This window comes from Alosa sapidissima, chromosome 9, assembly GCF_018492685.1.
Source record: "Alosa sapidissima isolate fAloSap1 chromosome 9, fAloSap1.pri, whole genome shotgun sequence".
Classification (NCBI taxonomy): domain Eukaryota; kingdom Metazoa; phylum Chordata; class Actinopteri; order Clupeiformes; family Clupeidae; genus Alosa; species Alosa sapidissima.
In genome coordinates, this window is record NC_055965.1 from 18,565,938 (window position 1) to 19,055,937 (window position 490,000).

The 490,000-nt window shown below is 41.7% G+C and overlaps 6 protein-coding genes and 6 long non-coding RNA genes across 19 annotated transcripts in view; 9 read left to right on the forward strand and 3 right to left on the reverse strand.

Moving 5' to 3' along the window:
- LOC121718602 (bifunctional apoptosis regulator-like) overlaps positions 1-2,625 on the forward strand; it is a 12,023-nt gene extending 9,398 nt beyond the window's left edge. The window contains exons 8-9 of one of the 2 annotated variants that reach the window (XM_042103669.1): positions 2,123-2,360; positions 2,603-2,625. In XM_042103669.1, the coding sequence (XP_041959603.1) occupies positions 2,123-2,315 (193 nt within the window). In that variant the 3' untranslated portion in view covers positions 2,316-2,360; positions 2,603-2,625. Of the gene's footprint in view, positions 1-2,122; positions 2,430-2,602 lie in introns of those variants that run through there. The other variant, XM_042103668.1, reaches the window with a different exon arrangement.
- A 94-nt stretch (positions 2,626-2,719) lies between these two features.
- LOC121718695 lies at positions 2,720-10,828 on the forward strand. The gene is made up of 3 exons (XR_006033992.1): positions 2,720-3,623; positions 5,760-5,761; positions 10,811-10,828. It is a non-coding gene; the product is annotated as an uncharacterized LOC121718695 (long non-coding RNA).
- On the reverse strand, positions 3,782-12,912 carry LOC121718648 (phospholipase A2-like). Its single transcript, XM_042103738.1, has 4 exons — positions 12,799-12,912; positions 12,402-12,573; positions 11,054-11,160; positions 3,782-4,315 (listed from the first exon to the last, which is right to left on the reverse strand). Exons 1-4 carry the CDS (start codon positions 12,836-12,838, stop codon positions 4,167-4,169), a joined length of 468 nt encoding a protein of 155 aa, XP_041959672.1. The 5' UTR covers positions 12,839-12,912; the 3' UTR covers positions 3,782-4,166.
- A 976-nt stretch (positions 12,913-13,888) lies between these two features.
- txndc11 (thioredoxin domain containing 11) lies at positions 13,889-35,501 on the forward strand. 2 transcript variants are annotated; one of them, XM_042103596.1, is made up of 13 exons: positions 13,889-14,217; positions 16,437-16,508; positions 16,622-16,838; positions 21,554-21,651; positions 21,977-22,106; positions 26,331-26,424; positions 27,844-27,956; positions 28,436-28,636; positions 29,023-29,821; positions 30,555-30,697; positions 31,228-31,340; positions 33,369-33,449; positions 33,879-35,501. In XM_042103596.1, exons 1-13 carry the CDS (start codon positions 14,093-14,095, stop codon positions 34,531-34,533), a joined length of 2,841 nt encoding a protein of 946 aa, XP_041959530.1. In that variant the 5' UTR covers positions 13,889-14,092; the 3' UTR covers positions 34,534-35,501. The 2 variants fall into 2 exon arrangements, with proteins under 2 accessions (XP_041959530.1, XP_041959531.1); XM_042103597.1 differs by lacking the exon at positions 16,437-16,508 and having other exon boundaries at positions 13,890-14,217.
- A 2,194-nt stretch (positions 35,502-37,695) lies between these two features.
- Positions 37,696-40,562, forward strand: LOC121718676 (lipopolysaccharide-induced tumor necrosis factor-alpha factor homolog). The gene is made up of 4 exons (XM_042103767.1): positions 37,696-37,807; positions 38,339-38,373; positions 39,249-39,381; positions 39,708-40,562. Exons 2-4 carry the CDS (start codon positions 38,343-38,345, stop codon positions 39,814-39,816), a joined length of 273 nt encoding a protein of 90 aa, XP_041959701.1. The 5' UTR covers positions 37,696-37,807; positions 38,339-38,342; the 3' UTR covers positions 39,817-40,562.
- Positions 40,563-122,154: 81,592 nt separating this feature from the next.
- mslnb (mesothelin b) lies at positions 122,155-412,300 on the forward strand. The gene is made up of 230 exons (XM_042103582.1): positions 122,155-122,220; positions 126,499-126,591; positions 128,508-128,532; positions 129,016-129,064; positions 129,668-129,793; positions 135,979-136,175; positions 137,590-137,693; positions 138,012-138,124; positions 138,562-138,819; positions 139,825-139,899; positions 140,386-140,621; positions 141,146-141,236; positions 141,458-141,601; positions 142,519-142,721; positions 146,370-146,473; positions 146,809-146,927; positions 147,585-147,761; positions 147,926-147,957; positions 148,104-148,195; positions 148,291-148,313; positions 148,430-148,451; positions 148,833-148,860; positions 149,016-149,091; positions 149,554-149,712; positions 149,905-150,113; positions 150,457-150,557; positions 151,390-151,502; positions 151,790-151,966; positions 152,128-152,159; positions 152,477-152,574; positions 152,680-152,705; positions 152,824-152,845; positions 152,937-152,964; positions 153,073-153,148; positions 153,451-153,597; positions 153,728-153,939; positions 155,596-155,696; positions 155,864-155,976; positions 156,983-157,156; positions 157,311-157,342; positions 157,499-157,596; positions 157,692-157,717; positions 157,828-157,849; positions 157,963-157,990; positions 168,090-168,165; positions 168,335-168,493; positions 170,019-170,230; positions 177,711-177,811; positions 177,979-178,091; positions 178,443-178,616; positions 178,771-178,802; positions 178,959-179,056; positions 179,152-179,177; positions 179,288-179,309; positions 179,423-179,450; positions 188,501-188,576; positions 188,746-188,904; positions 194,262-194,473; positions 196,095-196,195; positions 196,363-196,475; positions 196,823-196,996; positions 197,151-197,182; positions 197,339-197,436; positions 197,532-197,557; positions 197,668-197,689; positions 197,803-197,830; positions 202,779-202,854; positions 203,024-203,182; positions 204,697-204,908; positions 206,496-206,596; positions 206,764-206,876; positions 207,228-207,401; positions 207,556-207,587; positions 207,744-207,841; positions 207,937-207,962; positions 208,073-208,094; positions 208,208-208,235; positions 213,692-213,767; positions 213,937-214,095; positions 219,316-219,527; positions 221,141-221,241; positions 221,409-221,521; positions 221,869-222,042; positions 222,197-222,228; positions 232,734-232,831; positions 232,927-232,952; positions 233,063-233,084; positions 233,198-233,225; positions 240,213-240,288; positions 240,458-240,616; positions 257,888-258,099; positions 258,445-258,545; positions 258,990-259,102; positions 259,334-259,510; positions 259,649-259,680; positions 260,066-260,163; positions 260,297-260,322; positions 260,461-260,482; positions 261,784-261,811; positions 261,920-261,995; positions 262,298-262,444; positions 262,575-262,786; positions 264,414-264,514; positions 264,682-264,794; positions 265,142-265,315; positions 265,470-265,501; positions 276,929-277,026; positions 277,122-277,147; positions 277,258-277,279; positions 277,393-277,420; positions 294,771-294,846; positions 295,016-295,174; positions 296,596-296,807; positions 298,387-298,487; positions 298,655-298,767; positions 299,119-299,292; positions 299,447-299,478; positions 299,635-299,732; positions 299,828-299,853; positions 299,964-299,985; positions 300,099-300,126; positions 304,159-304,234; positions 304,404-304,562; positions 306,039-306,250; positions 306,596-306,696; positions 307,217-307,329; positions 307,565-307,741; positions 307,880-307,911; positions 308,302-308,399; positions 308,519-308,544; positions 308,683-308,704; positions 309,067-309,094; positions 309,203-309,278; positions 309,581-309,727; positions 309,858-310,069; positions 311,647-311,747; positions 311,915-312,027; positions 312,379-312,552; positions 312,707-312,738; positions 312,895-312,992; positions 313,088-313,113; positions 313,224-313,245; positions 313,359-313,386; positions 317,882-317,957; positions 318,127-318,285; positions 319,809-320,020; positions 320,366-320,466; positions 321,087-321,199; positions 321,435-321,611; positions 321,750-321,781; positions 322,172-322,269; positions 322,394-322,419; positions 322,558-322,579; positions 322,942-322,969; positions 323,078-323,153; positions 323,456-323,602; positions 323,733-323,944; positions 325,529-325,629; positions 325,797-325,909; positions 326,915-327,088; positions 327,243-327,274; positions 327,431-327,528; positions 327,624-327,649; positions 327,760-327,781; positions 327,895-327,922; positions 331,955-332,030; positions 332,200-332,358; positions 333,882-334,093; positions 341,001-341,101; positions 341,269-341,381; positions 341,729-341,902; positions 342,057-342,088; positions 342,245-342,342; positions 342,438-342,463; positions 342,574-342,595; positions 342,709-342,736; positions 347,800-347,875; positions 348,045-348,203; positions 349,680-349,891; positions 350,237-350,337; positions 350,858-350,970; positions 351,206-351,382; positions 351,521-351,552; positions 351,943-352,040; positions 352,162-352,187; positions 352,326-352,347; positions 352,710-352,737; positions 352,846-352,921; positions 353,224-353,370; positions 353,501-353,712; positions 355,212-355,312; positions 355,480-355,592; positions 355,944-356,117; positions 356,272-356,303; positions 356,460-356,557; positions 356,653-356,678; positions 356,789-356,810; positions 356,924-356,951; positions 361,085-361,169; positions 361,420-361,560; positions 361,832-362,040; positions 362,294-362,382; positions 362,920-363,032; positions 363,858-364,013; positions 364,708-364,916; positions 365,405-365,490; positions 365,626-365,753; positions 366,152-366,277; positions 367,906-368,093; positions 368,831-368,919; positions 369,330-369,457; positions 377,594-377,718; positions 377,847-377,964; positions 379,831-380,046; positions 381,747-381,917; positions 382,265-382,414; positions 382,989-383,038; positions 383,641-383,770; positions 384,029-384,114; positions 384,500-384,623; positions 384,810-385,000; positions 387,351-387,441; positions 392,072-392,195; positions 392,902-393,089; positions 393,378-393,533; positions 393,783-393,916; positions 394,323-394,480; positions 394,663-394,757; positions 410,495-410,762; positions 411,211-412,300. Exons 2-230 carry the CDS (start codon positions 126,540-126,542, stop codon positions 411,297-411,299), a joined length of 23,289 nt encoding a protein of 7,762 aa, XP_041959516.1. The 5' UTR covers positions 122,155-122,220; positions 126,499-126,539; the 3' UTR covers positions 411,300-412,300.
- On the forward strand, positions 398,994-405,906 carry LOC121718697. Its single transcript, XR_006033994.1, has 3 exons — positions 398,994-399,363; positions 403,563-403,564; positions 405,828-405,906. It is a non-coding gene; the product is annotated as an uncharacterized LOC121718697 (long non-coding RNA).
- A 4,394-nt stretch (positions 412,301-416,694) lies between the features above and the next one.
- LOC121718688 lies at positions 416,695-418,091 on the forward strand. 3 transcript variants are annotated; one of them, XR_006033986.1, is made up of 4 exons: positions 416,695-416,971; positions 417,054-417,086; positions 417,165-417,281; positions 417,677-418,091. It is a non-coding gene; the product is annotated as an uncharacterized LOC121718688 (long non-coding RNA). The 3 variants fall into 3 exon arrangements; XR_006033985.1 differs by having other exon boundaries at positions 416,695-416,830; positions 416,905-416,971; positions 417,165-418,091; XR_006033984.1 differs by having other exon boundaries at positions 417,165-418,091.
- A 2,874-nt stretch (positions 418,092-420,965) lies between these two features.
- Positions 420,966-426,511, forward strand: LOC121719305. Of its 2 annotated transcripts, none has more exons than XR_006034230.1 (4): positions 420,966-421,324; positions 422,505-422,585; positions 422,902-422,934; positions 426,457-426,511. It is a non-coding gene; the product is annotated as an uncharacterized LOC121719305 (long non-coding RNA). The 2 variants fall into 2 exon arrangements; XR_006034229.1 differs by lacking the exon at positions 426,457-426,511 and adding an exon at positions 423,452-423,660.
- Positions 426,512-427,821: 1,310 nt separating this feature from the next.
- LOC121719322 lies at positions 427,822-429,082 on the forward strand. Its single transcript, XR_006034245.1, has 2 exons — positions 427,822-428,430; positions 428,463-429,082. It is a non-coding gene; the product is annotated as an uncharacterized LOC121719322 (long non-coding RNA).
- Positions 429,083-432,643: 3,561 nt separating this feature from the next.
- Positions 432,644-439,779, reverse strand: LOC121719833. Of its 3 annotated transcripts, none has more exons than XR_006034387.1 (6): positions 439,711-439,779; positions 438,444-438,524; positions 438,095-438,127; positions 436,925-437,067; positions 435,617-435,881; positions 432,644-433,049 (listed from the first exon to the last, which is right to left on the reverse strand). It is a non-coding gene; the product is annotated as an uncharacterized LOC121719833 (long non-coding RNA). The 3 variants fall into 3 exon arrangements; XR_006034385.1 differs by having other exon boundaries at positions 436,920-437,067; XR_006034386.1 differs by lacking the exon at positions 436,925-437,067 and having other exon boundaries at positions 439,711-439,778.
- Positions 439,780-454,409: 14,630 nt separating this feature from the next.
- The window catches only part of LOC121717986, a 91,186-nt gene continuing 55,595 nt past the window's right edge, over positions 454,410-490,000 (reverse strand). Inside the window, exons 101-131 of the mRNA XM_042102712.1 lie at positions 489,778-489,918; positions 489,298-489,506; positions 488,959-489,047; positions 488,549-488,661; positions 487,467-487,622; positions 486,564-486,772; positions 485,969-486,054; positions 485,696-485,823; positions 485,172-485,297; positions 483,270-483,460; positions 482,455-482,543; positions 481,917-482,044; positions 477,491-477,615; positions 477,235-477,352; positions 475,369-475,584; positions 474,163-474,333; positions 473,822-473,971; positions 473,562-473,611; positions 472,971-473,100; positions 472,625-472,710; positions 472,028-472,151; positions 471,649-471,839; positions 468,938-469,028; positions 464,351-464,474; positions 458,426-458,613; positions 458,011-458,166; positions 457,657-457,790; positions 457,066-457,223; positions 456,789-456,883; positions 455,730-456,018; positions 454,410-455,374 (exon numbers count right to left, since the gene is read on the reverse strand). Coding sequence (XP_041958646.1) covers positions 455,286-455,374; positions 455,730-456,018; positions 456,789-456,883; positions 457,066-457,223; positions 457,657-457,790; positions 458,011-458,166; positions 458,426-458,613; positions 464,351-464,474; positions 468,938-469,028; positions 471,649-471,839; positions 472,028-472,151; positions 472,625-472,710; positions 472,971-473,100; positions 473,562-473,611; positions 473,822-473,971; positions 474,163-474,333; positions 475,369-475,584; positions 477,235-477,352; positions 477,491-477,615; positions 481,917-482,044; positions 482,455-482,543; positions 483,270-483,460; positions 485,172-485,297; positions 485,696-485,823; positions 485,969-486,054; positions 486,564-486,772; positions 487,467-487,622; positions 488,549-488,661; positions 488,959-489,047; positions 489,298-489,506; positions 489,778-489,918 — 4,350 coding nt within the window. The 3' untranslated portion in view covers positions 454,410-455,285. The remainder of the gene's footprint in view (positions 455,375-455,729; positions 456,019-456,788; positions 456,884-457,065; positions 457,224-457,656; positions 457,791-458,010; positions 458,167-458,425; positions 458,614-464,350; positions 464,475-468,937; positions 469,029-471,648; positions 471,840-472,027; positions 472,152-472,624; positions 472,711-472,970; positions 473,101-473,561; positions 473,612-473,821; positions 473,972-474,162; positions 474,334-475,368; positions 475,585-477,234; positions 477,353-477,490; positions 477,616-481,916; positions 482,045-482,454; positions 482,544-483,269; positions 483,461-485,171; positions 485,298-485,695; positions 485,824-485,968; positions 486,055-486,563; positions 486,773-487,466; positions 487,623-488,548; positions 488,662-488,958; positions 489,048-489,297; positions 489,507-489,777; positions 489,919-490,000) is intronic.

Below are 490,000 nucleotides of genomic sequence, written 5' to 3' on the forward strand. Positions count from 1 at the left end.
CGTGTAGATTGCATGGTGTATCTGAATAGTACCTCGTAGAGCGGTGGTTCTCAAGTGGTGTGCGAAGGGAAATTCAGTGTGACTGGAGGCGTGGCGTGGAATTTCGAGAAACCCAACTTGGGTTTGTGCAGGCTCATGAAATAAGATAGTGGGGATTTTCTTTTAATTAATTAATCAATGATACATCTTGTTAATTTAACACAGTTTTAGGTAGAGGATTTGCAACTTTTTTTTCATCTTTTTAGCTGTCAGTTTATTCAATGAAGCTAAGATCCATTTTGTGACTCCTTCTAGGCAAGCTTGTCACACTGTTTTACTTTCTGTGTTATGTACCTGTAGCACAGTTAGGATATTACCAACTTTCTCATGCTAGTTCTAGCAACATAAAAATCTTGTCCAGTGACCAATCAGAGGAGTCACAGCTTTGGCAGCGCCCTTGTCCCCCACCGAACAACAGAATAAAATCACATAATCAGTGGATAATCTTCTCATGTTTGCCTTTCAGGTGTGTTATAAAGTAGCCTAATAGGCTACAGGCCTACTACACAGATTAGATGTTTGTCCAAACCCATGGCATGCCTATAATTGCTGTGGTCTCAACTCATGACCAGTCTACAAACATTCTGGGCATATAAGAATGAACAGCCCTGTTATAGCCTATAAAGATGTGTGTGACCGTGACCATTCAGTGTTTCCCACAGAATTAAATTATATTTGTGGTGGTAGGTTTGCAGAATTAACTTGAATGCAACAGCTTTTTAACAAATTAGCGCAGCGTGGTTATGATGCTAACCAGCTTTAAGCAAAATTTAGTATATCCTGGAAAATCATTGTGTGGTGGTCAATGTTGATATTGTGGTGGGCCGCCACAAATAAGTCAACGTATGGGGAAACACTACCATTAGTCATGACAGTCGTTAAGGAACAGGACTAGCATGCAGTAGCCTTAGAAAAGTCCTGGGTTCAATTCCCAGCTTCTACCGTTAAGGCACTTAACCCTAAGTTGCTCTGGGGATAATGTAGTTCCTTGTAATATAATTGACATACTGTATGTAAGTCACTTTGGATGGAAAGTGTCTAAATGAATAAATGTAAATGTAAAATGAGTCCGTGTGTCTTGGCATTTTGGATGGACCTTTGGCATGCCTTGCCACCAAAAAGGTTGAGAACCACTCTAGTAGTGGACAGGTGCTCTGGACTGTACTTCTGATTGTGTTATTGGAGAATTTGGAGCCATGCCGAGATCTAGTGTTGTAATAGTCTTTGGCTATGTTTTAGCTATATTTGTATCTTAACATGGTCATATCCTGTTTCATCATATCCTGTTATCTGATCGTATGTACTATTCTGATGTGGCCACGGTCTGGTCTCCTCTCTCTAGTCTAGCTAGCTGATACATACAGTAACAGTTGTTTACTTGTTTGTTTACTTTGTGTGTTTATTAGTCCAAAGAAGCATGCTCTGCTGGACAGGAGTCAGGGCAGTAGAGATTTTGAAGTAGTAGATGTTCCAGGGGCCTTACAGTCTTTTTTTCTCATATCACTATTGTTTATTTTTGTATATCTTGTTTCAGTATGTTGTTTACTCAGTTGTTTACTTGTTTCAGTATTCATTGTTTACCTCCCTCTCGTTCTCTTAGCACTCATGCATGTTATTTTCTCTGTCTTTTATTTATTTACATACAAATTTAAATTTCAAAGAGGCTATTTCAATCTTAATTACCATAATAGAACATGACCGTTTTCTCACTATCTCTCCCTCTCTCCCACCCCCTCTCTCTCATCTTTCATGAATTCACTTCTCTTGTCTGTGTGTGCGTGTCCTTTTGTACTAGTATTGACAGATGCAGTGGTAATTCCTAGCTTGGTCTCTTCTGCACTGTAGTTATTCTCTTACAGTTAATGTCTTACTGTACTGTAGCTTAAATGTTATTCCCCATCGCTGTAAGTAGCTTTGGAAAGAAGCATCTGCCAAATGAATAAATGTAAATGTAGGACGCTCCCTAAGAAGATGTGGAGCAACTTCTGGAAGATGCTCGCTCTCTCTCTCTCTCTCTCTCTCTCTCTCTCAGCTTTCACTCTCCGTATTCACTTCTCTTGCCTGTGTTCCCGTGTCCTTTTAGGACGCTCCCTAAGAAGATGTGGAGCCACTTCTGGAAGATGCTGTCCCAGGGCCTGGCGTTCATCCTGCTGTGGCCCATGATCCCCCAGTTTGTGTGCAACTGCCTGTTCTACTGGGCGCTCTACTTCAACCCCATCATCAACATCGACCTGGTGGTGCAGCAGCTCCGCCACCCCGACACACAAGTGCCCTGAGGGAGAGATGGAGACGGAGATGAAGAGACACTCACACACACACACACACACACACACACACACACACACACACACGAACACACACACACACACACACACACGAACACACACACACACACACACACACGAACACACACACACACATACACTCAAACATACACACGCACACACACATACACTCAAACATACACACGCACACACACATACACATACACTCAAACATACACACACACACACACATACACATTCACTCAAACATACACACGCACACACACACACAGACACACGAACACACACACACATACACATTCACTCAAACATACACACACACACACGCACACACATTCACTCAAACATACACGCACACACATTCACTCAAACACACACACACACACACACACACATACACATTCACTCAAACATACACACACACACACACGCACACACATACACTCAAACATACATACATACACACACACACATTCACTCAAACATACACACACACACACACTCTCTCTCTCTCAACTTACAAAACACAACATACAAGCACATAATATCTCATGTCCCTCAATGGACATGTAAAGGCTCCCTCTCTCACCTGTAGCTCACGCCACATTCATGCTCACCACATGCATGTGTACGCACGCACACACACACACTGGTAATGCATACACACAGTACACTTCACATACTTTTGTGTGCGCACAGCACACACACCTTAGAAGAATGATTGCTTTTTGAAGTACAAATGATGTGTTGTGCATAGAAGCATCAGACACATGCTTTTCTGGCATGTATTTTGTATCATAGGACGGTTCTGGTTGAACTTAAATCAATGATGTGCAAGCAATGCTTAAAGCATTGATGGAAAAAAAGATATAAACGTTTTATCATTTGAAATTGCATATATATATATATATATATATATATATATATATATATTTTAATTTCAGGTTTTGGGAAAAAAAAAAAAAAAAACGCTATTGCGTGCCAGTCTTAGTTAAGACCCTGAAAGTGTAATACCAGATGCCTAAACCGTATTGCCAGATGTTTTCATAGACATTACTCTGAAGTACAATAGTTCTTTATGCTTTATGCACCAATAATACACAGTATAACAAACTACAATACAAAAAAAACAATGCGTACCAAACAATATTAATGATTGGCTGGTTTTCATCAATATTACAGTCTATGGAAACTCTGAACACTAATGCTTTCTGTAAATGAAGTGTAAATATTAAGAGCTATATCAAGGGCTATTGTCTAACATGATTTCTCTGAAGACTTATCTGTGTGTATGTGTGTGTGAGAGAGAAAGAAAGAAAGAGAGAGAGAGAGATTGTGATTGAGTGAATAATTAAATTGGGGGTTGAATTTCTTTAGTTGCCAATTTCTTTGTCTTTTTTTATGTTCACCCATTTTCCCTGTTTTGGTTGTAATTTCATTGATTTTTGAAGAAAAAAAACAAACAAACAAATCTTTATTTTTTCATGTGATTCATATATTATGCACTTTTAAATGTGTTCACTATGGGAACCAGAGTGTAGTCATGAACCGTTCATTTCTTTCTATGTATGCACGCGTCTCACTGAAATGAACGTGGGCAGAATACGAATAAAATGTTTCTTTTTTAATATAACTTTCTCATTGTGTCACATTTCTTCTAATTTTATGACATGCATCTGGAAACCATACAAAGTGCTTACTTCGTTAAATGCATATGGTTATATTTCCATGACTTTGCTATATAACTCCTAAAACAGAAATTACATGTAAAAACAGCGTAAAGATATAAGAAAGTCCATTCTCCCAAAATCATATCTTCAGCATTGCAAATATTCATGCGTGTCAATAATAAGCACACGTAGGCTGGTCATCCCCGCACATGAAGTCGGGCCACATCGCGTACTTGGGAATGTATGGCGCCCTCTGCAGGCACTGGGCTGCTTCACGGTCACAGCGACACAACATTTGCGCGCACTTATCCTCCATCGACTCTACAAGCACAGTCGGAGAGAAGAGAGAGAGAGAGAGAGAGAGAGAGGGAGGGAGGGAAAAAATTAACAGTTGACACTAAGCTATGAGCAACTATGTGGCTCAACAGGTGAAACAAGCTTCCTGCCCAAAATAATTGCCGTCACAACATGTGAGGGCTCTGCTAAGCATTGCAAAAGGAATGAATGTAGGCTAGCCTAAGCCAGGGGTTCCCAAACTTTTCCACGAGAAGGCCCCCCAAATACCCCTAGGTTCTGGCCAAGGACCCCCCTGATGTGTTGTTAAACCCATCGACAATACTACAGCAAAATTGTAAAAATACATTAAGCTAATCCTAATGATTATTTTAGCCACAAAGTGTGTAAAAGTTGCATTTGGGGCTTTCTGCTATATGAGAGCTATCACTCTACTATTATTCCCAGTCATTATCATGGGAAATATAATGTTCAGACATGCAACAAATTATTATAATGGCATTGTATAACAACCCTCATAGTAATAGGTATATTTAACAATTTTCAAATGTATTTGTTGCTTTTATTTTTCCTTCCAACTTGCTGAGGCCCCCCTGGCACCCCCTCGCGGGCCCCCATTTTGAAAACCACTGGCCTAAGCTATGTAGTCTCATGTCTCACCTTTTCATCTTATGCTCCAATGCTTAAAAACTTTTGAAGGACTGTCTTCATAACAACATGGTGGTCTTCTAACAAAGACCAACTTAGCAGTTAGGACCAGGCATAGCAAAGACCAGTTGGTGCAACCCCCTGGGGCTTACTGCTGGGTCACTGGGTGTTGGAGACAGGCAGCTGCACTCCCCCTCAGCCTGTTTGTTTGAGAGCTTCATTTTGTCAAGTTTATTACTTGACAGTCTCAAATCAATTTCAATCTCAAATCCCCACCATCAACTCTGAAAAATGGTAATGTTAAAATATTTTGTTTTGCATTTTGGTTCCACGATGCATTTCCTGTCTCAGTCCGCGTGATTAGATGCTATTTTAATTCATATGTCGGTCTATTTATTCCCCACTAGTGGGGCCCGCCTCACACTTTGAGAACCACACTGGATAAGGAAACACATTTCGCCTCAGGGCAGGCACGGCGCTACGGGTGGGCCTGGACGGGCCTAGGCCCACCAACTTTAACAGGCCCACCCAAAACTTTTCTTTAAAAAAAACAAAAGTATTTTATTTATTTATATATATATATATATTTTAATTTTGTCAATAATTATTAAAAAGCGGCAAATAATCTCATAATCTGTGCTAAAATAGTCTAAATGTTTAGTTTTCAAAACTATTTTAAAAAGCTGGTGATGTTTCTGTGCAAGTTCAGCAGTGCCAGATACGTGAGGTTCTGGATCGGATCTAGCTTGTCGGTATGCTAGGCTAGCTCCAAGTGATCTGAAAGTGTGACAATAATTTCCAGTAAAGGACAGTGCTGCAACAGTCGTTGTTTAGGTACCTTAAACGTGCACAAACGGTCTCGTTGTATCACTGCAACCAGGAGATGAAGGAGAGCTGAGATCCATAACACCTAGCACATCTCTTTAGCTTAATAATGGTTTCTGAAATGCTTTTTTTGCAATGCAGCAAACGTTGTTGATATTGTGATCATTGATCCGATTTGCATTAAAGGGCCTAATGGGTGTGATTGATCTTTATGAGCTCTCTTGGTAACCTGACCCTAGCCAGATGAATGTCGTTCCGCTTAGCTCCGCCAAGCTTCACTCACATCCATCTGGGACCTCTTCCATTGAGAGTGATTTCGCCAACCAACTTTATGGTTTAGCCAATCAGGACGCAGGGCTGGAGTTTCATAGATGTGACATAGCGTAGAAGCGACTGTGAGTCTGTTATTAGCGTCACGGGTTGGCTTCGATGTGAGTGGTTGAAGTAGCACGTCAATAGATGACGGACAAGTGGCTTATTCAATCATATGCAAGCATTTTTTGATTAGGCCCAGCCTTCTGAAGCAACACTTCAATGCATCGGTTCCAGATGGATGAGTGGAGCTAGGCGGAGCGAAATTCATCTGGCTATTGCCAGGTTACTCTCTTGGAGCATGTTTTACATGAAAGATGACGTTGTCAATGAACAAGTTCTGTGCCCGAGGGGTAGTCGCCAGCTGATTTTGCCAGGGCTTCAGCCCCGAATGTATTTTGTACAGTTGACTAACAAATTTGAAACTTTGAGATGAGATGGACGTATTTAACAAACAAGCGGACACGGGTGAACTCACTCTTCATGAACGTTACCTTCCGTAACGGTACCGATCCACTTGCACGACACTTCATTTTGTCCTGTCGCATAGATGTCGCGCTGCCTCCCCACGTTCAGTCGTATGTGGGCGTTTTGTTTAAAATGTCAGTTACCAGCTCATACTCAGTTCGTTTTAACGTATCTTAAGTGCTTTTCCACAAATGGACCACAATTTTAGGCATGTACTTAACAGTATACAACACATTAATAGCCTAAACAAACTATGCAAGCCATTTGGAAATCTTGTTTTATTTAAACTACTCAATGCAATCTCAAATCCTCACCAGAAACACCAACAGTCAATATATTCATCCAAATCCTAGTTTCGTTTGTTGTAATGATGTTTTGTAAACAACACGACTGAACGTGGGGAGGCAGCGCGACATCTATGCGACACGACAAAATGAAGTGTCTTGCAAGTGGATACCCATAATTTGGACGACGTGCGCGCGCGAGGTTGGGCATGTCATTGTTTGCATTTGATGTTTGGTATAGGCCTACGTTACAAGGAAATCATGAAGTCATCAGTAACAAGGTGGTGGTGGAGTTATCCTGTTCTCGTCATTTAGACTAGCCTACAAGTTCAGGTTTGTTATCAGCCTCTAGCCTACAGTCTGGAGCTGGCCAAACAGTGGTGGCCTACTTTGCCTAGTGTAATAACATGGGTTACTACATAGGCTAGGTCAGTCTTTTTTTAATATAATCATGGGGCAACGTTTTGGGCGAACTCGATGTAATTCACAAATGAAACAGGCCTGAGCATCTCACACAGCACAGCCGAACTCACTGCTCACTCAGAAGAGTAAAAAGGGGCATTGCATGCCATCACAACAGAGTATACATCTCCTTCTAATCGAATTAGTGAGTCTTCAATGTTCCCTTCTCCCTAAGCTAAGCATAACAAACCATATAATGCATATTGCTATTTAAAAGCCACTCTGCTAGTTGGCTAGTTCGTTTCTAAAAGCAAACAGAAAATGTCAAGATAGCTAAATGCCATTACATCCTCTAATTGTCAAAATATTATTGTCCATAATATTCAATAAATGTGCTGCAAATGAGGCTTGAGTCAGTGGATTAATTTATGAAAAGTTAGCAGCAAGTCAGGCAAAATGGGAATTATGAAAACCGTTTAGACTCTATGGGCTAAGCAACGAATGTTTTCAACTGCCCTGCATATTGATTGAAACTGTCGGGCAGTGTGATTGATCTGTAATGTTGAAAACCTAAAACAAATGAAATATTCGACCTCATGTTAAACAAGCAGAACTAAACTATGTTTGGGGGAAATATTAGATTCCCACTTTTCCAGCCTATAGGCCTTAGGTCTATTCGAGAGATGCGCACAAAAAAGCACAGCCATGACTAAAGCACAGCCAGCAGGTGTGGTGCGTAATGGAGATTCCAAAGCGCTCTTATTTGGTCAGAACCAAGGACAGTGATCGAGGATAGGTACGTCCGTCCTTTTTACAATGCAACAAACTATTTAAAGAGCATCAAGCTATTCAAATCTCTATTATGTAAGCACAAATAATATAACAGTATATTAGTCAGTCATTTTTATTAGGTTAAACAGTGATTTGATAAAGTTTTTTTTAAGGCCCACCCACAATTGGTCTGGCCCATCCAAAACTGGAATCCTGGCGCCGTGCCTGCCTCAGGGATCCACAATGATATCAGGGCCTCTACGGAAGTAAATTGATGGATATCTGTCGTAGCAACTTTAATCCCTGAAAATGATATAGGCTATTTTGTCAGGACCCTGTCAGATCTGCACGAACCCCGCCCCTTTTCTGTAAATATTTCCATCTTCCAGCAGGGGGCTGTAGCCGTGCAGGTGTGCACAGGTGTGCTGTGGTTGGTCCTGATGAGCCATTAAAAGGGCCCGCTCTCAGGATGCAGACGGACTCCCTCTCCGCTCGGCCGTCGTTATAGTGCTACTGCTTATGTTATGTCTTGTTATGTTGGCGAACACTTGTACTCATACCCCTAGACACTATGCACTACACTTTACTTTTTAGCTTTCACATACTGACTTTTCTATAATTATTTAATAAATATACTTTATTGTTACTCTTGCATGGACCTCCCTTATGTTTCATACTGTATGCCTGATCCAGCATGTGTGACAATATATTTATTTATTTATTGATTTTTTTGGTAGGGGCAGCTCAGTCAGAGAGGGCAGACGGGCAATATTGCTTATTAAGCTATTTTTCCATTGCCAGCAAATTAAACTTTACTTTTGTGGCGTTGTATTGGAACTATGATAAACTTATACCATAGAGGTTCAAATAGCACTGGGTTTTGTCAGTTCTTGTGCATACTGGCGGTGATCTGTGTGCGTGTGTTTGATAGCACTACATCAGGTAATTGCTTGTAGGCTACAAATGTATGCTGCATGACTACGGTATTGGGTTTTTGGCCACGCCCCCTCTTCACATTTCAGTTGGCCCCTAACTGGGCTGGGTCTGGTGCCGGTTCTGACTATGTCTCGTGTGCCCTGGACTGGGAAAGGTTTGACTGTCATAGTGCAATAATGTTTATGTCTGTACTACTGGAGATTTTAAACTGTGAGAGGGATATTTGGTATAGATAGACTTTCCTCCCTATAAATGGTTCAGCTCATGATGTTGATAATTGGCTGGCCTATATAACGGGTGGCTCACTTCATATCAGACTACAGGAGACCACCGTCCGAAGAGCAGGGAATCAAGGACGTGAAGAGTTTTGAAGTTTAATGTTTTTTTGAAGTATAAAAATGAACCCTGTTTGTGAGACAAGGAGATATAGTTTGGTCTAAACTCATGCAGGGTCTAGTTCAGGCCTGATGGTGCCTAATTGTATTGAGATATTTTGCCCAGTTTGATTAACTGTTGCCTAGTGTGCAGACTACAGACAGGATTCCTGGGTTTTATATATAATTTGTGCTTCCTGGATCGGCCAGTTTGGACAATAGGCTAAATCATATATTTCTGTATTGAACAGACAATTTTGTTCCCTCACCACCACTGCCACCTCACCCAGTGGTCACACCTCCTGGGGGGCGGAGTGTACCCCTCTCGCTCTGGCACACCTTTATTCAACCAGGAAGTTACATTTATAATCTAATCCCTAGGGATTAAGGCCTGGCCAAGATAGCATGCTGATAGTCTTTACACACAATAAAATAAAATAAAATAAATATCTTGTACAGAAAATAAACAATCATAACCTGTCCTCAATCAAAAGTTATGCGTCATGAGAATCATGAAATTGACTACAGATTGTGGATGGTAAAATCTTGAAACGTAGAGAATAAAACACATGCTTATAGTGTGCCTAGTCTATAATCTTTGGAAGACTGCTGAGGTGACTGTTTATAGAAGCACACTGGCCGTATGAGCCTTCTAGTAGCACACAATAGAAGATGAACACTCCACACAGCTGAATGTACCAAAAGCTAGAGCTCTCAAATTTCGCCCTTTCAGCCTAGCAGTTAACAATGGGCTATATAGGCCACATACACTTTAGCATACCTGTGCTTGACTAACACACTATGTGAACTGCACTTGTACACTTAAAACACTTAATCACTGAATTCATGCATTTCATTCAGACCTTTTGTCTTATAAAATCAAGCACCATAGTAATGCCAAATTTTTTGAAGAAAATCTGAGGCATCCATGAGGGTTATGTTAAAAAGCCTTTAATCTCACATGACTATTCAAAACATGTCTACCAACGCGTATCGGCATTACTGTCTTCATCAGAGCGTGCAAAGTAGTTGCCTTTTGGGCTGTTCCTTCCATGAGCACAGTCTTATACCCTAGTAACAGTTCTTGCAAATTGTTTATGGCACCATAGTCATGCAGTCTGCCTTCGCAGACATTTGTGAAGGAATGGGTTCTGAAGAGCTCAGTGAGTTCAAGCATGGTGCTGTCATAGGGTGCACAAAGCAAGGTTGACCCATAAAGACATACTGTATTTGGGCGAGTTTGGTGTGGAGGAACTTGACAGACCTGCACAGAGACCTGACCATTTGACCATCTTTGGGAAGAACTAAAGGAGATTGTACACCAATTCCTCTCGATCAGTGCCTGACCTCTCAATGCTGTTCTGAATGAATGGACAACAAATCTCACAGAAAAAGCCATCGCCGTGGAAGCCAGCCTACACCTAGATTTACTGTAGAATGGGATGTTACAAAGGTTTGTGTAGGTTTATTGGCCAGGTGTCCCAATACTTTTGTTCATACAGTGTATGTATGTATGTATGTACCTGCATAAGAACAGCCTACATTATGCACAAATATTCCCAAGTTACATGTACCACAATGTCAATATTTGTTTTGTTTAGGCCTTCAAATCAACATGTGCAATTAGCAATATTTGTCACCAGTTACGGTTAAGCCTACTTTGGCATAAATGCTTTACTTTCTACAGTTAGCCCACCACAGCGCTACAGTTTGAGAGTGAGTTTCAGATCCATGGACGGACTTACCACAGTCGGGGTGGTGGTCCAGGCAGGTCCAAGAGTACTTTTCTGTCTTGCTCTGACATCCTATATCCTCCGCCTTGCCATAGCAGCAGTCATGCTTGTGGCAACACCTGGATGTGTGTGTGTGTGTGTGAGCGAGAGAGAGAGCGTGTGTGTGTGAGAAAGAGAGAGAATGAGAACATGCATCTCAGTTTAGCTTTGATGATAAACTGTAATCATATTGTGAAGGTTTTCATCAGTCCGATGAAAATATGGGTTCGGTGCTGTGGCAGGCCATGAATTATTGGGGGGGGGGGGGGAATCCACTAGGTCATAATTAACAAAGAATTGGTAAAGCAATCATTATAAACCTTTGTAACCCTTGTGTTGTCAAAAATAACTGACCACTATCTTTGCAAGAATAGAAAACCTCCTAAGTGATTTATTTTCAACTTGAAATTTGGTGACTTTTCCTAGTGCCCGAACATCAGACAAAGCCCAAGATTCCAAGATTGCTTTTGTTCATATTTCCATAAAAGCTGTACAACATTCAAATTCAAAAAATTCAAATTTGCTAACAGGTTTCCCAGGGTTCACCCAAATTAGTACAACAAAGACTGTCTTCGGGACATTTTTGACCTAGTTATAAAATGATTTAGCTATACACACCACAAAACCACATACACTTACACACAAACATCTAGACCCCCACATACTTTCACACAAAAATACATCTCTCTCTCTCTCTCTCTCTCTCTTACTTTTACAGAGGAATGGTGAAGTGTTGTTCACAGAGTTCACAGAACAATATTACAGAGAAAACAGGGGGGAACACAGATGTTAACTTCATGATGATTAGCAGGTTGTTTCTCCACACAAAATAGTTTGGTGTTTGAAAAATCCATTGAGCTGATTCATTTAGAGACAACCAGAGGTCAACAGACATGGCAACAAGAAAGAGGGAAAGAAAGATAACTTCGCCTTAATATTCCAATGATTTCTGATAAGCGTCCCATTGTCCCCACCGGGACAATAAAACCGGTTGGATTAAAAGGGCAGCAAAAAGAAAACAGCCAGGCAACTAAGGGCCTCCTCAACCATTGCCACAAACGTTGCTATGTCGTAATAGCCTATATGCCGAGTCGGGGCAGTCTAGCAAAGGCGCTCGACACTCCCTGTGGCAGGCTAATCATTTTGTCTTCGTTTTGTACAACAACACATCTCTCTCGCTCGATCTCTGGTTCTCTGCGTGCGTGCGTGCGTGCGTGCGTAAATGTGCCATAGGCGCACATTTTGGTTTTGCTTCTGTTGTAAGCCCCTGCTGTATGTTTTGGAAAAACTGGTAACAGATTATATATTGTCTGCTCCTCACCAGTCCGCTTTGTCTCGGGGCCATCCCTGACCCCCGAGTCCGCAGTAGCATCCGTACATCATGTAACTCATCGCCGCTCTCCCCGTACTGCACTTGATAATGCCAGCGAGTTCTAGCAAGCCTCGCTTCGTCCGTCGCGTCCGCGCCAAACCCGGGGAGACCGACAGCAGAGCTACGAAAACAAGAGAGAAAAATATAAACTATAGAGACATGGAACATTTATTTTTAACAGATAACTGTAAGCATATTTGAAGATATGCTAGGTACCAGGTAGGTACCCTAATTCCCGAATAAGTTTGGTGACAAATTCAGGTGCGGATACTAGGCCTACTTGTGAACATTAAATCATACCATTTCCGCGGACTAGACAAGACAAAGTAAAAATAGTGCTACTCACCCACTGACATTATCAGTGCGTAAACGTAAAGTGCGTGCATCGTCGCTCACACCTGTTCAAGGTAGCCTACACCTGCAGTCTGTGGAAATAAGCACCCTGTACTCTCTTATAGGGGTGTGGTCTGATTTGTTGGTCTCTTTTTCTCCGTCAGCGACATGGACAGCCTCTCAAATTCTCGGAAAGACACAGCTGAAACTGCATTCACAAGTGAGTGACTAGCCTACAGCCATGGAGCAACGCACACTCCTAACAAAGAAGCACTCAGACAAATGTATGTAAAAATAGTGAGTTGGTGTTTCGACAACTGCATGTTTACATTTAACATCTGCACTCATGCACAGAACAAACTCCAACACCTTGCCTATAACTCAGCATGAATGAGTGGATTCAAGTTGAGGACGTTGTCATGATTGTCACGTTGTCATGATTAAAACTTTTACAAGTTCTCAATGAGGTGACATATAAAACATAAGCCTATTACACTGGTTGAAAATGTCCACGTAGCAAGTATGTGGAACAGACATATAGTCATTGCACTAGAGCACAATACTGCTATTCAAGGTTTTTTTCTGTAAAAAGGTCTAAGAGTAGGATAGCCCACTGAAAAGTCTAAGAAGTTTGTTTAGCTTAGCGTTGATTCCTGAGCAACAGTAACAGGCTAAAGATAACAAACACATATCTTAGGCCATTCTCATACCCTTCATAGGCCATTCTCATATTAGTGCATACACTTAGCCTTTTGTAGACATTCTCTACAAATAGTCCATAATTTCAATCAGGGAAAGCGCGCCTCCTAGCGACTAGTTGAATGAATTCTGTGAGGCGCACATTCTCTCTCAGGGTTGATCAACAAAGTAAGAACTTACTCGTGAGTGTATCGAGCCTCCTATGAAACTATGGGGTTTTTTTTCGTCAGCTGTGCAAAAGCTGGGTTGTAGCCATTTCATTTAAATAATGACAGTGTTACTGTGCTACTCTGAGAGCAGAAAAAGATATACGATGATATGACGATAACCATGTGCCACTATCTACGTTTTGACATTTTTGAGACATTTTTCCGGTTCCTTAGGCTACACGGGGTTACGCTCCCTGCCTAAGCGGAAGTGTTAAGACTACGTGGGGAAGAAAGGTTGGTCCGATATGTGTTTGAAAAATCGTATTATTGCCGGTGGGTCAATGTTTTAGAAACCGACCATTCATGAGTGCTCGGATCCGTTCCCCACCCCTTTAGGCAAATGTCGGCACACCGTGCGCACCGGGGAGAATAAATGGGAGGGACGGCGCGAGATCTGTAATGCTGCGCCGGTCGCGGGTGTATCTCCGGCAGGTGGTGAATCTGATGGCCCGGAGACCCGATCTGTTGTGTGGAGCCATCCTGCTAAGCGTCCTCCTCATACTAGCGGTCAAATTTACTTGCAGGTGAGTTGATGCGCTTTCGCTATGTCCACTCTGACCCGAAGCGCTCCGGAATTAGGGTATTTTTTGTCATAAAACTGGCTTTAGAGTGACGTGACACCTTTAGCCCCTCTCTCTCTCCAGACCCAACGTCACGTATCAGGCTAATCTCTGTGCAGCGGAGCAGCTTGCAATCAAGACATTGTTTATGAGTGGGTTATTAGCAGTTCGCTCCTAAGTCGTTGAGAGTGTTCATTTGATAGGAATTTGTCCATGCCTCCCCCTTTACGACATCTAACTAGCTATCTTTGCTAGCTGATGTTTGCCTGCTGTCAGTCGACATATCCGTGATAACTGACGTGTCATATTGGTAAACAATGCTGAACAGGCGCACATATTAGTCGAAGACCAGCCATGGAATGTTGTGCTGCAAAGTTAGGCTACGGACATTGGTCAACCATACGGTTTATGGATTTAAGTTTGCCGGATATTTGAATCTAGGCTAGTTGTTCCAAAAGCTGTTCACAGCAAGTTAAAAAGTCATTAAAAGTTGACTACACTCTGCCCTGATAGAGAATCGGCCCTGAAGGCTAGGGAGGAGGACGAGTTATTTTCAGCTTCTTAGACATTTCTATCCAATCTCGTCTCCATAATCTCATGATTTCGACCCTGAAGAAGGATTTGCGGTTCTTCACGGTACATTTGTAAGGAACTTTAGACTTCTGCAGACCAATGCATTAACCAACAATGGGGGTGCATCTCTGCATTCTGAAAGATGAATCGTCAAGTTCAACCGTGAGGAAGTTTCCCCCGGAGATTCTGAGTTGAACTAAAGTCTGGTTGAACTCGCTTCAGCAAAAATTCAGATATGCACATTTAGGATTTATTTATTGGTGCACACAATGCGAGACACGCTGAAACACTGGCAAACACGCAGTCGAAGGAGCTGGACTTCTACTGTATTTAGGGCATGCCCCCCTTTTCTGCAAATTTCAGTTTGCAGTCAGCAGCATATACCTCCCTGAGTCTTTTTTTCTATACTCTGTCTTGCTCTTCCTTCCCTTCCCTCCTCATCTCCCCCCTTCATCTCTTTGTGTTGCTCTCTCCTTCCTTCATACCCAACCTCCATACACTCCTTTCTTTTCTCTTTGTCTGTCCATCGCTATACACCTCCCTCATCCACCCCTGTCTCTCTATCCTCTGTCTCCCACGTCCCCACTGCCTTCTGTATCCCTCTTTGATAGTGGTACTCCATGCCTCTCTGGGCCTTTTCATTCTGTGTTATTTTCCCTCCCTCTCTCTCTTTCTCCCTCACCACCCCATCCCTTCTTTCTACACACTGTCTCTTCCTTTCTCTTCACCCCTCTCTTTCTTCTTCCCACCCTCTCTTTCTCTGTCCCTCTCTTTCTATCTCTCCACCCCCCTCTGTGTACTCTCTCTTTCTCTTTCTCTCTGGTCACTTTGGATTTGTAATAAAATTCACTGTAAGTCGCTTTGGATAAAGGCATCAGCTACATGAGTGAATTTAATGAATAAATATGAAATGTAGCCTGTGAAGAAGTCTTTGCCCTCAGTCATACCCTCCCTAACATTAACATTATGCTATTGATTCAGTTTTTTTTTAGTTTTTTTAAACAAACTTCAGGTACCTCAGACCTTGACCCTTGGGGATCAGTAAAGTATCTACTGTATCTATCTATCTATCTATCTATCTATCTATCTAGGTTTGTTCCTCCCTCCACAACATTATTACTTAAAACTTGCATTATTTATTGCTGCAAGAGAAGAGAAGCCAAAACCCATGATGTAACAATACATCCTTTAACAATTTCCACTGACAGTAAATGGATCTTGGGGGGACACTGTGCCACAAGCCACTGGCCACCACGTGGGCACTTTTAATCCGACCCACGGTCATTTCATGATCCCGTTCCATTTCCTTCTCTCTCCTACTCACTTCCTGTCACTCCTCACTGTCAAAAACCTAAACAGGTCGTCAAATGTAAAGTCTCAATTGTAATTGCGAGTGGCCCTGGAAAAGGCTAATTGGCTTGCAACTTCGAGCAGGAGCAGGGGCGTAAATAGCAGTGAAATTAAACCTAAATTGGTGCAATAAACTCTTTACCAAATCGTTTCATAAGTCGTCTCTTAAATGAAGGATTTAAATACAGATGTTTACTCAATTCCAAAGAAATACACGTCCATGCCGGATTAGCGATTGTATTTGCATGCCCATGTTTTAGGGACATTGGAAATGGGCTTCAATGGCCTCTTGGCCAGACGGACCTGCAGAACAAATCCCAAATTTGCCAAAGGTTCGTATGGGTATTCCCAGGCTACCTCCTCACCGGCCAAAAGCTCAAAAGATAATACACTTTAAGAAAGAAAAAAAATACGAAACAATAATGTTCCTCTTGTCCCCTTCCAGCCGGGCGAAGAATGTGGTGGCCCAGGCTCCGGCGCCGGTGCGGTTCTTCGCGGCGGACGCCCCGGTGGTGGACCTGTACCTGGGCCAGCTGGAGCAGGTGGAGCGACTGAGGGCGCTGGCCGAGGTCTCGCTGGTCTTCTTCTACGCGCCCTGGTGCGCGCACTCTGTGGCCGCCCGCGACCAGCTGCAGCACGTGGCCCAACGCCTCGGCCACGAGGTGAGCCGACAGAGCGTGTGTGAGTGCGTGCGTGTGCGCGTGCGTGCGTATGTGTGTGTGTGTGTGCGCGTGCGTGCGTGCGTGCGTGCCTCTGTCTCTGTCTCAACGTCTGCATCTGTGTGCCTGTGTGTGTGTTTGTAGGCCTGTGTGTGTGTGTGTGTGTGTGTTTGGGGGGGGTTGACCCTCAGGGGATATATAAGCATATTTGTGTGCTTATTCAGGTGCTTTATTTTAGTACTGTGTGTGTTTGTGCAGTGCTGTGTGTGTGTTTGTGCAGTGCTGTGTGTGTGTGTGCAGTGCTGTGTGTGTGTGTGTGTGTGCAGTGCTGTGTGTGTGTGTGTGTGTGTGTGTGTGCAGTGCTGTGTGTGTTTGTGCAGTGCTGTGTGTGTGTGTGCAGTGCTGTGTGTGTTTGTGCAGTGGTGTGTATATTTGTGCAGTGGTGTGCATGAGTATGTTGTGTGTAGCGGGGTGATGCAATATGTGTGCTAATGTGCATGGTGATTGCTAAGATAAGTAAGAGTAGGTTGTGTGTAGTTGTGTGTGTGTGTGTGTCTGTCTCTCTCTCTCTCTCTCTCTCTCTCTCTCTCTCTCTCTCTCTCTCTCTGTGTGTGTAAATGATTGATGGTGCGATTTGTGCTTATTGGTACCTGCAGGCTGTTCCTTCTCTGTGCCCTTTAATGGCTGTCTGGGTGGTTATCCTTTGTTGCCTGCCTCTTTTGAGGTCTGTTTGTCTAGTGAAACATTAGACAGCTCTACATTTGTATAGGCCCATTTGTCTCTGTGTGCTGTTTGTCAAGTCAAGTCAACTTTATTTCTATAGCACATTTAAAAACAACTGAGTTGAACCAAAGTGCTTACAAACAAACATAAAACAATGACAATGGTACAACAACAATATAACATGGGGGGATAATAAATAAATAATTGAAATAATACACAAATTGGTCAAAAATAAAATAAAGAATAAAGAGTGTGTGTGTGTGTGGGGGGGGGGGGGGGTATTAAGGTAGATTAAAAGCTTGGGAGAAAATGAAAGTCTTTAAGTTAGACTTAAAGCAGTCAATGGTTGGAGAGGACTTAATATGTACAGGTAGACTATTCCAGAGTTGGGGGGCAACAACAGAGAAGGCTCTATCACCCTTAGTCTTAAGGCGTGTTTTGGGGATATAGAGAAGATTCTGAGATGAAGACCTAAGTGATCTTGGAGTGCTGTAAGGAATTAGTAGGTCACCTATGTAACTAGGTGCCAAACCACTGAGGGCTTTGAAGACAAAAAGTAAAATTTTAAACTTAACTCTGTGCTCCACAGGTAACCAGTGCAGCTTAGCCAACACAGGAGTTATATGCTCACGTTTCTTAGAGCCACTTAATAATCTAGCTGCTGCATTTTGAACTAGCTGAAGTCTGTTGAGAGTGGAGTGGGTCAGGCCTGCATATAATGAATTACAATAATCTAGTCTAGATGTTATGAAAGCATGTATAAGAGTTTCAAGATCGGAGAAGGACAAAAAGGGCTTCAGTTTTGCAATGGTTCTTAACTGGAAAAAGCTGCCTTTGACCACACTATTTATTTGCTTATTAAAATTTAAAGAGGAGTCAATGAAAACCCCAAGATTCTTTACTTCCCTGTGGCAGTTTGCAGAGAGAGGTCCTAGTGCATTTTTCAAGATAGAAACATCACTTGGAGGGCCAAAAATAATTATATCAGTTTTACTTTCGTTCAGTTGAAGAAAATTTCTTGCCATCCAGCATTTGATGTCACTGAGACAGTTAAAAATATTCTCCAAAGAACAAATGCCATTAGTGTTAACAGGCAGGTAAAACTGAGTGTCATCTGCATAGCAGTGATACTGAATGTTATACTTTTTAAAAATTGAGCCAAAAATTGAGTTTGTGTGTGAAGGTGTTGAATGTAGTGGAGTATTTGCTTACGCCTTTGGGTACAGTCTCTTCGTACATTAGCTTGACACAAAGGGATGTCAGCGATGGATAAGTTGTATTCGTTCAGCTGGAAGTTTAGAAGAACAGCCTATACAAGGTGTGTGTTTGTCTGTGTCTGTGTGTGTGTGTCTCCGTGTCTGTGATTGAGTTTGAGTGTGCAGTCTTTGCACTCAAATATTTATTGGATTTAGCACATCTGTGTGTGTGTGGTAGGTGCTTGTTAGGGCTGGGATAAACGATTATTTTTTAAACGATTAATCTAGCGATTATTTTTTCAATGCATCAATTAATCTAACGATTCATTTTGTCAGTCCGATTCGATTTTGATTCGATTCGATTATCGATTATCTCCCCATTAATTCCCTAATAGCAACTTATACATGTTTATTTACATATCTGAATGAAAAAACATGAATTCTTTAACATTGCAATATACGTTAATTGCTTTTAAGATTACAAAATAAAAGACTATACAAGTGCAAAGTAATGCATTCTTAGTCAGAGGTAGCATTCAATAAAGTTCAGAAGTGTATGTCTAATTGAGTGCCTATCATTTTAAGACGTTCGTGTGGGAATTCTTGCAATTAACATTAACACAGTTAAAAGGCTGCTGATGTGTGGATGCAATTCATAAGTAGTTAGTTCAAATAACGGTTCGTACTTCTCCTTTGGACAAACACTTTTAAGTCTTGGAAAACACTTTTCCATTTACATCGGGATTTTGCAAACATTCAGAGTCAATAAAATGAGCCCTGCATGAATAACGAATACAAGCAGCTGCAAGTAAGCATGCTAAACTTGACATCCAAACAGTATTCTAACATTAGCTTTGAGATACTGCTTGATTGCATACTGTAACTTAACTTAGTTTAGTCTCCTCAATGTACTATGTTGTGATAAGACCTTAGCAGAGTTTACTTTAACTTTAATGCAGCAGTTTTGAACAAATTTGCGCAGCATGGTCACGATGCTAAGCGGATTTAATAGCAATTTAGCTCACTGTGTTCTATGCAGTGCTTCTATGTGGCAACAACAATCCTTCAACAATCGTGAATATTTTGTTAAATGCACATGCGAGGAAAGGCTGTGTGAGTAAAAAGTGCAGCTCAATGAAATTATTTTATCTTATCTTTAATTTAAATAGTAGGCCTACAACATAGAACATCAACGTGTTGTGGCCGGTTTTGATTTCGTGGTGCCCAGCCACAGATTAGCCAACTGTATGGAAAACACTGAAGGTGTAAGATTAAAAATATTTAGCAGCACACGTTATGCTTGACTATGGAAGCCCGTTTGCGCCACATACAAAAACAATCTGATCTATGATATCTCATTATTGTGAGATACTATCTCGTTATTCTGACATAGTATCTCGTTATTGTGAGATAGTATCTCATTATTCTGACATAGTATCTCATACTATGTCAGAATAATGAGATACTATGTCAGAATAATGAGATACTATCTCATAATAACGAGATACTATCTCACAATAACGAGATACTATGTCAGAATAATGAGATACTATCTCACAAAAACGAGATACTATGTCAGAATAATGAGATACTATCTCACAATAACAAGATACTATGTCAGAATAATGAGATACTATCTCACAATAACGAGATAGTATCTTGTTATTGTGAATTCTTATTCACAATAACGAGAATTCACAATAACGAGATAGTATCTGAGATACTATGTCAGAATATAAAGTTATTTACTTAGAACCACTGTATTGAGAGTGTTGTCAGAACCGTGATGTTTACCAACACGTAATGTTCAGAAACTAATGTCATTTGGTGATGTTTATCAGCATTTTTCGTTTCCTTAATCAGTAGTTCAGGCGCCTCGAACAAACTCCAGAGCTAATGTTAGCCTGCTCCTGCTGCATGGGGTAGGCTAGTGTAGGTTTGCTAACGCGCATAATGTGTAGACTTGACGGAAACTGTATATACATTTCATATAGTCACAATGGGGTAATGATGTTAAAAACCCCTGTGCTGTTCCTGCAATGTCACAAAATCATTCAAATGTAGGCTAGGTTGACGTTGTGTTGCCTTCAGCCTATGAGGTGATGTTAGCAGTATCATGGCATGGACAATAAAGGTCAGAAATCGGTGGACAACACTCAATACAGTGGTTCTGAGTAAATAACTTACATTAAGAATGGCAAAATGTGCACCCCATCTGCTCATCAACTGTGGCATGCGTGCGTGGGCAGCGAAACTGAAATTAATATGCTGCCTAATCCTGGTCTATGAACGAGATAGTATCTCATTATTATGAGATAGTATCTCATTATTATGAGATAGTATCTCGTTATTGTGAGATAGTATCTCGTTATTGTGAGATACTATGTCAGAATAACGAGATACTATCTCACAATAATGAGATATCATAGATCAGATTTTTTTTGTATGTGGCGCAAACGGGCTTCCATACTTGACGAATCGACGCTCATATTTTGCGTCAACGTATTTTTTGCGTCGATGTCATCGATTACGTTGACGCGTTGTCTTAGCCCTAGTGCTTGTATGTATGTGGTTTTGCACCTGCTCCTCCATTGTTGAGTGAGTGCAAAAACTCCTTATTATGGTCAAGTGAAACCTTTCATTTTCCCACTAGCCTCCCCAGCGCTGTGGGATTGATGAGTAAACCAGGTGCACTGGTCACCACTCGTCATTGTGACAGTTTGTGTTGTTGTTTGAGTAGTTGTTGTTGTTTGTTGTTTGTGGTGTTGTTGACGGCAACGGGGCCTCTTGGCTGTGCAGGTGCTGTTTGTGGCAGTGAACTGCTGGTGGAACCAGGGGAAGTGCCGGCGACAGAAGAACTTCTACCAGTACCCCGTCATCCACATCTACTACAGAAGGTACCGGAAACAATGTTGCCGCCAATGGACTGACTGTATGACTGACTGACTGACTGACTCCTCACTGTTTGTAGATGACTCCTGATGTAGATATGAATATATGAACGATTCTGAGTTTGTGTTTGGTATGGTGAGGTTAACAGCACCCTGGAGACTGAGCATTGTCTGTTCTGGTTAAAGTATAAGTCGAAGTATAGGATTAATGTTGAATTGAAACAACTCGAAGCTTTATTGGCATGGCCATTCAAATAAAAACAGTTTTGCAAATATCAAAACATGTCAAATAACGTCCCTCCCTCTCCCTCTCCCTCTCTCTCTCTCTCAGGTTTGGGCCCATTGAGTATAAGGGTCCCTTCACTGCGCTCTATGTGGAGCGCTTTATCCAGAAGGTTGTGACCCCTCTCACGTATCTCCCGTCCAGGGACATCCTCGAGGACTTCCTCTCCTACCATGAGGTAACGCTACTGCCCCCCTGGTTCATCATTCCTGTCCTACCATGAGGTAACGCTACTGCCCCCCTACCGTGAGGTAACGCTACTGCCCCCCTGGTTCATCATTCATCACAATCACCAGCCCTAGTGGTGGCAGCTTCTGTGGATGGCATACTGTTATTGGTGAAAAAAATGTAGGCGATTCAGATGCAGTTTCTTTTTTTGTTTTACATTATTAGTTTGACATCCTGTTGGTAAAGTTGGTCTTGAACATAACCATAGTTTGATTGATTAGGTCTTTCCTCTGGGTTAACTGGCCTCTTTAATGCCTGGTTTAGTCTCAATTCAATTCTAATTCTATTGATATAGTCTGTGAAAGAATGGCAGTTTGTATGCTTGGTGCTGTTGAAAGAGGTTTTTTCTTCAGGTCAGTCGGCAGAGACATACTTTTTTTAGGTCAATGAGCATCATACGTAGTGATGTGCATCATACAGTTGTATGATGTTCCAGGCTTTTTGAAGCTCAGGACCAATCATACCTTTTTGCATTTGTCTGTCTCTTGCTTTCTCTCTCTCTCTCTCTCTCTCTCTTTCTCTCTCTTTCTCTGTGTGTGTGTGTGCATGCTTGCACGCTTGTGTGTAAAATAAGGCATTTTGTGACGTTCCGTAGTCTTTCCTGAGCTGACACTGTGGCTCGTACATGTTTGGACAGGTGACCTTTTCATTAGAATTTTTCTGATTTCAAAACAAGCGTCGGCACTGAGAAATGACACCCCCTCACGTCTCGTGTTGAGATGCTGTGAAAAGTGTCACAACACATGAGGCTGCCCTATATCAGGGCGCTTTTAGGGACGCAGTGAAAATAGAATCCCCAGCTCCACTTAGCTTCATCACTTCATGCATGGAACCGTGATATTACGTACTGTGATGTAGATCAGTGGTTCTTAAACTTTTTGTCTGGCGACCCCACAAAAAAGTATGGTGAGGTCTGGCGACCCCACTTTCCCCAAACCCATTCAAAGTCCTTACTCAAATACCCCCTCAAACGTTAACAACTAAATCAAGCAAAAACTAGAAAGCAAAGTCATTTGTTTTATTTACTCGATATGAACAAGAACCGAGAAAACCAAACAATCACGATTAAACAAGTGTAGGCTGCTGCCATATCAGATCAGAGCGCTATGTGCGTAGCGCGTGCGCACACAAGCACGCACACACACATACACATGCAGCATTAGGCCTACAACGTTACATTAATTATATTTATGGCGATAACAATATTTTTTTATTTCCCTTTTCTGGTTTACTATCTTTAACAATTTCAATGGGAAGGGTGGGCATGCTTCCGTGAACATAGCAAGTTAATTCTAGGAGAAAGCTGCATACGGCGACACAGAGATTTTCGTTCACGGTGATGAGCCGACATCTGTATTTTGAGATGTCGTTTCATTTTTACAGGTTTTAAGCTCTCATTCACCAGAACATCGCCGCAAATCACACATTGTGGGTGGTCGAGGTATCTTTAACTTGGCAAGTGAATGCATATTTCAGAAATTCTTTCTGATAAAGCCGACGCGCCGTTTGTTCTTTTTTATTCTCACCGGCCTGTAGACTTGTCCCATCTGAGGATCACGGAGGAGTAGACGCACTGGTAGATGGCACTTCCGAGCTTTTGTTACATTTTTTAAGCAGCCACCTGTCCATTTTGGCTAGTAGGCTACCTATGTCTTTTGTTTTGTTTTACCTAAAATAGCGGGAACAAGTTGAGTTTGCATAGTGGGAGCAGATAGTTACATTGTTTCTATCAGCGGACCAGTTAGCCCATAGACTGAACCAGATCTCGTTGAAAAACGAAAACATTTCTCTCTCTTCTCTTAACTGCGTGTAAATAAGAAAAAGGCAGAAAAGGCCAATATTATTTTCCTTTGTTTCCCCTAATAATAATTTCAGACTGAATACAGAAAATAATTGGCGACCCCACGGAAGTTTTTGGCGACCCCTAGTTTGAGAATCACTGATGTAGATGGCTAGAAACACCATGACACGGAGTGCTTCTTTTGGAGTTTAACAAAGTACCAATGTTTTGTTTTGCTTTGGTTTTCAAACACTACATTTGCCTGGTCCATTTTGCTCGTTTTTATCCTTGATGTTTTGTAGATATATACTCTCAAAAATGCCTTAACCTGGAAACCTCTTAAAGATGACAGATTAGAGCTGCAACTAACTAATCATTTTCATAGTCGATTAATCTTAATCGATTAATCTTATCAAAATAGTTGATGATTAATTTAATAGTCAACAACTAATCGATTAATCATTGCAGCTCTAGTTTACATAGGAAGGGTTTGCAACGTTGGTCTGTCAAAAACATGCTCAGGTGCTATTTTACAAGCCCCTTTACAATCCTATAAGTAGGCCGTCTCTCTTTTTGCACTTTTTTTTCTAAAATCTCAGACCTTATAGAAAATCAGTGAGCATACTTTACAAACTGGTAGTGATTCGGTCATACTGAGAACATGGTTATCCTCCAACCTACAAAGTTTTTGCTGGCTATGAATAATATTTTGCTAAATATTAATGCCCAAACATGTCTTTCCAGGCTAAAACTGAGATGATATGATATACATAGGATTTGAAAAGAAATATTTAGCAGGCCTCGATTTTGGGACCCAATTAATGCTACAGACAAGAAGTCTGAGACGGTTCATCAGCAGCCGTATCTGGTTTGACGCGGAATTGCTCAACTGTGCTAACCTTGAATGTTTGTGTGGGTGTGCTTGGGTGCTTGAGCTGGGTGAAGTGGGTGAGTGTGCTGAAAACAATGGCATGACATGTCACCAAACTAGTTTGGCAGGTGTCCTGCCCCTTGGTTTGACCTGTCGGGGGAGTGACTACACCGTTGCCTTATCCCTCTAGATCAGTACTGTTGTGGCTCACAGGGGCGCTCCTGGTGAATTCCTGGGTTGATGTCTAAAAAAACACTTTTGCCGGCTCTGATTCAGCCCTGCACAGGATATTTTTAGGCATGTCTTTGCACTGTAATATAATTTAGGCCTAGTTGTGTACTATGCCCATTTCTTCTTCTTTTTCTAAATAAGAACACTAACAATAGCAAAATACTAACAATATAATATACATATCTGTAATACAATGTGAAAATAGTATTATTATGTTTTTCCAGTTGCTACTTTTCTAATTTGTGGACTATTTCATTAAGAATTTGAATTTGTGGATAACCACTACCCAAGTCCGTTGTGGCGTTGGTTCTACATGTAGCCAAACTGTCTCAGTTATTTGCCTAAATCCTCTTGCTTTCCTCTTCGCTGTCTGCCTCAGTGTAACACAGCAGTGCAATCCCTGCTGTTCAAACCTTTGCATGCTGCCCCATGCTGGCGAAACATAAGAGTAATTTGTGTGGCAGACACAGTGTGGGAACAAAAAGCTGTCTCCATAATCATTCTTCTATCTTTAGAGGGCGAAATATGCCCGTGTTGACAGTAGCAACAATGGGGCCTTTTAAAATGCCCAAGGGCGTTAGTTAAGTCTCTCATGACACCTGGCTTATAACAGCCTGGGGCTGCTGGGGATACATAGCCTTACAGGAAATTAAAATGAAATGACCTACTTTGAGGCATAGACAATTTTTAGTAGGATTTTTTAAGGTTGGTTGTGTAGGAAGGAAGAAAGAAAGAAAGAAAGAGTTATTAGCTATATAGTTATTAGAAAGTGTTATTACAAGTCTCATCACAAATTGATCAAATGAGAATTTCTAATGAAAATAAGTTATTGCTCAAAATGTGCACTTGAACTCTCTAGCTTGCATCTGAGCAATGAATTCAGTGATATCTGTGATTGTTGTGACCTGTTTACTACATATGAAGAGTTTGGTTCCAAAATGCTATATATCCGTTTTAAAAAAGTCATGCTATTTAATTGTGTATTTCAGGTAATATCAGTCAAATTTCAATTGTGTTGTTTTGATTGAGTAAAGATAAATCAAATAACAATACCATTATACAGTTCTACTGAAATTACTTGGAAAACTAAATGTATCATTAATTATTAATGAAAATTCATTAAAATGGTGATTATACAAACTCTTCATATGATCCTCTTTTATATGCTTGCACCTTGTTATGTAATGTACTCAAGCAGGAGTTATGGCACTGTTTTATTACTTTGTTCTCTAAAATATGTGTGTGTGTGTGTGTGTGTGTGTGTGTGTGTGTGTGTGTGTCCGTCCGTCCAGACAGGGGTGGTGGGGTTCTTCGAGTTCAACTCCTCCCCCCAGCCTCCAGGCTACATCACCTTCCTCTCCTCAGCCCTGCAAGCCCTCAAGAGAGGTGAGACCCCACTCATCAACCATACAACTACAGTATATCATAACCATAACCATGCATTAACAAGCCACTCATCAACCGTACAACTATATCATAACCATGCATTAACAAGCCACTCATCAACCGTACAACTATATCATAACCATAACCATGCATTAACAACCCACTCATCAACCGTACAACTATATCATAACCATAACCATGAATTAACAAGCCACTCATCAACCGTACAACTATATCATAACCATGCATTAACAACCCACTCATCAACCGTACAACTATATCATAACCATAACCATGCATTAACAACCCACTCATCAACCGTACAACTATATCATAACCATGCATTAACAACCCACTCATCAACCGTACAACTATATCATAACCATGCATTAACAAGCCACTCATCAACCGTACAACTATATCATAACCATAACCATGCATTAACAAGCCACTCATCAACCGTACAACTATATCATAACCATAACCATGCATTAACAAGCCACTCATCAACCATACAACTATATCATAACCATGCATTAACAACCCACTCCTCAACCGTACAACTATATCATAACCATGCATTAACAAGCCACTCATCAACCGTACAACTATATCATAACCATAACCATGCATTAACAAGCCACTCATCAACCGTACAACTATATCATAACCATAACCATGCAATAACAAGCCACTCCTCAACCGTACAACTATATCATAACCATAACCATGCATTAACAAGCCACTCATCAACCATACAACTATATCATAACCATGCATTAACAACCCACTCCTCAACCGTACAACTATATCATAACCATGCATTAACAAGCCACTCATCAACCGTACAACTATATCATAACCATAACCATGCATTAACAACCCACTCCTCAACCGTACAACTACAGTACGTATACCATAACCATGAATTAACAAGCCACTCATCAACCGTAAAACTATATCATAACCATGCATTAACAACCCACTCATCAACCGTACAACTATATCATAACCATGCATTAACTGCAGAATAACCAAACCAAAACTATACATTAGCCATATATCAACTATTGATTACCCATATTGTAACCATACATTAGTTATACCATAACCATAAATTAACCATAACCTAAGCATACATTAACTATAAAATAAATATACTATACTATTATGATACAACAACCAAACTATAACCATACATCAACCGCAGCATGATGCTGTTGCCCAGTAATGTTGAAGTGTAAATGTTTGTATGTTATATGTAAAGGAGTGAGCATAAAAACTCTACACATTACCTCATGTTCTGGCAGACCGATGCCATACCACCTGGTGCGGTCTTGATTGAAGGACGTGCCATGTTCTTGCAATTCTGGCAAATTCGATCTCGGGTCTCATCACGCTGTTCTCTCACTGGTCCAGATTTTCAGGGGGTGGTGCGTTTTGGCGTGGTGACCAATCGCAGGGTAGCAGAGGCCATCTCAGTCCAGGAGGATGAGACGGTCTACCTCCACAGACACTTCAACTCCTCCCTGGTGAGTTTCTCAATGCCACACTCAGTACTAATGTGCAAACACCAGTCAAGTAGTTCACAAGGTTACAGAGAGGATGACCGCACAAGCTGATAGTACAGTATTACTGCTGTCACTATGGTAACTGCAGTTACCATTACTCCTCTGTTCCTACGGTTACAATGAATACCACTGTTTTTATGATTGTCACCAATAGACTTGTTAAACCACTGTTACTACAATACCTATTGTGTTTATATTTATGTTTGTGTAGTAAACACCTTCACCCAAAGCAACTTAACAACATAGAATACCAATAACCAATAGAAGCACAATAGCTTGGATGATCTCCTCTGCCTCCTTCTCCTCTTTCATCTTTCTCTTCCTCCCTCCATTTCCTTCTCTCCTCCTCCTCTCCCCCCACCTCCCTCCTCCATCTCTTCCTCCCCTACATTTCCCTGTTTTCATCCTCTCCCTCCTCCTCCTCCTCCTCCTGTGTGCAGATCTTCCCACGTTGGGAGCGTAACTTCACAGCGGAGAACATCTGCAGCTGGGTGTTCCAGCACCGGGAGAGCCTGTTGCCCTGGGTGCCCCAGACCGGCGCCAAGAGCCGCAGCCTGGAGCAGGAGCTCCGCAAGGGCCCCGCGCTCCTCCTCTTCCTGCCACATGACCCGCTGGCAGCCAATCACCCGCTGCAGGAGCAGGTGAGGAGCCCGCCCACCTGCCGGCTACGGTGGTTTTGATTGGAGCTCGTCTGGATTGGGGATCGGTGGTTGTTTTAAAATGTTATACTTGTAGGGAGACATGCCCTGGGTGGGAAACGTCCATCCACTCCCTGCATAGTGTACAATAGAGAATAGCCACTATATATAGTAGTTATTCACTATGGTAGGGCTGCCACTAATAATTGTTTTCATAGTCAGTTAATCTGGTGTGTGTGTGTGTGTGTGTGTGTGTGTGTGTGTGTGTGTACAATAGAGAATAGCCACTATATATAGTAGTTATTCACTATGGTAGGGCTGCCACTAATGATTGTTTTCATAGCCGATGACTAATCTGATTGTTTGTGTGTTTTATTTTCTTCTCCCAGATTGCGGAGATTGCCGTGCGCTATCACTCGTGTCCAGAGGATCTGATCTCACAGTACACTAAGGGCGGCGTCGGGGTCTCCCGCGTCCCGGTAGGTCCGCTCTGCTGCAACACCCTGGTGCTGCCCGGCTGGAGCTCAGTGTCCGGTTCTGCCCAGAACGTCTGCGAGCTCTGCCTGAACCGCTCCGTCGGACCTGCTGCGGTGGCCTCGGCGAACCCGGCATCCCCAGACGGGGGCAGAAACGGGATCGTTGACCGCGGCGGTGACCGTGGCGCTCGTGGTTCCCACCGCTGCTCTGTGCTCGAGCTGGAGGCGGTGCTGGAGTCCTACCTGCGGCACCTGTCCGTCTCGGGCGGGCGCCTCACCCCCCACGCTCACACCCACACGCCGCCCGCTCTGCTCGCCCCCACCTGCAGCAACGTCCGCAACACCTACAACCCCTTCAGCCACTACAGTGCCTGCTGTGGCCCCCTGCTGGCCAAGACGGGAAACCGCACCCGTGCCTCTTCAGACGAGTCGCAGGAGTCGCGGGTCTCCCCGAGCGAGCCCGCCAACGCCTCCGCGACAGCGGCCGCGGACGACTGCCCGTTGGGCGACGGGATCGCGGGGCTCCGCTGTCGGACGAACAAGACGCTGCGGTTCTACCTGCTGGACTCGCACCTGCACTGGGAGCTCGCCACCCGGCTCGGAGCGCCAGGGAACCGGAACAACAGCGATCGCACTTTCGCTGCGATTGTGGACCTCCAAGACGAGACTCACTATGTTCTGGATCACAGAGGACGCCTAATGGACACACTAGGTACAACAGCACACAGTAGGATGAGAAGTTGTGGGTTCAATTCCCGGCTTCCACCGTTGTGCCCTTGAGCGAGGCACTTAACCCAGAGTTGGTCAGGGGACAATGGTACACAAGAGCCATTAGTCTTAAAATAGTGTGTGGGAGCGGAGAAGTAAAAAAAAAAAACACATGAAAAAGAGTACGGCATTTTCTGATTAGTCTGTTACAAAAAAAGTGTAAATATTACAATATTAAATTGGTCTGTTAAGAAAAAAAACATAAATATTAAAACTAAGAAACATTGAGTGTTTTTCAGCAATGTTGCTGGCTAATGTTTTTGAGTATTATTGTTCTGGAACGTTCCCATTGATACTGGGCAACAATTATTTTAATCATCAGTAAGCAAATTGTCATGATCATTCAATTGGAGCACACGGAACCGGTTATGTAGTTGCTCACCCACATTATTCAAAAACTTGGCGTATGTGTCATCATCACAATGCCCATTCTTCAAAAACTTGCTCCATGTATCATCACAACGGAATCGAAACTGAAATCATGCAATGCCATTCCATTCATCCATCTATACAGCCTTTTGTTGTCAGGGCAATTACAGTCATAGATAGCAGGCTTTATCATTCAGTTGGTTGGTTTATCATTCAGATGCTTTAGTTGGTTTCATGGAATGATCTAGTTCCTAGTGTTCTTTAAGGGAGGGAGAATGACCTCATATGACCTTGTCTTCCTACTGTAGAACCCTTCATCCAGAACTTCAGCACACCTCATAGCCATTTAAAGAGGCATCTAGTCGGCGACAAAAGACCTCAACCCCCACAATCCTTCATTCAGGAAGTGACAACAGACACCTTCCTGGACATTGTTATGGACCCCAAAAGGGTAAGGACTGATTCAATTAATTTCAGTTAGTTGTCAAAGCTGGATTACATGCAATAATGTAAAGCCATTTTTGATTATTTAGGTGAATGATTTTGTTATTGTATGACAGTTTATCAGTGTTATTTCAGATGTAAATATTGGCTTAGTGTACAAACAAACACTGCCTGATGATATATGTGTTGACGGACGACCCCCTATAAAAACTAATACACCCAAGGAGTTCCTTGTAATATGCTGCTTTATTTTAGAAGACACATTTTACACGAGTGTCTTTGTCAAAGTTATGTACAAACCGCACCAGAGTGTAAACTTACTCAAACCCCCCCACCCCTCTCTCCCCCTGCATCTCTCTCATCCCTTCCTTCCTTCCTTCCCTCTATCTTTCTCCTCTCCTCCCCCATCTCTCTTCTCTTCCCTCTCTTCCCCTCCCTCCCTCTCTCCCTCCCTCCTCCTCTCTCCCTCCTTCCCTCTCTTCTCCTCCCTCCATCTCTCTCTGTCCTCTCCTCCCTCCATTCCTCTCTCTCCTCCAGGACGTGCTGCTCCTGTACTACACTAACTGGTGCGGCTTCTGCTCCGTGTTGAACCATGTCCTCCTCCAGCTGGCCCGCCTCCTCCAGAGCAACCGCAGGTTCACCGTGGCCAGGTGAGTCTCATGGGAGATGGGAGACATTTAGTCAATATGTTATGGATACACTGGGTCTAAAGTATGTATATCAAGCACTGTTATTGGTGAAAGGTTGCCATAGTATGCATTATTGTTCAAAACTGACTCAATAAAGATTTATTTTTTTGACGCAAAATGTGCCCTAAATTATAGAATGACCCTATTATTGTTGTTGTTATTATTACTATTATTATAAGGCTTATTTAGGCTTAATTTAGGCTTTTCAACTATTGTTTTTCGACTTTTATTGAAAGGAGAAATCCAGCGAACTTTCACATAGATCTCTGAAGAAAAAAAACAAAATTGGTTTTACCTAGCTCGAGTTGCTACAGCCAGCAGCTAACGCAGCCAGGCAGCTACAGCACTACACTCTGGGGGCATGTACATGGAAGCTCACAGACTTTAACTTGGGCTAGGTAAAACCAATTGTTTTATTTATTTATTTTTTTTTCATACTGTCAATACTCGGTGACCTCGAGAAGCGGAGATCTATGTGAAAACTCGCCGGATTTTTTCTTTTAACTAATAATGTAGTGTTTATATAGTGCATGTTCCAAGCCTTTTATTGGCCTGACTTTGCACTAGTATTTTATTGACTGTCTATGCACAATTTCAACCAAATTTTGCTGCTCTTATTTTTTTCATTATTATATGTGCCCTCTTATTTACTTACTTTTTTGTTTACTTGAATGTTATGTTTGTCTGTGGACTTAAATTGGTAAAATATGTCTTGTCTTCACCGTGGGATAGTGAGAAACGTAATTTCGATCTCTTTGTATGTCTGGAACATGTGAAGAAATTGACAATAAAGCTGACTTTGACTTTGATGTCACTTTGGACATAAATGCCTGCCAAACATAACATAGCATGAAACATGGGAAACACAGTTGAGGTTCAAAAGGACAGAGACGATAGAGGGTAGTGAGGTGCTTGTAAATTGTTCCTGTCTAGTGAGGAAGAAGCTGTGATAGATAGATAGATAGATAAATTGATTGATTGATTGATTGATTGATTGATTCTTCCCAAGGGAAATTTTAGGCATCCAGTAGCTTATACAACCATAACACAACAAACAAAACACACATACAGTACACGCATATATCTTACATACATAAAAATCACTCGCAAAAATGTAAAAATTTAAAGAGCATGTGTAGTAGATCAGGTGCGCATCACCTAGCAGGCCCTCTCCTCTGGGCTCATTTATGAGAGACAAATCAGTAGCAGTGATTTCTGCAATCATTTTGGGATTTTCTTTTTATTACATATCTCTGATGAAGAGCTATATGGTTAGACGGTGGAATGAGTGTGTGGGTGGCAGTCAGAGAACAGTCTAATGCTTCAGATACAAGGATACAAGGATACAAGGAAGTTTATTGTCACATGCATATAGTTACTGGAAGTAAGAAATGCAGTGAAATTATGTCTGGTGTCAGCCTATTTGTGCATTTATGGGGGGGGGGGGGGGGGGTAAAAAGTGCAGTAGAAGAGGGGTTTAGTAGATTAAGTGGCAAGGGCTGCATAAGAAAGGTGGGGGAGGATTGGGATTGGGGGGGGGGCACCAACAAGGAGCACCCAAGAGCAACAGGGGCAAGGAAAAACTCCCTTACCAAGAAAGAAACCTTGGGCAGATCCACGGCTCAAGGGCCTAACCCAACTGCCAGGGGTCTTGGTGTGTGTGTTGGGGGGATGACAAGGGAGATGGGATAGTGTGCTGTGTATGTGGGGAGAGGGCAGTGTGCAATATGTGTGTTGGAGAAGCTTCCTCATGAGTCAATGTATATACATGTATGTAGGGGGGGGGGCAGTGTACTGCAAGTGTATGTATGATGTATGTGAGTGATGACAGTGAAGATGTGTGTGTGGGCGGGAGGGGAGTGGAGCAGTGACTGTGAGATTCTGCACTGCCCACCTAGAGTGGCCACTTTGCTATTGTGCGACTCTGTAATAATATGCATTGTGACAAGTGAGTCAGCGCTGTTTGTTTCATGTGCTTGCGGTTGCCAGGGTGAACGTTGCCAGTAACGATCTGCCCTGGGAATTCATGGTGGACCACTTCCCTTCCATTCTGCTCTTCCCTAGACACAGGTACAGGTGTGTGTGTGTGTGTGTGTGTGTGTGTGTGTGTGTGTGTGTGTGTGTGTGTGTGTGTGTGTGTGTGTGTGGTGTGTGTGTGGGGGGGGGGGGGAACAGATGTACTGTATGTTCTAAGGTAAAACAGAAAGCAGCCTCTCACATGAAACCATAGTAAAACTCCTTCATGATGACAGATTTAATGGAGAGGCAATGTTCAGAAATGATTATTTCTCTCTCTTTCTCTCTCCCTCTCCCTCTGCCTCTCTCTCACTCTCCCTCTCTCTCTCACTCTCCCTTCCTCTCTCTCCCCACACACACACACACACACACACACACGTGAATGTTCTCTCTCCTCAGTATTACTTTGAAGGGGTTCTGAAGTTATATAGACATCTTATATGTCTTCCTTACTTGCTCATATCTCCGTTTCTCTCCCACCAGGAAGCAGTTGAGTGTGAAGTTCGCCGACGACGTGCGCTTCACGCTCCCCAACCTGCTCCGTTTCGTCCTGACGCACACCACCGATGAACCCCACCCTGTGGAACCCTCCTCCTCTTCCTCTTCCTCCTCCTCATCTTCCTCTTCTTCCTCCTCTTCATCCTCGGCAGCCCGCTCCCTCCTGGAGGCGCAGGTGCGGGCCCTCCGCGGCGAGGTGCGGGTTCTCCACCGGGCGCACGGGCGTCTCTCGCGGCAGCTGGCGGGCGTGTGGCGGGAGCGCCGCGCGCTGGCGTTCCAGGCCCGGGCGCTGGCGGCCGAGAACGGCGAGCTGCGTCGGCGCGGCGACGAGCTGGAGGAGCGCCGGCGGGAGAAGAGCCGCGAGCTGGCCGACGCCGTGGGGCGCCTGCGCGAGCTGGCCGACGCCTCGCGAGGCCTGCTGGCCGAGAACACCGTGCTCAAGGTGCTCCTCGCTGCCCTGAGGGAGCGCGGAGGAGGAGGAGGAGGAGAGGGAGGAGACGAAGAGGAGGGAGCAGTAGGAGGAGGAGGAGGAGGAGGAGACGAAGAGGAGGGAGCAGTAGAAGGAGGAGGAGACGACCGGAGAGAGACCGATCAGGAAGGAGGAAGAGGAGGTGAGGCGGGCAACCGTGAGGTCTCATGATGAAGAGGAGGATGATGATGATTATGATGAGAGGGAAGAGGAAGAGGAAGGAACAGATGCGTGGGCTCTGATGGAGTGAGTCAACACTGCTGTGGCCGCCGCTGCAGCTGTAGCTGTCGGCGCTAACCACTGGTCTAGACGAAAAGCAAAGACGAGCCAACGAAGAGCAAATGCAGGCGAAGAAAAGAGGAGATACTTTGCCACCCTGTGGAAGACCAGGGTACTACATCAGCTCAGCCATTGAGGCCCAGATTGAGTTGACGGGGGTCTGGGCACAAACCCAGAGACTGTATGAGGCAGCAACAAATCACATCCTTAAAGACCACTTTAAAAAAATGTTTTGCTTTGAAGTAGCTGTTGATCACGTGTAATCGGTGGGCTTCTGCTCCATGGCCTTAAACTCAGGAGTAGATGGAGCAGTCTGTCTGTCTGTCTGTCTGTCTGTCTGTCTGTGGAATCAGTTATCACCTGGACACACACGGGCCCCTCAGATCCTGCGGTCCCAGGACATTGAGGCATCATCACCTGAACCTGTACATGGTTCTGAGGAGAGAGGGTTCTAAAAGTAGATGGATTGGACACGATGCGGTTCCTCCGACCCACCCCCCAATAGATAACAATAACAAAATTAGGACTCATCCAAAATATTTTTTTAGCTTCAAACATTGAGGCTATATTTCCATATGTATGAAGGGGATGTAATTGATTGTTTCTTAGTGATGGCAACACTTTTTTTTTTTTCTTTTTTTTTTTTCTTAATCTTTTTCGGTTTGCCAGATTATATTGTTGTTGCAGTGTTTGTCATAAAAAAGTTTTCTATTTTTACACGGATCCTCGAATCACAAAAATAAGAGAAGAGAGCATCTATTCTTATGTACGTATTCAGGTATGAAAAGCAAACTGCTGCATCTGTTTACATGAGCGTGTGATGTACAGATTTCTACTGATTAAAGTTAATTTAACTTAAACCATCGGCCTCTCTCTCTCTCTCTGCTTGATCTCATTGGAGACAGGAGGGTGCACATACTGTATGTAGTTTCACAGGGCTTATTTTCTTAACAAATCAAATATTAACAGGCTTCTCACTAAAAGTTACAGCTCACAATTCGGGTTCAATAGATTTTTGTATAACTCCTATCTGACCGCTCTGTGTGTGTGTGTGTGCCCATTTAAAAATTAAACAAAAAAACTCAGATGCTCATTTACAGTCCTGGTTCAGTAAATGAGAGAGAAAGACTCCTGCTCCTCCCAAGCTCTTCACTATTCCAAGCAATCCACAAACAAACCTGCATTAAGCACTGTGCCTTTCATGTGCATCAAAAGACATGGGGGAGGGGGGGGGGTATTCCAAGTAGGTTTAGTGACAAACCTGGTTAAGTTAACTCAGAGTAAGTGGTAAACCTCCTACAACAAGAGCCCTATGGCATTGTTTTGTTAGGAGAATGAATCCATACAGCTCTGTCTGTAGGAGGTTTACCACTTACTCTGGTTTGTCACTAAACCATGTACTTGGAATACCCCCCTGGAGATGAGACAATTCCTTGTCTTGTTTCTAGCCTGTAACAGCATGACCAGTAGATGGTGCATATAACACAGTGAAAGGCCTTTGATGCAGGAAGTTGATTTACACACAACTGAATCTGATCTGTAGTCTGTGACAACCAAAGTCCCTCTCAGGAGTATCCACAGAGGAATGTCATGGTAGCAAGACTATATCTTTGGAAATCACATACATTTACTTTTTCTGACAGCATGCGGCAGACAGGTTGGGGCAATTTTGTCATGTTTTTTTCCCCAATGTCCAGTAGTGAACATCTGACACAATGCACTCAAAATTATCATGAAAGCAAGCTGTGAGACCTTCATCTTCATCTCATTCATCTTAGGGCTACTAACCTCATCCTAAAGGCTTCCTGAACACAGCTGTAAATTCTGGTGTGTTGTTGTAAAATTCCTACTTGCTACTGTAAAAGTGCATTACTGTATGTAAGTAGCTAAGTCAGACCCCATGATACTCCGGTGACACTCAGATTAACCCGACTCTCTTGTGACTGCTGCTAGCCTTTTTTATGTCTGCTTGGCGGCTGCCAAGAAGACCATGTGTGAAGAGCAGTGCACTGCAGAGTAATGAAATTTAGTTCAGGGACATGTGCAAGTTATTTCCCCATTCGCTTCCTTTTTATCCCCCAAATTCTTCCTAATTTAGACACAGCTGGAGCCTGTTCTCCTGGGAGCCCGCTGGTCTTGGGATATGTGGCTCATTTGGTTAGTGAAGTGACGACATGTCACTTTTAGCCAGCAGCCAGACCAATGGATACCTTGTCTTAGGTAGGTGCTACACATTGGTTGTGGTTAGTGAGGTCCCTCCTTCCCTGTGAAACGCTTTGAGTGACGAGAAAAGCGCTATATAAATGTAAGATGTTGTTTTTGTTGTTTAAGCAAAAGGTTGGTGTTTTTGAGGTTCTTTTATGCTGATGACGTGTGTTTCTTCAGTGGAAGATGAATCAAAGAGATTTTGTAGACCTTTGTAGACCTTGAAGACTACAAAACAAAGTCCGGCACTGTTATAAAATATATTGTATTTTCACATGTTGAAATGTTGTTATACAAGATATCTGAGGACCACTTGATAGAACCCTTAAAACACACTAGAACTAGTGTTTTATATGATAGCTGTGCCTTAACTAATTTAAAATTCACTAATTTAGCTATGCATTTGAAAATAAACAAATTAAGCTAGAAACTGTAACAACATGTAAATGAACAGATACACAAATAGTCATGTAGGCTATGGCTGAGGTTCAGGGCCCATTTATTAGGCCTACTGCTGACACAACAACCGAAGCTGTGAAGTAAACAAGCTCTGTTCTTGTTTACATGTGAGTCAAAAGAATAATTTAGGTATGCTGCTTACACATAACAAACAACCACCCCAAAATAACATCTTAGCCTGTTATAACCAGCAGAAATAAGCATAGCCCAACATCCCATTCAACTGTATAACAGGGCTGCACACGGACTGCTCTGCTGCTCTTCAGTGTCTGTTGAAGTGTGTGGATCTCGTGAGAGATGGCTGTGCGCTGCACATAGAGGACTCTTTCATTAAGAGTCAGAAGAGCAGAGCGGGACACGCTGGCAGAGATCCCGCCGCTCCACTTCCCGCCGCCGCGGCTGCTGACGACTGTCCAGTAGGGATGGGATGGACAGGGCTGGAACAAACACAAGCCTGTTATTCTCACGCGCCTCCTGGACTCTCCGCCTGACCGCCAGCTCTGTAAGTAGTCACAGTTCGTTTTCTCTGCTGTTAGCTAAAGTGCATTTTCATCAAAGTAAAACATTGTGTATTTATAGATGAATACATATTGAATATGTGCAGTGTTTTACTCAATATGGAAATGTTATTATACTATTTTATGTTCAGAAATATGTTTGTGGTCATACGGTTTTATTGGTTCTCTCTCTCATTGGCAACCACTGACTGTTGAAACCTTCAATCTGTATTACATGTCCCCAAACAATCTGGTTGTGCATTTTTACTCCGGTGACCGGTGTACCTCTGACTTGAAACATAGTGGTATATTAAGAGTGGTTCTGGAGTAAATGTTCATTGCATTTTCAGACTTTTCATCATTCTTTCTGGTTGCTCGGGGAGCCAAGCATTCAGTAGCCTACACATTATATTATTAGGCCTATACTCTACTATTGTACAATTGCATATTATCAGTAGTAAACTGTATTAATTAATTTTAAACATTTGTGAACTTGTGTCTGATGAAATGTCTACATTAATACTCTGTCTTTGCAGAGCTATGGCCAACACAGCAGGCCAAGTCCCTGTTGGTACGTAAAGATTCTATGTTTCTATGTTTCGATAAATGGAATATGGGGCAGCCATGGCCTACTGGTTAGCGTTTTGGACTTGTAATCGGAGGGTTGCCAGTTCAAGCCCCGACCAGTAGGAACGGCCGAAGTGCCCTTAATTGAGCAAGGCACCTAACCTCTCACTGCTCCCCGAGCGCCACTGTTGTAGCAGGCAGCTCACTGCTCTGGGATTAGTGTGTGCTTCACCTCACTGTGTGTTCACTGTGTGCTGAGTGTGTTTCACTAATTCAAGGATTGGGATAAATGCAGAGACCAAATTTCCCTCACGGGATCAAAAGATAGATATACTTATACTTACTTATACTTAACCTAAATGTTGCCCTGCGACCTTGTGTTTTGATCCAACAGCTGTTCAGAAGTCTTAACTTGATTAAGAATATCCATTTCAATTCACACAATACATTTGATGGAAACTCTCAGATGTTCATTTCTTCAAAGCGCTTATATGTGAATGAGCTGAATGGAAACCCAGCCATTGGCTATTAACTGCAATGATGACATATGACAGGCCATGACGTGCCATTAAAGTGATGAAGGGTTTTTGTGTTCACTCATTTTACTTAAATCCATTAGGATGCTGCATAATTAGTTTCTATTGCAGTGTAACAACATACACAGTTAGATACGCATTCATTTACATGTAGTCTAGATGCACATTTTCATTAGTATGTTCTCTGTGTATTGTATATTTTGGGGTGTTGGGAGTTTTTAGCATCGCTACCTGTTACCCCATCAGATTGAAACCATACCACTGAAACCACTGATGGAGACACTTTTTTTGTCTCTGAGTGGACTGTCCTTGTGTAAAACTTGACCATCCACCTGTTCCCCAGCCACCATTGGCCCATTCGGAGACAGCCCAGTGCAGGTGACGTGTCCGAGCTGCCACCAGACGTGCGTCACCAAGGTGGAGTTCTCCTCTGGCCTGATCACTTACCTGTTCTGTGGCGGACTCTTCATGTGCGGGTGAGCACAAAGATGTCCAGTCAAAAAAGGCAGAAAAAAACAAAACAAAAGTTCTTCAAAAGTGTTTTTGTTAAAGACATAATGCAAATGTGCAAATACAAATCTGTAAAGTTTCTCAACAAATGATGGACTTGAGTCAGAAAACATACCAAACCTGCCTTCCTTTTTTTTAACCCTGACACTCTTAAGAGGTACTGTACTGTACTGTACTGTGCTGTAATGACCTTTACCTCCTCTTGGAGATTAAATGTGCTTCTACCCCTCTACAAACTGAACTCTACAGCAGTGTGAGTGAGACCTCTCTCTCTCTCTCTCCTCTCTTCCAGGTTTGTCCTTGGTTGCTGTCTCATCCCTTTTTGTGTTGATCGCCTGAGAGATGCAAAACACACCTGTTCCAACTGCAAGGCTGTGCTTGGGGTCTACAAGCGTCTATAACCCAGTACATAGACACACACACACACACATACACACACAGACAGATTTTACCTGCAACTCTGTAAATTTAGATATACCGCATACCCAAATGAACGAATGTCCACCCAAATGAGTGACTTTACTTGAGGGTCTAAAACTTGACTTAAACCTGGACACCTACCCACAGTCATTCTCTCTCTTTCTATCTCTCTCTCCCTCACACACACACACACTCTTCCTTGTTGTATGTGCAGTCCCTCTATGCGTGCCTGTGCTCTGGGCCTGACTCCATGAGGCCATGCTGGGTTCTTAAATTGGTTCTGATTTCATTTGGGAGAACAGAGCGGTTCTGCAGTCAGGACGATGACCACACCCCTGACCTGGTCCCACAGTGCAGCTGTATTTGTTTGCTGTTCCCTGTTGCTATGCCGTTAACTCTGTCCCTCTCACACACACACTCACACATACACACACACACACACACACACACACACACACACACACACACACACACCGATGTGATATCTTATCCCTTAAACACACAACACAACAATAGGTCAGGTGAACTAATGGGAAAAACATGTTCTTCCATAATGGTCGCCGAGCAAAAAGTATAGTATGTACACCAGGTAGATCTCGACTCTTAAATGCTGACTGCTAAATGAAACCAAAAACATAATCTTGCCTCATGTCCACAATGACAAACAGCTGATTGGTAGTTGTTGTTTTGTTTGAATGGAAGTATTAAATCTGATTAGCACAAGTGTTCAGACTGGCTGTGATGTGTTTTTTTTCCATTTGAGACAGCAGAGCAGGACAAGACCCACAGAAGGCTGGAACAGAAGGCATACAAACAATTCTGATCATCACTGTACTGTTACTGTGGCTGTTTCTAAAGTCTGTTGGTCTCTGTCAATTTAAATCTTTACAAATTATGTCAGGCAACTTCCTCACCATGTAACCACGTGGACACCTGCAGTGAAGTAAATTTGAGCACTGCTCTCAATTGACAGTAGGCCTACGCCTTGTTGTACACTGGCAATAAAGAGTAATATTCTGCATCCTTTTTAACACTGTTGTTTATGTGAGCTTAAAAGTACAGTCCTTGAACATAGTGAAAGATTGTTGGTATTCGAGCTCAACAGCCAATTAAACTAGATGTACCGCATAGCGGTACAAAATATGAACACCGCCCAGTCCAGCACTTGTTTTCCACAAAAATAAGTCAAGCTGAAAGGCATATATAATTCTAACTGTCCCACTGAATTGCATTATGCACACTCAATTCTCACTGGTATCTGCTAGACAACAAGTACCAAAACATGATTACAACCCCACCCCCATCTTGCCTGTTCATAATTCTGAGAAATTTTTGAATTGTGTGCATGTGTGCGTGTACATGTTTATGTTTATGTGTGTGTGCGTGCATGTGCATGTGCTTGTGTGTTTGCCTGTTTATGTGCCTGTGTGTGTGTATGTGCATGCATGCGTATATATGTCTACTGTGTGAGTATGTGTCATACGTAGGATTACTGTGAATGTATGTGTGTGCGTGTGTATCTGTTTATGCACATGTGTGCATATGGAATGGGTTTACATGACCCCTGAGGCAAACATACGGTCATCCTAGGCCCTACGGTTCTGAAGATATTCACAGAAAACTGTGTCTGCCCTACCCTCTTTTCGGGGGGTCCAGTCCAGCGGGGGGGCTACAAATCAAAACGAAAAATGATGGTTCCATGCTATCCATGTGGGGTTACATGCCCACCAAGTTTCGTGTACCCCGGTCTTTCAGTGTCCCGGGAATCCTTGTAGGTGTACGGTCACTAAATGTACACATCAATTATTTTATTGTAAGGCCGCCCATGAACGAAAGTCCACGAAACTTGGCATGCATTCGGAGGGTGTCATAATGATCCTACACTTTCAATTTCGTGCAATTTTGACACCATCACTATACACATGTACACCTATCCTCGCCATTGTGATCACCACACAAGGAAAACACTATACTCAAGCACATGAGATACACACAAAAAAAAACATACGGACACACTCACACCAGTTTATATGTATACGTGTCTTATCTGTTGGATGTTCTGCTTTGGCAATGCAAAGAAATATGTCATTTGACACACACACACACACCAAACACACACTCACACACCAAACACACACTCACACACACACACAGACACCAAACACACACACACGCACACCAGACACACAACACACACACACGCACACACAACACACACGCACACCACACACACACACACACACACACACACACGCACACCACACGCACACCACACACACACACGCACACCACACACACACATGTATACATACACACACACCACACACACACACAGACAGACACACACACACACACACAGACAGACACACACACAGACACACACACCAAACACACACAACACACATGCATATATACATACACATACACACACACACTAAACACACACACCACACACACACAGGCACACACACAGACACCAAACACACATAGAGGGTCTGTCTGGACACCACCCAGAGAGATGTGACAGTCTGGGTCAGAGTCTAGTCAGCGCGGGTCAGTCTGGACGCTGCTACTGGGAGGCTGAGTGGAGTGGTGATTTGGTTTATATAGCAGTGGCCTATAAAAGCATCCAGAGGAAAGAGGGGAGTGGGGAGAGCAGCAGTTTTGGATGTAATGCCAAGTCCTGGAGTCTGAAGTGCTATAGTGACAGTTACTCTGCCTGGCACAATTATAAGGAGACTGCCATACCTGACCCCTCCTCCCACTCCAGCAGAGTAGGAGTGTACCTGGACTGGCCAGCAGGCACTCTGTCCTTCTACAGCATTTCCTCTAACACACTCACCCACCTGCACACGTTCCACTCCACATTCACTGAGCCCCTCTATCCTGGGTTTTGTGTTTGGCGTAAGTCCTCAGTGTCCCTCTGCCACATCACATGACCACCTAATGCTGCAGAGGAGAGCCGCACTTGAATCTAGAATTTTGTACCTAGCTGTATGTTTTTTGAAGATTGAAAAGTTGAACATAGAGTGAGAGTGGATGGGTTTTCTCAGGGCTGGGAGTGTTAATCCACCGTTATTTAATTTAAATAACAATGCTGTTGAGACTTTTCCACTTTTTTGATAGATTAAATATGTGATTAGATAGAATATCACATATAACTTTAATATGTTTATATCAACAAAGGACAACAGCCTTTAATTTGTAAGAAAAAAATATGCAAATAAACATAACTGTAATACAAAACGTTTAGTGTGTGTGTGCTTGTGCCTGTAGCATCATGTTCAGTTGCATGGCACATGTGCATCTTCAGTGAGCAGAGGTCATTCCACTTCACCTTGACCTAAAAGAAACATCCGTTATTGTGTGAGAGAGTTAGTGCAGGGGGTGACCACTGCCTTTTGAGAGACAAGTGTGAAAACCAATACAGGCAGCAGGTGTTGGATGAACTAAATCCAGATAACAGACTGACCATCCACAGTGCTTGGAACTTGAAACTTGAACTTGTGTACTATGTATATAACTAAAGCCTTACCTGTAGGATAAAGTAAAGAACAGGATGAGAATTAATCAGGATGGGAAAAAAGCACTACTAGAGTGCTACTGCAGAAATACTCGCCCATGACACTGTAGTAAACAAGCATGTTTCTCTTCTACAAAAAAATTATTTCAAGAGGATTTATGCAGCTGTGCAGGAGTTGTTTGACACATAGGCATTTGTCAAAAAATGTAACTCTGGGAAGAAAAAATACATTGTGTCGAAAAGACACCAGCTGAGGCTTGGGTAAATCAGTACAAATCAATACACACCCCTTCATAAGCCTGTTCTCAAGTGTTGCCATAGCACTATATACAAACAGTAGGTTGTTGATGTATACACTTTCATACACAGAAACATGGGGCAGCCGTGGCCTACTGGTTAGGGCTTCAGGCTTGGAACCGCAAGGGTTGCCGGTTCGATCCCCGACCCAGTAGGAAAAATGTGGGCTGGGGGAAGTGGTTGAGCACTGCTCTCCCATGCCCACATCCACGGCTGAAGTGCCCTTGAGCAAAACAAGCACCTAACCCCTGAGCGCTGCTGTAACAAGGCAGCTCACTGCTCCGGTTTAGTGTGTGCTTCACCTCACTTTGTGCTCTGTGTGTTCACTTCACTAATTCACGGATGGGATAAATGCAGAGACCAAATTCCTTGTATACGCAGGTATATTTGGCCGATAAACCTGATTTATATTTACGTGGGATGACTTTTAGAAGCTAATCCACAGAGAAGGCATCCAAAGAGAATAACCTTGATGGCAAAACTTCACTGAAAAAGTATTTGACCAATAATGATGTTTGTGCACAAGAGGTAGTTTAGTTGAGTTTAGAATCTGCATTTAAAGAATATTCATGGGAAGTTGTGTTTGTACTGTGTATATGTACAGTCATTGGTACCAACAGACAATAATGCTGTTAAAGAATAAGCCCGTTGTTGTCTATGCTTAGAGGCCAAGGCTTGTCCACAGACTGAATGTGGGTGACCAAATATAGGGTATTGTTGATCACTATGCATCAGACCAGTTGAAACATTTTTTTGATTAAATGTGTTTGGCAAATTTTGCAACTGGGTTTTGCATTCTTTTGTGCAATGTAAAGTATGCAAACAAAATTGAAAAGACTTTTACAGAAACACATAGCACATCTAGCTATTACATGTATGTTTTCCCCCAATTGAAACCACCAGGGTATGAAATGTTTGAGGACTTGTACGATAACAGACATGTTTGCAGTGGGGATAGCAGTTTAAAGTCTGGTGGCAGTTTAAAGATGACTGTGGATCAGAGCATTTGAAGTGGGTGGTGATTTACTGCAGTCAGCTGAAAAGGCTGACTTACTTATTTTAATTTTTTTGGAAGATGCATGGTGGAACGCTTAGAATGTAAGTTAAAACCATATAGCCTCCCTATATGGCCTAGCGCTGTTCATAATAATTTATATAATACTACTGTTTAAGAACTTTCTTACCAACTACGTCGTCTGAAGTCTGAAATAAATCAAGATATCTGATTTGTAGAGCATTAAACATGGAACAAACTACTTAATACCTTTTTTAACTGCATATTGACCATGTGCAACAAAGTCTATCATAAAACAATCATTACACTAAAAACATGTTTCAGGTGATGTTTCAATATTGAAACATGTATTACTCCAAATGTCCAGAAAGTGACCGTGCCGAGACACCGCTCTCACCAGAGTCACGTAGTGTGTGTCGACCGGTCAGCCTTGGTGGCTCTCCTGCACCACATGCTGGAGAAGGAGCATGTGGATGAGATGGAGATCATGTTCGCCTGTCAGAATGGTGTTGTTTTAGGGTTTTTTTAGGGGCTCTGCAGTGCCACAGTCTGGTGAATAAATGGAATATTTGTGGGCGGTGGTAGTGTAGTGGTTAAGGAGCTGGGCTTGCGTGCAGTAACCTGAAAGTTGTCGGTTCAATTCCCGGCTTCCACCGTTGTGCCCTTGAGCAAGGCACTTAACCCCAAATTGCTCCGGGGACAATGTAATCCCTTGTAACTTGCTTTATTCACCCAGCGGCCATTACGAGTCTGAGGGGTACACTTGCCATTACACCTCAGTCCAGCAAATGGTGGTGGTAATGCACTCCGTTTGCAAACTGCTGAAAAACAATTCACTGAAGAAGAAGAACAGGCCAGTGAACCCTTCTTCTTTAATCGGTGAGCTTTTTTTGGCAGTTTGCAAACGGAGTGCATTACCACCACCATCTGCTGGACTGAGGTGTAATGGCAAGTGTACCCCTCAGCCTCGTTATGGCAGCCGGGTGAATAAGGCGAAAATAGCTGACATATGTACTGTAAGTCACTTTGGTTAAGAAGTGTCTGCTGAATGTAATGTATAAGTATACTCTTTTGATCCCGTGAGGGAAATTTGGTCTCTGCATTTATCCCAATCCATGAATTAGTGAAACACACACAGCACACAGTGTACACACAGTGAGGTGAAGCACACACTAATCCCGGCACAGTGAGCTGCCTGCATCAACCAGTGCCGGCCCGAGCCTTTTGGGGGCCCTAAGCAGAATTTGATTTGGGGGCCCCCTCCCACAACGCGGAGTCACCTGTGCTTGGCGATAATTGACAACTTCACACTATAATGTCATATTATAAATTAATACAGTGAGGTTATGTATTAATACAGTGACTGATTATGAACTACTGTCCCCCTGGACACAGGTGCATAAGGACTCGGTAGGCTCATTCAGTAATCCATCCTTGCTCACATGCCAAAAATGTTTTGGGGCTCCGCTCTAGACTTCTGGCCTCATGTGCTTGGTAAACCAATGTATTAGTTGTTATTTACACCAACCCTGTCACCTTTTAATCTTAGAGGGTACTAAAATCACAGATTTATTTGAAACATTCATATTCAAAGTGAAGCACTGAGGGTGGTTTACTGAAGTTGAATTGACAAATAACAAAATACAACAGCATTTGTATTTGTTGTAAACAAGTACATCCGTTTAATGACCTGTTTTTTCAACAGATTTGCAGAACAAATCCGCAAATGTGCATTAAATGAGCAATCTTCAACTACAAAATAAAACCAAAATAGACAAACATTAATAATCAAAAATAAAATGTCCCAAAAAAATAGATACGTATTCTTACTTCGTTCCTGGCTTTCAGGTATCTGCAACTCTGCAGTGGATGAACCTGCAATGATTAAATAAATACATAAATAAATAAAACAAAAACTATGTTAAATGTGTCATGTCATATTAACAGGCTATGTAACCATTTGCCATCAAGAAAACCTCACCTTCTGTGTCATATCAGCCATGAAGGCAGACACTTGATGAGGTAGAGTTAGGTAGTTGTAGAGATGTGCTCCAAAGTACTTCAACAGTGTCTCTGAAAAAATATATATATATTGCATAAGTGCATAGTTGATCGAGCAGAATGAGTTTATTTTGCTATCATTACTTACACTCATCAACAAGCAATTCCACATGTAACAATTCATATTGTTGGCAAATGAGGCATAATCAAAAGTATACTTAATTGCAGTGGTTAACGTTTAACATGGTGATCTACTGCAGCCTAAATATTAGGGTAGCACCGCTACATCACTTGCCACTATCTTAATCAAATGTAAGTTTATTTCCATCACAGAAGTCTCCCCACCCAACATGGTATATTTTCTCAAACACTACCATCTCTCTCCAAAGATCTTAGAGCAGAGCGCACGTACTGTTCCATCTTTGCCTATGAAGATGGAACGTTACCGATGCCCAGAGTCGCGCTAGTCAGTGGATTGGGACTGGGAGCCTGGGCTTAGCCTGCTGTTACTATCAGACTTACCACTATGTCACATATTATAGAACAGTAATAAACTATCAACACTTTCAGGTGCGAAATCAGAAACAATCCCTCTGTGGTAAATTTGCCTTCAGCTACGTTTTCATGTAGCTACTGTAGTGCTGATGTCCACTTCAGTCAGCTAGCTAGCTTTAATTTACAACATAAGCCCACCTATGGCTAGGGTACATGCTTGATTGAACATCCAAAACAATCCCAATATCCTTGACATCTGAAATACACCTAGATAAATATATATTAATGGGAGACATTTCTCTGTTGATGGCGAGGATTTAGCTCTGGTGATGGCTTATATTAGATCATGACAGCTAGCTAGCTACCTCAAGCACAAAACATACTGTAAATAATCATGCAAACATACCTGTATCTTGCTCGTTTTTCTCCTCCTCTGTCATTTTCTTCTATCTGTTTTCAGCACCAGAGGGATACGTCCTTTTTTGTGACTTTTCTTAACATCTCACGTCTCTTCCGATTTTTGAACTTGATAGAGTGTCTGCACGAATTGTCTATGCACCCGAGGTGTCTAGTTTATGCGCGTGACTCAAAGGCTGGCAGACACAGTAGAGGTAGGCAGGCATATTGATCATGAAATCAGAATTTTCTTGTTTTGAATTATTAATTGTTTCATTTATTCATTCATTTATGTCACAATTGTTTACGTTATTTATTATGTAAAAAAAAAAAAGAAACTCGATTGGGGGCCCCCTGGTGGTCAGGGCCGAAGTGCTAACCAGTAGGCCACGGCTGCCCTTAAACCTTTAATATATGGAGCAGCGAGCAGAAACTGAAATATCCAACGTCTTCCATCCCTACTGAGGGCATCGATGAAATCTTTCTTCAAAGGACTTTTTTTTACCCCATTTGTCCCATCCACACAGGTGAGAGGTCCCCAGAAAAGGTCTCACCTGGCAACTCCTGGCCTGGGCCCTCCAGCCCTCCTTACTTTCTCATCCCCTTAATGCTGCAGCCTCCTCTCTCACTTCCTCATATCAGCCTGGCAGGAGCAGATGGGCTCCCTCTGTTGGGTTCTTGCTCAAGGGTTCCACCTGATAGAACTGAGTGTTTCCTTGTCACGGTCTGCTTACTTTTAGGGGATTCAAGCTGCATGTTTTGTTCAAAATAAAATATAGAATTTCAATAGCAATGTATGTTTCATTTATACCATGAAGAAATTCCAGATTCCAGTCACCTGTCAACGATCCAAAAAGTCAACGATTTTTTGATGGTCTTACTTCATTAGCGGTTTATTTTTTTGATTATTAAAGAGTGTTTTTCATTTAAAGGTTTGACTTTGTGCTTATTCAGTAGAGCATTTAGTGCTCTTCCCAATCCCAGACGTTCACATTGCATGTTTGTTTGTAATGGATGCAACCGCGAGATATTGCCGTCAAACGCGTAGCCTGGGCCCACTTCCCCGATAACGACGGAGACACGCTCTTAAGAGGGTTTTCTACGATTCATCTTACGATCGTTCGTTTGGTTTTTCCGACTGTTCCCCGAACATGCTCGTAGCGTGAACGCGCGTGCACTGCTCTTAAGACACTCTTAAGGGGAACTGTCCACCGAAGCAGTGCTGAATATATCGCGACTCTGTTCGTAGGCGGAAGACACGTGTCTACGGAAGGAAGTGTCCTAAATAAACCAGTAATTTTCTTTCTGAAATTAATGCATATCTCCGTTACCACATCTCCTTTCACACCAGCATGCTAAATTAAAAAAATATTTTGGGATGAAATGTAGGTGATTTAATTAACCTTCGTTGTAATTGCTCACGTGAGATGACTTGTCCATATAATGGCCACAATCAACAAGGACGGTGTTGGAGAGAAGAAAAATGGACGGAAGACGAAAGCAGAGCTTCAGGCCCGATGAGGTGCGTCTCCTCATAGAGGAAATACAAAGGTGTCATATTTGACCGCTTCAAAGGTGCCCACACCAACCTGCAAAAGCAGAAGGTGTGGGCACATATAGCGGAGAAGATGGCCGCTGTGTCGGGGACCAGGAGATCTGGAGCGGATCTCCCGCAAAAAGTGGCAGGACTTTGCCAGTCTTGCAAAGAAAAAGGCAGCTGCAAATAGGCAACAAATAGCAGCAACAGGTGGAGGCAGCAGCTCTGCACCTCCCCTTACCCCCGAGGAGGAGATGGCCCTGGGTATCCTGGAGACAACTGCGTCATCGGGCATCCCTGGGGGGGTCGATGTGATGGGGGGCAAAGATCCACAGCCAGGGACCTCGACGGAGCCACCACCCCCATCCCAGGAACCCAGGAGCCCCCTCACTCCTGCTGCTGCTCCTCCTGTTGCTGCTGCTCCTGCTGCTGCTCCTGCTGCTGCTGCTGCTCCTGCTGCTGCTGCTCCTGCTGCTGCTGCTGCTGCTCCTGTTGCTGCTCCTGCTGCTGCTCCTGCTGCTGCTGCTCCTGCTGCTGCTGCCCCTGCTGCTGCTCCTGAGAGGCAGAGGCGTCCCCGGAGTGGCCTTGTGCGACTTAACGCTGCACTTCGAGTAAATCACGATCCCCTCGAGGTGTACAATGATCGGGCGATCATTGAGAGGTACAGGCTGCCGAGGGAGGTCATCCAGCAGCTCCTTGAGGCCACCAGCGAGGACCTGAGGTGCGCAACCAGGAGGAACTTTGCGCTCACAGCGCAAACGCAACTCCTGGCCGCCCTCAGGTTCTATGCAACAGGGAGCTTCCTGCAGGTCGTCGGCGATGGCCATGGCCTATCCAGGACGTCTGTATCACGGGCTGTGCAGGCAGTGACGGACTGCCTGCTGCGACTGGTGCCTCTACACGTCGGCTTCCCCACCAGAGAGGAGATGACGGCGATCCAGGGGCATTTCTTCCGGGAGCATCAGATTCCTCAGGTGGCCGGAGTGGTGGATGGCACGTTAGTGCCCATACTGACACCCCACGATGATGGTCACATCTATATCTGCAGGAAGGGGTACGCGGCCATCAATTGCCAGCTGGTGTGTGACCACCGGGGCATCATCCTCGACGTCGTGGCGAGATGGCCGGGCAGCACGCACGACTCTTTTGTTTTCAGGGAGTCTGCTGTTGGTCGGGAGGCAACTGCGTCGAGGGGTGAGTGGCGACTTCTCGGCGACAGTGGGTACCCCCTCCGGCCATACCTCTTCACACCTGTGGCCAACCCTGAGGACGAGCATCAACGTGCCTATAATGAGGCCCATCGTCTGGCCAGAAGTGTGGTAGAACGCACCATCGGGCGGTGGAAGTTGCGCTTCCGGTGTGTCCACAAATCGGCCGGGGGACTCCTCTTCAGTCCGGCGAAGGCCTGCGCGGTGATCTGTGTCACTGCAATGTTGCACAACATTGCAGTGCGGGCAGGGCTTCAGCCGGATGGGCCAGACGAGGAGGAGGAGGCTGAGGCTGATGAGGGGGGCCGTGATCCGGACGACCAGCCTCAGCACTACATGGCTGGTTTTGAGGCCCGCCGTGATGTGATCCAGGACTTTTTTTAATGTTTTGGGTTGCTCCTTTCCCCACAGTCACAGTGTCACCAATCATCACCAGCACACTTCGCATCCTCCCTATGTTGCTTTTGCCACTGCCCCTCCAACTTCTCTCCTACACTGTCTGCACAAATCTCTCCCTTTATATTTAGTTCTCCGTCACATTCTCCTGTTGCCTGTTTTGTGTTTGTTTCCATTTTTTTTTTTATTTTTCATTTTATTTTTTATTTTTTTTTTTACATATATTGGCCGATCGTAATATAGGACAATGTTTTTTTCCCTGCAACACACTATGACTTTAACAACATTGGTATGAATGATACCTGCACCAACCACCTTGGCCTACCTAAGAACATATATGAACTCACACAAGTGAAGTCAGTTTAGTTATGCAGCGGATTTTATTTGCTGACGTCTTCACGCACACGCCTCAGTGGAGTCACCAGTAGGAAGATCGGTGACATTACATAGACACATGTAAAGTCACTGATCTTCCTGCGGGTGACTCCACTGAGGCATATGCGTTAAGACGCTCTTAGCCAGTAACGAGTACTCTGGAGCACTCGTAGATCTACCTGGACGAAAATAGCAGAAGAACTGGGACATGACGATGGTAATGGTTGCCTAGCAATAACATACAAGTTGCCTCCTATGCTAGTTAACTAGCTAGGTTACAATAGCCAACTTAAACCAACCTGAAGTAATGTCCTGGCTATTGTTTCTGTTCATATTAAATTAAACCACAATATAGCTATGCATTTCCAGTTATCTCGTTACATTGCGAGATCGTGAGATACACCACTGTTTTCTGTGCTGCAAAAACGTAGGCATCTAGCAGCTATAACGTTAGCTGATGATCCTCAAAACTAGCGATTTGTCTGCTCGAGGCTCGAGCTCCCTGACCATTTCTCCTTGCAAGATGTTGTTTTATTATGCTTTCAGTCTCAGAAGTGAAGATACTGTGGCGCAACCTTAGAGACACGTACATGCGGAATAAGAAAGAGAACCCAGGAACAAGTGGACAGGCAAGCAAAAAAAAGAAGAAGTGGAAATTTATGGATCCCATGTCATTCATTGTTATGTCATGGCCCCTTTGTTATTTTTTCTCAGTCGCTATGGATGATTTCTCGAATCATCATTAACGTTTGCACAACATTTAGGTTTAATAAGTTTGCAGTATTGCACCAGTAGAGGGCGCTCGCATTACAGAAATCAAGCCTGTTCCAGTAGCCTTAAATCCTGCCCTCTTTATTTTGTGCAGAACCAAACACTTCTGAGTATGTAATTTGGCTACAGTTAACTTAAGCACAGATTATTCCTACGCCAGGGTTATTTGTGAAATACAATTTAATTTTCATCATTTTCTAAGGGCATGTTTTGGGATTAATTGCTCATGTATTTTTGACACAGGGTTTCAAGTAACATTCAGGTTGAAGAGAGAGGAGTCAGACATTGTGGACGTAGACGTTGTACAGACAGAAGGTGATGACTGTCAACCAAACCCTAAACGAAAGCGTAGCCAGGGTGCCACTGGTAGCAGCTTTATGGAGAGGTACTTGGAGAGGAAAGAGACGAGAGAAAGAGAGGGAGAAAGTACGTGAAGAGGAGAGAGACACGATTGTTTTGTTTTTGGCTAGCTTGGCTCCAGCTCTGAGGATGCTACCTGCAGAGAAACAGTCACTGGTTAAGATGAGGTTCCAACAAAATCTGCACGAGGCAGAATTTGGCCAGATGACCAGTATGCAACCACGGATTTTCAACGCTGGGCAGACACACATTTATGGGGAACATCACACATTTTCACAACCAGCCAACACATACATGAATTTGTGATTAAATAAATGAATTTGAGATTAAAATATTGTCATGTGAAATAATTTTCTGATCTTATTTATATCGTTACTGTTACTGTTAATTGTGACTTGGGTTAGAGCATGGCAACATGACAGGGAGACCAATTGCAGATTGCATACAATAAGCACATTTATTACACAAAGAAATAAATGATTAACAAATCAAATATGAAGTATGCAACGGTGCATGATCACAGCAAGCCACGGCGCACTTTGTAATATTGGCTGCGTGTTTCCCCTGCAGGAGAGGAGAAATAGCGGCATAGTGTGTCCCGATTGTGCATGGCTAGGACAGGTCCACGGTTCCCTCGTAGAGGTGGGATGGGCTGCAAAGCAGGGCCCACACCTACATCACCTTCCTCATGTTGCTCATCCTCTGCTGCTGCCTGGCCTGCATCTCGCCGTAGGTAGTTGCAGAGGACACATGTGGCCTTGATCACCTGCAGTAACAAAGAATAAGGTGTAATCAGTAAACTTGTCTAATGACTAACAAACATCTATTTTATTTTTAACTGATACACTGTGCAATATTTTACCTGGTCTACTGTATCCGGTGCCACCCGCAATCGCCGTTGGTATATCTCCCATCTCTGTGTTAAAATACCAAAGGCTTTTTCCACCATCCGGTGGGCACTGGAGAGGCGGTAGTTAAAGATTCGCTGGTCTTCTGGTAAGCGTCTCCCTGGATATGGCTTCATGATGTACGTCCTCAGAGGGAATGCATCATCTGCCACTATCACATAGGGCAGATCTCCCAATTCTGGGGCACCAGGTAAGGCAGCAGGTGGAGGGACATGCAGTGTGCCTGCCTCAAGGCTTTTGCCTAGATTAGAATGGGCAAAAATTCCTCCATCGCTGTTGCTACCAAACGCTCCCACATCCACAGCAATGAAATTGTAGTTGTCATCAACTAGGGCTAGCAAAACCACTGAAAATGTGCCCTTGTAATTAAAGAATGATGATCCAGATCCAGCAGGCTTCTGGATAATGACGCGTTTCCCATCCAGTGCACCAATGCAGTTGGGGAAGTTACGTTTTTCTTGGAAACCCCTCGCAGCCCTCCTCCACAAAGCCTCGGTGGGTGCAGGCATGTACCGATCCATCATCTGTTCCCAGATTAGGTGGCAGACCTCCTTCACAATTTCTGCCCTGTCGATTTCCCCAACCTGAAGCTTGATGCAATTGTTTGATAGGAATCACCAGTACAGAGGAATCTAAGTAAAGATAAAATACATAATTATATGCATGTTATAGGTCCTACTTGGCTGTCTTTATTTATTATTGTTTCTGTTTCCATCTATCTACATCTATCTATCTATCTATCTATTTATCTATCTATCTATCTATCTTTCTTTTACCCAGGTTACTTTGATCAAGCTAGGATGATAGCCAACCAACGTTATGTAAACACCATATGAATGTAACCAGACGTTCATAATAGAACAGAGGAACATTTCGCGAAATCGTGATTTAATGGATTTCGTGATTTTAGTAGGCTAGCAGCTAGGCTACTCATGTATCAGTAGGCACAGACAGCAACATGAAACTTGAAACAGTGGCTACAATGTATCGTTTACGTCCGCTCATGAAAAGCGGACCTATTAGAAGTCGTCTAAGATTTTCATTAGGCGTATAGGCCTATTATATGCCTACTAGGGCATATCTTACCTTAGACACACTGCCAGGCGTTGTTCTGGATCGATTGGCTCCCTGTAGTTTGTATGAAGTCTCCTCAGGTGAGGAGCCAGGATACCCAAAATATGTTCAAATTGAACGACACTCATCCTAAAATATTGACGGAATCTGTCGTGGTACAGCTTCAGTTCTTGGATGAGGTGGTGGAACTCTCCCTGCTGTTGCCTCAGCTGTAACGTAGGATGTACCCAAAACTGCCTTTTTCTCTTTCTCAAGAGGATGTCGATAACAATTAGCTCTTCGTCGCTGCTAGACGTCTCCATCATTAAATTCAATTCACGGGCTCACGGTGCGAAACAATGCGAAATATTAAAATAATCGCATCGGACTCGGTGTGTACACTTTGAGTGCGAAAATTTCGCACACACATTTTTCGCATTTTCGCACCGTAATTTCATGTCGTATCTGGTGTGTACGGGCCTTTAAGGCCGGTAGGCCTACACACCAGATACGATACGAAATAACAGTGCGAAAATGCAAAAAATTTGTGTGCGAAATTTTCGCACTCAAAGTGTACACACCAAGTCCGATGCGATTATTTTAATATTTCGCATTCTATTTCGCACTCACGTCACGCAGGTTCACACAGCGACTTTCAGTAAGCAGGGAGAACTCATAAAATCATTAAGATTTGAAACAGATTATAGCCTTGATCATTCATGGAACCGTGTAGGCCTATTGGCTTGAGAGGTGCTGGGGAAATTAAAGCTTACGGCCATCCTTCCCATCCCTTGTCTATTCTACTTGTGCTATTGTGATAATTGTGCAGTCGAACCACTGACGGAACACAAAAGTTGGTTGGGCTCATTAGTGCACCCACCCCACAACACACACGCAACCAGATTCTAATGCTAGGCGGGAAGGGACATGATTAATGTTGGCAGTAGTTTAAGGAGGATATGCTTTTATAGAGTTAAGCATTCTTCCTTGAGAAAAACTCCGAGTCCGGGTAAATAGACGGACACAGAGGTCAGCAGGGAATGACGAGCTGATTTTGGGCTGAACTCAACGTTGCGCTCTGCCCCACATTGAGCCCAGCCACGATCTGCAAGCTGCAGCCAGGGGTGCCCGCATATTGGACTCGAGGTATGCCATTTGGGCGGACTGGTGTAGCCTAACAAGTTGTAGGGTAGGCAAGGCCTCATTTAAAATGTTACATGCCAAAATGCTATACGCCAACACACTATAAAACGGTCATAGCCTATATCATGTAGGCCTACATCTCACGAAACCATTTCACACGCAGACTACATCAACATGTATCTGCTAAGGAGCGGAGGCACAGAGACAGCCTGTAGAAATGAGCATGGGATAAAATCGCACTGCTGCAACAAGTGGTAAAAATTGATCAGCTTGTATGACGATGATCCAAGACTAGTCATCGTGAGCAGTAGCAGAGCCGTAGCTCTGAGCAGTAGGATCACCCAATCTATCAGCTTTTTTTCTGCTCGTCGTTCTATTGTGACATCAATGGAACCCTGCAAAATAATTATTTGGGTCGGTCGGGTTACGGCAAACGAAAATATTTTTAAGGATGGCCTGGCAGTGTTTTTTTGCGCGTCTGCAGAAGTCAGCCAAATATGAATGTAATTCTGCGGCATAAAGCAGATGTATTTGTTTATTGTACAGAAAAATAAAAATGACATGTCAAGCAGTCAATTGACTACATTGCAGTCAAAGTAGGGCAAATTAATTTACGAAACCAAGATGTGGGTCATAGTTGTCTAAGCCTCTATTGCGTAGCCTGTTAAAAACGTCGCCAGACAGTATTAAATCGGCAACAACATTGTTTTCTGCAGAAGCCTACCCAAGGCTACAGATTAATTCTGAACAGTTATTTCTCTACTGGCTCAATTATCACACCACTGTTTTGATTTGCGTAGCTGCGTTACCCCCAACACTGACAATAATGTAGACAGCAAATTTCGATTTCGATTTTCGTTACCACCGTGTAGTCAAGCCTTAAGACATACCCAAGTAGCCTAAATCGAGGTAATGTTTAATTATGCATGATTTATTTTGTTATTGAATTCGTAGGCTGGGATTACTCTCGCAAGTCTCCTGCTTTTTCAGTAGGGGCGACAGGCAGAGCGATGTACAGTGGCAGAGCGACGCACAGTGGCTGAAAGTGGTACTAAAGCTTCACGCAGCTTCACGCCTCGTAATGCGCGACTGAAGTGGTCATTTGAAAGCGATGCCCACTGTATCTGACAACACCCATCAGGAATTCTGATGTGATCTGTTTGCTCATTTGATGAATTTATGGGGATGGGAAAAGCATATGTGTAGTTGAAGGAAAGTTTCTCCTTTCGCTTGTTGTAAACAAGTGTTGCTGTAATAACAGGACAGTAGAAGAGTTTCCCTTATGAAGGTTTTTTCCTCTAAAAACAACGAAAAAAGAGGTTTTCCCTTAAGGGTTTTCGCTTCCACCGAGAGGATTTGAAACTTGCCATTCTATTTGATAATAACACTACACTATTGGATTTGATTTAAGTGAGGGTTGGTTCAAGGGTGTAATAACAGTACTAATATAAGAGTTTTATGTTTAGCAGTGGTATTGGGGACAATTGCTTAATCTCATAGTTGCTGCTGTGTTAACTGGTTTGCTTAGCTGACTGTTTGTAGTGTGACTCAGCTTAGCAGCTGTATTTTGTTGATAGCAGGGGAGGTGTTAAAATAGTGATAAATGTTTGATCTTGCTGCATAAGTGAGCACACGGGTGCGCTCAAAGGGGGGAATGTCGTGGGCTTTATTGAAATATATCCTTTAGTTTATATATCTTTTATGTAGTGTCTTTATTCTGTGTAATATCATTGTTTTGTGAAACTGAATTCTGTAGTATGTTCAGTGTGGGAAAGGAAGACTGGTTTAAGTGAAAGAGCAGGCAGTGCCGGCCCGAGCCTTTTGGGGGCCCTAAGCAGAATTTGATTTGGGGGCCCCCTCCCAAAACGCAGAGTCACCTGTGCTTGGCGATAATTAACAACTTCACACTATAATGTCATATTATAAATGAATACAGTTAGGTTATGTATTAATACAGTGACTGATTATGAACTACTGTCCCCCTGGACACAGATGCATAAGGACTCGGTAGGCTCATTCAGTAATCCATCCTTGCTCACATGCCAAAAATGTTTTGGGGCTCCGCTCTAGACTTCTGGCCCCATGTGCTTGGTAAACCAATGTATTAATATAGTTGTTATTTACACCAACCCTGTCACCTTTTAATCTTAGAGGGTACTAAAATCACAGATTTATTTGAAACATTCATATTCAAAGTGAAGCACTAAGGGTGGTTTACTGAAGTTGAATTGACAAATAACAAAATACAACAGCATTTGTATTTGTTGTAAACAAGTACATCAGTTTAATGACTTGTTTTTCAACAGATTTGCAGAACAAATCCGCAAATGTGCATTAAATGAGCAATCTTCGACTACAAAATAAAACCAAAATAGACAAACATTAATAATAAAAAATAAAATGTCCCAAAACACTTTCAGGCATCTGCAACTCTGCAGTGGACGAATCTGCAATGATTAAATAAATACATAAATAAATTAAAAAAAATATGTTAAATGTGTCATGTCATATTAACAGGCTATGTAACCATTTGCCATCAAGAAAACCTCACCTTCTGTGTCATCAGCCATGGAGGCAGACACTTGATGAGGTAGAGTTAGGTAGAGGTAGAGATGTGCTCCAAAGTATTTTAACAGTGTCCCTGAAAAAAAATAAAATATTGCATAAGTGCATAGTTGATCGAGCAGAATGAGTTTATTTTACTATCATTACTTACACTCATCAACAAGCAATATCACATCTAACAATTCATATTATATTGGCAAATGAGGCATAATTGCAGTATAGTGAACGCTTAACATGGTGATCTACTGCAGCCTAAATATTAGGGTAGCACCGCTACATCACTTGCCACTATTTTAATCAAAAAGTCTATTTTCATCACAGAAGTCTCCTCACCCAACATGGTATATTTTCTCAAACACTACCATCTCTCTCCAAAGATCGAGCAGAGCGCACGTACTGTTCCATCTTTGCCTATGAAGCTGGAACGTTACCGATGCCCAGAGTCGCGCTAGTGGGTTGGGGTTAGGACTGGGAGCCTGGGCTTAGCCTGCTGTTGCTATCAGACTTACCACTATGTCACATATTATAGAAAAGTAATAAACTATCAACACTTTCAAGTGCGAAATCAGAAACAATCCCTCTGTGGTAAATTTGCCTTCAGCTACGTTTTCATGTAGCTACTGTAGTGCTAATGTCCACTTCAGTCAGCTAGCTAACTTCAATTTACAACATAAGCCCACCTTTGGCTAGGGAACATGCTTGATTGAACATCCAAAACAATCCCAATATCCTTGACATCTGAAATACACCTAGATAAATGTATATTAATGGGAGACATTTCTCTGTTGATGGCGGGGATTTAGCTCTGGTGATGGCTTATTTTAGATCATGACAGCTAGCTAGCTACCTCAAGCAAAAAAACATACTGTAAATAATCATGCAAACATACCTGTATCTTGCTCGTTTTTCTCCTCCTCTGTCATTTTCTTCTTTCTGTTTTCGGCACCAGAGGGATACGTCCTTTTTTGTGACTTGTCTTAACATTGCCGTCTCTTCCGATTTTTGAACTTGATGCAGTGTCTGCACGAATTGTCTATGCACCCAAGGTGTCTAGTTTATGCGCGTGACTCAAAGGCTGGCAGACACAGTAGAGGTAGGCAGGCATGTTTATCATGAAATCAGAATTTTCTTGTTTTGAATTATTAATTGTTTCATTTATTCATTCATTGATGTCACTTGTTTACGTTATTTATTATGTAAAAAAAAAAAAAGAAACTCGATTGGGGGCCCCCTGGTGGCCAGGGGGCCCCAAGCAGCCGCTTAGTTCGCTTATGCCTCGGGCCGGCCCTGAGAGCAGGCCTGGCAGAAAATGGCATAGATAAGGTTTGGTGCCAGGAAATGTAAGCAAAACCTAAAGAATGTATGAATAACAGGATGAGAGGGCAAAGGTGAAGTACTTGGTCAGTTATCTGTAAACATAGAGTGTCTTGTCTGGGATGACTTGAAGGGGTATAAAAGCTGGACAACAGCCAGAGGATGTTAGCTCACTTTGCTTACTTAGCTCACTTATCTTACTTTGCTTTTACTTACTTGCTTGCTTCACTAATGCTCCAGAGTGCATTAAAGCCATCATCTGCAGTATACATCCACAGTGTGCGGACTTCTTTTGATGTTGTATTATTTAATTTGGATTTGACACCACAAGTACACTAGTGAAATGTAATACAACGTTGCCACCTAGCGTTCAGATGTAGGCTATTTAATATTAACGTGACATTGCTTGCTTATTCTTTCGTCAACTCCATGCTTTTAGGAAAACAATCTTTTTATCATAGTTCCCTCTTCAATGAGCGATTACCAGCTCGTTTTTGTAACAGAGATAGCTGTTTATTGTTCCTGGGTTTACAGAAACACCTATTCATATTAATACGTAGCCTATGGAGTGCTGCCGACCACTGTTCATTACGGCCCAGAATGCCTTGCATGTCTTTACAACAAAACAACACAATAAAACCTAAATGCCCGTAAACATATGCATTTGCATACTGAAAGCAGCACACTTATTGTTCTTCTTAAGTTTTCTTATTATTATTATTCCTGTAAGCCCGATTTTTGGCCAGCTCCTGCTCCTAGACCTTTTGAGATGTCACCACCGGTCCAACTCTGGAACGTCTGGCCGGAATCGGTGTAGTGTGGAAATGGAAAATGTCACTGACCCTTGTCATTCTTCCGCCATATTGGATTGAATAGAAAGCGAAACTAAAGTTTCACAGGTCACAAATTTGGTCCGAACTTCACGAAACTTGACGTACAGTACAGTGGGTCCCAGTTAAGAATTGACACTTCATTCACCATCAAGGTGATTCACGCAGCTGGGTGAAATGTAAGTACAACTGCAGCCGCTTGGGGGCAGCATAGTCCGCTGTGGCGTTCCACGGTCGAACCAGACGGAGCATTCGACAGCAAGGGCTGTGATTGGCCGAGTTTTCAGTGCGTTTCTGTGTGTTTTTAGCAGCCCCTGCAACATGCTAGTCCACTGTAGCCTATAAGCTTTGTACATAATGTTAAACATAGTTTTGGATTCAGTGGCAAGATGTCTTAATTGTACAGTGCCTGTCTCTCAGTAATGTTTTAAAATGAGAGCTTCGTCAGCTGGCAGTAGGCTACTTTGTCGGCAGTCATAAGAAGTTCGCTTGCTAACAGAACATAAATATGCTGCCCAGAAACCTCGTGAATAGTTCTGATTTGTTTTACTACACTAACGATGTTAAATATAGCCTTTGCCTACAGCATCTCCTTAACAGTAATGTTAACAAAATGACAGCATCAAAGGAGCAGCAACAAAGGAAAACGAATTTGGTCACTCAAGACTGTGCCACAGCAACCAGTGTAGGCTACAGTCCTACCCAATAGGCCTACTCGAAGAAGATAGCGTTGTCTGACGGTCGACTGGGTTAATGCGCGTATTTCCAGAACAGGTCTGCAAATTTCAGGCAGTTCTGAGTTCGAATCTAGGCAGGAGCAGAGCCATATAAAGGCCTATTGTTTTCATTTTTTGCAAGGTGTTGCTCCTGGCAATACTTGTTTAAAAGACATTTGGTGATTAGTTGATAGCTGTTTTTGGGACACATTAAACGTTCTTTATAATGAGCGCATACGGGGAGTAAAACGACTGTTACGCGCTGTTACAACTGTAGGCTACAATGATTGCAATACAAAAATATGCGCTTTTGCCTCATGTGTTTGCACTTTTGCCTCATTCTCCGTATGGAAAATAAAGTCAATTTTCGACACACGTCTGTTATTAGTTTAATAACAAGTGTTCCTTGTTAAAACACGTGACTAGTGAAACTCAAATGATTTTAGAAATATTTAGCCAAAGCCAAAAAGTGTTAGAGAGAAGGAGAGACGCCGGTGCAGCTCAGGTGTCTTCATAAATTTCCTTTATTCTTTAGTAAAAGGTGCAGAACATTATTAAACTTTGACTAACGTTTCGATGTTCGTTAGTCAAAAACATCGACACATCGAAACGTTAGTCAAAGTTTAATAATGTTCTGCACCTTTTACTAAAGAATAAAGAAAATTAAGAAGACATCTGAGCTGCACCGGCGTCTCTCCTTCTCTCTAAAATATCTGTCCTGGCCTGGTTGCACCGGATTGTCGCCAAACGGCAGAAGCGTGGAGAACCCTCCTTTGTCTACCAAAAAGTGTTACTTTGTGCTCTGCACTCCCCTACTGCTTGTGAAAGAAGGGGTGGAGGGGGGCTTAACGTGAAAAAGCTTTATGTCCCAAAACGGCAACAAGTCATAATGGTAGGCTACAGGAAGTGGGGGGAGGGTATGGGATGACCAGAGCCGTCTTCGCTGTGCTATTCAGAAAGCATCTTCTATTGTCTTTCCAGGCGCACACAGCTCGTTACCATATAGCCTATTGAGTGCCTTAACAGATAGGCTCTGCTCTTGGGTTTGGCCTCACAGCGAACTCAACCCTCTTGTTGCTTGCAGTTTGTTAAATAAAGCGATGCAGATTACATTATTTATTTCTGATTAATTGCGTCTTTTGATGTCTTTTGCAACATCTGCTTGTTAGGCTGGGCTGCTGTCATTGTCCTGTACAGGTAAATGTTCAACAATTGCTGGTGTAGGCCTAGCCTAGAAATCTAGATGCACCCTAGCGGCGGCAAATTAATTTGCTTAGCCTGTACGTCTAGTATCAAACCATAGGGATTTCTATTGGCTGACGCCATGGACCTCATCCAATCACAGCGCTCTATTTTGTTAGAGAGTCTTAAGGCGGGTGTGGTGAATTTTCATGAAGATCCCATGTGTTGTCAGGTGGAAGCCGAAGGATGGTGTTGTGCACATGCGCGGACACGACACAGGCCTACTGCAGATTATTTAATAATATTTGTGACAGCTTGGTGAGCTCATCCACCAATATAATTTATTGGGTCTATACTGATTGGTACAAGGGGGTCTGCCATTTACATAGGAGGCAGGCACCCAGCCAGGGTTGGCCATACGAAAAAAGGAGGTGTTTTGATAATATACAAAACTTTCCCCAAGAGGAAAATCCTCAGAACGTGCGCACCTTCTCCCCAAGACCTGGGTCGTGGAGTCTCCGCTGCAGAGGACATCCATCATTCGCAACTCCTGCCTGGCGACACTTAGTCTCTGTGCATATTTCAGAGCTGTACCAGGAGGACTTGTGAATAAAAGGCCACAAGTGGCCACTTCTCATCTCTGAAATATTCTCCGCTGTTTCTTTTTGTTCAGAGTGCTAAACTAAAGTTAATAGACAGAGATTTTTCCACGACATATTTGGATGTTCCTACCGAGATTTTGCGAAGGACGGGGGAAGCGTCTCGCCCTGGGAGGAGGCCTTCCCTGGTGACAAAGGCGCCAAGGTGATCATATTTGCTTTATTTTTAATATCACTTGTCATTGGGGTTGGCTGAATCTCGGGACGGGCGCGTTCACCTGATACTAAAAATAAAGAATTTAAAAAGGAGAATTCTGGGGTAAGAAGTTGCTGACAAATTATTATCTTTTTTTTTTTTTGCAAATTATAAAACTATATTTTTATCGAATTAATGCGATTTTCGATAAATGATTTTTGTTATTTTTTAAGGAATTACATTAATATCGAATTGATGCGATCTTCGATAGGGAATTTTACTTTTTGAAGAATTACATTCTTATCGAATTGATGCGATCTTCGATAGGGAATTTTATTTTTAAGGAATTACATCTTTATCGAATTGATGCGATCTTCGATAGGGAATTTTATTTTTAAGGAATTACATTTTTATCGAATTGATGCGATCTTGGATAGGGAATTTTATTATCAAGGGATTACATTTTTATGAAATTGATGCGATTTTCAATAAATTATTTTGTTATTTTTATAATATCGAATTAATGCGATCTTCAATAAGAATTTTATTCTTGTAGATATATGTTTTATCTAATTAATGTGATCCTCGATAAGAACTTCTCAATTTTTATAGATTTAATATTTTACTGGATTGGTGCGATTTGGGAGTAAATAGATTTATCTAATTGATGAGTAGAGTATGGCCCTAAACATTTCTGTGTAAAAATTAGTGTAGAACGGATCTTGAATACTCAATAATAGAAGACAGAAAAGCAAGGCGACTGTCCATTATGTTACAGTATGATTGAGCAAAATGAGTAAATAAGGAACTGATGAAAGTAATTGAGTGTTGAGACAAATGACTGAGTGAGGATACCCTTGTGCATGGAATGATAAAATGGGTGAGTGGTAGTAACAAACCTGAGGTCCCACATTGTAAAAGAATAAATAAATAAATAAATAAATAAATAATAACAGTAAAAATAATAAATAAATAAAAACTATAAAAATTCCTATACTATAGGAAAAATATATTTTTTTCTTCTTTTTCCTCGTATATGAATAATAAATTCAAATGTATGTAAACCCCACAGAACAGAATTCATGAGCTGAATGCCACTGAACACACAGAAAACCCTCAGAACAGAACAAAATGAGTCAGTGACATTCGGACAGATAAAAACCCCACAGAACAGAATTCATGAGTTGAATGCCACTGGACAGACAAAAAACCCTCAAAACAGAACCTATCAGCTGGTGACATTGGGACAGATAGAAACCCCTCTGAACAGACTTATAATTCACAAGCCACCCGACAGGTAGGAAATCTTCAAAAAACAAAGTTAAAAAAACGTGTGAGTCCGTAGATTTTTTAGTCCTCAAAGAACAGGAAAAGATGAATTGAGTCAGGATATTGAATAAAAAAAAAAAATGATGAAAATAATGATGACAGGAAAAATCCTAATAATCATAAAACTACCTAACGGAATGTATCAATTAATAATGGAAGATTTAGAGACGGGAACCAGTTCCAGCTTGCTAATGAATTTTCATAGCTTAATGTTGTTTTTGGCAGTGGAGGTCGCGAGTGACTGATGGAAAAAACACAAGAAGTAATGTCTCAGTTTTTACGAGTAGGAACATCAGTAGATGGCACAACTAATACGTTTCAAGTTTTTGTGCAGGACTCAAGAAGATATACAGCTGGAGCCAGAAACCACAGCCAGAGGAGCCAAGGCAGCAGCGAAAGGGACCTGGACAGAAGTCGGCTAAGGAGCTATCGGGGGAAGGGAACTGCCACTGGCCCCACACATAAATAAGCCTGTCATCTTTAAAGGAAAACAATCACATGGAATGCACATCCACAAGGACACTATACTATGGATAAAAGCTACACTCTAGTGGTATGATATGATACTGCCACACGGGAACTACAAAACTAAAGGATTATAAAAACCAAAGGATTACAGGAAGACAACAATTTTCCAGGATGATTTTTGAGGATATCCTTTTCGGTTGGAGTTGGAGTTTAATTGGAATCACTGTACATCTTGCCATCATCAGCCAGCAAGCACAAGGAAACTTTACTGGTGGAAACGTCACAGCACCCTATAACCATACAGTATCTAAAAACTGGAGAACTGGATTTTAAAGTGCAACTAAAAAAAAAAAAAAAAAAAGACATCAGAACAATACAGTCCAGTGGGAAGGGTCATACACACGTATCCCGAACGTCAAGCAATAATGTTACACCATGGCCCAAGGAAGGAACTTTTGATCGTCTTATGCTGGTTCAAATGGAAGAGAAACTTAAGAATTACAAAAAAAATGAGCGAGGAATGGATAGACAACGGAAAAGGAGGCTTGAGCTGGATACACTAAGGCTATTCGTTGCAACAGCCAATGGCGACTGCAAGGATAAGGACATAAGAAAGGACAAGGCACAGGAATTGGAATCGGAAGCACAACATCTGACAAAGGAAAAAACACCCAGAGCCCCCAGAGTGGAGGAGATGAGACCCCCTCCGTACGCGGAAGTTAAGAATTTGTATCCCAGTCTCCCTGAGGCAGCACACACTTCTGAACACAATGAACAAACAGATGGACAATTTCTAAGTCTTGCAGGAATCATTCTAGATGGAACAGAGACAGAGTTGGCAGAGGAAATAGTCAGAATTAGGAGAAGAGGACGGGAAGAAGCCCGAGTGACTCACCGACGGCCACCCCGGCGCCGTGCGTTCTCACCCCCACCATCATCTTCATCATCAACTTCACCGCCCCGTAATGTTTCCCGCACCAGAACACGACAAACAAGAAGAGCATCTGACATGGATGGAGTGGAAAGAGACCGCATAAGATGCATGGAAAATTTCAGAAAAGCCATGAGAGCAGCAGAAGCTAATGCCGCAGAACACATTGCAATAAAAGGGGCCTCCGAACCACAAACAAGAAGAGTATCTGACATGGATGAAGTGGAAAGAGACCGCATAAGATACATGGAAAACTTCAGGAAAGCCATGAGAGGAGCTGAGACTAACGCTGCAGCGCATAGCGCAAGGCAGGGGGCCTCCGATACAGAAGAGTTCCACGACACAACTGAAAACCAACAGCCAACAGTAGCCAGGTCTCACTCTGAGCCAACACTCTTTCCACCAATGCCCCCACCACCAACACCCCAGGAGACAAAGGGGGGAGCCAGGCCTAAAACACAGCAGCTATGTGAACAGTCTGACCAAGGACATACAAGGAGTGCTTTTAGCTGGGCAACCACCACCTGTCCACGGTCCAACTCACAGGCATCTCTAGAGAAGCACCTGTTGCACGCTGCACACCAACCAGTTTCAAGGAGAAGTTCTCTCACCCTGCAGGGAACAGGGAGATATGCGGATGACACCCAAGGCCCTGTCGCATCCAGGAAGGGAGCCTCTTTATCCCCCACAGTCTGTAGAACTTCCACTGAATTGGATGAAGAAGAATTCTGGAGAGAAGAATCTAGAATTATAAAGAGAATACACACACTAAGAGAAACAGAGGAAAACACTGACCGACGGGCTTTAGCGGAACTACTGCTGAACTGGATAAACACCGAATTAGCACTCACCTGGGAGGAGGTGGGTGAACACATATCTGAGGAATTTATTGCCCGCAGAGCAGCATTCAGCCCCATTCTACTGAATTATCGGAATTACATACTGGAACTGATGGAAGAAAATTACAGCCGCCCACAGCGCACAGTGAGAATAGTTGAGGGCACACTGACTGGAGTGGATGAACTAGGAGAAGTCTGTCTGAAAATAGAGGGAGAACCAGCATTTCAAGCTGACCAGAGCAGAGTACATGAACATGAATTCAAGGCAGAGGAAGAATATGAAATTGAGGCTGGAGAAGATGAGGATCAACAAGGACTTACTGCCAACAAGCCACTGAAGCCCATACTCAGACAACCCATTAAAATCAAGTGTCCTGACTGTGAAGGATGGTTCAAAGGCGAAACCGGACTACGAGTTCACCAAAGGACATGCAAAGGACGACTACTGGCAGGTGCCACACTGGAATGCCCACTTATAGTCCTACCCGGCATGGTGAAAGCAGACCTATGGGGAATTCATCGAGTAAAAAGAGGAGTAGAAAAAGGACTCAGCGAAATCCAAAGAGGAGTGCGAAGGGGATTAAGTGAAATAGAAGGGGGAGTAAGAAAGAGCCTGGATGAAACAAAAAAAGAATTGAAGAAGGTGGAAAAGGCAGAAAAAGAACGACAAAAGATTAAGGAACAGAAGAAGGATGAAGAAGATAATTCAGACACAGAAGAACAGAGCAGGATAATGGCTCCCCTGATAATAAAAAATCAACAGGCCCACTACCAACCATGGTCTCACTCAGATGTCAGTGGATTAATGGCAAGATTACCTGTGCTTCATGATGGCGCAGGCCTGTATATAGGTGAGCTTGAAAGAGAAATGACCGGAAAAACTCTAGCCTTAGGAGACATCAAATACATTTTCAGTATGTCCTTGGGAAAACACGAAACCACAACTGTGCTAGAAAGGGAGCACCTTGGATACATTATGGATGATAATGCTATGGATGGAGTACCATTTGATGGATACCGGACACGGATATGGAGAGCTCTGAGAGCTGCTTATCCTAATCAGTACAGCCCCACAGCAGTATGGATTGACAATTTACAAGAAAGTGAGAACCCAGCTACCTTTGTGGAAAAAGCAGCACAGAAATGGCGATGTAAAATGGAGCAAGACCCCGAAGTGTCCCATGCCGCCCGATCACAATTCAGACGAGCAGTCCTCGATGCGCTACCTCGACCTGTAAAATTACAATTGGAGAATGACTGGCGGCTTGCAGTGATGACCAAGGACGAGTTTAGACAAGCAGTGGCCCACTTTGTGAATCAACACAGACAATCAGAAGGAAAAAAGAGTCAACAAGACCAGGATGCTCAGCGGAAGCTGGTGTACGTTCAGATGCAGGACGCAAAGGGCACTAAGAAGACAGCTACACAAACTCCACTGCTTCCAGTAGCAACGATGGCACTCGTAACGGCACCTCAACAAGCATCACAAGGTTTACCAGCATTACCCCACCAGCAAATGGCGCCTCCTGCCACATTTCCTATGACAACAACGGGATCACCACAAGTGCAGCAGCCACCAGCAGTAATGACACAACAGTCAATAGTACAACAGCCAGTGACACAGCCACAACAGATAATGTTGCCACCACAGCAGCAACACCCAGGAACAGTGGGATGTCACAACGTGTCCTACCCAGTGTTTCCTTATCCTTGGAATCAAGGTCCTAGCCCCAGAATGAATGACATTAGAAGGGGATTAAGAGGGGGCCAGCATAATCAACAAAGACCTCATGGGCAAGGTGCTATATGCTGGGTGTGCAATGGAACAGGCCACATCTCACGAGATTGTCCCAACAGGCAAAACAGCAGACATTCCAGGGAAAGAGGAAACACAGGAACTTTCCCTATTACACATCAACCACAGCCTCAAGCACAATCAAGGGGGCCAGTCTCCCCTTATGGGGGAGCCTATTACTGACGCCTTGATTGGACAGGGGAGAGCCAGTTCCCCATCCTATTAAAGGGAACTGGAGAGCCCATGCTAAGCATACTGGTGGAAGGGAAGGAAGTAAAATGCTTAGTTGACACCGGGGCAACATACACCTGTCTTCAGCCTCATGATGCTCAGCACCTCCCCAGGTCCACAGGAAAATGTATGAAAACCATCGGTTTCTCAGGACAAACACAACTCACACCCATGACTGCCCTGTATTAATTCAAATAGAGGATAACGCTATCAGAATTCCCGTATTGGTTGCAGAACACACCCCTGTCAATTTACTGGGCAGGGATGCATTGTGCAAATTGAAGATACAAATTCAATGCTCCCCTTCAGGAATATCTATCACAGAACAGACAACACAATTGACTGTGTTGACACCTCTTGACCCTGTAGAAACAACATGCCAAGTCTATTGGATAGGACAACTAGAACCAGATGTGGAACACAAGTATGTGCAACATTACAAACACCTAATTGAAAAGATCCATTCAAACCTACGCATGCCACGTTGCCCCTCACACTGCACCATGAGATTTGAATCAAAACCTGATGAAGAAAGAGAAATGAACTGGCATACGGAGATGGAAAAATGGAAACACATTTCCTTGAAAGTCACAAGCCTAATTGTGGCAGAGCAAGGAGTGGCAGGAGAGGTGCAGTTCTCTGATGCATGGAACCTGAGGGAACAATTCAATGTTCCAGGTACTGCACCTCATTTCACTCTTAGAGTTGGAACAAATTTTAGAGCAAGAAACCTGGGACCAGTGATGTTAAAAGCTCTACATGCAGAGTGGTGTGACACAACACACAACAACGTGCAGACTAAAGGAGAGGGACATAACCGTCTGTTCAAAATCCACCTGGACAACCCCATCATAGGGTGTTCCCCAGGTGATTGGAATAACTGACACAGAATGTTCAAAGCCACAAGACTTGCCATATGTGCAGGATTGCCCATATGGTAACCCATACTGTATGCATGGTCTATTCAGAGGAGCTGGATATCGATGTTGGAGCAGAAAGGATCACAGGCCTTTTGATAACACAGATGAGCGCTGCAAAGGACTACAAGTGACCGATTCACAGATTAATTCAACATGGCGGATGATGATAATAGAAGCAACAGGGGAGTTGAGTGATGACCAGATCAACAATTTGCTTGGAGAAGTACTACTCGAAGTGTTTTCAACAGGTGACAGCGATATAGGACTAGTAAGATCAGTTAGCCCTGTGGAGATAAAACTGAAACCTGGAGCTGTTCTTCCATTTCAAACTCAGTACCCCTGGTCACCAGAAGCAACAGAAGGAATTAGGGGAACAATAGAAGATTTACTAAAAGCTGGAGTAATTGAAGAAACAAAAACTGCAAGGTGTAACACACCCATCTTACCAGTGAAGAAGGCAGATGGCATCAGATGGAGAATGGTCTCAGACATGAGAGCAATAAACCACATAATAGAAGACTGCCCTGCTGATTTCCCTGTGGCACACCTGTTGTTGTCGAACATTTAAAGCAGAGGATAAATACTTCTCAGTTTGTGATCTTGTCCAGGCTTATTTTGCTATTCCAGTGGTTCCAGCAAGCAGAGAATTATTTGCATTCCAGTACATGGGAAAAACATACCAATATTCTAGGCTCCCACAGGGTATGAAGCTATCCCCTATGCTGTTCAATCACATATTGCAAGAGGACCTGAAACACCTCACCTGTCGCAGTACCATCCTTCAATTTGTAGATGATGTGCTGATTTCATCCCCTGATAGAGACACATGCGTGACAGACACCATCCAGGTACTGAAACTATTAGCAGACAAGGGCTACAAGGTCTCCCGGAAGAAATTACAGTTTGCAAAGACTCAAGTCACATACCTGGGAAGACTTATCTCCCAGGGAAAGAAGGGCATAGCACCAGAACACATAGAGGCAATTTCAAGAGCACCGAAACCAGCTATTGTGAAACAGATGATGTCATTCATTGGATTAATCGGATACAGCAGCGACTGGGTGGAGTGCTATGAGCAGAAGATTTCTCCCCTGCGTGCTATGATTTCAAAGGCCGGATCTGACAACTTGAGGAACTCACTCACATGGACAGTAGATGCCGAGGAGGCTTTTAATCTTGTGAAGCAAGCTTTACAACAAGCCCCAGCACTACCTGACTATGACCAACCATTTCATTTATATGTGACAGTTAAAAAAGAAGCAGGGCAGGATGCATACATGGCAGCTATATTAGCACAGACTCAGTGTAGAAGTATAAGTAAGCAGGCAGTTGCATACTATAGCTCTAGATTGGACGCAGTGGCCCAAGGTTATCCACCTTGCATTCAGGGCATGGAAGCAGTGTACACTGCTTATGTAAAGGCATCTGGGATCACCATGGGTTATCCCATAACCATACACACCAGTCATGCAGTTGCACAGCTTGCAGAGTGAGGGAAGTTTTGTTTGACACCCCAGAGACAGCTGAAATATTACAACTTATCCTTGTGCCCAGATGTTACCATCAAAACCTGTGATACAGCAAACAATCCTGCTGATTTTATTCCTCTGGAATATGAAGGCATTCCTCATGAATGTGTGGCAAATTCCTTGGCATTTTCAAAATTAAGAGCAGATCTAGCTAGTGAACCATTGATGGAAGGAGTAGTTTATTTTGTGGATGGGTCTAGTCATAACTATGATAACAAAACACATGGCAGGGTTTAGTGTTATTAAACTGACTAATTTTAATACTCTCGTGTCAGTTATGTGTGAGCCCTGCACCCAGCCTGGTTCATCCCAATTGGCAGAATTAACACTTAAAGGTGTAGGTTTTTGAACATTCTAAGTTCCGCAACAATTGAAGGTTCTAAAATTCTATGTTGAATTCAATGAACCCAGATATTCTTTAGAACGTTCATTTCTCAACATTCCCGTCACACCGGTGACCGCTGCATGCTCCCTAACAGAAGGACAGGATGTTACTATTTACACGGATAGTGCGTACGCTCACAAATGTATGTCACGTTCATGGAGCACAATGGAAGCAGCGGGGGTTCAAACGTTCTGATGGCTCTCCTATACAACATCTTGACCAAATTCAATTACTGCTCGCAGCCATGATGCGACCACGTCGGCTGGCTATTTGCAAATGTAAGGCTCACAGCAGAGGTCAAGACCATGTCTCACTAGGTAATACCAAAGCAGACGAAGTTGCCAAAGAAGCCGCTCTCAAGGCAAGAAAAATAAACAGGGCCCCTTGTGTAGGTGAACAACATGTCATGTTGCTAGATCAGTGCACTCTGTGCCCCACACCATGCCCTTTCTCCTCCCCTGAGGAGTGCAGATGGTGTTCTCAGTGGTTTGATGAGGATCACATGCATCATAATGACCCTCTGTGTTGCGCTATGTGTCAAAGGGGGGAATGCATCATACAGTGGGCATCGCTTTCAAATGACCACTTCATTCGCGCATTACGCGGCGTGAAGCTGCGAGAAGCTTTAGTACCACTTTCAGCCACTGTGCGTCGCTCTGCCACTGTACATCGCTCTGCCTGCCGTCCCTTACATAATTGTTGCCGAGAGTAATCCCAGCCTACGAATTCAATAACAAAATAAATCATGCATAATTAAACATTACCTCGATTTAGGCTACTTGGGTATGGCTTAAGGCTTGACTACACGAAAATCGAAATCGAAATTTGCCGTCTACATTATTGTCAGTGTTGGGGTTAACGCAACTACGCAAATCAAAACAGTGGTGTGATAATTGAGCCAGTAGCCTAGAGAAATAACTGTTCAGAATTAATCTGTAGCCTTGGGTAGGCTTCTGCAGAAAACAATGTTGTTGCCGATTTAATACTATCTGGCGACGTTTTTAACAGGCTACGCAATAGAGGCTTAGACAACTATGACCCACGTTTTGGTTTCGTAAATTAATTTGCCCTACTTCTTGACTGCAATGTAGTCAATTGACTGCTTGACATGTCATTTTTATTTTTCTGTAAACAATTACATCTGCTTTATGCCGCAGAATTACATTCATATTTGGCTGACTGCAGACGCGCCACTTCCCTCCCCATATTCCAATATTAAGATAGTATAAAGTGCTTTTTGTATAGGCTACTATCATAAAAAAAAAAATAGTTAAAACGAATAGCTATTTGCAATTTGACAAAACACTGGTCCTCATTTTGCGAATGCGAGGACGATATGAGCCTGTTGCATTTAGTTAGATGTCCGAGTCACACATAATGTTTGAAAACCACTGGCTCGTAATCACAATAATTTAACACACGACAGTTGGATAACCTACTTCATCATGTCCCCATGCCTACATTTTTGTGAGTAGCATAGAGATCGTTAAAAACAATAAAGTATGGCTCTCCGTTTGGGACATCGAACACTTTTTTTAATTTTTAATAGACTACCGTCGAAGATGCTGACTTGCAAAAGCCTCGGGATAACACGTTATCTCCACTATCATCAGTCATGCCCCTTGATCAAAGTGGGGAATGAAATAAAAGTTTGATAACCACTGGCTTAACAAGTTACCTGCAGTCCAGAACACAGAATCTATTGCAATATTCTGATGATCGGCGATGATATCGGCAAATGTTTGTTTTCCAAAGTAAGAATTTCACTTCACCATGCACCTTCGACAATACCTGGCCTACCTGGTATCATTACAAACATTATTCTGTGTCCTAAAACTGGCATATTTTATGGCATTGTGTCATGTAAGTTCGTTGCAAAATCTAGAGAAATGTGTGAGGTGGTCAGCGGGGGACAATTGAGACACACATTGGATTGTGTTATTACTTGAACATTCCACACTATCCACAGCTGTGGTAGGCCTATCAGGGGCAGGAGGATTACTGTCAGCGCAGGCTTTATATAAAATTCTTCAACAGAAGGCCTCGAATGTTGTCTTGTTTGTGGAGCGCTTTGCTTCGCTTCTGTAATTTCGGCTTCATTGAAAATGAGGGCTGCGCTACACAAGGACGGAAGATGATGAATAACTGGGGCCGTAGGCTATTCACAAAGGCTTTTATCTTACTACTAGGAGTAGGCTACTCCTAAATCGCACTTAAAGATTTTAGATTGGAGTTTTCTCTTAAAAGTTATTCACAAAGCCTTTCGGACAACTCCTAAACTAGGAGTGAGTCTTCGTGGCTATGGATGACGTCATTACTCATGCACGAGCTTGACTGAAGTGACCACCTTGATTGGCTGACGATTGTAACGCGGGAATTCCAAACACCTCTCTTCCGATGATGACTGACAGGTGACAGGTCGGAGAATGCGTGCGCTACACAAGTAGTGTGAAGGATGGAAGATGATTAATAACTGAATAAAAAGGCCTAGCCTAAATGAATAAAGAGTAAGGCAAAACAAATAGCTTAGTAGCCTAATGAAACATAGGCCTATGGATTGATGCAGTAGCCTACCTTTGCAACATTTATTAAATTAATCTGTCACCATATCCCTAGGCTACGTTTGCAAAGAGGAGAACATTTTAATTTGATTCACAATGAAACGTTACATTTCATTTCCATGTTAACAATGAGTAGTTTGTGTTGTTGTTGGTGGCGTTATTGCATCCCTTTTATGAATGCACAATTGTTCCCTCGCAATTGGAAGCTCCTGTTGCGCATAGGCTATTTCAAAACATCGCAACGTAAAATGCCACAAAAAAGCTGTTTATGAATAGGTCTTAGTGAGTTAGGAGTCCTCTCGACTTAAGCTGTCCCAGACTTAGGTGCTACTTTTAGGTCTAAAATGCTTCGTGAATTACTTTTTGTGAAAAATTAGGAGTCCTAAAGTTAGGAGTGACACGCCCATTATTTTTAGGAGTTGCTCCTAAATTCGCCAGTTAGGAGCTACTTTTAGCCTTACAATTCTTTGTGAATATGGCCCCTGAATAAAAAGGCCTAGCCTAAATGAATCAAGGCAAAACAAATAGCCTAGTAGCCCAATGAAACATACGGATTGATGTAGTATCTTGTAACATTATTAAATTATTCTGTTACTATGCCTACGTTTGCAAAAGAGAACATTTTAATTTGATTCACAATAATGTTACATTTAATTTACATGTTGACAATGACTAGCCTAGTTTTGGTTGTTGTTGGCGGCGTTATTGCATGTTAGTTATGCCTACAATGCAAAATTGCTTCCTCGCGATTGGAAGCTCCTGTAGCTGCATAGGATTTCAAAACCGCAGGTTTGTGAATAGGTCTGTGAGTAAGGAGTCCTCTTGACTTCTTTTAAGCTGTCAGAGGTGGGAAGGTGTGATTTTTGGGGGAAGGGCCGGATTAACTGGGCACAATTGTCTGATGGCCCCCCCAGCCAACGTGAATCGGGTGGTTAGTTAATAGGCCTATCGTGAAGATTTTTCCTGCCATCTAAGGCACGAGCGCATCTGTGAGGCCAAGCCTCACCAAGTAGCTCGTTTATTTACAACTAACATTCCATTTAATTAAACTGCTTTATAGGCTATGCCGAAATAGTTTTCAACATTTTGAATATTAGTGTCGGGTGAATTGAAATGTTCTCAAAGTAGCCTTATGGCTGAAAGCTGCTTGGGACACCCCCCCCCCCCCCCTTCCTGCACTCATTGTTTCAAAAGGAGTAATTTTGGCTTTGTCAGAACTGAAGAGCTGTGGACGGCACGGCACGGTATGCCCAATGAAAATAAATTAACGCAACGCAACACAACACAACACAGACCCTGCTTCTCTCGCGTCAGTCACTGACATGAACGAAACACAGAACCCGCTTCTCTCACGGCAGTCACTGACAGTAACCTAGAATAAATGCATGGGGAAAAACACTTCCCCATGACAAAGACATCGTAAAACACTGAAAGTTAATATTTTGTCACTAGCAACATTCATCTGTCCTTTGTCAAATGTATTATGTTCCAAGTACCCTATGCGTAATTCTGCTTCATAAAGCTGAACAAATACATTTGCTTATTTCACAGAAAAATATAAATAGCCAGTCTACAGTGCAGAGTTGGTAAGTTATGGTAGGCCAACTTGCAGTGAACATACAAAGAGGGGAAATTATTTCTCTTGCAGCTGAGTAGCCTCAGGTGCGCACGTAGACATAAGGCCGAACATGCAAGCGCCAATGAATCGTGCTCTCACGGCAATCGCGCCGTTAAACTTAAATAGGTTAACATCACTCTAAGTTCGCCTTCAAGCAAGGAAAACGATGATTTGAAGACATCTGTTTCGTTGGAAGGGCAATGGGTAGCAACAGGGCAACACAGAGACAGGCCCGATGGCAGGGCTGTTATGAGAGTATTAAAATATAGGATATTCTACGGGAAAACATTAAAATGGCAAGACAGCGGGGAAAGTTAAAATACGTGATAAACACGGAAAAAGTTGGCATGCATTGTTTCGGTCCCCGTGCACAGGGATTATTTGTCATACTATTAATCACATATGATTATTTGTGAAATTGTGCAAACAGGCGCAACACATTTGAAAAGGAAGGACTGGTAGCATGCAAGCTCACGGGAAAGATTGATTTAAGAATGTTATCACAAAGTGTGTGGTTGTGGCGCGGGAGGAAGACAATTGGCAGGCGAGGGTCATGTCTTTTTTTAACAATTCTGTCGGAGGGTCATTGAACAATTTCTAGCAGGCAAGAGAGGGTCATGCAACTTCCAACTGAAGCACTCAAAATTCCTCCGGTGGCCCCTTCAATAAATAACGATCAGTCCCTAGATTGCTGCTGGGCTATATGTCTTGGTTCTGTTAACAACTTATTGTCAAACGCATAGCCTATCTCGCGGTTGCATCCATTACAAACAAACATGCAATGTGAACGTCTGGGATTGGGGAGAGCACTAAATGCTCTTCTGAATAAGCACGAAGTCAAACCTTTAAATGAAAAACACTCTTTAATAATCAAAAAAAATAAACCGCTAATGAAGTAAACTTGTGACCATCAAAAATCGTTTATCGCTCGTAACTCCGTGATACCAGGACGTAACAGGAAGGCATTTGGCTGAGCAACGGAGGTTAATATGCTCCATGTTTTGTCCAAATGATGACTGTCTATCATCGTTGCACTCGGAGAAAACGAATGTTTCGTTCGTCCCCGTTTCAATCGTCCCGGTTGTACCTACTCAAAACGCAGATAGAACCTTATTATTCTAAGGTAGCGAAATAGCGTTCAGCATGATTCATGCCCAATTAATTCCCCCTGTTAAAGTGTTCGCCTTTGTAGTTTGGTTTCGTGATAGCCTATGATAAACGGCTTACGGCCAAATATGTGAAAACGTTAAAATACAGTAGGCGATAAACCCGGAAAAAGTTGACAGTGATTTTTTCATAATCACTTTGGAGGGTCATAGAAAAATGTATTGCTGGCGAGGGAGGGTCACGTCTTTTTGGACTAATGCTCCCCAAACTCCTCCGGTAGCCCCTTAAATAAATAACGAACAGTCCCTAATGAAGTAAACTTGTGACCATCAAAAATCGTTTATCGCCTGTAGGCCTAACTCTGTGATAACAGGACGTAACAGGAAGGCATTTGGCTGAGCAACGGAGGTTAATTGCACTCGGAGAAAACCAGAATGTTTCATTTGTCCTGCGTCTCTACGGCTGCAAACGGGATTCACTCGCAGTTAACCAAATATTTCTTTATTAGGGCAGGCATATTTCTGGCTATTACATTATTTCTAAACCAGTCTGCTAAAGTCTGTAGTGAAGTCTGTGTAGGGTTTTCCAGGCTCCATTTCTTTTTACGAGACACCCTGCTCACTTGAGCCATCTACCGGTTGTTTGGGTTGTTGCAGCGTCTCACTGGAAAAATACAAATTAAAGTCGCGTGATACCGCGTGATCCCACGCGCGGACCGCGAGTGAAGCTGGCCAATTCGAAGCACTGCCCACTGTATGTGGAAATCTCCCCTGCGAACCCCGTTACCCCCAAGAATTACTGTCTCTGTTGGTTAACCTCCCCACAGGCACCGGAGCAATGCAAGCACCAGTAGGTATCCTAGAGGATGGTACTAATGTCAATGTCACCATAATACAACCCCATATCACTATTGACGACATTAAATTAATGCAGGAGCGCACTTCTGACTGGGAAAAAATGACGTGGCTAGACAAGGGGGCTAAACAAGGACCCGATGGAATCGGGAGAAATCACAAAGGTCTTACTGTAGCCCCAGATGGTTTGCTTGCCCTTCTTATTCAAGATGCTCATGGACATGATCACTGTGCAAAAGGGGAAGTAAAGCAACAAATTTATGAAAATGGATTTTGGGCACTGGCACTACAGGACCGCATAGCACATGCTCTGCGACACTGTGACATCTGTGCAAGGTACAACATAAGGAAAGGAATGGGGCAGCGACCTCTAGGTCACATTCCCCTTCCTGAAGGGCCATTTAAACACTTAGTCATGGATTATGTTGACATGGTTCAAGTAGTCAATGGCTACCGCCACATGCTTGTAGTGATGTGCAGGTACACTAGATGGGTAGAGGCCTGCCCCAGTCGGGGCCAAAATGAAAATACAGTAATTCGATTTCTCTCCAGAGAAGTATTTCCCAGATTTGGTCCTGATACCATAAGCAGCGATAATGGTAAGGCATTTACTGCTAAGATATGGGAGAGGGTAGCACAGGCGCTACGCATCCGAACAAGGTTTGGATGTGTATATTGCCCACAGAGCCAGGGAGTGGTGGAACGCGCGAATGGAACATTGAAGAATAAAATCTCAAAGATTTGCGCATCCACAGGTATGAAATGGTTAGATGCTTTACCCATTGCATTAATGAAAATGCGGTGTGAGAGAAACCGCAGCACACATTTGTCACCATTTGAAATCTTGTGCGGGCGCTCATTTCCTGTTCCCCGGATCCGTTCTGAGGGTCAGGGTCCATCCCTGGAAAGATTGAGACAAGAAATCAGAAATTATGTCAAACAATTGTCTCACGTGCATCAAGAAATTTTTAGTGAACAAAAAAAGAGTGAAGAAATGTTGAACATGATGACGACTGATGAGCCCATTCAGTGTGGAGACCTGGTGTATCTGCGGGTGTTTAACCCTTAGAACCCGATTGACCCTTAAACCCTTAGAACCCGAAAAACCTTTATTTTATGACAGAGAAGAAGTGGGGCTTTTCAAAGAGACTACGCACTTGTCTGTACGATCAAGTATGAAAATTAAAAAAAATCATGAAATTATAAATAAAATTGCATCATATTTAAAGTCTATACTTCTCGGCGTTCACCTGCGCACCCATTACTCTCGTTTGAATTACTCGCGAACCCGTGATCGCATAGATATGGCAAGCATATCAGATGAAAGAGGAGAAACAGGGCTATCCACTGGTACCACTGGATATCGATCTTTCTGGCTTATAAACAGACGAAGTGACTGCAAAATATTAACGTCATGTACACAAACCAACGCTGCACACCCATTACTCTCGGAGTAATTACTCGCGAACCGTGATCGGATATATATGCCACGTATGTTAGATGAAAGAGGAGACACAGATCTATCATTTGATACCAAATACACCCTTCTGGGTTATAAAACAGACGAAGTGACAGCAAAATAATAACTTCATATAGCTGGACTTACCCCACGATTTTGTCTGTTTTTGTGGCAAAGCATGTTTATAATCCAACGCTATCGTGTGTTTCTCTATGGCAAAACATGTTCATAATCCGGTTTTGAGATCCTAGCAAATTCCTGCATGGCATCCAATTCAAGGCTCACATTGCATCCCAATTTGTTCAACAAAGAAACACCTTTTTTGCCTTTACTTTGTTCATGGCAATGCAGTAAAACGTTGAGAATCATCATGAGTGCATACACCATAGTCACACATGCTAACAGGCAAACTTGGGTCAAGTCAGGTCAGATCAGTTCGTGTCACAGATATGGAGCGCAGAATGGTCATTTTTCATCGCTAAATAAAAAATGGCATTTATTTCCGTAAATCACACACCACATATTTCTGTAAATTGCTCAGCCCCAGAGTATCCCTCCAACATGGCAATTATAATGCCCGTTTCAGGACAGTCTGCCCTACACACACATGAAATGCATGTAGAGCTATGAGCTTGCTGTGGTGAGATACAGGTCAAAATATACGAATTTTTATAATATGATTTTTATATTTTAATTCTTTAAAAATCTAAATAAAATCAATGCTAGTACTAATACATGACATATTATATCTGGATAGCCTAGACTCTGCTGAAAAAAACAATATATAATATGTGTGTGTGGCACTTACAATGACCAAAATAAATCCTTATAAATAAAGGTAGTGAAAATGCCCTAAAAACAGCTTAGGGTTCTAAGGGTTAAGGTCATGCCTTGATGCTAGGGCAACAGGACCATTCAAGGTGATCCAGGCCACCCCAATAGCGGTAAGAGTTGAAGGGTCAAATGTATGGTATCGTCTCAATTCTTGTTTCAGAGCCACATCCAGCGGAGAAGCTGCCGGGAACGAGGGTAATGGTGGAAACCAGAGGCCTCACCCCATGTCTCCCTCCCTGTCAGAATCACCGACCTCCATTCCTCAACCCTCCATTCCCCAGCCGCACCCATTCCCCAGCGAGGGTGATGACGGTGGGAAGTGCACGAGGAGTCCAGATGCAAATGGGGGTCCGGAAGGGAGGATGGTGCCAACTCCTAATCCTGGCACTGGTCCTGATGTGCCTGGGCTGTCTGGTGTTTTCTCTCCCCTCTCTGTGTCTGCAGGTGCTGATGCGAAAGAGCCAGAGGTCCCAAGGGAATTCATACCCACCCAACAATTTCAGCCAGGATGCTCACACAGGGGTGAGCCTGCCAGCCACTCAGCCACCACTGCCAGTCTCCCCAGTGAGGAGATCCAACCGACAGAATCCACAGCAGGCACATCAGCTCCCGCAACACCCACGCCTGACCAGAGGGGGGACTCAGAGTTCCAGGAAACAGCAGAACGACCCAGGGAGAGGTCATACAGTGATGAACGGCAACAGCAGGAACAACAACCCCACAAGACCCAAGAAGAAGGACAAGGACCGGAACCCAGCACGGCCCTTGCGGACCCTACGAGCAGTACGCAGATCCAGAGGTGGCCTCACTCCCCCGATCAATACACCACCATCGACACCACCACACCCTATCGTCCTCAGTGACATCCTCTGGGGGGGGGGGCAGCAACCAGAACCTAGCCATCTCTTTCACAACAACATTCCAGCAGCCCAGCCGCACCCCACACAACAGAAACCCAGGTACAGCTATACTGGACTGGATTGGAAAGACCTGGAGAAAATGGACCAATACTGGACCTCCGATGACGATGCTGACAAAGGATAAACCATGTGAAAGGAATTCAGTTAATCTGTTTGTGAGCATGCACGAGCTAAACAACACCAAAAGAGACATTGACACATATGGGTGATTCTTCAATTAGGGGAACTTTTATGTCCCCAGGTTATAAATTCATGTTAAAAATACTATATTATAAAATAAATAGTTTAGTTATTTCTTAAAATAATATTTATTGCACCACCAAAAAATGTTATACACTAAAATCAGTATGATTTCCATTTTTAAAAATGTTTTCATCACTAATATTTGGCTACTCAGGCCTTGTGCCCAACCCAGACTTTAAAACTTATCTGCTCTGAAAATGTGCTAAAATCTTATCAGTTCGTTAAAAAATCACAATTCACTAGTGTACTTGAAATACGGTGTGAGCTTCACAAGTAAGGAAGGTGCAAATATTATGTAATTTATCATGGGAAATTATTGGAAATGTTATTTCTTGTTTATTCTAATTGCAAACCACACACATCCATTCGGAATCACACGTACACATTTAATACTGAAAGACTCTCATTTCGTTTATTTGATGTTGCCTAGCAACACAGCCTTCAGAACAAAGATTCTAGAACAGGACTTCAGAGAGACACGTTTTGAGTTTGTGGCCAAGAACCTAAAATATCGGTTTCCATGTGTATGTGCTGGATGGTGTGCGTCCTTTATGAAAGTAAGTGTTTTATACAGTTAACGTTACAGACATAATGAGTCATGTTGTAGTGGTCAACATAAATGTGCCCCTTCTGTTATTAGAATGCTATCGGAGGCCAGCACTATATTTATTTATTTTTGCAGCCAATCACTGCTGTCATTTTATTTTATTGATTTGATCTGTCATAGAAGCTAAATTCGAAGGCAGGCCCAAAGGTAAAATCCAACGAACCGCATTCAACCTGCAAGCCAATAGTTAACTAGACTGCATTTCTGGCGGGAACTGCGAAAGTGTGCTTGCCCTGGTCCGGTCACCAATGTGAGCAGACAGTGACATACGCTATGCTGAACCTGGCTTGATAAAACCATTCTAACAGTGCCTTTCAGTGTTGGAGCAGTAGCAATACCTCAAAAGCTCTACTCAACTATTGCCTTGCGGGGTGAATGCGGTTCGTTGGATTTTACCTGTGGCCTGCCTTCGAATTTAGCTTCTATGACTAAAATCAAATCAATAAAATAAAACAACAGCAGTGATTGGCTGCAAAAATAAATAATGTCACGCATCTTGCACCTCTCAAACTGGGCTATCAGGTAACCTAGAGAAAAAAATGAAATTATGAAATATGACTAAGGCATTAAAATGCTGCTTGTTTGTCAGGATACTTTTTCACTGATTTATTTTAATATATTCCATCCCCTAATTCTGTTTTACTGGTTTATTTGACAAATAATCTACACTTCTTCTATATCTAATCTATAATTCTTCACTAAACATGAATGTGTTAAAAACAACACATTTGTTGAATTTCAACACATCACTGAGTTCTCTTTGGGACAACACAACTTGTGTTAATGGTGACACAGTTGATGTGTAAGCATACTGACACATAAGTTGTGTCAATATAGTGACACAAGGATGTGTAATAATGTGTCATTTTAACACAGTTATGTGTTACGTGTGAAAATGCTATTTACACATTAGTGTGCTCGGAATTCCAGTTATCCAACACAATTATGTGTCTGTGAAGAATGAGACCTCACGGTCCAAACTCACAAAGGGGATGCGCGCTCTTTCAGGCAACCAAGGTACACGAAGACATTGACGAACCACAGACAAGTGCAAACTTTGTGCTAAGAGTGCTGGTTTATTTACAGTGTTCAAAAGTGATAAACAAAAAAAACTTTGAAAAAAAAGGCTACAAACAAAAATCAACACGAGGGTTGCTCAAACTTAAAGACTTAACTAAACAAAATAACCAATACAAAACTAATAGGGATTCAAAGAGTTAAATGTTCACAAACCAAACCAGACTCAGCCTCACAGCAAGCTGCTCTCCCTATGCCACTCTCCCTCGAATGACAGAAGCTCAGCCTTTTTATGGGCCTACCCATTAGAAACGTCACTCAAAATGGTGGGAGAGTAGTGCACAAACAATTAACAAAATAAAGACATTAATCATAACAAAAATAAACTTGCCTTGATCCTAACAATTTTACCCTTATTTTACGCTATAAAAATATATATATACTTTCTCTTTCCCTAAAACCAGTTCAAAACCCTAACCACAATTACAGACACGCCATCAAAACAAAAAATACAAAAAGATTGCAACTTTGACAGTTCGGGTTTTCTCGGGGGACCATTGATGGCGGGACACACAACAAGGAAGTGAATGCAGTCAGTGTAGATGCTATGGCGTGGGAATACTGGGGCGTGTGGTGGAAATGTTTGGTGGAGCAAAACCAGCGGGTACCTCGCGGCTTGCGGAGATGTTGTGGATGAAGACTGGTGAGTACAGAAATATGTGTGACGCTATGTGACGGTGAAATATGAATGTGTTCAGAACGCGCTAAACCGGTATCGCGTGTAATGAACTTGCCGTGTGCAGGTGTGTGCATGTGTGTCGGGAAATGTTTGTCATTTATGTGTAGGGACAACGTCGGGAGCATTTGGGGAAAAGTTTAACTGGAGGGCAACTTTTCCACATTTCCCCCCTCCTCTGGAGACTCGACACAGGGGTGGCGAGACAGGTAGTCAGCAACCAGGTTGTGCTTTCCTGGCCTGTAAACAACCTCAAACTTAAAGGGCTGCAACGCTAAAAACCACCTTGTTACCCTTGCATTGGTGTCCTTCATCTGGCCTAACCATTTCAGTGCTCGATGGTCTGTTTCAAGCCGAAAGTCTCTACCTAGAAGGTAGTAACGGAATGTGTCCAAGGCCCACTTCACCGCGAGACATTCCAGCTCGACAGCTGAGTATCGGGTCTCTCGTGGGAACAGTTTGCGGCTAATGTAGGCGACTGGCCGCTGTTGGTCGCCTTCCCCCTGGAGTAGGACCGCCCCCAGCCCAACCCCAGAGGCGTCAGTTTGGACTGTCCATGGCTTGTCAAAGTCAGGGCTCTTCAAAACTGCATCGCTGCACAGAGCCTCCTTCAACTCTGTGAAGGCTCTCTCGTGCGGCTCCTCCCACCTGACCCTTGCTGACCCAGACTTCCTGGTCAGGTCAGTGAGCGGCGCCGCCATGGTGGCAAAGTTAGGCACAAAGCGCCTGTACCACCCTGCAAGACCCAAAAAGGACCTCACATCCTTCTTGGTTTGAGGCCGCGGGCAGTTGCGGATGGCCTCGAGCTTGTCAGTTTGTGGGCGGATCACACCATGGCCCACAATGTGACCCAGGTACCGCACCTCGGGCTGAGCAATGGTGCATTTCTTGGGCTGGATCGTCAACCCAGCCTCGTGGACGCGTTTGAAGATCTCGGCTAGATGTTCCACGTGCTCCCTCCAGGTGGCGCTGTGGACCACGATATCATCCAGGTAAGCACCAGCAAAGGCCCCAGTCCCTTCCAGCACACGGTCCATGAGCCGCTGGAAGGTGGCTGGCGCTCCCTGGAGACCGAAAGGCATCTTTGTGAACTGGAACAGCCCACGGGGTGATCGGAAGGCAGTGTAGAGTCTGGCCTCCTCGGCCAGCGGGACCTGCCAGTACCCTTTGCTCAAGTCCAACGTCGTGATGAACCGGGCCCCACCCACCCGTTCCACCAGCTCCTCGAGCCGTGGCATGGGGTAGGCGTCGAAGTGGGTCTGGGCATTGACTTGGCGGAAGTCCACACAGAACCTCATGGTGCCATCCTTCTTCGCCACCAGGACAATGGGGCTACTCCCGGCACTGTCCGAGCGCTCAATGACGCCCAGTCGCTCCATCACCTGCAGCTCCTCCTGGAGAGCAGGCAGTAACCGCTCCGGAACCCGGTACATTCGCTGCCGCTTCGGGGTGGTCTCTTTCAGGTGGATCGGGTGCTCAGCCAGTGAAGTAGTCCCAGGCTGCCCGGTGAACAGGCCTTCTGGGATGATAACCCGCAGCTCTTCCTGTTGCTCTGCAGTGAGATGGGAGAAGTCTGGTTCCCCTGCTATGCAGTCAGTGGGGAAAAACTGCTCAGGGGTGTCATACTCTTCCCTCACGGCTTGCACCATGAGCTGGTCACTCACTGGCGGCTTCCTGTCGTGGTACTCTTTGAGCAGGTTTATATGGAACACCCGCTGTGGCTTCCTCCTCCCAGGCATGGCCAGCTCGTAGGTGGCTGGCCCCATCTTCCGGCTGATGCTGAAGGGCCCCTGCCACTTGGCCAGCAGCTTGTTCTCCTCTGTTGGCAGGAGCAGGAGAACTTTCTGGCCGGGCTGGAACGTGCGCTGTCGGGCTGACTTGTCATACCAGCTGGACTGGGTCTGTTGAGCGTTCTCCATGTTCTCCCTCACCAGGGTCGCCATCTCCTCCATCTTCTCCCTCATGGCGATCACATAGGTGAGGATGTTCGTGGTAGTGGCGCTCGGTGACTCCCAGGCATCCCTCAGCAAATCCAGAGGGCCCCGCACTTGCCTCCCATACAAAAGTTCAAATGGCGAGAACCCGGTTGAGGCTTGGGGTACCTCACGGTATGCAAACATGAGGTAAGGGAGCCAGCGATCCCAGTCCTTGGCATTAGCACCCACGAACTTTCGCAGCATGCTTTTGAGGGTCTGGTTGTACCTCTCCACCAGCCCGTCGGTCTGCGGGTGGTAGGGAGTGGTCCTAATACCCCGTATCCCTAACAACCTGTAGACCTGCTTAAGTGTGTTCGACAAGAATGCTGTGCCTTGGTCAGTAAAAATCTCCTGTGGGATCCCTACCCTGGAGAATAACTGTAGGAGGGCAGGGGCAATGGTTCTGGCGGTGACTTTGCGGAGGGAAAAAGCTTCGGGATAGCGTGTAGCGTAATCACAGATTACAAGGATGTATTTGTGACCTGTCTGTGTGCGCTCAAGGGGACCGACAATATCCATTGCTATCCTGGTGAAGGGGACTTCAATGACAGGGAGAGGCTGAAGTGGGTATGGCTTAACCCTCTGCTTGCTGGAGAGCTGACAAGTGGGGCATGTCTTGCAGTGTGTGTGAACGTCTGTGTACAAGCCGGGCCAATAAAATCTGTTAGAGATTCTCTGCAGGGTCTTCACACTACCCAGGTGACCTGCCCATGGGATGTCATGACCCAGCTTGAGAATATTAGGTCTCAGGCTAGTGGGGATAACCAGCTGCTCAGTGCTGCCCCCCTCTGGCTGGTGGTAGAGCAACCCATCTTTAACAAAATAGTCCTCCCCAGAGAGGGATTTAGCCTGGCCTGTGCTCACACCGTCAATTTCAGTGGCCTTACTGAAAAGATCTTTGAGCGTCTCGTCCTGCTCTTGTAGCAATTTCAAATCATGGGGCACATCCCAAACATCTGGAGCTGCAGTGGGGGGTACATTCTGCTCTGCACTCGTCATGGACTCAACTCTGTGAATCAGCTTTTCACGCCGGCGCTGATGCCGGCCCTTGCGTGGCCTGTTTGTGTCGGGGGGCGCAATCTCTTCATCATAGTAGGGGAACAATTCACAGACCTTCTGCTTCTCTGTCTCGCCATCTGCCACTCTTTTAGCCTGAGATCTGGTCACAACCATACTTATGGGTGAAGTAGATTGCACCAGCTCTGGCAAAATTGCAACATCTTGGCCCAACACTATGGGATGATGGAGGCCCTTCACTACTCCGGCTTTGAGAGTGTATGTGTGGCCGTGTACACGCAGGCATATTTCAGCTAGAGGGTATCGGTGCTCGTCGCCATTTACACACCGCACCCGTAGGCATCCTCCTGTCAGCATTCCTGGCTGATTAACCAGGTGGGGTTGCACCAGCGTCTGGGTGCTACCGGTATCTAAAAGGGCTCTAGCTGCTCTACCATTAACAGCAACATCAACAGTCTGCACTCTGTTCTGGACTTCTGGCAGACTGGTAGTGGTGACCTGAGCACTGGGACCAAAACTTCTTGGTCGCTTGTCAGGGCAGTTACGTATGAAATGTCCGGGCCTGCTACAATGGTGACATAACGGCTCAGTACTTGTGGGTGCGGACTGAGTGGATGCAGGTTGTCCATGTGGAGATGCTCTGGGTGTGTGTGGAGGTGTGCGACTACTTTGACCCCTACGCTGATCCCCACCCCTAGGACCCACTCCCGCACCATAGCCCGCAGACTTACCCCTCTCCGCAGGTTGGCTGAAGCCCTGGTAACGGAAGTCCTTCGGTCCACGACGGGCGGCGAGGAAGGAGTCCACCAGTTCTGCTGCTCGTTGTCCGGTCTGTGGATCATGCTCCTTGACCCACACGCGCACATCAGGAGCCAGCGAACGCAGGAACTGCTCCAGAATCAGAGTCTCTCCGATCTCCTCCACAGTCTTCTCTGTGGGCTTCATCCATTTGGTGTAGAGGTCTTTGATCCGATTGTAGAACTCTCGTGGCGTGTCGCCAGGCTGGATGCGAGGGTCCCGGAACCTCTGACGGTAGACCTCGCAGTTTATCTCAAACTTGGCCAGGATGGCGTCTTTCACTTTCAAGTAGTCTCTGGCGTCTGCAGGATCCATAGCCACGTATGCGGCTCTCGCCTTGCCCGTCAGGTAGGGCACCAGGAACGTGGCCCAGTCAGCAGGGGGCCACCGGTATGCAGCAGCGAGCCTCTCGAACGTGGTCATGTACTGCTCGACGTCATCTCCCTCCTCCATCTTGGGCACCGACGCTCGGGTCCAGGTTGCTGGGGCTGGTCCTCCTTGGTTCATCACTGGGTGCTGGGGGGCTGCAGGCATCCACAGGGAGGCTGGCAGCGTAGCAGGCTGGCTACTCGGGCCAGCAGGGACCATCGCTGGATGTGCAGCAAGAGGCACCACAGGAACCGCAGCAGGAGGCGCCGTGGAGGCGACGACAGCAGGGGGCGCCGTGGAGGCGACTACCGCATCAGCAGGCGTTGCCGAGGCGACCCCTGGAACGGCCCCTGGAGCTGCAGGGGGAACTCTTGCCCTCATTTCTTCCAGTTCGCCGTGGACAGTGTTGAGTTGGACCTGGACGTTCCTCCATCTCTGCTCCTGTTTGACGGCCTCCTTCTCCTGGTTGCTCAAAGCCCTCTGGAGCATCTTGAACATGGAGGCGAAGTCGGGTGCATCACTTACTTTCTCCCCGTCTGTTTCAGGCACCAGGTCTTCGACCCCCTCCCCGCCATCTTCTTGGCGGGTCGACATCAGCCTGCCCGTGTCTTTCAACCGTCGGTACGCCACCTTACTACGCACTTGGGCTCGTCTAGTCAACCTTTCTCTCAGTGCCCTAGGGGGCGCCACAATCCCACCGCTGCCACCACGTGTGAAGAATGAGACCTCACGGTCCAAACTCACAAAGGGGATGCGCGCTCTTTCAGGCAACCAAGGTACACGAAGACATTGACGAACCACAGACAAGTGCAAACTTTGTGCTAAGAGTGCTGGTTTATTTACAGTGTTCAAAAGTGATAAACAAAAAAAACTTTGAAAAAAAAGGCTACAAACAAAAATCAACACGAGGGTTGCTCAAACTTAAAGACTTAACTAAACAAAATAACCAATACAAAACTAATAGGGATTCAAAGAGTTAAATGTTCACAAACCAAACCAGACTCAGCCTCACAGCAAGCTGCTCTCCCTATGCCACTCTCCCTCGAATGACAGAAGCTCAGCCTTTTTATGGGCCTACCCATTAGAAACGTCACTCAAAATGGTGGGAGAGTAGTGCACAAACAATTAACAAAATAAAGACATTAATCATAACAAAAATAAACTTGCCTTGATCCTAACAATTTTACCCTTATTTTACGCTATAAAAATATATATATACTTTCTCTTTCCCTAAAACCAGTTCAAAACCCTAACCACAATTACAGACACGCCATCAAAACAAAAAATACAAAAAGATTGCAACTTTGACAGTTCGGGTTTTCTCGGGGGACCATTGATGGCGGGACACACAACAAGGAAGTGAATGCAGTCAGTGTAGATGCTATGGCGTGGGAATACTGGGGCGTGTGGTGGAAATGTTTGGTGGAGCAAAACCAGCGGGTACCTCGCGGCTTGCGGAGATGTTGTGGATGAAGACTGGTGAGTACAGAAATATGTGTGACGCTATGTGACGGTGAAATATGAATGTGTTCAGAACGCGCTAAACCGGTATCGCGTGTAATGAACTTGCCGTGTGCAGGTGTGTGCATGTGTGTCGGGAAATTTTTGTCATTTATGTGTAGGGACAACGTCGGGAGCATTTGGGGAAAAGTTTAACTGGAGGGCAACTTTTCCACAGTGTCATTCCACAAGGTTAATCAATATGAATAAAGATGAAGATCCAAGTTGAAAAATACTTTGGAATGTTTATTTTTCATATGTCAACATTAATATTGCCTTCAAGTTATTCATAAAAATACCTTTATCTAGGCTTAATACAAAACATTAACATTTTTAACCCTCCTTGCCCCCCCCCCCCCCCAGTTCATCACTTACTCACAGGAAAAGCATTCATAAAATTCAGTTGAGAATACCAGATAATATAATACACACAAGATTAACTATAGTCCAAAACATACGCGGAATATAACCTTAGTTTCGGCTTACTTTAAAATTTAAACTTTTTTAAAGAAGGTTAATCACTCAAAAAAGAAACTTAAATAACTTTGTATCGAGGACTAACATATACTTTGTTTCCTTTGAAAGGTTTCTGAAAGTCAAGTGGTCAAAAGTCTAGCAAATCATCAGGAATTTTCACCACTTTGAAGTCTTCACTTTTTTCAACACAAAATGCATAAAAATGATCGTCAAAAAAATCTACATGCACAATATTCACAAATGCTAGAAGGGTCCCATTGTCTACCTGAGGGAAGAGGTGAACAATTTCTCCAAACACTGGCTCATTACATTTCTTTTCAATGACTACTAAAGTCCCTGTTCTGCACGTCTGTCCCCACACACTAACAGTATGAGAGATACTCATTGTCTCTGAAAAGAAATCCAGCTTTAACCTTAGGATGTCAACAAGTTGATCACTTTTTGGTAATGATCTTAGAATAACTGGAAACGCATTTGGAACACACATTTGGTTCTCAAGTGGTTGGCCAAACCTCCAATAATGCATTTGCTGAACCTGGTTTTTCTATGCCAGAGTCTTTGACACATTTTTAAAATTACACACAACATGTGCCTTCCCTTTTGAGTGGGTTATGCTTCGCCTCGAATCTCATGCACCAAAGTCTAGATAATGGCCCAAATTGGACCAGCATGCTAGGATAATGTACCATAAAATGGTGTTTAGGAATGAGGTTTTTTCCTGGATACAATTCTTTGAACAGCCTATGATGGTCTATGATCAGCTGTTTTAAATATACAGCAAGACCTGTGCTTACAATAGGAGCAAAGATGATGTTGCATATTTCGCGTAACAATATAAATAGTTGCCAGTGTAGACTACCTGGATTAACCAAGTCTCCAAGAAGGAAAGGTAAGATCTGTAGCAAACACCACATTTGTGCTGCAGTTTCTCTGACTGCAGTCTCAGATGTCTTCAAATTTAGGATGATGCTGGGTTTGTTTTTGTCATTGGAATACCCATAGTCAAAGTTCATTATTCTGTCATTTAACTGTTCTAGGGACAACAGTTTTTCCTCATAAATGTACTGTCTGAGTAAAAGTTTCACCTCTAAAGGTGCAACTCCCTCCAGGACATTGTGCATTATATCAACTCCCACATGTCATATCTGTGACATGGAAATACTTCAAAGTATTCAAACATGAATCTTGTTTGATTCCGGTCATAGATCTTTCGTCTAAAGCAACATGCTGTTGGTAATTTCTTTGTTTCGCCTTTCAATCTCATCTTCATCAAAAACATTTTGAGCCATGTTTTTATCAACAAGGCAAAAATGGCAAAACTTGTTCGCAGAAAAGCTTTCCAAGTAGCCACACAATGAGTGACATGCTAGGTTGTCACCTGTAAACAGGCACACCGTTCCATACAACAAGTGCAACTCTCCTTTCATCTCAAGCTCTAAACCATAGCATTCCAAAAATCTTATATCTTCTAAAAGGGGTTCAAATATCTTAGCAAAACCGTATGTTTCTCTGTCAATTGAATTGAACAAAAGGCAGAGATGAATGTTACCCAGGCTTGAATTGAACTTCGGTGGCAAGTTTCGTGAGGAGAAATAAACAGCGCCCATTTTATGGATTTTGGTTTTTGAGCCCAGAGGGTTAGTTGTCTCCAGATCATCAAAATATAACTGTATCTGAAGGACATTTGGATCCTTGTTGTATAAGACATGTCTGGCAAAGTGAGCGCCATCGCAGTAGTCACGCATCTTTCCATCAGTACTCTTATGAGAGTCCAAATATAACGACTGCATTCGCTCATTACAGAAAATGAATTTCAGAGTCTCAAGAATGGAAATCAACTGAAAGGTATTAGCTGTTAGTGATTGTTTGACTAACCCACCTCTTCTAGTGGTGTCAGCTCTATGGCCTAGGAAGACCTCTGTTGGCTTCACAAGTGAGTATTCACTCTCAAAATATTTAGTCATTTTGTATGGGTTATTCAAATCATCAAAAACATTTCGAGCACTTTCAAATTCCTTCATCAGTGACACAACACCCTCATTGTCCTCTGATATTGACAAAGTTCTCAGCAATGACATAGTAGATTGTTGAAGGCTATATGTTGTTCTGTCCAACAGTTCTTTAGTGCAAGTTACACTCCTTTGTACATCACTTAAAGTTGTATTTGAGGCAGAGTACATCTGAGCAACATAAGTAGCTGCATAACTAGTCAGTGAAGGACCTCTGTATGTGTCTGTATTTGTGGCATCATCAGATACTGCATCATCTGCATCATCAGATACTGCAGTATCTGATATAAGACCTGCTTCTGTGAAGTTATTTGTTGTTATGTGATCTGAAGTGTGGTCAGACAAACTCCTTGCATTATCAGATGAATGCTCTCTTGAAAGATGTTTTGACAATGAATTAAGATTATGATAGGTACGCTGGCAGCCATTTTGACTGCAGATAAGAGTATAGTTCTGACTATCAGATAAACAATGTACAATGCAGAGATGCCAGCGAAGTTTCCTGATCTCACCAGGAACTGGCTGTTTGCACACTGGGCAAATATGGACCCTTTCAAGAGAGTTCCAGTATCAGCATCATAGTTGGCCCCACAAGACTTCCGTTTTAACATTCCATATGTTATCTTAATGCAGAGGAAGTAGATTGGGGCCCAAATAGAACGTTCAAGCATTGTTGTTGTTTTTATTGTTGAAAGGATCTATGCATACTGACATTCTTTAAGCCAAAGCCTGGACTTTCCCAAGGAGTTCCAAAACTTTGGGTCGTCTAACAGTCTTCGTCACTGGCAAGTCATAAATGTGTGTAAAAAAAACCATGAAAACTGATGCAAGCTGAGCAGGGTAAGCAACATTGCATAAAAACATGAAAACTGATGCAAGCTGAGCAGGATAAGCAACATTGCATACCCAGTAGAACTTGAAGAGCTTGTCCAAAGCATAGGTTAAGCTGTCATCATGCAGTGGAATTGTGACACTGTCATTTCTGGAAACAATGACGAACTGTCTGTCGTGCTGGGCTTGTCAGATGGCCGATGCAGACAAGCTCTGGCTGCGTCCTCGAAGACCCCTCATCATAAGTGCATAGGGAGGAGATGGTGGAAGCTGCTCGTCCCATGCTGAAATAAAGTGTACACATTTATTATACACATCATTCTGACCTGGAGCCTATTCATTATGTTCCTTCATGGTGCACGTACACTACATACCGGCACAAAGTTGATCGGGAAAGAAATGGCCGACTTCACACTGCATCGGGTTGAGGCTGATCCCCTTCCTGAAGCAGTTGGTGGAAGTAGGTGAGTAAGAATCTGTAATGTACTGTAGCATACCTCATCTATTTGAAGGACATAAGCAAAAAGTTAAATATGTCAAACACATTTACACAAAAAGCCGAGGCAAAGCATTCAAAAAATGAAAATTGTTCACCATCATTCTGGTCTCCAGTCTGATCAAGTAAGGAGAACACGACTCCCTTCTCTAGAGCAGCAATCTTACTCAATTTGGGGATGAATGATGACTCCCACCTCCTAATGAGCAGCTCTGCCTTCCTGTTGAACATTTTCACAAACTCCGCATCCAGCTGATACGGGAAACATAGGAAAACAAGTTTAATTGTGTAGCCTTAAATTTTCCTCATCCCCTGTCCTTACGCCCTCATATTGACTGAGGAAAACATGCTAAGAAAACCATTAACAGGAAAACACAGGAAACCTCAGAGTGAGAAACAGAACAGGACACCTCACCTAAAACTAAAGACATAGATGTTGTTTACACACAAGAAGAAAGTTTACCCCTATCAAGCTTGCTTTACAAGAAAAGCAAAGAACAAGTACATATCAATAAAGAAAAGACTCACCAGACTCGGGACGTCTATAAACCGAGGATACTGTTGGACAATGTCTGCAACAGTCGGACATATATATATATATATATATATACAGTGGGCAGTGCTTCGACTTGGCCAGCTTCACTCGCGGTCCGCGCGTGGGATCACGCGACTTTAATTTGTATTTTCCCAGTGAGACGCTGCAACAACCCAAACAACCGGTAGATGGCTCAAGTGAGCAGGGTGTCTCATAAAAAGAAATGGAGCCTGGAAAACCCTACACAGACTTCACTACAGACTTTAGCAGACTGGTTTAGAAATAATTTAATAGCCAGAAATATGCCTGCCCTGCCCTAATAAAGAAATGTTTGGTTAACTGCGAGTGAATCCAGTTTGCAGCCGTAGAAGAAACGCAGGACAAATTAAACATTCTGGTTTTCTCTGAGTGCAACGATGATAGACAGACATAATTTGGACAAAGTATAGAGCATATTAACCTCCGTTGCTTAGCCAAATGCCTTTCTGTTACGTCCTGTTATCACGGAGTTACAGGCAATAAACAATTTTTTGATGGTCACAAGTTTACTTCATTAGCGGTTTATTTTTTTGATTATTAAAGAGTGTTTTTCATTTAAAGGTTTGACTTCGTGCTTATTCAGTAGAGCATTTAGTGCTCTTCCCAATCCCAGACGTTCACATTGCATGTTTGTTTGTAATGGATGCAACCGCGAGATGACGCGTTTGACGGCAATGAGTTGTTAACAGACATGAACCAAGACATATAGCCCAGCAGCAATCTAGGGACTGTTCGTTATTTATTGAAGGGGCCACCAGAGGAATTTTGAGTGCTTCAGTCAAAAGGTGCATGACCCTCCCTTGCCTGCTAGAAATTGTTCAATGACCCTCCGACAGAATTGTTAAAAAAGACATGACCCTCCTCTGCCAATTGTCGCCGTCTTCCGCCCGCGCCACAGCCACACACTGTGATAACGTTCTTAAATCAATCTTTCCCGTGAGTTTGCATGCTACCAGTCCTTCCTTTTCAAATGAGTTGCGCCTGTTTGCACAATTTCACAAATAATCATATGTGATTAATAATATGACAAATAATCCCTGTGCACGGGGACCGAAACAATGCATGCCAACTTTTTCCGTGTTTCTCACGTATTTTAACTTCCATCAGCCCTGCCCCCAACAAATCACACCTTCCCACCAGCTGTGACAGCTTAAAAGAAGTGAAGAAGACTCATAACTCACAGACCTATTCACAAACCGGTTTGGTGGCATTTCTCCTGTTTTGAAATCCTATGCGGCTAGCTTCCAATCGTGAGGAAGCAATTTTGCATTGTAGGCATAACTAACATGCAATAACGCCACCAACAACAACCAAAACTAGGCTACTCATTGTCAACATGTAAATTAAATGTAACATTATTGTGAATCAAATTAAAATGTTCTCTTTTGCAAACGTAGGCATAGGCATAGTAACAGACGCACGCAGGTTCACACAGCGACTTTCAGTAAGCAGGGAGAACTCATAACATCATTAAGATTTGAAACAGATTATAGCCTTGATCATTCATGGAACCGTGTAGGCCTATTGGCTTGAGAGGTGCTGGGGAAATTAAAGCTTACGGCCATCCTTCCCATCCCTTGTCTATTCTACTTGTGCTATTGTGATAATTGTGCAGTCGAACCACTGACGGAACACATAAGTTGGTTGGGCTCAGAGCCATATAAAGGTAGAGTTGCGACAATGGGTGTTCAAAATTCGTTAAGGTCACGTGGTTCATGTAAACTTCAAAAAGTTCCCGGAAGTGATTGACAATGGATTAGAATGCATTAAATAAGCTACTGTTCAATGAGAGACAGAGCCACAATTTTGGGACAGACAATAAATGCATTGATATACAATATTTATAACACAGTGTAATTATTGTGTAAACTGTGTAGTTATCCTACCATTACAACAATATTAAATTAAATCCCAGACCGTAGCCTGCTAAATATCGGAAGGTGACCTTTTTTTCTCGCTTTTACGTATGTTAATTTCTGTACAAAGCCAAGACGGGAGATTCTTTAGAAAACGCAGTAGCACCCACCCCATAAGTGTAGCCTAGGCCTATCTAAATTATCGTTATAAAAAAAATGACCTAGTACGTGACTCAAGAGCTGTAAACAGTGTTTTTGAGACTGCGTGTAGCCTACAAAAGCGCATGGAGATTTTAATTTTTCAACGAGAAACTGTAACACAGCTAGTCTAAGTCTACCATTAACTTGTTTGAGTTTTCTCCCCAACGTTTTCTCTGGTAGTTCTTCACTGATCTGAGATAATGAGCGAACTACCTTAACTAGCTAGCGTCTCGGGAGAATAAAAAAAAAAGTTTAAAAGTTTTCTAACATCTCTCCAGTGTAATGGTGGGCATGTTAAGTTAACCGTAGCATTACCTACACAGTAACCCCATGGTAATGCGATGCGAGTGATCATAATAACATATAAAACGTGATATAGTCCTTGATAAATAACTAGCTATGAACTCATAAACAACAGCATTTTGTCACCGTTTGTCATTCACCGTGCTGTGAATACAGCATTAAGATGCTAGGCTAAAGAATTGAGATTCAGAGAACTTGGTTGTGCTCATCCTGTCAGAAAATAGCAATTTGATCAGTGATCATGCATCATATCAGCGCAAGCTTGGTTTGAAACTGGTTTCTGTGGATGGGCTTACACGATCCTTCACTGGGCTAGTGCCTGCTGTGTTAATATGACTGTGCTGATGCTAAGCTGCAGCTCCCTCAAATCTATAGGTTCTCATGCATATTAGGCTAGCTTTTGCCAATGAAAATGAATGCAACATAAAAAAAAAAACAGTAGGCCTAGGCTACTGCTGCTAACTGAAGAAACGTTTACGTTACTGTAAGGAAATTATTATTATTGTATAACCATTTGTGTAAGCAGAAATATTGTTGTGCTGAGTTCTAAGAACAGAGAGTTCAAGTTAAATGTTGTTGTGCTGAGTTCTAAGAACAGAGAGTACAAGTTAAGTGTGCAGACAGACAGGAACTGCACCCATCTCATGTCTAGCTTTCCAAAAACGGGAGATTTTTTTTCGGGGGGGGGGGGGGGGGGTCAGTGTTTATACCGGAGCTGTGTTTGCATATTTAATACGTTTCATACACGTGTTTCAACACTGAATTTCGGTCGTTGCTTTTACTTTACCATTACCTTACGCATGCCACTTATGTATCCACCAGCTGCCTGCCTGCAGCCTACTTCCAAAACTCCAAAGCTGCTTGCTGTCAGATTTGGTTCCGAGGGAACAAGTTCAGTGTATCAACAACACTCAATAACAGTTTATGTGATGTGTTAATCAATTAAATTCAACAGCTAGTTCTGGAGGCCATTCATCTAGCCCGCTTCCTTACGACGAGACTCAGGCTGCACCCACTTCCTTATTTGGGTTGCCAGGTTTTAGCCTATGACAAAACGGTTGAAATTGAAACTAAGTGATCGTGTATGTGTAGGGTGTATTTCATACACAAACTGGCAACCTGAATGCATCAATGATTTTAAAATGAAGTTTGATGGCCATGCAAATTACTGGAGTTTTCCGGGAGAAATAACAAAACGGGAGGGTGCTGGGAGATGACCTTGAAATACGGGAGAAACACGGGAAAAACGGGAGTGTTGACAGGTATGCCCTGTCTGTGTGTGTGGGTGGGTGAGGTAAGAGTATGTCACAATGAAGTCGCTATGCCTTGCTTTCTATTTTATGTGTGCATCTGTACAATAAAAGACACAGCTTTTGGGCTGCAGAGTCAGAGACTGATGGTGTGAGGAATTCTTCCTTACATTAGCAGGCTCTTGGTACCAGAGTTTGTGGGCAAAGCCATACTACGTGTTGTGGTTCTTGTATGTTGGGGTTAAATTCCCTGACAGTTACCAACAATGTTAACAACAAACTCAGCTTCACTGCTGCAAACAAAGTTGGCTATATGCTTCGCCATATAACGAACCAGCTAGCCTTGTGATAACAAAATCTTTACCTTTTGTTTAGTCCACTGAAAGTTATCCACATATCAAACGATTAAATACACAGTTATGGAGGAATTGTTTTGGGGAAGCAGTTGCACTATATCCCACTTTTGCACTATATTAAATCCATAGCCTAGATGAGCGTTACAACTTGACGTGATGGTGAAGCTAAATGCCCAAGAAACGTCACGTCAAGTTGCCTACTAAACGCAAAAACTTAATGACAGCTTGTTCGTGGTGGTGTGCTGCCTAATTGAAATGGGATAGGCAAGTATCTTATATTCGGCTATTACGTGTGGCACATTTATTGGGCTTTTAGCCTCTTTTAATGTAGGCCTATATGTTGAACTGATATGACTGAGCAGCAGAAAAGTATTATAATTAGGCTCTTGTGATAGCCTACTATTACTTTACTACTATTACTGTTATTATTATTATTATTCGGATGAGGCAAAGGAATGTAAATCTGAGTCTGAAATGTTGGCTACAAACAGTCTATACTGCTGTAACTGCACTGTTGCTATTATTAATTGTTAACTTCCGGGAACTATTTGAGGCTTCCATTAGCTGCCATTGTTGGAAAAAAATGGAACATTGGCGTCAATGGAGTTGTCGCAACTCTACCTTTATATGGCTCTGGTTGGGCTCATTAGTGCACCCACCCCACTACACAACACACACGCAACCAGATTCTAACGCTAGGCGGGAAGGGACATGATTAACGTTGGCAGTAGTTTAAGGAGGATAAGCTTTTATAGAGTTAAGCATTCTTCCTTAAGAAAAACTCAGAGTCCGGGTAAATAGACGGACACAGAGGTCAGCAGGGAATGACGAGCTGATTTTGGGCTGAACTCAACGTTGCGCTCTGCCCCACATTGAGCCCAGCCCCGATCTGCAAGCTGCAGCCAGGGGTGCCCGCATATTGGACTCGAGGTATGCCATTTGGGCGGACTGGTGTAGCTTAACAAGTTGTAGGGTAGGCAAGGCCTCATTTAAAATGTTACATGCCAAAATGCTATACGCCAACACGCTATAAAACGGCCATAGCCTATATCATGTAGGCCTACATCTCACGAAACCATTTCACACGCAGACTACATCAAAATGTATCTGCTAAGGAGCGGAGGCACAGAGACAGCCTGTAGAAATGAGCATGGGATAAAATCGCACTGCTGCAACAAGTGGTAAAAATTGATCAGCTTGTATGACGATGATCCAAGACTAGTCATCGTGAGCAGTAGGATCACCCAATCTATCAGCTTTTTTTCTGCTCGTCGTTCTATTGTGACATCAATGGAACCCTGCAAAATCAGTCGGTTCTAAATTGACAGGGTCGGTCGGGTTAGGCAAACGAAAATATTTCTAAGGATGGCCTGGCAGTGTTTTTTTTGCGCGTCTGCAGCCAAATATGAATGTAATTCTGCGGCATAAAGCAGATGTATTTGTTTATTGTACAGAAAAATAAAAATGACATGTCAAGCAGTCAATTGACTACATTGCAGTCAAAGTAGGGCAAATTAATTTACGAAACCAAGACGTGGGTCATAGTTGTCTAAGCCTCTATTGCGTAGCCTGTTAAAAACGTCGCCAGATAGTATTAAATCAGCAACAACATTGTTTTCTGCAGACGCCTACCCAAGGCTACAGATTAATTCTGAACAGTTATTTCTCTACTGGCTCAATTATCACACCACTGTTTTGATTTGCGTAGCTGCTTACCCCCAACACTGACAATAATGTAGACAGCAAATTTCGATTTCGATTTTCGTTACCACCGTGTAGTCAAGCCTTAAGACATACCCAAGTAGCCTAAATCGAGGTAATGTTTAATAATGCATGATTTATTTTGTTATTGAATTCGTAGGCTGGGATTACTCTCGCAAGTCTCCTGCTTTTTCAGTAGGGGCGGCAGGCAGAGCGATGTACAGTGGCAGAGCGATGCACAGTGGCTGAAAGTGGTACTAAAGCTTCACGCAGCTTCACGCCTCGTAATGCGCGACTGAAGTGGTCATTTGAAAGCGATGCCCACTGTATATATACTGTTCATTTGCTAGGAGAGAGTTGAGTGAGAGTGAGAGGGTGGGTGATGTGGGAAGCCTACTTTTTGCTGACCGCTACACGCTTCAGCTAATTCAATGCTTTATGCTTCCCATTTTGGCACTTTGCACTTAATCCTTCTTAGAGTCTCATTTGCACTTTATCCTGACAGTCGCCAACAATATGTATATTCAAGAAGAATGGCGACTACTACTGCTACTTCTGTGGGATTTCATTATATCCTCTTATACAAACAAGAAATCCTAAGTATTTCTCATGCAGTGCAGCTAAAAACCAGAAAATACTGACTAAACTAAACCTCTATAGATCAGAGAGAGTATACTTCACCAATTTTAAATCAATACAAATCCTTCACCATCTCCACAGACCATCACTTTCAGAGTGTTGTCAATGATTTTGCCAAAAGCAGTTTCTCTGGTCCAGAGGGATAACTGTAGAGCAAAACAAATGATTTAACGACAAGTCTATCACCACTGGACATTATTTACACATTTCATGTGCAGATGATCCAATTTAGTTTTAACATCCACTTGAATAGACATGGATAAAAAGAACAAAAGGGAAACTAATATACATCAAAACAATGAATATCTATAACTTACAATCCATGTTTCTCGACTAGGTCACTGACACTTATGTTTACGAGCTTTCTTCTGGTACTGGTGGATAGTGTTCCTGTCTCCTAATATTCTGTATAAACTTCCATTTGAATAACAAAACTCCAGTGTTAATGATATTGATTAAGATTCTCTATTCATGTCAAACAATGCCACTATTGTGCACGATTGCTCACTGGCATTACGATCTTGTGTCATAAATATATCTATTAAGGGAAATGCTATTGATTCATAATTCAAGTTAACGTTCCAAAAATAGCCATAATATTACCCTCAATAGATCCCTCAAAATACTCACATTTTCACTGTCAGTATGTGGTGCTACACACTCCACCAACTCCAAATGGATCACAGTGGATACCCATACTTGGAATCTGTCATAATCCTTAAGATCTACGCTACTGTCACAGTCAATGTAGTCTTTGAAGTCACTATTGTAGTGTAGAAATCGTTGTAATTCCACTGGGTGAGAAAACTTGGAGTAACAGGCTTGTAAAAGCTGTGAAGCACTGCAAACGGAAAAAACTTTTTTGCATTTTTCAGTGCCACCTAAGTATACTGAAACAAGCACTTTCTTGACTGTTGGTACAGGGTCCTGCAGCAGGCTAGGGTAATTTTCCATTTTCACTGAAGAGTACGGAGCCCCCCAGGTGACATGGGGGGAAAAAAACATGGGTTAAAAAAAAAAAAAAAAAGTCATGTGGGGAAAAAACACGAAGAAGAAAAAAAAAAAAAACGATGTACTTTTGCGAGATCTCGCAAAAGTTTTTTTTCTACTTTTGGAACTTGCTGGGCTTCCTACTTGACCCCAATAGGCCCACAAACCACTACCGCCAGATGGCAATCATATCAGAGGGCCGAACGAGCGAACCGGGAGGAACAAAGGTCCGTTAAATTCTGTCAATAATTGCATAGGCCTTTGATCATAATTGTAGCGCCGAGCTTAGTTGCATTGTGATGTTCCTGTATGTTGTGTGTGTGTGTGTCAGAGGCGTATCAAGCTTTTTAAAAGTGTGGGGGTTGTGGGATAGGAAAATGAAACACTCTGGCCAAATTATAAATAACTCCCTACAGGGACGTTGTAAGTAGCCTATTTTCTAAGAGGGGTGCGGACTATATTGGTGTCCGGGAGTTTCTCCCCCGAAAAAAAATGGAAATTCTGATTGCTAAAAACACCATTTTAATGCAGTTTGGGAGGGACAGAAGAAGCAGCGCCCGTCATATGTGTGGCTCATGTGACATGTAGGCCTACATGCTACCTGCCATCACTTCACTATTTGACACTACCCTACATGGAGACATATCTCATGTTATAAATCAAGAAATCATTTCAGAAATTATGTTTTGTGCATATGGGTTAGCAGGCTACAATAAATTGCCTAGCAGACAGCAGCCTAATTTCGAGGTATCACTAATACCTATTAAATAAATGTAAAGGACACAGAACTGTAAGCTCAAATTCAAAAAAGTTTGAAGTCTACCCAAATATATGCAAAGGGATTATAAATAAATTGTGTTGCATATAGACAGCTTAATTAATGTCAATTTAAAGATTATGATTAGCAGTTTCTATGCATTTTTCCATTGATCGTTACAGGAAGCCACGTTGTTGTTTAAACTATTGTTGCTTCTAGCCCACGTTACCTCCAGTTTCACTTGCTGCAGGGACGCACACATTGCATGAGCGATCATAAGCGTTCTATCTCCGATGTAGCCTAGAACTCAAATGTGTCTTGATGCCGCCGTTTGTAAGATCAGATCAAATAAGATGTTCTAAATGGAACGCGATGTAATTGAGCTGTTCCTTTCCAAGCGCCTTGCAGACGTACTGTATGTGTGCTGACTGGGCTATGTCTATATAGTTGATGACACCAAATGAATAAGTATGCTGCAAATGAGCAGACGTGTGAAGCACCGGACATAACTTAATTTCGCGGCTACGTGGAGCAGTAGTAGGTTAATTGTTGAGGAGGCCCATAGTTTGAGAAAAGCTGCAGATCATAGGCAGAGAAAGCATAATACTCTGAGAACAGTAGCCAAAGGTTTTCCTGCAGAAACAGGTGCCTTGGTGCATGCACCCCGCTTTCACTTTGACTCCCTGCATTGTGACAAAAACTGTCAGTCAGACAGTGAATTTTGCACACTTTGAATTTGATCAGAGCGGCTCTGGTTCTTCACCTAAATTGATATGATTGGCTGGATGACCGTTCAATCAAATCAACAGACCTATTTGTGTCTCTGTGTGTGAGTTATAGATACGGTTCCAACTCTTTACGGGAGCGTTTATTTCCATATTTTACTTTCAATTTAATCTGACAAAAAGTGTGGGGGATAGAATCGTGTTCCAGCAAAATTGTGTACATTATAACACCCACATCCCCCACGCTTGCTACGCGCCTGTGTGTGTGTGTGCGTGCGTGCGTGTGTGTGTGTGTGTGTCTCCCTCTCCCTCCCGTGTGTGTGTGTGTGCGTGCGTGCGTGTGTGCGTCTCCCTCTCCCTCCCGTGTGTGTGTGTGCGTGCGTGTGTGTGTGTGCGTGCGTGCGCGTGCGTGTGTGCGCCCAACCCATTTTATACAGTTTATTCACGCAAGGCAACACTTCACACAATTTCTGCCAACTGTAATAACCACAGCTTAATTCAAAGTGCATGAGCAGGTGTTGCAGGCAAGTGAGCTACCTAGCTAGTTGAGTAGCCTACACGAGAAGATAGCTGATTAGCAGTTAGTTGTCAATTTGGTCAGTAGGCTAGGCTAATCCCACGACAGAATTTCCCAATCAAATAAATTCACGTGTCCTATAAATCTCTGGGCCTGCGAGAAGACTTACGGTACTATTTGTAAACTGACAGCAGTTCAGGTTTGCTGGCACCCTAGTTAAGTTGATATGACACACTGAGAGCGCAGTTTCAAAGTTGCTTGCGATTGTGTACATAGCCTACGTTTAGAGGTTACGCTAACGTCATCTAAGATGACCTTGCTAATAAGCTCACGTCACGATTCTCAACTTCACAAGGCGCGGAAAAAACTCGAAATCTGAATTGAGAACAACGTTTAGAAGCAGACACATTTACATGAAATAATATCTCTAACAGGTTCGAATATTAGGGGCTGCCTTATATTCGTTCGAATATCTTTAATTTTGAAAATATCTGAATTATATTCAAATCACAAAGATCGGGGCCAATATTGGCTAAAATTAGCTAGCACTAGTACATTAGCATTTAGTCACTTCAGCGTTGCAGTTTTCAGACAGCTGACGGCATTGACGCTAAACGTTAACCAAAGACTTGATCTTCAAGCCTACACCCCCTGCTTAGCTCATTTAGCATAAGTAACTGGTCTAGAAGTAACTTACTTGCTAGCAGTAATTCGCCTTGGTGTGACCGCGAATATCAATCATTGTGTTGGGGGGACGCTGAGGTAAAGTCACCTGTGAGAGGTCGGGTTAAGCCTAACTTATAGCTTATTGAGCACTTTTTAACCACTTATGTCTATAATTGAAACATAAACACACAAAATCATCCACTTACCTGTCCATTTTATTGGTCCTTTCAACCGTGTAGAATTCCCTGCTGTACCAGCGTTGCTCCTAGTGAGATGTCGTTGAAATGTCGTTGGACGAACTTGGCCGATAGGGGAAAAAAAAACTTGGCCGTAGGCGTTTTGTGATTGGTCTTGATGTTGACACATATTTTGTGTTGTAGAATTTAAATCACCCAACACATTATTTGCAGAAATTGACACAACATGTGTTATTTGGCTTTCTACACATTGAATGTGCAAGAAAACAACACATTCTTTCTTACGGTAGAGTGATATGGATTTGCTCTATAAAGACCTTATGTCTGTTTGGGATTGTTTTGAGAGCCTATTGATGTATCTCAGAATAAAGGAATGTCCACAACATTAGTGATGTTTTTTGTGTGTGTGTGAATGTATTTTACTTAACTCATTGAATGTAGCTGGATACTCATGAACGCATGTCTCTAATAGCCACAATAGGAGTAATTTTAGCAACACCGTATTTTGTGTGGCCTATAACGACCCAGTGAATCATGAAAACGTGCTAAAAAATGCACATTCCTTGCTTGCTTGTTGGTACATTTTAATCCCATTCAGATTGCCACTTATCTGTGATGTAAGAGTTCAGTATAGGTTTAAGGTCTGGGGCAGGGATTTGACATTCTGTGACTTCTTCATTGAGGGCTTGCTTGGCAGCACTGTCCGCTTTCTCATTTCCCCTCAGACCAATATGGCCTGGGACCCAGCAAAAACTACACTCAAGTTCTGGTTCTTTAGACGTTCTAGTTGATCAAGCTCAGCTTTGGTTGTACTTTTTGCGTGACATTAAAGCCTACTGGAAAGATTTTTAATTGCAATTTAATTGAATGCAATTTACTTTTACGATTAAATAAAATTAATGTATCCCTCTCACCCATAGTTTTCTATTTATTTACAAATGTACATAGGCCTACTGTAATTACATTTATACATAGTTATTCTACTGATCTTCATACTATTTATCCTGCACAGACTTATTCTTACTACTCTTATAATGTTGTTTCTGCACTACAATGACACTGTTTCCACACTGCACATAGCTGTATGTTATGTACATATCTGTTATATATTTGTCATATTGAATATCCATATTTATTCTGTTTTATTATATTCTGTTAATACACTGCATATATCTATATTAGTATTTCTACTATTATAATGTTACTGCTACATCTACATACATTATTCTACTTATTGTATGAGATAACTGCTAATACACTGCACATATTTATATTTAATTCATATTACTCTAAACCACCTTCAGTAAATCAACTGTATACTACTGTCTACATTGCACTATATTTCTTGACCTGTCTCTGTATATTTCATCACCTTTCTATACTTTGCATCACATTGCATGCTGTAGCTACATGAATCACAGCTAAGATCCTTGGTTGCTATGAAGGCCAGTCGTTCTAAATGGATGGTTGCTATGGCCAAAGGCCCGTTATCTCTGCCGTTGTCAAGCGGGCATATCCTAACTTTATCTTATTTTAAACATCTCTATTTTACTTAGCCTACTTCCATAGTGACTCCCATTAAGAATTGGCCACTTCATTCGCGCTTACCGTGATTCACGCAGCAACATTATTAAATTAATCTGTCACCATATGCCTATGCCAACGTTTGCAAAGAGGAGAATATTTTAATTTGATTCACAATGAAACGTTACATTTAATGTACATGTAAACAATGAGTAGGCTAGTTTTTGTTGTTGGTGGTGTTACTGCATCCCTTAGTTATGCCTACAATGCAAAATTGAGTCCTCGCTTAAGCTGTCACAGACTCAGGCGCTACTTTTAGGGCTATGCTTCCTGAATTACTCTTAGTAAAAAAAAAATAGAAGTCCTAAAGTTACGAGTGATGAAGTTACGAGTACAAGCATCTCATATCAAATGACCATGGCATTACAACGTTACAGCAGAGACGGTTGATAAAGCGAGACGATTCATAAGAGGGTAAATTCTGGCACGTTGTGACGTGGGGTTCGAAGCAGTCACGCCCATTTAGGAGTCTAGCGGTAGGTCCAGTGTCTATGTATTCCTATGGCAGAAATGAACATTTTCACGGAATATGACCAATCCCTTAGCCCTACATTCAGCGATGTAAGTTTTGAACCCATTTTCTAGAAGCCACATGTCTCCCTAACATTCCGACATTGAAATTGTATTTTCCAACGAAACAAATAAAGACAAAAATAGCTTTGTTCGTGATCTGTCACGGTCTCCTCAAAGCTCTGGTGCACAGCCACCTGTTCTCAGAGGCTCTAGACTCAGAGATGGTTGATAAACTAACCTAACATATTTTTTGCTAGAACTAGTAGACTACCACAAAGTTGCTGAACATATGTTATTTCAGGTTTGTTTGCAACAATATATACGTTTAACCAAAGTTCTTAGCTGCTAGCTAGCTAGCGAACATTCCCATTCACTTTCCGTTTACTATGCTAACGTTAGCTAGCTAGCTAGCTAGCTCGGTTAACGGGGCAAAATGAAATTATTCATTGCGTGTCCGAAAGAGTGTTTCATTGGCATCACACACAAACAATGACTGTAAAATAGTATACAAAATTATATGTATATGTTATTATTGCTTATTCAGAGAAAAGTTTATGTTTTGACACGCCTATTTAGGAGTCCGGAACTAGTGCCATTTCGTTCCATTGATGAATCGTCTTATGATTCATCTTAGTTAACTATAGAATCTTTGGTTACAGCAACATCTCCTCCCTATGACATAGCTAGCTAGCTTCTAGCCACACAAGAATGAATTATGTTAAATCTCCGCTTAGCATTCTAATAACAGAAGGGGCACATTTGTGTGGACCACTACAACATGACTCATTATGTCTGTAACTCTATAAAACACTTACTTTCATAAAGGAAGCACACCATCCAGCACATACACATGGAAACCGATATTTTAGGTAGGCTACTTGGCCATGAACTCAAAACGTGTCTCTCTGAAGCTTTGTTCTAGAATCTGTGCTCTGAACACTGTTGCTAGGCAACATCAAATGAACGAAATGATAGTCTTTTCAAGGTATTAAAAGTGTACGTGTGATTACGAATGGATGTGTGTGGTTTGCAATTAGAATAAACAAGAAATAACATTTCCAATAATTTCCCATGATAAATTACATAATATTTGCACCTTCCTTACTTGTGAAGCTCACACCGTATTTCAAGTACACTAGTGAAATGTAACACAACGTTGCCACCTAGCGTTCAGATGTAGGCTATTTAACATTAACGTGACATTGCTTGCTTATTCTTTTGTCAACTCCATGCTTTTAGGGAAAAAATCTTTTTTATCATAGTTCCCTCTTCAGTGATCGATTACCAGCTCGTTTTTGTAACAGAGATAGCTGTTTATTGTCCCTAGGTTTACAGAAACACCTATTCATATTAATACGTATAGCCTATGGAGTGCTGCCGACCACTGTTCATTACGGCCCAGAATGCCTTGCATGTCTTTATAACAAAACAACACAGTAAAACCTAAATGCCCGTAAACATATGCATTTGCATACTTGTAACATTTTTAATAATACTCTCCCATCATGATATTTAACAATAATGAAAAATTTAATTTGAATACCGTCTAATGTTCTCCTTACCATTTCAGTTCGTAAGTCCATACTATCCCATGGCAGAGCAAGGATTTCATGATTGGCCAAAGTTGCCCGGAGACATTGTGGCTGCCCAGAGACATTGTGCATACTTGGAAGGCATTGTGATAGACGTACCAGTTAGGGATGTCCCGATCCGATATTTGAATTGGATCGGTTGCCGATATTAGCAAAAAATGTGGGATCGGCCTGCTCTGTGTTTTTCAGCACACCTAGCGACCTGTCCAGCATCCCACTTGTCTGTGCATGTCCCACTAAGAATTTAAAGTTATCGAGCAAACATTTCATGTCACAGTTGAATTAATATAGCCTAATGTTAACCGCGACCGTCCGCGAGACCCTCTTACTATTAAGGCTCTTATGCTTGTTGCTGCTGACAGCTTTGCCTGTCTAACGAATGTTATCTTCACGATTTAAGATTGTTTGTGTAATGTATAGGCACAGCACGCACTTTAATTTCCCTATTTTTACAATTGGCTAGCCTAACAAACGCATTTCATTTCAAAAAGCAACCTGGTCAATCGCTAACAACTAAGTGCACCTAGGCCTACAACTCTACACATCCAAAAGGGTAGAAGCTTCCAGAAGGCTATCATAACTTTTTTACCGTTTAGTCTGTGCATCGGCGCAGCCTACGACGATGTGAATTAGTGACAGCTGTTGTCGCGGTAAACTTAAGCTCCTGTCTCTAAATAGTGTAGATAGGCCTACATTACGCGCTGTTGATTTTCTGTAATAAATGTAGCCTGTAGCCTGGGTTACTTCAGCAAACCCAGACCAGTTGTGGCATCAGTTTCGCTTTTAAAACGCAACAGTGAGAGGCTTTTTAGCGCAGTCTCACTTATCATTGATGAGCACAGGAGCAGGCTGACACCTGAGCATGTTGAAATGATCACCTTTGTGAAGAAGAATCTCCCCATCTTGCTCAGACTGCAGCCGGGACAAACAGTAGAAATTGAAGGGAGTATGGAGATGGAGCAGTAAAGTGTGGAGGAGATAGCAATACTGTAGAAGGCGTGACAGTTATTTAGGTTGTTATAGCCAATTCAGTGTGTGTGTGGTAATTTGACTATTTTCTACTCAGGTTTTGTGTGTGTTGCTTTTATATATAATTTTATATTGTTTACACTGATGGCTTTTTTAAGCCTTGGTTTACACTCTTGAGCAGAGCACTGATGCCAATTCAGTTTGTGTGGTTAATTGACTATTTATTTTCTACTCAGCTTTTCTGTGTGTTTTGCTTTTTTTATACAGTTTACAATATTGTTTGCACTGATGGCTTTTTAAGCCTTGGTTTACACTCTTGTTGTTCAAGAGCAGAGCACTGATGCCAATTCAGTTTGTGTGGTTAATTGACTATTTATTATTTTGTGTTTATTTAACCCTGTTAAGAATAAACAGGTCAGCTTCTCATTACCAACCACTGTGGATTATTCAAACTAACCTAATTAAGTTGGCTAGTTGTTCTTAAGAGTAAAACCCTTTTCAACATGAGTATAACAACAAAATAAGTAAATATCTTTAATCTTTAATACATGCTTGGATCGGCCGGCATCGGTATCGGCCGATGCTAAAAGCTACAATATCGGTATCGGATCGGAAGTGCAAAAAGCTGGATCGGGACATCCCTAGTACCAGTACAACTGCAAATGTGGAAGGTGATAGTTACCAAATACGGGTGGGTGGTTTGCCAAATGCTGGAAACCTTTGGAATGTTTTCTGTTTTTTTTTTTAGCTTATGCACCCTCACATTGGAGTCCCGAGTTCAAATACAAAATTTGGTATCGATATGTGACAGTGTTCCTGAGATATGGACGACTTCCTGTTTCGGAGCTTCGCCGCCGATTTCGTTTGGCTGTGACAGGCAAACGCTTTCGAAAATCAAAAAATCCTTCTGGTAACTTTTGTGAGGCTTGGTCCAAGGATAATGTACGTCAAGTTTCGTGGTGTTCGGACCAAATTTGTGACCTGTGAAAATTTAGTTTCGCTTTCTGTTCAATCCAATATGGCGGACGAACGACACGCTCACCTGACATCATCTTCGCGAGCAACTTACACCGGTACTGACCGGACGTTTTAAAGTTGGAACGGTGTCTCTGTCTCAAAGGGCCTAGGCGCTTGGGCTGACAAAAAATTAGGGAGACGGGAAAAATAATACATATAACCGCAAGCGGTGATTTAACGGGGTCCGAGCAAAATGAACATGAGGTAGCATAACTTTTTAGTTTACATATGTTTCGATTGTTTGGGCCCAATTGTTCAAACGTGATTGGATTTCGGTTATCGGATTTCAGTTACCGGATTTCGGCTATCGGATTTCAAATCTTGAAAATTGTTGTTCAAAGTTGTTCAAAGTGAAAAAAAAAGATGCATCTGAATGTAGAGATTAATATGATGAAAGAATTAAAAATAAGCATTTTTGACAAGAGCGCCACCTTTGGGTGCAGTACCCCAAATTTTGGGTTATGGGTAGTGGGGGGTACTGATAACAATACTTGAAAATGTTAAGTTTCTAGGACTTACGGTTTATAGGAATATAGGTGATCTAGGAAAAATGGCCTAAGTGGTCTAACTTTATTGGCCTATATCTCTGAAATGGAACAAAATTAAAAAATTCTGAGCGATAACTTTTGTGAGGCTTGGTCTAAACATTGTCTGTGAGAAGGGGTGAAGAGTTGATTATTTTTGAAGAGTGTGAAACTTTTTATTATGTTTGGCTTTTCCATGAAATTGTGTCAAAAGGAAACATTTTTAGACCATAAGACCAGGGCCAAAAAGATGCATCTGAGTTTAGAGATTAATATTATGAAAGAATTTTGAGTCTAGGTCAATCTGGTAAAGAGAAATTAGCATTATTAACTTTTTTTTCCAATAGCGCCACCTTTGGGTGCAGTACCCCAAATTTTGGGTTATGGGCAGAGTTTTGGAGTTACGGTTTAGGCTGCAGTATGACTTTTACAGAAGTTTGGCCAAAAATGAACGGTACAGAAACAATAGGGGTCCTGCAGCTACGCAGCTCGGACCCCTAAGCGCAAGCGGTGATTTAACGGGGTCCGAGCAAAATGGAGGTAGCATAGCTTTTTAGTTTCCATATGCTTTGATTGTTTGGGCCCAATTGTTCAAAAAAACGTGATTGGATTTCGTTTATCGGATTTCAGTTACCGGATTTCGGCTATCGGATTTCAAATCTTGAAAATGGGTTGTTCTAAGGGAAACAAGGATCCTGAAATTGGATTAGATCACATAATCTATTCTTGGTTTTGATCTGGATAAAACCTTTGTGTTGTTCAAAACATTTGAATTGGATTGGAATAAATTTGATCCATAAAATTAGAATTACCCTGTGCTGTAACGTTATAGTGTGCTAACCTCTACAACCCAACAGTATTCTATTCTAGTATGCTAACCTCCACAACCAAACTGAAGAAACTGTAGGGGGCGATGTGGGTTGAGGTAGAGTGAGTGTGTGGCGAGCAGGCAGAACCTCGGTCAGAAGGCTCAATGGTATGGAGTGATGACACAGAGATGGCAGGTTTCGGTGCGACACAAGTGAACTTTATTTGAGTTTCAATTCATCTGTTCTTTTGTTCTTTACTTGTATGTGTGCTGCATCAAAGAGGAAACAAACAGAAAATGGAGTAATCAGTGAAATGGGGTAAATCAGTACAGATCCCAACTCACAACAATAAACTGAAATCATATGGCTATATAAGGTACAACTAAACAATACTTGACATCCCAACTCAACCAACATAATCTAATCATCTCTCACATGCATCTCTCACATGGGACTCCAACACACCAAACCAACAAACAAAGACCTTAACTTTACACATGATGGCAGAGCTACTCTACAAACTGATAAACATCACAAAAGTCATAGTGAGGGTCATTAAAGTGATGACTTACGTTAACTCAAAGACGCACACAAAGCAGGACACACTGGAGTGCTGGGTTGAGATGAACAAAAGAGTGAACTGAGGGCGAGCAAACAATTTATCCTGGTCTGAGCCACTTGCTCCGGAGCTACAGGGTTTTCCAGCAGATAAACTGGGCGTGGTTAGGTGGCAGAGCCAAACAATCCTGCAATTTCACTTTCACCTCAAGAACTTTGTGCAGATTTAAGTGTACCTTCGAAAATGAGAAACAATATAATAATAATAATAATAATAATATATATATATATATATATATATATATATATATATATATATATATATATATATATATATATATATAGTATGCTAACCACCACAACCCAACAGTATTCTAACAGTACTCTATTCTAGTGTGCTAATCTCTACAACCCAATAGTATTCTAACAATACTTGATTCTACAGGATTATTTATTTGTCGTGGATAAGATGAAGGGTTTAATGGAAAGCAGTGTTTCCCAGAGAATTGAATTGTATTTGTGGTGGTAGGTGAAGGGGGGGGGGGGTTCTGTGCTGGAGTCAATAAGATAAACAGCCTATAATTATACAGTTATACTTGCCTTGCACTACACTTGCACTACCGAGGTGGGTACTGGTAACCATTCCTGAACATTTCAAGAGTTTTGGAGTTACGGTTTAGGCTGCAGTATGACTTTTACAGAATTTTGGCAAAAAATGAACGGTACAGAAACAATAGCAGCTACGCTGCTCGGACCCCTAATAAGTATGCTTTGCAAGCACACTTAATTAGCCCTCTCCTAGAGCTTTTGAGGTATTGCCACTGCTCCAACACTGAAAGGCACTGTTACAATGCCTGGATCAAGCCAGGTTCAGCATAGCGTATGCCACTGTCTGCTCACGTTGGTGACCGGACCAGGGCACGCACACTTTCGCAGTTCCCGCCAGAAATGCAGTCTAGTTAATAATACTCTCCCATCATGATATTTAACAATAATAAAAAATTTAATTTGAATACCGTCAATGTGAAAATAACTGTACTACGTCAGCAAAAAATAGCTAATGTTCTCCTTACCATTTCAGTTCGTAAGTCCATACTTTCCCATGGCAGAGCAAGGATTTCATGATTGGGCAAGGTTGCCCGGAGACATTGTGGCTGCCCAGAGACATTGTGATAGATGTACCAGTACAACTGCAAATGTGGAAGGTGATAGTTACCAAATACGGGTGGGTGGTTTGCCAAATGCTGGAAACTTTTGGAATGTTTTCTTTTTTTGTTTTAGCTTATGCACCCTCGCATTGGAGTCCCGAGTTCAAATACAAAATTTGGTATCGATATGTGACAGTGTTCCTGAGATATGGACGACTTCCTGTTTCGGAACTTCGCCGCCGATTTCGTTTGGCTGTGACGGGCAAACGCTTTCGAAAATCAAAAATCCTTCTGGTAACTTTTGTGAGGCTTGGTCCAAGGATAATGTACGTCAACAGGGCCGGCGCTACCCATTTGGGTGCCCTAAGCACTAAATGCTTGGTGGTGAAAAAAAAGCGTCCTGAAATGCAAAGCAAACTAGGCTAACGTTACCTGACTATATCTCTGATGGCTAAAATAAATAGCAAGCCCAGTTTAAGCATAATCAGAAATAGCATTGGTAGCTAGCAACCTGAGGAAGGATTGTACCGATTGCTAACGTTAACAGAAAACAGCAGTGTTGAATTGCATTCAATAACCCATAATCCATATCCATATCCACAACGTAAATAACTAGCTAGCCAGCATCAATAATTTGCAACGTAACACTTGAACGTGAATATGGCTAGTAGGAGCTTACGGTAGTAGTATTACCTGGCATAAGCAGACCAGTTTATGGGATTTCTTTGACAGTTGCAAAGGGGAAAAAGTGAAGATAGTCTTCTTTACTCCCAGTGTAATTTAATAAGTATGCTTCAACCACTCTTTGGGTCTTAATCAGATAGGCCTACACCATTGGTACACAACATGGTAACAGCTAAGTTTTAAAGTAATTCTCTCGACAATTTTAGGACAATTTAAAAATGGTAGAGTACAGTAAGAATAAGTGCATCAGTGAGTGCTGTTTTTAAACAGTTGAGTGTCAGTTCAAGACGGGTGGTAAGTGCTAGGATCAGCAAGACTTGTTGTAAGTGGTGCTATGAAAGGAGATGTTCTCTAAAGAGCTGGGTCTTCAGAAGTGTTTTGAAAATGGAGAGGGATGACCCTGCCCTTGTAGGAACTGGTAGTGTGCTCCACCAACGGGGAACAACAGATGAGAAAAGTTTGGATTGGCCTGAGCGTATCTGTTGCAATATCTGTGTGCATTCCTATATTAGGTCTATTTTTTGATGGTCAACATAATTTGCTACCACATAACAAATACCAAATAACAATACAAAAGTTTCTTACAAACTTTCCTGCATACTTCTTAAATGTGCTGCAGTCAGATGGGTGGATCTTGAGTATCTATTACCAGTGTTGAATGAGCAGGTTTTGCAGTGATCACTACTGGACATTCCACATTCCTAGACAGTGAGTGAGGACTTAGACAGTGAGTATAGACTTATTTCCAGTTCACAAATAACCATCAATATCTGCAATAGCTACAGTAGTAAGTATGTATATAAGTATATATACTCTTTTGATCCCCTGAGGGAAATTTGGTCTCTGCATTTATCCCAATCCGTGAATTAGTGAAACACACACAGCACACAGTGTACACACAGTGAGGTGAAGCACACACTAATCCCGGCGCAGTGAGCTGCCTGCACCAACAGCAGCACTCGGGGAGCAGTGAGGGGTTAGGTGCCTTGCTCAAGGTGCACCTAACACCTTAGGTGCCTACTGGTCGGGGTTCGAACCGGCAACCCTCCGGTTACAGGTCCGAAGTGCTAACCAGTAGGCCATGGCTGCCCCAGGGACATTAATCATTCATTAAGCTGAGGATTTGTCCTAGGTTCACTTCCCTTTCAGCATCATATGCAGTAATGATGCACTGGAGAATGTTTCTTTTTGTTGCACTATAAAGGATATCTTGTTCTAGGATATCTAATTTTTTGCAAATAAAGCTATCTCCATAGCACTCTTCAGCAACCCTCAAACATGCACACTCTTCCATTTTTTTGCATGGCTGGAATTTGAATGATAGGAAAGAGCACCAGTGAGATGTTTTAACTAGGTAAGCACAGTCGCCTTTACAGTAAAAAAATACAGTGTAAATCCTCTGTAAAGACTGACAACTGTTCATAATAGTTAGTGACAAAGTACTTTCTACAGAAAAATGAGCAGTCACCTACTATTCTATCAACTTATTATCAAGGAATCTATTTTGCTTCTAAACGTCATACTGAATTTTAGCTATTATTTCAATTTATATTTTAGTTTTAGCTTATTTTCATTTGCTACTTGAGGGTCATTTGGGTAAGTCCTGTCCTTTCCTACAACATATCTGATACATAAAGAGTATATTAATGCCTCATTTTTTGCAATTCCTATGATACTTTTTGGTTTTGCCATCAGATATGTGAATTATGCTAATTAGCAAGCTTAAAACTCAAAATTGAGCTTGGTAAACAAAATATTTGAATTCAGCACCCTCAAATTGTGTGAAATAGCCCCTTTACCAACTTTTCCTCAAATTTGCCAATAGGACTTTTTCTGAATGTTTGTTAGCTATCTGCTCTCCCTCTAATAGGTTATCTAGTTGCAGGCGCCGCACAGCAGCATCCAGAGGCTGGTCCCGCCCTGCTGAGACTTCCCATTACCCAGGAGGCCTGATCAGACACCAAGTTTTGGAACACACACATACACAGACACACACACTCAACTCTCTCTCTCTCTCTCTGTCACCCTCATGCACCTGTTCTACCTGCTCTCACAGGTATACCCTTTCACACCCACTCACACATACATTTAACTTTCTTCCCCCCTCTCTCTCGATCTCTCACACACACACACACACACACACTCTCTCCCTGCTGGCATTTCAACATTGATTCAACAGTGAATAAACGTTATATACAAAGGTTGAATCAACGTTGAATTATGTGTTGGATTTGCAAATCGAATCAACGTTGATATCGCAACATTGTTTCAACATCTGCCATTTCAACATAGGTGAACACATGTTGAAAGCCTCAACAGTGAATCACTGTTGAATATGATATATTGCAACATTGAAACAACGCAGTAAAATCCAACATGGTTAAAGCCTCAACTACAAATTACCGTTGAATAAACGTTGATATTGCAACCTTTACCTTTATTAGCCTATGCAACTTGCAGTAGGCCTATCACACACAAAAATTATAAACACCTCCATCAAGAACCAGTCAACTTATATATTTTTTTACATTATTTTATTTTGATTTGTTTTACAACATAAATGATCAATCCAAACTCAGGTGTATGTGGTGCGAGAGGCTGTGCATGTATACCGATGGCATCATTCAGCAACAGCAGGGAGTGTCTTCCGACGGCCACCACCACCCACCCTTTCCGGTGCATACTTCAAATATCTTCCCATGGTGTCCATTATTCGGGTCAGGGTGGTTTTGTGTTCGCTGAAGACAGCATCTAAACAGGAAACAACAAACCATTATTGTCAAAAACTAGTGAAAAAGCCTGTGGATATTCTCCGGGATTTGAATCAGGGATATTCCGATCACTGAACTTCCAAATAACATCCATCAGTCACACTGTGTAAAGCGGCGCCAGAGAATGTCTAATAAGGGCTCTGGCGGCGCCCTAATTAGCAAGTTCATAGCTAACGAATGTTACGCGGTTTCTAAACTAAAACATTTTTTTTCACATACAGCAAACATCACCTCATCATCCGCTAGTTGCCTGTCCCCTGAATACCATGTAAAAAAAAACGTAGTCTCTGTGGACAGCCCAGGCTCCAAAAACGGCCTGGGGCCTGTACTACGAAGCGGGGTTACTGGCTTATCTGGGTAACTTCGAGAGTAACTTGATCACGTGTGGCGTAACTTCTCGATTAGCCCGTACTACGAAAGGTGGATAGGTTTTAACCGAGGTATGCTGCCATGGCAATTTACGCTGCATCTCAAACCTGGTCCGAGCAGGTTATGTTCTTGGTTAACCCGAGGTTTCCGTTTAAGCACACCCTTTATAAGTACCACACCTCCACGTACAACTTGTCTGCGAATACCTGGATGATTCATACGACATTGGAGCACAAATCGTGAGGGGCTCTCTTCGCAGGGCGAGTGTTTTTAGAGACCACCAGAATCCGCTGACATTACCGGAAGATATTCTTTATGGACGATATAGATTCTCAGCCGAGGGAATTCGTTATCATTGTCATCTGATCGAGGCAGACGTTTCTAATGTCACCCGCCGTAGCAATGGCCCTTACGATAGAGCAGATAATGTGCCTTTCGTTAAGATAGTTTGCCAGTGGACAATTCATTCCATCGGTGATGCTGAATATCTGACCAAGAATAGGCTACTGTATGTCCGAAAATAAATCGGACATAGCCCAGTGTGCTGAACATCTGAGCAAGAATACTGTATGTCCGAAAAATAAATCACCCTTTTAACATAAAACTTGAATGTCATACTACCCTGCACATAAAGGCTGCACATTTCCACAGCACCAGGATCCGACCGAATGCCTCCCTCACCCCCCTCCAAATCAGCCTTCCACTATTATTTACGATGGCCAACTCATCTGCTACTGTAAAACACTCTTCCTCCTACAGTAACCGGTTCAAAGACACCTTTTTTTCTTGTTAGCTGTAAAACAGAGGCCAAGTAAAGGCTACAGTCCTAAGAATAGCCTACAACATATTTTCATAATTAAGAAATATGAATGCAAGCTATAACTATATAAACCTACCATTCTGATATGTTTTTGTGTTCCATTTTCACCTGCCGCCATGTGCGTTTGGCACTGGTGTTGCAGGATTAGGCATACAGTAAATCAGTCAATGGGGGCTACTTAAACATTCATTCATTTAAACATTATCCTTATTAATTGATATGCCCACTTCTGAATTGTGCATCTGTAGGCCTTTTCCCAAAATAAGCACTTTAAGTACAGTATTTCAACTCATTTCAGACATTCCGCAAGCTATTAATCATCCGTAACACATATTTGAACATGTGGAAATAAAACTTTACTTTTAGGCATTTTAGGCTACCCGATCTGCAATACGTTGCCAACAGCCTTGCCTTGCTTTGTTCACTGCCGACGTATTTGATTTTTGTCGTAGAGTGGGGTTTAATTCCTCATAACTTGTCATAATAATTGTGCATTCCTCATCCGTAAAATAAGGTGATCACGTCATCATTGAAAGTGGACTTGCGCTGCAACCCGCCCCTTTTATGTGAACTCCAATTAGGTTAACCCCGGTTCAACAAATCAACTTCATAATCAGCGTCGTAGTACCGATTAACACCACTTAAGATAACCAGGTTTTGTCAACCCCGGTTTATAAAAGTAACCCTGGGTTACATCTGGGTAGGTTAAGTTCCCTTCGTAGTACAGGCCCCTGGTCTAGTCTGGACCATGAAACATAACAAGCTGTTCCAGCTGTTCTGTTGAACATCAACAGAAGTGACGTTACCCAACATCTCTTGGAGCACCTTTAATGCAAACTACTCAGCTTGTGTGACAAATAAAAGCAAACCTACACTAGCAGCCTCGAAGTCAGGTGCAATAGTTAGAAGTAAAGCAGATGTGTATACACCACCATTATAAAGTTTGGGGTACACTTAGAAATGTCCGGTGCATTTCTTTTGATAAAGAGGACCTTTTTTAAAGTGACCCAACACGTCTAAGCAGCAGTATGTCTGTGTGATATCATACCTAATTGCAACATTGCTTGCAGCAGCTCTTGCCTTCTTGCTTACACCACCTTTCATCCCCCATCTGACTTGCAATAGCAGCTTCTGGCTCCAAGCTGGGACTGCTGGATAGCACCTAAAAAAATAAAACAGCAATTGCCATACATTTTGTTATTGTTGATAAAGGTAAAAATCATAGCATCAAAACAATAAGTAAGGTAAGTCAATCAGGTGTACAAACAAAAATGATAATTACCTTCTGAAGGCACCCTTGCCACCATCACCATCTATGCAAGTCTTGATATCAGTTTACTTGTGAGGGCTCTGCCAGTAAAAGATGAGTAAAAGATAAGATTAAACAAAATGATGCACCCTGTACAATAAATTGAATTGCTGTACAATTACTGAAATAATGATTATGATCAGTTTGGCAGATATTCACAACACAACTAACATTACCACCAACACAATGGTAAAGTGGCTAAATTGCAAAATTCAAGACTATTTTAAGTAGCTGCAATAATCCTGATTAGTTTCTGTATTAATGCATAACATAGCACATATGTCAAGCAAATTAGAGCATGCACAACAACATAACCCATAGCCCTCACCATGGAGCAAAAAAAAAAACATTCAAAACACAAACACTTACACCACGTTGAAGGCAGCAGCCATGGCTATCAGACATCATCAAGTAGCAGGTAGTGCCATCCAGACAGACTGACATTGCCCTGGATAGTTGATGGAGCCCACTACACAGTCATAACAACAAACACATGAAAAGAGGGGATAAACTAAACACAGTTACAGACACAAATACATCCTTACACATTATAATGCTATATGCGATTCTACGTGTGTGTGTGTCTACCTGGTGAGTGAACTCTCTTGCGGGCTTAGAACTTCTTCAGTATGGAAGTGGCACACATTTGGAACATTCCAGAATGCACTCAGCGTTCTCAGGGCAGCAGTCCTCACAACACACCGACTGCAAACAGAGGGAACACATGGAGACTAAGATTAATAAGTTCCAAAAGACACAGAACATGAAAAGACCATCACTGAAGCACTACTTCACTCACATGCATCTTAAATAAACACATACCTCAGTGCAAGTCAGGTACATCAAACAAGGGCCAAATAAGGGCTAAGAAATTAAAAACATGTAGCCTAACACTACCCTTCACAAACTAAAGGTCCTTTTACTTGTCGGCATACCCACCCATCATACTTGCCCCCATTCACATCCATTATATGACAGGTCTGTTGACCATAGCTATATACTAAACTGCAGTTCCTTAGTTCCTTAAATCAGTGAGTATAGTGGGTATAGATAGATATGACTTATGAATGACCTTATTCATTGTTTTACAGGTCATCTTACCAGTTAACACGTTATAGCAACACTACATGTATATTATGTATGTATAATGATGTAATAATGTAAAAATAATGTTACCTACCTATGTCCCATGGAAGTTCACAAGGTAACCGTTATTCCTGCTACTTAACGTTAACAACCTCCATATCTATGTGTCTGTAACGTTAGCCTGCATGGTAACAGCCACTTTAAATGTAGCTAAGTTATCGATAGCTTACTTGCGCCTGATATTTCATTCAAACTAAAACTCTACATTCATAGCGACATCACAGACAGATGGATATGATGTATGATATAAACTACCATTACAGATATTCCACACAATAATGAAGTTAGTTAGTAGCTGGGAAAGTTAGCTCGTTAGCTAATTGCTAGCTAGTTCTAACATGACTAACAGCTTTGGTTAACATTCGATTATGAAACAATATATTTCGAATAAATTCCCGTTTTCAATAGCCATACAAAAGTACTGTATTTCTTACCTTGGATGTGATAACGGTAGAGTTTCTACAGCTTACACATGCAGTCAGATGCATGACAGTAACGGTTAAAGTCACTTGTGGGATGGAGTTCAAAAAAAGTCAGTCAGGGGTGGGGATGGGAGTTGCTGTGTGTGCGCATGCGCTTGTCTAGAGGCGATAAGCATCCGTTAAAAACAATCGTTGCATTTTAGACCAAAGAGAATCTTTGTTTTAGACTGTTACATTGAAATGGCTACCAAATTGATTAGAAGTGTCAAAACAATAATAACATTAGCCTAGTAGGCTATGCTATTATTACTAGCCTACTATTATGATTAGTAACATGATTGTTCTCATGGTGTGTCATAAATTAATATCAATTTGATGCCTTTTCTTGATATCAAATCAATTTGGTTTAACATCCTATCCAAAGGCATTGAACGAGCAGTCTCCAAACAGGTCTCTGACTTCCTTTCACAGAACAACCTTCTGGATCCAAATCAGTCTGGGTTCAAAAGCGGCCACTCTACCGAAACGGCTCTGCTGTCTGTAACAGAAGCCTTAAAAGAAGCCAGGGCGACCGCTCGGTCATCAGTACTCATTCTGCTTGACTTATCGGCTGCCTTTGACACGATTAATCACCGTATCCTTCTCTCTATACTCGCTGACATGGGAATCTCCGGTTCTGCTCTCTCCTGGTTTGAATCCTACCTCACAGGACGCTCGTTTAACGAGATCATGGCTTGGTCAGCTATCCGCACCTCACCATCTCACCACAGGGGTCCCCCAGGGCTCAGTGCTGGTCCCCCTCCTCTTTGCTATCTACACCACCTCCTTGGGACAGATTATCCGTTCGCACAGCTTCTCATACCACTGCTATGCAGACGACACACAGCTCTATCTGTCCTTTACACCTGACGACCCCCTGGTTTCAGCACGGATCTCGGATTGCCTTTCCGACATAGCTACATGGATGAAGGCACACCACCTCCAGCTGAACCTCTCAAAGACTGAACTGCTGGTCCTCCCAACTAAACCTACCATACACCACGACATCAACATCAAATTTGACTCCCTGTCTGTTTCACCTACCAGGACTGCAAGAAATCTAGGAGTTGTTCTCGACAACCAACTAAACTTCTCAGATCATGTTGCCTCAGTCGCCCGGTCATGCCGTTTTGCACTCTACAACATACGGAAAATCAGGACTTACTTGACTGAAGATGCTACCCAACTTCTGGTTCAGGCAATAGTCATCTCACGACTCGACTACTGCAATGCCCTCCTGACAGGTCTCCCAGCCTGCGCAGTGAAACCACTTCAGATGATCCAGAACGCGGCGGCGCGCCTGGTCTACAACCAACCCAAAAGGGCACATGTTACCCCGCTGCTCATCCAGCTACACTGGCTACCTATGGCGGCCCGCATCAAATTCAAGTCTCTAACGCTTGCCTACAAAGTAGTCTCCGGCTCTGCCCTCATACAGACTAACACTACCTCCAGACCGCTGCGCTCCTCTGACGAACGACGTCTAGCTCTACCACCGGTACGCTCAAGCCAATCCAAACTTTTCTCATCTGTTGTTCCTCGTTGGTGGAACACACTGCCAGTTCCTACAAGGGCAGGGACATCCTTTTCCACTTTCAAAAAACTCCTGAAGACCCAGCTCTTTAGAGAACATCTACTCTCATAGCAACACTTACAACAAGTCTTACTGATCCTAGCACTCACCAGCCGTTTTAAACTGACAAGTAACTGTTAAAAACAGCACTCACCGACGCACTTATTCTTACTGTACTCTAATGTTTTTAAACTGTCCTAAAATTGTGAGAATTGTTCTAAAACTTACTGTTTACCATGTTGTTAGTCGCTTTGGTTAAAAAGCGTCAGCCAAATGTAATGTAATGTAATGTAATGTAATGTAACATCCATGCTGATTTTGTTTATTTCTTATTTTACAACTATTTGTCAACATTTTACAAGTATTTAGCATTAAAACAGTGTTTCAACATTGTTTCAACATTGACACATCAACTGACATTATTTCACCTATAATTCAACATTGATTTTCTTGACCTTTTTACAACCATTTAACATTGAACGTTGTTTCAATGTTTGTCTACATACCCTTTTACAACCATTTAGCATTAAACATTGTTTCAACCTTGTTTAAACATTGACGCAATAACTGACGTTATTTCACCTATATTTCAACGTTGAAGGTCGGTCGTGTGCCGGCTGGGTCTCTCTCTTCTCTCTTCTCTCTCTCTCTCTCTCTCTCTCTCTCTCTCTCTCACACACACACACACTCTCTCTCCCTGACCCTCATTCAGCTGCTCACTCAGACATATACATTACCCCCCCCCCCCATACACAGTATGCACATATAACTCCCCCTCTCTCTCTCTGTCTGTCTCTCACTCTACCCTTCCCTCTCTCTCCCTCTCTACCCCCCCCTCTCTCTCTCCCTCCCTACCACCCTCCTCTCTCTCTTCTCTTATCTCTCTCTCTCTCTCTCTCTTAACCCTCTAAACACCCTCACACCTCATGCTCTGTGTCCCTCCTCCTCCTCCTCCTCCTCCTCTTGCTGTTGTCTCTGCTGATGTGCGTTTTCTGACAGATTATCACAGTCTGTGAAGACAACAGGACTAAGCACTGACTTCTTCCTCCTGTCACACAAGCTTCCAACAGGTATGGCCTTTATGTGCTTTAGATCAATAGCTAGAGGACACACACCTGATAACTTATTATTTAGAGAATGTATTATTTAATTATGCCAAAAAGAGAGAGTGTGTGTGTATGTGTGTGTGTGTGTGCATGATAGAGCTTGCAGTGATTTTTTCCTCTGTGGTCTGTGTGTGTGTGTGTGTGAAGACACTTTGGTACCTGTTTGTTAATGCAGCAGGCAGGTGAGGCCTGATTAAGGCCCCATTGCGTGTGTTATTATTGGTCAGCAGCCCAGGCAACCTGTCTGTCAGGAGTTCATTAGTCGCTGAGCTTGTGTGAAAATGTATGTGCTTTATGCTTTGTCTTAACCCTTAGAACCCTAAGCTGTTTTTAGGGCATTTTCACTACCTTTATTCATAAGGATTTATTCTGGTCATTGTGCCACACACACATATTATATATTGTTTTTTTCAGCAGAGTCTAGGCTATCCAGATCTGCCATCATTTCATGATTAGTACTAGCATTGATTTTTAAAGAATTAAAATATAAACATCATATTATAAAAATTCTTATATTTTGACCTGTATCTCACCACAGCAAGCTCATAGCTCTACATGCATTTCATGTGTGTGTAGGGCAGACTGTCCTGAAACGGGCAATATAATTGCCATGTTGGAGGGATACTCTGGGGCTGAGCAATTTACAGAAATATGTGGCGTGTGATTTACGGAAATAAATGCCATTTTTTATTTAGCGATGAAAAATGACCATTCTGCGCTCCATATCTGTGACACGAACTGATCTGACCTGACTTGACCCAAGTTTGCCTGTTAGCATGTGTGACTATGGTGTATGCACTCATGATGATTCTCAACTTTTTACTGCATTGCCATGAACAAAGTAAAGGCAAAAAAGGTGTTTCTTTGTTGAACAAATTGGGATGCAATGTGAGCCTTGAATTGGATGCCATGCAGGAATTTGCTAGGATCTCAAAACCGGATTATGAACATGTTTTGCCATAGAGAAACACACGATAGCATTGGATTATAAACATGCTTTGCCACAAAAACAGACAAAAACGTGGGGTAAGTCCAGCTATATGAAGTTATTATTTTGCTGTCACTTCGTCTGTTTTATAACCCAGAAGGATGTATTTGGCATCAAATGATAGCTCTGTGTCTCCTCTTTCATCTGACATACATGGCATATCTATCCGATCACGGGTCCGCGAGTAATTCAAACGAGAGTAATGGGTGTGCAGTGTTGGTTTGTGTACATGACGTTAATATTTTGCAGTCACTTCGTCTGTTTTTATAAGCCAGAAAGATCGATATCCATGATACCAATGGATAGCCCTGTTTCTCCTCTTTCATCTGATATGCTTGCCATATCTATGCGATCACGGGTTCGCGAGTAATTCAAACGAAAGTAATGGGTGCGCAAGTGAACGCAGAGAAGTATAGACTGTAAATATGATGCCATTTTATTTAATTTCATGATTTGTTTTTATTTTCATACTTGGTCGTACAGACAAGTGCGTAGTCTCTTTGGAAAGCCCCACTTCTTCTCTGTCATAAAATAAAGGTTTTATCTCGTTGTGATGAACAGTCGCGGAGCAATATAACAGAGAAGAAAGGGTGTGTTTTTTGACGCACTTTGCGTCAATCGGGTTCTAAGGGTTAATCACCTGACATAAGGTGAGGCAGGTATGCACTCTTGTGTCATGTATAAAAATAGTCAATAGCTTTGCACAAGCTTTGAGTAGCGTCGCTCAGCTAACAACCCATACAGATGTTTGCACATACACACATACACACACACACACATACACACACAGAGACATATAAACCCCCATATACACACACTTTCTCTCTCACACACAGACACACAGATTTTAGTGTTCTATTTAATTTAACAAACCTTGTGCAAACAAGAACTCAAACACAGACACACACACATTTCTTTCCAATGAGAAGGAGGGACGCCGGTGCAGCTCAGATGTCTTCTTAATTTTCAATTTATTTAGTACAAGGTGCAAAACATACGACTAACGTTTCGATGTAGTCACATCTTCATCAGAGTTCTTTCCAATGTTTTGTGAGCAAAGCTGCCCATCCCTGTTAACAGCTAGTGTGGTGGCGAAATGTTAAAAAGTTCCCTTTATGTCATATATGTACAAGGAGAAGCAAATATGCACTTGTGTTACATGTAAACAGTGAATAGTTTAGCAAAGTTTTCCATTGGCAAACAACTAATTTTCCTTAGGAACACATACAGATGTTATCTCTCTTTAAAATTCAAATTCAATGTTGCCTTATATTAGCATGACTGTATGGGAACAGTGTTGTTACATACCATTGTTACATACAGCATAACACACAAGAACATAAGGCCATAGAAGGTAAACAAAAACAAAACACATAAGAAGGGGTGGGGGGTACCTCTGTGTGCGGTGGGCATACAAAATCTAGAATTCTCTCTCTCTCTTTCTCTCTCTCTTTCTTCCTCTGTCCCACACACACACACACACACACACACACACACACACACACACACACACACACACACACACACAGGTATAATGACAAACAAGCAAACACACACACACACACACAAACACACCTAAACACACACAGAGACAACATATGAACACACACAAAATATGTTTTGACGAGGTATCAGAAAGAAAGATCCCAGGAGACATCCAGTGTTATTTATTGTGCACTAGTTATAACGCTGCTGTGCCTATGTGACAAAGGTGACAAGTCAATCACCTGAATGTGCACATACAGTAGGCCTACACCTACTTTTCTTGAAAAACAAGAAAGACTTGACTTTAAAAAAAAGTCGCTAAAGCACATCCATTCTTTTGTCTTGTGGAGCCCTTTTCTCATTGTTACTCATTCACTGTGGGTGTTTGATATGCACTGATGTTTTGTTTCTTTTTTTGGACCAAAGGTAGAAGATACATTATTCTGGCTTTTCTGCCTTGATCATTTTGGTCGCAGCTGTAAAAAAGCTTCACAAATTCACATATGTATTGCTATTAATAATGAATTTTCTTCAACCTAAACTCAGTTATCCCATAATGATAAAAAATGACAAACATATTGCAGACATATTTGCACCTTTGTTACACATCTCTGTGTCCAGATAGGGACAACACAGTTTGTGTCGTTTCCTTTTTTTATTTGTTGCACAATATGAAAATAACACAATAAAACACAATATGAAAATAACACAACTTGCGTTGAAAACAACACAACTTGCATTGTTTTTTTATCACATCCACACACGTCCAGATAGGGACAACACATTCGTTTTAAAAGTGTAGGAAGGAAAACAACTGAAGTATTACATTGGCATACATTTTTTGACCCTTTACTCAGTCAGTGGAAGCATTGTTGGTAGCGATTACACCCTTTTCGTGTATGCCTGACGTGACAAGCTTAGGCACACCTGGATTTGGAGATTCGGATTTGGAGTTCTGCCCTCTAAAGGTTTTTCTATTGAGGATGCAGGATGTCCAGTTGGATGTGTTGGTTGTCCATTCTCCTGTCCCTCTGCTGATATTCAAATGGGGTCAAGTCAGGCCTCTGGTTTGGCCATTCAAGTCCATTCAGAGTTCTCCCTAAGGCAACTCTGTGTTGTCTCGGTTGAGTAATTAGGGTCATTGTCCTATGGAAAGTAAGCATTCAGCCTTGGCTGAGGTCTTAAGCCCATTTAATGTATTATCAAGGGAAAAAAACTGATGTATCACATTGGCATAAATATTCTGAACATTTAGTTCAGTAGAAGCATCGTTGACAGCAACGTTGTCCATATCTACAGTACTGATATTTAAGTGGGTTCAGGTCAGGGCTAGTTGGTGGATGTCCAGTTTCATGTCATGTCTCTACCAATATTTAAATGAGTTCATATCATGGCTCTGGCTTGGTTATTCAAATACATTCACAACACAACTCTGCGTTGTGTTGGTTGTGTACTAGGTTCATTGTCCTGTTCTACTGTAAGTGAACATTCATCCTGGGCTGGGGTCTTAAGCACATGGATCAGTCTTTCTTTCGGGGTATCTCTGTACTTGGTGCCATTCATGTGAACTTAAAACATGTAAGCATGAGGCTGTAACAATTTCAAATGTGACAATGAAGGAAATACTTTCTGATGGCGCTGTACAGTGCTGGAGAGTTTTGACACTTTCTGAGGCCTCCTAACATTTTTTGTGTGTTTTTGTGACATTCTGTGTTTTTGTTTACATGTTGTATTTTTCTTGTGTTTGTGTTTGCATTCCTGTTGACCAGTGAAATCGTTCCGACCCCATGAGAGGGTCTTCCGTGTCACAATGAGAGCCCCCTGTGTGTTCCTACTGATTTACTCGGCCTTATCAGGTCCAGGTGAGTCTCAGGTGCACTCAGGTCCACCATTTGGTCTTGATTGGGATGTTGATTGTGAGGGCTTTAAATGGCAAGGGTGGTATCTGAAGCATGTGCTTTTCCTTTAATGAGAGTGCTTTTCCTTTATTGTCAAACAACAAAAACAACAACACCAAGCTTTTCAAGGCTCCCAGAGCACTTTACTCACTGACCACCACCAATGTGTAGCTCTCACCTGGACTGGTAGGGCAGCCATTATGCTCACCACATATCAGCAAGTTAACTCAAAGTAGCTGGTAAACCTCCTACTAAAAGAATCAGCTTGCTTTGTTTCACTAGGTGAATGGAGCCATAGGGCTCTGCTATTAGGAGGTTTACTGCTTCCTCTGGGTTAACTAACCCAGGCTTGCCATTAAACCATGAAATACACCACAGGCCTATACAACCCAAACATGGGTGATGTGGATTTACTGTCCACCACATTTACATTTTAGAGATAAGGATTGTATAAAATGTTTATAACATGAACATGTTCGAGTAGCTGCGACATGTCTTTAAGAGCACAAAAAATGCTCATTATCAGTATTACGTATGTAATACTGTATTTGAGAATGGATTCAATGTTATGCTAAAAGTTTGCATCCCCCTACTTTACAATGACAAAAGGTGTACAACAAAGAATTTCTTTCGAAATTTGATTTTTTTTTTATTGTCATTGAAAAGGTAATGTATACAGTAGTTAGTCTTTACTTATATTCCTTCATCAAAGTAACATAAAAGGCTAAAACATGTTTAAAAAAATTGCAGAAGTTTGCATTCCCATTTACGAAATGTTCAATAACTTTTTATGTATAACCTGCATGTAGGGTCAGCTGTGTCTTTGTGCACCCTCTTAGAATCCTCTCAGGTGTACTTTGAGCCCAACTTTCTGGGCCTATGTCTGGATCCTGTCTGGATCAAAGTCAAACCATTTGATTATAATTTGCACATTTAACGAGACAGAGGAAACTCAAAATGTCACAGTGTAGCCACTATACACGTGAGATATACAAAACCTGAATTTGAATGCTGGTCAACATCAAATGACATAAATACAACAGAACTGTCACGGTGAATACATGGATACATACAGCAGGGCAAGCCGGTTCAGTAGATTACAGACAAATGAAGAGTTACGAAACACTATATCCACCATTTTAATGATTTTTAAAAAAAAAAAATGTTTCAAGTAATTTCAGTAGAACTGTTATTGGGTATTGCTATTAGGTTAATTTTTACTCAATGAAAACAACACATCTGCAATTTGACTGATATTACCTGAAATACACAATTAATGAGTTTTTAATGTCTTTAGAAATGGAGATATAGCGTTCTGGAACCAAACTCTTCAAATATGCCAGGGAGAACTAAACACTGAGAGGGATCAAAAGCTGATCAGAGGGTACACAAGAGACTGGACAAGGATAAATACACAGTATTACAGAACATTATGCAAGGGGATACAAACTTTTTCACTGGTATAATAGGCCTTATGCACGAAAGGCTCTTAATCTAATAAGCTAGCTAATTTATTTCCGGTGGAGCGTTAGCATGTTCTGTTATATTCTGCTCTTTACATGTTCTCTCCGACACTGAATACATTGTTTGGCCAATAATAAGCATTTTGAAGTTGTGCACCCTAATGCATGTGCAATGCATGTGCACCCTATTGTGTTATCCAGGGGGCTGACGTTCCTGAGAGTCATTGTTCCATGACATTTCACCATGGAACATGTACCATGGAGTCTGTAAATTAGTAAAGTTAAATAAATATAAAAAAATGTAGTACACAACATCTATTGATTATTTCAATTGATGCTACTATCTACTGTAATACATACTGTAAGTACATTATACATGCATATTACTGAAAAAAACTTCTCCTTTCTCCTTTGAAGGTGTTTCATGGGTAGAAGCACAAAAGTAAGTCATTTTAGTCACTCAGAAATATCTTATAATTATACATGCATGTGTAAAATGTGTTTCTGACTGAGTATAAAGTGTAGAACGTTGAAAGTTCTCATGTATCAGGTACTTTGTGTCCGGTGCTGAGTGTTGAAAGACGATACATACAGTATGTCCTATCATGGCATATTCTCTTCATTTTCCTCATTATATACAGACCATGCCATGGTCTGTGTTAGATGGCTTTCTCTTTGGTTAGAACCTCTAAGGGATACTGATGTTTGCCAAAGGTTTGCCACCTCACGGCAAATCACATCATGACATTCTAATTGCATTTATTTGATTGATTATTATTTTTGCCCTCATTTGGTCTTCTTGGTCTTTGTTGAATAAAGGCTCTCCACCATGAAATGCATGTTTATGTCTCACTTCACTAATTCCACTCTGTCTCTCGGATGGTCTCTCTCTCTCTCTCTCTCTCTCTCTCTCTCTCTCTCACAGTGACACCTGCAACGCCAGCGGCAGCCTTGCACAGCAGCAATGTGGCCAAGTGAGTTTGATGTAATCTGGAAAATATGTCAGCCACCTTGCCTGTGCGCCCACCACTCCTTGTCACCTCATCACTGCCAATTGGTTAAGAGTGGGTCGACAGAAAGCACACGGCAAAATCCAGTTCTGCTTCATGCACTTGGCTCTGTTGTAACAGAACATCACAGGGAAATCATTTTGACTTGTATCCTATTTTGTTAGGTCTATATATTACTTAACTTATAGATAGCTTTATGAAACTCTTCAAACGAATGTGTTGAAAACAACACAACTTGCATTGCATTGTCAACACATCTCTGTGTCCAGATAGGGACAACACAGTTTGTGCTGTTTCCAACACATGGCTTTTAAGAGTGTGTATACCAGTCTTCAGTCAGTCCACATTTCAGTATACTCTAGTATTCCCTCAAAACAACAAGTTAATCACATAAGCGAACAACTCCCAACATAAATATTCACATAGAAAAATAAGCACGGAAATAAGATTAAAAATAAATATAATGTGTGTTTATATTATATGTAATACCGGTATATAATGTAACGCCAGATACCACACATTGTTGACCAGGATCTCTCGTTGACGTTCCTCTGTCCTCCCCCTCAGGGTTCCGAGTCCACCTCCAGGTTCCTGCAGTGCGCAGGGGTTCCGTCTGGGCCTCTAGCTGGACCGCACCACGTCCAGAACCTTGTGAACCTACTGGATGCTGCACTGGATGTCTACTCTTTCATGGTAAGTCCATGTATCTATCTATCTATCTATCTATCAATCTATCTGTCTGTCTGTCTGTCTATCTATCTTATCTATCTATCTATCTATCTATCTATCTATTACACTCCAGATAGATAGATAGATAGATAGATAGATAGATACACACTCTGTATTTGGGCTTCGTCCCACACATTTACAAAACACTGACTTATATAAACGGCCCCCAGACAAACAGCCCAAACGTGCCAATGTAAAGATGAACAAAACCACAGAATTGAGTTGAGTTCAGTACAATTGAATTGAATTTGTGTTGCTCTCTGACCTCTGAAAGTCCAGCATCAGCCAGGATGTACATGCAGAGTTTCAAAGAATGCAAATAAGCTGCGTTCATCTGCTCGTCAAACCAGAGAAGTCCTCTGTCCTCTCGACCATCGTCTCTATATTCTCATGGTTATCTCTTTACATCTATATAATCTCATCAACCACGTTTGACCGCCCCCACCACCACCACCACCATCACATCCACCATCGCTTCCTCCTTAAAACCCCAGCCAGGGATTCAATTCACTTTGAATAAAAGTGTCAGCTATTTGCATAAGCAAATAAAATATATTTTAAAACATTTCTAGAGATAGATAGATAGATACTTTATTGATCCCCAGGGGAAATTCAAGGTCTCAGCAGCATACATACAAGACAAACACATTCTTTAACAGCAGAAGAATAATTAAAGTATATAATATAAAAACACAGAATATGCTAAATATACTAAAATACAAATTATACTAACACTTAATACAATATATAAAAATATACTAAAATACAAATAACAAAATTACAAATTATACTAACACTTAATCTAAATCAATTCTAAAAACAGTATCCACATAGTGGTGATTAATAAATCAGAGGCGCTTGCAATGACTGAGGCAGGGACTGAGCCTGTGATTCTCTGTGCATAGTAAGGTATGGTAAGGTGCTCTAAGGTGCTCTGTGTGAATGAGTGTCATGGTGGTAGTGCAATGGTGATAGTGGTCATGGTGATAGTGCAAATGAGTAAGTCAACAGTGCAACAATGCAGAAATAAAGTAAAGGAAAGTCTATATATCTATATATTTAACTATTTAAGAAAATGTATAAGTGTGGCCACAGTTCCGCTGTGGCATGGAGGGGGGGGGGGGGGTATGCATATGTGCTAATGTGCTAATATAGCACGCAAACAGTGAGGCATAAAGACAGTGGTACAAGTGGCTAGTGGACAGGCAGTACCAAACATGGAGGGGATGAAGAGGCAGACAGACTATGCAGAGAAGTCTATCTCTCCTCTTCCCTTAAGTGAGGCACTGAACAGTTCAATGGCCCTGGGGACAAATGACTTTCTCAGTCTGTCAGTTGTGCAAGGCAGTGAGCGAAGTCTCCAGCTGATCAGGCTCTTCTGTTTAACAATAGTGCTGTGGAGTGGGTGACACTCATTGTCCAAGATGTTGATCAGTCTGTTCAGGGTCCTTTTGTCAGATAGTGAAGTGATACACTCCAGTTCAGCTCCCACAACAGAGCCAGCTTTCCTTACCAGCCTGTCAATTCGCCCCACATCCTTCTTCCTTGTGCTTCCACCCCAGCATACTACTGCATAGAAGAGGACGCTGGCAACAACAGACTGGTAGAACATCCTGAGGAGCTTACTGCACACACTGAAGGACCGCAGCCTCCTCAGGAAGTACAGCCTGCTCTGCCCTTTCTTGTAGAGTGCATCAGTGTTGGCTGACCAGTCCAGTTTATTGTCCAGGTGGAGACCCAGATACTTGTAGGTGCTAACCACCTCCACATTGACCCCATCAATGTGAACTGGTAGCAGAGTGGGCTTAGACCTGCGGAAATCCACCACCATCTCCTTGGTCTTTGAAGTGTTAAGTTGAAGATGATTGAGTTTGCACCATTGTACAAAGTCCTCCACCAGGCTCCTGTACTCCTCCTCCTGCCCGTTCCTGATACACCCCACAATTGCAGTATCATCAGAAAACTTCTGCATGTGGCATGACTCGGTGTTGTAGCAGAAGTCAGATGTGTACAGGGTGAACAGGACTGGAGAGAGCACAGTTCCCTGTGGCGCTCCGGTGCTGCAGATCACAGTGTCAGAGAGACAGTTCTTCAGTCTGACGAACTGTGGTCGCTCGGTCAGGTAATCTGTAATCCAGGTTACCAGGTGAGCGTCCACACCCATCTGCAAGAGCTTGTCTCCCAATCTGAGGGGCTGGATGGTGTTAAAAGCACTTGAGAAATCAAAGAACATGATTCTCACAGCACTTTTCCCCTTGTCCAGGTGGGAATGTGTCCTGTGTAGAAGATAAGTGATGGCATCGTCCACGCCCACTTTCTCCTGGTACACTCTAAAAAATGCTGGGTTGGAAACAACCCAAACTGGGTTGTTTTCAACCCAGCCGCTGAGTAAAATGGGGTCCAACACAGCATTGGGTTATCTTAACCAAGCAAATTGGGTTACTAAATTTAACCCAACAACTGGGTTGAAATTTAACCAATATGTTGGGTTATGTTGACACAACTGTTTAGTTAAAGTTACATAATGTTTGGGTTATGTAACCAAATCCCCCAAAACTACTGGTTGATTTTTTAAATACTCTGCTTGTACAAACTTTTAATAACTCAAAGTTTGTATTTACTTACTTGAAAGTCACACCTTCTGTTAACAGCTTTAGGCCTGATGTAGACAGTCTATATTAAATGACCATCAAAAGCCATGTAATGAAATAAAACAGTTCGACATAATTATTTATTTGATAGTTTTCTTTATTTTTGAATAGATAGCATAGTATAAAATGCATGTGATACTTCCATGAAGGCAGGCAGATTCCAAAGTTCGTTTTGGGGGTCAGCCATGTCAATCAAAGAAAAAAAGAGTGCATTTTAATCACTGTTAGCCTACAGAACTTTATATCAAGACTTGCATGAACCATTACCAGTGAATGATATTGACAGACATAAAAATCCACCAGGAGACAAATTATTAGTGCAACACACTCGGAAACCATGACCACCTAATATTATGGAGTTGTTTTAAACATAATACCAGTAATACAAAACGTGCGTTTATGTCAGATGAGCTTGATAACACAAACATTACCATTAGCTTAACATTAGGCTGACAAACAAAAGTTCAGCAGTGCTAACGTTACCTAGCAAATGACACATTATTCAGTTAGTGAATCCAAGTTAATGTTACCACCAAGAACCACCCAGTAAGTTACATGGCTATAATATGAGGCTACCCTGAAGGATTTAATAAGATGTTGTTTGGCATGATTAATATTATCGTAAGTTAAGTGTTGTGAAGAGACTACTTCGACTGTGTTAGCTAGTTGACAAACATTAACCACGAAGCATATTTAATTAGCATAAAGTGTCCAAGTCTGCTAATGTTACCTACCAGCTGTTGGTATGCTAATTGTAGTTTGTTGTAAAAGTTCATTTTGTTTCTGTTCAGCAGTTCCTACCCAGTGAATACAGAACTATGTTTTTATGAGTCTGTATTTGTGTAGATTAAACATTAACAGTAGCTAATATTAGCTGGAATGACACCTGCTAACCTGCTTGAAGCTGAACGAAATGGCAGGCAGAATATCCCTTGATATCACGAAGGGTATGTCTCTGGGTGGACTTTTAAAATCCGTCTGGATAAAAATAAATAAATAAATAAACGCAGATACATACATACCTTCCAAAATCACCTGATTTCCATTGCATGTTGACAGCTGCTGGACTGGACGGTTGAAAGAATATGCCTGCCTGCCTGACGATTTTTTTTCTCAACCTTCAAATACCTATGCAGCTGTGTTGAAGTCACCCTGGTGCTAGGTAATGTTTTACCACGTCAGGTGGGGGACAGGAGGGAGCACAGCCCTAAACTATCAACCCAGCAGTGATAAACTATCAACCCAGCAAGCTGGGTTACAGAAATTACCCAATATGAGTAAAAACAACCAAACAAAATGACCCAACAGCCTCAACCCAGCGTTTGGGTTGAAAAAATAACCCAGCATTTTTTAGAGTGTAAGCAAACTGTAACAGGTCTAGTGCATGGCGTACCTGGGGTCTGAGCATGCCTAAGACTAATCGCTCCATTGTCTTCATCACATGTGATGTAAGAGCGACAGGTCTGTAGTCATTAAGCTCACTAGGGTGTGGCTTCTTAGGGACAGGGGTGAGACATGATGTCTTCCACAGTGTTGGAACTTGTCCAAGGCGTAGGCTCAAATTGAATATGTGCTTCAGTGGTTCCCCCAGTTCAGCAGCACAGGCCTTGAGTAGCCTTGGGCACAGTCTGTCAGGCCCAGCTGCTTTATTGCTGCGCAATTTCTTAAGTTGGATTGTCACTTGATCCTTTGTAATGGTGAGGGGTGTAAAGGCTTCTACATACCTGACGCACCCGACCGGTAGCGTGACAATGTGACGTCAAAATGACGTAGATCTCTCTGGCGCGCCAGGGTTTTGGCCGTGTAGCGCGAGGTAGCGCACCACTCATTTTTTTTCAGACGAGCGCGACAAGGCGGAAACAGGAAGATGGACTAGTTCGAGGGCAAGCGAGTTGCAGTGTTTTGTTACAGTCGTGAATTTTTAATAGTTTGCTGGATAAGTTAACAAAGTTACCAGTGAGAGTTGCAACACATGGAATTAAGAGGAAAGAATAGAAACTATTTATTTTCAAACAAAGGATATCTATTAAGGCCTGAACAAAATCTCTTTCCACTTCAAGAAATTACACAAACTCAGCCAGCTGCTAGCTAGCTAGCTAGCTAAACTGTTTAAATTATTAAAATTTCCCTCGGGATGACTAAAGTACCTATCTATATATCCATCTATCTATCTATCTATCTACCTGTGCACACACCTTGGAAACTACATGATAATGATGAAGGTAGTTGTGAATAGTAGCAACCAAAGTCTGAAGTACCATCACAGAGGCTAGCTACTGGTGTTTCTTACTGCAGCTTCTTCTGCTGTGTAAGTAGTTAATGTTAGTCTTTTCACAACAGCGACACCTCTGTTCAGGAGAATATTGCAACTAGTGTTGCGACCACCACGCGCGAGTATAAATGGTTACGGCGCTTCTGTGACGTCACATTGTCGCGCTACTGGTCGGGTGCGTCGAGTATGTGGGACGTTTAAGGGGAGGGGAGGGGGAGGGGTGCATCTGGGATCTGTGTGTCTGATGGCTGTTGACTGAGGTCGTTGTCACCTCATTGTTCGTGATCACCATGTGGGGGAGGGGTGCAAAATCCAGTGATGGTGGGGGTACGATAGCCTGTGATGATGGAGGTGAGTGTTGCGCTGGTATTGAGGGGGTGTGAGGGTGGGGGCTGGGGGATGGTGGACAGACCACCGCCATTGGAGCTGGAGCAGGGGAGTCAAACCTGTTGTAGAAGTGGTTCAACTGGTTCGCCCTGTGCAGGTCCCCCTCCACAGAGCTGCTGTTCTTCTTCAGGCCAGTGATAACCTTCATGCAGTCCCATGTCTCCTTCAAGTTGTTTTCCTGCAGCTTCTGTTCCACCTTCTTTCTGTAATCCTCCTTAGCTTCCTTCAGCTTGAATTTGAGTTCCCCTTGCACGCGCCTCAGCTCTGCCATGTCCCCCTCTCTGAACGCCATCTTTTTCCTGTTGAGAAGGGTCTTGACATTGCTGGTTATCCAAGGCTTGTTGTTGGGAAAGCAGCGTTTAGTTCTGGTGGGAACAACAATGTCCATGCAGAAGTTCAGGTAGTCAGGTAGAGTTCCTGTTATACAGTAATTCCTATAAATCCTCATGATGAAACCCCACCCACCTATCCTTCCTCCCTCTTACCCCCCGTCTGCTCCCTCTTACCCCTGTCTGCTCCCTCTTACCGCCCGTCTGCTCCCTCTTACCCCTGTCTGCTCCCTCTTACCCCCGTCTGCTCCCTCTTACCCCCTGTCTTACCCCCCGTCTGCTCCCTCTTACCCCCGTCTGCTCCCTCTTACCCCCTGTCTGCTCCCTCTTACCCCCCTCTTACCCCCCGTCTGCTCCCTCTTACCCCCTGTCTGCTCCTTCTTACCCCCCCGTCTGCTCCCTCTTACCCCTGTCTGCTCCCTCTTACCCCCTGTCTTACCCCCTGTCTGCTCCCTCTTACCCCCCGTCTGCTCCTTCTTACCCCTGTCTGCTCCCTCTTACCCCCTGCAGAGGTCCACTCTGAGCCAGGGCCCTGCGCTAGAGGTGTCGGGTGGGATCCAGCTGACCCCCGAGGGCCTGGTGAGCGACGCGGACGTGCTGAAGGTGTGGCTGGAGGTGAAGATGAAGCCCCTCCTCTCCTCCGTCTCCCGCCAGTTCCTCCGTTGCCTCGGCAATAAGAACCTCAGCTGCGAGGCCTACCACACTGTGTATGTGTTGTTGCTGTTGTTGTTGTTTTTACACACTCCCCGAAATCTTGTTTGACTCTTTATTTGATCGCTTTGTTTCAGTATGACCATAAATGACCAGCAAACACCCTCTATAAAAGTAGCTGTAACTACTCACCTATTGCTCTAATATTTGGGGTATCTCCACAATACAGTTTAATTTTGAACCATAAAAACAAAATTAACAAAATGAACCATATAAACCATATAAGGCAGAATTTATGAATTGTATGAATTTTACTAAAGGTGTTGACAGCCCTAGAGAGTTGACAGAACAGCCCTAGAGAGTTGACAGAACAGCCCTAGAGCTATGACATCTGCTGGTGTGCATGGGAAAATGCATGTCATATCCAATTCATAACCTCCTAGTAAACAGAGTAGTAAGAATGTACCAGTGACACTTGAGCAATGAACATTTCTGCAAAAGAAATGTTTGTAACCTGTTTTCAGGCAGATGTAGCTATCTGTGGTTGCAGTGAGGGGGATTCAGGCAGATGTAGCTGTCTGCGGTTGCAGTGAGGGGGATTCAGGCAGATGTAGCTGTCTGCGGTTGCAGTGAGGGGGATTCAGGCAGATGTAGCTATCTGCGGTTGCAGTGAGGGGGATTCAGGCAGATGTAGCTATCTGCGGTTGCAGTGAGGGGGATTCAGGCAGATGTAGCTGTCTGCGGTTGCAGTGAGGGGGATTCAGGCAGATGTAGCTATCTGTGGTTGCAGTGAGGGGGATTTTTATGAAGATAATTATTCCCATTAAGTATTTTCTTTCTTCATCGTTCAATAGGCCTTTATCACGGCAGCCCACGGGCAGCTGAAGCTGTTCACTTTCCTGTTGGCAGGCAAACCACAGGTGTTCCTAAAAACATTAACGAGGCCTCTGGTTGAAGTAACTGTGGCCGAATCTGACACTTAATTAGAAACACCTGTGCTCACACAGGAACAGGGCTGTTCACTTCCTACTTCGGCTGCCGTGATAAAGGCCTATAGAGTCTGCAACATAGTTTCATTCAGAAAATAATTCTTAAAATATAACTGGGATTACAAACAAAAGTAAAGCACTTTGCTTCAGGAAATACTCGAACCACTGACAGATTTGCCCCAAAGCGATTTATCAAACAGATTCTTAGTTATAGACAATCACTTCTGATTACTGATCTGCCATCACATCTCTATCTCAGCAAACATATTTATTGCCGTAAATGTCCCAAGCATGTTCTATCCATCGCTTAATAAGTAATAAAAAAATAGGATTGAGGTTTTGAGTGATACTTGAACAACTTACATACCGGTATGTCCAAAAGAGATTTATCAAACATATTTTTGGATATGTGGAGGAATATCGCCCGTATCTGATAATCACTCTGCCATCTTCTATCTGCACACGCGTTCTTGCTCTGCAGGGTTAGTGAGATGAGCGAGCACTTCTCTGGAATGGACCCTGTACGGCAGAAGTGGATCTACATGTTTTTCATGTACCCCTTCCTGTCTGATAACAGAACAGCGGGTAAACACACACACACACACACACACACACACACAGATACACCACAAACACACGCACAAACACACACATACTGATTTAATCATACAATGATTAAAAACTGTTTAAACATCATTGATGATAAAAAAAAAATCAACTTTGCTTTCTTCTGCAAACAACTCATTTTACGTGCACAAATTGTAGTCCAACATCTAAGAATATATGATACATTTTAAAAAAAATACCCTGTCTTATAACACATGCATGAGTTTGGTAGAATAAATAATGTCCATTAGTGACCTTGTGGTCTCTTACCTGCGTGTCCTCTATTTCACTTCCCAGGATGCATGCACCTGAGCAACGGCACTGAGGACTGGCTGATGAAGAACTTTGGGTCATTCTCTGTCATGGCAACCATGAAAGATCTCTCATCGCTCAACATGGTCTTCAGTGGGGTGAGTCGTTAAGGCCAGAGCAATACACTTGGATTAGCAGAGTCATACACTCTGAGTCATACAAGGCCAGAGCAATACACTTGGATTAGCAGAGTCAAACACAGAGTGATACAAATGCATTGCAATCCAAATGTGTAAGAACTGTGTAAATACTTATACTGTGAATTGCTAAGGAGGACAGTATATGCATACAAGAGTACAAAACAACAGTAAAAACATTGTGAAACAATGTGATTTCTCTACTATAAAACTAAGAATTCATTACTCCTACATACCACTAACGTAAAAACCACCCCCCCCCTCCACACACACACACACACACACACACACACACATGCACGCACACATGCAAACACACACACACACACACACACACACACACACACACACACACACACACACACCCTCCACACACACACACACACACACACCTGTAGTTGGACGTGCTCCACTTGTTGACTCCAGAGCAGAGGGCGGAGCTGCTGCTGCAGCCGGAGGTGGTGGGGCTGGACGAGGGCGTCCTCACCCTGGTGTTCGACAGCCTGCTGGACCCCCTGCTGCCGGCCCGACCTCCGACCTCACCTACCTCCGCTCCTCGCCCTGACCCGACTGGCTTCACGCGCAACTACACGACCTCACCTGGGCCTCACCACACCCAGCACTATACCACCCCTTACAGGGACCCAGCCAGAAAGGTGTGTGTGTGTGTGTGTGTGTGTGTGTGTGTGTGTTTGCATGTGTGCGTGCGTGCATGTGTGTGTGTGTGTGTGTGTGTGTGTATGTGTGTGTGTGTGTGTGTGTGAGTACTTGGAGAGAACTGTTAATAATGCAAAGAAATGGCTTGGAGTGGCACGTTAATTCTTTCACCCCTGACTCCTTCAGTTGATATTTTGACCTACTCTAACTTTTGATTTCGTTTCATACATTTTCTTTCTTTCATTTTCTTTCTTTTGATTAGACATCGTATGCTCTAGGAGAACGATTCACTTTGTGTTGTCGGCCTATGTTAAGACCGACGTTGTCGGAAAACTGGTAGCCTACATTTCTTTAATGTTCCTGAGCTCAATAGAGGGTTGTTGAAGCTGACTGCTATTTATATGTATGCTATTGTAAGAAAGTGGGTTAACGAACAACTGTGTATTGAACATTTTGAGTTTGGTTTGAAGGGAGTTTTTTTTATTGTTTGGGGCGATTCCTTTGTTCAACTGCGCCTTGACCGCGGCTTACCTACAGCTAGGCATGACGTTGTTAATATGCCACGGTCTGAAATACTGTTGAGAACTTGAACATTTCAATACATTCATTTTTCATTTAAAAGTTCAGAGTGAAACCGAGTCTCCTTTCCCACATACAAAAAATAAGCTGGCGTAACTGAAATGACTATATGTCCGGGTTTCAGTCACGTTACAGTGTGCATGTGTGTGTGTGTGTGTGTGTGTGTGTGCATGTGTGTGTGTGCGTGCATGTGTGTGTGTGTGTGTAAGTACTTGGAGAGAACTGTTAATAATACAGTCAAGAAATAGCCTGGAGTGGCATGTTGATTTTTTACAGTAGCACTATATGGCTCTATAAAGCATTCTGCATACTGTAAAACTATAGTGACCCAGGGTTGCTACAATTGTGTATTGCTACAATTGCTACAATTGTGTATTGTGTAGTCATTGGCATGACTTTGTTTCTCTTCCGTATGTTATCATCAGGTGGCCGATGGATTCATGTCTGTCTTGACACCCATGGGAAGCTTTGCCAGGCGCTTGGTCTCCTTTACAAATCAGGTAACATATAGTTTTGATCATAAAATAAATCGCCAGGGTCAGATGCATTGCATTATACTGTGCTGTAATGATTAAATGTGTCAATGACTTTAAATAATGTATGCAATATACTGTCTTTTAATGATATATGCAAATATCCTGTTAACTGCACTATACACTAATTTTAGGAACTACACTGAATTATGTTTTTGAAATAAGTTGATACAAAGTTCACATTTCATATTCACCTGTAATTATAAAATGTCAAAAAATGTACTTTTATGTAAAATATTTCAATCGAATATACCTGTATATATTAAGTTCAGTTCCTGACAGTATATATCTGTCTCTTTTGTGCTCCTGTTTAACCACATGCTGTTAAGCATCTTATTTAATGCTTATATTATATAATTATATAATAATATATACCCGTAACTCCATCATGCCATATTATAGGAGTCTGCTGTTGACAGTATGTGTCTTTCTCTGGTCCTGTTCCCTCTCCAGCACAATCTCACCACCGTGCGAAGTGCCACTCTCATCCAGGCCATGCTCAACTGGACCTTGGCAGAACTGGCCGCTCCTTACAAGCAGAACAGCACCGCTCCGGACCAGGTGGACTTTGACCCGCTGGACGTGAACGACTGGTTCCAGCATGTTGTGGTTCCGGTTCTGAGACGGTACCTGCCCCGAGACGAGATGGAGATCCCGCAGAACATCACCGTGGTGTTCCACAACCTGTTGTAAGCAATAGGAAGTTATAGATAGCTTAATTTGTCTAAATAAACTTACCTTGCTATCTGAGAAACTTACCTTGCTATCTAAGAAATGGCTTTGAGTAGTTACTTATAGATTTTGTATAGATTTACATGTCGAACCTTTGATTATATTCTATTGTATTAAAGGAGAAATAAGCCACTTTTCACATAGATCTCCGTTTTTCGAGGTCACCGAGTAGGCTACTGTCGGTACGAAAAATCGGTTTTACCTAGCTCAAGTTGCTACAGCCAGCAGCTAGCACAGCCAGGCCGCTACAGCGCTACACTCGCCCCCAGAATGTAGTGCTGTAGCTGCCTGGCTTTGTTAGCTGCTGGCTGTAGCAAGCTAAGTGCTAAGCGATTGTTTTCGCTTGTTTTCGGACAGGAAAAGGATATTGTGAAAACTCACAACTTAATTTATCTTTTAAGTTATATTATATTATATTATATTATATTATATTATTGATATTTATATTCATATTCATGCTTGATTTTTACTGTTTTTTCAGCCACATCCAGACCGGTTTGGAGCCAGAGTCAGAGGAGACTGACTCTGATTCTGATATCTGCAGTGTGTCCATTGATGAGAGATCTTGTGCTGTAAGTCCTGTGTTGTCCTACGTTTTTTCATTTTGTGGGATTCAGTCAACCCTACATAAATATATTTGACCTTGAAGTGTGTGTGTGTATGTGTGTGTGTGTGTCTATAGTGTAGTGTGTATTGATTCAGAAAACCCTGTCATGACACAGTTCTGTAATTGTTCTTTGTGTGTGTGTGTGTGTGTGTGTGTGTGTGTGTGTGTGTGTGTGTGTGTGTGTAGCTCACCGATGCAGTGGAGGAGGTGGCTCGTGTCATGCACTGTGCAGCCAAGACCAACCTGAGTCTGACAGAGGAGACGCTGATGAGACTGGTGATGGAGCTCTCCGACAGCCTCAACTCACTCACCCAGGAACTCGCCCAAATGGTATGGCGCAGACAGCTTCTTCTCCTCTTCTTCCCCTGGCATGTTCTGTGGACTTATGTCTTTGCCTTTACTTCCGGTTCACTTATGCCTACGCTGTTTACTTCCTCACTACAGTATTGTGTCCCTGCCTCCATGTCCTGTATACAGATGCCTGTCCCCTTTACTTCCTTCAACGTGTGTCTTTTCCTCTACTTCCTGTGTCCTAGCATTTGTTTTGTGGACTGTCAGTGGCAATTGAGATCGACATTTGAGGTTGATTTCAATACTGTGTCTCTGTTCACCCATGTGATATGGAACCCCTCACCCCCACCCTTAGTACTTCTGCTTCTTAGTAGTGGTTAGTGCTTCTGCTTCATAGTAGTGCTTAGTGCTTCTGCTTCATAGTAGTGCTTAGTGCTTCTGCTTCTTAGCAGTGCTTAGTGCTTCTGCTTCTTAGTAGTGCTTAGTGCTTCTGCTTCTTAGCAGTGCTTAGTGCTTCTGCTTCTTAGCAGTGCTTAGTGCTTCTGCTTCTTAGCAGTGCTTAGTGCTTCTGCTTCATAGCAGTGCTTAGTGCTTCTGCTTCTTAGTAGTGCTTAGTGCTTCTGCTTCATAGTAGTGCTTAGTGCTTCTGCTTCTTAGTAGTGCTTAGTGCTTCTGCTTCTTAGTAGTGCTTAGTGCTTCTGCTTCATAGTAGTGCTTAGTGCTTCTGCTTCATAGTAGTGCTTAGTGCTTCTGCTTCTTAGTAGTGCTTAGTGCTTCTGCTTCATAGTAGTGCTTAGTGCTTCTGCTTTCTAGGCCGTCAATGTCACTTCTCCCGGCTCCTCCATTACTGTTCCTTCATTTGTCATCTACCTCACTTGGAATTCATGTTGGATGAAAGATGTTCCTTACCATTGCGGTACTTTAACTGATTCTCAATCTCATTGTTTACATTTCAGAACTTCAGCTCCCCTGACTCTCCATTCTTCGGAATCCTCGACCAGATCATCTCCGGTCCCCTGACGCAGGACAACCTCCATGACGTGTCCTTCATTAGGCTGTGGTTCCAGATCAAGCTGCGGCCTCTGTTGCCCTCACTCACCCCAGAGTACCTGTCCTGCCTCAGTGCCAAAGGATTCAGCTGTGAAACCTACCAAGCACTGTACGTTCATAACTTAATACTAACTATACACACCTCCACATTGAATTATGTTTCATAACACTTTTTTTATTGAGCACACAAGTATACAGCATTTTGTGTACAATACAGGTCAACTGTCAACTATGCCAGGGGAGATATACAAAATAATTATAATAAAAAGAAGGAAAGAAGGGCAATTCCATGCAAAGGTCATCCTTACCACGGAAAAAAAGTTGTACATACGCAAATAGAACTGTTGTTAAAATCTTCATTTAGGTCTATATTTTATTGTTTGTAACTGATCTGATTGAATTTGATGGAGAAATACACTCTTTTTACATCATAAATATGGTGTGCAACCATACAGAAACAACATTTTTCACATGGTAATATTATACATATTTAAAAAGTGGATAAATGGACCCAAGGTTCAAACAAATTGTTATGGATGTGACGTTATGGATGTTACATAATGTGAATTTACAAGACTGGAGACTTTATTATACCTCAAAGCCGATAAAATGTCTGTTCTGGGGCATATCAATTTCAACGCATTTCACCTTAGTGTTTACAATTGACATTTCAAAGATTATTAGGTTGATTAAAACCACAGGGAGGCCTTGCTTAACCATTAGCAAAACAAACATAATATTAAAATACCTCCAGTGATTAGCCTAGCCATAGCCTATTTTCAAGTGGCCTAATAACGAAAATCTGAGCGATTATCTTCCTGTAACTGTCATACTGTTGTTGTACAGTAACTGGATTATCGTGTTAGCTGGTGAAGATGGCTGACTTTGCAGCTGGAGTCAACATAGCAACCTCCTTCTGTTGCAGATCTGTTCAGCCTGCCGTTCACGTCTGCTTAACACAGTTTCATTTTGAATGTGATGCGATATGCCAGCATTTCAAGTGTCAGGTCCTCTGTAGCTAATACCCACAGGGTAACATGAGTAACGGCAGCAATAAACTAGATGTACCGCATAGCGGTACCAAATATGACCGCCTCTCAGTCCTGCATATTCTCTTCACAAAAATAAATCACGCTTATCAATTTGTCTCCATCTCCTACTCCTGCAACTCATGTGCATGTAAATGAGTGTGTGCATATGTGAGTTTACTTTTGTTTATAAGAGTGTGTGTGTGTGTGTGTGTGCATGTGCGTATGCGTGCCTGTGTTTGTGTGTTTATGTGTGTGTGTGTGTGTGTGTGTGCGTGTGTGTGTTTGCATGCGCACATGCGTATGCGTGCCTGTGTGTGTGTGTTTATGTGTCTGCATCCATGTGGGTGGGTGTTTGTGCATGTGTGTGTGCGTGTGTGTGCTTGCCTGTCTGTATGTGTTTATGTGTGTGTGCTTGCCTGTCTGTATGTGTGCGACTGTGCGTGCATGTGTGTGTGTGTGTGTGTGTGTGCATGTGCGTGTGCATGTACTTTATGTGTGCAAATCACAAATGAATGGGTATGGGTTAGGTTGATGCGGGCTCTTGAGACTAAGGGCTTCTACATACTCGACGCACCCGACCGGTAGCGCGAGGTAGCGCACCACTCATTTTTTTTCAGACGAGCGCGACAAAGCGGAAACAGGAAGATGGACTAGTTCGAGGGCAAGCGAGAGTTGCAGTGTTTTGTTACAGTCGTGAATTTTTAATAGTTTGCTGGATAAGTTAACAAAGTTACCACCGAGAGTTGCAACACATGGAATTAAGAGGAAAGAATAGAAACGATTTATTTTCAAACAAAGGATATCTATTAAGGCCTGAACAAAATCTATTTCCACTTCAGGAAATTACACAAACTCAGCCAGCTGCTAGCTAGCTAGCCAGCTAACTAAACTGTTTAAATTATTAAAATTTCCCTCGGGATGACTAAAGTATCTATCTATATATCCATCTATCTATCTACCTGTGCGCACACCTTGGAAACTAGATGATAATGATGGTGGTAGTTGTGAATAGTAGCAACCAAAGTCTGAAGTACCATCACAGAGGCTAGATAATAGCAGAGCCCGTTTACATTCTCTGCAGCTTCTTCTGCTGTGTAACGTAGTTAGCGTTAATCTTTTCACAACAGCGACACCTCTGTTCAGGAGAATATTGCAACTAGTGTCGTGACCACGACGCGCGAGTATAAATGGTTACGGCGCTTCTGTGACGTCACATTGTCGCGCTACCGGTCGGGTGCGTCGAGTATGTGGAACGTTTAACATTCCATAAATATTTTGTCATCTTGGATGCAACGGTTCAGGTAGGGCTAGTTATTTAGGGGAGTGGCCACCAAGTTTCATGTTCCCTGGTGTTTCAGTGACCCGGGAATCACTGACCAAAATTGATGATGGTAAAAGAAAAAAATACATTTCTTTTTTATATTTTAAATGACTTGTTGTCCTGATTCTTCCTGTGGATCGCTAGTTTTTCATGATTACTATTTCAATTGTTTCATACCAAAATTCACTACTTAAATATGTGTTTTATGTAGTTTGTCGAGGAATGGTTCAGACACGTCACATCCATAACGTGAAACCGTCACATCCATAGCGTCAGTTTTTCCTATATAATGCATTACAAAAATGACGCATCGTTTCAAAAACACACTTTTTGTGTTCATTCAAGTCTCCTTCATGCTACATATATCATAGATTCGGCAGTTTCCTTCAAAATTCACAGAGTTTGTAGAAAACCTGTAATCTCTCACAAAAGTGTGTCCATTTCATGTCACATCCATAACGCTGATAAAATGCCTTGTATTCTTAGGATGAAATTGATTATATGAAATTTGAAGATTTCTCAGTATTCAGAGGACAGAGGTTACATTAAAAGTTATGCAAATTAATTCACTGATACTAATTTTGCCCCCACTCTTAAGGCATTTTGTTTACCAATATGAGTGCAATTGTCACATCCATAACGCTGGAACTACCCAGAAATAGATTTATAATACATTTTCCCAATACAAGGTGAACTCAGGGTAAGTAAAATCAGCTATGTACCATGACAGTTTATTCCAATGTAGTTTAGTATAAGGGCATAACCAAAATAAATGTGAATAAATATGATTCCCACAAAAAGTACAGTTTACGTCAATATCTTTTTTTAAGCTTCCATAAGTAATCATTTATTTATGTTTCATAACACACATAATTACACCGTGTCCTAACTGCATGTGATGACAGCGACCATTACTGACAAAACCAGTTTACTTGCATTGTTTTAATTTGTCCTAACTGAACGCAACGTGACACAGTACTGTGCAACGCGATGTGGTGCATTGTTTTGAGCAGGAGTTTTGTCATATGCTTAATTTCTATTTTCTTTGTGTCGCTCGGTTTGTTCTGCTATTTTTAGCAAATATGACACAATAGACCGACATACGGTATTTAAAGGCTACATGACAGTCGCTCGTTCACATGCATTTACACTGTAACTCTAGTCTCACAGTGAGATAATCCCAACACAAGTTTTAATAGAGAACAATGTTTTTGATGCATGATAATCCATAATACTGTCACACTGTTATAGCAGAAGTGTAGTCTGTTACTCTGCTACTCAGAGACATGTAATGTCTGTATGTATGGATCTATATGTTATAAGCATGTATTATCTTACACTACAGCCTATCAGCATTAGAGACAGTCAGAGGCATGTAATCTTATTGCCTTGTCTTGTGTCTCAGTGTGAAGGCTCTGGGTGATCACATGTCTGACATGCATGAGAGGGGAGCTGAGATGGTCCTTCAGCACTTCATCATTCCTTTCCTCTTCAACCCCAACCATACAGGTGGGCCACAGCACCATATCAGTGTCCAATGGCCACAAACACACATGTATAACTAATGCAGTCAATATTACTGATATTAACAATGTACAAACATGATATACTGCCTATATAAATGGAAATGATAAGTAGGATGGTAGGCTTTCTATTTACTAAAATGTATCTAAATACATTCATTTATTTAACCTATTCTCTTCATTTTTACATTTAGGCAACCTGTATGTTTCAATAACATGTAGCCCTACGCCAAATGAATGTTATGGTTATGAATTAATGTGTGCACTTTAATGGATTTATAGAATTTATGTTAATGTATTTACCCCCCTCCCTGGCTGTAGACCCTGGCTGCGTGAGATCGGTTGAGAACAGCACTGACTGGATGATGAAAAACTTGGGTGGCTTCGCTTCCCTGGCTACACTTGTGGACATGTACCAGCTCAACCCCGAGTTCTCTGCAGTAAGATCAGATTGTCAACACACTATCGGTTAATACCAAAGATTCTAGAACAGAGCGCTCTGTTCTAGAATCTTTGGTTCACACTCTGTTAATAACAATATGATCAAGGTAAAAGCTAAGGGTTGGATTTGATTAAGGTGATCTTCAGTAATTTATCAATAACACTTTTACATACAGTAATTTCCTGTGTATTAGCCACATTGTGTATAAGCCGCAGGGCAGTGTTTTATGCAAGTTAAAAGAACAAAACCATATTAATACCATATTAACTGCCCTTGTGCATTAATCTCATAGCTGAAGACATTTTGCAAAATCAATGTATAAGCAGCCGGCTGTACTGTTTGTACTGAATGTATACACTGTGTTTGTGTGTATACATAATGAATTATACTGAATTATAATGTACATACAAGGAAGCACAAAGAGGGATATTAAGAAAGGAATGCATGCATATATGTGGGTGTGAGTTTCTGTATCTCCCCCTGCCAAGTAGGACTATGTATTGCCAATATCTCCTTGCTCCTCGAATGTATTTCCTTATTGTCAACTCCTAACCGTCTCAATTGTAAAGCACTTTGGGTCAACTTGACTATATTGACTCGACTTGACTATATGAATGTGTTCATGAGTGTTTGCATTTATTTATTTCCCTTACAGATTGAAGTCCTGCCCTTGCTGTCCCCCAGACAGATGGCAGAGCTCATGGTCGTTCCCCTCCCAAGGCTGCCGCCGAAACGACAGGTGGTCGACCTCGTCTTCGACCACCTCTTGGGAGACCCCATTGGAAGGAACATGCCTGAAGTCCTGGAGCACCTTGTGCAATTCAGCCATGATGTAATGAACACTCATTCGATTTCTTACCTGGACGATATAGTGGTTTTTGCATATATGTAGATGATGTTTGCATGTTGCTTGCATGTACAGCTTAGCTTAGTCATTGTTTTGCTAGTCTGTGTTAACTTGTCTATTCATGCGTGTATTGATTGATTCATTTATAGATGGGAATGGACTGTGAGACCTACCAGATCATGTAAGTGACATGGTTCTTCTTCTCAGTCTCATCTTTTTTCTGTTCCCAATCAAGATTTTTAATTTAAAAAAAATCCAGTCCATTTTCTGTATGTTTAAAAACTCATTTTAAATATACTTAAGCATTGCTTTGATTTGTTGTTGTAGAGTGGAAAAGCTGTATGATGTGTTGTGGTCTGTGCCACGCATGATGGAACCACAGATCTGGGCAGCAATTCACAACATGAGACAACCTGCAGGTGAACGGACACACAGACACACACACACACACACACACACAAACACAAAATATTATTTACATTGATATACTGTTATTGATTTCTTTTTCTCTCAGACTGTTCATTGCCTGTGTTCGACGTAAGTGTATCTTTATACCTTGATTTATATCTCTTGAAAATGAATATTTTTTTTTCATGTAGTTTGTAAGCTATGTTTTTATTATGTATCTTTTTGCATTCTTTGTTTTCTAATAGTGTCCTGTGATACACTTTAATGGTAAGTTGTTGAGATCTGCACTTTGACAAATACTCTAGCATTGGTTGACTTACATTTATTCGTTTGGCAGACACATTTATCCAGTTTATTTAGTTTACTAGAGGAAAGAAAACAATCAAACATGTCTATATCCATGGAACAAATTCAAACTATGTTGCATTCTCACTTTTGTAGGCCAGACGTAGTTGAGTGGATTAAGTATATAATTAATTACACTGAAATGTAGTTTTACTTATAGATATTTAACAGTGGCCTGTCTTAAGAGTAAAGGGTGTGCTTGTCATTGTCAGCCAACTGATAGGCCTACATGTACTGAATACAGCATTGATAACATGATGTCTGCATCTGCTATTTCTTGACGTTTCTGTGTATCTCCAACAGAGAGCAGAATGTGTGCTGGAATTAACAGGTATTGTATTCTATAAAACTCATTAATATAATACTATAAAATATTCAACTGACTAAAGACAAAATTAAATTGTGTGTTAGCTAATGTTTATTGACATGGCCCCAAATCTCTATTTGAATTTCATTTGTTGTCTTTTTCCTCTGAATGACATGCAGCTCTGAGCTGCAGCACCACCTGGAGGCTGGGCATGTATCCTGTGAATACACTCTAATGGAGTACGCCTGCTCAGAGGTAAGGCCCACTGAGGAGTTTTTCTTCACGCTATGCTATGTGTGTACTATCTCTACAGTATATGTTCTTTATCTGAATAGAGTGTATCTGAATAATGTCTGTATATTATTAGTCTGCTGCACTGTCTACACAGCTATACTATCTGTATTCACTTTAGTTAAGGTTTAAATTCTGTGTAATAGCAAGTAGTAGGCCTATGCTATCCTGTTTAATCTCTTGTTGAATGCGGCCTTACATATATTTGCAGTGATTCGCCTCCTAAATCTGTCTTACTCTGCACATTTGGATTCATTCTTAATCAAAAATAATGTTTATTCTTTTTATTAATTTCTTTGATCAAAAATAATGTTTATTCTTTTTATTAATTTCTTTGATCAAATGTTTATTGTCACTGGATGAGTAACTGGTGTGGTGATGATTTCATCAAACATTGCTAATAATTTGATATCTCTTCTTTTTCAGCTGAAAGGATTCTCTGCACATAACCTGACCCACCTCCTGATGTGCATGCTGGCCAGCAACATGACAGACTCCAAGGAGACCTGGAAGCTGCTCCTCACCAAGACATCTGCAGTTCTGGATGAAGCGCTCGCCATGTTCTCCAGCATGGCCTCCAACATGGTGAGCCTAATGTTTGTTTCTGTTGTAAAAACTGAATGTGGTTATAGATGGATACATTTCAAACTAGGCTATGCTCGGGGATGATAGCAAATTGTGGTCAAAACTGACTTATACAAAGACACACTTTAAACAGACACATTTTCTCGTATTGAGGTATTGCCCTATTGGCTCTTTTCCCATGTCCACCACCAGTCGCATCCTCTGATTGGTCAGTCTGTGTCCAATTTCCTGGACGTGCTGCGTGACATGCGACTGGACCAGTTCACCCCAGAGCAGTGGCAAGACGCTTCCTTCGTGGCGTCGCTGTTGAACGGCACCCACCCATTCTTGGCTGCCGCCTCTGGAGGTTTTCTCCACTGCCTCACCACCAAGAACCTCACCTGTGAAACCTTCCAGATCATGTAAGTTTAACATTCATGTGTACGATACAATGTAAAACAAAGTGATGTGTTGCAATACATTACAATGCTTTATATAACATGACAATATTTATGTTATACTTTACAACATTGGATAAAAGTAGGCCTTTCTGCTAAATTAATCAATGTAATGTAATGTACGATGTGTTATGGAAACACATGATATATTGACAGATCTTTGCTATTCTCCATCTCCACACATTTCCCCTGTTTTAGCATGTGATGGGTTGCACCAATGTGATCTTTAACAGGAAAAACATTTATCCCAAATTGCTTCTCTGTACGCTAACTGTGTGAGTAATCCTACATTGCCTTGACCTTTCAGACTGAGAGCGTTTGTGCAGCAGTTCCACTACATGGAGGAGCCTAGTAGGAGGATGGTGCTGGAGTCTTTCATCCTGCCCTACCTAAACAGCAACTCCTCAGGTAGCCCACTCACCACCATTTAGGTGTTATAGCGTTTAGCATTCCCACAGATTGCCATTCTCATAATAGCATTCTTAGCAACACTTTACCTACTGTATGTCATATGATGGTCTCTAACAGAAACATAGAGCTCTAAGAGAAGCAAAGAAAGAGCTTTAAGAGAAGCATAGAGCTCTAATTTAAAGGACAGACAAAATGCTAAGTCAGGTAACATTTACAGTTAGTCGTTAAGATGACTTTAATCCAAAGCAACTTCCAATAATAAAGGTACGTTGCCACTAGAATATTGTAAGTGCAGTAAATGGAGCTGCCAGTATTCCTAAGAGAGGAGGTTCTCTCAGAAGAGTTGGGTCTTCAGGCGGTTTTTGAAGTGGGGTGTTCTGTATGTGGTATACTGTATATGACTGGCCTCTACTGCATGAACAGAAACATAATCCACACTTTTATCAATGAAGAATTCAGGAGAAGTGTATTCAGCGTAGGTGGGATCAATTACAACCTTATTGGCCTTTGAAACATCTAATCTAAACTCAATATACTCATGAAGACAATCTGAGGGATAAAAGTACACACACGTCCATATGTAGATGTCCGGGACTGGTTGCACGCAAGTCTGTTGTTAGAATCCCTTTGTTAATTATCCCTTTTCAGTGCATCTATAGGTGACAGTTGATGAATGTCAGTCACTTCCAAATCCAAGGGACTTGTGTTGTACATCTCAGTTAGTGTATTTGTAGAATATGCAGTATTTGATATTTTGTGTGTTATTTGCTTTATTTTGTTATTTCATGGGTTCTTTAATGCTTCTCCTATCTCTCTCTCTCTCTCTCAGGACATGCTTGTGCCCTTAATGGCAGCTATTATTGGCTGCAAAACAACTTTGGGCCTTTCTCTGTCCTTGTGGAGCTAGAAGATCTATTTGAGCTCAACATGGCCTTTGATCCAGTATGTACATCTCTCTATTCAATAATCACTATCTTATACCAGTGTCTCTACATAGTAGATTAGAATCAATAATGGACATGATAATCCATTTAGTAGTGTGTATGCAATCATTTGAGAATGATATCCTGATTGTACATAGGACATACTGATGACTCTCTTGCATATCACTCTGTACTTCTCTGTCATTCTCTTTCCATCCTGCTCTCTCCCCCGCTTTCTGTCTTTTTCATTCTCTATGTTATTATTTTACTTTTCATCCCAACATACTCCTCTCTCTCTCTCTGCAGCTGGAGGTGTTGGATCTTCTCAGTCCAATGCAGATGGCTGAGTTGATGGTTCTGCCTCTCCCTCATGCCCAAGGGAAAGATGAGGTCATCAGCAGAGTGCTGGATCACCTCCTAGAGTCACCTGTGGAGAGGAATCTTCAGGAAGTTCTTGGTCTCACCATCATCCTTGCCACACAGGTAAAAGGGAGTTTCATTACCAAAGCTAGGAATTCATATAGGTATACTTTTTTTTTTTAATCTACTTTAGAAACTATTAGGTATTGCCAAACAGTTACTCATACTCGGTCCAGTCCCCTTCAAAGACTCTCACTTAACACACTTCTCTTTAACTTTCCTAGGATGAAGCACCTTGTGAGTTCTACCAGGCAATGTAAGTCCAATCAACATTTCACTTGATTTACCTTAAAGGGGAATTTTGGGGTACATGATGAGGAGTTTGAACATTCGTTGGTGAGCAAAAACAAAACAAAAAAACCCTAATCTGGTGCATTCTACCTCAAATAATTGCAATTGTCCCAGTTCTCTTGTCATCCTGTGATGTGGTATTCCTCATATTTTTATTTTTGTTTATTTTTCCATTTGTTTTTGTTCTTCCTAAAAAAAAATTGTCTATGTTTATGAATTTATCATTTTTGTTTGTTTGTTTGTTTTTGTTCTTCCTATCCTTCGATGTGCAATGCTGTGTAGAATCCCAAGGCTGAGTGAGTCTGTGACATCAGTACCAGGAGTTCTGGAGCCCATCATCAGAGGAGCTGTGGAAGAGCTGCTCCAGCTCAGTCCACAAGGTGAGTAGCACACACACACACACACACACACACACACAGAGAGAGAGAGAGATTTTTAAAAGTTTCATGTTCACATCTTCATCAACTCTTTCCTTTCTCGAGCAGATTGTGCTGTTTCTCTGCCTGTTCAGGTGAGATACTATTCTTTTAAGAGCAAGTCTGACTGTAAACATTTATATACGGATATTTTGATATCAATTTTAACGGTGAAAACATTTACATTTGACTTTTGTTTCGCTTCATGTTTAGTGTCCTACAACACCAGTTAATGGTAAGTTTCAGTATTGCCACGTTTTGTCCACTAACATTTTGAGAAAAGGCTGTTACATTAAACTGATTTGGATACTTCTTTTTTTGTATAGAAACCAGAATTTGTGAAGGTGTTAACAGGTAAGTTCAATTTATGTCATATGTAAAATAATAAGAAAAGTTGAACAGACGCAATAGAAACCTATAAAGGAGTGGAAACCAGCTGATCATATTTTATCGTGTCAACAGCACTGTCCTGCAGTCTCAACTGGCAGCTGGCCTGGTCCCCTGTAATGTCAGTCTGGAGCAGTATGCCTGTTCAGAGGTGAGACGGGATAAAGGTGTCCTGGGTAACTTTGATGTAAACAAGCATCTCTTTGGTCACATTCATAGAATGATGCACCATGGACATGAATTAAAATAATCAAGTAAAAAAACGCTTCGCCAAATGATTTGCAAAGAATACTATAACACATGCAAGAGATAATACTCAATGAAGACAAAACTCAACATGCAAGACACAAGTACAGTACATAATAAATATTACATGATACATAAGGAGAATAAAAATACTCCAAAAGTGTAACGATTTTAAACTCTGTGTTGCTTATGTGTCTGCACCTACAGCTAACAGGATTCACTGCACAGCACCTGGCCCAGGTTCTGATTTGCAAGCTGTCCAGCAACATGACTTACTCCAGGGAGACCTGGAAACTGCTCCTCACCAAGTCCTCTGCAGTTCTGGATGATGCTCTCATCATGTTCTCCAACATGGTAATGCATGGGGGTCTTTTGTGACAAATTTGAGTTACTTTTGTCATTTTCCAAAGTATTAGGGTTCTTCTGTTCTTCTATTCTTTCATTTTCTCAACATTCTTTTTGTTTTTGTTCCTGCTCCTGACAGTCTCTGAGGATCATGGGTCAATCTGTGACTGATGTCCTGGATATTCTTGGAGAGCTCCGTCTGGAGCTGCTCAGTGACATGCAGTGGGAAGACATCGACTTCATCTCCTCACTGTTTGGTGAACGTCTGCGGCTGTTCTTGCCCTTCGCCTCCGGAGAACTTCTGCACTGTGTCAGCAGGAAGAACCTCACCTGTGAAACCTACCAGTACATGTATGTTCCAAAGCGAGAGAACAGTAATTTCACAATGTCACATTTTGTGGCAGACAGTTATTAAGTGAGAAAATTGAGTAGGTTGAGTGTTCAGATTACCAAATAACGTGAGGACAAGCGTGAAAACACATTATTATTGTGTCTCTCTTGCTCAACTCAGCTGCAGAGTGACGGTTACAGTACGTTGCTTGGTAACAGTAGATGCCAAAATTATTGTTTGGAACTATTTTTGGGGGGCGGAGGATGAACTAACAAAATGAACGATAGAAAACACAATATGTTGTATTTTTACTTGATTAGTTGTGTGTGTAACTGTTGTACATTTGCAATATGGCACTTAAGATATACCCACGACTGTGGTTCGGCACCACCACCTTTGCTCATAGCTTATTCATAGCCTCTCCCTATGCTACAGATCTTTTATTTATTTTCTTATTTCATCACACGTCAAAACACACACACACACACACACACACACATATCTAACTTTCTCCAACTTTTGCACATCTCCATAGCACTTTTTATTTATTATTTTTGCCTAGCCTTTCTGCCACCCCCCCCCCCCCCCCCCATCCCCAACACACACACACAAAACACACACACTTACATCATCAATGTCATCACCTCACATACATACAGCGCACTGCTTGCTACAGTAAGCCTCCTCTACATACTTGCTGCACACTGCCCCCCCCCCCCCCCCCCTCCTCCCTACATACACAGCACATTGTCTTCAGGATCTTCTCCAACACACATCCTCTACATACTTACAACACACTGCCCCCACCTACCCACACACACACTACACACACACACACATACACATACACAGTCACTGCTCCACTCCCCTCCTGCCCACACACACATCTTCACTGTCATCACTCACATACATCATACATACAGTACTCTGCTTGCAATAGTAAGTCCCTTCACCATACTTGCAGTACACTGCACCCCCCCCCCCCCCCCCCCCCCCTCTCCCCTACCTACACAGCACATTATTTCATCAGGAAGCTTCTCCAACACACATCCCCGACATACTTACAGCACACTGCCCCCCCAATACACAGCACATTGTCGCATGAGGAAGCTTCTCCAACACACATATTGCACACTGCCCTCTCCCCACATACACAGCACACTATCCCATCTCCCCTGTCATCCCCCCAACACACACACCAAGACCCCTGGCAGTTGGGTTAGGCCCTTGAGCCGTGGATCTGCCCAAGGTTTCTTCCTTGGTAAGGGAGTTTTTCCTTGCCCCTGTTGCTCTTGGGTGCTCCTTGTTGGTGCCCCCCCCCCAATCCCAATCCTCCCCCACCTTTCTTATGCAGCCCTTGCCACTTAATCTACTAAACCCCTCTTCTACTGCACTTTTTACCCCCCCCCCATAAATGCACAAATAGGCTGACACCAGACATAATTTCACTGCATTTCTTACTTCCAGTAACTATATGCATGTGACAATAAACTTCCTTGTATCCTTGTATTTATGATAAGATATGATGCAGTATGACTCAGTATAGTATGATGGTATGCAGTACTATTGCATATGATATGACATATGTAATTATTATGCTATTCTATCATTAAATCACTGCTTTGTAACTTTCAATTGTATAATTAACAATTAACTGTATTAATTAACTTCTCCAGTGTGGCTGAGCTGAGTCTTCAGTTTGATCACATGACAGAGGAGCAGGCCGAGAACGTTCTCAAGTTCTTCATTTTGCCCTTCCTGTCCAAAAACACATCAGGTCAGAATTAAGACATGGGTTCCTGAAATATGTTTGTGATCTCTTAATGCAATGGTCTATATTTGTATGTGCATACATATAGATTGTATTGTCTGCATGAATACTGTCTGCATCATGTATATGTATGTAATATGTAACTGATTCTATACTTGTGTTGTCTCTCCTAGATCCAGGATGTATCTCCAACAATAGCATGACGTGGCTTCTCAACAACTACGGGCAATTCTCTGGCCTTGTCCCACTCAAAAGTCTACTTGATGCCAATAAGTACTTCAATCCGGTAAGTGATGTATTGTATTCAAATAAGAAACCCTTATTTCTACTGTGAATCTGTGCGAATACCACATTCTTTGACTCTCATCAAGGGCTGCTATACATGTCTATCTCGCCCCTTATGTAATGAAACATCCACCACAATTGGCTGTATTGTTAAGATTTGGTTAATAAGAAGCAAGGGTAACACTTTATTTTAATGTGTCGCTGTTACAGTGTACTTACCTAATTAGGTACAGTGGTACAACCTGTGTAACAACATGTACTATCAGGTACTATCATTGTACTTGCATTATGTATTTGTGGGTACCTACATATAGTTGTTACATTGTAATACTGAGTGCTTTTACAAAACTTTGCCAATTTGCCTAAATTTTCATCAGAGGCAAAGAGCTGACCTGAGACCTGCTGGATGGGGTAAATCGGGTCATGATAGATTTGATATACAAAGCATGCTTAGCTCCAGTCAAGGCCTCGTTGTCTTCAGTGTACATGTAACAGCTGTGCTGCTACAACCTTGTTACTCTTGTCTACTCATTCTTGACGAGCTAAGAATGCTTTGTATATCAAATCTATCATGACCAGATTTACCCCATCCAGCAGGTCTCAGGTCAGCTCTTTGCCTCTGATGAAAATTTAGGGCAAATTTTTGTAAAGTTTTGTAAAAGCACTCAGTATTACAATGTAACAACTATATGTAGGTACCCACAAATACATTATGCAAGTACAATGATAATACCTGATAGTACATGTTGTTACACAGGTTGTACCACTGTACCTAATTAGGTAAGTACACTGTAACAGCGACACATTAAAATAAAGTGTTACCGAAGCAAGATGTTATTCAGTGCTTCCTGCTTTTACATTTCATGAAGATAGATGAAAGGTAATCATGGTTGTTAGCCAAACTAAGGTGTCAACAAAAACGTATGGAAATCAATACAAACCAACTCTTCAGAGCAAAACATTGACATGGATTGTAAACTCTCTCTGTCTCCCCTGTTTGTCCCCAGCTGGCTGTCCTGGAGCTGCTCTCTCCCCAGCAGAAGGCGGAGCTGATCCTCCTGCCTCTCGGAGACCTTCCCCCACAGGAGGTCATCAGGGTCGTCTTCAACCACCTCCTGCAGCCTCCCCAGCAGACACAGATGCCCGAGGTCCTGCAACATCTAGTCAGGATTGCACAAGAGGTAAAATGCTACATAGACAATACTTCATTTCAGATTTCAAACAAATTTGGAAATTCTTACTAATGCTTTTTAAAAAGAAATCACTATATCACAATAACTTCAGGAGACATGTTTTTAAATACTGATTTTATTTTGACATCTTATTTCTTCACAGAACGAGATACCGTGTCTCACCCTTCAGTTAGTGTAAGTGCGGTTCAGATCTTATTCACTGTCAATAAAATGATTCATGCTGGTGATATAAACATGTTTAAAAAGTTTAATGCTGATGCACTTTTTGCTATTATCAATAGTATAAATAGTTACAGTAATCAGTAACCAATTCTAACTTCCCCACCCCAGATCAGAGAACCTGTACATGGGTCTGTCACATGTGCCTCCTGAATTAGAGCATATCATCTACACAACCGTCGATCAACTTAGAGGGAACTCACCACAAGGTTCATTACTTTATATGCAATATATTGCTGATATCTACATATAATGTATTTATACTGTAGCCTATAACGTTCTTGTCTGTTTTTTGTCTGAACAGGTTGCATACTTCCACAGCCACCTTCAGTAAGTGTTGCTATGTGTTGTGTGTGCCCGGCTATGTTGAATTGACGATCTATAATGATATATAGATATAATCAGATATACTGACTGCGTCTCTTTCTTTTCCACTCTAGTGTCCTTTCACAAGGGTAAATGGTAAGTTCATTCTCAGGCAAAGTCAATTTAATCACATGCAGTACATATTATCTATGTCTTTTTATACCCCAGAATGTTGGAATGTACATAATACTTTCCTGTGATTTTTGCAGAGACTGAAATTTGCTACAGGACAAACAGGTTTGCACAACCACTTTTTCTGTATTTCTTCTTGCCCTAATGACTAGAACATTGTATATTTCTACAATGTATAGTTCTGCCCAATTTACAGAGCCAGGGCAGCGGAGAAACATCAGAGTTTGTTTGACATTAATTTATTTACCAATTTAATTACGAGCTCATATGTCAGGAAGGCCAATGGGAATTAGGAATGTAACTAGAAATACAATGCCAGAGGAATTACAATAGTGGATGGAAAGCTGCTGGCTTAATGTTGGTGGGGAGATTCCTGAAGAAAAAAAACACTGAATCACTTAATTTTTGAGATCATACAAACCCTTGTACCAAAAAACGTTGTGTGTCAGCCGTTCTTGAGATATCACACTCAAGGTGGTTTTGACCTTGACCTTGACATTTGACTTGATCATTGAGTCCATGTTCACACCAAATTTGAAGCATATACGTCAAGCCGGCAGGAGGTGTCCACTACAAAACAACAAACTGATCTTGATAAATTAGGTCTCAATCACTCGTCATTGACTCTCATCGGCAGACAACACAACGCAACACAACCCACTCACACGTAATTTACTTCTCCTCTGACTAAACTTACTAGACGTCTTAGAACCCCCTATTCTATTCCCTCCCCTTATCAATCGCTAACGTATCCGAACCCCTAAATATTCCCTCCCGGACACCTCCCCCCAATCAAAACACATCGGGGGGGGGGGGTTATGCATATGTGCTAATATAGCACGCAAACAGTGAGGCATAAAGACAGTGGTACAAGTGGCTAGTGGACAGACAGTAGGCTACCAAACATGGAGGGGGTGAAGAGGCAGACAGACTATGCAGAGAAGTCTATCTCTCCTCTTTCCTTAAAGGAGAATTCCGGTGTGATATTGACCTAAAGTGTATCGAAACATGATACCGAGTGTGAACGTATGTCTCATAGCCCATCTCGGCTTGTCCCCTGCACTCCAAAATCTGGCGCTAGTTAGCCGATGCTACCAACATCTTTTTCAATAGTGGTGCTTCGGCATCGGGCTAGCCATGCAAATAAATCACTGTTTTACACCCATTTACGAGGCTCAATGTATCTCCACACTTCATTGGTAGACTTCCGAGGGCCCTGACATTTAAAACGAGACATTGAGAACTTTGAAAAAGCACTGGTAGTTTACTTACAAGATGATTTATACAGACAGTATCTTCACAAAGTTTAGCGTTTGCAGCCATCTTGAATTTAGTCACGATAAGTCGAGCAACGAGTAAGAATGAACAGCTATGATAAGGGATCAGATTCCAAAAATAATTCAGTGGAAATGCATGGATTCCAGTTGCTGCTCCTGGAAGAAACTGGAATCCATGCATTTCCACTGAATTATTTTTGGAATCTGATCCCTTATCATACCTGTTCATTCTTGAAGACCGTGTAGACATTTGCTTCAATTTCAATTACGATTGAATTCAATTCGATTACTCGGGAACGGCTATAACTTGTATAAGGGAATGCTTTACACCTTTGCGTTCGGTAAATTCTGCTGTTTATTCTGATACGGTTTGTAATTTCTTTGAATGAAAAGTTTGTGAGATATTCCATCACGACGAATGGGTGTGGAGATGTCCGTCTGTCTGCCTCATAGGTCTAAATAGCAGCGTGTCGCGGGCCGGATTAAAATACCTAGGCCTACTATTCAAAAGATAACTACGTGAGAATATTAGTCTGTGAAGATATAACGCAGATCCACAGATCTCACTAGATTTATGTCTATGCCGTCATCCTGAAATAATCTAGCAGTGGCACATGAAAGCATAGTGACAGTTTCTTAATGGTAGTGAAGTGAAAGTGAAGCGTTGCACCAGTGCCTATAGGCTATGCTGCGGTGGCGGCTCACTACGAGTTGTAGAACTTCAAATCAGCGCGATTTACCCTTATAGGCTGGTAACGTTAGGCTACATGATCCCTACAGACACTTTCTTATTTTTAACCGTCAATAAGTATGAAAATTAGACCGGATCTGACTATTTGTGGTACGCTAGCTCTACCCGCCACAGTGGCTGGTAAGTTGACCAAATTCACCCGCCAGCGCACAAAACTACCCGCATTTGGCGTGGGGCGGGTGGAGCTCCAGTGGAATTTTAATTTCACGACGAGAATTCTCGGTCTAACCGTTCATGTGCCGTTGAAACGGTGTAAATAGGCGACCCATCAGGCCAGCACTATAACTCCGAGCGTGGTAAACAAAATCGGATATTTCAGGCAGTAAATGCTCCCGTTAACAAAAAAAACCCAAAAAAACAGATTTTGTTCAAATCTACACACCTATGGCTACTGAAAAATGTCAGGTTAATTTAGCAAATGTTATTTTGAAGTGTTAAAAAACATCGGCGAGACTTTGGGTGAGATCCAAAATGGCAGCGCACTGAACACTGACGCTTGTAAACAGAAATACAAAACTTTATTTTTCTTCTACTAAAAACAACCACTACCTCTCTACAACTCTCATCAAAAACCGGATTATATTCTCCACCTTTTCCAACGGCAACCTCTTCATTCTGGACGTTATGTCATCTGAACCAAGCAAGAAACGCACTCGTGACTACTCAACAGAGACTGAACCAGAATCACCTACCGCTTGCGCTACTTCTACATCCATCGAGGTTAGTTTACTACAATCCATAAACAACAAACTTGCAATACTGGAACATCTGCACGCAGATATTAAGGACTTAAAAGCCAGCCTCGAATTTTCCCAATCACAGATCGACACACTCGCATTAGAAAACCGTGAACTCAAAGGAAATATCACAAACTTATCCGACCATGTTAATCAACTCACCAGCGAAAATCGGATCATGAAAGAAACAATCCTAGACCTCCAGTGCCGCAGCATGCGCGATAACCTAATTTTTTCCGGAATTCCCCTGCCAACTTCTAAAGATACACCCGACGACCCAGAGAAAGCAGTTAAAGAATTCTTGCAGTCATCTCTCAAACTACCGCCAGAAACAGTTGACAAGATTACCTTCCACCGTGTACACCGTCTCACTTCCAAAGACAATAAAAAACCTCCTCCAATTATCGCCAAGTTCGAACACTTCAAACACAAAGAACTCATCAAAAGCAAAGGAAAAGAACTGAAAGGCACTTCATTCGGACTAAACGACCAATTCCCACAAGTAATACAGGAAAGAAGAAGAGCCCTCTTGCCCATAATGAAACAACTCAGGCAAGAGGGCAAACGAGCAGCACTGTCAGTCGATAAACTGTATGTCAATGGAACTCTGTATCGCAACCCCAATATCACCACCTGGCTATAGCACATCATACCTCATGCCAACATTCATCTTGATTATAACATTGTCACCCTCAACTCTCTCTAACCCACTGCCTATGCTTGGATCACCTCTCTCTTCTCTCTTCTTATGTTTCATTCCTTTTGCTCCCCCTACCCACCCATTCTCTTTTGCTCTCTCAATGTTTAATGTTATTCATGGTGTTTTGTCTATACATGTTTGCTTGTGTGTCCTGTCTGTTTTTGTTTATTATGTCTATAGGCTAAAGTCAAATTATGATCTATATGTTTTCAATGTTAAACAGGAAATGTTCATGCTGTCACCACTCCAGAACCAAATTCCTACCTCTTTATGCTCTATATTCTTCTCAGCCCCTACCCTTTACATCTCATTCGCACACCACATTACATACCTATTCCTCCACCCCCCCTTCCCCCTCTCCTATCTAACGGACACCTGCACACACTCTCACACACACAATACCCACCTTATCAAACATTTTCATAACTGTACAATCACAACATGGTACCACTTACATTCCTGACCTGGAACATCCGTGGGATTGGATCTCAGGCAAAGAGGCTCAAAATCTTAAATCATTTGGATAGTTTAAAAGCTGACATATGTCTCCTACAAGAAACTCATCTCTCAGAATTAGACTACACCCGCATCAAATCAAGACAATTCAATCACATTTTCTCATCTCATTACAATACAAAACAAAGGGGAGTTTGCATTCTGATTAACAAAAGAATCTCATTCATCCATAACGCCACCATCACAGACCCAGAAGGACGTTTTGTCATCATAAACATCTCAATTCACAATACCCCTGTAACAATTGTTAATGTTTATGGCCCTAATACAGACAACCCAGTTTTCTTTCAGAACCTCTTCACCTCCATCTCAACTCTATCTGGCTGTCCCATCATAATTGCAGGCGACTTTAATACCGTGTTAGACCCCACATTTGACAGATCTGATCACTCTAAAAGCAAACGAATCTGGCAATCCACAAAAACAATAAAACAGTTCATGAGCGATTCTGGCCTTGGCGATTGTTGGCGGCTTCAGCACCCAGACTCCAAATGCTACTCTTTTTTCTCTCCGGTCCACCACTCCTATTCCCGTATTGATTATTTTCTAACCAGCAACTCTATAATGAAAAATATCTCTGATTCAACTATTCATCCCATAGTCATTAGCGATCATGCCCCAGTGACAATTAAATGGAACATAACGAACCAACAGCGACCAATTAGCAAATGGCGTTTTAATACATCCCTCTTACAAGACCCAAATTTCATCAGTTTTGTTGGGAGAGAGTGGGCATTCTTTCTAGAAATGAACGGCTCCCCTGAATCATCTCCTTCCCTTCTGTGGGAAACAGGAAAAGCAGTACTCAGAGGAAGAATCATCTCATATTCAGTATACAAAAAAAAGAAGGAAAAAGAACAGGAAGTAGAACTCAACAATAAAATTAAACAGTTAGAAGAAACCAATGCAAGCAACCCAACTGAAGAAACACAGGCAAAACTTAGGAAACATAAATTCAAACTCAATGAAATACTCAATAAACACACTCAATTTATGATTCACCGTCTAAGGCAGGAAAACTTCCACCATAGCAATAAATCAGGTAAATACTTAGCAAATCAAATCCAACGTAACAAAGAAAAATCAACAATCCCGGTCATAAAGAACTCAGCAGGGAAGCTAACCAGCTCACCTGAAGAAATAAATCATGTTTTTTACCAGTTTTACAATAAACTATATTCTTCAGAAATAAACCCCAACCAGGAATTCATAGACTCTTTCCTAAACAGCATCGAATTACCACAAGTCAATGAGACCGAAATAAAAAACCTAGAATCACCTATAACTCAACAAGAACTGTTTGATGCCCTGAAACAGATGCCCGATAATAAAGCACCAGGTCCGGATGGCTTTCCTGCTGAGTTCTACAAACAATTTTGGACCATCTTAGCTCCACTTTTCATCAGAATGATTAATGAATCAAAACAGAAAGGACGTCTTCCAACTAGTTCCACCACAGCCTCAATTTCACTGCTCCTCAAGCCCAATAAGGACCCAACAATGCCATCCAGTTACCGACCAATTTCTCTCCTCAATGTGGACAATAAGATAATCGCAAAAATGCTAGCACACAGATTAGCAGAGGTCACCCCATCCATTATCCACCCAGACCAAACAGGCTTCATTAAAGGTAGAATTTCATCCACCAACACCCGCAGACTGTTAAATATAATGTATCACTCTACAAATTTTCAAGATAATACCATCATAGCAACTCTGGACGCAGAAAAAGCTTTTGATAGGGTGAACTGGAATTTCCTGTTTTCCACATTAGGGAGGTTTGGCTTCGGGGAGTCGTTCATTAACTGGATTAAACTTCTATATACCTCTCCTTCAGCCACAGTAATCACCAATGGACTAACATCACAAAGTTTCACTCTTCACCGGGGAACTAGACAGGGGTGCCCACTCTCCCCCTCACTATTTACAATCTTCATTGAACCCCTAGCAGCTGCCATCCGTCAGAACCCCCTCATCAAAGGTGTCCAGACTCCATATATGCACCACAAAATCAGTCTTTATGCTGACGACATTCTTCTCTTTCTTCAAGACCCCACAACATCAGTAGAAGAAACCATCAAACTCATTGACACATTCTCTAAAATTTCTGAATACTCAATCAATTGGAATAAATCTGCAGTTCTCCCATTACATCCCAACAGCTGGGATGTGACAGCCAACTCTTCACCTATCCCACTCTGCACTAACTATATCACTTACTTAGGGATAAAAGTCTCCCCCAGGCTGTCAGACTTATTTAGCCTAAATTATTCCCCTCTACTCACTTCAATAGATCATGACCTTCAACGCTGGAAGAACCTCCCATTATCCATCATGGGCAGAATCTCAGTAATCAAAATGACAATACTGCCCAAAATAAACTATCTATTCTCTATGATTCCAACCCAGCCCACCACCCTCTGGTTTAAGTCTCTCGATTCATTAATCACTAAATTCTACTGGAAAGATAAGACCCCAAGGATCAAACTCGCCACTCTCCAAAAACCAAAAGCAATGGGAGGACTAGAGGCCCCACACTTCCAGCACTATGCCCTGGCCAACCAGCTCCACTTCATCCACAAATGGCTACACCCCACCCCCTCAGACAACACCTGGTTAGACCTAGAACAAACAATCTGTAAAGAAATTAAAATATCAGATCTCCCTTTCTGCAGTCAGTCGGTCAAAAAACATCCATCCTTCAAAGCCCCAACAATTTCAGCTACTCTGACAGCCTGGTGGAGATTCTACCACATCACTGATTCACCTATAGCACCATCAATTCGCACCCCGATTTGGAATAACCCAGATTTCACCGTCAATAAAAAAACACTTAACTTTCACACATGGATGGGAAAGGGCATCACTCACCTTCAACACATTCTTCAAGACAATAATCTGGCCTCATTTTCCTGTTTGGTCCAGAAGCACGGCATCGAGAGTAAACACTTCTTACAATACCTGCAAATTAAATCATCTATCCTAGGAAAAATTAACATCCAGACAGCTAACCTTGACATTCCCCCACCAATCTCAGAGCTGCTTAATATTCCCTCTCCCAAAAAAATACTCTCCCAAATTTACAAAATTATATCTCGTTCAGAAAAAACAATTGGCCTGCCATATCACAAATGGGAATCAGACTTATCAATTACTCCCGGTGCCGACTTCTGGACCAAAATGTGCAAAAACATCTACCTCATGACAAAGAATAGTAATCTACAACTAATACAATACAAGGTTCTTCACAGATTCCACTTCACTGCACATAAATTGGCTAAAATGGGGTTTGGCTCGGATCTTTGCACTCACTGCACACAAAATAACCCAGATACATACATTCATGCGGTTTGGCATTGCACTCCAATCAACCACTTCTGGGTGAGTGTCACAAAATCTCTCTCTTCCATCTTTGGCTGTCACATCCCAGCATCCCCTTCCTTATGCATACTTGGTGATACATCCACAGTCAATTTAAGCAACTCCTGCAATAAAACACTGCTGGTAGCGCTGACTATCGCCAAGAAAACAATCCTCATGAACTGGAAATCTAGGAAAAAAGCTCACATCACTCATTGGAAAAACTTGTTAACAGACTATATATCATTAGAAAATCTATCAACTACAAACTTAATCAATACTCAGGATACAACCTCTCCTTGGTACCCCTTTATCACCTACTTACAGTCCTGACCCTCTTTGCCTGAGTTCCATCTCCACACGATCATAACACACTTCATCAACAGATACACATATCATCGAACACTAGGCAGGGGAGGGTAGCTGGAACTATTGTTGTTGTTGTTGTTATTATTATTATTATTATTAGTAATATAAATAGCACCCCCTTCTTTCCCTCCCCCTTTTATTTACATTCTCTGATAACTTTACTAATTTCACTCTTTCTCTCTGCCTCTCCCATCGTTATTCTGACGGGGCCCCATTGGATGGCTTGGGAGACTCGGTCCTGGCGGGTCGCTGTGTGGTTTTGGCATTGGTTGGGTCCTGTGGGTTATCTATTGGCCCTGGGCCCCCGGTGTGCACCCTCCTCATACGCTCATGCACATGCCTTGTCCTGGAAGCACACAGCACGCTTTACTCTCTTTTAATCGCACTACATGTTAGGTGACATACATAAACAAAAACCACAAAACGGGCTAGGGTAAGAGTGGAGTGCAGGTAGATGCCTCATCAGGTGTCTATCTGCATGCCTCACTTATTTTAATGCACACATTGAGGAGGCATACATCTTACACAGGGTAAGTGTGGTGTGCATGGGGAAATCCTGACAGATATTCACCATGCATGCCCACTTCTTTTAATGCTACACTCTAGATAGACCCCTCAACCTAGCCATTCACATACTGTACATATTTAGGTCAAGAGTGGCGTGTTGGGTGAAGGTCTGGGGGCGAGGTGTGGTTGGTCGTGGTAGTGGGGGATGTGTGCATATGCTGGGGGCCTGTGGCGATGGGTGGCACGCAGGTCCTCCCCTCTGTCAGCTCGTCACAGTATAACTGCAGGGGCTGGGTGGAACTGTGGCCATTAATGGGTGCCCAGGTTGGCAATCAGTCAGGCAATCAACCAGGCAATCAGTTATTCCTATTATTATACTTATCATAAATAGAATAATTACAACTCCTCTCCTCTGAAACCCTCCCTCTCTATGTTCCAGCTTCTCTCCTCCTGGCCTTAAGCCAGCCTTATACATATGCGCACACACACACACACACATACATCCTCACATACTCACTACCCCTCACCCCCCATCCCCACCCCCATCCCAACACCACCTCATTCACACTCTTAGAGCTACCATCCGCACCCCCCCCCCCCATCCCCCCTTCTTTTCATTCCGGTCATCAATTTCATCCCTGATAATCATATCTGTAATCATCCTGGACGCAAATCATCCTTAGCCTTTCTGTTATTAATGTTATGTTGTGTTATGTTTGTGGAAGCCAAGTCAATGTGATGTCTTGTTAAGTTACAGTATGTGTTTATGTAATGTACGTCTGTTTGTCGTATGTAGTGTTCATGTGCATGTCGTAGTGTTGCATTTTCTGTAATGTCAATGATGTTTGCAAATAAAAAAAAAAAAAAAAAAAAAACATCGTTGTTTTAGAATTTCTGAACAAAAGTGGTGATAATTGGGGGTGTTACGATAGTTCAAAACGAAGCCTAGGCTAAGTTTCAGCCAGTGACTGTTTGCCATAGAAGGCCAATTCCCTCGTCAGGCCAGCTATCGCTAGGAAAGGCGGCTGACAATTTGACTGTGAAGTTTATTATTACTTAGCTGCTAACACTACCACCGCCACTGTACACAACCGCGAACCTAGATATATTTCCGAGGTCTAGCTAAACGTAGCAGCTACAGTAGGCCTACGAGTTTGTTGCTTATCGATGACAGGTAACGCCAGCTTGCTTGCTTACTTGTCTAGCAGAGTCGTTAAAAATAGACTTCACATACTCGATTCGAATAAAAAACACAGATGAATTGTAACTTACATTGGGTGTGGTAGGAAAACGTCCATTTCGTCGTAGTTTGTTGGACGAAGCAGACGGAAACTTTCTTGATGAGAATTGAGCAGTGTGAAAGCAGTGTGGTGGTTCAAAAGCGACTAATTACAGGATGTGTAGGACTAGTTTAGGGAGCGCCAGATTGTATGCAGGTCGACCCGCACCCGATTACTTTACGACCGTTCTAAATGAGCCCCCTTTGTGATGTCATAGAGAGAAAAATAAGTTTTCAAACAATTTTAATCCCCTATTTCTCAAAAAGTGTAAACTTAAAAAAAAATCTGAAATGATAACTCTCTTATCCAATTCCAGACCTACACAACTGTTATTTCAACATGTCTGTACGTTAAGCGTTTAGAGCCGCATTAATTTTTGAAAAGGTTATAATAAGAAGAAGCCAGGAGATTTCAAGATAGTGGATTCCATCCACTATAATGATACACTCAACTCACGTTGCAGTACAATGCACAAAGTTTGCAATTCGATTTTCTTGTGATTGTTTTAACAGAATAACCTGACAAATATTCTGACGTCTGATGAACAAGTGAAATCAAAAGCAGATTATACCCTATTCTGTTTAAAACGTACATTATGTACGTTACAAAAAGTGCAGTGGATTAGGATCGCAAACTCTGTTTTAAACTGGTTTGTTTTGCCCACTGCTTCACACCTCATGACCTGGAACATGTTTGTGGTTTCATAGCTCTGAGTTGCAGCATCTCTTGGATATGGGACAAGTACCCTGCCAATACAGCGTGTCAGAGTATGCATGCTCTGAGGTGAGGTGCTTTTTTAACTCATTCATGTCTTATCTCTTTGTATAGGTCCTCTTTGAATTTGTCCAGCGCTTCTAGTGAAAATAGAAGTTTACATTAAAAGTTAACCTACAAATTTTACATACAAATATCTTGAACTCGAAGTGTTGGGTAATTGGTTCTTCACGTACAGCTGTCAGGACTCACTGCAGAGCACCTGGCCCAGCTCCTGGTCTGCCAGCTGTCCAGCAACAGGACTTACTCCAAGGGGACCTGGAAGCTGCTCCTCACCAAGACCTCTGCAGTTCTGGACGAAGCTCTCATCATGTTCTCACACATGGCCTCCAATATGGTAATGGGGATCTTTTGTGACATGTTTGTTAGAGAGATACTTTTTACATCTCTGTGACCAGAGTGTGAATTACCCCACCATAATTGGGGGGGGTACTGCTCCTTCACTTCTTCTGACCATAATGGACCATTACCATATCAATCCCCACCGTGATCGCCAAGTGCAACATGTGTTGTGCAACACACATACAAGGTCTAAACATGTAACAAACTGATAATCAGTAGGCTACAGAATATCTCATCGTTTTTATACTGTATATCCAAAAGAGAACTGTTTTGATCAACTCTGCCCTCTGCCCTCATCTTGTCGTCTCCCTGCGGCCTGCTCACGGCTTTTATCCTGTGCCTCTCCTGTCTGCTGGTCCTTAACACATATGACACGAACAGTGTATAAAACCTAACTGCACCTACAATTTTAATGTAATTGTTTGTAGATAAAAAATAGTTTCATTAAGATAGTATCAGGGTTCTCAGATGAAACTACATTTATCAAACTAAAAATAGGAAATAATAGAATGTAAAAACAATACCAACCAATTAAAAACAAATTAAAATACTAGCACATATTTAGCCTAGGCTACTTGGGTCTTTTTATGTTTCCACAGGTTTCACTGATGTAGGCTTAGCTACATCAGACCCTCTTGTGCATACTGGTAATATAAAAACACAGGATCTGTGCCAAACTAATTTCAAAAGGGCACAATAATTTATTCAAGATATAATGAGAATGGATACCTAGGCTATGGAGTTCATCTCCTTGGAAATGACAATCGATTTTACCTCACCACAATATAAAAGTTTATTTAAATAGAGAATTACCTTGCTAACTAACCTTGGTAACTAACCAAGGTACACTTTACTAGCCTCAGTGGGTAAGTAAGTAGCAGGTAAGTAGCCAGTAATTCAATGTATGAAGAGGTGACATGAGCTATGAAAGAACAAACACGTTTATAAATGAAGGTTGTAAAATAACACATTTTCAACAAGCTAGACGTCAGTTAGCAACTTACATTTACCCATGCACGTCAGCAGCAAACCGAATTTAGCCTACTGGAGGAATTTACCTAGCGTTTTGTCATTCAATGTTGACACTTGCTCAGTTGCTTCTAGCGCCACGGTGGTTAAAAATGGTACGGTCCACAATAGGGGTTTCTGAAATCGCTTTACATAAAAATGTTCCTACAGTGAAAACAGGAGTTGACTTGTATTGTAACTGTAATGATATTTTTCACAATATTAGAAAAATTATCTGACCCCCCCAAAACTGATATTTCTGTCTCTTTGGGGGGTACTGGGTCTTCATTGGGGGGTATAGTACCCCCCAGTACCCCCTGTAATTCGAACTATGTCTGTGACGTAAAGTGACAGTGATATTTTAGCAGATAATGGGTGTGGGTTTCGAACCTAGACCAATCCACTGTCAGGGGGCACCATGGCTGCCTTGCTTTGCCTGTGCAGTTTTTGGAATTTGGTATTTGGAATTTCTTTTTAAACATTCTTTTTGTTTTTGTTCCTGCTCCTGACAGTCTCTGAGGATCATGGGTCAATCTGTGACTGATGTCCTGGATATTCTTGGAGAGCTCCGTCTGGAGCTGCTCAGTGACATGCAGTGGGAAGACATCGACTTCATCTCCTCACTGTTTGGTGAACGTCTGCGGCTGTTCTTGCCCTTCGCCTCCGGACAACTTCTGCACTGTGTCAGCAGGAAGAACCTCACCTGTGAAACCTACCAGTACATGTATGTTCCAAAGCGAGAGAACAGTAATTTCACAATGTCACATTTTGTGGCAGACAGTTATTAAGTGAGAAAATTGAGTAGGTTGAGTGTTCAGATTACCAAATAACGTGAGGACAAGCGTGAAAACACATTATTATTGTGCCCCCCCCCCCCCCCCCCCCCCATCCCCAACACACACACACAAAACACACACACTTACAGTGGGCAGTGCTTCGACTTGGCCAGCTTCACTCGCAGTCCGCGCGTGGGATCACGCGGTATCACGCAACTTTAATTTGTATTTTTCCATTGAGACGCTGCAACAACCCAAACAACCGGTAGATGGCTCAAGTGAGCAGGGTGTCTCGTAAAAAGAAATGGAGCCTGGAAAACCCTACACAGACTTCACTACAGACTTTAGCAGACTGGTTTAGAAATAATGTAATAGCCAGAAATATGCTTGCCCTGCCCTAATAAAGAAATCTTTGGTTAACTGCGAGTGAATCCCGTTTGCAGCCGTAGAGACGCAGGACAAATTAAACATTCTGGTTTTCTCCGAGTGCAACAATGATAGACAGACATCATTTGGACAAAATATAGAGTATTAACCTCCGTTGCTCAGCCAAATGCCTTCCTGTTACGTCCTGTTATCACGGAGTTACAGGCGATAAACGATTTTTGATGGTCACAAGTTTACTTCATTAGGGACTGTTCGTTATTTATTTAAGGGGCTACCGGAGGAGTTTTGGGAGCATTAGTCCAAAAAGACATGACCCTCCCTCGCCAGCAATACATTTTTCTATGACCCTCCAAAGTGATTATGAAAAAATCACTGTCAACTTTTTCCGAGTTTATCGCCTACTGTATTTTAACGTTTTCACATATTTGGCCATAAGCCGTTTATCATAGGCTATCACGAAACCAAACTACAAAGGAGAACACTTTAACAGGGGGAATTAATGAATCATGCTGAACGCTATTTCGCTACCTTAGAATAATAAGGTTCTATCTGCGTTTTGAGTAGGTACAACCGGGACGATTGAAACGGGGACGAATGAAACATTCCGGTTTTCTCCGAGTGCAACGATGATAGACAGTCATCATTTGGACAAAACATGGAGCATATTAACCTCCGTTGCTCAGCCAAATGCCTTCCTGTTACGTCCTGGTATCACGGAGTTACAAGCGATAAACGATTTTTGATGGTCACAAGTTTACTTCATTAGCGGTTTATTTTTTTGGATTATTAAAGAGTGTTTTTCATTTAAAGGTTTGACTTCGTGCTTATTCAGTAGAGCATTTAGTGCTCTCCCCAATCCCAGACGTTCACATTGCATGTTTGTTTGTAATGGATGCAACCGCGAGATAGGCTATGCGTTTGACAATGAGTTGTTAACAGAACCAAGACATATAGCCCAGCAGCAATCTAGGGACTGATCGTTATTTATTGAAGGGGCCACCGGAGGAATTTTGAGTGCTTCAGTTGGAAGTTGCATGACCCTCTCTTGCCTGCTAGAAATTGTTCAATGACCCTCCGACAGAATTGTTAAAAAAGACATGACCCTCCCCTGCCAATTGTCTTCCGCCCGCGCCACAGCCACACACTTTGTGATAACGTTCTTAAATCAATCTTTCCCGTGAGCTTGCATGCTACCAGTCCTTCCTTTTCAAATGTGTTGCGCCTGTTTGCACAATTTCACAAATAATCATATGTGATTAATAGTAGGCTATGACAAATAATCCCTGTGCACGGGGACCGAAACAATGCATGCCAACTTTTTCCGTGTTTATCACGTATTTTAACTTTCCCCGCTGTCTTGCCGTTTTAATGTTTTCCCGTAGAATATCCAATATTTTAATACTCTCATAACAGCCCTGCCATCGGGCCTGTCTCTGTTTTGCCCTGTTGCTACCCCTTGCCCTTCCAACGAAACAGATGTCTTCAAATCATCGTTTTCCTTGCTTAAAGGCGAACTTAGAGTGATGTTAACCTATTTAAGTTTAACGGCGCGATTGTCGTGAGAGCACGATTCATTGGCGCTTGCATGTTCGGCCTTATGTCTACGTGCGCACCTGAGGCTACTCAGCTGCAAGAGAAATAATTTCCCCTGTTTGTATGTTCACTGCAAGTTGGCCTACCATAACTTACCAACTCTGCACTGTAGACTGGCTATTTATATTTTTCTGTGAAATAAGCAAATGTATTTGTTCAACTTTATGAAGCAGAATTACGCATAGGGTACTTGGAACATAATACATTTGACAAAGGACAGATGAATGTTGCTAGTGACAAAATATTAACTTTCAGTGTTTTACGATGTCTTTGTCATGGGGAAGTGTTTTTCCCCATGCATTTATTCTAGGTTACTGTCAGTGACTGCCGTGAGAGAAGCGGGTTCTGTGTTTCGTTCATGTCAGTGACTGACGCGAGAGACACGGGGTCTGTGTTGTGTTGTGTTGCATTGCGTTAATTTATTTTCATTGGGCAATACCGTGCCGTGCCGTCCACAGCTCTTCAGTTCTGACAAAGCCAAAATTACTCCTTTTGAAACAATGAGTGCAGGAAGCGCGTTTGTATGGTTATATTGCTTGACGGGGGGGGGGGGTGTCCCAAGCAGCTTTCAGCCATAAGGCTACTTTGAGAACATTTCAATTCACCCGACACTAATATTCAAAATGTTGAAAACTATTTCGGCATAGCCTATAAAGCAGTTTAATTAAATGGAATGTTAGTTGTAAACAAACGAGCTACTTGGTGAGGCTTGGCCTCACAGATGCGCTCGTGCCTTAGATAGCAGGAAAAATCTTCACGATAGGCCTATTAACTAACCACCCGATTCACGTTGGCTGGGGGGAAGGGGGGCCATCAGACAGTTGTGCCCAGTTAATCCGGCCCTTCCCCCAAAAAATCACACCTTCCCACCTCAGCTTAAAAGAAGTCAAGAGGACTCCTTACTCACAGACCTATTCACAAACCTGCGGTTTTGAAATCCTATGCAGCTACAGGAGCTTCCAATCGCGAGGAAGCAATTTTGCATTGTAGGCATAACTAACATGCAATAACGCCGCCAACAACAACCAAAACTAGGCTAATCATTGTCAACATGTAAATTAAATATAACATTATTGTGAATCAAATTAAAATGTTCTCTTTTGCAAACGTAGGCATAGTAACAGAATAATTTAATAATGTTACAAAGATACTACATCAATCCGTATGTTTCATTTGGCTACTAGGCTATTTGTTTTGCCTTGATTCATTTAGGCTAGGCCTTTTTATTCAGGGGCCATATTCACAAAGAATTTTAAGGCTAAAAGTAGCTCCTAACTGGCGAATTTAGGAGCAACTCCAAAAAATAATGGGCGTGTCACTCCTAACTTTAGGACTCCTAATTTTTTCACAAAAAGTAATTCACGAAGCATTTTAGACCTAAAAGTAGCACCTAAGTCTGGGACAGCTTAAGTCGAGAGGACTCCTAACTCACTAAGACCTATTCATAAACAGCTTTTTTGTGGCATTTTACGTTGCGATGTTTTGAAATAGCCTATGCGCAACAGGAGCTTCCAATCGCGAGGAAGCAATTTTGCATTGTAGGCATAACTAACATGCAATAACGCCGCCAACAACAACCAAAACTAGGCTAATCATTGTCAACATGTAAATTAAATATAACATTATTGTGAATCAAATTAAAATGTTCTCTTTTGCAAACGTAGGCATAGTAACAGAATAATTTAATAATGTTACAAAGATACTACATCAATCCGTATGTTTCATTTGGCTACTAGGCTATTTGTTTTGCCTTGATTCATTTAGGCTAGGCCTTTTTATTCAGGGGCCATATTCACAAAGAATTTTAAGGCTAAAAGTAGCTCCTAACTGGCGAATTTAGGAGCAACTCCAAAAAATAATGGGCGTGTCACTCCTAACTTTAGGACTCCTAATTTTTTCACAAAAAGTAATTCACGAAGCATTTTAGACCTAAAAGTAGCACCTAAGTCTGGGACAGCTTAAGTCGAGAGGACTCCTAACTCACTAAGACCTATTCATAAACAGCTTTTTTGTGGCATTTTACGTTGCGATGTTTTGAAATAGCCTATGCGCAACAGGAGCTTCCAATCGCGAGGGAACAATTTTGCATTCATAAAAGGGATGCAATAACGCCACCAACAACAACCAAAACTACTCATTGTTAACATGTAAATGAAATATAACGTTTCATTGTGAATCAAATTAAAATGTTCTCCTCTTTGCAAACGTAGCCTAGGGATATGGTGACAGATTAATTTAATAATGTTGCAAAGGTAGGCTACTGCATCAATCCATAGGCCTATGTTTCATTAGGCTACTAAGCTATTTGTTTTGCCTTACTCTTTATTCATTTAGGCTAGGCCTTTTTATTCAGTTATTAATCATCTTCTGTCCTTCGCACTACTTGTGTAGCGCACGCATTCTCCGACCTGTCACCTGTCAGTCATCATCGGAAGAGAGGTGTTTGGAATTCCCGCGTTACAATCGTCAGCCAATCAAGGTGGTCACTTCAGTCAAGCTTGTGCATGAGTAATGACGTCATCCATAGCCACGAAGACTCACTCCTAGTTTAGGAGTTGTCTGAAAGGCTTTGTGAATAACTTTTAAGAGAAAACTCCAATCTAAAATCTTTAAGTGCGATTTAGGAGTAGCCTACTCCTAGTAGTAAGATAAAAGCCTTTGTGAATAGCCTACGGCCCCAGTTATTCATCATCTTCAGTCCTTGTGTAGCGCACACATTCTGAGACCTGTCACTCATCATCGTAAGGGAGGTGTTTGGAATCATGCCCGCGTTACAATCATCAGCCAATCAGCCAATCAAGGTGGTCACGCTTGCCCATTTACCCAAATGGTCGAATATTACTGATGATCATTGTTATTTAAGAACATGCAGTGTGCGTAGGGTACCAAAAACATCATGCTTGTAAAAAAGCATCATAACGCACATTCTGGCGGGTCTGTTATTTACTGTAGGCTGCGCAAACCACATGCCTTTATTTTGGGCAAGCCTGCATTCATTCATTCATTCAACCTTTATTTATTCTCGGAGGGTCATTGAGGGAAGCCCTCATTTTCAATGAAGCCGAAATTACAGAAGCGAAGCAAAGCGCTCCACAAACAAGACAACATTCGAGGCCTTCTGTTGAAGAATTTTATATAAAGCCTGCGCTGACAGTAATCCTCCTGCCCCTGATAGGCCTACCACAGCTGTGGATAGTGTGGAATGTTCAAGTAATAACACAATCCAATGTGTGTTTCAATTGTCCCCCGCTGACCACCTCACACATTTCTCTAGATTTTGCAACAAACTTACATGACACAATGCCATAAAATATGCCAGTTTTAGGACACAGAATAATGTTTGTAATGATACCAGGTAGGCCAGGTATTGTCGAAGGTGCATGGTGAAGTGAAATTCTTACTTTGGAAAACAAACATTTGCCGATATCATCGCAGATTCTGTGTTCTGGACTGTAGGTAACTTGTTAAGCCAGTGGTTCTCAAACGTTTATTTCATTCCCCACTTTGATCAAGGGGCATGACTGATGATAGTGGAGATAACGTGTTATCCCGAGGCTTTTGCAAGTCAGCATCTTCGACGGTAGTCTATTAATTTTTTTTCGAATGTCCCAAACGGAGAGCCATACTTTATTGTTTTTAACGATCTCTATGCTACTCACAAAAATGTAGGCATGGGGACATGATGAAGTAGGTTATCCAACTGTCGTGTGTTAAATTATTGTGATTACGAGCCAGTGGTTTTCAAACATTATGCGTGACACGGACATCTAACTAAATGCAACAGGCTCATATCGTCCTCGCATTCGCAAAATGAGGACCAGTGTTTTGTCAAATTGCAAATAGCTATTCGTTTTAACTATTTTTTTTATGATAGTAGCCTATACAAAAAGCACTTCATACTATCTTAATCTTGGAATATGGGGAGGGAAGTGGCGCGTCTGCAGTCAGCCAAATATGAATATAATTCTGCGGCATAAAGTAGATGTAATTGTTTATTGTACAGAAAAATAAAAATGACATGTCAAGCAGTCAATTGACTACATTGCAGTCAAGAAGTAGGGCAAATTAATTTACGAAACCAAAACGTGGGTCATAGTTGTCTAAGCCTCTATTGCGTAGCCTGTTAAAAACGTCGCCAGATAGTATTAAATCGGCAACAACATTGTTTTCTGCAGAAGCCTACCCAAGGCTACAGATTAATTCTGAACAGTTATTTCTCTACTGGCTCAATTATCACACCACTGTTTTGATTTGCGTAGTTGCGTTAACCCCAACACTGACAATAATGTAGACAGCAAATTTCGATTTCGATTTTCGTGTAGTCAAGCCTTAAGCTATATCCAAGTAGCCTAAATCGAGGTAATGTTTAATTATGCATGATTTATTTTGTTATTGAATTCGTAGGCTGGGATTACTCTCGGCAACAATTATGTAAGGGACGGCAGGCAGAGCGATGAACAGTGGCAGAGCGACGCACAGTGGCTGAAAGTGGTACTAAAGCTTCACGCAGCTTCACGCCGCGTAATGCGCGAATGAAGTGGTCATTTGAAAGCGATGCCCACTGTACATCATCAATGTCATCACCTCACATACATACAGCGCACTGCTTGCTACAGTAAGCCTCCTCTACATACTTGCTGCACACTGCCCCCCCCCCTCCTCCCTACATACACAGCACATTGTCTTCAGGATCTTCTCCAACACACATCCTCTACATACTTACAGCACACTGCCCCCACCTACCCACACACACACTACACACACACATACACAGTCACTGCTCCACTCCCCTCCTGCCCACACACACATCTTCACTGTCATCACTCACATACATCATACATACAGTACTCTGCTTGCAATAGTAAGTCCCTTCACCATACTTGCAGTACACTGCCCCCCCTCCCCCCCCTCTCCCCTACCTACACAGCACATTATTTCATCAGGAAGCTTCTCCAACACACATCCCCAACATACTTACAGCACACTGCCCCCCCAATACACAGCACATTGTCGCATGAGGAAGCTTCTCCAACACACATATTGCACACTGCCCTCTCCCCACATACACAGCACACTATCCCATCTCCCCTGTCATCCCCCCAACACACACACCAAGACCCCTGGCAGTTGGGTTAGGCCCTTGAGCCGTGGATCTGCCCAAGGTTTCTTCCTTGGTAAGGGAGTTTTTCCTTGCCCCTGTTGCTCTTGGGTGCTCCTTGTTGGTGCCCCCCCCCCCCCCCCCCTAATCCCAATCCTCCCCCACCTTTCTTATGCAGCCCTTGCCACTTAATCTACTAAACCCCTCTTCTACTGCACTTTTTACCCCCCCCCCCCCCCCCATAATTACATATGACATATGTAATTATTATGCTATTCTATCATTAAATCACTGCTTTGTAACTTTCAATTGTATAATTAACAATTAACTGTATTAATTAACTTCTCCAGTGTGGCTGAGCTGAGTCTTCAGTTTGATCACATGACAGAGGAGCAGGCCGAGAACGTTCTCAAGTTCTTCATTTTGCCCTTCCTGTCCAGAAACACATCAGGTCAGAATTAATACATGGGTTCCTGAAATATGTTTGTGATCTCTTAATGCAATGGTCTATATTTGTATGTGCATACATATAGATTGTATTGTCTGCATGAATACTGTCTGCATCATGTATATGTATGTAATATGTAACTGATTCTATACTTGTGTTGTCTCTCCTAGATCCAGGATGTATCTCCAACAATAGCATGACGTGGCTTCTCAACAACTACGGGCAATTCTCTGGCCTTGTCCCACTCAAAAGTCTACTTGATGCCAATAAGTACTTCAATCCGGTAAGTGATGTATTGTATTCAAATAAGAAACCCTTATTTCTACTGTGAATCTGTGCGAATACCACATGCTTTGACTCTCATCAAGGGCTGCTATACATGTCTATCTCGCCCCTTATGTAATGAAACATCCACCACAATTGGCTGTATTGTTAAGATTTGGTTAATAAGAAGCAAGATGTTATTCAGTGCTTCCTGCTTTTACATTTCATGAAGATAGATGAAAGGTAATCATAGTTGTTAGCCAAACTAAGGTGTCAACAAAAACGTATGGAAATCAATACAAACCAACTCTTCAGAGCAAAACATTGACATGGATTGTAAACTCTCTCTGTCTCCCCTGTTTGTCCCCAGCTGGCTGTCCTGGAGCTGCTCTCTCCCCAGCAGAAGGCGGAGCTGATCCTCCTGCCTCTCGGAGACCTTCTCCCACAGGAGGTCATCAGGGTCGTCTTCAACCACCTCCTGCAGCCTCCCCAGCAGACACAGATGCCCGAGGTCCTGCAACATCTAGTCAGGATTGCACAAGAGGTAAAATGCTACATAGACAATACTTCATTTCAGATTTCAAACAAATTTGGAAATTCTTACTAATGCTTTTTAAAAAGAAATCACTATATCACAATAACTTCAAGAGACATGTTTTTAAATACTGATTTTATTTTGACATCTTATTTCTTCACAGGACGAGATACCGTGTCTCACCCTTCAGTTAGTGTAAGTGCGGTTCAGATCTTATTCACTGTCAATAAAATTATTCATGCTGGTGATATAAACATGTTTAAAAAGTTTAATGCTGATGCACTTTTTGCTATTATTAATAGTATAAATAGTTACAGTAATCAGTAACCAATTCTAACTTCCCCACCCCAGATCAGAGAACCTGTACATGGGTCTGTCATATGTGCCTCCTGAATTAGAGCATATCATCTACACAACCGTCGATCAACTTAGAGGGAACTCACCACAAGGTTCATTACTTTATATGCAATATATTGCTGATATCTACATATAATGTATTTATACTGTAGCCTATAACGTTCTTGTCTGTTTTTTGTCTGAACAGGTTGCATACTTCCACAGCCACCTTCAGTAAGTGTTGCTATGTGTTGTGTGTGCCCGGCTATGTTGAATTGACGATCTATAATGATATATAGATATAATCAGATATACTGACTGCGTCTCTTTCTTTTCCACTCTAGTGTCCTTTCACAAGGGTTAATGGTAAGTTCATTCTCAGGCAAAGTCAATTTAATCACATGCAGTACATATTATCTATGTCTTTTTATACCCCAGAATGTTGGAATGTACATAATACTTTCCTGTGATTTTTGCAGAGACTGAAATTTGCTACAGGACAAACAGGTTTGCACAACCACTTTTTCTGTATTTCTTCTTGCCCTAATGACTAGAACATTGTATATTTCTACAATGTATAGTTCTGCCCAATTTACAGAGCCAGGGCAGCGGAGGAACATCAGAGTTTGTTTGATATTAATTTATTTACCAATTTAATTACGAGCTCATATGTCAGGAAGGCCAATGGGAATTAGGAATGTAACTAGAAATACAATGCCAGAGGAATTACAATAGTGGATGGAAAGCTGCTGGCTTAATGTTGGTGGGGAGATTCCTGAAAAAAAAAAACCCACTGAATCACTTAATCTTTGAGATCATACAAACCCTTGTACCAAAAAACGTTGTGTGTCAGCCGTTCTTGAGATATCACACTCAAGGTGGGTTTGACCTTGACCTTGACATTTGACTTCATCATTGAGTCCATGTTCACACCAAATTTGAAGCATATACGTCAAGCCGTTCTGAAGTTGTAACACAAGCACGAAACCTGACCTTTGGAAAATGTAGTTCAGAGAAAGCCTAATTGTATGCAATGCTATAGGCTACCTGCAAAACGTGGCTTTCAGTTGGTGTTGATGTCTGCTCCTTCTGCGCCCAGATAACAATTAGTCATTGAATCTATTGTAATGCCGAAGAGTAGTTAGGAGACGGGGAGGCTGAGATACCGTTCCAAACTCCGGTAATTTATTTTTTATAAAGGATGTACAGGCTAAGGTACGGGTAGCAGGAGGTGTCCACTACAAAACAAGAAACTGATCTTGATAAATTAGGTCTCAATCACTCGTCATTCACTCTCATCGGCAGACAACACAACGCAACACAACCCACTCACACGTAATTTACTTCTCCTCTGACTAAACTTACTAGACGTCTTAGAACCCCCTATTCTATTCCCTCCCCTTATCAATCGCTAACCTATCCGAACCCCTAAATATTCCCTCCCGGACACCTCCCCCCAATCAAAACACATCAGAACTTATTGACACATTCTATGACACAGAAGGGAGAGGGAGACACAGACACTCTCACGCGCACACACACACACACACGCCGGGAAAACAGAAGACACAGGGGAACACAAGGGAAAGTCCAACACAGTCCAGCAAATAGCCTTGGCGCTACACTATGTTAAATAAACTTTGTCAATGTTAAATCATTGAATCACTGTCGCACTGCAACATAGTTTCTACATCACTTTTGCACCCTTCATTAATATTGAAGCAACATTGAAATTCTAACTAGCCTACATATCAACAGGATTTTAATTGGTATTAAACCACTATTAATCTGGCAAGATATTGGAAAATTCATATCCTGCTTTATCTACAGCCAGGATAAATTTGACTAGGCCTATAGGTATGTCTGGTTTAGGCTACACAAGCTTGCATAAATAACCATTGACAACTTGTTTAGATAGATAGATAGAGATACTTTATTGATCCCCAGGGGAAATTCAAGGTCTCAGCAGCATACAACACAAACACATTCTTTAACAGCAGAAAGAGTAATTAAAGTATATGTAGCACCCCTCTACTCTACTTAATAATAAATTGCACTTTAAAGTAAAAGGAGGTGCTTCTATGAGTTACTGTTAAGTTTAGGCCAGTTCTAGGTTCGGCATTAAGGGGGGAGTAAATTGACAAGGACACCAGTATGTAAAATGTTATAAATAAATAATGCAGGTTTATTAAATGCAAGAATATATTTTCTCTAAGAGAAAAGAAGAGAAAATATTAGTAAATAGAAAATAAATAATAAATAAATACAAAACCCTATAAAATAATAAAAGAGCTCTTAAAAATTCAAAGTATCAAATCAATAGTAAAAAACTCAAATGTACAAAAGAAAAGAAATACCCGGGTAAGGTGGTGTGAGTGTACAATGTCAGTGTATGTGTGAAGGCTTATCTGTATCCAGGGAACAGATCCAAGGGGTTGGTTATCCAGTATGAAAGGGCAGTTCAAGGGGTTGGTTATCCAGTATGAAAGGGCAGTTCAAGGGGTTGGTTATCCAGTATGAAAGGGTAGAACAGTTCAATCGATCCAAGGGGACTGACGCGCCATCCAGTGTTCCAGTGTACATAAAAAACCAATCTGCATACAGCAGTTTGAGAATACAATTAAGGATATATATTCAATATCAAAGTCGTAAGATATCATTAAATTCCAATTGAACTACAATTCCAGTTCAATTAAGTCCTATTAACTTAGCTAGGCACAAACTACGACGTTAGCGTCGCTGGTAATGAGAGAGAAGAGGTGCCGTTCTCACTCACACACACACACAGGCTACTACTGTGCGCGCTCCTCTAAACATTCTAATATTAACGTCTCCTATCTCTTAGGAGTTCGTTACTACCAACGATCATATATTTAAAATCATGTAATTCAATATATTCATTAACAACTTCTCTATTACTCAAAAACATACTTAAAGACAATATTATTACAATAGCAGCACTTAAAAGAACAATAAAGTAAAAGCATCTCCGATTGGTTTTTAATTAGTTAGCTCAGTTTTCTAGCATGCTAATCATCCTATTGACTTGAATGCACTATCAGCTAACGGTGCTAATCACTCGCTAGCAGAATGCTAGCAAAGTATTTTAACTCACCGGAGTTCGAGGTTCAAACAACACAGGTCTTCAACAATCCGTAGAAAAATAGATATAAGGAAAGGTAAAATGATTCAATATGATAGATAGATTTAGAAAAAGTTAGATTAGAGTTAGATAAAGAGTATTATTTTTCTTAAGAGGATTATCAGTAACGTCTAATCAATTTCATTCAAGTGGAGTCTCGAGAGTGAAAAACAAACCCGTCACCTAGGAGATGACTATACCACAATAAAAGTATTTTAGAATACCTGCACTTTCAAGCAGACCAAAAAGAGAATGAAAAAGAAATACATATCATCATGTAAACTCAGCTTCTTGTTCTGGCTACTTCTTCATATTTATTCTATTTATTCATATTTATATATTAAAATATTTATTGAACTCAAACTGTTCTAAAACTAAAGTTATGGTCTTAGTAACCAAACTTTAAGGTGGGTTACATATATAATATAAAAACACAACTAAGCAGTAAGGACAGTAGAAGATAAAGAATAGGCTAAATATACTAAAATACAAATTATACTAACACTTAATACAATATATAAAATTATACTAAAATACAAATTACAAAAATACAAATTATACTAACACTTCAATCAATTATAAAAACAGTATCCACAATGTGGTGATTAATAAATCAGAGGCGCTTGCAATGACTGAGGCAGGGACTGAGCCTGTGATTCTCTGTGCATAGTAAGGTATGGTAAGGTGCTCTGTGTGAATGAGTGTCATGGTGGTAGTGCAATGGTGATAGTGGTCATGGTGATAGTGCAAATGAGCACCTTAACAGTGCAACAATGCAGAAATCAAGTAAAGTCTATATATCTATATATTTAACTATTTAAAAAAATGTATAAGTGTGGCCACAGTTCGGCTGTGGCGTGGGGGGGGGGGGGGGGGGTTATGCATATGTGCTAATATAGCACGCAAACAGTGAGGCATAAAGACAGTGGTACAAGTGGCTAGTGGACAGACAGTAGGCTACCAAACATGGAGGGGGTGAAGAGGCAGACAGACTATGCAGAGAAGTCTATCTCTCTTTCCTTAAGTGAGGCATTGAACAGTTTGAAAAGCAAGTGCATTTATTCATTCTTCTTCATTTAGAAATTCTTGTGTGCTGTGCTTTCCTGCCATCTATTTAGTAGGCTATAGCATAGACCTCCACTGATCCTCCACCATCCAGCAGCAGAGTAAAGCGGCACCTAACAGAAATAGAAGGGGGGGAACAGACAGCTGTGATATGATTCAACTGAACAAACTAGAAGCTAAGCCTACAATCAAGTCATTTTATGCCACAACCTACCACTCATACAAACGTATCGGAACTCTACCTATTACCGTCGGTCCCGTATTTCCACGCGTGTATCAGGGATGGAAATTAAATATTTTTTCTACCTGCCACTGTGGCTGGTGGATTCCAAAATCTACCAGCCACTCAACTTTTTTACCAGCCACTAGAGAAACGGCATGAAAATGTGATATCATGATTATAGTAGGCTACCCAAAATGATCACGTTAATCGGCATTATTGCGATATGACTAAAATGTGCTGAGTTTTGCCCTAAACCTGTCCTCCAAGCACAGTAGCAACAAAACTAAAGGTCAACAGAACCACATTCATATGCTATAGTGTCTTGTCATAAAAGTGGTGTGGCTCCTTTAAGACTCCGTTTGTGTGAGTTCTGGAGCATCCTATAATCCAACTCTCTACTTGATCTAACTATAGTGTACATCATCTGATTTAAATATTTACAGGTATCAAGGCTATATTTAACATTTAGCATTTATTTTCTATTTGGCCCGTAATGAAATCATGCACTGAACAATTTAAGCACAGCTCAGCTTTAAGAAACGTAATATGCATGCTTAGCATTTTGTGAAACTACATTGGAAAAACTCTGGTTGTACAGTTATCTAGGCGATATTGTTAACATTTATTTTGTATTTGGCCTTATCATATATGACAAAAGCCCAACGCTGGAGACCGTGTAGACATTTGCTTCAATTTCAATTACGATTGAATTCAATTCGATTACTCGGGAACGGCTATAACTTGTATAAGGGAATGCTTTACACCTTTGCGTTCGGTAAATTCTGCTGTTTATTCTGATACGGTTTGTAATTTCTTTGAATGAAAAGTTTGTGAGATATTCCATCACGACGAATTGGGTGTGGAGATGTCCGTCTGTCTGCCTCATAGGTCTAAATAGCAGCGTGTCGCGGGCCGGATTAAAATACCTAGGCCTACTATTCAAAAGATAACTACGTGAGAATATTAGTCTGTGAAGATATAACGCAGATCCACAGATCTCACTAGATTTATGTCTATGCCGTCATCCTGAAATAATCTAGCAGTGGCACATGAAAGCATAGTGACAGTTTCTTAATGGTAGTGAAGTGAAAGTGAAGCGTTGCACCAGTGCCTATAGGCTATGCTGCGGTGGCGGCTCACTACGAGTTGTAGAACTTCAAATCAGCGCGATTTACCCTTATAGGCTGGTAACGTTAGGCTACATGATCCCTACAGACACTTTCTTATTTTTAACCGTCAATAAGTATGAAAATTAGACCGGATCTGACTATTTGTGGTACGCTAGCTCTACCCGCCACAGTGGCTGGTAAGTTGACCAAATTCACCCGCCAGCGCACAAAACTACCCGCATTTGGCGTGGGGCGGGTGGAGCTCCAGTGGAATTTTAATTTCACGACGAGAATTCTCGGTCTAACCGTTCATGTGCCGTTGAAACGGTGTAAATAGGCGACCCATCAGGCCAACACTATAACTCCGAGCGTGGTAAACAAAATCGGATATTTCAGGCAGTAAATGCTCCCGTTAACAAAAAAAAAAAAAAAAAAACAGATTTTGTTCAAATCTACACACCTATGGCTACTGAAAAATGTCAGGTTAATTTAGCAAATGTTATTTTGAAGTGTTAAAAAACATCGTTGTTTTAGAATTTCTGAACAAAAGTGGTGATAATTGGGGGTGTTACGATAGTTCAAAACGAAGCCTAGGCTGTTTCAGCCAGTGACTGTTTGCCATAGAAGGCCAATTCCCTCGCCAGTAGGCCTGTCAAACTCGATTCCTTTTAAGGATCCGGGTTATTCTGAGTCACTCACTAAACTGATCCGGGTTGAACGAGTCACTTGAGTCACTTGAGTCAGTATTGCTAAATCGCAAAGAAATTCAGTCCTACGTTCAAGCAGTGCAGTGGGGTGCTTCATTTCGTTAAGTGCCTTCTCATGTTGGATGTGGATCCTCCATGATTTGAAACCAGGTTTTTGCAGTACTTGCATTTAGCCTAAGAGTTTTGGTCTCCTGGTCAAAGTGCATCCACACATTGTTCATCTTTTTGGTGCTCATGTTCAGAAACTTTGATCTTATTGACAGGGAGGGTAGCCTATATTATAATAATTAATTATTTGTTGTTGTTTTGTTAACAATAGAAAATTTGCCTAGGTCTAATGCTACTCTGCTACAATGTTTATTACCACTACTATATACTAATAGTAGGCTACTAGGAATCTATTCTAATAGGTATTATAGGCAGCTAATAGGCCTACTAGGCAACTAATATTATTAGCCTATTAATCATAGCTATACATATATATATATATATATATATATATATATATATATATATATATATATATATATATATATATATGTATAGCTATGATATGTATATCATGTTAGGTAGCCTAATATAATATAATATAATATAATATAAAATAGCCTAATATAATAGCATCAAAATCTCCACCCACTCACGGGAAAGAAAGCAGTTTGAGCCAGACTGTTTATTTATTGTCTTAACCTAGCCTAAGCAATTGACTTTCAATGTAGACATAGAAACAGGAACGTAGAAATGCCCTGCAGTGACTAAATTATTATTATTATTATTATTATTATTACTACTACTACTACTACTACTACTATTCTCATTAGGCCTATTATTATTATCACCTTGACACGACTAGAAACTAGGCTACTTGCTCGTCTACAGATCCACTCATGACAATGTAGCCGGCTGATTCGACTGACTCGCACTCAAACATAATGTAACCGGTCCGCCCGCGGCTGATCCAAATGACCCAGGTAGGCTAGCCTACTCAAGCAACTCCATACAGAGCTTGCAATGTTTCGGACATTGCAACTGTCTTCGCGACCTAATTGCATTTTAAAGTAGGCTATGCGTGCAGAATATATGTTATTTCAGAAGTGAAAGCATGGCTTTTGTTGTGGATTTTCTTTTAACCTTGACGAGGAGTTACTCGTTCCTCTAAAGATCCACTCATGACAACGTAGCCGGCTGATTCGGCTGACTCGCACTCATAACAACAACGTAACCGGCCCGCTTGGCTGATCCGACTGGCTAGCCTACTCTCCATACAGAGCTTGCAATGTTTCAGACTGTCTTCGCGACCTAATTGCATTTTAAAGTAGGCTATGCGTGCAGAATATATGTTATTTCAGAAGTGAACGCATGGCTTTTGTTGTGGATTTTCTTTTAACCTTGACGAGGAGTTACTCGCTCCTCTAAAGATCCACTCATGACAACGTAGCCGGCTGATTCGGCTGACTTGCACTCATAACAACGTAACCGACCCGCCCTGCTGATCCAACTGACCCGGCTAGCCTGAGCAGCTCCATACAGAGCTTGCAATGTTTCGGACTGTCTTCGCGACCTAATTGCATTTTAAAGTAGGCTATGCCTACGTGTAGAACATTGTATGCTATTTCAGAAGTGAAAGAATGGCTTTTGTTGTGGATTTGCTTTTCACCTTGACGAGGAGTTACTCGCTCGTCTACAGATCCACTCATGACAACGTAGCCGGCTGATTCGGCTGACTCGCACTCATAACAACGTAACCGGCCCGCCCTGCTGATCCAACTGACCCGGCTAGCCTGAGCAGCTCCAAACAGAGCTTGCAATGTTTCGGACTGTCTTCGCGACCTAATTGCATTTAAAAGTAGGCCTAGGCTATGCCTACGTGTAGAACATTGTGTTATTTCAGAAGTGAAAGAATGGCTTTTGTTGTGGATTTGCTTTTCACCTTGACGAGGAGTTACTCGCTCGTCTACAGATCCACTCATGACAACGTAGCCGGCTGATTCGGCTGACTCGCACTCATAACGTAACCGCCCGGCCCAGCGATCCGACTAACCCGGGTATACAAAGCAGCTCCATTAAGAGCGTGCAATGTTTCGGACTGTCTGCGCGACCTAATTGCATTTTAATATGCTACATCTATACACCAAATCTAAAGTATGCCTAGGCTACATGCAGAACATTGAATGTTATTTAAGAGTTGAAGAATGGCTTTTGTTGTGGAATTGCTTTTCACTTTGAGGAGGGGCTACTCGCTCGTCTACAGCCACTCATGACAACGTAGCCGTAGCCGACTCGTACTCAATGTAGCCTAACCGGCTGGCTGATCCGACTAACCCGGCTCTGCGGGAAGTTAACCAGTTATCTCAGACTGCCTGCTCACTCAGTCGCTTGAGTTGATTTGTGGAGTTGTGGTTATCCTACTTACGAAATTGTTACATTTTTGGCAGCTATGATGGCTAGTAGGCTAGCTAATGTTGCAAGAGGTTTGTGTGTGGCGCTGTTTATCGTTTTAGATTGAATTGTAGTAGGACTCAACTGATCCGAGTTATTGATACTAGAGACTCGCGACTCATGGGTTAATTTAAAGATACGGGTGAAAGATCCGAGTGAATCACGACTCAAACAGGCGTACTCGCCAGGCCAGCTATCGCTAGGAAAGGCGGCTGACAATTTGACTGTGAAGTTTATTATTACTTAGCTGCTAACACTACCACCACCACTGCACACAACCACGAACCTAGATATATTTCCGAGGTCTAGCTAAACATAGCAGCTACAGTAGGCCTACGAGTTTGTTGCTTATCGATGACAGGTAAACGCCAGCTTGCTTGCTTACTTGTCTAGCGTCGTTAAAAATATCTAATCCCCTATTTCTCAAAAAGTGTAAACTTAAAAAAAAATCTGAAATGATAACTCTCTTGTCCAATTCCAGACCTACACAACTGTTATTTCAACATGTCTGTACGTTAAGCGGTTAGAGCCGCATTAATTTTTGAAAAGGTTATAATAAGAAGAAGCCAGGAGATTTCAAGATAGTGGATTCCATCCACTATAATGATACACTCAACTCACGTTGCAGTACAATGCACAAAGTTTGCAATTCGATTTTCTTGTGATTGTTTTAACAGAATAACCTGACAAATATTCTGACGTCTGATGAACAAGTGAAATCAAAAGCAGATTATACCCTATTCTGTTTAAAACGTACATTATGTACGTTACAAAAAGTGCAGTGGATTAGGATCGCAAACTCTGTTTTAAACTGGTTTGTTTTGCCCACTGCTTCACACCTCATGACCTGGAACATGTTTGTGGTTTCATAGCTCTGAGTTGCAGCATCTCTTGGATATGGGACAAGTACCCTGCCAATACAGCGTGTCAGAGTATGCATGCTCTGAGGTGAGGTGCTTTTTTAACTCATTCATGTCTTATCTCTTTGTATAGGTCCTCTTTGAATTTGTCCAGCGCTTCTAGTGAAAATAAAAGTTTACATTAAAAGTTAACCTACAAATTTTACATAAAAAGATCTTGAACTCGAAGCGTTGGGTAATTGGTTCTTCACGTACAGCTGTCAGGACTCACTGCAGAGCACCTGGCCCAGCTCCTGGTCTGCCAGCTGTCCAGCAACAGGACTTACTCCAAGGGGACCTGGAAGCTGCTCCTCACCAAGACCTCTGCAGTTCTGGACGAAGCTCTCATCATGTTCTCACACATGGCCTCCAATATGGTAATGGTGATCTTTTGTGACATGTTTGTTAGAGAGATACTTTTTACATCTCTGTGACCAGAGTGCGAATTACCCCACCATAATTGGGGGGGTACTGCTCCTTCACTTCTTCTGACCATAATGGTTGTGCAACACACATACAAGGTCTAAACATGCAACAAACTGATAATCAGTAGGCTACAGAATATCTCATCGTTTTTATACTGTATATCCAAAAGAGAACTGTTTTGATCAACTCTGCCCTCTGCCTTCATCTTGTCGTCTCCCTGCGGCCTGCTCACGGCTTTTATCCTGTGCCTCTCCTGTCTGCTGGTCCTTAACACATATGACACGAACAGTGTATAAAACCTAACTGCACCTACAATTTTAATGTAATTGTTTGTAGATAAAAAATAGTTTCATTAAGATAGTATCAGGGTTCTCAGATGAAACTACATTTATCAAACTAAAAATAGGAAATACTAGAATGTAAAAACAATACCAACCAATTAAAAACAAATTCAAATACTAGCACATATTTAGCCTAGGCTACTTGGGTCTTTTTATGTTTCCACAGGTTTCACTGATGTAGGCTTAGCTACATCAGACCCTCTTGTGCATACCGGTAATATAAAAACACAGGATCTGTGCCAAACTAATTTCAAAAGGGCACAATAATTTATTCAAGATATAATGAGAATGGATACCTAGGCTATGGAGTTCATCTCCTTGGAAATGACAATCGATTTTACCTCACCACAATATAAAAGTTTATTTAAATAGAGAATTACCTTGGTAACTAACCTTGGTAACTAACCAAGGTACACTTTACTAGCCTCAGTGGGTAAGTAAGTAGCAGGTAAGTAGCCAGTAATTCAATGTATGAAGAGGTGACATGAGCTATGAAAGAACAAACACGTTTATAAATGAAGGTTGTAAAATAACACATTTTCAACAAGCTAGACGTCAGTTAGCAACTTACATTTACCCATGCACGTCAGCAGCAAACCGAATTTAGCCTACTGGAGGAATTTACCTAGCGTTTTGTCATTCAATGTTGACACTTGCTCAGTTGCTTCTAGCGCCACGGTGGTTAAAAATGGTACGGTCCACAATAGGGGTTTCTGAAATCGCTTTACATAAAAATGTTCCTTCAGTGAAAACAGGAGTTGACTTGTATTGTAACTGTAATGATATTTTTCACAATATTAGAAAAATTATCTGACCCCCCCAAAACTGATATTTCTGTCTCTTTGTAATTCGAACTATGTCTGTGACGTAAAGTGACAGTGATATTTTAGCAGATAATGGGTGTGGGTATCGAACCTAGACCAATCCACTGTCAGGGGGCACCATGGCTGCCTTGCTTTGCCTGTGCAGTTTTTGGAATTTGGTATTTGGGATTTCTTTTTAAACATTCTTTTATTTTTGTTCCTGCTCCTGACAGTCTCTGAGGATCATGGGTCCATCTGTGACTCATGTCCTGGATATTCTTGGGGAGCTCCGTCTGGAGTCGCTCAGTGACATGCAGTGGCAAGACATCTATTTCATCTCCTCACTGTTTAGTGACAGTCTGCGGCCATTTTTACCCTTCGCCTCTGGAGACCTTCTGCAATGTGTCAGCAGCAAGAACCTCACCTGTGAAACTTACCAGTACATGTATGTATGATGTAAACTATTGATACACATTGTGTTCAAAATTGTACTGTAAGAAATCAGACACTGTCATGAAATACAACATAGTACAATACATTATGATATGAGATAATATGACACAATTTGATAGAACACAATATGGTACAACTGAGAGCAACTCAGCACATGATATAACATGATATTATATGGGAAATCCTATATAGGATGTAGGTATTTAAGACTTCTTCTGTGTATATCTTAAAATGAAATGAAATACTATGCTGTTGTATATGTATATCACATATGTACAAATGTGTAATTATTATGTTATTATATGACTATTTGAATGTTTTGTGACTACTTCTCCAGTGTGGGTGAGCTGAGTCATCATTTTGATGACATGACAGAGGAGCAGGCCGAGGATGTCCTCCGGTCCTTCATCCTGCCCTTCCTGTCCAGAAACACATCAGGTCAGAATTAAGACACGGGTCCAAAAAAGATCACTACTTTGTCATATATGTTCTGTTACACTACACTGGCAATATATTCCCACCTATAAACCAAGGAATTTTTTCAGCTATGAGCTACACACAGGGGTGGGAATACATTTCTTTTCTTCATTCTCTGATCTGATCGACTTTGTTTCTGAATGTACATTTAGTCTCACATGAAACAGTTTCTCTATCTTCGCTATGAGTGACTTAGGCTTTATATCCCTGTGAGTATTTTAAAAGCAAAAGTGTCATGATGCTAGTGGCCTAAGAACTTTTGCATCAGAATTTTTTTAAGTACTTAATGTTTTATAATAAGCTGTGGTTAATATACATACAATACATTATTATAATAAATTCAATACAATATATTGCTACTTCTTTTTGCATTAATCACTGTTCTGCATTTTATGCACAATGTGTCTTACATATGGGAAATTACTGTATTCAGATTGTAAGTGTACTTACAAAGTATTCTCACTGGTTCTATTTGTAGTCTATTGTACAGTCTTAAAACTAATAACTAGTTTGTGTAGTTTCTAACCCATTCGTTTTAAGAGTGTAAGTATAATCAAATTGGTACATTTGCACATTTGCAGACTCTGGATGCTTCTCCAACAACAGCATGGAATGGCTTACAGATAACTACGGACAATTCTCTGTCCTTGTTCCTCTCGAAAGTCTATTTGATCGCAACCAGGACTTTGATCCAGTATGTGACAAATTATTTTACCAATCAATGACTAATCAGTCAATCACATCATTTGTAGTGTCTTGTGTCCTTTGCTAAATCTTTCTCCCTGCCCCTCCCCCTCCCTACCTCTCTTTCTTTCTCTCTCTCCCTCCCTCCCTCTCCATCTATCTCTCTTTCTCTCTCTCTCTCTTTCTCTCCTTTCCTCCCCTCTCTTTCTCTCTCTCTCTCTCTCTCTGTCTCTCTTTCTGCAGCTGGAGGTGTTGGATCTTCTCAGTCCAAAGCAGATGGCTGAGTTGATGGTTCTGCCTCTCCCTCATGCCCAAGGGAAAGATGAGGTCGTCAGCAGAGTGCTGGATCACCTGCTGGAATCACCTGTGGAGAGGAATCTTGCAGAAGTTCTTGGTCTCACCATCATCCTTGCCACACAGGTAAAAAGGAGATTCATTACAAAAGCTAGGAATTCATATTAGAAACTATTAGGTATTGCCAAACAGTTACTCATACTCGGTCCAGTCCCCTTCAAAGACTCTTGCTTAACACACTTCTCTTACTTCTAACTTTCCTAGGATGAAGCACCTTGTGAGTTCTACCAGGCAATGTAAGTCCAATCAACATTCCCTGATGTACCTTAAGGCCGAGGCTGACCAGGCTTACAGATAGATTTTATTGATAAAAACAGTCTGTACTTTTGAGTTTTATTCCATGTGATTTGGTATCTGCATTGTCTTACCATACAATTAGGTATCTATGTTTAATACCTCAAATAATTGCAATTGTCCCAATTCTCTTGTCATCCTGTGATGTGGTATTCCTCACACACTTTTTGTTTTTATCAAAAATTTGCAAGTAGTCTTTTCCTCATGTTGGCTCCCATTATTTTGTCATACTGTGATGTGGTATTTCTATTTTTCTGTCTATGTTTATGCATTTAGCATTTTTGTTTGTTTGTTTTTGTTCTTCCTATCCTTCGATGTGCGATGCTGTGTAGTATCCCAAGGCTGAGTGAGTCTGTGACATCAGTACCAGCAGTTCTGGAGCTCATCATCAGAGAAGCTGTGGAAGAGCTGCTCCAGCTCAGTCCAGTAGGTGAGTAGCGCACACACACACACAAACACACACACACACACACACACACACACACACACACACACACACACAGGTAGACATTTTCCAAAGTTTCATGTTCACATCCTCATGAACTCTTTTCTTTCTCGAGCAGATTGTGCTGTTCCTCTGCCTGCTCAGGTGAGATACTATTCTTTTAAGAGCAAGTCTGACTCTAAACAACATTTATATACAGATATTTTGATGTCAATTTTAACAGTAAAAATAATTGTGTTTACAAAATGTTTACATTTGACTTTTGTTTCGCTTCATATTTAGTGTCCTACAACACCAGTTAATGGTAAGTTTCAGTATTGCCACGTTTTGTCCTCTACCATTTTGAGAAAAGTCTGTTAATTTGGATACTTAATGACTAATGACTCACCACTCGGTGAGTTGCACAGTTTTGAAAACAAACGTTAAGGGTTGTTTTAGGACATGTTTGAGTAGCCTACTACAGTATGCCCATTGCCAGCCACCCTGAGAGGTGAAAAGGCGATTCAAAACGAGTCAGAAAAATCGAGACAGGACCAATCGTCAAAATTTCGGTGTCCACCACTCTAGTTCATCCAAAACAAACCAGAAAAGGGCCTTAAAGTGCTAAAAACCGGAATTTTCCTTTAATTTGGATACTCAATTTGGATACTTCTTTTTTTTGTATAGAAACCAGAATTTGTGAAGGTGTTAACAGGTAAGTTAAATTCATGTCATATGTAAAATAATAAGAAAAGTTTAACAGATGGAATAGAAACCTATAAAGGAGTGGAAACCAGCTGATCATATTTTGTCGTGTCAACAGCACTGTCCTGCAGTCTCAACTGGCAGCTGGCCTCGTCCCCTGTAATGTCAGTCTGGAGCAGTATGCCTGTTCAGAGGTGAGACGGGATAAAGGTGTCCTGGGTAACTTTGATGTAAACAAGCATCTCTTTGGTCACATTCATAGAATGATGCACCATGGACATGAATTAAAATAATCAAGTAAAAAAACACTTCGCCAAATGATTTGCAAAGAATACTATGACACATGCAAGAGATAATACTCAATTAAGACAAAACTCAACATGCAAGACACAAGTACAGTACATAATAAATATTACATGATACATAAGGAGAATAAAAATGCTCCAAAAGTGTAACGATTTTAAACTCTGTGTTGCTTATGTGTCTGCACCTACAGCTAACAGGATTCACTGCACAGCACCTGGCCAAGGTTCTGATTTGCAAGCTGTCCAGCAACATGACTTACTCCAGGGAGACCTGGAAACTGCTCCTCACCAAGTCCTCTGCAGTTCTGGATGATGCTCTTATCATGTTCTCCAACATGGTAATGCATGGGGGTCTTTTGTGACAAATTTGAGTTACTTTTGTCATTTTCCAAAGTATTAGGGTTCTTCTGTTCTTCTATTCTTTCATTTTCTCAACATTCTTTTTGTTTTTGTTCCTGCTCCTGACAGTCTCTGAGGATCATGGGTCAATCTGTGACTGATGTCCTGGATATTCTTGGAGAGCTCCGTCTGGAGCTGCTCAGTGACATGCAGTGGGAAGACATCGACTTCATCTCCTCACTGTTTGGTGAACGTCTGCGGCTGTTCTTGCCCTTCGCCTCCGGACAACTTCTGTACTGTGTCAGCAGGAAGAACCTCACCTGTGAAACCTACCAGTACATGTATGTTCCAAAGCGAGAGAACAGTAATTTCACAATGTCACATTTTGTGGCAGACAGTTATTAAGTGAGAAAATTGAGTAGGTTGAGTGTTCAGATTACCAAATAACGTGAGGACAAGCGTGAAAACACATTATTATTGTGTCTCTCTTGCTCAACTCAGCTGCAGAGTGACGGTTACAGTACGTTGCTTGGTAACAGTAGATGCCAAAATTATTGTTTGGAACTATTTTTGGGGGGTGGAGGATGAACTAACAAAATGAACGATAGAAAACACAATATGGTGTATTTTTACTTGATTAGTTGTGTGTGTAACTGTTGTACATTTGCAATATGGCACTTAAGATATACCCACGACTGTGGTTCGGCACCCCCACCTTTGCTCCCTATGCTACAGATCTTTTATTTATTTTCTTATTTCATCACACGTCAAAACACACACACACACACACACACACACACACATATCTAACTTTCTCCAACTTTTGCACATCTCCATAGAACTTTTTATTTATTATTTTTGCCTAGCCTTTCTGCCACCCCCCCCCCCCCCCCCCCCCCCATCCCCAACACACACACACAAAACACACACACTTACATCATCAATGTCTTCACCTCACATACATACAGCGCACTGCTTGCTACAGTAAGCCTCCTCTACATACTTGCTGCACACTGCCCCCCCCCCTCCTCCCTACATACACAGCACATTGTCTTCAGGATCTCATCCAACACACATCCTCTACATACTTACAGCACACTGCCCCCACCTACCCACACACACACTACACACACACATACACAGTCACTGCTCCACTCCCCTCCTGCCCACACACACATCTTCACTGTCATCACTCACATACATCATACATACAGTACTCTGCTTGCAATAGTAAGTCCCTTCACCATACTTGCAGTACACTGCCCCCCCCCTCTCCCCTACCTACACAGCACATTATTTCATCAGGAAGCTTCTCCAACACACATCCCCAACATACTTACAGCACACTGCCCCCCCAATACACAGCACATTGTCGCATGAGGAAGCTTCTCCATCACACATATTGCACACTGCCCTCTCCCCACATACACAGCACACTATCCCATCTCCCCTGTCATCCCCCCAACACACACACCAAGACCCCTGGCAGTTGGGTTAGGCCCTTGAGCCGTGGATCTGCCCACGGTTTCTTCCTTGGTAAGGGAGTTTTTCCTTGCCCCTGTTGCTCTTGGGTGCTCCTTGTTGGTGCCCCCCCCCCCCCAATCCCAATCCTCCCCCACCTTTCTTATGCAGCCCTTGCCACTTAATCTACTAAACCCCTCTTCTACTGCACTTTTTACCCCCCCCCCCCCCCCCCATAAATGCACAAATAGGCTGACACCAGACATAATTTCACTGCATTTCTTACTTCCAGTAACTATATGCATGTGACAATAAACTTCGTTGTATCCTTGTATTTATGATAAGATATGATGCAGTATGACTCAGTATAGTATGATGGTATGCAGTACTGTTGCATATGATATGACATATGTAATTATTATGCTATTCTATCATTAAATCACTGCTTTGTAACTTTCAATTGTATAATTAACAATTAACTGTATTAATTAACTTCTCCAGTGTGGCTGAGCTGAGTCTTCAATTTGATCACATGACAGAGGAGCAGGCCGAGAACGTTCTCAAGTTCTTCATTTTGCCCTTCCTGTCCAGAAACACATCAGGTCAGAATTAAGACATGGGTTCCTGAAATATGTTTGTGATCTCTTAATGCAATGGTCTATATTTGTATGTGCATACATATAGATTGTATTGTCTGCATGAATACTGTCTGCATCATGTATATGTATGTAACATGTAACTGATTCTATACTTGTGTTGTCTCTCCTAGATCCAGGATGTATCTCCAACAATAGCATGACGTGGCTTCTCAACAACTACGGGCAATTCTCTGGCCTTGTCCCACTCAAAAGTCTACTTGATGCCAATAAGTACTTCAATCCGGTAAGTGATGTATTGTATTCAAATAAGAAACCCTTATTTCTACTGTGAATCTGTGCGAATACCACATGCTTTGACTCTCATCAAGGGCTGCTATGTCTATCTCGCCCCTTATGTAATGAAACATCCACCACAATTGGCTGTATTGTTAAGATTTGGTTAATAAGAAGCAAGATGTTATTCAGTGCTTCCTGCTTTTACATTTCATGAAGATAGATGAAAGGTAATCATAGTTGTTAGCCAAACTAAGGTGTCAACAAAAACGTATGGAAATCAATACAAACCAACTCTTCAGAGCAAAACATTGACATGGATTGTAAACTCTCTCTGTCTCCCCTGTTTGTCCCCAGCTGGCTGTCCTGGAGCTGCTCTCTCCCCAGCAGAAGGCGGAGCTGATCCTCCTGCCTCTCGGAGACCTTCCCCCACAGGAGGTCATCAGGGTCGTCTTCAACCACCTCCTGCAGCCTCCCCAGCAGACACAGATGCCCGAGGTCCTGCAACATCTAGTCAGGATTGCACAAGAGGTAAAATGCTACATAGACAATACTTCATTTCCGATTTCAAACATATTTGGAAATTCTTACTAATGCTTTTTAAAAAGAAATCACTATATCACAATAACTTCAGGAGACATGTTTTTAAATACTGATTTTATTTTGACATCTTATTTCTTCACAGAACGAGATACCGTGTCTCACCCTTCAGTTAGTGTAAGTGCGGTTCAGATCTTATTCACTGTCAATAAAATGATTCATGCTGGTGATATAAACATGTTTAAAAAGTTTAATGCTGATGCACTTTTTGCTATTATCAATAGTATAAATAGTTACAGTAATCAGTAACCAATTCTAACTTCCCCACCCCAGATCAGAGAACCTGTACATGGGTCTGTCACATGTGCCTCCTGAATTAGAGCATATCATCTACACAACCGTCGATCAACTTAGAGGGAACTCACCACAAGGTTCATTACTTTATATGCAATATATTGCTGATATCTACATATAATGTATTTATACTGTAGCCTATAACGTTCTTGTCTGTTTTTTGTCTGAACAGGTTGCATACTTCCACAGCCACCTTCAGTAAGTGTTGCTATGTGTTGTGTGTGCCCGGCTATGTTGAATTGACAATCTATAATGATATATAGATATAATCAGATATACTGACTGCGTCTCTTTCTTTTCCACTCTAGTGTCCTTTCACAAGGGTAAATGGTAAGTTCATTCTCAGGCAAAGTCAATTTAATCACATGCAGTACATATTATCTATGTCTTTTTATACCCCAGAATGTTGGAATGTACATAATACTTTCCTGTGATTTTTGCAGAGACTGAAATTTGCTACAGGACAAACAGGTTTGCACAACCACTTTTTCTGTATTTCTTCTTGCCCTAATGACTAGAACATTGTATATTTCTACAATGTATAGTTCTGCCCAATTTACAGAGCCAGGGCAGCGGAGGAACATCAGAGTTTGTTTGATATTAATTTATTTACCAATTTAATTACGAGCTCATATGTCAGGAAGGCCAATGGGAATTAGGAATGTAACTAGAAATACAATGCCAGAGGAATTACAATAGTGGATGGAAAGCTGCTGGCTTAATGTTGGTAGGGAGATTCCTGAAAAAAAAAAAAACACTGAATCACTTAATCTTTGAGATCATACAAACCCTTGTACCAAAAAACGTTGTGTGTCAGCCGTTCTTGAGATATCACACTCAAGGTGGGTTTGACCTTGACCTTGACATTTGACTTCATCATTGAGTCCATGTTCACACCAAATTTGAAGCATATACGTCAAGCCGTTCTGAAGTTGTAACACAAGCACGAAACCTGACCTTTGGAAAATGTAGTTCAGAGAAAGCCTAATTGTATGCAATGCTATAGGCTACCTGCAAAACGGGGCTTTCAGTTGGTGTTGATGTCTGCTCCTTCTGCGCCCAGATAACAATTAGTCATTGAATCTATTGTAATGCCGAAGAGTAGTTAGGAGACGGGGAGGCTGAGATACCGTTCCAAACTCCGGTAATTTATTTTTTATAAAGGATGTACAGGCTAAGGTACGGGTAGCAGGAGGTGTCCACTACAAAACAACAAACTGATCTTGATAAATTAGGTCTCAATCACTCGTCATTCACTCTCATCGGCAGACAACACAACGCAACACACACCCACTCACACGTAATTTACTTCTCCTCTGACTAAACTTACTAGACGTCTTAGAACCCCCTATTCTATTCCCTCCCCTTATCAATCGCTAACCTATCCGAACCCCTAAATATTCCCTCCCGGACACCTCCCCCCAATCAAAACACATCAGAACTTATTGACACATTCTATGACACAGAAGGGAGAGGGAGACACAGACACTCTCGCGTGCACACACACACACACCGCCGGGAAAACAGAAGACACAGGGGAACACAAGGGAAAGTCCAAAACGGGGGCAAATAGCCTTGGCGCTACACTATGTTAAATAAACTTTGTCAATGTTAAATCATTGAATCACCGTCGCACTGCAACATAGTTTCTACAAGCTTGCATAAATAACCATTGACAACTTGTTTAGATAGATAGATAGAGATACTTTATTGATCCCCAGGGGAAATTCAAGGTCTCAGCAGCATACATACAACACAAACACATTCTTTAACAGCAGAAAGAGTAATTAAAGTATATAATATAAAAACACAACTAAGCAGTAAGGACAGTAGAAGATAAAGAATAGGCTAAATATACTAAAATACAAATTATACTAACACTTAATACAATATATAAAAATATACTAAAATACAAATTACAAAAATACAAATTATACTAACACTTCAATCAATTATAAAAAACAGTATCCACAATGTGGTGATTAATAAATCAGAGGCGCTTGCAATGACTGAGGCAGGGACTGAGCCTGTGATTCTCTGTGCATAGTAAGGTATGGTAAGGTGCTCTGTGTGAATGAGTGTCATGGTGGTAGTGCAATGGTGATAGTGGTCATGGTGATAGTGCAAATGAGCACCTTAACAGTGCAACAATGCAGAAATAAAAGTAAAGTAAAGTCTGTATATCTATATATTTAAACTATTTAAAAAAATTTATAAGTGTGGCCACAGTTCGGCTGTGGTGTGTGGTGGGGGGGGGGGGGGGTGGGGGGGGGGGGGGGGGGGGGGGGGGGGGTTATGCATATGTGCTAATATAGCACGCAAACAGTGAGGCATAAAGACAGTGGTACAAGTGGCTAGTGGACAGACAGTAGGCTACCAAACATGGAGGGGGTGAAGAGGCAGACAGACTATGCAGAGAAGTCTATCTCTCCTCTTTCCTTAAGTGAGGCATTGAACAGTTGTTTGAACAGTTTGAAAAGCAAGTGCATTTATTCATTCTTCTTCATTTAGAAATTCATGTGTGCTGTGCTTTCCTGCCATCTATTTAGTAGGCTATAGCATAGACCTCCACTGATCCTCCACCATCCAGCAGCAGAGTAAAGCGGCACCTAACAGAAATAGAAGGGGGGGGGAACAGACAGCTGTGATATGATTCAACTGAACAAACTAGAAGCTAAGCCTACAATCAAGTCATTTTATGCCACAACCTACCACTCATACAAACGTATCGGAACTCCACCTATTACCGTCGGTCCTGTATTTCCACGCGTGTATCAGGGATGGAAATTAAATATTTTTTCTACCTGCCACTGTGGCTGGTGGATTCCAAAATCTACCAGCCACTCAACTTTTTTACCAGCCACTAGAGAAACGGCATGAAAATGTGATATCATGATTATAGTAGGCTACCCAAAATGATCACGTTAATCGGCATTATTGCGATATGACTAAAATGTGCTGAGTTTTGCCCTAAACCTGTCCTCCAAGCACAGTAGCAACAAAACTAAAGGTCAACAGCACCACATTCATAGTGTCTTGTCATAAAAGTGGTGTGGCTCCTTTAAGACTCCGTTTGTGTGAGTTCTGGAGCATCCTATAATCCAACTCTCTACTTGATCTAACTATAGTGTACATCATCTGATTTAAATATTTACAGGTATCAAGGCTATATTTAACATTTAGCATTTATTTTCTATTTGGCCCGTAATGAAATCATGCACTGAACAATTTAAGCACAGCTCAGCTTTAAGAAACGTAATATGCATGCTTAGCATTTTGTGAAACTACATTGGAAAAACTCTGGTTGTACAGTTATCTAGGCGATATTGTTAACATTTATTTTGTATTTGGCCTTATCATATATGACAAAAGCCCAACGCTGGAGACCGTGTAGACATTTGCTTCAATTTCAATTACGATTGAATTCAATTCGATTACTCGGGAACGGCTATAACTTGTATAAGGGAATGCTTTACACCTTTGCGTTCGGTAAATTCTGTTGTTTATTCTGATAGGGTTTGTAATTTCTTTGAATGAAAAGTTTGTGATATATTCCATCACGACGAATGGGTGTGGAGATGTCCGTCTGTCTGCCTCATAGGTCTAAATAGCAGCGTGTCGCGGGCCGGATTAAAATACCTAGGCCTACTATTCAAAAGATAACTACGTGAGAATATTAGTATGTGAAGATATAACGCAGATCCACAGATCTCACTAGATTTATGTCTATGCAGTCATCCTGAAATAATTTAGCAGTGGCACATGAAAGCATAGTGACAGTTTCTTAATGGTAGTGAAGTGAAAGTGAAGCGTTGCACCAGTGCCTATAGGCTATGATGCTCACTACGAGTTGTAGAACTTCAAATCAGCGCGATTTACCCTTATAGGCTGGTAACGTTAGGCTACATGATCCCTACAGACACTTTCTTATTTTTAACCGTCAATAAGTATGAAAATTAGACCGGATCTGACTATTTGTGGTACGCTAGCTCTACCCGCCACAGTGGCTGGTAAGTTGACCAAATTCACCCACCAGCGCACAAAACTACCCGCATTTGGCGTGGGGTGGGTGGTTAATTTCCATCCCTGGAGCTCCAGTGGAATTTTAATTTCACGACGAGAATTCTCGGTCTAACCGTTCATGTGCCGTTGAAACGGTGTAAATAGGCGACCCATCAGGCCAGCACTATAACTCCGAGCGTGGTAAACAAAATCGGATATTTCAGGCAGTAAATGCTCCCGTTAACAAAAATAAAAAAAAACAGATGTCAGGTTAATTTAGCAAATGTTATTTTGAAGTGTTAAAAAACATCGTTGTTTTAGAATTTCTGAACAAAAGTGGTGATAATTGGGGGTGTTACGATAGTTCAAAACGAAGCCTAGGCTACGTTTCAGCCAGTGACTGTTTGCCATAGAAGGCCAATTCCCTCGTCAGGCCAGCTATCGCTAGGAAAGGCGGCTGACAATTTGACTGTGAAGTTTATTATTACTTAGCTGCTAACACTACCACCGCCACTGCACACAACCGCGAACCTAGATATATTTCCGAGGTCTAGCTAAACGTAGCAGCTACAGTAGGCCTACGAGTTTGTTGCTTATCGATGACAGGTAACGCCAGCTTGCTTGCTTACTTGTCTAGCAGAGTCGTTAAAAATAGACTTCACATACTCGATTCGAATAAAAAACACAGATGAATTGTAACTTACATTGGGTGTGGTAGGAAAACGTCCATTTCGTCGTAGTTTGTTGGACGAAGCAGACGGAAACTTTTTTGATGAGAATTGAGCAGTGTGAAAGCAGTGTGGTGGTTCAAAAGCGACTAATTACAGGATGTGTAGGACTAGTTTAGGGAGCGCCAGATTGTATGCAGGTCGACCCGCACCTGATTACTTTACGACCGTTCTAAATGAGCCCCCTTTGTGATGTCATAGAGAGAAAAATAAGTTTTCAAACATTTTTAATCCCCTATTTCTCAAAAAGTGTAAACTTAAAAAAAAATCTGAAATGATAACTCTTGTCCAATTCCAGACCTACACAACTGTTATTTCAACATGTCTGTACGTTAAGCGGTTAGAGCCGCATTCATTTTTGAAAAGGTTATAATAAGAAGAAGCCAGGAGATTTCAAGATAGTGGATTCCATCCACTATAATGATACACTCAACTCACGTTGCAGTACAATGCACAAAGTTTGCAATTCGATTTTCTTGTGATTGTTTTAACAGAATAACCTGACAAATATTCTGACGTCTGATGAACAAGTGAAATCAAAAGCAGATTATACCCTATTCTGTTTAAAACGTACATTATGTACGTTACAAAAAGTGCAGTGGATTAGGATCGCAAACTCTGTTTTAAACTGGTTTGTTTTGCCCACTGCTTCACACCTCATGACCTGGAACATGTTTGTGGTTTCATAGCTCTGAGTTGCAGCATCTCTTGGATATGGGACAAGTACCCTGCCAATACAGCGTGTCAGAGTATGCATGCTCTGAGGTGAGGTGCTTTTTTAACTCATTCATGTCTTATCTCTTTGTATAGGTCCTCTTTGAATTTGTCCAGCGCTTCTAGTGAAAATAAAAGTTTACATTAAAAGTTAACCTACAAATTTTACATAAAAAGATCTTGAACTCGAAGCGTTGGGTAATTGGTTCTTCACGTACAGCTGTCAGGACTCACTGCAGAGCACCTGGCCCAGCTCCTGGTCTGCCAGCTGTCCAGCAACAGGACTTACTCCAAGGGGACCTGGAAGCTGCTCCTCACCAAGACCTCTGCAGTTCTGGACGAAGCTCTCATCATGTTCTCACACATGGCCTCCAATATGGTAATGGGGATCTTTTGTGACACGTTTGTTAGAGAGATACTTTTTACATCTCTGTGACCAGAGTGCGAATTACCCCACCATAATTGGGGGGTACTGCTCCTTCACTTCTTCTGACCATAATGTTCCATTACCATATCAATCCCCACCGTGATCGCCAAGTGCAACATGTGTTGTGCAACACACATACAAGGTCTAAACATGCAACAAACTGATAATCAGTAGGCTACAGAATATCTCATCGTTTTTATACTGTATATCCAAAAGAGAACTGTTTTGATCAACTCTGCCCTCTGCCCTCATCTTGTCGTCTCCCTGCGGCCTGCTCACGGCTTTTATCCTGTGCCTCTCCTGTCTGCTGGTCCTTAACACATATGACACGAACAGTGTATAAAACCTAACTGCACCTACAATTTTAATGTAATTGTTTGTAGATAAAAAATAGTTTCATTAAGATAGTATTAGGGTTCTCAGATGAAACTACATTTATCAAACTAAAAATAGGAAATAATAGAATGTAAAAACAATACCAACCAATTAAAAACAAATTCAAATACTAGCACATATTTAGCCTAGGCTACTTGGGTCTTTTTATGTTTCCACAGGTTTCACTGATGTAGGCTTAGCTACATCAGACCCTCTTGTGCATACCGGTAATATAAAAACACAGGATCTGTGCCAAACTAATTTCAAAAGGGCACAATAATTTATTCAAGATATAATGAGAATGGATACCTAGGCTATGGAGTTCATCTCCTTGGAAATGACAATCGATTTTACCTCACCACAATATAAAAGTTTATTTAAATAGAGAATTACCTTGCTAACTAACCTTGGTAACTAACCAAGGTACACTTTACTAGCCTCAGTGGGTAAGTAAGTTGCAGGTAAGTAGCCAGTAATTCAATGTATGAAGAGCTATGAAAGAACAAACACGTTTATAAATGAAGGTTGTAAAATAACACATTTTCAGCAAGCTAGACGTCAGTTAGCAACTTACATTTACCCATGCATGTCAGCAGCAAACCGAATTTAGCCTACTGGAGGAATTTACCTAGCGTTTTGTCATTCAATGTTGACACTTGCTCAGTTGCTTCTTGCGCCACGGTGGTTAAAAACTGGTACGGTCCACAATAGGGGTTTCTGAAATCGCTTTACATAAAAATGTTCCTACAGTGAAAACAGGAGTTGACTTGTATTGTAACTGTAATGATATTTTTCACAATATTAGAAAAATTATCTGACCCCCCCAAAACTGATATTTCTGTCTCTTTGGGGGGTACTGGGTCTTCATTGGGGGGTATAGTACCCCCCAGTACCCCCTGTAATTCGAACTATGTCTGTGACGTAAAGTGACAGTGATATTTTAGCAGATAATGGGTCTGGGTTTCGAACCTAGACCAATCCACTGTCAGGGGGCACCATGGCTGCCTTGCTTTGCCTGTGCAGTTTTTGGAATTTGGTATTTGGAATTTCTTTTTAAACATTCTTTTTGTTTTTGTTCCTGCTCCTGACAGTCTCTGAGGATCATGGGTCAATCTGTGACTGATGTCCTGGATATTCTTGGAGAGCTCCGTCTGGAGCTGCTCAGTGACATGCAGTGGGAAGACATCGACTTCATCTCCTCACTGTTTGGTGAACGTCTGCGGCTGTTCTTGCCCTTCGCCTCCGGACAACTTCTGCACTGTGTCAGCAGGAAGAACCTCACCTGTGAAACCTACCAGTACATGTATGTTCCAAAGCGAGAGAACAGTAATTTCACAATGTCACATTTTGTGGCAGACAGTTATTAAGTGAGAAAATTGAGTAGGTTGAGTGTTCAGATTACCAAATAACGTGAGGACAAGCGTGAAAACACATTATTATTGTGTCTCTCTTGCTCAACTCAGCTGCAGAGTGACGGTTACAGTACGTTGCTTGGTAACAGTAGATGCCAAAATTATTGTTTGGAACTATTTTTGGGGGGCGGAGGATGAACTAACAAAAATGAACGATAGAAAACACAATATGGTGTATTTTTACTTGATTAGTTGTGTGTGTAACTGTTGTACATTTGCAATATGGCACTTAAGATATACCCACGACTGTGGTTCGGCACCCCCACCTTTGCTCATAGCTTATTCATAGCCTCTCCCTATGCTACAGATCTTTTATTTATTTTCTTATTTCATCACACGTCAAAACACACACACACACACACACACACACACACACACACACACACATATCTAACTTTCTCCAACTTTTGCACATCTTCATAGAAATTTTTATTTATTATTTTTGCCTAGCCAACACACACACACAAAACACACACACTTACATCATTAATGTCATCACCTCACATACATACAGCGCACTGCTTGCTACAGTAAGCCTCCTCTACATACTTGCTGCACACTGCCCCCCCCCCCCCTCCTCCCTACATACACAGCACATTGTCTTCAGGATCTTCTCCAACACACATCCTCTACATACTTACAGCACACTGCCCCCACCTACCCACACACACACTACACACACACACACACACACATACACAGTCACTGCTCCACTCCCCTCCTGCCCACACACACATCTTCACTGTCATCACTCACATACATCATACATACAGTACTCTGCTTGCAATAGTAAGTCCCTTCACCATACTTGCAGTACACTGCCCCCCCCCTCTCCCCTACCTACACAGCACATTATTTCATCAGGAAGCTTCTCCAACACACATCCCCGACATACTTACAGCACACTGCCGTCCCAATACACAGCACATTGTCGCATGAGGAAGCTTCTCCAACACATATTGCACACTGCCCTCTCCCCACATACACAGCACACTATCCCATCTCCCCTGTCATCCCCCCAACACACACACCAAGACCCCTGGCAGTTGGGTTAGGCCCTTGAGCCGTGGATCTGCCCAAGGTTTCTTCCTTGGTAAGGGAGTTTTTCCTTGCCCCTGTTGCTCTTGGGTGCTCCTTGTTGCCCCCCCCCCCCCCAATCCCAATCCTCCCCCACCTTTCTTATGCAGCCCTTGCCACTTAATCTACTAAACCCCTCTTCTACTGCACTTTTTACCCCAGACATAATTTCACTGCATTTCTTACTTCCAGTAACTATATGCATGTGACAATAAACTTCCTTGTATCCTTGTATTTATGATAAGATATGATGCAGTATGACTCAGTATAGTATGATGGTATGCAGTACTGTTGCATATGATATGACATATGTAATTATTATGCTATTCTATCATTAAATCACTGCTTTGTAACTTTCAATTGTATAATTAACAATTAACTGTATTAATTAACTTCTCCAGTGTGACTGAGCTGAGTCTTCAGTTTGATCACATGACAGAGGAGCAGGCCGAGAACGTTCTCAAGTTCTTCATTTTGCCCTTCCTGTCCAGAAACACATCAGGTCAGAATTAAGACATGGGTTCCTGAAATATGTTTGTGATCTCTTAATGCAATGGTCTATATTTGTATGTGCATACATATAGATTGTATTGTCTGCATGAATACTGTCTGCATCATGTATATGTATGTACTATGTAACTGATTCTATACTTGTGTTGTCTCTCCTAGATCCAGGATGTATCTCCAACAATAGCATGGCGTGGCTTCTCAACAACTACGGGCAATTCTCTGGCCTTGTCCCACTCAAAAGTCTACTTGATGCCAATAAGTACTTCAATCCGGTAAGTGATGTATTGTATTCAAATAAGAAACCCTTATTTCTACTGTGAATCTGTGCGAATACCACATGCTTTGACTCTCATCAAGGGCTGCTATACATGTCTATCTCGCCCCTTATGTAATGAAACATCCACCACAATTGGCTGTATTGTTAAGATTTGGGTAATAAGAAGCAAGATGTTATTCAGTGCTTCCTGCTTTTACATTTCATGAAGATAGATGAAAGGTAATCATAGTTGTTAGCCAAACTAAGGTGTCAACAAAAACATATGGAAATCAATACAAACCAACTCTTCAGAGCAAAACATTGACATGGATTGTAAACTCTCTCTGTCTCCCCTGTTTGTCCCCAGCTGGCTGTCCTGGAGCTGCTCTCTCCCCAGCAGAAGGCGGAGCTGATCCTCCTGCCTCTCGGAGACCTTCCCCCACAGGAGGTCATCAGGGTCGTCTTCAACCACCTCCTGCAGCCTCCCCAGCAGACACAGATGCCCGAGGTCCTGCAACATCTAGTCAGGATTGCACAAGAGGTAAAATGCTACATAGACAATACTTCATTTCAGATTTCAAACAAATTTGGAAATTCTTACTAATGCTTTTTAAAAAGAAATCACTATATCACAATAACTTCAAGAGACATGTTTTTAAATACTGATTTTATTTTGACATCTTATTTCTTCACAGGACGAGATACCGTGTCTCACCCTTCAGTTAGTGTAAGTGCGGTTCAGATCTTATTCACTGTCAATAAAATTATTCATGCTGGTGATATAAACATGTTTAAAAAGTTTAATGCTGATGCACTTTTTGCTATTATTAATAGTATAAATAGTTACAGTAATCAGTAACCAATTCTAACTTCCCCACCCCAGATCAGAGAACCTGTACATGGGTCTGTCATATGTGCCTCCTGAATTAGAGCATATCATCTACACAACCGTCGATCAACTTAGAGGGAACTCACCACAAGGTTCATTACTTTATATGCAATATATTGCTGATATCTACATATAATGTATTTATACTGTAGCCTATAACGTTCTTGTCTGTTTTTTGTCTGAACAGGTTGCATACTTCCACAGCCACCTTCAGTAAGTGTTGCTATGTGTTGTGTGTGCCCGGCTATGTTGAATTGACGATCTATAATGATATATAGATATAATCAGATATACTGACTGCGTCTCTTTCTTTTCCACTCTAGTGTCCTTTCACAAGGGTTAATGGTAAGTTCATTCTCAGGCAAAGTCAATTTAATCACATGCAGTACATATTATCTATGTCTTTTTATACCCCAGAATGTTGGAATGTACATAATACTTTCCTGTGATTTTTGCAGAGACTGAAATTTGCTACAGGACAAACAGGTTTGCACAACCACTTTTTCTGTATTTCTTCTTGCCCTAATGACTAGAACATTGTATATTTCTACAATGTATAGTTCTGCCCAATTTACAGAGCCAGGGCAGCGGAGGAACATCAGAGTTTGTTTGATATTAATTTATTTACCAATTTAATTACGAGCTCATATGTCAGGAAGGCCAATGGGAATTAGGAATGTAACTAGAAATACAATGCCAGAGGAATTACAATAGTGGATGGAAAGCTGCTGGCTTAATGTTGGTGGGGAGATTCCTGGAAAAAAAAAAACACTGAATCACTTAATCTTTGAGATCATACAAACCCTTGTACCAAAAAACGTTGTGTGTCAGCCGTCCTTGAGATATCACACTCAAGGTGGGTTTGACCTTGACCTTGACATTTGACTTCATCATTGAGTCCATGTTCACACCAAATTTGAAGCATATACGTCAAGCCGTTCTGAAGTTGTAACACAAGCACGAAACCTGACCTTTGGAAAATGTAGTTCAGAGAAAGCCTAATTGTATGCAATGCTATAGGCTACCTGCAAAACGGGGCTTTCAGTTGGTGTTGATGTCTGCTCCTTCTGCGCCCAGATAACAATTAGTCATTGAATCTATTGTAATGCCGAAGAGTAGTTAGGAGACGGGGAGGCTGAGATACCGTTCCAAACTCCGGTAATTTATTTTTTATAAAGGATGTACAGGCTAAGGTACGGGTAGCAGGAGGTGTCCACTACAAAACAACAAACTGATCTTGATAAATTAGGTCTCAATCACTCGTCATTGACTCTCATCGGCAGACAACACAACGCAACACAACCCACTCACACGTAATTTACTTCTCCTCTGACTAAACTTACTAGACGTCTTAGAACCCCCTATTCTATTCCCTCCCCTTATCAATCGCTAACGTATCCGAACCCCTAAATATTCCCTCCCGGACACCTCCCCCCAATCAAAACACATCAGGGGGGGGGTTATGCATATGTGCTAATATAGCACGCAAACAGTGAGGCATAAAGACAGTGGTACAAGTGGCTAGTGGACAGACAGTAGGCTACCAAACATGGAGGGGGTGAAGAGGTAGACAGACTATGCAGAGAAGTCTATCTCTCCTCTTTCCTTAAGTAAGGCATTGAACAGTTGTTTGAACAGTTTGAAAAGCAAGTGCATTTATTCATTCTTCTTCATTTAGAAATTCATGTGTGCTGTGCTTTCCTGCCATCTATTTAGTAGGCTATAGCATAGACCTCCACTGATCCTCCACCATCCAGTAGCAGAGTAAAGCGGCACCTAACAGAAATAGAAGGGGGGGAACAGACAGCTGTGATATGATTCAACTGAACAAACTAGAAGCTAAGCCTACAATCAAGTCATTTTATGCCACAACCTACCACTCATACAAACGTATCGGAACTCCACCTATTACCGTCGGTCCCGTATTTCCACGCGTGTATCAGGGATGGAAATTAAATATTTTTTCTACCTGCCACTGTGGCTGGTGGATTCCAAAATCTACCAGCCACTCAACTTTTTTACCAGCCACTAGAGAAACGGCATGAAAATGTGATATCATGATTATAGTAGGCTACCCAAAATGATCACGTTAATCGGCATTATTGCGATATGACTAAAATGTGCTGAGTTTTGCCCTAAACCTGTCCTCCAAGCACAGTAGCAACAAAACTAAAGGTCAACAGAACCACATTCATATGCTATAGTGTCTTGTCATAAAAGTGGTGTGGCTCCTTTAAGACTCCGTTTGTGTGAGTTCTGGAGCATCCTATAATCCAACTCTCTACTTGATCTAACTATAGTGTACATCATCTGATTTAAATATTTACAGGTATCAAGGCTATATTTAACATTTAGCATTTATTTTCTATTTGGCCCGTAATGAAATCATGCACTGAACAATTTAAGCACAGCTCAGCTTTAAGAAACGTAATATGCATGCTTAGCATTTTGTGAAACTACATTGGAAAAACTCTGGTTGTACAGTTATCTAGGCGATATTGTTAACATTTATTTTGTATTTGGCCTTATCATATATGACAAAAGCCCAACGCTGGAGACCGTGTAGACATTTGCTTCAATTTCAATTACGATTGAATTCAATTCGATTACTCGGGAACGGCTATAACTTGTATAAGGGAATGCTTTACACCTTTGCGTTCGGTAAATTCTGCTGTTTATTCTGATACGGTTTGTAATTTCTTTGAATGAAAAGTTTGTGAGATATTCCATCACGACGAATGGGTGTGGAGATGTCCGTCTGTCTGCCTCATAGGTCTAAATAGCAGCGTGTCGCGGGCCGGATTAAAATACCTAGGCCTACTATTCAAAAGATAACTACGTGAGAATATTAGTCTGTGAAGATATAACGCAGATCCACAGATCTCACTAGATTTATGTCTATGCAGTCATCCTGAAATAATCTAGCAGTGGCACATGAAAGCATAGTGACAGTTTCTTAATGGTAGTGAAGTGAAAGTGAAGCGTTGCACCAGTGCCTATAGGCTATGCTGCGGTGGCGGCTCACTACGAGTTGTAGAACTTCAAATCAGCGCGATTTACCCTTATAGGCTGGTAACGTTAGGCTACATGATCCCTACAGACACTTTCTTATTTTTAACCGTCAATAAGTATGAAAACTAGATGTACCGCATAGCGGTACAAAATATGACCGCCGCTCAGTCCTGTACATCCGTTCCATGAAAATAAATCACACAGTTCCATGCCGTTTTCAACAGCTATCAAAAACAAAGGTCATTTTTGGATGGATGGATTTTTTGTGAATGTTTCTTCTTCTACATAAGATTTTAGTCATCTTTAGTTCATGTAATACTTTATTGTCAATGCACAAATTAAGTAACAGTAGTCTGAAACGTTATTGTTAATGCACAAATTAAGTAACAGTAGCCTAGTCTGAAACGAAATGCTGTTTTACATCTAACCAGTGGTGCAAATAACTGACATGTCCAAATGGGCCTTGATGAAATGCGTCGCTAGACTGTTCATACACATTTTAACGGGCCAAAGTTGAAGAGCTTTTGTCCGTTATTGTTAGTGCAAATATAGGCTGATTCATGTTCCCTTGCATTGTTTAACTGAGGTCCATGGCTAGTCTGGCTTTCATCAGACCAAGCTCAATCTTTTAAGAAATCAAAAAATCACAAATGAGTGATTATGAGCTAGGTTGATGTGGGCCCTTGAGACCAACATACCATAAAAGATTCACAGAGAACTGTGTCTGCCCTACCCTCCTTTCGGGGGGTCCAGTCCAGCGGGGGGCTGCAGATGAAAACGAAAAATGACGGTTCCATGCTATCCATGTGGGGGGTACATGCCCACCAAGTTTTGTGTACCCCGGTCTTTCAGTGTCCCGGGAATCCTTGTTGGTGTACGTCACTAAATGTACACATAAATTATTTTATTGTAAGGCCCCCCATGAACGAAAGTACACAAAACTTGGCATGCATTCAGAGGGTGTCATAATGATCCTACACTTTTAATTTCGTGCAGTTTTGACCTTGTCAGCCAGAGATATTGAGATGAAAACACCTCATTTTTACTTTTTTGTGTTTAACTAGGTGGCGCTATACATGAAATGAGTGGTTATGGAATGGGTTGACATGGCCCCTTGAGATCAACATACAAAAAAAAAATGGTCCTCCTAAACCCTACGGTTTTCGAGATATTCACAGAAAACTGTGTCTGCCCTACCCTCCTTTCGGGGGGTCCAATTCAGCGGGGGGGCTACAGATCAAAACGAAAAACGATGGTTCCATGCTATCCATGTGGGGTTACATGTCCACCAAGTTTCGTGTACCCCGGTCTTTCAGTGTCCCGGGAATCATTGACGGAAATTTGGGCATGCGAAAAAGAAAAAAAAAAAAAAAAAGAAAAAAAAAAATCTGACTAAACCTATATGACCGCCGCTTCGCTGCGCGGCGGTCATAATTAGACCGGATCTGACTATTTGTGGTACGCTAGCTCTACCCGCCACAATGGCTGGTAAGTTGACCAAATTCACCCGCCAGCGCACAAAACTACCCGCATTTGGCGTGGGGCGGGTGGTTAATTTCCATCCCTGGAGCTCCAGTGGAATTTTAATTTCACGACGAGAATTCTCGGTCTAACCGTTCATGTGCCGTTGAAACGGTGTAAATAGGCGACCCATCAGGCCAGCACTATAACTCCGAGCGTGGTAAACAAAATCGGATATTTCAGGCAGTAAATGCTCCCGTTAACAAAAAAAAACAGATTTTGTTCAAATCTACACACCTATGGCTACTGAAAAATGTCAGGTTAATTTAGCAAATGTTATTTTGAAGTGTTAAAAAACATCGTTGTTTTAGAATTTCTGAACAAAAGTGGTGATAATTGGGGGTGTTACGATAGTTCAAAACGAAGCCTAGGCTAAGTTTCAGCCAGTGACTGTTTGCCATAGAAGGCCAATTCCCTCGTCAGGCCAGCTATCGCTAGGAAAGGCGGCTGACAATTTGACTGTGAAGTTTATTATTACTTAGCTGCTAACACTACCACTGCCACTGCACACAACCGCGAACCTAGATATATTTCCGAGGTCTAGCTAAACGTAGCAGCTACAGTAGGCCTACGAGTTTGTTGCTTATCGATGACAGGTAACGCCAGCTTGCTTGCTTACTTGTCTAGCAGAGTCGTTAAAAATAGACTTCACATACTCGATTCAAATAAAAAACACAGATGAATTGTAACTTACATTGGGTGTGGTAGGAAAACGTCCATTTCGTCGCAGTTTGTTGGACGAAGCAGACGGAAACTTTCTTGATGAGAATTGAGCAGTGTGAAAGCAGTGTGGTGGTTCAAAAGCGACTAATTACAGGATGTGTAGGACTAGTTTAGGGAGCGCCAGATTGTATGCAGGTCGACCCGCACCCGATTACTTTACGACCGTTCTAAATGAGCCCCCTTTGTGATGTCATAGAGAGAAAAATAATTTTTCAAACATTTTTAATCCCCTATTTCTCAAAAAGTGTAAACTTAAAAAAAAATCTGAAATGATAACTCTCTTGTCCAATTCCAGACCTACACAACTGTTATTTCAACATGTCTGTACGTTAAGCGGTTAGAGCCGCATTAATTTTTGAAAAGGTTATAATAAGAAGAAGCCAGGAGATTTCAAGATAGTGGATTCCATCCACTATAATGATACACTCAACTCACGTTGCAGTACAATGCACAAAGTTTGCAATTCGATTTTCTTGTGATTGTTTTAACAGAATAACCTGACAAATATTCTGACGTCTGATGAACAAGTGAAATCAAAAGCAGATTATACCCTATTCTGTTTAAAACGTACATTATGTACGTTACAAAAAGTGCAGTGGATTAGGATCGCAAACTCTGTTTTAAACTGGTTTGTTTTGCCCACTGCTTCACACCTCATGACCTGGAACATGTTTGTGGTTTCATAGCTCTGAGTTGCAGCATCTCTTGGATATGGGACAAGTACCCTGCCAATACAGCGTGTCAGAGTATGCATGCTCTGAGGTGAGGTGCTTTTTTAACTCATTCATGTCTTATCTCTTTGTATAGGTCCTCTTTGAATTTGTCCAGCGCTTCTAGTGAAAATAAAAGTTTACATTAAAAGTTAACCTACAAATTTTACATAAAAAGATCTTGAACTCGAAGTGTTGGGTAATTGGTTCTTCACGTACAGCTGTCAGGACTCACTGCAGAGCACCTGGCCCAGCTCCTGGTCTGCCAGCTGTCCAGCAACAGGACTTACTCCAAGGGGACCTGGAAGCTGCTCCTCACCAAGACCTCTGCAGTTCTGGACGAAGCTCTCATCATGTTCTCACACATGGCCTCCAATATGGTAATGGGGATCTTTTGTGACCATAATTGGGGGGTACTGCTCCTTCACTTCTTCTGACCATAATGGTCCATTACCATATCAATCCTCACCGTGATCGCCAAGTGCAACATGTGTTGTGCAACACACATACAAGGTCTAAACATGCAACAAACTGATAATCAGTAGGCTACAGAATATCTCATCGTTTTTATACTGTATATCCAAAAGAGAACTGTTTTGATCAACTCTGCCCTCTGCCCTCATCTTGTCGTCTCCCTGCGGCCTGCTCACGGCTTTTATCCTGTGCCTCTCCTGTCTGCTGGTCCTTAACACATATGACACGAACAGTGTATAAAACCCAACTGCACCTACAATTTTAATGTAATTGTCTGTAGATAAAAAATAGTTTCATTAAGATAGTATCAGGGTTCTCAGATGAAACTACATTTATCAAACTAAAAATAGGAAATAATAGAATGTAAAAACAATACCAACCAATTAAAAACAAATTCAAATACTAGCACATATTTAGCCTAGGCTACTTGGGTCTTTTTATGTTTCCACAGGTTTCACTGATGTAGGCTTAGCTACATCAGACCCTCTTGTGCATACCGGTAATATAAAAACACAGGATCTGTGCCAAACTAATTTCAAAAGGGCACAATAATTTATTCAAGATATAATGAGAATGGATACCTAGGCTATGGAGTTCATCTCCTTGGAAATGACAATCGATTTTACCTCACCACAATATAAAAGTTTATTTAAATAGAGAATTACCTTGCTAACTAACCTTGGTAACTAACCAAGGTACACTTTACTAGCCTCAGTGGGTAAGTAAGTAGCAAGTAAGTAGCCAGTAATTCAATGTATGAAGAGGTGACATGAGCTATGAAAGAACAAACACGTTTATAAATGAAGGTTGTAAAATAACACATTTTCAACAAGTTAGACGTCAGTTAGCAACTTACATTTACCCATGCACTTCAGCAGCAAACCGAATTTAGCCTACTGGAGGAATTTACCTAGCGTTTTGTCATTCAATGTTGACACTTGCTCAGTTGCTTCTAGCACCACGGTGGTTAAAAATGGTACGGTCCACAATAGGGGTTTCTGAAATCGCTTTACATAAAAATGTTCCTACAGTGAAAACAGGAGTTGACTTGTATTGTAACTGTAATGATATTTTTCACAATATTAGAAAAATTATCTGACCCCCCCAAAACTGATATTTCTGTCTCTTTGGGGGGTACTGGGTCTTCATTGGGGGGTATAGTACCCCCCAGTACCCCCTGTAATTCGAACTATGTCTGTGACGTAAAGTGACAGTGATATTTTAGCAGATAATGGGTGTGGGTTTCGAACCTAGACCAATCCACTGTCAGGGGGCACCATGGCTGCCTTGCTTTGCCTGTGCAGTTTTTTGAATTTGGTATTTGGAATTTCTTTTTAAACATTCTTTTATTTTTGTTCCTGCTCCTGACAGTCTCTGAGGATCATGGGTCCATCTGTGACTCATGTCCTGGATATTCTTGGGGAGCTCCGTCTGGAGTCGCTCAGTGACATGCAGTGGCAAGACATCTATTTCATCTCCTCACTGTTTGGTGACAGTCTGCGGCCATTTTTACCCTTCGCCTCTGGAGACCTTCTGCAATGTGTCAGCAGCAAGAACCTCACCTGTGAAACTTACCAGTACATGTATGTATGATGTAAACTATTGATACACATTGTGTTCAAAATTGTACTGTAAGAAATCAGACACTGTCATGAAATACAATATAGTACAATACATTATGATATGAGATAATATGACACAATTTGATAGAACACAATATGATACAACTGAGAGCAACTCAGCTCATGATATAACATGATATTATATGGGAAATCCTATATAGGATGTAGGTATTTAAGACTTCTTCTGTGTATATCTTAAAATGAAATGAAATACTATGCTGTTGTATATGTTTATCACATATGTACAAATGTGTAATTATTATGTTATTATATGACTATTTGAATGTTTTGTGACTACTTCTCCAGTGTGGGTGAGCTGAGTCATCATTTTGATGACATGACAGAGGAGCAGGCCGAGGATGTCCTCCGGTCCTTCATCCTGCCCTTCCTGTCCAGAAACACATCAGGTCAGAATTAAGACACGGGTCCAAAAAAGATCACTACTTTGTCATATATGTTCTGTTACACTACACTGGCAATATATTCCCACCTATAAACCAAGGAATTTTTTCAGCTATGAGCTACACACAGGGGTGGGAATACATTTCTTTTCTTCATTCTCTGATCTGATCGACTTTGTTTCTGAGTGTACATTTAGTCTCACATGAAACAGTTTCTCTATCTTCGCTATGAGTGACTTAGGCTTTATATCCCTGTGAGTATTTTAAAAGCAAAAGTGTCATGATGCTAGTGGCATAACAACTTTTGCATCAGAATTTTTTTAAGTACTTAATGTTTTATAATAAGCTGTGGTTAATATACATACAATACATTATTATAATAAATTCAATACAATATATTGCTACATTCGTTTTAAGAGTGTAAGTATAATCAAATTGGTACATTTGCACATTTGCAGACTCTGGATGCTTCTCCAACAACAGCATGGAATGGCTTACAGATAACTACGGACAATTCTCTGTCCTTGTTCCTCTCGAAAGTCTATTTGATCGCAACCAGGACTTTGATCCAGTATGTGACAAATTATTTTACCAATCAATGACTAATCAGTCAATCACATCATTTGTAGTGTCTTGTGTCCTTTGCTAAATCTTTCTCCCTGCCCCTCCCCCTCCCTACCTCTCTCTTTCTTTCTCTCTCTCCCTCCCTCTCCATCTATCTCTCTTTCTCTCTCTCTCTTTCTCTCCTTTCCTCCCCTCTCTTTCTCTCTCTCTCTCTCTCTCTGTCTCTCTTTCTGCAGCTGGAGGTGTTGGATCTTCTCAGTCCAAAGCAGATGGCTGAGTTGATGGTTCTGCCTCTCCCTCATGCCCAAGGGAAAGATGAGGTCGTCAGCAGAGTGCTGGATCACCTGCTGGAATCACCTGTGGAGAGGAATCTTGCAGAAGTTCTTGGTCTCACCATCATCCTTGCCACACAGGTAAAAAGGAGATTCATTACAAAAGCTAGGAATTCATATTAGAAACTATTAGGTATTGCCAAACAGTTACTCATACTCGGTCCAGTCCCCTTCAAAGACTCTTGCTTAACACACTTCTCTTACTTCTAACTTTCCTAGGATGAAGCACCTTGTGAGTTCTACCAGGCAATGTAAGTCCAATCAACATTCCCTGATGTACCTTAAGGCCGAGGCTGACCAGGCTTACAGATAGATTTTATTGATAAAAACAGTCTGTACTTTTGAGTTTTATTCCATGTGATTTGGTATCTGCATTGTCTTACCATACAATTAGGTATCTATGTTTAATACCTCAAATAATTGCAATTGTCCCAATTCTCTTGTCATCCTGTGATGTGGTATTCCTCACACACTTTTTGTTTTTATCAAAAATTTGCAAGTAGTCTTTTCCTCATGTTGGCTCCCATTATTTTGTCATACTGTGATGTGGTATTTCTATTTTTCTGTCTATGTTTATGCATTTAGCATTTTTGTTTGTTTGTTTTTGTTCTTCCTATCCTTCGATGTGCGATGCTGTGTAGTATCCCAAGGCTGAGTGAGTCTGTGACATCAGTACCAGCAGTTCTGGAGCTCATCATCAGAGAAGCTGTGGAAGAGCTGCTCCAGCTCAGTCCAGTAGGTGAGTAGCGCACACACACACACACACACACACACACACACACACACACACACACACACACACACACAGGTAGACATTTTCCAAAGTTTCATGTTCACATCCTCATGAACTCTTTTCTTTCTCGAGCAGATTGTGCTGTTCCTCTGCCTGCTCAGGTGAGATACTATTCTTTTAAGAGCAAGTCTGACTCTAAACAACATTTATATACAGATATTTTGATGTCAATTTTAACAGTAAAAATAATTGTGTTTACAAAATGTTTACATTTGACTTTTGTTTCGCTTCATATTTAGTGTCCTACAACACCAGTTAATGGTAAGTTTCAGTATTGCCACGTTTTGTCCTCTACCATTTTGAGAAAAGTCTGTTAATTTGGATACTTAATGACTAATGACTCACCACTCGGTGAGTTGCACAGTTTTGAAAACAAACGTTAAGGGTTGTTTTAGGACATGTTTGAGTAGCCTACTACAGTATGCCCATTGCCAGCCACCCTGAGAGGTGAAAAGGCGATTCAAAACGAGTCAGAAAAATCGAGACAGGACCAATCGTCAAAATTTCGGTGTCCACCACTCTAGTTCATCCAAAACAAACCAGAAAAGGGCCTTAAAGTGCTAAAAACCGGAATTTTCCTTTAATTTGGATACTCAATTTGGATACTTCTTTTTTTTGTATAGAAACCAGAATTTGTGAAGGTGTTAACAGGTAAGTTAAATTCATGTCATATGTAAAATAATAAGAAAAGTTTAACAGATGGAATAGAAACCTATAAAGGAGTGGAAACCAGCTGATCATATTTTGTCGTGTCAACAGCACTGTCCTGCAGTCTCAACTGGCAGCTGGCCTCGTCCCCTGTAATGTCAGTCTGGAGCAGTATGCCTGTTCAGAGGTGAGACGGGATAAAGGTGTCCTGGGTAACTTTGATGTAAACAAGCATCTCTTTGGTCACATTCATAGAATGATGCACCATGGACATGAATTAAAATAATCAAGTAAAAAAACACTTCGCCAAATGATTTGCAAAGAATACTATGACACATGCAAGAGATAATACTCAATTAAGACAAAACTCAACATGCAAGACACAAGTACAGTACATAATAAATATTACATGATACATAAGGAGAATAAAAATGCTCCAAAAGTGTAACGATTTTAAACTCTGTGTTGCTTATGTGTCTGCACCTACAGCTAACAGGATTCACTGCACAGCACCTGGCCAAGGTTCTGATTTGCAAGCTGTCCAGCAACATGACTTACTCCAGGGAGACCTGGAAACTGCTCCTCACCAAGTCCTCTGCAGTTCTGGATGATGCTCTTATCATGTTCTCCAACATGGTAATGCATGGGGGTCTTTTGTGACAAATTTGAGTTACTTTTGTCATTTTCCAAAGTATTAGGGTTCTTCTGTTCTTCTATTCTTTCATTTTCTCAACATTCTTTTTGTTTTTGTTCCTGCTCCTGACAGTCTCTGAGGATCATGGGTCAATCTGTGACTGATGTCCTGGATATTCTTGGAGAGCTCCGTCTGGAGCTGCTCAGTGACATGCAGTGGGAAGACATCGACTTCATCTCCTCACTGTTTGGTGAACGTCTGCGGCTGTTCTTGCCCTTCGCCTCCGGACAACTTCTGTACTGTGTCAGCAGGAAGAACCTCACCTGTGAAACCTACCAGTACATGTATGTTCCAAAGCGAGAGAACAGTAATTTCACAATGTCACATTTTGTGGCAGACAGTTATTAAGTGAGAAAATTGAGTAGGTTGAGTGTTCAGATTACCAAATAACGTGAGGACAAGCGTGAAAACACATTATTATTGTGTCTCTCTTGCTCAACTCAGCTGCAGAGTGACGGTTACAGTACGTTGCTTGGTAACAGTAGATGCCAAAATTATTGTTTGGAACTATTTTTGGGGGGCGGAGGATGAACTAACAAAATGAACGATAGAAAACACAATATGGTGTATTTTTACTTGATTAGTTGTGTGTGTAACTGTTGTACATTTGCAATATGGCACTTAAGATATACCCACGACTGTGGTTCGGCACCCCCACCTTTGCTCCCTATGCTACAGATCTTTTATTTATTTTCTTATTTCATCACACGTCAAAACACACACACACACACACACACACACACACACACATATCTAACTTTCTCCAACTTTTGCACATCTCCATAGAACTTTTTATTTATTATTTTTGCCTAGCCTTTCTGCCACCCCCCCCCCCCCCCCATCCCCAACACACACACACAAAACACACACACTTACATCATCAATGTCTTCACCTCACATACATACAGCGCACTGCTTGCTACAGTAAGCCTCCTCTACATACTTGCTGCACACTGCCCCCCCCCCTCCTCCCTACATACACAGCACATTGTCTTCAGGATCTCATCCAACACACATCCTCTACATACTTACAGCACACTGCCCCCACCTACCCACACACACACTACACACACACATACACAGTCACTGCTCCACTCCCCTCCTGCCCACACACACATCTTCACTGTCATCACTCACATACATCATACATACAGTACTCTGCTTGCAATAGTAAGTCCCTTCACCATACTTGCAGTACACTGCCCCCCCCCCTCTCCCCTACCTACACAGCACATTATTTCATCAGGAAGCTTCTCCAACACACATCCCCAACATACTTACAGCACACTGCCCCCCCAATACACAGCACATTGTCGCATGAGGAAGCTTCTCCATCACACATATTGCACACTGCCCTCTCCCCACATACACAGCACACTATCCCATCTCCCCTGTCATCCCCCCAACACACACACCAAGACCCCTGGCAGTTGGGTTAGGCCCTTGAGCCGTGGATCTGCCCACGGTTTCTTCCTTGGTAAGGGAGTTTTTCCTTGCCCCTGTTGCTCTTGGGTGCTCCTTGTTGGTGCCCCCCCCCCCCAATCCCAATCCTCCCCCACCTTTCTTATGCAGCCCTTGCCACTTAATCTACTAAACCCCTCTTCTACTGCACTTTTTACCCCCCCCCCCCCATAAATGCACAAATAGGCTTACACCAGACATAATTTCACTGCATTTCTTACTTCCAGTAACTATATGCATGTGACAATAAACTTCCTTGTATCCTTGTATTTATGATAAGATATGATGCAGTATGACTCAGTATAGTATGATGGTATGCAGTACTGTTGCATATGATATGACATATGTAATTATTATGCTATTCTATCATTAAATCACTGCTTTGTAACTTTCAATTGTATAATTAACAATTAACTGTATTAATTAACTTCTCCAGTGTGGCTGAGCTGAGTCTTCAATTTGATCACATGACAGAGGAGCAGGCCGAGAACGTTCTCAAGTTCTTCATTTTGCCCTTCCTGTCCAGAAACACATCAGGTCAGAATTAAGACATGGGTTCCTGAAATATGTTTGTGATCTCTTAATGCAATGGTCTATATTTGTATGTGCATACATATAGATTGTATTGTCTGCATGAATACTGTCTGCATCATGTATATGTATGTAACATGTAACTGATTCTATACTTGTGTTGTCTCTCCTAGATCCAGGATGTATCTCCAACAATAGCATGACGTGGCTTCTCAACAACTACGGGCAATTCTCTGGCCTTGTCCCACTCAAAAGTCTACTTGATGCCAATAAGTACTTCAATCCGGTAAGTGATGTATTGTATTCAAATAAGAAACCCTTATTTCTACTGTGAATCTGTGCGAATACCACATGCTTTGACTCTCATCAAGGGCTGCTATGTCTATCTCGCCCCTTATGTAATGAAACATCCACCACAATTGGCTGTATTGTTAAGATTTGGTTAATAAGAAGCAAGATGTTATTCAGTGCTTCCTGCTTTTACATTTCATGAAGATAGATGAAAGGTAATCATAGTTGTTAGCCAAACTAAGGTGTCAACAAAAACGTATGGAAATCAATACAAACCAACTCTTCAGAGCAAAACATTGACATGGATTGTAAACTCTCTCTGTCTCCCCTGTTTGTCCCCAGCTGGCTGTCCTGGAGCTGCTCTCTCCCCAGCAGAAGGCGGAGCTGATCCTCCTGCCTCTCGGAGACCTTCCCCCACAGGAGGTCATCAGGGTCGTCTTCAACCACCTCCTGCAGCCTCCCCAGCAGACACAGATGCCCGAGGTCCTGCAACATCTAGTCAGGATTGCACAAGAGGTAAAATGCTACATAGACAATACTTCATTTCAGATTTCAAACAAATTTGGAAATTCTTACTAATGCTTTTTAAAAAGAAATCACTATATCACAATAACTTCAGGAGACATGTTTTTAAATACTGATTTTATTTTGACATCTTATTTCTTCACAGAACGAGATACCGTGTCTCACCCTTCAGTTAGTGTAAGTGCGGTTCAGATCTTATTCACTGTCAATAAAATTATTCATGCTGGTGATATAAACATGTTTAAAAAGTTTAATGCTGATGCACTTTTTGCTATTATCAATAGTATAAATAGTTACAGTAATCAGTAACCAATTCTAACTTCCCCACCCCAGATCAGAGAACCTGTACATGGGTCTGTCACATGTGCCTCCTGAATTAGAGCATATCATCTACACAACCGTCGATCAACTTAGAGGGAACTCACCACAAGGTTCATTACTTTATATGCAATATATTGCTGATATCTACATATAATGTATTTATACTGTAGCCTATAACGTTCTTGTCTGTTTTTTGTCTGAACAGGTTGCATACTTCCACAGCCACCTTCAGTAAGTGTTGCTATGTGTTGTGTGTGCCCGGCTATGTTGAATTGACGATCTATAATGATATATAGATATAATCAGATATACTGACTGCGTCTCTTTCTTTTCCACTCTAGTGTCCTTTCACAAGGGTAAATGGTAAGTTCATTCTCAGGCAAAGTCAATTTAATCACATGCAGTACATATTATCTATGTCTTTTTATACCCCAGAATGTTGGAATGTACATAATACTTTCCTGTGATTTTTGCAGAGACTGAAATTTGCTACAGGACAAACAGGTTTGCACAACCACTTTTTCTGTATTTCTTCTTGCCCTAATGACTAGAACATTGTATATTTCTACAATGTATAGTTCTGCCCAATTTACAGAGCCAGGGCAGCGGAGGAACATCAGAGTTTGTTTGATATTAATTTATTTACCAATTTAATTACGAGCTCATATGTCAGGAAGGCCAATGGGAATTAGGAATGTAACTAGAAATACAATGCCAGAGGAATTACAATAGTGGATGGAAAGCTGCTGGCTTAATGTTGGTAGGGAGATTCCTGAAAAAAAAAAAACACTGAATCACTTAATCTTTGAGATCATACAAACCCTTGTACCAAAAAACGTTGTGTGTCAGCCGTTCTTGAGATATCACACTCAAGGTGGGTTTGACCTTGACCTTGACATTTGACTTCATCATTGAGTCCATGTTCACACCAAATTTGAAGCATATACGTCAAGCCGTTCTGAAGTTGTAACACAAGCACGAAACCTGACCTTTGGAAAATGTAGTTCAGAGAAAGCCTAATTGTATGCAATGCTATAGGCTACCTGCAAAACGGGGCTTTCAGTTGGTGTTGATGTCTGCTCCTTCTGCGCCCAGATAACAATTAGTCATTGAATCTATTGTAATGCCGAAGAGTAGTTAGGAGACGGGGAGGCTGAGATACCGTTCCAAACTCCGGTAATTTATTTTTTATAAAGGATGTACAGGCTAAGGTACGGGTAGCAGGAGGTGTCCACTACAAAACAACAAACTGATCTTGATAAATTAGGTCTCAATCACTCGTCATTCACTCTCATCGGCAGACAACACAACGCAACACAACCCACTCACACGTAATTTACTTCTCCTCTGACTAAACTTACTAGACGTCTTAGAACCCCCTATTCTATTCCCTCCCCTTATCAATCGCTAACCTATCCGAACCCCTAAATATTCCCTCCCGGACACCTCCCCCCAATCAAAACACATCAGAACTTATTGACACATTCTATGACACAGAAGGGAGAGGGAGACACAGACACTCTCGCGTGCACACACACACACACGCCGGGAAAACAGAAGACACAGGGGAACACAAGGGAAAGTCCAAAACGGGGGCAAATAGCCTTGGCGCTACACTATGTTAAATAAACTTTGTCAATGTTAAATCATTGAATCACCGTCGCACTGCAACATAGTTTCTACAAGCTTGCATAAATAACCATTGACAACTTGTTTAGATAGATAGATAGAGATACTTTATTGATCTCCAGGGGAAATTCAAGGTCTCAGCAGCATACATACAACACAAACACATTCTTTAACAGCAGAAAGAGTAATTAAAGTATATAATATAAAAACACAACTAAGCAGTAAGGACAGTAGAAGATAAAGAATAGGCTAAATATACTAAAATACAAATTATACTAACACTTAATACAATATATAAAAATATACTAAAATACAAATTACAAAAATACAAATTATACTAACACTTCAATCAATTATAAAAACAGTATCCACAATGTGGTGATTAATAAATCAGAGGCGCTTGCAATGACTGAGGCAGGGACTGAGCCTGTGATTCTCTGTGCATAGTAAGGTATGGTAAGGTGCTCTGTGTGAATGAGTGTCATGGTGGTAGTGCAATGGTGATAGTGGTCATGGTGATAGTGCAAATGAGCACCTTAACAGTGCAACAATGCAGAAATAAAGTAAAGTAAAGTCTATATATCTATATATTTAACTATTTAAAAAAATTTATAAGTGTGGCCACAGTTCGGCTGTGGCGTGGAGGGGGGGGGGGGGGGGGGGGTTATGCATATGTGCTAATATAGCACGCAAACAGTGAGGCATAAAGACAGTGGTACAAGTGGCTAGTGGACAGACAGTAGGCTACCAAACATGGAGGGGGTGAAGAGGCAGACAGACTATGCAGAGAAGTCTATCTCTCCTCTTTCCTTAAGTGAGGCATTGAACAGTTGTTTGAACAGTTTGAAAAGCAAGTGCATTTATTCATTCTTCTTCATTTAGAAATTCATGTGTGCTGTGCTTTCCTGCCATCTATTTAGTAGGCTATAGCATAGACCTCCACTGATCCTCCACCATCCAGTAGCAGAGTAAAGCGGCACCTAACAGAAATAGAAGGGGGGGGGAACAGACAGCTGTGATATGATTCAACTGAACAAACTAGAAGCTAAGCCTACAATCAAGTCATTTTATGCCACAACCTACCACTCATACAAACGTATCGGAACTCTACCTATTACCGTCGGTCCTGTATTTCCACGCGTGTATCAGGGATGGAAATTAAATATTTTTTCTACCTGCCACTGTGGCTGGTGGATTCCAAAATCTACCAGCCACTCAACTTTTTTACCAGCCACTAGAGAAACGGCATGAAAATGTGATATCATGATTATAGTAGGCTACCCAAAATGATCACGTTAATCGGCATTATTGCGATATGACTAAAATGTGCTGAGTTTTGCCCTAAACCTGTCCTCCAAGCACAGTAGCAACAAAACTAAAGGTCAACAGCACCACATTCATAGTGTCTTGTCATAAAAGTGGTGTGGCTCCTTTAAGACTCCGTTTGTGTGAGTTCTGGAGCATCCTATAATCCAACTCTCTACTTGATCTAACTATAGTGTACATCATCTGATTTAAATATTTACAGGTATCAAGGCTATATTTAACATTTAGCATTTATTTTCTATTTGGCCCGTAATGAAATCATGCACTGAACAATTTAAGCACAGCTCAGCTTTAAGAAACGTAATATGCATGCTTAGCATTTTGTGAAACTACATTGGAAAAACTCTGGTTGTACAGTTATCTAGGCGATATTGTTAACATTTATTTTGTATTTGGCCTTATCATATATGACAAAAGCCCAACGGTGGAGACCGTGTAGACATTTGCTTCAATTTCAATTACGATTGAATTCAATTCGATTACTCGGGAACGGCTATAACTTGTATAAGGGAATGCTTTACACCTTTGCGTTCGGTAAATTCTGTTGTTTATTCTGATAGGGTTTGTAATTTCTTTGAATGAAAAGTTTGTGATATATTCCATCACGACGAATGGGTGTGGAGATGTCCGTCTGTCTGCCTCATAGGTCTAAATAGCAGCGTGTCGCGGGCCGGATTAAAATACCTAGGCCTACTATTCAAAAGATAACTACGTGAGAATATTAGTATGTGAAGATATAACGCAGATCCACAGATCTCACTAGATTTATGTCTATGCAGTCATCCTGAAATAATTTAGCAGTGGCACATGAAAGCATAGTGACAGTTTCTTAATGGTAGTGAAGTGAAAGTGAAGCGTTGCACCAGTGCCTATAGGCTATGATGCTCACTACGAGTTGTAGAACTTCAAATCAGCGCGATTTACCCTTATAGGCTGGTAACGTTAGGCTACATGATCCCTACAGACACTTTCTTATTTTTAACCGTCAATAAGTATGAAAATTAGACCGGATCTGACTATTTGTGGTACGCTAGCTCTACCCGCCACAGTGGCTGGTAGGTTGACCAAATTCACCCACCAGCGCACAAAACTACCCGCATTTGGCGTGGGGCGGGTGGTTAATTTCCATCCCTGGAGCTCCAGTGGAATTTTAATTTCACGACGAGAATTCTCGGTCTAACCGTTCATGTGCCGTTGAAACGGTGTAAATAGGCGACCCATCAGGCCAGCACTATAACTCCGAGCGTGGTAAACAAAATCGGATATTTCAGGCAGTAAATGCTCCCGTTAACAAAAATAAAAAAAAACAGATGTCAGGTTAATTTAGCAAATGTTATTTTGAAGTGTTAAAAAACATCGTTGTTTTAGAATTTCTGAACAAAAGTGGTGATAATTGGGGGTGTTACGATAGTTCAAAACGAAGCCTAGGCTACGTTTCAGCCAGTGACTGTTTGCCATAGAAGGCCAATTCCCTCGTCAGGCCAGCTATCGCTAGGAAAGGCGGCTGACAATTTGACTGTGAAGTTTATTATTACTTAGCTGCTAACACTACCACCGCCACTGCACACAACCGCGAACCTAGATATATTTCCGAGGTCTAGCTAAACGTAGCAGCTACAGTAGGCCTACGAGTTTGTTGCTTATCGATGACAGGTAACGCCAGCTTGCTTGCTTACTTGTCTAGCAGAGTCGTTAAAAATAGACTTCACATACTCGATTCGAATAAAAAACACAGATGAATTGTAACTTACATTGGGTGTGGTAGGAAAACGTCCATTTCGTCGTAGTTTGTTGGACGAAGCAGACGGAAACTTTTTTGATGAGAATTGAGCAGTGTGAAAGCAGTGTGGTGGTTCAAAAGCGACTAATTACAGGATGTGTAGGACTAGTTTAGGGAGCGCCAGATTGTATGCAGGTCGACCCGCACCTGATTACTTTACGACCGTTCTAAATGAGCCCCCTTTGTGATGTCATAGAGAGAAAAATAAGTTTTCAAACATTTTTAATCCCCTATTTCTCAAAAAGTGTAAACTTAAAAAAAAATCTGAAATGATAACTCTTGTCCAATTCCAGACCTACACAACTGTTATTTCAACATGTCTGTACGTTAAGCGGTTAGAGCCGCATTCATTTTTGAAAAGGTTATAATAAGAAGAAGCCAGGAGATTTCAAGATAGTGGATTCCATCCACTATAATGATACACTCAACTCACGTTGCAGTACAATGCACAAAGTTTGCAATTCGATTGTCTTGTGATTGTTTTAACAGAATAACCTGACAAATATTCTGACGTCTATTCTGACCCTATTCTGTTTAAAACGTACATTATGTACGTTACAAAAAGTGCAGTGGATTAGGATCGCAAACTCTGTTTTAAACTGGTTTGTTTTGCCCACTGCTTCACACCTCATGACCTGGAACATGTTTGTGGTTTCATAGCTCTGAGTTGCAGCATCTCTTGGATATGGGACAAGTACCCTGCCAATACAGCGTGTCAGAGTATGCATGCTCTGAGGTGAGGTGCTTTTTTAACTCATTCATGTCTTATCTCTTTGTATAGGTCCTCTTTGAATTTGTCCAGCGCTTCTAGTGAAAATAAAAGTTTACATTAAAAGTTAACCTACAAATTTTACATAAAAAGATCTTGAACTCGAAGCGTTGGGTAATTGGTTCTTCACGTACAGCTGTCAGGACTCACTGCAGAGCACCTGGCCCAGCTCCTGGTCTGCCAGCTGTCCAGCAACAGGACTTACTCCAAGGGGACCTGGAAGCTGCTCCTCACCAAGACCTCTGCAGTTCTGGACGAAGCTCTCATCATGTTCTCACACATGGCCTCCAATATGGTAATGGGGATCTTTTGTGACACGTTTGTTAGAGAGATACTTTTTACATCTCTGTGACCAGAGTGCGAATTACCCCACCATAATTGGGGGGTACTGCTCCTTCACTTCTTCTGACCATAATGTTCCATTACCATATCAATCCCCACCGTGATCGCCAAGTGCAACATGTGTTGTGCAACACACATACAAGGTCTAAACATGCAACAAACTGATAATCAGTAGGCTACAGAATATCTCATCGTTTTTATACTGTATATCCAAAAGAGAACTGTTTTGATCAACTCTGCCCTCTGCCCTCATCTTGTCGTCTCCCTGCGGCCTGCTCACGGCTTTTATCCTGTGCCTCTCCTGTCTGCTGGTCCTTAACACATATGACACGAACAGTGTATAAAACCTAACTGCACCTACAATTTTAATGTAATTGTTTGTAGATAAAAAATAGTTTCATTAAGATAGTATTAGGGTTCTCAGATGAAACTACATTTATCAAACTAAAAATAGGAAATAATAGAATGTAAAAACAATACCAACCAATTAAAAACAAATTCAAATACTAGCACATATTTAGCCTAGGCTACTTGGGTCTTTTTATGTTTCCACAGGTTTCACTGATGTAGGCTTAGCTACATCAGACCCTCTTGTGCATACCGGTAATATAAAAACACAGGATCTGTGCCAAACTAATTTCAAAAGGGCACAATAATTTATTCAAGATATAATGAGAATGGATACCTAGGCTATGGAGTTCATCTCCTTGGAAATGACAATCGATTTTACCTCACCACAATATAAAAGTTTATTTAAATAGAGAATTACCTTGCTAACTAACCTTGGTAACTAACCAAGGTACACTTTACTAGCCTCAGTGGGTAAGTAAGTTGCAGGTAAGTAGCCAGTAATTCAATGTATGAAGAGCTATGAAAGAACAAACACGTTTATAAATGAAGGTTGTAAAATAACACATTTTCAACAAGCTAGACGTCAGTTAGCAACTTACATTTACCCATGCATGTCAGCAGCAAACCGAATTTAGCCTACTGGAGGAATTTACCTAGCGTTTTGTCATTCAATGTTGACACTTGCTCAGTTGCTTCTAGCGCCACGGTGGTTAAAAACTGGTACGGTCCACAATAGGGGTTTCTGAAATCGCTTTACATAAAAATGTTCCTACAGTGAAAACAGGAGTTGACTTGTATTGTAACTGTAATGATATTTTTCACAATATTAGAAAAATTATCTGACCCCCCCAAAACTGATATTTCTGTCTCTTTGGGGGGTACTGGGTCTTCATTGGGGGGTATAGTACCCCCCAGTACCCCCTGTAATTCGAACTATGTCTGTGACGTAAAGTGACAGTGATATTTTAGCAGATAATGGGTCTGGGTTTCGAACCTAGACCAATCCACTGTCAGGGGGCACCATGGCTGCCTTGCTTTGCCTGTGCAGTTTTTGGAATTTGGTATTTGGAATTTCTTTTTAAACATTCTTTTTGTTTTTGTTCCTGCTCCTGACAGTCTCTGAGGATCATGGGTCAATCTGTGACTGATGTCCTGGATATTCTTGGAGAGCTCCGTCTGGAGCTGCTCAGTGACATGCAGTGGGAAGACATCGACTTCATCTCCTCACTGTTTGGTGAACGTCTGCGGCTGTTCTTGCCCTTCGCCTCCGGACAACTTCTGCACTGTGTCAGCAGGAAGAACCTCACCTGTGAAACCTACCAATACATGTATGTTCCAAAGCGAGAGAACAGTAATTTCACAATGTCACATTTTGTGGCAGACAGTTATTAAGTGAGAAAATTGAGTAGGTTGAGTGTTCAGATTACCAAATAACGTGAGGACAAGCGTGAAAACACATTATTATTGTGTCTCTCTTGCTCAACTCAGCTGCAGAGTGACGGTTACAGTACGTTGCTTGGTAACAGTAGATGCCAAAATTATTGTTTGGAACTATTTTTGGGGGGCGGAGGATGAACTAACAAAATGAACGATAGAAAACACAATATGGTGTATTTTTACTTGATTAGTTGTGTGTGTAACTGTTGTACATTTGCAATATGGCACTTAAGATATACCCACGACTGTGGTTCGGCACCCCCACCTTTGCTCATAGCTTATTCATAGCCTCTCCCTATGCTACAGATCTTTTATTTATTTTCTTATTTCATCACACGTCAAAACACACACACACACACACACACACACACACACACACACACACATATCTAACTTTCTCCAACTTTTGCACATCTTCATAGACATTTTTATTTATTATTTTTGCCTAGCCAACACACACACACAAAACACACACACTTACATCATTAATGTCATCACCTCACATACATACAGCGCACTGCTTGCTACAGTAAGCCTCCTCTACATACTTGCTGCACACTGCCCCCCCCCCCCTCCTCCCTACATACACAGCACATTGTCTTCAGGATCTTCTCCAACACACATCCTCTACATACTTACAGCACACTGCCCCCACCTACCCACACACACACTACACACACACACACACACACATACACAGTCACTGCTCCACTCCCCTCCTGCCCACACACACATCTTCACTGTCATCACTCACATACATCATACATACAGTACTCTGCTTGCAATAGTAAGTCCCTTCACCATACTTGCAGTACACTGCCCCCCCCCTCTCCCCTACCTACACAGCACATTATTTCATCAGGAAGCTTCTCCAACACACATCCCCGACATACTTACAGCACACTGCCGTCCCAATACACAGCACATTGTCGCATGAGGAAGCTTCTCCAACACACATATTGCACACTGCCCTCTCCCCACATACACAGCACACTATCCCATCTCCCCTGTCATCCCCCCAACACACACACCAAGACCCCTGGCAGTTGGGTTAAGCCCTTGAGCCGTGGATCTGCCCAAGGTTTCTTCCTTGGTAAGGGAGTTTTTCCTTGCCCCTGTTGCTCTTGGGTGCTCCTTGTTGCCCCCCCCCCCCCCCAATCCCAATCCTCCCCCACCTTTCTTATGCAGCCCTTGCCACTTAATCTACTAAACCCCTCTTCTACTGCACTTTTTACCCCAGACATAATTTCACTGCATTTCTTACTTCCAGTAACTCTATGCATGTGACAATAAACTTCCTTGTATCCTTGTATTTATGATAAGATATGATGCAGTATGACTCAGTATAGTATGATGGTATGCAGTACTGTTGCATATGATATGACATATGTAATTATTATGCTATTCTATCATTAAATCACTGCTTTGTAACTTTCAATTGTATAATTAACAATTAACTGTATTAATTAACTTCTCCAGTGTGACTGAGCTGAGTCTTCAGTTTGATCACATGACAGAGGAGCAGGCCGAGAACGTTCTCAAGTTCTTCATTTTGCCCTTCCTGTCCAGAAACACATCAGGTCAGAATTAAGACATGGGTTCCTGAAATATGTTTGTGATCTCTTAATGCAATGGTCTATATTTGTATGTGCATACATATAGATTGTATTGTCTGCATGAATACTGTCTGCATCATGTATATGTATGTAATATGTAACTGATTCTATACTTGTGTTGTCTCTCCTAGATCCAGGATGTATCTCCAACAATAGCATGGCGTGGCTTCTCAACAACTACGGGCAATTCTCTGGCCTTGTCCCACTCAAAAGTCTACTTGATGCCAATAAGTACTTCAATCCGGTAAGTGATGTATTGTATTCAAATAAGAAACCCTTATTTCTACTGTGAATCTGTGCGAATACCACATGCTTTGACTCTCATCAAGGGCTGCTATACATGTCTATCTCGCCCCTTATGTAATGAAACATCCACCACAATTGGCTGTATTGTTAAGATTTGGGTAATAAGAAGCAAGATGTTATTCAGTGCTTCCTGCTTTTACATTTCATGAAGATAGATGAAAGGTAATCATAGTTGTTAGCCAAACTAAGGTGTCAACAAAAACATATGGAAATCAATACAAACCAACTCTTCAGAGCAAAACATTGACATGGATTGTAAACTCTCTCTGTCTCCCCTGTTTGTCCCCAGCTGGCTGTCCTGGAGCTGCTCTCTCCCCAGCAGAAGGCGGAGCTGATCCTCCTGCCTCTCGGAGACCTTCCCCCACAGGAGGTCATCAGGGTCGTCTTCAACCACCTCCTGCAGCCTCCCCAGCAGACACAGATGCCCGAGGTCCTGCAACATCTAGTCAGGATTGCACAAGAGGTAAAATGCTACATAGACAATACTTCATTTCAGATTTCAAACAAATTTGGAAATTCTTACTAATGCTTTTTAAAAAGAAATCACTATATCACAATAACTTCAAGAGACATGTTTTTAAATACTGATTTTATTTTGACATCTTATTTCTTCACAGGACGAGATACCGTGTCTCACCCTTCAGTTAGTGTAAGTGCGGTTCAGATCTTATTCACTGTCAATAAAATTATTCATGCTGGTGATATAAACATGTTTAAAAAGTTTAATGCTGATGCACTTTTTGCTATTATTAATAGTATAAATAGTTACAGTAATCAGTAACCAATTCTAACTTCCCCACCCCAGATCAGAGAACCTGTACATGGGTCTGTCATATGTGCCTCCTGAATTAGAGCATATCATCTACACAACCGTCGATCAACTTAGAGGGAACTCACCACAAGGTTCATTACTTTATATGCAATATATTGCTGATATCTACATATAATGTATTTATACTGTAGCCTATAACGTTCTTGTCTGTTTTTTGTCTGAACAGGTTGCATACTTCCACAGCCACCTTCAGTAAGTGTTGCTATGTGTTGTGTGTGCCCGGCTATGTTGAATTGACGATCTATAATGATATATAGATATAATCAGATATACTGACTGCGTCTCTTTCTTTTCCACTCTAGTGTCCTTTCACAAGGGTTAATGGTAAGTTCATTCTCAGGCAAAGTCAATTTAATCACATGCAGTACATATTATCTATGTCTTTTTATACCCCAGAATGTTGGAATGTACATAATACTTTCCTGTGATTTTTGCAGAGACTGAAATTTGCTACAGGACAAACAGGTTTGCACAACCACTTTTTCTGTATTTCTTCTTGCCCTAATGACTAGAACATTGTATATTTCTACAATGTATAGTTCTGCCCAATTTACAGAGCCAGGGCAGCGGAGGAACATCAGAGTTTGTTTGATATTAATTTATTTACCAATTTAATTACGAGCTCATATGTCAGGAAGGCCAATGGGAATTAGGAATGTAACTAGAAATACAATGCCAGAGGAATTACAATAGTGGATGGAAAGCTGCTGGCTTAATGTTGGTGGGGAGATTCCTGGAAAAAAAAAAACACTGAATCACTTAATCTTTGAGATCATACAAACCCTTGTACCAAAAAACGTTGTGTGTCAGCCGTCCTTGAGATATCACACTCAAGGTGGGTTTGACCTTGACCTTGACATTTGACTTCATCATTGAGTCCATGTTCACACCAAATTTGAAGCATATACGTCAAGCCGTTCTGAAGTTGTAACACAAGCACGAAACCTGACCTTTGGAAAATGTAGTTCAGAGAAAGCCTAATTGTATGCAATGCTATAGGCTACCTGCAAAACGGGGCTTTCAGTTGGTGTTGATGTCTGCTCCTTCTGCGCCCAGATAACAATTAGTCATTGAATCTATTGTAATGCCGAAGAGTAGTTAGGAGACGGGGAGGCTGAGATACCGTTCCAAACTCCGGTAATTTATTTTTTATAAAGGATGTACAGGCTAAGGTACGGGTAGCAGGAGGTGTCCACTACAAAACAACAAACTGATCTTGATAAATTAGGTCTCAATCACTCGTCATTGACTCTCATCGGCAGACAACACAACGCAACACAACCCACTCACACGTAATTTACTTCTCCTCTGACTAAACTTACTAGACGTCTTAGAACCCCCTATTCTATTCCCTCCCCTTATCAATCGCTAACGTATCCGAACCCCTAAATATTCCCTCCCGGACACCTCCCCCCAATCAAAACACATCAGGGGGGGGGTTATGCATATGTGCTAATATAGCACGCAAACAGTGAGGCATAAAGACAGTGGTACAAGTGGCTAGTGGACAGACAGTAGGCTACCAAACATGGAGGGGGTGAAGAGGCAGACAGACTATGCAGAGAAGTCTATCTCTCCTCTTTCCTTAAGTAAGGCATTGAACAGTTGTTTGAACAGTTTGAAAAGCAAGTGCATTTATTCATTCTTCTTCATTTAGAAATTCATGTGTGCTGTGCTTTCCTGCCATCTATTTAGTAGGCTATAGCATAGACCTCCACTGATCCTCCACCATCCAGTAGCAGAGTAAAGCGGCACCTAACAGAAATAGAAGGGGGGGAACAGACAGCTGTGATATGATTCAACTGAACAAACTAGAAGCTAAGCCTACAATCAAGTCATTTTATGCCACAACCTACCACTCATGCAAACGTATCGGAACTCCACCTATTACCGTCGGTCCCGTATTTCCACGCGTGTATCAGGGATGGAAATTAAATATTTTTTCTACCTGCCACTGTGGCTGGTGGATTCCAAAATCTACCAGCCACTCAACTTTTTTACCAGCCACTAGAGAAACGGCATGAAAATGTGATATCATGATTATAGTAGGCTACCCAAAATGATCACGTTAATCGGCATTATTGCGATATGACTAAAATGTGCTGAGTTTTGCCCTAAACCTGTCCTCCAAGCACAGTAGCAACAAAACTAAAGGTCAACAGAACCACATTCATATGCTATAGTGTCTTGTCATAAAAGTGGTGTGGCTCCTTTAAGACTCCGTTTGTGTGAGTTCTGGAGCATCCTATAATCCAACTCTCTACTTGATCTAACTATAGTGTACATCATCTGATTTAAATATTTACAGGTATCAAGGCTATATTTAACATTTAGCATTTATTTTCTATTTGGCCCGTAATGAAATCATGCACTGAACAATTTAAGCACAGCTCAGCTTTAAGAAACGTAATATGCATGCTTAGCATTTTGTGAAACTACATTGGAAAAACTCTGGTTGTACAGTTATCTAGGCGATATTGTTAACATTTATTTTGTATTTGGCCTTATCATATATGACAAAAGCCCAACGCTGGAGACCGTGTAGACATTTGCTTCAATTTCAATTACGATTGAATTCAATTCGATTACTCGGGAACGGCTATAACTTGTATAAGGGAATGCTTTACACCTTTGCGTTCGGTAAATTCTGCTGTTTATTCTGATACGGTTTGTAATTTCTTTGAATGAAAAGTTTGTGAGATATTCCATCACGACGAATGGGTGTGGAGATGTCCGTCTGTCTGCCTCATAGGTCTAAATAGCAGCGTGTCGCGGGCCGGATTAAAATACCTAGGCCTACTATTCAAAAGATAACTACGTGAGAATATTAGTCTGTGAAGATATAACGCAGATCCACAGATCTCACTAGATTTATGTCTATGCAGTCATCCTGAAATAATCTAGCAGTGGCACATGAAAGCATAGTGACAGTTTCTTAATGGTAGTGAAGTGAAAGTGAAGCGTTGCACCAGTGCCTATAGGCTATGCTGCGGTGGTGGCTCACTACGAGTTGTAGAACTTCAAATCAGCGCGATTTACCCTTATAGGCTGGTAACGTTAGGCTACATGATCCCTACAGACACTTTCTTATTTTTAACCGTCAATAAGTATGAAAACTAGATGTACCGCATAGCGGTACAAAATATGACCGCCGCTCAGTCCTGTACATCCGTTCCGTGAAAATAAATCACACTTCAATTTGTCTCCATATTTTACTCCATCCCCCACTCTTGAAACTTTTGTGTATGCTTGTTTGGCATGCCTGAGTGTGTGTGTGCGGCTGCACAGAAAGTACCCTACTGGTGCTGAAAAGGTGAATAGATTGTAGAATAGCCAAAGAAGATGTAGAATTGTTATAAAACCTTTAAAATCTCTAAACAATCACAAGTAGGGCAGTTCATCACAGTTCATCCATTGCAACTGGATTGATGAAAGGTCACTTACACCTGTAGGCTACATTGTATTTGGGAAAAGCAAAAGGTATCAGCATAATGTTATTTATTTATTTATTTATTTATTTATTTATTTATTTATTTTTTATGTATTTTTAAACAAAAACATCTCTGTCAGTTCCATGCCGTTTTCAACAGCTATCAAAAACAAAGGTCATTTTTGGATGGATGGATTTTTTGTGAATGTTTCTTCTTCTACATAAGATTTTAGTCATCTTTAGTTCATGTAATACTTTATTGTCAATGCACAAATTAAGTAACAGTAGTCTGAAACGTTATTGTTAATGCACAAATTAAGTAACAGTAGCCTAGTCTGAAACGAAATGCTGTTTTACATCTAACCAGTGGTGCAAATAACTGACATGTCCAAATGGGCCTTGATGAAATGCGTCGCTAGACTGTTCATACACATTTTAACGGGCCAAAGTTGAAGAGCTTTTGTCCGTTATTGTTAGTGCAAATATAGGCTGATTCATGTTCCCTTGCATTGTTTAACTGAGGTCCATGGCTAGTCTGGCTTTCATCAGACCAAGCTCAATCTTTTAAGAAATCAAAAAATAAATAGCGGGCAGATCAGGCTGGGTTCACCCAGCCTAGTCCATAGGCACCCGATATTGTTTAATTTTCCGATTGAGATATACACGCTCTTGCTATTCTAAATGCAAAAATGCATCAGGGAGTTATGACAAAACGGTAACTAACAAACTAGATCCTAATAGAAAGCTGTTAGCTTCCCTAAGCTACAGGTAGGATTATAAGGTAGGCCTATTTACAACATAAATTGTCAATAGGCTATGCTGGCAACACAAATAAAATCTCCTTTGGAAACCAATGGCTTATGCCTTACAGTATCAAGCGGACTTAAACTGTCATATCGTGGCGAAAAGTTGTAATAACATTCACGCAGCTCCATGAGTCAAGGAAAGCGCGAATGAAGTAGCCACTTCTAAATGGGACCCACTACACAGTAGCTTAAGGTGTTTTGCTAAAGCAGCCATAATGAAATGAAGGTGTCATTGTTTGGATACTTCACACACACGTGCTTTTTAATTTCACAGACTACAACTACCAAGCTGTAATCAAAGCACATCGATTCCCCTCTCACACCCTGCACGCACTTAAAACAAAATAAACAGGCGTCTCAGTCTCACGCATGTATAGGCAAAACTGTATCAGACCGGTGTAACGTTGGTAAATCTTCCATTGCACAGAATGATTTTGTAGCACGTGCAATAAATGACAGTCGAAAGATACAAACAGTGCTGCTATACATTTGCTTGGTATAACCGCATTTATAGTTTTCTACAAATGCAATAAATCAAATGCCTCCATCACTCAACCAACGCTAACGGTAACATTACCTAGGTCCTTATTGATATTACAAGATTAACGTACCTGCAGTAAAAACCAAGCATGTCCGATAAACATCCTCAGATTTATTTCGGCTTCAAGAAGAAATGGGAATTACACTTCATGTGAACATCGTCCTATCCTTATTAGATGTTCGCTGCGGTAAATTACAGTCCTTGTATGAAGCGTCCATTGTTTTTTCCAACCCACTTTTAACTTCCAACAAAATTACGTCTCACTGCAACGATGCGCCATCTAGTGGACAAACGACTACTTCTCGCCAATACTGAAAATGCAGCCATGATGATGATGATGAATATTTATTTTGGCTTTCTTTTAATCCTACTGATTTTCATTTTTTACCGGGGGGGAGGGGGAATCACAAATGAGTGATTATGAGCCAGGTTGATGTGGGCCCTTGAGACCAACATACCATAAAAGATTCACAGAGAACTGTGTCTGCCCTACCCTCCTTTCGGGGGGTCCAGTCCAGCGGGGGGCTGCAGATGAAAACGAAAAATGACGGTTCCATGCTATCCATGTGGGGGGTACATGCCCACCAAGTTTTGTGTACCCCGGTCTTTCAGTGTCCCGGGAATCCTTGTTGGTGTACGTCACTAAATGTACACATAAATTATTTTATTGTAAGGCCCCCCATGAACGAAAGTACACAAAACTTGGCATGCATTCAGAGGGTGTCATAATGATCCTACACTTTTAATTTCGTGCAGTTTTGACCTTGTCAGCCAGAGATATTGAGATGAAAACACCTCATTTTTACTTTTTTGTGTTTAACTAGGTGGCGCTATACATGAAATGAGTGGTTATGGAATGGGTTGACATGGCCCCTTGAGATCAACATACAAAAAAAAAATGGTCCTCCTAAACCCTACGGTTTTCGAGATATTCACAGAAAACTGTGTCTGCCCTACCCTCCTTTCGGGGGGTCCAATTCAGCGGGGGGGCTACAGATCAAAACGAAAAACGATGGTTCCATGCTATCCATGTGGGGTTACATGTCCACCAAGTTTCGTGTACCCCGGTCTTTCAGTGTCCCGGGAATCATTGACGGAAATTTGGGCATGCGAAAAAGAAAAAAAAAAAAAATCTGACTAAACCTATATGACCGCCGCTTCGCTGCGCGGCGGTCATAATTAGACCGGATCTGACTATTTGTGGTACGCTAGCTCTACCCGCCACAGTGGCTGGTAAGTTGACCAAATTCACCCGCCAGCGCACAAAACTACCCGCATTTGGCGTGGGGTGGGTGGTTAATTTCCATCCCTGGAGCTCCAGTGGAATTTTAATTTCACGACGAGAATTCTCGGTCTAACCGTTCATGTGCCGTTGAAACGGTGTAAATAGGCGACCCATCAGGCCAGCACTATAACTCCGAGCGTGGTAAACAAAATCGGATATTTCAGGCAGTAAATGCTCCCGTTAACAAAAAAAAACAGATTTTGTTCAAATCTACACACCTATGGCTACTGAAAAATGTCAGGTTAATTTAGCAAATGTTATTTTGAAGTGTTAAAAAACATCGTTGTTTTAGAATTTCTGAACAAAAGTGGTGATAATTGGGGGTGTTACGATAGTTCAAAACGAAGCCTAGGCTAAGTTTCAGCCAGTGACTGTTTGCCATAGAAGGCCAATTCCCTCGTCAGGCCAGCTATCGCTAGGAAAGGCGGCTGACAATTTGACTGTGAAGTTTATTATTACTTAGCTGCTAACACTACCACCGCCACTGCACACAACCGCGAACCTAGATATATTTCCGAGGTCTAGCTAAACGTAGCAGCTACAGTAGGCCTACGAGTTTGTTGCTTATCGATGACAGGTAACGCCAGCTTGCTTGCTTACTTGTCTAGCAGAGTCGTTAAAAATAAACTTCACATACTCGATTCGAATAAAAAACACAGATGAATTGTAACTTACATTGGGTGTGGTAGGAAAACGTCCATTTCGTCGCAGTTTGTTGGACGAAGCAGACGGAAACTTTCTTGATGAGAATTGAGCAGTGTGAAAGCAGTGTGGTGGTTCAAAAGCGACTAATTACAGGATGTGTAGGACTAGTTTAGGGAGCGCCAGATTGTATGCAGGTCGACCCGCACCCGATTACTTTACGACCGTTCTAAATGAGCCCCCTTTGTGATGTCATAGAGAGAAAAATAATTTTTCAAACATTTTTAATCCCCTATTTCTCAAAAAGTGTAAACTTAAAAAAAAATCTGAAATGATAACTCTCTTGTCCAATTCCAGACCTACACAACTGTTATTTCAACATGTCTGTACGTTAAGCGGTTAGAGCCGCATTAATTTTTGAAAAGGTTATAATAAGAAGAAGCCAGGAGATTTCAAGATAGTGGATTCCATCCACTATAATGATACACTCAACTCACGTTGCAGTACAATGCACAAAGTTTGCAATTCGATTTTCTTGTGATTGTTTTAACAGAATAACCTGACAAATATTCTGACGTCTGATGAACAAGTGAAATCAAAAGCAGATTATACCCTATTCTGTTTAAAACGTACATTATGTACGTTACAAAAAGTGCAGTGGATTAGGATCGCAAACTCTGTTTTAAACTGGTTTGTTTTGCCCACTGCTTCACACCTCATGACCTGGAACATGTTTGTGGTTTCATAGCTCTGAGTTGCAGCATCTCTTGGATATGGGACAAGTACCCTGCCAATACAGCGTGTCAGAGTATGCATGCTCTGAGGTGAGGTGCTTTTTTAACTCATTCATGTCTTATCTCTTTGTATAGGTCCTCTTTGAATTTGTCCAGCGCTTCTAGTGAAAATAAAAGTTTACATTAAAAGTTAACCTACAAATTTTACATAAAAAGATCTTGAACTCGAAGCGTTGGGTAATTGGTTCTTCACGTACAGCTGTCAGGACTCACTGCAGAGCACCTGGCCCAGCTCCTGGTCTGCCAGCTGTCCAGCAACAGGACTTACTCCAAGGGGACCTGGAAGCTGCTCCTCACCAAGACCTCTGCAGTTCTGGACGAAGCTCTCATCATGTTCTCACACATGGCCTCCAATATGGTAATGGGGATCTTTTGTGACCATAATTGGGGGGTACTGCTCCTTCACTTCTTCTGACCATAATGGTCCATTACCATATCAATCCTCACCGTGATCGCCAAGTGCAACATGTGTTGTGCAACACACATACAAGGTCTAAACATGCAACAAACTGATAATCAGTAGGCTACAGAATATCTCATCGTTTTTATACTGTATATCCAAAAGAGAACTGTTTTGATCAACTCTGCCCTCTGCCCTCATCTTGTCGTCTCCCTGCGGCCTGCTCACGGCTTTTATCCTGTGCCTCTCCTGTCTGCTGGTCCTTAACACATATGACACGAACAGTGTATAAAACCTAACTGCACCTACAATTTTAATGTAATTGTCTGTAGATAAAAAATAGTTTCATTAAGATAGTATCAGGGTTCTCAGATGAAACTACATTTATCAAACTAAAAATAGGAAATAATAGAATGTAAAAACAATACCAACCAATTAAAAACAAATTCAAATACTAGCACATATTTAGCCTAGGCTACTTGGGTCTTTTTATGTTTCCACAGGTTTCACTGATGTAGGCTTAGCTACATCAGACCCTCTTGTGCATACCGGTAATATAAAAACACAGGATCTGTGCCAAACTAATTTCAAAAGGGCACAATAATTTATTCAAGATATAATGAGAATGGATACCTAGGCTATGGAGTTCATCTCCTTGGAAATGACAATCGATTTTACCTCACCACAATATAAAAGTTTATTTAAATAGAGAATTACCTTGCTAACTAACCTTGGTAACTAACCAAGGTACACTTTACTAGCCTCAGTGGGTAAGTAAGTAGCAGGTAAGTAGCCAGTAATTCAATGTATGAAGAGGTGACATGAGCTATGAAAGAACAAACACGTTTATAAATGAAGGTTGTAAAATAACACATTTTCAACAAGTTAGACGTCAGTTAGCAACTTACATTTACCCATGCACTTCAGCAGCAAACCGAATTTAGCCTACTGGAGGAATTTACCTAGCGTTTTGTCATTCAATGTTGACACTTGCTCAGTTGCTTCTAGCGCCACGGTGGTTAAAAATGGTACGGTCCACAATAGGGGTTTCTGAAATCGCTTTACATAAAAATGTTCCTACAGTGAAAACAGGAGTTGACTTGTATTGTAACTGTAAATATAGCTGCAAGCAGCAATGAGGGGGCCAAGCAGAATGGGCCGGAGTAGCCACGGCGACAAGATAGAACTCAGCAGACACCCGCGATCAACTCTTGCAACAAGTGTCACATCAAAACATAGCTGATTTTGTAGGGCTGAAACAGGGCTGAGTATTGCCACCGCCTCCGCCAGCCAGCCCCCCCACCTAATCACCCCAGCCCGTCCCACCCCGTCCTGCCATGCCCTTGCACGCACGCATTAGAATTAACTGGATGGAACATGTTGTCATCAGTTTCACATCAAAAAATAAAAGATTGATAAAACACATCAGCAACTACACATCAAAATGCAATATTGCTAATTGCAGCACCTCCTACAGGTCAAAGGTCACCAAATGTTGTGAGCGTCCTCCTAATGGGGTCATGAATCCATATAGTAAGTTTGGTTATGATACATGGCAGGGTTGTTGAGATATGAGCTCACTTCCTGTTTGGCGGCTTCGCCACCAATTTTGATTGACTGTTACAAGCGAATGCTTTTGCCAATTGTTCCAAAAAGCAATATATTGATAGATTATGGTCTGAAGATGGTCTCTGCCAATTTTGGTGAGAATCCGCTGAAATTTGTGACCTGTGAAAACTTGTACGTGTTTTTGATTAAATCCAATATGGCGGCCGAATCAATTACTATGACATCACAAATTCGCTTGGGTCGGCCTAAGGACCTCCAACAGTATTAACAGACACCACTAGTGCATTTTAATTCCAAACACAACAGCAGCTACAGGCCAAAAGGCATGTTTCTTAATTACAGCGCCCCCTAGAGGTCAAAGGTCACCAGATTTATTGAGTGTCCCCCTGATTGGGTCCTGAGTCTATGCACCCAGTTTGGCTTTGATACATGCAAGGGTTGCTGAGATATGAGCTCACTTCCTGTTTGGCGGCTTCGCCGCAAATTTCGATTGGCTGTTACAGCCGAATGCTTCTGTCAATTGTTCCAGTAAGCAATGCACTGATAAGGCATGGTCTGAAGATGATCTCTGCCAATTTTGGTGAGGATCCACCGAAATTTGTGACCTGCGAAAATTTTTACGTGTTTTTGATTAAATCCAATATGGCGGCCGAATCAATTACGATGACATCACAAATTGGCTTGGGACGGCCTAAGGACCTCCAACAGTATTACCAGACACCAGTAGTGCGTTTTAATTCTAAGCAAAACAGCAGCTACAGGCCAAAAGGCCTGTTTCTCAATTACAGCGCCCCCTAGAGGTCAAAGGTCACCAGATTTCTTGAGCGTCCCCCTGATTGGGTCCTGAGTCCATGTACTAAGTTTGGTTATGATAGATGAATGGGTTGCTGAGATATGAGCTCACTTCCTGTTTGGCGGCTTCGCCGCAAACTTCGATTGGCTGTAACGCGCGAGCGGTTTTAGTTCTGAATACAAAAAGCAATACATTAATTGGGCATGGACTGTAGATGATATCTGTGAAGTTTGGTGTCGATTGGACCAAATTTGTGACCTGTGAAGACTTATTAGTGTTTTTGATGAAATCCAATATGGCGGAAAATCCATCATGGCGGAAATTGACGTCATAGGCTGCGTTGAACTCGGCTTGGTCCAAGGATTCCAACGATACCTCATTTTTGACAATCGGCCATACGGGTCAAAAGTTACGTGCGTGAACGCAAGTCCAACTTTGGCCTGTTGGTGGCGCTAGAGTGCTTGAGGTGCCATCATGAAACTTGGTGACATTAATCATGGGACTGTCCCTAATCAGTGTGCCAAATTTCACAACTTTTCACCAGACGGTTCTATGGGCTGCCATTGACTTTAATGGCGGAATAATAATAATAATAAATATAGCTGCAAGCAGCAATGAGGGGGCCAAGCAGTGAGATCAGCAGGCCAGATTTGCCATGTAAGTCAATGCTGTTGCATCAGACATATAGCCTTAAGCAGTCACAGCAAGTTCCATGCCATACAACCCAAGATTGGCTGAGTTACAAGGTCAAGTTTCACATCAAAACATAACTGATTTTGTGGGGCTGAACCAGGGCTGAGTGTCGCCGCCCCCTCCCCCAGCCAGCCCACCGCCGCAACCGCCCCTGCCCATCCCACCCCGCCCCACCCTTGCACGCACGCATTAGAATTAACGGGATGGAACTCGCTGTCATCAGTTTCACATCAAAAATAAAAGATTGACTGAGATATGATCACACTTGCTGTGATTTAAACATAGAGGTCAACAATTGACATCATAGGGTGTGTTGAACTCGGCTTGGCCCAAGGATTCCAATGATACCTCATTTTGCCATTCGGGTCAACAGGTCAAAAGTTACGTCCGTGAACACAAGTCCAACTTTGGCCTGTTGGTGGCGCTAGAGCACTTGAGGTGCCGGCATGAAACTTGGTGAAATGAATTATTGGACTGTCCCCAATTAGTGTGCAAAATTTTATAACTTTTTACCAGACGGTTCTATGGGCTGCCATTGACTTCCATTGCAAAATAATGCGCATCAGCAACTACTGGCCAAAATGCATTTTTGTCAATTACGGTGCCCCCTAGAGGTCAAATGTCACCAAATTTCTTGAGCGTCCTCCCGATGGGGTCTGAGGTACATGTACTAAATTTGGTTTTGATACATGAAAGCGTTGCTGAGATATGAAATCACTTCCTGTTTGGTGGCTTCGCCGCAAATTTCGATTGGCTGGTACAGGCCAAAGCTTCTGTCAATTGTTCCAGAAAGCAATGCACTCATCAGGCATGGTCTGAAGATGGTCTCTGCCAATTTTGGTGAGGAACAGATGAAATTTGTGACCTGCCAAAACTTTTTTGTGTTTTTGATTTAATCCAATATGGCGGCCGAATCAATTAGGATGACATCACAAGTTGGCTTGGGTCGGCCTAAGGACCTTCAACAGTAGTACCAGACACCACTAGTGGGTTTTAATTCTAAGCACAACTGCTGCTACAGGCCAAAAGGCATGTTTCTTAATTACAGCGCCCCCTAGAGGTCAAAGGTCACCAAATTTCTTGAGCGTCCCCCTGATTGGGTCTTGAGTCCATGGAATAAGTTTGGTTATGATAGATCAATGGGTTGCTGAGATATGAGCTCACTTCCTGTTTGGCGGCTTCGCCGCAAATTTCGATTGGCTGTTACGCGCGAACGGTTTTAGTTCCGAAGACAAAAAGCAATGCATTAATGAGGCATGGTCTGTAGATGATATCTATGAAGTTTGGTGTCGATCGGACAAAATGTGTGACCTCTGATACGTTTTAAGTGATTTTGATGAAATTCAAAATGGCGGAAAATCCATCATGGCGGAAAATGACGTCATAGGGTGCGTTGAACTCTGCTTGGTCCAAGGATTCCAACGGTACCTCATTTTTCAAAATCGGATCAACAGGTCAAAAGTTACGTGCGTGAACGCACGTCCAACTTTGGCCTGTTGGTGGCGCTAGAGCCCTCGAGGAGCCGACATGAAACTTGGTGAAATTAATCATGGGCCTGTCCCCAATCGGTGTGCCAAATTTCACAACTTTTTACCATACGGTTCTATGGGCTGCCATAGACTCCCATGGCGGAAGCGTAATAATAAATATAGCTGCAAGCAGCAATGAGGGGGCCAAGCAGTATAGGCCGGAGTAGCCACGGCGACAAGATAGAACTCAGCAGACAGTCGCGATCAACACTTTCAACAAGTGTCACATCAAACATAACTGATTTTGTAGGGCTGAAACAGGGCTGAGTATTGCCACCGCCTCCGCCAGCCAGCCCCCCCACCTAATCACCCCTACCCGTCCCACCCCGTCCCGTCCCGCCCCGCCCTACCACGCACGCATTAGAATGAACTGGATGGAATATGTTGTCATCTGTTTCACATCCAAAAATAAATGATCGATAAAACACATCGCAACTACAGATCAAAATGCAATATTGCTAATTGCAGCACCCAAAACAGGTCAAAGGTCAACACATTTTTTGAGCGTCCTCCTAATGGGGTCATGAACCTTTGTAGTAAGTTTGGTTATGATACATGGCAGGGTTGCTGAGATATGAGCTCACTTCCTGTTTGGCGGCTTCGCCGCAAATTTCGATTAGATGTTACAGCCGAATGCTTCGGTCAATTGTTCCAGAAAGCAATGCCCTGATAAGGCATGGGCTGAAGATGGTCTCTGTCAATTTTGGTGAGGATCCGCTAAAATTTGTGACTTGCAAAAACTTGTACGTGTTTTTGATTAAATCCAATATTGCTGCCGAATCAATTATGATGACATCACAAGTTGGCTTGGGTCGGCCTAAGGACCTCCAACAGTATTACCAGACACCACTAGTGTGTTTTAATTCTAAGCACGACAGCAGCTACAGGCCAAAAGGCATGTTTCTAAATTACAGCGCCCCCTAGAGGTCAAAGATCACCAGATTTCTTGAGCGTCCCCCTGATTGGGTCCTGAGTCCACGTACAAAGTTTGGTTATGATAGATTAATTGGTTGCTGAGATATGAGCTCACTTCCTGTTTGGCGGCTTCGCCACAAATTTGATTGGCTGTTACGGGCAAACGGTTTTAGTTCCGAAGATGAAAAGGAGTATCTTTTGTGAGGCTTGTTCTGAAGATCATGTGTGTCAGGTTTGGTGTCGATTAGACAAAATTTGTGACCTGTGAAAACTTTTTAGTGTTTTTGATTAAATCCAAAATGGCGGAAAATCCATCATGGCGGAAAATAACGTCATAGGGTGCGTTGAACTCGGCTTGGTCCAAGGATTCCAACGATACCTCATTTTTGACAATCGGCCATACGGGTCAAAAGTTACGTGCGTGAACGCACGTCCAACTTTGGCCTGTTGGTGGCGCTAGAGTGCTCTAGGTGCCATCATGAAACTTGGTGACATTAATCATGGGACTGTCCCTAATCAGTGTGCCAAACTTCACAACTTTTCACCAGACGGTTCTATGGGCTGCCATTGACTTCCATTGCAAAATAATGTGCATCAGCAACTACTGGCCAAAATGCATTTTTGTCAATTACGGAGCCCCCTAGAGGTCAAATGTCACCAAATTTCTTGAGCGTCCTCCCGATGTGGTCTGAGGTACATGTACTAAGTTTGGTTTTGATACATGAAAGCGTTGCTGAGATATGAAATCACTTCCTGTTTGGCGGCTTCGCCGCAAATTTTGATTGGCTGGTACAGGCCAAAGCTTCTGTCAATTGTTCCAGAAAGCAATGCACTCATCAGGCATGGTCTGAAGATGGTCTCTGCCAATTTTGGTGAGGAACAGATGAAATTTGTGACCTGCCAAAACTTTTTTGTGTTTTTGATTTAATCCAATATGGCGGCCGAATCAATTACGATGACATCACAAGTTGGCTTGGGTCGGCCTAAGGACCTTCAACAGTAGTACCAGACACCACTAGTGGGTTTCAATTCTAAGCACAACTGCTGCTACAGGCCAAAAGGCATGTTTCTTAATTACAGCGCCCCCTAGAGGTCAAAGGTCACCAGATTTCTTGAGCGTCCCCCTGATTGGGTCCTGAGTCCATGGAATAAGTTTGGTTATGATAGATCAATGGGTTGCTGAGATATGAGCTCACTTCCTGTTTGGCGGCTTCGCCGCAAATTTCGATTGGCTGTTACGCGCGAACGGTTTTAGTTCCGAAGACAAAAAGCAATGCATTAATGAGGCATGGTCTGTAGATGATATCTGTGAAGTTTGGTGTCGATCGGACAAAATTTGTGACCTGTGAAGAATTAGTTTCACTTTCACTAAAATCCAATATGGCGGAAAATCCATCATGGCGGAAAATGACGTCATAGGGTGCGTTGAACTCTGCTTGGTCCAAGCATTCCAACGATACCTCATTTTTGACAATCGGCCATACGGGTCAAAAGTTACGTGCGTGAACGCACGTCCAACTTTGGCCTGTTGGTGGCGCTAGAGCGCTTGAGGTGCCATCATGAAACTTGGTGACATTAAACATGGGACTGTCCCTAATCAGTGTGCCAAATTTCACAACTTTTCACCAGACGGTTCTATGGGCTGCCATTGACTTCAATGGCGGAATAATAATAATAAATATAGCTGCAAGCAGCAATGAGGGGGCCAAGCAGTATAGGCCGGAGTAGCCACGGTGACAAGATTGAATTCAGCAGATACCCGCCATCAACACTTTCAACAAGTTTAATATGAAAACATACTTGATTTTGTAGGGCTGAAACAGGGCTGAGTATTGTCACTGCCTCCGCCAGCCAGCCCCCCACCTAATCATCCCTGCCCGTCCCACCCCGTCCTGGCACGCCCCGCCCCGCCCTTGCACGCACGCATTAGAATGAACTGGATGGAACATGTTGTCATCAGTTTCACATCAAAAAATAAAAGATCGATAAAACACATCAGCAACTATAGATCAAAATGCAATATTGCTAATTGCAGCACCCCCTACAAATCATAGATCACCAAAGTTTTTGAGTGTCCTCCTATTGGGGTGATGAATCCATGTAGTAAGTTTGGTTATGATACATGGCAGGGTTGCTGAGATATGAGCTCACTTCCTGTTTGGTGGCTTCGCCGCAAATTTCGATTGGCTGTTACGCACGAACGGTTTTAGTTCCGAAGACAAAAAGCAATGCATTAATGAGGCATGGTCTGTAGATGATATCTATGAAGTTTGGTGTCGATCGGACAAAATGTGTGACCTCTGATACGTTTTAAGTGATTTTGATGAAATCCAAAATGGCGGAAAATACATCATGGCGGAAAATGACGTCATAGGGTGCGTTGAACTCGGCTTGGTCCAAGGATTCCAACGGTACCTCATTTTTCAAAATCGGATCAACAGGTCAAAAGTTACGTGTGTGAACGCACGTCCAACTTTGGCCTGTTGGTGGCGTTAGAGCGCTGGAGGTGCCGGCATGAAACTTGGTGAAATGAATTATTGGACTGTCCCTAATTAGTGTGCCAAATTGTATAACTTTTTACCAGACGGTTCTATGGGCTGCCATTGACTTCCATTGCAAAATAATGCGCATCAGCAACTACTGGCCAAAATGCATTTTTGTCAATTACGGAGCCCCCTAGAGGTCAAATGTCACCAAATTTCTTGAGCGTCCTCCCGATGTGGTCTGAGGTACATGTACTAAGTTTGGTTTTGATACATGAAAGCGTTGCTGAGATATGAAATCACTTCCTGTTTGGCGGCTTCGCCGCAAATTTTGATTGGCTGGTACAGGCCAAAGCTTCTGTCAATTGTTCCAGAAAGCAATGCACTCATCAGGCATGGTCTAAAGATGGTCTCTGCCAATTTTGGTGAGCGACAGATGAAATGTGTGACCTGCCAAAACTTTTTTGTGTTTTTGATTTAATCCAATATGGCGGCCGAATCAATTACGATGACATCACAAGTTGGCTTGGGTCGGCCTAAGGACCTTCAACAGTAGTAGCAGACACCACTAGTGGGTTTCAATTCTAAGCACAACTGCTGCTACAGGCCAAAAGGCATGTTTCTTAATTACAGCGCCCCCTAGAGGTCAAAGGTCACCAAATTTGTTGAGCGTCCCCCTGATTGGGTCCTGAGTCCATGGACTAAGTTTGGTTATGATAGATCAATGGGTTGCTGAGATATGAGCTCACTTCCTGTTTGGCGGCTTCGCCGCAAATTTCAATTGGCTGTTACGCGCGAACGGTTTTAGTTCCGAAGACAAAAAGCAATGCATTAATGAGGCATGGTCTGTAGATGATATCTATGAAGTTTGGTGTCGATCGGACAAAATGTGTGACCTCTGATACGTTTTAAGTGATTTTGATGAAATTCAAAATGGCGGAAAATCCATCATGGCGGAAAATGACGTCATAGGTTGCGTTGAACTCTGCTTGGTCCATGGATTCCAACGGTACCTCATTTTTCAAAATCGGATCAACAGGTCAAAAGTTACGTGCGTGAACGCACGTCCAACTTTGGCCTGTTGGTGGCGCTAGAGCCCTCGAGGAGCCGACATGAAACTTGGTGAAATTAATCATGGGCCTGTCCCCAATCGGTGTGCCAAATTTCACAACTTTTTACCATACGGTTCTATGGGCTGCCATAGACTCCCATGGCGGAAGCGTAATAATAATAATAGGGAAGAAAACATAGAATCACTATGGGTTGCCTCGCAGCTTCGCTGCTTGGCCCCCAATAATAGGGAAGAAAACATAGAATCACTATGGGTTGCCTCGCAGCTTCGCTGCTTGGCCCCCAATAATAAGAAAACATAGAAACACAATGGGGCTTCGCAGCTTCGCTGCTTGGCCCCCAAATATAGCTGCAAGCAGCAATGAGGGGGCCAAGCAGAATAGGCCGGAGTAGCTACGGCGACAAGATAGAACTCAGCAGACACCCGTGATCAACAGGGCTGAAACAGGGCTGAGTATTGCCACGCGTCCGCCAGCCAGACCCCCCACCTAATCACCCCAGCCCGTCCCACCCCGTCCTGCCATGCCCTTGCACACACGCATTAGAATTAACTGGATGGAACATGATGTCATCAGTTTCACATCAAAAAATAAAAGATTGATAAAACACATCAGCAACTACACATCAAAATGCAATATTGCTAATTGCAGCACCTCCTACAGGTCAAAGGTCACCAAATTTTTTGAGCGTCCTCCTAATGGGGTCATGAATCCATATAGTAAGTTTGGTTATGATACATGGCAGGGTTGTTGAGATATGAGCTCACTTCCTGTTTGGCGGCTTCGCCACCAATTTTGATTGACTGTTACAAGCGAATGCTTTTGCCAATTGTTCCAAAAAGCAATATATTGATAGATTATGGTCTGAAGATGGTCTCTGCCAATTTTGGTGAGAATCCGCTGAAATTTGTGACCTGTGAAAACTTGTACGTGTTTTTGATTAAATCCAATATGGCGGCCGAATCAATTACTATGACATCACAAATTCGCTTGGGTCGGCCTAAGGACCTCCAACAGTATTACCAGACACCACTAGTGCATTTTAATTCCAAACACAACAGCAGCTACAGGCCAAAAGGCATGTTTCTTAATTACAGCACCCCCTAGAGGTCAAAGGTCACCAGATTTATTGAGTGTCCCCCTGATTGGGTCCTGAGTCTATGCACCCAGTTTGGCTTTGATACATGCAAGGGTTGCTGAGATATGAGCTCACTTCCTGTTTGGCGGCTTCGCCGCAAATTTCGATTGGCTGTTACAGCCGAATGCTTCTGTCAATTGTTCCAGAAAGCATTGCACTGATAAGGCATGGTCTGAAGATGATCTCTGCCAATTTTGGTGAGGATTCACTGAAATTTGTGACCTGCGAAAATTTTTACGTGTTTTTGATTAAATCCAATATGGCGGCCGAATCAATTACGATGACATCACAAGTTGGCTTGGGTCGGCCTAAGGACCTTCAACAGTAGTACCAGACACCACTAGTGGGTTTTAATTCTAAGCACAACTGCTGCTACAGGCCAAAAGGCATGTTTCTTAATTACAGCGCCCCCTAGAGGTCAAAGGTCACCAGATTTCTTGAGCGTCCCCCTGATTGGGTCCTGAGTCCATGTACTAAGTTTGGTTATGATAGATGAATGGGTTGCTGAGATATGAGCTCACTTCCTGTTTGGCAGCTTCGCCGCAAACTTCGATTGGCTGTAACGCGCGAGCGGCTTTAGTTCTGAAGACAAAAAGCAATACATTAATGGGGCATGGACTGTAGATGATATCTGTGAAGTTTGGTGTCGATTGGACCAAATTTGTGACCTGTGAAGACTTATTAGTGTTTTTGATAAAATCCAATATGGCGGAAAATCCATCATGGCGGAAATTGACGTCATAGGCTGCGTTGAACTCGGCTTGGTCCAAGGATTCCAACGATACCTCATTTTTGACAATCGGCCATACGGGTCAAAAGTTACGTGCGTGAACGCAAGTCCAACTTTGGCCTGTTGGTGGCGCTAGAGTGCTTGAGGTGCCATCATGAAACTTGGTGACCTTAATCATGGGACTGTCCCTAATCAGTGTGCCAAATTTCACAACTTTTCACCAGACGGTTCTATGGGCTGCCATTGACTTTAATGGCGGAATAATAATAATAATAATAATAATAATAATAAATATAGCTGCAAGCAGCAATGAGGGGGCCAAGCAGAATAGGCCGGAGTAGCCACGGCGACAAGATAGAACTCAGCAGACACTCGCGATCAACACTTTCAACAAGTGTAACATTAAACATAACTGATTTTGAAGGGCTGAAACAGAGCTGAGTATTGGCACCGGCTCCGCCAGCCAGCCCCCCCACCTAATCACCCCAGCCCGTCCCACCCCGTCCTGCCGTGCCCTGCCCTTGCACGCACGCATTAGAATTAACTGGATGGAACATGTTGTCATCAGTTTCACATCAAAAAATAAAAAAGATTGATAAAACTCATCAGCAACTACAGATCAAAATGCAATATTGCTAATTGCAGCACCCCCTACAGGTCAAAGGTCAACAAATTTTTTGAGCGTCCTCCTAATGGGGTCATGAATATATGTAGTAAGTTTGGTGATGATACATGGCAAGGTTGGTGAGATATGAGCTCACTTCCTGTTTGGCGGCTTCGCCACTAATTTCGATTGGCTGTTACAGCCGAATGCTTCTGTCAATTGTTCCAGAAAGCAATGCACTGATAAGGCATGGTCTGAAGATGGTCTCTGCCATTTTTGGTGAGGATCCGCTGAAATTTGTGACCTGCGAAAACTTGTACGTGTTTTGATTAAATCCAATATGGCGGCCGAATCAATTACGATGACATCACAAGTTGGCTTGGGTCGGCCTAAGGACCTCAAACAGTATTACCAGACACCACTAGTGGATTTTATTTCTAAGCACAACAGCAGCTACAGGCCAAAAGGCATGTTTCTTAATTACAGCGCCCCCTTGAGGTCAAAGGTCACCAGATTTCTTGAGCGTTCCCCTGATTGGGTCCTGAGTCCATGCACCAAGTTTGGCTTTGATACATGCAAGGGTTGCTGAGATATGAGCTCACTTCCTGTTTGGTGCCTTCGCCGCAAGTTTCGATTGGCTGTTACAGCCGAATGCTTCTGTCAATTGTTCCAGAAAGCAATGCACTGATAAGGCATGGTCTGTAGATGGTCTCTGCCAATTTTGGTGAGGATCCGCTGAAATTTGTGACCTGCGAAAACTTATACGTGTTTTTGATTAAATCCAATATGGCGGCCGAATCAATTATGATGACATCACAAGTCGGCTTGGGTCGGCCTAAGGACCTTCAACAGTAGTACCAGACACCATTAGTGGGTTTCAATTCTAAGCACAACTGCTGCTACAGGCCAAAAGGCATGTTTCTTAATTACAGCGCCCCCTAGAGGTCAAAGGTCACCAAATTTCTTGAGCGTCCCCCTGATTGGGTCCTGAGTCCATGGATTAAGTTTGGTTATGATAGATCAATGGGTTGCTGAGATATGAGCTCACTTCCTGTTTGGCGGCTTCGCCGCAAATTTCGATTGGCTGTCACGCGCGAACGGTTTTAGTTCCGAAGACAAAAAGCAATGCATTAATGAGGCATGGTCTGTAGATGATATCTGTGAAGTTTGGTGTCGATCGGACAAAATTTGTGACCTGTGAAGAATTAGTTTCACTTTCACTAAAATCCAATATGGCGGAAAATCCATCATGGCGGAAAATGACGTCATAGGGTGCGTTGAACTCGGCTTGTTCCAAGCATTCCAACGATACCTCATTTTTGACAATCGGCCATACGGGTCAAAAGTTACGTGCGTGAACGCACGTCCAACTTTGGCCTGTTGGTGGCGCTAGAGCGCTCGAGCTGCCATCATGAAACTTGGTTACATTAATCATGGGACTGTCCCTAATCAGTGTGCCAAATTTCACAACTTTTCACCAGACGGTTCTATGGGCTGCCATTGACTTCCATGGCGGAATAATAATAATAATAAGAACAAATAGAAACACAATGGGTGCCTTCGCAGCTTTGCTGCTTGGCCCCCAAATATAGCTGCAAGCAGCAATGAGGGGGCCAAGCAGTGAGATCAGCAGGCCAGATTTGCCATGTAAGTCAATGCCGTTGCATCAGACATATAGCCTTAAGCAGTCACAGCAAGTTTCATGCCATACAACCCAAGATTGGCTGAGTTACAAGGTCAAGTTTCACATCAAAACATAACTGATTTTGTGGGGCTGAACCAGGGCTGAGTGTCGCCGCCCCCTCCCCCAGCCAGCCCACCGCCGCAACCGCCCCTGCCCATCCCACCCCGTCCCACCCTTGCACGCACGCATTAGAATTAACTGGATGGAACTCGCTGTCATCAGTTTCACATCAAAAATAAAAGATTGACTGAGATATGATCACACTTGCTGTGATTTAAACACAGAGGTCAAAAATTGACGTCATAGGGTGTGTTGAACTCGGCTTGGCCCAAGGATTCCAATGATACCTCATTTTGCCATTCGGGTCAACAGGTCAAAAGTTACGTCCGTAAACACAAGTCCAACTTTGGCCTGTTGGTGGCGCTAGAGCGCTTGAGGTGCCGGCATGAAACTTGGTGAAATGAATTATTGGACTGTCCCCAATTAGTGTGCAAAATTGTATAACTTTTTTCCAGACGGTTCTATGGGCTGCCATTGACTTCCATTGCAAAATAATGCGCATCAGCAACTACTGGCCAAAATGCATTTTTGTCAATTACGGTGCCCCCTAGAGGTCAAATGTCACCAAATTTCTTGAGCGTCCTCCCGATGGGGTCTGAGGTACATGTACTAAGTTTGGTTTTGATACATGAAAGCATTGCTGAGATATGAAATCACTTCCTGTTTGGCGGCTTTGCCGCAAATTTCGATTGGCTGGTACAGGTCAATGCTTCTGTCAATTGTTCCAGAAAGCAATGCACTCATCAGGCATGGTCTGAAGATGGTCTCTACCAATTTTGGTGAAGAACAGATGAAATTTGTGACCTGCGAAAACTTGTACGTGTTTTTGATTAAATCCAATATGGCGGCCGAATCAATTACGATGACATCACAAGTTGGCTTGGGTCGGCCTAAGGACCTCCAACAGTATTAAAAAACACCACTAGTGCATTTTAATTCTAAACACAACTGCAGCTACAGGCCAAAAGGCATGTTTCTTAATTACAGCGCCCCCTAGAGGTCAAAGGTCACCAGATTTCTTGAGCGTCCCCCTGATTGGGTCCTGAGTACATGTACTAAGTTTGGTTATGACAGATGAATGGGTTGCTGAGATATGAGCTCACTTCCTGTTTGGCGGCTTCGCCGCAAATTTGGATTGGCTGTTACGCGCGAACGGTTTTAGTTCCGAAGACAAAAAACAATGCATTAATGAGGCATGGTCTGAAGATCATGTGTGTCAAGTTTGGTGACGATCGGACAAACTATGTGAGGCGTGAAACTTTAGTTTCACTTTCGATAAAATCCAATATGGCGGAAAATCCATCATGGCGGAAAATGACGTCATAGGGTGCGTTGAACTCGGCTTGGTCCAAGGATTCCAACGATACCTCATTTTTGACAATCGGACAAACGGGTCAAAAGTTACTTGCGTGAACGCACGTCCAAATTTGGCCTGTTGGTGGCGCTAGAGTGCTTGAGGTGCCATCATGAAACTTGGTGACATTAATCATGGGACTGTCCCTAATCAGTGTGCCAAATTTCACAACTTTTTACCAGACGGTTCTATGGGCTGCCATTGACTTCCATGGCGGAAGAAAGTTGCATAATAATAAGAAAAGATAGAAAAACAATGGGTGCCTTCGCAGCTTCGCTGCTTGGCCCCCAATAATAATAAGAACAAATAGAAAAACAATGGGTGCCTTCGCAGCTTCGCTGCTTGGCCCCCAATAATAATAATAATAAGAACAAATAGAAAAACAATGGGTGCCTTCGCAGCTTCGCTGCTTGGCCCCCAATAATAATAATAATAATAATAAGAACAAATAGAAAAACAATGGGTGCCTTCGCAGCTTCGCTGCTTGGCCCCCAAATATAGCTGCAAGCAGCAATGAGGGGGCCAAGCAGTGAGATCAGCAGGCCAGATTAACCATGTAAATCAATGCCGTTGCATCAGCCTTAAGCAGTCACAGCAAGTTCCATGCCATACAACCCAAGATTGGCTGAGATACAAGGTCAAGTTTCACATCAAAACATAACTGATTTTGTGGGGCTGAACCAGGGCTGAGTGTCGCCGCCCCCTCCCCCAGCCAGCCCACCGCCGCAACCGCCCCTGCCCATCCCACCCCGTCCCACCCTTGCACGCACACATTAGAATGAACTAGATGGAACTCGCTGTCATCAGTTTCACATCAAAAATAAAAGATTGACTGAGATATGATCACACTTGCTGTGATTTAAACACAGAGGTCAAAAATTGACGTCATAGGGTGAGTGGGGGTGTGAACTCGGCTTGGCCCAAGGATTCCAATGATACCTCATTTTGCCATTCGGGTCAACAGGTCAAAAGTTACGTCCGTGAACACAAGTCCAACTTTGGCCTGTTGGTGGCGCTAGAGCGCTTGAGGTGCGGGCATTAAACTTGGTGACATTAATCATGGGACTGTCCCTTATCAGTGTGCCAAATTTCACAACTTTTCACCAGACGGTTCTATGGGCTGCCATTGACTTCCATTGCAAAATAATGCGCATCAGCAACTACTGGCCAAAATGCATTTTTGTCAATTACGGAGCCCCCTAGAGGTCAAATGTCACCAAATTTCTTGAGCGTCCTCCCGATGGGCTCAAAATTGCATGAACTACGTTTGGTTTTGATACATGAAAGCGTTGCTGAGATATGAAATCACTTCCTGTTTGGCGGCTTCGCCGCAAATTTTGATTGGCTGGTACAGGCCAAAGCTTCTGTCAATTGTTCCAGAAAGCAATGCACTCATCAGGCATAGTCTGAAGATGGTCTCTGCCAATTTTGGTGAGGATCCGCTGAAATTTGTGACCTGCGAAAACTTGTACGTATTTTTGATTAAATCCAATATGGCGGCCGAATCAATTACGATGACATCACAAGTTGGCTTGGGTCGGCCTAAGGACCTTCAACAGTAGTACCAGACACCACTAGTGGGTTTTAATTCTAAGCACAACTGCTGCTACAGGCCAAAAGGCATGTTTCTTAATTACAGCGCCCCCTAGAGGTCAAAGGTCACCAGATTTCTTGAGCGTCCCCCTGATTGGGTCCTGAGGCCATGGACTAAGGTTGGTTATGATAGATCAATGGGTTGCTGAGATATGAGCTCACTTCCTGTTTGGCGGCTTCGCCGCAAATTTCGATTGGATATTACGGGTGAACGGTCATAGTTCCGAAGACAAAACACCACAACTTTTGTGAGGCTTGGTCTGAAGATCATGTATGTCAAGTTTGGTGACGATCGGACAAAATTTGTGACCTGTGAAAAATTAGTTTCACTTTCACTAAAATCCAATATGGCGGAAAATCCATCATGGCGGAAAATGACGTCATTGAGTGCGTTGAACTCGGCTTGGTCCAAGGATTCCAACGGTACCTCATTTTTCAAAATCGGATCAACAGGTCAAAAGTTACGTGCATGAATGCACGTCCAACTTTGGCCTGTTGGTGGCGCTAGAGCCCTCGAGGAGCCGACATGAAACTTGGTGAAATTAATCATGGGCCTGTCCCCAATCGGTGTGCCAAATTTCACAACTTTTTACCAGACGGTTCTATGGGCTGCCATAGACTCCCATGGCGGAAGAAAGATGTTAAATAATAATAATAAGAAATCATAGAAACACAATGGGGCTTCGCAGCTTCGCTGCTTGGCCCCCAATTATATTTTTCACAATATTAGAAAAATTATCTGACCCCCCCAAAACTGATATTTCTGTCTCTTTGGGGGGTACTGGGTCTTCATTGGGGGGTATAGTACCCCCAGTACCCCCTGTAATTCGAACTATGTCTGTGACGTAAAGTGACAGTGATATTTTAGCAGATAATGGGTGTGGGTTTCGAACCTAGACCAATCCACTGTCAGGGGGCACCATGGCTGCCTTGCTTTGCCTGTGCAGTTTTTGGAATTTGGTATTTGGAATTTCTTTTTAAACATTCTTTTATTTTTGTTCCTGCTCCTGACAGTCTCTGAGGATCATGGGTCCATCTGTGACTCATGTCCTGGATATTCTTGGGGAGCTCCGTCTGGAGTCGCTCAGTGACATGCAGTGGCAAGACATCTATTTCATCTCCTCACTGTTTGGTGACAGTCTGCGGCCATTTTTACCCTTCGCCTCTGGAGACCTTCTGCAATGTGTCAGCAGCAAGAACCTCACCTGTGAAACTTACCAGTACATGTATGTATGATGTAAACTATTGATACACATTGTGTTCAAAATTGTACTGTAAGAAATCAGACACTGTCATGAAATACAATATAGTACAATACATTATGATATGAGATAATATGACACAATTTGATAGAACACAATATGATACAACTGAGAGCAACTCAGCTCATGATATAACATGATATTATATGGGAAATCCTATATAGGATGTAGGTATTTAAGACTTCTTCTGTGTATATCTTAAAATGAAATGAAATACTATGCTGTTGTATATGTTTATCACATATGTACAAATGTGTAATTATTATGTTATTATATGACTATTTGAATGTTTTGTGACTACTTCTCCAGTGTGGGTGAGCTGAGTCATCATTTTGATGACATGACAGAGGAGCAGGCCGAGGATGTCCTCCGGTCCTTCATCCTGCCCTTCCTGTCCAGAAACACATCAGGTCAGAATTAAGACACGGGTCCAAAAAAGATCACTACTTTGTCATATATGTTCTGTTACACTACACTGGCAATATATTCCCACCTATAAACCAAGGAATTTTTTCAGCTATGAGCTACACACAGGGGTGGGAATACATTTCTTTTCTTCATTCTCTGATCTGATCGACTTTGTTTCTGAGTGTACATTTAGTCTCACATGAAACAGTTTCTCTATCTTCGCTATGAGTGACTTAGGCTTTATATCCCTGTGAGTATTTTAAAAGCAAAAGTGTCATGATGCTAGTGGCATAACAACTTTTGCATCAGAATTTTTTTAAGTACTTAATGTTTTATAATAAGCTGTGGTTAATATACATACAATACATTATTATAATAAATTCAATACAATATATTGCTACATTCGTTTTAAGAGTGTAAGTATAATCAAATTGGTACATTTGCAGACTCTGGATGCTTCTCCAACAACAGCATGGAATGGCTTACAGATAACTACGGACAATTCTCTGTCCTTGTTCCTCTCGAAAGTCTATTTGATCGCAACCAGGACTTTGATCCAGTATGTGACAAATTATTTTACCAATCAATGACTAATCAGTCAATCACATCATTTGTAGTGTCTTGTGTCCTTTGCTAAATCTTTCTCCCTGCCCCTCCCCCTCCCTACCTCTCTCTTTCTTTCTCTCTCTCCCTCCCTCTCCATCTATCTCTCTTTCTCTCTCTCTCTCTTTCTCTCCTTTCCTCCCCTCTCTTTCTCTCTCTCTCTCTCTCTCTGTCTCTCTTTCTGCAGCTGGAGGTGTTGGATCTTCTCAGTCCAAAGCAGATGGCTGAGTTGATGGTTCTGCCTCTCCCTCATGCCCAAGGGAAAGATGAGGTTGTCAGCAGAGTGCTGGATCACCTGCTGGAATCACCTGTGGAGAGGAATCTTGCAGAAGTTCTTGGTCTCACCATCATCCTTGCCACACAGGTAAAAAGGAGATTCATTACAAAAGCTAGGGATTCATATTAGAAACTATTAGGTATTGCCAAACAGTTACTCATACTCGGTCCAGTCCCCTTCAAAGACTCTTGCTTAACACACTTCTCTTACTTCTAACTTTCCTAGGATGAAGCACCTTGTGAGTTCTACCAGGCAATGTAAGTCCAATCAACATTACCTGATGTACCTTAAGGCCGAGGCTGACCAGGCTTACAGATAGATTTTATTGATAAAAACAGTCTGTACTTTTGAGTTTTATTCCATGTGATTTGGTATCTGCATTGTCTTACCATACAATTAGGTATCTATGTTTAATACCTCAAATAATTGCAATTGTCCCAATTCTCTTGTCATCCTGTGATGTGGTATTCCTCACACACTTTTTGTTTTTATCAAAAATTAGCAAGTAGTCTTTTCCTCATGTTGGCTCCCATTATTTTGTCATGATGTGGTATTTCTATTTTTTTGTCTATGTTTATGCATTTAGCATTTTTGTTTGTTTGTTTTTGTTCTTCCTATCCTTCGATGTGCGATGCTGTGTAGTATCCCAAGGCTGAGTGAGTCTGTGACATCAGTACCAGCAGTTCTGGAGCTCATCATCAGAGGAGCTGTGGAAGAGCTGCTCCAGCTCAGTCCACTAGGTGAGTAGCGCACACACACAAACACACACACACACACACACACACACACACACACACACACACACACACACAGGTAGACATTTTCCAAAGTTTCATGTTCACATCCTCATGAACTCTTTTCTTTCTCGAGCAGATTGTGCTGTTCCTCTGCCTGCTCAGGTGAGATACTATTCTTTTAAGAGCAAGTCTGACTCTAAACAACATTTATATACAGATATTTTGATGTCAATTTTAACAGTAAAAATAATTGTGTTTACAAAATGTTTACATTTGACTTTTGTTTCGCTTCATATTTAGTGTCCTACAACACCAGTTAATGGTAAGTTTCAGTATTGCCACGTTTTGTCCTCTACCATTTTGAGAAAAGTCTGTTAATTTGGATACTTAATGACTAATGACTCACCACTCGGTGAGTTGCACAGTTTTGAAAACAAACGTTAAGGGTTGTTTTAGGACATGTTTGAGTAGCCTACTACAGTATGCCCATTGCCAGCCACCCTGAGAGGTGAAAAGGCGATTCAAAACGAGTCAGAAAAATCGAGACAGGACCAATCGTCAAAATTTCGGTGTCCACCACTCTAGTTCATCCAAAACAAACCAGAAAAGGGCCTTAAAGGAGAATTCCGGTGTGATTTTGACCTAAAGTGTATTGAAACATGATACCGAGTGTGAACGTATGTCTCATAGCCCATCTCGACTTGTCCCCTGCACTCCAAAATCTGACGCTAGTTAGCCGATGCTACCAACAACTTTTTCAGTAGTGGTGCTTCGGCATCGGGCTAGCCATGCAAATAAATCACTGTTTTACACCCATTTACGAGGCTCAATGTATCTCCACACTTCATTGGTAGACTTCCTAGGGCCCTGACATTTAAAACGAGACATTGAGAACTTTGAAAAAGCACTGGTAGTTTACTTACAAGACGATTTATACAGACAGTATCTTCACGAAGTTTAACGTTTGCAGCCATCTTGAATTTAGTCACGATAAGTCGAGCAACGAGTAAGAATGAACAGGTATGATAATGGATCAGATTCCAAAAATAATTCAGTGGAAATGCATGGATTCCAGTTTCTTCCAGTAGCAGCAACTGGAATCCATGCATTTCCACTGAATTATTTTTGGAATCTGATCCCTTATCATAGCTGTTCATTCTTACTTGTTGCTCGACTTATCGTGACTAAATTCAAGATGGCTGCAAACGCTAAACTTCATGAAGATACTGTCTGTATAAATCGTCTTGTAAGTAAACTACCAGTGCTTTTTCAAAATTCTCAATGTCTCGTTTTAAATGTCAGGGCCCTCGGAAGTCTACCAATGAAGTGTGGAGATACATTGAGCCTCGTAAATGGGTGTAAAACAGTGATTTATTTGCATGGCTAGCCCGATGCCGAAGCACCACTACTGAAAAAGATGTTGGTAGCATCGGCTAACTAGCGCCAGATTTTGGAGTGCAGGGGACAAGCCGAGATGGGCTATGAGACATACGTTCACACTCGGTATCATGTTTCGATACACTTTAGGTCAATATCACACCGGAATTCTCCTTTAAAGTGCTAAAAACCGGAATTTTCCTTTAATTTGGATACTCAATTTGGATACTTCTTTTTTTTGTATAGAAACCAGAATTTGTGAAGGTGTTAACAGGTAAGTTAAATTCATGTCATATGTAAAATAATAAGAAAAGTTTAACAGATGGAATAGAAACCTATAAAGGAGTGGAAACCAGCTGATCATATTTTGTCGTGTCAACAGCACTGTCCTGCAGTCTCAACTGGCAGCTGGCCTCGTCCCCTGTAATGTCAGTCTGGAGCAGTATGCCTGTTCAGAGGTGAGACGGGATAAAGGTGTCCTGGGTAACTTTGATGTAAACAAGCATCTCTTTGGTCACATTCATAGAATGATGCACCATGGACATGAATTAAAATAATCAAGTAAAAAAACACTTCGCCAAATGATTTGCAAAGAATACTATGACACATGCAAGAGATAATACTCAATTAAGACAAAACTCAACATGCAAGACACAAGTACAGTACATAATAAATATTACATGATACATAAGGAGAATAAAAATACTCCAAAAGTGTAACGATTTTAAACTCTGTGTTGCTTATGTGTCTGCACCTACAGCTAACAGGATTCACTGCACATCACCTGGCCCAGGTTCTGATTTGCAAGCTGTCCAGCAACATGACTTACTCCAGGGAGACCTGGAAACTGCTCCTCACCAAGTCCTCTGCAGTTCTGGATGATGCTCTCATCATGTTCTCCAACATGGTAATGCATGGGGGTCTTTTGTGACAAATTTGAGTTACTTTTGTCATTTTCCAAAGTATTAGGGTTCTTCTGTTCTTCTATTCTTTCATTTTCTCAACATTCTTTTTGTTTTTGTTCCTGCTCCTGACAGTCTCTGAGGATCATGGGTCAATCTGTGACTGATGTCCTGGATATTCTTGGAGAGCTCCGTCTGGAGCTGCTCAGTGACATGCAGTGGGAAGACATCGACTTCATCTCCTCACTGTTTGGTGAACGTCTGCGGCTGTTCTTGCCCTTCGCCTCCGGACAACTTCTGTACTGTGTCAGCAGGAAGAACCTCACCTGTGAAACCTACCAGTACATGTATGTTCCAAAGCGAGAGAACAGTAATTTCACAATGTCACATTTTGTGGCAGACAGTTATTAAGTGAGAAAATTGAGTAGGTTGAGTGTTCAGATTACCAAATAACGTGAGGACAAGCGTGAAAACACATTATTATTGTGTCTCTCTTGCTCAACTCAGCTGCAGAGTGACGGTTACAGTACGTTGCTTGGTAACAGTAGATGCCAAAATTATTGTTTGGAACTATTTTTGGGGGGCGGAGGATGAACTAACAAAATGAACGATAGAAAACACAATATGGTGTATTTTTACTTGATTAGTTGTGTGTGTAACTGTTGTACATTTGCAATATGGCACTTAAGATATACCCACGACTGTGGTTCGGCACCCCCACCTTTGCTCCCTATGCTACAGATCTTTTATTTATTTTCTTATTTCATCACACGTCAAAACACACACACACACACACACACACACACACACACACACACACACACACACACACACACATATCTAACTTTCTCCAACTTTTGCACATCTCCATAGAACTTTTTATTTATTATTTTTGCCTAGCCTTTCTGCCCCCCCCCCATCCCCAACACACACACTTACATCATCAATGTCATTACCTCACATACATACAGCGCACTGCTTGCTACAGTAAGCCTCCTCTACATACTTGCTGCACACTGCCCCCCCCCCCTCCTCCCTACATACACAGCACATTGTCTTCAGGATCTCATCCAACACACATCCTCTACATACTTACAGCACACTGCCCCCACCTACCCACACACACACTACACACACACATACACAGTCACTGCTCCACTCCCCTCCTGCCCACACACACATCTTCACTGTCATCACTCACATACATCATACATACAGTACTCTGCTTGCAATAGTAAGTCCCTTCACCATACTTGCAGTACACTGCCCCCCCCCCCCCTCTCCCCTACCTACACAGCACATTATTTCATCAGGAAGCTTCTCCAACACACATCCCCAACATACTTACAGCACACTGCCCCCCCAATACACAGCACATTGTCGCATGAGGAAGCTTCTCCATCACACATATTGCACACTGCCCTCTCCCCACATACACAGCACACTATCCCATCTCCCCTGTCATCCCCCCAACACACACACCAAGACCCCTGGCAGTTGGGTTAGGCCCTTGAGCCGTGGATCTGCCCACGGTTTCTTCCTTGGTAAGGGAGTTTTTCCTTGCCCCTGTTGCTCTTGGGTGCTCCTTGTTGGTGCCCCCCCCCCCCAATCCCAATCCTCCCCCACCTTTCTTATGCAGCCCTTGCCACTTAATCTACTAAACCCCTCTTCTACTGCACTTTTTACCCCCCCCCCCCCCCCCCCCCCCATAAATGCACAAATAGGCTGACACCAGACATAATTTCACTGCATTTCTTACTTCCAGTAACTATATGCATGTGACAATAAACTTCCTTGTATCCTTGTATTTATGATAAGATATGATGCAGTATGACTCAGTATAGTATGATGGTATGCAGTACTGTTGTATATGATATGACATATGTAATTATTATGCTATTCTATCATTAAATCACTGCTTTGTAACTTTCAATTGTATAATTAACAATTAACTGTATTAATTAACTTCTCCAGTGTGGCTGAGCTGAGTCTTCAATTTGATCACATGACAGAGGAGCAGGCCGAGAACGTTCTCAAGTTCTTCATTTTGCCCTTCCTGTCCAGAAACACATCAGGTCAGAATTAAGACATGGGTTCCTGAAATATGTTTGTGATCTCTTAATGCAATGGTCTATATTTGTATGTGCATACATATAGATTGTATTGTCTGCATGAATACTGTCTGCATCATGTATATGTATATCACATGTAACTGATTCTATACTTGTGTTGTCTCTCCTAGATCCAGGATGTATCTCCAACAATAGCATGGCGTGGCTTCTCAACAACTACGGGCAATTCTCTGGCCTTGTCCCACTCAAAAGTCTACTTGATGCCAATAAGTACTTCAATCCGGTAAGTGATGTATTGTATTCAAATAAGAAACCCTTATTTCTACTGTGAATCTGTGCGAATACCACATGCTTTGACTCTCATCAAGGGCTGCTATGTCTATCTCGCCCCTTATGTAATGAAACATCCACCACAATTGGCTGTATTGTTAAGATTTGGTTAATAAGAAGCAAGATGTTATTCAGTGCCTCCTGCTTTTACATTTCATGAAGATAGATGAAAGGTAATCATAGTTGTTAGCCAAACTAAGGTGTCAACAAAAACGTATGGAAATCAATACAAACCAACTCTTCAGAGCAAAACATTGACATGGATTGTAAACTCTCTCTGTCTCCCCTGTTTGTCCCCAGCTGGCTGTCCTGGAGCTGCTCTCTCCCCAGCAGAAGGCGGAGCTGATCCTCCTGCCTCTCGGAGACCTTCCCCCACAGGAGGTCATCAGGGTCGTCTTCAACCACCTCCTGCAGCCTCCCCAGCAGACACAGATGCCCGAGGTCCTGCAACATCTAGTCAGGATTGCACAAGAGGTAAAATGCTACATAGACAATACTTCATTTCAGATTTCAAACAAATTTGGAAATTCTTACTAATGCTTTTTAAAAAGAAATCACTATATCACAATAACTTCAGGAGACATGTTTTTAAATACTGATTTTATTTTGACATCTTATTTCTTCACAGAACGAGATACCGTGTCTCACCCTTCAGTTAGTGTAAGTGCGGTTCAGATCTTATTCACTGTCAATAAAATTATTCATGCTGGTGATATAAACATGTTTAAAAAGTTTAATGCTGATGCACTTTTTGCTATTATCAATAGTATAAATAGTTACAGTAATCAGTAACCAATTCTAACTTCCCCACCCCAGATCAGAGAACCTGTACATGGGTCTGTCACATGTGCCTCCTGAATTAGAGCATATCATCTACACAACCGTTGATCAACTTAGAGGGAACTCACCACAAGGTTCATTACTTTATATGCAATATATTGCTGATATCTACATATAATGTATTTATACTGTAGCCTATAACGTTCTTGTCTGTTTTTTGTCTGAACAGGTTGCATACTTCCACAGCCACCTTCAGTAAGTGTTGCTATGTGTTGTGTGTGCCCGGCTATGTTGAATTGACGATCTATAATGATATATAGATATAATCACATATACTGACTGCGTCTCTTTCTTTTCCACTCTAGTGTCCTTTCACAAGGGTAAATGGTAAGTTCATTCTCAGGCAAAGTCAATTTAATCACATGCAGTACATATTATCTATGTCTTTTTATACCCCAGAATGTTGGAATGTACATAATACTTTCCTGTGATTTTTGCAGAGACTGAAATTTGCTACAGGACAAACAGGTTTGCACAACCACTTTTTCTGTATTTCTTCTTGCCCTAATGACTAGAACATTGTATATTTCTACAATGTATAGTTCTGCCCAATTTACAGAGCCAGGGCAGCGGAGGAACATCAGAGTTTGTTTGATATTAATTTATTTACCAATTTAATTACGAGCTCATATGTCAGGAAGGCCAATGGGAATTAGGAATGTAACTAGAAATACAATGCCAGAGGAATTACAATAGTGGATGGAAAGCTGCTGGCTTAATGTTGGTGGGGAGATTCCTGAAAAAAAAAACCCCACTGAATCACTTAATCTTTGAGATCATACAAACCCTTGTACCAAAAAACGTTGTGTGTCAGCCGTTCTTGAGATATCACACTCAAGGTGGGTTTGACCTTGACCTTGACATTTGACTTCATCATTGAGTCCATGTTCACACCAAATTTGAAGCATATACGTCAAGCCGTTCTGAAGTTGTAACACAAGCACGAAACCTGACCTTTGGAAAATGTAGTTCAGAGAAAGCCTAATTGTATGCAATGCTATAGGCTACCTGCAAAACGGGGCTTTCAGTTGGTGTTGATGTCTGCTCCTTCTGCGCCCAGATAACAATTAGTCATTGAATCTATTGTAATGCCGAAGAGTAGTTAGGAGACGGGGAGGCTGAGATACCGTTCCAAACTCCGGTAATTTATTTTTTATAAAGGATGTACAGGCTAAGGTACGGGTAGCAGGAGGTGTCCACTACAAAACAACAAACTGATCTTGATAAATTAGGTCTCAATCACTCGTCATTCACTCTCATCGGCAGACAACACAACGCAACACAACTCACTCACACGTAATTTACTTCTCCTCTGACTAAACTTACTAGACGTCTTAGAACCCCCTATTCTATTCCCTCCCCTTATCAATCGCTAACCTATCCGAACCCCTAAATATTCCCTCCCGGACACCTCCCCCCAATCAAAACACATCAGAACTTATTGACACATTCTATGACACAGAAGGGAGAGGGAGACACAGACACTCTCGCGTGCACACACACACACACACACACGCCGGGAAAACAGAAGACACAGGGGAACACAAGGGAAAGTCCAAAACGGGGGCAAATAGCCTTGGCGCTACACTATGTTAAATAAACTTTGTCAATGTTAAATCATTGAATCACCGTCGCACTGCAACATAGTTTCTACAAGCTTGCATAAATAACCATTGACAACTTGTTTAGATAGATAGATAGAGATACTTTATTGATCCCCAGGGGAAATTAAAGGTCTCAGCAGCATACATACAACACAAACACATTCTTTAACAGCAGAAAGAGTAATTAAAGTATATAATATAAAAACACAACTAAGCAGTAAGGACAGTAGAAGATAAAGAATAGGCTAAATATACTAAAATACAAATTATACTAACACTTAAAGGAGAATTCCGGTGTGATATTGACCTAAAGTGTATCGAAACATGATACCGAGTGTGAACGTATGTCTCATAGCCCATCTCGACTTGTCCCCTGCACTCCAAAATCTGGCGCTAGTTAGCCGATGCTACCAACAACTTTTTCAGTAGTGGTGCTTCGGCATCGGGCTAGCCATGCAAATAAATCACTGTTTTACACCCATTTACGAGGCTCAATGTATCTCCACACTTCATTGGTAGACTTCCTATGGCCCTGACATTTAAAACGAGACATTGAGAACTTTGAAAAAGCACTGGTAGTTTACTTACAAGACGATTTATACAGACAGTATCTTCACGAAGTTTAACGTTTGCAGCCATCTTGAATTTAGTCACGATAAGTCGAGCAAAGAGTAAGAATGAACAGCTATGATAAGGGATCAGATTCCAAAAATAATTCAGTGGAAATGCATGGATTCCAGTTTCTTCCAGGAGCAGCAACTGGAATCCATGCATTTCCACAGAATTATTTTTGGAATCTGATCCCTTATCATAGCTGTTCATTCTTACTCTTTGCTCGACTTATCGTGACTAAATTCAAGATGGCTGCAAACGCTAAACTTCGTGAAGATACTGTCTGTATAAATCGTCTTGTAAGTAAACTACCAGTGCTTTTTCAAAGTTCTCAATGTCTCGTTTTAAATGTCAGGGCCCTCGGAAGTCTACCAATGAAGCGTGGAGATACATTGAGCCTCGTAAATGGGTGTAAAACAGTGATTTATTTGCATGGCTAGCCCGATGCCGAAGCACCACTATTGAAAAAGATGTTGGTAGCATCGGCTAACTAGCGCCAGATTTTGGAGTGCAGGGGACAAGCCGAGATGGGCTATGAGACATACGTTCACACTCGGTATCATGTTTCGATACACTTTAGGTCAATATCACACCGGAATTCTCCTTTAATACAATATATAAAAATATACTAAAATACAAATTACAAAAATACAAATTATACTAACACTTCAATCAATTATAAAAACAGTATCCACAATGTGGTGATTAATAAATCAGAGGCGCTTGCAATGACTGAGGCAGGGACTGAGCCTGTGATTCTCTGTGCATAGTAAGGTATGGTAAGGTGCTCTGTGTGAATGAGTGTCATGGTGGTAGTGCAATGGTGATAGTGGTCATGGTGATAGTGCAAATGAGCACCTTAACAGTGCAACAATGCAGAAATAAAGTAAAGTAAAGTCTATATATCTATATATTTAACTATTTAAAAAAATATATAAGTGTGGCCACAGTTCGGCTGTGGCGTGGAGGGGGGGTTATGCATATGTGCTAATATAGCACGCAAACAGTGAGGCATAAAGACAGTGGTACAAGTGGCTAGTGGACAGACAGTAGGCTACCAAACATGGAGGGGGTGAAGAGGCAGACAGACTATGCAGAGAAGTCTATCTCTCCTCTTTCCTTAAGTGAGGCATTGAACAGTTGTTTGAACAGTTTGAAAAGCAAGTGCATTTATTCATTCTTCTTCATTTAGAAATTCATGTGTGCTGTGCTTTCCTGCCATCTATTTAGTAGGCTATAGCATAGACCTCCACTGATCCTCCACCATCCAGCAGCAGAGTAAAGCGGCACCTAACAGAAATAGAAGGGGGGGAACAGACAGCTGTGATATGATTCAACTGAACAAACTAGAAGCTAAGCCTACAATCAAGTCATTTTATGCCACAACCTACCACTCATACAAACGTATCGGAACTCCACCTATTACCGTCGGTCCTGTATTTCCACGCGTGTATCAGGGATGGAAATTAAATATTTTTTCTACCTGCCACTGTGGCTGGTGGATTCCAAAATCTACCAGCCACTCAACTTTTTTACCAGCCACTAGAGAAACGGCATGAAAATGTGATATCATGATTATAGTAGGCTACCCAAAATGATCACGTTAATCGGCATTATTGCGATATGACTAAAATGTGCTGAGTTTTGCCCTAAACCTGTCCTCCAAGCACAGTAGCAACAAAACTAAAGGTCAACAGCACCACATTCATAGTGTCTTGTCATAAAAGTGGTGTGGCTCCTTTAAGACTCCGTTTGTGTGAGTTCTGGAGCATCCTATAATCCAACTCTCTACTTGATCTAACTATAGTGTACATCATCTGATTTAAATATTTACAGGTATCAAGGCTATATTTAACATTTAGCATTTATTTTCTATTTGGCCCGTAATGAAATCATGCACTGAACAATTTAAGCACAGCTCAGCTTTAAGAAACGTAATATGCATGCTTAGCATTTTGTGAAACTACATTGGAAAAACTCTGGTTGTACAGTTATCTAGGCGATATTGTTAACATTTATTTTGTATTTGGCCTTATCATATATGACAAAAGCCCAACGCTGGAGACCGTGTAGACATTTGCTTCAATTTCAATTACGATTGAATTCAATTCGATTACTCGGGAACGGCTATAACTTGTATAAGGGAATGCTTTACACCTTTGCGTTCGGTAAATTCTGTTGTTTATTCTGATAGGGTTTGTAATTTCTTTGAATGAAAAGTTTGTGATATATTCCATCACGACGAATGGGTGTGGAGATGTCCGTCTGTCTGCCTCATAGGTCTAAATAGCAGCGTGTCGCGGGCCGGATTAAAATACCTAGGCCTACTATTCAAAAGATAACTACGTGAGAATATTAGTATGTGAAGATATAACGCAGATCCACAGATCTCACTAGATTTATGTCTATGCAGTCATCCTGAAATAATTTAGCAGTGGCACATGAAAGCATAGTGACAGTTTCTTAATGGTAGTGAAGTGAAAGTGAAGCGTTGCACCAGTGCCTATAGGCTATGATGCTCACTACGAGTTGTAGAACTTCAAATCAGCGCGATTTACCCTTATAGGCTGGTAACGTTAGGCTACATGATCCCTACAGACACTTTCTTATTTTTAACCGTCAATAAGTATGAAAATTAGACCGGATCTGACTATTTGTGGTACGCTAGCTCTACCCGCCACAGTGGCTGGTAAGTTGACCAAATTCACCCACCAGCGCACAAAACTACCCGCATTTGGCGTGGGGCGGGTGGTTAATTTCCATCCCTGGAGCTCCAGTGGAATTTTAATTTCACGACGAGAATTCTCGGTCTAACCGTTCATGTGCCGTTGAAACGGTGTAAATAGGCGACCCATCAGGCCAGCACTATAACTCCGAGCGTGGTAAACAAAATCGGATATTTCAGGCAGTAAATGCTCCCGTTAACAAAAATAAAAAAAAACAGATGTCAGGTTAATTTAGCAAATGTTATTTTGAAGTGTTAAAAAACATCGTTGTTTTAGAATTTCTGAACAAAAGTGGTGATAATTGGGGGTGTTACGATAGTTCAAAACGAAGCCTAGGCTACGTTTCAGCCAGTGACTGTTTGCCATAGAAGGCCAATTCCCTCGTCAGGCCAGCTATCGCTAGGAAAGGCGGCTGACAATTTGACTGTGAAGTTTATTATTACTTAGCTGCTAACACTACCACCGCCACTGCACACAACCGCGAACCTAGATATATTTCCGAGGTCTAGCTAAACGTAGCAGCTACAGTAGGCCTACGAGTTTGTTGCTTATCGATGACAGGTAACGCCAGCTTGCTTGCTTACTTGTCTAGCAGAGTCGTTAAAAATAGACTTCACATACTCGATTCGAATAAAAAACACAGATGAATTGGGTGTGGTAGGAAAACGTCCATTTCGTCGTAGTTTGTTGGACGAAGCAGACGGAAACTTTTTTGATGAGAATTGAGCAGTGTGAAAGCAGTGTGGTGGTTCAAAAGCGACTAATTACAGGATGTGTAGGACTAGTTTAGGGAGCGCCAGATTGTATGCAGGTCGACCCGCACCTGATTACTTTACGACCGTTCTAAATGAGCCCCCTTTGTGATGTCATAGAGAGAAAAATAAGTTTTCAAACATTTTTAATCCCCTATTTCTCAAAAAGTGTAAACTTAAAAAAAAATCTGAAATGATAACTCTTGTCCAATTCCAGACCTACACAACTGTTATTTCAACATGTCTGTACGTTAAGCGGTTAGAGCCGCATTCATTTTTGAAAAGGTTATAATAAGAAGAAGCCAGGAGATTTCAAGATAGTGGATTCCATCCACTATAATGATACACTCAACTCACGTTGCAGTACAATGCACAAAGTTTGCAATTCGATTGTCTTGTGATTGTTTTAACAGAATAACCTGACAAATATTCTGACGTCTATTCTGACCCTATTCTGTTTAAAACGTACATTATGTACGTTACAAAAAGTGCAGTGGATTAGGATCGCAAACTCTGTTTTAAACTGGTTTGTTTTGCCCACTGCTTCACACCTCATGACCTGGAACATGTTTGTGGTTTCATAGCTCTGAGTTGCAGCATCTCTTGGATATGGGACAAGTACCCTGCCAATACAGCGTGTCAGAGTATGCATGCTCTGAGGTGAGGTGCTTTTTTAACTCATTCATGTCTTATCTCTTTGTATAGGTCCTCTTTGAATTTGTCCAGCGCTTCTAGTGAAAATAAAAGTTTACATTAAAAGTTAACCTACAAATTTTACATAAAAAGATCTTGAACTCGAAGCGTTGGGTAATTGGTTCTTCACGTACAGCTGTCAGGACTCACTGCAGAGCACCTGGCCCAGCTCCTGGTCTGCCAGCTGTCCAGCAACAGGACTTACTCCAAGGGGACCTGGAAGCTGCTCCTCACCAAGACCTCTGCAGTTCTGGACGAAGCTCTCATCATGTTCTCACACATGGCCTCCAATATGGTAATGGGGATCTTTTGTGACACGTTTGTTAGAGAGATACTTTTTACATCTCTGTGACCAGAGTGCGAATTACCCCACCATAATTGGGGGGTACTGCTCCTTCACTTCTTCTGACCATAATGTTCCATTACCATATCAATCCCCACCGTGATCGCCAAGTGCAACATGTGTTGTGCAACACACATACAAGGTCTAAACATGCAACAAACTGATAATCAGTAGGCTACAGAATATTTCATCGTTTTTATACTGTATATCCAAAAGAGAACTGTTTTGATCAACTCTGCCCTCTGCCCTCATCTTGTCGTCTCCCTGCGGCCTGCTCACGGCTTTTATCCTGTGCCTCTCCTGTCTGCTGGTCCTTAACACATATGACACGAACAGTGTATAAAACCTAACTGCACCTACAATTTTAATGTAATTGTTTGTAGATAAAAAATAGTTTCATTAAGATAGTATTAGGGTTCTCAGATGAAACTACATTTATCAAACTAAAAATAGGAAATAATAGAATGTAAAAACAATACCAACCAATTAAAAACAAATTCAAATACTAGCACATATTTAGCCTAGGCTACTTGGGTCTTTTTATGTTTCCACAGGTTTCACTGATGTAGGCTTAGCTACATCAGACCCTCTTGTGCATACCGGTAATATAAAAACACAGGATCTGTGCCAAACTAATTTCAAAAGGGCACAATAATTTATTCAAGATATAATGAGAATGGATACCTAGGCTATGGAGTTCATCTCCTTGGAAATGACAATCGATTTTACCTCACCACAATATAAAAGTTTATTTAAATAGAGAATTACCTTGCTAACTAACCTTGGTAACTAACCAAGGTACACTTTACTAGCCTCAGTGGGTAAGTAAGTTGCAGGTAAGTAGCCAGTAATTCAATGTATGAAGAGCTATGAAAGAACAAACACGTTTATAAATGAAGGTTGTAAAATAACACATTTTCAGCAAGCTAGACGTCAGTTAGCAACTTACATTTACCCATGCATGTCAGCAGCAAACCGAATTTAGCCTACTGGAGGAATTTACCTAGCGTTTTGTCATTCAATGTTGACACTTGCTCAGTTGCTTCTTGCGCCACGGTGGTTAAAAACTGGTACGGTCCACAATAGGGGTTTCTGAAATCGCTTTACATAAAAATGTTCCTACAGTGAAAACAGGAGTTGACTTGTATTGTAACTGTAATGATATTTTTCACAATATTAGAAAAATTATCTGACCCCCCCAAAACTGATATTTCTGTCTCTTTGGGGGGTACTGGGTCTTCATTGGGGGGTATAGTACCCCCCAGTACCCCCTGTAATTCGAACTATGTCTGTGACGTAAAGTGACAGTGATATTTTAGCAGATAATGGGTCTGGGTTTCGAACCTAGACCAATCCACTGTCAGGGGGCACCATGGCTGCCTTGCTTTGCCTGTGCAGTTTTTGGAATTTGGTATTTGGAATTTCTTTTTAAACATTCTTTTTGTTTTTGTTCCTGCTCCTGACAGTCTCTGAGGATCATGGGTCAATCTGTGACTGATGTCCTGGATATTCTTGGAGAGCTCCGTCTGGAGCTGCTCAGTGACATGCAGTGGGAAGACATCGACTTCATCTCCTCACTGTTTGGTGAACGTCTGCGGCTGTTCTTGCCCTTCGCCTCCGGACAACTTCTGCACTGTGTCAGCAGGAAGAACCTCACCTGTGAAACCTACCAGTACATGTATGTTCCAAAGCGAGAGAACAGTAATTTCACAATGTCACATTTTGTGGCAGACAGTTATTAAGTGAGAAAATTGAGTAGGTTGAGTGTTCAGATTACCAAATAACGTGAGGACAAGCGTGAAAACACATTATTATTGTGTCTCTCTTGCTCAACTCAGCTGCAGAGTGACGGTTACAGTACGTTGCTTGGTAACAGTAGATGCCAAAATTATTGTTTGGAACTATTTTTGGGGGGCGGAGGATGAACTAACAAAAATGAACGATAGAAAACACAATATGGTGTATTTTTACTTGATTAGTTGTGTGTGTAACTGTTGTACATTTGCAATATGGCACTTAAGATATACCCACGACTGTGGTTCGGCACCCCCACCTTTGCTCATAGCTTATTCATAGCCTCTCCCTATGCTACAGATCTTTTATTTATTTTCTTATTTCATCACACGTCAAAACACACACACACACACACACACACACACACACACACACACATATCTAACTTTCTCCAACTTTTGCACATCTTCATAGAAATTTTTATTTATTATTTTTGCCTAGCCAACACACACACACAAAACACACACACTTACATCATTAATGTCATCACCTCACATACATACAGCGCACTGCTTGCTACAGTAAGCCTCCTCTACATACTTGCTGCACACTGCCCCCCCCCCCCCTCCTCCCTACATACACAGCACATTGTCTTCAGGATCTTCTCCAACACACATCCTCTACATACTTACAGCACACTGCCCCCACCTACCCACACACACACTACACACACACACACACACACATACACAGTCACTGCTCCACTCCCCTCCTGCCCACACACACATCTTCACTGTCATCACTCACATACATCATACATACAGTACTCTGCTTGCAATAGTAAGTCCCTTCACCATACTTGCAGTACACTGCCCCCCCCTCTCCCCTACCTACACAGCACATTATTTCATCAGGAAGCTTCTCCAACACACATCCCCGACATACTTACAGCACACTGCCGTCCCAATACACAGCACATTGTCGCATGAGGAAGCTTCTCCAACACACATATTGCACACTGCCCTCTCCCCACATACACAGCACACTATCCCATCTCCCCTGTCATCCCCCCAACACACACACCAAGACCCCTGGCAGTTGGGTTAAGCCCTTGAGCCGTGGATCTGCCCTAGGTTTCTTCCTTGGTAAGGGAGTTTTTCCTTGCCCCTGTTGCTCTTGGGTGCTCCTTGTTGCCCCCCCCCCCCCCCCCCCAATCCCAATCCTCCCCCACCTTTCTTATGCAGCCCTTGCCACTTAATCTACTAAACCCCTCTTCTACTGCACTTTTTACCCCAGACATAATTTCACTGCATTTCTTACTTCCAGTAACTATATGCATGTGACAATAAACTTCCTTGTATCCTTGTATTTATGATAAGATATGATGCAGTATGACTCAGTATAGTATGATGGTATGCAGTACTGTTGCATATGATATGACATATGTAATTATTATGCTATTCTATCATTAAATCACTGCTTTGTAACTTTCAATTGTATAATTAACAATTAACTGTATTAATTAACTTCTCCAGTGTGACTGAGCTGAGTCTTCAGTTTGATCACATGACAGAGGAGCAGGCCGAGAACGTTCTCAAGTTCTTCATTTTGTCCTTCCTGTCCAGAAACACATCAGGTCAGAATTAAGACATGGGTTCCTGAAATATGTTTGTGATCTCTTAATGCAATGGTCTATATTTGTATGTGCATACATATAGATTGTATTGTCTGCATGAATACTGTCTGCATCATGTATATGTATGTAATATGTAACTGATTCTATACTTGTGTTGTCTCTCCTAGATCCAGGATGTATCTCCAACAATAGCATGGCGTGGCTTCTCAACAACTACGGGCAATTCTCTGGCCTTGTCCCACTCAAAAGTCTACTTGATGCCAATAAGTACTTCAATCCGGTAAGTGATGTATTGTATTCAAATAAGAAACCCTTATTTCTACTGTGAATCTGTGCGAATACCACATGCTTTGACTCTCATCAAGGGCTGCTATACATGTCTATCTCGCCCCTTATGTAATGAAACATCCACCACAATTGGCTGTATTGTTAAGATTTGGGTAATAAGAAGCAAGATGTTATTCAGTGCTTCCTGCTTTTACATTTCATGAAGATAGATGAAAGGTAATCATAGTTGTTAGCCAAACTAAGGTGTCAACAAAAACATATGGAAATCAATACAAACCAACTCTTCAGAGCAAAACATTGACATGGATTGTAAACTCTCTCTGTCTCCCCTGTTTGTCCCCAGCTGGCTGTCCTGGAGCTGCTCTCTCCCCAGCAGAAGGCGGAGCTGATCCTCCTGCCTCTCGGAGACCTTCCCCCACAGGAGGTCATCAGGGTCGTCTTCAACCACCTCCTGCAGCCTCCCCAGCAGACACAGATGCCCGAGGTCCTGCAACATCTAGTCAGGATTGCACAAGAGGTAAAATGCTACATAGACAATACTTCATTTCAGATTTCAAACAAATTTGGAAATTCTTACTAATGCTTTTTAAAAAGAAATCACTATATCACAATAACTTCAAGAGACATGTTTTTAAATACTGATTTTATTTTGACATCTTATTTCTTCACAGGACGAGATACCGTGTCTCACCCTTCAGTTAGTGTAAGTGCGGTTCAGATCTTATTCACTGTCAATAAAATTATTCATGCTGGTGATATAAACATGTTTAAAAAGTTTAATGCTGATGCACTTTTTGCTATTATTAATAGTATAAATAGTTACAGTAATCAGTAACCAATTCTAACTTCCCCACCCCAGATCAGAGAACCTGTACATGGGTCTGTCATATGTGCCTCCTGAATTAGAGCATATCATCTACACAACCGTCGATCAACTTAGAGGGAACTCACCACAAGGTTCATTACTTTATATGCAATATATTGCTGATATCTACATATAATGTATTTATACTGTAGCCTATAACGTTCTTGTCTGTTTTTTGTCTGAACAGGTTGCATACTTCCACAGCCACCTTCAGTAAGTGTTGCTATGTGTTGTGTGTGCCCGGCTATGTTGAATTGACGATCTATAATGATATATAGATATAATCAGATATACTGACTGCGTCTCTTTCTTTTCCACTCTAGTGTCCTTTCACAAGGGTTAATGGTAAGTTCATTCTCAGGCAAAGTCAATTTAATCACATGCAGTACATATTATCTATGTCTTTTTATACCCCAGAATGTTGGAATGTACATAATACTTTCCTGTGATTTTTGCAGAGACTGAAATTTGCTACAGGACAAACAGGTTTGCACAACCACTTTTTCTGTATTTCTTCTTGCCCTAATGACTAGAACATTGTATATTTCTACAATGTATAGTTCTGCCCAATTTACAGAGCCAGGGCAGCGGAGGAACATCAGAGTTTGTTTGATATTAATTTATTTACCAATTTAATTACGAGCTCATATGTCAGGAAGGCCAATGGGAATTAGGAATGTAACTAGAAATACAATGCCAGAGGAATTACAATAGTGGATGGAAAGCTGCTGGCTTAATGTTGGTGGGGAGATTCCTGGAAAAAAAAAAACACTGAATCACTTAATCTTTGAGATCATACAAACCCTTGTACCAAAAAACGTTGTGTGTCAGCCGTCCTTGAGATATCACACTCAAGGTGGGTTTGACCTTGACCTTGACATTTGACTTCATCATTGAGTCCATGTTCACACCAAATTTGAAGCATATACGTCAAGCCGTTCTGAAGTTGTAACACAAGCACGAAACCTGACCTTTGGAAAATGTAGTTCAGAGAAAGCCTAATTGTATGCAATGCTATAGGCTACCTGCAAAACGGGGCTTTCAGTTGGTGTTGATGTCTGCTCCTTCTGCGCCCAGATAACAATTAGTCATTGAATCTATTGTAATGCCGAAGAGTAGTTAGGAGACGGGGAGGCTGAGATACCGTTCCAAACTCCGGTAATTTATTTTTTATAAAGGATGTACAGGCTAAGGTACGGGTAGCAGGAGGTGTCCACTACAAAACAAGAAACTGATCTTGATAAATTAGGTCTCAATCACTCGTCATTCACTCTCATCGGCAGACAACACAACGCAACACAACCCACTCACACGTAATTTACTTCTCCTCTGACTAAACTTACTAGACGTCTTAGAACCCCCTATTCTATTCCCTCCCCTTATCAATCGCTAACCTATCCGAACCCCTAAATATTCCCTCCCGGACACCTCCCCCCAATCAAAACACATCAGAACTTATTGACACATTCTATGACACAGAAGGGAGAGGGAGACACAGACACTCTCGCGCGCACACACACACACACGCCGGGAAAACAGAAGACACAGGGGAACACAAGGGAAAGTCCAACACAGTCCAGCAAATAGCCTTGGCGCTACACTATGTTAAATAAACTTTGTCAATGTTAAATCATTGAATCACTGTCGCACTGCAACATAGTTTCTACATCACTTTTGCACCCTTCATTAATATTGAAGCAACATTGAAATTCTAACTAGCCTACATATCAACAGGATTTTAATTGGTATTAAACCACTATTAATCTGGCAAGATATTGGAAAATTCATATCCTGCTTTATCTACAGCCAGGATAAATTTGACTAGGCCTATAGGTATGTCTGGTTTAGGCTACACAAGCTTGCATAAATAACCATTGACAACTTGTTTAGATAGATAGATAGAGATACTTTATTGATCCCCAGGGGAAATTCAAGGTCTCAGCAGCATACAACACAAACACATTCTTTAACAGCAGAAAGAGTAATTAAAGTATATGTAGCACCCCTCTACTCTACTTAATAATAAATTGCACTTTAAAGTAAAAGGAGGTGCTTCTATGAGTTACTGTTAAGTTTAGGCCAGTTCTAGGTTCGGCATTAAGGGGGGAGTAAATTGACAAGGACACCAGTATGTAAAATGTTATAAATAAATAATGCAGGTTTATTAAATGCAAGAATATATTTTCTCTAAGAGAAAAGAAGAGAAAATATTAGTAAATAGAAAATAAATAATAAATAAATACAAAACCCTATAAAATAATAAAAGAGCTCTTAAAAATTCAAAGTATCAAATCAATAGTAAAAAACTCAAATGTACAAAAGAAAAGAAATACCCGGGTAAGGTGGTGTGAGTGTACAATGTCAGTGTATGTGTGAAGGCTTATCTGTATCCAGGGAACAGATCCAAGGGGTTGGTTATCCAGTATGAAAGGGCAGTTCAAGGGGTTGGTTATCCAGTATGAAAGGGCAGTTCAAGGGGTTGGTTATCCAGTATGAAAGGGTAGAACAGTTCAATCGATCCAAGGGGACTGACTCGCCATCCAGTGTTCCAGTGTACATAAAAAACCAATCTGCATACAGCAGTTTGAGAATACAATTAAGGATATATATTCAATATCAAAGTCGTAAGATATCATTAAATTCCAATTGAACTACAATTCCAGTTCAATTAAGTCCTATTAACTTAGCTAGGCACAAACTACGACGTTAGCGTCGCTGGTAATGAGAGAGAAGAGGTGCCGTTCTCACTCACACACACACACAGGCTACTACTGTGCGCGCTCCTCTAAACATTCTAATATTAACGTCTCCTATCTCTTAGGAGTTCGTTACTACCAACGATCATATATTTAAAATCATGTAATTCAATATATTCATTAACAACTTCTCTATTACTCAAAAACATACTTAAAGACAATATTATTACAATAGCAGCACTTAAAAGAACAATAAAGTAAAAGCATCTCCGATTGGTTTTTAATTAGTTAGCTCAGTTTTCTAGCATGCTAATCATCCTATTGACTTGAATGCACTATCAGCTAACGGTGCTAATCACTCGCTAGCAGAATGCTAGCAAAGTATTTTAACTCACCGGAGTTCGAGGTTCAAACAACACAGGTCTTCAACAATCCGTAGAAAAATAGATATAAGGAAAGGTAAAATGATTCAATATGATAGATAGATTTAGAAAAAGTTAGATTAGAGTTAGATAAAGAGTATTATTTTTCTTAAGAGGATTATCAGTAACGTCTAATCAATTTCATTCAAGTGGAGTCTCGAGAGTGAAAAACAAACCCGTCACCTAGGAGATGACTATACCACAATAAAAGTATTTTAGAATACCTGCACTTTCAAGCAGACCAAAAAGAGAATGAAAAAGAAATACATATCATCATGTAAACTCAGCTTCTTGTTCTGGCTACTTCTTCATATTTATTCTATTTATTCATATTTATATATTAAAATATTTATTGAACTCAAACTGTTCTAAAACTAAAGTTATGGTCTTAGTAACCAAACTTTAAGGTGGGTTACACCCTCCCCCCTTAAATCACCCTGAGTCCCTTCATGGGTGTCTACAGGTCTAACTTTCGGAAAGCTATATCCTCAGGAGTGAGTGATTTTCTAGCTCATTAAAAGAGACCATGGCCCTATTAAGACCATCTAATATGGTGTGGGCGAAAGAAATAAGGGGGTTCCCTAGCTGGGAATACTGAAAGCGGCTGGGAGCTCTCCGTGATCTCTCAGATCTCCTGGTGGGAGGATCTTCAGATGGCACTTCATCATCTGGCACCTCATGGAGTTCAGGTGCTTCCGAGGGCTCTTTCTCCAAGTTCCCAAAGAGGGGGTCATCTTGAGACTCATTTGCTATGTCTCTCCAACAGTCACCCACGGGCTCAGGAAAGTAATTCTCACCGATCGCTGCTCTTTCAGCTTCTGCAGCAGCAACAGAGACAGGGCTTCCAGTGGCAGCAGCAGAGACAGGGCTTCTAGCGGCAGAGACAGGGCTTCCAGCGACAGTGACAGGGCTTCCAGCAGCAGCAGCATAGACAGGGCCTCCAGCAGCGTCAGCACCACGGATAGGACCCTTGGCAATGGCAGCACCATGGACACGACCCTTAGCAGTGGCAGCATGGACAGAACCTTCAGGAGCAGCAGCACAGACCGGTAAGGCATCATCCAGGGATTCCACAGGTAAGTATCCCTCATGCTTCTCAGGTCCGGCTGGGTGAACAGCTGGGGAGTCATGGCGGCACTTGGGAATCTTGTAGACTCTGGAGAATCTGGTCTCATAGAGAGCCGGGGGAATTTCAGAGCAGGATGAGTCATCACTCTCAGGGTCTGAAGCTTCACTTTCTGACAGTTGAACAGGATTGTTCCTTGTTCGCGGTCGTCGTGTTGTTCCCTTCTCAGATTGCTCTAGAGGTTCCTCATCTGTCAACACTCCACAAGGCAGCAGCAGGTCTCTGTGGAGAGTGCGTGTTGGACCATCTGTCCCCTCAGGTTGGACAACATAGACAGGTAAGTCATTCACCTGCTTGATCACTTTGTAGACACTTGACTCCCACCGGTCAGCCAGCTTGTGCTTGTTCCGTAGCCGCAGATGTCGAACGAGGACACGGTCTCCCTCCGCTAGAGCAGACGCGCGGACAGACTTGTCAAAGCGTCTTTTGTTTCTGACAGCAACCTTCTCTGCATTCTTCATAGCCAGTTCGTAACTCTCTTTGAGGTGAGACTTGAGCTTTGTCACGTATTGAGAGTGGGAGGTAGATTGGACACCTCTAACTGGCAGTCCGAACGCGATGTCAATCGGAAGGCGGGGGCGTCTGCCGAACATGAGCTCATAAGGGGAGAAACCGGTGACTTCGTTCTTAGTGCAGTTGTAGGCGTGAGTGAGGGGTTTCACAAAATCACGCCATCTGCTCTTCTCCTTGTCTTTCAATGTTCCCAGCATACTCAGGAGGGTGCGGTTGTACCGCTCAACTGGGTTTCCACGTGGGTGGTAAGGACTTGTCCTAACCTTCCTGATCCCAGTGATGGCACAGAGCTCCTTAATGGTGTGAGACTCAAAGTCTCGGCCCTGGTCACTGTGGAGTCTCTCAGGGAATCCATAGTGGACAAAGAATTGCTCCCACAGACACCGTGCCACAGTGCAGGCTTTCTGATCTTTGGTTGGAATTGCAACTGCGTACTTGGTGTAGTGGTCGGTGATCACCAGGATGTCTTTGGTGTTGCGGTCAGGTTCCAGGGACAGAAAATCCATACAGACCAACTCCATTGGTCTAGTGGTCTGGATGTTGACAAGGGGTGCTGCCTTATCTGGCTGAGATTTCCGCCTGACGCATCTGCCACAGGACTTGATCTTCCTCTCAACCTCCGCAGCCATCTTCGGCCAATAGAAGCGAGATCTGACCAGGTCAAGAGTGCGGTCGATACCAAGATGCCCCATGTCATCGTGCAGACTCTTGAGTACAGCTGATCTCAACTCATGAGGTAGCACGAGCTGACAGACTGGGCGGGAGTCACACTGCCGGTTCCTGTACAGGATGCCATTCTTGAGTTCCAGGCGGTTCCACTCCTTCGCCATCAACTTGAGCTCTGGAGAAGCAGCCATGAGCTGGGGTGTGACCTGTTCTCCTAACTCAAGCAGGGTGATGACTTGGCCTATGGCAGGATCAGCCCTCTGGTGTCGCCCAAGCTCTTCCTCTGAAAACCTGGGAATGGTGGCATGTCCTTCAAGGCAGTTGTCCTCTTCAAAGGCATCTGGCACCGCCTCAGGATGGAGTGCGAGGGATTCGACCAGCGTCACGGGTGAGTCTGGCTCAGTATTGCAGAGGAGGTGTTTGTGACAGGCAGCGGTGATCACATCAGCAGGTAAGTTGGTCTCAGTAGCTGAAAACAAGTGGTGGGAGGTGAACTGCTTTATCCTCTGATGCTCTTCCAGCGAAGCCTGGTCACTCATCACCTCACTGTGAGGACGTCTGGAGAGTCCGTCTGCATCCTGGTTCTGTTTTCCAGCTCTGTACTTGATGTTAAAGTCAAAAGTGGAGAGAGCTGCCAACCAACGGTAGCTTGCTGCATCCAACTTTGCAGAGGTCAGGATGTAAGTCAAGGGGTTATTGTCCGTTATGACTGTAAAGGTGTTGCCGTACAGGTAGTCATGAAACTTTTCGACAATAGCCCACTTCAAGGCCAAAAACTCTAGCTTGTGAGCTGGATATCTGGACTCGCTGGATGACAGACCCCGGCTGGCATAAGCAATGACCCGGCTTTGCCCATCTTGCTCCTGATACAGAGCTGCTCCTATGCCGATGGTGCTGGCGTCAGTGTGTAGCACATAGGGCAGCTGTTGATCAGCGAATCCGAGGACTGGGGAGGTTGTCAGTCTCTCAATGAGGGTTTCAAAGGCCTGCTGACATGCAGGAGTCCAGCGGTCTGCAAACGGCTCTTTAGGGTGGAAGTATTTCACGCCAGTCTTGCTCCTATGTCCCTTCCGGGCGGGTGGATAACCGGTGGTGAGGGCATTCAGGGGTTTCACAATCTTAGAGTAGTCTCTGACAAAGCGGCGGTAATATCCAGAGAATCCCAGGAAAGACTGCAGCTCTTTGAGAGTCTTGGGCACTGGCCAGGTGGTTAAGGCTCTGATTTTCTCTGGATCAGTGTGAACTCCATCCCTTGACACGACATGTCCAAGGTAGCGTACAGAGGTCTGGAAGAACCGACACTTGTCTGGGGACAACTTCAGACCGTTGTCTCTGAGCCGTGTCAAAACGTGGGTCAGCCTGGTTTCATGCTCTTCCAAAGACTTGGAAAACACAATCAGGTCATCAATGAAGACAAGGACTTCTTTCAAGTTGATGTCTCCCATGCACTTCTCCATCAGCCGTTGAAAGGTGGAGGGGGCGTTTGTTATTCCCTGAGGCATACGATTGAACTCGTAGAAACCTAATGGACAGACAAAGGCGGTTTTGGGCTTGTCAGTCTCTTCCATCTCAATCTGGTAGTACCCAGACTTCAGGTCCATGACTGAGAACCACTGGGACCCAGAGAGAGCGGAAAAGGTCTCTTCCACATTAGGCAGTGCATAGGCATCTTTGATGGTCTGGTTGTTCAATTTTCTGTAGTCGACACACAGTCTGACGTCGCCACTCTTCTTCCTGACAACCACAATGGGAGAGGAAAAGGGAGATTCAGACTCCCGGATGATTTCTGCGTCAAGGAGGGTCCGGAGGTGTTTACGGACTGCCTCATAGTCTTGGGGATGGATTGGCCTTGACCGCTGCTTGAAGGGTGTTTCATCTCTGAGCTTGAGGTGGTGTTTTACTCTGGTTGCATGGCCATAATCCAACTCGTGGTGGGCAAAGACGTCAGAGAACTGCCTCAGTCTGTGTGTGACTCTGTTCTTCCAGGACTCTGGTACTGGAGATACACCGAAGTCGAACTTCAAGTCAGGTGTCTCAGCTAAACATGGCTGCTGGTAGGACAGCTGACAACACTTGACTGTCTCAGGCTGCTTGGATTCCAGAGAAGGACTGGAAATGATGTCAAGAGGGGTGCTCAGCTCAGCAATAACGCAGTTCGCAGGTAATGTGATGTCATGCTCTGTTTCATTTCTGACCCAAACAGGAAGCTTGGAGGGGTGCTGTGATGGCAAAGTGATGAGGCAAGTGTCCACAAAGATTCCACCTGGCAGGGCTGAGGCGGTCGGATGTTCAACTAGGGCACATCTCTCAGCGGTGACATTGCTGGTGCTCACGTGACCCTCTAGAGGAACTTTCCCTCCAGCGGGGACTACGTTGGGCTCTTTCCCTCTAAGCGTCACTGTTCCAAGGTGTCCACTCGTTCGCTGTTTCTTTCTAAGTTCCAGCATCTTCAAGATCTGTGTGTATCCAGGCAAAGGGGAAGTCAGGCTGGAGGTGTGGTGATCACAGTGCTCATCATAAAGCATGTCCAGTGTGTTGGTGCCAATCAGAACAGGTATGTCACTGCTGGAGCGGATGTCAGGGATGACTAAAGCCAGGCTGTGTACTTCAGGTTCTGTGTCAATGAACTCCTTGGGGAAAGCTATCTTGAGCTCTACATACCCGAGGTATGGAACAGACTGTCCGTTAGCTCCCTCAACTTCAAGGAGATGGCTCATGGGATGGATGGGCTGATGAGACAGGTGGTCTTGATAGAAGGACAGAGATACAGTTGTCACCTGAGAGCCTGTGTCAAGCAAGCCGTTGCAGTGCACGCCGGAGATGGTGAGGTTAGCAGTGCACTTATGACCGATGAGCCCTCTAGGGACGTTGGGATGTTGCTTTGAGCCTGCATAAGAGAGCCTTGCTTTAGTCGGTGGAGTGGTGGTGATGGGGCAGGGGGGTTTCTTAGTTCCTGTTTGCCCCCTAACAGAAACTAATGCTGGTTTAAATGAGCAGAACCTGAAACACCATGGACTCTATCCCAGGCCTGCTGCTTCTCTCTGAGCTCCCTTCTCTTAGCATCAACCAGCGCTGGATTTGCCAGGTCACTGCACACTGAGGAGAGGTGGCCATCTTCTCCACAGTTGAAACAGTAACCAGGTTTTGGCCTCTTGGAGACTGTCCCGTCACGCATGGGTAGTGCGTGGTTGGAGTTGGCCTTCAGTCCAGCTCTGTTTACGCCCTCCTTCTTCATTGAAGATTTTTTGGACTGCTCAGACTGTGAGGCTGTCAGGGAGGCAAGCTGAACTTTAAGTTGAGCAATCTCCTCTCTCATTTGCTTCTCACCTGCAGAGAGTGTCTCCGTGAACTGCGTGTCAATGCCGAACTCATCTACATTGCAGTCCCAAACGTGGTGATATTTGGACTGGGCTTTGGTTCTGGAAAGACCCAGGTGCTGAGACATTCTGCTGGATTTTGCAGCCTGTTTATCCTCCTCAGTCCGGAGAAGCAGCAACAGATCAGAGAATGGAGGCGGAGCATTCTTCTTGTTCTCAAGCTGAAGACTGGAGATGAGAGCGTTGTTCCAACAACCTCTACAAAACTGTTTTAACAGCTGGCGGTCAAAGTCATTAAATAGAATGCCTCCTCTTTGCACGACGCGGTTGAGTGCTGTCTGCAGACGGCTCAGGTAAGCAGAGGGCTTCTCGCCAGCATCCTGGTGGGTGTTAAGAAACTTTGCGAAAAGCTCATCGCCATCTTCAACTGTGCCGTAGGCAGAATCAAGGATGTGGAGATAGGCATTGACATGAATGTGAGGCCCTAAGTGTTTCACCAGGTTGGCTGCAGGAGGCAACAGGCTCTCCACAATCTTCCTTGTCACATGCCTTGCAGACACACTCGGGTCAGAAAGGAGAAACTCAGTGTGGCTGCGCCATGTCTCGTAGTCCACTTCATGGTTCGGAGTAGGCAGTCTACCAGAGAAGAACCGCAGCTTAGTGCTGCTGTGAGAAGATATGCCTTCAGTGCCTCGGACAATGTGCTCCACTACCACCTTCTGCACCTCAGGCGTTGTGAGCTGACTCACAGGAAGTGTGTAGGATGGTCGTCTGCTAAGCGAGGGAACATCAGTGTCAAGCTGAACGGGAGGAGGAGTGCCACTGAGAACATTGGCTGCCATGATGGATGGTGAAGCTGATCTGTGGCGATGAAGAGATGCATGCCGGTCGTCAGAGGTTGATGCTGGGCTGTGCATTGTTGAGACACCTGAGCTTTCAACAGGGATGGACGGTAAGGAAGGGGGCGCTTCAGTTCCAAGAGAACCTTGGAGACGGGAGAGCTCATCATGCAGAAGTGACTGCAAGTCCAGACCGCTCAGTTTAGCTATGTCTCTTAAGGAGTCAAGGTATGTCTGTGTTAAATTACTTCCCACATACCTTGAATAAACACTAGACAGTTGCCTAATGCAGTGGACAGTGCTGGGGTCATCTGGGGAAGGCCTATAGAGTGGTAGCTGACCTAGCTTCTCTACTGTAAGCCCTGACTCAAACTCAACAATGACTGTGTTTTGTAATTCTGGATCAGAGCTACTTACGTGTATCACCCGTGAAAAAGGCCCATGTTCCTCTAAAAACCTAAACATTTCTCCATCTGCATCACTATCACTCATACCACTGACTAAGACTGAATTTGGCACTTTAACATTTTTTTGTCTAACCACATCCATTTCAAACATACAGTTTCAATGTAAAATCTGAGTTTCAATGTAAAATCTAAAGTCCAATAGAAAATATGTAAATGCAAAAACAAAATATATATACACTATAAATACTAATTACAAAATTGTCAACACTGCCCCCCTCCTGGCTGGCTCGCCAAGTTTTATGTAGCACCCCTCTACTCTACTTAATAATAAATTGCACTTTAAAGTAAAAGGAGGTGCTTCTATGAGTTACTGTTAAGTTTAGGCCAGTTCTAGGTTCGGCATTAAGGGGGGAGTAAATTGACAAGGACACCAGTATGTAAAATGTTATAAATAAATAATGCAGGTTTATTAAATGCAAGAATATATTTTCTCTAAGAGAAAAGAAGAGAAAATATTAGTAAATAGAAAATAAATAATAAATAAATACAAAACCCTATAAAATAATAAAAGAGCTCTTAAAAATTCAAAGTATCAAATCAATAGTAAAAAACTCAAATGTACAAAAGAAAAGAAATACCCGGGTAAGGTGGTGTGAGTGTACAATGTCAGTGTATGTGTGAAGGCTTATCTGTATCCAGGGAACAGATCCAAGGGGTTGGTTATCCAGTATGAAAGGGCAGTTCAAGGGGTTGGTTATCCAGTATGAAAGGGCAGTTCAAGGGGTTGGTTATCCAGTATGAAAGGGTAGAACAGTTCAATCGATCCAAGGGGACTGACTCGCCATCCAGTGTTCCAGTGTACATAAAAAACCAATCTGCATACAGCAGTTTGAGAATACAATTAAGGATATATATTCAATATCAAAGTCGTAAGATATCATTAAATTCCAATTGAACTACAATTCCAGTTCAATTAAGTCCTATTAACTTAGCTAGGCACAAACTACGACGTTAGCGTCGCTGGTAATGAGAGAGAAGAGGTGCCGTTCTCACTCACACACACACACAGGCTACTACTGTGCGCGCTCCTCTAAACATTCTAATATTAACGTCTCCTATCTCTTAGGAGTTCGTTACTACCAACGATCATATATTTAAAATCATGTAATTCAATATATTCATTAACAACTTCTCTATTACTCAAAAACATACTTAAAGACAATATTATTACAATAGCAGCACTTAAAAGAACAATAAAGTAAAAGCATCTCCGATTGGTTTTTAATTAGTTAGCTCAGTTTTCTAGCATGCTAATCATCCTATTGACTTGAATGCACTATCAGCTAACGGTGCTAATCACTCGCTAGCAGAATGCTAGCAAAGTATTTTAACTCACCGGAGTTCGAGGTTCAAACAACACAGGTCTTCAACAATCCGTAGAAAAATAGATATAAGGAAAGGTAAAATGATTCAATATGATAGATAGATTTAGAAAAAGTTAGATTAGAGTTAGATAAAGAGTATTATTTTTCTTAAGAGGATTATCAGTAACGTCTAATCAATTTCATTCAAGTGGAGTCTCGAGAGTGAAAAACAAACCCGTCACCTAGGAGATGACTATACCACAATAAAAGTATTTTAGAATACCTGCACTTTCAAGCAGACCAAAAAGAGAATGAAAAAGAAATACATATCATCATGTAAACTCAGCTTCTTGTTCTGGCTACTTCTTCATATTTATTCTATTTATTCATATTTATATATTAAAATATTTATTGAACTCAAACTGTTCTAAAACTAAAGTTATGGTCTTAGTAACCAAACTTTAAGGTGGGTTACATATATAATATAAAAACACAACTAAGCAGTAAGGACAGTAGAAGATAAAGAATAGGCTAAATATACTAAAATACAAATTATACTAACACTTAATACAATATATAAAATTATACTAAAATACAAATTACAAAAATACAAATTATACTAACACTTCAATCAATTATAAAAACAGTATCCACAATGTGGTGATTAATAAATCAGAGGCGCTTGCAATGACTGAGGCAGGGACTGAGCCTGTGATTCTCTGTGCATAGTAAGGTATGGTAAGGTGCTCTGTGTGAATGAGTGTCATGGTGGTAGTGCAATGGTGATAGTGGTCATGGTGATAGTGCAAATGAGCACCTTAACAGTGCAACAATGCAGAAATCAAGTAAAGTAAAGTCTATATATCTATATATTTAACTATTTAAAAAAATGTATAAGTGTGGCCACAGTTCGGCTGTGGCGTGGAGGGGGGGGGGGGGGTTATGCATATGTGCTAATATAGCACGCAAACAGTGAGGCATAAAGACAGTGGTACAAGTGGCTAGTGGACAGACAGTAGGCTACCAAACATGGAGGGGGTGAAGAGGCAGACAGACTATGCAGAGAAGTCTATCTCTCTTTCCTTAAGTGAGGCATTGAACAGTTTGAAAAGCAAGTGCATTTATTCATTCTTCTTCATTTAGAAATTCTTGTGTGCTGTGCTTTCCTGCCATCTATTTAGTAGGCTATAGCATAGACCTCCACTGATCCTCCACCATCCAGCAGCAGAGTAAAGCGGCACCTAACAGAAATAGAAGGGGGGGAACAGACAGCTGTGATATGATTCAACTGAACAAACTAGAAGCTAAGCCTACAATCAAGTCATTTTATGCCACAACCTACCACTCATACAAACGTATCGGAACTCTACCTATTACCGTCGGTCCCGTATTTCCACGCGTGTATCAGGGATGGAAATTAAATATTTTTTCTACCTGCCACTGTGGCTGGTGGATTCCAAAATCTACCAGCCACTCAACTTTTTTACCAGCCACTAGAGAAACGGCATGAAAATGTGATATCATGATTATAGTAGGCTACCCAAAATGATCACGTTAATCGGCATTATTGCGATATGACTAAAATGTGCTGAGTTTTGCCCTAAACCTGTCCTCCAAGCACAGTAGCAACAAAACTAAAGGTCAACAGAACCACATTCATATGCTATAGTGTCTTGTCATAAAAGTGGTGTGGCTCCTTTAAGACTCCGTTTGTGTGAGTTCTGGAGCATCCTATAATCCAACTCTCTACTTGATCTAACTATAGTGTACATCATCTGATTTAAATATTTACAGGTATCAAGGCTATATTTAACATTTAGCATTTATTTTCTATTTGGCCCGTAATGAAATCATGCACTGAACAATTTAAGCACAGCTCAGCTTTAAGAAACGTAATATGCATGCTTAGCATTTTGTGAAACTACATTGGAAAAACTCTGGTTGTACAGTTATCTAGGCGATATTGTTAACATTTATTTTGTATTTGGCCTTATCATATATGACAAAAGCCCAACGCTGGAGACCGTGTAGACATTTGCTTCAATTTCAATTACGATTGAATTCAATTCGATTACTCGGGAACGGCTATAACTTGTATAAGGGAATGCTTTACACCTTTGCGTTCGGTAAATTCTGCTGTTTATTCTGATACGGTTTGTAATTTCTTTGAATGAAAAGTTTGTGAGATATTCCATCACGACGAATGGGTGTGGAGATGTCCGTCTGTCTGCCTCATAGGTCTAAATAGCAGCGTGTCGCGGGCCGGATTAAAATACCTAGGCCTACTATTCAAAAGATAACTACGTGAGAATATTAGTCTGTGAAGATATAACGCAGATCCACAGATCTCACTAGATTTATGTCTATGCAGTCATCCTGAAATAATCTAGCAGTGGCACATGAAAGCATAGTGACAGTTTCTTAATGGTAGTGAAGTGAAAGTGAAGCGTTGCACCAGTGCCATAGGCTATGCTGCGGTGGCGGCTCACTACGAGTTGTAGAACTTCAAATCAGCGCGATTTACCCTTATAGGCTGGTAACGTTAGGCTACATGATCCCTACAGACACTTTCTTATTTTTAACCGTCAATAAGTATGAAAATTAGACCGGATCTGACTATTTGTGGTACGCTAGCTCTACCCGCCACAGTGGCTGGTAAATTGACCAAATTCACCCGCCAGCGCACAAAACTACCCGCATTTGGCGTGGGGCGGGTGGTTAATTTCCATCCCTGGAGCTCCAGTGGAATTTTAATTTCACGACGAGAATTATCGGTCTAACCGTTCATGTGCCGTTGAAACGGTGTAAATAGGCGACCCATCAGGCCAACACTATAACTCCGAGCGTGGTAAACAAAATCGGATATTTCAGGCAGTAAATGCTCCCGTTAACAAAAAAAAAAAAAAAAAACAGATTTTGTTCAAATCTACACACCTATGGCTACTGAAAAATGTCAGGTTAATTTAGCAAATGTTATTTTGAAGTGTTAAAAAACATCGTTGTTTTAGAATTTCTGAACAAAAGTGGTGATAATTGGGGGTGTTACGATAGTTCAAAACGAAGCCTAGGCTGTTTCAGCCAGTGACTGTTTGCCATAGAAGGCCAATTCCCTCGCCAGTAGGCCTGTCAAACTCGATTCCTTTTAAGGATCCGGGTTATTCTGAGTCACTCATTAAACTGATCCGGGTTGAACGAGTCACTTGAGTCACTTGAGTCAGTATTGCTAAATCGCAAAGAAATTCAGTCCTACGTTCAAGCAGTGCAGTGGGGTGCTTCATTTCGTTAAGTGCCTTCTCATGTTGGATGTGGATCCTCCATGATTTGAAACCAGGTTTTTGCAGTACTTGCATTTAGCCTAAGAGTTTTGGTCTCCTGGTCAAAGTGCATCCACACATTGTTCATCTTTTTGGTGCTCATGTTCAGAAACTTTGATCTTATTGACAGGGAGGGTAGCCTATATTATAATAATTAATTATTTGTTGTTGTTTTGTTAACAATAGAAAATTTGCCTAGGTCTAATGCTACTCTGCTACAATGTTTATTACCACTACTATATACTAATAGTAGGCTACTAGGAATCTATTCTAATAGGTATTATAGGCAGCTAATAGGCCTACTAGGCAACTAATATTATTAGCCTATTAATCATAGCTATACATATATATATATATATATATATATATATATATATATATATATATATATATATATATATATGTATAGCTATGATATGTATATCATGTTAGGTAGCCTAATATAATATAATATAATATAATATAAAATAGCCTAATATAATAGCATCAAAATCTCCACCCACTCACGGGAAAGAAAGCAGTTTGAGCCAGACTGTTTATTTATTGTCTTAACCTAGCCTAAGCAATTGACTTTCAATGTAGACATAGAAACAGGAACGTAGAAATGCCCTGCAGTGACTAAATTATTATTATTATTATTATTATTATTATTATTACTACTACTACTACTACTACTACTATTCTCATTAGGCCTATTATTATTATCACCTTGACACGACTAGAAACTAGGCTACTTGCTCGTCTACAGATCCACTCATGACAATGTAGCCGGCTGATTCGACTGACTCGCACTCAAACATAATGTAACCGGTCCGCCCGCGGCTGATCCAAATGACCCAGGTAGGCTAGCCTACTCAAGCAACTCCATACAGAGCTTGCAATGTTTCGGACATTGCAACTGTCTTCGCGACCTAATTGCATTTTAAAGTAGGCTATGCGTGCAGAATATATGTTATTTCAGAAGTGAAAGCATGGCTTTTGTTGTGGATTTTCTTTTAACCTTGACGAGGAGTTACTCGTTCCTCTAAAGATCCACTCATGACAACGTAGCCGGCTGATTCGGCTGACTCGCACTCATAACAACAACGTAACCAGCCCGCTTGGCTGATCCGACTGGCTAGCCTACTCTCCATACAGAGCTTGCAATGTTTCAGACTGTCTTCGCGACCTAATTGCATTTTAAAGTAGGCTATGCGTGCAGAATATATGTTATTTCAGAAGTGAACGCATGGCTTTTGTTGTGGATTTTCTTTTAACCTTGACGAGGAGTTACTCGCTCCTCTAAAGATCCACTCATGACAACGTAGCCGGCTGATTCGGCTGACTTGCACTCATAACAACGTAACCGACCCGCCCTGCTGATCCAACTGACCCGGCTAGCCTGAGCAGCTCCATACAGAGCTTGCAATGTTTCGGACTGTCTTCGCGACCTAATTGCATTTTAAAGTAGGCTATGCCTACGTGTAGAACATTGTATGCTATTTCAGAAGTGAAAGAATGGCTTTTGTTGTGGATTTGCTTTTCACCTTGACGAGGAGTTACTCGCTCGTCTACAGATCCACTCATGACAACGTAGCCGGCTGATTCGGCTGACTCGCACTCATAACAACGTAACCGGCCCGCCCTGCTGATCCAACTGACCCGGCTAGCCTGAGCAGCTCCAAACAGAGCTTGCAATGTTTCGGACTGTCTTCGCGACCTAATTGCATTTAAAAGTAGGCCTAGGCTATGCCTACGTGTAGAACATTGTGTTATTTCAGAAGTGAAAGAATGGCTTTTGTTGTGGATTTGCTTTTCACCTTGACGAGGAGTTACTCGCTCGTCTACAGATCCACTCATGACAACGTAGCCGGCTGATTCGGCTGACTCGCACTCATAACGTAACCGCCCGGCCCAGCGATCCGACTAACCCGGGTATACAAAGCAGCTCCATTAAGAGCGTGCAATGTTTCGGACTGTCTGCGCGACCTAATTGCATTTTAATATGCTACATCTATACACCAAATCTAAAGTATGCCTAGGCTACATGCAGAACATTGAATGTTATTTAAGAGTTGAAGAATGGCTTTTGTTGTGGAATTGCTTTTCACTTTGAGGAGGGGCTACTCGCTCGTCTACAGCCACTCATGACAACGTAGCCGTAGCCGACTCGTACTCAATGTAGCCTAACCGGCTGGCTGATCCGACTAACCCGGCTCTGCGGGAAGTTAACCAGTTATCTCAGACTGCCTGCTCACTCAGTCGCTTGAGTTGATTTGTGGAGTTGTGGTTATCCTACTTACGAAATTGTTACATTTTTGGCAGCTATGATGGCTAGTAGGCTAGCTAATGTTGCAAGAGGTTTGTGTGTGGCGCTGTTTATCGTTTTAGATTGAATTGTAGTAGGACTCAACTGATCCGAGTTATTGATACTAGAGACTCGCGACTCATGGGTTAATTTAAAGATACGGGTGAAAGATCCGAGTGAATCACGACTCAAACAGGCGTACTCGCCAGGCCAGCTATCGCTAGGAAAGGCGGCTGACAATTTGACTGTGAAGTTTATTATTACTTAGCTGCTAACACTACCACCACCACTGCACACAACCACGAACCTAGATATATTTCCGAGGTCTAGCTAAACATAGCAGCTACAGTAGGCCTACGAGTTTGTTGCTTATCGATGACAGGTAAACGCCAGCTTGCTTGCTTACTTGTCTAGCGTCGTTAAAAATATCTAATCCCCTATTTCTCAAAAAGTGTAAACTTAAAAAAAAATCTGAAATAACTCTCTTGTCCAATTCCAGACCTACACAACTGTTATTTCAACATGTCTGTACGTTAAGCGGTTAGAGCCGCATTACTTTTTGAAAAGGTTATAATAAGAAGAAGCCAGGAGATTTCAAGATAGTGGATTCCATCCACTATAATGATACACTCAACTCACGTTGCAGTACAATGCACAAAGTTTGCAATTCGATTTTCTTGTGATTGTTTTAACAGAATAACCTGACAAATATTCTGACGTCTGATGAACAAGTGAAAAGCAGATTATACCCTATTCTGTTTAAAACGTACATTATGTACGTTACAAAAAGTGCAGTGGATTAGGATCGCAAACTCTGTTTTAAACTGGTTTGTTTTGCCCACTGCTTCACACCTCATGACCTGGAACATGTTTGTGGTTTCATAGCTCTGAGTTGCAGCATCTCTTGGATATGGGACAAGTACCCTGCCAATACAGCGTGTCAGAGTATGCATGCTCTGAGGTGAGGTGCTTTTTTAACTCATTCATGTCTTATCTCTTTGTATAGGTCCTCTTTGAATTTGTCCAGCGCTTCTAGTGAAAATAAAAGTTTACATTAAAAGTTAACCTACAAATTTTACATAAAAAGATCTTGAACTCGAAGCGTTGGGTAATTGGTTCTTCACGTACAGCTGTCAGGACTCACTGCAGAGCACCTGGCCCAGCTCCTGGTCTGCCAGCTGTCCAGCAACAGGACTTACTCCAAGGGGACCTGGAAGCTGCTCCTCACCAAGACCTCTGCAGTTCTGGACGAAGCTCTCATCATGTTCTCACACATGGCCTCCAATATGGTAATGGTGATCTTTTGTGACATGTTTGTTAGAGAGATACTTTTTACATCTCTGTGACCAGAGTGCGAATTACCCCACCATAATTGGGGGGGTACTGCTCCTTCACTTCTTCTGACCATAATGGTTGTGCAACACACATACAAGGTCTAAACATGCAACAAACTGATAATCAGTAGGCTACAGAATATCTCATCGTTTTTATACTGTATATCCAAAAGAGAACTGTTTTGATCAACTCTGCCCTCTGCCCTCATCTTGTCGTCTCCCTGCGGCCTGCTCACGGCTTTTATCCTGTGCCTCTCCTGTCTGCTGGTCCTTAACACATATGACACGGACAGTGTATAAAACCTAACTGCACCTACAATTTTAATGTAATTGTTTGTAGATAAAAAATAGTTTCATTAAGATAGTATCAGGGTTCTCAGATGAAACTACATTTATCAAACTAAAAATAGGAAATAATAGAATGTAAAAACAATACCAACCAATTAAAAACAAATTCAAATACTAGCACATATTTAGCCTAGGCTACTTGGGTCTTTTTATGTTTCCACAGGTTTCACTGATGTAGGCTTAGCTACATCAGACCCTCTTGTGCATACCGGTAATATAAAAACACAGGATCTGTGCCAAACTAATTTCAAAAGGGCACAATAATTTATTCAAGATATAATGAGAATGGATACCTAGGCTATGGAGTTCATCTCCTTGGAAATGACAATCGATTTTACCTCACCACAATATAAAAGTTTATTTAAATAGAGAATTACCTTGCTAACTAACCTTGGTAACTAACCAAGGTACACTTTACTAGCCTCAGTGGGTAAGTAAGTTGCAGGTAAGTAGCCAGTAATTCAATGTATGAAGAGCTATGAAAGAACAAACACGTTTATAAATGAAGGTTGTAAAATAACACATTTTCAGCAAGCTAGACGTCAGTTAGCAACTTACATTTACCCATGCATGTCAGCAGCAAACCGAATTTAGCCTACTGGAGGAATTTACCTAGCGTTTTGTCATTCAATGTTGACACTTGCTCAGTTGCTTCTTGCGCCACGGTGGTTAAAAACTGGTACGGTGCACAATAGGGGTTTCTGAAATCGCTTTACATAAAAATGTTCCTACAGTGAAAACAGGAGTTGACTTGTATTGTAACTGTAATGATATTTTTCACAATATTAGAAAAATTATCTGACCCCCCCAAAACTGATATTTCTGTCTCTTAGTTGTAATTCGAACTATGTCTGTGACGTAAAGTGACAGTGATATTTTAGCAGATAATGGGTCTGGGTTTCGAACCTAGACCAATCCACTGTCAGGGGGCACCATGGCTGCCTTGCTTTGCCTGTGCAGTTTTTGGAATTTGGTATTTGGAATTTCTTTTTAAACATTCTTTTTGTTTTTGTTCCTGCTCCTGACAGTCTCTGAGGATCATGGGTCAATCTGTGACTGATGTCCTGGATATTCTTGGAGAGCTCCGTCTGGAGCTGCTCAGTGACATGCAGTGGGAAGACATCGACTTCATCTCCTCACTGTTTGGTGAACGTCTGCGGCTGTTCTTGCCCTTCGCCTCCGGACAACTTCTGCACTGTGTCAGCAGGAAGAACCTCACCTGTGAAACCTACCAGTACATGTATGTTCCAAAGCGAGAGAACAGTAATTTCACAATGTCACATTTTGTGGCAGACAGTTATTAAGTGAGAAAATTGAGTAGGTTGAGTGTTCAGATTACCAAATAACGTGAGGACAAGCGTGAAAACACATTATTATTGTGTCTCTCTTGCTCAACTCAGCTGCAGAGTGACGGTTACAGTACGTTGCTTGGTAACAGTAGATGCCAAAATTATTGTTTGGAACTATTTTTGGGGGGCGGAGGATGAACTAACAAAAATGAACGATAGAAAACACAATATGGTGTATTTTTACTTGATTAGTTGTGTGTGTAACTGTTGTACATTTGCAATATGGCACTTAAGATATACCCACGACTGTGGTTCGGCACCCCCACCTTTGCTCATAGCTTATTCATAGCCTCTCCCTATGCTACAGATCTTTTATTTATTTTCTTATTTCATCACACGTCAAAACACACACACACACACACACACACACATATCTAACTTTCTCCAACTTTTGCACATCTTCATAGAAATTTTTATTTATTATTTTTGCCTAGCCAACACACACACACAAAACACACACACTTACATCATTAATGTCATCACCTCACATACATACAGCGCACTGCTTGCTACAGTAAGCCTCCTCTACATACTTGCTGCACACTGCCCCCCCCCCCCCCCCTCCTCCCTACATACACAGCACATTGTCTTCAGGATCTTCTCCAACACACATCCTCTACATACTTACAGCACACTGCCCCCACCTACCCACACACACACTACACACACACACACACACACATACACAGTCACTGCTCCACTCCCCTCCTGCCCACACACACATCTTCACTGTCATCACTCACATACATCATACATACAGTACTCTGCTTGCAATAGTAAGTCCCTTCACCATACTTGCAGTACACTGCCCCCCCCCCCTCTCCCCTACCTACACAGCACATTATTTCATCAGGAAGCTTCTCCAACACACATCCCCGACATACTTACAGCACACTGCCGTCCCAATACACAGCACATTGTCGCATGAGGAAGCTTCTCCAACACACATATTGCACACTGCCCTCTCCCCACATACACAGCACACTATCCCATCTCCCCTGTCATCCCCCCAACACACACACCAAGACCCCTGGCAGTTGGGTTAAGCCCTTGAGCCGTGGATCTGCCCAAGGTTTCTTCCTTGGTAAGGGAGTTTTTCCTTGCCCCTGTTGCTCTTGGGTGCTCCTTGTTGCCCCCCCCCCCCCCCAATCCCAATCCTCCCCCACCTTTCTTATGCAGCCCTTGCCACTTAATCTACTAAACCCCTCTTCTACTGCACTTTTTACCCCAGACATAATTTCACTGCATTTCTTACTTCCAGTAACTATATGCATGTGACAATAAACTTCCTTGTATCCTTGTATTTATGATAAGATATGATGCAGTATGACTCAGTATAGTATGATGGTATGCAGTACTGTTGCATATGATATGACATATGTAATTATTATGCTATTCTATCATTAAATCACTGCTTTGTAACTTTCAATTGTATAATTAACAATTAACTGTATTAATTAACTTCTCCAGTGTGACTGAGCTGAGTCTTCAGTTTGATCACATGACAGAGGAGCAGGCCGAGAACGTTCTCAAGTTCTTCATTTTGCCCTTCCTGTCCAGAAACACATCAGGTCAGAATTAAGACATGGGTTCCTGAAATATGTTTGTGATCTCTTAATGCAATGGTCTATATTTGTATGTGCATACATATAGATTGTATTGTCTGCATGAATACTGTCTGCATCATGTATATGTATGTAATATGTAACTGATTCTATACTTGTGTTGTCTCTCCTAGATCCAGGATGTATCTCCAACAATAGCATGGCGTGGCTTCTCAACAACTACGGGCAATTCTCTGGCCTTGTCCCACTCAAAAGTCTACTTGATGCCAATAAGTACTTCAATCCGGTAAGTGATGTATTGTATTCAAATAAGAAACCCTTATTTCTACTGTGAATCTGTGCGAATACCACATGCTTTGACTCTCATCAAGGGCTGCTATACATGTCTATCTCGCCCCTTATGTAATGAAACATCCACCACAATTGGCTGTATTGTTAAGATTTGGGTAATAAGAAGCAAGATGTTATTCAGTGCTTCCTGCTTTTACATTTCATGAAGATAGATGAAAGGTAATCATAGTTGTTAGCCAAACTAAGGTGTCAACAAAAACATATGGAAATCAATACAAACCAACTCTTCAGAGCAAAACATTGACATGGATTGTAAACTCTCTCTGTCTCCCCTGTTTGTCCCCAGCTGGCTGTCCTGGAGCTGCTCTCTCCCCAGCAGAAGGCGGAGCTGATCCTCCTGCCTCTCGGAGACCTTCTCCCACAGGAGGTCATCAGGGTCGTCTTCAACCACCTCCTGCAGCCTCCCCAGCAGACACAGATGCCCGAGGTCCTGCAACATCTAGTCAGGATTGCACAAGAGGTAAAATGCTACATAGACAATACTTCATTTCAGATTTCAAACAAATTTGGAAATTCTTACTAATGCTTTTTAAAAAGAAATCACTATATCACAATAACTTCAAGAGACATGTTTTTAAATACTGATTTTATTTTGACATCTTATTTCTTCACAGGACGAGATACCGTGTCTCACCCTTCAGTTAGTGTAAGTGCGGTTCAGATCTTATTCACTGTCAATAAAATTATTCATGCTGGTGATATAAACATGTTTAAAAAGTTTAATGCTGATGCACTTTTTGCTATTATTAATAGTATAAATAGTTACAGTAATCAGTAACCAATTCTAACTTCCCCACCCCAGATCAGAGAACCTGTACATGGGTCTGTCATATGTGCCTCCTGAATTAGAGCATATCATCTACACAACCGTCGATCAACTTAGAGGGAACTCACCACAAGGTTCATTACTTTATATGCAATATATTGCTGATATCTACATATAATGTATTTATACTGTAGCCTATAACGTTCTTGTCTGTTTTTTGTCTGAACAGGTTGCATACTTCCACAGCCACCTTCAGTAAGTGTTGCTATGTGTTGTGTGTGCCCGGCTATGTTGAATTGACGATCTATAATGATATATAGATATAATCAGATATACTGACTGCGTCTCTTTCTTTTCCACTCTAGTGTCCTTTCACAAGGGTAAATGGTAAGTTCATTCTCAGGCAAAGTCAATTTAATCACATGCAGTACATATTATCTATGTCTTTTTATACCCCAGAATGTTGGAATGTACATAATACTTTCCTGTGATTTTTGCAGAGACTGAAATTTGCTACAGGACAAACAGGTTTGCACAACCACTTTTTCTGTATTTCTTCTTGCCCTAATGACTAGAACATTGTATATTTCTACAATGTATAGTTCTGCCCAATTTACAGAGCCAGGGCAGCGGAGGAACATCAGAGTTTGTTTGACATTAATTTATTTACCAATTTAATTACGAGCTCATATGTCAGGAAGGCCAATGGGAATTAGGAATGTAACTAGAAATACAATGCCAGAGGAATTACAATAGTGGATGGAAAGCTGCTGGCTTAATGTTGGTGGGGAGATTCCTGAAGAAAAAAAACACTGAATCACTTAATCTTTGAGATCATACAAACCCTTGTACCAAAAAACGTTGTGTGTCAGCCGTTCTTGAGATATCACACTCAAGGTGGTTTTGACCTTGACCTTGACATTTGACTTGATCATTGAGTCCATGTTCACACCAAATTTGAAGCATATACGTCAAGCCGGCAGGAGGTGTCCACTACAAAACAACAAACTGATCTTGATAAATTAGGTCTCAATCACTCGTCATTGACTCTCATCGGCAGACAACACAACGCAACACAACCCACTCACACGTAATTTACTTCTCCTCTGACTAAACTTACTAGACGTCTTAGAACCCCCTATTCTATTCCCTCCCCTTATCAATCGCTAACGTATCCGAACCCCTAAATATTCCCTCCCGGACACCTCCCCCCAATCAAAACACATCGGGGGGGGGGGGGGTTATGCATATGTGCTAATATAGCACGCAAACAGTGAGGCATAAAGACAGTGGTACAAGTGGCTAGTGGACAGACAGTAGGCTACCAAACATGGAGGGGGTGAAGAGGCAGACAGACTATGCAGAGAAGTCTATCTCTCCTCTTTCCTTAAAGGAGAATTCCGGTGTGATATTGACCTAAAGTGTATCGAAACATGATACCGAGTGTGAACGTATGTCTCATAGCCCATCTCGGCTTGTCCCCTGCACTCCAAAATCTGGCGCTAGTTAGCCGATGCTACCAACATCTTTTTCAATAGTGGTGCTTCGGCATCGTGCTAGCCATGCAAATAAATCACTGTTTTACACCCATTTACGAGGCTCAATGTATCTCCACACTTCATTGGTAGACTTCCGAGGGCCCTGACATTTAAAACGAGACATTGAGAACTTTGAAAAAGCACTGGTAGTTTACTTACAAGATGATTTATACAGACAGTATCTTCACAAAGTTTAGCGTTTGCAGCCATCTTGAATTTAGTCACGATAAGTCGAGCAACGAGTAAGAATGAACAGCTATGATAAGGGATCAGATTCCAAAAATAATTCAGTGGAAATGCATGGATTCCAGTTGCTGCTCCTGGAAGAAACTGGAATCCATGCATTTCCACTGAATTATTTTTGGAATCTGATCCCTTATCATACCTGTTCATTCTTACTCGTTGCTCGACTTATCGTGACTAAATTCAAGATGGCTGCAAACGTTAAACTTCGTGAAGATACTGTCTGTATAAATCGTCTTGTAAGTAAACTACCAGTGCTTTTTCAAAGTTGTCAATGTCTCGTTTTAAATGTCAGGGCCCTAGGAAGTCTACCAAGCACAGTAGCAACAAAACTAAAGGTCAACAGCACCACATTCATAGTGTCTTGTCATAAAAGTGGTGTGGCTCCTTTAAGACTCCGTTTGTGTGAGTTCTGGAGCATCCTATAATCCAACTCTCTACTTGATCTAACTATAGTGTACATCATCTGATTTAAATATTTACAGGTATCAAGGCTATATTTAACATTTAGCATTTATTTTCTATTTGGACCGTAATGAAATCATGCACTGAACAATTTAAGCACAGCTCAGCTTTAAGAAACGTAATATGCATGCTTAGCATTTTGTGAAACTACATTGGAAAAACTGGTTGTACAGTTATCTAGGCGATATTGTTAACATTTATTTTGTATTTGGCCTTATCATATATGACAAAAGCCCAACGCTGGAGACCGTGTAGACATTTGCTTCAATTTCAATTACGATTGAATTCAATTCGATTACTCGGGAACGGCTATAACTTGTATAAGGGAATGCTTTACACCTTTGCGTTCGGTAAATTCTGCTGTTTATTCTGATACGGTTTGTAATTTCTTTGAATGAAAAGTTTGTGAGATATTCCATCACGACGAATGGGTGTGGAGATGTCCGTCTGTCTGCCTCATAGGTCTAAATAGCAGCGTGTCGCGGGCCGGATTAAAATACCTAGGCCTACTATTCAAAAGATAACTACGTGAGAATATTAGTCTGTGAAGATATAACGCAGATCCACAGATCTCACTAGATTTATGTCTATGCCGTCATCCTGAAATAATCTAGCAGTGGCACATGAAAGCATAGTGACAGTTTCTTAATGGTAGTGAAGTGAAAGTGAAGCGTTGCACCAGTGCCTATAGGCTATGCTGCGGTGGCGGCTCACTACGAGTTGTAGAACTTCAAATCAGCGCGATTTACCCTTATAGGCTGGTAACGTTAGGCTACATGATCCCTACAGACACTTTCTTATTTTTAACCGTCAATAAGTATGAAAATTAGACCGGATCTGACTATTTGTGGTACGCTAGCTCTACCCGCCACAGTGGCTGGTAAGTTGACCAAATTCACCCGCCAGCGCACAAAACTACCCGCATTTGGCGTGGGGCGGGTGGAGCTCCAGTGGAATTTTAATTTCACGACGAGAATTCTCGGTCTAACCGTTCATGTGCCGTTGAAACGGTGTAAATAGGCGACCCATCAGGCCAGCACTATAACTCCGAGCGTGGTAAACAAAATCGGATATTTCAGGCAGTAAATGCTCCCGTTAACAAAAAAAAAACAAAAAAACAGATTTTGTTCAAATCTACACACCTATGGCTACTGAAAAATGTCAGGTTAATTTAGCAAATGTTATTTTGAAGTGTTAAAAAACATCGTTGTTTTAGAATTTCTGAACAAAAGTGGTGATAATTGGGGGTGTTACGATAGTTCAAAACGAAGCCTAGGCTAAGTTTCAGCCAGTGACTGTTTGCCATAGAAGGCCAATTCCCTCGTCAGGCCAGCTATCGCTAGGAAAGGCGGCTGACAATTTGACTGTGAAGTTTATTATTACTTAGCTGCTAACACTACCACCGCCACTGCACACAACCGCGAACCTAGATATATTTCCGAGGTCTAGCTAAACGTAGCAGCTACAGTAGGCCTACGAGTTTGTTGCTTATCGATGACAGGTAACGCCAGCTTGCTTGCTTACTTGTCTAGCAGAGTCGTTAAAAATAGACTTCACATACTCGATTCGAATAAAAAACACAGATGAATTGTAACTTACATTGGGTGTGGTAGGAAAACGTCCATTTCGTCATAGTTTGTTGGAAGAAGCAGACGGAAACTTTCTTGATGAGAATTGAGCAGTGTGAAAGCAGTGTGGTGGTTCAAAAGCGACTAATTACAGGATGTGTAGGACTAGTTTAGGGAGCGCCAGATTGTATGCAGGTCGACCCGCACCCGATTACTTTACGACCGTTCTAAATGAGCCCCCTTTGTGATGTCATAGAGAGAAAAATAAGTTTTCAAACAATTTTAATCCCCTATTTCTCAAAAAGTGTAAACTTAAAAAAAAATCTGAAATGATAACTCTCTTATCCAATTCCAGACCTACACAACTGTTATTTCAACATGTCTGTACGTTAAGCGGTTAGAGCCGCATTAATTTTTGAAAAGGTTATAATAAGAAGAAGCCAGGAGATTTCAAGATAGTGGATTCCATCCACTATAATGATACACTCAACTCACGTTGCAGTACAATGCACAAAGTTTGCAATTCGATTTTCTTGTGATTGTTTTAACAGAATAACCTGACAAATATTCTGACGTCTGATGAACAAGTGAAATCAAAAGCAGATTATACCCTATTCTGTTTAAAACGTACATTATGTACGTTACAAAAAGTGCAGTGGATTAGGATCGCAAACTCTGTTTTAAACTGGTTTGTTTTGCCCACTGCTTCACACCTCATGACCTGGAACATGTTTGTGGTTTCATAGCTCTGAGTTGCAGCATCTCTTGGATATGGGACAAGTACCCTGCCAATACAGCGTGTCAGAGTATGCATGCTCTGAGGTGAGGTGCTTTTTTAACTCATTCATGTCTTATCTCTTTGTATAGGTCCTCTTTGAATTTGTCCAGCGCTTCTAGTGAAAATAGAAGTTTACATTAAAAGTTAACCTACAAATTTTACATAAAAATATCTTGAACTCGAAGTGTTGGGTAATTGGTTCTTCACGTACAGCTGTCAGGACTCACTGCAGAGCACCTGGCCCAGCTCCTGGTCTGCCAGCTGTCCAGCAACAGGACTTACTCCAAGGGGACCTGGAAGCTGCTCCTCACCAAGACCTCTGCAGTTCTGGACGAAGCTCTCATCATGTTCTCACACATGGCCTCCAATATGGTAATGGGGATCTTTTGTGACACGTTTGTTAGAGAGATACTTTTTACATCTCTGTGACCAGAGTGCGAATTACCCCACCATAATTGGGGGGGTACTGCTCCTTCACTTCTTCTGACCATAATGGTTGTGCAACACACATACAAGGTCTAAACATGCAACAAACTGATAATCAGTAGGCTACAGAATATCTCATCGTTTTTATACTGTATATCCAAAAGAGAACTGTTTTGATCAACTCTGCCCTCTGCCCTCATCTTGTCGTCTCCCTGCGGCCTGCTCACGGCTTTTATCCTGTGCCTCTCCTGTCTGCTGGTCCTTAACACATATGACACGGACAGTGTATAAAACCTAACTGCACCTACAATTTTAATGTAATTGTTTGTAGATAAAAAATAGTTTCATTAAGATAGTATCAGGGTTCTCAGATGAAACTACATTTATCAAACTAAAAATAGGAAATAATAGAATGTAAAAACAATACCAACCAATTAAAAACAAATTCAAATACTAGCACATATTTAGCCTAGGCTACTTGGGTCTTTTTATGTTTCCACAGGTTTCACTGATGTAGGCTTAGCTACATCAGACCCTCTTGTGCATACCGGTAATATAAAAACACAGGATCTGTGCCAAACTAATTTCAAAAGGGCACAATAATTTATTCAAGATATAATGAGAATGGATACCTAGGCTATGGAGTTCATCTCCTTGGAAATGACAATCGATTTTACCTCACCACAATATAAAAGTTTATTTAAATAGAGAATTACCTTGCTAACTAACCTTGGTAACTAACCAAGGTACATTTTACTAGCCTCAGTGGGTAAGTAAGTAGCAGGTAAGTAGCCAGTAATTCAATGTATGAAGAGGTGACATGAGCTATGAAAGAACAAACACGTTTATAAATGAAGGTTGTAAAATAACACATTTTCAACAAGCTAGACGTCAGTTAGCAACTTACATTTACCCATGCACGTCAGCAGCAAACCGAATTTAGCCTACTGGAGGAATTTACCTAGCGTTTTGTCATTCAATGTTGACACTTGCTCAGTTGCTTCTAGCGCCACGGTGGTTAAAAATGGTACGGTCCACAATAGGGGTTTCTGAAATCGCTTTACATAAAAATGTTCCTACAGTGAAAACAGGAGTTGACTTGTATTGTAACTGTAATGATATTTTTCACAATATTAGAAAAATTATCTGACCCCCCCAAAACTGATATTTCTGTCTCTTTGGGGGGTACTGGGTCTTCATTGGGGGGTATAGTACCCCCCAGTACCCCCTGTAATTCGAACTATGTCTGTGACGTAAAGTGACAGTGATATTTTAGCAGATAATGGGTCTGGGTTTCGAACCTAGACCAATCCACTGTCAGGGGTCACCATGGCTGCCTTGCTTTGCCTGTGCAGTTTTTGGAATTTGGTATTTGGAATTTCTTTTTAAACATTCTTTTATTTTTGTTCCTGCTCCTGACAGTCTCTGAGGATCATGGGTCCATCTGTGACTCATGTCCTGGATATTCTTGGGGAGCTCCGTCTGGAGTCGCTCAGTGACATGCAGTGGCAAGACATCTATTTCATCTCCTCACTGTTTAGTGACAGTCTGCGGCCATTTTTACCCTTCGCCTCTGGAGACCTTCTGCAATGTGTCAGCAGCAAGAACCTCACCTGTGAAACTTACCAGTACATGTATGTATGATGTAAACTATTGATACACATTGTGTTCAAAATTGTACTGTAAGAAATCAGACACTGTCATGAAATACAATATAGTACAATACATTATGATATGAGATAATATGACACAATTTGATAGAACACAATATGATACAACTGAGAGCAACTTAGCACATGATATAACATGATATTATATGGGAAATCCTATATAGGATGTAGGTATTTAAGACTTCTTCTGTGTATATCTTAAAATGAAATGAAATACTATGCTGTTGTATATGTATATCACATATGTACAAATGTGTAATTATTATGTTATTATATGACTATTTGAATGTTTTGTGACTACTTCTCCAGTGTGGGTGAGCTGAGTCATCATTTTGATGACATGACAGAGGAGCAGGCCGAGGATGTCCTCCGGTCCTTCATCCTGCCCTTCCTGTCCAGAAACACATCAGGTCAGAATTAAGACATGGGTCCAAAAAAGATCACTACTTTGTCATATATGTTCTGTTACACTACACTGGCAATATATTCCCACCTATAAACCAAGGAATTTTTTCAGCTATGAGCTACACACAGGGGTGACTTAGGCTTTATATCCCTGTGAGTATTTTAAAAGCAAAAGTGTCATGATGCTAGTGGCCTAACAACTTTTGCATCAGAATTTTTTTAAGTACTTAATGTTTTATAATAAGCTGTGGTTAATATACATACAATACATTATTATAATAAATTCAATACAATATATTGCTACTTCTTTTTGCATTAATCACTGTTCTGCATTTTATGCACAATGTGTCTTACATGTGGGAAATTACTGTATTCAGATTGTAAGTGTACTTACAAATTATTCTCACTGGTTCTATTTGTAGTCTATTGTACAGTTTTAAAACTAATAACTAGTTTGTGTAGTTTCTAACCCATTCGTTTTAAGAGTGTAAGTATAATCAAATTGGTACATTTGCACATTTGCAGACTCTGGATGCTTCTCCAACAACAGCATGGAATGGCTTACAGATAACTACGGACAATTCTCTGTCCTTGTTCCTCTCGAAAGTCTATTTGATCGCAACCAGGACTTTGATCCAGTATGTGACACATTTTTTTACCAATCAATGACTAATCAGTCAATCACATCATTTGTAGTGTCTTGTGTCCTTTGCTAAATCTTTCTCCCTGCCCCTCCCCCTTCCTACCTCTCTTTCTTTCTCTCTCTCCCTCCCTCTCCATCTATCTCTCTTTCTCTCTCTCTCTCTTTCTCTCCTTTCCTCCCCTCTCTTTCTCTCTCTCTCTCTCTCTCTCTCTCTGTCTCTCTTTCTGCAGCTGGAGGTGTTGGATCTTCTCAGTCCAAAGCAGATGGCTGAGTTGATGGTTCTGCCTCTCCCTCATGCCCAAGGGAAAGATGAGGTCGTCAGCAGAGTGCTGGATCACCTGCTGGAATCACCTGTGGAGAGGAATCTTCCAGAAGTTCTTGGTCTCACCATCATCCTTGCCACACAGGTAAAAAGGAGATTCATTACAAAAGCTAGGGATTCATATTAGAAACTATTAGGTATTGCCAAACAGTTACTCATACTCGGTCCAGTCCCCTTCAAAGACTCTTGCTTAACACACTTCTCTTACTTCTAACTTTCCTAGGATGAAGCACCTTGTGAGTTCTACCAGGCAATGTAAGTCCAATCAACATTCCCTGATGTACCTTAAGGCCGAGGCTGACCAGGCTTACAGATAGATTTTATTGATAAAAACAGTCTGTACTTTTGAGTTTTATTCCATGTGATTTGGTATCTGCATTGTCTTACCATACAATTAGGTATCTATGTTTAATACCTCAAATAATTGCAATTGTCCCAATTCTCTTGTCATCCTGTGATGTGGTATTCCTCACACACTTTTTGTTTTTATCAAAAATTTGCAAGTAGTCTTTTCCTCATGTTGGCTCCCATTATTTTGTCATACTGTGATGTGGTATTTCTATTTTTTTGTCTATGTTTATGCATTTAGCATTTTTGTTTGTTTGTTTTTGTTCTTCCTATCCTTCGATGTGCGATGCTGTGTAGTATCCCAAGGCTGAGTGAGTCTGTGACATCAGTACCAGCAGTTCTGGAGCTCATCATCAGAGGAGCTGTGGAAGAGCTGCTCCAGCTCAGTCCACTAGGTGAGTAGCGCACACACACAAACACACACACACACACACACACACACACACACACACAGGTAGACATTTTCCAAAGTTTCATGTTCACATCCTCATGAACTCTTTTCTTTCTCGAGCAGATTGTGCTGTTCCTCTGCCTGCTCAGGTGAGATACTATTCTTTTAAGAGCAAGTCTGACTCTAAACAACATTTATATACAGATATTTTGATGTCACTTTTAACGGTAAAAATAATTATGTTTACAAAATGTTTACATTTGACTTTTGTTTCGCTTCATATTTAGTGTCCTACAACACCAGTTAATGGTAAGTTTCAGTATTGCCACGTTTTTTCCACTACCATTTTGAGAAAAGTCTGTTAATTTGGATACTTAATGACTAATGACTCACCACTCGGTGAGTTGCACAGTTTTGAAAACAAACGTTAAGGGTTGTTTTAGGACATGTTTGAGTAGCCTACTACAGTATGCCCATTGCCAGCCACCCTGAGAGGTGAAAAGGCGATTCAAAACGAGTCAGAAAAGTCGAGACAGGACCAATCGTCAAAATTTCGGTGTCCACCACTCTAGTTCATCCAAAACAAACCAAAAAAGGGCCTTAAAGTGCTAAAAACCGGAATTTTCCTTTAATTTGGATACTCAATTTGGATACTTCTTTTTTTTGTATAGAAACCAGAATTTGTGAAGGTGTTAACAGGTAAGTTAAATTCATGTCATATGTAAAATAATAAGAAAAGTTTAACAGATGGAATAGAAACCTATAAAGGAGTGGAAACCAGCTGATCATATTTTGTCGTGTCAACAGCACTGTCCTGCAGTCTCAACTGGCAGCTGGCCTCGTCCCCTGTAATGTCAGTCTGGAGCAGTATGCCTGTTCAGAGGTGAGACGGGATAAAGGTGTCCTGGGTAACTTTGATGTAAACAAGCATCTCTTTGGTCACATTCATAGAATGATGCACCATGGACATGAATTAAAATAATCAAGTAAAAAAACACTTCGCCAAATGATTTGCAAAGAATACTATGACACATGCAAGAGATAATACTCAATGAAGACAAAACTCAACATGCAAGACACAAGTACAGTACATAATAAATATTACATGATACATAAGGAGAATAAAAATACTCCAAAAGTGTAACGATTTTAAACTCTGTGTTGCTTATGTGTCTGCACCTACAGCTAACAGGATTCACTGCACATCACCTGGCCCAGGTTCTGATTTGCAAGCTGTCCAGCAACATGACTTACTCCAGGGAGACCTGGAAACTGCTCCTCACCAAGTCCTCTGCAGTTCTGGATGATGCTCTCATCATGTTCTCCAACATGGTAATGCATGGGGGTCTTTTGTGACAAATTTGAGTTACTTTTGTCATTTTCCAAAGTATTAGGGTTCTTCTGTTCTTCTATTCTTTCATTTTCTCAACATTCTTTTTGTTTTTGTTCCTGCTCCTGACAGTCTCTGAGGATCATGGGTCAATCTGTGACTGATGTCCTGGATATTCTTGGAGAGCTCCGTCTGGAGCTGCTCAGTGACATGCAGTGGGAAGACATCGACTTCATCTCCTCACTGTTTGGTGAACGTCTGCGGCTGTTCTTGCCCTTCGCCTCCGGACAACTTCTGCACTGTGTCAGCAGGAAGAACCTCACCTGTGAAACCTACCAGTACATGTATGTTCCAAAGCGAGAGAACAGTAATTTCACAATGTCACATTTTGTGGCAGACAGTTATTAAGTGAGAAAATTGAGTAGGTTGAGTGTTCAGATTACCAAATAACGTGAGGACAAGCGTGAAAACACATTATTATTGTGTCTCTCTTGCTCAACTCAGCTGCAGAGTGACGGTTACAGTACGTTGCTTGGTAACAGTAGATGCCAAAATTATTGTTTGGAACTATTTTTGGGGGGCGGAGGATGAACTAACAAAATGAACGATAGAAAACACAATATGGTGTATTTTTACTTGATTAGTTGTGTGTGTAACTGTTGTACATTTGCAATATGGCACTTAAGATATACCCACGACTGTGGTTCGGCACCCCCACCTTTGCTCATAGCTTATTCATAGCCTCTCCCTATGCTACAGATCTTTTATTTATTTTCTTATTTCATCACACGTCAAAACACACACACACACACACACACACACATATCTAACTTTCTCCAACTTTTGCACATCTTCATAGAAATTTTTATTTATTATTTTTGCCTAGCCAACACACACACACAAAACACACACACTTACATCATTAATGTCATCACCTCACATACATACAGCGCACTGCTTGCTACAGTAAGCCTCCTCTACATACTTGCTGCACACTGCCCCCCCCCCCCCCCTCCTCCCTACATACACAGCACATTGTCTTCAGGATCTTCTCCAACACACATCCTCTACATACTTACAGCACACTGCCCCCACCTACCCACACACACACTACACACACACACACACACACATACACAGTCACTGCTCCACTCCCCTCCTGCCCACACACACATCTTCACTGTCATCACTCACATACATCATACATACAGTACTCTGCTTGCAATAGTAAGTCCCTTCACCATACTTGCAGTACACTGCCCCCCCCCCCTCTCCCCTACCTACACAGCACATTATTTCATCAGGAAGCTTCTCCAACACACATCCCCGACATACTTACAGCACACTGCCGTCCCAATACACAGCACATTGTCGCATGAGGAAGCTTCTCCAACACACATATTGCACACTGCCCTCTCCCCACATACACAGCACACTATCCCATCTCCCCTGTCATCCCCCCAACACACACACCAAGACCCCTGGCAGTTGGGTTAAGCCCTTGAGCCGTGGATCTGCCCAAGGTTTCTTCCTTGGTAAGGGAGTTTTTCCTTGCCCCTGTTGCTCTTGGGTGCTCCTTGTTGCCCCCCCCCCCCCCCAATCCCAATCCTCCCCCACCTTTCTTATGCAGCCCTTGCCACTTAATCTACTAAACCCCTCTTCTACTGCACTTTTTACCCCAGACATAATTTCACTGCATTTCTTACTTCCAGTAACTATATGCATGTGACAATAAACTTCCTTGTATCCTTGTATTTATGATAAGATATGATGCAGTATGACTCAGTATAGTATGATGGTATGCAGTACTGTTGCATATGATATGACATATGTAATTATTATGCTATTCTATCATTAAATCACTGCTTTGTAACTTTCAATTGTATAATTAACAATTAACTGTATTAATTAACTTCTCCAGTGTGACTGAGCTGAGTCTTCAGTTTGATCACATGACAGAGGAGCAGGCCGAGAACGTTCTCAAGTTCTTCATTTTGCCCTTCCTGTCCAGAAACACATCAGGTCAGAATTAAGACATGGGTTCCTGAAATATGTTTGTGATCTCTTAATGCAATGGTCTATATTTGTATGTGCATACATATAGATTGTATTGTCTGCATGAATACTGTCTGCATCATGTATATGTATGTAATATGTAACTGATTCTATACTTGTGTTGTCTCTCCTAGATCCAGGATGTATCTCCAACAATAGCATGGCGTGGCTTCTCAACAACTACGGGCAATTCTCTGGCCTTGTCCCACTCAAAAGTCTACTTGATGCCAATAAGTACTTCAATCCGGTAAGTGATGTATTGTATTCAAATAAGAAACCCTTATTTCTACTGTGAATCTGTGCGAATACCACATGCTTTGACTCTCATCAAGGGCTGCTATACATGTCTATCTCGCCCCTTATGTAATGAAACATCCACCACAATTGGCTGTATTGTTAAGATTTGGGTAATAAGAAGCAAGATGTTATTCAGTGCTTCCTGCTTTTACATTTCATGAAGATAGATGAAAGGTAATCATAGTTGTTAGCCAAACTAAGGTGTCAACAAAAACATATGGAAATCAATACAAACCAACTCTTCAGAGCAAAACATTGACATGGATTGTAAACTCTCTCTGTCTCCCCTGTTTGTCCCCAGCTGGCTGTCCTGGAGCTGCTCTCTCCCCAGCAGAAGGCGGAGCTGATCCTCCTGCCTCTCGGAGACCTTCTCCCACAGGAGGTCATCAGGGTCGTCTTCAACCACCTCCTGCAGCCTCCCCAGCAGACACAGATGCCCGAGGTCCTGCAACATCTAGTCAGGATTGCACAAGAGGTAAAATGCTACATAGACAATACTTCATTTCAGATTTCAAACAAATTTGGAAATTCTTACTAATGCTTTTTAAAAAGAAATCACTATATCACAATAACTTCAAGAGACATGTTTTTAAATACTGATTTTATTTTGACATCTTATTTCTTCACAGGACGAGATACCGTGTCTCACCCTTCAGTTAGTGTAAGTGCGGTTCAGATCTTATTCACTGTCAATAAAATTATTCATGCTGGTGATATAAACATGTTTAAAAAGTTTAATGCTGATGCACTTTTTGCTATTATTAATAGTATAAATAGTTACAGTAATCAGTAACCAATTCTAACTTCCCCACCCCAGATCAGAGAACCTGTACATGGGTCTGTCATATGTGCCTCCTGAATTAGAGCATATCATCTACACAACCGTCGATCAACTTAGAGGGAACTCACCACAAGGTTCATTACTTTATATGCAATATATTGCTGATATCTACATATAATGTATTTATACTGTAGCCTATAACGTTCTTGTCTGTTTTTTGTCTGAACAGGTTGCATACTTCCACAGCCACCTTCAGTAAGTGTTGCTATGTGTTGTGTGTGCCCGGCTATGTTGAATTGACGATCTATAATGATATATAGATATAATCAGATATACTGACTGCGTCTCTTTCTTTTCCACTCTAGTGTCCTTTCACAAGGGTAAATGGTAAGTTCATTCTCAGGCAAAGTCAATTTAATCACATGCAGTACATATTATCTATGTCTTTTTATACCCCAGAATGTTGGAATGTACATAATACTTTCCTGTGATTTTTGCAGAGACTGAAATTTGCTACAGGACAAACAGGTTTGCACAACCACTTTTTCTGTATTTCTTCTTGCCCTAATGACTAGAACATTGTATATTTCTACAATGTATAGTTCTGCCCAATTTACAGAGCCAGGGCAGCGGAGGAACATCAGAGTTTGTTTGACATTAATTTATTTACCAATTTAATTACGAGCTCATATGTCAGGAAGGCCAATGGGAATTAGGAATGTAACTAGAAATACAATGCCAGAGGAATTACAATAGTGGATGGAAAGCTGCTGGCTTAATGTTGGTGGGGAGATTCCTGAAGAAAAAAAACACTGAATCACTTAATCTTTGAGATCATACAAACCCTTGTACCAAAAAACGTTGTGTGTCAGCCGTTCTTGAGATATCACACTCAAGGTGGTTTTGACCTTGACCTTGACATTTGACTTGATCATTGAGTCCATGTTCACACCAAATTTGAAGCATATACGTCAAGCCGGCAGGAGGTGTCCACTACAAAACAACAAACTGATCTTGATAAATTAGGTCTCAATCACTCGTCATTGACTCTCATCGGCAGACAACACAACGCAACACAACCCACTCACACGTAATTTACTTCTCCTCTGACTAAACTTACTAGACGTCTTAGAACCCCCTATTCTATTCCCTCCCCTTATCAATCGCTAACGTATCCGAACCCCTAAATATTCCCTCCCGGACACCTCCCCCCAATCAAAACACATCGGGGGGGGGGGGGGTTATGCATATGTGCTAATATAGCACGCAAACAGTGAGGCATAAAGACAGTGGTACAAGTGGCTAGTGGACAGACAGTAGGCTACCAAACATGGAGGGGGTGAAGAGGCAGACAGACTATGCAGAGAAGTCTATCTCTCCTCTTTCCTTAAAGGAGAATTCCGGTGTGATATTGACCTAAAGTGTATCGAAACATGATACCGAGTGTGAACGTATGTCTCATAGCCCATCTCGGCTTGTCCCCTGCACTCCAAAATCTGGCGCTAGTTAGCCGATGCTACCAACATCTTTTTCAATAGTGGTGCTTCGGCATCGGGCTAGCCATGCAAATAAATCACTGTTTTACACCCATTTACGAGGCTCAATGTATCTCCACACTTCATTGGTAGACTTCCGAGGGCCCTGACATTTAAAACGAGACATTGAGAACTTTGAAAAAGCACTGGTAGTTTACTTACAAGATGATTTATACAGACAGTATCTTCACAAAGTTTAGCGTTTGCAGCCATCTTGAATTTAGTCACGATAAGTCGAGCAACGAGTAAGAATGAACAGCTATGATAAGGGATCAGATTCCAAAAATAATTCAGTGGAAATGCATGGATTCCAGTTGCTGCTCCTGGAAGAAACTGGAATCCATGCATTTCCACTGAATTATTTTTGGAATCTGATCCCTTATCATACCTGTTCATTCTTACTCGTTGCTCGACTTATCGTGACTAAATTCAAGATGGCTGCAAACGTTAAACTTCGTGAAGATACTGTCTGTATAAATCGTCTTGTAAGTAAACTACCAGTGCTTTTTCAAAGTTGTCAATGTCTCGTTTTAAATGTCAGGGCCCTAGGAAGTCTACCAAGCACAGTAGCAACAAAACTAAAGGTCAACAGCACCACATTCATAGTGTCTTGTCATAAAAGTGGTGTGGCTCCTTTAAGACTCCGTTTGTGTGAGTTCTGGAGCATCCTATAATCCAACTCTCTACTTGATCTAACTATAGTGTACATCATCTGATTTAAATATTTACAGGTATCAAGGCTATATTTAACATTTAGCATTTATTTTCTATTTGGACCGTAATGAAATCATGCACTGAACAATTTAAGCACAGCTCAGCTTTAAGAAACGTAATATGCATGCTTAGCATTTTGTGAAACTACATTGGAAAAACTGGTTGTACAGTTATCTAGGCGATATTGTTAACATTTATTTTGTATTTGGCCTTATCATATATGACAAAAGCCCAACGCTGGAGACCGTGTAGACATTTGCTTCAATTTCAATTACGATTGAATTCAATTCGATTACTCGGGAACGGCTATAACTTGTATAAGGGAATGCTTTACACCTTTGCGTTCGGTAAATTCTGCTGTTTATTCTGATACGGTTTGTAATTTCTTTGAATGAAAAGTTTGTGAGATATTCCATCACGACGAATGGGTGTGGAGATGTCCGTCTGTCTCATAGGTCTAAATAGCAGCGTGTCGCGGGCCGGATTAAAATACCTAGGCCTACTATTCAAAAGATAACTACGTGAGAATATTAGTCTGTGAAGATATAACGCAGATCCACAGATCTCACTAGATTTATGTCTATGCCGTCATCCTGAAATAATCTAGCAGTGGCACATGAAAGCATAGTGACAGTTTCTTAATGGTAGTGAAGTGAAAGTGAAGCGTTGCACCAGTGCCTATAGGCTATGCTGCGGTGGCGGCTCACTACGAGTTGTAGAACTTCAAATCAGCGCGATTTACCCTTATAGGCTGGTAACATAGACATAATATACATAGACGCCGCATCGACCGCTGCTCCCTACTAGCGCTGACGAGATTTGGAGCCGCCATCTTGGACCGGTCATCCACTCCACTCAGTGTAATCTGTTTGGCCGGTGCAATGAGCTGTCAGCACACTTAATTAATCATATCTCACTGAATACCGAACAGATTTTCACGCGGTTTTTTTTGCTGCAAAGGTCATACATGTAGCTATGATACAGGCCACATTGTTCGAAAATACAAAATACAACCAATAGTACGGTAATGTTAAATCTTACTTGTGAAAAGTAAATCCCCCGAGTATGGTCCGCCGATTTGAGCAGGAACATGCTGCACAGTGCTGTCATCTTGTGTTTTCTGCTGCAACGCAATGAGGAGTATGACCGGTCCAAGATGGCGGCCGCATTTCTTGTTTCCAGCAGCCAATGCGGCGTCTATGTATATTATGTCTATGGCTGGTAACGTTAGGCTACATGATCCCTACAGACACTTTCTTATTTTTAACCGTCAATAAGTATGAAAATTAGACCGGATCTGACTATTTGTGGTACGCTAGCTCTACCCGCCACAGTGGCTGGTAAGTTGACCAAATTCACCCGCCAGCGCACAAAACTACCCGCATTTGGCGTGGGGCGGGTGGAGCTCCAGTGGAATTTTAATTTCACGACGAGAATTCTCGGTCTAACCGTTCATGTGCCGTTGAAACGGTGTAAATAGGCGACCCATCAGGCCAGCACTATAACTCCGAGCGTGGTAAACAAAATCGGATATTTCAGGCAGTAAATGCTCCCGTTAACAAAAAAAAAACAAAAAAACAGATTTTGTTCAAATCTACACACCTATGGCTACTGAAAAATGTCAGGTTAATTTAGCAAATGTTATTTTGAAGTGTTAAAAAACATCGTTGTTTTAGAATTTCTGAACAAAAGTGGTGATAATTGGGGGTGTTACGATAGTTCAAAACGAAGCCTAGGCTAAGTTTCAGCCAGTGACTGTTTGCCATAGAAGGCCAATTCCCTCGTCAGGCCAGCTATCGCTAGGAAAGGCGGCTGACAATTTGACTGTGAAGTTTATTATTACTTAGCTGCTAACACTACCACCGCCACTGCACACAACCGCGAACCTAGATATATTTCCGAGGTCTAGCTAAACGTAGCAGCTACAGTAGGCCTACGAGTTTGTTGCTTATCGATGACAGGTAACGCCAGCTTGCTTGCTTACTTGTCTAGCAGAGTCGTTAAAAATAGACTTCACATACTCGATTCGAATAAAAAACACAGATGAATTGTAACTTACATTGGGTGTGGTAGGAAAACGTCCATTTCGTCATAGTTTGTTGGAAGAAGCAGACGGAAACTTTCTTGATGAGAATTGAGCAGTGTGAAAGCAGTGTGGTGGTTCAAAAGCGACTAATTACAGGATGTGTAGGACTAGTTTAGGGAGCGCCAGATTGTATGCAGGTCGACCCGCACCCGATTACTTTACGACCGTTCTAAATGAGCCCCCTTTGTGATGTCATAGAGAGAAAAATAAGTTTTCAAACAATTTTAATCCCCTATTTCTCAAAAAGTGTAAACTTAAAAAAAAATCTGAAATGATAACTCTCTTATCCAATTCCAGACCTACACAACTGTTATTTCAACATGTCTGTACGTTAAGCGGTTAGAGCCGCATTAATTTTTGAAAAGGTTATAATAAGAAGAAGCCAGGAGATTTCAAGATAGTGGATTCCATCCACTATAATGATACACTCAACTCACGTTGCAGTACAATGCACAAAGTTTGCAATTCGATTTTCTTGTGATTGTTTTAACAGAATAACCTGACAAATATTCTGACGTCTGATGAACAAGTGAAATCAAAAGCAGATTATACCCTATTCTGTTTAAAACGTACATTATGTACGTTACAAAAAGTGCAGTGGATTAGGATCGCAAACTCTGTTTTAAACTGGTTTGTTTTGCCCACTGCTTCACACCTCATGACCTGGAACATGTTTGTGGTTTCATAGCTCTGAGTTGCAGCATCTCTTGGATATGGGACAAGTACCCTGCCAATACAGCGTGTCAGAGTATGCATGCTCTGAGGTGAGGTGCTTTTTTAACTCATTCATGTCTTATCTCTTTGTATAGGTCCTCTTTGAATTTGTCCAGCGCTTCTAGTGAAAATAGAAGTTTACATTAAAAGTTAACCTACAAATTTTACATAAAAATATCTTGAACTCGAAGTGTTGGGTAATTGGTTCTTCACGTACAGCTGTCAGGACTCACTGCAGAGCACCTGGCCCAGCTCCTGGTCTGCCAGCTGTCCAGCAACAGGACTTACTCCAAGGGGACCTGGAAGCTGCTCCTCACCAAGACCTCTGCAGTTCTGGACGAAGCTCTCATCATGTTCTCACACATGGCCTCCAATATGGTAATGGGGATCTTTTGTGACATGTTTGTTAGAGAGATACTTTTTACATCTCTGTGACCAGAGTGTGAATTACCCCACCATAATTGGGGGGGTACTGCTCCTTCACTTCTTCTGACCATAATGGACCATTACCATATCAATCCCCACCGTGATCGCCAAGTGCAACATGTGTTGTGCAACACACATACAAGGTCTAAACATGTAACAAACTGATAATCAGTAGGCTACAGAATATCTCATCGTTTTTATACTGTATATCCAAAAGAGAACTGTTTTGATCAACTCTGCCCTCTGCCCTCATCTTGTCGTCTCCCTGCGGCCTGCTCACGGCTTTTATCCTGTGCCTCTCCTGTCTGCTGGTCCTTAACACATATGACACGAACAGTGTATAAAACCTAACTGCACCTACAATTTTAATGTAATTGTCTGTAGATAAAAAATAGTTTCATTAAGATAGTATCAGGGTTCTCAGATGAAACTACTTTTATCAAACTAAAAATAGGAAATAATAGAATGTAAAAACAATACCAACCAATTAAAAACAAATTCAAATACTAGCACATATTTAGCCTAGGCTACTTGGGTCTTTTTATGTTTCCACAGGTTTCACTGATGTAGGCTTAGCTACATCAGACCCTCTTGTGCATACCGGTAATATAAAAACACAGGATCTGTGCCAAACTAATTTCAAAAGGGCACAATAATTTATTCAAGATATAATGAGAATGGATACCTAGGCTATGGAGTTCATCTCCTTGGAAATGACAATCGATTTTACCTCACCACAATATAAAAGTTTATTTAAATAGAGAATTACCTTGCTAACTAACCTTGGTAACTAACCAAGGTACACTTTACTAGCCTCAGTGGGTAAGTAAGTAGCAGGTAAGTAGCCAGTAATTCAATGTATGAAGAGGTGACATGAGCTATGAAAGAACAAACACGTTTATAAATGAAGGTTGTAAAATAACACATTTTCAACAAGCTAGACGTCAGTTAGCAACTTACATTTACCCATGCACGTCAGCAGCAAACCGAATTTAGCCTACTGGAGGAATTTACCTAGCGTTTTGTCATTCAATGTTGACACTTGCTCAGTTGCTTCTAGCGCCACGGTGGTTAAAAATGGTACGGTCCACAATAGGGGTTTCTGAAATCGCTTTACATAAAAATGTTCCTACAGTGAAAACAGGAGTTGACTTGTATTGTAACTGTAATGATATTTTTCACAATATTAGAAAAATGATCTGACCCCCCCAAAACTGATATTTCTGTCTCTTTGGGGGGTACTGGGTCTTCATTGGGGGGTATAGTACCCCCCAGTACCCCCTGTAATTCGAACTATGTCTGTGACGTAAAGTGACAGTGATATTTTAGCAGATAATGGGTGTGGGTTTCGAACCTAGACCAATCCACTGTCAGGGGGCACCATGGCTGCCTTGCTTTGCCTGTGCAGTTTTTGGAATTTGGTATTTGGAATTTCTTTTTAAACATTCTTTTATTTTTGTTCCTGCTCCTGACAGTCTCTGAGGATCATGGGTCCATCTGTGACTCATGTCCTGGATATTCTTGGGGAGCTCCGTCTGGAGTCGCTCAGTGACATGCAGTGGCAAGACATCTATTTCATCTCCTCACTGTTTAGTGACAGTCTGCGGCCATTTTTACCCTTCGCCTCTGGAGACCTTCTGCAATGTGTCAGCAGCAAGAACCTCACCTGTGAAACTTACCAGTACATGTATGTATGATGTAAACTATTGATACACATTGTGTTCAAAATTGTACTGTAAGAAATCAGACACTGTCATGAAATACAATATAGTACAATACATTATGATATGAGATAATATGACACAATTTGATAGAACACAATATGATACAACTGAGAGCAACTCAGCACATGATATAACATGATATTATATGGGAAATCCTATATAGGATGTAGGTATTTAAGACTTCTTCTGTGTATATCTTAAAATGAAATGAAATACTATGCTGTTGTATATGTATATCACATATGTACAAATGTGTAATTATTATGTTATTATATGACTATTTGAATGTTTTGTGACTACTTCTCCAGTGTGGGTGAGCTGAGTCATCATTTTGATGACATGACAGAGGAGCAGGCCGAGGATGTCCTCCGGTCCTTCATCCTGCCCTTCCTGTCCAGAAACACATCAGGTCAGAATTAAGACATGGGTCCAAAAAAGATCACTACTTTGTCATATATGTTCTGTTACACTACACTGGCAATATATTCCCACCTATAAACCAAGGAATTTTTTCAGCTATGAGCTACACACAGGGGTGGGAATACATTTCTTTTCTTCATTCTCTGATCTGATCGACTTTGTTTCTGAGTGTACATTTAGTCTCACATGAAACAGTTTCTCTATCTTCGCTATGAGTGACTTAGGCTTTATATCCCTGTGAGTATTTTAAAAGCAAAAGTGTCATGATGCTAGTGGCCTAACAACTTTTGCATCAGAATTTTTTTAAGTACTTAATGTTTTATAATAAGCTGTGGTTAATATACATACAATACATTATTATAATAAATTCAATACAATATATTGCTACTTCTTTTTGCATTAATCACTGTTCTGCATTTTATGCACAATGTGTCTTACATGTGGGAAATTACTGTATTCAGATTGTAAGTGTACTTACAAATTATTCTCACTGGTTCTATTTGTAGTCTATTGTACAGTTTTAAAACTAATAACTAGTTTGTGTAGTTTCTAACCCATTCGTTTTAAGAGTGTAAGTATAATCAAATTGGTACATTTGCACATTTGCAGACTCTGGATGCTTCTCCAACAACAGCATGGAATGGCTTACAGATAACTACGGACAATTCTCTGTCCTTGTTCCTCTCGAAAGTCTATTTGATCGCAACCAGGACTTTGATCCAGTATGTGACACATTTTTTTACCAATCAATGACTAATCAGTCAATCACATCATTTGTAGTGTCTTGTGTCCTTTGCTAAATCTTTCTCCCTGCCCCTCCCCCTTCCTACCTCTCTTTCTTTCTCTCTCTCCCTCCCTCTCCATCTATCTCTCTTTCTCTCTCTCTCTCTTTCTCTCCTTTCCTCCCCTCTCTTTCTCTCTCTCTCTCTCTCTCTCTCTCTGTCTCTCTTTCTGCAGCTGGAGGTGTTGGATCTTCTCAGTCCAAAGCAGATGGCTGAGTTGATGGTTCTGCCTCTCCCTCATGCCCAAGGGAAAGATGAGGTCGTCAGCAGAGTGCTGGATCACCTGCTGGAATCACCTGTGGAGAGGAATCTTCCAGAAGTTCTTGGTCTCACCATCATCCTTGCCACACAGGTAAAAAGGAGATTCATTACAAAAGCTAGGGATTCATATTAGAAACTATTAGGTATTGCCAAACAGTTACTCATACTCGGTCCAGTCCCCTTCAAAGACTCTTGCTTAACACACTTCTCTTACTTCTAACTTTCCTAGGATGAAGCACCTTGTGAGTTCTACCAGGCAATGTAAGTCCAATCAACATTCCCTGATGTACCTTAAGGCCGAGGCTGACCAGGCTTACAGATAGATTTTATTGATAAAAACAGTCTGTACTTTTGAGTTTTATTCCATGTGATTTGGTATCTGCATTGTCTTACCATACAATTAGGTATCTATGTTTAATACCTCAAATAATTGCAATTGTCCCAATTCTCTTGTCATCCTGTGATGTGGTATTCCTCACACACTTTTTGTTTTTATCAAAAATTTGCAAGTAGTCTTTTCCTCATGTTGGCTCCCATTATTTTGTCATACTGTGATGTGGTATTTCTATTTTTTTGTCTATGTTTATGCATTTAGCATTTTTGTTTGTTTGTTTTTGTTCTTCCTATCCTTCGATGTGCGATGCTGTGTAGTATCCCAAGGCTGAGTGAGTCTGTGACATCAGTACCAGCAGTTCTGGAGCTCATCATCAGAGGAGCTGTGGAAGAGCTGCTCCAGCTCAGTCCACTAGGTGAGTAGCGCACACACACAACACACACACACACACACACACACACACACACACACACACACAGGTAGACATTTTCCAAAGTTTCATGTTCACATCCTCATGAACTCTTTTCTTTCTCGAGCAGATTGTGCTGTTCCTCTGCCTGCTCAGGTGAGATACTATTCTTTTAAGAGCAAGTCTGACTCTAAACAACATTTATATACAGATATTTTGATGTCACTTTTAACGGTAAAAATAATTATGTTTACAAAATGTTTACATTTGACTTTTGTTTCGCTTCATATTTAGTGTCCTACAACACCAGTTAATGGTAAGTTTCAGTATTGCCACGTTTTTTCCACTACCATTTTGAGAAAAGTCTGTTAATTTGGATACTTAATGACTAATGACTCACCACTCGGTGAGTTGCACAGTTTTGAAAACAAACGTTAAGGGTTGTTTTAGGACATGTTTGAGTAGCCTACTACAGTATGCCCATTGCCAGCCACCCTGAGAGGTGAAAAGGCGATTCAAAACGAGTCAGAAAAGTCGAGACAGGACCAATCGTCAAAATTTCGGTGTCCACCACTCTAGTTCATCCAAAACAAACCAAAAAAGGGCCTTAAAGTGCTAAAAACCGGAATTTTCCTTTAATTTGGATACTCAATTTGGATACTTCTTTTTTTTGTATAGAAACCAGAATTTGTGAAGGTGTTAACAGGTAAGTTAAATTCATGTCATATGTAAAATAATAAGAAAAGTTTAACAGATGGAATAGAAACCTATAAAGGAGTGGAAACCAGCTGATCATATTTTGTCGTGTCAACAGCACTGTCCTGCAGTCTCAACTGGCAGCTGGCCTCGTCCCCTGTAATGTCAGTCTGGAGCAGTATGCCTGTTCAGAGGTGAGACGGGATAAAGGTGTCCTGGGTAACTTTGATGTAAACAAGCATCTCTTTGGTCACATTCATAGAATGATGCACCATGGACATGAATTAAAATAATCAAGTAAAAAAACACTTCGCCAAATGATTTGCAAAGAATACTATGACACATGCAAGAGATAATACTCAATGAAGACAAAACTCAACATGCAAGACACAAGTACAGTACATAATAAATATTACATGATACATAAGGAGAATAAAAATGCTCCAAAAGTGTAACGATTTTAAACTCTGTGTTGCTTATGTGTCTGCACCTACAGCTAACAGGATTCACTGCACAGCACCTGGCCCAGGTTCTGATTTGCAAGCTGTCCAGCAACATGACTTACTCCAGGGAGACCTGGAAACTGCTCCTCACCAAGTCCTCTGCAGTTCTGGATGATGCTCTCATCATGTTCTCCAACATGGTAATGCATGGGGGTCTTTTGTGACAAATTTGAGTTACTTTTGTCATTTTCCAAAGTATTAGGGTTCTTCTGTTCTTCTATTCTTTCATTTTCTCAACATTCTTTTTGTTTTTGTTCCTGCTCCTGACAGTCTCTGAGGATCATGGGTAAATCTGTGACTGATGTCCTGGATATTCTTGGAGAGCTCCGTCTGGAGCTGCTCAGTGACATGCAGTGGGAAGACATCGACTTCATCTCCTCACTGTTTGGTGAACGTCTGCGGCTGTTCTTGCCCTTCGCCTCCGGAGAACTTCTGTACTGTGTCAGCAGGAAGAACCTCACCTGTGAAACCTACCAGTACATGTATGTTCCAAAGCGAGAGAACAGTAATTTCACAATGTCACATTTTGTGGCAGACAGTTATTAAGTGAGAAAATTGAGTAGGTTGAGTGTTCAGATTACCAAATAACGTGAGGACAAGCGTGAAAACACATTATTATTGTGTCTCTCTTGCTCAACTCAGCTGCAGAGTGACGGTTACAGTACGTTGCTTGGTAACAGTAGATGCCAAAATTATTGTTTGGAACTATTTTTGGGGGGCGGAGGATGAACTAACAAAATGAACGATAGAAAACACAATATGGTGTATTTTTATTTGATTAGTTGTGTGTGTAACTGTTGTACATTTGCAATATGGCACTTAAGATATACCCACGACTGTGGTTCGGCACCCTCACCTTTGCTCATAGCTTATTCATAGCCTCTCCCTATGCTACAGATCTTTTATTTATTTTCTTATTTCATCACACGTCAAAACACACACACACACACACACATATCTAACTTTCTCCAACTTTTGCACATCTCTATAGAACTTTTTATTCATTATTTTTGCCTAGCCTTTCTGCCCCCCCCCCCCCCCCCCGCATCCCCAACACACACACACAAAACACACACACTTACATCATCAATGTCATCACCTCACATACATACAGCGCACTGCTTGCTACAGTAAGCCTCCTCTACATACTTGCTGCACACTGCCCCCCCCCCCCCCCCTCCTCCCTACATACACAGCACATTGTCTTCAGGATCTTCTCCAACACACATCCTCTACATACTTACAGCACACTGCCCCCACCTACCCACACACACACTACACACACACACACACAGTCACTGCTCCACTCCCCTCCTGCCCACACACACATCTTCACTGTCATCACTCACATACATCATACATACAGTACTCTGCTTGCAATAGTAAGTCCCTTCACCATACTTGCAGTACACTGCCCCCCCCCCTCTCCCCTACCTACACAGCACATTATTTAATCAGGAAGCTTCTCCAACACACATCCCCAACATACTTACAGCACACTGCCCCCCCAATACACAGCACATTGTCGCATGAGGAAGCTTCTCCAACACACATATTGCACACTGCCCTCTCCCCACATACACAGCACACTATCCCATCTCCCCTGTCATCCCCCCCAACACACACACCAAGACCCCTGGCAGTTGGGTTAGGCCCTTGAGCCGTGGATCTGCCCAAGGTTTCTTCCTTGGTAAGGGAGTTTTTCCTTGCCCCTGTTGCTCTTGGGTGCTCCTTGTTGGTGCCCCCCCCCCTCAATCCCAATCCTCCCCCACCTTTCTTATGCAGCCCTTGCCACTTAATCTACTAAACCCCTCTTCTACTGCACTTTTTACCCCCCCCCCCCCCTTCCACTTCCAGTAACTATATGCATGTGACAACAAACTTCCTTGTATCCTTGTATTTATGATAAGATATGATGCAGTATGACTCAGTATAGTATGATGGTATGCAGTACTATTGCATATGATATGACATATGTAATTATTATGCTATTCTATCATTAAATCACTGCTTTGTAACTTTCAATTGTATAATTAACAATTAACTGTATTAATTAACTTCTCCAGTGTGGCTGAGCTGAGTCTTCAATTTGATCACATGACAGAGGAGCAGGCCGAGAACGTTCTCAAGTTCTTCATTTTGCCCTTCCTGTCCAGAAACACATCAGGTCAGAATTAATACATGGGTTCCTGAAATATGTTTGTGATCTCTTAATGCAATGGTCTATATTTGTATGTGCATACATATAGATTGTATTGTCTGCATGGATACTGTCTGCATCATGTATATGTATGTAATATGTAACTGATTCTATACTTGTGTTGTCTCTCCTAGATCCAGGATGTATCTCCAACAATAGCATGGCGTGGCTTCTCAACAACTACGGGCAATTCTCTGGCCTTGTCCCACTCAAAAGTCTACTTGATGCCAATAAGTACTTCAATCCGGTAAGTGATGTATTGTATTCAAATAAGAAACCCTTATTTCTACTGTGAATCTGTGCGAATACCACATTCTTTGACTCTCATCAAGGGCTGCTATACATGTCTATCTCGCCCCTTATGTAATGAAACATCCACCACAATTGGCTGTATTGTTAAGATTTGGTTAATAAGAAGCAAGGGTAACACTTTATTTTAATGTGTCGCTGTTACAGTGTACTTACCTAATTAGGTACAGTGGTACAACCTGTGTAACAACATGTACTATCAGGTACTATCATTGTACTTGCATTATGTATTTGTGGGTACCTACATATAGTTGTTACATTGTAATACTGAGTGCTTTTACAAAACTTTGCCAATTTGCCTAAATTTTCATCAGAGGCAAAGAGCTGACCTGAGACCTGCTGGATGGGGTAAATCGGGTCATGATAGATTTGATATACAAAGCATGCTTAGCTCCAGTCAAGGCCTCATTGTCTTCAGTGTACATGTTGCAGCTGTGCTGCTACAACCTTGTTACTCTTGTCTACTCATTCTTGACGAGCTAAGAATGCTTTGTATATCAAATCTATCATGACCAGATTTACCCCATCCAGCAGGTCTCAGGTCAGCTCTTTGCCTCTGATGAAAATTTAGGCAAATTTTTGTAAAGTTTTGTAAAAGCACTCAGTATTACAATGTAACAACTATATGTAGGTACCCACAAATACATTATGCAAGTACAATGATAATACCTGATAGTACATGTTGTTACACAGGTTGTACCACTGTACCTAATTAGGTAAGTACACTGTAACAGCGACACATTAAAATAAAGTGTTACCGAAGCAAGATGTTATTCAGTGCTTCCTGCTTTTACATTTCATGAAGATAGATGAAAGGTAATCATGGTTGTTAGCCAAACTAAGGTGTCAACAAAAACGTATGGAAATCAATACAAACCAACTCTTCAGAGCAAAACATTGACATGGATTGTAAACTCTCTCTGTCTCCCCTGTTTGTCCCCAGCTGGCTGTCCTGGAGCTGCTCTCTCCCCAGCAGAAGGCGGAGCTGATCCTCCTGCCTCTCGGAGACCTTCCCCCACAGGAGGTCATCAGGGTCGTCTTCAACCACCTCCTGCAGCCTCCCCAGCAGACACAGATGCCCGAGGTCCTGCAACATCTAGTCAGGATTGCACAAGAGGTAAAATGCTACATAGACAATACTTCATTTCAGATTTCAAACAAATTTGGAAATTCTTACTAATGCTTTTTAAAAAGAAATCACTATATCACAATAACTTCAGGAGACATGTTTTTAAATACTGATTTTATTTTGACATCTTATTTCTTCACAGAACGAGATACCGTGTCTCACCCTTCAGTTAGTGTAAGTGCGGTTCAGATCTTATTCACTGTCAATAAAATGATTCATGCTGGTGATATAAACATGTTTAAAAAGTTTAATGCTGATGCACTTTTTGCTATTATCAATAGTATAAATAGTTACAGTAATCAGTAACCAATTCTAACTTCCCCACCCCAGATCAGAGAACCTGTACATGGGTCTGTCACATGTGCCTCCTGAATTAGAGCATATCATCTACACAACCGTCGATCAACTTAGAGGGAACTCACCACAAGGTTCATTACTTTATATGCAATATATTGCTGATATCTACATATAATGTATTTATACTGTAGCCTATAACGTTCTTGTCTGTTTTTTGTCTGAACAGGTTGCATACTTCCACAGCCACCTTCAGTAAGTGTTGCTATGTGTTGTGTGTGCCCGGCTATGTTGAATTGACGATCTATAATGATATATAGATATAATCAGATATACTGACTGCGTCTCTTTCTTTTCCACTCTAGTGTCCTTTCACAAGGGTAAATGGTAAGTTCATTCTCAGGCAAAGTCAATTTAATCACATGCAGTACATATTATCTATGTCTTTTTATACCCCAGAATGTTGGAATGTACATAATACTTTCCTGTGATTTTTGCAGAGACTGAAATTTGCTACAGGACAAACAGGTTTGCACAACCACTTTTTCTGTATTTCTTCTTGCCCTAATGACTAGAACATTGTATATTTCTACAATGTATAGTTCTGCCCAATTTACAGAGCCAGGGCAGCGGAGGAACATCAGAGTTTGTTTGACATTAATTTATTTACCAATTTAATTACGAGCTCATATGTCAGGAAGGCCAATGGGAATTAGGAATGTAACTAGAAATACAATGCCAGAGGAATTACAATAGTGGATGGAAAGCTGCTGGCTTAATGTTGGTGGGGAGATTCCTGAAGAAAAAAAACACTGAATCACTTAATCTTTGAGATCATACAAACCCTTGTACCAAAAAACGTTGTGTGTCAGCCGTTCTTGAGATATCACACTCAAGGTGGTTTTGACCTTGACCTTGACATTTGACTTGATCATTGAGTCCATGTTCACACCAAATTTGAAGCATATACGTCAAGCCGGCAGGAGGTGTCCACTACAAAACAACAAACTGATCTTGATAAATTAGGTCTCAATCACTCGTCATTCACTCTCATCGGCAGACAACACAACGCAACACAACCCACTCACACGTAATTTACTTCTCCTCTGACTAAACTTACTAGACGTCTTAGAACCCCCTATTCTATTCCCTCCCCTTATCAATCGCTAACGTATCCGAACCCCTAAATATTCCCTCCCGGACACCTCCCCCCAATCAAAACACATCGGGGGGGGGGGGGGGGTTATGCATATGTGCTAATATAGCACGCAAACAGTGAGGCATAAAGACAGTGGTACAAGTGGCTAGTGGACAGACAGTAGGCTACCAAACATGGAGGGGGTGAAGAGGCAGACAGACTATGCAGAGAAGTCTATCTCTCCTCTTTCCTTAAAGGAGAATTCCGGTGTGATATTGACCTAAAGTGTATCGAAACATGATACCGAGTGTGAACGTATGTCTCATAGCCCATCTCGGCTTGTCCCCTGCACTCCAAAATCTGGCGCTAGTTAGCCGATGCTACCAACATCTTTTTCAATAGTGGTGCTTCGGCATCGGGCTAGCCATGCAAATAAATCACTGTTTTACACCCATTTACGAGGCTCAATGTATCTCCACACTTCATTGGTAGACTTCCGAGGGCCCTGACATTTAAAACGAGACATTGAGAACTTTGAAAAAGCACTGGTAGTTTACTTACAAGATGATTTATACAGACAGTATCTTCACAAAGTTTAGCGTTTGCAGCCATCTTGAATTTAGTCACGATAAGTCGAGCAACGAGTAAGAATGAACAGCTATGATAAGGGATCAGATTCCAAAAATAATTCAGTGGAAATGCATGGATTCCAGTTGCTGCTCCTGGAAGAAACTGGAATCCATGCATTTCCACTGAATTATTTTTGGAATCTGATCCCTTATCATACCTGTTCATTCTTACTCGTTGCTCGACTTATCGTGACTAAATTCAAGATGGCTGCAAACGTTAAACTTCGTGAAGATACTGTCTGTATAAATCGTCTTGTAAGTAAACTACCAGTGCTTTTTCAAAGTTGTCAATGTCTCGTTTTAAATGTCAGGGCCCTAGGAAGTCTACCAAGCACAGTAGCAACAAAACTAAAGGTCAACAGCACCACATTCATAGTGTCTTGTCATAAAAGTGGTGTGGCTCCTTTAAGACTCCGTTTGTGTGAGTTCTGGAGCATCCTATAATCCAACTCTCTACTTGATCTAACTATAGTGTACATCATCTGATTTAAATATTTACAGGTATCAAGGCTATATTTAACATTTAGCATTTATTTTCTATTTGGCCCGTAATGAAATCATGCACTGAACAATTTAAGCACAGCTCAGCTTTAAGAAACGTAATATGCATGCTTAGCATTTTGTGAAACTACATTGGAAAAACTGGTTGTACAGTTATCTAGGCGATATTGTTAACATTTATTTTGTATTTGGCCTTATCATATATGACAAAAGCCCAACGCTGGAGACCGTGTAGACATTTGCTTCAATTTCAATTACGATTGAATTCAATTCGATTACTCGGGAACGGCTATAACTTGTATAAGGGAATGCTTTACACCTTTGCGTTCGGTAAATTCTGCTGTTTATTCTGATACGGTTTGTAATTTCTTTGAATGAAAAGTTTGTGAGATATTCCATCACGACGAATGGGTGTGGAGATGTCCGTCTGTCTGCCTCATAGGTCTAAATAGCAGCGTGTCGCGGGCCGGATTAAAATACCTAGGCCTACTCTTCAAAAGATAACTACGTGAGAATATTAGTCTGTGAAGATATAACGCAGATCCACAGATCTCACTAGATTTATGTCTATGCCGTCATCCTGAAATAATCTAGCAGTGGCACATGAAAGCATAGTGACAGTTTCTTAATGGTAGTGAAGTGAAAGTGAAGCGTTGCACCAGTGCCTATAGGCTATGCTGCGGTGGCGGCTCACTACGAGTTGTAGAACTTCAAATCAGCGCGATTTACCCTTATAGGCTGGTAACGTTAGGCTACATGATCCCTACAGACACTTTCTTATTTTTAACCGTCAATAAGTATGAAAATTAGACCGGATCTGACTATTTGTGGTACGCTAGCTCTACCCGCCACAGTGGCTGGTAAGTTGACCAAATTCACCCGCCAGCGCACAAAACTACCCGCATTTGGCGTGGGGCGGGTGGAGCTCCAGTGGAATTTTAATTTCACGACGAGAATTCTCGGTCTAACCGTTCATGTGCCGTTGAAACGGTGTAAATAGGCGACCCATCAGGCCAGCACTATAACTCCGAGCGTGGTAAACAAAATCGGATATTTCAGGCAGTAAATGCTCCCGTTAACAAAAAAACCCCAAAAAAACAGATTTTGTTCAAATCTACACACCTATGGCTACTGAAAAATGTCAGGTTAATTTAGCAAATGTTATTTTGAAGTGTTAAAAAACATCGTTGTTTTAGAATTTCTGAACAAAAGTGGTGATAATTGGGGGTGTTACGATAGTTCAAAACGAAGCCTAGGCTAAGTTTCAGCCAGTGACTGTTTGCCATAGAAGGCCAATTCCCTCGTCAGGCCAGCTATCGCTAGGAAAGGCGGCTGACAATTTGACTGTGAAGTTTATTATTACTTAGCTGCTAACACTACCACCGCCACTGCACACAACCGCGAACCTAGATATATTTCCGAGGTCTAGCTAAACGTAGCAGCTACAGTAGGCCTACGAGTTTGTTGCTTATCGATGACAGGTAACGCCAGCTTGCTTGCTTACTTGTCTAGCAGAGTCGTTAAAAATAGACTTCACATACTCGATTCGAATAAAAAACACAGATGAATTGTAACTTACATTGGGTGTGGTAGGAAAACGTCCATTTCATCGTAGTTTGTTGGACGAAGCAGACGGAAACTTTCTTGATGAGAATTGAGCAGTGTGAAAGCAGTGTGGTTCAAAAGCGACTAATTACAGGATGTGTAGGACTAGTTTAGGGAGCGCCAGATTGTATGCAGGTCGACCCGCACCCGATTACTTTACGACCGTTCTAAATGAGCCCCCTTTGTGATGTCATAGAGAGAAAAATAAGTTTTCAAACATTTTTAATCCCCTATTTCTCAAAAAGTGTAAACTTAAAAAAAAATTCTGAAATGATAACTCTCTTATCCAATTCCAGACCTACACAACTGTTATTTCAACACGTCTGTACGTTAAGCGGTTAGAGCCGCATTAATTTTTGAAAAGGTTATAATAATAAGAAGCCAGGAGATTTCAAGATAGTGGATTCCATCCACTATAATGATACACTCAACTCACATTGCAGTACAATGCACAAAGTTTGCAATTCGATTTTCTTGTGATTGTTTTAACAGAATAACCTGACAAATATTCTGACGTCTGATGAACAAGTGAAATCAAAAGCAGATTATACCCTATTCTGTTTAAAACGTACATTATGTACGTTACAAAAAGTGCAGTGGATTAGGATCGCAAACTCTGTTTTAAACTGGTTTGTTTTGCCCACTGCTTCACACCTCATGACCTGGAACATGTTTGTGGTTTCATAGCTCTGAGTTGCAGCATCTCTTGGATATGGGACAAGTACCCTGCCAATACAGCGGGACAGAGTATGCATGCTCTGAGGTGAGGTGCTTTTTTAACTCATTCATGTCTTATCTCTTTGTATAGGTCCTCTTTGAATTTGTCCAGCGCTTCTAGTGAAAATAAAAGTTTACATTAAAAGTTAACCTACAAATTTTACATAAAAAGATCTTGAACTCGAAGTGTTGGGTAATTGGTTCTTCACGTACAGCTGTCAGGACTCACTGCAGAGCACCTGGCCCAGCTCCTGGTCTGCCAGCTGTCCAGCAACAGGACTTACTCCAAGGGGACCTGGAAGCTGCTCCTCACCAAGACCTCTGCAGTTCTGGACGAAGCTCTCATCATGTTCTCACACATGGCCTCCAATATGGTAATGGGGATCTTTTGTGACACGTTTGTTAGAGAGATACTTTTTACATCTCTGTGACCAGAGTGCGAATTACCCCACCATAATTGGGGGGTACTGCTCCTTCACTTCTTCTGACCATAATGTTCCATTACCATATCAATCCCCACCGTGATCGCCAAGTGCAACATGTGTTGTGCAACACACATACAAGGTCTAAACATGCAACAAACTGATAATCAGTAGGCTACAGAATATCTCATCGTTTTTATACTGTATATCCAAAAGAGAACTGTTTTGATCAACTCTGCCCTCTGCCCTCATCTTGTCGTCTCCCTGCGGCCTGCTCACGGCTTTTATCCTGTGCCTCTCCTGTCTGCTGGTCCTTAACACATATGACACGAACAGTGTATAAAACCTAACTGCACCTACAATTTTAATGTAATTGTTTGTAGATAAAAAATAGTTTCATTAAGATAGTATCAGGGTTCTCAGATGAAACTACATTTATCAAACTAAAAATAGGAAATAATAGAATGTAAAAACAATACCAACCAATTAAAAACAAATTAAAATACTAGCACATATTTAGCCTAGGCTACTTGGGTCTTTTTATGTTTCCACAGGTTTCACTGATGTAGGCTTAGCTACATCAGACCCTCTTGTGCATACTGGTAATATAAAAACACAGGATCTGTGCCAAACTAATTTCAAAAGGGCACAATAATTTATTCAAGATATAATGAGAATGGATACCTAGGCTATGGAGTTCATCTCCTTGGAAATGACAATCGATTTTACCTCACCACAATATAAAAGTTTATTTAAATAGAGAATTACCTTGCTAACTAACCTTGGTAACTAACCAAGGTACACTTTACTAGCCTCAGTGGGTAAGTAAGTAGCAGGTAAGTAGCCAGTAATTCAATGTATGAAGAGGTGACATGAGCTATGAAAGAACAAACACGTTTATAAATGAAGGTTGTAAAATAACACATTTTCAACAAGCTAGACGTCAGTTAGCAACTTACATTTACCCATGCACGTCAGCAGCAAACCAAATTTAGCCTACTGGAGGAATTTACCTAGCGTTTTGTCATTCAATGTTGACACTTGCTCAGTTGCTTCTAGCGCCACGGTGGTTAAAAATGGTACGGTCCACAATAGGGGTTTCTGAAATCGCTTTACATAAAAATGTTCCTACAGTGAAAACAGGAGTTGACTTGTATTGTAACTGTAATGATATTTTTCACAATATTAGAAAAATTATCTGACCCCCCCAAAACTGATATTTCTGTCTCTTTGGGGGGTACTGGGTCTTCATTGGGGGGTATAGTACCCCCCAGTACCCCCTGTAATTCGAACTATGTCTGTGACGTAAAGTGACAGTGATATTTTAGCAGATAATGGGTGTGGGTTTCGAACCTAGACCAATCCACTGTCAGGGGGCACCATGGCTGCCTTGCTTTGCCTGTGCAGTTTTTGGAATTTGGTATTTGGAATTTCTTTTTAAACATTCTTTTTGTTTTTGTTCCTGCTCCTGACAGTCTCTGAGGATCATGGGTCAATCTGTGACTGATGTCCTGGATATTCTTGGAGAGCTCCGTCTGGAGCTGCTCAGTGACATGCAGTGGGAAGACATCGACTTCATCTCCTCACTGTTTGGTGAACGTCTGCGGCTGTTCTTGCCCTTCGCCTCCGGACAACTTCTGCACTGTGTCAGCAGGAAGAACCTCACCTGTGAAACCTACCAGTACATGTATGTTCCAAAGCGAGAGAACAGTAATTTCACAATGTCACATTTTGTGGCAGACAGTTATTAAGTGAGAAAATTGAGTAGGTTGAGTGTTCAGATTACCAAATAACGTGAGGACAAGCGTGAAAACACATTATTATTGTGCCCCCCCCCCCCCCCAACACACACACACAAAACACACACACTTACAGTGGGCAGTGCTTCGACTTGGCCAGCTTCACTCGCGGTCCGCGCGTGGGATCACGCGGTATCACGCAACTTTAATTTGTATTTTTCCATTGAGACGCTGCAACAACCCAAACAACCGGTAGATGGCTCAAGTGAGCAGGGTGTCTCGTAAAAAGAAATGGAGCCTGGAAAACCCTACACAGACTTCACTACAGACTTTAGCAGACTGGTTTAGAAATAATGTAATAGCCAGAAATATGCTTGCCCTGCCCTAATAAAGAAATCTTTGGTTAACTGCGAGTGAATCCCGTTTGCAGCCGTAGAGACGCAGGACAAATTAAACATTCTGGTTTTCTCCGAGTGCAACAATGATAGACAGACATCATTTGGACAAAATATAGAGTATTAACCTCCGTTGCTCAGCCAAATGCCTTCCTGTTACGTCCTGTTATCACGGAGTTACAGGCGATAAACGATTTTTGATGGTCACAAGTTTACTTCATTAGGGACTGTTCGTTATTTATTTAAGGGGCTACCGGAGGAGTTTTGGGAGCATTAGTCCAAAAAGACATGACCCTCCCTCGCCAGCAATACATTTTTCTATGACCCTCCAAAGTGATTATGAAAAAATCACTGTCAACTTTTTCCGAGTTTATCGCCTACTGTATTTTAACGTTTTCACATATTTGGCCATAAGCCGTTTATCATAGGCTATCACGAAACCAAACTACAAAGGAGAACACTTTAACAGGGGGAATTAATGAATCATGCTGAACGCTATTTCGCTACCTTAGAATAATAAGGTTCTATCTGCGTTTTGAGTAGGTACAACCGGGACGATTGAAACGGGGACGAATGAAACATTCCGGTTTTCTCCGAGTGCAACGATGATAGACAGTCATCATTTGGACAAAACATGGAGCATATTAACCTCCGTTGCTCAGCCAAATGCCTTCCTGTTACGTCCTGGTATCACGGAGTTACAAGCGATAAACGATTTTTGATGGTCACAAGTTTACTTCATTAGCGGTTTATTTTTTTGGATTATTAAAGAGTGTTTTTCATTTAAAGGTTTGACTTCGTGCTTATTCAGTAGAGCATTTAGTGCTCTCCCCAATCCCAGACGTTCACATTGCATGTTTGTTTGTAATGGATGCAACCGCGAGATAGGCTATGCGTTTGACAATGAGTTGTTAACAGAACCAAGACATATAGCCCAGCAGCAATCTAGGGACTGATCGTTATTTATTGAAGGGGCCACCGGAGGAATTTTGAGTGCTTCAGTTGGAAGTTGCATGACCCTCTCTTGCCTGCTAGAAATTGTTCAATGACCCTCCGACAGAATTGTTAAAAAAGACATGACCCTCCCCTGCCAATTGTCTTCCGCCCGCGCCACAGCCACACACTTTGTGATAACGTTCTTAAATCAATCTTTCCCGTGAGCTTGCATGCTACCAGTCCTTCCTTTTCAAATGTGTTGCGCCTGTTTGCACAATTTCACAAATAATCATATGTGATTAATAGTAGGCTATGACAAATAATCCCTGTGCACGGGGACCGAAACAATGCATGCCAACTTTTTCCGTGTTTATCACGTATTTTAACTTTCCCCGCTGTCTTGCCGTTTTAATGTTTTCCCGTAGAATATCCAATATTTTAATACTCTCATAACAGCCCTGCCATCGGGCCTGTCTCTGTTTTGCCCTGTTGCTACCCCTTGCCCTTCCAACGAAACAGATGTCTTCAAATCATCGTTTTCCTTGCTTAAAGGCGAACTTAGAGTGATGTTAACCTATTTAAGTTTAATGGCGCGATTGTCGTGAGAGCACGATTCATTGGCGCTTGCATGTTCGGCCTTATGTCTACGTGCGCACCTGAGGCTACTCAGCTGCAAGAGAAATAATTTCCCCTGTTTGTATGTTCACTGCAAGTTGGCCTACCATAACTTACCAACTCTGCACTGTAGACTGGCTATTTATATTTTTCTGTGAAATAAGCAAATGTATTTGTTCAGCTTTATGAAGCAGAATTACGCATAGGGTACTTGGAACATAATACATTTGACAAAGGACAGATGAATGTTGCTAGTGACAAAATATTAACTTTCAGTGTTTTACGATGTCTTTGTCATGGGGAAGTGTTTTTCCCCATGCATTTATTCTAGGTTACTGTCAGTGACTGCCGTGAGAGAAGCGGGTTCTGTGTTTCGTTCATGTCAGTGACTGACGCGAGAGACGCGGGGTCTGTGTTGTGTTGTGTTGCATTGCGTTAATTTATTTTCATTGGGCAATACCGTGCCGTGCCGTCCACAGCTCTTCAGTTCTGACAAAGCCAAAATTACTCCTTTTGAAACAATGAGTGCAGGAAGCGCGTTTGTATGGTTATATTGCTTGACGGGGGGGGGGGTGTCCCAAGCAGCTTTCAGCCATAAGGCTACTTTGAGAACATTTCAATTCACCCGACACTAATATTCAAAATGTTGAAAACTATTTCGGCATAGCCTATAAAGCAGTTTAATTAAATGGAATGTTAGTTGTAAACAAACGAGCTACTTGGTGAGGCTTGGCCTCACAGATGCGCTCGTGCCTTAGATAGCAGGAAAAATCTTCACGATAGGCCTATTAACTAACCACCCGATTCACGTTGGCTGGGGGGAAGGGGGGCCATCAGACAGTTGTGCCCAGTTAATCCGGCCCTTCCCCCAAAAAATCACACCTTCCCACCTCAGCTTAAAAGAAGTCAAGAGGACTCCTTACTCACAGACCTATTCACAAACCTGCGGTTTTGAAATCCTATGCAGCTACAGGAGCTTCCAATCGCGAGGAAGCAATTTTGCATTGTAGGCATAACTAACATGCAATAACGCCGCCAACAACAACCAAAACTAGGATAATCATTGTCAACATGTAAATTAAATATAACATTATTGTGAATCAAATTAAAATGTTCTCTTTTGCAAACGTAGGCATAGTAACAGAATAATTTAATAATGTTACAAAGATACTACATCAATCCGTATGTTTCATTTGGCTACTAGGCTATTTGTTTTGCCTTGATTCATTTAGGCTAGGCCTTTTTATTCAGGGGCCATATTCACAAAGAATTTTAAGGCTAAAAGTAGCTCCTAACTGGCGAATTTAGGAGCAACTCCAAAAAATAATGGGCGTGTCACTCCTAACTTTAGGACTCCTAATTTTTTCACAAAAAGTAATTCACGAAGCATTTTAGACCTAAAAGTAGCACCTAAGTCTGGGACAGCTTAAGTCGAGAGGACTCCTAACTCACTAAGACCTATTCATAAACAGCTTTTTTGTGGCATTTTACGTTGCGATGTTTTGAAATAGCCTATGCGCAACAGGAGCTTCCAATCGCGAGGGAACAATTTTGCATTCATAAAAGGGATGCAATAACGCCACCAACAACAACCAAAACTACTCATTGTTAACATGTAAATGAAATATAACGTTTCATTGTGAATCAAATTAAAATGTTCTCCTCTTTGCAAACGTAGCCTAGGGATATGGTGACAGATTAATTTAATAATGTTGCAAAGGTAGGCTACTGCATCAATCCATAGGCCTATGTTTCATTAGGCTACTAAGCTATTTGTTTTGCCTTACTCTTTATTCATTTAGGCTAGGCCTTTTTATTCAGTTATTAATCATCTTCTGTCCTTCGCACTACTTGTGTAGCGCACGCATTCTCCGACCTGTCACCTGTCAGTCATCATCGGAAGAGAGGTGTTTGGAATTCCCGCGTTACAATCGTCAGCCAATCAAGGTGGTCACTTCAGTCAAGCTTGTGCATGAGTAATGACGTCATCCATAGCCACGAAGACTCACTCCTAGTTTAGGAGTTGTCTGAAAGGCTTTGTGAATAACTTTTAAGAGAAAACTCCAATCTAAAATCTTTAAGTGCGATTTAGGAGTAGCCTACTCCTAGTAGTAAGATAAAAGCCTTTGTGAATAGCCTACGGCCCCAGTTATTCATCATCTTCAGTCCTTGTGTAGCGCACACATTCTGAGACCTGTCACTCATCATCGTAAGGGAGGTGTTTGGAATCATGCCCGCGTTACAATCATCAGCCAATCAGCCAATCAAGGTGGTCACGCTTGCCCATTTACCCAAATGGTCGAATATTACTGATGATCATTGTTATTTAAGAACATGCAGTGTGCGTAGGGTACCAAAAACATCATGCTTGTAAAAAAGCATCATAACGCACATTCTGGCGGGTCTGTTATTTACTGTAGGCTGCGCAAACCACATGCCTTTATTTTGGGCAAGCCTGCATTCATTCATTCATTCAACCTTTATTTATTCTCGGAGGGTCATTGAGGGAAGCCCTCATTTTCAATGAAGCCGAAATTACAGAAGCGAAGCAAAGCGCTCCACAAACAAGACAACATTCGAGGCCTTCTGTTGAAGAATTTTATATAAAGCCTGCGCTGACAGTAATCCTCCTGCCCCTGATAGGCCTACCACAGCTGTGGATAGTGTGGAATGTTCAAGTAATAACACAATCCAATGTGTGTTTCAATTGTCCCCCGCTGACCACCTCACACATTTCTCTAGATTTTGCAACAAACTTACATGACACAATGCCATAAAATATGCCAGTTTTAGGACACAGAATAATGTTTGTAATGATACCAGGTAGGCCAGGTATTGTCGAAGGTGCATGGTGAAGTGAAATTCTTACTTTGGAAAACAAACATTTGCCGATATCATCGCAGATTCTGTGTTCTGGACTGTAGGTAACTTGTTAAGCCAGTGGTTCTCAAACGTTTATTTCATTCCCCACTTTGATCAAGGGGCATGACTGATGATAGTGGAGATAACGTGTTATCCCGAGGCTTTTGCAAGTCAGCATCTTCGACGGTAGTCTATTAATTTTTTTTCGAATGTCCCAAACGGAGAGCCATACTTTATTGTTTTTAACGATCTCTATGCTACTCACAAAAATGTAGGCATGGGGACATGATGAAGTAGGTTATCCAACTGTCGTGTGTTAAATTATTGTGATTACGAGCCAGTGGTTTTCAAACATTATGCGTGACACGGACATCTAACTAAATGCAACAGGCTCATATCGTCCTCGCATTCGCAAAATGAGGACCAGTGTTTTGTCAAATTGCAAATAGCTATTCGTTTTAACTATTTTTTTTATGATAGTAGCCTATACAAAAAGCACTTCATACTATCTTAATCTTGGAATATGGGGAGGGAAGTGGCGCGTCTGCAGTCAGCCAAATTTGAATATAATTCTGCGGCATAAAGTAGATGTAATTGTTTATTGTACAGTAAAATAAAAATGACATGTCAAGCAGTCAATTGACTACATTGCAGTCAAGAAGTAGGGCAAATTAATTTACGAAACCAAAACGTGGGTCATAGTTGTCTAAGCCTCTATTGCGTAGCCTGTTAAAAACGTCGCCAGATAGTATTAAATCGGCAACAACATTGTTTTCTGCAGAAGCCTACCCAAGGCTACAGATTCATTCTGAACAGTTATTTCTCTACTGGCTCAATTATCACACCACTGTTTTGATTTGCGTAGTTGCGTTAACCCCAACACTGACAATAATGTAGACAGCAAATTTCGATTTCGATTTTCGTGTAGTCAAGCCTTAAGCTATATCCAAGTAGCCTAAATCGAGGTAATGTTTAATTATGCATGATTTATTTTGTTATTGAATTCGTAGGCTGGGATTACTCTCGGCAACAATTATGTAAGGGACGGCAGGCAGAGCGATGAACAGTGGCAGAGCGACGCACAGTGGCTGAAAGTGGTACTAAAGCTTCACGCAGCTTCACGCCGCGTAATGCGCGAATGAAGTGGTCATTTGAAAGCGATGCCCACTGTACATCATCAATGTCATCACCTCACATACATACAGCGCACTGCTTGCTACAGTAAGCCTCCTCTACATACTTGCTGCACACTGCCCCCCCCCCTCCTCCCTACATACACAGCACATTGTCTTCAGGATCTTCTCCAACACACATCCTCTACATACTTACAGCACACTGCCCCCACCTACCCACACACACACTACACACACACATACACAGTCACTGCTCCACTCCCCTCCTGCCCACACACACATCTTCACTGTCATCACTCACATACATCATACATACAGTACTCTGCTTGCAATAGTAAGTCCCTTCACCATACTTGCAGTACACTGCCCCCCCTCCCCCCCCTCTCCCCTACCTACACAGCACATTATTTCATCAGGAAGCTTCTCCAACACACATCCCCAACATACTTACAGCACACTGCCCCCCCAATACACAGCACATTGTCGCATGAGGAAGCTTCTCCAACACACATATTGCACACTGCCCTCTCCCCACATACACAGCACACTATCCCATCTCCCCTGTCATCCCCCCAACACACACACCAAGACCCCTGGCAGTTGGGTTAGGCCCTTGAGCCGTGGATCTGCCCAAGGTTTCTTCCTTGGTAAGGGAGTTTTTCCTTGCCCCTGTTGCTCTTGGGTGCTCCTTGTTGGTGCCCCCCCCCCCCCCCTAATCCCAATCCTCCCCCACCTTTCTTATGCAGCCCTTGCCACTTAATCTACTAAACCCCTCTTCTACTGCACTTTTTACCCCCCCCCCCCCATAATTACATATGACATATGTAATTATTATGCTATTCTATCATTAAATCACTGCTTTGTAACTTTCAATTGTATAATTAACAATTAACTGTATTAATTAACTTCTCCAGTGTGGCTGAGCTGAGTCTTCAGTTTGATCACATGACAGAGGAGCAGGCCGAGAACGTTCTCAAGTTCTTCATTTTGCCCTTCCTGTCCAGAAACACATCAGGTCAGAATTAATACATGGGTTCCTGAAATATGTTTGTGATCTCTTAATGCAATGGTCTATATTTGTATGTGCATACATATAGATTGTATTGTCTGCATGAATACTGTCTGCATCATGTATATGTATGTAATATGTAACTGATTCTATACTTGTGTTGTCTCTCCTAGATCCAGGATGTATCTCCAACAATAGCATGACGTGGCTTCTCAACAACTACGGGCAATTCTCTGGCCTTGTCCCACTCAAAAGTCTACTTGATGCCAATAAGTACTTCAATCCGGTAAGTGATGTATTGTATTCAAATAAGAAACCCTTATTTCTACTGTGAATCTGTGCGAATACCACATGCTTTGACTCTCATCAAGGGCTGCTATGTCTATCTCGCCCCTTATGTAATGAAACATCCACCACAATTGGCTGTATTGTTAAGATTTGGTTAATAAGAAGCAAGATGTTATTCAGTGCTTCCTGCTTTTACATTTCATGAAGATAGATGAAAGGTAATCATAGTTGTTAGCCAAACTAAGGTGTCAACAAAAACGTATGGAAATCAATACAAACCAACTCTTCAGAGCAAAACATTGACATGGATTGTAAACTCTCTCTGTCTCCCCTGTTTGTCCCCAGCTGGCTGTCCTGGAGCTGCTCTCTCCCCAGCAGAAGGCGGAGCTGATCCTCCTGCCTCTCGGAGACCTTCCCCCACAGGAGGTCATCAGGGTCGTCTTCAACCACCTCCTGCAGCCTCCCCAGCAGACACAGATGCCCGAGGTCCTGCAACATCTAGTCAGGATTGCACAAGAGGTAAAATGCTACATAGACAATACTTCATTTCAGATTTCAAACAAATTTGGAAATTCGTACTAATGCTTTTTAAAAAGAAATCACTATATCACAATAACTTCAGGAGACATGTTTTTAAATACTGATTTTATTTTGACATCTTATTTCTTCACAGAACGAGATACCGTGTCTCACCCTTCAGTTAGTGTAAGTGCGGTTCAGATCTTATTCACTGTCAATAAAATGATTCATGCTGGTGATATAAACATGTTTAAAAAGTTTAATGCTGATGCACTTTTTGCTATTATCAATAGTATAAATAGTTACAGTAATCAGTAACCAATTCTAACTTCCCCACCCCAGATCAGAGAACCTGTACATGGGTCTGTCACATGTGCCTCCTGAATTAGAGCATATCATCTACACAACCGTCGATCAACTTAGAGGGAACTCACCACAAGGTTCATTACTTTATATGCAATATATTGCTGATATCTACATATAATGTATTTATACTGTAGCCTATAACGTTCTTGTCTGTTTTTTGTCTGAACAGGTTGCATACTTCCACAGCCACCTTCAGTAAGTGTTGCTATGTGTTGTGTGTGCCCGGCTATGTTGAATTGACGATCTATAATGATATATAGATATAATCAGATATACTGACTGCGTCTCTTTCTTTTCCACTCTAGTGTCCTTTCACAAGGGTAAATGGTAAGTTCATTCTCAGGCAAAGTCAATTTAATCACATGCAGTACATATTATCTATGTCTTTTTATACCCCAGAATGTTGGAATGTACATAATACTTTCCTGTGATTTTTGCAGAGACTGAAATTTGCTACAGGACAAACAGGTTTGCACAACCACTTTTTCTGTATTTCTTCTTGCCCTAATGACTAGAACATTGTATATTTCTACAATGTATAGTTCTGCCCAATTTACAGAGCCAGGGCAGCGGAGGAACATCAGAGTTTGTTTGATATTAATTTATTTACCAATTTAATTACGAGCTCATATGTCAGGAAGGCCAATGGGAATTAGGAATGTAACTAGAAATACAATGCCAGAGGAATTACAATAGTGGATGGAAAGCTGCTGGCTTAATGTTGGTGGGGAGATTCCTGAAAAAAAAAAAACCCACTGAATCACTTAATCTTTGAGATCATACAAACCCTTGTACCAAAAAACGTTGTGTGTCAGCCGTTCTTGAGATATCACACTCAAGGTGGGTTTGACCTTGACCTTGACATTTGACTTCATCATTGAGTCCATGTTCACACCAAATTTGAAGCATATACGTCAAGCCGTTCTGAAGTTGTAACACAAGCACGAAACCTGACCTTTGGAAAATGTAGTTCAGAGAAAGCCTAATTGTATGCAATGCTATAGGCTACCTGCAAAACGTGGCTTTCAGTTGGTGTTGATGTCTGCTCCTTCTGCGCCCAGATAACAATTAGTCATTGAATCTATTGTAATGCCGAAGAGTAGTTAGGAGACGGGGAGGCTGAGATACCGTTCCAAACTCCGGTAATTTATTTTTTATAAAGGATGTACAGGCTAAGGTACGGGTAGCAGGAGGTGTCCACTACAAAACAAGAAACTGATCTTGATAAATTAGGTCTCAATCACTCGTCATTCACTCTCATCGGCAGACAACACAACGCAACACAACCCACTCACACGTAATTTACTTCTCCTCTGACTAAACTTACTAGACGTCTTAGAACCCCCTATTCTATTCCCTCCCCTTATCAATCGCTAACCTATCCGAACCCCTAAATATTCCCTCCCGGACACCTCCCCCCAATCAAAACACATCAGAACTTTTTGACACATTCTATGACACAGAAGGGAGAGGGAGACACAGACACTCTCGCGCGCACACACACACACATGCCGGGAAAACAGAAGACACAGGGGAACACAAGGGAAAGTCCAACACAGTCCAGCAAATAGCCTTGGCGCTACACTATGTTAAATAAACTTTGTCAATGTTAAATCATTGAATCACCGTCGCACTGCAACATAGTTTCTACATCACTTTTGCACCCTTCATTAATATTGAAGCAACATTGAAATTCTAACTAGCCTACATATCAACAGGATTTTAATTGGTATTAAACCACTATTAATCTGGCAAGATATTGGAAAATTCATATCCTGCTTTATCTACAGCCAGGATAAATTTGACTAGGCCTATAGGTATGTCTGGTTTAGGCTACACAAGCTTGCATAAATAACCATTGACAACTTGTTTAGATAGATAGATAGAGATACTTTATTGATCCCCAGGGGAAATTCAAGGTCTCAGCAGCATACAACACAAACACATTCTTTAACAGCAGAAAGAGTAATTAAAGTATATAATATAAAAACACAACTAAGCAGTAAGGACAGTAGAAGATAAAGAATAGGCTAAATATACTAAAATACAAATTATACTAACACTTAATACAATATATAAAATTATACTAAAATACAAATTACAAAAATACAAATTATACTAACACTTCAATCAATTATAAAAACAGTATCCACAATGTGGTGATTAATAAATCAGAGGCGCTTGCAATGACTGAGGCAGGGACTGAGCCTGTGATTCTCTGTGCATAGTAAGGTATGGTAAGGTGCTCTGTGTGAATGAGTGTCATGGTGGTAGTGCAATGGTGATAGTGGTCATGGTGATAGTGCAAATGAGCACCTTAACAGTGCAACAATGCAGAAATCAAGTAAAGTAAAGTCTATATATCTATATATTTAACTATTTAAAAAAATGTATAAGTGTGGCCACAGTTCGGCTGTGGCGTGGAGGGGGGGGGGGGGGGGTTATGCATATGTGCTAATATAGCACGCAAACAGTGAGGCATAAAGACAGTGGTACAAGTGGCTAGTGGACAGACAGTAGGCTACCAAACATGGAGGGGGTGAAGAGGCAGACAGACTATGCAGAGAAGTCTATCTCTCTTTCCTTAAGTGAGGCATTGAACAGTTTGAAAAGCAAGTGCATTTATTCATTCTTCTTCATTTAGAAATTCTTGTGTGCTGTGCTTTCCTGCCATCTATTTAGTAGGCTATAGCATAGACCTCCACTGATCCTCCACCATCCAGCAGCAGAGTAAAGCGGCACCTAACAGAAATAGAAGGGGGGGAACAGACAGCTGTGATATGATTCAACTGAACAAACTAGAAGCTAAGCCTACAATCAAGTCATTTTATGCCACAACCTACCACTCATACAAACGTATCGGAACTCCACCTATTACCGTCGGTCCCGTATTTCCACGCGTGTATCAGGGATGGAAATTAAATATTTTTTCTACCTGCCACTGTGGCTGGTGGATTCCAAAATCTACCAGCCACTCAACTTTTTTACCAGCCACTAGAGAAACGGCATGAAAATGTGATATCATGATTATAGTAGGCTACCCAAAATGATCACGTTAATTGGCATTATTGCGATATGACTAAAATGTGCTGAGTTTTGCCCTAAACCTGTCCTCCAAGCACAGTAGCAACAAAACTAAAGGTCAACAGAACCACATTCATATGCTATAGTGTCTTGTCATAAAAGTGGTGTGGCTCCTTTAAGACTCCGTTTGTGTGAGTTCTGGAGCATCCTATAATCCAACTCTCTACTTGATCTAACTATAGTGTACATCATCTGATTTAAATATTTACAGGTATCAAGGCTATATTTAACATTTAGCATTTATTTTCTATTTGGCCCGTAATGAAATCATGCACTGAACAATTTAAGCACAGCTCAGCTTTAAGAAACGTAATATGCATGCTTAGCATTTTGTGAAACTACATTGGAAAAACTCTGGTTGTACAGTTATCTAGGCGATATTGTTAACATTTATTTTGTATTTGGCCTTATCATATATGACAAAAGCCCAACGCTGGAGACCGTGTAGACATTTGCTTCAATTTCAATTACGATTGAATTCAATTCGATTACTCGGGAACGGCTATAACTTGTATAAGGGAATGCTTTACACCTTTGCGTTCGGTAAATTCTGTTGTTTATTCTGATAGGGTTTGTCATTTCTTTGAATGAAAAGTTTGTGATATATTCCATCACGACGAATGGGTGTGGAGATGTCCGTCTGTCTGCCTCATAGGTCTAAATAGCAGCGTGTCGCGGGCCGGATTAAAATACCTAGGCCTACTATTCAAAAGATAACTACGTGAGAATATTAGTATGTGAAGATATAACGCAGATCCACAGATCTCACTAGATTTATGTCTATGCAGTCATCCTGAAATAATTTAGCAGTGGCACATGAAAGCATAGTGACAGTTTCTTAATGGTAGTGAAGTGAAAGTGAAGCGTTGCACCAGTGCCTATAGGCTATGATGCTCACTACGAGTTGTAGAACTTCAAATCAGCGCGATTTACCCTTATAGGCTGGTAACGTTAGGCTACATGATCCCTACAGACACTTTCTTATTTTTAACCGTCAATAAGTATGAAAATTAGACCGGATCTGACTATTTGTGGTACGCTAGCTCTACCCGCCACAGTGGCTGGTAAGTTGACCAAATTCACCCACCAGCGCACAAAACTACCCGCATTTGGCGTGGGGCGGGTGGTTAATTTCCATCCCTGGAGCTCCAGTGGAATTTTAATTTCACGACGAGAATTCTCGGTCTAACCGTTCATGTGCCGTTGAAACGGTGTAAATAGGCGACCCATCAGGCCAGCACTATAACTCCGAGCGTGGTAAACAAAATCGGATATTTCAGGCAGTAAATGCTCCCGTTAACAAAAATAAAAAAAAACAGATGTCAGGTTAATTTAGCAAATGTTATTTTGAAGTGTTAAAAAACATCGTTGTTTTAGAATTTCTGAACAAAAGTGGTGATAATTGGGGGTGTTACGATAGTTCAAAACGAAGCCTAGGCTACGTTTCAGCCAGTGACTGTTTGCCATAGAAGGCCAATTCCCTCGTCAGGCCAGCTATCGCTAGGAAAGGCGGCTGACAATTTGACTGTGAAGTTTATTATTACTTAGCTGCTAACACTACCACCGCCACTGCACACAACCGCGAACCTAGATATATTTCCGAGGTCTAGCTAAACGTAGCAGCTACAGTAGGCCTACGAGTTTGTTGCTTATCGATGACAGGTAACGCCAGCTTGCTTGCTTACTTGTCTAGCAGAGTCGTTAAAAATAGACTTCACATACTCGATTCGAATAAAAAACACAGATGAATTGTAACTTACATTGGGTGTGGTAGGAAAACGTCCATTTCGTCGTAGTTTGTTGGACGAAGCAGACGGAAACTTTTTTGATGAGAATTGAGCAGTGTGAAAGCAGTGGTGGTTCAAAAGCGACTAATTACAGGATGTGTAGGACTAGTTTAGGGAGCGCCAGATTGTATGCAGGTCGACCCGCACCTGATTACTTTACGACCGTTCTAAATGAGCCCCCTTTGTGATGTCATAGAGAGAAAAATAAGTTTTCAAACATTTTTAATCCCCTATTTCTCAAAAAGTGTAAACTTAAAAAAAAATCTGAAATGATAACTCTTGTCCAATTCCAGACCTACACAACTGTTATTTCAACATGTCTGTACGTTAAGCGGTTAGAGCCGCATTCATTTTTGAAAAGGTTATAATAAGAAGAAGCCAGGAGATTTCAAGATAGTGGATTCCATCCACTATAATGATACACTCAACTCACGTTGCAGTACAATGCACAAAGTTTGCAATTCGATTGTCTTGTGATTGTTTTAACAGAATAACCTGACAAATATTCTGACGTCTATTCTGACCCTATTCTGTTTAAAACGTACATTATGTACGTTACAAAAAGTGCAGTGGATTAGGATCGCAAACTCTGTTTTAAACTGGTTTGTTTTGCCCACTGCTTCACACCTCATGACCTGGAACATGTTTGTGGTTTCATAGCTCTGAGTTGCAGCATCTCTTGGATATGGGACAAGTACCCTGCCAATACAGCGTGTCAGAGTATGCATGCTCTGAGGTGAGGTGCTTTTTTAACTCATTCATGTCTTATCTCTTTGTATAGGTCCTCTTTGAATTTGTCCAGCGCTTCTAGTGAAAATAAAAGTTTACATTAAAAGTTAACCTACAAATTTTACATAAAAAGATCTTGAACTCGAAGCGTTGGGTAATTGGTTCTTCACGTACAGCTGTCAGGACTCACTGCAGAGCACCTGGCCCAGCTCCTGGTCTGCCAGCTGTCCAGCAACAGGACTTACTCCAAGGGGACCTGGAAGCTGCTCCTCACCAAGACCTCTGCAGTTCTGGACGAAGCTCTCATCATGTTCTCACACATGGCCTCCAATATGGTAATGGGGATCTTTTGTGACAAGTTTGTTAGAGAGATACTTTTTACATCTCTGTGACCAGAGTGCGAATTACCCCACCATAATTGGGGGGGTACTGCTCCTTCACTTCTTCTGACCATAATGGTTGTGCAACACACATACAAGGTCTAAACATGCAACAAACTGATAATCAGTAGGCTACAGAATATCTCATCGTTTTTATACTGTATATCCAAAAGAGAACTGTTTTGATCAACTCTGCCCTCTGCCCTCATCTTGTCGTCTCCCTGCGGCCTGCTCACGGCTTTTATCCTGTGCCTCTCCTGTCTGCTGGTCCTTAACACATATGACACGGACAGTGTATAAAACCTAACTGCACCTACAATTTTAATGTAATTGTTTGTAGATAAAAAATAGTTTCATTAAGATAGTATCAGGGTTCTCAGATGAAACTACATTTATCAAACTAAAAATAGGAAATAATAGAATGTAAAAACAATACCAACCAATTAAAAACAAATTCAAATACTAGCACATATTTAGCCTAGGCTACTTGGGTCTTTTTATGTTTCCACAGGTTTCACTGATGTAGGCTTAGCTACATCAGACCCTCTTGTGCATACCGGTAATATAAAAACACAGGATCTGTGCCAAACTAATTTCAAAAGGGCACAATAATTTATTCAAGATATAATGAGAATGGATACCTAGGCTATGGAGTTCATCTCCTTGGAAATGACAATCGATTTTACCTCACCACAATATAAAAGTTTATTTAAATAGAGAATTACCTTGCTAACTAACCTTGGTAACTAACCAAGGTACATTTTACTAGCCTCAGTGGGTAAGTAAGTAGCAGGTAAGTAGCCAGTAATTCAATGTATGAAGAGGTGACATGAGCTATGAAAGAACAAACACGTTTATAAATGAAGGTTGTAAAATAACACATTTTCAACAAGCTAGACGTCAGTTAGCAACTTACATTTACCCATGCACGTCAGCAGCAAACCGAATTTAGCCTACTGGAGGAATTTACCTAGCGTTTTGTCATTCAATGTTGACACTTGCTCAGTTGCTTCTAGCGCCACGGTGGTTAAAAATGGTACGGTCCACAATAGGGGTTTCTGAAATCGCTTTACATAAAAATGTTCCTACAGTGAAAACAGGAGTTGACTTGTATTGTAACTGTAATGATATTTTTCACAATATTAGAAAAATTATCTGACCCCCCCAAAACTGATATTTCTGTCTCTTTGGGGGGTACTGGGTCTTCATTGGGGGGTATAGTACCCCCCAGTACCCCCTGTAATTCGAACTATGTCTGTGACGTAAAGTGACAGTGATATTTTAGCAGATAATGGGTGTGGGTATCGAACCTAGACCAATCCACTGTCAGGGGTCACCATGGCTGCCTTGCTTTGCCTGTGCAGTTTTTGGAATTTGGTATTTGGAATTTCTTTTTAAACATTCTTTTATTTTTGTTCCTGCTCCTGACAGTCTCTGAGGATCATGGGTCCATCTGTGACTCATGTCCTGGATATTCTTGGGGAGCTCCGTCTGGAGTCGCTCAGTGACATGCAGTGGCAAGACATCTATTTCATCTCCTCACTGTTTAGTGACAGTCTGCGGCCATTTTTACCCTTCGCCTCTGGAGACCTTCTGCAATGTGTCAGCAGCAAGAACCTCACCTGTGAAACTTACCAGTACATGTATGTATGATGTAAACTATTGATACACATTGTGTTCAAAATTGTACTGTAAGAAATCAGACACTGTCATGAAATACAATATAGTACAATACATTATGATATGAGATAATATGACACAATTTGATAGAACACAATATGATACAACTGAGAGCAACTTAGCACATGATATAACATGATATTATATGGGAAATCCTATATAGGATGTAGGTATTTAAGACTTCTTCTGTGTATATCTTAAAATGAAATGAAATACTATGCTGTTGTATATGTATATCACATATGTACAAATGTGTAATTATTATGTTATTATATGACTATTTGAATGTTTTGTGACTACTTCTCCAGTGTGGGTGAGCTGAGTCATCATTTTGATGACATGACAGAGGAGCAGGCCGAGGATGTCCTCCGGTCCTTCATCCTGCCCTTCCTGTCCAGAAACACATCAGGTCAGAATTAAGACATGGGTCCAAAAAAGATCACTACTTTGTCATATATGTTCTGTTACACTACACTGGCAATATATTCCCACCTATAAACCAAGGAATTTTTTCAGCTATGAGCTACACACAGGGGTGACTTAGGCTTTATATCCCTGTGAGTATTTTAAAAGCAAAAGTGTCATGATGCTAGTGGCCTAACAACTTTTGCATCAGAATTTTTTTAAGTACTTAATGTTTTATAATAAGCTGTGGTTAATATACATACAATACATTATTATAATAAATTCAATACAATATATTGCTACTTCTTTTTGCATTAATCACTGTTCTGCATTTTATGCACAATGTGTCTTACATGTGGGAAATTACTGTATTCAGATTGTAAGTGTACTTACAAATTATTCTCACTGGTTCTATTTGTAGTCTATTGTACAGTTTTAAAACTAATAACTAGTTTGTGTAGTTTCTAACCCATTCGTTTTAAGAGTGTAAGTATAATCAAATTGGTACATTTGCACATTTGCAGACTCTGGATGCTTCTCCAACAACAGCATGGAATGGCTTACAGATAACTACGGACAATTCTCTGTCCTTGTTCCTCTCGAAAGTCTATTTGATCGCAACCAGGACTTTGATCCAGTATGTGACACATTTTTTTACCAATCAATGACTAATCAGTCAATCACATCATTTGTAGTGTCTTGTGTCCTTTGCTAAATCTTTCTCCCTGCCCCTCCCCCTTCCTACCTCTCTTTCTTTCTCTCTCTCCCTCCCTCTCCATCTATCTCTCTTTCTCTCTCTCTCTCTTTCTCTCCTTTCCTCCCCTCTCTTTCTCTCTCTCTCTCTCTCTCTCTCTCTGTCTCTCTTTCTGCAGCTGGAGGTGTTGGATCTTCTCAGTCCAAAGCAGATGGCTGAGTTGATGGTTCTGCCTCTCCCTCATGCCCAAGGGAAAGATGAGGTCGTCAGCAGAGTGCTGGATCACCTGCTGGAATCACCTGTGGAGAGGAATCTTCCAGAAGTTCTTGGTCTCACCATCATCCTTGCCACACAGGTAAAAAGGAGATTCATTACAAAAGCTAGGGATTCATATTAGAAACTATTAGGTATTGCCAAACAGTTACTCATACTCGGTCCAGTCCCCTTCAAAGACTCTTGCTTAACACACTTCTCTTACTTCTAACTTTCCTAGGATGAAGCACCTTGTGAGTTCTACCAGGCAATGTAAGTCCAATCAACATTCCCTGATGTACCTTAAGGCCGAGGCTGACCAGGCTTACAGATAGATTTTATTGATAAAAACAGTCTGTACTTTTGAGTTTTATTCCATGTGATTTGGTATCTGCATTGTCTTACCATACAATTAGGTATCTATGTTTAATACCTCAAATAATTGCAATTGTCCCAATTCTCTTGTCATCCTGTGATGTGGTATTCCTCACACACTTTTTGTTTTTATCAAAAATTTGCAAGTAGTCTTTTCCTCATGTTGGCTCCCATTATTTTGTCATACTGTGATGTGGTATTTCTATTTTTTTGTCTATGTTTATGCATTTAGCATTTTTGTTTGTTTGTTTTTGTTCTTCCTATCCTTCGATGTGCGATGCTGTGTAGTATCCCAAGGCTGAGTGAGTCTGTGACATCAGTACCAGCAGTTCTGGAGCTCATCATCAGAGGAGCTGTGGAAGAGCTGCTCCAGCTCAGTCCACTAGGTGAGTAGCGCACACCCACAAACACACACACACACACACACACACACACACACACACACAGGTAGACATTTTCCAAAGTTTCATGTTCACATCCTCATGAACTCTTTTCTTTCTCGAGCAGATTGTGCTGTTCCTCTGCCTGCTCAGGTGAGATACTATTCTTTTAAGAGCAAGTCTGACTCTAAACAACATTTATATACAGATATTTTGATGTCACTTTTAACGGTAAAAATAATTATGTTTACAAAATGTTTACATTTGACTTTTGTTTCGCTTCATATTTAGTGTCCTACAACACCAGTTAATGGTAAGTTTCAGTATTGCCACGTTTTTTCCACTACCATTTTGAGAAAAGTCTGTTAATTTGGATACTTAATGACTAATGACTCACCACTCGGTGAGTTGCACAGTTTTGAAAACAAACGTTAAGGGTTGTTTTAGGACATGTTTGAGTAGCCTACTACAGTATGCCCATTGCCAGCCACCCTGAGAGGTGAAAAGGCGATTCAAAACGAGTCAGAAAAGTCGAGACAGGACCAATCGTCAAAATTTCGGTGTCCACCACTCTAGTTCATCCAAAACAAACCAAAAAAGGGCCTTAAAGTGCTAAAAACCGGAATTTTCCTTTAATTTGGATACTCAATTTGGATACTTCTTTTTTTTGTATAGAAACCAGAATTTGTGAAGGTGTTAACAGGTAAGTTAAATTCATGTCATATGTAAAATAATAAGAAAAGTTTAACAGATGGAATAGAAACCTATAAAGGAGTGGAAACCAGCTGATCATATTTTGTCGTGTCAACAGCACTGTCCTGCAGTCTCAACTGGCAGCTGGCCTCGTCCCCTGTAATGTCAGTCTGGAGCAGTATGCCTGTTCAGAGGTGAGACGGGATAAAGGTGTCCTGGGTAACTTTGATGTAAACAAGCATCTCTTTGGTCACATTCATAGAATGATGCACCATGGACATGAATTAAAATAATCAAGTAAAAAAACACTTCGCCAAATGATTTGCAAAGAATACTATGACACATGCAAGAGATAATACTCAATGAAGACAAAACTCAACATGCAAGACACAAGTACAGTACATAATAAATATTACATGATACATAAGGAGAATAAAAATACTCCAAAAGTGTAACGATTTTAAACTCTGTGTTGCTTATGTGTCTGCACCTACAGCTAACAGGATTCACTGCACATCACCTGGCCCAGGTTCTGATTTGCAAGCTGTCCAGCAACATGACTTACTCCAGGGAGACCTGGAAACTGCTCCTCACCAAGTCCTCTGCAGTTCTGGATGATGCTCTCATCATGTTCTCCAACATGGTAATGCATGGGGGTCTTTTGTGACAAATTTGAGTTACTTTTGTCATTTTCCAAAGTATTAGGGTTCTTCTGTTCTTCTATTCTTTCATTTTCTCAACATTCTTTTTGTTTTTGTTCCTGCTCCTGACAGTCTCTGAGGATCATGGGTCAATCTGTGACTGATGTCCTGGATATTCTTGGAGAGCTCCGTCTGGAGCTGCTCAGTGACATGCAGTGGGAAGACATCGACTTCATCTCCTCACTGTTTGGTGAACGTCTGCGGCTGTTCTTGCCCTTCGCCTCCGGACAACTTCTGCACTGTGTCAGCAGGAAGAACCTCACCTGTGAAACCTACCAGTACATGTATGTTCCAAAGCGAGAGAACAGTAATTTCACAATGTCACATTTTGTGGCAGACAGTTATTAAGTGAGAAAATTGAGTAGGTTGAGTGTTCAGATTACCAAATAACGTGAGGACAAGCGTGAAAACACATTATTATTGTGTCTCTCTTGCTCAACTCAGCTGCAGAGTGACGGTTACAGTACGTTGCTTGGTAACAGTAGATGCCAAAATTATTGTTTGGAACTATTTTTGGGGGGCGGAGGATGAACTAACAAAATGAACGATAGAAAACACAATATGGTGTATTTTTACTTGATTAGTTGTGTGTGTAACTGTTGTACATTTGCAATATGGCACTTAAGATATACCCACGACTGTGGTTCGGCACCCCCACCTTTGCTCATAGCTTATTCATAGCCTCTCCCTATGCTACAGATCTTTTATTTATTTTCTTATTTCATCACACGTCAAAACACACACACACACACACACACACACACACACACACACACACACACACACACACACACACATATCTAACTTTCTCCAACTTTTGCACATCTCCATAGAACTTTTTATTTATTATTTTTGCCTAGCCTTTCTGCCCCATCCCCAACACACACACACAAAACACACACACTTACATCATCAATGTCATCACCTCACATACATACAGCGCACTGCTTGCTACAGTAAGCCTCCTCTACATACTTGCTGCACACTGCCCCCCCCTCCTCCCTACATACACAGCACATTGTCTTCAGGATCTTCTCCAAAACACATCCTCTACATACTTACAGCACACTGCCCCCACCTACCCACACACACACTACACACACACACACACATACACAGTCACTGCTCCACTCCCCTCCTGCCCACACACACATCTTCACTGTCATCACTCACATACATCATACATACAGTACTCTGCTTGCAATAGTAAGTCCCTTCACCATACTTGCAGTACCCTGCCCCCCCCCTCCCCTACCTACACAGCACATTATTTCATCAGGAAGCTTCTCCAACACACATCCCCAACATACTTACAGCACACTGCCCCCCCAATACACAGCACATTGTCGCATGAGGAAGCTTCTCCAACACACATATTGCACACTGCCCTCTCCCCACATACACAGCACACTATCCCATCTCCCCTGTCATCCCCCCCAACACACACACCAAGACCCCTGGCAGTTGGGTTAGGCCCTTGAGCCGTGGATCTGCCCAAGGTTTCTTCCTTGGTAAGGGAGTTTTTCCTTGCCCCTGTTGCTCTTGGGTGCTCCTTGTTGGTGCCCCCCCCCCCCCCCCCCCAATCCCAATCCTCCCCCACCTTTCTTATGCAGCCCTTGCCACTTAATCTACTAAACCCCTCTTCTACTGCACTTTTTACCCCCCCCCCCCCCCATAATTACATATGACATATGTAATTATTATGCTATTCTATCATTAAATCACTGCTTTGTAACTTTCAATTGTATAATTAACAATTAACTGTATTAATTAACTTCTCCAGTGTGGCTGAGCTGAGTCTTCAGTTTGATCACATGACAGAGGAGCAGGCCGAGAACATTCTCAAGTTCTTCATTTTGCCCTTCCTGTCCAGAAACACATCAGGTCAGAATTAAGACATGGGTTCCTGAAATATGTTTGTGATCTCTTAATGCAATGGTCTATATTTGTATGTGCATACATATAGATTGTATTGTCTGCATGAATACTGTCTGCATCATGTATATGTATGTAATATGTAACTGATTCTATACTTGTGTTGTCTCTCCTAGATCCAGGATGTATCTCCAACAATAGCATGGCGTGGCTTCTCAACAACTACGGGCAATTCTCTGGCCTTGTCCCACTCAAAAGTCTACTTGATGCCAATAAGTACTTCAATCCGGTAAGTGATGTATTGTATTCAAATAAGAAACCCTTATTTCTACTGTGAATCTGTGCGAATACCACATGCTTTGACTCTCATCAAGGGCTGCTATACATGTCTATCTCGCCCCTTATGTAATGAAACATCCACCACAATTGGCTGTATTGTTAAGATTTGGTTAATAAGAAGCAAGATGTTATTCAGTGCTTCCTGCTTTTACATTTCATGAAGATAGATGAAAGGTAATCATAGTTGTTAGCCAAACTAAGGTGTCAACAAAAACGTATGGAAATCAATACAAACCAACTCTTCAGAGCAAAACATTGACATGGATTGTAAACTCTCTCTGTCTCCCCTGTTTGTCCCCAGCTGGCTGTCCTGGAGCTGCTCTCTCCCCAGCAGAAGGCGGAGCTGATCCTCCTGCCTCTCGGAGACCTTCCCCCACAGGAGGTCATCAGGGTTGTCTTCAACCACCTCCTGCAGCCTCCCCAGCAGACACAGATGCCCGAGGTCCTGCAACATCTAGTCAGGATTGCACAAGAGGTAAAATGCTACATAGACAATACTTCATTTCAGATTTCAAACAAATTTGGAAATTCTTACTAATGCTTTTTAAAAAGAAATCACTATATCACAATAACTTCAGGAGACATGTTTTTAAATACTGATTTTATTTTGACATCTTATTTCTTCACAGAACGAGATACCGTGTCTCACCCTTCAGTTAGTGTAAGTGCGGTTCAGATCTTATTCACTGTCAATAAAATTATTCATGCTGGTGATATAAACATGTTTAAAAAGTTTAATGCTGATGCACTTTTTGCTATTATCAATAGTATAAATAGTTACAGTAATCAGTAACCAATTCTAACTTCCCCACCCCAGATCAGAGAACCTGTACATGGGTCTGTCATATGTGCCTCCTGAATTAGAGCATATCATCTACACAACCGCCGATCAACTTAGAGGGAACTCACCACAAGGTTCATTACTTTATATGCAATATATTGCTGATATCTACATATAATGTATTTATACTGTAGCCTATAACGTTCTTGTCTGTTTTTTGTCTGAACAGGTTGCATACTTCCACAGCCAACTTCAGTAAGTGTTCCTATGTGTTGTGTGTGCCCGGCTATGTTGAATTGACGATCTATAATGATATATAGATATAATCAGATATACTGACTGCGTCTCTTTCTTTTCCACTCTAGTGTCCTTTCACAAGGGTAAATGGTAAGTTCATTCTCAGGCAAAGTCAATTTAATCACATGCAGTACATATTATCTATGTCTTTTTATACCCCAGAATGTTGGAATGTACATAATACTTTCCTGTGATTTTTGCAGAGACTGAAATTTGCTACAGGACAAACAGGTTTGCACAACCACTTTTTCTGTATTTCTTCTTGCCCTAATGACTAGAACATTGTATATTTCTACAATGTATAGTTCTGCCCAATTTACAGAGCCAGGACAGCGGAGGAACATCAGAGTTTCACTAGTTCGCCCTTCTATATGATTGCTTCAGCTAGACTAGAATGTATGGGAGAAGTGCGTGTTTGGCAAGGTAGCTGTCCGTGGTCCTGGAGTGCCTGGAGCGGATATCGCGATAGAGCGATGACCGCTTGCACCCCCCTGTGTAAGGAGGATGAGTAACAGGGCAATTGGTGAAATGGAGGAGTAGGGGGAGGAGGGGGGATGATTTCGCGAACGTCGGAGCGTGTGACGTATGGAAAAGGAGGTCGGCTTAAATAGGCCTACCCTGCGGCGGCAGTGGGTGAGTTAATTGCTGTCAATCATCCCGAAGGCTCCACCCGAACTTTGTTTATAAAACATCATTTGTTTGATATTAATTTATTTACCAATTTAATTACGAGCTCATATGTCAGGAAGGCCAATGGGAATTAGGAATGTAACTAGAAATACAATGCCAGAGGAATTACAATAGTGGATGGAAAGCTGCTGGCTTAATGTTGGTGGGGAGATTCCTGAAAAAAAAAAAACACTGAATCACTTAATCTTTGAGATCATACAAACCCTTGTACCAAAAAACGTTGTGTGTCAGCCGTCCTTGAGATATCACACTCAAGGTGGGTTTGACCTTGACCTTGACATTTGACTTCATCATTGAGTCCATGTTCACACCAAATTTGAAGCATATACGTCAAGCCGTTCTGAAGTTGTAACACAAGCACGAAACCTGACCTTTGGAAAATGTAGTTCAGAGAAAGCCTAATTGTATGCAATGCTATAGGCTACCTGCAAAACGGGGCTTTCAGTTGGTGTTGATGTCTGCTCCTTCTGCGCCCAGATAACAATTAGTCATTGAATCTATTGTAATGCCGAAGAGTAGTTAGGAGACAGGGAGGCTGAGATACCGTTCCAAACTCCGGTAATTTATTTTTTATAAAGGATGTACAGGCTAAGGTACGGGTAGCAGGAGGTGTCCACTACAAAACAAGAAACGGATCTTGATAAATTAGGTCTCAATCACTCGTCATTCACTCTCATCGGCAGACAACACAACGCAACACAACCCACTCACACGTAATTTACTTCTCCTCTGACTAAACTTACTAGACGTCTTAGAACCCCCTATTCTATTCCCTCCCCTTATCAATCGCTAACCTATCCGAACCCCTAAATATTCCCTCCCGGACACCTCCCCCCAATCAAAACACATCAGAACTTATTGACACATTCTATGACACAGAAGGGAGAGGGAGACACAGACACTCTCGCGCACACACACACACACACGCCGGGAAAACAGAAGACACAGGGGAACACAAGGGAAAGCCCAACACGGGGGCAAATAGCCTTGGCGCTACACTATGTTAAATAAACTTTGTCAATGTTAAATCATTGAATCACCGTCGCACTGCAACATAGTTTCTACATCACTTTTGCACCCTTCATTAATATTGAAGCAACATTGAAATTCTAACTAGCCTACATATCAACAGGATTTTAATTGGTATTAAACCACTATTAATCTGGCAAGATATTGGAAAATTCATATCCTGCTTTATCTACAGCCAGGATAAATTTGACTAGGCCTATAGGTATGTCTGGTTTAGGCTACACAAGCTTGCATAAATAACCATTGACAACTTGTTTAGATAGATAGATAGAGATACTTTATTGATCCCCAGGGGAAATTCAAGGTCTCAGCAGCATACATACAACACAAACACATTCTTTAACAGCAGAAAGAGTAATTAAAGTATATAATATAAAAACACAACTAAGCAGTAAGGACAGTAGAAGATAAAGAATAGGCTAAATATACTGAAATACAAATTATACTAACACTTAATACAATATATAAAAATATACTAAAATACAAATTACAAAAATACAAATTATACTAACACTTCAATCAATTATAAAAACAGTATCCACAATGTGGTGATTAATAAATCAGAGGCGCTTGCAATGACTGAGGCAGGGACTGAGCCTGTGATTCTCTGTGCATAGTAAGGTATGGTAAGGTGCTCTGTGTGAATGAGTGTCATGGTGGTAGTGCAATGGTGATAGTGGTCATGGTGATAGTGCAAATGAGCACCTTAACAGTGCAACAATGCAGAAATCAAGTAAAGTAAAGTCTATATATCTATATATTTAACTATTTAAAAAAATGTATAAGTGTGGCCACAGTTCGGCTGTGGCGTGGGGGGGGGGGGGGGGGACAGACAGTAGGCTACCAAACATGGAGGGGGTGAAGAGGCAGACAGACTATGCAGAGAAGTCTATCTCTCCTCTTTCCTTAAGTGAGGCATTGAACAGTTGTTTGAACAGTTTGAAAAGCAAGTGCATTTATTCATTCTTCATTTAGAAATTCATGTGTGCTGTGCTTTCCTGCCATCTATTTAGTAGGCTATAGCATAGACCTCCACTGATCCTCCACCATCCAGTAGCAGAGTAAAGCGGCACCTAACAGAAATAGAAGGGGGGGAACAGACAGCTGTGATATGATTCAACTGAACAAACTAGAAGCTAAGCCTACAATCAAGTCATTTTATGCCACAACCTACCACTCATACAAACGTATCGGAACTCCACCTATTACCGTCGGTCCCGTATTTCCACGCGTGTATCAGGGATGGAAATTAAATATTTTTTCTACCTGCCACTGTGGCTGGTGGATTCCAAAATCTACCAGCCACTCAACTTTTTTACCAGCCACTAGAGAAACGGCATGAAAATGTGATATCATGATTATAGTAGGCTACCCAAAATGATCACGTTAATCGGCATTATTGCGATATGACTAAAATGTGCTGAGTTTTGCCCTAAACCTGTCCTCCAAGCACAGTAGCAACAAAACTAAAGGTCAACAGCACCACATTCATAGTGTCTTGTCATAAAAGTGGTGTGGCTCCTTTAAGACTCCGTTTGTGTGAGTTCTGGAGCATCCTATAATCCAACTCTCTACTTGATCTAACTATAGTGTACATCATCTGATTTAAATATTTACAGGTATCAAGGCTATATTTAACATTTAGCATTTATTTTCTATTTGGCCCGTAATGAAATCATGCACTGAACAATTTAAGCACAGCTCAGCTTTAAGAAACGTAATATGCATGCTTAGCATTTTGTGAAACTACATTGGAAAAACTCTGGTTGTACAGTTATCTAGGCGATGTTGTTAACATTTATTTTGTATTTGGCCTTATCATATATGACAAAAGCCCAACGCTGGAGACCGTGTAGACATTTGCTTCAATTTCAATTACGATTGAATTCAATTCGATTACTCGGGAACGGCTATAACTTGTATAAGGGAATGCTTTACACCTTTGCGTTCGGTAAATTCTGCTGTTTATTCTGATACGGTTTGTAATTTCTTTGAATGAAAAGTTTGTGAGATATTCCATCACGACGAATGGGTGTGGAGATGTCCGTCTGTCTGCCTCATAGGTCTAAATAGCAGCGTGTCGCGGGCCGGATTAAAATACCTAGGCCTACTATTCAAAAGATAACTACGTGAGAATATTAGTCTGTGAAGATATAACGCAGATCCACAGATCTCACTAGATTTATGTCTATGCAATCATCCTGAAATAATCTAGCAGTGGCACATGAAAGCATCGTGACAGTTTCTTAATGGTAGTGAAGTGAAAGTGAAGCGTTGCACCAGTGCCTATAGGCTATGCTGCGGTGGCGGCTCACTACGAGTTGTAGAACTTCAAATCAGCGCGATTTACCCTTATAGGCTGGTAACGTTAGGCTACATGATCCCTACAGACACTTTCTTATTTTTAACCGTCAATTGAAAATTATGAAAATTAGACCGGATCTGACTATTTGTGGTACGCTAGCTCTACCCGCCACAGTGGCTGGTAAGTTGACCAAATTCACCCGCCAGCGCACAAAACTACCCGCATTTGGCGTGGGGCGGGTGGTTAATTTCCATCCCTGTATAATAATAATAATAATAATAATAACATTATTAACAGTAATAAAACATTTTCCTTATGTTGTTTACATCTCTTGTTACAGCACTGCATTACAGCTTCACCTGGACAACAAGCAAGAGTCCAGCTCTCTGTGTGGCTTCAGCATGGCACAGTACGCATGCGCACAGGTGGGACCACCTTTTAACCTTTACATGTAACTCCTAATGTTTGGCTTATTAACTTACATTTAAAATGTAAACAAATCACCCTGTATAGCAAGTGTTTGAGTTTGGTTGTAGAAATGTTATTGTTGAAGAGAGGTACTCTCTCTCTCTCTCTCTCTCTCTCTCTCTCTCTCTCTCTCTCTCTCTCTGTGTATGTGTGTGTGTGTGTGTGTTTATACTTTTTATACAATTCCTGTCCTCTGTTTGGGTGTAGCTGTCCACTTTGACGGCTCAAGACCTGGTGACATTGTTAACCTGCAAAACGAGTGAGGATCATCCCAAAGCGACCTGGAAGCTTTTCATCACCAAAGTCAATCCCATCCTGGGTCATGCCCTCGACCTCTTCAACAGCACGGTAGTCTGCCTAATAATTGTATTATTCATTAAACATTTTTTTTCTCTCTCACTCTTTTTTCATTTAAGCCACTTTTCGTTTTTGGGATTCTGATAATATGGACAAATTTAGTGATATCCTCATAAATTCATAGATTATTTATTTAATTTAATTGATTGATAGCATTTCCGAAATTGTAGAAATCCAAATACATTGGTTGGTCTTTAATAACATCCTGTTTTCCACTCAACAAACTGTTTTTTAAAAATAAATGTTGTGTCCTACCCATCAGAAGCTCACTGCCAGTCACGCCGTCTCGAACGTCCTGGACGCAATCGGCGAGGTCACCTTCAGCAGTTTCAGTGCTGACCACGTGCGGGACGTCGCGTATGTGAACCGCTGGTTCGGGATGCGCCTGAGGCCCTTCCTGTCCTCCGTCACCCCATCCTTCCTCTCCTGCTTGGCCACCAAGGACTTCAGCTGCCAGACCTACCAGAATGTGTACGTAGCAAACAAAATGGCCGCCCATCTTGATGTCCTTTCTTTTGAGTCTGTTTTGTGGTAGTGATTTAGCCTTTTTTGTTTGTTTTTAGTTTACATGTACTTTGAAATATAGTTGGTTGTGAAGTTGCATTTGAACTTTTTATCCTTTTGCATCATTTTACAAATGTACCACAACCTACAAATAACCCTTATTTTCACTGCACCAACTGTATTCATAAGTTTAAAAATCTTGTTGTTGTGTTATTATTAGTGTGCAGGCCATGGGGCAGGTGTACGGAGAAATGCTCAACTCTACTCTGGTCTACACGGACTTCATCGAGGTCTTCCTCAACAAGTCAGGTTTGGGACATTTTTATTGTGCATTCTATCATGGAGTTTGGCAGGAAGAAATGCCAAGATGATTGTAATGAGGACGATGAAGAAGAAGATGATGATAATGATGATGGCGACGACTATGACTATGATGAGCATGATGATAATGAATATGATTATGATGAAAATGATGATGAAGATGATGATGATGATGATAATGATGATGACGACGACGACTATGACTATGATGAGCATGATGATAATGAATATGATTATGATGAATATGATGATGATGACGATGATGATGATGATGATGACGACGACGACTATGATGAGCATCATGATAATGAATATGACTATGATGAAAATGATGATGATGACGATGATGATGATGATGACGACGACTATGACTATGATGAGCATCATGATAATGAATATGACTATGATGAAAATGATGATGATGATGATGATGATGATGATGACGACTATGACTATGATGAGCATCATGATAATGAATATGACTATGATGATGATGATGATGATGTTGTTTATTTGTGTGTGCAGCCTGTACCGATGGCATTGCAAACAGTGCTGACTGGCTGGAGAAGAACTTTGGGCCGTTCTCAGCTGCTGCCTCTGTTGTGGACATGCAGAGACTGCATGGCAGCTTCAATCTGGTACCCAAACACACACACATACACACACACACGCACACGCACACACACACACACACGCACACACATTGACCTTGGTTTGACTGACCTTATTGTTACTGCTATGGATTGTAAGTAACTGGGTCTACTGTGACCATATTTACTCTCTCTGTGTAGTAATAGTACTAGTATAACAAGTAGTAGTAGAAATAATAGTAGTAGTAATAGTAGAAGTAATAGTAATAGTACTAGTAGTGGTAGTAGAAGTAATAGTATTGGTACTAGAAGTGGTACTAGAAGTAGCAGTAGAAGTAATAGTAGTGGTACTAGAAGTAGCAGTAGAAGTAATAGTAGTGGTACTAGAAGTAGCAGTAGAAGTAATAGTAGTGGTACTAGAAGTAGTAGTAGAAGTAATAGTAGTGGTACTAGAAGTAGTAGTAGAAGTAATAGTAGTGGTACTAGAAGTGGTAGTACTAGTAGAAGTAGAAAAGTAGAAATAATAGAGGTATAGAAACATTTCAGAAGTCTTATATGCATTGTATGCAAGTCTCTAAGCCTGCCCATATTGACTCTCTGTCTCTCTCTGTTTGTGTGGTCAGATCGAGGCCCTGCCCATATTGACTCTGTCTCTCTCTGTTTGTGTGGTCAGATCGAGGCCCTGCCCATATTGACTCTGTCTCTCTCTGTTTGTGTGGTCAGATCGAGGCCCTGCCCATATTGACTCTGTCTCTCTCTGTTTGTGTGGTCAGATCGAGGCCCTGCCCATATTGACTCTGTCTCTCTCTGTTTGTGTGGTCAGATCGAGGCCCTGCCCATATTGACTCTGTCTCTCTCTGTTTGTGTGGTCAGATTGAGGCCCTGTCCCGACTGGACCTGAGGCAGCTGGTGGAGGCCTCCGCCACTCCCGGCCTGCTGACCAGCCCCGCCGACGTCACCGCCCTGCTGGGATACGTCCCCGACCAGCTGCTGGCCAGCTACTTCGACATGCTGGCTCCAGCCGCCCAGGTGAGTCAGGAGAGGAGAGGGGGTTACAGTACGTCACTTTAGGTATGAGCTACACCAGGCGCGTAACTGAAGCGTTCCGTTCGCGACGCGTAAAATCCATTTTAGATGAATGGTCTATTTTTTTCGAACGTACGCCCCACTGTCACGTCTGGTGTAGCTACTTCCATTGATTATAATGGAAGCTAATTGTTGCAGAAGACGCAACGCGAACGGAACGCTTCAGTTACGCGCCTGCTGTAGCTCAGCCCTTAGACTGAACGTGTCTGTGGGGAGATGTCCACCACAGGTCATGTTAGGAGGAGGAAGGTGCTATACAGCTGCAGTTTATGACGATGATGATGATGATGATGATGGTGATGAGGAGGAGTAGAGGAAGCTATAGTAGTGTTAGTACTAGTTTGATTATTACAGGGACAGCAAAACAAACAAAAGTACCAAATAAACAAACAAAAGTACCTCTAATCATCTAATGTAAGAGTGTGATGATTGCTCAGTTAGTTCATGGCCAAACTAAATATGTTCTGTTCTAGTCAGGTTTATTGAATATGTTTCATGCAAAACTAGTGTGTACTTCTTCATGGGTTCATAAAAGTCCTTGAGCCAATCCAGCATGGCAGGATATCAACTTGCTGCATCATTTTCCCAATCCTCCTCCTCTGTTATCGAATGCTAATATCTGGTCTCCATCTCTCAGGGAAATCCAATCGCTGCACCCCTCCGTTCAGTCATGCTGCAGCAGGTGTTCAACCGTGCCAAGTTGTCGGAGTCGTCCGTGCCCGACACTGAGGTGCTGGTGTGGCTAAACCACCGCATGACGTTCCTGTTGCCCAATCTCTCGCCCAGCCATGTGGCACCGTACTTCGACATCATTAGAGTGCGACGGTGCCGCACCAGCCAGCAGGCGTGAGTAGCAGCAATGCAGAGAAACACACACACACATACTTATGCACACACATGCAACATATCTAGGCTCATGTACACACGTATACTGTATAGACACACACACACACACACACACACACACACACACACAAACATTTTGTAATAGCAGTATCACTGCCTGCTGTGTAAATATATAATGTTGTATCTGAAATATCATACTTGCAAACAATATGCAAGTATAACCCCCAACTACTATGCTCCACTATAACCACCTATCAGTATACATGTTCACACACAATATAATATTCAATGAATGTTCAAAACAGTGCATGCTCAGTATATTGTGTGCACAATCCAGTATGTAGACTACTGTCTTTCATCCATGTATAATGTTTGTTTACGCTGTTTGTCTTTCATCCATGTATAATGTTTGTTTACATTGTTTGTTTACATTGATTGTTTACTGTATCACCTGTATAAATGCATTGTACTGCTTCATCTCTGTACAGTGTGGCCCTTCTGAACGGTACCTTGGCCACGCTTGAGGATGACACTCAGACCCAGGTGTACGGCCAAATCATATTGTTACTCACAGGTAGAACACTCACCATTCTCTTCTTGTCGTAGAACTTGATACGCAGATTAGTGTGGATGTATAAATTTATAAATGTGTATTTCCACTGACTTTTGTCATTTCTTTCTCCTGTTTTTCTCTGACCAAAACCCTCAGTGCCCTCCCCTCTGCGTTGCTATGGCAGCGGAAGCTTCTACTCCTTCCTGGAGACGTCCTTCATGGGCTTCCAGTTCCCTATCCTGACCACCTTCCTCTCACTCATGCCAGCCAGCCGCAGGACAGAGGTAGCGCACCGCAGACATGCTGGAGCCCATTTGCAATCAGACATGATGTGTTCGGTTGTAACTGTGTAGCCAAAATATAAGATTTACTAAATGGTTGCCAAGCAACGTCGAGACGTAGCTACTTTAACTTTTGTATCAAGTTATGGTAGCGCAGTAATATAGAACGAAATGCGGTCGAGGTGTATGTTTATGCTGCATTTTACAATGGCATCGAACGTGATTCAACCAATCACAATCAAGGACCGGGAACTATCAGTTTTAGAAGATTTACTAAATCAGTGGCTTAGCTGGTGTGTATGCCTAATCTGGAGACAAATGCAGTGAGGTGAATCATAATGATCACCTGTGTGCACGTGAGCAGTGATGAATGTGTGTGGCGTTCTCCTTCTCTTGTCCAGCTGATGAACTCCATCCCACCAGCCCACCTGGGCAGCTTCCTGCGCAGGCCGGGCGCTGTGGACAACATGGGCAAACTCTGCCAGGTCTTTGATGGCTACACTGAGACACTGCAGTTCCTGGAAACGGTATGTCAATGTCAGTGTTGGGAACGTTACTTTAAAAAAGTAATTAGTTATAGTTACTCACTACTTGTTCCAAAAAGTAACTGAGTTAGTAACTGAATTACTCTATGAAAAGAGTAACTCGTTACTAGGGAAAGTAACTATTTGCGTTACTGTTAAAAAAAAGTTTTATAAAAAGTTGCTATATGTCAAAGAATTTGGATTTTTTTTGAGCAGTTTTGAGCAGCCAGTTGAAATGAGTAGAACAGACAGGTGTTTGTAGGCTACATAACTTTCAATATTTATTAGATCGATAGATAGATAGATAGATAGATACTTTATTGATCCCCAAGGGGAAATTCAAGATATTGCACATCGACAGACCTACAGTATACTTCAGCCTGTGCCATAGGTTTTTGTTGTGAGGCAGAAAGATCTAGCTTTTGCTGCTTGGAGGACTTTGCTCCGAGTCCTTCTTTGCTAGTGGATGGCGAGCTATCATCTGTGGTGGAGGTATCGGTGTTTTTGGCCATTAGATGCGTGTGTGAGATGCTTCATTAAATTAGAGTTGCTTACAACGGATGTCGCAGCCGCTCCTGGACATAATGTAGCCTACACATTACATGCACGTTCTTGCCTTTGACCACAATGAACTTGAAGTAGCCTGGTGCTTATATCTCCTGCTTATATACCTTGAAAATGCCAACTTTTCATCGGATTGCTCCAGACCTCTGCTGTTTCGTCGAATCTTTATTTTAGCTGTTGCGTGTGTGTGTGTGGCACGTGTGCTGGCAAGTGTGTAAAAACACTGGCTCTGATTGGAAACATGACTCTGCCTTAGCCAATCATAATCGCTTACAGTATGTCGTTATTAACCCACCTCCTCACTAGCTGTGAGCCAGGGGTGCGTTCGGATTACACAGTTTATTCAATCAATGCATAGTATACACTGCATTTAACATCCAGTAACGTTAATGCCGTTGTAACGACGGGAAAGGTAATTAGTTAGATTACTTCGTTACTGAAAAATTAACGTCGGTACCTAACGCCGTTCTTTTAAACGGCGTTATTCCACTGGTCACTGTTTGTTTATGTGGGTGTTTGAGAGTAAATTTGGTCTATATGTGTGTGTATGTGAGGTGGTTCTGGTTTAGTTTTTGGATAAGTTGTTTCTGATATTCTGATTGTCTGAGTTAGTAACTGATGTTCTCCTGGCTATTTAGGATGGATTGAGGATCTCTGTTTGTTCTCCTCTGTGACTGAGCCTTTCACACATTGTCTCAATTGGTCTCTGATATTTTCCCAGGTTTTCTCTTCTAACCAGTAATTCTCAAAACAGTCTCCCCCTGTGACTGACATTCTCATACATTCTCCCCCTGTGACTGACATTCTCAAACATTCTCCCTGTGACTGACATTCTCTCTCTTCTACCCAGTGTTGTTTTGACGTTCTCTCATGTTCTCTGTTCTACCCAGTGTTGCTTTGACCTTCTCTCATGTTCTCTGTTCTACCCAGTGTTGCTTTGACGTTCTCTCATGTTCTCTGTTCTACCCAGTGTTGTTTTGACGTTCTCACGCGTTCTCTCGGCCTGTGACCGACATTCCTTCACAATCTGACCTGCTCTTCTCCTCTTTACCATTCTCTCTCTACAGGAGAAGGTTCCGGAGATGGTCCAGCCATACGTCCTGCCTTGTGTGTGGCCCCGGGCCCTGGTCGCTGACTCTGCTGAGGTTGACCGCTGGTTCGGCGCCGGACTGAGCTCCTATCTCCGCTTCCTCAACAAAGACCGCATCAGCTACGCCACGCTCCAGAACTCAAACTGTCTGGCCTTCAGGAAGTTGTGAGTGCCACTGTGGAACAAAAGGGTCTACACTTGAGATTGAGTGTCCTCAGGCAGCGTGCCGTGCACTCAATAGTGAATTAGACTTTAATTAAATAGCACAGTGTACCTTTTTACGTTTTTATTACCACTGTGTGCAGTGTCTTTTTTCTGTTGGTACACATGCAGTTACAAGGCTCTTACAGGAAGCATGAAGTGTTATTTTAAAGGGACACCAGGCAAGCCTGATGCTTTTTCTCTACGAAACTCCCCCTCGCTCGGTCTGAAGCTCTTTTCCTTTTCTTTGCATTTTCCGTTAAGGGTTTTCGCTGCTTCTTCGCCGGCTCTGCCATTATACACACGTTTGCAACAATCGCTAGCGTTTCGTTAGCCTGCCTCTGTGCTGTGGATGCATGATGTAAACTGATACTGCTTCGGTCGGTGGGTACGATACACTGAACTTGCAAGCGGGATATTCGTCCTACAGGCAGTAGGGGCGGGCAAGAGAGTCTTCATTCGCCCTGTAATGAGTCATTTAACCATATACCGACTTACGAAGATGAGTAATTAACACGAAAACGTTGCCTGGTGTCCCTTTAAGTGTTTGTGTGTGTGTGTGTACATGTGTGTGTGTGTGTGTACACAATGCTCATGCATATATGTTCTGTACTAGTATATCTATGTTTGTGTGTGTGTGTGTGTGTTTATCTGCTAAATACCTCAACGCTAACCATAACTGTAACTCATTTCATTTCTAGTGTTGCTGTGGCAGGAAACCTTAACTACAGCTCCGCTGCCTTCACCCAACGGGATGTGTACTCAACAATACAGAACTACCTCTCCATAGGTCAGTAAACACAACAACAATAACAACAACAAAAACTACAACAAGACTAGCAAAAATTTGAAATTAAAAAATTATGTATAGTGTTGACATCAGCCTTTGACATTTGCAGCTGTTCACTTGCCAAATGGTTGGGTAAAGTTCCATAAATTCCTCAGTTCTCTCTAATGCAGGGTTCCTGTTGGTTGCTTCACCTTAGGAGCCTATACTACAAAGCATGTTCAAAATGGCCATCTTATCTTTACTTTAGCTGGTTGGACGAAACCTAACATCCGCAGTATAACGTTTGTCATCAACTGTAGTTATCAACTCGTTAAGTGGTCCATAGTTCTGTCTGGTTATTCCAGGATTTTTGCTGACCATGGTGAGTTGGATATTTGTTGTTGTTGATGTTTGTTTATTGTGTCTTTCAGCCCCAACACCAAGGTGCTACAACACGTCTGTTCCTGACCTGGCCTCCACCGCCTGGTTCGCCAACTACATCAACATCTTCATCACATTCATCTCCCTGGAGGATCTCGGCGCTTACGGAGGCACAAGTGTGAGTGGCGCCCCCTAGTGCTTTGGAGTGCTGAGTAGAGGGAGAGGAAGTGAATAGCTACAACCATAGATATATATATAATAAAGGCTAGATGTCTCCTCCGCGCTGCTGGCCAATGGAGGTCGACGTCCGCACCTCGTGGCCATCTTGCCACAGTCAGCTCGCTAACTCATAACATTGTGTTTCAATGGTGCACTGTAATGACAGGTAGTGACCTGAAGGTGTCATTGTTATAGCCTGGGGGCATTGTTCTGGCTTTAGTAGAAGAAGAGATATACCTTACATCAGGTACCACAGAGCCCACCAGATAGCTTGCCTGTGACAAGATGGCTGTCGGTGATGCCGTTAGAGACTCCGCCATAAGGCATCTAGCCTTTATTATGTATATCTAAGGCTACAACGATGCCAAACACTGACGAAACATAAACAAAAATACACTTGTGCTGTGTACGATCACATTCTACCGGGGCGGTGTTATCATAATGGGGCAGTGGTAGCATAGTGGCTAAGGACCTGGGCTAGCAAGCAGTAGTGTAGTAGCTAAGGACCTGGGCTAACATGCAGTAGCGTAGTGGCTAAAGACCTGGGCTAGCAAGCAGTAGCGTAGTGGCTAAGGACCTGGGCTAACATGCAGTAGCGTAGTGGCTAAGGACCTGGGCTAACATGCACTAGCGTAGTGGCTAAGGAGCTGGGCTAACATGCAGTAGCGTAGTGGCTAAGGACCTGGGCTAACATGCAGTAGGCCCAGGTTGTGGGCTCAATACCCAGATGCCACCGTTGTGCCCTTGAGCAAGGCACTTAACTCCGTGTTGCTCAGAAGAGACTGGCCTCTGTAATAATTGTAATAATTTGGATAAGGGCATCAGCCAAATGAAGTAAAGTAAAACTAGATGTACCGCATAGCGGTGCAAAATATGACCGCCGCTCAATCCTGTACATCCATTCTGCGAAAATAAATACATTGTATTTGGGAAAAGCAGAAGGTAGCAGCATTATTTATTTATTTATTTATTTATGATTAAACAAAACAATCCCTGTCAGATCCATGCAGTTTTCAACAGCTATCAAGAAGAGAGGTCATGTCATGGATTTTTGTGAATGTTTCTTCTTCTACATACATATGCAAGAGTTTAGTCATCTAGTTCATATGATATTCAACTTTATTGTCAATGCACAAATTAAATACCAGTAGTCTAAAACTAAAGCAGGCTAAAGCAGCCATAATGAAAGTGTTATCATTGTTTGGATACTTCACACACACACACATGCTTTTTATCGCATAGACCAGTGGTTCTTAATCTTTTTGTCTGGCGACCACACAAAAAAGTATGGCGTGGTCTGGCGACCCCACTTTCCCCAAACCCATTCTAAGTCCTTACTCAAATACCCCCCTCAAACGTTAACAACTAAATCAAGCAAAAACTAGAAAGCAAAGTCATTTGTTTTATTTACTCCATATGAACAAGAACCGAGAAAACCAAACAATCACGATTAGACAAGTGTAGGCTGCCGCCATATCAGATCAGAGCGCTATGTGCGTAGTGCGTGCACACACAAGCACGCACACACACATACACATGCAGCATTAGGCCTACAACGTTACATTAATTATATTTATGGCGATAACAATAACAATATTTTTTTTATTTCCCTTTTCTGGTTTACTATCTTTAACAATTTCAATGGGAAGGGTGGGCATGCTTCCGTGAACATAGCAAGTTAATTCTAGGAGGAATGCTGCATACGGCGACACGGAGATTTTCCTCCACGGTGCTGAGCCGACATCTGTATTTTGAGATGTCGTTTCATTTTGACAGGTTTTAAGCTCTCATTCGCCAGAACATCGCCGCAAATCACACATTGTGGGTGGTTGAGGTTATCTTTAACTTGGCAAGTGAATGCATATTTCAGAAATTCTTTCTGATAAAGCCGACGCGCCGTTTGTTTTTTTTATTCTCACCGGCCGTTAGACTTGTCCCATCTGAGGATCACGGAGGAGTAGACGCACTGGTAGATGGCACTTGCGAGCTTTTGTTCAATTTTACCCCCCCCCCCCCCCCCCCACGACACACACATAACAAAAATACATTTTTCATAGCCTATAATTTAGTATGACAAAATATTTCTTTTAAAATATTAATTGCTTAAAAATACTGCTAATTGTTTGCTGTTTAACAAATGTATAAATTGTGCACTGTCGCTTTGATTCACGTTTATTTTTCAATGATCTTCTGCCTGCTACGGTATGGCCCTCTCACACTTTTTAAATGGTCAGTAGTGGGAACTACTGCTGCCTTCATGATTTCCTTTTAAAAGTTTCTTATAAGAAGGAGATCTCTATTTAACATGATATTTTGACATTGACATTGTAAACGTTCTCTAAGGAGAGTGAAAAGCAGTTTGCAGTAAAGCTAACCAACGTCGTCTCTATCGCAGGAAAAAAATAGCGAGCAGCCTGATAACCAAATGAAATGCTCAGCGGGCCGGATGAAAGTGCTTGGCGGGCCGCAGTTTGCCCACCCCTGTCCTAGGCTATAACTTGTATGGGATTAACGCCTACCTGCAGTAAAAACCAAGCATGTCCGATAAAGATTCTCAGATTTATTTCGGCTTCAAGAAGAAATGGGAATTACGTTTCATGTGGAAATCATCCTACCCTTATTAGACGTCATCTGTGGTAAACTACAGTGTTGTCCTTGTAGGCCTAGGAAGCGTCTATTGTCTTTCCAACCCACTTTAGATTAACTTCCAACAAAATTACGTCTCACTGCAACGATGTGCCATCTGGTGGACAAACGACTACGTAACGCCAATACTGAAAATGCAGCCAAATGATTATGAATATTTGGTTTATTTGGTAATCCTACTGAATTTGTAATTATGTATCGCCCGTTCTAATTGCCGATACCGATAGTATGTGTGAGCCTGTCTGTGTGTATAAGTGTGCACCACCATCTACAGGCCAATAAGTGTACAGTCACAAAATGTACACATAACTTAATTTTTTTAGACCCTCCCATGGATGAAATTCTACAAAACTTGGCATATGCCCAGAGAATGTCAGGTTAATCATACACATACAATTTGGTGCAGTTCTGAACATCTTAACTGAAAAGAGGGGCGATAAAAGCAGAATGATATTGCGTTTTCATTTTTTACAAATGAGTGATTATGGGCTACAGTGGGTCCCAGTTAGGAATTGACACTTCATTCACCATCAAGGTGATTCACGCAGCTGGGTGAAATGTAAGTACAACTGCAGCCGCTTGGGGGCAGCATAGTCCGCTGTGGCGTTCCACGGTCGAACCGGGCGGAGCATTCGACAGCAAGGGCTGTGATTGGCCGAGTTTTCAAAGCGTTTCTCTGTGTTTTTAGCAGCCCCTGCAACATGCTAGTCCACTGTAGCCTATAAGCTTTGTACATAATGTTAAACATAGTTTTGGATTCAGTGGCAAGATGTCTTGATTGTACAGTGCCTGTCTCTCAGTAATGTTTTAAAATGAGAGCTTCGTCAGCTGGCAGTAGGCTACTTTGTCGGCAGTCATGAGAAGTGTAACAGAACATAAATATGCTGCCCAGAAACCTTGTGAATATTTCTGATTTGTTTTACTACACTAACGATGTTAAATATAGCCTTTGCCTACAGCATCTCCTTAACAGTAATGTTAACAACATGACAGCATTCATATGACAAAGGAAAACGAATTTGGTCACTCAAGACTGTGCCACAGCAACCAGTGTAGGCTACAGTCCTACCCAATAGGCCTACTCGAAGCAGATAGCGTTGTCTGACGGTCGAGTGGGTTAATGTGCGTATTTCCAGAACGGTTCTGCAACTTTCAGGCAGTTCTGAGTTCGAATCTAGGCAGGAGCAGAGCCATATAAATGCCTAGGCCTATTGTTATAATTTTTTGCAAGGTGTTGCTCTTGGCAATACTTGTTTATAAGACGTTTAGTGATTAGTTGATACTGTAACGTCGGTGTCTTTTGGACTGAGTGCTAGCCTCCCAGAATGCAATGTGTGTGAATGCTGGTTTGTGTAATGTCGGTTTTAGTTAGTGTAATTGCGTTTTCCTTGTCATGTATGTGTTAGCTTGTGTAGTCTTTCTTTACGTTGTACCTCATGTGTTTTGCCCGGTGTATTGTATGTGACTACCCTGTTCGTGTATTGTGCTTGTTTTATTGACTTCCCTTGTGTTTCCTATGTAATGGTGTCTTGGTCTATGTGTATGGCTGATTCCCGCTTCCGCTAATAAACCCTTTGATTGGACAACTGTGTGTGTCGCTATCAAATCGTTACATTGGTGTCAGAAGCGACTTTCGAACATGGCCTCCGCTCAGCGAGAGAAGCTGGGAGCGGAAGACCATACCACTGGGTGGAGGCCCACGCAAGAGGATCCAGAGAGAGCCCTTGTCAGGGCTGCTAAAGAGCTTTAGGCCTTCTATTGTTCCTGTCGCCAGAGGAGAGGAGCTGTCGCCTGGACCTGCCTGCTGCCATGGGAGGAGATCTTGCCGGAAGAGGGGCCAGAAGTAGCGGTCGCGGAGAAGACGACGCTGGCCTGGGCGCTGACTCCGCTGCGAGCCGCAACGCGTGAGCAGAGCCGAGGGAGAGCGGCGAGGAAGAGGTTCCTGGACGACGTACGGTTGGCGGAGACGCTGGGGGCAGCGAATTCACAACGGTGGGGCAGCTTCGACAGAAAGGCTCTCTGAACTCTGAACTTTAAAACTTTTGGGTGCGTGTGAGAGGCACCGTGCTGTGTGGGCACCCGTTCTAGTTGGCCTGTTGGCCAGCGCCAGAGAGCGAGAAAAAAAAGGTTCGCTGTGTTGGGTGATAGCACGAGGCAGAAGAGGGGGGTCAAGCCTTTGTCGCGACCATGACGGAGTGGAGCGAGCCAGGAGCAGAGGAGGACAGCTCTGCGAGGAGGGACGCCGAAACCGGTAGCTGACGGCCTGAGAGCTCAGCGTGGTCCGGCTGCAGCGGAGCTGGGGCCTGCCTATCCTGGTCAGTGCGACTGTGGAGTGGAGCGACGGAGGTGCAGCGACAGTTGACCCGTGAGTTCCAGTGCTTGGTGCCACAGTCTACGGTAGTAAGGCCACCTAGGGCCCCGTCTGGAGAGGAGGAGTGCCGTGGTGACACGCCGCGGAAAGTGCAGCCTGAGGGCGGCTGCTGAGAGGGAGCTGGTGACGAGCGGGGACGGCCACGTGGTTGCTAGCACGCCCGCACTGGACTGCTAGCAGCGTGGCGACCCGTTGAGTGAGCTCCTGCGGCGTGTGCACCCCACGTGTTGTTGGCGGTACCACAGACTGATGGACTGAGCGAGTGAATGCCCACACCGACGTTATGGCAATGGCTAAGGGAGGAGATATTGCCGAGGACGGCAATAGCTTGCGAGGGGGCTGTGTAACGTCGGTGTCTTTTGGACTGAGTGCTAGCCTCCCAGAATGCAATGTGTGTGAATTCTGGTTTGTGTAATGTCGGTTTTAGTTAGTGTAATTGCGTTTTCCTTTTCATGTATGTGTTAGCTTGTGTAGTCTTTCTTTACGTTGTACCTCATTTGTTTTGCCCGGTGTATTGTATGTGACTACCCTGTTCATGTATTGTGCTTGTTTTATTGACTTCCCTTGTGTTTCCTATGTAATGGTGTCTTGGTCTATGTGTATGGCTGATTCCCGCTTCCGCTAATAAACCTTTTGATTGGACAACTGTGTGTGTCGCTATCAAATCGTTACAATACGTTAAACGTTCTTGATAAGGAGCGCATACGGGGAGTAAAACGACTGTTACGCGCTGTTACAACTGTAGGCTACAATGATTGCAATACAAAAATATGCGCGTGTTAGTTTAGTTTGTTTTGTGACGTTTCGATGTTCATTAGTCAAAAACATCGACACCTCGAAACGTGAGTCAAAGTTTAATAATGTTCTGCACCTTTTACTAAAGAATAAAGAAAATTAAGAAGACATCTGAGCTGCACCGGCGTCTCTCTTCTCTAAAATATCTGTCCTGGCCTGGTTGCACCGGATTGTCGCCAAACGACAGAAGCGCGAGAACCCTCCTTTGTCTACCAAAAAGTGTTACTTTGTGCCCCGCGCTCCCCCACTGCTTGTGAAAGAAGGGCTTAACGTGAAAAAGCTTGATGTCCCAAAACGGCAACAAGTCATAATGGTAGGCTACAGGAAGTGGGGGGAGGGTATGGGATGACCAGAGCCGTCTTCGCTGTGCTATTCAGAAAGCATCTTCTATTGTCTTTCCAGGCGCACACAGCTCGTTACCATATAGCCTATCGAGTGCCTTAACAGATAGGCTCTGCTCTTGGGTTTGGCCTCACAGCGAACTCAACCCTCTTGTTGCTTGCAGTTTGTTAAATAAAGCAATGCAGATTACATTATTTATTTCTGATTAATTGCGTCTTTTGATGTCTTTTGCAACATCTGCTTGTTAGGCTGGGCTACTGTCAATGTCCTGTACAGATAGTGCGATGCCCTGTGCGAACTTGACAGATGCATGAACTTACATGCATGAAATCATGCGATAGCTTACTTTACACATAGCCAAGGCTACCGTCGGTGCATTTTAGTAGCCTAGTATAATAAGCTACACCACCGTCTTTAAGAGGGGAAATTGTATAGCCTATAACATTAGCTGAGTCACATATTTGGCCATATGGTGTTTATCATAGGCTACATCACGAAACCAAATAGTGTAACAAAGGCGAACAGTTTAACGGGAAATTAATTGGGCATGAATCATTGTGCTGAACGGTATTTGTCAATGAGCAGAAACACACACGACATTCAAACTGTTGATAAGATGTGCACTATGGAAACTGGTCTGTAGGCTAACATTGGACAAATAAATGACACTAACTCGCCATATCCTTACTCTGAAAAAAACATTGTCTTGCTTTGCCGCAAACTCAGCAATGAAATCATAGGCCATTTTGCAGGTAGCATAACGAAGCATAATTTTTCAATTTATAGAAGGGAGAGCCCAGTCTCTCCTGTGACATTGATGTGCGCAAATAGTTTTTAATAGCCTGTTCAACTTCGATGCTTCAGCTTCACCCGATGCCAGTCACTGATCGCAATTTCAAATTTCGGGAAGCTTCGTTCAATCTTTTTAAGTTTTAAGTGCAGTAGGCCCCTATCTGCCCCCTTTGGAATTATATCTCGAGCCTATTATAAGGTCCAGTGCGTTATGTCCTGGGATTCGGACGTGCTCAAAAAGAAAAGAAAAAACACTTTTTTTATAGACGGTTATGAAGAGCAATATGAGTCTGAACTCCGTGTCATTCAGACTCAACCCTCTTGTTGCTTTGATATCTTTTTCGTTGTCGTTTGAACGTCGGCAAGCAGGCATGTTGGGGTTGCAATTTAAGTGAAATTTCTACAGTAGGCCTACAACATGCAACATGCTTGTAAGGCTGGGCTACTGTCTTGTACAGGTAAATGTTCAACAATTGCTGGTGTGCAGGCTATAATCAATTAGCTAAATGATTTGTCCAGCTGTTTTAAAAAAAATTAGGGCTACATTTAAAGGCAAAAGGTGCTTTGATTTCTTTTTCGTTTGAACGTCGGCAAGCAGGCATGTTGCGGTTGCAATTTAAGTGAAATTTCTACAGTAGGCCTACAACATGCAACATACTTGTAAGGCTGGGCTACTGTCTTGTACAGGTAAATGTTCAACAATTGCTGGTGTGCAGGCTATAATCAATTAGCTAAATCATTTGTCCAGCTGTTTAAAAAAAATTAGTGGAACATTTAAACGCAAAAGGTGCTTTGATATCTTTTTCGTTTGAACGTTGCATTATTTTGAATATGACTCGCTCCAGTCTTAACTCCCAGCGCGGGGGGGGGAGTGGCCCCCAGGGACCAAACGAAATTTTTCCGTAAAATCTCTAGTGGGGCTACATGTCCACCAATTTTCATGTGCCCCGGTGTTTCGGTGTCCCTGATATCGTTGACCAAAAATTCAGGAAGTAGATGACGGGGGGGGGAAAAACAAAACTTTACCAATCCCTTATATGACCGCCGCTAGCTAATTATAATTGAATACCGCATTTGATGACAAAACAAATTCAGTCTCTCCAAATTTTTCCTTTGTCATTCACTCACTTTGTCGTCTCTCTTTTGCAGCTCCAACCCTTCACCACCAACCTGGCGAACCTCCAGCTGTTCAACCAAACCTCCCTGCCGCAGAGCGTCACCACCTTCTACGTGGAGTTGCTGTACTTGCAGAACCCCACCTTCAACGCTATCCAGTGAGAGAGCTCTTCTTTCCGTGTGTGTGTGTGTGTGTGTGTGTGTGTGTGTGTGTGTGTGTGTGTGTGTGTGTACATTTTTTCATAACCCTGTGACCAAAAACTAAACCGACTCATTTGCGTCCCAGTCTCCCTCTTGCGTTCCGCTGTGTGGCCCCTGCCATGGGCTTCTCCAATCTGACTCTGGGCGAGACCATGGCCATCACCTCCATCCTCCACGACTCCTGCAGCAATATTGACGATGACGTATGTGTTTCCCTTCATTTTCATGTCTCTGTGAGAGAAAGATAGAAAGAAATAGGGTGGGGGGGTTGGGGATGCTGGTGAAAAGCATTAAGCAAGAGTAAAGGAAACTGCTCAGTTATAGACCTGCTGAACTTTGTGTGTAAGAGAGAGAGAGACTTTTTTATCTGTTTAATCTTTTTCTTCTTTAATCATAAGTTTCACCTTTATACAAATTAATATAAAGTTGATTATTAACATGTTATACATTTAGCTTTGAGAGAAATATATGTGGAGATACAGTATATCCAGCCCCTAAGAGAGATAGACAGAGAGAGAGAGAGAGAGAGAGAGAGAGAGAGAGAGAGCGAGCGAGAGAGAGAAAACAAAGATAGAGATATATGTGAGAATGGCAGATAGACAGTGAATAAAAGAAATACAAATATTTCTTTGTAAAGTGTAATTGTTTTGACAGTATGAGAGTGCAAAAACAATGCAATGGTAGTTATGTGCAGTAGGAGTAATGTTCTGATTCACTTATTTCTACCACATGTCTCTAGAACAACTCCTTGTTACAAGTAAGTTAGATGTGTCAGTGTGTAGAACCTTTAGTGCTTATTTAAAGTATATGTTGAATATATTAGTAATTGTCTGTGGTTGTGCTTGTAGTTTTTGCCTGTTTGTTTGGTTTGACCATGTGTTTATGTGTTTGTGTATCACATGTTTATGAGTTTGTGTATCTAGTGTGTAGTGTGTGAACTGTTTTTGTGCTTGACTTTCTGTGTATGTCATGGTCGGTTATTTGATTTTGAATTTGTGGAGACTTGCATTTTACTGTTGAATATAGTCACTATTTCCTTTGCATGCACGTACACTCAGCCATACATACATACATACAATATTCGGTATTAATATGAATTATCCTATGTATACACACTCTTGTATACAATATAAACAGTATTAATATTAACTCATCTATATATAGGCCTACTCACTCACAAATATGTATAAAATATATTTGTGTAAATGAATGACATCCAAAGTGCAATGTCTGTCAGAAAGCTAAGTTCTCTCACATGAAATGCAGGTATCGCGGCATATGGGAGCATTGCGTTATTAAATTAGCTTTATTAATTTAGTTAGATTGAAGACTTTGGTCTAGTTATTAAATTAGCTTTATTCATTTAGTTAGATTGAAGACTTTGGTCTAGTTATTAAATTAGCTTTATTATTTTAGTTAGATTGAAGACTTTGGTCTAGTTATTAAATTAGCTTTATTAATTTACTTTGCACTTTGCCCGTCAATCAAATTAGGGCTCCAGGTCTCACTGCTGATGCGTAATGGAAATGACATCAGCCATACTACACCATATGTCATACGAACCAGAGTCTCTGTGTGAAGTCATACTACACCACATGTCATACGAACCAGAGTCTCTGTGTGAAGTCATACTACACCACATGTCATACGAACCAGAGTCTCTGTGTGAAGTCATAATACACCACATGTCATACGAACCAGAGTCTCTGTGTGAAGTCATAATACACCACATGTCATATGAACCAGAGTCTCTGTGTGAAGTCATACTACACCACATGTCATACGAACCAGAGTCTCTGTGTGAAGTCATACTACACCACATGTCATACGAACCAGAGTCTCTGTGTGAAGTCTGAGCAATGTTAACCTTTGTAATTGTCAGATAGGATGAGCTGATGAGCTGTATTTTTGTCTGTATTAGATATTCTGACTAAGTTTGTATTCTGTGTGTGTGTGTGTGTGTGTGTGTGTGCACGTGTGTGTGTGTGTGCACATGTGTGTGTGTGTGTGTGTGTGCACGTGTGTGTGTGTGTGTGTGTGTGTGTGTGTGTGTGTGTGTGTGTGTGTAGGTGTCCGCTGCCCTCAGCAGGAACGTGGAGACCATCTCACCGACGCGCATCTCCACGCTGGGCAACTCAAGCGTGGGCTTCAGTACGGGCCAGCTGAGCGCGGCCAACCCCTCAGTCATCTTCTCATCGCTGTCCGTGCTCAGCACCGTGGTGGGCTGGAACCAGGGGCAGGCCATGACGCTCATCCAGAAGCTCCTCAGCTCCGGCAGATTCAAGGTAAGGCGTGTGTGTGTGTGTGTGTGTGTGTGTGTGTGTGTGTGTGTGTGTGTGTGTGTGTGTGTGTGTGTGTGTGTATAATGCAACAGATGTGCAATGATAAGTGTTCTAATTCACTTGTTTCTACTACATGTCTCTAGAACAAGAAGTTAGATGTGTCAGTGTGTAGAACTTGTGCTTATTTAAAGTATATTTTGAATATATTAGTAATTGTTTGTGGTTGTGCTTGTATTTTTTGCTTGTGTGTTTGGTTTGACCGTGTGTTAATGTAACTAGTATGTATGTGTATGTGCATGTGTATGTGCATGTGTATGTGTATGTGCATGTGCATGTGCATGTGCATGTGCATGTGCATGTGTACAGTACCCTCCAGAATTATTGGCACCTCTGCTAAAGTTGACTAAAAACAGGAATATCCAACCTTTAAGGGCACCATCATTGTGAATGAATAATGTATCATAAATAAATAAATGTTTTTCCTTCATAAATATTGGCACCCCTATGTTAAATTGCCATAGAGGCAGGCAGATTTTTATTTTTAAAGGCCAGTTGTTTCATGGATCCAGGATACTATGCATCCTGATAAAGTTCCCTTGGCCTTTGGCATTTAAATAGCCCCACATCATCACATACCCTTCACCATACCTAGAGATTGGCATGGTAGTGATGTAGTACTCGAGTCCGGTCTCGAGACCAATTTCTGCTTTCTCGGTCTCGTCTTGGACTCGTTCCTTCAAAGACTCGGTCTTGACTCGGTCTCGGACCACAGTGGGAGGAGAAGGACTCGTAATTTCAGACCGAGTCCTCGAGACCAACGCATTTTTTATGTTCATATAAAAAAACAGACAACACATAACAACAATAATAATAAAATGCTATGTTGACTGGCATTATTTGAAAATGACATCCCATGGTGCAATGCAAAGATACTGCCGTCAGAGCCATTTATTTATCTCTATGGCTCTGCTGCCGGTGAGTGTCTGTAGGTCAGCATAGTCCATATTAAGACGTTAAGACTGCTCCTCTAAACAATTCCCAATCTAGCTTAGTCTGTAGGCCTAACTGTTGATTATTAACTGGGGTGATATTAAATTATGAATATTAAAACTGAAATTTTTTTATGGTCTTGGTCTCGACTCGGTCTCGACTCCTAAAGGACTCGGTCGCGACTCGGACTTGCTTCTTCAAAGACTCGGTCTTGACTCGGACTCGACTGTATTTGAAAACCAACAGACTTGGTCTCGACTCGGTCTCGACCCTTCAAAGACTCGGTCTTGACTCGGACTCGGCATAGGCGGTCTCGTCCCCATCACTATGGCATGGTTATATGCTCATTGAGCTCAATGCAAATCAAACCAGCTAATAGACTAACTGAAATAAAACCATGCTAATCTCTAGTATAACCTAGTCTCCAAACCTGACACACATCTATCTTAACCCAGTCTCCTTACCCCTGCTGCTGCTAGTGCAGCCATCTTTATTATTTCCCAGTTTCCAAAACAAAATGTGATTTCAGAATTTGAACCTGGGTTTTGGTTTTGGCCGCATGTGCATTTGAGTTTAGATTTTGTTTTTTAGTTTTGTTTGTTGTTTGAATTTGACTGAAAGTGGAGCTTTCTTTCTCTCTCTCACTCTCTCTTTCTCTATCTCTCTCTCTCTCGTACTTTCTCTCTTTCTCCATCTCTCTCTCTCTCTCTCAGATCACAAACAGTAAAGATCTCTGGAGTCTAGGCACCCTCATCGCAGGTGTTCCCTCGGCGACCATCAACAGCATCAGCGCCTCAGAGATCCTCACAGCCGCACAGTCCCCAACACTGGTCAACAACCTCATGACCGCACCCACCATCATCCAGCAGACATTCGTCTCCAAAGTATGTGTGTGTGTGTGTGTGTGTGTGTGTGTGTATGCGTGTGTGTGTTTGTACATGCACGTGTGTGTGTGTGTGTGTGTGTGTGTGTGTGTGTGTGTACACACACATGGATTCCTATTTTAGCTTCTGTGTATTACTCCTGACTCTGACTGTACAGTAAGTGTTACTCCTGACTCTGACTGTGAGCTCCTAACTGTCTTACCTTCCCATTTCAAACTGCTGTTTTAAAGGCAGTTGTCAGGGTACTAATGAATAACCCTACTAATGTTGAGGACTAAGCCATAGGCATTTATGTTTATGTACATTGTCATGAATTGTTCCTTTTTATTGTTTTGTTTCCCCTCTAGATCATCTCTGTCAGCTCAACGAGCAGTTCCATCATAACCAACGTGCCCAATGCCTTGGCAACACAAATCCCAAGGAACTTCCTGCAGGACTTTACCCAGACGACAGAGGTGGTCACGACACTGAACCAGAAGACCTGGACACAGAGCCAGGTACCTCACAAGCCATGACCAACATCCTGGATTCTCAGTACTCTTTGCACTAAAAGCTCAAAGGCCTTTTTTCGATCAAAAACTCAGCCAAAGTGGAAATTTCCCAAAACTCTCAGTGTTTGCATGTGGACAGATTAAATGGTGTTTTGGGATTATGATTCTTAAAGATAACCTGCTACATGTGGACACAGCAATAGTTACATTATAATAATGATCATGATAATAATAACAGTAATGCTATGTTATGGTGTTATGTTGTTATTGCTATCTTGAATTATGAGCGAGTTCATATGGTGTGGTGTTGGTAGAATATACTGGAACTGTGATCTCATGTTCAAAGCAAACATAAATTAGGGTATCCTTTTTATCTTGAGTTACGGAGATATTCTGAATAGAGTCATTGTGGACTCCACTTCAGAATTGGAATGAGTCTTGTTTTGTTCAAAAGTGCGGAGAGATTAATCTGATTAGCTCATTAATCTGATTAGCACCATGAAGCTCCTTAGTTATTCTTCCCACCAATCATAACCACCATTCCATGTTTGTTTTGTTTGTGTATTTAATTTTTCCACAGTCTGTTCTCATCTTTGATACTGTTGCGACTGCCGTGGAAAATGCAAATGAGTGAGTAAAAAAATAAAGCATCCTATTCTTTACCATTCATCTGTTACTTGTCTGTTTCCGTCCAACACTATGGTAATGGTTATGGTTCTGTTCATTTCCATTCTGCGCCATGATTACATGTCTGTTGTTTGTTTCCATTCTGCGCCATGGCTACATGTCTGTTTCCATTCTGCGCCATGGCTACATGTCTGTTTCCATTCTGCACCATGGTTACATGTCTGTTTCCATTCTGCGCCATACAGTAGTTACATGTCTGGTTGTCTGTTTCCATTCTGCACCATAGTTACATGTCTGGTTGTCTGTTTCCATTCTGCACCATGGTTACATGTCTGTTTCCATTCTGCACCATGGTTACATGTCTGTTTCTGTTCTGCACCATGGTTACATGTCTGTTTCTGTTCTGCACCATGGTTACATGTCTGTTTCCATTCTGCACCATGGTTACATGTCTTGTCTCTTTCTGTTCTCCACCATGGTTACATGTCTGTTGTCTGTTTCTGTTCTGCACCATGGTTACATGTCTGTTTCTGTTCTGCGCCATGGTTACACGTCTGTTGTGTGTTCTGCACCATGGTTACATGTTTGTTGTCTGTTCTGTTCAGCATCTCGTTCCAAGTGCTGCAGGGCTTCACCTGTACCCGTGTGCAGACCCTCTCCAAGGTCAAGATCAAGAGCCTCATTAGAGGCTGCAGGAGGCGCAATAATCTCAAGCTCAAACTCCAGCAGACACAGGTACACAACTGCACTCACACACACACACACACCAGACGCACGCCATGCATACACAATCTTGTGATATACACACATGTATATGCATCTATGAACAAACATACACACGCACACTAATTCATAGCCATGATAGACAGGCAGATACACAGAAACACAAACTATTGTATTGATATGACACAGCCACACTGACATTGCTCAAACACACACACACACACACATTACAACATGACAGTAAAAGGATGTGTTTATGCTTTTCCCTAGTTGACTTGCATGTACTACCAACTGAGAGGTGAATCGGATGCCGCAGACTATTCTCTCTACCCTGCAGATATGCTGCTGTACTACGAGTATGTCACATTACCCCCCCCCCACACACACACACACACACACACTCCCCATGGAGAAAGTAGGAGCAAATCACCTTATGGTTATATTCATTTAGAATGCTTTATTAAAAACGCTCACCAACACAGAAGCTCACATGGTCTAATGTGTGTGTGTGTGTCAGTGCGCGCGTGTGTATGTGTGTGTATGACTCCTAACCATTTTGTGTACTGTGGCCAACATTTTCTGATTTAAATAAATATTTTGATCTGCCAAAAAGCCATTGTTGTAAGGGTGATAGATCAAGCTATAGAATTAATTGGTGTCTCTCTCTGCACATATCTATGTGTCTGTGTCTGTCTGTCTGTGTGTGTGTGTGTGTGTGTGTGTGTGTGTGTGTGTGCATAGTTATTCCACTGTGAAAAACTGTAAGAACTACTTCACTGAACTGGGCTTTGCGGACTTCACTGTTCTCACCGGTGCCTATGAATCCTACCAGACAACGCTTGTCAACAATGCCAAAACCTGTCTGGTAAGTCAACCAATGCCAAGACACACACACACGGATAATTTAGGTCTTTAAGCAGGAATTTAATTCACTAATTAAAGAACTTCCACTATTTTTTTCTTGTTGAGGTTTAACAAAAACAAAATCAAATACAAAACAAACATTAGTGCACATACAGGTACAATGCTCTTAATTGTATTTTCGTTTCAGGGCATCACCGGGTTTAACATCAGTGCAGCGAACATCAACATCCTCGGCAACATGGTGTGCCTGCTGACTGGTTCCTACGTGGAGAACTCTGACCCCTCCATCCTGGAGAAGCTGAAGAACTGCGACGACCTGTCCACTTCCCAGGTCACTGGCATGGAGACACTTCTCCTTTCGGGCAAGACTAAATACGGGTACGGGATACAGGCACACACACACACACACACACACACACACACACACACACACTCCTTCGGGCAAGACTAAATACAGATACGGGATACAGGCACACACACACACAAACACACACACACACACTCCACACTCCTGAGGTTAAGGTGGAGACTAGAGAAGAATTTGTCATGCATGTTGTGTTGCACCTAAACATAATTCACTATTTAAAGGTGGCAAATGCGGAAATAATAATAAAGAAATAAAACGCTTTAATGTGTTGTCCATTTGTCCACTGAAGTTAGCTAACGCTGGACCTGCTCTCTTATACTACTAGATTGTACCGCATGTGGCCGTGTATTAAATGCAATCCGAGTTATTGGATGAGAGTCTGTGGCTGACTATATATTCCACATAGCTCCTAGGTACTATATGTGGTTTTCTTAATTCCAAATGTTAAACAATAACTAAAACATCAATTGAATTCATAAAAAAAAAATGCAATTCTGACAGAATAATAAAAAAAAACTAGAAATGTAATGCCAGAGGAATTACAATAGTGGATGGAAAGCTGCTGGCTTAATGTTGGTGGGGAGATTCCTGAAAAAAGAAAAACATTGAATCGCTTAATCTTTGAGTTCATACAAACCCTTGTACCAAAAAACGTTGTGTGTCAGCCGTCCTTGAGATATCACACTCAAGGTGGATTTGACCTTGTGGCACGAGCACGAAAGCTGGCCTTTGGAAAATGTAGTTCAGAGAAAGCCTAATTGTAGCCTATGCAATGCAATAGGCTACCTGCAAAACAGGGCTTTCAGTTGGTGTTAATGACTGCTCATTGTGCACCCAGATAACAATTAGTCATTGAATCTATGTTAAATCAACATTAGGCTACTTTGTCAATGTTAAAATCATTGAATCAACATCGAACTGCAACATTGATTCTACATCTCTTTTGTACCCTTCATTAATATTGAAGCAACGTTGAAATTCTAACTACAGACAGGATTTCAATGGTATTTCCACTAAAATGAATATTGAAACAATGTTGAAAGTAGGCAACAACCAAACTAAAGATCAACGTGATTTCAATGGTATTTCAATTGATATTAAACCTCAGTAAACCACTATTAGCCTATCTAAAATATTGGGAAATTCATATCCTGCTTTATCTACAGCCAGGATAAATTTGGCTAAGCCTAGGTATGTCTGGGTTAGCCTACACAAGCTTGCATAAATAACCATTGACAACTTATCAGTTAAGCAAGTGCATTTATGCACTCTTCATCTAGAAATTCACGTGTGCTGTGCTTTCCTGCCATCAGTAGCATCTATCATCATCAGTAGCATCTATCATCTATAGCAGTTGCAGTCAGCCTGATCCTCCAGTAGCAGAGTGAAGCGGCATCTAACAGAAATAGAAGCGGGGGAAAAGAGACAGAGTTGTTAGATAAATATGTTAAACTGAACAACAAACTAACAGCTAAGCCTACAATCAAGTCTTTTTACGCCACAACCTACCACTCATATAAACGTAGTTTAAAACGAAGACTAAGTTTAAGCCAGTCGTTAAAAACAGACTTTACATAGATACTCCATTCGAATAGAAAATACAAATTAATTGTAATTTACATTGGGTGTGGTAGAAAAACGTCCGTTTTGTCGTAATTTGTTGGATGAAGCAGACACCAAGAACGTAAACTGTCTTGAAGAGAATTGAGCAGTGTGGTTCAAAACCGATTAATTACAGGATGTGTGGGACAAGGGAATTGTATGCAGGTGGACCCGCACCTGATTACTTTAATACCCTTCTAAATGACCCCCCATTGTGATGTCATACAGAGAAAAATATGTTTTTTTAACCTTTTTAATCCCCTATTTCTCAAAAGTTATAAACTTTAAAAAAAATGATAACTCTCTTGTTCAACTCCAGACCTACACAACGGTTATTTCAACATGTCTGTACGTTAAGCGGTTAGAGCTGCATTCATTTTTGAAAAAGTAAAAAGAAAAGGTTATAATAAGAAGAAGAAGCCAGGAGATTTCAAGATTGTGGATTCCATCCACTATAGACCCTTTCAACAATAAAAACAAAAACAATGCTTGAACGTTCTATTTGGTTCCCAGTCTACTTCCTCTGCATTAAGATAACATATGGAATGTTAAAACGGAAGCCTTGTGGGGCCAACTATGATGCTGATAATAGAACTCTCTTGAAAGGGTCTATAAAAAGCTGCGCTTCTGACGCTGGGCTCTCCCACCGTAGTCACTAACATTTCATGGAGCCTCTTATGAATTATTATCTAGTATTTTTTATTTATTAATTATTATTAATTAATTAATATTTTTGTTTGTTTGTTTATGGTACCACAGCGTTCCATCAACATGGACACGGGAGACTCCTTGGGATCTGGACCCTCTGTTTCTGTACTTCACGTCCAATCTGTGGAAGGAGATGAACAGGGTAAGTGTGAATGTCCAGTGTTTGTTTAGCAATAAGCCACCGACCCGGCGTGATAACCTGCTGAGGTGGTGGAGAAGAGTTCTGCTCTCCATGCGCTTTCTCAGTGGCTATTATGGGCTGGATATTAGAACATTTACATTAGAGTTCGGGTCAATCTGAAATTCCTCAGTGAGTATTATGGTCTGTATGTTCAAATATATACAAAACATTATCTGGTCTGGCTGTCAACATTTCAGCTTGGTCTTGAAAGAAGCCACCAATAAACACTAAAAAAAAACACTGTAACTACTGTACACTGTAACTTGTAAACTTGTGCAACTGGTAACACTTTATAATAACTACACACAATTCATCATTTATTAAGCCTTTGTTACTTATTAGTTAATGGTTTGTTCATCATTAGTAATTTCTTGTTCATACATAATTTATCATCAGTAAAGCATTTGTTCACACAATTATAAATGGTTTGTTCATAGTAAATAAGCCTATCAAAAAATATGTTTGTAAGCAGGGGCGGAGCCAGACATTGTAAACATTCGGGGCTTAGCCCATTTAATTTTTTTTTTAAATAACCCCCTAACTACATAGTTCTCAGTAAAAATGTCAAGTTTTTTTTGCCTGAAATTGCACTGTGCCTATTTACAAGGGCATTGTTCCCACCTCTTTTGCGGTCAACCATCAAGTGCTGGACCTCTATAGAAAGCTGAGAACCTGTAGCTTTCGTAGGAAGCAGTCAAGATAACTGTGTGATGTACTGACAAAGAGCTACAGAGGCTAGAATATAGTTTTTTCTTTCTGCCGGATTACAAGCATCTCTGAACTGACCACATTTCAGCCCTCTAGGTCACTTAATATCCCTTAGAAACACAACTAAGCCCTAGCAACCAGCTGTGTGCAAAAGTTGATCAATATAGAATGAAAATATGAGTGCTTTAGACTATTTTATTAGATTATTTGCCAAGGTATGCCCATGCGTTTTGTAAAATGCCTATGGATACTCCCCATAGGACTTTTTGTTATCCAAAATGCATACTGACAATCAAATGCACATGAACCCCTTTGTGTAGAAGCATAATCCTGGTCTCAAATGAAAGGTAACACTTTGAGGTTTCTTGTGGACTATTTAGATTGTATGTCAGGTGTTCTGATATAGACTGACTACACAAAATATGGAATAATTACAAAAAAAGTCTCTATTTTTGCATTTACTTTGTTGGTTCAATGAGTGTGTATAAGATAGACTATACATCTGTACAACTAATATTGGATAATACAACATGAAGATTCAATTTCTATGGATTCTTGTGAATATTTCAGTACCCAATATGAGGCATCTACTTATTGTGCTGCAGCTACACTGCAGCCAGAAGTCAGGGTATCACCAAAAGCGGAGGAGGGGGAGGGGGACATTTTGGATCAAATTTAATTGAGACATAATAAAAATAATCTCAGAATGTAAAGCACTATACAGATTGTACATGAAAAAAAGTTGTCATTTTTGGATTCCCAAGAGTCAAAGCTTTGAAATGGTGTATAACATTACTATGCTACATAGCAATATGGTGCATACAATTGATTTAGAATGTTGGGGGGAGGTGGGGGAGGGGGGTAACCGTCCCGCCGGCGGGACACTGAAAGTTATTTGGCTAAATAATGACTTTTAGTGAATTTTGTGTAAATTAATGGACACATTGAGACTTAAAAAATGTGAAACTAACATTCAACAGATTCAAGGTATCTGACTGGCACTACACTGTGACACAAAATTATAGTTTTGGGTCTTTCAAGAGGCAATATCTGTTCATATCTGTTTAGCATGTACTTGGTTTGTATATTATAGTATGTATGGTTTGTATATTATAGTATTTGTTTATTTTCATTAGGCTATTGTTTGATATGACATTATTGTTTATTATTGCTATTCTCCTTCTTCCTCTTCCCTGATCTCATCTGTGTGACAAATATATAGAATATCTTATACTATAATATACATAATATTATGATATAATTACAGTATGGCCAGTCATCATGATACAAGGGTATTTTAGAAGGAATGCATTATCATCTTGACATAGGCGTTTCTAAATTATATTAATTTTGTAATTTAGCAAGATTATTCATAGGTTTCATCAGGCCCCTTTACACAGGTGCATAAAATCAAGCACCTAGATTATGAATGCAGACTGCATGGTGCTTGATTAACACACTTATGGAAAGGGCCCTTTCCTCTCAATATATCATTGTAATGTTTTTTTTTTTTTTGTTAATAATTAGTTAGGCAGCCAAAACAACATAACATGACTTTTATATTTATGTGGACTCTTGGATTATAAGATCTGTGGTGGTGGATAGGATATCAACAAGGTTTTAAGGTAGGCTTATGCAACATATGACACTGAAAAGTTGACATGGGCAGATAACTGTTAATGGTTTTTTCTGACATTTCAAAACAGTGTAGCCTAATTTATTACAAGACGAGGATCACTTTGTTTTGGGAGCTGGAATTTCTTATTCTGCAGTAGGCTTAGCTAGCCTATGAGAGTATTGAATTTGCCTTTTCCACCGACGAACGAGGACATTTAACGTTAACGTTAAGCATTTAGGGAGCTAGCCAAGTAGCCTAACGTTAGCCTGCCTAACTGACAGAAAGCTCTTAACGTGAAATCACCAACCTGAAACAACACCATCCGTCAGTTCACTGGGCGATGCTGTTGCTTGAACGGAGCTGGGTGGTCTTTTGAAAAACTTTCTAATATCCATAACGTTTCAACAACATGTACACAAAGTGTTTTATCACAGACTGTAAAAGTGACAGACTTCTGACAGAGGCTTTTTGGAACACCGAAGCCATGACGTAGCGTTGTCAAGGCAGCATTTTCACTGGATCTAAACAAATTAATCTAACCATTGAAATCACCATAGCCCAGAGACCTGGCATAGATCGTGTAGCAAGTCAAATTATTTTTCAATATTGGGCTTTGAAAATAAGGGATATATTTCCTCAGTAATAGAGCATTTGGTGACATTTATAGAGAAACCGAGGGGAAGTTATATTGGAAATAAGAGTTGCCGGGAATTTAAAACACTAAAAAAAGATTCGGGGCTTTTGAAAAAAGATTCGGGGCTTAAGCCCCCTAAGCCACCCCCTAGCTCCGCTACTGTTTGTAAGTACATAATTTATACTTAATAAGTAATGAAGCAACCACTTATAATGAAATCATTTTCTTATTATAAACCAGTTGCACACTATTACAAAATGCTTTGTTCATCATTTGTAAAGCATTGTTCCTATGTTAATTCTCATAAATAAAGTATTTGTACACACAGTTATAAATGATTTGATCATAGTAAATAAGCCTATATCTAAAATATGTTTATGAATTATTGCAATAATTGATGAAGTAATATTTCCATTATTTAACAGTTGTTACATACACATGCACTAATGATTAGTTAGGGTGAGGATACATATTTTATAAACCACTTCCTAATACTATAATTCATGATTAACTCAGGAGTGGCTAGTTAATGATATTTTGTGAGCTTGTCTAAAGTGAGGACTTTCTATGCCTTGCAACACATTTTCAAATGAGTTGTAAAGATTACATTCGTTCATTTAGCAGACAAGCGATGTACACGTCAATTAAATTGAAAGTCATTGACATAACAGTGAAAGCCAGGAATCGAACCCCCAACTTTTGAGGCTACTGCATGCTAGTCCAGTTCCTTATCCACTACACTACATTGGCCCAGATAGAAACCCCTACAACTATGCAAGAGTTTCTGTTTTCTTCTACTACACACTGTTATTAAACATCTGTAAACTATTATTAAATGCTGTATTCTTCATTTGTAAAGCATTGTTCCTACATTAATTCTCATCTGTAAATCATGTTTACACTCAGTTAAAAATGGTTTCTTCATAGTAAACACGCATATCTATATTATATTTTTGAATTGACTGTTATAATACCACTGGGCAGAGGTAGTGTAGTGGATAGGGAGCCAGGTTAACATGCAGTAACCCATAAAGTTGGGGGTTCAAACCCCGGCGTCCACCAATGTGGCCTTGCCCTTTAATTTCATTGACATGTGTAAGTCACTTTGGGTGAAAGTGTCGGCTAAATGAATAAATGCAAGTGTACTTTATAACTCATTTGTAAATGTGTTGCAAGGCATAAAACATCCTCACTTTAGATGAGCTCACAAAATATCATTAACTAACCACTTGTAACTCCTGAGTTAATTATTAATTATAGTATTAATCATTAGTGCATGTGTATGTAACAACTGTTAAATAATGGAATCAAAAACATATTATTGCATCATTTATTAAGTTTTAACAATAATGTATGAACTTATTTTAGATATAGGCTTATTTACTATGAACAAACTATTTATAACTGTGTGAACAAATGCTTTACAAATGCTTTACTGATGATGAATTAGAAAAAACTAATTAACTAATAAGTAACAAAGGCTTAATAAATGATTAATTGTGTGTAGTTATTATGAAGTGTTACCGTGTAACTTGTAAACTTGTGTAACTTGTAAACTTGTGTAAATTTCCAAACTTGTGTAACTTGTAAAATTGTGTGAATTTGTGTCTGTTTATTCACCACCTCCGCAGAGGGAGGCCCGCAGATTCATAAAGACTTTCATCAAACAGCTGAGACGCCAAGGTGTTCCCAGGAGAAAGATCCAATACATAAAGAGAGAATTCCAGCAGGCTCATCGAGCCAAACGTGACACAGGTGAGTAGACATGCTTGCTGGGTGTGTTTATGCCTGACAATTATTTATTTTATTTTTTTGTTCATGAACACAGAAATGACACAGCTTTTTTGCAACACTTAAACTTTCACAATATTTAAACTCACAATACTTTAACTTTATCCACAAAACATTATAAACACATGTATTAAAGGTTATGAAATATTCGTAATGCCTTATAATGATTAACATAAATCTACAGTATAACAATTCAAGTTCAAGTATCGCAAAGAAGGTAAAGAAAGCTTATTTACCTCTTGATAATGGCAATGATGACATCAGTGATGACATTACAGAGGTAAAAGAAGCTTCATAATACATTGCAATACTTCAAGCTGCAAGGGCTTATGTAGTAACATCATAACACGTCATTAGTGCAGTCATAACTCTGTATAAATAGGTATATATACTTTTATGTCAATCATTATGAGGCTTTATGAACACTAATAACCCTTTGTGAATGTGTTTGCTGAATGTGAATGCTTTATGGATACTGACTTAATGTGATGTGTTAGGCTACCACTTTTTCTTCGTCCAGCCAATCCAAATGTTTCTTTACAAAAATCAAAATCATTCGTAAAAACACAGCAACAGCAAAGTCTTTATTAGAACATTTTGCCGCTCCCTTCAGAGCTTTGTGGTGTTTGAGCTGTTTATTGAACTCCTGAAACCGTCAATTTCTCTGTAGCCATCGAGTGCACTGTTGGAGCCATCACCCAGATCCAGATCAATGATGACGCCTTCCCCATCGACTATGACGCCACACAGTTCAACGCCTGCTTGAGCCTCACCGTCCTCAAGGACAATCTGCCAGAGATCACAGACAAGATCGATCAGGACGACTACCGTCAGGTCATTCTGGAGAAGTTAAATCAGGTAACTGCCGAAACAAGATGGCCGCAGATGTAGAAACAAAATGGCTGTTAGATCATCAGCAAGGGAGCCATTCTGTGAGGCATACTGTACAACCCTTCTTCCAGGGTGGACATTGGTTACAATAGACAGTTAGTGCATTTGTTCAAGTTCATTTTTAGGGCTATTCTGTATATGTGTGTGTATGTAAGATTCATTTAGTCCCTCAACCCTTTTCTCCGTTTCGTTTTGTTTTGTTTTGTTTTGTTTTGTTTTGTTTGTTTTGTTTTGTTTTTGTTTTCTCTCACCCAGGCCTACCCAGATGGCCTCTCAGACGACGTGGTCCAGATGCTGGGGCCTGTGTCCCGTAGGGCGACCACTGATGACATAAGCAAGTGGAACATCACCAAAATCGACACTCTGTCCTCTTTGATGAAGACGTCGGATGGAGACTGGTCAGAAAATCAGGTTAGTGTACGAGGCCGGTACTCATTGTTGAGAGGAACTTTAATGTACACACACACTAATGGATACACACTTGTAGAATGCTTATACACAGCTAATGTAATACACACATTTAATAAAACACATTGACTTAACATGTTCTACATATATTAAATAAAATAAAAAAACACATTGCCCCGCCTCCCTCTCTCTCTCTCTCTCTCTCTCTCTCTCTCTCTCGCTCTCTCTCTCTCTCTCTCTCTCTCTCCTTAGACCAAAGCCATCATGACTAAGTACTTTGCTGCGTCGAACAGCATTGACAGTTCGGTTCTGAATTCTCTGGGCGGTTCTGGTGTGTGTTCCCTGGGGAGCGGCGTTCTGGAAACCATCACCTCCAGCAGCCTGCAGTGAGTATTATGGGCTGGACTGGATAGTAGTACATTTACAAAAAAAGTTTGGATCAGTGACAACCTTCTTAGTTTTAGCGAGCATTGAAGAACATTACATAGAAGAGGAACAGAGATAAAAGAACCTTTATGGAAAAAGTTCTGTTCAGTGAGAACCTTCTTATTAAGCGTTTTCACACACAGTAGTTATAGGAACACAGTTATAGGAACAGTCCACTTCTAAATCAGTTCTACTAACTGCTCTCCCCCAAAACCCGTTTTTCATTTGCATTCACAATGGTAATAAGAACCAGTAGGAAGCTGTAAGTGATGTAAGCATGTAGAGTATTATGGGATGGTATTTTAGAACGCTGATGTTGAGAACACCAGTTCTCATCTGTGCTAAACCTGATCTTCCTGACTCCAGGCAAGCAGATGCGCTGCCCGTCAGCAGCTGTAGCCTGGACAAAAAGAAGGTCCTGTTCCCCATTGCCCAGGCCGCCTTCATCAATCAGACCAGCACCACCAAGAGGTCAACCACCACGGTCACACTCGCGCAGTACCAACTCATCCAGTCCTACCTGGGTATGGCCAAACACACTGTTCTCATGTTCTTGTGTTCTTTTTTTCCCATGTTCTTTTATTCTCATGTTCTCATGCTCTATTATTCTCATGTTCTTTTATTCTCACTTTCTTGTGTTCTTGTGTTCTTTTGTTCTCATGTTCTCATTTTTCTTTTGTTCTCCTGTTCTCATGTTCCTGCTCAGGTGGTGCCACCGAGTCCTTTGTACGAACCCTGGCCTCCTCCAGTGTCAACATGGATATTGACACCTTCCTCGGTCTAGACCAGAGTGTCATTCAGGTGAGTGAGGGACTGCATATTCAAAAACACCGAAGCACATTTTTACGTACACATTAATACACTATACACTGACACACACACGCACGCACACGCACACTCCCCCAATACATATTCTCAAACAACATACACACACACACAAACACACACACAAATACCGTATTTTCCGGACTATAAGTCACACTTTTTTTCATAGTTTGGCTGGTCCTGCGACTCAGGTGCAACATATACAGTGGGTCCCAGTTAAGTTTGGACGGGTTCCTTCATGAATCACGCACCCCATTTTCTCAGCAGAAATGGCACAAACTGCAGTTGACACAAACAACCACAAGGTGTCACTTGGGAGTTCTGCCACTACTATTTTTGATGCGACTTGACTTAACTGCTTTCATGACGCAGTGAGCCATTACCAAACATATATGATAATACAATAGCGTGAGTTTATATATCTTATACCCTATTTGTCACGGTTACTTATAGATTTGATTGTGTAACGATAAGCGTATGAGACTTTCAGCGGGGGCACGGGAACTTAAATTGATCACGGTAGTTTAAGCTTACACTTAAACAGACAAAATATTCTAATATGAAAATGTAGATGCAATTGTTGTAAAATGGTGCAGCTCCTTTAAGAAAGCCCCGTGCGCAGGGATGGAAAGAGAGAAAGCGAGAGGGGATGTGTGTTAGAACTTAGATGCGTGTGGAAAAAGTAGACGTGCTGTTGAGACTGGAGCGAGTCATATTCAAAATAATTAAAAAAATAAATCCGCAGATAAAACCAATTATCCTCATTCATTGCAACCGCAGCATGCCTGCTTGCCGACGTTCAAACGAAAAAGATATCAAAGCACCTTTTGCGTTTGAATGTAGCATGATTTTTTTTTTTAAACAGCTGGACAAATGATTTAGCTAATTGATTATAGCCTGCACACCAGCAATTGTTGAACATTTACCTGTACAAGACAGTAGCCCAGCCTAACAAGCATGTTGCATGTTGTAGGCCTACTGTAGAAATTTCACTTAAATTGCAACCGCAACATGCCTGCTTGCCGACGTTCAAACGACAACGAAAAAGATATCAAAGCAACAAGAGGGTTGAGTCTGAATGACACTGAGTTCAGACTCATATTAGTTGGGTCATCTATAGCAGTTCCGTGACCGTGGAGAGCGAAGGTTCGTTTCTCACTAGATTTGTCATCTATAAAGGTAAAAGAAAGAAATTAGCCGGGGTGCCCCTCACAAAAATGTGGGGAAATTTTGTGAGAGCCCTATATCCAAAATGGCTGCCGTAAGCCAAGCTGGATATTAGCTTTGCCCACAGTGCTGCATTACACATGGTTTCTGAGACTATTTGGGTCAAGAAATTCATAAATGATGTAGATTTATTGATTTGACCTATTTTGGACCTTCAAATTCAAGATGGCCGCCAATGTTTGGCTCTTTAAATGTCAATTTTTCAAAATTGTCATAAAGCTGTAATATTAGGCTCAAATGGAAGATCTGCTCAAACTAATTATTTATTTGAATGAACTAAAAAGATTATCCATCTGAATCTGTTGAATCTCCACACTGACTCATTACATTACATTACATTACATTACATTACATTACATTTGGCAGACGTTTTTTTAGCCAAAGCGACTTACAACATGGTAAACAGTTTAAAGCTTTAGAACAATTCTTTCAACAATACTAGAACAATTTAAAACAATGTAAAAAGGTAGAGCACAATAAGAGTGAGTGCTGTTTTTATACATTCAAGTAGGGCTGTCACTTTTGTGAAAAAATCCTGTTCGATTTTTGAGACATAAGTGTTCATTGAATCGATTGTAAAATCGATTTTTTATGTCTAAAGACGTTTCCATTTTCAACGCCAAATATAGGCCAATCCACAAACAACTGCAGGACCAACGTAAAGAGGGCGCTTGTAGACGCAAGCCAGCAATATTTCTGATTTATTGGCGTGAAGTTTCGTGCACAATGACAAACAGAAGTGCAACATTCTCGAAAACCAGTAAGCCGAGTGGACTGCCATTACATCAGTGACATGACTGCAGGCTTCAACCTAGCTGTGTCTGTGTTTACGATTAGAAATGTCAAACAAATTTCGCCTACGTAGAACTCGATTGCACAGTTTGCGTAGCCTACCGCTTTGTTCTTCTCCATAGTTTGATATACCAAAAATCCGAAGTACTTCCACATCGAACTCCTCAAGTTATTAGGGCCCATCACTCGTCTCTCTACATGTCGCACAGGTTGATCGCGTTGTCCTCCATTTTTTGGCAAAACATGAGCAGCATAGCAGCTGATTGAAACAGCTGTTCCCGGTGCGTAAAATTGGTGGTAATTTTCTTTTTAGCGTTCGCAATGCTTTCTGCACTTCGGAATTATTTTATATTTGGTTAAAATCGATTCCCTATTTTAGTTTTCGAAACTTGTGTTGTTTGGTCCAATCGATTGTGCAATCGATTTTCGAACGTAAAGTGACAGCCCTACATTCAAGTGTCAGTTGTAGTCCGGTGGTAAGTGCTAGAATTAGCTAGTTGTAAGTAGTGCTACGAGAGCAGACATTCTCTGAAGAGCTGGGTCTTCAGGAGTTTTTTGAAGATGGAGAGGGATGTCCCTGCTCTAGTAGGAACTGGTAGTGCGTTCCACCAACAAGGAACAACAAATGAAAAAAGTTTGGATTGACCTGAGCGTACCGGTGGCAGAGCTAGACGTTGTAAGTCTGAGGAGCGCAGTGGTCGGGAGGTAGCATATGCCTGTATGAGGGCATTCAAGTAGGTGGGAGCAGAACCAGAGACTACTTTTGTAGGCAAGCATTAGAGACTTGAATTTGATGTGGGTGGCCATAGGTAGCCAGTGTAGCTGGATGAGCAGTGGGGTAACATGTGCCCTTTTGGGTTATTTGTAGACCAGGCGCACTGCCGCGTTCTGGTCTGGATCATCTGAAGGGGTTTCACGGTGCAGGCTGGGAGACCTGTCAGGAAGGCGTTACAGTAGTCGAGTCGTGAGATGACTATTGCCTGTACCAGGAGCTGGGTAGCATCTTGAGTCAAGTAAGTCTTGGTTTTCCATATGTTGTAGAGTGCGAAACGGCTAGTTGGTTGTCGAGAACGACTCCTACATTTCTTGCAGCCCTGTAGGTATAACAGACAGGGAGTCAATTTTGATGTTGATGCCATGATGTATAGTAGGTTTAGCTGGGAGGACCAGCAGTTTGATTTTTGAGAGGTTTAGCTGGAGGTGGTTTGCCTTCATCCATGTAAATATGTCTGAGAGGCAATCCAAGATCCATGCCGAGACCAAGGGGTCATACGGTGGAAAGGACATATAGAGCTGTGTGTTGTCTGCATAGCAGTGGTATGGGAAGCTATGCGAACCGAAAATTTGTCCCAAAGAGGTGGTGTAGATAGCAAAGAGAAGAGGGCCCAGCACTGAGCCCTGGGGGACCCCTGTGGTGAGATAGTGAGGTGCGGACAGCTGTCCAAGCCATGATACGTTAAACGAGCATTCTGTGAGGTAGGATTCAAACCAGGAGAGAGCAGAACTGGAGATTCCCATGTTTAAGAGTATAAAGAGAAGGATGCGGTGATTACATTACATTACATTACATTTGGCTGACGCTTTTTTAACCAAAGCGACTAACAACATGGTAAACAGTAAGTTTTAGAACAATTCTCACAATTTGATTAACAGTGTCAAAGGCAGCCGATAAGTCAAGTAGAATGAGTTCTGATGACCGAGCAGTCGCCTTGGGTTCCTTTAAGGCTTTTATTATAGAAAGCAGAGCCGTTTCGGTTGAGTGGCCCCTCTTGAACCCAGATTGATTTAGATCCAGAAGGTTGTTCGGTGAGAGGAATTCAGAGACCTGTTTGGAGACTGCTTGTTCGATACCTTTGGATAGGAAAGGTAGGAGTAAAGCAGGACAGTAGTTCTCAACTTGAGCAGGGTTGAGAGAAGTTTTCTTAAGTAACGGTGTTACCCGGGCCATTTTGAATGCTGTTGGAAATGTGCCAGAGGTTAACGAAGCATTGATCACGTGTGTTAGCTGGTGTGATAGTTGGGTTGATGGACTGAAGTAGGCTCATAGGTAGGGGTACAATGAGCATGTGGTTGGACGGCTGCCCATCAGGAGTCTATCTCTCTCTCGGAGAGACTTCTCTCATCATCACTGCTACTCGTATCTGAGCAGTCATGAGGTGTGACTCAAAGAGTCATCATCAGGTGGGAGATGGATTGTACTCATATTCTTCAGTTTGTGCCATTTGGAAACTCTGGTCTGGCCTGCTGAATAAGTGTACAATCCATGTCCCACCTGATGATGACTCTTTGAATCTTCATATGGAAAGGACAAACTACCTTTCATATTTCCAGCTCCATTACAACCTGCAAGAGCATCTTGAGAACGGAAAGTGTCGACCAGTGCGTCACACCCCCTTGCCCCAGCAGCTCACACCTCGTGAAAGCTCAGATGAGAGTAACAGTGATGATGAGAGGAGTCAGTGTGGAGATTCAACAGATTCAGATGGAGAGTGTTTTTAGTTAATTCAATAAATAAATCATAATAAATAAATAATAAAAAATGACAGACATCTGATGACCTACAGTGGGCAGTGCTTCGACTTGGCCAGCTTCACTCGCGGTCCGCGCGTGGGATCACGCGGTATCACACGACTTTAATTTGTATTTTCCCAGTGTGACACTGCAACAACCCAAACAACCGGTAGATGGCTCAAGTGAGCAGGGTGTCTCGAAAAAAGAAATGGAGCCTGGAAAACCCTACACAGACTTCACTACAAACTTTAGCAGACTGGTTTAGAAATAATTTAATAGCCAGAAATATGCCTGCCCTGCCCTAATAAAGAAATATTTGGTTAACTGCGAGTGAATCCCGTTTGCAGCCGTAGAAGAAACGCAGGACAAATTAAACATTCTGGTTTTCTCCGAGTGCAACGATGATAGACAGACATCATTTGGACAAAATATAGAGCATATTAACCTCCGTTGCTCAGCCAAATGCCTTCCTGTTACGTCCTGTTATCACGGAGTTACAGGCGATAAACGATTTTTGATGGTCACAAGTTTACTTCATTAGCGGTTTATTTTTTTGATTATTAAAGAGTGTTTTTCATTTAAAGGTTTGACTTCGTGCTTATTCAGTAGAGCATTTAGTGCTCTTCCCAATCCCAGACGTTCACATTGCATGTTTGTTTGTAATGGATGCAACCGCGAGATACGCTTGTCATAGGCGCCGATACCGTGGATGCTCCGCCTCTCGGGCACCCACTGAAAACATCGAGCACCCACGTGTGACAGCTTACAGTCCCGGCTAAACATCACATAAACATCGCAGTTTATGTTAAATTCAGCATCTCTCATAATGTGATTGGATATGTTGCTGTCAATTCCCTACTTCATATACTAACCACCAATGAGAGCGTCTCTCGTATGAAAATTCCTGACACTTCCCACCTGAAGAATTAACGCAAGGCTTTGTCGGGTCTTCAGCTCCGAATGTTTAAAATGTATATAGCCCTGAATATCATTTGAAAAGTAGTCTGACAAAGCTTATTGTTTTGTGACACAGCTAAACACTGGTACCTCATAGAACGTCTATAACAGACAGCTTTATGCGCAGGGGAGAGAGCGCGCGCGCGCGCACTGTGCTTTATGATTGTTGCCTTCTGATGGTATCTTGCTAATTCACTGAACTGCATTAGGTGACACAAATGGTATTGCCTTTATCTTATAACTCCTTGTCTGAGCGACTACCAGGCCTATGGTTTTTAAAAGTCAGATGTTCCCTGACAAAGACATTCGAAAATTAAGAATGTTTATTGACTTGAAAAATACACTAATTTTTGCAAACTCCCTTCATTCAACCCTTGAAGACATCGCGGTCTGGTGCGCTATGTAGATCGTTTCTCGTACCATTTAATTTCTCAGAATTTAGGTCTACTAGGCCTACAATAACGTCATCACCAAATACATCTTTTATTTTTAGTTGATCAACTTGTTTCCGATAGCCTGGACAACATGTTACCTGGGTGTTGCCTACATTATTAATTAATGGTAGCCTACAATAGTTAATTGATTCGCGTAACATATTAGTTGGCTCAAAGAGTAGGGAATCAGGATGGAGAGAGTCACGCGTGTGTTGCTTTTGCGGGATCGAATCCAGTTTAATGCTAGTTTTCAAAACATATATTTTTTACATGTCTTTTGTCCGAGTGGCTGTAATGTAGCCAAGCGCTCATGGCGTATGAAAAGCGACTTCAAACCGCCTAAAACAACTTGTTTGTGAATGTCTGACAACTGCTGCAGCGCATGCACGCGCAAGGAAACCAGTAGGTGGAGAAACCAGAAGGCACACAACACCGGAACGATTTTAAGGCTATTTCGCATAGGCTACTCAATGGTGCTATTTCACACGCATTATAGCGACCCCCACTCACCGGGGTTAGTGGAAGGTGTTAATAGACGATTGGCGTAGCCTACAGTGGACTAGGGCTGTCAAAATTGCTCAAAAATGACGTTCGAATATCCCCTCTAAAATAAACACATGTATTCGAATATATTGGAATATCTAGGCTATATTATTTGCGCATTATGTCAGTGATGCGCATCATGTCATCTGTTTTTAACTTTTTGTATGGTTATTGCTTGACAGGGGGGATCCCAAGCAGCTTTCAGCCATAAGGCATTTCCTAATTCACCTGACACTGATATTCAAAATGTTGAAACTATTTCGGCATAGCCTATAAGCAGTTTAATTAAATGTAATGTTAGTTGTAAACAAACGGGCTACTTGGTGAGGCTTGGCCTCACAGATGCACTCGTGCCTTAAATGGCAATACAAATCTTCACGATAGGCCTATTAACTGACCGCCCGATTCACGTTGGCTGGGGGGCAGGGGGGGCCATCAGACATTTGTTCCCAAGGGTCTATGAATTGTTAACCCGGCCCTGCCCCCAACGAACGCAACTTTCCACCTCTGAGATAGCTGAAAAGAAGTCTAGAGGACTCCTAACTCACTAGACCTACTTACTGTAGGCTGCGCAAACCACAAGCCTGCATTCGAGGCAGGCCTTCTGTTGAAGAATTTTATATAAATCCTGCGCTAACAGTAATCCTCCTACCCCCGCTACCACAGCTGTGGATAGTGTGGCATGCTCACGCTTTATGTCTCCTTCTTGCAAACTAGGCCTATAGCCCAACCATTTACGTCTTCAAAAAATAACAACTTGCCAGATATGCCTTCATAAATTTGGGCTTCATTCAGCATTTTGTTCTTCCACTGGAAATGACTCTTCTACATTTGCTGCCTGCTGCATCCTTTCTGTTTGTATTGTTTAGAAAATGTTTGACGTCTTGAGTTAATGCATTAAACATTGTTTGCTGGTAACCAGCCACAAATAGCCTACAGATTCTTGCGTGCGTTCTCTCCAAAATGTGCCCGTTCTATAGGCTATCCAAGTGCATAATTCTGCGGCATAAAGCAGATGTATTTGTGTATTGTACAGAAAAATAAAAATAACCTGTCAAGCAGTCAATTGACTACATTGCAGTCAATAAGTAGTGCAAATTATGAAACCAAAACGTGGGTCATAGTTGTCTAAGCCTCTGCTGTGAGGCCAAACCCATGAACAAAGACGCATTGATATATGCAATAGTTTTTTTTTTTTTGGCAAAACAAGCTCACAGCCGAACAAGTCATACTGAAGGGAGAGGAAACTGGCATGTGATCTCCCCACGGGCCAATGGATGTACAAGTTTTCTCCTGTGCCTACGATATTTAATCCAGTGTTTTGTCAAGTTGCAAAATGCTATTCGTTTTAACGAATTTTTATGATAGTATGAAGTAGCCTACTTTTTGTATAGGGTACTATCTTAATTGCTTTATACTCAATACTTGACCAATGGCTATTGCATCTGTCTATTGAAAGTGAGAATGTGGCATGTGATATACTGTGTAGGCATCATAAAATAAAATAAACAGATTGCTAATGGCCTACAAGCTGATCTGGGGGGCGTTTCCCGTACAACTACGGAGGTTAGCTTTTTACTAACAGGATGCATCGTTCAACTAACCAACATGTAAGTTACGTAAGTTGTTTCCCAAAACTGTCGTACTTACATAGTACTGTAAGTTTGGACCATGATAGTTTCCAAACTTCAGTAGTCTGGACTAAGGTGGTTAATGACGTTTAGTAGCACGTGAACGAGCACCTGCACATACTTCTGTGGCGCATTGCGTTAGGGCCGGCAGATGACAGCCGCCGTTGCACAGCAGTTACCAGTCCCCTGTCCAAGAGTTCGAATCTGGGTTAAGACGTTGACAACAATATTGACATCGTTGTTTACCTAAGTTTATCTTTTGTGCAGATCATATTATCAAAATCAGAATCAGCCTTCTTGGCTTGGTTTGCGTAAAATAACAAGGACCCCCCCCCCCCCCCCCCCCCACTCCATGAAAATCAAAGGCTACATATTCTCAGCTGACTCGTCAAAAAGTGCGCACCACCTTATTATTATCTGCAAGTGTGTGACTTTTACTTACGTGCACATGGCTGCAAATTGACTTTTAATTTATGTATTTTCTGCCTTGGCCATTTTAAAATATGGATGTATGGTGGTTAGAAGTGTAAATATCAATTAGAAACCTAAATATATTTATAATTATTAATTTGCAAACAAATAACTGGCGTCAGTGACGTCTTTGACATGAAGATCCCTGGAACTATGCTTCTAGCATTCTACCACAGGTCGAGAGGTGTAGTTGTAACTACACAACTTTACGATAGTGGTTGCGAACGTTCATTGCTACTATGGTTTTGGGAAACACCGAACGATGCATTGGACTATGTAAGTTCCAAATATGAATGTAATTCTGCGGCATAAAGCAGATGTATTTGTTTATTGTACAGAAAAATAAAAATGACATGTCAAGCAGTCAATTGACTACATTGCAGTCAAGAAGTAGGGCAAATTAATTTACGAAACCAAAACGTGGGTCATAGTTGTCTAAGCCTCTATTGCGTAGCCTGTTAAAAACGTCGCCAGATAGTATTAAATCGGCAACAACATTGTTTTCTGCAGAAGCCTACCCAAGGCTACAGATTCATTCTGAACAGTTATTTCTCTACTGGCTCAATTATCACACCACTGTTTTGATTTGCGTAGTTGCGTTAACCCCAACACTGACAATAATGTAGACAGCAAATTTCGATTTCGATTTTCGTTACCAACGTGTAGTCAAGCCTTAAGCCATACCCAAGTAGCCTAAATCGAGGTAATGTTTAATTATGCATGATTTATTTTGTTATTGAATTCGTAGGCTGGGATTACTCTCGACAACAATTATATCCTGATCCTGCTTTTTCAGAAGGGACCGCAGGCAGAGCGATGTACAGTGGTAGAGCGACGCACAGTGGCTGAAAGTGGTACTAAAGCTTCACGCAGCTTCACGCCGCGTAATGTATGTAGTATGTGTGGCTCCTTTAAGTGAACCTGACCTCAGTGAATTGCGAGTGAGTGGCTAGAGAGTATGAATCGTTTTAATTTAGGACTAAACGCTCATAAACGGCTCAGCTGGGAATAAGCTACAGTATAGTGACCAAATCAGAGTTTGTGAGGTTTGTGAGTTAGTTTCAACTGAATAAAGCTGCAACTCCTCAGACTGTATCTTATGTCCGTCTACTCTGTTGCGCACAACATGCTGCAGCAGAAATGAAAGGGGTTAGCCCCGAAGGTTTTAATAACTTATTATGATGACCTGTCTGGAACTGAAGCAGGAATGGTTAGCATATTTCTAGGTAGTAATACAAAACCCAAGCTAACGTAATGCAAATATAATACTAAAACACAACTTACAGTATGTACTCGTCCCAGGCGCGCCTGCAGGTGTACGTCCGTACGCACTGTGCGTACCATCAGGCTACTCAACAATGAGAGAAAATTTCCCTTGTGTGCGTGTAATATGTATTCACACCAAATTGGCCCACCATACCTTCCCAACTATGCACAGTATCCCATTAGCTGCATACCATCAGGCTATTTACAATTTTCTATTACGTAACTTAGTGAACACGTTATCAAAATTAACGTGCACACATTTTGTTTGAGCAGGAGAAAGAATACGCACGCAGGCACGCAACAAGGCTACTTGTTTTATTTTACTCGGCTATCCATATATGGTTATCAGCACACAATGTTGAGCTAATTCACTAACTCAATACTCATCATGCATATCACAAGTTTAAACAATGAAAACAGAAAGTATGGAGGCAGCAAAGCTAGAGGAGTTATTCCAGATGGGCAAGAACGAGGTAGGCAATTGGTGTGCTTGTCAGAATGTTAAACTGCATTAGGCTACAGCTGTTTAAAGCCAGACGTCACGGTACGCTAGAACAAAACTAAAGGTGACTTTATAACTGTATAGGGCTGTATCAAGTTGTCCAAATGAATAGGTCATTGTATACGTTGTTGCATGTTGTCATGCTATGTAGGCTACTTTTTTGCTGACCAATGCACAGGGCTAAAACCGGGAAACGGACAAATATTATCCACGTGTGATTTTTTTTTTTTTCCGCGGGGAAGGGTTTGATGGGTGTGCGTACCATAGCATTAATTCCTGCAGGCGCCCCTGACTCGTCCCACTAACGAGTTTGCTTATTTGTTTCCCCGATCAGCGCGGTAAAGTGCAAACACACCAGCACAAGACGGCTCTAGATAGGGCTGAGCTCCGCTCTGGTAAGGTTAAATGGCGGATCATTCACGAGACGATTTTGAGATGCACAGATTCCCAAATGAACGCATATCCACAGATTTTGTTAGAGTGGTGAAATACATTCACACCGCTGACATTATATTGAGGAAAAAGTATAGCCAATCAAGCTCAAGTAGCTCAGTGTAGCCAGACGGACCTTACGTAGGCCTAAATTAGGACTTTAAAAAATATCGGCGCAAATTATCGGCCAGAATTCTGTTATCGGACCGATAATAATATTTTCATTTTTTCACTTATCGGCCAATAATATATCGGCCGCCGATATATCGTGCATCCCTAGTATGTTGTAATTGTACTGCCCATAACTGAACTCAGTGTGAGCAGAGCTTCCATTTGAGCCTAATATTACAGCTCTATGACTATTTTGAAACATCAACATTTAACCCTTAGAACCCGATTGACACAAAGTGCGTCAAAAAACACACCCTCTCTTCTCTGTTACATTGCTCCGCAACTGTTTATCGCAGCGAAATGAAACCTTTATTGTATGACAGAGGAGAAGTGGGGCTTTCCAACGAGACCACGCACTTGTCACGCACTTGTCTGTACGTTAAAGTATGAAAATGTAAAAAAATCTTGAAATTAAATCAAATTGCATCATATTTACACTCTATACTCCTCTGTGTTCACCTGCGCACCCATTACTCTCATCAGGGGCGCAGCTACCCATTTTTGAGGGGTATGCAATAACAATAGAAAACCAAAAAAAAAGAAATGCTGCGAATTTGATGTTTAACTTGATGTTATAGGCTACTTGATAAGTATTGATAAATGGTGCATTGCCACTTTAAGAGAGTCTAAACGGCTCTCATAACGTCCTTTTGCCAGCTATTCACCCCTTGCAGACACGTGACTTAAGTCACGTGACGGCTCCATGCTGGACGGCAAAAAGATGGGAGATGGACGGCAAATTACATTATGTCATAAAGATTATGATGAACTGAACACCATTACTAAAACATCATCAATGTATTGCTGTTTGGGGTCTGATAGTCAAAGAAGATGCCAGTGGTGTTGTTAGATGAAATGGGTCATGATCGCAAATGTAAAGTTATTAAAACTGGTGGTAACAGCAAGGGGAGATAACGTTACGTTAGGCTACTGTAATTAACATTATGGTAAATGAACACCCATAAGTATTTCTGGACTAAAATATTGCAAAGCGATTTGGTTACTTTATTTGTCTTGCTTTTATCAGTTGTAACATAGTCAAAACGTTAAGAATGTCATATCAGAACATGAAATAATAACTAGCTGCCACACTTAGAAGCTAGCTATTCTAGCTAACGTTTATCATAGCTCATAGTGCTAGGGCTAATGTAACTCGTCAGTTTGCCCAGCGAATAAACTTACTACTTATATGTCTTAAGTTAAAGAATTGAAAGAAATAGGAAATTTAAAAAAAACTTGAACGGTATTATCTGTTTACATTCAGATCTTGCCAAAGACTTTGCCTAAGTGCTATCTGCCGTCCTGTTCAGAGTCTATGGTTGCTATAGCAACCGCTGCTGTGCTTCATACACTGAGGAGATAAGCATGCAATTGTGGTTGAAATACTCCCGAAACACAAAGAAAACAAACCAAAATATATCTATGCAAGAACATGGGATGTTGTTGTATTCCAAACAATAAGCCAACAGTCGTGGAAGGGCATTACTACGGTTAAATCTCACTATAATCTCCTAGCTGTGCGATATGTCCCATTACAACCCATTGATTTGATTCGTGTTCTTGCCGTCCACTAGGATATTTTGCTGTGGCGCGAACAAAACGTGACGTCACTTGCAAGGGGTGAATTGCTCACAATGGATAAGGCTGTTTGTTTGCACCACATTGACAACACAATATTAAGTTATTACAAGGAGCCTTCATTGTTAGGATATGGAAACATGTAATGAGTTGCTGCTAGCATGACATTCCTGTTTGCAGTTGCCATTAAAAGTGCAGTATGCATGGTAGCCACTTAGCTATCTGAATGGAATAGGCTGTGTTTCAACCGGCATTATGCTTAACAAACGCTAGTTAGTCTGTTAACATTTATATTTGCAAGCCTCCAAGTACAGACGTCATCACTTTAAATCCTACCTGTTGCCTTTCACCGTCCACTTATTTAACTGCTGTCACATCCCTTGACATGCCATCTCCTTTTCCCTCTTTCTTTTTCTATTTTTATCTGCCAACAGCTTTTTTTTGTTGTATCCATCTTTTTCCATAGACGGCAACTCACTACTCGTAGGCCTATCTGCTCCTATCTGAATTACTCGCGGACCCGTGATCGGATAGATATGCCACGCATGTCAAATGAAAGAGGAGACACAGAGCTATCATTTGATACCAAGTGCATCCTTCTGGGTTATAAAACAGACGAAGTGACAGCAAAATAATAACTTCATATAGCTGGACTTACCCCACGTTTTTGTCTGTTTTTGTAACAAAGCATGTTTATAATCCAGCGCTATCGTGTGTTTCTCTATAGCAAAGCATGTTCATTATCCGGTTTTGAGATCCTAGCAAATTCCTGCATGGCGTCCAATTCAAGGCTCACATTGCATTAGGGATCGACCGATATAGTTTTTACAGGGCCGATACCGATATCAATTATTACCAAAACAGGAGGCCGATAACCGATATGTAAAACCGATATGACTTTGTCAAAAAGGGGGGTAGTAAAGGCGATATGCTGCAAAAATTTCATTCAAAAGAATTTAATTACGCAAACTTTTCTTTCTTCTTTTGATACACAATTGTCTATCAACTTGCATCACTGCAAGTGTATATCCTGTGTAGGCCTATCATGTTAATCCAAGAGCTGAGTGATAGCAATTATTTTCATAGAGTAGGCCTATGGGCTATGTGCTTGTTGGGACTTGTCACAAAGAGGATGCTTTGCCATCGTGTGTGTGAGTGTGAGGGAGAGGTGCATGCGTGATGGCAAGTGTTACCGTTGAATAGTTTAACAAAACAGTTTTAATAGTTCTTAGGCTATTTAAGCATGCAATTTGTGCCCATATGCTATAAGCTACACTTTTGAGAGCCTAAAAGGCACGTTAATAGCCAGCTCAGGACGCAATTTAGTTCAGGTCGGATCAAATTACAGCTGGTCCTGGGTGCATGTAGTCTTTTCTGACAGTCCGTTTCAAAAAGGGGCAATTAGACTTTTTGACGTTCGCTATCGCATAATTTAGGACTTGTCTGTACTATGTCCGCCGAGTTGTCCCGTTATTCACAATTAACGGACGAGGCGGAGGCAGAGAACTCCCGACGCGCAGCACCCGAGTTTGTAGGCTAACTAGTAAACAGCATAGGCTACCACTAACGTGCATCAATCTGGAATTCGCTAAATGAAGGAAGTGGGTGCTTTACTTATTGATCCGGATCAAAGAGACAATAGCTTACAAAGTGGTGTTTTTGTAACTTCAGTGTAGATGATTGTGATTCATTGCAACTTCAGCAATGTAGGCTACCTCCCTTACCTTCAAAAAGTAGCTCCGTACAGCTGAAGCCCAGTCTACATCCAGTCTGCATCAGTGAGAATCCTAAACTTTCTCTGTGTTCAGTCTTCGATCCTGATTGGCTGCATTCGTGCTAACTAACAAATCAGACGGTGTAGTGGGCGGGACAAAGGCGGGACAAATCAATAAATCTACATCATTTATGAATTTCTTGACCCAGATAGTCTCAAAAACCATGTGTAATGCAGCACTGTGGGCAAAACCATTAAAAAGTTCATATCCAGCTTGGCTTACGGCAGCCATATTGGATATAGGGCTCTCACAAAATTTCCCCACATTTTTGTGAGGGGCACCCCGGCTAGTTTTTTTCTTTAACCTTTATAGATGACAAATCTAGTGAGAAACGAACCTTCGCTCTCCACGGTCACGGAACTGCTATAGATGACCCAACTATATTGCTCCTCATAACCATCTCGGTAGGTCTCAATAGGCTCGAGGTATAATTCCAAAGGGGGCAAATAGGGGCCTACTGCACTTAAAACTTAAAAAGATTGAACGAAGCTTCCCGAAAATTTGAAATTGCGATCAGTGACTGGCATCGGGTGAAGCTTTTCAAAGTTGAACAGGGTATTAAAAACTATTTGCGCACCTCAATGTCACAGGAGAGACTGGGCTCTGCCTTATATGAATTGAAAAAGACATTATGCAAACTGGCCTATGATTTCATTGCTGAGTTTGCGGCAAAGCAAGACAATGTTTTTTCAGAGTCAACGCACTGAAAACTCGGCCAATCACAGCCCTTGCTGTCGAATGCTCCGTCCGGTTCGACCGTGGAACGCCACAGCGGACTATGCTGCCCCCAAGCGGCTGCAGTTGTACTTACATTTCACCCAGCTGCGTGAATCACCTTGATGGTGAATGAAGTGTCAATTCTTAACTGGGACCCACTGTATATATTTATATATATGTTTTTTTTCCTCTTCATGACACATTTTTTGACTGGTGCGACTTATAGTCCGGAAAATACGGTATACATATGCAGTATCATCATCATCATCTTCCTCATGCATAATTGCATACACCTACACACATAAACATGCACATATACACACACACATACCATACGTAGTCCCCAACACACATACTATACATATTCTCTAATACACTATACGCTTAAACACACACACACACACACACATGCACACTCATCCAATACATAGTCTCAAACAACATACACACACCCACACACACAAACACACACACAAATACCGTATTTTCCGGACTATAAGTCGCACTTTTTTTCATAGTTTGGCTGGTCCTGCGACTCAGGTGCAACATATATATATTTATATATATGGTTTTTTCCTCTTCATGACACATTTTTTGACTGGTGCGACTTATAGTCCGGAAAATACGGTACACATATGCAGTGGCATCATCATCATCATCATCATCATCATCATCATCTTCCTCCGCCCCTCTTCCCCTCTCTCAGACCCTCAGCGTGTCGGACGTGAAGAGCCTGCTGGGTGACATCAACGTGAACGAACTGAGAACCTACTCCAGCAACCCCATCGTCCAGGACTGGATCAGCCGCCAGTTCCAGACCGACCTGGACACCCTGGGCCTGGGGCTCACTGGTGGGCGCGCCTCCCCCGCCACCACCGCCAACGTCAACGGGAACGCCGGTTCCGCCACCAACGCGGCGGCTACCACTACCACCGCAACCACTGCAGCGGGAGCCACAACGGCCAACAACACTGGTAATTATGCTACAGGGGGAGGGGGGGGATGTGTGTGTGTGTGTCACTATATATTAGGTGTGTGTGTGTGTCACTATATAGAGTATTGTAGAGACTATTATATATAGACTATAGACTATAGTCTATGTAGTCTATATAGACTATGTATTAGGTGTGTGTGTGTGTGTGTGTGTGTGTCTGTGTGTGGTGTGTGTCTGTGCGTTATATTAGGTGAGTGTATGTGTGTGTGTGCGTGTGTGTTTGTGTGTGTGTGTGTGTGTGCGCACGATATTAGGTAGGTGTGTGTTTGTGTGCGCACGATATTAGGTAGGTGTGTGTTTGTTTGTTTGTGTGTGTGTGTGTGTGTGTGTGTGTGTGTAGTATGGATGCATGAGGTGGAGGAGTGTTTAATTAACCCTTGTTTTTAACACTGACCTTTCCACCCCTCCTTGTCCCTCATCTCTATCAGCAAGCGGAGGGGCGAGCATCAGACCTGCCAGCGGCCTGTACTGCCTCCTACTGGCCACAGTTGTCTCTGCACTTTACCGCCTCCAGTAATGAATCATCTTTTGCCAGGAGCACTGAAGGAAACCTAAACCAGTTTACAGCCCTGTTTATATGCACACGATGGTGTTTTCTCAGAACGCTGCCACACATATGGAAGATACAAATGGAATGTGATCTCAGCAACGCTTTACTGAAACACTGCTTCATAAGACTGACATAGCCCTGTCATAAAGGCATTACGTCAGATACAGTACAATGGATTCCTGTTTTCCTGTTAGTCATTTTGACTGCTCATGTCTAATGATTTGACAGAGTCATGTTACATAGTCATAACGGCTTATTTACTTACTTAGTTACTTATTTACTTGCTTACTACTTACTACTTAATGTTTATTTTGATAGGGACAGGTTCAATATATTTAGAGAATTGCACACAATTATTAAATGCAACACATTAGAGCATAGCTATTGCTTATTTCCAGTGTCTGTCCACAGAAGGGCCTTTAAAATAACAAAAACAGAACATCAGAATTAGACTATGAAATGTGTTTCATTTTAGTTGACCTTACGTAGCATTCAAGAGTGCTGAAGGAAATCTACGCTAGTTTTATGATCATATTTATGACACTTATGGAATATGATATTACATTGTTATTATCACTAAGTATTGGTCACCATTGACTTCTGACGACACAAGGCATCTGCAGTGACTGGTTTATGTGGGTCTTTTGAAGCAGGGCTCAATTTTGTTTTAAAACCCTTTTTAAGTGTAATTGTCTCAGGTTGTCAGTTCAAGTGCTGTCACTTTCAATATTGGACTGCACTCTTAATTGATGTCTTTTCTTTGATGCACTCCAATTAATATAAAAAATAACCTGTACTTAGTCAGCAGGATGTGATTCAACGTCAGAATAAAATGATAATCATGCTTCCCTCTCCTCATACAACCTGTTGTACTTCTATTTTTATAGACCTATACTTTTTTTTGCTAAAAATGAAAGATATTCTAAAGAAAATGTAATCAAACAATAAAAGCATTCTATCACTCTTAAGTATTAACCACTGGTGGTGTGTTTGTGTCCCATGTCGGACAAGAATAGAATATCAGTACCAACATATAGAAATTAAAGTTCCAGTCCTTGATTCGTATTGATGAATTCAGAAAAAGTGTGAGCGCTTACAAAACAAACTCTGGTACTCCTGACTGTAAATGAACAGGACATTACAGGTCGAGCTGTAGATTCCAACCAATAAACAGCCAGATCTAGGTCTACTGAATATCCCCATTTCGAAACATTTGTTTTAGAAATGTTTGTTTAATTCAGACTGCAAATCATTGCGCAACAACACCACCTATAGTCTTGGCGTACCCCAGTTTAAGAACCACTGCACCATAATGTCTATGTCCAGAGAGCAACACTTCTGCTGAACACTGTTAAATAAGTCTCTTCATAAAAGTAGCATCAGTTTACAGCACATTTCCTTTAACATTTGCAGAGTGTTTTCCCTTCATATCTTTGATAGTTTTCATTTTAAAAGAAATACATATGGGACAGGATGCATGTAAATAGAGATAGGCTGACTAATAAACGCGAATATAAGCTATTTCTCTTAGTGTGATTGACTGCATGGCTACTTTGACTTTCCTCCAGTAAGCATTCACATTGTCACACTGTGCAAACAGTATATTGACCCAGAAATCGTAATGTTGTGGCATTTGGTCTGGATCAACTTAGTTTATATCTTTCGGGTGCACAATGCGTGGTAGGCTACTTGGACACGATTGACTTAATGATTTTTTTAATAAATGCAGTTATGTTGTAATGGTCCAAATGCATTCAAACCCAGTTATGCGAACCCTGTCACCTACTTGCAGACTGGCCAATAATTCTGCCACGGTCTCCTATAGCCTAGCCACTGCCACGCTCTGCGACTACTGTTTTTTTGTTGTTAAGGCATGGGCAAATGCGTGAAGCCGACCCCATTTATCATAGGTTTTGTGGAAAGCTCTTTTAAAATCTGAAATGTTTGATAAGCCAGTCATCAGCAATCGCGTAACCAAATATCGGCGCTGTGTAGGCTATGTTTCACATTCCCTTTTAATTCTTAACCTCTAATAAGTCTACAGTTGTCGTTATAGATAGGTTGTTGGATAACTTAGTAGAATTTGCTCATGTTGCATGTCCAAATATAGAAACCTAGGCCTACTTTCGAAGTGTTATCATTTTTAATAACCCACGTTTCACAATATACTGTGCAAATAAAGGCCTAAATCGCGATCAACTAATGTTGTTGCGCTGCATTGCCTCTAAGTGTCGCCAACTGACGATACACACTGGAAATGTACGTACGCCAGACATGAAGTTTGCGTGGAGGACCCGGGAGGACCGCACATTCTCACGTTCAAGTCAGTCATTGTACATCCGGACGTGAGCGTGAGAAATGGCGTACGCAGCATTTTTGTCATAGACAGTAAAAGAAATGGACGAACAGACTCTGTCGTTTTCAATGGGAGGGCACTGAGTCAAATAGAACGATTTTTCAGTTGGTCCCCCCAGTACTGCGCAGACTCACACTTAACTTTGTGACGTTAGCCATAGAACTGAATCTTGTAACTCATATGATAGATACACAGAAATTCTTCTCACACTTCCTTCGCCTTCAAAGTCATCAAAGTTAAACATTTATTTATGTATTATTATTAATATCATCCTCACCAAGTCGTGTTAATGTTGAAGCTACCATACATGATCATCTTCAAAAACAGTCAACAAAACAAAAAAGTTATAGCCTTGAAGCTAATCTTCTTTCCACTTTTCCGACCTACGGTCAATCCATCGAAAACCTCTGCGGTACATCTAGTTATTAATATCATCCTCACCAAGTCGTGTTAATGTTGAAGCTACCATACATGATCATCTTCAAAAACAATCATGCTAAAACAAAACAAAGTTATAGCCTTGAAGCTAATCTTCTTTCCACTTTTCCGACCTACGGTCAATCCATCGAAAACCTCTGAAATGATTACTGCCGTTTTTTTTAAATTAGGTTTACTTTTTTATTATTATTAGGTTGCCTCTGTGTAATGCTTTACCTTAACATACGGTCGTGTATGCTAGGTTTTGCTTATGAGTTACCGTCATAGACAGTAAGGTGGACTGAGCTTCTTATCCAAACAATACGGTTATCTCCCTACGGCGCGAAAGAGAGATTACATCAAAGCTAGCTTCCCTCCAACCGAACAAGCTAACCATTCTTAGAGGAACATGAAGAACGACTTTTTAAAGTGCTCAACAGACTTGAAGAGTGTGGTCTGAAAATTTCACTTGACAAGTGCCAGTTTTGTCAGCAACAAGTAAAGTATGTTGGACACATTGTTTCTGCGCTAGGAATAGCCACCGATCCTGAGAAAGTGAGTGCTGTCAAGAACTGGAAGGTGCCTACAGATCTGAGATCTTTAAGATCGTTTCTCGGATTCTGCGGCTACTACTGAAGGTTTGTTAAGAACTACTCAGCCATAGTTCGACCACTCACTGAGCTCACGAAAGGCTACCCTCCTAAGAATAGGCACAAGGCTGCCCAAGAGAAGTATTATTTCAGAGAAGGAGAGCCTTTTGGGGAGCGCTGGGATGAAGAGTGGACCAAGGCATTTGGTGCAACATCATTCACTGCCTCACTCATGCCCCAGTGCTAGCATTTGCGGACCCATCAAAACCATATGTACTCCATGTAGATGCAAGTCTGAATGGTGTAGGCGCTGTCCTCAATCAAGAATATCCTGAAGGCCTGAGGCCTGTTGCATTTGCAAGCCGCAAACTCAGTGCCCCTGATCTGCTCTCACGTCAGTTACCATCCACTGAAGTGTCACCTGACTGGAACGAGATATCTCCCCCTGGGGTTAGAGCCATCTGCCAAATAGCAACTCCATACAGGAAAACTAAGTCAAACAGACTCATAGACCAACTAGGAGCCAACCCCAAGAGTGTTCCTAGTGTCTATGCCTGTCCGACACAGTTGGAGATAAGCAACTTGGAACAATTGAGCCACCATGAATTGAGAAGAGCTCAAGAACAAGATTCAGTCATAGGTGCGGTAAAGAAAGCTGTCGAGACTGGCCAGCTTCAGTCTATGGCCAAGAGTCAAGATCCAAGCATAGTACTCCTGCAAAGACAAAGTCCCAAGCTGATTGTGAAGAATCACCTTCTCTTCAGAGTGGTGAACAAACAGTCTGGAGACGAAAGACAACAGTTAGTCTTACCTGAGAAATATCGTCGGATGGTCCTTCGTTCTGTTAGATTTTAGTGGTTTTCTGTATGTTTATTGTAAGCAGACAGAATGTTGTCACCTTACAATAGCAAATGGTGTACCTAACTAATTGTTCCCCCACAAGACGTCTTAATTGAATAAGGCTATATCACTGTCTGTTTCCCCCCCTCCAATTTGACCCCAGACGTGAATGTATATTCTGGTATTATAATTAGCCAGAAGTTTCCCAGATCTTTGCTTCAGTTTCTTACCTTGGCTTCACCTTGCAACACTGTGCTGTGCTGTGCGTACAACAGGGTTACCAACTCTGTTGTTACATCCAGAATAAAGAACTATTCTTTCGCAAGCCAGCCTCAAGTTTTACCTGCTCTTAACTACACTGGAATCTACTCGGTCAACTGTGTCTCCATTTGGAATTAAGGAGACAATTTTAATAGCATTCTTCAGTTCCCTCCACGATGATACTGGACACCTTGGAGTCGAACGGACAACTGAACTCCTGAAGGAATGATTTTACTGGCCAAAACTGACCACTGACATTGAGAATTATGTCAAGAAATGTGGGAGATGCATTGCAAGGAAGTCACTTCCACAACGAGCTGCTCCATTGAGTCAAATCAAAAAAAAAGTACAGGTCCACTTGACCTAGTTTGTATAGACTTCTTGTCTATTGAGCCAGAATCCCGAGGGATCGCAAATGTGTTGGTCCTAACGGATCATTTCACCCAAGCTTTCCCATGTAAAGATCAAAAAGCCATGACTGTAGCCAAGACCCTGTTTGAGAAATTCTTTGTGCATTATGGATTACCTTCGCGAATCCATTCAGATTAGGGACGAGACTTTGAAAGTCGCCTTATCAAAGAACTGTTGGTGATGCTAGGCATCCGCAAGTCTCGAACCTCGCCTTACCACCCGCAAGGTGATGCACAACCAGAGAGATTCAACAGGACGCTACTGTCAATGCTAGGAACTTTGGATCCAGCTAAAAGGTCACAATGGAGTCAGAGCATCAGTCAACTAGTCCATGCGTACAATTGTACGAAAAACGAGGCTACTGGCTATTCGCCATACTTACTCATGTTCGGGAGAGAAGCCCGTTTGCCCATTGATGTATGCTTCAACACTTCTGCTGATGGGAAGGATAGGTTAGATTGCTCACGCTGACGTTTGTCACGTCATTATCAGCCTAATTACTTGGCAATCCCCCTGATTAGCAGCTGCTGCCCTAATACCTTTAAAAGACCTAGAAGTACCGGTGAGTGACTGCGCTGTAATTCTTGCTCCCCTTCCGTTGAGAATGCTCCCTGTCTAGCGTGGTAGGTGTCTTTTCTTAGTGGGTTGTGTTGGCTTTCCACACTTTATGTTTATGGGCTTACCTTTTGTCTTGTAGCCTCGTAACTGCTGTTTGCCTCCTCCACCACTCCTGTTGAGGGTATTTCTATTTCCTGCCAGCTCAGGTATGCTTCTTAATGTTAGTCTACGCGACACTGTCGCTGCAAGTTTAGCCTACCCATAATGATTTTAACTATGTGTTTATAGTGCGGATCTGTGACCTCACCGTATCTGGAGCGGGTATGTAGCGCAGCATTTTATTACGAAGCTATCTGTAAAAATGTATCGTATATTTTAACTCTGATCTACATCTTGCAGGTGCGTGTAGCCTGGTTGACTGGAATGCCGGACTTCACAGGCGCTGCTGTTTTGTCTGATGATCGATTGCTGTCTAGTGTTTGTCTCGTTGTCTTGCTTGTAACTGGTGACTATTTTGTGAGTTTTATTTTGTTTGTTTGCTCCGTCTTTGTCCAGTCGCGTATTGTCTGCGTCTGCTTTCGTATACTCTGTGTCTTTATTTTGGGTTTTCTTTTGGTTTTGTTGGTGAAGCTACCTATAACATCTACTGCTTGAAGCTGCCTAATTATAACATCTAGGCTACTGCATGTTGCCAGTGTTTCCCGTGCGCTGTCGCATGATTAGTATCGCTCTCAGTTTTGTTTGCATGTGATTGTGTATGCTGTCGCTTTGCATGATTTAAGCTTTGTCAGTGTTAGTGTTGCCGTCTTCAGTGTATTGTGGTTGTGTCCTTTTTGGTTGATTTATTGCTATCCTCTGGTGCCTTAATTGTTTTGTTTGTTTGTTTGTTTGTTTGTTTGTTTGTTTGGCAGGTCGGGGCGCTCCTAAGGGGAGCTAGGCACCTGGTGGTGGGACCCTATCACTGCATGTTTGCTGTGCTTTATTGTGCTGTGTGTTGCTGTGCTGTGCTGTGCGGTTCAGTGTACTGCTTACTGCAGCCTGCGTTATAGAGAAACTCACTTCACTCCGAGTGTGTGTGCACGTGTGTTTGGTGTGAATCTTGGAACACATCATCAGTAGCGTGCCTCCCTTGGGTAAGCTCCCTCCTAGCTGCATTTATTGAGTTCTGTGGACGTTTGGTCCCTCAAATGCCTAGACTCCAATGTATGATCTATAAGATCTGATTTTAAGAACTTGTCATACAACAATATTTAATAAATATATATTTATGTATTGTCTTTAACCATTGTGAGTCTTTTAGGTTTTCCCAGCATAAGAGATCTGCAGTTCCACCTCCCCTTTCCCTTTACCATAAATAAACTTTCATTTTATTGGAATTCACGTCTGTTGCGTAGTGCATTTGAATCTGTGTGGGTATTCTCTGAGGTTACCTTGGTATTTCCCTGGGGGGTAGTTACAGTGGTTCCCCTGGGGTGGCGTAGTCGGGACTATTAATTGGGGTATACCTTTTCCTCCTCCCCTTATACTGCTCCGTCACACCAGCAACATTCACTTCTCTAACATTTAACTTTAAGATAATATGACGTGTAGGCTAATATGAGATGTAGGCCTACTTCCCCATCGATAATGTGTGAATTGCCATGAATAAATAATCTAGGCTACGATGCACTAACAAGGCTGGTATGAATCAAACTTGCCGAGAACCAAGACAAGATAAAGGGTACAGCGGTTGTTGCACGGTTACATTCGGTCTCATTCTGTCTCCTCGTGACAGCCTGCAGCCTACAGTCATTCACTTCTAAGCATTTATTTAACATGACTACTAAGATAACATTAGGCCTATGTGTATTTGTAGGTATGTGATATAATACTTTCCCATCGATAAAATTTCCATGAACATAAGCATCTAGTTTGCACTAGAAAGGCTTATGTGATCGGTTGATTACAACTTGCCGAGAACCTAGCGAACTGTTTGACTCGTGTGGCAGCCACGGTTACGAGGCCCAGAGCCATACAGGCTCATCATAGTTTGACTGATTATACTACCACTCCAGTAGAGGCGCTAATACGAGATACGATGAAAGAAGTCAGTTACACACAAGTAAGTATACAAGGGTTAAAAAAGTTATTTATTCAAAGTAAAGGGTAAAGACAACAGACATTTAAACAGAAGGTCAGCAAGAATTCTATATATTATATCTTACTGGGATTAGTTTAAGAACCCGGGAACGCCCTTTAGTACCAGGAGATAGGCCTAGGGGGCTCTACACATGAAACTTCACCTCACTGAATATGAGCCAGCCAGACTCAGAGGCCATCACCAAATCTAATCTCTGGTAGGCCTAATGTTGAATCCAATCCAATGACATATCAATGAAAATTGAGTGTTGTGAACAGATGTTAGGCTACTTTGCATACCAAAGGACACTGGGGAAATAGGGGGTGGTGTTTAGCCTACATGGGAAGCCTAAGGCCTATACTTCTGTCATTCCACTTTACATTTCAAGTTACTTGCACATTACTTTTAAAACTAGTAGAAAATGTATTAAAAAATCCTCTGTTGAATGAAAGTAACTGTACGTTAAATATCCAAAACTTTTTCTTGTAATCGTGTTTATGTGGCTCTTCTGAGATAAAAAAAATAATAAATTTGGTAAAAGTGGCTCTCCAGGCAAAAAAGGTTGCCGACCCCTGCCCTAGCCCTACACGTGCAGGCGCAAAAATCTAGGTGTAGGGGAGGTATTGGGACGGGCCCTAAATGTGTATGAATTACCAAATGAAAGAGTTGACTGGCCTACAGCATACCCTGTCTGGAAACATGAGATTCAGCATGATCTCTCATATCGGGAACTTTATCAAGATAAGACCAAAAGGGCCATGCTGGGATAGCATGCAGTAGCTTGAAAATGGATAGAATGCCCCTTGTAATAGAATTGACATATTTAAGTCACTTTGGATAAAGTGTCTGCTAAATAAATGTAAATGTTAATCCATGTGGTGGCCTCATTCAGGGTCAGGAATCAAACTGAGGTGTGAATGACTGAGGCAAGCAAGCAAGTTTGGCGGTTGTTACTAAAAATGTGAACATGCACGTTGCACTGTTGTGCGGTGGACTTTCGGAATGAATAGAGTCGGCGTTTCGAGGCGCCATAGTTTGTCCGATCGGTTTGCTGGTATAAAATGAATTGCGCTGTCTGTCTGAAAAAGACCCGCTCTCTTCCCATGCAGTCAAAATGAATGGGAGTCTTCAGAACAGGCTTGTCATAGTGTCACCCTGACATGGCAGTGCATAAAGTAGCCTATAATGTGAATGACTTGTTATTTTATTAAGGATTTCTTTCTTGTTGCAAACAATAAAGTACAATAGGCATTAATTAGTAGGCTAAATAGCAGCATGTTGAAATGATGTGCCAAATTGCGTTTTTTATTACAATGATAAAATTGTAGGCTACAGGCCGATGTGCGTTTTATTTGGAGACTGTTTTGCGAGACAGAGACCGAGTTTGCTGCTGATATTCTGGGGATAGGCTACAACATAGCCAATGTAGGACTTTAGACTTTTAATATATTTGCTGCATTGGATCAGTCTTTCTAGAACAGGCAAGAGCTTTCTAGCCTCACGTCAGCAGTGCCGCATCACCCATACATTAAAACAACCAGCGGATGGCGGGCGGGTGCGGTTTTGAAAATTGGTCAAATTGGTCAAAAGTTTTGCTATGCAGTTACGGTTGAACTAATAGCCCATCCGCGCATCTCTTGTGTGTGTGTGTGAGAGAGATAGAGAGAATTCAGGTTTTTTACTACTGTAGTATACAGGAGTAGACAGGTGAGTGTGTTTTTACAAGAATGTTCAGTTTACTTACTGAAAATTACAGTTGTTTATACCATGGTCTAGGTTGAAAAGGGTGTCGTTTAAAAAGTGATATAGGCCTACTACACCTATAAAAGACGTTCCGTCCGAATTGCCTGATGACAGTTCTAAATCACTGTGCTGGCTCAAACGCTAGTTGGTAACCAAGGCAGCATTATCAACAATCATTATCTGCATTCCACAGCGTTGCAATAAACAGCTGAAAAAAACTAACGATTTTAGCTCTAAAACTCATTTAGTATTTATAATTTCATATTTATTTATTTCGTAAATGACTATCGTAAGTGACTAATGCCCTGATGCGTCCATTATCAGAAATAAATCAACCCAGTCTCACGTCTGAACGTGTCACTGTCACGTTAATTAATCTATTGGGACGTGTTGTGTAACACGTTTCCTTGTTAAAAAACGTGTTGAGCAGGACGTAATTATCGTGTTACTATCACGTTGTATTTCGTATTCAATGAGCCAACAGAACCACGTCATCTGTCAAAAAAGCCCGACCCAAAATGGCGAGAATGTTATTTGATGCTTTTGACGTGCAGTTTCATACTCTTAAGCCTGCTTTGAGTTGTGGGTTAGAAGGAGCCACCTTCTAGCTAGCAGTTTTAAAAGGCTGAACCCCAGAATCCAGAAACAAGAACCGAGCAGGGACGGAGAAAAAAGAAGAATCCAAATGGGAAATGAGGTGAGCCTTGCTACTGCCGCTAGCATGATAATTTTGCTAGCAATTGAGCAAAACATTTTAAAGTTGATTTAACATGAAATAGTAGCCTATGCATGGGCAATACTGTGAATTCAGAGTAGGCTTGCACAACTTATAATTTAGCTAACGTGCATGATGTAATGTTACATTAATATGTAAAACAGCTGTTGTCTGTGTAAATTAACATTGTAGCCTAATATTGTTAGTGTGGGCTAAAGCTAACAGCTGGGAGGTAGCCTATCAGCCAGGCATGTATAATCGATAATCGTGATGAACGTGAATAGATTTCGTTGCGAAAACGCGCATTGTTTTAGGCCACATATCAGCTATAAAACAATTGTATTCTGATACAGCAGTTCTCAGATGTTAGATATTCACTTATATTATAATATCATTTTGTATTTCTTTAACCTGATTAAGAGAGGGGTTTAATTCAATAGAGAATTGCAATGTGTGTAGCCCATAATATTAGAGATTAGATTAGGCTAGATTTAGATTAGATTCAACTTTATTGTAATTTAAAAGAGTAGGCTACAGGTACAGAGCCAATGAAATGCAGTTGACATCCAACCAGAAGTGCAAAGAAGCAGTTATGTAGACGATCAAGATTAATTATGTACAACAGTTAGATAAATAGGCAAGTTTTCCAGATGACATGTGTACAGTGACAGAAATAGCCTATACAGTGAATATGGAATGTGTGTCTAGCCTATAACAAAACAAATTGATAATAATACATAATAATGATAATAATAGCAGTAATTACAGTAGGCCACTCGCACTGTTGTTGGTGACGTGTCTGTTTCCTATTATTCCATGCCACTCTCCTACTGTCTCCTTTACTGCCCTGCGCCACTTGCCTACTATCTTTTGCCTCTTGCCTACTGTCCAGCACCACTCGTCTACCGTCTCCTATGCTGACCCACGCCACTCACCTACTGTTTCCTAACACAAACTGTAACATTAAGCTGACACAATCTTGCTGCACGGTTACTTATCTGCATGCAATCACTATTGCCAGCTGTTATGAGTAAACATTATATTGGGACACCAATATATTTCTGATTCACGGGCAGTGTATTTGCTACTGAAGAAAAGGAGAACACATAGTAATTGTTCTTGGATTGAGATTTAGAGTAAGGTTTCTATTGATCTTTTTCAGATAAGGCCTCTTCATTTTCAACTGTGAAGGATCTACATGGACTTGGTCTGGATAGCCTTTCCTGTTTTGATGAGCCAGTCGGTATGTATTTGACATTCTTTAGGATAAAAGGAGCCATATGTTATCAAAAATTCTACACCCATATGTAGAAAAGCTTTGTTGCTGTTTGTTATTGTTGTTGTTGAAAACTACGTTGAATGCAAAGAGATGCATACAGTATGTCCCTTGGGAGGAGAGGGATGAGTGTGGATGATTGAATTGTCCAACAGACATAAAAATATGACTGTGTATGATTGTGTTTGTGTCTGTATATGATTTTTTTGTACTTGTTGCATTTTAAGCATGCTTATATACTTTACGCCATGGTGGTCTAAATTGTCTTTATTGCCACTTCCAGGGTCTAGAGGAAAAACCCTATATGAGCCCCAGGGTGAGTAGTGTATAATTACTTTATCCCAAGATTGATTTTCGTAGAAAGGTGTTCAAACCAAAATCAAACCAAAATCATAGATAGATAGATAGATAGATTTATTATTTGTCCTTTCGGAAAATTTTTCTGCGCCATACAGTAGACAGTTAGACAAGACTGAATACAAGACGGAATATAGACCAGAATTTCCCTCACCCCAACCGCCCCCACCCTACCACACTCCCACACATACACAACATCAGGGCAGAAGGCACAGACCCCACTACACATTTATAGAATGATAAAGTGCAGTTGTGCATACTGTGATAGTCCAGCTGGAAAGAAAGTGCATGGTCCTGCAAGTAACGCCTTGTTCATCAATGTAATGCTAGTTGGAATGAATTACCTACTGGCTCAATTTGTTTGGAAAGAAGGTAGCCTGAACCTCCCTGATGGCAACACCTCATATGCCTGGTGTATGGGATGTGACATATCTCTATTATTTGCATGACCTTTCTTCAACACCCTTCTTTCACAGGTCGTAGCAATACTGTCTGGTTTTTGCCCCTCAACCTTGCTGGCCATGTTAACTATCTTGCTCAGTTTGTTTTTTTTTTGGTCACTGACAAAGAGAAATACCAGGTAACACAACAAAAAAGTAGCATGCTCTCCACAAATGAATGATAGAAAAGTAATATATCTCTATCCACTCTAAATTGTCTTAGTTTGCACATAAAATGCAGCCTCTGCAGCCCCTTTTTATAGATGGTGTTGGTATTACTGTCCCATTGCAACTTATTATCTATTATTGTGCCCAGAGGCGATGCTAGAGTCTGTGGGGGCCCCAAGCAAAAATTCCAAGTGTTATCACCATTATGTTATATCACCATTAGGTTATTATGTTAAATAATAAAAATACAAAAGCGTATTATAATTTTTTTTATATTTTGACATGTACTGCAAGCTGGCAGCTCAACTTGCCTTACAGTATGCGTGTGTAGATCAGACTGTCCTGAATCTGGCAAAATCATTGCCATGGTGGAGGGATTCTCTGGGGCTGAGCAATTTACAGACATATGTGGTGTGCGCCTTACAGAAATAAATGGCATTTTTTTTAATTTAGTGATGAAAAATGACCTCTCTGCGCTCTATATCTGTGACACGAACTGATCTGACCTGACTTGACCCGAGTTTGCGTGTTAGCCTGTGTGCCTATGTTGTATGCACTCATAATGGTTCTCTACAACAACTTTTTTAACTGCATTGCCATGAACAAAGTAGAGGCAAAAACGGGGTTTCTTTGTTGAACAAATTGGGATGCAATGTGAGCCTTGAATTGGATGCCACGCAGGAATTTGCTAGGATCTCAAAACTGGATTATGAACATGCTTTGTCATAAAAACAGACAAAAACGTGGGGTAAGTCCAGCGATATGAAGTTATTATTTTGCTATCACTTCGTCTGTTGTATAACCCAGAAGGATATACATGGTACCAATGGATAGCCCTGTGTCTCTTCTTTCATCTGATATGCTTGCCATATCTATGCGATCACGGGTTCGCGAGTAATTCAAACGAGAGTAATGGGTGCGCAGGTAAACGCAAAGAACTGTAGACTGTAAATATGATGCAATTTGATTTAATTTCATGATTTCTTCCCCCATACCCATACTTGATCGTACAGGCAAGTGTGTAGTCTCGTTGGAAAGCCCCACTTCTGCTCTTAAAGGTTTCATCTCGCTGCGATGAACAGTTCCGGAGCAATGTAACAAAGAAGAAATGTTGTGTTTTTGGAGCACTTTGCGTCAATCGGGTTCTAAATAATTAACGCGTATGCTTGGTCCTTACTGCATCGTGATTAACATGTTATGGCTGACAGCCCTATTACAAACATAACGTTAACCGTCTCCTTGCTTAACTAGTTGTAACTGTTACTGTAACTAGCTAGCTGAAGTTTACTGGCGTATAGATGTAGCAAACCATCTTCAATCTTTCTGTCAATTAACATTAGCCTAACTTCATTGAGTAGGCTAAATGCCAAACTCCGATGTTGATCCGTCATCACTGCACCCTCGATTGACGTTTAGGCTACCACAGTAGCCTAAATATGTGCGGATTCTTTTAACTCTTTTGAACTCAGATCCGCTGTTTATAAGGCCATAGCATAGGGCCTACATATGTACAGATGTAGCCTACTGTTTGTACAACAGGACAGGAGCACGCAAAATAAATATATCATTCAATCTCTATGGACGAAATTCTCGCTCGACCCACCGGCAAACGCGCTGAGACCAGGTCGGGGGCCCCTTAGTGGCTTGGGGCTCCAAACAGTTGCCTGCCTTGCCTGTTGACAAGGTGCGCCTCTGATTGTGCCTAAGTACTTGTACTCGACTACAATCACAACATCCTCACCATTTTTAACCATACACTGGGGGGACTGGCTCCCAGTTCTGTACTGTAGTCTATTATTATTTGCTTTGTTTTCTGTATATTTAGAAGAAGACAGCTGGACCTACACCATTTCGCAAATTGATCCACCCAGGCCCTGTAGTTGGTCTCCTCGCTATTCTGTATTAACCCCACTATTGCTGTGTCATCTGCAGATTTTATGAGTTATGTAAACGCTTTAAAAACACCGAAGAGCCCCGTATAAGAGCCCCAGTGTGATAGGCTGGTTGCTGTCATGTGACACATCATTGTTAAATCATGATTGACAATTAAATAAATCATTGTTCACGACACGTTATGGTTAATTTATCTAAATGAATGCGATGGTGATACAATCCTGCTTTTCAATTAGTTGACATGGTGTTTGACATTAAATTATAATGAGGTCAGTTTCATGTAATAAGCTATTTGTTTCTTTGGGTCTGGGTAATTGAAATTAGCAATATCTTAGTTCAATTCAATGTCTTATAATGGTAAAAGATGTGGACAAATACATGATAATTAGCCAAATAAATCGTTGTTCACGACACGTTATGGTTAAATTATCGGAATGAGTGTGATGGTGATACAATCCTGATTTTCAATTAGTTGAGATGTTGTTTGACATTAAATTATAAGCAGGTCAGTTTCACGTAATAAGCTATTTGTTTCTTTGGGTCTGGGTAATTCATGTGACAAAAAATTCTGTTATAGGCTACTACCGTTTTTCTGAAAAACAAAGCAGTACAACATTTCTATCTCCAAAATAATGCATTGTATGCATGTGTGTACTACGTAGTGCATGCAGCTTTTAATGTTCAAAGTAGCCTATACTGATTTTCCTGCATAAGAACTACAAATACTCCTCCAAAACTACAGTGTTGACACTTGAAGTTGTGGAGTTATATTTTAGTAGCCTATTCTATAATAGCATAAATACCCACATCGGTTTTACCCTTGTCTCACCTGTATACAACATATGTCTATGAATTGCAGTAGTGATCAAATGAAAAAGGAAAGAAAGGTGTCCTGATGTGTTGTTTAGGGATGGTCCTGCAATGTTTTCTCGACATATCTTTATGTCTTTTTTTTCTCCCCTCTACTTATGTTTTCACAGATCCTTGCTCCTGATATCCTGATGTATGGGTTGCACTTCATTATATGACTCCAACAGAACACTCACAGAAAGGAGAGTGGTGCCAAACTACAAGACAGCCAGCATGTAAGCAAGGCCTTGTTTGTCCTTGTTTGGCTACTCATTTGTCTACTTCCTGAAGAGGCTGAAGCATGCTGGCCTTGACACCTCAGTCACACTAGTGTGCCCCGGCACAGTGGTTGAAAAACACTGACCTAAACCATATATTTTCTGAAAGCCTATAGCCTCTAGATGTCAATTAATATACATTAGGACATGTCCCACCTTTCTACTGACTTTGACAATATACAAAATAGTGCCATGTATACATTTATATCCTCCGAAGTTTGCAGGAAGGTGGGCCATGTGCTAGTGTATGTTAACTCACATGTACAAGTGACAGGCTTTAAGAAAATATATGGTTTGCATGGCTGAAACTGCTTTGCCTTTGTGTTAGAGCTCAAAATGTTCTAAACATATCTTAAATTTCTCTCTTCTACTTATGTTTTCACAGATCCTCGCTCCTGATATCCTGATGTATGCATTCCATTTCATTATATGACTCCAACAGGACACCTACACAAAGGAGCTGTTAAAGCAGTGTCCTTCTACAAACAACAAGACAGCGAGCATGTAAACAAGGCCTTGTTTGTCCACTTCCTGAAGGGGCTGAAGCATGCTGGCCTTGACACCTCAGTCCTTGCTTCCATTTACAGCTGTGTTGTGGAGCGCATTCTCACATCCTATGGTCTGCAGCGGGTGGTGTCATCGCGTTATTTATCATCGTTTGTGTAAATCTTACACATCTTACACAAAAGTCTAAAATAATCTAAACTTCATTTACTCTCCATGTATAGATCAAGATAGACTTGCAGAACAGGCTGCAGGGCAACAGTCTGATAGCCTGCATGAAAGCATAAATGGTCCGCACTTGTTAAAGAGTGCAATTATCAAAGGGCCCTTGAATTGTGTTTTTTTAAAGGAACCGTATGTAGGATTTTGGCCAAAACTGGTACTACAATCACTTTCAAAATACTGTAGAGCGGTGTACACCGCAGATGTGGTAACTAGAGCAGAGCTGGCAACCCAGATGCCGAAACGCTACTGACTTTGTGATTACTAGATAGGTGGAGGGTGGCGGATCAGGCTAAAACACAAATATGTAAACATCAACATCAGTTGAGGGCTGCAACTTCACTTTTTGAAATGACGATATCCTGGCCGGACTACTGTTGTCAGTGATATAAGTATTTGAAATTAGCATGATTTCCTAATGTCTAGTGACAAATCAGGGCCATTTTATGATTAATTGAATTTCATTTCTTACATACGGTTCCTTTAAACCAAGGAGGATGGCTGTAGCGATGCTGTCAGCTCTGCCATAAGCAGTGACTGTGATTACGTTTGCACATTTTGAAAATGTTGTTTTTCTTTCTTTTGCATTCTTTTCCACTTCATTGTTGTATAGTTTGTATAATGTTTGTTAAAGTTGCACACATTAATTCACTGTTCTTATTTGTAAAAAATTGTATAGCGTGGTATAGTTTGTATGGTGGAGTCTTTATTGTATCGTACAAACAAGAACACCCCACCCCACCATACCACTTTGACTAACCAATTTTCTGCGGGAAACCCTGGAGGCTTTCTACAGGTATTCTGTGAAACATAGGGGTTTCTATGGTAGTGGTTGCTAAGCTATTGCTAGGGTAACTGAGAAGGTTGCTATGGTGTTGCTACAGGATATATAGTGGTTGCTATGCAGGTTTATAGGGTAATCATGTTGGTTGCTAGGTTGGTGATAGAGTAACTGAGAAGGGTGTTGCTAGAGTAGATATGGTGGTGGCTATACTAAATTAAGTGGTTGCTATGCTGGTTGCTAGGGTAATTGAGATGGTTGCGAGGCTAGTCATGTTGGTTGACTATCAAAGTGGTTGCTAGGTTGGCATTGTACAGGTGGTTGCTAGGTTGTTGATAGGGTAACCAAGAAGGTTGCTAGGGTGTTGCTAGGGTAGATATGGTGGTTGCTATTCCAAATAAAGTGATTGCTATGCTGGTTGCAAGGTTAATCATGTTGGTTGCAATGGTGGTTGCTCGGTTGACATTGTGGTGGTAGTTGTGAGGTTGTTGGTAGGGTAATTAATATGGTTGCTAGGTTGTTGCTATGGTTCTTATGTTGGTTGCTAGGTTGTTGCTAGGGTAACTTAGAAGAATTTTGTTCAGCTAATACATTTTGGCCTACACTATTAAGGGACAGCTGAATTGACCATCTAAACCATATATTTTCTTAAAGCCTATAGTCTGTAGATGTCAATTAATATGAATTAAGACATGTCCAACATTCCTACTTACTTTGGTGCATCATATAGGCTTAAGCAATACTGCTATTTTTGCTCTTAGACTATAAAAATCCATAATCACTTTAAAAACGCTAATTTTTTAGTTTTTGAAAGTCAATTTCTTTAAATCATGCTTGAAATTGTAACCATATTCTTTATTGAGTTATGTTAATTGACTATAATACTATTGTATTGTCATCCTTCTTTGGGACTTGAGTACTTCAATATCCCCTTCATGTATCAATGTACATTAAAGCATCTTTGATAGTAAAGAACTCTCCATGTAAATAATTACTTGAATTGTCTTTCACTTGTACTGGTTCTATATGTTTGGACCACTGATTGACTGCACTCTGGTTTTCATCAGCAAGGTCAAGGCTTAAATTAACCTCAGATAAGTCTGTTTTCATCACATGCATTATATGTGCTAATGTTGTGAAGTAATTGGTGTGACCCTACAAAGGTCTGTCTGACCTATGACCTAATAACCTAGGGTTAGTAAATATGGGATCGGAGTGAAATTACTTCACACATTCAGAAACCTCAAAGTGAAATGACCTCACACATCCAGGAAGCTACAGCAATACAAACTCAGCTACAGGTCTCAAATACGGCAAACCAGTTGCCAATTTCTATGCCCTTTATATCAATTTGTGCCACATGTTATTAGTTGAAAATTACTGGTGTAAGCTTATCTGACCTGTCTGACATTTGCAATTCATGGACATGTACACATTGGTTTCACATTTCTAACAAGAATATGACTGATTAAATTTGACATGTAACATCCTTGGATGACACAAAATATAGTGAAATGGACTCAACCCTCACATATTCACAGACTCTGTAGCACCCCCTACAAATCCTTTTTTTTTTTTCAATCTTTGGCTCCGCCTCCTGGCAACACACAAGCAGCTATATTTGAGTATGTAGTTAAATCGCATCTCACATATTCACACTCTATAGCACCCCCTAGAAATCCAACATTTCCTATATTTGGCTCCGCCTCCTGGCAACACACAAGTCATTAGATGTCCCAAATTTGACAAACTAGTTTGTTATCATCCCGTGTATCAAAATATGTGCCACATGTTGGTACTATCTTGAATTAACTAGTGTAATCCTATCAAGGCCTGTCTGACCTATGCAAATTATTGCCATCTAAACCTAGGGTTAGCATTTCTAACTTGCATACCTCATAAACAGACTAAATTTAGCATGTGACATCTATCTATGACATAAAATATATGAGATACGTAAAACCACATCTCACACATTCATAGACTCTATAGCGCCCCCTAGAAATCTACATTTTCCAATCTTTGGCTCCGCCTCCTGACAACATACAAGCAGCTGGAGGTCTCAAATTTGACAAACAAGTTTGTTATCATTCCCTGTATCAAAATATGTGCCACATGTTGACATTTCATGAAATAATGGGTGTGACACTTACCTAGGCCGGTCTGGCCATATGGGTGTCTCAATTGTAGTTTCTGAGTATGTCCGGTGCATCAAACTTGCCATGGCAGGTAAGATCAGTGAAATTGGGTTTATTTCAGCACAGCACACCTCTGTGTATCATATTCAATCAAAATATGGATGTTTTAATGGTTTGTTTATGATTTAATAACTTTTGTTGGTCAACATCTGTCAAAAAATGCTCTCTGAACGGCCATTTCTGAAGATTTCTTGTGCATCAAAATTCCCACAGCACCTTAGATTAGTGAAATTGGGTTTATTTCAGCACAGCACACCTCTGTGTATCATATTCAATCAAAATATGGATGTTTTAATGGTTTGTGTATGATTTAAGAACTTTTGTTGGTCAACATCTGTCAAAAAATGCTCTCTGAACGGCCATTTCTGAAGATTTCTTGTGCATCAAAATTCCCACCGCACCTAAGATAAGTGAAATTGGGTTTATTTCAGCACAACACACCTCTGTGTATCATATTCAATCAAAATATGGATGTTTTAATGGTTTGTGTATGATTTAAGAACTTTTGTTGATCAACATCTGTCAAAACAATGCTCTCTGAACGGCCATTTCTTAAGATTTCTTGTGCATCAAAAGTACCACAGCACCTAAGATAAGTGAAATTGGGTTTATTTCAGCACAACACACCTCTGTGTATCATATTCAATAAAAATATGGATGTTTTAATGGTTTGTGTATGATTTAAGAACTTTTGTTGGTCAACATCTGTCAAAACAATGCTCTCTGAACGGCCATTTCTTAAGATTTCGTGTGCATCAAAAGTCCCACAGCACCTAAGATAAGTGAAATTGGGTTTATTTCAGCACAACACACATCTGTGTATCAAGATCAATCAAAATATGTAAGTTTGTGATTGCTTTAAACAGGGGGTTGTCCAATACACATAAAACAAACAGCAAAGGTATATGCTAATACAAAGCAGCACTACAGGCACTAAATAATAATTTACATTTGATCAGATTCACTTTTATTGTCATTGTGCAGAGTAAAAGTACAAACAGGGTTCCCACTCTAAGTCAAATGTAAAATTCTATGACTTTTCCCTGACAAAACACCTGAATTTCCATGACTTACAATATACCGACCAATGATTTCAGAGCACCCGCATCAAGAGTCTTTTACTTTTTTAGAGCGGGAGATGAATAAATAGGCATTGAATTAACACAGTTGGGCTACTCAAGCAAGCTGTAAAGCTAATGACCAGATATACACCAATACTATGTGGAAATATGTTATGCATTTTGGCTAGTACATCATAAACTACTACGACAAAATTCCCTGATATTCCATGACTTTGCCCCCAAAATGATAAAAATTCCCTGACTTTCCATGTCTGGAATAGACTTCTATTACCCGTGGGAACCCTGTACAAAGCAAAAGTGCAATGTGATATACAAAGTATAGACAGATGGTGCATAGGCAGGACAAGAAATACTGTATAGTGTCGTGTAGACAGTAATATGCAGTTGGTTTACAGCAGGTGGTTTAGAGTAATATACATTAGATATAAATATGGGCAGTGTATCAACAGAACATATGAGAAAAACAGAATAAATATGGATATTCAGTATGAACCATATAGACAGATATGTGCAGTGTGGTAACAGTACCATTGTAGCGCAGAAACAGTAACATTATAAGAGCATGAAGAGCAGTAGAATATGGTTATGTATAATTGTAATTACAGTATGTGCATTTGTAAATAAATAACACTATGGGTGGGATAGGGTATTTGGGGGCTTAGTTGATTGGTTGTCACCGGTGGGGTATACTACGAAGCACGTTAGACATATCTAGGTTATGTCTACATATCGAGGCTTGACAAAGCCTTGACTCAGGGGTATATGTTAAGTGATACTACGATAGCAGTTATGTGATATATTTGTCAAACTAGGCTTCCAGCTCAGATCTGTGCGCGTTCTCGGTGTTGGGATGACGTTGGCCAATCGTGAAACGTGGAGACGCACAAGACCGCCTCTATTTAAAAACAATTACTTCCGCATTCATGAGCGATAGCTTAATCTACACTGCGGTAATTTTTTGTGTCTAACCTATAACATCAAATAAATCAACTGTCATCAGTTGTTGTATGGTATGCACGTCCATAGTGGGATATTTGCACGCACAGCACTATTAAAGTGCATCCGAGATCCAAAATGTTAGTAGAGGTGGAGCTCCACCTGTACGATATATGACAGAATCCTACACGTGAGATAACTTCGTTTCTAAGACAATTGATTGGTCAGTGGGCGGTAGATTACACGATTTGAGCTATAACTTAGCACATAACCTCCTCCCGACCAGGTTTAGTTGACAGCATAAGATACCAGACAGTAATATTTTTCAAGACCATAGAGAATGCTGTACTCCAGTCTTGAGGCGATGAGGGCATGGATGAGAATGATGCATTGTTGAGCCGTCTGGTCACAGTAACACAAGACCCATCCTGTCAGACTAGGCCAGAAGTCCCGTCACCGGAATGATGTAGAGGACTTTGAGACAGTCATGTGGCGCCTTTGACCAGTGGTCACAATACAGAGGACCCCTGGCCAGTCAATGAGCAGTGCTTGACAAACATCATGTGTAGAAGACCCATTTTGCAAAACGATGTAGACACCCATCTATTCTCAGGAGCAGTCCTTCTATAACGGGCAGGAACAGCTGCAGAAAAATCCCCAGGCTTTGCCTTGCTCCTTCCTGGCATGTCTTTCTGCTTTGGGGATAACCAAACAGCTGACAACCTGGAAATTAGAAATAGAGATAAAACAAGTGTACAAAGAAACTACAATCTCAGTGTATCTCTTGACATGTTCAAACATACTGATGACTATAAAGTCCACTTATAAAATGCAGGTCTATGCCTTTCATATAGTGTGCCAAAGTATTTAAGGAGGGTGGGCCAAGTCCTAGTATGGTTTAGGTGGTTGAATCGGCTGTCCCTTAATAGTGTACGCCAAATTGTATCAACTGAACAATTTGTTTCTCGACCTACAATATGGGCCTATGTATGCTTTATCATATGCCAGAGTAAGTAGGAAGGTGGGAAATGTCTTAATTAATATTAATTGACATCTAGAGGCTATGGGTTTTCAGAAAATATGTGGTTTAGGTGGTCAATTCAGCTGTCCCTTAATACACTAGCACATGGCCCACCTTCCTGCAAACTTTGGAGGACATAAATGTATACATCGCACTATTTTGTAAATTGGCGAATGAATGGGGCATATGATAGGTTTTGAGCTCCAACATAAAGGCAAAGCAGTTTTAGCCATGCAAAGCATATATTTTCTTAAAGCTTGTCACTTATACATGTGAGTTAACATACATTAGCACATGGTCCACCTTCCTGCAAACGCCTTATGATGCACCAAAGTAAGTAGGAAGGTGGGACATGTCTTAATGTATATTAATTGACATCTAGAGGCTATTTGCTTTCAGAAAATATATTGTTTAGGTGGTCAATTCAGCTGTCCCTTAATAGTATAGCCCAAGATATATCAGCTGTACAATGTGTTTCTCGATCTACAATATGGGCCTATGTACGCCTTATGATGCACCAAAGTCAGTAGGAAGGTGGGACATGTCTTAATGTATATTAATTGACATCTAGAGGCTATAGGCTTTCAGAAAATATATGGTTTAGGTGGTCAATTCAGCTGTCCCTTAATATTATAGCCCAAGATGTATCAGCTGTACAATGCGTTTCTCGATCTACAATATAGGCCTATATACGCCTTATGATATGTCAAAGTCAGTAGGAAGGTGGGACATGTCTTAATATATATTAATTGACATCTATAGGCTATAGGCTTTCAGAAAATATATGGTTTAGGTGGTCAATTCAGCTGTCTCTTAATATTATAGCCCAAGATGTATCAGCTGTACAATGCGTTTCTCGATCTACAATATAGGCCTATATACGCCTTATGATATGTCAAAGTCAGTAGGAAGGTGGGACATGTCTTAATATATATTAATTGACATCTATAGGCTATAGGCTTTCAGAAAATATATGGTGTAGGTGGTCAATTCAGCTGTCCCTTAATATTATAGCCCAAGATGTATCAGCTGTACAATGAGTTTCTCGATCTACATTATGGGCCTATGTACGCCTTATGATGCACCAAAGTCAGTAGGAAGGTGGGGCATGTCTTAATGTATATTAATTGACATCTAGAGGCTATAGGCTTTCAGAAAATATATGGTTTAGGTTGTCAATTCAGCTGTCCATTAATAGTATAGCCCAAGATGTATCCGCTGCACAATGCGTTTCTCGATCTACAAAATGGGCCTATGTACGCCTTATGATATGTCAAAGTCAGTAGGAAGGTGGGACATGTCTTAATGTATATTAATTGACATCTAGAGGTTATAGGCTTTCAGAAAATATATGGTTTAGGTGGTCAATTCAGCTGTCCCTTAATAGTATAACCCAAGATGTATCCGCTGTACAATGCGTTTCTCGATCTACAATATGGGCCTATGTACGCCTTATGATATGTCAAAGTCAGTAGGAAGGTGGGACATGTCTTAATGTATATTAATTGATATCTAGAGGTTATAGGCTTTCAGAAAATATATGGTTTAGGTGGTCAATTCAGCTGTCCCTTAATATTATAGCCCAAGATGTATCAGTTGTACAATCGGTTTCTCGATCTACAATATAGGCCTATGTACGCCTTATGATGCACCAAAGTCAGTAGGAAGGTGGGGCATGTCTTAATGTATATTAATTGACATCTAGAGGCTATAGGCTTTCAGAAAATATATGGTTTAGGTTGTCAATTCAGCTGTCCCTTAATAGTATAGCCCAAGATGTATCCGCTGTACAATGCGTTTCTCGATCTACAAAATGGGCCTATGTACGCCTTATGATATGTCAAAGTCAGTAGGAAGGCGGGACATGTCTTAATGTATATTAATTGACATCTAGAGGTTATAGGCTTTCAGAAAATATATGGTTTAGGTGGTCAATTCAGCTGTCCCTTAATATTATAGCCCTAGATGTATCAGCTGTACAATGTGTTTCTTGATCTACATTATGGGCCTATGTACGCCTTATGATGCACCAAAGTCAGTAGGAAGGTGGGACATGTCTTAATGTATATTAATTGACATCTAGAGGCTATAGGCTTTCAGAAAATATATGATTTAGGTGGTCATTACAGCTGTCCCTTAATAGTATAGCCCAAGATGTATCAGCTGTACAATGCGTTTCTCGATCTACAATATGGGCCTATATTTAGCACAGCGACAACCATATCTAGCAAAATCACAGTAAAAGTAATGTAAAAGTGACGTAAAATACCTGCCAATTGTCCTCTGTATCCACCGCTGCAGTAGACCATGATGTGAGGATGCACTCCATAACACAGCTGTTAATGGAAGCAAGGAGGCCAGCATGCTTCAGCCTCTTCAGGAAGTAGACAAATGAGTAGCCAAACAAGGACAAACAAGGCCTTGCTTACATGCTGGCTGTCTTGTAGTTTGATACTACTCTCCTTTCTGTGAGTGTTCTGTTGGAGTCATATAATGAAGTGCAACCCATACATCGGGATATCAGGAGCAAGGATCTGTGAAAACATAAGTAGAGGGGAGAAAAAAAAGACATAAAGATATGTCGAGAAAACATTGCAGGACCATCCCTAAACAACACATCAGGACACCTTTCTTTCCTTTTTCATTTGATCACTACTGCAATTCATAGACATATGTTGTATACAGGTGGGACAAAGGTAAAACCGATGTGGGTATTTATGCTATTATAGAATAGGCTACTAAAATATAACTCCACAACTTCAAGTGTCAACACTGTAGTTTTGGAGGAGTATTTGTAGTTCTTATGCAGGAAAATCAGTATAGGCTACTTTGGACATTAAAAGCTGCATGCACTACGTAGTACACACAAGCGTACAATGCATTATTTTGGAGATAGAAATGTTGTACTGCTTTGTTTTTCAGAAAAACAGTAGTAGCCTATAACAGAATTTTTTGTCACATGAATTACCCAGACCCAAAGAAACAAATAGCTTATTACGTGAAACTGACCTGCTTATAATTTAATGTCAAACACCATCTCAACTAATTGAAAAGCAGGATTGTATCACCATCGCACTCATTCCAATAATTTAACCATAACGTGTCGTGAACAACGATTTATTTGGCTAATTATCATGTATTTGTCCACGTCTTTTACCATTATAAGACATGGAATTGTACTAAGAAATTGCTAATTTCAATTAACCAGACCCAAAGAAACAAATAGCTTATTACATGAAACTGACCTCATTATAATTTAATGTCAAACACCATGTCAACTAATTGAAAAGCAGGATTGTATCACCATCGCATTCATTTCAATAATTTAACCATAACGTGTAGTGAACAATGATTTATTTAGCTAATTATTACGTAGGCTATTTGTCCACGTCTTTTACACTTATAAGACATTGACTAAGAAATTGCACTGATTTCGTGTGATTCTAGCTGTTTTACAGCATGAAGGAGTTTTGGTCAGGATAAGTATCTCTATATTTTGTTCGAAACAACAAAAAACAACTATTTGTTATAATTATTATTATTATTTACTAAATGTACGTAGTTTAACTTACCTTACCCCACACGGCCAGCTCTCGCTCTACGATGCGTTTCCGCTTTCTTGTGGTGGCGTGTGTCACATGACAGCAACCAGCCTATCACACTGGGGCTCTTATACGGGGCTCTTCGGCGTTTTTCGAACGTTTACATACCACATAAAATCTGCAGATGACACAGCAATAGTGGGGTTAATACAGAATAGTGAGGAGACCAACTACAGGGCCTGGGTGGATCAATTCGCGAAATGGTGTAGGTCCAGCTGTCATCTTCTAAATATACAGAAAACAAAGCAAATAATAATAGAATACAGTACAGAACTGGGAGCCAGCCCCCCCAGTGTATGGTTAAAAATGGTGAGGATGTTGTGATTGTAGTCGAGTACAAGTACTTAGGCACAATAATAGATAATAAGTTGCAATGGGACAGTAATACCAACACCATCTATAAAAAGGGGCTGCAGAGGCTGCATTTTATGTGCAAACTAAGACAATTTAGAGTGGATAGAGATATATTACTTTTCTATCATTCATTTGTGGAGAGCATGCTACTTTTTTGTTGTGTTACCTGGTATTTCTCTTTGTCAGTGACCAAAAAAAAAACAAACTGAGCAAGATAGTTAACATGGCCAGCAAGGTTGAGGGGCAAAAACCAGACAGTATTGCTACGACCTGTGAAAGAAGGGTGTTGAAGAAAGGTCATGCAAATAATAGAGATATGTCACATCCCATACACCAGGCATATGAGGTGTTGCCATCAGGGAGGTTCAGGCTACCTTCTTTCCAAACAAATTGAGCCAGTAGGTAATTCATTCCAACTAGCATTACATTGATGAACAAGGCGTTACTTGCAGGACCATGCACTTTCTTTCCAGCTGGACTATCACAGTATGCACAACTGCACTTTATCATTCTATAAATGTGTAGTGGGGTCTGTGCCTTCTGCCCTGATGTTGTGTATGTGTGGGAGTGTGGTAGGGTGGGGGCGGTTGGGGTGAGGGAAATTCTGGTCTATATTCCGTCTTGTATTCAGTCTTGTCTAACTGTCTACTGTATGGCGCAGAAAAATTTTCCGAAAGGACAAATAATAAATCTATCTATCTATCTATCTATCTATGATTTTGGTTTGATTTTGGTTTGAACACCTTTCTACGAAAATCAATCTTGGGATAAAGTAATTATACACTACTCACCCTGGGGCTCATATAGGGTTTTTCCTCTAGACCCTGGAAGTGGCAATAAAGACAATTTAGACCACCATGGCGTAAAGTATATAAGCATGCTTAAAATGCAACAAGTACAAAAAAATCATATACAGACACAAACACAATCATACACAGTCATATTTTTATGTCTGTTGGACAATTCAATCATCCACACTCATCCCTCTCCTCCCAAGGGACATACTGTATGCATCTCTTTGCATTCAACGTAGTTTTCAACAACAACAATAACAAACAGCAACAAAGCTTTTCTACATATGGGTGTAGAATTTTTGATAACATATGGCTCCTTTTATCCTAAAGAATGTCAAATACATACCGACTGGCTCATCAAAACAGGAAAGGCTATCCAGACCAAGTCCATGTAGATCCTTCACAGTTGAAAATGAAGAGGCCTTATCTGAAAAAGATCAATAGAAACCTTACTCTAAATCTCAATCCAAGAACAATTACTATGTGTTCTCCTTTTCTTCAGTAGCAAATACACTGCCCGTGAATCAGAAATCAGAAATATATTGGTGTCCCAATATAATGTTTACTCATAACAGCTGGCAATAGTGATTGCATGCAGATAAGTAACCGTGCAGCAAGATTGTGTCAGCTTAATGTTACAGTTTGTGGCATTGGACAGTTAGGAAACAGTAGGTGAGTGGCGTGGGTCAGCATAGGAGATGGTAGACGAGTTGTGCTGGACAGTAGGCAAGTGGCGCAGGGCAGTAAAGGAGACAGTAGGAGAGTGGCATGGAATAATAGGAAACAGACACGTCACCAACAACAGTGCGAGTGGCCTACTGTAATTACTGCTATTATTATCATTATTATGTATTATTTATGTATTATTATCAATTTGTTTTGTTATAGGCTAGACACACATTCCATATTCACTGTATAGGCTATTTCTGTCACTGTACACATGTCATCTGGAAAACTTGCCTATTTATCTAACTGTTGTACATAATTAATCTTGATCGTCTACATAACTGCTTCTTTGCACTTCTGGTTGGATGTCAACTGCATTTCATTGGCTCTGTACCTGTAGCCTACTCTTTTAAATTACAATAAAGTTGAATCTAACCTAAATCTAGCCTAATCTCTCTAATATTATGGGCTACACACATTGCAATTCTCTATTGAATTAAACCCCTCTCTTAATCAGGTTAAAGAAATACAATATTATATTATAATATAAGTGAATATCTAACATCTGGAGAACTGCTGTATCAGAATACAATTGTTTTATAGCTGATATGTGGCCTAAAACAATGCGCGTTTTCGCAACAAAATCTATTCACGTTCATCATGATTATCGATTATACATGCCTGGCTGATAGGCTACCTCCCAGCTGTTAGCTGTAGCCCACACTAACAATATTAGGCTACAATGTTAATTTACACAGACAACAGCTGTTTTACAGATTACTGTAACATTACATCATGCACGTTAGCTAAATTATAAGTTGTGCAAGCCTACTCTGAATTCACAGTATTGCCCATGCATAGGCTACTATTTCATGTTAAATCAACTTTAAAATGTTTTGCTCAATTGCTAGCAAAATGATCATGCTAGCGGCAGTAGCAAGGCTCACCTCATTTCCCATTTGGATTCTTCTTTTTTCTCCGTCCCTGCTCGGTTCTTGATTCTGGATTCTGGGGTTCAGCCTTTTAAAACTGCTAGCTAGAAGGTGGCTCCTTCTAACCCACAACTCAAAGCAGGCTTAAGAGTATGAAACTGCACGTCAAAAGCATCAAATAACATTCTAGCCATTTTGGGTCGGGCTTTTTTGACAGATGACGTGGTTCTGGCTGAAAGCGAAATACAACGTGATAGTAACACGATAATTACGTCCTGCTCAACACGTTTTTTAACAAGGAAACGTGTTACACAACACGTCCCAATAGATTAATTAACGTGACAGTGACACGTTCAGACGTGAGACTGGGTTGAAATAAATAGACTTCGCGGAAGCAACCGTCCTCCGCTTCGCGTCGGACAGGTCACGCCTCCTTTATTTATTTCTGATAATGGACACCTTGTCGGGCATTATCCCTCACTTAAAGTTGCATTTTAGTCTTACTTTATTCAGTCTTTTTCTAAGTTATTAGTTAAGAAAGAACACAATGATTAGTGTTTGATACTTTGATGTTGTCTGCTGAAAATAGAGCAAGCAACTGAGATTTCAATGTAATTTTCATTTACATGAAAATTTTCAATTTTCTTAATCTACATTACAGCACAGATCCTTTTTTATGGTTAATGTGGTCATATCACTTTACAACAGGGTTACATAAGAAGAGTTATTTGTTTACAACTGACTATTAAAATACTCAACTAGAAAATACTCAAAGGCTTCACATAGTACCGTATAGGGAAAACATGTGACTGTTTAACTCACCAATGCCGCTTGAACGAAGTAGCCGCACAGAATAAACATTAGGCGTGTTTAACTCATCAATGCCACTTGAACGAAGTAGTCGCACAAAATAAACATTAGGCGTGCGTGTGACTGTGTGGACCCACAAGTGATCATGTGACTTGCTCTGCTGCAGACAGGGGGCTTCTCTAGCTCTGCTGCAGGCAGGGGCTTCTCTAGCTCTGCTGCACACAGGGGGCTTCTCTAGCTCTGCAGACAGGGGCTTCTCAAGCTCTCCTGCAGACAGGGGCTTCTCCAGCTCTGCTGCAGGGGCTTCTCTAGATCTGCTGCAGGGGCTTCTCTAGCTCTGCTGCAGACAGGGGCTTCTCTTGCTCTGCTGCAGGATCTCCAGCTCTGCTGCAGGGGGCTAACTTTTTTTCTTAGGTGCACCAGCATAAAAGTTAGGTGCATCCAAATGTTCAACCACATAGCATTTAACACCGCAGGTTCACTTTTTTTCCTTAGTTACTGTCCTATATAGGTTGTCCTATGACTTATGATTTACAATTCTACAAGAAAAGTAACTTAATGAAGTGTTGGTGCTTTAAGTGCTTCACTGAGTTGAAATTTAAACATCTCAAGATGAATTAAATAAAAATAACAGTGAGTAAATTAACAGTGCACGTCTTTTAAGGGCTTCAAACTGCACATCTCATGGCTCAATGTCTTACATACTATCCTTCATGATCTTTAGTAAGGCTGGGATAAACGATTATTTTTTAAACGATTAATCTAGCGATTATTTTTTCGATGCATCATTAATCTAACGATTCATTTTTTCAGTCCGATTCGATTTCGATTCGATTATCAATTATCTCCCCATTAATTGACTAATAGCAACTCATACATGTTTATTTACATATCTGAATGAAAAAACAAAATTCCTTAACATTGCAATATATGTTTATTGCTCTTAAAATCCCAAAATAAAAAACAGTATTCTAACGTTAGCTTTGAGATACTGCTTGATTGCATAACTTAACTTAGTACAGTCTCATTAATGTACTATGTTGTGATAAGACCTTAGCAGACTTAACTTTAATGCAGCAGTTTTGAACAAATTTGCGCAGCATGGTCACGATGCTAAGCTGATTTAATAGCAATTTAGCCCGCCGTGTTCTATGCAATGCTTCTATGTGGCAACAGCAATCCTTCAACAATCATGAATATTTTGTTAAATGCACATGCAGAGGAGGGGCAGCGGGCTCGTTACGAGAGAGAGCGGGCGGGGCAAGGAAAGGCTGTGTGCGTAAAAAGCGCAGTACAGCTCAATGAAAGGATTTTATCTTATCTTTAATTTAAATAGTAGCCTACAACATAGAACATCAATGTGTGGTGGCCGATTTTGATTTTGTGCCGCCCAGCCACAGATAAGTCAACGTATGGGAACACTGAAGGTGTAAAATTAAAAATATTTAGCGGCACACTTTATGCTTGACAAATCGACGCGTATATTTTGCGTCGTCGTATTTTTTGCGTCGACATCATCGATTACGCCGACGCGTTGTCCCAGCCCTAATCTTTAGGCCTTGGCTAAACCAGCTCGCCATGCTAGCATCTTCCATAGAAATGTATTTGAGCACAATTTAAAGAGATGTTCCAAGTAGCCTGGGGGATTTTTATGTGATTTTGCAATGATTGCAATAATCATTTGACAGCCCCACAATGCAATTTACTTTTTAATTTTAGTATTTTTAAATTTTCAATAAGAACATCACTGTGGTTAATGCAGTAACGAAATGGTAGGCCTATTATTATAGGCTATTGCAATGACTTGCCATGCTTGATCTAAATGAGTCCATTCAATTCACCGTACACAATGACCACAGTTATACATGCAGGGAATATTCGGGCTCTAAATGTAGCAGCGATATTCGGTTTGCGACAAATACCAGATTAAATTTATTGATGATATCAGAATGAGTTTACACAACTCGCGCGCAAAACGAATATTGCTGTTGAAAACCGGGTTATTCCCTGCATGTAACTGCGGTCAATGACGCACTCCTTTTCGGCGATATCTGTATCTCGTTCTGAGAACGAATCTCATTGGCTGTTTTCTCAAAATGAATTTCCTCTCCCACTCTGAGCACGAAAACGAAAATAACAGCATCAGTGTTTTACAGGCTTGGGATCAATGCCTTTTTCCTGCATTGATAATCAGAAAAATGTCCCGATGATTATCAATATTTATCAGCATTATTTTTTATATAGAAACAAAAAAGTGTAACTCTGAGCCCTTAAATAGGCCAGATGAATAAATCAGACTTGGGCAGTGGTCGTTTGTGATGGGCACATTTCCAATGTTCCCTGTCAAAGAAGAGTACATTGCCACACCCATATCCTTGACGGAATATTTATCATTCCAGGCATAATCTAACCAGCCGGGCGGAAAAGTTTGTTCCCACAGGGATTTATCGTTCTCAAACTTGAGTCTAAAAACTTTATCAGGTTTCCAATGACTGCACACCTATTTGTAGACTTGCTGGGTGTAAAACAGAGACTTTCTAATGAGGAGACACAGCACTCAAAAAATACTCCATAGAAATGCATGGGGCTAGTTTGTCACGCCAATATGGCCGTTGTCTACACATATCCCACCCCTTCCTCGGCAAAACGTCGACATGTGAATACATTGAGCCAATCATATGGTGTGTTGTGAAGACATCGTGCCAATCATGTGTTGTGATCTCGCCGCTGGAGCAAGATTTGTGTCGTGAAGCCTTGTGCACGCGCAGTTCGACCCAAAGACTGTGCCCGATGAGTGCCCATAAAACGTTGGTATATGGCCGCCGAGTGGAGGGACTTGCCTAAAAGGACTTTGGTGTAAAATAACTGTCCTGGGTGATCATGGCCTCAGCTCTGCAGTCAGAATGATCTGCAGAAGACATCAGTCTAATGTATGTTAACCAAAGACGCAGGCAATAACAACATCATCTGATTTCACTATTTGTGATTCTCTGTTGAACCACATTCTCTACATGGTTTATGCTCTTACAGACTTGTTGGCTGTAGACTGAGAGGAAGATTTTTGGCCTTGACTCTTCAGTGGGCAAACTCCCACCTAAAAGAGCTGGACATCAGCGACAGTGAGCTTCAGGACTGTGTAGGAGAATTTCTTCATCAACCACTGAATCAAGACTGTAAAGTGAGGTCTGTATTTTACACATCACACACATACTGGTGCATTCTGTTTGATCTAAAAACAGTTAACATCAGACAACGTCATTTCGTGTTTCGTATGTAAGGAGTTCAGAGGACATGTTGCTTATACTGTTTTCCTCTCTCACTGTAGACTCATCAGCTGTAGATTCAAACACAGCTCCTGTGAGGTTGTGGTCTCAGTTCTACAGTCATATATTTCTCAACTGAGTGAGTTAGACATGAGTGGCTGTGATCTGCAAACATCAGAAGAGAAGCTGCTCTCTGGTCTTAGAAACTCAAACTGCCACCTGGAGAAACTGAGGTCAGTAAAACTCTGAAAGAGTTCACAGAGGTCTTATCTACACATTCACACTTTGGGCATAGAAGAGTTTCGAAGAGAAACATTTGCTCTGGTTGTTGTGCCTGGGTTGATGAGAGAGAGTTGACCCAGTGTGTGCATGCACATATAGAGCACTACATCCACACAGGGAGCTGGGACACTGAGGTTGGGATGATTAGTGGGAGTCCATTTTCAGGGAAGCTGTACAAGACCTAAGCACAGTGTTGTTCTCATGGTGATATATGCAAGAGGAGGATTCTGTGATGAAAACTAATTACAAGCACAACTCCATTAATACAAACAGAAACTATTATTTTTACCGTCCTCTATTAATTTCCCTCCTTATTTGAATGATAATGTGTCAATTTCTATTAAAGAATGTTAATAAGACTGTATTATTACTTTTTTTTTCAAAACTAAAAATGTTTATAATAATAAGAATATGAATGTACCGTATTTTACCGTTTGAAGCTGATAACTTCACTCCTGTCCTCCATTATTACATGTACTCATTGTTCATTCCCCACACTGTGTGTATTGTTAGTGTGTGTAATAAACGGATGGGTGCACACATACTGAAAACCGCACCAAACATTTCATTCACGTTTCATTCATTCATTCATTCATTCATTCATTCCACATAAAACTCTGTTTATTTAAAATGTCCATACATGGCAACAACATCAGACAGGTAACAAATATCTAGGTGTCCACTTTGATAAAGATCTTACTCACACAGATGGCACACAGATGTGGTAAATGTTTGGACAAAAATACACCAGCGTCTCCATTTCCTGTGGAGACTGAGAGTCTTTGGGTTTTGTGAGAGTATCATGGGGCAGCCTACTGGTTAGCGCTTCAGACTTGTAACCGGAGGGTTGCCAGTTCGAACCCCGACCAGTAGGCACGACTGAAGTGCCCTTGAGCAAGGCACCTAACCTAACCCCTCACTGCCAGTGTTGGGAAAATTCACTTTCTACGTGAACTAGTTCAAAGATCAGTTCACAAATTTCAAAATGAACTAGTTCAGTTCATAGTTCATAATTCAACATTTTGAACTAAGTTCACACTTTCCAAAAATGAACTAGTTCATTTATTATTTTTCAAAATTATTGCCACAGCCCATATAGAATGCAGTTAATTTGGGTTGAGGATCTGTCTTGACAGTCTTTTGATTTTTTTTTTATTGGCTTGCACATACCTTAAAAGGCTAGCCAGGTGCTTCAGTTCAATGTGCCGTTTCAGGTTTGCTGTGCGGGCAAAGTTTGCACAGAAATGTACGATTTTTCCCATCCTCATCGACCTTGTCATACAACATTTAACGTTTAAATGATCATACGACGCCTCCTTGCTGCTTTGTCGTCATATGGTAGAGACTTCCTCTCAGTCTAACAACAGCAATTATATGGGTGCCGTTGTTTTGGGATGTTTCCCTCATGCAAGCATCATACACTGATAGAATATTTATATGCTATTTAATTACATTTCATTTGAATGCCTGAATGTAAGGATTCAGGAAACACAATACCAGCTTTTGTGAATGGTAAATGGCGGATTAGATCATGCGTAAATCACTGATTTGGAGTATTCGCAAACACAGGACGAGATGTTAACACTGTCCATTGTGCAATCTGGTGGTGAGCACTAACTTGAGACTTAATATTAGGATGTTCTGTGAGTTTTGTGAGAGATCTTGTCCAGGGTAGGACTTTGAGTCAATTGAGCACAGGACACATCATCAGTAGTGTTTCCCTGCATCACTGGGTGTTTTGGCCTTTCAACACTATACATCCTCCACAGGGGAGGCCCGCTGCAGGGTTATCAGCCCCAGCTTGTGTCCCATGCTCAAGCGTCCCCAAAGTCCACTCTGTTATTGAAGGCTCCAGCAGGCTTGATAGTTTTACCCTTTACTTGCCCAGCACGGGTCATTGCGCTTCAGCAATATCCACTGGCTGCTTTTTTCTGCTGTCTCTGAGATTTCCCTTATGGTCTTCCTCAAGGCCTGACCACGGTTCCCGATCTCTTTTAGCAGTCTGATGGTAGATGATGCCACAAACCCTCTGCATCCCACCTCAACTGGATAAACTTTGGTGTTCCAACCACGCTGCTTTGCTTCTGCTGCAAGCTCTGCATAGCGTAGCTTCTTATGCTCATAGGCCTCTTCCACCAGGCTTTTCCAGGGGACTGTGAGCTCTATGATGTAAGCAGTCTTCAGAGGAGGACCACATTACCAGGTCTGGCCTAAGGTTGGTGAAGGCAATCTCGGGTGGGAAGGTTAACTGTTTGAAAACGTCTGCCAACATCTTCCAGTCACTGGCCACAGACAGGTGTCTTGCTTCTGGTTTGGTGGACGAGTGTTTAGGTGGCTTTTGTCCTTCTTTAACAAATATCTTCAAGGACTTTGTTACTCCTGATGGTGAGGAATTGGCTGCCCTCCGCATGTTCTCCAGACTTGATGCCATAAGGACCTGATTGTGGCACCAGGTATATCTCCCCTGTGTGAGGCTGGTTTTACAGCCTGTCATGATGTGCTTCAGGGCCTGTCCACACGGAGATGCTTTTTAGGTTAAACGCAGAGGTTTTGCTTCGTCTTGGCCGAGCGTCCAAACGAATCCTGTAAACGCACTGCCCGAAACCGCACTTTTCTGAAACGTGGTCCCAGAGTGGAAAATCTGAAACCGTAGCCCGTTTGAATTCGTTTAGACAGCGAAACCGTACATCCTGCTTGCGTATCGATGATGTCATCGCCACACCTCAGCTGCCCTGGACTTGCACTTATAGTATTGCCTAACAATACTAGTTTTCATACATGACATTACCTACGATTACACTCCGCAAGATAAATATCACAACTGGTGCTGCGCAGCGCCGATAGCTTATGACTTGGTGGACTGAACACTGTTTTTCCCGGTGTTTTTTAATGCATTCTAGCTACTGTCAGTGACGCGAGACAACTTAAGTTATTAGGAAAGTGCGGTGTAAGTTTAGGCTACATTCATTTGTGCGTAGTGCCAGTGTCATTCATTTATTTTACATGTCTTACAACATATATACATGCATTCACAGAGTGAAATCAGATATAAGCATACAAAGACGCTTCACGTTAAGCCGATGGTAGCACACTGAATGCGAATGCGCGATTTGATGCAGGCAAAAGTAATGACTGTTGCTAACGAAGGTTTTATAGCAATATTAGAAATGTGGCGACAGAATAGCCTAGAACTTGGGTAAGCCTTTCGTTTAGTAGCTCAATTGCGGTGATAGCCAAAACTAATGTGAATCACGGACTATCCTACAACCAAAGAAAGTAAAGGTGATTAGTAGGCCTACCTGCGTTAGCCAAATAAAGGACGGGACTGCACCCTTCACAAACCGTAAAATAAAGTTTATTAGTTTTACAGTTGACTACAGTTGACAGTTCACCATCAGTCCACACAAACAATTCTGGTTTCCTTGCACTAGCCATTTCGTCGTAGCCTATTCTGTCTGTTTGTAAAGCGCAAGTTTTGGTCAATTTCTGTAAAGAAACAGTGCCACCTATAGGCCTGGGGTATGAAGTAACTTGTTGAGTCGTGTTGAGATGGATCCGTTTGGATGCAAATATTCTTGATACGGTTCCAGGGAAGACAGAGGAAAAAAAGATCGGTTTGGTACGTGTGGACTAGGCCTCAGAGTTGCTAGATTCGGGCAGAGGGTACACGTTGGGTCTTTGCCATACCACTGGTGGAGGTTCTTTGGGGAAGGTAGAACATACGTTGCTCTAATGATGAAGCTGATCTTGCCTGCTTCCATTCCCCATATATCCCGCTGTTACGATGTTAATCGACTGTTAATACGATGTTAATCGTCGATTAACCGCTGTTAATCGACGATTAATGTAGGAATAATGCTTTACAAACGAAGAATACAGCATTTAATAATAGTTTACAGATGTTTAATAGCAGTGTGTAGTAGAAGAAACAGAAACTCTTGCACAATTGTGGGTATTTCTATCTGGGCCAAGGTAGTGTAGTGGATAAGGAGCTGGACCAGCATGCAGTAGCCTGAAAAGTTGGGGGTTCGATTCCCGGCTTTCACTGTTATGTCAATGTATACGTCGCTTGTCTGCTAAATTAATGAATGTGAATGTAATCTTTACAGCTCATTTGAAAATGTGTAGCAAGGCATAGAAAGTCCTCAATTTAGAGTTAATCATGAATTATAGTATTAGGAAGTGGTTTATAAAATATGTATCCTTACCCTAACTAATCATTAGTGCATGTGTATGTAACAACTGTTAAATCCTAGAAATAATACTTCATCAACAAAATATTATTGCAGAATTTATTAAGTATTAACAATAATTCATAAACATATTTTAGATATAGGCTTATTTACTATGAGCAAACCATTTATAACTGTGTGTACAAATACTTTATTTATGAGAATTAACATAGGAACAATGCTTTACAAATGATGAACAAAGCATTTTGTAATAGTTTGCAACTGGTTTATAATAAAAAAAATGATTTCATTATAAGTGGTTGTTTCATTACTTATTAAGTATAAATCATGTACTTACAAACATATTTTTTGTATAGGCTTATTTACTATGAACAAACCATTTATAACTGTGTGAACAAATGCTTTACTGATGATAAATTATGTATGAACAAGAAATTACTAATGATGAACAAACCATTAACTAATAAATAACAAAGGCTTAATAAATTATGAATTGTGTGTAGTTATTATTAGTTATTAAGTGTTACCAAATATGCAAATAAACGTAACTGTAATACAAAACGTTTTGTGTGTGTGTGCTTGTGCCTGTAGCATCATGTTCAGTTGCATGGCACATGTGCATCTTGAGTGAGCAGAGGTCATTCCACTTCACCTTGACCTAAAAGAAACATCCGTTATTGTGTGAGAGAGTTAGTGCAGGGGGTGACCACTGCCTTTTGAGAGACAAGTGTGAAAACCAATACAGGCAGCAGGTGTTGGATGAACTAAATCCAGATAACAGACTGACCATCCACAGTGCTTGAAACTTGAAATTTGAACAGTATAGATAAAGCCTTACCTGTAGGATAAAGTAAAGAACAGGCTGGGAATTACAGTTTTTTCTGACTGCTTAAGCACATTATTTGTAACTATTGTCTATTTTTGCAAAACTCTACACACAAATAGGAAAACCTTTCACCAAATCAGCAAAGCATTGTAGTTCTCTTGCAAAAGCTAACACACCTTGCTTAACTCTTCACACCTTCGTAAAAATGGTGTTTTCGTATCAAACAGTTATCACAAGCCATCACAATAATAAGCACACAATGTGCCAACTACACACTGATGGTATGAATAAAAAACACATCTGGGGCCTCATTTATAAAAGGGTTGCGTAGAAACTTAATTTGATCTTAGATCATTTCTGAAATGATCGTACGTGTGATTCGTTGAAAACGAACGTACGCACAAAAAAACGTGCGTACGCCACCCTTCGAGATGTGCCCATTATAAATCACAAATGAACGTCAACTTGTGCGCAGCCGGATGGTTTTAGGTCTCCGCCTTGTAAACACCCCCTCATCAATATCATTAGCATATGTTTAAATGATATCAATGGCCTAAAAGCTGTAGCTTATGTACAATTATATATTGAAAACATTGTATAGGTCTAGCCTATGCCATCTGATGTTAACTAGCCTATATGCGTCAGTTCGAATAGCTTAACTAATTATGTTTTTTCCAGCAAAGCTTTCTGGAAAGAGATCGTATGCATCCATGTCCATTGTCCTCTGCTCGCTTTCATTCCTTTTGCTTGCAGTAATGTGAATAATCAACATTTCGTATGTTTAGGCCTACTTTGTAGAAAAAATGGGTAGGCCTAGCTTATGAAGGAAAGACCTCTAGGCCTATAATCCTGTACGTTATGGTACAGTAGGCTACTGTACGTTTCCAATATGACCCAGGGTAATATGCTGATTTAGCCTACAAAACAGAGGACTAAATTATAAGCGTGATATGTCATGTAGGCTTAACGTTTCTTTTAGGGTAGGCTATGTTTTTGCTGAAAAAGTAGCCTAGTTCGCCGGTCATTTTTCATTCATTCTGCATATCTTTGCTATCATTTTCTTTCAATAATGTCCAATGCCTTAAACATTGTCCTTTATTGTTTGTTTTAGGCTTACCTTTATATTTTTATCCTACATTATTCAACTCACGTATTGTCATCTGATCTTGGGCACTGCCAGTCAAAAAAAGCAAACAGGTGCGCGCTCTGCAACTCCGACGCAACACTAAATATGAAGATGCCCTGCTTTCAGAGGATAACTTCCGTCCCTTGGTTGTGTACGCTATGTATGATATAAAATATCTATAGCCTGCCTACATTGTATAGCTTACAGTCAAATATTACCTTTCTGTTACGAAGCTGGGAATAGGCCTATGAGCGCAAATTAGGATGTAGTGGAGGCTAAACGCGAGTAAACGGAGTTTATCCACCTCTGAAATTTCAGGAATAGAGTTTAGGCCTACCCACCTCTTATTAGAGTTTATCTACCTCTCAAAAAAGTTTATTCACTTTTAACATTCAAAACGGTATGATCAAATACTATCCTATATTCCCAATACTGCACAATAACCTCCAACATTATCAAACTGTTCGAATGCCTTTTTGAATGCCTTCTTCTCATAAACGAGGGCAATTGGACATTTGATGGTCAATATTAGATTGGTGAGAATACTAAATATACTATATCACCTGTAAGAATGTTTCAATTATTCTATCGTAGGTCTTGGTGTTTTTTTTTTTAGATATTGTGAAATAAGTAAGCTATACGTCTTTTCACTTTCTTAAGTGGGCTAAAGTTCTCATTAGCAGTTTTATGCCAAACCATGAAACATTAAGCTGCGTCCAAAAACGTCTTTAAAAATCTTCTGATATTGATCATGCATATGGCAAAGAAAGACATGAGATCGTTGGTCTTGGAATTTTGAAAATGCATCGCACTTGGACCTCAGATTACTTGCAGTACCGCGGCATTACCACAAGTAATGGTCGTACGTCATGTTTGAACCTGACGTGGAGATAAGCACTTTTCCACGTCAAAGACGGTTTTTATAAATCTGAGCGTTGGCATGGATTTGAGCGTACGCACGGTCTAAGATCAAATCTGTGCGTAAGAACGCTTTATAAATGAGGCCCCTGGCTTTTGCTTTCTCTGTGCACAAAGTAGGCACAGTAAGTTTGAGGTCATACTTTTGTCATAGTTCTGTAAACATACAGGGATCCAAATTTCAAGTATTGGTGTTTACTGTATTTACACACATCAAAACAAACACAAGTCTGTTTTTCCAAGTCAAAACACAAAATAGCAATTTTACTGAGACAAAAAAACAATCAGCCTACATTGTGTCATCTCTCAAAATTTTGTCTACATCACATGCAATGTCCTCTAGTCCAAGGCAATATCCCCACATACCTACTCCATTGCCTATAAAATAAAAAAGGGCTATGCATTGATGGGAATGACGGTCATAGACCTTCCAGCGCCAGGCAGAGAGAGAGTTGGCAAAATAGTGAAAATAATAGCCATATATGTGTATAGTTTTGCTAGGAGTGTGCTGATCATTTGGAAATTGAATGTAAAGCAGTGAGTTGTGTTTACAGTGCTGTGCAGTGGATTGTACAGTACCTACAGTTGTGCAACGTGTGTGTTGCAAAATTGCAAACTGAGTGCAAAGCAGTGTTTGTGCTTTTAGTTTTGCAAACTCAGTGAGTGGTTTTGCTATACGTATTAATAGTTTTAGAAATTGTGCTATAAGAATCACAGAGTTTTAGCATTCAGAAAAAACTGTAATCAGGATGGGAAAATGGTCACTACTAGAGTGCTACTACAGAAATACTTGCCCATGACATGAACAAGCATGTTTCTCTTCTACAAAAAAGCATTTCAAGAGGATTTATGCAGCTGTGCAGGAGTTGTTTGACACCTAGGCATTTGTCAAAAAAATGAAACTCTGGGAAGATAAAACACATTGTGTTAAAAAGACAGCAGCTGAGGTTTGGGTAAACCCTTCATACGCCTGTTCTCAAGTGTTGCCATAGCAATATATACATACAGTAGGTTGTTGGTGTATACACTTTCATTGTATACATCACTTATATATCAAACGCTGAAACATGGGGCAGCCGTGGCCTACTGGTTAGGGCTTCAGGCTTGGAACCGAAGGGTTGGCGGTTCGATCCCCGACCAGTAGGAAAAATGTGGGCTGGGGGAAGTGGTTGAGCACTGCTCTCCCATGCCCACATCCACGGCTGAAGTGCCCTTGAGCAGGGCACCTAACCCCTCATTGCTCCCCGAGCGCCACTGTAGCAGGCAGCTCACTGCTCTGGGTTAGTGTGTGCTTCACATCACTGTGTGCTCTGTGTGTTCACTAATTCATGGATGGGATAAATGCAGAGACCAAATTCCTTGTATACGCAGGTATAATTGGCCTATAAACCTGATTTACATTACACAAGGAACATTTTATCAGACCATTTTGCAATTGTCTTTGCCCTATTGGTTAGATGTTCAATTGAAACCACCAGGGTATGAACTGTTAGAGGACTAGTACGATAACAGACATGTTTGCTGTGGGGATGGAAGTTTAAAGTCTGGTGGCAGTTTAAAGATGATGTGTGGATCAGAGCATTTGAAGTGGGTGGTGATTTACTGCAGTCAGCTGAAAAGGCTGACTTACTTATTTTAATTTTTTTGGAAGATAAGCTGTAGCCTATGTAAAATTATAGCTTGAAAACATTGTAGGCCTATAGGTGATCTGATATCTGATGTTTTCATTTTTTTTGGAAGATGCATGGTGCATGGTGGAACGCTTAGAAGAATGTAAGTTAAAACCAGCCTCCCTATATGGCCGCTAGTGCTGGTCATAATAATTTATATAATTCTACTGTTTTAGAACTTTCTTACCAGCTACGTTGTCTGAAATATATCAAGATATCTGATTTGTAGAGCATTAAACATGGAACAAGTTACTTAATACTTTTTCTAACTGCATATTGACCATGTACAACAAAGTCTGTCATAAAACAATCATTACACTAAAAACATGTTTCAGGTGATGTTTCAATATTGAAACATGTATTACTCTAAATGTCCAGAAGGAGTCACCGCTCTCACCAGAGTCACATGGTGAGAGTCGACCGGTCAGCCTTGGTGGCTCTCCTGCATCACATGCTGGAGAAGGGGCATGTGGACGAGATCGAGATCATGTTCGCCTGTCAGAATGTTGTTGTTTTAGGGGCTCTGCAGCGCCACAGGCTGGAGAATAAGTGGAATAGCGATCAGAAGCGAGTCTTCCATCCCTTCTGGGGCATCGATGAAATGTTTCATCAAAGGACTTTATGTCCCCCTATTTGTCCCATCCACACAGGTGAGAGGTCCCCAGAAAAGGTCTCACCTGGCAACTCCTGGCCTGGGCCCTCCAGCCCTCCTTACTTTCTCATCCCCTTAATGCTGCAGCCTCCTCTCTCACTTCCTCATATCAGCCTGGCAGGAGCAGATGGGCTCCCTCTGTTGGGTTCTTGCTCAAGGGTTCCACCTGATAGAACTGAGTGTTTCCTTGTCACGGTCTGCTTACTTTTAGGGGATTCAGGCTGCATGTTTTGTTCAAAATAAAATATAGAATTTCAATAGCAATGAATGTTTCATTTATACCATGAAGAAAAAATTCCAGATTCCAGTCACCTGTTTAATACATCTGTAGAAATGCCATTTCATTCATAATAGACACCTAGGCTACAACACCTTTTTAGCATTATATTCGGATAAACAAGCACAATTAAAGGAAATGTGCTGTGAACTGATGCTACTTTTATGAGGTGACTTATTTAACAGTGTTCAGCAGAAGTGTTGCTCTCTGGCGATAGACATCATGGTGCAGTGGTTCTTAAACTGGGCTACGCCAAGACTATAGGTGGTGTTGTTGTGCAATGATTTGCAGTCTAAATTAAACAAACATGTCTGAAACAAACGTTTCAAAATGGGGATATTCATTAGACCTAGATCTGGCTGTTTATTGACCTGAGATGTGCTGTCCATTTACAGGAGTACCAGAGTTTGTTTTGTAAGGGCTCACACTTTTTCTGAATTCATCAATACGAATTATTATCAAGGACTGGAACTTTAATTTCTATATGTTGGTACTGATATTCTATTCTTGTCCGACATGGGACACAAACACACCACCAGTGGTTAATACTTAAGAGTGATAGAATGCTTTTATTGTTTGATTACATTTTGTAATCAAAATTGAAATAAGCAACAGCTATGAATATCCCCAATATCCTTCATTTTTAGCAAAAAAAAGTATAGGTCTATAAAAATAGAAGTACAACAGGTTGTATGAGCAGAGGGAAACATGATTATCATTTTATTCTGACGTTGAATCACATCCTGCTGACTAAGTACAGGATCTTTTTTATATTAATTGGAATGCATAAAATAAAAGACATAAATTAAGAGTGCAGTCCGATATTGAAAGTGACAGCACTTGAACTGACAACCTGAGACAATTATATTTAAAAAGGGTTTAAAAAAAAAATTGAGCCCTGCTTCAAAAGACCCACATAAACCAGTCACTGCAGATGCCTTGTGTCGTCAGAAGTCAATGGTGACCAATGTAACAATGTAATATCATATTCCATAAATGTCATAAATATGATCATAAAACTAGCGTAGATTTCCTTCAGCACTCTTGAATGCTACGTAAGGTCAACTAAAATGAAACACATTTCATAGTCTAATTCTGATGTTCTGTATTTGTTATTTTAAAGGCCCTTCTGTGGACAGACACTGGAAATAAGCAATAGCTATGCTATAATGTGTTGCATTGAATAATTGTGTGCAATTCTCTAAATATATTGAACCTGTCCCTATCAAAATAAACATTAAGTAGTAAGTAGTAAGCAAGTAAATAAGTAACTAAGTAAGTAAATAAGCCGTTATGACTATGTAACATGACGCTGTCAAATCATTAGACATGAGCAGTCAAAATGACTAACAGGAAAACAGGAATCCATTGTACTGTATCTGACGTAATGCCTTTATGACAGGGCTATGTCAGTCTTATGAAGCAGTGTTCCAGTAAAGCGTTGCTGAGATCACATTCCATTTGTATCTTCCATATGTGTGGCAGCGTTCTGAGAAAACACCATCGTGTGCATATAAACAGGGCTGTAAACTGGTTTAGGTTTCCTTCAGTGCTCCTGGCAAAAGATGCTTCATTACTGGAGGCGGTAAAGTGCAGAGACAACTGTGGCCAGTAGGAGGCAGTACAGGCCGCTGGCAGGTCTGATACTCGCCCCTCCGCTTGCTGATAGAGATGAGGGACAAGGAGGGGTGGAAAGGTCAGTGTTAAAAACAAGGGTTAATTAAACACTCCTCCACCTCATGCATCCATACTACACACACACACACACCTACATAATATCGTGCGCACACACACACACACACACACACACACACACACGCCTACCTAATATCAAGCATGCGCGTGCACACGTGCACACACACACTCACCTAATATAACACACACAGACACACACCACACACAGACACACACACACACACACACACACAAACCTAATACATAGTCTCTATATATAATAGTCTCTACAATACTCTATATAGTGACACACACACACACACACACTCTGTAGTATAATTACCAGTGGTGTTGGGCGTCGTGGCTCCCGCTGCAGTGGTTGCCGTGGTTGCGGTGGTGGTAGCCGCCGCAGTTGCTGCGGTTGCGTTGGTGGCGGAACCGGCGTTCCCGTTGACGTTGGCGGTGGTGGCGGGGGATGCGCGCCCGCCAGTGAGCCCCAGGCCCAGGGTGTCCAGGTCGGTCTGGAACTGGCGGCTGATCCAGTCCTGGACGATGGCGTTGCTGGAGTAGGTTCTCAGGTCGTTCACGTTGGTGTCACCCAGCAGGCTCTTCACGTCCGACACGCTGAGGGTCTGAGAGAGGGGAAGAGGGGCGGAGGAAGATGATAAAGATGATGAAGATGATGCCACTGCATATGTGTACCGTACTTTCCGGACTATAAGTCGCACCAGTCAAAAAATGTGTCATGAAGAGGAAAAAAAAAAAAATATATAAATATATATATGTTGCACCTGAGTCGCAGGACCAGCCAAACTATGAAAAAAAGTGCGACTTATAGTCCGGAAAATACGGTATTTGTGTGTGTGTTTGTGTGTGTGGGTGTGTGTATGTTGTTTGAGACTATGTATTGGAGGAGTGTGCATGTGTGTGTGTGTGTGTGTGTGTGTGTGTTTAAGCGTATAGTGCATTAGAGAATATGTATAGTATGTGTGTTGGGGACTACGTATGGTATGTGTGTGTACATGTATATGTGCATGTTTTGGTGTGTATGTGTATGCAATTATGCATGAGGAAGATGATGATGATGATGCCACTGCATATGTGTACCGTATTTTCGCACCAGTCAAAAAATGTGTCATGAAGAGGAAAAAAACATATATATAAATATATATATGTTGCACCTGAGTCGCAGGACCAGCCAAACTATGAAAAAAAGTGCGACTTATAGTCCGGAAAATACGGTATTTGTGTGTGTGTTTGTGTGTGTGGGTGTGTGTATGTTGTTTGAGAATATGTATTGGGGGAGTGTGCGTGTGCGTGCGTGTGTGTGTCAGTGTATAGTGTATTAATGTGTACGTAAAAATGTGCTTCGGTGTTTTTGAATATGCAGTCCCTCACTCACCTGAATGACACTCTGGTCTAGACCGAGGAAGGTGTTAATATCCATGTTGACACTGGAGGAGGCCAGGGTTCGTACAAAGGACTCGGTGGCACCACCTGAGCAGGAACACGAGAACAGGAGAACAAAAGAAAAATGAGAACATGGGAACAAAAGAACACAAGAACACAAGAAAGTGAGAATAAAAGAACATGAGAATAATAGAGCATGAGAACATGAGAATAAAAGAACATGGGAAAAAAAGAACACAAGAACATGAGAACAGTGTGTTTGGCCATACCCAGGTAGGACTGGATGAGTTGGTACTGCGTGAGTGTGACCGTGGTGGTTGACCTCTTGGTGGTGCTGGTCTGATTGATGAAGGCGGCCTGGGCAATGGGGAACAGGACCTTCTTTTTGTCCAGGCTACAGCTGCTGACGGGCAGCGCATCTGCTTGCCTGGAGTCAGGAAGATCAGGTTTAGCACAGATGAGAACTGGTGTTCTCAACATCAGCGTTCTAAAATACCATCCCATAATACTCTACATGCTTACATCACTTACAGCTTCCTACTGGTTCTTATTACCATTGTGAATGCAAATGAAAAACGGGTTTTGGGGGAGAGCAGTTAGTAGAACTGATTTAGAAGTGGACTGTTCCTATAACTGTGTTCCTATAACTACTGTGTGCGAAAACGCTTAATAAGAAGGTTCTCACTGAACAGAACTTTTTCCATAAAGGTTCTTTTATCTCTGTTCCTCTTCTATGTAATGTTCTTCAATGCTCGCTAAAACTAAGAAGGTTGTCACTGATCCAAACTTTTTTTGTAAATGTACTACTATCCAGACCAGCCCATAATACTTTCTGAGAAAGTCCAGCCCATAATACTCACTGCAGGCTGCTGGAGGTGATGTTCTCCAGAACGCCGCTCCCCAGGGAACACACACCAGAACCGCCCAAAGAATTCAGAACCGAACTGTCAATGCTGTTCGACGCAGCAAGGTACTTAGTCATGATGGCTTTGGTCTAAGGGAGAGAGCGAGAGAGAGAGAGAGAGGGAGAGAGGGAGGGAGGGGGGGCAATGTGTTTTTTTATTTTAATATATGTAGAACATGTTAAGTCAATGTGTTTTATTTAATGTGTGTATTACATTAGCTGTGTATAAGCATTCTACAAGTGTGTATCCATTAGTGTGTGTGTACATTAAAGTTCCTCTCAACAATGAGTACCGGCCTCGTACACTAACCTGATTTTCTGACCAGTCTCCATCCGACGTCTTCATCAAAGAGGACAGAGTGTCGATTTTGGTGATGTTCCACTTGCTTATGTCATCAGTGGTCGCCCTACGGGACACAGGCCCCAGCATCTGGACCACGTCGTCTGAGAGGCCATCTGGGTAGGCCTGGGTGAGAGAAAACAAAAACAAAACAAAACAAAACAAAACAGAGAAAAGGGTTGAAGGACTAAATGAATCTTACATACACACACATATACAGAATAGCCCTAAAAATGAACTTAAACAAATGCACTAACTGTCTATTGTAACCACTGTCCACCCTGGAAGAAGGGTTGTACAGTATGCCTCACAGAATGGCTCCCTTGCTGATGATCTAACAGCCATTTTGTTTCTACATCTGCTGCCATCTTGTTTCGGCAGTTACCTTATTTAACTTCTCCAGAATGACCTGACGGTAGTCGTCCTGATCGATCTTGTCTGTGATCTCTGGCAGATTGTCCTTGAGGACGGTGAGGCTCAAGCAGGCGTTGAACTGTGTGGCGTCATAGTCGATGGGGAAGGCGTCATCATTGATCTGGATCTGGGTGATGGCTCCAACGGTGCACTCGATGGCTACAGAGAAATGGACGGTTTCAGGAGTTCAATAAACAGCTCAAACACCACAAAGCTCTGAAGGGAGCGGCACAATGTTCTAATAAAGACTTTGCTGTTGCTGTGTTTTTACGAATGATTTTGATTTTTGTAAAGAAACATTTGGATTGGCTGGACGAAGAAAAAGTGGTAGCCTAACACATCACATTAAGTCAGTATCCATAAAGCATTCACATTCAGCAAACACATTCACAAAGGTTATTAGTGTTCATAAAGCCTCATAATGATTGACATAAAAGTATATATACCTATTTATACAGAGTTATGACTGCACTAATGACGTGTTATGATGTTACTACATAAGCCCTTACAGCTTGAAGTATTGCAATGTATTATGAAGCTTCTTTTACCTCTGTAATGTCATCACTGATGTCATCATTGCCATTATCAAGAGGTAAATAAGCTTTCTTTACCTTCTTTGCGATACTTGAACTTGAATTGTTATACTGTAGATTTATGTTAATCATTATAAGGCATTAAGAATATTTCATAACCTTTAATACATGTGTTTATAATGTTTTGTGGATAAAGTTAAAGTATTGTGAGTTTAAATATTGTGAAAGTTTAAGTGTTGCAAAAAAGCTTGGTGTCCTTTCTGTGTTCATGAACAAAAAAATAAATGATGTTTTATAAACAAAGTTCGGGTGGAGCCTTCGGGATGATTGACAGCAATTAACTCACCCACTGCCGCCGCAGGGTAGGCCTATTTAAGCCGACCTCCTTTTCCATACGTCACACGCTCCGACGTTAGAGAAATCATTCAGTCTGCGTATCGTTCGCATTGACAAGACAGCTCTCATGGAACTGGAAATCCACCCAGCGCCAGCAAGGCGTTGACCCTACCCACTGGACAGTGGCTCGCATCCGCAGCACTCTCCATTCCCGCGGCATCGCGATGCCGCATGTCGGATAGGAAGTTCCATCTCCTCCGCCTTCTAACGCAGTCGGATAACCCGGTCTTTTCGCCCTCCCGCTCCCTCACTTTGTTTTCCTCCCCAGACCAGGAAGCAAGCTGCTCCTTCTGGCATCCCGACGCGGTTCCTTCCGCCGGCCATTCAGCCGGACGAAGCACACACCACCAGCCACCTCGCGAACCGGGCACGCCGACAGCACTTTCCGGCACCACACGCTTCAGAGCGTATCATTCCGCTGCTTCAGCCACAGCCACTGCCACGTCAGCGGCTCAGGCCCATTCCCGCCGCATCTCCGCCGTATTTCCGGGTCCAGCCCCACTTTTCCAGACGGCCCCGGTAGCGACAGCGTCGCTACTCCCCCCCCCACTCCTTCTTTCCCTCCCCCATCCACCTCCCCTAGCCAGGACTCGGTCCAGGCCTGCCCCACCTCCAGTCGTTCCGACGACTGCTCCCTCCCTCCCCCCTCTCCCCCTCCCCTTTCCATCCCGGGAGCCACGTCTGTACAGCACGCCTCAACTCACGAAGCGTCAGCTCGAAGAGTCACCTCACTAGCTCCCCATCTCTCTTATGAGTTAGCGAGCACCTGGTCTTAGTCGGCGCCGATAGCGACAGCGTCGCTACTCCCCCCTAACCCTCTTTCCTTCCCCGTCCCACTTCCCGCGACCCTGTCCCAGGTTGCTCCCCTTCCGGTCGCGTCAGCGACCGCTCCCTCCCTCCCCCCTTTTCTCCCTTCCCATCTCTTCCCCGGCTCCGCGCTAGACCAGCCCGCAGCAGCGGGTCATCAGCACTCCGCGAGTGCTTCGGACCACGACGTCCCGTTCCGGCAGCAAAACTATTCTTTAGCCACAGCACAGGCCCTGCCACCGCCTCCTCACGCTGCAGCATTCGAACCACCACCCGTCACAGCGTCCACCAGGAACCTCATCTTGTCAGGTGCAGACGTAGACCTTTCTACCATTCTTCCCTCACTTCCTATTCCCTCTCATAACCGGGATCTAGTTTGCGGCGAACTGGTTTTTCTCAAAAAAAAAAAAAAAAAAAAAAAAAACATTCTGGCCCAGCATCAAAAAACCCTGTCATTTCCCGAGTTCACCATAGCTTTTGCCAACTACACAGAAGTCGTCTGTTTCGTGTTCTCCAGTCGACGCAAATGACTAAGCTAAATGACTACCTGGCCATCATCGCCGGCCTAGCCGTATCCTACGGTGGAGCTCATTTTCATACGTAGGCTACCACCGGCTGTTTTCAGCAAAATGCGCTGCCAGAGTCGGCCTCTGGAACTAAAACCCCTACTGGGGCGCGCTCGATATGGAGCTCCATAACCGCGTTTTCCTAGGACTTAAGCCATCTTGTCCCCTCTGCAATAGCCCCAGTCACGGCGCGGCCGAGTGTCCACTAGTCAACCCCGACCATCAATTCCCCAGCACCAGCTCCACAGCCCCTAAATCCTCTTCCTATGTTCCCCGCATCCCCGATGCTACGGCAGGAGAAGCCAGGGAAGAGGACGAGCGTTCCTGGAAAGGTCGAGAAAATCTGCCGAAGATTTAACTTCGCTCAGTGTCGCCAATCCTCCTGCCGTTACCTCCACGTTTGCAGCTACTGCGCAGGCGCCCATGCCAAGTCAGTCTGTTCCGCACTCAAGAACATATATAAAAAGTTTAAAAAGTATCTCTCTACTCCAATCATTGTTTCTGCTCTCCATTCAGAACTTCAGTCCAATCCAAATAGGGGATTTTGCGATTATTTGACTTCAGGGTTGAAGCACGGGTTCCATCCAGGTGTTTTAGCAAGACCTACAGAGTCTTTCGTTTGTAAAAACCTACAATCTGCCGTCAAAGATCCGGAGGTAGTCACCTCACTCCTAAGCAAAGAGGTCGAATCTGGTTTTACGATCGGTCCGTTCACCATGCCTCCATTCCCAGTCTACAGGATCAACCCCATAGGCGTAGCTACGCGCAAATACTCAGGAAAAAAGAGACTTATCATCGACCTCTCAGCTCCGCACAATAGTACCACTCCCAGCATTAACAGTCTGATTCCACTAGAAGAGTTCTCGCTGCACTACCACTCTGTCGATGACGCTATCGCTCTGATCAAAAAGGCAGGTAGACGTTGCTGGCTAGCTAAAGCGGACATCACCTCAGCCTTCAAAGTCATGCCCATTGATCTCGAATTCTGGAGTCAAATGGCATAGGAGATACTATTTTGCAGTTCGCCTCACCTTCGGCTGCCGCAGCAGTCCCAAAATTTTCGATACGCTATCAGAAGCCCTGTGCTGGATTCTCCTAAATAACTATAAGCTCCCATTTCTCGTTCATCTTCTGGACGACTTTCTAGTAGTTATCCCCCATTCCTACCCACCGGCCCTAGGCATCTCTACGCTAACTGACGTATTCAACAAACTGGGAGTCCCACTCTCAGAAGAGAAAACGTGCGGTCCCTTATCCAGACTCGAATTCCTCGGCATCATTTTAGATACCGAAGAATTCTCTTCATCTCTCCCCAAAGAGAAAAAAGACAGAATCTCTTTACTGTTGAACGAGTTTATAACCTCACCATCTCACACCAAACAAGAAGTTCTCTCCCTTCTAGGCCACCTCAATTTCGCCATGCGAATCATTCCCCAGGGCCGCCCTTTCATCTCGCATCTCCTAAACTGCGCCTCAGCATCCCCATCTCTCGAAGACGTAGTATATCTAGATGCCCAGTGCCTGGCCGATCTCAAACTCTGGAGGATGTTTTTAGACGAATGGAATGGTTTGTGCATGTTCTACGACGACTGCCAATCATATCCAGAAGACCTCCAGCTGTACACAGACGCAGCCCCCTCAATAGGCTTCGGAGGCTTTTTCAAAGGGCGCTGGTTTGCATCCCCTTGGCCACTAGAGTTCAGAGCGCTAATAACGGAAAACGAATCGTCAGCCGTGTTCGAACTCTACCCCGTAGTCATTGCGGCCCTACTCTGGGGGAAGGAGTGGACCTCCAAGAGCGTGCTAATCCACAGCGACAACGAAGCCGTAGTGCACGTCATAAATAACTCGCGCTCAAAATCGCCTGCGCTTTCCCCTCTTATTAGGCGTCTAATCTGGATAGCAGCCAGCTACCAGTTCATCATAAGAGCCGCGCACGTCCCCGGTTGCCACAATGAAATTGCTGACTCTCTTTCTCGTCTTAATTTCCAGAGATTCAGAAGCTTGGCTCCAGAGGCGGACCCGTACCCTACTCCACTCCCCAGCTTTTCGGAGACCATCTTCCTATAAACCACCCCCTCAGTTATCTTCAGCCCATCACGGCCGACCTAGCCCTCCAAGCCCTCGCACCCAGGACCATGCAGTCCTACTGGACTGCTTGGTCGTGCTTCAAACAGTTCCATGCAAAGCACTCACTACCATTTCCCAGTTTCGATGCAGTCACCATATTATCATTTATCACCTACGCCCACACTTCACTCGGGATCAAAGTCTCTTCCATTAGAGTCTACCTAGCTGGCATTCATTTCTTCTACAAACGCCCCCACGGCTCCGAATGCCCCTTCTCCGACACCAGGATAGGCTTGTTAATTAAAGGTATCCGTAGGCAACATCCAGTCCCCCAAGACTCCCGCCTTCCCATTACCTCAAGCATTCTCGCCACCTGCCTCGCTACCCTTCGCAAAGGGTTCATGTCACCGCATTCCGATTCCACCATCTCCGTTATGTTTCTACTGGCCTTTTTGGGCTGCTGAGATGTAGCGAGTTTACATGCCCTTCGTCTCTCTTCGTTCCCGATGTCCACCCGTGCATCGCAGATCTAGAGCAGCTAGACCAAGACACCATTCGATTTACCATCAAACAGAGTAAAACCGATCAGTCCCGAAAGGACACTCCATATCCATTTAACTCCGCCTCAGATCTTCAGCCTTTCCAATAACTATCTCACTACATCTCATACCGGTCAGCTCAAGCTTCGCCTACTAGCCCGCTCTTCGTGTCAGACGAAGGGCTACCCATCACTCGCCACAGATTCCAGACTCTCTTAAAAAACATTCTAGTCGAATCTGGTTTTCCCGCGGATCGCTACTCCGCACACTCCTTCAGGATAGGAGCTGCCACAACAGCTGCGCTCAACGGCTTATCGGAGCAACAAATTAAAATACTGGGCCGTTGGTCCTCGGATGCCTACCAGTCTTACATCCGCTCCAATCTAGCGGATTTACGACTCGCTCAGCAAGCACTTATGTAGTTGGTAGCGGCCTTTCTCTGTGATCTTTTGGGGTGCAAGCGGTCATCGCTCTATCGCGATGTCCGCTCCAGGCACTCCAGGACCACGGACAGCTACCTTGCCAAACACGCACTTCTCCCATACATTCTAGTCTAGCTGAAGCAATCATATAGAAGGGCGAACTAGTGAAATGATGTTTTATAAACAAAGTTCGGGTGGAGCCTTCGGGATGATTGACAGCAATTAACTCACCCACTGCCGCCGCAGGGTAGGCCTATTTAAGCCGACCTCCTTTTCCATACGTCACACGCTCCGACGTTAGAGAAATCATCCCCCCTCCTCCCCCTACTCCTCCATTTCACCAATTGCCCTGTTACTCATCCTCCTTACACAGGGGGGTGCAAGCGGTCATCGCTCTATCGCGATGTCCGCTCCAGGCACTCCAGGACCACGGACAGCTACCTTGCCAAACACGCACTTCTCCCATACATTCTAGTCTAGCTGAAGCAATCATATAGAAGGGCGAACTAGTGAAAATAAATAATTGTCAGGCATAAACACACCCAGCAAGCATGTCTACTCACCTGTGTCACGTTTGGCTCGATGAGCCTGCTGGAATTCTCTCTTTATGTATTGGATCTTTCTCCTGGGAACACCTTGGCGTCTCAGCTGTTTGATGAAAGTCTTTATGAATCTGCGGGCCTCCCTCTGCGGAGGTGGTGAATAAACAGACACAAATTCACACAATTTTACAAGTTACACAAGTTTGGAAATTTACACAAGTTTACAAGTTACACAAGTTTTCAAATTTACACAAGTTTACAAGTTACACGGTAACACTTTATAATAACTACACACAATTAATCATTTATTAAGCCTTTGTTACTTATTAGTTAATGTTTTTTTCATCATTAGTAATTTCTAATTTATCATCAGTAAAGCATTTGTAAAGCATTTGTTCACACAGTTATAAATAGTTTGTTCATAGTAAATAAGCCTATATCTAAAATAAGTTCATACATTATTGTTAAAACTTAATAAATGATGCAATAATATGTTTTTGATTCCATTATTTAACAGTTGTTACATACACATGCACTAATGATTAGTTAGGGTGAGGATACATATTTTATAAACCACTTCCTAATACTATAATTAATAATTATGACCGCCGCTATCCCCCGTCATCTACTTCCTGAATTTTTGGTCAACGATACCCGGGACACCGAACCACCGGGGCACATGAAATTTTGTGGGTATGTAGCCCCACTAGACTTTTACGGAAAATATTTGTTTCGTCCCCGGGGGCCACAACACTGAGGATGAAGAATCTTTTATGGTATGTTGGTCTCAAGGGGCCACATCAATCTGGCCCATAATCACTCATTTGTGATTTGCACCCCCCCGATAAAAAATGAAAATGCAATATTATTCTGCTTTAATCGCCCCTATCTTCAGTTAAGATGTTCAGAACTGCACCAAATTTTATGTGTATGATTGACCTGGCATTCTCTGGGGGTATGCCAAGTTTCGTAGAATTTCATCCATGGGGGGGTCTAAATATACACATGCACACACACACACAGGCACCCACATACTATCGGTATTAGAACGGCCGATACATAATTACAAATTCAGTAGGATTAAAAGAAAGCCAAAATAAATATTCATCATCATCATCATGGCTGCATTTCCAGTATTGGCGATAAGTAGTCGTTTGTCCACTAGATGGCGCGTCGTTGCAGTGAGACGTAATTTTGTTGGAAGTTAAAAGTGGGTTGGAAAAACAATGGACGCTTCATACAAGGAGTGTAGTTTACCACAGAGAACATCTAATAAGGATAGGATGATGTTCACATGAAATGTAATTTCCATTTCTTCCTGACACCTTCATTTCATTATGGCTGCTTTAGCAACACACCTTAAGCTACTGTGTAGTGGGTCCCATTTAGAAGTGGCTACTTCATTCGCGCTTTCCTTGACTCATGGAGCTACGTGAATTTTATTACAACTTTTCGCCACGATATGGCAGTTTAAGTCCGCTTGATACTGTAAGGCGTAAGCCATTGGTTTCCCAAGGAGATTTTATTTGTGTCGCCAGCATAGCCTATTGACAATTTATGTTGTAAATACAGTAGGCCTACCTTATAAGCCTACCTGTAGCTTAGGGAAGCTAACAGCTTTCTATTAGGATCTAGTTTGTTAATCACAGTTTTGTCATAACTCCCTGATGCATTTTTGTATTTAGAAGAGCGTGGATATCTCAATCGGAAAATAAAACAATATCGGGTGCCTATGGACTAGGCTGGGTGAACCCAGCCTGATCTGCCCGCTTTTTATTTTTTGATTTCTTAAAAGATTAAGCTTGGTCTGGTGAAAGCCAGACTAGCCATGGACCTCAGTTACACAATGCAAGGGAACATGAATCAGCCTATATTTGCACGAACAATAACGGACAACAGCTCTTCAACTTTGGCCCGTTAAAATGTGTATGAATAGTCTAGCGACGCATTTCATCAAGGCCCATTTGGACATGTCAGTTATTTGCACCACTGGTTAGATGTAAAACAGCATTTCGTTTCAGACTACTGTTACTTAATTTGTGCATTAACAATAACGTTTCAGACTTTGTGCATTGACAATGAAGTATTACATTAACTAAAGATGACTAAAATCTTATGTAGAAGAAGAAACATTTTAAAAAAATCCATGCATCCAAAAATGACCTTTGTTTTTGATAGCTGTTGAAAACGGCATGGAACTGAGACAGAGATGTTTTTGTTTATAAATAAATAAATAAATAACATTATGCTGATACCTTTTGCTTTTCCCAAATACAATGTAGCCTACAGGTGTAAGTGACCTTTCATCAATCTAGTTGCAATGGATGAACTGTGATGAACTGCCCTACTTGTGATTGTTTAGAGATTTTAAAGGTTTTCTAACAATGCTACATCTTCTTTGGCTATTCTACAATCTATTCACCTTTTCAGCACCAGTAGGCTACTTTCTGTGCAGCCGCACACACACACTCAGGCATGCCAAACAAGCATACACAAAAGTTTCAAGAGTGGGGGATGGAGTAAAATATGGAGACAAATTGAAGTGTGATCTAGTTAACTCAGGAGTTACAAGTGGTTAGTTAATGATATTTTGTGAGCTCATCTAAAGTGAGGATGTTTTATGCCTTGCAACACATTTACAAATGAGTTATAAAGTACACTTGCATTTATTCATTTAGCCGACACTTTCACCCAAAGTGACTTACACATGTCAATGAAATTAAAGGGCAAGGCCACATTGGTGGACGCCGGGGTTTGAACCCCCAACTTTATGGGTTACTGCATGTTAACCTGGCTTGTCTGCTAAATGAACGAATGTAATCTTTACAACTCATTTGAAAATGTGTTGCAAGGCATAGAAAGTCCTCACTTTAGACAAGCTCACAAAATATCATTAACTAACCATTGTAACTCCTGAGTTAATCATGAATTATAGTATTAGGAAGTGGTTTATAAAATATGTATCCTCACCCTAACTAATCATTAGTGTATGTAACAACTGTTAAATAATGGAAATATTACTTCATCAACAAAATATTATTGCATAATTTATTAAGTATTAACAATAATTCATAAACATATTTTAGATATAGGCTTATTTACTATGATCAAATCATTTATAACTGTGTGTACAAATACTTTATTTATGAGAATTAACATAGGAACAATGCTTTACAAATGATGAACAAAGCATTTTGTAATAGTGTGCAACTGGTTTATAATAAGAAAATGATTTCATTATAAGTGGTTGTTTCATTACTTATTAACAGTGTTGGGAGTAATGCATTAAGAAAGTAATGTAATTACAGTAATGCGTTGCTTTTTGCTGTAATGCAGTAATGTAAGGCATTACCAATACAATTTCAGTAATATTTTACTCGGTACAATTCTCAGTAACTTTAGTTACTTTGCTTTTTAATCCAAAATTGAGAAATACTCAATTGGCACCAGAGAAGATTATCCAATAATTAAAAAAAGTCATCTATGCTGGTCCTGGAATTTGATTGCCTTGTTTAGATGACTGTAGAAAGGGAATTTGAGTTATCTCTGCCATTCATAAAACAGATCTAACATGGTTAGGCTATACTTCTCATTTCAAGCAGTGAGAATAACTAAAATGTTGCTTTTACAGACAAAGATCGTAGCCATTATTCTCAAACTATTTGCATTAAGTCTACACCACTGTAAGTGGAAGGAAAGGCAACCAGCAATGATGAGAACCATTTAAAGTCAACATACAATTTCACTATCGCTATATTTTACTATATTAAGTTGTGAGTGACCTTTGGCCTTTGGGGCCTACATTGTTCCATGAGCCATAACTGCAACCATTATATTGTTGTTTTGTTAGCCTTAAGCCTCGCTCAGTCATTATGCCATACCACATCACCTCTTGCCGTGTAATGAGCTGCATTGAACACATGAAGAAATCCATATTTCCTGTTATTTTGGTGAAAGTAATGTAAACGTAGTGTACAATTCAAAGACAGTAATATTGTAATGTAACAAATGACTTTGAGATGACAGTAACAAGTAATAAATAATGCATTACGCTTTTGAAGTAACTTGCCCAACACTGCTTATTAAGTATAAATGATGTACTTACAAACATATTTTTGGATAGGCTTATTTACTATGAACAAACCATTTATAATTGTGTGAACAAATGCTTTACTGATGATAAATTATGTATGAACAAGCAATTACTAATGATGAACAAACCATTAACTAATAAGTAACAAAGGCTTAATAAATGATGAATTGTGTGTAGTTATTATAAAGTGTTACCAGTTACACAAGTTTACAAGTTACAGTGTACAGTAGTTACAGTGGTTTTTTTTAGTGTTTATTGGTGGCTTCTTTCAAGACAAAGCTGAAATGTTGACAGCCAGACCAGATAATGTTTTGTATATATTTGAACATACAGACCATAATACTCACTGAGGAATTTCAGATTGACCCGAACTCTAATGTAAATGTTCTAATATCCAGCCCATAATAGCCACTGAGAAAGCGCATGGAGAGCAGAACTCTTCTCCACCACCTCAGCAGGTTATCACGCCGGGTCGGTGGCTTTTTGCCAAACAAACACTGGACATTCACACTTACCCTGTTCATCTCCTTCCACAGATTGGACGTGAAGTACAGAGGCAGAGGGTCCAGATCCCAAGGAGTCTCCCGTTCCCATGTTGATGGAACGCTGTGGTACCATAAACAAACAAACATAAATATTAATTAATTAATAATAATTAATAAATAAAAAATACTAGATAATAATTCATAAGAGGCTCCATGAAATGTTCGCGACTACTGTGGGAGAGCCCAGCGTCAGAAGCGCAGCTTTTTATAGACCCTTTCAAGAGAGTTCTATTATCAGCATCATAGTTGGCCCCACAAGGCTTCCGTTTTAACATTCCATATGTTATCTTAATGCAGAGGAAGTAGATTGGGAACCAAATAGAACGTTCAAGCATTGTTTTTGTTTTTATTGTTGAAAGGGTCTATAGTGGATGGAATCCACAATCTTGAAATCTCCTGGCTTCTTCTTATTATTATAACCTTTTCTTTTTACTTTTTCAAAAATGAATGCAGCTCTAACCGCTTAACGTACAGACATGTTGAAATAACCGTTGTGTAGGTCTGGAGTTGAACAAGAGAGTTATCATTTTTTTTTAAAGTTTATAACTTTTGAGAAATAGGGGATTAAAAAGGTTAAAAAACATATTTTTCTCTGTATGACATCACAATGGGGGGTCATTTAGAAGGGTATTAAAGTAAGCAGGTGCGGGTCCACCTGCATACAATTCCCTTGTCCCACACATCCTGTAATTAATCGGTTTTGAACCACACTGCTCAATTCTCTTCAAGACAGTTTACGTTCTTGGTGTCTGCTTCATCCAACAAATTACGACAAAACGGACGTTTTTCTACCACACCCAATGTAAATTACAATTAATCTGTATTTTCTATTCGAATGGAGTATCTATGTAAAGTCTGTTTTTAACGACTCGGCTAGACAAGTAAGCAAGCAAGCTGGCGTTAGCTGGCATCAATGAGCAACACACTCGTAGCTGTTACGTCTAGAGAGGATGTTACGTTTAACTCTAGTTAGTTTGATAATGTTGCTATTACGTCGAGTAAGTTCATAACTTGATTAAACGATTACCGAGGATTCAGTAGGTAAGTTATATTACGTTAGCTAGACCTCGGGAATGTTTCTAGGTTCGTGGTTGTGTGCAGTGGCGATAGCTGGCCTGACAAAGGAAATGGCCTTCTATGGCAAACAGTCACTGGCTTAAACTTAGTCTTCGTTTTAAACTACGTTTATATGAGTGGTAGGTTGTGGCGTAAAAAGACTTGATTGTAGGCTTAGCTGTTAGTTTGTTGTTCAGTTTAACATATTTATCTAACAACTCTGTCTCTTTTCCCCCGCTTCTATTTCTGTTAGATGTCGCTTCACTCTGCTACTGGAGGATCAGGCTGACTGCAACTACTATAGATGATAGATGCTACTGATGATGATAGATGCTACTGATGGCAGGAAAGCACAGCACACGTGAATTTATAGATTAAGAGTGCATAAATGCACTTGCTTAACTGATAAGTTGTCAATGGTTATTTATGCAAGCTTGTGTAGGCTAACCCAGACATACCTAGGCTTAGCCAAATTTATCCTGGCTGTAGATAAAGCAGGATATGAATTTCCCAATATTTTAGATAGGCTAATAGTGGTTTACTGAGGTTTAATGTCAATTGAAATACCATTGAAATCACGTTGATCTTTAGTTTGGTTGTAGCCTACTTTCAACATTGTTTCAATATTCATTTTAGTGGAAATACCATTGAAATCCTGTCTGTAGTTAGAATTTCAACGTTGCTTCAATATTAATGAAGGGTACAAAAGAGATGTAGAATCAATGTTGCAGTTCGACGTTGATTCAATGATTTTAACATTGACAAAGTAGCCTAATGTTGATTTAACATAGATTCAATGACTAATTGTTATCTGGGTGCACAATGAGCAGTCATTAACACCAACTGAAAGCCCTGTTTTGCAGGTAGCCTATTGCATTGCATAGGCTACAATTAGGCTTTCTCTGAACTACATTTTCCAAAGGCCAGCTTTCGTGCTCGTGCCACAAGGTCAAATCCACCTTGAGTGTGATATCTCAAGAACGCCAGGCACACAAGATTTTTTTGGTGAGAGGGTTTGTATGAACTCAAAGATTAAGCGATTCAATGTTTTTTTTTTCCAGGAATCTCCCCACTAACATTAAGCCAGCAGCTTTCCATCCACTATTGTAATTCCTCTGGCATTACATTTCTAGTTTTTTTATTATTATTCTGTCAGAATTGCATTTTTTTTTTATGAATTCAATTGATGTTTTAGTTATTGTTTAACATTTGCCATTAAGAAAACCACATATAGTACCTAGGAGCTATGTGGAATATATAGTCAGCCACAGACTCTCATCCAATAACTCGGATTGCATTTAATACACGGCCACATGCGGTACAATCTAGTAGTATAAGAGAGCAGGTCCAGCGTTAGCTAACTTCAGTGGACAAATGGACAACACATTAAAGCGTTTTATTTCTTTATTATTATTTCCGCATTTGCCACCTTTAAATAGTGAATTATGTTTAGGTGCAACACAACATGCATGACAAATTCTTCTCTAGTCTCCACCTTAACCTCAGGAGTGTGGAGTGTGTGTGTGTGTGTTTGTGTGTGTATGTGCCTGTATCCCGTATCTGTATTTAGTCTTGCCCGAAGGAGTGTGTGTGTGTGTGTGTGTGTGTGTGCCTGTATCCCGTACCCGTATTTAGTCTTGCCCGAAAGGAGAAGTGTCTCCATGCCAGTGACCTGGGAAGTGGACAGGTCGTCGCAGTTCTTCAGCTTCTCCAGGATGGAGGGGTCAGAGTTCTCCACGTAGGAACCAGTCAGCAGGCACACCATGTTGCCGAGGATGTTGATGTTCGCTGCACTGATGTTAAACCCGGTGATGCCCTGAAACGAAAATACAATTAAGAGCATTGTACCTGTATGTGCACTAATGTTTGTTTTGTATTTGATTTTGTTTTTGTTAAACCTCAACAAGAAAAAAATAGTGGAAGTTCTTTAATTAGTGAATTAAATTCCTGCTTAAAGACCTAAATTATCTGTGTGTGCGTGTGTCTTGGCATTGGTTGACTTACCAGACAGGTTTTGGCATTGTTGACAAGCGTTGTCTGGTAGGATTCATAGGCACCGGTGAGAACAGTGAAGTCCGCAAAGCCCAGTTCAGTGAAGTAGTTCGTACAGTTTTTCACAGTGGAATAACTATGCACACACACACACACACACACACACACACACACACACACACACACACACACACACACACACACACAGACAGACAGACAGACAGACACAGACACATAGAATATGTGCAGAGAGAGACACCAATTAATTCTATAGCTTGATCTATCACCCTTACAACAATGGCTTTTTGGCAGATCAAAATATTTATTTAAATCAGAAAATGTTGCCCACAGTACACAAAATGGTTAGGAGTCATACACACACACACACACACACACACACACATACACACACACACACACACACACACGCGCACTGACACACACACACACACTAGACCATGTGAGCTTCTGTGTTGGTGAGCGTTTTTAATAAAGCATTCTAAATGAATATAACCATAAGGTGATTTGCTCCTACTTTCTCCATGGGGAGTGTGTGTGTGTGTGTGTGTGTGTGTGTGTGTGGGGGGGGGGGGGGGTAATGTGACATACTCGTAGTACAGCAGCATATCTGCAGGGTAGAGAGAATAGTCTGCGGCATCCGATTCACCTCTCAGTTGGTAGTACATGCAAGTCAACTGGGGAAAAGCATAAACACATCCTTTTACTGTCATGTTGTAATGTGTGTGTGTGTGTGTGTTTGAGCAATGTCAGTGTGGCTGTGTCATATCAATACAATAGTTTGTGTTTCTGTGTATCTGCCTGTCTATCATGGCTATGAATTAGTGTGCGTGTGTATGTTTGTTCATAGATGCATATACATGTGTGTATATCACAAGATTGTGTATGCATGGCGTGCGTCTGGTGTGTGTGTGTGTGTGTGAGTGCAGTTGTGTACCTGTGTCTGCTGGAGTTTGAGCTTGAGATTATTGCGCCTCCTGCAGCCTCTAATGAGGCTCTTGATCTTGACCTTGGTGAGGGTCTGCACACGGGTACAGGTGAAGCCCTGCAGCACTTGGAACGAGATGCTGAACAGAACAGACAACAAACATGTAACCATGGTGCAGAACACACAACAGACGTGTAACCATGGCGCAGAACAGAAACAGACATGTAACCATGGTGCAGAACAGAAACAGACAACAGACATGTAACCATGGTGGAGAACAGAAAGAGACAACAGACATGTAACCATGGTGCAGAACAGAAACAGACATGAAACCATGGTGCAGAATGGAAACAGACAACCAGACATGTAACTACTGTATGGTGCAGAATGGAAACAGACAACCAGACATGTAACTATGGTGCAGAATGGAAACAAACAACAGACATGTAGCCATGGCGCAGAATGGAAACAAACAACAGACATGTAATCATGGCGCAGAATGGAAATGAACAGAACCATAACCATTACCATAGTGTTGGACGGAAACAGACAAGTAACAGATGAATGGTAAAGAATAGGATGCTTTATTTTTTTACTCACTCATTTGCATTTTCCACGGCAGTCGCAACAGTATCAAAGATGAGAACAGACTGTGGAAAAATTAAATACACAAACAAAACAAACATGGAATGGTGGTTATGATTGGTGGGAAGAATAACTAAGGAGCTTCACGGTGCTAATCAGATTAATCTCTCCGCACTTTTGAACAAAACAAGACTCATTCCAATTCTGAAGTGGAGTCCACAATGACTCTATTCAGTACTGAGAATCCAGGACGTTGGTCATGGCTTGTGAGGTACCTGGCTCTGTGTCCAGGTCTTCTGGTTCAGTGTCGTGACCACCTCTGTCGTCTGGGTAAAGTCCTGCAGGAAGTTCCTTGGGATTTGTGTTGCCAAGGCATTGGGCACGTTGGTTATGATGGAACTGCTCGTTGAGCTGACAGAGATGATCTAGAGGGGAAACAAAACAATAAAAAGAGTCAGGAGTAACACTCACAGTCAGAGTCAGGAGTAACACACAGGAGCTAAAATAGGAATCCATGTGTGTGTGTGTGTACACACACACACACACACACACGTGCATGTACAAACACACACACGCACACACACACACACACACACACACACACACACACACATACTTTGGAGACGAATGTCTGCTGGATGATGGTGGGTGCGGTCATGAGGTTGTTGACCAGTGTTGGGGACTGTGTGGCTGTGAGGATCTCTGAGGCGCTGATGCTGTTGATGGTCGCCGAGGGAACACCTGTGATGAGGGTGCCTAGACTCCAGAGATCGTTACTGTTTGTGATCTGAGAGAGAGAGAGAGAGAGATGGAGAAAGAGAGAAAGTATGAGAGAGAGAGAGATAGAGAAAGAGAGAGTGAGAGAGAGAGAGAAAGAGAGAGAGAAAGAGAGAAAAGAAAGCTCCACTTTCAGTCAAATTCAAACAACAAACAAAACTAAAAAACAAAATCTAAACTCAAATGCACATGCGGCCAAAACCAAAACCCAGGTTCAAATTCTGAAATCACATTTTGTTTTGGAAACTGGGAAATAATAAAGATGGTTGCACTAGCAGCAGCAGGGGTAAGGAGACTGGGTTAAGATAGATGTGTGTCAGGTTTGGAGACTAGGTTATACTAGAGATTAGCATGGTTTTATTTCAGTTAGTCTATTAGCTGGTTTGATTTGCATTGAGCTCAATGAGCATATAACCATGCCAATCTCTAGGAATGGTGAAGGGTATGTGATGATGTGGGGCTATTTAAATGCCAAAGGCCAAGGGAACTTTATCAGGATGCATAGTATCCTGGATCCATGAAACAACTGGCCTTTAAAAATAAAAATCTGCCTGCCTCTATGGCAATTTAACATAGGGGTGCCAATATTTATGACCCTTTAAGGAAAAACATTTATTTATTTATGATACATTATTCATTCACAATGAAAATTGGTGCCCTTAAAGGTTGGATATTCCTGTTTTTAGTCAACTTTAGCAGAGGTGCCAATAATTCTGGAGGGTACTGTACACATACACATGCACATGCACATACACATACATACTAGTTACATTAACACACGGTCAAACCAAACACACAAGCAAAAAATACAAGCACAACCACAAACAATTACTAATATATTCAAAATATACTTTAAATAAACACAAGTTCTACACACTGACACATCTAACTTCTAACATGTAATAGAAACAAGTGAATTAGAACACTTATCATTGCACATCTGTTGCATTATACACACACACACACACACACACACACACACACACACACACACACACACACACACACACACACACACACACACACACACACAAACACGCCTTACCTTGAAGCTGCCGGAGCTGAGGAGCTTCTGGATGAGCGTCATGGCCTGCCCCTGGTTCCAGCCCACCACGGTGCTGAGCACGGACAGCGATGAGACGATGACCGAGGGGTTGGCCGCGCTCAGCTGGCCCGTACTGAAGCCCACGCTTGAGTTGCCCAGCGTGGAAATGCCCGCCGGCGAGATGGTCTTCATGTTCCTGCTGAGGGCAGCGGACACCTACACACACACACACACACACACACACACACACACACCCACACACACGTGCACGTGCGCACACACACACACACACACACACACACACACACACACACACACACACATACACACACACACACAGAATACAAACGTAGTCAGAATATCTAATACAGACAAAAATACAGCTCATCAGCTCATCCTATCTGACAATTACAAAGGTTAACATTGCTCAGACTTCACACAGAGACTCTGGTTCGTATGACATGTGGTGTAGTATGACTTCACACAGAGACTCTGGTTCGTATGACATGTGGTGTATTATGACTTCACACAGAGACTCTGGTTCATATGACATGTGGTGTAGTATGACTTCACACAGAGACTCTGGTTCGTATGACATGTGGTGTAGTATGACTTCACACAGAGACTCTGGTTCGTATGACATGTGGTGTAGTATGACTGATGTCATTTCCATTACGCATCAGCAGTGAGACCTGGAGCCCTAATTTGATTGACGGGCAAAGTGCAAAGTAAATTAATAAAGCTAATTTAATAACTAGACCAAAGTCTTCAATCTAACTAAATTAATAAAGCTAATTTAATAACGCAATGCTCCTATATGCCGCGATACCTGTATTTCATGTGAGAGAACTTAGCTTTCTGACAGACATTGCACTTTGGATGTCATTCATTTCTCAAATATATTTTATACGTACGGTATTTGTGAGTGAGTAGGCCTATATATAGGTGAGTTCATATTAATACTGTTTATATTGTATACAAGAGTGTGTATACATAGGATAATTCATATTAATACCGAATATATATGTATGGCTGAGTGTACGTGCATGCAAAGGAAATAGTGACTATATTCAACAGTAAAATGCAAGTCTCCACAAATTCAAAATCAAATAACCGACCATGACATACACAGAAAGTCAAGCACAAAAACAGCTCACACACTACACACTAGATACACAAACTCATAAACATGTGATACACAAACACATAAACACATGGTCAAACCAAACAAACAGGCAAAAACTACAAGCACAACCACAGACAATTACTAATATATTCAACATATACTTTAAATAAGCACTAAAGGTTCTACACACTGACACATCTAACTTACTTGTAACAAGGAGTTGTTCTAGAGACATGTGGTAGAAATAAGTGAATCAGAACATTACTCCTACTGCACATAACTACCATTGCATTGTTTTTGCACTCTCATACTGTCAAAACAATTACACTTTACAAAGAAATATTTGTATTTCTTTTATTCACTGTCTATCTGCCATTCTCACATATATCTCTATCTTTGTTTTCTCTCTCTCGCTCGCTCTCTCTCTCTCTCTGTCTTTCTGTCTATCTCTCTTAGGGGCTGGATATACTGTATCTCCACATATATTTCTCTCAAAGCTAAATGTATAACATGTTAATAATCAACTTTATATTAATTTGTATAAAGATGAAACTTATAATTAAAGAAGAAAAAGATAAAAAAGTCTCTCTCTCTCTCTTACAGTACAAGTTCAGCAGGTCTATAACTGAGCAGTTTCCTTTACTCTTGCTTAATGCTTTTCACCAGCATCCCCCACCCCCCCACCCTATTTCTTTCTATCTTTCTCTCACAGAGACATGAAAATGAAGGGAAACACATACGTCATCGTCAATATTGCTGCAGGAGTCGTAGAGGACGGAGGTGATGGCCATGGTCTCGCCCAGAGTCAGATTGGAGAAGCCCGTGGCAGGGGCCGTACAGCGGAACGCAAGAGGGAGACTGGGACGCAAATGAGTCGGTTTAGTTTTTGGTCACAGGGTTATGAAAAAACGCACACACACACACATGCACACAGACACACACACACACACACACACACAAACACACACACACACACGGAAAGAAGAGCTCTCTCACTGGATAGCGTTGAAGGTGGGGTTCTGCAAGTACAGCAACTCCACGTAGAAGGTGGTGACGTTCTGCGGCAGGGAGGTTTGGTTGAACAGCTGGAGGTTCGCCAGGTTGGTGGTGAAGGGTTGGAGCTGCAAAAGAGAGACAAGAAAGTGAGTGAATGACAAAGGAAAAATTTGGAGAGACTGAATTTGTTTTGTCATCAAATGCGGTATTCAATTATTATTAGCTAGCGGCGGTCATATAAGGGATTGGTAAAGTTTTTTTTTTCCCCCCCGTCATCTACTTCCTGAATTTTTGGTCAACGATACCAGGGACACCGAAACACCGGGGCACATGAAAATTGGTGGACATGTAGCCCCACTAGAGTTTTACGGAAAAATTTCGTTTGGTCCCTGGGGGCCACTCCCCCCCCCCCCCCCGCGCTGGGCCCCCGAAACCCAAAAAATGCAGTTTTTCCTAAATAACTACCTGAACCGTGGCACCGAGGATGAAGATACGTTTATGGTATGTTGGTCTCAAGGGCCCACATCAACCTAGCCCATAATCACTCATTTGTGATTTGCACCCCCCCCCCCCCCCCGGTAAAAAATGAAAATGCAATATCATTCTGTTTTAATCGCCCCTCTCTTCAGTTAAGATGTTCAGAACTGCACCAAATTTTATGTGTATGATTAACCTGACATTCTCTGGGCATATGCCAAGTTTTGTAGAATTTCATCCATGGGGGGGTCTAAAAAAATTAAGTTATGTGTACATTTAGTGACTGTACACTCATTGGCCTGTAGATGGTGGTGCACACTTATACACACAGACAGGCACACACATACAATCGGTATCGGCAATTAGAACGGCCGATACATAATTACAAATTCAGTAGGATTACCAAATAAACCAAATATTCATAATCATTTGGCTGCATTTTCAGTATTGGCGTTACGTAGTCGTTTGTCCACCAGATGGCGCATCGTTGCAGTGAGACGTAATTTTGTTGAAAGTTAATCTAATGTGGGTTGGAAAGACAATAGACGCTTCCTAGGCCTACAAGGACAACACTGTAGTTTACCACAGATAACGTCTAATAAGGGTAGGATGATTTCCACATGAAATGTAATTCCCATTTCTTCTTGAAGCCGAAATAAATCTGAGAATGTTTATCGGACATGCTTGGTTTTTACTGCAGGTAGGCGTTAATCCCATACAAGTTATAGCCTTGAGCCAAAAAGTTTGCCCACCCCTGGCCTAGGACGTAGGTAAAATAATGTTACCGTTAGCATTGGTTGAGTGATGGAAGCCAATTTCATTATTGATGTATTTGTAGAAAACCATAAATGCGGTTATAGGCTACCAAGCAAATTGATAACAGTACTAATTCTATCTTTCGACTGTCATCTCATTCTCTTCTGACTACTAGCAGAGTTAGCCACAACACGTTCGCTAACGTGATGGTTTTCTAATGGAAAATATATACCTGAAAAATAACCTGTCTATGATGCATAAACACCGGGCTGGGACATTTCTGCTCAAAGTCTCAAAAAGCATCTGAGTCAACGTTCATTCCCAAACACCCACTACACTACTTCAATTCTCTATTTTCAAAGGTGATTCAAGTAAGGAAGAGCATGGCTCAAAGTAAAGTAACTAGGACTGAAACTACATACATTCGTCAAAGTGAATAATTTGTGTCAACTCGCCGCAATGTAGATTTATTAACGCACCCGTGATGATCTACATCTCCATTTAAACCAAATGTTTTAGAGCGCACATTGAGAGATGTATCCAGGGCAGGGCTGTACCCACACATTTGTTGCACATGCTACAAAAATCATTCTTTGCGATGGATGATTTTGGTACCAACGTTACACCGGTCCGATACAGTTTTGCCTATGGCTATACCGTGAGACTGAGACTCTTTTTGTTTGTTCGAAGTGCGTGTTTAGGGTGTGAGAGGGGAGTTGATGTGCTTGGATTCCAGCTTGGTAGTTGTAGTCTATGCCAGTGATTCTTAAACTAGGGGTCGCGACCCCAAATGGGGTCGCCAAAAACTTCCGTGGGGTCGCCAAATTATTTTCTGTATTCAGTCTGAAATTATTATTAGGTGAAACAAAGGAAAATAATATTTTCTTATTTACACGCAGTTAAGAGAAGAGAGATTTTTATGGGCTACTGGTCCGCTGATAGAAACAATGTAACTATCTGCTCCCACTATGCAAACTCAACTTGTTCCCGCTATTTTAAGTAAAACAAAACAAAAGACATAGGTAGCCTACTAGCCAAAATGGACAGGTGGCTACTTAAAAAATTGAACAAAAGCTCGCAAGTGCCATCTACCAGTGCGTCTACTCCTCCGTGATCCTCAGATGGGACAAGTCTAACGGCCGGTGAGAATAAAAAAAACAAACGGCGCGTCGGCTTTATCAGAAAGAATTTCTGAAATATGCATTCACTTGCCAAGTTAAAGATAACCTCGACCACCCACAATGTGTGATTTGCGGCGATGTTCTGGCGAATGAGAGCTTAAAACCTGTCAAAATGAAACGACATCTCAAAATACAGATGTCGGCTCAGCACCGTGGAGGAAAATCTCCGTGTCGCCGTATGCAGCATTCCTCCTAGAATTAACTTGCTATGTTCACGGAAGCATGCCCACCCTTCCCATTGAAATTGTTAAAGATAGTAAACCAGAAAAGGGAAATAAAAAAAATATTGTTATTGTTATCGCCATAAATATAATTAATGTAACGTTGTAGGCCTAATGCTGCATGTGTATGTGTGTGTGCGTGCTTGTGTGTGCACGCGCTAAGCACATAGCGCTCTGATCTGATATGGCGGCAGCCTACACTTGTTTAATCGTGATTGTTTGGTTTTCTCGGTTCTTGTTCATATGGAGTAAATAAAACAAATGACTTTGCTTTCTAGTTTTTGCTTGATTTAGTTGTTAACGTTTGAGGGGGGTATTTGAGTAAGGACTTAGAATGGGTTTGGGGTCGCCAGACCACGCCATACTTTTTTGTGGGGTCGCCAGACAAAAAGTTTAAGAACCACTGGTCTATGCGATAAAAAGCATGTGTGTGTGAAGTATCCAAACAATGATAACACTTTCATTATGGCTGCTTTAGCCTGCTTTAGTTTTAGACTACTGGTATTTAATTTGTGCATTGACAATAAAGTTGAATATCATATGAACTAGATGACTAAACTCTTGCATATGTAGAAGAAGAAACATTCACAAAAATCCATGACATGACCTCTCTTCTTGATAGCTGTTGAAAACTGCATGGATCTGACAGGGATTGTTTTGTTTAATTATAAATAAATAAATAAATAAATAATTACATTATGCTGCTACCTTCTGCTTTTCCCAAATACAATGTATTTATTTTCGCGGAATGGATGTACAGGACTGAGCGGCGGTCATATTTTGCACTGCTATGCGGTACATCTAGTTTTACTTTACTTAATTTGGCTGATGCCCTTATCCAAATTATTACAATTATTACAGAGGCCAGTCTCTTCTGAGCAACACGGGGTTAAGTGCCTTGCTCAAGGGCACAACGGTGGCATCTGGGTATTGAACCCACAATCTGGGCCTACTGCATGTTAGCCCAGGTCCTTAGCCACTACGCTACTGCATGTTAGCCCAGCTCCTTAGCCACTACGCTACTGCATGTTAGCCCAGGTCCTTAGCCACTACGCTACTGCATGTTAGCCCAGGTCCTTAGCTACTACACTACTGCTTGCTAGCCCAGGTCCTTAGCCACTACGCTACTGCATGTTAGCCCAGGTCCTTAGCCACTACACTACTGCTTGCTGGCCCAGGTCCTTAGCCACTACGCTACTGTATGTTAGCCCAGCTCCTTAGCCACTACGCTGCATGTTAGCCCAGGTCCTTAGCTACTACACTACTGCTTGCTAGCCCAGGTCCTTAGCCACTATGCTACCACTGCCCCATTATGATAACACCGCCCCGGTAGAATGTGATCGTACACAGCACAAGTGTATTTTTGTTTATGTTTCGTCAGTGTTTGGCATCGTTGTAGCCTTAGATATACATAATAAAGGCTAGATGCCTTATGGCGGAGTCTCTAACGGCATCACCGACAGCCATCTTGTCACAGGCAAGCTATCTGGTGGGCTCTGTGGTACCTGATGTAAGGTATATCTCTTCTTCTACTAAAGCCAGAACAATGCCCCCAGGCTATAACAATGACACCTTCAGGTCACTACCTGTCATTACAGTGCACCATTGAAACACAATGTTATGAGTTAGCGAGCTGATTGTGGCAAGATGGCCACGAGGTGTGGACGTCGACCTCCATTGGCCAGCAGCGCGGAGGAGACATCTAGCCTTTATTATATATATCTATGGTTGTAGCTATTCACTTCCTCTCCCTCTACTCAGCACTCCAAAGCACTAGGGGGCGCCACTCACACTTGTGCCTCCGTAAGCGCCGAGATCCTCCAGGGAGATGAATGTGATGAAGATGTTGATGTAGTTGGCGAACCAGGCGGTGGAGGCCAGGTCAGGAACAGACGTGTTGTAGCACCTTGGTGTTGGGGCTGAAAGACACAATAAACAAACATCAACAACAACAAATATCCAACTCACCATGGTCAGCAAAAATCCTGGAATAACCAGACAGAACTATGGACCACTTAACGAGTTGATAACTACAGTTGATGACAAACGTTATACTGCGGATGTTAGGTTTCGTCCAACCAGCTAAAGTAAAGATAAGATGGCCATTTTGAACATGCTTTGTAGTATAGTCTCCTAAGGTGAAGCAACCAACAGGAACCCTGCATTAGAGAGAACTGAGGAATTTATGGAACTTTACCCAACCATTTGGCAAGTGAACAGCTGCAAATGTCAAAGGCTGATGTCAACACTATACATCATTTTTTAATTTCAAATTTTCGCTAGTCTTGTTGTAGTTTTTGTTGTTGTTATTGTTGTTGTGTTTACTGACCTATGGAGAGGTAGCTCTGTATTGTTGAGTACACATCCCGTTGGGTGAAGGCAGCGGAGCTGTAGTTAAGGTTTCCTGCCACAGCAACACTAGAAATGAAATGAGTTACAGTTATGGTTATCGTTGAGGTATTTAGCAGATAAACACATACACACACACACAAACATAGATATACTAGCACAGAACATATATGCATGAGCATTGTGTACACACAGACACACACACACACACACACAAACACTTAAAGGGACACCAGGCAACGTTTTCGTGTTAATTACTCATCTTCGTAAGTCGGTATATGGTTAAATGACTCATTACAGGGCGAATGAAGACTCTCTTGCCCGCCCCTACTGCCTGTAGGACGAATATCCCGCTTGCAAGTTCAGTGTATCGTACCCACCGACCGAAGCAGTATCAGTTTACATCATGCATCCACAGCACAGAGGCAGGCTAACGAAACACTAGCGATTGTTGCAAACGTGTGTATAATGGCAGAGCCGGCGAAGAAGCAGCGAAAACCCTTAACGGAAAATGCAAACAAAAGAAAAAGAGCTTCAGACCGAGCGAGGGGGAGTTTCGTAGAGAAAAAGCATCAGGCTTGCCTGGTGTCCCTTTAAAATAACACTTCATGCTTCCTGTAAGAGCCTTGTAACTGCATGTGTACCAACAGAAAAAAGACACTGCACACAGTGGTAATAAAAACGTAAAAAGGTACACTGTGCTATTTAATTAAAGTCTAATTCACTATTAAGTGCACGCTGCCTGAGGACACTCAATCTCAAGTGTAGACCCTTTTGTTCCACAGTGGCACTCACAACTTCCTGAAGGCCAGACAGTTTGAGTTCTGGAGCGTGGCGTAGCTGATGAGGTCTTTGTTGAGGAAGCGGAGATAGGAGCTCAGTCCGGCGCCGAACCAGCGGTCAACCTCAGCCACAGAGTCAGCGACCAGGGCCCGGGGCCACACACAAGGCAGGACGTATGGCTGGACCATCTCCGGAACCTTCTCCTGTAGAGAGAGAATGGTAAAGAGGAGAAGAGCAGGTCAGATTGTGAAGGAATGTCGGTCACAGGCGGAGAGAACGTGTGAGAACGTCAAAACAACACTGGGTAGAACACAGAACATGAGAGAACGTCAAAGCAACACTGGGTAGAACAGAGAACATAAGAGAAGGTCAAAGCAACACTGGGTAGAACAGAGAACATGAGAGAAGGTCAAAGCAACACTGGGTAGAACAGAGAACATGAGAGAACGTCAAAGCAACACTGGGTAGAACAGAGAACATGAGAGAACGTCAAAACAACACTGGGTAGAAGAGAGAGAATGTCAGTCACAGGGAGAATGTTTGAGAATGTCATTCACAGGGGGAGAATGTGTGAGAATGTCAGTCACAGGGGGAGACTGTTTTGAGAATTACTGGTTAGAAGAGAAAACCTGGGAAAATATCAGAGACCAATTGAGACTTGAGAATGTGTGAAAGGCTCAGTCACAGAGGAGAACAAACAGAGATCCTCAATTCATCCTAAATAGCCAGGAGAACATCAGTTACTAACTCAGACAATCAGAATATCAGAAACAACTTATCCAAAAACTAAACCAGAACCACCTCACATACACACACATATAGACCAAATTTACTCTCAAACACCCACATAAACAAACAGTGACCAGTGATTGGAATAACGCAGTTTAAAAGAACGGCGTTAGGTACCGACGTTAATTTTTCAGTAACAAAGTAATCTAACTAATTACCTTTCCCGTCGTTACAACAGCGTTAACGTTACTGGACATTAAATGCAGTGCGTACTATGCATTGATTAAATAAACTGTGTAATCCGAACGCACCCCTGGCTCACAGCTAGTGAGGAGGTGGGTTAATAACGACGTACTGTAAGCAATTATGATTGGAAACATGACTCTGCCTTAGCCAATCAGAGCCAGTGTTTTTACACACTTGCCAGCACACGTGCCACACACACACACGCAACAGCTAAAATAAAGATTCGACGAAACAGCAGAGGTCTGGAGCAATCCGATGAAAAGTTGGCATTTTCAAGGTATATAAGCAGGAGATATAAGCACTAGGCTACTTCAAGTTCATTGTGGTCAAAGGCAAGAACGTGCATGTAATGTGTAGGCTACATTATGTCCAGGAGCGGCTGCGACATCCGTTGTAAGCAACTCTAATATAATGAAGCATTTCACACTAATGGCCAAAAACACCGATACCTCCACCACAGATGATAGCTCGCCATCCACTAGCAAAGAAGGACTCGGAGCAAAGTCCTCCAAGCAGCAAAAGCTAGATCTTTCTGCCTCACAACAAAAACCTATGACACAGGCTGTAAAGTATACCGTAGGTCTGTCGATGTGCAATATCTTGAATTTCCCCTTGGGGATCAATAAAGTATCTATCTATCTCTCTATCTATCTATCTATCTAATAAATATTGAAAGTTATGTAGCCTACAAACACCTGTCTGTTCTACTCATTTCAACTGGCTGCTCAAAACTGCTCAAAAAAAATCCAAATTCTTTGACATATAGCAACTTTTTTTTTTTTTTTAACTGTAACGCAAATAGTTACTTTCCCTAGTAACGAGTTATTCATCAACTCGAGTAATTCAGTTACTAACTCAGTTACTTTTTGGAACAAGTAGTGAGTAACTATAACTAATTACTTTTTTAAAGTAACGTTCCCAACACTGACATTGACATACCGTTTCCAGGAACTGCAGTGTCTCAGTGTAGCCATCAAAGACCTGGCAGAGTTTGCCCATGTCGTCCACAGCGCCCGGCCTGCGCAGGAAGCTGCCCAGGTGGGCTGGTGGGATGGAGTTCATCAGCTGGACAAGAGAAGGAGAACGCCACACACATTCATCACTGCTGACGTGCACACAGGTGATCATTGTGATTCACCTCACTGCATTTGTCTCCAGATTAGGCATACACACCAGCTAAGCCACTGATTTAGTAAATCTTCTAAAACTGATAGTTCCCGGTCCTTGATTGTGATTGGTTGAATCACGTACGATGCCATTGTAAAATGCAGCATAAACATACACCTTGACCGCATTTCGTTCTATATTACTGCGCTACCATAACTCGATACAAAAGTTAAAGTAGCTACGTCTCGACGTTGCTTGGCAACCATTTAGTAAATCTTATATTTTGGCTACACAGTTACAACCGAACACATCATGTCTGATTGCAAATGGGCTCCAGCATGTCTGCGGTGCGCTACCTCTGTCCTGCGGCTGGCTGGCATGAGTGAGAGGAAGGTGGTCAGGATAGGGAACTGGAAGCCCATGAAGGACGTCTCCAGGAAGGAGTAGAAGCTTCCGCTGCCATAGCAACGCAGAGGGGAGGGCTCTGAGGGTTTTGGTCAGAGAAAAACAGGAGAAAGAAATGACAAAAGTCAGTGGAAATACACATTTATACACATTTATAAATTTATACATCCACACTAATCTGCGTATCAAGTTCTACGACAAGAAGAGAATGGTGAGTGTTCTACCTGTGAGTAACAATATGATTTGGCCGTACACCTGGGTCTGAGTGTCATCCTCAAGCGTGGCCAAGGTACCGTTCAGAAGGGCCACACTGTACAGAGATGAAGCAGTACAATGCATTTATACAGGTGATACAGTAAACAATCAATGTAAACAAACAATGTAAACAAACATTATACATGGATGAAAGACAAACAACGTAAACAAACATTATACATGGATGAAAGACAAACAGCGTAAACAAACATTATACATGGATGAAAGACAGTAGTCTACATACTGGATTGTGCACACAATATACTCAGCATGCACTGTTTTGAACATTCATTGAATATTATATTGTGCGTGAACATGTATACTAATAGGTGGTTATAGTGGAGCATAGTAGTTGGGGGTTATACTTGCATATTGTTCGCAAGTATGATATTTCAGATACAACATTATATATTTACACAGCAGTCAGTGATACTGCTATTACAAAATGTGTGTGTGTGTGTGTGTGTGTGTCTATACAGTATACGTGTGTACATGAGCCTAGATATGTTGCATGTGTGTGCATAAGTATGTGTGTGTGTGTTTCTCTGCGTTGCTGCTACTCACGCCTGCTGGCTGGTGTTGCACTGTCGCACTCTAATGATGTCGAAGTACGGTGCCACATGGCTGGGCGAGAGATTGGGCAACAGGAACGTCATGCGGTTGTTTAGCCACACCAGCACCTCAGTGTCGGGCACGGACGACTCCGACAACTTGGCACGATTGAACACCTGCTGCAGCATGACTGAACGGAGGGGTGCAGCGATTGGATTTCCCTGAGAGATGGAGACCAGATATTAGCATTCGATAACAGAGGAGGAGGATTGGGAAAATGATGCAGCAAGTTGATATCCTGCCATGCTGGATTGGCTCAAGGACTTTTATGAACCCATGAAGAAGTACACACTAGTTTTGCATGAAACATATTCAATAAACCTGACTAGAACAGAACATATTTAGTTTGGCCATGAACTAACTGAGCAATCATCACACTCTTACATTAGATGATTAGAGGTACTTTTGTTTGTTTATTTGGTACTTTTGTTTGTTTTGCTGTCCCTGTAATAATCAAACTAGTACTAAAACTACTATAGCTTCCTCTACTCCTCCTCATCACCATCATCATCATCATCATCATCGTCATAAACTGCAGCTGTATAGCACCTTCCTCCTCCTAACATGACCTGTGGTGGACATCTCCCCACAGACACGTTTAGTCTAAGGGCTGAGCTACAGCAGGCGCGTAACTGAAGCGTTCCGTTCGCGTTGCGTCTTCTGCAACAATTAGCTTCCATTATAATCAATGGAAGTAGCTACACCAGACGTGACAGTGGGGCGTACGTTCGAAAAAAATAGACCATTCATCTAAAATGGATTTTACGCGTCGCGAACGGAACGCTTCAGTTACGCGCCTGGTGTAGCTCATACCTAAAGTGACGTACTGTAACCCCCTCTCCTCTCCTGACTCACCTGGGCGGCTGGAGCCAGCATGTCGAAGTAGCTGGCCAGCAGCTGGTCGGGGACGTATCCCAGCAGGGCGGTGACGTCGGCGGGGCTGGTCAGCAGGCCGGGAGTGGCGGAGGCCTCCACCAGCTGCCTCAGGTCCAGTCGGGACAGGGCCTCAATCTGACCACACAAACAGAGAGAGACAGAGTCAATATGGGCAGGGCCTCGATCTGACCACACAAACAGAGAGAGACAGAGTCAATATGGGCAGGGCCTCGATCTGACCACACAAACAGAGAGAGACAGAGTCAATATGGGCAGGGCCTCAATCTGACCACACAAACAGAGAGAGACAGAGAGTCAATATGGGCAGGGCCTCGATCTGACCACACAAACAGAGAGAGACAGAGAGTCAATATGGGCAGGCTTAGAGACTCGCATACAATGCATATAAGACTTCTGAAATGTTTCTATACCTCTATTATTTCTACTTCTACTAGTACTACCACTTCTAGTACCACTACTATTACTTCTACTACTACTTCTAGTACCACTTCTAGTATCACCACTATTACTTCTGTTACTAGTAATACTACTATTACTTCTACTATTACTACTAGTACCACTACTATTACTTCTACTACTACTTCTAGTATCACTACTACTTCTAGTACTACTACTATTATTTCTACTACTACTTCTTATGGACCCTTTCAAGAGAGTTCCATTATCAGCATCATAGTTGGCCCCACAAGGCTTCCTTTTTAACATTCCATATGTTATCTTAATGCAGAGGAAGTAGATTGGGGCCCAAATAGAACGTTCAAGCATTGTTTTTGTTTTTATTGTTGAAAGGGTCTATACTAGTACTATTACTACACAGAGAGAGTAAATATGGTCACAGTAGACCCAGTTACTTACAATCCATAGCAGTAACAATAAGGTCAGTCAAACCAAGGTCAATGTGTGTGTGTGTGTGCGTGCGTGCGTGCGTGTGTGTGTGCGTGTGTGTGTGTGTGTGTGTGTGGGTACCAGATTGAAGCTGCCATGCAGTCTCTGTGTGTGTGTGTGTGTGTGTGTGTGTGTGTGTGTGTGTGTGTGGGTACCAGATTGAAGCTGCCATGCAGTCTCTGCATGTCCACAACAGAGGCAGTGGCTGAGAACGGCCCAAAGTTCTTCTCCAGCCAGTCAGCACTGTTTGCAACGCCATCGGTACAGGCTGCACACACAAATAAACAACAACATCATCATCATCATCATCATCATAGTCATATTCATTATCATGATGCTCATCATAGTCATAGTCGTCGTCGTCATCATCATCATCATCTTCTTCTTCTTCATCATCATCATTTTCATCATAATCATATTCATTATCATCATGCTCATCATAGTCATAGTCGTCGTCATCATCATTATCATCATCATCTTCTTCTTCATCGTCCTCATTACAATCATCTTGGCATTTCTTCCTGCCAAACTCCATGATAGAACGCACAATAAAAATGTCCCAAACCTGACTTGTTGAGGAAGACCTCGATGAAGTCCGTGAAGACCAGAGTAGAGTTGAGCATTTCTCCGTACACCTGCCCCATGGCCTGCACACTAATAATAACAACACAACAACAAGATTTTTAAACTTATGAATACAGTTGGTGCAGTGAAAATAAGGGTTATTTGTAGGTTGTGGTACATTTGTAAAATGATGCAAAAAGATAAAAAGTTCAAATGCAACTTCACAACCAACTATATTTCAAAGTAAACTAAAAACAAACAAAAAAGGCTAAATCACTACCACAAAACAGATTCAAAAGAAAGGACATCAAGATAAGCGGCCATTTTGTTTGCTACGTACACATTCTGGTAGGTCTGGCAGCTGAAGTCCTTGGTGGCCAAGCAGGAGAGGAAGGATGGGGTGACGGAGGACAGGAAGGGCCTCAGGCGCATCCCGAACCAGCGGTTCACATACGTGACGTCCCGCACGTGGTCAGCACTGAAACTGCTGAAGGTGACCTCGCCGATTGCGTCCAGGACGTTCGAGACGGCGGGACTGGCAGTGAGCTTCTGATGGGTAGGACACAACATTTATTTTTAAAAAGCAGTTTGTTGAGTGGAAAACAGGATGTTATTAAAGACCAACCAATGTATTTGGATTTCTACAATTTCGGAAATGCTATCAATCAATTAAATTAAATAAATAATCTATGAATTTATGAGGATATCACTAAATTTGTCCATATTATCAGAATCCCAAAAACGAAAAGTGGCTTAAATGAAAAAAGAGTGAGAGAGAAAAAAAATGTTTAATGAATAATACAATTATTAGGCAGACTACCGTGCTGTTGAAGAGGTCGAGGGCATGACCCAGGATGGGATTCACTTTGGTGATGAAAAGCTTCCAGGTCGCTTTGGGATGATCCTCACTCGTTTTGCAGGTTAACAATGTCACCAGGTCTTGAGCCGTCAAAGTGGACAGCTACACCCAAACAGAGGACAGGGAATTGTATAAAAAGTATAAACACACACACACACACACACACACAGAGAGAGAGAGAGAG

What these genes read in the sequence shown, in the direction of transcription:
- LOC121718648 (XM_042103738.1), bottom strand. Translation starts at nt 12,838, where the DNA reads ATGCACGCACTTTACGTTTACGCACTGATAATGTCAGTGG. An exon ending in CGCACTGATAATGTCAGTGG is followed by an intron (nt 12,574 to 12,798) that starts GTGAGTAGCACT and finishes TTGTTTTCGTAG; the next exon opens with CTCTGCTGTCGGTCTCCCCG. An exon ending in CCCCGAGACAAAGCGGACTG is followed by an intron (nt 11,161 to 12,401) that starts GTGAGGAGCAGA and finishes ACACACATCCAG; the next exon opens with GTGTTGCCACAAGCATGACT.
- txndc11 (XM_042103596.1), top strand. Translation starts at nt 14,093, where the DNA reads ATGCTGCGCCGGTCGCGGGTGTATCTCCGGCAGGTGGTGAATCTGATG. An exon ending in CCCAACGCCTCGGCCACGAG is followed by an intron (nt 16,839 to 21,553) that starts GTGAGCCGACAG and finishes TTGGCTGTGCAG; the next exon opens with GTGCTGTTTGTGGCAGTGAA. An exon ending in CGCAGGTTCACCGTGGCCAG is followed by an intron (nt 31,341 to 33,368) that starts GTGAGTCTCATG and finishes TGCGGTTGCCAG; the next exon opens with GGTGAACGTTGCCAGTAACG.
- LOC121718676 (XM_042103767.1), top strand. Translation starts at nt 38,343, where the DNA reads ATGGCCAACACAGCAGGCCAAGTCCCTGTTG. An exon ending in AGCAGGCCAAGTCCCTGTTG is followed by an intron (nt 38,374 to 39,248) that starts GTACGTAAAGAT and finishes CCTGTTCCCCAG; the next exon opens with CCACCATTGGCCCATTCGGA. An exon ending in GGCGGACTCTTCATGTGCGG is followed by an intron (nt 39,382 to 39,707) that starts GTGAGCACAAAG and finishes CCTCTCTTCCAG; the next exon opens with GTTTGTCCTTGGTTGCTGTC.
- mslnb (XM_042103582.1), top strand. Translation starts at nt 126,540, where the DNA reads ATGAGAGCCCCCTGTGTGTTCCTACTGATTTACTCGGCCTTATCAGGT. An exon ending in TGTGAAACCTACCAGTACAT is followed by an intron (nt 334,094 to 341,000) that starts GTATGTTCCAAA and finishes TAACTTCTCCAG; the next exon opens with TGTGGCTGAGCTGAGTCTTC. An exon ending in TGTGAAACCTACCAGTACAT is followed by an intron (nt 353,713 to 355,211) that starts GTATGTTCCAAA and finishes TAACTTCTCCAG; the next exon opens with TGTGGCTGAGCTGAGTCTTC.